This window comes from Astatotilapia calliptera, chromosome 13 (genome assembly GCF_964374335.1).
Source record: "Astatotilapia calliptera chromosome 13, fAstCal68.1, whole genome shotgun sequence".
Lineage (NCBI taxonomy): Eukaryota > Metazoa > Chordata > Actinopteri > Cichliformes > Cichlidae > Astatotilapia > Astatotilapia calliptera.
This window is the reverse complement of record NC_137434.1, coordinates 6,496,574-6,993,405: the sequence shown is the minus strand read 5'-3', so window position 1 is coordinate 6,993,405 and position 496,832 is coordinate 6,496,574. Positions and strand designations below refer to the sequence as shown.

The 496,832-nt window shown below is 40.9% G+C and overlaps 6 protein-coding genes and 4 long non-coding RNA genes across 11 annotated transcripts; 2 read left to right on the top strand and 8 right to left on the bottom strand.

Annotated features, from left to right (window-relative positions):
• Positions 1 to 30,088: 30,088 nt before the first annotated feature.
• On the top strand, positions 30,089 to 56,726 carry hs3st1l1 (heparan sulfate (glucosamine) 3-O-sulfotransferase 1-like1). The gene is made up of 2 exons (XM_026190545.2): positions 30,089 to 30,378; positions 55,238 to 56,726. Exon 2 carries the CDS (start codon positions 55,404 to 55,406, stop codon positions 56,334 to 56,336), a length of 933 nt encoding a protein of 310 aa, XP_026046330.1. The 5' UTR covers positions 30,089 to 30,378; positions 55,238 to 55,403; the 3' UTR covers positions 56,337 to 56,726.
• A 33,506-nt stretch (positions 56,727 to 90,232) lies between these two features.
• vent (ventral expressed homeobox) lies at positions 90,233 to 91,561 on the bottom strand. Its single transcript, XM_026190923.2, has 3 exons — positions 91,239 to 91,561; positions 90,930 to 91,129; positions 90,233 to 90,703 (listed from the first exon to the last, which is right to left on the bottom strand). The coding sequence occupies exons 1-3, from the start codon at positions 91,390 to 91,392 to the stop codon at positions 90,467 to 90,469; spliced, it is 591 nt and encodes a 196-aa protein (XP_026046708.1). The 5' UTR covers positions 91,393 to 91,561; the 3' UTR covers positions 90,233 to 90,466.
• A 1,247-nt stretch (positions 91,562 to 92,808) lies between these two features.
• Positions 92,809 to 94,018, bottom strand: vox (ventral homeobox). Its single transcript, XM_026190721.2, has 3 exons — positions 93,669 to 94,018; positions 93,348 to 93,583; positions 92,809 to 93,233 (listed from the first exon to the last, which is right to left on the bottom strand). The coding sequence occupies exons 1-3, from the start codon at positions 93,934 to 93,936 to the stop codon at positions 92,979 to 92,981; spliced, it is 759 nt and encodes a 252-aa protein (XP_026046506.1). The 5' UTR covers positions 93,937 to 94,018; the 3' UTR covers positions 92,809 to 92,978.
• A 2,949-nt stretch (positions 94,019 to 96,967) lies between these two features.
• kndc1 (kinase non-catalytic C-lobe domain containing 1) lies at positions 96,968 to 146,432 on the bottom strand. The gene is made up of 31 exons (XM_026189787.2): positions 145,998 to 146,432; positions 140,521 to 140,719; positions 133,863 to 133,921; positions 130,514 to 130,660; positions 129,260 to 129,377; positions 129,029 to 129,165; positions 126,888 to 127,517; positions 126,068 to 126,182; positions 125,787 to 125,858; positions 125,561 to 125,622; positions 125,294 to 125,452; positions 122,116 to 122,193; positions 119,235 to 119,322; positions 118,806 to 118,998; positions 117,164 to 117,855; positions 114,740 to 114,878; positions 112,984 to 113,243; positions 111,562 to 111,923; positions 110,622 to 110,715; positions 110,411 to 110,508; positions 110,140 to 110,324; positions 108,318 to 108,428; positions 108,025 to 108,172; positions 107,780 to 107,938; positions 107,435 to 107,641; positions 107,220 to 107,302; positions 103,965 to 104,118; positions 103,124 to 103,246; positions 102,693 to 102,752; positions 102,093 to 102,250; positions 96,968 to 100,197 (listed from the first exon to the last, which is right to left on the bottom strand). Exons 1-31 carry the CDS (start codon positions 146,094 to 146,096, stop codon positions 99,969 to 99,971), a joined length of 5,418 nt encoding a protein of 1,805 aa, XP_026045572.2. The 5' UTR covers positions 146,097 to 146,432; the 3' UTR covers positions 96,968 to 99,968.
• A 6,497-nt stretch (positions 146,433 to 152,929) lies between these two features.
• LOC145419724 (uncharacterized) lies at positions 152,930 to 153,890 on the bottom strand. Its single transcript, XR_013901059.1, has 2 exons — positions 153,766 to 153,890; positions 152,930 to 153,178 (listed from the first exon to the last, which is right to left on the bottom strand). It is a non-coding gene; the product is annotated as an uncharacterized LOC145419724 (long non-coding RNA).
• Positions 153,891 to 167,494: 13,604 nt separating this feature from the next.
• Positions 167,495 to 353,302, bottom strand: adgra1b (adhesion G protein-coupled receptor A1b). Its single transcript, XM_026189076.2, has 19 exons — positions 352,572 to 353,302; positions 330,406 to 330,477; positions 310,212 to 310,283; positions 307,905 to 307,976; positions 307,653 to 307,724; positions 307,153 to 307,316; positions 297,957 to 298,170; positions 284,903 to 285,067; positions 281,591 to 281,810; positions 281,014 to 281,163; positions 279,227 to 279,388; positions 278,659 to 278,892; positions 227,842 to 228,052; positions 227,115 to 227,323; positions 198,294 to 198,421; positions 190,534 to 190,657; positions 181,325 to 181,470; positions 172,343 to 172,438; positions 167,495 to 172,013 (listed from the first exon to the last, which is right to left on the bottom strand). Exons 1-19 carry the CDS (start codon positions 352,787 to 352,789, stop codon positions 170,600 to 170,602), a joined length of 4,143 nt encoding a protein of 1,380 aa, XP_026044861.2. The 5' UTR covers positions 352,790 to 353,302; the 3' UTR covers positions 167,495 to 170,599.
• On the top strand, positions 290,958 to 292,979 carry LOC145419768 (uncharacterized). Its single transcript, XR_013901109.1, has 2 exons — positions 290,958 to 291,131; positions 292,924 to 292,979. It is a non-coding gene; the product is annotated as an uncharacterized LOC145419768 (long non-coding RNA).
• A 3,577-nt stretch (positions 353,303 to 356,879) lies between the features above and the next one.
• Positions 356,880 to 389,496, bottom strand: LOC145419767 (uncharacterized). Its single transcript, XR_013901108.1, has 2 exons — positions 388,975 to 389,496; positions 356,880 to 358,107 (listed from the first exon to the last, which is right to left on the bottom strand). It is a non-coding gene; the product is annotated as an uncharacterized LOC145419767 (long non-coding RNA).
• An 11,607-nt stretch (positions 389,497 to 401,103) lies between these two features.
• Positions 401,104 to 402,327, bottom strand: LOC145419766 (uncharacterized). Its single transcript, XR_013901107.1, has 2 exons — positions 402,187 to 402,327; positions 401,104 to 401,314 (listed from the first exon to the last, which is right to left on the bottom strand). It is a non-coding gene; the product is annotated as an uncharacterized LOC145419766 (long non-coding RNA).
• Positions 402,328 to 410,127: 7,800 nt separating this feature from the next.
• Positions 410,128 to 494,273, bottom strand: LOC113034802 (gamma-aminobutyric acid receptor subunit pi). 2 transcript variants are annotated; one of them, XM_026189856.2, is made up of 11 exons: positions 493,744 to 494,273; positions 493,055 to 493,153; positions 473,817 to 473,906; positions 437,515 to 437,627; positions 431,278 to 431,345; positions 427,248 to 427,465; positions 425,106 to 425,188; positions 417,335 to 417,472; positions 417,050 to 417,202; positions 415,451 to 415,641; positions 410,128 to 415,239 (listed from the first exon to the last, which is right to left on the bottom strand). In XM_026189856.2, exons 3-11 carry the CDS (start codon positions 473,867 to 473,869, stop codon positions 414,874 to 414,876), a joined length of 1,383 nt encoding a protein of 460 aa, XP_026045641.1. In that variant the 5' UTR covers positions 473,870 to 473,906; positions 493,055 to 493,153; positions 493,744 to 494,273; the 3' UTR covers positions 410,128 to 414,873. The 2 variants fall into 2 exon arrangements, with proteins under 2 accessions (XP_026045641.1, XP_026045640.1); XM_026189855.2 differs by lacking the exon at positions 493,055 to 493,153.
• Positions 494,274 to 496,832: the final 2,559 nt, after the last annotated feature.

The window sequence follows — 496,832 nt, the reverse complement described above, 5'->3', positions numbered from 1 at the left end:
TGGAGATAATCGTGTCAGTAATTCAGTGGGAATATAAGTGACACAAATGAATGGTGCCTGTTACTTATGGGGTTAAAACAACCTAAGGTTTATTTTCTACGGAGCGAAAAAAAAAAAATTTCAATTTACATCATCTGAGTTGCTGCAGCCTGATTCCTTTGAGGATGTGTGTGTATCCAGTTAATACTGCTGGAGTGTTTGTGCTAATGAATGACAAATTTATTCTCCTCATATATTAGTCAAATACCACAGGATTATCTGCACGTATACACCGCTGGCGAAACGTATTTGGAGTCGTACAGAGTAATTATGACATCACAGGAATTCACACCACGTGTGTGCACTTGTGGCCACTGAGAGGTGGATCGGTGGGGGTGGGTGACAAGTTTAATCAGGAGGATGGCGTAAGACATAACCTCACATACAAAGTGTTTGCTCTCTCAAACTCATAATCTTCAATAAACAGTGTAAACTCAGAAAGCCAAATATTTATCCCGTATACCCCCGTGCTTCTGGTCCTCCTCCAGTGCATGCTGCTGTGGATAAATAAGCTCTCATATTACCAGGGAGAACTGTCGATAAGGTTTAATAACACGAGTGTCGCTTCATAATCTGGATCTAATAAAAATCTACCACCCTTATAGCACAGGACGGAATAAAAGTATGGAATTGCCTTTTACCTCCCAGTGGTCTTGGGATAACTCTAATTGTACTGCGGTGCAGAGCTGTTATGCTCAGTGGGGATTGGAGTCCAATTTAGCATCTGCTGTTCTGATCATGTTTTGTCTTGTCCCGTGTTTTAGGCAACGAGGCGTCCTGTCCTGGCCGCATTTCATCTTGTAATTGCATTTGGAATCTAAAGCTCCTAACGCTCTACTCTGATCATGTTTTTGTTTTTAATATTCAAATGGCTGAAGCCCACTGTGTTTGCCGCCCTGCTGCTATAGTGCCTAATATAAGTATATATACATATATATTTGCATTTAGAAAACCAAATGATGCCATCTCTATGCCAATTATCAACTGATAAAACAAGACGCCTGACTCGCTTTGAATAAACTCAGACTGCAGCGCTCAGCATGTTTAAACTCAGGGGAGATTCGGGGTTTCAGTATGACTTGGCATATTAGGTAGAGGTGAAAATACATCAATCATGATCTGCTTGTCAGTTACGTAACTGGATGGCTGCTGAGAATACATTAGGCTCAGAGATAACTGGCAGTAAAACAGGACGTTTCAGGTTTTCTCCTACACATACAGCGTGGCATCTCATGTAAACACCCAGAATAAAAGGACAGCATGCACAGTAGCAGTCTTGTGTTGTTAGGAATCAAACCTGAACTATTATAAGCCTATTACTTATTTATTTAATTTTGCCCAGGAAGCTTTGAGTGAAATGGAATTGCTGCATGAGAGCAGACAGCCGCCTGCAAGCGTCTAAAAACTGTAATCAGATCAAATTACTCTGAATTATGGTGCACCACTATCTTTCACCATCAGAATACTGAAAGTACAGCTGTTGCCTAAAAATGTAAGACCGACAGATTTGGTCCACAGCACAATTACTAAAAAGCACAGCTTCCCTATAGTTAAACCAGCTTACTCTCTTGCTTTAAAAAGCGCCATCGTCACAGGGACGATAAAACCTAATCAAATCTCAGCACGACAACCTTAGAGAAAGTGAAAGAAAGAACCTGAATGCAAAACTTTTTAAGACCAGGTGAAAATTGGCAGTTTTTCCTGAAGGACAGCAATACACACAAAGTCAATCCAGCTGGGCAAATACAACCAGATGGAACAGGCTGAGACAAAAGCTAGTAAACACATTAAGGTCGAGCACATGGGAATCCTAACACAAGAAAACCAGTGCTGGAAAGCTAAGTACATGACAAAGATGATCTGGCAGAGGATAAGGGGAATGCACACACACACACAGCTTATATACACAGAGGAGGGGAGACAATTAGACACAGGTGCAGCACATTAGGGCAGGTAATCACACAGGCAGGAAGCACAGGAGGGAGAGGAAGTGAAGGACCTGGAATGAAAGAAAAGGGGGAATGCTAATATAAAAGAGCAAATAAGAGGAATAAGGGAGAAGAATACAAAACATTATGGGTCCTGATGGGGTCACACATTCAGTTTGGTCATTACAGTCGTCAAACCAAACCCGACCCGTGTTAGATAAACGGGTGTAACGGTTTTGATACACACAAAAAAGGGCTGGGTAGAGCTCTGTTTGATCAGGAGAGGAGCTAATGACGCATGAGAGCTCGAATCGTCCAGTACATCCTGGTCTCTGTCTGACCGACTGCAATGTCCACATGAAAAGCCCCCCCCCCATCCAAAAAATCATTTGCAGATCATTGCAGAAACTATGAGGAAAAAAATGCCAATTAGAAAATTAGCCGCCATCCTCGCATAAGAATTAGATTTCTGTGCCACTGCATGACTGAACAAGTGTTCCAGGTGTAGAGATCCGTATTGCAGGAAACTAATTTCTGTGTTTAGAATCCAGTCCTGGAAGTTTGACTGTGATTCCTGAAAAGAACGATGTTTTTGTAAATGTTTCACTATATCCATCAGTATGTCTAAATGTCATGTTGTGTGTGACTTCTGCAATCTTAACAACAAAGGTAGAGAATTCAGCATGGCCCATAAAGCTGCAATAATGGGAAAATACATTTTAGATTCCGAAAACTTGATTTATCCCACCAATGAGCAATGCAGTTTCACAGAACCCAGAATGAATAAATAACACAAGAAACTGAAGTAAATAAAGAAATGATTTATTTGACTGGTGTGTGATTACTTGTAAAATGGTTTACCAGGAATCACATAGCAGCCAAAATCTAACATTCAACATTAAAATTCAACTCGTCATTGACAGCAGTTCAATGTTAAAGTCGCACACGCACACACACACACACACACACACACACACACACACGCACGCACGCACGCACGCACGCACGCACGCACGCACACACACTTAAAGACAAGCCGATGAAAATAAGAAATGAAAATAAGAGATGCTCAGAGAGCACAAGCCAAGCTAACTCTGTGGGCAGTATTTACTTTTAAGTTAATAGTAATGTATTTGATATATATATATTCATTTAGTTTTGTTTGGTCTTTATAAATATACTTGATGTTTGCAGTGCAGTAAAGATAAGATCAGATAAGAGTGTGCATGACAGATGTTTACTCTGACTACACAAACATTATGTAGGAGTAGATCATGGATGATAGTGACTGATTTGTAAATAACTGGACATGCATAACTCGAATTTATTATATATTATTATATTAATACAGTATATTTCTAACTAACCGTCATGCTCACTCCCTTTCTCTGGACAATATTTTCTTAAAATAACTCTGTATAGCATTATTATTACGATTATCACGTAACCTTCATATCAATCTATTGACATTGAAGGAGAGGTCAGAGGTCAAATGTGACATGATATTTAAAATCTTGACACGGTTATAAGTTATAAGGCTTTTTGCCCATTTTTGACCAACAAATCATTAAGTTGACCTTGCAGAGCACGGTGGATGTAAGCCAAATTTTAATGGATCGTTAACGCGACCTCGCTCTACCCCTACAAAGTTTGATGAGAATTCATTCAAAAGTTTTCAAGCAGAATGACACGCCCGCACTCAAAATCTACCCCAAAAAAGGATAACTAACCTCCTAGGTAATAAAAACAAACCATTACTCTCGACATGTTTAAATATGAATTATGGCAGTTTGATTAAATATTATTGGTGCTGTTTTGATAATAGTGTAGTTTTCATAGTAATCTCTTTTCAGTGGTATTGGTGAACCTGCTCTAGTAAAAACACCACAGAGAAAATTGTCACCAGCTCAGTTTCCTCTGTGGAATTTGCTTTATGTATACATATGTATGTTCTTTATAAAAGAAAGTAATATAAAGAAAATATATAAGATATAAAGAAAGTGAATTTTGCAGCCACTGCACAGCACCCCGAGAAACTCTGACAACTTTGGACATTTTATGCAATGGGAGAAAAAGTAATTTCCTGTTTTCTGCTATGCTGTTCTTGCACAAACCGAACAGTGGAAAACAAGCAGACTCGTGCGACTGTTAATGTAGGAAAGATTGTTTATTGGAATTTTGTTGCGTTGCTTTATGCATCATCAATACATTAACATGTGCAAAATAAAATATCCCATTGCACATACAGGATAAAGAGAACCGATGCCACTGAGGCAGAGATCTATACAAAAGATTCAAACCCGTAAAAATGTCCACGTGATGCCATTTTATTAGAGTGTTATAAACCTGATCACCAAGTGAATGTGTTTTATTGACTGAAATAAGAAGAATGGCTATAATTCTATTGCTGCAGACACACAGCCTTCCAGAAGAGATACCGATAAACAACACCAGCCTCTCCAGAACTGTTTCACGCTGTGTTTATCTGATATAAATGTGTGACATGAAGGCTTCTTCAACAGCTATTGCCTATTATGACTTTAATTCAACGGCAGTTTGCAGTTTAGGTGGAATAATTACATCTTTGTCTCTCAATTTGACCGGCATTAAGCTGTCCTCACTATTTGTGAGGCCTCTTCTGGGCCTTTTAGTGACACATAAAATTAAGGTGAGAAAATGGAAAGTAATGGAATTTTCACTAACAAGGATATCTGTTTACTGCAGTACTTTCTGTGGCACGCATTGTGAGATTAAACAGCTTCAAACCTGTTAGAAGTCCCCTGCCTGCTTTGACTTCATCTTGATGAAATTGCTGTCTAGAGTCATTAAAATTTCTCAAGTTAGTCTTTTTCTTCAGAGAATAATAATAACAAAAAAAATGTGAAAAGTGAAAAAAACTAATAGGCCTAAGGAATATTAAGTTCCACTTTTATGTGCTTTATCACAGAGACTCATAGAGCACATTTGGGCTCTGATATGCAATTGTGTTAGCTGTTTAAACATACTAAAGGTTTAAAGTCTGTTTGCAGGACAATGGCCACTAAATCATCAGATGTGCAATTTGAAGAGAACGACAAGCAGAAAAAGTCACAGACTGAGTAGATTTGAGACCCTGGGTCAATGCTACTTTTAGGAAAAACCCTGCTGCCACATGCAATTTGAGCAGATGGTCCACTACCATACACAAGAAGTGCCTTCCCAAAGGAAATGACCCAATATTTGGCAACAATCTCAGAGATGTCACGTTGAACTGGGCTGTATTTCCTCAGGTAATTCTTCACTGGGTATCGTATAGCAGGTTAAGTGGGCAGAATTTCTACTGGTGAGAGCATTAGCAGTCCATAAAAATTACTGTCATGGCAGATTCAGACGGGACTAAAATTGCCGACATGCTCTGGTAATGATTACATCACCCCCACCTCTACTTCCTAAAACTAATGCTGCCAAAATAGAGCTGTATCAAGTGAAGACTTTCACAGGGTGGTTAGTGATAGATGAAGGATTTCAACTATAAAAACTCCAAAACTATTGATTTCCATTAGCTGTAACAGATGGTATTTAATGACGTTATTATTAAACATTAGCTTAACGTTGCACACAGTGAATAAAGATAAGTATGTCTCAGGATCTCATTATATACTGAGTTTACACTCAATATATTATATCTCAGCTACGCATGCAATGAGCTGACAAATAATGCTGTCACTAAGGTATCACCGAACCTGTGATCTGAACCTAATATCACTCAGAACATGCAGTTTTAGGCTGTTTTCTGTGCAGCACTTTTCTGTGGGACATGTGTATACAATAGCCATAGTCAGTTTTTGAAACCATTCATGATCAAAGATTGAATTTGAATCATAAAGATCCATCTCTCCGTTAATCCTTTCATGTTCCTGTAATTTCTGTGGGAAGTTTGGAGGTTTAGATACATTTAAGAAGAAAGTGCGCCCTTACTGCATTCATAGGAAGAGGGTAAGTAGCAGGCAGGTAATCAAATACATCTGATTAAGTGTGAGCATAAGTTTTGGTAGTTCACTGCTTTAGATATGTGCTAACAAAATACCACAATTTTACCACAAGTGGAGATCCCATAAAATTTACTGCAAGGTCAGACTATGCAATAACTGGAGAAACTGCAAAAACAAAACAAACCTGTGGAACAGTGGAAAAGAGCCTCGGGAAGTGGAGGTACACTCTGGAGAGAAATGTGTACATTAGAAGGACAGCTCAGGTTGAGTGGTTTAAAAACGAAGTTAGAGATAATGGATATGTGCAGTGGAGGGAATAGTAGATATAGCCTCCTGTGGAACACAGACCTGCCAGGCAGGAGGAAAAGAGGAAGACCAAGGAGAAGATTCATGGATGTAGTGGAAGAGGACATGCAGGGGGTTGTTGGGAGAGAGGAGGATGCAAGGAATATAGGGTGAGATGGAGGCAGGCAGATGGACACGGAAAGGGACCATCCAAAACAAGAAAAAAGTAAAGTCCAGCTATGGCAATAACATGGTCTACTCTAATATTCAGAATATAGAAACCATTTGTTATAATTTATCATTTAAATTGGAGAATGAAATAAAATTAAAATAAACCAAATAATCCAAAATGATGCTTATAAGGTCTCAAAAGACTCAAAACAACAGATGTAACAAATATCATTCAAATTTGATATGAAAAGCAATTTTACTGCATTGTAATTATAATTTACTGTATTATAAATGTAGCTGTAGCTCAAATATTAGCGATGTAAGATATTATTTTTAAATACTAGGAAAGAGTTCAGCCCTCTGTTAGTCACCACATTGTGGTTTCACTGGTTAGTTGCCAGGAGTCAAAGTGTTTGAATCCTTCAACAGAACGCTGAATGTGAATAAGAGCATGCCTGCTCAGCAAACTCTCCCTAAAGGTAATAAAAAAAGATTTCTCAAGGGTAATGGCTGAAATTAGCTCATCACTGTAGTAAAAGAAGGGGCTCACATTATTAGGCCTATCTCCACTTTCTGCCTAATGTAGTGTGGAAAAGGCTCATGCAAATGCAGAGTAAATCCAGTTACAGGCACAGAGGCTTCCTCCCTTGGATTCCCTACTTATTGCTGGCTGTATAGAAAAAGAACAAGGATTGTTATGTTTATTCTGCTGCTGCATTGTATGTATGTTTCCCCAGCATGAAGTAAATAGATTCTAAAAATTGCTTAATATCTAAAACACTTGGACATGGTTTACTTCTCTGTGTGATTTACCTTTCTTTACAAAGCTTGCCAGGGACAAACACAAGCTTAACCTGTAGGAAATTAGTCTCAGTGAGGATTTATTGATACCGCTTTGATGTAAATACTCTTCTCTGAGGGTGTTGAAAATTGTTTTCAGGATTTACCGAAAGCCTTTTCCACCGAGTATCAACTGAATCTCAGCAAAATTATTGCTGAATCGCTTTACATTTTTCAGATTTTTGCACTTCTAAAAGGAGGAAAGATAAACAGTGTTGGAATTAAAGATGTGTTTTGCTTGCATCCTTCAGCTTGTGATCTTAGGACCACTCCCAAGCGCCACACGCACACACATATACACTCAAACACACTGATCAAAACACCAGCATCCTCAGTCTACCATTCTTGTTTGGCATTCTGCTCTAGTCCTGATGCAGGCAGGGGTTTGGACCTTTACTGACCAGGAATCCTCCATCCATTACAATGCACACATCATTAAATCTTCAGAATTTATTACTTATTCACACCTATAAATACACTTTAGCCTGATGTCATTGTCATTATGTCTCTATGCTCGGTGAGTGCACATGGTAGGAAGAACATCCTATACATTCATAATCATACTGAGGAACTCTTACAGTGTTTTTTTTTTTTCTTTTGCAGAGACACCATAGATTTGAGTGCCCATGGCTACAAGACTGTCATAGTTATAGTCAGACTACCTGTGACAGAAAAGTGCCATCAATACATATTTATCTCCTAAATAATCGATGGAGATATAGTTTTGAAAAAACAAACAAACCCTGTGGTCTGTGGTGTGACTACATGTGACTGACAGTGGTTTGCTGCATCATCAGATTTGGATTTAAGATTAACCTGGATCTTAATTGGTGGAAATCAGTGAGAGGAACACAGAGATAAATACATAAATGAGAGCCCAGTTTACAAACCAACAATAGTTATTGTTGTTTTTTTTTCCTACCTAAAGCTGTAGAAAATACAATTTTGTTAATATGGAACAATAGGTATATGGTTAGAAAGAGGTATCTGGAAATCATTAATTCCTTATATTAAGGAGCCTGAGCTTGAACAAGCAGCACATAAAATTATCTGCATTAAAATTAATGACCAAGGATGTCATCAATTTTTATGTTATTCATCACTCGTATAAAAAGTAATGGAACAAGGAGAGATCCCTGTGGAACACCATTATTGGTGATGTCTGCCTTGCAATCACAATGAGTTCTCTTAAAAAGGGACTCGAGGAAACAATATAAAGCACTGTCATCATCTAAACATAGACTATGTTTTTTATATAATTAATTTTAAGGGTGTCAAATGCTTTTAAGAATTTGTGACTTGCAGCAGATGTTTTACTTTTACTTGTGCTGCCTGGTGAATAAAAACCTACTTGAAGCAGGTTACTTGTTACCTTATACTGTGGAGGAACTTTTAACAATGCACTATGTCAACACACTACAACCTGGGTTTGCCTCTTATCTGTATTTAATTTTATTTAATTTTAATAACTTTACAGTACTCTGTTTTTGGTAACTATTGTCCTTGATGTAAATATGTAAAAATATTTTTTGTGTGTTTCTGCTCTGTGTCCTGTTTGTTTGTATATGTGTTTTTCTTGCTGCTGTTACAACCAAATTACCCCTTGTGGCACAATTAAAAAATTATTCTATTCTATTCTATCTTCTCCAGGTTACACACAACCAAAGTTCTACAGCCAAGTTGAAACACTGCACAAATAAAACTTACTAGGGTTGGTTTTTATTGACCACATCCAGCATCCCCCCCACACCACGAGATAAAACTGCATTTGGAACGAGTATAAACTTTTTTTTATGTGACTCTTTGAACAAAGCAGAATTAATCAAAGCACAATCTTGTGACAATTCTAACTCTCTGATCTGCTGGCTTGTCACACAGTGCTGAAATGAAGCGTTGTTAAAAGATTTTAATCTGACTGACGTTAACTCAGTCATGGGACATTTTTTTTAATATTGAAGGGACACAGAAGAATAAGCTGTTGCAGTCTCATCTATTACATGCCAACCACAATTAAAGCTAAGCAACCACGTTTTTAAACCATTAACCACTGAGGCTTTGCTGAGTATATATGCTCTTTCTAAGAAATGCCTAAAATAGAAAAAAGGGGGAGTAGCAGATATTTAACTTGGACCCATTATGGATTCACTCTGCCCATCTGTGTCTGGGAGACGATCCCAATCCCAGCCTCCTTTTCACCAAATCAGAGGACCATTCATTTTTAATGGAAGATTTTCAAAGAGGAGAATACGGCAGTTCTGTCGTCGCCCCCTTCTCCGTTTTCAAAGGGAGGCCAGGAAGAAATTGAGAATATGAATAAATTAGCTTCAGGATTTGAAGTTTTTTTTAGGGTAGAGCAATAAGAAAACTGTGGAGTTGAATGCATTGACCCCTTTTGTGTTTTAGAGCAAGGCAGGCAGATCCACCGAGCTATAGATGGCCAGCTGGTGGGTCCAGAAGATGATGTGAGGAAATATGCTGGGGATCATCAGAATGAGCTGTATTATGTTGTACAACAACAGTGATTAATTCTCTAGATTGAACAGCTCAGAGACTTTAACAGCATGTGTGCTTCAATGAAGGTGTTTCACAGACTATAATTCACCCTGCAGGCATCTTGCCTATTGTTGATAACGCTGACTCCCACCGAAGAAAGAGAAGCCTTCTCTAAACTTTCTGTTTTGAACTGGAGGATGAAATTGTTTTGGTTTACAGTAATAAACCCATTTCATTTGAATTTAAAATATTATGACAAAGGATCTTTGCGTTATTTTTAGGATATGTTTATTTAGTATGTATGCCATTTGTACATAGCCAATAAGAACTACATTCTCAATCTATATGTATATGCATATGTATACGCATTAGCTATATCTACATGCCTACATGGAAACCTACAAGAGCTGCTTGTCCTTGGAAAGTCATGCCATTAATTTCCTGGTGCACAGTTTTTGTGCTGATGTTAATGACAGGGGAGGTTTAAAAAGCTTAGGAATTACTGAGAGGGTGACTCTTAAGCACTATGCACTTCAGGATTTCAACTCTCGGTGTAACTTTATGTGATGTGCCACTCTGTGGCTTTTTTGGTGCGGTTCCTAAATGCTTCCATAGAATCTGTAGTAGGCAAGTAATTTCACAAACTTGTTGCAATGGTGCCATGCTATTGCAGTACCACATTCAGTGACCTCTTTAGAATTGTGTAAAAGGAGACTGCATGACACAGAATTCAAGGCGTGACCCAATTTTGTTCATAGTGCGTTTTTAAATGTCATGGATCATTAGGTGCAAGGCAAGGTACACATTTTGTTGGCTTACCTATCACAACAGCATTGGCTTGCATGAATTTGGAAGGAGAAGCTACAAGTAGCTTTGGCTAAGGCTAGCCTCACTAGGTATTTCACTATCCATCTTTCTGTTAATATAGGACTGTTGGAATAAGTCAGCAATGTGTGATCTATAACAGAATCTGGTATTTTTATAGATTTTTTTTTAAATAGACAAGCCCCCTCCAGATCTGAGCCAGTAATGTGGAAGGAACTCCTGGAAAAAGCTTCCGCAAAAACAGGAAGAAGAACGCAAATTTATATTATTAAATCTTTATGTTCAAAACTGGATTGAAGAAGGTGTACACCATGTTTTTGTGTCAGCTGGGAGAGGATCAAGCCTCCGTGCAAACTTGGATGAATGACAAAGAAGATTTATGGATGGTTGAATGGTTTCAATAAATGTAAACATGTCATACACCTGTGATGCACAAATCCATTTTATTCCAACCACATGCAAACAGTATATCTCTGTAGCACTTGCTGAAACAGCCTAGAACAAACCTCAGGACACACATGTTTGCAATTCAAACCCAAATCATGTTTGTCACTCAGGAAGAAAGGACAAACCATTCCTGTGTCACTGTAGCTGTCACACCCGTGACACAGACTGCCCAGTGGCTGCAAAAGCACGACTTGTCCTTGGTTATTCTTGCTTCTTGGAAAGACAATACAAGCCTGCAAGCTTTTATGGAATCTATTGTCATTTACAATATCTACATGAATAATTCAACACTTCACTCAGATAACAGAAAAATCATTTCCGTTATCTGAGTGAAGTTATGTAAAAGTCTGAGTGATGTAAAAGTTTACATCTCGAAAAACAAGACGGATAAGATGCGATTATGGTGTTTCTGACTTATAGGCACTGTGACACTCATAATTGGAAAAATGCACTCACCTAAGAAACACATTTTACAGGCTATTTTTATTTTTTTTTCTATAAAACACAAGTGTGTTAAAGCTTATAGTTAGGGCTGGACCAGGTGACCCTGAACCCCACCTTAGTTATGCTACAATAGGTCTAGGTTGCTGGGGGCTTCCCATTATGTAATTTTAAACACCGCTCTGCATTTATTCATTATTTTTTCTTAATCTCTGGCTCTCTTCCACAGTGTGTCTTTTGTCCTTAATCCAGGTCGCATTAAAGCAGGGGTGTTGAACTCCAGGCCTCAAGGGCCGGTGTCCTGCAGGTTTTAGATCTCACACTGGGTCAACACACCTGAATCACATGATTAGCTCATTACCAGGCCTGGAGAACTTCAAGACAGTCGTGTTGGATCAAGGACGCATCTAAAACCTGCAGGACACCGACCCTCGAGGCCTGGAGTTCGACACCTGTGCGTTAAAGGGTTAAAAGGGAGTCTTTCCTTCCCACTGTCACTAAATGCTTGCTTATAGGGGGTTGTCTGATTGTCTCTCTTTTACTGTTTCGTCTTTACCTTACAAAACAAAACATCTTGAGGTGACTGTTGTTGTGATTTGGCACTATAGAAATAAAATAGAATTGAAATGAACTGAAGTGAATGTCACAGTATCTGCTGAGCATGATGGGCATTTGGTATGCGTAATATCTCGAACACTATGGGGAGTAAATGCACAATATATGCCTGGTATTTAAACCATCTATCTCTAACATTCCTTGAGGTCATACAGCATCAAATTTCATTTGCTATGATGTTAGCAAGAGATCCCTGTTTCCTAAATTCATTTTTTTGAAATGCATTCATAGTGAATGCTGATTGTAATGTTCAAAGCAATTAAACTGGTGCTCATTTGCTCAAGTGTATGTGTGTTATATATGCTATCTAAAAAGGAAAGCGACCGAGCGATATAAACGACTTGTTTAAGCCTCAAAGAAATGAAACAGTGGATTCTATTGGATGTTAAGTTCTAGACAAAAGTTGTGTAAACCTTTGAGCTCCATTGTTGCTCATTAACTAAAAAAAAGACTAAAAGTTTCTTCTGAATTACAGAAATGCATCAATAATACAGAAAAATGAAAAAACATATGGAAGTAGCAAAGTGGGAAACCACAGACTGGTGAGCTCTATTGCAATTCTGCCTAGTAGAGGTGTTTATCCCACAATGATTTATGTTAATATTGGGTTAAATGGGCTGTAAACCCAACATTTTTCTCTAAGCTTTGGCTCACCAGAAGATCTATCTGTGAGACTGCTTAAGCCTGCAGATGGCCCAGGCTGATCAGGCATCCAGACAGGTGGGTGAGACCCTTTTTAATTGATAATCCCATTGTTCCTACTTAGTCAAGCATGGATCAGTAATATCAGTGGAGAAAACACCGGCAATGGATGTGCTACAATTCACAAAGTATAAAAGCAACAACACTTTACATCTTTGTGATGTATAGGCTTACGTGGTGGAAATGAACTCAGCTCTGATTATACTTTACTATGGAGTAATATCTCATTAGGCACCTTAATCTTTTGGTAATGGTTCATCTTGTGCTGCTATAAGAAATGAATGGTATTCCATGCAAGAAGTTACCCAAGTACTAGAGGTATTATAAAGCAGTGTGCATCGCTTTCTCTGCAGAGCAACACAAAGCTCTAACTAAGACTTCCTTGTGTAGTAATATCTCATTAGGCAAAATAATTGTTTGATAATGCTTTCTGTTTTGCTGCTATTCCAGACCAGCAGTTGTCAAAGATCCAAAGATGTTCTACAATATGCAGCTTGTATCTTTGCTGAATGGACACTCTATAGATAGATTTCGGGGGGACTTTGAGACTACAATCAAAATGTAATGTTTGATGTAATGTGCCACTGGAACACAGGAACGAGTCCTTAATTTTGGCCTTTATATTACTATGCTGACATTCCATTAAAAATATCAAGTAATTTCTGATTGACCAGTTCAATTAAATATGAATTGGTATTGAAATTTCTGATTATTTTCATTAAAAAAAAAAGTTTTTTCTTTCAAAAACAAAGACATTCCTTAGCAAGTCCAATTTTTAGAGCCGAGGTGTATATGTCAAGATATTAGTCTTTTTTCCTAAGGCATGTACTATTAGTCTGAATCACAAAATACAGGATCCAAAGACTAATATTTACAAACGGCATATCATTTATTCCACTCAGAGAAGTTTTTCTTTCAGTGGGAGCATAAACAGATGATGTTCCTGCTGCTGATGATACGTGCAATGTTTACAATGACCAATATTTGAATAAGCCCAGCATATGTGTATAAATCAGTCAAACCAAATGGTTTGGAAAACACCCGAAGAGCGGCGTATAATTTATTAAACACATGCACTGTCTTTTTTCTTTCATCATAGCAGCCCCAGATGCATGAAATGTGGACCATTTGAGATTGCAGAGCAAAGTGCCTCTCTGAAGGGCTAGGAGACTATTTAGCCCAGTTGAGCTGGCAGCCCACAAATTATTCAGGGATGAATGCCGCGGCGCATTCACACGTTGGTGTCACGTAGAGTTCACAACCTAGCTGCTCTGCACAGGTGGACTCTGAAACGCCCGCAGATAGCCTGAGGGGCTATTGGCACCTGTTAATTTGAATTTGACTGTGTGGGTGTTTGCATGAGCAGCATCAAATTGTTTGCGGTCAAAGTGAACAGGCTTTTGAATCTTTGCTGTTTGAATAAGCCTTTTGTTCACGAGTACACCAGAAAGTATGCAGTGCAGTGTGCAGCGCATTTGCTTGCGTTTCTTTCACACATCGAGCAGTAATGACATTTTGGTGGAAGGACACATACATACATAAGCTTTGAATCAAATAGATGCTGTTCCTCCTACATTTTTTACTTTCTTATTTTCATAAACTCAAGCCCTAAATCGGACACAACAAAGTGCTGTTTGACAAAAACTAGTTAATGTACTGTATTTACATTTTATAAAACTATGAACTGTAAATGACACTGGCTTCATAAACATCAGGGATTGTTCAGCAGTGGCTTTTATGAGTAAAAACTTACAGCTTACAAGTGATTTGTAAGCATTGTAACACCATGTTATACCAGCCTTTTACTTCCCTCCTTAAGGCGGAAAAGAGTGTTGTCATGCTATTCAGTGTCCTTACCTACAATTTATGGGTAAAATTCAATGTTTGCCCTGAAAACATGCACTGTTGAATATTAGAGTAGTATTAATAATACCCTTGTGAATCACTTCCTAGAATACCTACTTGTGTTTGCAGAATTGAAATTCTGCTCATAAACAAACCCCTACAACCGTGATCTGCTGTAGGGAATGAGCTGAACGGATTTTTGATGTTAAGCACCAAAATGGCAGACGCATCTTCTTTTCTTGGTATTGTATATGTCTTTCACCTTTTTCTGCTGTTAGCCATTTTCCTCCAGAGCCTCAAAAACACTGTGTTAGACGATAAGTAATATCACACAATCATATGAATGTACATAAATTATATTTTCATGTGATCTGTTCCTGGTCAGTTTACGTCACATTCGCCCATTTTCTTCTTCTTCGTTACATATTCATAGCGTCCCTTTTCATCGCCCCTGGTGCCTGAAGAAGCGCACTGAGCTTGAAACATGTTTCTAGCCTATCTGCATGATTGCTACATCCTCTTTGATGTCCTTCCTTACGCTTACGGCGAGCTTTTCTGTGGCTGTATTAGAAGCATTCTTTGAAAAGGAAACGGCAACAACAACAACAGTAATAACGTTCATAATATTAATGCTGTTTGACACGCGCACTAGAACGTCTATATTTTTGATATTTAAAAAAATTTATTGCCCAACTTCTTTGCACAGTGAATGACAAGCCACACCACTTTTTAATCAAAGAATCCTAATTGCTAAAAATGAATGAAGGCTTAAGCGAGCATTAATTATTTTCTGTAACTTCATTACAGTGTTTCTTTGTTAAGTTCCCCATTAATTAATGACGTGATAAGCTGGGGGAAGGTATACTGAACATGATTTCTTTTTTTCATTGATTCAAAGTTTCATCTTTGTGGAACTTGGCCTCAGCCAGCTGTGGGAAGAAGCCTGAATGGCAGTGGACTGGAGTGAGGTAAAGAAATTGTTAAAATGCTATATTTCTTCTAATGTGAAAGAGTACATGATTACAAGAGGATGAAGTTGAAGGAAGATGAAAAGCAGTTGACTGAGGCTTTTTGAGTCTAATTTTAGTAATAAACGCATCACTGAAATAGCTAAGTCAATAGCACTTACAGTTATACAACAGGGTGGTAACTGAGATTGTTTTTGATTTTTTTGTAGTTCAGGCAACAATCACTCTCTAATCAAGTGGATTATAAACTGTGGGAGTCGGTTTTGTGGGAAAGGAGACTCAGCGTTTTAGCAGGCACAAAACAACTGGTAGATTCCAGTTGCCCTCTCAATCTGACTGTATATCATGAATATCATGACGCATGCCGTCAATCTTATTCTTAACTGAACATGGTGCATCACATTTAGTTCTTAGAACACAATGACACTTTTCCTCCAGAGCCATTCTAATACCGTCATGATTTCTTTTTTATGAGATCTGGTTGCAAAGCAGGCTGAAGTTTTCCACCACATGCACATTGGTTTGATAGATCAAAGTACAAAGTGAAACATGTTGTGCTTTGACAGGAAAACAAAATCTCTTGAATCTGTGACTTGAGACGTTTTCATTTGCAAAATTGTGTTTTTTATTGTAAATATACAATTTTAATATTGAAATTTGTGTGCTTCTTGTCTCTGAGATATGGTCACCTTATATAGTTGTTTGTGTTTTGCAGTGTCTTACATGTCTCTGAAGATGATTTGGCCATTTGTGCCCCTTTGTAGTTCAGGGTTGCTATGCAACATTGAAATTAAAGACACACTTTGGCAGATCTTCAGTGTTAAATATTGATTAATATTAAAAATGAAAAAAAAAAAGCATATTCAGGATGCCTCTCATTTTATCTGCTCTTTTAATTAAGCTGTAGAGTTCCTGTGTCTCTGAGTTTATTACAGTCGGCTTGGGTCTGAATTTTGTCTTCAGTCTGGGAGCGTACCTGTGACCTCACATCAAAATGTACCAACTATACTTGCACCCCTCAAGCGCACTTCAAAGATGTCTAAGAAGAATGAATACTTCACTGTGATATCTTCAGCTGTCTGTGACCACAAAAGAATATGATTGCTCTCTAACTGTCACTTTACACATACAGGCCTTTTCAGTAATCCACGCTTGGCTGTTTAAAGAAGGGCTGGGTCATCCAGAGCCAAGCAAATGCTTGCACAGCCGACACCCAAAAAAGATTCTCAGTGACACAAAAACACCTGCAAAACACTTTAAACTTCTACTAAAGGCACTTTAAAGTGCAACATCACTGAGCTGTTTAGGGGTCTGTGCAAAGGCTCCCCTCTTCTGTGGAGAATCTCTGTGTATGCCTATGAAGTAACCTACGTAAGTGGCCGAAATCATAGCCAGCATTTATGCTTGTGCTGGTCACATGATTGACTGTGTCAGCCAAAAGAAAAAAATAAACTCCTGGGTCCTGCTCTTTGTTGTGGTGAGTTTGTTTAGGGGATACGTATATTTGTCCCTCTAGTATTTATACTGCTTTGTACATTATAGTTTCAGCAATCTCACTCTAGGAATTTGCTACCATTTGCTAATCCTTATATTAATGCTGTGATTATAAGTCCTTATACTGAGGCGATGATCATTATTCTCTCACTGATAAATTCAAAAACTGTGGTGAAAAAATACCCAGAAGTGCATTACAGTGCTGAACTGAACAATCACAACATATGTGGGCTGCATCAACCCGATATGTAGTTAAATATCTCAGGAGGTGCAGGTCAGGTTATGCGGTAGGTTACGGTGTAGGGTTCACAGGGGTTTGCGGTTATGTCATAGGTTACAGGTTCGTTTCAGGCATTATAAAGTGGCATATTTAACATTCATTTAAAAATCTTCTCTATACACAATCTCAGTGCTGATCAGAACTGCACTCAACCTTGATGAAGATGGAATTTATACTAGTATGTTCAATAAATGCCTTTGAACTTTGATTATAAATAACCCACTGAGACACATAAAAGCCAAAATCTCAATACGCTTTAAAGCTCTGAAGGGTTGTTTTTTTTCAGACTCGGGAAATAGTTGATCAAACTGCTGTAAACAACCTAGATTGGAAGGTTTGTAGAGTATGAAGCGCGTTCTTAAGTTGATAGCACAGGATGGGTTCGATTATAACTGATCAGCTGATTAAAACTGTATTTGTTGTGAGTCCCCCTGCTGAGATGATATTTAACCAAAACTGTGTTTACAAGCTAATTATGAGACATTTGATCTAAAATCCCTGCTAGTTCAATCATGATCATTCACAAACATACAAATGTCAATGTTTCTTCGTTCACATTCACAGATATGTACAGTTTTTTATTTTACCAATCCATCAGGACAACAGATTACTGTGTGCATATCATTCCTGGACAAAATAAGTCAATTAACTGTTCATAGTTAATGCTAGATTAACTCAATATCAATTAAAAATAAATCAATCAATAAATGTAAATTTATTCCTTACAGTTTATGCCCAAGGAGCACTTCCTTAGCATGCAGAAAAACTAAAAAATACTAACAGTATTAAGACATCTCAGCTAAATGTGTAGTAAAACTATCAGAAAAGGTTGTTTCATTGGAGATCAATATGTGGCCCACAATGTAAAAATGAGTTTGACATTCTTGAACATTCCTGAACTTGGTGTTCTTGTGACCTTTCTTGTAATTGCCAAACAATTTTTGGTTTTTAATGAAAGATTTTCACCATCATTAGATCAAATTCTATCGCTGTCCATGGTACCTAAAGTGTGAAACCCAATGTAAAATATGAAACCCCTTGGAATTGTTAGTATATTATTGGTCTGATGGTGAACGTTTTAACATTACCAGCTAAGCACTGCCATGTTAAGAAAGTCAGCACATTGATGGCGGAATTTAGCCAAATATGTTGCAGAGGTAAACAAAAACCAGAGTGAAAACAAATGTTTTATCTATTTATAGATTACCAGCTGAATGTCAAAGTTTTACATGGACACCAAGTAATTCCCACTCTATCTTGGCAACCTGACTAACTGATTTGTTATCTGATTACTACATTATCTTGCTTCGTCGTCATGATTGTCTGATATTAAGCACTGGTGTGGATATTTCTAAAAGAAAAACTCATGCAATGCAGAGAGAACAAACAGCTTAAAGCTTCCAGTGCAAAGTTCAATGATATTAGTCAAGCCTAACAAAAGGTTTGGAGGTTTTCTACAACAAATAGTCAAGAAACCTGTGTCTAAAGTTGATAGACTTTAGAGAGAAAATAAGTCTACAAAGAATAAACAAAAAAATGAACCCTGTGAGCAGGACAGTCAAGAGGCTTTGCCATGTTCCTTCATCCCTTCACTGGCTTTTTGCTCAGTGCTATTTTGATCTTTACTGGTATAACCTAGAGACCCTAAAGGATGCACTTGGCACGCAGACGAGCTCTAACTCCCTGAGGCTCAGCTGCCATCAGTGTATCTAAAATATGCTGTGCTGCATAAAAAAGTTGCGAAAAGAAACAAAACAAAAACTAAATCTTACAACGAATAAAAAGCTATCACACTTGGTACTTTTGCTTTGCCTGAGGACACAAATAACTTCAAAGATCTGTCAGAGAAAAGGCAAAGATGTGATTTTCCCCCCTCTTAAATGTACTACCCTACCTCTTTTTGTGCTTCTTTATTTCCAGGGATGTGGGCAGAGCTGAATGCAGGACAAACCTATCATGTTTGGTGATTTGGTGATTATAGAAGTGATCAAAGTGAGCGTGGACAGCTCGAAGCTCCAGCACGAGAACAATTTGACCACAAAAGACAAGGAGGAAAAAAGTTAACCCGAGGCAAAGCTTTACTATCGATATGACTTAGCTTTGCATTTCTCTGGCAATCCTGCCCTTCCAGCAGCCAGAATAATTAGGATATTGTATGCATATTATAAGACAAATCCATCAAAAGCCTTTGCATACGCGCATTTGCATTATGGTGTTGTGCATTGTGTTGTCAAATTACGGGCCACAGAGTGAGTTATAGACCCAGTGAAATGAGTGATAAATGTACAACTAGTGCATTTGCAGAGGCCAATACTTTCCCATAATCACAACTTTACTGAATCTGTGAGCCATCAACACAGTTGTTTGCTGAGCCTTAAAAGCAAATAAATATGCAAACACATCATATCCAGAAAGAAGCCTTTACATACCATTAAATATTTAGATCCTCTGCATAAAATAGTTATACACTATGTAAACAAAAGACAAATGTGAGCAAGTGCTTACACATGCAATCTGCTGTACTCTCAGTTCCAACTTCCTGCAGTAAATGTATTCACTGGGTCTTTTTTTATGTGTATTTAGGCCTTTTATCCACTCTCCCGCTTCCTTTCTCTTTATCTGTACCATTTGTCATTTGCGGCAGCTGACATCATGTTTACCGTTATTAATGCAGAAAACTTTTATGGGCGTCAAACTTCAAACGGGCTTCTAATCAAACGGAAGCGACAGTACTGTCACCGTTAGCAAAATGTCACAATGTACAGCATTAGCTCTCTTTAATGATGCTCTTTCCTTTTAAATAGCACACCTGATCCCTTATTCTTTTCTTATACTGTAAACATATGACATCTTTCAGCTCCGACTCATTTATTATCAATTTGCTTTTCCTAATGTTGAATTTTCTCTGTAAATTTACACTTTTTCGCCTGATTGCAAAAATAGCTGTTTAAATGTCATCATGTAATGAAATAACGAAACAAATCTAAGCAATAATGCCTGGTTGGCTTTAAGGCGGATGTACCATGCCCTACTGAGTGCTTGGCAACAACTGTGAAAAACCAAAAAAACCCAAAGTATAGACTCTGTAGGGAATGAGTCTTTTGGAAGGCTCCTACATGAATTAATTAGCAATTAGCATGTAAAAAACCTCAGTGAGTTAAAAGCAAAGAAGACGTTACACTAATGAGAAATTACTAATGTAAAGGTGAAAACGCCCCTGCAGCTCGTCTATCAAACTGTTCCACAAATACAACATTTCTGATCATTTAGAATTTTGTTATCATGATAAAAGTGCTTCTGAAATGCAAATGTTTTTTCTGTTTTTTTTCTTGTTTTGTTTCGCGATTTCATTATTATGTTGCCCGCAAGCATTCCCAGCACTATGTGCTTTTCTTAACATGCCTCTCCCCTCCTCCTTTGATTGACCTACTTTTCAGGATGCTAATAAGTCAGGAGGGAAATGTTTGGTGTAGCCCTGTCGAATTTGCTCTCAGTGGGCCTACATCACACTCCTGTCAGCCTGTTTATTGTTGATGAAGTGTCCTTTTTTTCCCCAAGGAGCCAAGGTGTGAAACGGAAATATGCTGAAGGATGTATGTTTTTAAGATGAGAAACAAAATACCTTTTGGCGCCGCTGCTTTTGTCAAGAAGCTGCACAGGTGATAAGTTCAGGAACGTGCAGCTCTGTTTAATTCAAGTTGTAGGCCTAATCAGTTTCAATCAGGGAAGACATTTTATGTTTTTTTGTGTGTTTTTTTAAGGCTTGATTGACAGGGAAGCTGTTCACTTTAGTCACTTCCAAATAACATGTCTAAAAATAGCACACAAACTGGGGCTCATGGAGAAGCTGAATATGCTGCTGTAAATTAGTTAAACTTGTGTGGAGATGTGTGGTCATCTGATCTCACTGCCTGCCACTGTGTGGAAAGCTCATGCTCATCTGAAAGTGAGCTAAAACCTTCCCAGAGGTTGACTCTCTAAACGGCACCAAGCCAAGGATAACAAACTCCAGTAGCTAGGCCACATTTCATATTATAGTGAAATGATACACTTCTACACCGTGAAGGCTGTAATTTCAGATTTCAAATATCTTGATAGCTTGAATTTACAGTCTGATATTTAAATATGCTTAGTCCCAAGACATTTAATATGCCACTATTAGCAAAGATCGAGTTCCTAACGTCTAATGAGTCTATTTGGAAAGTATTTCTGAATTGTTATATTAGTAGTACCATATATGTAATGTGTAACTAATTCTAGGTGAAAACTACATGGCAAGTACAGGCAGTGTATTATCAGCGTGCGATTCACACAGTGGCAGGTGGTACATTGTCAGCTGTGAATGTGTGAACAAAAGCACAATTATAACTTTCCCACATCACCTGCTCCAAATTAGCTTGGCTGATCCTCGGATTTATCCTTGCTGCTGGACACAAAGAGAAAATGACAGCTTGGAAATTGTTTCTGTCACACAAAAAGTGAATCATTTAAAGCCAGACATCTCTTCTTTTTCCAAAACAAAGACTTGTTTATAATGTTGTTTATCCTTAAGTAGCAAAACAAATCTGCACAGTCTGAACACTGAGATGTTCCTCAGTAGTAATATATAAAAATGTTAACTTCGACCTTTCAGATACTTATTTACATAGATAGAACAAAAAAACAAGTATTTGCAATTGTTAGGAGTTATTAGACATTTTAGGAAATATGCTCATTTTAACTGCTAGCTTAGATGCACCACTGCTATATCTGTGGAGCAAATATCAAACTACAGTACGAACTGGTTAGCAACAAGAAAGCTAAGCTATCTCTATTCACAAAACAAAACAGCAGCCAAAAACTCCCTATTTAATAATTTTATACTGTTTAATTCAGACAGAAAACAGTTATAAAACAACAACAATCCTACAAAGTATTACTTATGATGGGGTTTGAGTAAGTTACAGTGTTTTGCTAGGCTAAGGCCTCAGTCACACAGATCTAAAGGTCAGTCAGTAGCCCCTGGTCACTTCTATTCCCTGACTGGAAGTTTCCATTTGTTTCTAGTTGTAAAGATGGGGCTGCTCCCAAAGCCTCCTTGTTATGCTTTGCTTGCTAGCAGATTAGTGTGGACACTAGCTAACTAGCCAAACTAAACTTGAAAAAGTGCTACACAAACCAGAAACATGGTCTATTCACCTCCAGATTAAAAGTGCTTCATCGCTGAAACCAACATGTGAAAAGGTACTACAAACTACTTTGAAGTCAAAATGTGTCAGTTTGCTCACTTTTCACAGTTTAAAAATTGCTTAGCCAGTAGTTAGCGAGTATTTGCTCACAAGTCTGCATCTTCAGTACAAACTACTACCACTTACCACGCCCATCTACTGGCAATCAAGGTAAATCACAAGCAGGTGTTCAGTACCGCACGGTATCCCTCAAGGTGATTGATTTAACCTTGCAACAACAAGAAACTTCCTTCAACCCCTTTCCGATCAGCTGGGAATACACATTATTTTCCATTTCAACAGGCTGTTGCCAATTGGTCTCTAGCCCTATGTGACTGGGCCCTAAAGTAACCACCCTCTGTATTTTTAGTCTGGACATATAAGTGGTATTTTTTATTATACAGATGAGTGTTAAAAACTATACTTTGTGCTACTGACATTTTTGAAAGTAGGTTGTACATGCATCCCTTTGCCTGCTTGCCGAGAGTAAAGCGAGATGACTAAATGCCATGTCTGGATGGTAAATATGAAGCTATAGCAAGCAACTTGTTAACTTGCATTGAAATAGGGAGATGGGATCATGCTGAATGTTGGCTTTACTCCATATAAAGCCAACAGAATCTACAGGTAACTCCAAAGCTTCATAGTTAATACACAAAAAAGTAAAAACAACACTTCATTTGTTTTGCGTTTTTTGTTGTTTGCCAACTGTCTCCAGGATTTATGCTAAGGCTAAGCAAGGCTAAGCAATTTCTTTATCTTCACTGATGTGAAAGTGGCATCTTCTCTTCAAGCTAAGTGTTTATTTTTAAATAGCTTTTAAGAGCTTCTAACCAGTTCAAACCTATCGCCCAGTTATTTTGAAGTCATAGTCACAGCTCTGTAATCAATTTTGATGCATCTTCAGCTCCTCCGGTGAAACACGTGGCTTCAAATATACCTCGTGCATAGGTCAACACTTCAGTCTCCTACGTGATTTGGCTTTGTTCGCTGGATAATCAGGGCTCTGTGCATTTTGAATCATCAGTCGTGGGTGAATGAAAAGCCAGGTGGGAGGTCAAAGCTCTCCATCCCATTCTTTGCCAGGCAAATAAAACATTTCAGCACCAAGCAAGGGATTGATGGTTTGGCCTCCCCTGTCACCATGGTGATTGAGTCACCTCACGCTAGGAGGTGGCTCCAGCTCACAGAGTTGTTCCCTTCATACTCAGTGTGTAGCAGTGAGCAATCACAATGACTGACCTGGAGAGTTGACTTTTTTCTCTCGTAGAAATTCATTGTAAGACCCAAGACTGGAGTTGGACTCATAATGGAGGTGTGAGTTATTTCAAAATATCCAAGCTCTTTGGGTTCAAGATAAGCATTAACCAAGGTTTAGCGCGAGTTCATTTCCATAAAAAAGCAATAAATGCTGACAGATGCAAAGTAATCCCAGGAGTCATAGATTAAAGCTATACTAATCAAAGTTTGGTTTTCTTTCTTGCTACTTCACTTTTAGTATCAGAAAAATAGGAGACAGAATGAAATTCTTTATTTGTGTTGGAGTTCTGCCAAACAAGTTAGCGACATGACCTTAATGCATAATGTGATCCTATGACTGATGCCCCAAAGTTAAGATGCATTCTCACAAGTTATTTTCCCCTCATAAATGAACTATGGAAAATAAACTTACACAAATTTACCAAAATTGGACGGTAGAGGGCTGGAAAAATGTTGCCTGGTCTGATGAGTCTTGATTTCTGCTGTGACATCAGGCCAGAATTAGGTATAAAGAACATAAAACTATGGATGCATCCTTTGTTATAGAAATGGTTCAGGGTGGTGGTGTTATAGTGGTGTGGGGGAACCTTAGTATTGTTGCTGACCATGTCCGTGTATCTATCTTCTGACGATTGCTTCCAGAAAGATAACGTGCCATGTCAAGAAGTAGCTGATTACATGCTTTTTTGTTGTTTTTTTTTAATGAACATAGATGACCTAGGTGTTTCAGTTTCTCACTGAGCCTTCACAGTCTTTTGTGCTTGTCAGCAGTGCCAGTGGACATACATGGTTAAAAGTCAACCGTATGACACTGCAGTACATTCTCCAAATGAGATAACACTAAATAAAATTTTCATAACCAGTGTAGTACCAAAAAAAAGAAGACATTTTCTGAAAACAGCTCTGTTTTTGCCCTTTTGTTGATATCTCAGCATACTGTCAATATGCTGAGACATCTTTGCCAGTGACAGCTATCTTGTGTGCAGTTGGGCCATGGGTTATTCGGAGCAAATAAATATAGTAAAGTGTAATTCCGTGATTTTGACTGTAGAATTAAACTGAGATACATCATTTTAATTACATTTTTATTAGTGTTGTTTTTATTTTTAAAGTTTTTATACATACTGTATAAAAAATGTAGAGGAATAAAAAGGAAAATCTGTGGTCTACTGATCGGGTCCTTGTTGCCACTAAGGTAAAAAAAATAATCTGAAGCCTTTTTGTCCAAATACTGAGGAAGAATGACGCTCCAGCTTTCATAAACATGAAATGCAAAGAAAAATAAGACTGGCTCAGTGTCGACCAAGCGCTTCCATTGACATCCAGAGTTTTAAATCAACACTGGTAACAGTTTGGAAAGGCACATGATGCCGAAAGCACTAAAAACACAGCATTGTTTTTACTCCACTGTTTAATTTACTGAACATGTTCAAAGTGTTGTAAAAAGATACTTTAATTTTCAAAATAGTTTAAAAAAAAATAGGAAATAGGGCAAAACGAGTCATTGGTATCTCTATCGCGTCCGTAAACAAACTAACATCTTGATGTGTGCCCGAGCCAACTATAAATCTCAAGCATCTCTGCAGGTTTGAATCAGCATTAAATTTTAAACACACTGCTCGAGGATTTCACAAGTAAATACTATACATAAAGGAGCAGCGGGGGATTAAAAACCCTGAAGTAGCAGAAGATGGATCCCACCATTATGCTCTTTTTAAAGAAACAATTGCTATTAAAATATGCACCTGCTATTGACAGATACCAGCCTGTTGCGTCTTCAAAGTTGGTCATGAGTTAGTCACATCAACCAGAAAGCGTCGTTGTGTTGGTGGTTGAGGCACAATGAAATGATCTGAACGAGAAACTGTCACTTCTAACAAAAATAACATCTCAATCATGTGTCCAAATCCCCAGCAATGTGAAGGATCCCCCCCTCTCAAACAGAATAAGTTCCCCTGGCTATCAAGACATCAGATCTGGTTTTAGTGGGTCTTGATAGAACAATATCAGTACGAGCTGATGCAACTCACTGGGGAATTATGAAACTACGCTCACGCTTCATCTGCTCAATGAAAATTTCATCAGCGGGAGCCTTTTCCAGGCCATGATGGGACAAGTCTGAACAGCACCAATGCAGCTCTCTGGCTGTGAAATGGAGAAGAAAAAAAAGAGATTACACAACAGACAACAATGACAAACGCTGCGCATTCAAATGACATAAAAACACAGGAGCAGCAGAGGAGCTACATATACAGAGGTGTCACATATAATCCATCCAGCGTGGGAAAGTGGTTAAAATACCAGTGAAACTACTACAACCATTACAAAATCCCCTTTCAATAAATAATAGCTTGCTCTACAAATTTAATGTGCGAGTCTCCTCTAAAGATTTAAAGTTAAATATGACGTTGAAATATTGCCTTTATCTACCAAAATATTATTGAGTCAGCGTGAAAAGTTCATTTTGAACTTGAGACCTCGTGACTTAAGGTGTCTGGCTGGCTGTGGACTGTAGGTAATCACTGCAGCTCTGCTCAGGCACCTGATAAATTATCAAATACATCGGCACTCCAGAAAGTGCAGCCTGCAACTATTCCCATCTTTTACACTCCAGTACTCCTCAAAGTAGGGTCAGAACCCCTTGGGGGGTCCTAGATTTCCCATTTCCCAACATTTTTTTTTATCTAGCACAGCACTATATTTTATTAAGAAGGACAGAATTTTAGTTTCTACTCCTCCAAACTGTTACCCCATCACTTGAAAGTTCTCTCTCTTGTGCTCAATTAGAGCTAAAAGTGACTTTTTTTCCGAGTCAGACTCCCACGTCAGCTTCATTGGTGCTGACTAGGCTGCGACTTGTTCAGCGTCCCCATTTCTCTGTATTAAAATCTACATACAGTCGCCATCCTTTGTCCTACAAACACCATACATTTTTAAGCACTCAAATATGATCTCTGTCTTCCCCTCGCTCCCCCTCTCTCTAAAGGTTGACTGAGCTATTGAAATATAAATGCGCCCTTCACTTGGCTCTCATTTTAGGAATCCAGCTACAACAGCCAGGATTCTGAGACAGCCTCCTGTAGGAAGTGTAGTAAATGGGGATGTTAGACACACACATACACTTCAATTATGGATGGGGATTTTGGATTCTCATGATGCTCCCGGGCATATCTGACCCTTTCTTTGTAAAAAGAGCTTTGTCTTTTGCAGACATTATGTCCCAGCTGTGAAATGGCGAGCCTGTTTTTAGACTTGTTCGTGCAGATGTTAAAAAGAGGGTTTGATTTTGATTTGGCTATGTTCTCATGTAAATGAGGTTAGAAAAGGTTTTAGGTTAAAATCAGATGCTTTAAAACAAGGGATGGGGAGGGCGGGCTAAATGTTTCCTGTAAAGGGAAATATCAGTAATATGAGACATCCGTAACATGTGGAAATATTTCATGAAGAGCAAGAGAATAGCAGTAACCACAACAGCACAGACATTCTAATGCTGTTATGTATGACGTCTTATAGGGAAAAGCCTGAATGAATTACTGGTGGGAAAAAAAAGATGGTATATTTTGAGTCGCCTATGGTGTCTGATAATAACAATAATGTAGAAAAGCAAAGGATGAACACATTTGCTTCCTTTTCACATTTCTTCCGCACACTCAGGTGTCTATAATGAAGCATTCAACATTTACTGAAGTGAGTGGTTTCTGCGTGTATGCCTATCCATAGGGATGGGCATACATGAGTCATTTTCGCACTCCATAGAGTGCGACAATGACTCGAGTCGCGACCCATTTGAGCACTCATGAGTTTTTGGAGTGACGTGTTAGGCGGGGCTTTCTCAAATCAGAAAAAAACAAGCAAACACTAAACTAACACTCAGGTGACCAGTTGTCTTATTATTAGGCACCGATTGTTTATTTTTTCCTCTTATTCATAGGCTGGGATTATACGTTTGCATGTTTTTACTGACGACATGAGGACTGCTGGTCATTGAAAAGAATATGTGCAGTAGCTTGAAAGCCAAGGTGCAGCAAAAGCTTAATCAACCAATCATTTTTCTTAATGTGCAGGTCTGCAGAATTTTCTATGTTCATCTCTGCAGAAGTATACAGCATTGTGCAAAAGTCTTGAGTCTTCATTACTGTAATTAGCTTCCAGTGAGCCAGACTTTCTTGTAATTTTTTATGTTGTCTTGAGCAATAGTTCTCCTCTGTTTCTTAAAGTCTTTAAAAGTTTTTCTTTCTTTTTTTGGACATTGTTTGTTGAACCACTTAACACTGATCTATGAATCATTCATGCATGAAAGAGACACCTAACTCACAAAAGAAATGGTGGTGGACAAAAGAAGAAGTGGCAAACTATCTGGAGCAGATGGATAGTATCTGGAAGTCATGTCTTTAAGAAGTAGGAACAATAGGAAGGAAGAAACAATAGAAAATAGAAACAAAGTCCACTAAAGACCTGACACAGGACCTGAGAGATGCACCCGAGCCTTCAGTTGATCCATCAACTGTTTGCAGAAAGCCTTGTTAGAAATGGATTCAGAGGAAGGGTGGTCGTCAGGAAGACGTTCCTAAAGAAGGGAAACAGGAAGAAAAGGCTGAGCTATGCCAAATTACACAAGAACTGGACTGTCAAAGTGGTGATAGGTCTTATGGAGTGATGAAACCAAATGCGAAATTTGGGTTCAAATTGTTGTCAACATGCATTCAGGAGGTCAGAAGAAATGTACATATCTACAACCATCTGTAAAAACACAGTGGAAACTATGTCATGATTTGCCAGTGGATTTGGGGATCTTGTCAAAATTGATGGAATTATAAATGTAGAAATACACTGTCGGATTCTTATCCACCATTCAGAACCATCTGGAAAGAGTCTGATTGGCAAGAGCTTCATTTTTCAGCATGACAATGATCCCAAGCACAGTGCCAATGCAGTAAATCCATACTTCGATAGAAACACACAATGGAACATGTCCAGTCAGTCACCTCGACATAATTGAAGCAGTCAATGGTCATGTGGTTAGAGAACAGCCAACATCCAAAGCCACAATCCAAAGAAGAGATTTAAATGTACTTCAGGAAGCCTGGAGAGCTATTCCTGAAGACGTTTTTAAAGAAATTGCCTAAGAGAGTTCAGGCTGTGTTGAGGAATGATTGTAACCATGTCAAATATTGACTTTCAAACTTGTTAGAATCTCTTTTTGTAATTTATGTTTGTACATTTTTTACATTTTTCAGTAAATTGCTGCACCTATATTCTATTTTCCTAGCAAAAAAAAAAAAAATTAGTGGTGCTTTTTGCACAGTACTGTACATCCACCATGAGACATCTAAATGTTATACTTAATAATAAATATGAACACTTAGGTTCAAGTAAGGGGCAAGCTTATTTTCTCCTTCTTTTAAACTCTAGATAAGAAGATCTGTTTCTTTAAATTTCCAAAGGCAACAACATTACCCCTCCCCCCTTTTTACAATTTCACTCATATTTAGGGTAGTTTAAATTTGAACAATGAAATCCAGCACTTTGACTGTCTTCCAAGAGACACTGTCTGAAAATGTGCGCCTTCATCTCCATATTTAAATGATCACCCATGAAATCTGGCTTCTCCCTGTGCCAGGATGGCCATTTGGAGCGGCTATAAACACGTCTGATTTCCAGTGTGACTAGACAACTCATCACCCTTCTTTTCTAACAGAACCAAGACTTTAATCAAGAAAAGAAAGAAAAGGCCTCATGTATAGATTGTAAATCAGTCTACTGTTAAGTCTGGTGCCAAGGCTTTCACGAAACGCTCCTTTAGTGCTTTGTCTTGGGCACATTTCTCATAATAATGTGATAGAGCGAATAGTGTGATGGCATTGGTCGAATTTTTCTGTCGGAAGTATAATATGTCTGTTTGAAACTGAAGTTACGCATTTTCCAGCACATCTGCTGTTTTTTCAAGGTACTAATATAGAGTCATATAACTGTTTAATATCACTGCTCTGTCTTCTTTAGGCATGTATAATGGTAAAGCCTATTGTTTATTAGGCAAACCCAATCTTCTATAGTCACAGAAAGGCACAAGTCTGACAAAACAGAAAGAATAAAACGAATAATAGATAATAAATACGATTAGGGTGGGAGGCTATTGTGTTCGGGTCTGAGCTGGAGCTCTCCCTTAAAGCTCAGGATTGCAGAGCATCAGTGAGGAGAGCACCTTTCCCTGATCATCTGACGGCAGACGGCTCCTCCCCGCTCCCTCCTGTCTGCTACGCAAAGCAGTGGCTCGGGCACAACTCTGCCCGCGTTTCTATCCACGGGGTTCGTCTACGTGAGCAGGAGACCGGAGTCGAGTTCTCCACTTTGAATAAACAAGGACTGCGTTCCTGCACTGGTGTCGGCTTTCCAGTGAATCAGTGATGAGAGTGGCCGAGAGCACAGGCGGACGCTTTTCTCCCGTGCGGACCTGCAGAGCGCAAAAGTGCGCGCCCCGGTTCGGCTTCGTCTCCATCCTCCGCTCCTGAGATCAACCCAAATCCAAAGAGGCGCGCTGAGATCCCCCACGAACCCCCCTCGTGCGAGGTAACCGGATTTTCTCTCAAGCTTTCCCCTTACTTTGAGGACACACTGCTTCTCAGCAGCTCACACACATGCGTTACGCTTTCATGCAAAACTTGAATCTCCTAGCGTCTGAGAAAAGGATGCTGTTTTTTAAATTGAATTTTTATTCTTTTCAATTCACGGGTGATTCATTTCTCAGTTGTCAAGCTCGAACAAATCCAGTTATCGCCTCGCAGCGAGCCGATCCTCTGACATTTTGAAATATGATTAGTCACTCATGTGAAATAGGTGCCTCGTCGTTTTTCTGGACCTCACATTTAAATTCTTTTTAATAGAGTATTGATCAAACTAATTAAAAAATAAACGCTGCATCCAATAAATTAACTTTAGGCTCTCACGGGAGCACCGTCTTTTCTAAACCCTGTGGGCTTTGACATTTAAAGTAAGCTTTCCAATAACACCTCTAACACATTAAAAGTTTGGGGCAAAATTTGCGAAGTTAGTGTTTTTTTTTCTTTTTAAGGGATTAAAATGCGAACTTAAACAGAGATGTTTGCAGAACTCCCCCCCCCCCCCAGCTCCAGATTGAAACTGAAAGCTCTTATATTCCATTTTAAAGAGTCGCCGTGTAAACTCAATCAGACAAGAGCAGCTAATGATAATTACCCCTCTCCTGTACTAGGGGAAACGTAGCCTTGATGTGGCATTGTTTCTTTCCTCGGCATCATTTCATCTCCTGTATCTGCTATCACAACCAAAGCAAGTGAAATTCCAGCAGCCACATACTATAACGTCACAGGATGCAAATTGCCATGGGCTGTGCAATTCACCTTTGATTATGAGCATGTGGGTGTTGGCTTATGTGAGCTGGTTCTTCCAGCAGCAGGATTTCCTCCAAGGCATAAACCGTTGTTTGAGTGGAATAAGTTCTGTGATGAAATTCAAATGAAACATAATGGCTTTTTTTCCCCAGCTGAAACCCTGTCCTATCTCTTTTGCTTCAAGTGGGCTTTAATTGCTCTGTATTTAAAATAGGTTCAATCTTTAGGCTGCATAACCATGCTCTGGAAAGTAATGTGGTGGTGTTAATGTTCTGACAATTACTTTTTGGGTGTAGACTGCTCATTATATTGAGATGTGCTGTAGTCTTTTTGTTATTTTTTTCCCACTGAAAATCCCCCTTTTAAAGATTTTATTTGAAATACATAGTGAGCGCGTGCAAAAAAACTTTCTAGATGGACACTTATTAATCAAGAGGCAAATGGTGAAAAGGCTACACAATGAGTTCTCTGCAAGCTGGTTAGAAAATTGGAATTAAAGGCCAAAAGGTCGACATGAAAAAGGGGTCACCCTCATTATTTTCATACCCGACTAATCAACATGAATGTGGTGACTGTGCATCTGTTGCTAAGCCAGAACGGATATTTTGTTTGCTTCATCCTATGCTCGAACCAAACGTGTAAGTATTGCAGAAAGCAGTGAAGCCGGGCGGTCTATGAGATCATCTTGACAGTAAGTGTGTACGAGTTAGGTTGTAAAGACAATGGTGAGATAGGGAGGCGGTTATGATTTCTAAATCCACAGAGAAAACAAAAGGTGTCTCTGTGGTGTAGGAGTGGACAAACACGCAGGGTCAGTTGTTTTTTACACCACACCATGAGGGGTTCGTGTGGTAAGCATAGAAGAAGGAGGAGGAGGTGGGAGAGAAACAGTTTCAATTGCCTGTTATTACATTTTTTTTTCTTTTTTGTGTTTGATGGAGTTTATCCAGTTGGCTCCACTTGAGCAAAGCGGGGGACGAGGGGTGGGGTGGGGTGGAGGAAGAGAAGAACAATAAAACAGAAGTGAATTTTCTCCTCCTCAAGTTTTGCTAATCAAGAGCAATAAAAAATAACACGAGCGTAGAGTTAATATTTGATGAGGTTATGTTTGCTGAATTAAAGGATGAAAACTATTAGCTGAGGCATATGAGACTTTTGTTAAAAATGCAAATGAAATCGAGTGTTTGGCTTTTATGTGTGTGTGTGGTTGTGGGAGGATGTAGGTTTTCCCTCAAGAGATCCAACTTTTATGAAACACATTTTTTTAAAATGCTTTTAAATTGGCACAATTCAGCCTGAAGGCTCTAAACTCTGTATCAAAGTCAAATGTCAATGAAACCATTAAACTATTTATCCATATTGTTTATTTTTATTTGTGAACAATTGTGACCAAAACAATATTTTTAATCGACATTTCTTGTACTGTACAGCCTCTATTTTTAAGTCATGGAATTTATGCTTGTGTAATGGTCAGACTGGCCAGGACAATATCATGAAATGTATGAAATGCATGTCTGTTAAATGGCCTGTATTTGTATTGCGCTTTACTTAGTCTCTAAGGACCGCAAAGCGCTTTACACTACATTCAGTCATTCACACACACTGGCGACGGCAAGCTACATTGTAACCATAGCTCCCCTGGGGCGCACTGACAGAGGCGAGGCTGCCAGACACTGGCGCCACCGGGCCCTCTGGGCCTCTGATCACCACCAGTAGGCAACAGGTGGAGTGTCTTGCCCAAGGACACAACGACCGAGACTGTCGGAGCCGGGGCTCGAACTGGCAACCTTCCGATTACAAGACGAACTGCCAACTCTTGAGCCACGATCGCACCGTTAACCTTGACCGTGACCCAAAGTCTTAACTGTTTCAATTGTCATAAAATGGCTTGAAAAGGGCTTCAAAATGCCGCTCTGTCAGAAATATGCCTGAATTGGTGTGCTAATTATACAGCAATGACTGTTAGTGGAGAGTGTAATTCAGATTATTTTCTGTAACTATGTCGCTTCAACACTAAGTGTAACAGCAACCGTTTTTAGCCACAATAGATACTACCCATCTAAATAACTTCAGATTTAAAGCTGCACTTCCTTCAGTCCCCAGCAGTGTACCCGTTCCGTGTGGAGCAGAATGGATACATAGCTGTCGAGACACACACTGACATATGTGGCTCTGTATCCACTATGAAAGGTGATAGCCCTATCATATTGCACAGGCAGGTAACCAGATTGGAGGTATTGTTGGCCATTGCTTTGTAGCACCTGTGATTTGAGCACTCTCAGCACTGCTGAATACATTTGCATATTAGCTACTTCCTGTGATTTGCATCCTGGAATTACAGGCTGAGTTAAGAGGTTGCAGAACTCCCCACTGCACAGTTATGACAGGTGCTAACTAGTCTCCTTGGTACAATGTGAGAAAAACATCACAGAGTGATAAGGAGTCACCAGAAACTCTGAAGGTGTGAACATAACATGCATGAAAAGACATTTCTAGAGAGAATTGCTGCGATTGTTAGCATGCTGAGCTAGCTATAGCAAGCTAGCCAGCCGAGCTCGGTGGTTGCTACTTTCAAAGTGAAATACAGACTCCAAGGCACAATGAATCTTCTAAAGTTCCCAATGTGGAAAGAGTATGAAACAATCTTTTATCTATGTAGTGCAGCTAAGAGTTCATAAGGCCATCTCCTGTCAGTGGTTGCTCTTAGTCATCAGTTAGCCTGCTTTCTTCCTACCCAGGGGCCTGAAGCTCTCTGTCTCCAATTAGGCCCAAAAAGTTGTGTTGTTGTGAAAAAGAATATAATATAAAATACATAAATTAAACTGAGGTATAACTTTATTTTTTAATAAATATTGAAGGCTGTTTTCCTGACTGATATGGGGCAGTGAAGGAGTGGTTTATTCTTGTTAGCATTGTGAATGGAGTGACTTGCTAGTGATAAGATTTACAAGACCCAGGCATCATTATTTCCCTGCACCCAGTTAAATAGAAGTTGTCAGCTGTCATGTGCTTTGTGATTGACTTTGATCCTGCCTAATGATCACTGTGTTCATCTCGGAGCCGTAGGACATCGCTCGTCATGCTCTCAGCCTGATATAATATGCACATGATTTCAAAACTGAGCCTCTTGACCTAGTGAATTCTCAGTTCTGCTGGCTTTTTGATTTTGGATATTTACACCCCTGTGATTAGGTCACCCAAGTACAATCACTCATCCAGCATTGTGATGGTAATGTCATACAGAGGCTGATTTATGTGTGTGTGTGTCTGTAGAATTGGCTGGATCCCCTGTCTGCCTCCCCCGTGGACTGATTACTGATCAGACTAGCATTTCATATCAGCCTTGTGGGGGGAAATTAGAGGATTAGCAACAACTTCATGCTTATTCCCTACATATCTTCCAGGCCTCCAAATCCTCTGGAAGCCATTGTTATTTTAAGTAGCTTGGCAATTGAGCATGGAAGCAAGTTCTAATTCTCCCAAGTCTTTGGAGATGCTGAGCTGCAGAAAGTTAACATTTTGGAGCTACTTCCCCTGCTATTCATGTTCTTTCATGATGTGAAAATGAGTAACTGAGAGAGGGCCATGAAGCTGGCTGCCAGGACCTCTTCACTCCAATCCTTGGTTCATACATAATAGATAAGTCACTGTAACTTACAGTACAGGGCCATAACTAGGCTAATGCTTAGATTTGCATATTTGTGCCGGATTCCATAATTCATGAGCGTGCAGCAGGCAGAGATCCATGCTGCAAACCTTGGTCCACATGATGAGCACCATATATATCTATCCAACATATCCAACATGCGTACCAACAACATTAAAAGGGTGTACAGAAGCTGTCTTTTCCAGGCACATGAGAGCTTTGTCTTCATCATCAAAAGCTTCAGAGTCTGAACTCTGCCTTTGGGGAAGCCTTATTAAAGGCATGCAGATGAGAGAATCAGACAACAGGCTTTCTCCCGCTTAATTTACTGCAATTCTGAAATAATAGGACAGGGTGAGAGCGGATGAAAGAAGAGACAGCAGAGGGCAGCGACACCTTGTAGTGAACAGATTTCACGAGCCACTTTTTCATCAAGGGGTTCAAGAAAGCCAGACACCCTCATCAATGGCGAGTGTTATGAAGCAGATTTATCATTCCACTTGATGATGGGACAAGTCATTTATTCATTAAGTTTTTGCTCTTTTTCTTGCATACACACACACACACACACACATATATATATATATATATATGTATGTGTGTGTGTGTGTGTGTGTGTGTGTGTGTGTGCGCGCACTCATAGTTTGAATATCTTGTCATATTTGTCAGTCTTGCGTTGCTTTGGAGGGAGCACAACCCTGTGATGTAGAGTGAGTCTTGCTTTGATTCAGATGCCTTTTCCATACGTATCAATTTATTTTGTGTGGACGCGTCGACGTGTGGGTGTGTGCACCTGTGGCTGTGTAGTAGGGAGATTTTCTGTTTGTGACACGGTTCCAGTGTGCGTCTGGTGACCTGAGTGCAGATTATTTCACATTTCAATGAAACGATTTCCTGCATCACAACGTTTTACCATTAATTTAGAGATTTTAAAGTAATCTGGGGAGCTAACGAAGGAATTCACACAAAGACGACCTTATGGTTCACATTTTCAAAGAAGTCTGCTGAGCTGTTAGTCATCTGTCAGTGTGGACAACATCATTACTTCTAAGGAATACATTTTCTGCATTTGTCCACGTTTCCTTTTCTTTTCACATCACTGGTTGTAATTTTAAAGGAACAAATGAATACTCATGAGAACAAAATGTCAAGCATTGGTCGGTCCTACTGACTTGCGCTCTTGTCACCACCAGAAGCAACACTTGACATTTGTTCCAAAGGCGAAGATCTGGGTTAGTCTAAATATGAAATTTGATCTTTAGAGACACCGATTTAGATTTATTGTTGGAAGGTCAAACACCTAACGAAGGCAGCTCAGAGGATGTTTTCAAAGTTAAGCGGAGAGGAGATGAAAATAATGACACACTGTTGAGTATTTAACAGTGGCTCGGCACAGCATGGCCCAGTAGAAAGCTATCTGACCAGTATTAATAATGTCTCACTTGTGCTTATTGGCGAAGAGTTTAGCAGCAATCTCTCGAGGTAATGTGGGGAGCTGTCCATGGTGCTGAATGAGACTGTTCATCTTGTGTTCTGGAAAAGAGAAAGCCCAGATGAGTACCTCTCGTTTTTTTCCACCTCCAGAGGGAACACTGCTCATCTCAAACTTGAAATTGAACCTTGAAAGATTCTGTTTCTCTTTTTCTGACTTAAAGGCAAAGGGGTGACACGAGGTGTAGTTACTGAGCTATATGAAGCTGAATCTCAAAATAGTCACAATTATGACACAATTCAAAAGCGAGGATTCAGTGCTTGTACATTTAAAAACAATTATTTATTGTGATTTGTAGTCTTATATCACCAGGGTGAAACACATTGCAGTGTAATGCAACTTGCATTTGTACTTGTACTGAAAGCCTGCTTTTTAATTTTCAATATCATTTATGTGTGGTTTTGGAGTACCTTTTTTAGCCAAATAAATATTGCTCCCATATCTGGTTCATTCTCTGTCCTTTATTGGATGGTTAATTGAATATAATGGGGCTGGGGACTGTGAACCTTTCAAAACGAGCAACTCACAGTCTATTGTGCAACACAAATCTGAAAGGCTAATAATAAAAGCCATGTCACAAAGGAAAGATAATAAAGTGTTTCGGGTTTTTATTATTATTATTATTTTACAGGCAAAAGGTAAAAGGTAACATGGTCTTTTTATTTTTCCACCCTAGAAAAAATATTTGTGCTTTTTCACTATTATGTTTAATTAACAATTAACAGATTTTTAATACTAATCAATAATGAATCAATTGCTCTAACATTGCTTAAAATATAAAAACTCTTGAGGTGAATATTTTTGTAAATGGGATGTATAAATACTGTAATTATAAATAAATAGGCAATACATTGACCTTTTAAAAGTGGTTATTAGTTGCAGCACAATTATTCTACTACAGTGCAACTTAATCATTGATAACTAGCTCCAGTTTTATAAGAAAACATAGTTAATCAAACACCCTAACACTTAACCAACAGAAAAACAAACAAAAACTTACCAGGCTTATTACGTATTTCAGAATGAAATATATTTAAAATGTGTTAATAAATTGGAAATTCCTAGTTAATTACACCTTAGTAAACACGTAACTTTAAGGTTTAGATTTATGTGTCTGTATGTGAATAATACGTCTACAAAAATATTAAAAAAAATATTTGTTGAACTCTGTATAGTACAATTTATAGTGCTGTAAGTAGCTGATAGCAGTTGACAAGGATTACACTTTGATGACACTGGCACAAAAGTACTGTAGCTGACTTGAAGCAGCTGAATTTTCAGATATATGCACAAAGTTTTTCAGTGTTGGTTCTGTGATGCACTATTTGTGGCTATGGTGAGAATAAGGATGTCACTACATATAAGCTATTTGCTACCAAAACTCGAAAAGCACAGCGTATTAGCGTATTAGCTGCTACAATAGTGTCGCTCCAAATAATTGATAAGAAAGGCAGTATGGAGGTACTTTGTACTGTTAATCTGAAATAAACATTACCATTTTGTTTGAAAAAGCTAGCAATGCTGCTGTGAAATGAATGTTCCACAGGCTGAAATGTTTGCAGTGGAAAATGCTACATAGATGCATAAGCTAATGTAACAGCTGTAGACAACTCAGCACCAAATCTAACATTTCAGTGACAACATAATGCTAACATTTTTAAATGACTTTTTTCAGAGAGATTTTAAGTACTGCAAGTCCAAATACATGCAGTTAGTGGAGATAGGCTCCGGCCCCCCCGTGACCCTGACAGAAGCCGAAGAGAATGGATAGATGAATTAATTAGAAACATATAATGAAGGTTTTTACATTGCTTACGCCAAATGTTCATTCCTGATCACAACTCTAAAATAGGAGAACAACCTGCCAGTACAAATTCCCAAATGTGACTCAACCAATATAAAACACAACAATGCTACATCCATCCAGCCTGGAGGTCACTGCAAACTCTCGGTACCTCAGCAGAGCTGGCAATATCATCAAGGACCACTCTCACCCCAGCAACCAACTGTTTGAACTATTACCGTCAGGCCGACGGTACAGGTCACATAAAACCAGGACAAACAGATTCAGGGATAGCTTCTTTCCCAGAGCTATCACCGTAGTAAATAAGCACAAAAACAATTGAACCTATTCCATACCGTCACTGTCATTATATTAATGCTGCTATCCTGTATATATTGTACATACTATTGTTTGAGTACTTACGATTGTTTTTTTTGTACTTTTTATATTTTACATTTATATTTATTATTGAAACTTGCACCAAGGGAGTGGCACTCCAGTTTCGTTGTACTCTGTACAATGACAATAAAGGCTATTCTATTCTATTCTATTTATTTTTTATCATAGCATTGCTATGCAGCCCTTTTATTGATGGTGCCATACAACCTTAAAAAATGGCAGCTAGTGCATTTTAAATAAAGATGTGACCTGGTTTCACTACAGGAAACTCAAGAGTGGAACAGGTTAAGTATCCAGAACAATGCATATAAAACAGGACTATTGAACAGACTTACATTTCTATCTTTGGGGTCAGTCACTGTAGAAGCTGAAAGAATTTCATTGTTTTCTAAGAGCAGAAATTCCATTAAAAACTGCTAATGTTTGACTATTGATTGTCCTAAATGTACTCATGTATTCTTACTTATGCGCTGTGTATGTTGTGTGTTTGGTAATTGGCTCGGCATTAGTTTCTGAACCCTAAGGCCATAGCCCCTTTTCTGTAACACTGCCACGGTAACATTTCAGTGTCAGAGTGCTCTCCAACCCTGAAATGAAAATCCACAGTGACTAGTGAATGTGCCGTATCATTATCTGGGGATATAAAGATGTAATCTGTATGGATAATTCTAATTTCACTCAACTATTGGAGAGATTCACATGAGCTTCTTCTTAATTTATCCATATTCTTTTTCAGATTTTCCATTTCACTTCACAGCACATTTGTACACTCCTTCTAATCTTGTAATTACAGCATTTGCTTATTTCCCACAAATCTACAGTATGTGTGTAACAGATGTTCATTATGTTTTGATTGTTTGATCAGTCAGCGATAACTTAGGGCGTAAGAGGATAATGGTGATTATTTTTACATTTGCTTTCAGTTTTTTCCCATCTAGATAGACAAGCCAAAATATTATATAAAATGGGATTAAAAATAATTACATGCAGCCTGAAATGCTTGAAAAAGCTTTATTTTTGTTTTTGTTACCAGTGTGTTTATGTAAAGAGGACGATTTGCAATGCATGTCACTGAAATTGTATATTGTAATCAATATTCATGCATCACTGTAAATTAACCCACTAAAAAAGGCTTCGCTTTAGTGTCAGGTAAATATTTAACGGCATGTATGCTAAACATATGTTCATTTTGTATGCATACTTTGGCTCCTGGCATTTTTCTACACAGTCACTCACATTTTAGTAGCTGCCAAACAGATTTGTACAAATTTGTAGAGTGGAGCATTTATTATACAGTGCACATGGAGGGTATTTTTAATTTTTTTTTTTCATTTCAAAGCAGATCTATTCTTTGGTTTAAAGAGTGAGCGTGTGATAAAGACTGTGCCATTTAACAGGATTTAACTCGAGGCTATCTCGACTCGATAAAAACTGGACAGAGTTTGTCTCTCACCTTGAGAACGACTTTTCAGCGCATGGCTTCTTCTTTACATCATATCCTCTTCAGTTAACTGCAGCAGGGTCCACAGTTGTGGAATACTGCGAGGATTAGCGAGGGCATTTGATGTTGGCATTCAGGGTTTCAAAGAACTTACCAATTCTCATTCTGCATGTGTCAGAATGGTGGTTTCAGTCATTGTCTGAAATGGCACTCAATCTGAGGATGAATTCTTTTGGTTCAGCTTTGTGGGAGAGTTGAAAATCTGAAATTAAATTAATTAGCAATAGTCGAATAAATTGACAGACGTCACTGGGATCCATCTTTTGAGTTTTGAACAATCTGCTTGTTTTTTGGTGTTATACTAAATAGTGCAATATAAAACATTTTAGCCACAAAAAACGCATCATACTGTTAAATAAACACTCTTTATTAATGTTATAGTAAGGAAAGACTGAAAGCCTTTGCTTAGATTAGCTCCAATGTTATCATTTGGCTGTTAGCCTTAATGTTAACAGTAGGCTGATGTAGTCATCAGGTAATTGTTAATAGTTAAATGGCTAATGTTAATGTGTGAGCTGGCCAGGCTAACATGTTAAATACTTAAGTGTATTTAAAGTGGGGGCTCTGCTGACCTCTTGAAATTCCTCACAGAGGTTTGCTCCATATTGTGAATATACTATGTTCAGCTCCTAGTGGTCGGTGGGGTTGAAATAATGTGTAAACTGGAGGAGGTGCAGATGATGCTGTAGCAAATGAGCTTCTAACATGATATTAATTTTTAGTCTGGATTAGTATCTGAGTATTTTTTTACAACCCTAGTGCATATATGCTGTAAGGGAACATTTATACCAAGCTAAGAAAACTCCCTCTTGCGCAATATAGACTAATACGATTGTGACAAATCATGTCAATGTGTCATGAAATTACCAACCTCTGTAAGGATGCTACAAAGCTGCATAGCTTGGCTTATTTGGAAGCTAGCTAGCAAGCGTAGAAAGATTATTTGAGTAAGTTCACATCAACAAGAGACGTTAAGCCCAATCTCATTAAATTGACATTAGGATTATGTAAGGTTTATGTGCCCTGTGAGGGCTCCTTGCCCCCAAGAAGGTTTGAGAGCTCCTGCAGAAAACCACTAGCTTGGGTTTGATTTTTATATCTTTGGATGGCTGAAGTCACTGGAGATTAAATTTGTTTTGTGGGTTAGAGAAGTCTGTAGGGGTGTATCTGTGCATTGATAATTTCCAGAGCAACAGATGCAGTTGTATTGCAGTGTAATTTAATGCAAGAAGTACTCCACATAGGAAAACTCATTGCCCAGCAAATTAAACCATTACCTCCCCGGTTGGAGTTAAATATGGAGAAATTACTCATTTAATGTCTGATTACTCCCTAATAGAGCCATCTAAACAATGGTATCCACACATTCCCACAAGTAAATCCTGCTTCTCTGCAGCATACGGGTGGCAATTGCTTGTCAGGGTCAGAGTGAAGTTTTATTAAAAGATGCATGCTAAGAAGTCAAAAGAATTCATCTGTTTGGATTCATTATAAGATGGCTCTCTAGTCTGAAGATTTGTCTTCATTATCCAGCCAAACACCAGGCAGATAACACTCTGCCTCATTTGCTTTCCCAGCCTCAATTTTCCCTGAATGATAATGCAGCATCTCTTTTGTGTGGCTGTGGTAAAGACAAGCAAGCCATTTCCAATATGCACACAGGATTACAAAGGTTAATCATCAATTTAAAGCTAATCTTTGTTAAATACCAATAGAAGCTTGGTCTGTGCTCGAGACAGATATAATCAGGCAAACCCCCAAACAATCCTCCATCTAAATGAAGTGAAAGATGGTTAATCTAGGCTGTACGGCACAAGTTGATGAGCGAATACGGCGGAGGATTGCACCACAACTCTGAACTAATGTTCCACTGTTTGCTAAATTTAGTTGTCAATTCTATGGGGCGAACCACAGAAATGCTCCCAATTCTCGTATTTACTTAGAATAGAGTCCAATAGAAAGAGACCCCCAATAAAACTAATGCCACTTTCCAACTGAGGAATTTCATTTCACCCCCATCCTGCTCAGAGATCGTAATTCTTGTGTATTTATCCTTGCTTCATTGTTGCTGTGGAGTTGAGATAATTATGGAGTTTTAAAATTATGCAATCCCTTTTCCCTATTCTGGGAAAATGATTAATTAAATTTTTCCTTTTTTCCTCAGTTAATACACAGACGACTGGGATCACAGGGTCCTAGTCATTATCTGGTCTGGTCTGCTCTGGTGAAACGTGTCTGCCAAGTTGGCTAATTAAAATTTGAGTTTCCTTCCATTGCAGGCTGTTCACATTAGTCAAAAGTGGCACTTCATGATATTAGAATAAAATGACTAAAGATTTTTAAAAGCTCATCCTCACATGCAGGTGTGCGGAAGTTAAACAGAGGGAAAAGAAAAAGCGGCACATTCACACACAGATTAAAGGCAGCCTTGCAGCTAGCCGGTCCTCATTAAGTTAAAGGCCAAGGGATATGTGGAGACCTTATTGATTACATCATGCTGGTGGTATTACATGTACTATTCATAACGATGTAGTCGATGTATAATCACCGCGTGAAAGAATCACTAGGAACACCCAAAAAATATCTGTTTAATAAAACCTTGTATTTTTAAAATATCTATATGTCCCATATAACATCTAACTGAACCGATCGTTTTATGGGCCTAATCTACGGAATTCAAGGGGACAACATTTAACAGGAATTATGGTAAAGTAAAATAAAACTAAAATATTCATGATAACCCCGGGTGGCATCGACTTTTAAATGCACAGGAAGTAAAGTTCTATATGTTATTTCTTTCAAACTTCTTGACTAGCGAGATAAGCTTAGGACAAAACATTGTGTTTCCCATTAACCTAAGCCATTTCAAGTCTGGGCAGGAATTTACAATAATGGGAAATAGAATCAGCTCACCTTAATGGCAGAGGCATAATTCCATTGACAAGGCAGGCTCCTTTAATAAAGATAAGCCCTGAAGAAAATCAATAACCTGAACTAATTTCGAATGGACTCAGACGAACATAACATTCGCACCCAAGCAAACATTTTTAAAAGGCCTTTTTCATTGCTATTGCTTAGAGAACAAACCGAGGCTGTTTTCCAATCTTCGCTACATGACACAGTAACAAAGCAAGCCAACAAGTAATCTTGCAGATGCCCTTTCTCTGATTCTTTTTATTCCCCCATTAGGCCTCTGATGCTGGGTCCACAAACTTCTCTAATTAAGAATTCGTCTTCAGCACATTCGCCCATAAAACGGGCCTTGCTGCAGAACGTGGGGTGATAAAAGGAGTTATTGGGCCTGCGACCTCCTTTGCCTCTTATCTCCCATAAACACTTCAGTTGGTTTTTACAGGACTGTGGAGGCGGTGGTACGAGCAATAAGCCAAAGGGGAATGGCCAAAAGGCTGGGGTGGTGGGGGGTGGTGATGATGTCTTATTCATGAAGAACGGCTCAACAAGGGGGCGCAGATGAAATTGACAGCGAGAAGTCATCGTCATCATACTACAGGCGGTAATGTGGCTCCGATAAGACCCGTCTTGTAGTTGAAGTTGATTAATCTTTGCGCCGGGCTTCATTTCACCGTGTGCCGTGGTGATTTTTAAAGCGGTAAAATACAGAGTGCTTAAGCTCTTTTGGGAGGGAAATAAAAAATATAATATTGCACACTCATTAGCTTTACCGGGGGTTCTTACAGTAGCTTGTGGGTTTAGCGACACACCAGCAGAAGACAAAGCTCTGCTCTCCTATGAAAGTCACCCTGCTGAAGTGACACGTTTTATTCCCTCTATCTTCTTAACCTGATTCTGTCACCCACCCAGGACTACACATGCACAGATATTTTCATTAAGTTGCAGACAGGTTTCTTACAGCCATTAAAATGAGCCTGAAGTCTTGTACGTCACCTACTCTGGTTTTCTTTCCACACACATTAAATTCAGTTAAAGCAAAGAGTGTTTTTTTTTCAATAGCATATTTTTTTTTGTTTTCTTTTCTTTTTAACCCACACCTCATTTCAGTGTGCGCATGCTCTGGTGATTTGAACCGATGGTGGATCCCTTCCTGCTATGCAGGCTGAACACAAGAAAGTGTACGGTGAGATTGCATTCAAACCGCTGCCAGTGTTGTGTTCTCAAAAAAGAACAAGAGCAAAAAGAGTATAAAGTAACAGAGGCTGCCAATACTTGTGGTTAGCCTTCCTTGAAAATGTCTGTAAATGGTGCCTCACTGGTGGAGGAATCTCAGCTTAAAAGCGCGTGTGGAGCCCAACTGGCGCTGGAGTTATCGTCTGCTCTCATGCACGGGGAAGATTTTGCAGAGGTTACGCTAAAAAAGCAGCTCGGTGCTTCACGGGCAACGGTGTGGAGCGGTGCGAAGGCAAACGCAGTAAACAATGTAATGATAGAACGAACGACAGCCGCGCGGAGCTATGGTGGTTTATGTCCTCCCTCACCTCTGCCCAGTCGGGCCTCTGAAGCACACCCCTGCCAGAGAAGCAGGGGGCAGTGCACGGGGAAATGGAGCTGGAGATTGTTATTATAGATAAACACTTCTCTTACGATCTAGTTTGCCCTGCAACCAGGAAATTACAAGGATGTTGCTCAAAGTTGAGCGCAGAGGCAACTGGTTTTATTTGCCTCTGAGGTGCCAGTATGCACAGTCACAAACTGCGCTCAATAAATGATGCTGAGTCACATGTGGGAAATTGATGGTCTTTTTATAGTACTTTTATAAATTTGTATATATGGATGATGTTTATTGATAGAAAAGTAACTGGGGGTTGTTTGTTTAACTGATGCCTTTCAGTTGCTTAATTAATGAACAACTGCAGTATAATTTGCTATATACCATGTGTTTAAATATGAAGATTTGCATTCTGTTCTATTAAATAAAGCATTCAGGGGTTCGCATAAACATAAGGTATTGACATAATGATGTCTACTGAGATAACACATTTAACCAAATGACTCATTATAAAACCAACGGTTAGTCGAAACCTTGTGCCTTAATCCAAGAGCATACGTTATTTTGCAGTTAATAAACAAAATCTTGCCTGAATCTTAATATAAATATTTAAATGCAATATGAACTAGGCATGCCACATTTTAAATGATACTGAAGATTACAACAGAGTTGCTCTAACCAGTCGTCCTGTTTATTCTGGAAGTTAAGAGATGCCTCTCCACTGCACTTCAAATGAACTCAAAGTGATGAACGATGCACCTTTGAAAAATATTTGTTTTGTATTCTTGGGGGAGGAGGGGAGAGTATTTTTTTATGCCTATCATTAATTAAAAAAGCAAAAACTAGAATATGCCTGTACACAGAAAATAGACTGAAGAAACACTTAGTGTGCAGTATGAACAGAAGGAATGACTACATCAAGTCAACATTAAAATGAGTTGATTTTGCCTCTCTTAAAGGTTTTGTGTCTGATAGAGTCGGTAAAAAGGATGACTTAGCAGGTTTTAAACTTAGCACTGTCTCAGCCCACACCGTCTGATCCATCCGATTGTGTTACGATCCGTGAGCCGCATTTGAGGCGACAACTTGAATTACTTATGCAGATGAGGTAGCTCGATACCGTGAAAGTTCAAGTTCAAGGTCCTTCGCTGCGGCTAAAGCGACATCCCAGAAATGGGCGTCTGTCACCGCCAATCTGATGCTCCTTGTATTTCCCACCTCCGTATCTCTCAGTCACGCTTGACTGATTCGTCATTCACACGTACTGCACAAACAAATCAAGACAATCCTGGCTTTGCGCTAATATGATAGCCGAGCCAGTCGAGCTGACCGCTGCTCCCTGACTTTGCTGAACACCATCACAGTTTGCTAATTGTCAGGTGTCTATTTTTATTGCCTCTTATGGGATACATTGAATTCCTACCTGAGCATGCTTTATTTGTGCTCACTGTGTTTCCAGAGTGCGCTTCTGCTTGTTTATTTACTGCACATACGCCAGTGATATCCCAGTGTAACCACTACTGACACATCTAACTGCATAATGCTTGGATGCAAGTGAATGCAGGACACCTCTGTGCTAAATGGTTTTAAGATGAATGTGTTATTATTAGCTTGCTAACTGCCGCCTGGTGTTGAATCACTCCAGCGCTTGGCAGCCAACAGCAAATCACAGAAGGTCCAAATACTAAACCTCGAGTTCTGCAGTACTGAATACATATTTGTGATGGCGGGAAAACACTGGCAGATCCGTGGCGTGTGCCTTCCAATAGAACGCTGCTGTGCCAGATCGTGAAAGGTTTTCCAACTGCACACACCAGCTGTAGTGTGGGAAAATAAACACAAGATATAAGTTGACCTCTTGGAGGAAAACAGCATGCCCCTAGTGTGTGTGTGTGTGTGTGCGTGTACAGCTTAGTTAATATGTATTACGCGCTTTGCCCTCGAGTACAGTTTACTCTCTGCATAACTCAACACTTGGCAAGGTAGGATTACGTTCAGTGTATTCTGTAATGCTGTGTATGAGCTGTAAGATTGATGCCATTTAATAAACAACGGTACGGAAAAATAATCATAAAATTCTCTAAACGTTGCACATTTTTCTCACTTTACTCATCAGAGCTTTGATATCATCGTCAGTACCCGTCAGGCCTTCCATAGTTTTCTTTCATTAAACTATTCATCACATCGGCCTCATCAAAGATTAAGAGTATCCTCGCTGTTCATTACAAGATGGCCTGCTTTTTATTTGATGAAGTAATTCATCCATAATGTATCTGTATATTGGTGTTTGCAGGATGCCTGCGTGACTGGGGGCGAAAGTGCTGGCGTTCCGCAGACTTAGACCCACGAAGGGAGCACGAAGCCGGTGCGTTTGTTTTGATTAAGTCGGCATTTCGCAGTGTTCCCTCCGCGATGAACCGCAGATCAATTACTTTACACAGAGAAGATCAGACTCATTGTGAGAAGCAGGAAAAGGTGTGATGGGAAAAGAATTACAGCAGCATTAAATTGGGGCACAGCAAAATTAGCTTTATCTTCGTGAGATGAGGAGGCTATTGCGGAGCGGGGAGCTTGATTTTGTGGAAAGCATAGGTGCTTTATCAGAAGTGGCAGGCTGAATGAGGATCATCAGGCCACACTCTGATTGAATTCCTTCTCATAGTCTGTTGTTGTTTCTGACGGGCCGCGGAACACTTTCCTGAGTGAGTCAGTGTCCCTGGGATTGGTTGCCTCCACTCATCCAAGGGTGATGAACAAGTCAGCCTATTTTATCTGTGAAAATGCCTTCTGGGAATCCAGACAATGTCAGTTGGTGCTTGAAATAAATCTCAGCGCATTGACAAATGTCAGGGCTAAACTGGAGGAGGCCTGGGCCGAAGACTGCGGGACTGCGAGAGCAATCCCGTGGCAGTTGAACAATGGCGCATTTAGGCTGGGTAACTGGAGGGGTGTTGCCATGGCGAAATGACAGTGCTCCACGGCATTGTTTGACCCGGGCAATCGGGGAAAAGCAACAGCATTTTATATAAAATGCTACGATGCGTTGTTTGTCGATAAAGATCCTTATTCAAACGTTGCCAATCTAGCAGAAACATACATTTGTTTATGTGGCGCAGGCCTTCGTCGAGTTGGGTGGCTCATGTTCGTGTGCACAGATGGCAGTGGGCAGAAGGATTGGTAATTGGAAGAGCTTACGTTGCACACTGAACAACTCAATGGGTGGGAAAAAAAAGCTGAAACGACTGCTATACAGAGAAAGTTTAACTCAACTTATAGAAAATCACAGATAAAAGACTGTAATTAGGGCCCGAGGCCACATGCGTTTGAGTGTAAAAGCAAATGACAGATTACATCCTCTGTTAATGAATGCCTTTGCTGACATGTGGGTGTGGATTAGGTCATTGTCTTACTCATGCGCTCCAAAAATAGCTCGATACTGCTTCCCATCAGAGCTGCAGTCCTCTCAAAACAGGGAAATATTGTTTCTCCAGCATCAGTGTTTGTAAAATGCTGCTGAGTTGTCTGCATCAATAGTTTGTCATAGTTATGGCATTTTATCACACTTCCAGGGCCTGATTTAAAGATTGAAAGTTAAGCAAGGATTAAATTAACATGGCATTCCAAGGCTGCCATTAATATCCGGTTGTTCAGTCTGACGTCACTAGCCGTGTCTGGGTCTAAACTCCGCTGCAGGTCCATATATCAAACGATCACTATGGCATTACTGAGAGTTGAAAAACTGTCTAAAGTCTTTCATCTTTAATAAAATGATCAGCGTTCTGCTCTACCAGGTGTAACAATTGAGTTTAACATCCAGGCATCCATGAAAACGGAATTTATGACATTTAACGGAGTTAGAAGTTAGCAGGGAGTTAGCTCGCTAGCTTCTATCTAAATACAATATAGCATGTCCTGACTGCGGGGTTTTGGAAACAAATTAAAACGTACAGCTCTGCTATCACTTCCAACATAAATGAAGACAGAAAACTAAACAGCAGTGACGTTTGTAGGGTTACTGAAGTTTGGCTAGCTGGTATATAATGATGTGCTACGTGACCGCTAGCGACACAGCTATGTTAGCATAATATAAACAAGCTAACTTTTTTTCCCACTTGATAAAAGTTACCGTGAGTGTTCTCGGTGGTCAGGAACAAATGTAATCGCATGGCAGGATGCTGTAAACGGACCAAACTTCAGCCAGGAGAACAACTGAGATAATCCATCCACAATACGAGGTTAGTCATTCATATACTGCTGCATGGGCTGGGCTGTAGTTACATCCTAAGGTTTTAAAAACTGAGCTTAAATAAATGATTAGCGGTAATAAAAGCCGAGGGAGGGCAACAGTGATCGCTGACTGTTTTAGGAGCTTTTTGAGATCAAATAGAAGAAAATACATAACATTAAACATGTTAACAACACAAATGCCATATTAAACGCAGACTACTTTAGACCCGGAAGTAGGATTCGTCGCGTCATCACTGAACAACCGGATAGCTTTAAAACGTGCATTTTTTATGAACTGAATACATTACACTTAAGTTTGAAACACTGTTGAATCAGGCAGTTGCCCTGCATCAACACTAAACCAGGCAGAAACCCTGTGAGTTCACTCAGAAAACAAGTCAAGGCTGGCACAGAAATCAGAGAGAAAAAGGGTTTAAAACACACCTACATAGGCTGGCATGGGAAACATAATGAGAGCACCGTGTGCTCTTTGTTCCTGAACGTGAAGAGAGACTGAAGAAAAGGTAAAAAAAAAGAACCAGAGTACTTTTGTAATATGATTTACAGAGCTTAATTTTCCCTCTGAGAATACAGAGCTGATATGTTTTACCAGAAGGAAAAAGAAACAAAAAAGCTTTAATTTGGTTTCATGTGTCCAAAGTACATCCTTTCACAAGCATTGGGGCTTGTAAACATGCATTTCTACCAAACACCAGTCAGGCTTTTTTATGTTTGTCTTTCAAAAAGTGTACTCTTCCAGGGTCTTATTTCATCGAAACCACTTTCATTATGAAAGGGATGCATGCAATGAGCAGACACAATCACGAAGGTTAGCTTAGTGTTTCAAACTCTCCTACTGTTCAGTGTAGGGTTAGTTTTCGAGGGAAGGTTGGTCACAGCCCAAATGGACATTAGATTTTCTCATTATATCAGCAGCTGTGGCTACAGGAGTAAAGGCTTGGAGAGGGTGTTGAAGTCTTTCCTTGACCATGATCAGTGAAAGTTTCTTTCTTCTTTTTTCTTGTGTTGATCCTTTGGAACACAGGAAGTGCTCAGTTCTTATGATATAACTTAGAGATACTTTACCAGCAGGTGGCCCCAAAGGAGAGGATTACTCCGATGCTTTTGCCACTGCCAAATGTCACTTTGATAGGTACATCTAGCCCAAATTAATGCATATATGTTATATGTAAAGCAGTGCTGCAACAAATCCTCCTTTTTGAAAGCTTCTGTTGAAACTGTCATAATCACCACAAACTGTCTTCTCAGAAAGACCTGATGAAAACAGATTCATCATCCTCTTCTTCTTCTATTCGAGTTATTGAATGAGCTGTGGAAAAGAGCACATATGACAACAATCGCCCAATACTAACAGCTCCGTGTGAACACGCCTCCACATTAACCTTGGATAATGCCAACATCACAATAGGCTCAAACTCTCTCTCCTAGTCAGGGGTTAAATGCCTTGCGTAGGGCACATCTGTTGGCTTTCTAATGAGAAGAAAGCATTGCTCTTCCCCGATTATATTTTCTTTACCAGCCTGGAGATTAAAAGTGGCAACACTGTGTTCTCAAGCTACCCCACAGCCTTCTTCTCTTATACTCACCAGTTAACAGCTGTAATATACTGTAAACAGAGGGGGAATACTCACTCATTATTTGTTCACATCATGATGAAGCTAGCTTTGAACAGGGATTGGAATGCTTCACAGGACTCAAGGTGTCCCTTCAAAACCCTTTTGCATGCTGATGCAGCACAGGGTTGGAAGTTAAGGATTTTACATCTGAGAAACTAAACGTGTGAGTTTCTTAAAGCTCTGCTGGCTTTCATGCCATCTGTTTATACTGCATCTATGTAGTTTAGGTTAAGAAAGAAAGAAAAGCTCTGTCTTTGTCCTCGGTACGTAGCTGAAGCCTGAAGTTGTTGCAATAGAAATTAATCAAGTGAGCCAGGAATCCCACTGCGAACCAAAATGCATCCATAATTTAAAATCAGTCCTGCATGTGGGAGTGAAGTTTCAGAGTTCCAGTTTTGATGTGGGTGGGTGGGAAAAAATATATTGTAGTGGTTTCTGAAGGCCTACTGGAGAGGATGGGCGAGGAAAGGAAGTGGGAAAGTGCAAAACAAAAACAGAGTGAAAGTGCATGTGTTTCTGTGTCCAAAGTGACTGGACGGACGGGTCAGAGCCTCTCACACGGGATCGTCTAACAACGCTGGACGACAGCGAAGTGGAGATGCAAGAGTGTGGGATGGAATGAAGTCAAATAAACAAGCGGTAGATAAGAGCAACGGCAGATTCTTATGCTTAGATCAAACAAGTAAAACAATCTGTGTGTGTTTATGTTTACTTGTGGTGCTAAATGATTTAAAATGTGTGACCACACAAGAAAAATGGATAGTAATATTGATTAATTTTGACTTCCTCACTTGAATCCGTTTAATAGCAAAAGCCACCCTTTGTAATCAAGCTTTATTGCAGTAATAATTATTTTGTACTAACGTCTCTAATGAGCAGCCGTTAAAAAAACAAAGCACCCTGTGCAATACCTGCTGCCTGCCACAGTTAATGGCAGGGGGGCCTGTTGAATATGAATGAGGCTTTTTTTTTTCGCTGTAGATGTATAGAGGTGGCTGTTTGGGATAATTAGTGGGAACCTGGCTTCCCGTGGTGCCTGGAACCTGTGGAGCCCTCCTCTTAGCCTGGTGGGATATAATGAATAGTGCAGAACTGTTGGCGAAGCTGTCTGCTCAGGTGGTACGCTGCACTTTTGCTCCGGTGCCAGAATAGTTTTAAAGTCTGGATAATGGTCAGCGAAGGGCGAGTGTGGTGCAGAGTTTTAGATTTTTGTTATCTCAGCAACTGTGCCTCCGACTTTACCGAGTTCAATTTCCATACCCACTTATACATAATCAGGGTCAAAAAGAGGATGGAGAATATCCCAGTGTGCGGGGCAGGGAGACATCTTCAGCACGAGTGGACACTCACAGAGCTAATGCATGTAAAACTAATTCAGTAAAAGTGTGGTCGTTGCTTCCCGTCCAAAGCTGCCCCCCACCCCCACCCCAATCTAATTAAAAAAGTCTCACCATTTTGAAAGAGAGGGAGGGATTGACTCTAATTCATGAGGTATTAATGGTTCATATTAGTAATGCACTGATACTGCGATACCTTAATTCTGGCTATCTGGGAATATTAAGTATTAAATGTTACTTTTTTCTTTTCTGGAAATTTATTATGCCTCATTGCCACTGGGATCGTTCTTATGTATGGTATCATCAGGTTAAGGAGTAGCGCTGCAGTGCTAAAGGATTAAAGATGGTCACGTCATGGCTTATGTCAGAATGGTGCCAGTGTCTATTTAGCACAGCAAATCAAGATATGTCTGGTTCAAGATGAAAAATGCAAACAACAGAACAGGTTTAAAAGCATTTCCACCGCCTTGGCATTCATGGCCTTGCGGCACTGTTATGCCTTTAGAGTGCCTGAAGAAAGGTAGCCAGAGGAAAACATTAAAACCCTACACTGAAAAAAATTGGATTTTTCACCCTCAATAAAAATGAAGCAGTGAGTTTGAGTAAAATGTAACTAAAATGTAAAAGATGAAACATTTATTTTTGTTGTGGCAGATGGTTGCCCATCCCTGATCCTCTCATGGAGGTTTTTTCCTGTTGAAAGGGAGTTTTTCCTTCCCACTGTCATCAAGTACTTGCTCATAGGGGGTCATGTGGTTGCTGGGGTGTATTTTTATTCCAGTTATTGTAGGGTCTTTACCTTACAAAATAAAGCACCTTGGGGTGACTGTGCATTTGAGCATATTCTGTTCAGTTTAACATTTTACATTATAGAACAAAGTTACAAAAAATCTATATGCAATTAAATTATTTAAAGTCAGCAATTTAGGCAGAATTTGTTTTTTGAGTGTTCAAGCAAAAATGTGTCCAGTTCTACAATCTGAATCTAGGTTCTGATGCTGTGACGCAGCAATGAGACACCAAACAGATGCTATATCCTGCACACAAAACTCAGTGTGGCCATAGTTATCCCCTGCCAGCCTGTATAACCTTCCACTGGTTCCTGCAGTCTTCAGCGGATATATTCTTGGTTAAGTGGTCTGCCAGATATTGTGGTTGCCATGTGCCGATTGAAAAGCTGGAAAGATACACATCAAGTGCAGAATAAAGCAATAAGGCCCGGTGGAATGCGAAACAATGGCTCCTTCCAGGTGGTGCTGTACTGTGAGAGGTGTGGGGGGAATTGGATGAGACAGAAAGCTCGTCTGGCTGCCTGGCTGTTAGCATTGGACTTGGCAGCTCTCTGCCAGGGAAACGCTGACAGGCAGGCGAGGCTGTCACAGCACATAAGTGCCTCCTCGCACCATCCCCGCTCCTGTAGGGCAGGTCAGCTCTCCCGCGTTCAGAACACGGGCCCAGTCCCACACTCAGACCACAGATCATAATGTGTAACTGGGGAGGGGGAGGCATGTGTCACAGGCTTTATATGGTTGAAAGACTCTGTAAGGTGAGAGAAAGCCACTGGTGACACCGCAGAAATGTGCTCTGCGCGTTGGTAGTTACACTCTTCACTTAATTAAGAGACGGCTTCTGTGATTAAATTGTGCTGAAGGCTGAGCATTTCTGCAAGCAGAGGATTAATGATAACAGTTGGCCCGCTAAAAACAACTCAAGTGCGCAGATTTAGATCGTCTATGCGCGCCTCACAAATCTATGATCCCCTCACAATGTGTTGACAGTTTCTATGCAAAGATTACACTTTCATACTTTCAATGAGCGTGTCCCACAAACTTATCTTAAATTATTGTAATGGCTGATCATTCTGGAGTCAAGCTGATTGTTGTTTCACACTGCTGGCTTGGTGCATAAATTAGGTAGGGAAGGGACTTTTTTCAGCCTTTCGTTAAACATAAAATAAATTACTGAGTGTGTGATTTTCTCTAAAAAAAAAAAAATATATATATATATGTATATGTATATATATATATATATATATATATATATATATATATATATATATATATATATATATATATATATATATATATATATATATATATACATACATATACATACATATATATATATATATATATATATATATATATATATACATTGGTGGTGGGGGTGGGGGTCTTGGAAGGAAAAGATTGCTGAGAAAAATAACTGCCGAAACAGGCAGCCTCCCTGCTGTTATCAAAGAAATGAAAGATCAAATTTATTTTAAAAAATATCCTTTCCTCCTTGAAAACCCCAATAGATGTAATTACAGTAAATGGCATCTACAGACTGTGAGCCAGGAATTCAGCGTCTTAGTTGGGAGGGAAATTATCCCCAGTGTGCTGAAACGTGCAAAAGGTGACGAAGTTACTTCCACAGAAACACCCAGTTTTTAAATTGCATTTGAAAGAAACCCATTTGTGGTCTACATTATGAGGGACGAGGTAGGGAAAAAATTGTCTACAGTAGGCATTTGAAATAATGTGTGTGTGTGTGTGCGCACACGTGTGTGTGTGCAGCCATGTGTTCCCAGGATGGGAATATGTGTGCTTGTTTGGATTGCCTTACCGTGACCTTTGCTGTTGAATCTGGATGTTTGCATAGCCCATCCCTGTTGTTTTGACTAGCACAGAGTAAGCAGCAGCTCTCTCGGCTGCCTTTCCTCGTGAAAAATATCTGAAGACTTTTGCCATTTCAATTAATTCCATGGCGTTAAATATATACATATATGTATACATTTATTGCTACAGAGATATTTTTTTCCTTTTTTCGTGCTGAAGTTGAGGCGCACCATTTGACTAGTGCTTGTTGAAGGCAAGAAAAACAAAGCGAATATTAAAATATTTAAAAGGCCTTATAGAAAGGATCAAAAGTTAAAAAAGACGAGGCAGCGACATTCAATTTTCCCATGCTTTTGAAGGGCTCCTCGGCAAGATTATAAGTCAAACCTAACACCCTAAATCCTTCTCCTTGTTGTTTGCTGGATTTCACTGCTCTGGTATCGATCTTTCTCGGCTCGTATAGAAAATCAAAGCCACCTAGAGTGGGAACTCATCTGATTTCTGGCAATAAATTTGTCTTTACAGTCTCTTGGTTTCAGCGCTGTGGGTAGGTGCGTATTGATACAGGTGTGGATTTTGACCTGCTGAAGGAAGACAAAGAACTCTGGTCTCATCTTTTGGCCTTCAGACTCAACTGCATATTTCAGACACATTTTCTGATGAGCTGTCTGGCTAAATGTTTTTCGCACCGAGAAATTACAGTATCAATTGAAAGTGACTTTATAGAGTGAGAAGAGAAAGCAGATGGGAAGAGGGAGAATTAAAAGAGACTCAAAGAAAGATGAATTGAGATTATCCTTTTGAGATCATACACTTATAACAGACGTGGATTGTATTTATGGCTGGATTGCTTTTTCATGGGAATGAGAAAGGTGCCATTTCAGTATAATACAGACATTCATTCTTCATTATATGCCTGAAACCTAAAAGCCCTTTCTCCTCTCTCTTTTTTTTCTTTGTTCTTCCCTGCAGATGTGCCGCAGACTGATTCGTCCTCCGTCTCCAGTTCATATTCAATGGCAGACAAAGACTGCATTTCTTAGCACCACTGAGTTCGGAAAGTCAGCTTTGGTCCACAGCTAAGCCACAGCCTTCTTTCTTACTGACTCTTTGCAAGTCTCCACTTCAGTCCATCACCATGGCCTGTTTTCTGGCATCGGCCTTTCTCCTGGTTCTTCAGACATACGCTGCCCCACCTGAGGCAGGATTTGGGATTACACTGGACACCGTGGACCTTGACACCGGCCTACTAGCGAATGTCTCTGCAGATGTAACCACATCTCCACCCCCGGGAACAAGCAAACGAGCCCCACATAGTATCATTATTGGGGTACGCAAAGGTGGCACAAGAGCGCTGTTGGAGATGCTGGACATACACCCTGAAGTGGCTGCCGCCGCCACCGAGGTGCACTTCTTTGACTGGGATGAGAACTATGCCAAGGGCTTTGAGTGGTACCGTGAGTTAATGCCCTACTCTTACCCACACCAGATCACAATAGAGAAAACTCCAGGCTATTTCACTTCAGCCCTTGCACCCGAACGTATCTGTGCCATGAACTCTTCCATTAAGCTGCTGCTGATCTTGCGAGACCCAGCTGAGCGGGTCATCTCCGACTACACCCAGGTGTACTTTAACCGGCTGGAGAACCACAAGCCGGTTCAGGCCATTGAAAACCTGCTAGTGCGCAACGGAGCGCTGAATATGAGGTACAAGGCCATTCAGAGGAGCCTGTACGACGTCCACATGCGCAACTGGCTGCGCCACTTTCCCTTAGAACAGATACACATAGTAGACGGTGACGCTCTGATCCGTGATCCCCTCCCAGAGCTTCAGAGGGTGGAGCGCTTCCTTAACTTGCCACCCAGGATAGTATCCACCAACTTCTACTTCAATCAGACCAAAGGGTTTTACTGCATCCGCAGTGATGGCCGAGAGCGCTGTCTGCACGAGTCTAAGGGACGACCTCATCCTGCTGTTAACAGCACTGTGCTCCAGCAGCTCCGCTCCTACCTTCAAGAACACAACCGCACCTTCTTCAGGCTGGTGAAGCGCACCTTCGACTGGCAATAAAAACCCCAGTTTGCATTCTTAACAGAGCCACTATCTTGTCTGTGACGAGGATAAAACATTTTAAAAAATGCGGGAGGCTATGAAGCACTTTAAGGACGTTTAAAAACTTTTGAATAGCCTCTTAATAACTACTGTTGTAATCTCTGGTTTCAGCAGAGGAGTTCTATATTTACACGATAACGGCAAAAAATGTGAAAAACTGTAACTACAGGCGTAAGATTAAAAAGAAGAACCTTCAAGCTTAATAAGTCATTCTCTCTGTGCTGGAAGTGTTAAGTGGTGAAATTTCAGTGAAAACAAGTTTATGAAACTGATGAAGTTTTTTTCCCCCTCTCCTTTGATATTCTTGTTCTTGATAATAAATTGTTCTGCTTTGAAATGTACAAAAAATGGCATGTTCTCCGTTTCATTCTGACCATCGTATAGTATAGCCCCTCAGCCTTCTAACCTGTGATATTTAGAGAGTATGCTAAGATAGGCAAAGGCATTAGATAAGCCTTTGATTTGCTGTGGTGGAAGGTAGACATTAATGCAAGGAAATGGGTACCCCGGAGCAGCGCTTTAGTAGTACAAGAATCACTAATAGCTCTGGACATTGAATGCAGCCTGTGCCTGCAGCTAAATAAGTCGGATCTTCATAGTCAGCAAGCTAAAATCCACAGAGCTTCTGTTGCGTTTTGCCGCTGTTCAACAATTTGCTCAGGTGTAAAGTGTAGTCATTAAATTATATGCCTAACAGTGCTGTAAATCTTTTACGAAGGATACTGTATCCATTGCGGATCCTTTTCCTATTTTCTCCCTTTCCTGAATCATGCACATCATGCGGTCTTCCAAGAAACAGCTTGTCGTCCTATGCACAACAGACAGACACGGGTCATGTTTCTTTCATTGATTGGGCTTTAAACAGCAGCCAAAGCTACAGCTCCGCTGGGATCTGATATTCATGTGATCTCCTTGCTCTGTCTGCTGGAATAAGCACTACAACTCTCCCGAGGCAAACAAGTCATTGATGCTATGCTGGATCTATATCCAGAACGGAGCAGGGGTGGGGGTGTGAAGCTGTGGGCTATATAGAAATATGCTGAATATTTATATTAGTAGTGTAGTTCGTGGGCCATCTGGGGTTTTAAATTATAATTAGGCAGGAAAATTCTGTGTATAGCCAAGTTTGGTTTGATGACAAAGTGCTAAATAAAAATCAGCCCTAGCTCATCTCGCTCAGGGACTTTTCTCGCTTCTGCTCGCCAGGGGGCACTTGGACCCCAGAATAACTGACGGAGGACCCGGTGGAAGGAAATGTGTCTGGACATGATCTCTTTAGGATCTAGTCTCTCGGCACACACGCAGGTGACAGTCACCCCGTGACCCTGGCCGACGCCTGTCTGCTTGGGTATGTATCACCCAGCCGCTCATCTGAGAGATAACGAACTGTCCTACAGCACAAGCAGCCTGGCACACACAAACACAAGCGCGCACATAAGCAATCATTCCCAAGGTGTTACACTGGCGCAGCGCAGTGTTTCCATTAGACAGGTGGGCAAGAAGGACAAAAGGGCATGCTTTGCTCGCAATGTGAGTGCATACTGAACAAAGTCCTTTTATACCCTTTATTTGTTTGAGGCAAAGTTTACTTAGTGTGCTTGCTGGGAGCTGCATAGTGCATCTGTAGCTGTCAAATTCTCAGACCCCGAAGCAGAGGAGGTTGTTTAAGGAAAAGATTTTCTTTTTTTTCATGTTTTTTCAACAAATGTAAAAATGTGACTCTTACATCGAGTCCTGTAAGAATGAGCTTACAATATTTTTAAGCTGTGAGTGCACATTTTTTGTGTAGGAGAATCCAGTTTTCATCTTGTCTATATCATGGGGCGTGTAGATGTTAGGAAAATTAGAAAATAGTACTGACGTGTCAAATTTATCATTTTTGATCATTCTTACTGTAGAAATGGTAGAAACCACCACTGACCTGCTAGCATTCATTATGTTAACCTTGAACAGAATATATTATCCTTGAGCCCTTTACCACTGGCTTGAGTATGATGATTACCTGGTACTCATCTTTGTGCAGCATATTAACCACATAAAATATGATCACAGGCAAAATTATACCCCAAAAAGGTGTATGGAGCACTCGGCTTCAGCCATGTTGGTTTTTTGAAAGCAAATATGGTAAGTGAGATGAAAATTTTAGATAAGTAAATATACATATGTATATAAATGAACAACATAAACACGAATAAGCTCTACTATATGTGTTATAAGAAACCGGCAACTCATTAAATGCTTACATGCTGAAAGTTAAACTAAAGCTAAGCTAAAAACTCAAACAAGCTGTGGAAACACATTTTACTTAACTAAAATAAAAATAAAAATTTGACTAACGGTTAAAAGAACATATACTCTCAAAGACAAATACTCTCTATATAATAATAACATGAACATAGAAAACTATAATAACTGTTACTGAGGTATTAAATCATGTTAAGAGCATGATACTTGTGTCACAGCCAATCGGATGCTAGTATTTTAGCATGAAAATATTTCCTAATTAGCACTAAACACAAACTACAGCTGAGAATTTGAAAAGCTCAAAGTTTGAAACGAGCGTTGCAGTAGATAAAAGGTTAGCCAATCATGAAAGCTGCAGCAGCTCACTCTGAGGGAAATTAAACATCTGTGCCAAATGTCAGGGTGAGCTATGCTAAGAAATTTACCTTTAACAAGCTGCGATGCAACTCTTGGTTTTTATCAGCTAAACCGAAGTCGGCATTATCTTTGTGGCTCTAACCCACGCTGACAGGGGCGTCAGCGCGGCAACCATCTGGATGCAAAGTCCACCACTTAAATCTGAAGCCCGAAACAATTGAGCTGGAGCTCTGTTATTAAAAACGGCACTGTGCTGTGGAGCAAGTAATCGCCTCGATGAGCCACTTCGAGCATTACCTTTTCTGTTATACAGAAACACACAGGTTTTTTGGCGGACGCCGACATAGTGCAAGTCATTTAAAACTCTGACACTAACAAGTTTCTTTAAGTAATGGCTACTATTGAGTGAGTCACTTATCACTGCATGTCTTTGATATCTGCCAACCTCGGGCGTAATTAAAGGTTTGAGGGGTGGTCTGGGGCAATCTGCTGTAGATGTTTTGGCTGGTCTTGTCATCCTAGAAGCCTCTAATGATCTGTCTGGGATTGTGATTGATGAAGCACTTAGCATCAAATCAAAGCACAAGGAACGCTTGTAGCTTGCTAAGCTGTTTGCAAACTAGCAGCCGCTGTATTTGCTTGATAAAAGTCTATTACAGAGGTGTCCTTGATGTGAATTAATGACCTCCATGTTTACATTAGAAGCAGAACCTAATGCACATTAGGAGTTGATTGACATGGCTCAGCAGATATGCACAAGCTACAAACAGCATGGGTCAGTAAATCTGGCTGCAGCTCAGTAACAAGCAGAGTTGGTTTCTTCTTTTTTTTAACTTTTGAACACTGTGCCATTTGAAGTATCTCTAGAAATAATTAAATGCACACTGAATGGTTTACAGTCTTAATGATATTACAGCGTTCTTATAGGACTTCAAAAATAACCCCGCTGCCAGTTGAATGAGCTCCATTGCTCTTATTTCTCTATTAAATTTACAGCTCTTTCCCACAGCTGTGCGCATAGGTGTGACCATCTGGATGATCCCTCTGAAATCTTATCACAGCGAAGCTATTTCGAAAACATCAAGGTACGGAGCTCTTTCGCAGGATGAAAGAAACCCTCTACTATATTCAACTGTTCATGCAAAGACATAACCCAACATCAAAAAAAGGTGTTTTCACTCCTATATTGCTGGCTCAAATGCAAAAAGCCTGTGGGGAATGACGAACACTGTGCATCCAACATTGCCGTACATAAAATCAACCCACTAAAGCCTTTTTACATCTTCTTAGATCAGGAAAAGAACAATGAACATAAATCTAATGAGATCAGGGAGCCAGCATGTTTCCCAAAATACCGCAAACACAAAAGGCTCAGAAACAGAAGAACTGTGCAGAAAATGCATTTTTTCACACATATTTTAAAGGTTTCTTGTGTTTTTTATCCCCATAAATCCCCCCCCCCCCCCCCCCACACACACACACACACACACCTTGTGATTACTTATTCATTTGTTTGTTGATTTGTTTTTCATTGCCTCGGGTGCAGAGGGCATGTGTTTGATGTGCTCCCATGGCAGTCTTTACTAAAGGGGAAGGAAGGTTTCTGCTGCATACAGGTCAAAGGGAGGAGAAGGAGACATGTCTGCTTATTTGCAGCTGGATTTTAAAAGCCTCTGATTAATCCTTTGAGGCGATAGAATGAAAAGGATACTAAAAAAAAAAAACAACTTAAGTGTGTTCAGGTCTAAGAGTGCACATCGCATTGTAAATACTGCCAGTGCAAGCGCGTGAGGTGGCGAGAGAAGCACACATGCCAAGTCCGCACACACCGATGTTCCTTCCAGTGTTGTGAAAGTTGACCTCTTCCTGGTTTGGAGGAGACAGATGAGTCACTGGTGCAATGTTTCACTGTTACTCTTGACTGGCATCCTTTTGCACCAGATTTTTTCCAGCTTTGCCATTAAAACAGTCTCTGTTCATGTGAATCAGGTCCCATACACCCTCAACATAGTTAAACATACTCAGGTAGCTTACTAGTTAGTTACACCAATAGCTTTAGGTTATGGAGTCAGATATAAACAGATATTTCTGTCGCATTGATGTACGACAGAAAGTGATCGGTACAACTAACCCACTGTGGCATCAAATTAAAATTCTGTTCAATGTGTAGGCTGACATATAACGACAACAGATCTGCATCATTATATTCCTGCGAGAAAAGAGGACTTCTGCCAGCACTGCTAACCTGCCAGAACAGTGTCTCCTTACTCTTTGAGCCCTGGTAGCGTTCCTGCTACATTTATGTAACATTACATTTCTAAGAGTATCCCTACCTTCTTCCATATATTATTGCTGGAGGTACCGTTCGTACTTGTTGCTGCAGCTAATAGCAACACATCTGCAAGCATAAAGAAGAAGCAGTGTGAAGTGTTATGAGTTTGTGTCCTTTTTGCATAGGCATTTGTCTACACAAAGAGGTATGCAACAATGCAAACACGCTGGGTACTTGGAGGACTACAGCTTGATGTGGACGGCTATGCGTAGGTTGAATGTTGATTGTTCGAAAAGTGAGCTGGTGTCGTGACACAAAGTAACACTCATAAAAAGTGATTTCCAATGTTTATGTGTTTTCTTTGGCAATATCTTTGCTAATATCGATAAATAAGCAGTACTCAACAGGATTTTAGATAAAGGGGTTTTATCTCAAATCAAGAGATGCCCTGTTTCTCAAGTATTTTGGTCTTTTTGGCCACTTATCTTGATAAAACTGTAGTTAACACGTTTTACCTGGATAAACAAAGGAGATATAAGTCATGACTTGATATCACTCATTAGAGATATGTTCAAATTCAGGCAATCTTGTAACTACTACTAGAAATCTCTTTTTGGCACAACACCGTAACATAGAAGAGAGCAACAGCAAAGCTTACCATTAACGGGAGAAGCACAAAGAAATATCAGTGATTTAAAAGAAGAAAGTAACAAAAATACTACATGGCAACAACAGTCTTTTCCGATGGCTGGAGCACAAGCGAGAGTTGCCCATAAACCAGCTATTTGTGAGACTGCCCCCTGGTGACCGCTAACAGCTACAACATCTAGACGATGGTCTGCAAAGCCGTCTGTGGGACCTTCACAGAGCCATGAGTTAGAATTTATTATTAGAATATTGTATGAGCTATATTAGTTTTGTCTCTGTATACATAATAAACCAGTTTAATCTAGAAAAAGCCCAAGTATGTTTCACTAATGTTTTATTTTCTCAGTATTTAAATTTGCTAATGCCAGTAATGACAAATGAGATTAAAAAAACAAAAACAGGAAATGGAGCAACAGAGTGATAAACAGGTAGGAATCTTTCCCAACTGCATGTAACATATCAACTGTGACCGAGTCGTGTCACATGTCTAGTTTTTAGCATTTTTAGCATCCAAAGTATTTTATGCTAAATTCATTCAATTTGATACCTAACTGGCCTCTTTAGTCTAGCGATGGGTGTTGCAGTATGCATTATAGCCTATAGCCATGCAGGATGGACACAAAAATAAAGCTGTAATATAAACATAAAGTTATTTTATCATTCAGGAGAAGTAAGTATTATATAGAGAGATAGAGTAGAAAAACTCCATAAAGCTGTAAACAAACTCCCTTAACATTGTATTTTCAGTTTTCTAGCTAACTTAATAAGACAGAGTCTCTTTTAGTGTCACTTCACACTCAGCGCTCCGTTTCTCCATACGTCTGACTGCTGATGCAGCGTATAGACTGTGCGTCTGTTCTTGAGGCTCCAGTCACTTTCCTCCCTCAGCCTCTTTTATCCCTCAATCCTCCCCAGAAGCTCTTGTCTATTCAAATCAAGGGCTGGCGGAACAGTGCCAGAAGGCATTTCACTCTGGAATATGACATCTACTCTCCTTTGGGTGTACAGTAGAACCCCGAGTCCCCGCTCTGATTCCGCCGCAGCCAAACAACAACAACAGTTGGAGTGCAAAGGCACGGCAGCGAGCATCACATTTCACTGCTGGCTCACAGCACCCGGGGCCCGCAGGAGCCAAGTGTCACACAATTGCTATTTCTAGCCATCCTGCTTTAGTGGGCAAGAGGGACCCACTAAAACAGCAAGGTCTCCCGAGTTCCCTTGAAGTCTGTCAGTCTTTTTTTTTTTGACTCCCTTTTTTTGGTCAGCTGGGATTCCAGCTAACGTTAGATGCTCAGCGGCTCTCTCGTTCATTCATCTTCTTCCTCTGTTCTTTTGGTTGCCTGGCTGTGGCACTTCAGGGGGGAAGGTGACATTTTGACTCTGCTAATTTTTCAATGTCGCACCTCATCACTGTCTGAGTCTTATTGTTTCAAGCTCTCCTTGAGCCCCCTTAAAGGGTGTGCGAGAGTATTATTTTTAGAACATTAATTTGTGTTGTACAAATTAAGTATGCTTCGCAAGTGACTCGGGCACCTTCCTATTGCTAATTCATATCAAAGAAGCCCCTGTGTGGTGCTCCATTTGCAGGCGAGTGCAGAGATGTGAAGATAAAGAGTGTTCAAAGGCATAGCACAGACTTGAGAGGAAACCATATAAAGTGAACAGCCTACCCCTTGGGGCGGTTGCTAATCCAGCAGCCTTGTGGCAGCTCAAACAGGTAAATAAGCCAAATGGAAGGAGAGGGAAGCTAAAAGGATATAATCAACCTTATTTTCACTACTTGAGAATGATTCCCAAAATTATTTTTATTTATAAAGCTGGCATCAAACCTAGCAGCACTTGCTAAACATCTGAGGGACACAGAGGTGCAACGCTTTCAGCTAATTTATCATTAGTGTGTTTCCATTATGATACTTTTGTTCTACCGGTTAATCTGGCTGCATTTAAAAAAGAAAAAAACATATAAACAATTCAAAATGACATGTAACTCCAGCATAATTAAAGCAATAAACGGTCATTCAAATGTAGTTTGAAGTTTCTACTTAATGGAACCTCCAGCAGGCACAATACTTAGCCTTCTCTTATCAGACAACACCACAAAGTGGAGCTACAGCAGGGACGAAACTTCCGTCGCTCCTCTGCGGCTGGGGCACATTTATGATATTCAAAATTGCTGTTCATTTTGGCGACTGGTGTGAAATCTTCTCTTCCTGCTGTGCAATATAAAACTGTCTCCTCGAAAGCAGCGAGCGAGTGATCTACAGACGGTTGGATTGGCAAACGTTTGAGCTTTCGCCTCTCGGGTGCCTTTGGCGTCACTCGGTATCAGAGCAGCCACATACTGCGTCCAGTTAGCTGGTGCTGGTCGGATTTCTGGCTTGTTAGAATTTTGAACATTTGTTTTTCTTTGTTTGTTTTTTTATCTGCTGATTCTTTTTGGTGACACCAAACTAACAGAAAAGCTGCTATTGTTTTGTTTCTTATGCATCTTTTAAAAACTGGCTGAAATCAAATTAAATACATCAGAAAACACGCTTTAGTGTAGCATTGTTTGGTATGAGCAAGAAGTTACACTGGCAAATGGTTCATTTTAGATTAAGAGAAAAACTTCAAGTTAAGAAGCTAAACTTTTTAGCCTTGTTTCTAATATGTAGCCGCTTTATTAGAAAAAAAAATACATTTGTGGTCAGTCAAAGATACTTTTTGAGGAAAAATAAATCTTTTATGTAGTCACAACATTACTTGATAACAGATGTTTGTAGCATTGTTTTTTTTTTATGTATCTTTCATATTAATTTAGAAGATAAACATATAGTGGATACATATTAAGATATATTTAAAACCGTATTTCAAACCAGTAGTCTCTGCCATACACAGTCATGTGAAAACGAAAGTTTTCATAAGATTTATTCAGATCACGTGAAAAACTAAATACACCCTTACAATTTCCATACATATTAAGAGGGTAAGTAGCAGCCAATCACTGCTAATCAAATGCACTTGGTTGATTAATCATCAACAAGTGTAAACACTTTTAAAAAAGCGTTTGCAGTTTGCTGGTCTGGAGCATTCCTGTGTTACATAACGTTAGCTTCATAGCATAATTGCCTAAGTCATTTGACTAAGTCAATGACTTAGGCACTTATGCTATGAAGCTAACGATAATCTCCTGGTTTTCCCAGGAGTCATCCCGGCAAATTCACCCCTGAAATCAGACTGCAATGCTCAGAGAACCTGCAGAAAACCTGCATCTCACTCTGCAGGCCTCAGCTAGCACGTTAAAGTTTATGACAGCATGATTAGAAAACAAGTATGGCTTTTTTTTGGACAACAGAAAGCCTCTTAAAAGAAAATGTCAGCAAAGCTCAGGTTTCCACAGTTGAATATGAACACGCTACAAGACTTCTGGAGGAATGTCATGTGGACAGACGACACCAAAGCAAAGATGTCTGGCCCTGGTGCACAGTGCCATTTTCGGTGAAAACCAAACACAGCATATCAGCATAAACACCTCATACTATTTGTCAAGCGCAGACATGGAGGGGAGATGATTTAGGCTGGGTGCAGCCACAGGACCCCGGCACCCTGCATGTGCATATATTTGTATACCAAAATATTCTAGAGATAAATGTTGGGTCATTCGGTCATGGTAACAGCAAAACAATCCAAAGCACGGCAGTAAATCTGCAAAGGAATGGCTGAAAAAGAGAAGAATCAAGAATGCTTAAGAGAGCTGTACAAAAATGAATGCCCACAAACACCAATGCACTGAGGTCACACTGTAAAGCAATGGGCCAAATTCCTCCACAACCACGTGAGACACTGATAAAGTCATTTAGAAAACGATTACATGAAGTTATTGCAAGGATGGCATAGAGTCCCATGGAAACACGTGACTTTATGTTGTTGTTGTCCTTGTGGTATAATAAAGTAGTGATCCGGCCTGGACCCGGTAAGTGAAAACCTTAGTGTGGACGTTCAAACAAATCAGTGATTGGTTGATTACCGTTCCAAATGATGGTCCTCGTACAGGTTCTCACTAGGACTTAATAACAATAGCTTGAAATAATTTACTCCACATACACCCTAGAGGGTGTTTTCATTTCAGTCAGATGCATTATTCAGTTTGACCTCCCCTGACAGAAAGCGAGGGGTTGCCATTATCATGCATATAACCATGTTGTTCATTTATGCTCCTCTGCACATAGCTCATTGATTCAGAAATTGGGAGCATTTTGCACACGCATACACAAAGGGTTTTAATGAGTTTCCAACCACAGCCAATAAGAGAAGTGTATATATGTGTGTGTGAGTGGTAGTTTGGAACGGAGGCGTGTAGCTGGTCAACTTGAACACAGCCTTGTTAAAAAGTCAATTAAAGAGAAACAAAAAGGAAACGAGGAGAAAGAATTGTTTCTCCTCGCAGCTGTTTTTCGATCACAAGGCGTCGAGCAGTCTTAGCGAATGGGAAGCGAGGATTATTTATAGGCAAAGCTCGGCTCTCTGTGAAGGGAAAGAAGTCTGAGTCCAAGATTATGACCTTCTTTTCTGTGGAATTCGACATAAAACCCAATTGTTGCAACGTGCAATTTCACACTTACTCTCCAGTCTTCTCCAGTCATCATAAGAAGAAAAAAAAGTTTGTCTTGAGATTCCTAAACTGTGACAGGTTTTTACAATGAATGGCTGTGGAGATAATCGAAAACAAACACACACTTTAGATGATAAAGCTGTGTATACTACACTTTAAATTCAATCGACCAGAAGCATCCACAGACACTTTCAGGGACAGAGCTGCTAGTAAAAAGGGCAGCTTGAACAGAGCGCTCATAAATCTGTCAAGTGTTCACCTCAGTTGGTAGATGCAAGTGATCTGTGAGGGGAAAAGGACTTTTTATTTTTTATTTTTTTGTCCATTGTGTATTCTTCTAAATTATAATTCTAACTGTAAAGCTATCATTTATAAAGTATTTGGCAATATATTGGATGGGCTGGCCATATTTGTCTCTGTGAACATCCTGTGCAGTAAGTGGTAAATAGTGCAAAATATCCACGTCCCTTGTGACTGCACAAAAGTGAATTCATCCCAACTCTGCTACTATTTCCTGCTGCTGTCTCCACTGCCTCTTCTTTCATCCTCAGTCCTCCCAGAGTTGGGCGCTGACATGTCGATAGAGCAGAAAAAGAGAAGCAGCTAACAGTCAGCTGTAATTGCTGGCCTGTGGATGTCCACAGGGAGACAGCTTCTCTTTAAGGGCACAGAGGGCACCGGCGAGCCCCTTTTATTTATCACACCACTGCTCAGCGCCCAGTCCTCAGTGACCACTGCTAAATTATTCTGCTTTGAAGTTGTGATTAGATGAGTCAGTCTCTGGCTTCAAATCCACTGTTAACCCGATTGTAATTAAATAGGCCATAAACAACTGTCATTAAAAAGCACGCTCTAACCTTAAAAGCCACATATATGTCTGGATTTGAACTTTTATGAAGACAACCAAGGTCATCTCAGGACGCGTTTTACAAGAATGCATCACTTACAATCCGTTCAACAGAAAGTAGCCAAAGGTTACTCGAAATTCACTAAATCTTGCGAGATGATATCGTACTCTAATTAGCACATTCATACAGTTTATTTGTTATTGTAGTAGGAGCAGAAGTAATGAAAGAAATGTTGCCCGTAACAATAAATGTTTGACAGCACTCACTTATGAGCCATTTTAAAGCTATTACTCTGGATTCACGATGCTTCATTTGTCTCATGCACATGTTTTATTAAACATGCAGGTGAATTAATGAGATTCTTATTTTTTGAATTCAGATAAAAATAAGATGGAATAGAATACTAATGCTAATAAAGAATTATAAACTGTGATTTCTTTTTTCTTTTTTGGAAGCTCTTTTATTGCTATGTCAGCTGCCAAACGTTCAACTAAATATGCGGCTCACATCCTGGGAATTAGACGGAGAAAGATGTTTGCAGTGGGAAAGCACAACCAAAAATAAAGGTGATTTTCATTGATCGAAATTATGAATGACTATCCTCTGGAAAACAAGCTGTAAAAACTGTTATGCCTTTTTCCTATCAAAGTTAATCAGGTGACTCGGCTTGTCTGATTGTAGAAACAGAGCACAGCCTGTGCGGACATCTGTCCACATTTAGGTGTTTGCAAGCACTTCACATTAAAAAGGTTTGTTACTTGGTGGTTTATTTTGCCTGTTTGTTCCTACCGTGCATTATGCCCAAACTGCTTTTCACATGTGTGTGTTTTTAATAAATCGATCACGTAAAAGCACTCTAATGGAGAAAACAAAAATTAGTTATTTGCCTATCTGGATGCTCTCTCCAAAGATCACCTTGGCTCACAGTAATTCAGATATGTTGCCTTTTCTAAATAGAGGAGAGGATTTTCACCAGAATTTTTATAATTAGAAAGGCTTTTTGGCATTGGGGAGCTGTGCAATTAATAAATATGAGATAATCGATGAACTATAATTACAATCTCAGATTTTGGCCCACAATTTGAAATAATTAAACAGGATAAGCATTAACCTGAACCTTGGTGGAAAATAACTTGAAAAAGGTTAATGGGAAAAGGTTGAGAATGAGTCTTGAAGAAGAGATATGCAAATTTGAGGTGAAATACTGAAAAAAGATAATAGAGAGCGACTTTAATGAAATTAGTGGATTGTAGAGCTTCTAAATCTAAGCTGCCAACTTTTCCTCTGGAGTTTTTTACTCATTCCATGGACAGGTTTGATTAAATACTTGGACAGCACAGAAACCTATATTTTCAAGTATTATACCATGAATTAACTGAATTATGTTCTAACAGCACTTTTCCTGATTGGTTTTGCTTCAGTTAAAAGTCCTCTAATTATTTTATGTAATCAAAACATGATTTTAGTTATTATATTTAAGGATTTCAGTCAAGCCGATAGGACAACACCTGTGAGTTTCATGGTTAGCATGGTTGAGTAAAAACTAGCCGACAAACTATACACAAAGATCTGATTGGTCCATGTCAAAGAGGTAGAACAGCAAAAACCTACAACAGCTCAGTGCAGTCACTTCTCTTTTAAGATCAACCTCAAAAAATATATAAAAATTGTGAAAAAACACATACACTACTACTTATGACACCAGCAGTAGTAATGATAGTACTAGTATTTAATCTAAATAATAACAGCCAGAGAAAAGAGTGAACAGGAATTAAAGGCAACAACTGTTCTTAGACCGCAAAACTTCCTCAGTTTGTGTTAGTGCAGTGCGATGCTTTTGGTATCGATCTTATACCAAGTAAATACAGGCCCGATATCAATGCTGATACTTCAGTGAAAGCAGTGTGTCATGACATGTGACATGAGTCATGATCAATTTGCAAATTCTGAACACGTTTTAAAGACCACTAAATCAACAATAATCAGTTAGCACAATGAAAAACACATCTTTTAGTTGGGTTTTTTTTTGGGGGGGGGGGGGGGGGGGGTTGTGGGCTGGAATCTAAATGTGCCTGTCTTTAAAGGACTTTACATCAACTTCTGTTTAAATGTTCTAAAGGTGATCACTAAAATAGATGCGACAGTCAACACAAAAAGGTTCATGTTTGAGGTAGATTTTTTTTCATTTCCAGTAAATAAGTAAATAACAATTCAGTAGGCTATGTACTGAACATAGAGGACAGAGACAAACTATTGATCCTTTCACACTAGTATCGATCCACCACCAATACCAGTGTTGGTATCGATACTGTCGACATTTGGATCAATCTGCCCACCTCTAGGCAACGTCCACACTAGCCCGGATAGATTTGAAAACGGCGTTTTCGTCTGAAAACGCTCTGCGTCCACACTAGCGCTTTCAGTCGTTTTCACAGAGTTGTGCGTCCGCATTGAAACGGCCCAAAACGCTTACTTCCAGTCCTGCACATGCGCAAAAGTGAGTGAGAATTAAAGAATTTGAAGAGAAGCTATCTGGAGCATGTACAAACTGATATTAATCTTTTTTAGGTCTGCCAAAATTGAGAGCAATCAAAACAACTGCTGTATAATGCCCTCTGCTATCTTATTTAATTCGTCACATGACTGCATCACATGACTAAAATGCTCATCGTTTTAGAAAGTCTGCGTTTTCGAGTGTCCACACTGAGACGGGACAGCTCCGTTTTGAAATGTATTCGTTTTCAAGAGCGTTTTCAAAGCGCTGCATTTTTCCTTGAGGAAAACGCCGTCTCAGTGTGGACAGGAGGCCAACACGGAGAGAAAACGATGTGTTTTCAAACGAAAACGCATTAGTGTGGTCGTAGCCTAAGTGAAAAAGTATTGGGGCTTGACTATAACATAAGGGTAGAGCACTTACACCTACAATATTATCAGCAGTAAATTTGTGCTTTTTTGTGGACCGATACCAGAACTACTGAAAACTATAAATGCTCAGAAAAGGAGCTTAAAGTATAGTATACAGCCAGTGTAAGCTCCAGTTTTTTCTGAGCAACATACTTTGAATATTCTAATAAAATGTCTTTGTCATTTTTATTATTTTCTGCTTCGCAAGTTGGTAATGATGAATTCAGAAGAGTCAGACTCATGCTTCCACAGGGTAGAATAACAGAATATCAAATATTTGTGATCACAGATATGGTATCCACTTAACAGCAGCAACAGGGCCCTGAATATGTTATGCAGCTAGAAGATCTCATTTATAATGATGTTGCAGGCAGGTGACAGGTCATTACTTCTGCTATTAATCATTTTTGTTTCTGTTTATCTGCATAATTGTTTTGACATTACTTGCTGTAATTGGTTATCTTTATTAACTACACAAGTTGAATTAAAATGCAAGATGAAAGCTAAGATTGTTTTAATGTAATTGAATTTGAGCCTTTACTTCAATTTTTTTTTTACTCAAGTGGAAAGGAGCACTTTTTTTTCTGGTGAAAGGCAGGAGCATTAGATGACACTGCAGAGGGACTTTCTCTATGTGCAGCACTCTTTATTGTGCTGGTCTAGGAAAAGCGAACAGCCACTTTACACCTGTCGTCAACATCTTGATATTTCACACAGACCGGACAGCTATTAGCTGAAAAGTGGATCCTGAAGTTTTGAGTTCCTGTTCTCCAGACCGCAATCTAACACCTCCTCCGTGTAGCAGTGAGGAGCTGATAAATATATTACATCTGTCCGCCTCTAAAACTACCTGCGTGTGTGTGTGGCTGTGCGCTGTGAGAACATGAGCACGAGGCACCTTGACAGGAGGTTTGTGCGTGACAGCATCACCAACACCTGGCTTCCCCCAGCAGGAAGCGGTGTATCTAATAATGAGAGAAAGTGTCAGGGACACATAAGGCGCATCCAGCTGAGAGCAGGGTATGAAGATGACCACAGACTTTGCGTGAGCCGCCGCCCAACCGTGCACGCACATCTCGTCTCTCTTTCCCTACGGTAAACCACAGGAGAGGAAGCGATAATCACATTTTCTGCCAAACTGAATAGGTGATGGCAGCTCACGCACACACACACACACACACACACACACACACACACACACACACACACACACACACACACACACACACTCAAAACAATACAGTGATGCAAATGTGGCTGTTTGTTTCTTTCATCAGCTGTCAGTGCATTTCAGGTTTCACTGGAGAAATAACTCTGTCCTCCATGGAAGGAACCCATGAATCAAACCCTGGTCATTTGATTGACAGCTCATTACCCTCCCTTTAATACAGACAACAACCTTGGAAAATAGAGGTAAAGCCGGCAGAATCACGTTAAATTTGGTATTCCAGCTGGGCTGAGACGCACTCGGGGACGCGAGCACAGAGGTTGACGATATGTGTTCTCTCACTTCTCAGTTCTTCTCAGCTTTTGTATTCTGCGACTTTAATTTTCTCAAGATAAGAGATCAGATTAATGAGTAGCCTCCCATGACACGGTCTATATTTTTGTTAATAAGACTATAAAAAGAATCACTGACAACTTAAAAAAAATTAATTCTTAGCCCCCAAAGCCACACAGTTATTCAAGGGCAAATCTTTGAGGCAGAATATGTCTGAAAGTGATTTATCACTCACTCTGACTTGAGTAATTACTCTGACTATTTGTATGACTTGAGAAAAATATACGTGAGCTAAGCACTCGTTTTCCTTCACAGTGCATTTCAGCACTCTTCCCGGAACCACTGAGGGCTACAGCAAGTCAAGGTCGAGGCATGAAGGGCCATCGTGAACTCTGTTTTGGTTAACCTTCATCAGATACACAGTGTTGTGCTGCCACTGTAAGATACTCAAGGATGCAGCAGGCAGTCTGAGGTTAAAGTATTTTGGGAGCTAACATTTGTTTGAATGAAACTTGAGGGAAGTTTTTTTTTTGTCTGACAAGCTGTGACATTGCTGCATGAGAAAAATGCCACATTTATTCAGGGTTTCAAACTAACGCACGCACACAAATGCTCAGTGAACACACGCAAACGCATGCCCTGCAACCTTCATTCCCTCTGCACAACAGTATCAGAGGAGTCTGAGAACTCCCTGTTCCCTGGAGAAGGCCCAGCAGCTGCCACATCGCCCACCTTATCATCAGAGTTCCCACCACCCGAGGAAAGGAAGGTCTTTCATGTGACTCTTATCAGTCAACCAGAGGGTAGAGAAGGAGGTGGGAGGAAAAGGAAGGGAGAGCTAGGAGGTGAGAGCCCCCACGGCGCAAGGCCACAAACCTGCTTTCCCATGCCCGCGTCTGATCGTCAGTCCTGCCAGGGAGCACCGTACAAAAACCGAGCGAGAAAGAGAGGGAGAGAGATCACACCTCACTTGGAGTGAGACATTCACATATAGAGGAGGCGAGGGAGGGAGGGAGGGAGGGAGGGAGGGAGGGAGAGAGAGGAAGCAGGAGACATGTCTAAAACTAGAAACAACCCGACGACCCTCACATCTCCCCTTTGCAACCCCTGCACAGCACGGGCACTGCATAAAGCTGGATATAGAAAGGCAAAGCCCTGCAGAGCTTCACATTTCCATTTCTATCACAGCTCTAGGTTGGTTCCTAGTTTTATTCCTAGTTTACCTAAAGTCAGCACATTTAGTTGTCGTTGATTTTACAGCACTAGCTGGAATACTGTGGGGACACAAGTTGAGGTCCTTGTGAGTCTAGACCGCTTTTTGGGAATTAGGTCAGGGGCTAAGGTTCGGTTAATGATTAAGCTGTGAGGGCACTGGCACTGAATGCATTAGGTCAATAAGTGGGGACTCAGTGGGGATATATAAACAGGTTTGTGTGAACATACAGTTTTCTTGCAACAGGAGTTACACACACAGTGGACCAGAGGAACGTTCGACAAAAGAAGCAATGTTGATATTTTTAGCATTCAGTGATGCAAAGGTGGAAAAAATTAGAATGCTATGAATCAAAATTATCAGTAATGTGGTACAACTTTGCCTTTCTGTCCCATGATCATCAGTGAAAAGAGAACAAAATGTTTGTCCTTCCTGATTTACACTCATGTGATTTATACCAAACACATGCTGATCAGCACCGACGCAGGGACTGTGTGTGCTTTGTTTGAGGCATTTTAATCTTTTAAATTATCATCTTTGTGATGTTGAAATGACAACTAGCATATGAGAAGATAATTCATCAGCTGTACAGCTACACAATTCATTAGTCATGTTTTGATCTTAGAGTGCATCAACAGAAAATGCCCCATATGGGACGAAAGCTGTCAACATGTAAAATATATGACAAATAAGAGAGTTACTGCTATTTTGGGGGGATAAAGCAAATTTCCTGGAAGCATGGCTGGGCTACACAGCTGCCCACGGTGGGCCACGCACTCATGAAAACAGCAAATGCCCCACCTTCCAGAAATGACTTGTCAGACTTGTATTATTGTTGCAAAGGCAACATTGTTCCTGAATATGGTCACACAGCATAGTTTTACCTGCAGGCCTTCTGTAGCAGGATGTAAATGAGCTTTCACCATTTTGGCTGAAATCCCATTTTAATCCAATTTATGTTGAAGCATGTTTTTCTTTTTTATACACACAAGTCAAATAACAACTAATCTCCGTTTTCAGGCTTTCTTAACAGTGTTATGCTGCATTTCATTTCACACGCCTACACCTGGAGGAAAAGAACCTCGGGACTCAGTTCACTCACTGATTTAGAAGACCTGCAGCGGCCAAGTCAAAAGCCCAGAGAGGGCACGGTTGAAGGACGTGTCAACACTAAATATTTCATTCAGCAGAGGTTGATCTTTCATTGCCATATTAACGTGCCATTAACCCCGTTCAACAGCAGTGCGCAACATTAAAGTGGTGGTGCTGCATGGCAGCGCCGAGTGCCAGTCAGCTCAGACAATAGTGCCGTTTCACTCACTGTCAGCTCCCTGCCAAGCTCTGTAACGTCTGATTTAGTCACTGCGAAGCTTTATTACCCTCTCTGCAACATTACAAGAGAAGCTGCACGTGCTCATCTAAAGAGCAAAACAAAAACGTACAGAGTGGAACAACAGAAGTATCACTCAAATCAGTCTTCTCACTGCGTTGAGGGAGCTACTTCTTCACTTCATGTCTTTGTGCTACAGGTAATACCTCCAGTCATTTATATCTTATATTACACTTTAGGGTCTTGGCTGATGTCTTCAGTTTCAGTACGGGGACTGTTATGGCCTGCAGGCTCACCTTTGAGAAAAACAACTCAAGTGAGGACTCATGCACGCAAATGTGCCAGTGTGACTTTCGCTGATCCAGATTAACACCGACAGTATGTTGACAAAGGCAAAAAGGGGAATATGGCAAAATAGATTCTGATATCCTGTCTCCAAAACAACAAGACCATTACATAAGTGAGACCCTTAGCAGTGCTTAGTGTGTCCGTGCCACTAAATGGGCTTGACTAAATAAACAACTCATCAAAAAAGAATCTCACTTTGACGTGTAAATGGAGAGCTGCGTACGATAACTTAAAAAACATGAGCTTGATCCATTATGGATGCTATTAGACAGAATGCCAGTTAATGGCTGTTGTCAGCGGTTAAACAGATTCTGAATGTGCGTTCATTAAGAAACACGAGGCAAAGAGAAAAATCACTGTATGGTTTAAAGAAAATGCAAAATGATAACAACAGATGATACAACCTGCACTGACAAAGAGACAAAGATCTGTGTCTCAAATTTTAATTAAAAACAAGGTGACAGATGGTTAGAGAACATCAACGGTGCAAAAATAGCCCTGCAATTAATCTGCGAGACTATTCAGATGACTGTAGTTGCTTTTGTCAACAACCCCCAAAACCTCAGTCTTCCAGTATCCTGGTTATATTAAAGCATTCACATTTAAAAGCAATAGTAAGGTATTCATATAACTTACAGGGAATGTTTGCACACCTCTTGTAGCCTGCCTTATCCATCTAACCGGGCCTGTATTGGATCGGTGACCATCCCCTACCAGCCCTTGTGGAAATGAATTTAATTGCGAAATCAATTTAATTTAGTTCAGTTTATATAACACCAAATCACAACAACAGTCGCTTTAAGGCACTTTATATTGTAAGGTAAAAAGCCTACAAAAATGCAGACCACCCCCTATCAGCCAGCACTTGGCAACAGTGGGAAGGAAAAAACTCCCTTTTAACAGCAGAACTGATGGGCGGCTGTCTGCTGTGACTGGTTGAGGGTGATGGGAGGAAGACAGAAGAGAAGACACACTGTGAAACAGAGGAAGAGATGAATAATAACTAATGATTAAATCAAGAGAAGTGTGTAAACTCCTACAGAAATTTTCAAACTTTAAATATATATTTTTTAAAAAAGTAAAAATCTACTCCATTCCTTTTAAGGTACATGAACAGGATGTGGAAATGTATAACGTTTGTCATTTCTATATGACACTAATAGAAAAAACAGTAATATGTTAACTTTGCACTTCTTACCTCTGTGTTTAGAGAAACAAGCAGCCATACAATATGATGGGTACATATTTTATCAGGGTGTGGAGCCCAAAGCTTAATGTAGTTTTTAGGTGATTTTAATTTGAACTTTTGTTTTTGACTCTGAGAAAAGCTGTCAATTTTTGCCAGCTGTCTTAGGGATCTCCTTCCAGCACTGGTTGTCAGTGACTGTGGGTCTTTAATCATCTCTGAATACACAGACAAGGTGCCGCAGCTGAAGCAGAACAACAAAACCATCCTGAAGGGCAGGTGGAGTTCGTGTGATCACTGGTCTGTGGACCTGGGGAGCTGGTTTTGTGAAAGTCTCCTGAATGAGAGCCTGATTTTAGTTAGCAAAAATCATTTTGCTTCCACTGCTCACCAGATTCACCCTTTTTTATCTTTTGAGTTTTTCTTCGCCTCCCTCCTTTAAGGTTCAGTCAGTTTAAAAAAACATATATGAAAATGCTACATGAGTTACAACTCAAGTCAACATATAATAAATTTGTTTGTTAGCCTAAAAGTTAATGTGTCTTTGGCTGAACTGTTAAGCACCCGCCTAACCTGAATAAAGACATCGTTCTATTCTGAGGAATAACAAAGCATCCTCCCGCTCCTCCTTCACAGAATCTTGTTTAGATTGGAGAGACAAGCGTGCTCAGCGGGGCCTGGGCCCTCATCAGCATTGCTGAACAGCAGGTTGGAGTGGGGTGGGGGTGGTGGTGGTTGGGGCGTGTACTAGGCCAGCCTCACTGGGAGCGACCTGGGGACTCGCAGCCTTTTGAAGTGGTAATGTGCCCGGACTCGTGGGAGGGCCGCCAAATTGAAATGTCTTTTGACAATGGCAGACAGCCACTGTTGTCATCTGATTGAGCCACCTTCAGGGAGAGAGAAAGAGAGGAAGACAGGCAGGAAGAGACTGGGAGAGAAAAGTGCAAGTCACAAGGACACAAAGAGGACGTCATTTCAAATTGATAGTTGAATTTAATTTCATAGGAATCACTGTTATTGGTGGCAGTGAGCCCAAAGGTATCACAGTGGTGACATGAAGCACTATCAGTGTCCCTTTTTACTGCTTGTCTAACTTTTTAATTGCATCATGTCCACTGATGTAAAATGTCTAGCTTTTTACACCAATATTTCCAGGAGAAATGGGGGAATGAACGGCTCATGAATGGAGAGAACAAAAGGAAGAAAAAGCCTCCACCAAACAGAGCTCATGTTTAGAGTTCTGCTCTCTCTGTCAGCAACCCTGTCAGAGCCAGTAAACAGCCAGAGAGAGAGAGAGGGAGAGAGGGGGGGTGATGGTGTGGTAGGCAGCGTTATCTCCAGCCAACGGCATTAACTTATGAATTAGGAATCGTAGAGGGGAAAAAAGGCTAGTGGTCAAACAGCATCTGGTTTCCATTACCTACTACAAACAGACACCTGCAGAGGCAATTTACAAAACATAGAAGCAGTAAAATTAAGCAGGAGACACTTATTTAAATGTCAGATTAGGGTCTGCAGTGAAAATGTTCACAGCCAGGGCTCAGAAGTGCATTTTGCCTCCTGCTCATTCTTATCCTTGACCATTCCTTCCCTCCCCTCTTCATCCTTCATCGATTTCCTCCTCCTCCTCCTCCGCAGGCACAAACACACCTATGCAGAACAGAAGAGAAGAGCTGGCGTGGAGAACTTTTGGCCATGGATGCTTGAACTCACAAGCCCCCTATTGGGAACCAGGTGGTTTCGTGGTGGCCTAACTCCCAGGAGGATCTGGTTGCAGTGCTTGTCTCTCCACCCTGTGGCCTTATTCTGTCAGTCCCTGCTCCTGATGCAGATTGGGCCCCATTTGGGGGGGGCACTAAGTCCCCCCCACCCTCCCTGTCCCCATCTGTTTCACTGTGTCTCCAGCATCATGCACCAAAGCACAGCACGGGGAAATGATGGGAGGAGAAGTTAAAATTTGCTAACTGTTGAGAGATGCAAAGGGAAGAGGGAGTATCAGTCTCACGAAAATCACGCATTTTCAGACCGAAGCAGATTTTTGGGCTTCACTACTGAAAGCACTCCGACCTTGAACAAGTGCGCTTCAACACAGACATCACTGTGAATTAATTCAGCATGGTGCTACTTAATTACAACAAAGCTTCTGGGCTTTAACCAAAAACAAGGCAAGCAAGTGTTTGTCCAGGAGAGTGTATGAGGTTATTACACTTGTTTTGAAGTTGACAGGCAACAGGAGAGGTCCAGCAAGTATCTGTGTCCTGGCTGAAAAAAAGTCTCAGATATTTAATTTTTAAATCATTTTTTTTAATGTTTTGCTGCTAGTAAAGCAAATCCTGTTGTGTAAAAGTTAGATAATCACCTTTTGTAATAGGGTTGAATTTTTGCATAAAATAGGGTTGAATTGACTTCAGTTTAACAGTTGCCATGGTGATTTTATTTGTTTCACTTCATTTTTTCTTCAAAAGAATTCCTCTTAGTTAGTTAGTTAGTTTTAGTTTTTTGTTTTGCCGTTATTAATCGAAAAAAATTTTGCCCACTTCCTCATCCATGTACTAGGGGGAAAGGTGACCAAATTGTCGGTAACTGGGACTACAGACATTTCCTTTGCTTTTGATTTAATTAAATTTTGTTTTGTTCGAACAAAATATCCTTTTCCCCTAAAGATTGGATTTTCTTTTAATCAGCATTTGCAGTAAAACTCACACACTCGCAGTTAGAGAGGAAAATGTTTTCTTAATGGTTGTTTTTATGATTATATTTAGCAGAAATGTGTATGTTTAGTAAAAAGGGGATTTTAAGTGGGGTTTGTTATTTGTAGATATTCATTCAGTAACCATAAATGTTTGGTGGTTTGCTGGTGACTCTGTGGTGTAGGCCTGCGAGGAGACACATACCCAGTCAAAGGGCATTGCAAGCCCAAGTGATTGTGAAGGTTGCCTCGTGAAGAGAATCTGGTGTCAAAATCTGCACCCAATCAAAAAGATGCAGATCCACAGTTGGTGTGGTGACCTCTGAACTAAGGGAGCAGCTGAAAGATGGCCTTCATTCTGTTTAAAAACAACTTTTTTTGTTTTAAATTTCATCAGAATCAGAATTAGAATACCGGAGAAGAAAAAAACAAGAGCAATGCTTTCCAATGTAAAAATATCTAAACACCTTTAAATACTTCACAGCCTTTTTAGTTTTATTCCTTTCAATTTTTATATATCTTTTTCTCCTTCCATTGGCATGTTTTTGTCACATTATACAGTATTTTTCATCTGTTTTGTGTTAATATCCTTGACTACAGGGCCAAATTACAGAGAACATTTTCCCCAAGTTAAAAATGATGTATTAAAAATAAAAGAAAGAGAGAGAAAAGAAAAAAGTAGCATAGCCCAAGGCTAACTCTGAACTAATTCTGACAAATGACATAACAACGCACACACACAAAAGAGTAACGAACCTCTCTAAAATTGCAGTTTTAGAACAATATTGTCAAGTGAGTCATGAGATGGTAATGAGTTTTCAGAGAGTGCAGTAACCTGAAAATAAACTGAAATGAGCACTCTGTCAATTTTATTTGTCCAAAGAAAATCCTGAGTTGGACTGACAAGCTATCAGAATTACTGGGCGGCTCAGAGAAGCGTCTCAACTCCGATGCTGATGTGTACCGCACTGATTTTTACACTAATGGACCTTTTCTTATATATATTGCTACACTCTGTTGCATTCTCCCAGTAAAATGTTCCTGTAACTTTTGAATTCTTCCAGCAGGCAAACATCTGCTGGAGTTTCCAGTCAACCATGCTTTTTTTGATTGAAAAAGGAGCCTTAATGTGCCCAGAGTTGATGTGATATCATATCTACTTAAGATAGTTGAAATGTACACTTTTTGTTTTGTTTCAGTGAAGCTATTGTCTCACTTTATTAGATGAATCTCTTACCATGCTGACTTAGTGGTTGTGCAAATTTAAAAGTCAGGGGTTCTCCAAAATCAGCTGGACTCTGGATTCTTCGTCTGACCTGAACTGTGCATCTTTGCTGATTTGATGAAAGCCCAAAAGAGCTTTCTTTACGTGTGTGTGTGTGTGTTTCATTTCTTTCCCGCTCTGGCTTAGAAGGAGTGTTTTCTGCCCAGTGTTGCAGGGTCCTGATACCCCAAGTTTGTGTTCCACAGGGTGGTGGGAATCAAAGAGTGGGTACTGGTCCATGTGTGTGGGCTTCCGGTAAACTTCAGTGTTAAGGTTTCCATTTCCCTCAGTGTGCACAGCTCAGTCCGGAAACAGCAAACTATTATCCTTTGTGTCTTCCCTGGTGAATTTATGTTTCTATCCACTGAGTTGATGTGAGCAGTGAAGGCTTCTCCTTCTTGGGTTTGGATTTTGATGTGAAATCCTTGTAGCCACGTATCTGTACCAGTGGCTAGGTGCTGCCCCTTTAAAAGAGCCAAATCCTTAACTTTCCACTTCTTCCATCTAAAGGTTGGCCACAATAGGTGACACCTGGGAGCCAATGGCTCATCCATGGTTTTTGTCTGTAGAAATCCTCTTTGCATTTAAAATATGTGGTGGTAAGGCAGCCTCAGCTGTAGCTATGCACTCTGGACACTATGGATCCAGTGTAAGTCTCTGGACCATGTTGGTGAAGTCGGTGGGGTTTTTGATATGATGTGGTGCATTCCCCACAAGGGGCAGTAGCATTGTAGGTGGCTGACTTTATACTGCTTACAATGGGTATGAATGGGGGTCCTTCTTTGCAGTTCTTTGGAACACCATACATACAGGGTATAGCATCCCCTGGGCAGATGGTGGTATACAGGGCGGTCAGTGATTTTATCCTTTACAAGCTGTTGTAGGTAACTGATGACTTTGTTTTTGTAGATGCTTGTGGGGTCTCGTTTTAAGGCTTCATAGGTATAGTTGTCCCTGAGGAGTGTAGTCATTTTTGTGTGATAATCTGTTGTGTTTAGAACAACAGTGCACCTCTCCTTGACAGCTAGTAATATGGTGATGTTTTGGTCTTTGCTCAGGGAAGCGACGGCCTTCTTTTCTTGTATTGTGAGGTTAGACGGAGGAATGTTTGCACTGGAGAGGGTAGCTAAAACATTTTTATACTCATTATGTTCATTATGATGGCTGTTCTACTCATCCCTTTATTTTAGCAACGTAAAAGCAGGCTGTTGTCCCTCACCAAATAAAAGAAAAAAACAAAATACAGTCAAAGGCTGCAGGCTTATGTGAGCTTATAATGACGGAGTGAAATCTAACGTATTTTCTTTCTTTCACAATCACTGTTCAAACATAACTTTGAAAACGAAATAGAAGAAAGGAGTTTCTCCTTCCCTATTAAAAAGCTGGAAGTTAGACAAGGCTAAGTCACTCCATAATACTGCCCTTGCCTCAGAAAGTACAGTCTACCTAGGATGTAACAAGGGGAAGTACAGTGGGGCAAAAAAGTATTTAGTCAGCCACCGATTGTGCAAGTTCCCCCACTTAAAATGATGACAGAGGTCAGTAATTTGCACCAGAGGTACACTTCAACTGTGAGAGACAGAATGTGAAAAAAAAATCCATGAATTCACATGGTAGGATTTGTAAAGAATTTATTCGTAAATCAGGGTGGAAAATAAGTATTTGGTCACCTCAAACAAGGAAAATCTCTGGCTCTCACAGACCTGTAACGTCCTCTGTAAGAAGCTTTTCTGTCCCCCACTCGTTACCTGTATGAATGGCACCTGTTTGAACTCATCATCTGTATAAAAGACACCTGTCCACAGCCTCAAACAGTCAGACTCCAAACTCCGCCATGGCCAAGACCAAAGAGCTTTGGAAGGACACCAGGAAAAGTATTGTAGACCTGCACCAGACTGGGAAGAGTGAATCTACAATAGGCAAGCAGCTTGGTGTGAAAAAATCAACTGTGGGAGCAATCATCAGAAAATGGAAGACATACAAGACCACTGATAATCTCCCTCGATCTGGGGCTCCACGCAAGATCTCATCCCGTGGGGTCAAAATGATCATGAGAACGGTGAGCAAAGATCCCAGAACCACACGGGGGGACCTGGTGAATGACCTGCAGAGAGCTGGGACCAAAGTAACAAAGGTCACCATCAGTAACACACTACAACGGCAGGGAATCAAATCCCGCAGTGCCAGACGTGTTCCGCTGCTGAAGCCAGTGCATGTCCAGGCCCGTCTGAAGTTTGCCAGAGAGCACATGGATGATACAGCAGAGGATTGGGAGAATGTCATGTGGTCAGATGAAACCAAAGTAGAACTTTTTGGTATAAACTCAACTCGGCGTGTTTGGAGGAAGAAGAATACTGAGTTGCATCCCAAGAACACCATACCTACTGTGAAGCATGGGGGTGGAAACATCATGCTATGGGGCTGTTTTTCTGCCAAGGGGACAGGACGACTGATCCGTGTTAAGGACAGAATGAATGGGGCCATGTATCGTGAGATTTTGAGCCAAAACCTCCTTCCATCAGTGAGAACTTTGAAGATGAAACGAGGCTGGGTCTTCCAACATGACAATGATCCAAAACACACCGCCCGGGCAACAAAGGAGTGGCTCCGTAAGAAGCATTTGAAAGTCCTGGAGTGGCCTAGCCAGTCTCCAGACCTCAACCCCATAGAAAATCTGTGGCGGGAGTTGAAAGTCCGTGTTGCTCGGCGACAGCCCCAAAACATCACTGCTCTCGAGAAGATCTGCATGGAGGAATGGGCCAAAATACCAGCTACTGTGTGTGCAAACCTGGTAAAGACCTATAGTAAACGTTTGACCTCTGTTATTGCCAACAAAGGTTATGTTACAAAGTATTGAGTTGTATTTCTGTTATTGACCAAATACTTATTTTCCACCCTGATTTACGAATAAATTCTTTACAAATCCTACCATGTGGATTCATGGATTTTTTTTCACATTCTGTCTCTCACAGTTGAAGTGTACCTCTGGTGCAAATTACTGACCTCTGTCATCATTTTAGGTGGGGGAACTTGCACAATCGGTGGCTGACTAAATACTTTTTTTGCCCCACTGTATTTCTTGTTTTTCCACAAAATTAGCATGAAATTAAGTGGGAATTACAATTACATATGCAGTACTGAAAATTACTTACAGAATGTAAAATTACATTGTAATTTCACATAAAATACAATGAAATTCAATATAATGGCAGGGGAATTGGGCCCTTAGTCACAGATCCTGTTATAAAGTAATCACTTGAATCTTGCTTAAAGACAACTTTCCCATCTGACTAGAGACACCTGACTAAGGCATGATGATAGTTTATTTTATGATGCACATGCTTACAGTAGTGTACATCTAGAGGTAATTTGCATTTTTTCCTACAAAGACATAAAAACTGCACAGTAGGTAGTATTTTTGAGACAAGCACTGTGTTTACAGAGTGCACCTAACCTCTGTTTTCTCCTAATGAACATGATGGATTTCCCAAATTGCCAATTTAAGCTTAAAGACAACTACAGGTGTTTGTTGTGTTGTGATTCTGGAAACATCATACTCTCACCCTGTCGAAGTGTCAAAATGTAAAACCTCGTTTCGCCTTCTGAGAGAACCTGCTCCTGCTCCGCGGCAGATCTGTTTAGATGAACAAGCAGCTTTTGTTGCCTTTTTTCTGCAGAGTGAGACATTTCTGCTTAACTCTGCAAATTCGCTCTTCTCAAACAGAACACTCTGCAAGAAAGGGGAAAAAAGAAGACGAAGAAAACAAGAGTGGATTTTAAAAGCCGCATGTTAAAGTACACCCAATTAAAAGCATGCAGGCCCTCGTGAGACATGGTGGGAATGAGTTTGACATGTTGATGTAGAGGGAACTGCTGGAGTATAGAGTACACTTGTTTGCCTTGTTTGAAAAGCCTTTTAAGTAGAGGATCCTGTACCTTAAATCACTGCAAGTAAGGCACATATTGATAAGAGAAACTGATAACTGCATATTTGACAATCAGAGCACTAATACTCCACAGCCCGTCCGACCTTGACTGAATGCTGGTGTGGTTATCTCACCCCCCCAAAAAAAACAGACAAAAATGCTGAGCTACCAGAACCTCTCAGTTCACCTCAGTGCAGTATGACTCCTTGCACTGTATATACTGTAACCCTTACCTATAAGTTATTTGCTTTAAAACAAATAGACACTATTACATTATATACTTACAGTGACCTCAGGCTGCTGCCAGTCAACGTTTGAGACTGCTGCCACCAAGTGGTGGTGTGGAGGATTAATGTGTCTGACCAGTTAGAAACAGTTTCAGAACTTGGATGTGGCTAAAACATCCATCCATCCTTTCATTCTCTTCCACTTATCCTGAAAAATAATGAGAAGCAACTTTATTAAGTGACAAAAAAAGTGAAAAAGGTCACTTAACAAAGTTTTTTCTCATTACTTTTAAGTGTTGCTGGAGTCTCTGTGTAGTTAGATCCTTATCTTCTCCATGCACCTTGGAAGTCGGTGAAGTTGTGCCAGAAATGTGTGTTACTTCCACTTATCCTTATCAGGGTCATGGGTGGGGTTCAGCCTGTCCCAGCCACTATAGGGTTAGCGGTGGGGTACACCCTGGACGGGTCATCAGTCTGTTTTCTTGTGGCAAAAACACATTAGAACATAATAGCTGCACAGTTCAAGTAAAGATGATCAAAATGTTTTTGTTGTTTTTGTTTTTTGTGAACACTAGTTGATAAAACACCAAATATCATTAATCTGTTTTTCTTAACTGCTTATCCTACTAGGGCCTATCTGTGCTGGGGCAGGGTACAGCCTGAAAAGGGTCATCAGCCAATCACAGAGTCAACACAGAGATACAGATAATCATTCAAACTCACACCCAAACTTATGGTGAGTTTAGAATCTAACTGCTATATCTCTAGACTGAAGAGCCAACCCATTGAAAGCTTCGCTTCACTCCAGGAGCTGTGACGCAACGGTGCTAACCAAATGCCCCGCTATGCAAACCCTTTCATCAGAAAAAGCCATTGATTTATTGTTGTACTAATGTATTTCTTAATGATTTATCTATATCCATTTTGATGAATATAGATTCCTCAGCTGCTACCAAGAAAACAAGAAGCAAAGTAATTGGTTAGTCTCAATCAAATGTCCAGACCTTTGATGTGCATGGCACTGTGGACTCATTAACTTCTCATGACATCAAATTTATACAACTTAAATACATAAAATATAAAGAGAGAGAGAGAGAAAGAGAAAAAAGAATCCTCTCCACATCAGAACATAGCTGATGATTTGAAGACGTGATTCAGAGCCATGAAAGAAAAAGAGTGGATTTAATGCTGCAAGATAAATGACTCCTGTCGCTATGCGGCATATCAGCTTCCTCAAACACTGAGTTGGGTCAACACAAATTTATGCTCTATTAAAAACGTCATACACACACAACAAGGCTGAGACTCAACACTGAGATGCTTCTAAGTAACTTTCAGTGCTCATTAGCGGCATTTTTGCCAGACTTTTTTTTTTCAGCTACGTTGGGATGTGAGGTGACCTCAGCTGGTCCAGGGTGCTCATTTAAAGATAGATCTTTCTTTACCAAAACGTGTGATATACGACTGCTGCCCACAAGCGCTGCAAACACAGTGGTTCAGAGAAAAGAGAGCAGTTTCATCTTCAGCCCGGTGCACCGGCCTTGACATGCCATAACACTCCCTCAGCTACACACCACACAACCTGTGCACGTGTGTGTGTGTGCGTCAGTGTCTCACTTCAGCACACCCTGAGAGTCCTTGTCTAGAGACCTTGAGTTCTAAAAAGCACGGGGGCCTCTCTTCTGGGAGAGGGAAAGAGAACGAAAAAAAAAAACCCCTGAACAGATAAGAAACTTTTCCACCATCAGGAACAGGGCGTCCTGAATATTTCCCTTCTCCCAGCTTGTGTCAGATAGGAGATAATAACTGTAACAAGTTCACTCGTAGCTGAAAGATTTGGAGCAAAACAAGACAAAGTATTTTTGCAGAAGAAACCAACCTTTGTATGCCACTGTACTGTAGAATTTGTTTGTTTGTTTGTTTTTCAGTGTCTACAGGCATCTTCCCAGATGTGTCGCCATGGCTTGAAACCAAAGAGGGAGGAGAAGTGCTGAGTGAGCATGCACAACAGCTACTCTGTCTTTGTTAAACATCTTCAAGGTCCCTGTGGAGGGATAAATGGCCAACAGGAGGTGCTTTCCTGGGAGACATGCATGGAGATCTATACGGGGTAAGTCCTCTTCACGCCTTCCACGCATTTTATAAACTTAATCCTTTAATTAAAACTACATCTTGGCAACTATAAAGCGTATGACTGCTGTATGTGCATTTTATTTTGATATTACAGTATTTTTAATACCTGGACGTAATGCAATTTTAGCCAGTCAGACAGGAGAAGAATATAAGAGTCATTTCTTGTGTTGTGCATCCAGTCATGCATCTTTATGCCTTTTGTCATCCCTGCCATCCAGGTTCCAGTGTCCAGAATCGGGGCAGTGGGGCTAGTTGCACTCGCTGTTCCTTTTTCCTATGCACATACTTCTTTGAGATTTAACTTTAAAGAGGCATAAGGCATGGGAAAATGGGGCTGCAGAGGTATTCCACCAGGCAGACAGCCATTTCATCATCTTCTCCGCATGACAGCTGACCTCAAAGTGTGCATTCGCACACTCACTCTCACACACACACATACATTGGAATTCCAGCCTGTCTTGGGCTTCCAAAGAAAATCTGCAAAGCACAGACTGTGATACACTGGATTCAGGTATTTTTATGCCCCTCTGATTATTATTGATTTATTTATTAAAGCGCAAATTTGATCTTAATCATATGTGTTTTATTGCATTTCTGTGACATTATTGTTCATGTGTGTTTGCCCTGAATATTTGCTGAATAAAGAAAGTTGGGCCATTAATCATTGGATTTGAAGTATTTGCATGCACTGTACGTTTTTGTGGTATTGGACACTTAAATCATACAGTACAGAATTTTACATAATAATAACTAGTCATGTTTTTTGTGGCACAAATGACATGAGCTCATAAAATCTCAGTATTGCTGATTTCATGCGATAAAAGAGGACCTTTTTGTGCTTTTTATAAATCTTTCCATCATTTTTGCTTTTTTAAAGTTACATTTTCACTCTTCAAAACATTAAAAGGTAGCAAAAAAAAAGCAAAAAAGCATTTCTCTGGTTGAGGTGGAACTTGTTTTGACTATAAATACAATTAGGTGGTGTTGTGCAGTGGTTCACAGGCCCACTAAAAGGGTCATAAAAATCAAAGGGGCCGTAAAATAATTAACAGTCCGGTCTTTAACAATATACCTGCCAAGTCTGAGATAGATCAAATGAGCAGGGAGAAAAAGAAGACACTCATACGGGGATTTCCTCAGAGACACGAGAAAGTGGATATTTTAATAAAATAACCTGAAAGATTTTGATGGAGGAGGGTTGCTCTTTACTATATCTATAACTATAGTGCTTTTTATTACTTTTTTGTAAGAGGTCACAAGCCAAAAAGGGCTGAAAGTGTCATTTGACCAAGTGGTAACAGCATAGTTTTAGTGCTCCAAGGCATTGATTATTCCAAAATATTTTCTGTCATTGCATGTATTGATGCTGGCAGTGGAGAGAACTGTCTAATGTGTCAATCAAAAATCTCCTATAGGCACTCGCCGCAGTGGAGATTTGTAGAATGTGAAGGCCACAACCAATTCATGCTAATCAAACTGCTGAACGGCCCTTCTTACTCAGTGGATGGAAGCAAGCTCGTCCATCAGAGAGGAATGTTTGCTCATAGCATAGTGGCACTGAATCGATTCGCTGTAGTGCTGCCCTGTAAAGTGCTGGGGCTGATAGAGCCAGACCATGCCATCTAAATGCCACCCACAGCATCACATGGACACTTCACTGTAAATGTAGTGAACTTTAAAAGGCAAAAAATATGATTTCTAGGGGCTGGTGCCATTCATGAGAGTCAAAATCTGGGTCATGACATAATTAAGCATATAAGAGGGTTTTTTTTAAGTATGTGCATCAAACGTTTTTGCTTTTATTTTGGAATGTGTTAAGCTGTGAAGCACTGTAATAATGATAGGCTTCACCTCCTTGGCCTCAAACTTAAAGAAAATTAAATGAAACATTTTGACCTTTTTTTAAAGCTTTACTTAAAAACTAATAATTATGAACCCTTGGTATTTTTCAAAGGGGTTACAAACCAGAAAGGTTGATAACTACTGATCTCCCATTTTTAAATCGTGTGTCAAGCACATTTCATTAGTAAAAAGTTGTTCTTTTAGTGTAAAAGTAGCTGTTTCTTGTGTAGGTTTAGGGAAGCGGGTAAAATTAGCTGGAGTTCTTGGATAAATGCATTAATAGGACTCCTATCAGTCTATCTGCAGCCACTGTTGACACCTCTTCACCTATTTACTCACCTTTTTCAAAAGGTATCAGGGAAACACTCATTGTCATTTAATTCACCACATCTTTGCCCTCTCACAAAGATTGATGTCGATGTCTCAACTAGGAACTATCCCTGCTAATGCTGCAGACCGAGGCGTTCCTCTGTCTGAAGGACTGAACAGAGGCACAGCATAAATAGCGGTCCAGTAAGCCTTTAAATGAATGTGTCCTTCTCATTATTCTAGTTACTGATGCTTGCAGGTCTAATCATCTCTTTTTTCATAATTGTGCCTCCTGGTGTGGAATGACAGCATTTATTTTCTTTGGTGATTGTTTGTGTGCGCTGGCTTTAGGCCCTGCCAAATAACTAAGAAAATCCTGTGTGCTGCTGAATGTAGAGCCAACCAATAATCCACATACATCACGAGTCTGATCACCAGGAGTTTCTTTTAAATATGAGGAGTAGATTCTAGAGTTGAGATGATAGATTATAGATTAGTTTACCAGAAAACATCTCAAAGAGTTCAGATCAGGAGAGATTAACTTCCCATTATTAGCAAAGTATAGAGAAGAAAACGTGGCTCATGATTGGAAGCACACCATCTGTTCAACATGGTGGACACATTGTTATGACATAGGGCTGCCACTGGTGTTTATTCTGAATGGCTATAGTCTCTGCTCAGATACAAGCAAATACTGCTAAACGAATCAGACAGCAGTAAATGGATAAAAACCCAAAGATTACTGCAAAAGCAACTCACGAGTTTCTTAATGCAAATAAATATTTGATATTCTCCAACAATTAAGTCAGCCACCTGATCTCAGTCTAACAGATCATGCTTTTTAGTTACTGAAGACAAAACTGAAGCCACAGAAACAACTGCAGCAAAGGCCTATTGCCGAGCATATGAAGGAAGAAAAAACAGCATTCAGTGAGTTCCATGGACAGACTTCAGGCAGTTACAGACTCCAAAGCATCTTCATCCATGTATGAAACACATCGTCACATATTTAAAATAATGCTAGTTGGTCCCATGAGTTCTGAACCTCTAGAAATGGGGTCCTGTGGACAAAAAAACTACGTCTTTCTTGAACAGTTCTGCCTTAAAGCTCAAAGTCTGCCCTTCAATCACATTTTGGTTGCCTGATTTCAAATCCGCTGTGGTGACGTACAGAGGCCAAACTGCAAAAAACTGCCCCTGTCCAAATACTTATGGACCTAACTGTATTTAGCTGGAGCCAACTAATGACTTTAAGGTGAGCCAATATACACCTTTGGCAGACTCAGTGGCGCCTTCCCTCTGTCTTTCAAGTAAGTGCGAACAGCTGAATGGTCATACAATAGATCTCAATGAAGCTCAATGATCTCGCGGTTAGATCCGCTCTGATATCCCTTTGAACAAGTAAAATCTACAACCAGCGGAGGACAGGCTCAGCGTGGAGCAATGCCAGCGGCAAAAGCAGGGGACAACAACTTCACGTCGTTGCATTTACAAGACGGAGAAGACAGACGGGCCTGTCATTGTCGCTACATGTTCTGTATCAACGAGGATGTTAGAAAACTGCCCAGCTGCTTGTCAAGGCTGGGAAACCAGGAGAGAAGGGGAGTGAGAGAGGGGCACTGATAGAAACACTGCAGTATGATGAGGAGAAGCGCACTGAACTGCACACTTTGTTCCTGTTGAAATAAATGGCAACACACAGGATGGTTGAATTGTGTGACATTCAACCATTTTGTTATTGTGTGCTTTTCATCCAAACTGAAAACAACAGCTTCTACACGACACACTGTCTCACCCCTCCCCCGGATATCTATCAGGGTTTAGCCAAACCTTTAACCTCTCTTCTCATTTACAAACTTTTATTCATGATTTTACATTCTTCTAAAATGTTACATAAATGTGCCCAAAATCTATGTGAATGTTTAAGGTCGTGGTTTGTGTTTTACTTGTTTAAGTGTGCGCATGTAAAATGACGATCTATGAACCTGAAGTCGAAAACAGAAAAAAACCCATCACAAGCAGTTTAAAGACTTTAATTCTGTTTTATTTTTGCCATAAACCATAAAAACTTGCAGCAAGTTTATTTCCATTATTTGAATGATACTTACAACATCAAAACATTCCCAGTGCAGTGCTTCAGACATAATAAAAGCAATTATATTCACAACTTTTAAAATCTCTCTTTTAGAGAGAGCAATGAGGGGAGGAATATCTAGATTCTAGACAGGAATTTGGGGGATAAAAGTTCTGGGGAGCTCAGAAGTAGTTTGGCGGCGGCAGAAGAACGGGGTGGGAGGGGTGATGGTGCAGAGGTGCGGGGAGCGGGTGCAGTTGCGGGTAGAAGCCGCAGCTGGCGGGGAGCTGTCCGGTGAGGAATGGGTGCTGAAACAGCATCGGAGGCAGAAGAGAGGTCTGCACTGTCAGGAACTCCGTCCTTCTGTCCTGGACCTCCCTTTTTAGTTTCATCCTCCTGTTCTGGAACCACGTTTTCACCTGTGAGATGCAAAAAAGGCCATAAGGTACTATCCTTTACGCACAAACACAAAGCAAAGGGACTTTTTATGATGTTTATATAGTCTTTGAAACAGATTTACATTTACTGAATTACATCGGGTAACTAGATGGCAACATAGTAATAAAAGTCTTTGTCAGCTTGTGCTTGTGGAAAGCTTTGCAGTGCCACCGAGGAGGCCTTGAGGAAAGCATGCATGTAACATACTTGGGTTTCAGAAAGATTCAGCTCCTCGGCGATTTTCCTCCTCTGCGTAGCACCCAGGTATTTCTGCTTGCTGAAAGTATGCTCCAGTTTGCTAACTTGTTCGGATGTGAACTTGGTCCTGAGTCTCCTCTGCTGGGTGGCCTCCCCCTCGCTGTCATCTCCCGCTTCACTCTCGGACCCAGAAGAATTGTTGCATCTGTCTGGGGGGAGAAAGATGAGAAGTTGAATTCATTTAGTCAAAAATCAATACGCACACAAAGGCCCTATCAACAGCAGCTCTTAAAACAAAAGGTTTATCTGTGAACTTACTGTTTGGCGATGTTGCAGAGTATCGACTTCTTGATTCCTTTGTAAATTCCACGATTTCACTGAGATCTCGCGAATGAAGCGCGGCATCCTTTGTCCGTGGAGTCATCTCCTCATAATAACTCCTGGCAAGGCACTCAACAGAAAAGTTAGCCATAGTGGATAGAAGCAGCGGTTGAAGCAGTATGTGTTTGTATGGATGACTCTTGGCCGCTATATAGGAGGGGCACACTTCTTTGTTTGCATATGCAAAGCGATCTCACAGGAACAATGGGGACTTGATGGCGGTTGTAATTGAGGTTAATAGAGGCAGGATTCTACTTTTTCTCAGGTCGTGCTGGGATGCCTTGGCGCCACTGAGTCTGACTCTCATTTACCTGGCATTTCAAACTGAATGATGTCTGCATAAAGAGTATCATGTCTGTATCCGCCACTAAATGCGATGAGAATAACTATAAATGTGGGAGGTGTGACTTGTTTAACCGCCTTCGGTCAAGAAGAAAAATACATACAGTTACGCAATGTTTCCATCAACTACCCACCACCACCACCATCAACTTATCAACCATCAAAACACACACACACACACACACACACACACACACACACACACACACACACACACACACACACACACACATATATTGTTATATTTTTTCAGGTGATCAAGGGTGTAGGTGGCTCTTTAGCGCATGTTGTATGCGCATTGAGCAACCTGGTGATGATGCCTTTGTCAGGGTGGGACCGGGTGAGTGTGTGTGTGACTGTAGTCAGAGAACATCGACAGAAAGTGAGAAAGTTTCTTTGATCTTTGCTGACTGAGATGTTTGCCTCGGGCCAGCTTGAAACCTCACACAGCAGGGAACCTGCAGGTTGTTGTTTTGCATTTTTGCCGAGCTTAATTCAAAACATTTGAGCATTTATAGCACGTTTATATCAACCAGTGAATTCCTTCGTTCTTACACAACATGGGTTATGAATTGAAATGTCAAAAAGAGAAAAAAAAAACTGTCGTAAATTTACGAGTTTAAAGAGGAGCCCTCGACCCCCTCATTGAATTATCTCAGACTAGTTTCGAATCGAGCTCACTATCTCCAGATGTCATCACACAATCAGGTTTTAACCTCTAGATTCCTTGGCCACACAAAGCTCCAGACTCTCTGGAGCCAGGTCGGAGCCCCAGTGGTAAGTGTAAACTCTTCAATGAGAGGCCTAATTAGGACTAATTGTTAACCATGATCTCCCCGTTACCTTGCATTTGAAGTGCAGTAGTGGGGACAAACATGTTCAGTCTTTAATTGAAGAAAGTGACGTCATTTAGGGTTTCCAGGACACGTTGTGGAATCCTGATTTAATCTATTGTTATTTGTGTATATGGTCAAATCAGAGGAGATACAGTGATGCGATGTGACCTTTAGCCCCCTTTTGTCATTGAGTCCTTCCAGACCCGCCCTCCTTTATGATGAAAGACAGGATGAGCTATTTATGTGGAATTAATACTGCAATAAAGATGTATCATCAGCTTAATCCTTATAATCTGGACAGAGATAGAAAAAACAAAGAAGTCAACTGCTGAAGCTTAAAGGATAAATTTATTAAAAATAAATAGATGTTTCTTTAATTACATACAAAAACTTTTCATTGTACACAGATATTTAAAATCACACAAATAAAAAAAAAACAACTTTGATTGCGCATCTTCGGCTCATTTGTGTAAAGAGAAGTCTCTAAAGTGACAGTTCCTCAGTAGAAATGTGGGTGGTGTATCATTGTTCGATGAGGGTAGTGAGGAGGCATGTGCTGATGGTGGAGCAACTGCGGGACAGGTAATGAGTAAAAGGGATGGCCCGTAGGAGAGTAATGGGGTAGATGTCCAGCCATGCTGTGGTACTGAACCGGAGACAGAGGCTGAAAAATGACCGGCGGGACTGGGGGAGTGAAATAGTCTTGGAATTCCCGTTTCAGCTTCATCCTTCGGTTCTGAAACCAGGTCCTCACCTGACACAACAAAAAACAAAAACAGTTCAGTCAGCATCCGCAGCACTGAGCAAATTGGAGATGTCTGCGTCTTCATAAATCCAAAATGTCAAAGAGTTTACTGGCGCGTCTCACCTGAGTTTCTGTGAGGTTCAGCTTTTGTGCCGTCTTCTCTCTCTCCCCGGAATCCAAATATTTCTGTTTGATGAATATCCGTTCCAGTTTTTTGATCTGCTCGGACGAAAACTTTGTGCGAACTCGGCGTTGGGGTCCCGCGTCTTTTCTCCCCTCGTTCCCCTCGTCCACGGAGAGTCTATCCGGGGAAACCCGGTCGCTCTCATACCCGCAGAGGTACTCGCTGACGTCACAAACTAAAAGAAGGAAAACCGTTACAAACTCATCTTCTGCGTAAAGCTCGACTATGCTGTTTAAAGCCTGGAGATGTTGGGTACTTACTCGGTGGGGTGCAGCTTGATGAATCCAGTGGCGAGCACAGTGTTGAGTCCTCGGCCCCGCAGCTCTCCGCTGGCCCCGAGTGTTCGAAGCGTTTAACTGCTTTGGACTTTATCTGCAGGTAACCTTTGCCAGTGGGCGGTGGGCTTGGCTGCACCATGCAGGGAATGTGAGGTTTGCAGGTAAGGGTCGTGTCCATGTCAGCACAGTGCCCCTGAATGTTATTGTGATGGTTCTGGGCCAGCCAGTCCACAGAAAAGTATTTCACCATGTTCACAGTGGAGCTGTGACATGTAAATCCGCCAAGTTTGAGAGGGCCTGTGCTGGCCACGGTCGGCTTTTATTGGGGGTCAGCCCCTAATCGTATTTGCATATGTAGGGACCCTTGTTAATGCCTGATCGATTCCGATGATTGTGGGATAATGACTTTACATATCCTGTGAGTGTGTCAAGACCTGGCGCCGTCTAGTCTGTTTTGAGTCCTTGCATTTCTCTGAACTCAAAGTGAAATTAGGAGCCTCACTCAAAATGATATTTCAGCATTTGCTACTTGTATAAATATAGTTGCTTACATGGATGATATTTTGTTAATATTTCAGCTGAAAAAAACAAACATTAAAGGACCCATGTTGTTTCTAACAGGCATTTTGGCGCTAAATCAGGTTGCTGCGCGTGAAGACAGTAGACTAAGCTACAGCTCAGTTTTCCTTTTAGATAATACCATTAGATTCATTAAGTCAGGATTCACAGTGTATGAGCTTTAGCAACTTTCACTTTAGGTGATTAAACATTGTTACATTTTGGAACCCTTTTTTATTACTTTTACAGCACATGGAATCTGAAGTTGCCCAATTCTCTTTAAATTATGACAGTTAACCCAAACCGCTTCCCACACTTTAGTGATAATTATATTACGCACATTATAATTATTCTGCACTAAAGTATATTTCGATACTGATATTTGTGTAAGTGGGTCTTTATTACTTTCAGTTAAGTAGTTTCTGAAGAAAATGAAAACATGAATATAAACGATATAAAGTAATAAAAATGGAAAGACTGTTAAAACAAATTGTGTACATTTTCAGTTATACTTAGTAGCTGTTTCTGACAATTTTATGCGCAAAACATAAACAGTTATGGTGCTTTGTTAAGGAGGAAAGGTGTATTTGCTCAATTTCTCATGACAGTTCCATTTGAAATCACAGGCTGGGCCTCTGAGCTCCCTGCTTATCCAGTTTGCTAACACGATGGAAGCGTAAACAATAATTCCCTAAGAGACGTCTGATAGTAACCAGGCAGAAAGCAACATTTAACAAACAAGATGGTGTGGGCAGCACCTAAATTTGGGGAGCCATTTCTAACGCTCTCGTCACATTTGTGCCTGTAACCCTCAAGCTCCCACTGCAATCAGATGGAGAACACAATGGTCTCCAGTGGTTTCATATTGACATGTGTTTGATACCCCGGCCAGCGCTGGCGCCAGTTACCCAAGAACCAGCGCTTGGCACAGGCACTTCAAACATTACAGATCAAAGGCATTACAGTAGCAACACAATTAAGGCCGATTGTCGCCTCGTTCACATGCAAATATGCCAAAACAAGCTGCGAGGAAGCTGTGGAGAGGGCGAACAGGCCCAGAGAAAAGAATTCAACTGATCCCCACACATAGATATTAAATATAAAAATAAGTACTTCTAAAGGGTGTTTACTATCCAAACGCTTTCCAGTAGGATACGCTTTTACTCGCTGGTGTAGTCTACTATCTAGTAGTTGAAGAATGACAGTCCTGCGTCATGTCAGCTAGGTGCCAAATAACCAGACAGACAGCTTTCCGAGAGAAAGCGCCAAACCTGTGGGACTGGCTCTCTGCTGAGATATCTCCACAGGCAGCAGCTCGGTGACAATGCCGCTAAACTGATCGTTTAGTTATATAACAAAGCAGATAAGAGGCTGGTCCTAGTTGTCTCCTTTATCGGCAATCTGTCGTTGTGAAGGCAGGAGTCCATTCAGTCTTTGCGGTCTCTTTATCTCCTCAGCTTTGAAGATGCGCCCCGATCGCGTCAGATAACAATGAAAAAGGCCCGGGACCTCGCCTGCACGCTGAGCCTGTTTCCTCAGCTCTGCCTCTGTGTGTCCCAGAGCAACAGCCGCACTGACTGTATTCATTTTTTTTTCTTAGTGGGTCACTAGCTTGGATAAAGTCACTCAGCTGGTTTAGTTTATTCTTGAGCAGCTGGAGCATCAATCTTTGTTTAAAAAAACTCACACAGGAAATAAAGGCATTTAGGACCTTCTGGTTTAAATGAAGCCTTTAGTCATCAGACCCTGGATCACTGGTGGAATAACTGTTTAACTACCCATAACACACTCTATTGCCCAATTACCCAGTGGGTAATAGGTGGGCTGCAGTGTGTTACTGAACCATATATCCTATTACTGGGATTTTTTTTTACTGGAAAATCCTAAATAGAGTAAAAAGTGAGAATTTTTTTTCAGTTAAATGTAAAGCAGATGTATGAAGTCTGAGCACCCCTAAATTATGCCTCAGTCTTACACTCCACCACAGTCTCTTGCATGCTTAAAATCCCACTGAGCTTATTTTAGATTTGCTTTGAACGGATGACATGTTTCCGATATCCCCAGACGTCCATACGAGATGTCAGAGACAACAGCTGTAGGACACAGTTCATCACAAAGGATGCTCATAAATATCTGAATATTTGTGCCTAAAAAAAGGATTAAAATGGAATTTCAGTGCCCTCCGGTTTGCAGGATAGCATACTAAAAACTGATTTGCCAGTGAATGACTTTCTGCCAAAATTAATGGAGCACAAAACATGAAACATTTCGTTTTTTAGGAGTTATTTCAGTGCTGTGTACAGTCATTTCATATTTATATGAAACACCTAGTTGGAGGGAAAACTGAGCTTTACTTCTACAGTCGTCTGATTTCTGCACATTCATCTCACATATTAGCTTTTACTAAGATCAAAAAATGGCTGAAATGACGGCTGTTATCAGTATGATTTACAGTATGTGCAGTGCAGATAGGCACGCTTGCTTGGTGAGTAATATAAAAATGTAAAAGCAGATTGTGGTCAGAAGGTTTACTCCAGCTTAAAACTTAGTGTAGCCATCATAATATAACTCCCCACACTATAAATGACATTTTAATCCTGTAAACTGCAGGAAGAGGGAAACCCAAGCAACAGCTCTCTGCCTGATACAACAGCACTCTAACCTGCCATACGGCCAATCTATCACGGATGTTGTCTGACAATAATGAGCTCTGGCAAGAGAAGGTTTATAAAATCTCATTTATTTGGCCATATTAAGCAAATCGTCATAGCACGTCACATTCCATCTCCACGCTGGGTTTCACCGCGTGCGAGAACAGACAGCAGACACAGGCTGAACATCATTCCTCGAGTAACATTTTGCATGCCGACATCTCATTATGTTCCATCATTTGCTCGGTAATGGCAAGTTTTTGTCACGACTGTGAGCGTGTCTTTCTGCATTTCACCACACGCTATTCTTAATGAATGCAATTACTACACATGGTGCTGTTTAAATGGGATTATTATATTTTAATTTATCAATCTAGTCATGTAATTCTTATTTCAAATCCTAATTGGTAAACAAATAGAAGCTATAGGCTTGTGACCAGCGAGAGGAAAAACAACATCAAGTGTTTTAGAAAGGTGTTCACCCACCATGTGTCACAGGAATATCTTCAGTGCTCCTTGGCATTGATTTTTCAGGTGTCTGGAAAGCTACTGGAGGGATGGAAAACCATTCCCCCAAAGACCATCCCCTCTTTTGGTGTTTTGGAGAATGCATCAGACTGCAATGTCCCCTCAATTAGGTTGAGATCTGCTGACTGTGAAGGAGCAGTGGATGGGCCCGCTGCAATACTGGATAAGAGAAATCTCATAATAGCTAGAAAGGATTTTTCATACAAAAAAATAAGGTGATCAATCAGAAACACATTTTTGGATCTGAAGCGAGCCTTCCCTCTGCGGGGACAACTGGAGCCAAACTGTGCCACTTAATCTCGTACCACCTCTGTGTTGAACTTTAAAAAGGAAAAAAGAAAAGAAATAATCGTGCTTTATTTCACTTGAATGACTGACATGGCTGGATTCAAAGTTTGCAACCTATTTACCTCCACTACTTTCCTCTGATGCAATTACTCATGCTCTGCAGGTTTTGCTGTGTGGTGATATAATGAAACGCGGGCCTTTAATCATTTTGGAATATGCACCGTGTACGCACAATATCAGCTGAAATAATGGAGTCCTCAATAATCTCGCATTCACTTTACATTGTGACTGCTATTTGTGCAGAATCACAGTTCTCTCTTTCATTATGTTTTCACAGTCATTTCAGTCACGTTTGTGTAGAAAACCATATGAATTCCCTTCAGAACAGAACTTGGATCTCCCACAAGTTCCAAGGAACCGAGAACATTTTGAGGAACTGCATTTCCAATGACATTAACAGCGTCTAAATTAAATGCCGTGTCAATCGAAACAGGAAAAAGTTCCCGCTCAGTGCTCACTGCTTTCCAGAGATTCTGAAACTTTTTGATGACGTTGGCATCACTGAGTGCTCAACTACAGCAGCATTTTCTTACTGTACCTATTAAAAGATTGAAACTGCGGAGACCGTCTTTGTGGTTTAATCATCGAGCTGAGATCAATAAAAATCATAATGAAGAGAATTTGATTAACACTGTAGCCAGAGCAGTTCTGGTTAAAATAAAAATCCCAAAGAAGTGACACGACGACATCATTTACCTGAAAATAGTGTCTTTTTGTCTTATGGGCTGACAGGCATGTTAATTGCTGCTGAGGAGGAACTGTCTTTGAATCCAGCGTCCAGTTCTTATAACAATCACAACACATCGATGCTTTGTGGTAAATGCTAACGTCAGCAGTCCAACATGCTCACAATGACACTGCTGCTAGTGTTAAAGTTTGCAAGCCACATTTTACGCTCAAAGTTTAATGTGTTGTTAAATTTGAGTTAGATGTAAACACAAAGTTTTCTTAGTCTGCTCTAAACTCAAAGCAGAAATGTCAAGCATGCAACCAGAACTTGCTGCCAGAGGCTCCACTGCAGTCCAAAGTATAGAAATAGCTGTGAATTCATTAATGACTTCTTCTTTCTGCTTTTATTAAAATGCACTAGTATCCCTGGTGTGTTCATGCAGTGCTAGCATAACTCCACTGTAGTAAAAATGTATCAGAAAATGAAAAAGCAGTTTTATATCTAGAAAAATTATTTGAATCATAAAAGAACCACAAGTTACAAAAGTTTTTTCGACTTCATAGATCTGCTCTTATCTGTAAATTGTAATTAAAGGATGATGACAGCTTTACTTAGTGTGGAAAAGCTTTTTTTTTTAATAAAGGTTATGACGTGAAAATTGTACTCATTGAAGATCAAATTATACCGTATGTGCCCCGGGACTTAATAAGTGTGACATCCAGAGCTGAAGTATTAATGAAACAAACCTGACCTCACGACGGCGCTAAATTAAGAGTTAAGAATCGGTGAAGCTGTAACAGTCAGTTAGTTAGTTGTCGGGAGATTTAAGTGAAAACCAAACTACTGGTATGAGGAAACTAGTGAGAGGATTTCTAATGTTTCTGTATAAAACAAAAATATTTGCAGAAATAAAATCTTTACAAATGCTTCCAAAAGGTGCCAAAAAAGGTCATTTTGGAAGTTCCCCTTAAGGCTCCTCACATATCAGCTGATATTTTGCTTAATGGTGCATATTCTAAATATCTTATAATTGATCATATTACTACACTGCTATATAAAGAACCTTTGGCTTTTTGTGTTTTAGGCCCTCGCACAGTAACTCACTTTTTTAATCCGATCTTGGTGTTGGACAAGCATTGTACAGCTGCCATGTTTAGTCCAGATATGCTTACATACAGGTTTTAACAGCTAAATTACAGAAGAAGAATGTCAGTATTAGCTGAGGAAGAAAAGATTACCCACTACTCCTGTTGGTTTATAGGAAAAAAATGCTAACATGAAAATCAAGCATGTGGGAACAACAGCAGAACCTGTTCATACACAGAGCTTTTAGCTAAGTTCACCTCAGATTCTATATTACTGACTAAAGTTAAGGTGTTTTTGACAAACAGTCAATTGATATCAGAAAATATTTTCCAGTCAGGGACCAGGGAGTGTCTGCGCACTGTGGTCTGGACATGGCGCCTCACTTTTTGGCTCGTACATATCCAGGTGTTGACCTCTAACGCCGGGCTGTGAAAGCATGTCTCACTGGAAGGTGGCCTTAACCCTCCTCAGTGTGTCCTGGATCCTCCGTGTCTGGCGCTCGCTCGACTGCTGGAAGTTGGCATCGCTGTTGGCGGCCAAGAGGTGGATGTCCGAGGTGGTGAACCGGGCGATGCGGCGGCGAAGGTAGCCCTGCAGGTCCCGGTCTGGGCTGTAAGGGTACACGGCCTCTTGGAAGGCATGGACCTGACTCACAACCTTTGCTATGCTCCTACAACCAGTGACGGAACGATGAGGATGAGCACAACATGAAATGGGGAGACACAACAAAGTAACAGTGACACCATTATAAGAATACCTAGGTGGTGTTTTTTTCTTGTAAGCAGCATTCTTAGCTTTGCCTGCGACCTGGTTTAGAGAGCAGGGATAGCCCAGGGTCCACAGTAACCAGCTGTCTCTGCTAGACATGCTCGTGACCCCAGCATCTGGCTACACTGCGTCACCTCTCAGCATCTGGCCCGAAACCTTTTCTTCCAATCAAACGCCATCCCACAGGCGCCATCTGGTGCTAGCGCTACCCTAACCGACACCTCGAATTCAACAGCTGTGCCATTACCATCCAGCCGCCACGTGTTGTGACCTCAGCATCTGGTCAGCCATATTGGAACGAAGGAGAAGGACACAGGAAAATGCTTCCTGCTGGCTGACTTTGTTGTAGATGGATTCACAGAATATGAGGCCTGAGCTCATTTTAAGTTAATGGCACCAACTATTCATACTTTAGGTTACTCCAGGGACAGGTAGCAAGCTAACTTTACTGGCTGTATGCATGTTTGAACAGCATCACTCCTTTAACTCTGACATTAGTGCAAATTCCAGCATGCAGTATAATAACACTTTATGATTCCTAGTGATATTTTTGTGGGGATCTTGATAAGGAGAATTATGCACATGTAGGACTTTGGCTGCTTGTCATCACTTTGATTCCACGTTTCAACAAATATTCGACCGGCACAACTTGCCGTTCGTTACTGGCAGTCATTAGTTAGCAGTCCTCATGATGACTGCTCAGAATGTGTTGGCATGTGTGTTTTTCTAATGTGTGTACACATAATTAGCCATGCTTGCTGTTATATTACTCCATATTAGCATCTATGAAATGAGACGGAAGGAACGTTTTATCATCAGTAGTAACAAAAGCATACTTTCACTTAATGTGTTTGCCAAGTGTTACCTCACCACTATTTTAATTTTTACCTTCGCCAAGGTGCTCATGTTATTTGGCAGCTTCTGTGAGCGCGTGTTTCATTCTGTCTCTAAACACAACAGCTCAACAAGTTTTGAATGACTTCTGATAAAACCTTGTAGTGGTGTAAAGTGAGGTCACCAAGATCTTCAAGGTCAGCTTAGTGATTTACCCTAACCCTATTGGTCGAAGATGGACAGAAAGTCATATAACTTAGAACTACTATGACATTTACCACTGTGGTGTGTATTGTCATCATATAGAAAGTATTGCATGAAGACTTAAGATATTGTGTTTGACCTCTGACCTCTCCTTCAAGGTCAGTAGGCTGAGAAAGTCAAAGTGATAGAAATGCTATGCAGAGCTTTTTAAAACTATCTGTTTTACTGCCATTGTTTGTAACACAACATGTAGACAAGTAGGGAATTATGTATGTTGGGATTCTACATATCACATGACTTCAGACCTCAGAGGTTTTCTTCAAGGTTAAATAAGGTCAAACTTTAATAACGTGTCTTTTATCTTTAAATTGCACTTAAAAATTTTCTGCCTTCGTTTGCATTGCAAAATTTAGGAGATTACACTGACATATGGGGATATTAATATCGCAAATATGTCACATCTGACACTTTACATTTGACTTCTTTCTTGACCCCAAAACATGTTCTATCTTTAAAGAAAGTACCTGTCAAGAGAGCCTGAATATGCTGCCTTGTTAGTTAGAAATATACTGTTGCGTAATATTATATAAGAAGCTCAGGCTACCTACAGAAGTAGAGTGCGTGTGGGGGGGAGGGGGGCATTCAGTGGTCATGCCTCACATCCGACACTGTTTTTATTATTTACGATAAAAATCCAAAGGTGAGCAGGCTAGCAAGATAGTACCATAAATACTATACCATACATCAGACACAGCGTACCTCAGTTTGGTCCATTTGTAAGCCCCGGTGGTGAGAGTGAAAGCTCCGATCTCTAGCTGCTGCACGTGCATAGCCAGGATGTGGGCTGAGGGCAGCGTGGGCTTCTTTGTTGTATGTTCACCTCCCATAAGACACAGATCATCACTCTTCAGAAAAACCTGATTAGGAAGCAATACATCCACACAGTGAATAAATACGCTCTTACTGGCAGAGAAAATCAGGTCAAAGATACTTGATGGAGTCCAGTGCAGAGGTGATAGCGAGAGCCTCGGAAGATTAAAAAGAAAAAAAAAGTCAACCCTTTGGACATTTCATAGTCAATAGGCCACGCAATTTATCCTACAAACTATTACAGCTAAAATAGAGAAGTCGGCAAGTGTTTCATTTTGTGTAATGTGTCAGGTTTTTTGGGTTTTTTTGAGCAACTTGGAGCAGGAGAACCAGCTGTAAGCACACGACACCCGGGAAAGTAGCTCGAAGCTGTTTTTCTATTGATTTGTTTGCCCTGCAGCCCAGTTTCACAATATGTGGCCATCCTAGCCTTCAGTTACAAACACCATCCGTGTGTGCTCATGCTCAAACACACACACACGCACACACCTGCACAGCTCGTAGCTCCTCCAGAATCTCACACACCTTGGACGACAGATGTTTCCACGCCTGTTGGCAAAGGCAACAGTAGTTTTATTAATCATTACCAAAACAGCAGCTTCCATATAGCAACACTCAGTGAACGGCACCTCCCTGCAGATGGATATATGGAAATTTCTCCTATTTTCCCCAACTCTGTTTTTTTTGTTGTTTTTTTTAATCACTGCTTTTCAGAGTGGGGGGGTGGGGGGCACATTCTTCCTCGCTGTGTTTGTTCTTCCTACATCTTATTTGAATAGATTAATTTGAATTTTTTTATTTGTGAAACGAATTAAACACCATCCAAACCTTCTCGCAGTAGAGGGAAACATTTAGCTTGAGGGGCAGCAAGTTATTGCACAAACTTGTGTGAGGAGGAAAGCATTGCCACGGAGCCTTACCGGTAATTGCCTGACAATCACGTTCTCCAGACCTCCGAGGACCTGCATGGCCGTGGAAAAGTTCCTCGATTCGTAGCAGTGCTTTCCTATCCACAGATACTTGGTCAGCAGAGCAACTTGTTTCTGCAGGGGAGGAGAGATTGCAAGAGAAACAAAAATAAACAAAACAAAAAAAGGCAGACAAAGCAAAATGCTAAAATCACGCAGCTCTCTCAGGCTGCATTAATACACACGTACACTGGCAATATATGAAAAATGTTACATGTCAAAGTGCTTTGTGGACACTATGTTTTATCTATTACTCATCTGCTTTCTTGAAAAAGATATCAATGTGAAAATTATTTAAAGTGTGTGGAAAGTGTTCATCTGAGAGCTGCACTTGAAGCTCCTTTATGAGGACAGCTTAAATCAGTAGGAGTGAATCCACATTTGTCCAGGAGCTGCTTTTTTGGGAAGCAATGAAAGCTGTTGTCCTTGTCATAGAAATCATAAGCAACACAAATAACTGAAAGAATGAGGTAAAGCTGAGGTGAGGAAGTGCAAAGATAGTTTAAGTGCTCTTTAAATAGTCAGAGTATTTGTCATAACGGTGTGAAAAATGCTCCAAAGTGCACGGATAAGTCCTAAAACAGCTGAACATCTAGTGTGTTCTCAAGATGTATTCTTATTGGTTTGCTCGGCTTTTTGTGAGACTTATTAAACAGTTAAATAAAGAAGCTACTTTCAGCCTGTGACTGACACCAGAGTTCACGTGAGAAATCAAAGCCCGCGCTGTGACAGCGATGACTCCCTTTTATTCTCACCGGGGAATAAACTCCCACCGAGTTATGAGTCCTCTCACCTTGACAGAGTCGCAGATGACTATTTCAGCAGAGATCCAGTTAGTGACACTATCAGCGTACGTGAGCAGCCGCTGAAGGTAGCTCTCTGAAGCTGGCCCCTCACGTGCAAGCCCACTGCTCCCCTCTGCTGGTGGAATATGCTGCGACACATTTCTGTTAGGAGAGCGTGAGATGTCGGAAAATCTTCACTGGATTTTATGGCTCTAAGTAAGCGCCCACCAAAAATCCCATGTATTAAAGAACATCTTTAGATTTTCAAATTTTGTATTTTTCCAGGGAAGCTGTGATGGGTACTTCCACTTGTGGAAAATATTATACTTTGTTTATCTGGCATTCACCTGGACCTTTCATGTTTTTCTAGATGTCACCTGAAGAGTCGTCCCACCCACACACTACAAGACATAACTGCACAATTTACATTTGATACACAGTGAAGCCCACAGTTATTCATAGCTCCTCTTTGTTTGTGTCTTTTGTAAAGCAGTAACAGCGTTTTTCTGCCAAATTTAAACTCACTAAAATCTAAAATCTTGACTTTCTTTAAATTCTGTTCGACTATAAAAGCAGAACTAGCCACATGCATACCATTCAGTCAAAGTTTAACTGTGATGAACGCTCAGGTCAAGCGTTGTGAGAGCCCACAGAAATGATTGCTACAGGTGGGTTTAGAGTTGTGATTTAAACTGTTTCACAGAGTCTAGTTCAGGGATGTCAAACTCATTTTTCATGGTGGGCCACATACTGCCCACTGTGATATTAAGTGGGCCACACCAGTGAAACTCCTCTTTCTGTCAGTGTAAAAACATTTAACTAAACAGGTTTTTTCCGTCGTAAATGTGTAATTGCAGAAAATGTCCCGGGAGCTCATTGCTCAAAGTGTGTTGTATTTATAAAAATGAAGAATTTGTTAATTCGCAGAAAATAATTCTTGCCATGGATGGACTGTAAAAAAAATTCCATAGCAGATATGAAAAACAGGAAATTTTCTGTCATTTAATCTTTTATTTACCCTTCTTCCTAAAGCAAAAGGAAAAGCTGTAGAAGTGTGGGTGGAAGCAGATTGAAAGTGAAACACTACTGTGTGCAGTAAAGTATTGTCCAAGGTGGATCCAAAGACCTTTGACACTGGAGGATATGTTGACCTAAAGGTAGGGCTGCTCAATGAATCGAATTTTAATCACGATTACGATCTGGACTTTCAACGATCATTAAAAATGACTGAGCCGATTAAGATAAGATAAGATAGAACTTTATTTTTGTGTCTTTATGTCATCCATAAGGGATGCATTTGACATATGTTTAACATATTATAGCCCAACAAGTTACTTATAGCACTTTAAATATGAGCAATCGCTTTTTGGCAAATACCGGAAATCAGTTTTTGGCAGACAATCACTTTTTGGCACAACACCGGTCCGTGAAAATATTGTGGGGCATAAACGGTCCGTGGCGCAAAAAAGGTTGGAGACCGCTGATTAAGAGGACCCGAGGGAAGCTCGGAAAGCTAAGCAGAAGTTATTTGGAGAGGAGAGTGACTGCCGTTGGTTGAAAAGAGAGGTAAAAAAAAACTTCAGTGGTGTTGCACACTATTTTATATTATTTTTTAAAGTCATTGTTAACCCTTTAAAGCCGGTCAGAGCAGCACGCTCCGTTTTGCGTAACTATTTTTAAATCCCTGTAGAACCTGAACCGTGTAAGCTAGCGCAATAATTTGTTTTGCATATGAAACCGGAGGAGTTGTACTTACATCTGATGCCATCAGCTTGTCCTCGGTCACGGTTTCCTTCCACATAAAGCTTTGCAAAAATTGCATAAAAAGCGCTTGCAGGAACAAAAACATAATATTCCAGAAACACGCTTTGCCGATCCGACCAGCTGTTCTTAACACTTCCCACAGTGAAACAGATGTCACTATCGCATGTCCGCAATTTCCTGGCCGAAACCGGAAGTGACGTCATTTTCGCGGAAGTTGTAGTTTTTTACTTGTAGGCCTTAAAAGCCTATACTGGTCATGTTTGACTTTTCTGAATAGTTTCTGGGATGCTTAGAACTCGAATTGCACTGCTGGAAATAGTTTGTTTTGATGCACCTGCTGTTTTCTTTGCAAATTTGCAAAATTGGTGTATCTCCAAAATAAAACTATGAAGACACTCAAAATAAATTTCCTGTTGGTGTAAACTATTTTTGCAACTTTATTGTATTTAAAGTTTTGAGGGATAAACCTCTTAAATTTCTCCAAGTAGAAATATATGTAAACAAAACAAAACAAAAATGATTTTCAATTTTTTTGTAGTTTATTGCACTTTTTTGCAATTAATGTAGTTACTATGGACTTAATGCATACATATTATTAAAATATGGGCTATAACAGTTGTATAGCAACTTGAGATGCTCCCACAAATGGCACTACAACATGTAAAAAATAATATAAGCTCTGGCGGACTTGGTTCTATAGTAGGTCGTAAGGGTTAAATAAATATCGTCAAATATTCGAGATCTCAATTTCAGTGAAAATAATCGTGATTATCATTTTTGCCATAATCGAGCAGCCCTACCTAAAGGTGTATTCTGGAAAATGAGCCAGTGAAGATTAGGCAGTTTAGTTTGAGCTCAGTATCACAACTAAATTGTCTTTAACCTGCCAACTCCCTCGTCCAACGTCTGTGTGCTTCCCACACATTCACACTCTGATGAACTCATCAGGAGCAAGCTGCGGTTCAGTTTCTTGCCAAAGATTGTAGTAGCCAGTTAGCGAACTACCAACCTTCCAATAAGTAGAATGTAGAGCAGACCTAGGTGTTGATGGAAACTTTATAAGTAAAATCTTCAGTATGCATATGGTTAAATAGATATATGATAATTTTAGTATTTCATGTACTGTGCAGAGAAGAAGTACAAACAGGTGTTTGTATATGGAACACACACTCTGCATAAAGACTGGAAGAAACAGCAGAGAAAGAAATGAAGTGAATCTGTGAGTGGGGACGCTGAACAGTTTTTCTATACAGGTCACTGAATGTTTGATGGGGTATGAAAATGATGTTAATCATACACTGCGACCTTCACAGGCAACACTTCTCAGCACAATTGAGCAGCTGTGGGTGATTGTGCATAAACATTCAAATGCTCTGCACCTAAAAATCCTTTCATAATAGAGGGCCAGAGACCTCTGATCGTTTGCCAAGGTGCTGTGAAAGCTATTTCAGAGGCTTTCAGAGGCTCTCTAATGCAGGCTTTATAGCTTTTGTACTCACTTGTTCGGGGTTGAGACTTTGTCCCTGACTCCTTGTATTCTGGAGTTGAGTAAATGAACTGGATGGCATCCTTGGAACATTTCCTGCATTACAAGAGTTACAAATACAAGATGCAACATGACAAGCTGGTGAATTCTTAGAGACACGGCTCCCTCTAGTGGCTTGAAATGATAACAACATTAGGTGGTGTACCAGTCACATAAATGGTGTGCTACCTGCTGCAGGAGCGTGAGCTGTTGGGCTATGTGCTGTGCACTGTACTCATTTTGGCTGAAGGGCAGTCGTTCTTCATTGTGCAAGCAAGTGCTGGAGAGCTCATCCATCAGGGAGCGGTGACAAGGCATGGGCAGAGCCACAGCAATGGAGAAGGCCTTCTCTTTAGACATGGATGCAGAGGGCTCCACCACTCGCGAGATCCTCCACTGCAAAGTTCACACAGAGGCTTAGAAATCTGGGAAGCCATGTTTAGGGCAATAAAGACTTCTTGTTAAGGGATCTGATCTTATTGGAAAATAGATCAAGATGAAATTTGGCTCAACAACAAGAATGTAAATATTGACCTTTTTCCCAAGATCCTCAGTAGATGAATGCAAACACCCAGAGTCATCGACTTCGTCAAAGCTGATTAGGCTCCCTGTCAGATGGCTTGCTGCACTCATGCTCAGCGGGCTGTGAAGACCAATAAGCAAGGCTTCCCCTTGGCTGTCTACAGGAATCACCTGTGGAAGCATTAAATGGAGAATATTTGAGAATATTTTTCATTCAAAGGAATGGCGCTGTACACAGTGTGTACATATCTGGCTACCTCAGTATTAAGGAACTTTTCTAACACGTCCACGAGGCTGGAGTTAGGCACAAAGTCCACTGTTCTGCAGTCTGTTATCCAGAAGTGAAGCAAGTGCAAACTCCGATGGAAAACCTTTTCACTGTCTCCTGACAAATCAGGTCCCTCCCTGAAATGGGAAAAGAAATAAAACCCACATGTAACGTGTTTCATACCGTGTGCCACATTTTGATTAGTCATTTATTGGAAGAATTGGAACTGCACACTGCTCAGAGCTGTTCCTCTGTCGTCCTGAGCTGCTGGTTGTACTTTACCTTACAGCACAGATGAATTTATTCATTATGAACTGCAGTAACTGCTCAGGAGTGCAGAAGAAACGATACGTATACAGGAACTGCTGGATGTAGCCCTCCACAGCTGCATTTCTGTGATGAAAACAATCATAGAGACACTAATTAGAAATCAACACAAGGCATTATTAGAAACATGATATATAGAAAAAAAAGAAACACGATATGTAGAACAGATACATAATATACAGAAAGGAATATAAAAACATTCGCAAACCGTCCAGACCCGGCAAATATAACATACAAGAGGTGAAGTTGAAGGAACTCTGAAGCAACTTCCTGCTATATGTGAGTTACCCTACATGTCCTACATCTGGATCTTTTCCCACACAGATGTGTAAATTTCACAAAGCATTTTAGGGAGAGATCCTTCCAAGGTGCCCTAAGCTACTTTAACGACTCCTTTCAACGTGAGGGAGCAGTGACGTCACTAAAATCACAACATTGTCAGTGGTGGTGGGTCTCATGTGAGCGGCCAGATAAATGGGAATTTATAAAGACCCTCTGTGTTTAGCTGAACCTGCACTTTGACTTTAAGGCAAATTAAAAGCTAAAATCTGTGAGCCAATTGTTGAGGACAAAAAAATGCCAAAATTGTCTGTAAGTTGTACTACTGGCAATAAAGCCCCCAAAATCTTGGAGGGATCTAAGGGGAAACAGTTTGATGTGTGGAGGATGATGTTTGAGAGCCTTAAAAGTTTCTTAAGCACAGGAGAAGACAGCAGAAAGATAAAAAGGTGGAAGAAACACTGCAAATGCTATCTGACCGAGCTAAGAAGCTATTGTAGATCTTACAGCTGATGCTGTTTGAGGTTAATTCCACTGACGATATGGTTACATGTCCCACCCAGTGCAATAACGCCGCTCATTTAAATGATCGTCACAACAATCAGACAACTGGTAACTCGAAAAATGCAGGAAGGAGGGAAACCGCTTCAAAGCGCACATGCCCTGACAGAAGAAGCCCCATCGCTCTCGGACCTCAGCTGAGACTGCAGGACGACCAGAAGAGCTTCGGCTGAGGACCTCAGGTTACGCGCAAACGGTGTCAGGAGAGCTGAAACACAGCTTGGTGTGAGCCCAGAAAGGGCCTTAAATTTCACAGAAAAAAATCCCCAAATCAATTAACCAATAACCAATGAAGCGAAGCTAAAATAGAGGAAAGTCTGGCTTCTGAGTTTTTGGACAAGCTGTAGTTTGTGTAGTCTTTATTGGCTCAAACAAAAATATAATAAATTACAATAATATCACCTAGAGGTAATAAAAGGGGATCACCTGAGCCGTCAGCTGAGGGCTGGACGTGAGCTCAGCTGATTACTGTGGAGCGTGACTTCACAGCCAACCAGAATGCAAATCAGAGAAAAACTGCACTTCCAGTTTCAACTAATTGCACCTTTTGATCAAATGTTTCGTACCTAGTTCAAATTTTTAAGCCCTCAAGTTTAGCAGGTATGCTGCCTATCAGCCAATATAGTATATAAGTGTAGTATGCTGACATCCTTACAATTAGTCAGCATTACTGAGAAAAAATACCCTGCAAATAAAAAATTCCAGCTGTAATAAAGGCCTTATTTTAGAAAAAAACACATCAATAAAACATCAAATATATTCTTAAGTTTCCCGTTGTAAGTGAATACACTCTTTTGACTCTGTAAAATCCCTTTGTTGGACACATAAAAAGCAGACGGAAGGTTAAATAACTCAGCCTATGACCTGGATCACAGCACTGTAAAACTTGACTAGAAAAAAAGAAAAGAAAAGAAAATCGACCCTCAATCAAATGTACCTGGCGTAGAGGTATGCCATGAGGCCCAGAGAAGATCCAGCCTGCAGAGTGCTCTTCCCTTTGCTGGTACCAAAACTCAAGACTGAAATGTCCTCTGAGGACTCGAGGTCCAACGACTCGAGTTCACAGACAGCCAAAGCGGGGAGCAACGAAAGCTCCAAACCCCACTGATCCACACTGAGAATCTGTGGAAATGAAAGAAATTCTATCAAGCTTACAAGAACTGGGTTGTTAAGTATGATGCATAAGATTTTTGGGTAAGCTTCTGTACCTCGAGGTATTTCTTCACACTATCCAAGAAGGCTACTTTGGACCTGAGTTCCTCGAGCTGTGACTTGAGTTTAAAGAGCATTGGCTTGCTCTCAGGACCTTTGGAATACAATAAAGGTACAATACACACACACAGTCTTTACATGCTGTATCAGAAACACAGCATTTTGCCATTTTCATACTCCTGCGGCGTGTTAAAACGAGCACCCAACCTTTGTTTTTCCTCTCTTGTTGAATCAACTTCTGGTAGAAATTTCTTGTTTTCTTTAGATTCCTTGTTTCAATTACAAGCTGCTGCTGCAGTTCCTGTTCAAAGGAAATCACACAGAATCATACAAAGGCCCTAAAACTGCACCACATGCCTTCTGCTGAAAGAAGCCGTCGGGCGTTTTAAGTGTGTATGGGCCAGTGTTTTTTTTTTTTTTTGTCCTCTCTTCACCGTGGCAACAGAAAGCAACAGCTCTTTTGAAGTGAACTGAGTAAGAAGTCGCAGCATCGCAGCTCTTAAGGTACGTTTATTAGCTTTCACGCAAACCTTCAGAAGGAGCAGTGGTGCCATCAAAGCGCTCAAACACAAGGATGATTCATTAATATTCTTTTGCAAATGATAATAACTTTCTCTGCTGAGGGGCTAAGTTCAACATATTAATATTCAGATCCAGTTTGGAGAGAATAATATGCCAATTACCCTAAAGTCCCCCACATGTTCTCGTCCTATTTACCCCAAAGCCTGACCGTGCCCCACTTCATTACAGATAGGAAAATAAGTCCCACGCTTAATCAAAAAACTCGACCAGGTGAGGAGCTGAATGAAACAGAGAAGCACTCGATTTCAACCTCAAGCAGCACAACCAAAACGATTTAAACTTTAACTTCGAGGATATTTTGATGGAAATAACTTATCTCGGCTCAGGGCACAGAAGACTGTATTTATTAGTTTTTTTCAAATGCCTTAAAAAAGCGATAAAACATTTGCATTTACATGAATTTATAGAATAATCCATTGAAATTGCATAACATTTAATACATACACATTTAATGTAAGCGGCATGAAAAGGTGATAAATAAATCATGGCATCTCCCGTTCGTTCAAACGCTCAGGGTTAAGGTCAGGGATGATTCAGAGGCGGTGGCCATCGTAGCTTTACCCACCTGTGCTTTTACGTCCAGACATGGCGATCCTGTGTGCTGTCCCAGATTCCCTGCATACTGGATCACATCGGGACTAAAGCACTCTTCGCCGAAGAAGGCCAAGGCCCAGTCCGGGCTCGAAATGAGGCCAAGACCCTCTGCTCTGAAACCGGAGGAGAGAAGCCGCTCAGACGCCACGGAGTCGCTGTCCTCCATGTCCTCGGAGCAGTCTGGGCTCATCTGCTCATCGTGGGCTCCTGTAAGCCTTTCCTCTCTCTCTGATAGAACCTCAGCTTCAGAGGGGCTTTCATCGCTGCCCCCCACTGAATGACCTCTTCCTTCCATGACCCCCAAGTCTGAACTGTCAGCGTTCACGCCTGGAACTGTAAATAAAGACAGAAGAGAGAGAGAGAGAGAGAGAGGGATTGGATCACATGGAGAGTATAAAAAAGGCAAACTGGATTTGTGAAGTAAACAGAGAGACAGAGAGAGAGAGGGAGAGATCCAAGGGTGGCGCTGAGGGTGTTTGTTGCTAACCCTCTCGTGGCTGCACAATGCACTTACTGTTTAACAGATGCCCTTAAACCAATTCACAGTTCAGTCACTATCCTTTTTTTTAAATTTCAAGTATCTGTTCAGAGCCTGTCTGTAATCAAGACAGCCCATGTCTAACATACTTCAGTAATGACAAAAACAGACCCAAGTGTGTGTTTGTGTGAAAGTCACTGACCGGGAATGAGTTTCAGAGAAAAGGGAGAAGAAAAAAAAAGCCTTTGCAAGTTTGCTAGCACGCCTTGGACCCTTCTGAATGAGGCGCAAACTTAAGAACAGCATCCAACAGCCGGCAATGGCCCTCATGACTGCAGTCAGCAGCCAAGGCGATAGAAATATACCAAAACATCACAGAGAGGGTGGAGTTTGATATCTAAAAACAGGACAGAATCTGCACGAATATCAAATCCCTTCATCTACTTAGTTAAGAAGAAAAAAAAAGTACTGCGCTTGTTGTACTGTGTTACAATGCAGCACTTGCACATAGTACTTAGTTACAAGTTTATTTTACTTGTACTTGAGCAAGTGAAAAAGCAACATTTCCTGTAAGCAGCAGTAATGTCTCCTAATCCCTAATCTATTTATGGGAGCAGGTTTGTAACTTAAACAATCCCATCTTCCTCACATGCCATTTTTAAAATCAGATTATATGCTGAATTTAAATGTATCTCAAAGGAAATCATGGCTGGCTCAATCACTCACAGCTGAAGATGAAAACCTCAGTCTGCGGGCTCAAACAGGTGATGCTCAGAGCCTGAGAGGGAGCACTTTTATTTGACTTGTTCATCCAGTTCAGCCTATGCATTTCAGAAACGGATCCAAAATATAACCGACTGTGAGAACTCTCCAATAAAAAAGAGATAGAGGTCAACAACCAAATCTTTCTCCTACCTTCACTGATGCAGTGCTGATTTTGCTCTGAACTCAATCTGACATCCTCGAGTACAGTCCTATTTTCTGCATGACAGGACTGGGCCTTGGTTTCTTCCCAAAAATCCCCAGCAACAGGACTGGACGGGCGGAAGTTTCCATTCAGATCGAGACAGCTGTTCAGGCAAACTTCTCTCTTCCCTCTCCTGACAGCGGCTATCGAGGATGGGGTAACGGTTGCCCTTTTCACAGCCTTTGATGGAGGCTGATCATTAGAGCTGCTGCACGGGGCACAGAAAACACACAGCATGTTCAAAGCAAATAATAATTAGCACTAACTGGGGGAATATTGCCAATGACATGCATTCAAGTAAGCAGGTAATAGGCAATTCAGAGAAAACACACATGGTGATGATAATAACTGAAACAGTCAACAATGCAAAGCACATACAGCACTCAACTTCACAACGGATTTGCTACTTTAATCAATAATGTACTAGAATACTGGCTCCAATGGAAAACTCGCAAAGAATGAAACAAGGCAGCCACTGAACATCCTGGAGCTTATCAGTAACATTATGCACTTGCAAATTACACCAACTGAGCCGCACAATTAATACTGTGCCAAAACAGACCACTGCAGTCCTTGTCAGGGTTAGAATGAAGCGTGTCTTCATCAAGTCCCTCAATCCCTTCAGAGAAACTGAAGCAGTGGAGGAACAGTGGAGAAACCCTTCTCAGCTGAGCCCTGTGAACGAGCCCACAGCCAGAGGAAAAACATGTCTATCTCTCTACAAAGCTGTGTCGTCTCTACCAGAGCAGATTAAAGGGTCTGTCATATTGCCCTGAGCACAAGAGCATGAGCAACGCCTGGATGAAAAGACGTCTGAAAGAAGTGACAGGCTCGCCTCCGTGCTCGTCTCTTTCTTATGTTTAAATACATGCATGCATTCATCCATACACTTAAGTCTACCCAATGCCCAAGGCTAATTGTCAGTATATCAGTAACAATGCAGAAAGAGCTTTAAATGTGTTGACATAGCACTTGTACCGAAAAACTTACCGCATAGCTATTACCATAGGAGCTGCTAATGTGGTTGGAGAGGTTTGCAAAAGAAGGTTTGTTTCTTTTTAATGTTGGCTTTGAATGTGAAAGCGTGCAGAGGAGAAGATGTCATCGTTAATCAGCACTCCATCCCATAACTTATTCCAACATCTTTGTACTCTGCACCGTTGCACATGTAAATAAGCTACCTCCATTCTCCTGCCACATGGCTTTATCTTAAATTAGAAATCTAACTGTCTATTATAAATCAATTAATAGGGTCTGTATTTTGCCAGTTATTTCCATAATGGTCCTAATTTAAAACTTTGGAAAACATGCCTATAAGAGTTTACCAGAGGCCAAGGTGATGTCTTCAAATTAAACTACATCAAAATAAAATCATGATATGCAATATTATCTGTATTATCTGTATCTGTATGAATAATCTGCAAGATAACATTCAGAAACCATGTTTATTCATATTACACTAGTCAAATGATCTCAAGATGACTGTTTTATTTCTAAGCAACATCAATTAATAATACTGTGTTGTTATTAGAGCATTTAAAAGCCTTTATATAAGGAGTTAATATTAGTTTATTTATGCCTCACTTCATTAGCTTAAACAACAGGCACTGTCTTTACAAGAAAAAACAAGCAAACAAAAAAAAAAAACCCCGAACCAAAACCACTGTTTAAAAAGATAAACGATATGAGGAAAAAAATGCTTACAGTGTGGAAGTGCTGCAGTTTACCAAGCAATGCAATACACCCAGTAAGTCATCTTCCCAGTAGAGATCAGTGAATCTCTCCTTCACGATGCTGGCAAACGCCTGGTATTGGAGGTCCCTCAAAGAGAAGATGAACTCCCCTCGGAAAATGAAAAGCAGATTTTCAAATGAATATGTCTGAAAAAGAAAATCAGTGCAATAAAAATGCAAACTGGCATTAATAGAACATTACAATCTTAGACTTCGGGGCATCTATTCCTTATAACACTGAAGTCTACCCTATATGGGCAAAAGTAGTGGGCCACCTCCACATTACAACTACAGGAACTGCAGCCATAGAAATCTATGTCATGAAGTTCCTGGCACACAGCTTTTGTGTTGATGGTAATGCCAGAGGAGGTCTAGAACTCTACAGTTATTGAGTTAGCGTAGCGTTTTTATGCACTATTCCCCTCAGCAATTGGCGACCCCCCCACTCTGTAACTTTATGTGGTGCTTTCTGGTTGACTTGCCATTCCACTTTGCAATAATAATTGTAATAGTGGCATCCTATAACAGCAGAATTCAGTGTACCCCTCAGAATGACTAATTCTTTCATAGATGTACGTATAGGCCGACTGCATGGCTACATGCTTGATTTTTACATAACTGTGGCAAAAAGCCCCTGAATTCAAAGATGTGGCCCAATACTTCTGTCCAAATAGTGTATCTAGTATTCCCAGAATATAGGCAAGTAAAGGAAGCAACAGTGTTACATGTTTGCCAAGTAAATGTAGGAACATTGTACACTGTGTGATCACAAAATGCAAAAGCAAAACAGAACATGCATGCTTCCGGTCGCATTCCTGACTCGATGAAGCACCCTTTGGGACTGGAGTGCTGTGTTGGCATGGAACAAACTTGCATTTGGTCTCTGGGTTATAGTTTGACTTACTCAAAGTGATCAGAAGGGGACTTCCATAGAGTGAAGAAGTAATAGCAATGCTGGGAAAAGTCCCAGTGTGCACAAAGAGAAAACTCTGAAGAAGAGATCTACCAAATTTAAATCAGTTGAGGTTTTTATGTTATTATGAGTGGACTACCAAAGAATGGATTTTACCCTGTCAAATTAAGCTGGGTGTTGTTTGACTGTTAATTAGCTGTTAATAAAGCACTGTATATATTCTTCTATTATTTATTGATATAATTCAACTGCTAATGTTATGATTATGATTGCATTAATCTTACAAAGTTTGCACATACGGTGGAGAAGCCAGACCGTGTACTATTATATTTTTCCATTTATTAGTCTAAAAAGATTGATAAAAGGAAATTAGCTACTTCAATGTTTCTCCCTGCTGTATAATCCTTACTTTTGCAATCTGTTTTGGATTGAATATACTATCCACGGATAAGGATGAGTCTCCAGACCTGGGTTCTGTAGAGAAATTGATCACAGTAGTCCAATTCATTGGAATTGTTTGTCTCCTTGCGTATCAATCCCGCTTATCATTTCCACTTGCACTTGAGCTACAAACAGTCTGCAGTGTGGATCTAGACATTACTTTTATTTTTATTGCTTAGCATTAGCATGCTGTCTATACAGGGGCTTGCAAAGAGCTGAACTGAAGTTGCATTAGCAGCATAATGCACGTATAAATAAAGAGGATGTATGTTATATCACAAGACGGCTGATAGATTTGTTTCACTAACTCATCTACACAAGGCATTTTCTAAAGGGTATAGCAAAGGTGGCAGTTTGTCGTGAAACAACAATGGCAATCTCCACATTTTGACTTTTTTTTTTCTCTTTTTCTCTTTTTGACTTTAATTGCGAAATTTCGACATGGTGTTCTTATATTGTCTGTTCTTCTTCTTTCTTGTATATTGTTTTCTTTACTTTCACACCTTTGTGGTATTGCTTCCAAATTTCAGTGTGCAAGAAAATGTACATTGACAATAAAAAAGTTCTAAGTTCTAAGTTCTATTCTCAAAACGATTAACAATATTTTTTTTCTTAATGTGGCCCTAATACTCAGTCATAACCAGACCCTGAACTTCAACAGGCAACAAACCGAAGAAAGAAACGTAAAAGTAATGTAACGAGTAGTATAACGACTTTCCCTTGGGAGTAATTAAGTAACGTAGTGTGTTACTTTTAAGAAAAGTGTTCTGTGTAATATGTTCAAAACGTTAGGCTACTTTTTTGGAATAATGACCCCAACACTGATCGCAGCAAATAGGAGAAATACCTCTAAGATGCAAAAATACTAATACTACTTAGATATGGTCGTGACTCTCAAAGCGGAGCCAATGAGAACTCAACATGAATCGATAAGGAATCAAACCAAAAAGTAATATCAATTATGGAATCGGAATCCTTTAAATTCTTATGAAATCCAATGCCTACCCACAGATATAAATATAACTATCTGTAGATACATACCCATGGCAATGTCCTCATGCCCATTGTCCAAATATCCATCAAGGGAAAACTCCCCCTTCAACAGATCGATCACCTCCTTTAAGGCAGGGTGGACATCTGGGGAGCTGGATGTTCGAGCAGACTGGTTCTCACCTTGTGTTCTTGGATTTGTTTGGACCTTGTATGCTCCAAGCACACTGTGCTCCATGCAGGAGTCGGAAATGACTGAGCTTCCACTAAAATGTGATGATGGTGGTTCATACTCCTGTGGTCCAGGCCTAACAGGCACATTAAGACAGTCAATAAACGAACCATCAGTGCTCTCTGTGATTAGCCCCTGCAAAGGCTGAGGGACCAAGGAGAGATTAATATCCAACCCGAGGACAGACTCGGGAGCCTTGACCTGCACAGGCACTAGAGAAAGATGCCCTGTTGTGGGGTTCTGCCGAAAGAGGTAATTATTGAAAATACCACAACCATTGAGGTTAGTGGATAATGGCAGAGAAACAGAGACTTCGAGATAAGATATATCAGGGAGAGCAGAAGGGGAGTCGACCAGCATCTTGCTGCTAGAAATTGTAAAAGATGTAGTTTTCTCCTGAGTATGGAGATTGGGTTCAGTTTGTGGAGGAAGTTGGTACTCAGAGGGTGGAGTGAAATCGAGGCTGCTTTTCACAATTTGATCCCTGCCTTTGGTGAATCCATCCATAGTCCTGTAAAATAGACAGTCAATCAAATCATTTCTCATAGGTATTAGGTGCATAACATTTATTGTAAATGTTTTTTTTGTTTACTTTTTGATGGATCATAGCTATATACTTTACCAAACTGTCTCAGCATTCATGGAAAATATTTTCATTCACTGGCTTACCAAGATTTAGAGAAGTGAAATGTTACCATTTGTTGATATATTTTTATATATGTGCCTGTAAGACACTAATACCAACAGAAAATGTATATGTTTGTTTAATACATAGAGCAATGTGTTGACTGACTGCATGCTATTGCTGTCTTGTCACCATCTTATATTGCAACAATATTGCTTTACAGATGGCAACGGCCTGCAAGTGGTCACAGACCAGGTCCCCATCTAAAAAAAACCCCAAAAAAACAAAACAATTGAAAGACGACAAAACTGTAAATTCAACCATTTACATAGCTGCAATATTTTTATATTTCTAATCAACAGAGTGCCTCAGAAATTTTTCTGCTTTTATGTGATCCAAGCTCCCAAAACCAGAGCTGGTGTGTCAAGTGATCAACAAGTGACTTTTATTTTCATTGCCAGATCATCTACAAACATTCTTATGACCATGACAATGACAACAAGTAACTATACGTAATAAGAAGGTCAACGTGAAATTACAGCTTGTGGTTTTGACATTTTGGTTTATACTATCAAAATGATTTGATTGCTTTAAAAAGTGTTTGCTAGTACGGCCCAATTTTAGGCCTTTATCTTTAAAGAGAACCACCCTAGCTGTTTTTCTTCTGATTTTAGCCTTTGTGCTAAGCTAGGCTAACCAGCCTCCCATCTAATGCTCAGAAAAAAAAGCACATTAGTGTATTTACAAAAATGATTCTGAAACCTTTGTTTTACAAATAGATTGATCATTGTTGTATAATATAATGTAAAGCCGTAATATCACTTTTGTATTCCTACCCTTCAGTGTCATTTGAAAAATGCTGGTCCCCCCCCTCTAAACCTCCTTCACTGGTCAGGATGATGGGGGTGAAGTGTGTGGCGGTGGAAGTGAAGGCCTCTGGGAGCTGGAGTTCCTGATTGACTGGATAGCTGTGGGGAACAGGGCCAGGCACAGGAGCCAGTCGGCTCTCAGTGGCCATGGGGACAAAGCCTACACACAGTTACCACAGTGCCATTTACAATATCAGTGATATTGTCTCGTGCAATGTACAAAATACCATCAGCTTTAATTCTGATTCAAATTCATGAGACCAAATACATTTTTATTAGTTTGTTTCAGAGGGGGCTTCCTAATATTTCATACATTTAGGATATGTAAAATATTGTACATGTTAAAGTAAAATGTATTGCACGAGGGTCATCCCTACTTAAGTAAAGCTGCCCTACCACTGTTGTTTTCAGCAGACTCTTCACATGAATTTTGGCATGTTTCAGTGGTCGTCAAATCTTCTGCATCTGAGAATTTTAAGGTTGGCTGAAAAGAAAATACAATATGTTCATGACAACTAGAACTGACTATTCAGTGACACAAAACACAACCGACACTGAGCACAAGAAGCTGACACTGACACTTTACTAATACACAGGTACAACAGCATTAATATATCTGTGGTGAAAAAAGCTCCTCCTTGAATCGCTACCTTATCGTGGTGGAGGGGTTTGTGTGTCCCAGGGATCCCAGGGGCTATGTTGTCTGGGGGCTTTTGCCCCCTGGTAGGGTCTCCCATGGCAAATTGGCCCTGGGTGAGGGACCAGACAAAGAGCGATTCAGAAGACCCTTATGAAAAGGACACCGAGGGAACAGTTTACCCTGCCCGGGATAGGGTTACCGGGGCCCTGGAGCCAGGCCCGGGGAGGGTGCCCGAGGGCGAGCGTCTGGTGGCCGGGCCTTAGTCCATGGGGGGGGGGGGGGGGGGTGTGCTGGAGGGTGCTCCACCTGGAGACTCTGTTGTCCTGCTGGGAGACTTCAATGCTCGTGTGGGTAACGACAGCGAGACCTGGAGGGGTGTGATTGGGAGGAACGGCCTCCCTGATCTGAACCCGAGCGGTGCTTTGTTATTGGACTTCTGTGCTAATCACAGTTTGGCCATAACGAACACCCTGTTCGAACATAAGGCCGTAGGTCGATGATCGATTTTGTAATCGTATCAGCAGACCTGCGACCTTATGTTCTGGACACTCGGGTAAAGAGAGGGGCTGAGCTGTCAACTGATCACCACCTGGTGGTGAGTTGGATCAGGTGGCGGGGGAGGACGCTGGACAAACCTGGTGCACCTAAACGCGTAGTGAGGGTGTGCTGGGAACGTCTAGCAGAGGCCCCAGTCCGCGAGATCTTCAACGCACACCTCCGGCAGAGCTTCAACAGCATTCCGAGGGAGACTGGGGACATTGAGTCCGAATGGATCATGTTCAGCGTCTCCATTGCCGAAGCTGCTGCATTGAGCTGCGGCCGCAAGGTGGTTGGTGCCTGCCGCGGTGGTAATCCCCGAACCAAATGGTGGACACCAGAGGTGAAGGGAGCCACCAGGCTGAAGAAGGAGTCCTATCGGGCTTGGTTAGCCTGTGGGACTCCGGAGGCAGCCGACAGGTATCGACAGGCCAAGCGGAATGCGGCTCGGGCAGTGGCTGAAGCAAAAACTCGGGTGTGGGAGGAGTTCGGAGAGGCCATGGAAAAAGACTTTCGGACTGCCTCGAAGAGATTCTGGCAAACCGTCAGGCGTCTCAGGAAGGGAAAGCGGTGCTCTACCTGCACTGTGTATAGTGCTGGCGGAGCGCTGCTGACGTCGACTGAGAAAATTGTCAGGCGGTGGAAGGAATACTTCGAGGACCTCCTTAATCCCACTGACACGTCTTCCGAGGAGGAAGCAGAGTCTGGGGATGAGGGGAATGACCCGCCAATTTCCGGGGGCGAGGTCACTGAGGCAGTTAAACAACTCCTTGGTGGCAGAGCCCCTGGTGTTGATGAGGTCCGCTCCGAGTTCCTGAAGGCTCTGGATGTTGTAGGGCTGTCCTGGTTGACACGCCTCAGCAATGTTGCGTGGAGATCAGGGGCAGTACCTGTGGACTGGCAGACCGGGGTGGTGGTCCCCATCTCTAAGAAGGGGGACCGGAGGGTGTGTTCCAACTACAGGGGGATCACACTCCTCAGCCTCCCTGGGAAAGTCTATGCCAGGGTGCTGGAAAGGAGAGTTCGTCCGCTAGTCGAACCTCGGATACAGGAGGAACAATGCGGTTTTCGTCCTGGTCGCGGAACACTGGACCAGCTCTTTATCCTCTCCAGGATACTTGAGGGTGCATGGGAGTTTGCCCAACCAGTCTACATGTGTTTTGTGGACTTGGAGAAGGCATTCAACCGTGTTCCTCGGGGTGTCCTGTGGGAGGTGTTGCGGGAGTATGGGGTGTCTGGCCCATTGCTACGGGCCATTCGATCCCTATACAACCGTTGCAAGAGCTTGGTTCGCATTGCCGGCAATAAGTCGGACTCGTTCCCAGTGGGTGATGGGCTCCGCCAGGGCTGCCCTTTGTCTCCGGTTCTGTTCATAATTTTTATGGACAGGATTTCTAGGCGCAGCCAAGTGGCGGAGGGCTTTCGCTTTGGTGGCCTCAGAATCTCATCTCTGATTTTTGCGGATGATGTGGTTCTGTTGGCTTCATCGGGTGAGGGCCTCCAGCTCGCACTGGAACGGTTCGCAGCCGAGTGTGAAGCAGCGGGAATGAGGATCAGCACCTCCAAATCTGAGGCCATGGTTCTCAGCCGGAAAAGGGTGGTGTGCCCACTCCGGGTCGGGGATGAGTTCCTGCCCCAAGTGGAGGAGTTCAAGTATCTCGGGGTCTTGTTCGCGAGTGATGGGAGAAGGGAGCCGGAGATCGACAGACGGATTGGGGCTGCAGCTGCAGTAATGCAGACGCTGCACCGGTCCGTCGTGGTGAAGAGGGAGCTGAGTGTAAAAGCGAAGCTCTCAATTTACCGGTCGATCTACGTCCCTACCCTCACCTATGGCCACGAGCTGTGGGTAGTGACCGAAAGAACCAGATCGCGGATACAAGCGGCAGAAATGAGCTTCCTCCGAAGGGTGGCTGGCCTCTCCCTTAGAGATAGGGTGAGCCCCTCCCGGCCATCCGGGAACGCCTTGGTATTCCCCCGGACAAGCTGGAGGAGGTGGCTGGGGAGAGGGAGGTCTGGGCCTCTTTGCTTAGGCTGCTGCCCCCGCGACCCGGCCCCGGATAAAGCGGATGAGGATGGATGGATGGATGAAAAAAGGTTTACCGGGTGAACTCTGCTGATGAGGTTGTTCCAGACAGTCTCAGCATTTGTCCCCTGGCGTGATAAGTAGTCACAACAGCTCTGGAACAGATCCACATGAGAGTAAGTGTGATAGCAATACAAGGCACTTCATACACAGATATGGATAATGTCAGAACTAATTCTCTCCTGAAATAGCTCAAGGGTTAAAAACAAAACAAAAAAAAAACACGCAGCAACCCTTTAAAAAGGATTGACAGGGTAACAGTAACAGTAAATTATGGCATTTGTCACAGAGTTCTTTGTTGACATAATGACAAGGGAAAAAAGAGATTACTCTAAGCAATGATGCTTCTCTTTGAAGTTGTGATATCTGCACAGTGATAAACAAAATCAAAATGGGCTTTATTTATAGAAAACTTCATAGTTTAGTATTCTAACATAAGTTAGAAATAAATGTATGATAAATTGTAAATACATTTTTGCTTGTATTTGCTTTGTATTTGGTGCTTGACTAATTCTTTTAGCATTTTACATTAACATGTCATTAGTACTAAAAAGAGAGCTGAGTGTAAAAGCAAAGCTCTCAATTTACTGGTCGATCCACATCCCTACCCTCACCTATGATCATGAGCTGTGGGTAGTGACCGAAAGAACGAGATCGCGGATACAAGCAGTGGAAATGAGCTTCCTCTGAAGGGTGGCTGACTTCTCCCATCTGGGAGAGGCTCAGAGTAGAGCTGCCGCTCCTCCACATCGAAAGGAGCCAGTTGAGGTGGCTTGGGCATCTGACAAGGATGCTTCCTGGGCGGCTCCTGGGTGAGGTCTTCACGGGATGTCCCACCGGGTGGAGGACCCGGGGCAAACCCAGGACACGTTGGACAGATTATATCTCCCTGGGAACGCCTTGGTGTTTCCCCGGACAAGCTGTAGGAGGTGGCTGAGGCGAGGGAGGTCTGGGCTTCTCTGCTTAGGCTGCTGCCCTTGCTACCCGGCCACGGATAAGCAGAAGAAGATGAAAGGATGGATGGATAGTACTGAATGCATGGGGGCATACAGTATCAAATGGGTGTTGCAAATCAACTGCATTTATTAAACTGATTATAAATAAGTATGACCACTTCTGTAAAAGCAGAGGTTCTGTCAGTTTGCTGGTCTGAATCATTGTAATGTGTGATAGCAAAATGCCCTGGAGGAAAGCAGGGCTGAACTGCTTGACCCTTTTTTGTTTTTTTATTTTCATTACTGACACTTGATTGTCCAATCAAATATCAGATCTCTTAATGCAACCAGCCTTTCACTATAGATAGAACATGGCAGCACGGCTGAAAGTTTTTGCTGAAATTAGGTCAAGCAACAGGACAATGATGCCAGGAAAATCTAGAACAGAATAGCCGTAAAGGAAAATAACAAGGTGTTGCAATGGTGCAGTCAAAGTTGAGACCTCAACCTGATTGAAATGCTGTGGTGAATGAATGGCTTCAAACCTCAATAAAATCAACCCCTCTATAAAATAAAGCAGAAAGACAAGTGGGCCAAAATTCCTCCACAATGACATGAGAGTGTCATAATGTCATGGAGAATTGGATTAAAGGACTCAGGTGCGAGACTCCTTGCAGAATGACAGTGGATTTATTTACAGTGAAAAGGTGAGTTAACAGTTCGAGTCTATAATCCAAAAAGGGCAGTGCAGTGATACGGCGACCTCTCCTCACGGTGACAGTGCAGTAATAATCCACAACAACTCCTGGTGCCGGCTCCTCCTCCAATCCCTGAACCCCGGTTTAGTTCAACGTTCCAGCGTTGGTTGTGACTCAACCGCCCCGTTAAATAGGTCTGCGCTGGCAAGGTAATTCTGCACAGGTGCGATGATTCTAGCTCAGGACACTCCCCTCCGGTCAACTGCCGTTCCATGCCACGGCTTCCGGAAGTACATGTTCCAGCAGAAAAACACATGCACAGGATGGAGAGGAGAACACGACACAGTACACACAAACACCACAACAAATTGGCAAGACGATCAGTGAGGACCGTCTAGCCATGACACATAAAGTCTTTTATGAAACAAAGACTCCAGGTTCTGATAAAGTTAGTTCTACAAGCTATTAAATCATTTGGTTTGGTAGTTTTTTACATACTGCTTCTGCAATTTATCTGTTGTATTTTACTAACTTTAAGTCCTGGTAAGGATCAGATCTTTTTTTTTATTATGTCCTGATAAATAAAACATTAGAATTTAAAGATGGGATACATTGTTTTTTTTTTTTTTACCATGACTTTATATCTGACCATAAAACTCAAAACCCGACAAACCTGTTTAGCATGTTAACATATGCTAATTAGTACTGAAGCCACAGTTGCATAGTCTGACATTTTTTATTTGCTCATAAGTGGAAATATTCGATGTCCTAAGCTTTACAAAAACCTCCAAGTCTTCTAGAGACCACAGAGGCCAGAAATACGGAAAAAAATAATTTGTGCAACAGCAAAGGTCACGAGGAAACCATGATATCAATGGAATCAAGCTGCTGCTGTGGCTCTTTGCTATCAAAAATCAAAAAGTCTGTAGTATTGTTCTGAAATCTTCAGTAGTGCTCTTAAACTAACAACAGTAAAGACTCCCCGTGGCCTCTAAAATGGCACTGGGAATTCTGTACTGCATTTTAAATGCTTAAAAAAAGTCATTAATTCTATTCTATAAATATAAGCACCTACCTTTGTAAGATAACTCCGGGCTTCTGTGTAACATGCCAGCGTGTTTGTTCTAAATGTAAGTTTTACAACCCAATTTTCATTTGTAACAAAAACAAAAAAAAGCACAAATACTGAAATCAAATTGTCATGTTGTATTTTTACAATAACTTTCTGATGACAAAAATATCACTAGCTGGAGACATTCTTGTCAGAAATTTCAGGAATTCAAAAAGCACTGTGATAGTTCATTTGAAGCTAATGTGGTAAAAGACTGTGATGCCTTTGTATGTGTTCAAAGAAGAAAACAGAGTAACAGCCAGCTAGTGATAAAGGGTTTTCTTGTCTGGCAGTGTCAGGCATAGAGCCCCACAGATAATTTGCTTTGACAACCACATAAAGACTTTCATTAGAGAAAAACTAGCAACTCATAGTGTTAGATTAAGGTGACAATTCATGTTTTTTAAATAATAATATTAATAATAATAATAATAATAATGGGTTATGATACTTTTTTAGCCATGTCGATGGTAGGTCGCTCGATAGGCGTCCTCTTAGCCATCTCCAGGAGCAGTCTCTTTAATTTCCGAGGCATCGCCAGTTTTTGATTAGGTGATAAACTGAACTTGGCTGTGGCCCAGAGAATGGCAGCAACCCCATACACGCAAACCTGAGCAAAGACAGACGAGAACAAAAAGAAGCGGGTGGGGGTTAATTTGAAATAAATTATTTAAAATTTCGCTTTAAAAATTAATGAAAGCAGTTCTGACAGACCGACCTTCTCTGTTACAATTCCATGCTCTTGATATTCAGGAGCAAGATAAAATTCATCTCTAGATCCTGCAAAGGACACTTACAGTTAGTTCCTAAAGTCAACATATACTCATACACGTTGGATAAGAGTGCATTTTCAGTGAGTATTTTGAGAGTATACAACTAGAGATTGCAAATCCCTCCCCAAAAAACATGAAAAACACAACAGCAGATGACTAAGAAGTACCTACCTATGTTTTTAGGTTTCAAAAAAAGCACTTCTCCCTTGCAGCCCACATGCGCCGTGTCCAGGCATAAATAGGCTAACAGAAAAGAGAGAAATCAGCTGCACAGAAGAATTGTGAGCTAGAACCATGCAACGTAATTTGCATAATATTTCTAGTCAGTTTTTTTCTCTCCGCTTTGGAACTTTCTACCAGTCTATTGTAAGCGCTAGCTCTAAAATGAAGAGAAAACTGCTGTTGCAGGGATAGTTTCTTCCTGGTTTTGTGAACACAGTGGGTAAAATCACCTGGAAAGTCAATGTAGCTCTGCAGTGAGGTTAGGCAGGTGTAACACAGAGCCCACAGCTCATTAACTGTCAGCCTCCGTCCACAACGAGCAAGCAACTCTCTTAGAGAGATCCACTGGAAAGAAAACAAGAACAAACCAATCTTAAAAAGGGAATGTGTTACAGATTAAAGAGTTTCAGATGCTCCCTCAGAAGGCCTAATTAACTCTAACTGGAGCAATTCCAATCTATTTTTTAATGCTTCTATTGCTGCTGAGTACCTATGTGATTACTCTGTCACTTGACTCTAATTTTATGGTTTTGCGGGTGTGAAAAATGTGTGGGTGAGCTTTTCATCTGACTATGCTGTTTCAAAGAGGATTAATTATTTGCAAAAATCTGAAATCAGGTAACAGTTTTACAATACTGTATCTCTCTCCACCTTTTTTTATTTTAGAAGGTGCGAAGTACTCTGGACTTTTTTTATTCCCTAATAATCTTAGCAATCTCCTCCTTGGCTAGCTGCATGGTGAAAGCTCAACAATCTTAAATTATCATCATCGTCCACTCAAGCATTTTTCACCAAAGCTTTTCAGCCATCTTAACATGAGCAAAGATCCTGTACTGACATAGGTCATACAATGCAGTTAAAGACTATGAAATGAACCCAGCTCTTCCCTTCTTATTCCTCTAAAACTGCCAACTCAAAGCTTTTTTGAGAGGATACAAAAAAGTTGAGCCCACTTCAGCCTTCACCTGAGACCTCTGTTGTTTTTCTGCAAGCAAATATGTGATGTGAGCATAGAGCCATAAATTTAAAGGCTGTCTGGCAATGGCTAACCTCATCCTGAGATTCTTCATTCAGGAACAGCATGCTTTTGGTCATGTAGTTATTAGGAATGTATAGACTGTGGTTTAGTGAAGTCTGGTCTTCAGAAGAGTCCTGTTCCATGTTCAGGGAAGTACAGGACGAGGAATCCTGTACTTCCTGCACAAAGTCCTGTATGAAGTCCTGGGCGCACTCCTCACACTGACTTTCGTGGCACTCTTGAATATTGGTGTGTTCAGTCTCGGCAGCATCCTCAGTTTCTCTGGACATTTCCCAGCAGTCCTCACTGTTACAGTGTGGGTACGTCTCACAGGACTTTCCCCGGCTGAATCTCTGAAGTCTGTTACTCCACACAGACTTGCAGCTCAAGTGCTCGTCTGCTCCTATCTCAGTGAGGTCTGAAACCGGTATACTGATGTCTCCGTGACTTGGAGGGGAGAAGCAGGGGGGGTTGTTGGAGTCCGGGACAGAACAGGAGCGGTTAAGGGCCCCCCTCACTCTGTTCAGCCTCTGCTGCGCTCTCCTCCTCACTGGGGAGCTGTTGTGAGAACGGCAATCCATCTCATCTGTCAAGATCAAGCTGTCTCTTTCACTGCCCTCCATGTCCTCAGCCCAGAGAGTGGAATCCCAGCCCCCACACAGCTGCAGATCGAGAACATTATGATTGGTTTCAGCTGTTTTGAAGGCAAAAAATAAACTTAATTATCTAGATGGTAAAACAGAAACCATAGTTTAGATAGCTGAGCAAACTGAAATGGAAAGAACATAAATCTCAATTCTGCCCTTTTTCAACTCCATAGTTTTTTTTCTTGATATTGTTATGCTTTACAATTTTATATTGTATTCTGGAGTTTTGTGCCTAAGGTGACCATATGAAGATATTCTCTCTGACATCACACAGATCTATGGATACAAATATGGCCAAAGAGTTTGGAGCATCTGAAGCCCGAGCTTTTAGGGATTACTGATAGAAATTAGGTCCCTATGATTTGAAACTTTTGCCAAGCTTAATATGAGCATCAGTGCAAATATACAGCACTGCCCAAAGATCTTAAGCCACTCTACATTTCTTTATGTTTTTCTTTCAAGCAGTCAGACTTTCTTGTATTTTTAAGTTTTCTTGAGCAATAGTTATTCAGGCTTTCTGAAGGTCTGTCCTGCAGTCTGTCCTTAAAGAAATTTCAGGTAATTGGACAAGAGGAGGAAAAAAAAGAAAAGACAGAGCTAAAAAATGATCTATGGCAGCAGATGAACACTATCTAAAAGTCATGTCCTTCAGAAACTGGAGCAAATCCAGCTAAGATCTGAGAGATACCCTTCAGATGATCAAGAAACTGTCAAGAAATCATTCTAAGCAAGGGAAACGAGGAGAAAATGCTGAGGTGTGCCAAATAATACAAGAACTGCACTGAGAATCTGTGGAAACAGGTTTTATGGAGAGATGAATTATTTTGGTTCAAATCATTGTCAATATGAGGTCAGGAGGTCTGGAGAGAGGTACAACAGTGAATGTCATTTGTAAAACACGGTGGCGGCTTTGTCATGGACCACACCACCATTTTCGAAGTGGTGTGGGATCATCGTGACAGAGAACAGAATAAAAGTCAGCCAACATCCAAAGAAGAGCTCTGACTGTCCTTCATGAAGCCTGGAGAAATATTCCTGAAGATTACTTAAAGAAATTCCAAGAAAGCTGCCTAAGAGAGTTCAAGCTGTGTTGAAGAATAAAGGTGATCATACCAAATATTGACTTTCAAGCTCTTTATGATTGTACAAACTCTGGTAATCTAATAGGGGTATATATAGTAGAAGTTGTTTTTGAAATTCTAACAACAATGTAAATAAAATCTTGTAAAGCAAGTTGTATAGTAATATTCTACTCTTTGCAAACACAGTTAAATACTGTATATGATTCCTTTAAGGAATGTGTTAACATGTTGCTTAAATCTGCCAATAACTTTTCTGACATGATGTTGCATCACTAGCTCATTTAGCACACAGTCAGAAAATGAAATAAAACATATATTTCAATTATGAAACGGCTCTGAATAGGTACCAATAACATTCTGGAAAAGCTGTTTGCTGGCAGTACAGGTTTTTAAAATATTTCTTCCTCCAGCTGCTTGCTACATTTTTAAAAACTTGCTCCATACCTGCTGCCTGGACAGACCATTTGTTTTAACAGAACTGTCATGCTGATCTTTGGTGTTGTCATCTGAGCTCAGTCTTTTAAGAAGACATTTAGGTTTGGAATGCTGCCATCTCGCCTCCCAGGAGCTCTCCTGCCCATCTGTGGATGCCAAAAGAAAGAAAATAACAGCAGGAGAAATCACGGAAGAGACTAAGCGGCGATCTGTTTGAATACACGTGATGAACATGATAACCTTGAAAGTTTGAAACCGATTCAATGGAGAGCACGCGTCGTCCAACTGAGGAGAGTTTGCGGCATACAGCTGCAGAGGAGGTGCGGGACAGCCGTCCTTCAGCCAGAGACAGGATGTCCTGTGGGAGTGTTACACTTGCAGGTTTGCAACACATGAACAGACAACACATACATAGTACCGTGTGTATGTGCTACTTTTTCAAGTAGTTGTGAGTAAATGTATTTCTCCTACATATTTTTTTCATACATCACATACATACACAGTGTTTCACTGCGTGGATATTCACTGGATTATTGGCATCTATGTTAGAGCTGTAGAGCATTTTTGGACTTTTTATCTGTTTATGCAGTTTTGTCTATATTTTCAGTGTTTAATCTCCCTTTTTTCTTTTTGAAATCTGTTGTTTATCTCTAGATTTGGACTTTTGCCTGGGTGTTTTGGCAACCCCTTCCAATTAGCTGTTTCTGGAGTGATGACTGCTCATAATCATTGACTAGTTGCTGGGTTTTTTTGCGATTTTGTTACCATGAGCTCTTCATGAGCCTTATTCTGTATGCTTATACGCAGACTTCTGAGAGGGTTCTCATAAAGTTGTAGTACATATTACAATCATATAACACCTTTTTCCACTTAGAATGAGCAATTTTACTTCTGTTTTTCTTTTTCATTGAGGTTTATCTTGTAAGAGGCTGACAGTGAAATGCAAAACTTGCAGTGACACATTATTTCCACTTGATGCTGCTCAAGAGCACGGACTGACTGGAGTAATATGGACTGTCAGTTTGTCTAATAGTTGAAAAGCAGACATGATTTAATACTACAATAATCACACAAAGTATCCATATATTTGTTCTGACTGTAAAGCAATAGTGATTCCGTGTTCTGCTGGGATGTACTGTTTGGCTTGATATATGTGAGGAAAGCATCGGTACAGGCTACACATTGCTATTGGCCAATCATTATCCATCGTATTAGATCATGACGAGATATTGCTTTTCAGTTCTTTTCCTATTTGTTCAACACGACACATTTCATATTTAACCATATTTTCCTGTCTCACTACATGTCAAAAAGGCAAATCACCCAATTTTCCCATTTGTGTGAAAGTTATAATGATTTTAGTGTGATCCCAGGACAAAACGCCTTCTGAAGCGAGACCTCTAATTATTTCACAGCTGTCTCATGCAGTTTAAACCACGCAGCTTTCTATAAATCATTCTAACAGTAATAAAGAGTCAGCAGGTTTTTTTGTACCTGCAGGAGCGGCCGGTCCTCAGGCTTCTCCTCCTGCATCTGCTCCAGCAGCCTCTGGATTTCTTCTCCCAGATCTGCCTCCAGCTCTGGCTCGATGACAAAGTTCAGTGCGGCAGAAAGCGTAGAGCCCAGAGAATAAACATGGCCCTGTAGCCGGGGGCAGACAGGGAGACAACGCTGTCATTATCACGAAGCAGCTGCAGCTGTGAATTTACAGTACACACAGAGATCTGAATCCATGAATGAGTTTAGAAAAGCTCAAAATAACACTCTATCCCGTAACGACTTTATAGGCCATAATTGCTACGCATCGCTGCCATGTAGGCATATTTATGACGGAGCCTTTGTGTTGCTTTGCTTCGCTGACAGTGGATATTATGGTCAGCCCTGAGACAGCAGTGGATATGTACCAGGTGCTCCGGAGTTCATGACCCACACATAACTATCGCTCCCAACAGTTGAAGTGGGCTCGATCCATACTTATGTGGTAAACAAATGTGCAAGAAGAAGAAGTTCTTTAGAAAAACTGCAAAAAATTAGAACGCACAGTTTACTTTGAAATCCAGTTACATAAGTCTGCTGCAAATGTATTCATGCGGTGGTGAGAAAAGTCGCACCGCTCAGTGGCACAGTGCGACTTTCACATTTGAATTCTGCATTTCTACGGAGGAAGCAGAAAGCTTTAGAATTCAGTCGCATGAAAGGCATTTGTCTGTTTCCTAACAATAAAGTTTTTTCAGTGCTGTATCCATAATACAGCAGACATAGATGTACAGAGAAGTCTAAAAAGATGAATAGAGTGGTTACACAGCTGCACTCAGCCACAGCGAAAAAGGATACATAATGGAGATGAACATTTATTAAGCCCAGTGAGAGAAATGCAGACTTACTTTTAAAAGAATTGCAGCAGGAACAAAGATAAATGTGCAGAGGAGAGTACTCAGACATGTTTACACCTGGAGCTGCAAGCACCTTACAATGAAAAGTATGCAAATTCGTAGATAAAGAGGCTCGTGCTTAAACGCATTAGTCAGAAGAACAACTCGATCCAGTCTGTTTTAAGATTTAGACTGCTGAATGTTAAAGGGAAATTTGGGTTGAATTAAACTGTAAGCTTATTTTCATAGCTGTGGACACAGTTTGTGTTTGTCATGATGATACTGTGTACCAGCCAAGTGAATCACTGAGGTCTGGGATTATAGTCAGTTAAAAGAGGTCAGACCGTGTATCAGGCATGAGCTGTGAGGCTGATTCCTGCACTTCAGACTGACTCAAAGCAAAGAAGCATTTGCTAATCCACCCATCCAAAATGAATATAATGTAATCCGATACAACTCTTCTGTTATGGTGTACATAATATACTGCCATGTTCTTGCTGACACAGATGTAGGTGTTAATGTTTTAGCAGTGAGGTCACACTTAGTGGTGGTGTAGACTGAACTGCTTTATATTCAGGTGTCTCTGACATTTCGCACCGCCCGTGAATGTAAATGGGGAGGAAAACAAATTAGAAACACCTCTCAGAATAATGTAGTCAAGTGTAATTCAGGGCAGGATTCGCAGCAGATCTCTTCAACTGCAGTGAAATTGACCGTGCGTATATGAGTAATCAAAAGTGGCAAAATGGTGTGTAACCTGCTATTTGGTTAAAAATCGCAGATAGCACACACGCATTTAAAATATTTAAAAAGGCTTTTCTCAAAGTGTGCCTGCCTGAAATGTAACTGTGATGAAATATCAACATACACAGTGATTAATAATAAATGATATTCATCTGGACAGTTTGCTCAATGGCACATTGTTAATCTGCACAGCGGCTACAAGGTGCAAAAACAAAAAAACCTCGACTATGGCTGGGAAGTCGGACTTTTTTCATAAAAGTGGTTTTGTTTACACCTGCCTAGATCACTGATAATTTACTCTGAACAATAACAATAATGTGCCAGTGTAGATTCTCAGCTGAAAGTATGTCAGGTATGCAAACCTGTGCATTGCATAATGAATCCACACTTTATATTCTGGTGTTAAATTTACAGCTGCACAAACTGTATGCATGACATTGCCATAGACGTGAACATGTAATCAGTTGTTTTGTTTTAGTTCCTGCCAAACCATTTTTACACTCTTGAAATTTGTGCAAATAATCATTATTTAGGAACATCGCACACGTATTCAAGTTATTATGTATGTACTGTAACACAGTCATAATAAAATAACGCGCTATTTAGGATCACCATACATCATTCCCTATGTGCCTTTATGTTCTTAATGGAAATAATTACATTAAGAAACATAGTTATCACTTTGACATTCAGTTCAATCTACTGACCTAGAAAGAGCAGTCAAAGGTCAAATATAACATGACATCTAAAATTTTTATACAGTGCTTTTTACAGTGTTTCTTAACAGATTTGGTATGGTCTTTCCTCATGTTGTGCATTTTCCATTGTTATACCTCTCTGACCTGTCTTCCCCATGTGATGTTTGTGTAATTCATGTATGGTCGGAAGGGTAAGATGGCGCTGGTACGGCTGGCAGCCTTAACCCAATTTCCCTCGGGATGAATAAAGTATTATCAATCAATCAATTTTGGTCCATTTCACTTCAGTCTGTAAGAATCCTAGTTTAGTTGATTCCTAGTTTCCCCACAAAGTTTTATCAGAATTCATTCACAACCGTTCGAGCGATCGTGTGTACACACAGAATGCCATGCACGTAAATGCTACCAAAAACACAACCTTCTTGCCGTAAGTAACTACACATTAGTCTGTATGACTATTTGCAGAATATTTCTAAATAGCATATAATCAATAAAATGAATGTCACTGACTTGGCCAGAATCTATAGTGATTTCCACATCTCAGTCTCTATGTGATGTATCAAACCATGGATATAAATGGATTCAGTTTAAAGCTTCAGAGATGTAACGCACAGCTTTCACTTTGGAAATAAATGGTTTCATTTATTGAATTGTGTGCTCAAATGAATAACAGCTGTTTTAGAGCCGCCATAAACTGTGCATACTTGGAGGGGGGAATAAAGAGAAAAAAAAGGGCTAATTATTACAGACATACAGATAGAATTTATTGTGAAAATTATAAAAATATAAACTATTTTGGAATTAGGAAGTTCACAAATATAACTGTTTCACAGCTCGAGGTCACAGAGGTGGGCATATAACTGAATGGCTGCTGTCTTGCATGGAGTTTAAGGTGAGAGCAGAGAACAAACAACACTCTCCTCTCTTTCAGCAACATCACCACTGTGTGCTGTATTGAGAAACTCCCAGGGGTGAATGACTGCACTGTCCCTTTGACCACATCGAGTAAGAAGATTCAGCATTTCTCACCTCAAACGTGCTGCCCGTGTTGTCAAACTCAGGCGGCACGAAGGAGCCTTCTGGATCGTCTGCAGGTTGAAAGCATACCAATTAACTGCACCATTAAGCATGCAAACATCATCATTTCATCAAAGTGGGGAACAAACAGGCCATTTGATGTAAACACTCAGACGTACAGTCATGTCAGTTCTGTACTGTAACCTACTTGCTAAGCATATCCCATAATGAGATACAAATCAGAGAAATATGCACCCAGCACGCTAAACCACAACGGTCCAGTGGGCTAGTGCAGACGCTTCCCTTCATTTGCCTAATGCGTGTGTCAGAGATAATCCCAGGCAAACAAGACATGAGCAATCTGCTGATCAGAGCAGGGAAGCAGGCACAGAGGAGCAGCTCTGCATTCTTCACTTTGTCCTCCTGAAATAGGTTGACGCTTAGACTGGACATCCAGATGCACGAAAACATCACTACGAATGTAACATCCACTCCCTCGAGTGAGCTCAGGAAAAGACGGAAAAGGCAGAAGGGGAATAAAGTGGGTCAGGACAATTTGGGGGCTTGTCTGCTAGAGCTAGGCTATCTCTTCCTGGTGTTCAGAGGTCAGTGTGAATTTCTGTGCTTTTCTCCCCTTTCACCTCCTTTTCTATCACCTCTTTCAACTCATCCTTTTTTTTAAAGTTATGTTTAACTTCACCTGATTTTTTGTTCTCAAGCCTTGACTCACCTGTATGCTTTCTTCTTCTCCCCTCATCTTGCCTTTCCTTCTCTCTCCTCTCCCGTGTCTTCCTTACTCTATTTCCAATCTCCTCTCCAGACCTCTTAAACTTTTTGACTCCTCTCCTCTTTTGTTCTTTCACTCACTCATCTTTTCCCGCCATCTTCCTTCCTTTTGCTTTCATCATTCCCCTCCTTGTCTTTCCTTCTCTCTACTCTCTGCTTGTTTTTCTTTCCCCATCTTTTTTCATTTTACTCCTTCCGTTTCTTTTAAATTGCTCTTTCCTCACCTCTCTTTTTGTCACTCCTTTTCTCATACTTTGCTTTTTCATCTCCCCTTGTCTTTCATCTCCTGCACCTACCCATTTTCATCTCCTCTTTCTCTCTTCCTTTGTTCCATATCATCCTCCCTCTTCTCTCCCCTCCTCATGTCTTTTCTTTAATTTCTTCATCCTTTATCCCCTTTTCTAATAATTATTTTGGAATTTCAACAATATGTCACCAACATCAGTCCCTCCCTTACCTTGTTAGCATTCTCTCTTCCTTTGACATTTTGATCCAATCTCTCACGACCGTTCATTTCCACAAACCCTGCCTACCCCACTCTCCTTTTAGTTCCTTCTACTCTTCCTTCTAGTTTTCTTTCTTTCTCTCTCACTGTATTTTGTTTATATATATATATATATATATATATATATAAAAACACCCAGCACGCCCCTGCGGGCGGTTTATCCTTCAAGCTCGGGTCCTCTACCAGAGGCCTGGGAGCTTGAGGGTCCTGCGCAGTATCTTAGCTGTTCCCAGGACTGCGCTCTTCTGGACAGAGATCTCCGATGTTATTCCCGGGATCTGCTGGAGCCACTCGCCTAGCTTGGGAGTCACCGCACCTAGTGCTCCGATTACCACGGGGACCACCGTTACCTTCACCCTCCACATCCTCTCGAGCTCTTCTCTGAGCCCTTGGTATTTCTCCAGCTTCTCGTGTTCCTTCTTCCTGATATTGCTGTCATTCGGAACCGCTACATCAATCACTACGGCCGTCTGCTTCTGTTTGTCTACCACCACTATGTCCGGTTGGTTAGCCACCACCATTTTGTCCGTCTGTATCTGGAAGTCCCACAGGATCTTAGCTCGGTCATTCTCCACCACCCTTGGGGGCATCTCCCATTTTGACCTCGGGACTTCCAGGTTATACTCGGCACAGATGTTCCTGTACACTATGCCGGCCACTTGGTTATGGCGTTCCATGTATGCCTTGCCTGCTAGCATCTTGCACCCTGCTGTTATGTGCTGGATTGTCTCTGGGGCATCTTTACACAGCCTGCACCTGGGGTCTTGCCTGGTGTGATAGACCCCAGCCTCTATGGATCTTGTGCTCAGAGCTTGTTCTTGTGCTGCCATGATTAGTGCCTCTGTGCTGTCTTTCAGTCCAGCTTTGTCCAGCCACTGGTAGGATTTCTGGATATCAGCCACCTCCTCTATCTGCCGGTGGTACATACCGTGCAGGGGCCTGTCCTTCCATGATGGTTCCTCGTCTCCCTCCTCTTTCTTGGGTTTCTGCTGCCTGAGGTATTCACTGAGCACTCGGTCAGTTGGGGCCATCTTCCCAATGTATTCTTGGATGTTCCTTGTCTCATCCTGGACTGTGGTGCTGACACTCACCAGTCCCCGGCCCCCTTCCTTCCGCTTAGCGTACAGCCTCAGGGTGCTGGACTTGGGGTGAAACCCTCCATGCATGGTAAGGAGCTTTCTTGTCTTTATGTCAGTGGCTTCTATCTCCTCCTTTGGCCAGCCTATTACCCCAGCAGGGTACCTGATCACGGGCAGGGCGTACGTGTTGATGGCCCGGATCTTGTTCTTACCATTCAGCTGACTCCTCAGGACTTGCCTGACCCTCTGCAGGTACTTGGTGGTTGCAGCCTTTCTAGCGGCCTCTTCATGGTTCCCATTTGCCTGCGGGATCCCCAGGTATTTGTAACTGTCCTCTATGTCTGCAATGTTGCCTTCTGGTAGTTCAATCCCCTCAGTTCTGACTACCTTCCCTCTCTTTGTTACCATCCGACTACACTTCTCCAGTCCGAACGACATTCCAATGTCATTGCTGTATAGCCTGGTAGTGTGGATCAGTGAATCGATGTCTCGTTCACTCTTGGCATACAGCTTGATGTCATCCATGTACAGGAGGTGGCTGACAACTGCTCCGTTCCGTAGTCGGTATCCGTAGCCAGTCTTGTTAATGATCTCACTGAGGGGGTTCAGGCCTATGCAGAACAGCAGTGGGGACAGAGCATCTCCTTGGTAGATCCCGCACTTGATGGTGACTTGTGCTATGGGCTTGGAGTTGGCCTCTAGTGTTGTACGCCACATCCCCATTGAGTTCCTGATGAAGGCTCTTAGGGTCCCATTGATCTTGTACAATTCTAGGCATTCCAGTATCCAGCTGTGGGGCATTGAGTCATAGGCCTTCTTGTAATCAATCCAGGCAGTGCACAGGTTGGTCAGTCTGGTCTTGCAGTCTCGGCTGACTGTTCTGTCTACCAGTAGCTGGTGTTTTGCGCCTCTGGTATTCTTGCCAATTCCTTTCTGTGTCCCGCTCATGTATTGACCCATGTGCCTGTTCATCTTAGCCGATATGATGCCTGACAGGAGCTTCCATGTAGTACTGAGGCAGGTTATTGGTCGGTAGTTGGAGGGGACCGGTCCCTTCTTGGGGTCCTTGGGGATCAGGACCGTCCGACCTTCGGTTAGCCATTCCGGGTGTCTCTCGTTAACTAGCAGCTGGTTCATTTGTGCTGCCAGACGCTCGTGGAGTGCAGTCAGCTTCTTCAGCCAGTAGGCGTGAACCATGTCGGGCCCTGGTGCTGTCCAACTCTTCATACTGGAGACCCTTTCTTGGATATCTGCCACTGTGATGGTTACTGGACCCTGTTCAGGGAGGTCGCTGTGGTCTGCCCTCAGATCCTCTAGCCACTGAGCATTGCCGTTATGGGTTGCATCCTTCTCCCATATGCTCTTCCAGTATTGCTCCGTCTCCAGCCTTGGTGGTGCTGTTCTCTTATTGTTCCCTTGCCACTGAGAGGACACCTTTGCTGGTTCTGTGGAGAACAGCTGGTTTATTCTCCTGCCTTCTATCGCTCTGGTGTACCTCCTCAAGCGGCTGGCCAAGGCTGTGAGTCTTTGCTTGGCAGTTTCCAAGGCCTCAGGTATGGGCAGCTTGCTGTATTTCTTATGCACCTTCTTTGTCGCACCTTGCTGCAACTCCGTTAGTTGGCTAACCTCCCTCCGTGCTACTTTGATCTTGCCCTCTAGCCTCCTTCTCCATGGAGGGTACTGCCCCTTGTCGCTGTTCAACTTGTAGCCAAGCATCTCACTGATCACTGCTGCCGTATTGTAGATCAGCTTGTTAGTGTCGGTAATCGTGGTTGTAGGTATTGCCCGTAGTGCTGCATTAACATCATCTAGCAGACCTTCTGAGGGTACTTCACGTAATCTTGGTAACCGGCTACGGGGGATCCAGGTTTCAAGCTTGGCCATTTTTCAGGTCAGTTCCTCTCGCACTCAACGATCCTTCTCCTATCGCACTTGGGGCTATGTACCCAATCTCGGGTGGGGGTGATGATATCGCCCCCCTGACCTGGCGTCCTGACTCCTCCTTGCCGTAGCATTTGTGTTGTACCTCGTCAATCTCTAGCTGTGAGAGCAGTCCCTTCTTTCGAATGTTGGAACACTGAGCTACTAGTTGTTTCGCCGTCATTGTGGATGTTGGGTATCGAAGAATCCATAGGTCCCTCATCCTATTCATGTAGCCCCTTCCGCCGGGGTTACTTGCGTAGTAGCATTCCAACAACGCCCTGTTTTCGTCTCTTGCCCACCGATGCCTTCTTGTTCCAGTAGCCCACTTTTCGTCAGGGTTCCCTGGTTCCTCAACACCTGACGCGGACCTTGTTGATCCGGGCGACGTCCGAGCCGGCATATTTATCTGTCTCGCTCATGTCTGCGGTAGGCTTGCTTAGCATAGGGGGTCTAGCCTTAGGACCCTTACTGGATACAGACGCCCCAGGCAGGAATCGAACTTGCGATCCTCTGTTCCAAAGGCGTGTAGTCTAACCACTATGCTATCCAGCTCCATATATATATACATATATATATATATGTATATATATATATATACATATATATATATATGTATATATATATATATATATATATATATCAAAAAAGCTCAATCTTCAATCAAACATTAAAGATAAAAGGGCAGACAAGAACAAAAAAAAAGAAAAAAAGAAAAAAGGACAAGACATGTAAACTCTTTGTAGTCAGGACATATTGTAACACAGTGAAATGGGCAATGAAGGCGAGTAACAAAAAAAAAAAAAAAGACAGCCGTTGTCAGTGACGCAGTTGCCTCCAGGGTGATGGTGGGAGCTTGGTGAGTCATGTATGCCTACAGCATTTTAACACAACAGGTAGCATGAGCCAAGCAATACCAGAGATTCATCACGCTTTCCAAATGTGCTGATCGTATTTCCCACAGCGCACAGCCGGCACCGTTTCATCACAAACTGAACAGCTTGCGATGTGAAACCTTGTGGGAAAAATCGCGGCTTTTCTTGGTCATCGCTGTATAAAAAAACCATTAGAGCACATTTTGTTAGCGTGTCTCTGCTCTGGCGATGCAAACGCTGCCAAAACACCCACCATGACATCCAATTACCTTCCTGATATTACCGCAATAGTAAATCATCTGAAATAAACAGCATTAAAGTGTCGCTGCAACTGTTGTTCCCACTGAGACCCGTCATCAAAGCCCCTCAAGGTCACTCTGTGATACAGCGTTAGAGCCCGTTTGTTTGTGTGTGTGGGCATGGGATTGACCAATACACCATGTGTCTGCTTGAAATTGCACTGCGATCTGACAAACAGTTCAATTAAAAGGAATCAATAGGGAGCCGTGCAGCAAGGAAAGCTGGGAATGCGGTGCACTGATGAACGATATAGATGAACTCTATTCAGTAGAACTAACGCAAGAAGGGTAATGTGAGCACTGCAGTTTCTTTCTCTTCTCGCAGTGTGAATCATAGCCAACGGACTGAACACAATCCAATAAAGCATGGCAACAAACGAGACTGCGAAGAATTTCAGCTGACAGAGTAATCAAGACATCACTTCAAAGCGTCTCTATTACTGACTGAAGAGATGCGTGGAAATTAAAAATGGATGCAACCACTTTAACGGATGCCACGGCGGCTGTGAAGTGTTTGCGAGTGTGAGCGGGCCGAGTGCTGCTAGGCTATCCACGCTGTTACCACAACAACAATCCCCCTGGCAACCCTGTTGATCTAATCAATGCTTATCAATTTCTGACGGAGTATGTGCACGCTGCAGTGCAAGCGCTCATATATGTGATGAGATGCAAAGGAGACAAGAAGAATAGAAGAGGTGAGGCTTAATAGTTGCTCACAGAGTATTTTCATTTAATGTCACTGGGCCTTGCAGCCCTGTGATGGGGTAAAAGATGTTGTCTGTGCAAATCAGGGCAGACCTGCCGACCTCGGCAAAGCGCGACGCATCCAGTGAGACACTAACAGAGTATTTTCAGGCAGAAATTTGCAAATTGAAAGTGATACAGATCAGGGCAACAAATCACTAAAGGGGGGAAAAAGGCGCCTGTTCTCTGTATGTCAGAAAAAAAAGCTCGAGCTGCAATTTAGGCACAATCTGTAGCTCTGATCTGATCTGCTATATTCAAAGTATAAAACTGATTTCTCCCTTTAGCATGTGTGAGCTTCAGCACTCAGCTTTACTAACAAGTGACAAGTAAAATTCTATATATATGAAAAATGCCCTGAAAATAGTCAGAAACAATAACAACTGCCTGTAATTAGCATATACAAAGGTGGTTAATGTCTAAAAAAGGAACACAGGACACAAGCCTGAGCTATAGACTCACCACTGAGCTGCTCCATGAAGCAAACATTCCCATGGGCGTTGAAGGCCAAAGTGTCTGGTGTTATGCACAGTGTGTGGAAGAGGTGGGAGGGTCTGATGCTCTGCAGGGCCAGAACACACTCTGCACACACTGCCCACACCTCCTCCTCAGACAGACAACTGTCCTGCAAAGAAAGGATGTCTGCCAGAGAAACATTTTCCTGTGGACAAAGCACAAATACACACAACTGTGGGTATGTACACTAAATAAGATCCACATTTGAAGCCTGATTTGTTTATATGTAGTTAAGGTTAGGGATAAGGGCTTGCCTTTAGAATTTCTTCAACAATGAACACTTTGAAGGAACACTATTTGCTCCAATGCTCCCATTTAATACAGTGTGTGTGAAGGCAAATATTAATAAAGAGCTCTTTGCCCTTTTTTTATTTAACATTTGGTCGCATTTCCTATTAGCTTGTAGCTTGGGACACAAGAGGGCAAAACGCAACAGCTATCTTCAATAACGGGCACCGAACCCGCATAGACAGAAAAAAACTGAGCTTCCAAGTCAGTCCTGGCGATCCACATTAATGCACATCCATGCAGTTATAATTTAATGATTCAACTAGTTTAAGAAGGGTTTTCACATCTTCCTTTTCCCCTCATGAGCACCTAAATGCACCATCAAACAGCCTCTTGCTCTCAACTGCATTTCAGTCAGCCAACTCATGTGAAACGGCTTTATTAAAATGTAAATAGAGAGCGTGCAAAGTAGACGTTAAAAGCTCTGACCTCATTACTTCCTGCTGAACAGAGGGGACGGCAGAGACTGAAGTTCTACCTAATCCCTTGAGGACCTTGATCCAACAGGTTGATGCTGGAGTGAAAGTGACTCATGTGCATCATAGCACAGCGGCCATGTGGAGGCAACAGCAGCAGAGGAAGCATTACAGTTCAAATGAAAAGTGTTATTGCAAAAGGTAAAAGGTGTTGGACAGCATGGATACAACTTACAGTACAGCAGAGACAGATTTGGTTTTGTTTTATGGTCTCTGCAAAATGCAAATCAACACACTGCTGCAAAAATGTGAACTTTTTGCTCTGAGTGATTCTGGCTTCATAGAGAAGGGTACATTTGTAGATGAAGCTACAAATGATGGATGTTGCAGTCTCTTTTGAAGCTTTCTGTCATCTTAATATCAAATAACTAAAATTATTGGGGGGGGAAAAACGCCAACATGCACACAATCTCTTGCAAACAATTTGGAGACAGTGGGACGGAAAACCTCTCTTTTAACAGGAAGAACCAGGCACGGGGAGGGGAAGCCATCTGCTGCAACTGGTTGGGGGTGAATGGTGGAAGAAGCATGCAAAAGGAGACAGCATAAAAGATGCAATATACCAGATATTTCGATAATGCATGGCATTTATAGGACCAATGTGTATGGTAATTTTTAAACTGGTGTATAAAAAATATGGTTCTGTATTAGTATTTAGTTTCTCAGTGGTTGTGCACAACACTTCCTAAGGATATTATGATATATTAACTGATCCATCAATCGATTAATGTAAGTAACACATAAAGATTATGTTTGCTTTTGCATCTAAATCTTATTTAATTCATGACAGATGATTTTTGGAACATGAAATATGGTGCAAATGATAGTTATTTAAAAAAAAACATTTTGTTTAAAGGTTTGGAAAGAAAGTCTAAGGAGCTTGGAAAGCAAAGCGTCTGGACTTCTTTAAGTTGCTTGAAGACATTTCACCTCTCATCTGAGAAGCTTCTTTTATTTATTTAAATTTTTACTTTTTAATTATTTTACCTGCATTTTTTAATCACTCTTATATTTAAATGTTCATTTGCTATTTTATCTAGGGATTGAGAGTAACGTAGTTTCTATTCTCTGTATGTCCTGTACATGTGGCAGAATTGACAATAAAGGTGACTTTGACTTTGACTTCTTCAGTTCTAGGGTCAAATGGTGGAGAGTCCCAGATTTAAGCCCATGTAGCCAGTGTATCAGAAAAACTCAGGAGAGTCTTCTCCAAGCACGACATCCCAGTATATTTCAGACCCAGCAACACACTCAGACAGAAACGGGTTCATCCCAAAGACAAAACTACTAAACAGAAACTTAACGATGTGGTGTATGCTGTACAGTGCAGCGAGGAATGCCCAGACCTCCACATTGGAGAGACCAAACAGCCACTTCAAAAAAGTATGGCATAACATAGAAGAGCCACCTCCATGGGACAAGACTCGGTGGTCCATCTGCATCTAAAAGACAAATGACCTGGATGACTAATAAGCTTCACAGACGTTTGGAAAGAAAGGAGACTCATAAAGCAGCCATTTATTATTTTATTTTCTTTCACAATGTTTGGCTTTGTATAGCAGAGACATGGCAGGTTTTGAAATTCAACCCCTTGTCATTCTTTTATGGTCTCTATTGTACTTTCTGTACACATTAGTCTTTAATTTATTATACTGTATACCTTGACGAGTGTGTTTTATAGAAATGGAACCCTAGACTTAAAACCAATCAAAATTTAAATAAAATTGGACTATATTAGGAGCCACATTAATTTGATTCACAGGTCCAGCTTGTCGGCTGGTGATTCGTGCTCTTATTTTAAAGATTACTTTGACATCATTAGGACATACAGAGCATATGCAACTCTTCATAATGGATCATGGCTGGCTTCCAAACTTTGATGTTACCTTATACATCTTAAACTCAGATTCAATGTGAACTTTCCCACCTCAACAGGTCCTTCATGTAGGTAAGAGTGATGCATTAACATTAAGGAGCAATAACCAAAACATGATGTTGAATTGAAAAGTAGCTTTTAAGCCAGAATGACACATTTCCTGTTGGTACTGTAGGTACCAGTCTTCTTACCATTCAGCTGACATCTTGTGAGGCATTGTTTTCTGTTAGTTTAAGCATTTAAAGGATTACTTTTAAAAAGTTTGCTGACTTTACCCCAGTAATAAAGATTTTTAAAAAGGGTTTCCTGTTGCAGATGTCTCTGAGAAATTCAGTTTGATTCTTTGAGTGTCCGGTCTCTGTCTCAGGATGTATCTGCAGGAGCCTGGCACAGCTTGTTAGCCACAAAAATGCTTCCAGGCTTGACTTCACCGTCACAAACGTTGACTACATTTGACTTTGACTGTAATAAAAACGGACACTCTGACACTCATTGTAATAATTACAATATAAGTCTCATTTTTATGAGGAACTAAATCTTTGCCACGTAAACATGTTCAGTGTTTATATGCCCCTACGGGTCTTTACTTGGAAACTGACTCATGCCTTGATTAACACTGAAAAAGATAACTCAAACTTACAAATGACTGTAACTAAGACGCTACATAATCTAAAGTTGAAGGCTTTACAAGATATGTTTGCCTTCATTCATTAGCGCTAACAGCTGAAAATATCTGGTATGGTAAATGGCCTGTATTTGTATAGCGCTTTTCTAGTCCCTAAGGACCCCAAAGCGCTTTACACAACCTGTAATCCACCCATTCACACACACATTCACACACTGGTGATGGCAAGCTACAATGTAGCCACAGCCACCCTGGGGCGCACTGACAGAGGCGAGGCTGCCGGACACTGGCGCCACCAGGCCCTCTGACCACCACCAGTAGGCAACGGGTGAAGTGTCTTGCCCAAGGACACAACGACCGAGACTGTCCAAGCCGGGGCTCGAACCGGCAACCTTCCGATTACAAGGCGAACTCCCAACTCTTGAGCCACGATCGCCCCATATAATATAGCATCCTGCACGCTTAATTCCATGGAGTGAATCTACAGACCTGTAGCAACACACTGCATCGTCTGTGTTCCACTGGCCCCATTTACCCCAGCAGACGCAGTGATCTCACAGATTCCATGAAGCATTAAGCATAATGCTGCGGTCTGATTATTACAGGAACTTCTCTACAGTTTGCAAGTGGACACAAAAGCTGGCCTTAACTCAGGCAGAAGAGTGGAAGTGGAGAACGAGTGCGTGTGTGTGCGTGGAGGCGGTGTCATAAAGAAGTGATTGTCACACTATATCTAGCACTTTACCAACCATGGACGATTTTTTTTCTTCTTTCATGACAGTATTTATATCACAGCAGCTTCATTTTTCTCTAACTCCGAAGGTCTTAACGCTTCTGTTCTCTGATAATCTACAGCTCTGCTCTCACTGACAATCACTGCTTTATCTTTGATTGCACAAGAAGGGCCTATCTGTTTTGATTTACGACTGTCTTGTAGGTGCAGCAGAGTTGCAACAGATTGCGAACAAAGCATACTGATGTGATCGAGTGGGGTAGAGCCAAATTACAGGGCAGAAAAGTCCCACTTCAAGCAGCAGCAGCAGCAGCAGCAGCCGCCCCATAAATAGACAGTTTCCCTTGAGAACAGTGCAGGGGAACGTTAGTTTCTCTCACCCCCCTCAAGTTAAATGTGCTGTCCTATATAAGTTTGCCTCTGAGTTTCAAGGTTCTGGTGAGGCTCTTGGTGTGGTGCATGTCTTTGCACTGCAGTAATGGGAGGAAAGGCAAAAGAGAGGGCTTGTTCTCCTGTATTATGGTGTAAAGATGCACACAGAGGGAGAGGAGGACAATTTTCAATTCTGGCACTTGAAGAAGTGCTCATAACAGCAACAAACAAAATCCTCAGAACATGGTATTCCTTCATCATGCATCATTTGAAACTCTGTTTAAAAAACAAATAAAATACAAAAAGATTATTCAATTTAACAAAGAAACACTAAAGACTGCTGATGGTTTAAATTTGGAACCCTATTTTATTTTACACATAAGGTGGGCATCCCCTATCATTCCCAATGGGAGCTCTTTGGAAGCACTCTTTAGGAAGGCTGTCTTGTACCATTATATAAAGTATTGAGAATTTGGTTTAATGTGAATTTCCAAAAGTTGTTTTTTATCTTCCACACCATAGAGCAGAGAGATTACCTTAAACAGATATGTCAGATATGCAACATAACCCAGTGTGTCCGAAAAAGAAAAAAAAAAGTCAACAAGTATATTAAATTCCGTCCACAACACCAAACCCTTCTCCACCCATTCTCTTCCAGATGTATTTTCTGCTACCCTGGCAGGAAATGGGTTACTCTAAATATACTAGACTGTTTTGCAGATAAAACCTGAAACCTTTTAAGTCTAGGTATTAAAATTATTTCTGGAGAACATTTTGACTTTTACTCGCATTTAAACAGTGAGCAAGTCGATTCCGATCCCTTGTTTGTCTTAAATCATCGTAAATGTTAAGGCCCTAAGAACGTTTCTCTGGCTGACTTTAACCACTAAGAGGATTAAGAATTTCAACCAGCAGCTTTCTAGGAAACATAAAAAGAGGCTGTTTCATATCATTTGGATGCTCCAAGCAATCGACACCGGTATCTTTTTAAAACAAACAAACGCCAATGTTTAGTTATAACTTCTTCCTTTTAAAAACCCCGCTCCCTCTCACCTCATCCTCCAGCAGTGGAGGCAGATGCTCAAGATCGTATTCTCTGTCTTCGGCTTTTCTTAAGTACGCGTCCGCCGCATCACTCCCGGAAGTCTCCATTGCACCAACTTTGATTCCCTCAAGTAGTAAAGCGAATTTCGGAGCACACCGCAACGTTTCCAGTCGACACAGATGGCATGTCTGAGCTCTCGGGGTACGCTGGGCACCACTGGTGGGGGTTCAAATGCTCGCTGCAGTCCAGCAGTCAGTCGGTGGTCACTGCAGGACAATCCTGACCAGAAACGACGCCGAATAATCGATGCTTCCTCAGCGACCGTCCACAGCAGAGTGATGCTGCTGGAGGTGTTTAAGGCTATCGGTAACGCCACAAAAATCAGGCTACACACACTGAAGGCGGTCATGAGCTGCGGATCTCTGAATCCTCCCTTTTCCCAGTGCTGGCAGAGCGGAGAGTACTGCTGCCTGCATGCTACAGTTGGCTTCACGCCTCCGTTCACAGTGCAGCTTGAGTGACTCATATTCATCACTTAGTCCTTATTATCTCTTCTAATTCCAATGATCTGGCTTTGTACGAACTAGTGTGTACTAGACTTATTTATTCCACCATACTGGCTACATACTCATTTCTTAATTGAATATGAACTATGCCCTCAATAAATTCTCTAAAGTCCTGTCAGTCTGCAAAGCTGATATTTATTATTATACCATCATAATGTGTTTAGGAACTTAGGAAGGTTTAGATTACTTTTTTTTCTTCCGTGAGAGTGATTGGATCAAAAATGTGTAATATTCTTCACATTCTTCTGGTTTTTGTACCTATAGGAATATCTGAAATGATCTCTTAGTTTTATTCAAAAGTAAGAAGGCGACATTCTCAGCAGCATTTCTTCTTTGTATTAATTGCTACTTTGATTGAGAAATGAACAGGGCTTCTCATCTGTCTTTGCCCAAAAGTCACTTTGAAATTTAATATTCTGAAATTGATCAAAGCTCAATCCACTGATGAGAACCTGTGTTATAGTTAAAATGTTCAAATGAAGCTTTTAGTTGGCTAACTCAATCTATTAGATAGTCAAGAATAAAATGTTCTATTCTTCATACAATACTTGCCAAAACATCCCTCGAAATCTCCTGTTCTCCAAGTGAACACTAAATCAAATAAATGCAGTATTTATTAAAATAACTGACAGAATAGTCCAAAGCAGACACCTTAAATTATAGACAAAAATACAAATTTTGCAATATTTGCATGACTTACATGACATTTATTTTATACCAAAGTAAATGTAATCCTAAGTTTATTATCAAGTAGCAACCACTGGGGCAGAAAAATAAAAAACAACATGGAAGTGCCAGAAACTGCAGTTCCTGGAGTGGCAACTGGAGGCTGGCTCCAAACAGGGCTCTCCATGGACTCTCTTGTTAAAATGCCCAAGTTTAGCAGCATTAAAAATATGTTTACAGGCTGGCACAGAGAAAAGCATGCTCTCTACGGATAGTGTCTAAAGGCAGTTCATGTAGGAGAGAGCAGTATGTAATGATTAATGAGATGAATTTAGAAATTCTGAACACTTTTTAATGAGCACTAAATCACTATGACTTTTTACTTTCCACAATAATTAGTTAACACAACAAAACACACCTTTCAGCTTTTTATGTATTTTAAAACCAGGTTTTGGGAAATGTGTCTGTCTCTAAAGCAGTTTGGGTCAACTTCTATTGTTTAAATGTTCTATAGGCTAAATATGAATATGTGATATGACAGTCAACACAAAAAGCTTCAGACATTTTTTAGTGCATGTTTAAAGAATATTGCTCTTTTCTAGGAAAAAATCCATTACCAGCATTGGTTTTGCTACTATCGATATTTGGATCCACTCACCCACCTCTGCCTGAGTCATATGAGTCTCTGAACTGGACCGCATCATTGGGTTTGTGGTGTTGGTGTCTTCTGGGGAATCGTTTGACAGTTTAACAAATAACACGATTTGCTGTGACATTAACACCATCAAGAAAGTTTTTTTCTTCAGTTTTGCCAAGTGGAAACCTTACATTATTTATTCTGTTATGCAGCACTGTAGCAAATATGTATGTCTGTGCCTTGCCTCCTAACATACTACAGATCCAGTCTGCTAACCAAGGTCTCATCCAGAGAGGGTCACTTCTGCCTCCTGAAAACCAACATGTCTGTGGTATAGTGGTAAATTCTCTGCAGAGTCATCTATTTTAAATTGAAAGTTTGCATTTTGGAAAAAAAATGAAAGAAAAAACGCAGCAATAGCATTTCATTTACAAGCCAATCAGAAATGTATTTTTCTGTTATTTATACAGAATTACTGTTGAAGCATTTTAAAGAACTACAGTATATAATATCTAAATGTAATGTTGCACATATTTTTTTTTGTTAGTCATTTCCCTGTCAAAACAAATTAGCAATGCAACCCTTCTCTCATTGTTATTACAAACACACCCCCTTGCATATTTGTTTTAGCCCAATACTTTCTGAGACACCCTGATCCATCTTAATTGTCCACTCCATTTAAATATCTTCTTGTGCCGTGTCCTAGTCATGATGGAAAGCCTGTTTGGGTTGCCAGCTGAGCTCTGGGTGGTGGTGAATGAGATTGCTATTATGCCGGCGGTGCCCCGTGGCTGCTGAGCGGTGATAGAAGGGCCTCTTTGGCCAGACAGAGGGAAACCACTATTAGAACTGTTGACTGCTCAGTACTGTGGCATGTTGAGATAATAGAGGGAAGTACTTTTACTTTAGCAGCCACGCAATTAATGTGATCATACATATTCTGGCATATCCCCTCAATGACTTATTACTTGAGAACAAAGCAGTCTATTTGATCCTTGTTGGCACTGTGCTGTAGCCAAGTGAGAGATACATTCAGAAGGTATTTCATCTTCAAAAGGATTAGCTCCTAATGTGGAAACACTGCAGAACTCCTTGCTGCTGGGAACAACTGAATCATTTACAGCGAGGCAGCGCTTGGCAGAGATGAGCCCGATGTTATAATCTGAAGTCATCTTAGAGTATTATGGCTGCTCAGTTTTGTCTATTTTCATATTTCAGGCTCAGATGTACTTCTTTTCCTCCTTCCTTATTTGGGTATAGCTGTCAGGATTGGCGAGAAAGAGGAAATACTTTTGGCCTGTTTGCACTTTTAAGTCGGAACCAAACTGATAAAAGATGGGATGGGATGTAATGTTACCTAACGTGTTGGGAATTCTGCAAATACTACAAACCTAGAAAACTAAATTACTTTATATATAAAGTGGGGAAGGTGAGCAGGAGATTCCAAGTAATAATAAATAAGGACAGTGACAGAATGTCAACTTATAGATAAGGGCTAAGAAATAATGACTGTTAGCTAAATGCTAAAGGGTTCAAGCTAACCTTTTCACAAAAAGTAAGAAATTACACCAGGTAGGAAGTCATTCTCCACACTAATCATGACACACGGTTGCTTATATCCAAGCTACAAGCTAGAGCTACTTTTCAGCTCAAACCTGCCCAAATCCTCAAATTCATGCACTCATGGTTTGTGACACCAAAACGAATGATTTATTCTAATATTGTTTAAGTGTTTTAATAGATATGCAAAATTTAGCTAATTTACTGAAGTCAGTAAACATACGAGACATGTAAAATGATAGTTCCCATTTGAAATCCTTATGCGTGAAAACATTTGTTGTAGAAAAGAATAGAAAAAGAAAGCTGTGACCCATATTTGGGATCCTGTTTGTATCCAAGACTGATAGTTGACCTATGAAGTCTGGGAAGCATTGTTTCAGAGGAAATTCATGATGGACATAGAATGTCAAGCATGTGGAAACTTGCCAGCCTCTTCTGGAAATAGTGAATATTTACAGATGTGTCACAGAGATGTCAAAAGTTGCTATAGTCTTCAGTTCTGGTATGAAGCTTTAAAGTGTGGCTGTGTCTCAGCAGGGAAGCTCCTCTGAGAATATCTGACTTGGGAAAATGGCAAGAAAGCTTTTGGAGGTGCTGAGGTATGCAGGAAGTGTAGTAAAGTGTTGTGTTTAAATGAGCAAGAGCAGTATGTTGAACTATATGTAATATTGACTTTCAGCCACATGCAAATGTTGAATCTTTATACTCTTTTATTTACATCATATCATATATCAATGACAGTAAAATTATAGAAGTCAAGAGCTCTGCTGGCTCACCTGAAATCCAAACAGTAGCTTTGACTTGGAACATGAATGGTTAGTTCAACCAGGTTGTGCTTTCGTTCTTGCTTATAAGATCTATCACTTAAATTGTGATGGCCTCTAACTGTAACTTAAAGATCAAAATAGGGTTATTTTCTGATGCAGTAATAATTTTGTTTCATTATTCTTCCTCAAGGGTCATCAGCTGAGGATTGTGACTGTTTTCTTGAGGCATGCAGCTTTAGTCTCAGCATTTTAGCATGGTATAATTATGTAGCCTACCATGCATATTAATGATCTCATTTACCAGAACCTTATCTTAAAATGAGTCAGATGGAAATGTTGAAAAGTAGGCCAAAGACAGTATTTTTTTGAAGTTAAAGTTACATTAATCACCTAATAAAATCTGTTAAATGACAAGCAGATAATCATTGAGAAAGTAAAAACTTTGGGTTTTGTTCTAGAAGGGAAAAAAGCACCAATTGTTAGCTAAGTGGTTGCGATAGCTGTCCCTAACATATATCATGCACAAATCATGGTATTCATGGCAGGACATGGTGATGGATGTGCATCTAAACACTATTAGTTTATAAAAGTGCTACAAAGGTTGAATTTTTCCAGGACACATAGCACTACATATTTAGTGCTGTGTGTCCTTGTATGCGTATGTGTAACTGGGTCTGCATACCAGCATAAAAACATCATCCAAGAACTGAATAACAGTAAAACCAACATAATAACTTTGAGCCTGTAAAGTTCACCTTCATCCATCCTCTTCTTCCAATATAATTCAGGGTCACAGTTAGATTTTGGTCTATTCAAACTAGCAAAGGGCAAAGGTGTGTGGTGCACGCTGAACAGGTTGCCAGTCTATCTGAAGGCTAACACAGACATATAGCCAACCATTCACACCAACGGCCAATTTAGAATCACCTAACATGTCATTGGGCTGTGAGAGGAAGCAGGAGCAACTAAACAGACACGGGAGAATATTCGAATGGATTCAAACTCTTGCTACAAGGCGATACCACACACTGGTGTGGTGGAAAAGTCACTATCACCACGATCAAGTGAATAATCAATTCCCAAGGTTCTGTGGAGAAGCCAACACCACTTGGTTTATCACTTCTAGCTGACGTCCAGTGCTAACTTGAGAGTTTACAGTTATATAAACTCTGGGTTTCATAACCCGATGTACGTCAAAAAAAAACCATGATACCAACACCATGACCCAAGGTATCATGGTAGATGGTGTGTCCAGATGCATAACCAAGATGTATTCTTGTACTTCCTGACCTTGATCTTGAAACGACTGTTGAATGACGAGTGTGCTTATTACACAATGACCCCATCCAGTCAGTTTGTGAGAACCTATGATTAATGGAGTTCTGTGTTTTGTTAAATGCTTATAAACTTTACAGTTGTCTTCATGTTGCTTTAGTAAGGTTGAATGAAATGAAAGATGGACACGCAAGGAGAAGTTGTTTATCCAAACCAACAAACAAAGCAGATGAGGAGAGTGGTAGAGACGAGTGTTGGGTGATTAGTGATAGAAGGATAGCAGCAAGAGTGAAAAGGAAGATGGTAGTGAGACCTGCTGTGATGTGCTGTTTGGAGATGATGGCACTGACAAAAAGACAACAGTTTGATTTGATGTGTGTGAGTGACCAGAATGGAAAAGATCAGAAACAAATTCACAAGAGAGACAACTTTATGTTGAGCAGTTTGGAGACAAAGTTAAAGAAGCAAGGCTGAGATGGTTTGTGTACTGGCAGTTTGTGTGGCAGGCACAAGTTGGAAACAAAATGCAAGACTTGGAAACAAGTTACAAACTAAAAGGTAGTTTTATTGTTGAGCTCTTACAAAATAAACGTAAAGCAGGTCAGGAAAAAAATCATTTACAGCTAGGAATCTTTCAGGAGAAAACATGAGCGGGGAGGTAGAATGTGACAAAGAGCCAAGAGCCAAGAGCCAAGCCTAAAATGACAATATATACAAACATAAGATAACAAGGAACAGGCAAAAGGTGGCAGAACTGCTGAGACTAATGACGAGACAGAGAACTAGAACTAACCAAAGCACTGGTGACAAGAGACTGTCAAAATCATATAGAAAAAATAACTAACACTGACAAAGACATACAAGCTTGACACAGAACATGGACAAACATGGAGACAAGATTGAAAGGACAGAATTGGAAATCCAAAAGGGGGGAAAAACCCAACCCATCATCTAAAGCCGTCAGGGACCCAAAGGCACAGACAACAGGAGCATAGCCATAACAGCATAAACAAAAGGAGTTTTACCAAATCCTGTATAAAAAAGACAGAAGGAACCTAAAGGTCACGAGAGCAAGAGCACAGAACTAAAGGCATGGAACTAAGTTAAAAGCAACTTGTATCAGTTAAGGGAATGAAGACCTACACAGCAAATCCAGCATGTCCAAATTAACACTGTCAGATTTGATTTCAACACTATTAAAGTGTCTATATGGGTCCACACCAGAGAGTGTTAATTTAACTCTTTTTGGAGAGTTGGTACGTTAACTCTGATTTAGTGTTAAACACCAAATCTGTCTGGAGTTGATAATTTAACACTTGGTGTTAAGAGTTTATATATTAACTCTCAAAGAGTATTTTAGTTTAACTACGTAAGAGTTATCTTCTAATTCATTCTAAAAAGCGGGAATTTTACTGTTCTGAACTTCTAGAAATTTATTTTGGAAATAAACATTTACTAAAAAGATGCAATGGTTTTTGAAAAACATTTATTCTGAACTGTGCACCACAATTTCAAAACATTTTCTGAAAGATGTAACAGTATGCATGTTCTCACTTTTATTAGAATTTTGTTTATCAAAAGGTCTGACATGGTAAATGCAAATAACAGCATTCTCATCACTTATTTCTTCAATACAATATGCATGTCCTTCATTCATCCCTTTGTGGAACTTCAACGCACTTCTGCTCTCCCCCATATTCCATCTTCACAAGCATATCCTGTGTGGAGATTGAATAAAAATTAGTTGACACTAATTAACGGCACAAATAATCCAGTAAACAATTGCAGCACAGTAAAAAAAAAAAAAAGGAATCCTCTTTGAGCCATTACTTGTGTAAAGTATTTTCCCAAAAGACAACGACACAGGCAACAGGTAATACTGAACTAAATGTAAAACCTCAACCTTTTTCATTTTTACCTAAACCGTGTGCACAAAACTCTGGAGGGATCTATGCTACCGTAGAATCGAGTCAGGACGTCTGCTACTGCTGTTTGCTCGTTTTTTGTTTTTTTTTATGGGCGATCGTTTTCAGGCTTCAAGTAGCACCATTATACCAACATTTCACATTCTAGACATTGTTTTAGGTGTGTTTGACCAAAAGTTTGACTGAAAATTCACATGCAAGCTTTTTTCAAGGCTGTGGTATTTGCCCGCAAACAATACCTTTCAGCTAGCTAAAACAGAATATTATGCTATCAGCGAGCAACGTGGCTAATGCCTTTCACACAGCTTTGTCTCAACTCCAAAGAGCCACAGAAGTAAAGGCTAATAACAATTGAAACAATCTTTGAAAAAATGACTTACCAAGCATGGCAAACAACTCAAATATGTAGAGCAAAATGTTCTGAAACGGCTTCACTTCAGCTTCGATTGGAGCCGTGCTGGGGGCGGAGTCTGTGAATTTACTCTATTGGTGTCATAGCCCGTCTAGGAGTTCAGAGTTAAGAGGTCAAGAGTTAATGTTTCCATTGTAACACCTCCAGATTTGACAGAGAAACACTCATTTTTAACACTCGATTTTAACTACTATCATTTTACACCTCAGAGTTACATTAAAAGAATGTGACTCTACTTAGAGTAAAATTAACTCTACTTTTGCAAGAAGACTATTAACACCAAAAAATTTAACACTTTTGAATTTGCTGTGTATAAACATTAAGAAATAACAAATTCAAGGGGAAAATTTATTAGCAAAAGGTTAGACATTTTAGGTTGATTTGAATAAAATCCAAAGTTAGGAAAAAAAAGGTACAGAAAGAAACTTAAAACTAACCAGACTCTGAGACCTAATCCTGGAGCTGCGAGACATGAAGGAAAACTGAACTGACACCATGACAAAGGAAAAAGGGAGACTGAGACAATATATACACAGGACGTTGGTTATGGGAAGTGGAGACAGCTGGGCAGGATGAGACACCGGTGAATGAAATCACAGAAGATGAGACACAGGAAGCAAAACTAAAGGCAACACACACAGAACAACAAACACAGGAAGAGTGATAACTGAACGTAAACTGACCCAGGACCATGACGTGCTTATCAAAAAATAAAACTACAAAACCCCTAAGCAGAACAAAAAGTCAAAACCTGGTTCTAGGACAGGTTTGGACACTTGCAGTGGAAGGATACTGGATATACTGGACACAGAATGCTGAAGATGTTGCTCCCAGGCAGGAGGAAAACGAAGGAGGATGACCACAGAGAAGATTGATGGATGTAGTGAAGGAGGACAGGCAGAGCATTGGCGTGGCAGAGGAGGACAAGGAGACGAGGTCAAATGGAGGCAGATGGTCCACTGTGGTGACCCCTAAAGAGAGCAGCTGAAAGAAGAAGATTCAAGATTCTTCATTTGTCACATGCATAGTTATACAGATATAACACGCAGTGAAATGTGACCTGATTCCTCGACTGTGCAAAAAAGAGAGACAGAACTTTATATACAGTGAATGAGTATATACAAAGAGGACATTATGTGCAGCAAGTGGGTGAGTTATATACATTATATAAATAAAGATAAAATAAAATAAAGCAAGCTGGAAATTTACAGCTTGTGTACATTGCGTGGGTAGGGTGTTAAAGTGTCTTGTGCTGTTGTGAAGCCAGAAGGAGCAGGATGATATGAGAATGTGGAAAGTCCTGAGGATCCCTGGAGAGACCCTGAACTTCCTCAGTTGTCGTAGGTGGTACAGGCACTGCCCAGCCTTTTTGGACTGGACCTGAATGTGGGCAGACCAGGTCAGGTCTGAGGAGATGTGAACACCGAGATACTTGAAGGACTGCACCCTCTCCACTTGAGCTCCATTAGTGGAGATATCATCTGAATTTCAGGAGCGGAACCACTCCTCCTTCACGCCCCCTCCGGCCTCAGGCTATAAAAGCCCCCCTTCACCAATACTTGCTCTTCTCATTTTCATGCCCCACACTTCCCCCCCATTTTCCCTCTCTTTTCCTCTCTCCCTTTCCTTCATTCACTTCTCGTTAGTACATGGCGATCTGCCCGGGCCGGGAGCCATCACCAGTCCCCTTCGAGGCCTTCCCCAAACCGCAGCACCAGTTAATACTCCCTCATCGCCCATCGTTACCAAGGATGTGGTCCCAGCTAGTGAAATAATAATGGGCTTGTAGTCTCTGTGCTGACTCCTTTTGAAGTCCACTACCAGCTCAGCTCCTTGGTCTTGCCGACGTTCAGCTGGAGGTGGTTATGCTGGCACCACGATGCCAGATTCTTCACTTCATCCATGTAGGCCGCCTTATTGTTGTTGGAGATGGCGCCCAACACCACTGTGTCATCAGCAAACTTCACAATGGTATTGGAGCCATGGGTGCCCACACAGTCTGAAGTGTAGAGGGAGTAGAGCAGTGGTGAGAGGACACACCCCTTTGGCGCTCCCGTGCTGATAGTGATGCTGTCGGAGACGCACCTACCCATCCTCACCACCTGAGTTCTGCCGATGAGGAAGTCCAACACCCATGCACACATGCACACAGACGGCTGTTGAGTCCTAGATCCCTCAGCATTGTGAACACTCTACCGGGCACTATTGTTCACAGAAATTCACAGAAGTGTGCAAAAACGTTTTTACTTTGATGGATAAAGGATAATAAAAAAATCTCATTAAAATCACAAAATCCATTTCCTCCCAGTATAGATCTAAAACAGAAGGAACAATAGTTGCAGCTTGTTGTAAATAACAGCTTCCTGGTAGTATTTGTTACTTGCAGTGTCTTTAAGTTGAAGCTTTACCACCAAGTCTCTTTAGCACTCCCAAAGGCCCGCCCTGCTTTCACCTTCACCCCCCCACCCCCACCCCGAACAAGCAAACACTGGCATCTGTTTTTCCACTACCTCATTATAAAAAATGAAAAAGGAACATGTTTGGTCCCTTTGGCCAGTATTTTGGGAACTACACAAACACTTTGAACACACACAAAGCCCACAGTAAAACATTTGCTACTAGGCAACTGTGTACTCCTTGTACCTCTTTCAATTTTATTTAGCATGACAAGTGTTGTGTGGGTAGACCTGGAGTAATATCAGGAGGATTCAGAATCACAAGAAAATAAATGGAAACTGTGTTTACTGCACGAGCACGAGAGTTACTCACCTGGACAGGATGCAGACGTGTGGAGGAGAGTCTTTTTGCCTCACCTGGGTAACAGATGGTGGAGCTGAGGGCAGTGCAATTAGCCAGATGGAATAAACATTTTATCTCAAATAAAATAAGATTGCAATTGCTCATTTCAAATTCTAACTGTTAGATATGCGTATGAGTGCTTTGCACAATTCTTAAAAACATGCAAAACTAATTTATTAGTATTTATTTTTCCACACACAATTTTAATGTCGGGGCGCTGACATCTTGAAAGATAAATTTCATTTTACCCATTGACTCGAAACACAAGTTAAGTCAGCAACAACAGCCATAAACCACACTCAGATTTGTCTGTTCAATTCTTCCTCTAAACCAGGAATGTCAAACTCACTTTACAACGACACACACAGCCCACTTTGATCGGATGTGGGCAGGACCAGTGAAACTCACCTACACATTTAATCCCTGAGATATTTTAATATAAGAATAAGAAGTGTAGTTTCAACAGTGAGTCTCAGTTTTTCTACATAATAAAGAAATGCTATTGTAGTAAATCCAATAAATCTGTCAGCATAACTCTTTAGGGATACATTATAAGCAGTAAAATTACAGAAATACATTACTTATTTAATATGATGTAGTCTGAATGGTCAATTGGAAGTTCTGTATCAGCAAGATACAGAAATTCCTTCGTATTTTATCAAAACTATCCATTAGGCTGTCTTTGATGGCCAATTCTGGCCCACAGGCTTCATGTTGGACACCACTGATCTAAACTATCTGTTCCACCATTTGGCTTGGATGCGTAGTCTTTTTGTCTTCTGGTCATAGCTAACTGATAGCTAACCCACCTACATTCAGTGTGAGATCACAATATATAGAGAAACAATCACTGACCAAAACCCACTGATCAAAGACCACTGATCAATGGCCATGAGTACCATTCACAGAGAGTTGGGGAATGGCTGCAATCACAGCATTGTAAGATGGTGAAAGATGTACACTTAGGCCCCCTCCTCGATTCAGAGATGGTCTTTCCCTTTTCACGTAAATGGCCTCCTTGACTCCGCACTCAAACCAGAGTTCCTCCCTGTCCAGGATGTTACATCCTCATCATTGAAAGAGTGTCCACTGGCCTGTAGGTGTAAATAGACTGCAGAGTCCTGGCCTGATGAGGTAGCTCTTCTGTGTTGTGCCTTCGCCAGAGGTTGTTTGGTTTCCCCGATGTATAAATCCTGGCAATCCTCCTGGCACTTAACAGCGTACACTATGTTACTCTGTTTGTGTCGGGGGACCCGATCCTTGGGGTGGACCAGTTTTTGGCGCAGCGTGTTTTGGGGTTTAAATGCCACAGAGACCCGGTGTTTAGAAAAAATGCGTCTCAACTGCTCCAATACTCCTGGCACATATGGGATCACTACAGGTTTTCGCTTGGGCGATCTCTCCTGGATCGGCTGGAGCTTTCTTTAGGTGCCTTTCCAGCTTTGACAAAAGTCCAGCTGGGATAACCACATTTACTCAGGGCCTTCTTGATGTGCCGTTCTTCTGCCTCCCTGGCCGCTGTGTCAGTGGGGATGGTGTTCGCTCTGTGTTGTAGCGTCCTAATGACGCTGTTTATAAGATTGGGGAAACCTGCAGTCAGCTGAGACTGAAGAAGTCACTTGGATGAGTGACGAAACATTTCTCCCACAAAACGCTACGTCCAGATGAACAGAATCAACCTTTTAGAGACACATATTTCACTGTTTCCTCCATTTCAACTTATCATTCCACTCAGTTAATTATGTAACACATCTATCATCTACTTTCCTTTTATTTTTCTGTTTAAAAACACAATTGTGCATTTGATGACGCATTTATGTGTTCTGTTCTCTTGGTGATCTTTTTGGCATATCTGGCTGTTTACTTACTATTACACTTTTAATTAGTATCATCATCATCAAGAAAAATCTTACATAATAAATTCAATTCAATTTTATTTATATAGCTCCAAATTCCAACAGCAGTTAAAAACCCTGCAATAAACAACATAGAGCTCAGATGACAACAATCAGAAGACCCCTTATGAGAAGCACTTGGTGACAGTGGAAAGGAAAAAAGCCCTTTTTATAAGGAAGAAACTTCTGGCAGAACCAGGCTCAGGGAGGGGCAGCCATCTGCCACGACCGGTTGGGGGTGAGCGGAGGGTGACAGGACAACAGACATGCTGTAGAAAAAAAGCCAGAGATCAATAATAACTAAAAATCAAATGCAGATTGCTGTAGAAGCACACAGTGAAAAAAGGTGGGTGAAGAAGAAACACTCAGCCGCCCACAGCAGCTTAGACCTTATTGCAGCATAATGAAGGAAGGGTTCGCGGTTATATACGCTTTTTCAAAAAGGAACGTTTTCATCCTAATCTTTAAAGTAGAGAGCTCTAATAGGTATTTTGCAAAGTTATCTGTATATCAATAGCACTATATGCATGACGATTTGTATTGTGCACAAATGTATCACTGTGTGTGTGTGGTTGAGGAAGCGCTTAGGCATTAAAGACAGGGAGAGGGAAGAAATGCATATTCATCAGGCCTCGCAGACAAAAACAGTGTTGGGGCACAATCTCTGCAACGAGTGCAGGTTAAATAACTGCAGCTAACTCAATATGTTACAGCGGGACAAACATTTATGAACTTCGCCCATAGACTTGCCTCATGGTTACGCATCACAGGAAGAGAGAAGGGAAGCAGTTATTCCTGCATACATTTGCATTTGGTTGGGGGTGCTGGTGCTCAAGCCCACCCTAGCGTTTCGTTTTAACTCCATCTTGAACACTTATTTACTTCAGCTGGCTAATCTTTTACTTAATAAAGATCTGTTAAATAGGCTGTCTTAGGAGGGCGAACTTGAGAGATTTTTTTGGTGCACTTTGCCAAGTTAATACCATGTGACTGGCAGGGAAGTGTTGCATTTGTGCTATGTTATGCTGCAGCTGTGTTGCAGCCATTAACACAAAGCTCATGCACTATCCTGTTTAATAACCTGTTGTACATAAGGGCTATTTTCCAATACGGTTCCACATGTAAACTTACTGATTTTAACCACTAGATGGCATTCCTGTATTGAGAGCAGGAAACAGCCTCAGTCTGAAACCGGAGGCAGGGCTGCATGAAATCAGACCTCTCAGTTCATGCTGTTGACACTTAAAGCCACTACCAACTATGTTATGTCATGCATTAACATAACTGTCTGTTTTCATATCGTAGGTGAACAGGAGTAGCCATTTCTGTCGCTATTCCCAACTCCCAATGTTTCTTTTATCCAGGATTTTGATTTCTGTCACACCGAAAGGGAACCCAGAGGAGCCCTCTGAATGCTTCTCCATTTTAGAAGTCACATTTGCACACTTGGACCATATGCTTAGAGCCTTTCCAAGTCAAGTGCACATTTGCAGGCTGAGATTCCCAGAGCTCATCTGGTGAAAACAAATGAAACTGGTGACAGATTGATTTTCTGGAGCATACAGTCAGTGCACTGAATTCCTACTGAGGGAATGTAGAGTTTAAAATGAGAAATTGTACTCAGGCACAGCCAGGATTTGAATCCCTTGCCACGCAAGGAAAATTAAGACCATAAACCATACCTCATAGATAAATATGCACATGTTGGAGACTGTAGAAAAGTGAAACAGCATGGGGTAGGGTTGTGAAACTGACAAAAGAAATTAACAGATTTTATGTTGGCTAAAATGTTTAAGATGTTGGTTAAGCTAGAGCAGTGTGCAGCACATGGCTGATGCGCAATCCCAGAGCAGCTTGGCTAATTGTGGTTGGCGAATGGTGGTTACGGAAAAGAGAAATTCTTGCTGAGGGAAAGCGGGGGAAACAAAGTCATTAAAGACGAGAAAGAAAAAGTGTTGTAAAAGATAAATACAAACTTTCACGTATGATGAAAAGCTACGATTTGGATAAGAAGTGAGCAAAAACATGAATCACCAACAGAACAATAGATAAGAGATGCAGTTAAAAAACAACGATACTGTCACAACTATTCCATGCTTCTTTTCCACATTGTCACAGCTACAATTGCATATATTTTATATATATATTACATATTTTTAGTCACCCTGAGTTGTGTTTGAAAAAGTTTTTTTTTAAGTCAGACAGGGTTTGCTAAAACCAACAATCAACCACCAACAAATTAATAGCATTGTTTTTAATTTATGAAATGAAAGAGAAAACAAAAACGCTATATTAATTTAAAAACAAATAAAGTAAAAATCAAATAATAAAAATAATTAAATGATAAAATAATAAATAATAACAAAATAATAATCAAATATAATAATAATCACATAAAACAGAAAAAGAACAAAAAATAAAATCCCTTTTTTATTTCTCATCTGATTATTGTAATTACTTATAAATTGTTTAAATTAATATAATTATTTAAGGACCAAAAGCCAATATGAAATCCACAGTACTAACAGTAATAACCTGCTGCCCACCACTATATTAAGATGCCACCAATTTATATTTATTTGTTACTTTGTGGCAAGAAAGTAGCCACATTTAAACATGTAACAACAGAAAATATAACCATATGTATTTTCTTTCATTTAAATCAACTTCTCTTTACATTTTAATTAAAAAAAAAAGAGAAGACGGGTGGGTACATGACATTGTACTGTATATTTTCCATTGCAGTTTCCGTTCTCTTTGCAAAGTTTGTCAAGTTTACAGGATCAAAAATCCCTTTTGACCTATAGCGGCAGTGAACACTGGTTATTGGCAGCTGTGTGGGATTTAACAGACCCAGAACGAACACCTAGCATAGTCTACTTGTTGCAATCCTCTCTCTCCATCCTCACTGGTCCTTGGCCCACCATGCCGTCCCCAGCTGTCCTGTCCTCTCTCTCCACTAAAGAAGGGAGAAGGAATGGGCTGGAGGGGAGGGGAGGGCAGGGTGCTGGCTGGTTCTAGTCCTCCCTCCCTGTCTGCCTGGCTGTTGTACGAGCCTTGATGTTACATACTGCAACAGCAGCCTCTTAGGCCTCATAATCCACCGGATTGTTGCATTAAAACCGTCGCATGATGCTTTGCTCCCTTGCAGTTGTGCTGCGTTGCGTCATCATTAGAGGAAGCTATAAATAACAAGGAGAGACTGCGGGGGTGGGAGGGGAGATACGGGGGAGGGTTGTCAAATACATAGAACAACACAGATTGGCAGCTTTTGGCTCCCTCCAAAGCCAGAGTGCAGCTTTGAGTTAGAGAGCGCAGTAATATTCACACTTACCTGACTTAGGCATTGTGATGGCACACATCACAATTCCAACAAAGGATTTGATGCATAAAGAAATTCAGCAGCGCAGCAGGGGCCAATACTTGTGTCGAGAAAACAAGTTAAAGGGAATATTCAGACATGTCACTCACCGAGATGTCAAAGTCCTTTCTTCTATTCTTTTCTTTCTTTCTTTTTAGCACAAGAAGCTAGCTCATAGTGTCACATCACAGACTGAAATTCAGGTGTGGATGTGTTGACAGTAAGCCACTGTGAAATAGCAGAATGGGGTTGAGCTCAGTAAAATAGGTTGGGGTTTTTGTTCATTACTTTTATGTACTTAGAGGGGGATGTAAGTCTTCAGAGGTCTTTTTGGGGAAGCTGAGCGATAGCTATTGGCTGGAAGGCATCCTCTGTATAGGGAGACATATGCTGAGGCAAAACACAGCTATGACAAGCAAGAAAACCAATAGAGCTGTTTTTGTTTTCCTATGTTTGGAGGCCCTATGCACTGCATTATCACACATCATATCCTGTGCCCGCCAGGCAAACAACTACAGTACAAGTCTGTGTAAGTGTAGCAGGCTGGTTCTTCCAAGGGAATAATGTAAGATGACACAGCAGCAATGCTTAACATGCGTACATGTCACTATATGCACACTTGGAGCACCAACATTAACCTTTATATATTATATAACCTTGGGATTAAGTAATAAATACATTATTACTGAAAGACAAATGAATAACACTGATTATCCTTCATCCTGGCACCTATTAGTGGGTGGGATATATTAGGGAGCAAGTGAACATTTTGTCCCCAAAGTTGATGTGTTACAAGCAGGAAAAATGGGCATGAGGATTTTGAGCGAGTTTGACAAACGCAAAAGCGCACTGATGCATGGGGGTGAGCAAAGGCTGGCCTGTGGTCATGTCCAACAGATGCAGGTTAAATTGACAAAAAAAAAGTTCATGCTGGTTTTGACAGAAAGCTGTCAGAATACACAGTGCATCACAGTTTGTTGTGCATGGGGCTGCAGACCAGTCAGAATGCCCACTCTGACTCCTGTCCACTGCCAAAAGTGCCAACAATGAGCACATGAGCAGAAGAACTGGACCACAGAGCAGAGGAAGAAGGTGGCCAGGCCTGATGAATCATGCTTTCTTTTACATCACGTGGATGGCCATGTGAAAGTGCATTGCTTATCTGGAGAACACCTGGTACCAGCAGGATGCACTATAGGAAGAGGGCAAGCCAGTGGACGCAGTGTGATGCTTTGTGCAATGTTCTGAAACTTTGGGTCCTGCCATCTATGTGGATGCCATTTAATTATCAGTTATTAGTCATCTCTGGGTCCTGTGTTAATCCCCTAAACCCAAATGTTCACGTCAGATGTCTGCCCTTTCCTGAGCCTGATTTTGCTGGAGATTTCTTCCTGTTAAAAGGGAGTTTTTCCTTCCCACTGTCTCCAAATCACTTGTTCATAGGGGATCATATGATTGTTGGGGTTTTCTGTTTTCTTTGTGTTATTATAGGGTCTTCACCTTACATATATAAAGTGCCTTGAGGCAATTAAGTTGTTACCATTTGGCACCATAAAAATAAAATGGAATTGAATGTTACTTTGACACGTACCTCCTACCTTTTACCTACAGTAAAAGGAGACCAACATAATATTAGGCAGGTGGTCATTTGTTGTGCCTAACCGGTGTAGTGTAGTAATTGCTCAGTTCAACAGTGTTGCTTTTTAGCCTGTTTTGTATTGTTTTGGGTTTTTGTTAAAGAGGAATGGTGGAGACAGAAATAAAGCTACATAAACAGTGAATGTGAGTCTGGCCTGCTTTCATGAACAGAAACAAAGTAATTGAAATTTCTGTCTCAAAAAGAATAGAAAAAAAACACGTATGGAAAAGAAAGTTACACGATAGCGAGACTGAGGCTAACTTTACCAGTTTTCTCAAGTAACAATGAAAGAAATGTAATATTGCACTTTGTAAAGGCCTCAGTGCTCCTTTAGTTCTAAAGTTGTCTTTATGTCCAAGTGGCTGCATTCATGCAGAGCTTCGGCTTGTTCTTAAGATATCTGCTAGCCTTTCTCCTGTAAGTCCAGAGTATTCTTATCACATTGAAACTGTGCTCTTGTATGCACAGAGTAAAAATTAAGCAATCATCAACCCAGAGAGACGTAAAGAGATGAAATCAAACAATCTGTGCTTGCAAAGAGCACAGCTGCTGTTATTGAGGACAAACAAATGAGACAGATAGGATCCATCAGGACCATGATGAATCCTTAAACACATACAAAGTGATAATCAGACAGTCTGTGTTAAGCTTCTATGTTTTTTTTGTTTTTCATTTTTGCTGATATGAGCAAGTCATAGGTGACTCATAGCAAGTGTTGGTGATAGCATGATAAGAACTAGTAATTCCTAGAAGTAGCGAAAACACACATTAGTGATGGTACATTTCTTTAGGTGTCCCAGTAAGACAGTATGACATTAACAGCACAATAAAGGGTTAAATGTGATTGGTTGATCATTCATTTCTTATATAGACCTGTGATTTCTGTCCTCTCTTTCTCCAATATGAAAAAGCCCAGTATAAAGATTCTCTACAGAATGCATAAAAAATATTGTAAAACAGACCGTCTACAGTAAGAAAACAGTAAAGAGTAAAAATACATAGGCATAGAATAAGCAGCAATTTAATGGAGGTAAACGTTAACAAAATGATTCACACAGTCACTGGCCACCTTGTTAGGTGTACCTGTTCAACTGCTTGTTAAGGCAAAGAGCTAATACATAGCTCACATAGCAGGAAAACAGGATTGTTTAAGCATGTAGACATGTTCAAGACAAGCTACCAAAGTTCAAACTGAGCATCAGAATGGAGAAGCGAGGTGACTTAAGAGAGTTCGAATGTGGCGTGTTTGTATTTCACAAATTGTAATCTACAGGGATTTTAACACAGCCTTGTCTTTTTTTTTACAGAATGTCTGAAATGAGAAAAAATATCGTGTGAGCAGCAGTTCTTTGGACCACGTTGATGCTAGAAGTCAGAGTAGATTAGCTAAAGGAAACAGTAACTCAAATAAAGACTCATCACAACCAAAGTATGCAGAAGAGCATCTCTGAAGACACCAAACCCAAACCTTCAAGCAGTTGGGCAGAAGACCACATGTGCCACTCCTGTCAACTAAGAACGGGAAAGTCTACAACAGAAGACAGGAAAAATGTTGCCTGAGCCTTAATTTCTGCTGTGACATTTGGATGGCTATGTCAAAACTTGGCATAACAACTCGGATCCATCCTGCCTTGTTTCAGCAGTTAAAACTGTTGTTGGTGTTTTATTGGTGTATGGGGATATTTTCCTGGCATACTTTGGGCCCCTAGTACCAACCGAGCATTGTTTTAACACCACACCTGAGTATTGTTACTGAAACTGTGTGATGCCTCAGAACTGATTAGGACAGTTCTGAAGGCAAAACAAGGTTTACTAGCAAGGTTTACCAAACTCGTTTACCAAACAAAGTGGGCAATGAGTGTATTTAGTAAATTATTAAATTATTGGAACAACATTCTTTTCTGTCATTATCTGAAACGTCACCCTCAGATCTTACAACATTCCCAGAAACATCAGGAGCAGATTCAGCATCTTCTTGCCATATGATGTATTTACCACTAATGCAACCTGGAGGCTTTGCATAAATTACTCTCTGGAATAGGTGAGGTTCACTATAAACATTGATTTCATCAGTAATAGTTCAGACTTTTCATAAAAAGTGCATATTTTAAATAGTGACATCAGTGTGATATCATCAGGACTCGCTGTATTCTGAGGAGCTCCACCTTTATAGGCTACATTACAGTGTTTATAGATGTTTATAGATATTCGTTCAGATAGATGAACGGATTTGCATGTGTAAAACCAGTGGGCGTGACGTTGGCACTGCAGCAAGCCTGAGATGCACTCTCACATACACACACACAAATTTCACGGACACCCATTAGAAATGTAGCTTCCAAGAAACCAAGTGATGATATCTAATAAGAAGTTTTGCCCACCTCTTTCTGTCTTTTCTTCCCCTTTGATCTCTCCACCTCCCTCGCCGTGTCTTTCTTCTCATAAGCCTCAAACTATCCGTCCTGCTTTCCCCTCCATCCACCGCCTCCTCCTCACCACCCCGCCTTCACTCTGCTGCTCCCTCTCGCTCTCCCCACCCCGCGAATCTCTAGCATGTTATTTAAACCAAGGACAACATTAGCATGACGATCACAGCCTTCTATCACAAGTCTTGTCCGACAAGACAAGAGGAGGAGGAGGAGGGGGGGTAGAGCTACTAAACGTGTGGGGAGTAAGGGAGGAAGCCAAAGGCATATAAACGGTATAACATGGTCTGAGAGAAATCAAAGACATTCTTGATTAAGTAAGACAAAGTAATACAAGTCTCTATACACCAGAGGAACATTGTTTACGTGGCATATGTTGTTAGATCTACATGAGAGATAGCGAAAGATAACAGCAATTTTGACACGTGTTAAGAGACAGGCTTACAAAGAGACTCACAAATCATGCCCCTGTTCATATGTACAGTTCTTGCATCATGATAGAAGCCCCTCAGTAAAATCTAATTGTACTGCATGTATGGTTTCCGTACCATACATGAAGCGTATTTCTTTGCAGGGGCACATAAGCATTTCTCTTCACATCTCCTGCTCTTCTTCTTTGGCTAATACTCCTACTTATAGGCCTATCTATTACAACAGGAAATTAAAACACTGTTAATTGTATCATAAACACACATCTGTGTTGCTAAAATCAGATTAATTTTTAATGAAACAGCTGCCTCCCTGGGCCAATTTCTTCCTTTGCCAAACCACCATGGCCTCACCTACCACGGCCTTCAGTCTTCAAGCCTCACGGTGAATCATCCATGTGCTTTATTGACTCTTTGTTGAGCACTTAAAAAAACACACACACACTTATTTATTCAAAGACACGGGCAAGCGTCATATACAAGGATGGCAGCTACTCATTTGGCACTGCAGCACACAAAATAATTTGGTTTCTTTAAAAGATAGAGGCTCGAGACATCCATTACTCACCTTTCATAACACCCTGCAGTACTCATGTTAAGCCTGGGTCCTCACAGCCAACAGAGAAGGAGATCGGGGGTTTGATATTTCACATGGCTTTCAGTCACACGAATAATCTGATGGTTGTGAGGCTGAAGAGAGAGCTGTGTGGCCTTGGGAAAGAAAAAAAATCCAGCTGCATATTAAATGTGCTCAGGCGTTTCACGGCCTGTCAAATCAGGGTGCCGTTTGTGATGCGCAGAAGACACAGTGTCTCATTTCCTGCAAGATATGTGCACGTGCAGATGCCTGTGCATGTATGTGGACAAAAGTCTGGGCATGCACCACACACACTCGCACAGCAGCAGCAGCAGGAACAGCAGTCAAGCCTGTTATCACTTGATTCCTCCCCCATGGTGAGTCCAAAAGACATCTCAATTTTCATCACGCTGGCAGAAGTTATAAAAGAGAATTATGAAGAAGAAGAAGAAGAAGAGGGAAAAAACAGGCTTTTGCGATCACTTGGATTCATATTCACATATGTTAAATGCACTTTCACACACATACACACTGGTGGCAGGCACACAAACACAAAGCCAAAGACGCGCTCGTCCGTTGCATGGTGAAAAAATACATTTATTGGAATCTGTGTCAATGTAGAAAAAATTGAAAACTGGCTTTAGGTTTTGTCACAGTACCACAGGTGAATATTCCAGCAGGCGCCTGGTGAGCCGAAACGAAGCCAGCTAGCTTGTTTGGGGCAGTACATCTGTTACTGATGGCGACAGAGAAGGTGGCCTATGGCGGCCTGTGATACCAAACACACCGTCTCACAGACACTGAAAAGCTCGGGCTGCTCCTAAGACACACCACCAGCAAATGCACATGTTGTACAGCAATTAACCTAGACCGATGTTCTCTCGGTTTAATGTGGGATGATTTCGTTGTGATACTGTTACAAATCCCTTTCCAATAACTATAAAGCCAGGGCCGCTGGCTGCTAGCATCCAAGGTGGCTCAAAGGAGCTTGTATTGTATGATCAATTGTGGGCCAATGTTTTATAACCCATAAGCTGAACCCATAACATCCCATTTTGTCCCAGTCCCTGGCAATAACTCCAATGGCCCTGTGCAAAGCTATGAGGTTCATGCATCATCTTTGATGTCTACCATTGCCTTCCTTTACTGTTCAAAGCCTTGCCATTCAACCAGAAGGACTGTCACATTAATATTTTGCTTTCTTTCTCTGAATTTCTTTCCTTAATTCAGGTCTGTCTGAACAAGCACTTCTATTATAACGACACCGTAAGTGACAAATACTATTCTGGCAGGCCAAACGTTATAATGGGTAGTGCATTTCTATTTCTGATATGACAGGATAAGTCTCACAACACACGGCGAGTCTGCATACTTTATGAAGTCGACAGAAAAAAAAGGCATTTGAAAACAAAAAGGACATTTCTAAACTCAGATACTGAGCATTATAACACTGAGAGGTCAGTTTTTTCCCATACAACTTTCTTTTACATAGACTTATTTTATTCTTAAATATCTTAAATCTCATAAAAAATAATTCATCAGAAACCAATTCTATATACACGGACAAAAAGTGCACGAGATGGATAGAGAGGTGGTGCGCATGCTGAGGTGGTTTCGCGAGAGTGGGCTTTGCTGTGAGATTATGCTTTGGATGTTGTTTTTTTTATGAAGTGTTGGCTGGTCTGATGAAATGTATGATTTGTTTTGTCTGGAGCATTGTATTAAATATTATCATTCATAAAACAAACAAGCGCTTCTAAATCAACACGGAGACTCTTTTGGCTTCTCTTTCGAGAGGCAATTCTTCAAAGAGAGTGTGACCTTCACGGTTTAAAAAAACAAAAAAAGAAATGATCCACATTTCATCTGTTAGCAGTCCTGACAAAAGCTGTCACCAAAGCAGGACATATGATTTTACTGACTGGACTCCTGAATAAATGTAAGAATAAAGGGATAGCTTATGGTTTATCTCATTTTCTGTAATACATATATTGTTACAATGTCCAAAGCAATCTTGAAACCTCTCTAAATGTTTTTTTTCTAGTGTCAACTCTGTTTGATTCAGTGAGGGGGGTATCAGCTTTGGCTATTACTTTTGGCCACACATGTGCTGTTTCTGAAGGGCAACCAATCAGGAGAAAACTGGGTGTTCTGGGCTAAAGCAGTTGCCCAGAAATAACTGCACTAAAGCCTGGTATAAGATAAAGAAGGATTCATTTAAACTATGAATCTTGCAAAGATGACTCTAAGATTGAAGATTTAAAAAAAACTATGAAGCTGTAAATGAGCATAATGGGTCCTTTTTAAAGTGATGCAACATGAAGGTCACAAGAGCCAAATAGTACTGTTGAAGTGAAATAATCCACAAGTGCTTCAAAAAAGGACACATGGCAAGCTGCATTGGGTCGAGTCAAATGATATGTCTGTGGAAAGGCATTCATTTACACCATTAAAACACAGCTACATATAAGCATGCATGCGTTGGAGCTTTTATAAGGCAAATTATAAATTTATAAAACACAACAGGGCCGAATTTGCTCTGGTGTCTGCCATGTATCATTTTTTTGGCTTCGGCCAATGTCGGGTGAGTCTGAAATATTTTATTAGCATTTTAATAGGAGGGAAAATTGCAGGACCCTGGGCTGGTTTCCCAAAGTTATGTTGATGCAGCTTGCTGTTATTGTTGTTGCGGTTTTTTTTTTCTAGATTGATTGTACAGAGAAACATAAGCTGATGTGATACCGTCACATGAAGCGTGTGCAAACTGAGCTGAATGGAATAAAAACCATCACACCGGTTTGGCAATGAACTTTGCTGTGAGGACCTGGCTCTTTATGGCACAATGGATCCAATGACTCACTGACAGTAACTTTCTACACACAATGCTGTTGCTGCTGATGTGCCATTATTCTCTCCAGAACAGAAAAGAAAAAGAAACACAACAGTGAAGACATCATATAGACAGCACGATCAATACTGACCTGGATAAGAGGATGCTTAATTTCACTTCTCTTTTTCTGTTGCTTTGAATTTTCACAACTTAACTGGCATCCACACATCTCTTGTAAGCAACAGTATCTTTATATATATTTATATATATTTCTTTTTTTTAGAAAACTCTAGTAGATATTCACAGTTGCTTGACCGAATGGCAAAAATACCCATGAAGTCTAAAACTGCTGGTTTAGTTGTCTAAAACATGGATGCCAAGAAGTTCTTTTAAGTACTGGAGGTTCACTGTCATCAGAGACTATTTGACGTGTTTCAAAGTGTAAAAAATATCTTGCAGCGTGTTGCCTTTGAGCGTTAACACACACAAATTCATACGTACAACCATTCATTTTCTTGTATATATAGAGAGAGATAGATCTGTAGTAATATGGAACAGTGGCGACACCTTCGATTACATCTGAAGGCGCCATGCGACACACGTTTTCACAAATTCATTGTGATGGAAGAAATTCGGTTTCTGTCAGTGGATGCCCCCTGAAGGAGAGCGTTCAAATGGAATTCTGTACAGTAAAACAGCACACATAAAATCAAGAGGACATTAAAATAAAAAAATATCCCACGCTGATTGTGATGTTTTAAAATGTTATACAATTCTTTGTTTTTTTATTATCCTAGAAGGGGAAGCAGGAATGCTGCCTGCATCCCCTCTTCTCAGTCTTCCCACACTACACAGTAGTTTCATTCTTCCAGGGTCCAGTGCGTATATTTCCTGTGCTGTCTGACGTGTAGAGGAGACCCTCATGCAGGCTCCCCTTTAGAATCCCGTTCTGATTGGGCGGGTTCTGAGGGTAAGATTGTCTGCGCGGGGCGTGCATTTCCAAATGGTGATGTGTTGCCACGGGGTCCTCCTCAGCCACTTTGCCGCAGCCGCACAGGAAGACGCCCGTGTCTCCTGCTTCTGCCGGGCACAGAGAAGGGAAAAGGTCTGCCTTGGCACAGCAGATGTGCCTGTGGCAGGGATTATGGCATGCCAGGGACTCTGCAGCAGCGTGGCATGTGTGATGCACGTCATGGTGGCCTTCGTGGGCCAGGTGTGGACAGATGTGGGCGTGGCGCTCGTGTGTGCTGTGGGGGCTGTCAGTGTGTAAGCTGTGCACGCTGCCTCCATCCACACTAGAGGGGATGTGATAGGCGTACTCCCTCTCACTCCCCGCTCCACAAGCACCGGCCCCATCCCTGCGGCTGAGATGTCGGCCTTTAGTCCTGGCACTGCTCTTTAGGCAGGGGTGCAACTGGATCCCCGGCCGGTAACCCTCCGAGTCAGCGTGCAGCAGCACATGCGTGGCCGCGGGCTCTTCTTCCATAAGCTGCTGGCTGTGCAGTGCGGCACAGCACGGCGTCACTGGCGCTAGACACGTCATGTGATTTTGTGAGGAAGGAAGGGCAGCGTGTTTACAGTGAGCTAAGCTGCCATGGCCACAGCTTAGAGCTTTAGCCTGACAAGGTGAGTCATGGTGGCAGTGGCTGTGGCCGTGGCCGTGCCCGAGGGTATCTCCGTTCACGTTGACTTTGGGCCGCGTTTGAGCGGGCGCGGGGGCACCAGAGGAGGCGTCGGCGCTTCGTCCAGGACAGCAGGAACACCAGCAATGCCAAACATCGTCCCGCTTGGCACAGTGATGGATGAGGACGAAGAGGCCGAGGGTGACGGAGAAGGCACCATAAAGGCAGCTGAAGATCATGTCCAGGAAGTGGCCCTGTGACACAGCTAGTGCCCCAAAAGTCCAGGTTGCCAGGAAGAGGAATAGGGTGAAGGCCGCTGTTCTTAACTGAGCCTTGAAGGAGTGCTCGTTGGCCAGCAGCGCGGGGTTGATGGGAATGCCAGGGCAGCCGGCGGGGCAGTGGCTCCCGCTGGGCGGTGGAGCCAGGGCTCCGGGCTCGGCTCCCTGGTGGCAGTGTGTCGGCACATCGACAGCAGCCAGCCTCTGCTGCTCCTCCGTCAGTTGCTTGAGCTCGTACTTCTTTTCAGGGTGTCGCCGTAGCTGGATGAATGTGCAGAGGAAATAGATGCACGTGACCAGGACGATGAAAGCTACGGGGCCAAAGAATGCTCCCAGACTGGGCTCCCACGCCATCCAGCAGCTGCAACACACACAAACACACCACTGCACTTTAATACCATAAGAAATATGGAACAATTCAAAGTTTACTTTCTGTTTGTAATTAAATGGTTACCTTCATAAAGTCACATCATCTTTATGTGTTTACTGAGAAGAGAGTAACTAAATGAAATACACATCCACCAAAGGGAGCATACGCTTGTGTCTATGTATACACCCGTCTAACAGCGTTTACAGAAGATTAAATCAAATTTAATTTTTGGGAGTAAAACATAAAAAAACTCTTTATTTGCATAACAATGTGAAACATCATCTCAGACTGACTCAGGAAGAAGCAAATCTAGGACTTACTACAGCGCTTGCTCCCTGCTGCCATAGTTGTCTATATTGACAGCTGCCGTGACCCCGCAGATGATGAGGGGCACTCCACCGCTGACTAGATAAAATCTTTGAGGGTAATGGGGGGAGGGGTAAAAAGAGAGAGTGAGACAGGGTCAGTAGGGCAAGAATATCAAAGTTGGAAGTGAAAAGACATTTACAAATCCTGTGTCACACATGTGGATTATAAAAATACACTGTCAAAATAAGACTTCAGGAAGATTAAAAAAGCTGTCAAAGAAGGTGACAGATGAAAGATGCTGACTTGTGCTGTGAATGGACTGGTTACCACAGCAGATGGACACACACATTTGATTTGGCAGCTTTTTTTTTTCTTTTAAACACCACGTGAGAATTTGTCTCTCCTCTTGGGAAAGCTTTTCTGTTTTGGGACAAATGTGTTAACCACTACAGTATGGAGCCACTGGTGAATGCAGCTTTATGAGTGTTTTAAAATAAATGAATGAACAAAGATCAATGATGTGTGATTGGAACTTGTCGGTGTGCCTGTGACCACACTCCATGGGAGGAATCGCCACCTACAATTTGTTTTCTTTGCCACAAATCAAAGTGTAAATTTTCCTATATAAACAAATCTGTTTTCCCGGCGATAAACTTGTCAGTGCTCATTTAGGGCATCTGCTATTCATCAGAGCACCGAATATGGAAAGAGAGTGCGGATTTAATAGGAAAGGGATGGCGAACTTATCAAAACTGGCTTATCAGACATACAGAAAACGGATTGTATCCTCGACTTCAGCTTTCATTATCATAAAGAGGGCAGGTCACTTAATAGACAAAATGAAAAAAAACACTACACAACAATGAAGCACAGAGTTATACAGCTAAGTGGCAGTTATTTTAGCTTTCATAGCAACAACCCCAGAAATACAGCATTCGTGTTATGTTGTAAGCCACCAAGAAATTTAGCAGAACTACCTTTAATTTTAACACGTGTTTTAAGTGAATTAGCTCTGACCTCACTTGCCAACATAGCTGATGTAATGGCGGTTTATCCAATTAAATCAAGACTATATAAGGCTAGCTGGAGAAAAAAAAACCCAAACAAACAATAATATCAATGGGAGAAAGATGTGAAGCGGAACTAATAAAGTATGATCTTAACAACAGTGCATTATGCCCCTAGGTATTACCATGTTTAGTTCTGTTTACTTTGTGTCGGATTAAATGTTCTCAAGGATGATATTCTAATGTTAACCGCAGATTATTCGGTGCTTTTTTCCCCCTCTCCTTGATCTTTCACATGTCAGCTACACTTATGCATGCGCACGGCAGGTATGTGAACCATGAAACTTGCATTGCAACAGTATATTACGATCCGTCAAGACTTCGGCGCAGAAACAAAGCTAATCCCCCAGCAGCTTCCTGTCCTTGGCTTTCCCTCCACTGTCATGCTATACAACAGTATGCTATTTCCTCTTCCTTCCTGTTCAATCTTAGCCTCTGTCATTACTCTAACCTTTCCACCACTCCATCTTCCTCCGTCTTCATCCTCAGTTTCCTCCCTTCCACCCCTTCTTACTGTGGCTCTCTCTCTCTCTCTGTCGCTCTCCCTTCCAATCGTTACTCCGTCACACAGCAGCCGTTCTGAAAATTCAATTACAATCAAGATGTTTGTCTGGGCTGGTCGGTGAGGGGTGGCTGGAGGTGAGGCAAAGACAGGGGGTTTTCGGGGGGAGCATTACTGGCCTGTCACTGTCTGTGTGAGTGGAACGGTTCTCCCGGGGGACCCTGCTCCAGCAGAAAGCCATTTACACACCCGTCAGCTAGATAAGCATAAATGAGAAGAGCTAGTAGATGTTAAAGCACCCAGCACTTTATAACCCTCATTCCCCTTTTATCCCTTCTAGGAAAGCCAGCATGTGTTTCCTTAAGACGTGGTCCCAAGTGAAGCACATGTACAGTACATGCAGAAACTGTATCGAGAGCGTGTGATATATTTCATTCTACTTGCTGCCTCGTTTTTATTCGAAAAGGTCTACCGCATTAAAATTCTTGCTAATGCACCCATTCTAATATGAATATGCACACAAAATCCTGCCCCCCTTGAATGCACTCATCCTCTTTGTTGGCCAATCTACTTTTTTAAAAAAACCTTCAAACTCAAACAAAATGGCTGTGTATGCAGTCTTGTGCTTTTGAGTGAGTTTAGGAACAGCAATCATCTGATATAAATAGACCCTAAAGTGCCTTTTAGTCAGTAGCTACAGCAACTCCTCTTTTTGTTCCTATGCTTATGCTTATCTTCTGTTTTTATGACTGTGCACTGTCCTTTCTCTGGACCCTGTCCAGGATATACATAGCACAGCTGGGGACAACTGATGGTCATATTCAGCTCCAGCAGAGGGCAAGGGCTTTGGAGTAAAGCTGGAGGATGGAACATTAAGGCATAAATTTGGCATTAACCACAGTCCTGCAGGTCTGAATTCTCTTTAATGGGCAAAGTAAGCTGAATGAAGTGACAGTTCAACACTTTGGGAAATATACTCATTAGCTTATACTTGCCAAGAGTTAAATGCACAGATTTATGCAAAGATTGATGCCACAGCCAAAAGAAAGCTGTGCCAGCTACCACAGCTTAGCATAAGGATCGCAAACAGAATAAAAACAACTCACAAAATAACACTCAAGCAATATGTCTGTGAAGGTTCTCAGTCATCCAGGCCATTGTAGTCTAAAGAGCTTGGAAAGAAAAGCATCTGGACTTCTTTAAGTTGCTTGAACACATTTCACCTCTCATCCGAGAAGCTTCTTCAGTTCTAGGGTCAAATGGTGGAGAGCCCCAGATTTAAACCCAGTGGGAGTAACCCCCCAAGAGGGACAAAAGGACCCCTAATGATCCTCTACCTAATCACATGAGCCAAGGTGTGAAAACGAGTGTAGGTCACAATTAGCCAAGGTTTCGGGTGAGCTCATTGTGAAACCTAGCCCCACCCTATCACGTCCAGAATGTTTTTATTTCCAAGCGCCTTAGATAACACTCAAGCAAAAACTCTGAACAGTCTATGTTAATTTCAAGTAGTCTTTTTCAAAGAAAGATGTTCTTCCATATACCATTTTATTTTCTGATACATTTTTTGCTACTTTTATCATGTGACAACAGCTTTGAGACACTGTCACAAATAAGAGGAAGCCTTAAAATCCCCCCTTAATCATAAAACTAACAGAGGACAGAACAAAGTCTGCAAATCACTTTGTTCAAAGCCTAAAAGAAGCACACGCAGAGACTTCTCCAAAAATCACAACACAACTTTATGTAGGTTAAGTGTAGCCGGATTCACTTTGCTCTGAAACTTCACATCTATTAAAAATGTGTGGTAGTCTTCTCATTCAAAATAATTATGCCCCAAATGCTGAATTTGATCAAATTCTGGTCAAAATCTTGTCAAAAACAAAAATAAACTTGACTGGTATACACTTTATACCAATCATACTTTCCTTAATGATTAATTATTTGAATAAACAAACATTTGATTTTATTTCAGTTGCAGTTTATTCAAAATTATTGCTTCATATTTATGAAGGCAAAGAATCACTTTTTGTTGGAGTTAAAGTATCAGAATTTCAGGAGCGGGACCACGCCTCCAAACACGCTCCTTCCGGTTCTCATCTATATATGTCCCCCCAGTTCTACAAGCCGTAGTTCTCGTTTACCTGCCCCACCCTCCCTTCCCTTTTCAATTCTTTAACTTCTTCACTTCTATTTAATACATGGGGATCTGCCAGGCCCGGGAGCTGCCGCCAGGCCCCTTCGAGGCCTTCCCCAAACTGCAGCTTAATTCATATCCAAGCCCTTCTCCTTTATCTACTAAAACGCTACCAAACCTCAAATGAGGACGTGGGCCCAGCGAGTGAAAGTGCTCTTTAAACAGTTCATTAATCACCTGCAGCATCATACAGCAGCAGGATCCATGTGTGTGTCTCCAAAACAACAGTTTTGCACATATACACTTTACAAAACTTTGCAAATATTGTAAGATTTTGTAAATTATATTTCATGTCACTAATCAAAACACATGGATGATATAATTGCAAAGAGCATTGTATTCTTTTCTCTATTTGAGAGAGGTGAGCTGCCAAAGGCTACAGTCGCTTAATTTGTTACCCGGTGGTTTTCCTCGGGTCGAGTATTGAGCACCATCATAATTGCTGGGACATTTTCCTTTCTAAAGTCACAAATAGTTTTCTGTCATGTCTAGTTTTTCACACAGTTTCAGTCTTAGAGTTTCACTGTAGGCTATTTGCAGCAGAGATATTTTTAGGTCTATGGATGCTTCCCAAGTAGAACATGACCTCTCAGCAAAGTACCCACTAAAATATAACTAACGCCTTCTTGGTACCATAAATTACTGTAACTGATAATTATACATGACACACAGACAGTAGATTAAAGTTGTTTTTGTTTATCTATTTATTTGGGTTATTTAGGGACTTGATGGGTGACCTTTTCCCTTTAAAACACACTGCAGCATCTCATGTGCTGGGTATATTTTAATTGTTTGTCCATCTAAATTAATATGAATAAATTTTAACTACTGTAAAAAGATTTAAATGAGTATTACAATACATTACATAATACATTACCTTAGATTTCTCCCTTGTTTCCTGCTATACATGTAGTGTTATTTTACACTTACATGACTGCACTTGTCATGTGAGTTTTCTTTTCGATATCACTGACACCGACGGCTGGTATAAGAAGTTTTTATCAATAATTGTCAGATATTTGATGGAGATTCTATAGTGAATCCTCTGTTAAGTTTTAGAGGAAAGATCAGCACTCATCACTCCGGATCGGTGTTAGTTAATAGCAAAAACAGAAGCGTTTAAGGTGTGCGGTCCAACATGGTGTGGCAGATTTTTGACAGGGGTCGGTGTAATGGTCGGCTGGATATGCCATCAGATGCTGTCAAGAGTGGAAGGACGGGAAAAGAGGTAGATGAGGAGAAATAGGTGGGTTGTTGGGAGGGGAGAGAAATTGATTTGTCTCCAGCTGCTAAGTCTCATTGCATGAGCCTGTCTGACGGGGAGCATTACAGTCAATCACTGTGGATCAACTTGACTGCTGTGCCACACAATCCCCCCGTCTGCCCCCAGACAAATTATCTCATTCACAAGCAGTGCATGATGGGAGAGCCTCGAGAACATTCCATATTAAACCCCTGAATCACGCAGGTGTCTGAGGATTTGCTTTGCAAGGAAAGTGCTGCTTATAGGTTGAGGGGATCCTTATCTTAGTGGCGTCCGTATCCTCAGACTTTCAGCGACTCGTCAGGAATACGTTATTGAGAGATTCAAATTTTAATAATGTCAGACATATGAATCTGCCCCTTTATAAATTTTCCAGATATTAGTTTCGGGTGGTATGGGCAATAAATGCCCATGAGAGTGCTATATTCGTCATAATAATCCTTTTAAACCACCCCACAGACAGCGATTCTAAAAGCACGTAAGGTGTTGCAGCAGGGTTCATATCCAGTGCAGCTCCACATGTTCAAATCATTTTCTAGTTTGGGGTCGTCTGCTGTATCTCCTGCAAAATATTCTGAAAAGTTCAAGAAAATTCATGCAACTGAAATTTCCCAGCGGGCTTTAAGAAAATGACAGATTAAATGACAAACATACATTTGCTACGGTCTGCCCCCTGTTTGCCTCTCTGTTGCTGCTCTGAAACCTTCCTCTAACAGGATTTCTCATTGAAGCTCCAGCAGCTTCTGCAGCACGGTTGCAATGTGCTGAAGAGCTCACACAGCACCTTCTCACCGCAGAGGAGGAGCGCCGCATGGGTCCAAAAAACGATCCTCTTAAATGTGCCAAATGTTAGGCGTAAGCAGTAAAGTAATAAAACGAAGAAGTAGGGGGAAAAAAACAACACAAATAGGAGAAATGTAATCTGATGTGCGCGTGTCTAAGTGAAGAGGAGTTAAAGGGTTAAAAAGCTAAATACATTTAGGTTTTTGATAAAGCTTCTGGCTCAGTGGCCTCCTGGGTGACTGCGGTAATTAGTAAAAGCACTGGAGGTGATGCTATGGTGAAGGGCTTTAGTCAATTACTTCTCCGTCCTTCCTTCTCCTCCTCACATTCACCTGCACTCCCTCCTACTTACTAAACCTTTAAGTGTGGAAGGAAAGCTCACACAAAATAACCGAAAGTACACTGTGTTTTCACTAATCTATAAAAAAATCTATAAAAAGGCAAAACATGATGTCTCAGGTTATTTTGAAATGCCTATTAATGAACAGCTAACAAAGGTTTGTGTTGTGTTGATTTACATAGATTCTGAACTGCAGCTATCAAATTGTCGATGTTGTCAGACCTCAGTTTAGTCAATGCTGCGTTCTCGTGTCTGCCATTTGGAGCGGCTGACATAGTCGTTTTTAATCCAATAAAACTACTTTAACAAAGTATTTTAAGTATGAATGGTTATTTCAAAATTAAGTATTTAAACAACTTGCCAATAATGTTATAACTTATAACAGAAAGCAGCTGTTTCTGTATCACCTTAACCATTGTGTTGTCCTCGGGTCAAAAATGACCCCTAGGTGTGTGGCAAACAAGTGTATGGGAATCCCGAGGACGACACAAGGGAGCTGCAGGTGCTTTAAACAAATCAAGTCAATGCTGACTCTTGTCTTCACATAGGAACTAAACCCTTGCCTCTTAGGTGAAACTCCATTGATTAACCTGTAACACTGCCTGCGTTTTGTTTGTCACAGTTGTTCATACTGTCCGTGATTCCCGATATACATAAATATTATGAAGAAGTATAACAGGCAGTGTTACAGGTCAATTTCTTTTTTAAATGTTTATTTGAATTATGTCACAATCCTTATTTTTGTGTTTTTACAATTAATAAAGTACATTACAAATACACTTAGATATTCACCAGTGTTTCTGGGCTAGAGATTACAAGACTGCGGCGGTGACTGCAATGATTCTAGCAAACAGATCAAAACACTTTCTGGTCAGTCTGCTATAGTTCAGTGAGGCTGTTTCTTAATGTCCTGAAAATATCAGGCAAGTTGATTAGCCAGACAAGCTCAGTGGGGAAATTCAGGAAATGCCCTACTGAGAGCTGCTGATGACTGACGGTATACTACATATTCATATTAACCTTGAATGTCACCCCTAACAACAACCTCTATCCATTTTAAGTGGTCTCTCTTCAGGAAATTGGCTGATTACAAGGAATTTAAAGTTCTCTAATCAGTGGTTTATCAGTTTTCACATAAAGTCACTCCTTACTATTCAACACCCAAGACATGTGTGAGAAATCAATAAGGTGATGCAAAGTGTATCAACAGAAAGTCTTGATAGCCATCTCGCTGTTGATGTTGAATAATGCAAACCAACTGGGGTTTTATTTTCATATAAATTATGCAACACTTGCATGACAGTTTCTCCCCTTTGAAACACCTGAGCCTAAACTAGTGTGAGACACAAAGATGCAAAAGTTTACTCCACAGTAAAGTCCACGTAGCTCACACGTGCCCAAGGGAATGGCTGAGTAATCTGACAAACACATATTTAGCTATTTAAAAGCCACTAAGAATTTTATTCTGTGTCCATGTCAAGCTAGCAATAGTCATTATCCCACCAACTCAAAGGGTATGAAGCAGCGGTCTCCAACCATTTTTGCGCCACTGACACTTTATGTCCGACAATATTTTCACCGACCGGCCTTTAAGGTGTCGTGGATAAAACCAGTACCGGTAACAAAAAAAGGAAGATTTATTCATAACACACGGGGAAAGACCCAGAGAAACTGAGTTAATGATAAAACCGATTAAAAACAATAATGATAAAAAACGATAAAAACCCTGAAAACCATAAATTTCACACCTGAGCCTCAACTCTCACGGCCCGGTACCGAACGATTCACAGACAGGCCCGGAGGTTGGGGACCGCTGGTATAGAGGATGCTATGTTGCTAACTCTGCAAAGTTAGCTTATCAGAAATATGCCACATATTGTTAGCTGTTAGCTTTAGTAGGTGCATGAAGGTACTTATCCATAGTTTCTTACAAATCACTGTACTGCTGACAATGGGAAACTGGCAAAAGGTTTTCTTCCACCTATAAAGCCAGTGGGAAAAAAAACTGTTTGTGAAAAACTACTTCTCACTCCGAAGTGAAAGTCCTGGTCTACCACTGCCTCCATCTGTTAGCAAGTTTATGTTATGGTGTGACTTTGTTGTTCTAACAACTGTGAAAGCTAATGTGCGAAATCCTCAAAGTCACACAATATTGGGAGTAAATATAAATCTATTTATGAAGTGCTTTTCCAGCCTTGCTGATCAGTCAAAGAGCTTTAGATTACAAGCCACATTTAACCACGCATTGATACAGCGTTTTACTCTATATAGTTTAAGCCCTTTATCGGCCTTACATCCATGGCCCTTTAGAATCATCAGTCAAGCCAATAGTTGTGTTTTTAGTCAGTGGGGGGAAACTGGACCACCTGGAGGAAACCTATGAGGGCACAGGGAAAAACTCCATACAAAAAGATGAGTAGAAACCAAATCAACAGTGCTAATCATTGTATAGTGCGCCACACATAAAATAGACAACACAATATAAGACCCAGGGGTCTGGGGCAGGACCCTTATAACTGAGTATATCGATCATCGCTGTATTTGTATTTTTACTCATCTGAAGACTTCTTTCATCAAAATGTGAATGCATAAACCTACTATGACAGTATATCTCAGCCTCGGTCAAGTTGTGTATATACAAAAAAATGAAATAAGAAAGCAAATAACTGCGCAGTGAACCGTCCTTGTCCTCTAAAGGCACACATGAAGCAATCAAAAAAGACCAAAGAAAAGTACCACACACACACATACACAAACACATATGTGTGCACAAATGTTTATGAACTTTCTGTTGAGCGGCATTCAGGGTTGGGAAGGGTTGCGAGGACATCTGTGCTTACCTCAACAGGGGCTGTTTAGGGCGCGGAGGCGGGTCACTGTCTTGACTCTGTGGAGGCTTCTTGGTCACCTGTTTATAAATGTTCCTCGCCGTCACCCCGAGCCACAGCATGGTTGACAAAGACGAGTAGTGCAGCACGACCCCGACCTGAGATTGGGTGACGGAGGGTGCATCAAGTTACTTCTTTGACTTTGCTGAACTTTTGCTTATACATAATACTGTAAAGTGTGTCTCTGTGAAAAATGTCAGACTTCATTATATCCCTGTAACTCAAAGAAGAAAAGTGTTCAGGATGAGCTGCCACTCCTCTTGAGAAAATAACCATCAATGTCACTCCAAGGGTGTCTCCACAGACGTTTTCCTTAAAGACCTGGCTGCTTTGTGTTATCCTCCACTAAAAGACAATAGTAGAATGACGGAAAGACAGGTTCAAAAAGTGCTATTGAATCATCAAGGTTGTCTAGGATAAGAGCAGCATAGTGAGGTTATACTGGTGGATACTGAGCAGCTCCTTATCAGTTGAGTTAGAGGACATGAGGTGTGCACCGTGAATAACAAACCTGAATATAAATGTCAGTCACGTTGACAACTATCAGCGTGTGATTGTTTTTCCAAAAACGCACTGTACACATATCTCCGTTCCTCGTGTTTTAATATTCATGAATTATATTTGAATGGGGAAACTAATCTAACTTTGTTTAAAAGCTTTGCTAGCTCACAGACAGAGAGCATAGACATGACAGTTGCAAAAAAAGACAGAAAGGAGAATGGATACAGAAGATTAAAATGCACTGAGCCTTTTCTTCAACCAGTCAGTGCGTTCATGATGTACTGGCAACCTGAGGTACCCAATCAAATGGCTTCTCTCCAGCACGAAAGGCCTAGGGACTCGAGCTACCAGTCCAGATGCTAATTGGAAGCGTCCTTGAGCTGGTTATAGAGAGCAGAGAGTGGGTGGTAAGTCAATCACAGCTTCAGAGTCCACACTCTTCAGAGCTTCATTAGTGCCAAGAACAGACAGAAGGCAAGTGTGTCTTTAAATATGGTTTTAATGGGGGAGGAGGGGGTTCTCATATTAACGTACGGAGCGTGACCTGTGATTGTTACTGGCTGATTAATGTCCTGAATATTGTTTTGCTATTGCAACTGCACGATCAATCAAATGGCAACAAAACTTTAATGTCCAAATCAGCTGAGACAAGTCAGCAATAATAAAGCGACACAGCTATAGTTGCCCATCTGGCAGTTTTTCAAAAAAATCACACACAAGCCGCAGTGGACCAATAGTGTGTGTGTGTGTGTGTGTGTGTGTGTGTGTGTGTGTGTGTGTGTGTGTGTGTGTGGTTAAAGAAACCCTATGCTAACATTTGTTTTGATAATAAAGCAGAATTTCTGGTGTCTTTCAGAACCGAAGGTGGTCACAATTATAGCTGTAACCATTGGTGACTGGAGCTATTTGTGACCATCTGTATTCGTTATTGAGTCTGTGAAAGGTGCATCATTTAGACTGGTATATACTTGAGGGACCTGACTTCTAAAAAACACAGCAATATTTTGATATTTGATGTTTTACTATTCAGAGCTGGTGTGTGCTTTCACCTGATGTGCCATTGTTAGCACAGAATCTGGGTAAATACAAAATTTCAGTCAATAATCGGATCAGTGAGCAGCAGCACAATGATCACACAGTTAACAAAACAGAAGCTGGAAGCAGCCCAGGAAGCCTGATCAATGTGTCCCCATTAAAACAGTCACTGCTTCCGTCTCCTCAAATCCCTCTTTTATCTCGTATGGAGATGTTGGTGAGACATGAAAAAATTAACACTTCACAAAAAAAAAAAAAGAGTGGCTTGATTTTGATTCGTCGGCTACTTTCCTCCATACATGTGTGGTCAGTGGAAGAAGAGTAGCAACTTGTCAAAGCACTAGCACGTCCTTCTGCAGTACCAGTACACAGTGCAAGAGTGAACCCCAGGATTCTACTAGCTCCTAAACAAAAGCACCATGTGAAATTAATGTTAAATTAATAAGGAATCAGCATCGTTTTTGTATTCTCACTAATCCTATAAGTGTCTTGTTGAAAAACTAAAGTAATAAATAAACATGTTTTTTCATCCCATAAACCACCATTAATGGTTAATAGAAACATTTATCACAAATGATCATAAATCATTTCTGATTTCGACTTATTTTCACACACATTGTATTTCCTGACCGCAAAACGTTTGACCAGAACTGTATGTAAACTACAGAGTATTTTTTTTTTTTATAATTATAATAATTTATTAGACACTCTTTTGTATTAGATGATGGTAAAGGCAAGAAATCTGTTTTTTTTCCTTCCCTTCAAGGTGACTGTTGTAAAATATATGACAGAAAATGAGGAAAAGCAGAATTATAAGGCAACAATAATATTGTAAGTCTAGAAAAACACGTGTGCTCTTTATACTTTCTGACTGGAAATCACAATAATCAGTTTCATAGTATTTTTTTCAGTGAACCTAGTCCTTGAAAACTGATTTGAAATTTGAATAAACATTATCATAGTTCTGGAGGGAAAAGAAATGTGGAAAATAACAAGCGATTAAGAATTTTCAATGAACTCTATACTACATTTTTATTTCAGTTAATATTGCCAGATGATCTGTTTTAAAACATTTGGCACAGACTAAAAGTGCGATATTAAAAACTAACTTTAAAGTCTTTTATCTTTTATCACATCTTTGTCATATTGTTTCCAAATTATTTTTGGTAACCAGTCTACTCTAAGCTACAGTATTTATGTACAGGGAAACTTGGGAACAGTCAAAGTAGACCCAATGGAAAAACAAAGCAAAATCACTGCTATAATGTAATGCCCTCTCTCTCTCTCTCTCTCTCTCTCTCGCTTTCACAGCTTTTGCCATCACAACTAATTTCACAGTGCGGTGCTAATTAGGGAAATCCTCTGTATAGCATCTTTAAGCTGACACTTGGATGTTACCTCAGATCTAGGTCATCCTTAGCCAAGTTCTTTTCTAAATTAATAGGTTATTTAACGCCGGTCACACTCAGTGAACAATCATCTGCGATGTGTAATCCAAATTTTGATGGTCTGAGGTAACATGAGGTAAGTCGACTGGAAACAGTGGTATACTGTATGTTGTTCTCCTGCTTAGCCCGGGCAAGCAGAAAATGTAGTGTGACAGCTAGGGTGTTGCTCAAATCAATGATAAAGCAAGCCTTGTTTGAAGAAAAGATAGAAATTGAGATTAGAGATGACTTTGACTTTGAAGCTGTAAAGACATTGGATGCTGCATAGCGACAGTGCCACAGTGGGTGGAGTAGCGGTGCACGACTGAAGACTGGCATACAGATAGAAGAACAGGCAGACGAGTATGGGATGCAGGTGTGGAAGGAAAAGGAGGGGGGGGGGGTTTGGAGGGGGGATGGGTGAAGACTGGGTGGGGAGTGCGTGCTTGAAGTCTTGCGAGAACTGCCAAATCTAGACTCAGAGCCCCTTGAAGTTGCTTAGTTTGGAGCGAGAGCATGTACTTATTTTTCCTCCTGGGAAGGGAAAGGGGGGTAAGTGTGTGCGTAAGGAGGTTGGCGGGGTGATCGGGGGGTACAGTGAATTTAGCAGGCAATGCGTGTATCCGTGTGTGAATCTGACTGTGTATATGCATCGGGAGATCACACATCTCCTCAAGCATTCCTGTAATTATCCCAAATTGTGTCTGGTGGGGCCTGCCTCGATCCCAGTGGAATTGAAGACAATCTGGGCTCCTTCCCAAATCTGCCAAGAGTGATTTTGCTAGCAGTGATTAGGTAGAGGAGGAGCATCAAAAAGTATTCAAAGGCCCCAGGACAAAGTTGAATAAATGAATGAAAGGTAAGTACGTTAAAAACCAGCGGCAAGGTCAGCTAAATTACACAGCTCCATCAGAAAACTCTGCACTGATATTGTGGGAAAGCAGGAGATTGTGTGTGGCTGCATAAGTAGAATTCAAATAACAACCTTTTTCTAATAAGAAATAGGTTTTTGAAAATAATAACATTATTTCTTGTCCTTTCAAAACATTAAACACTGATGTACAATTCAAGGACAAACCTAAAAAAAAGAGAAAAAAACATTTAGAGGCAACAGATTATTGCAACAAACGCTTAATTTAGTACATTTTAAAATGCTTGGGTATCTAATCGAGTGAAAAAATCAAAACATGGACACACCAGCCAAAGTGCTTGTTTACAATGCCACAACTCAAAAGCATATAGAACAATATGCAGCTCATACTAAGTTTAGATGATATTTTATGCAGATGACACATTCCTCAATATGATTGAACATCATTCATTCTTCTCTCCTCTGAAGCTTGTACTGAATGCTGAAAAGTCAATGTCTCCCAGCCACCTATACACTCAGTGGTACAAAAACTAAATTTCATCCAGCTTTTAAGAAAATGAGGAGTAAATGGCACAGAAACGAAAGATAACAGTTGAATTCTTATAGTGATGTTTCTGTGAGGACCACCATGTTCTTCTGTTAAGAGATGTCTTTGTTCTTACATTGCTGCATGGATAACCTTCAACACTAGGCTATGCTACATGCTAAAAATCTAATTGTGTATTATCTGAAAATATAACTTTGCCTTCATAAGCATTAGAAGAAGATAACCACATTCTCTGTTCATTAAGATCTGCAAAGGGTACATCATTACATCACTTCTCTTCTCAAATTTTAAACCACTATGCATCTGAGCAGTGCAAATAGTTCTGAACTTGATCTAAATTGGACCTTATTCGTAAAATAAACGATAGAAGATTTGAATTTCTTATCCCTGTGGGTGTTTTTTTATGTCAAGTAATCAAAAATGATTTGATGTGCTTCACTAGACAAAAACTAGTTAAGCTACTCTTGTGTCCCTTTCACCATTTCTCTAAGAGTAAAGGGACAAATACCAGCCATTTTGTGTCAGTTACCATCGTATGGGAAGACTTGACGGCTGTGACACAAGTGGTGACTTTTTTTAAGACATGCCTGTCAGCGAGCCTTCTGCTAGACAACTCAAGAAAAGCTGGCTATATTTCAGCAGAGGTAGAGTTGTTACACTATGGAATAGGAGGCCACCTAAAGTGCTTGTGACAGCAGAAGAAGGAGTTGAGTCCCAAATGTGTGATAGCGCACACAAAAAATGGAGCATCGGAGGCCAACTGATCCAAACAAGTAGTGACTGAAGACAGTCTAAACTGTGAGTGAGAAGTAGAAAAGAGGTGTACATCAATCTCTTTGTGGCTACATACAGTAAATGCCCCCCTGCTGAGGTGAACTGACAGTGGGAGATGCTCTGCTCCAGCTGATGTTTCATGCTCACTACTGAGGTCGGTCAAGCTATCAATCAAATGGATAGGAAATCCACAGGGACCATATGGTATTCTAACCATGTAAAAAAGTTAAAGGAGAGACATATTGTTTTTTATTCTCACTTTCATTCTTTCTGACGCTGTCAACTATCGCAAACATCAGAGACACAGTTCAATAACACAGCAATTATGTCAGAAGCCTCTTTGATTTTTCCAGCTTTACAAATTCACATATGTTGACATTTTAATTTAATATTTTTCATGGGCTTCTGTAAAAGTTAGAGAGGGGGATGTTTGATATATTGGAGTGTTTAATATGGAGCTGCGAGGCAGGAAGAAAAAAGAAGATTTGCCAATATAGAGAAGGAGGACATGCAGGGGGTTGGTATAACAGAAGGATGTTAGAACAGGGTGAGATGGAGGCAGATGATCCACTGTGGCGATCCCTAAAGAGACCATCCGAAAAAAACAAAGTGATGTATGGAGGAGGCCAGTGAACAACAGTGAGTGTCTACAGCCATCTCTAAAACATGGTGGAGGCTTTGTCATTGTTTTGGCTGCATTTTAGCCAGTGCTGTCTGGGATCTCATCAAAACTAATGGAATTCTGAACACAGGAAAGTGTGGCGATATGTGGATCCACCACGCAAAACCATCTGGAAAACAGCTAATTAGTAATGGCTTTATTTTTCAGCATGACACAGAAATGATAAAGTAAAAGTAGAATGCCAGGCAGAGCCTTCAGCTGTTTGCGAAACCAGCTCCCAGTCTGGATTCAGGGGACAGACACAATCTCTACTTTTAAGATTAGGTTCAAAACTTTCCTTTTTGATAAACTGTTTAGTTAGATGACCCTGAATCCTCCCTTAATTTTGTTGAATTAAGGCTTGGTTACTGGGGGCTTCCCATTGAGCACTGAGGGTTTCTTTTTCCCTCACTCTTCTTCATTCTTTATGTGTTTAAACACCACTTTGCATTTAATCATTAGTTAGTACTAAGCTCTGGCTTTCTTCCACAGTGTGTCTTTTGTCCCGTCTCCTTCCCCTCACCCCCAACCGATCATGACAGATGGTTTTGTCTTTCTTTCGAGAAGCCTGCAGAACTATTCCTGCAATCTATCCAAAGAAATTACAAGAAAACTTGCCCAAGTGAGATCAAGTTGTGCGAAGAACAAAGGTGGTCATACTAAATGTTGACTTTAAAGCACATTACAATTTCACAAACTCTTTCACAAACTACATGTCTCTTTACCCCTATTTCCCTTTTTTCATAGCAAAATATAAAGAAACGAGGCGTGGCTCAAGAACTTTGCACAGTACTGTATTAGCTTTATAGTTTCATTTTTGATGTGATTTTATTCAGGTATTTTTTCTGTTTTCAAGTTACAAACTCTGTCAAAAACAGCTACACTCTAAGTTCAAGTGGAGTACCAGAGTGTAGAAAGTGTTATTTAGATTTGTATGCAAGTATTTTAATATGAAAATGCAGTCACTGCTATCCAGGGCCTGTTTCTCTATCTATAGCTAGGCTCAGTGATTGCTGTGATGGTCTCCATTGTCATTCAACTGCCTCACCGTCTTTGGTCCAGCTAACCACATATGATTTACCTAAATCTATGCAACCCTCATCAAGGCTGTAGAGGATAAAAAGGGCTACAGTACCTGCAGGCAGGGACACGCAAGACCCGAGCTCATGAGCAGTGACTGAACTCTAAATCTAAAACACTTTCAATGATGTGAGCTTCAGGACTCATCTAAAAAGCACGCCATATACCAAATTAAAGAATGCCTATACTATAAGATTTCCAATGCCTCAGAGGAGTGAAAACACTTTAAGCATGCAGGGGCCCTCAATTTATCCAGGGACCATAATGCATTCAAGATTTTTTACAGTAACCCACAAGCTCGGCAAAAAAACAAAATCTGTGCAGATGTTAGGTTGAGAAAAACACAAATCATGAACCATAAACCATCATACACAAACTTAACACATTACTGCCTTGTCACGGATAGGAGCGCAACATAGCAAACAAGTGTTTCATCAACCAAATACAAATACTATTCAAACACTAGGGGTGCAACGATATTCGTATCGATATTGAACCGTTCGATACAGTGCTTTCGGTTCGGTACGCATATGTATCGAACAATACAACATTTGTAATTTATTTTATCAACTTTCCTTCTGACGATGCTGTCTGTGTTGAGCGCTCAGTGAATCTGCGTTCGACTACTCCGCCTAGGCTGCACTGTGGAGCGCAGATCCACTGAGCGCTCAACACAGACAGCATAGTCAGAAGGAAGAGCGCAGGGCAAGCTAGCGAGAGAGAAGTTAAGCTCTCCTTGCAACATGGACCTCCCCCACCCTCATTCAGATCTGGCGTTTGGAATTATTTTGGTTTTCATGTGACGTATGACCCTGAAGGTAAGCGAGTCATGGACTAAAGTAAAACAGTATGTTGGATGTGCCATGCAATGCTCAATTACATGGGTGGGAACTAGTGTGTTAGCGCAGTTAGCTCGTTAACGTGTTGGCCCGACGTCCCGGGGCTAGCGATTTTTTTTTCAGTCGGGCTACCAAAATCTATCTCTGCCCTGCCCGTCGGGCTATTGTAGGAAGGAAAAATATATGTCAATGCTTTTGCATTCTTTCAGAAATGTAGCTGGGTAATTATGTCATTGGCATCGGTGAGCCACTGTCAATATGTGACATATTGAAATCGTGTTTGAATTTGCGCTTGTTTTTTTGCTTTCAATTTGCAATTGTGCAAACTGTGTATAGAGAGCGACAGCACCGATCTGTGAGTGATGATAATTTGTGCACCAATTCCTCTGACATCGTCTTATTAATTGTTAGCTTACTATGCAAACATGACAAGTGAAATCTCCCGCAGCTTAAACATGTGAGAGGTTGATCGCGCAGAGAATCGCTGAGCTTATGTGAGTGTGTGTAAAAGCAGCAGGAGAAGTTATGACAAATCAGACTATAAGGCAAAAAGAAAGTGCAGCTTTATGGTTTCATGGACAAAAGAATTTCTGTGGCTGCAATATGACGAGCTAAATAACCAGGGCTGCACATAAGTGGTCCGCAGGTGCGCATTCGCTGTCAAAATAAAAAACACGCACAAGGGTTAGGGTTAAATTTAAAAACTGTACTTTTGAGTTAAAATATATATTTATAATTTTAATAAATGACAAATTAAAAAGGCATGAACATTTTTTTTGTATCGAAAAAATATCGAACCGTGACACCAAAGTATCGAACCGAACCGAACCGTGAATTTTGTGTATCGTTGCACCCCTATCAAACACGTAAAAATCCTGGAGCTTATTTCATTAAGTAATTTAAAAATCCTTTGAAACTGCTTTTACTGTTATTTATGAAGACAGACACGCAATCCACAACGATCATGTTGCATCTCAAGTACACAGGCAGGGTGCCTTTAATGAAAAGCGATGTGGTAAATGCAACATTGAAATTTCCATAGAAAAGCATGTTTGTACAAAATTCTATTGACCAGAAAATCTTTTATATGCTAACAATTTCTAAAACATCCACAATGTTTGTGGCACAATGCCCACCACTAACCCCTGGGCAAAAAGAAAGAGACAAAGATAGACAATAGAGAGCCTGCTACTGAGTGCAGTTATGATGGGAAGGCCTGAATCATCCGCACTCACTAGGCCACCACTTTACTAAAAGAGTGACCAGACCATACATGCAGCTGAAGCATGAAAGACACACAAAGCGGGGTTATTGTACATCCACATACTGCACCCAGTGGCCTGGTTGTGGACACCTGAATAGACATTCACAATCAATTTTTTGAAAAGCTTTGAGAGTGGGACGAATGAAAAGGGAATGCACTTACTGCTTGACAGATGATGGGGTATTTGATTCGATTGATGCCGCCAGCAAACACAGCGAAGGTCAGCGCTGTGTGGAAACAGAAGTTGAGCAGCATATGCCATCCCTTCCGACTGATGCGGATTGCACTGCCAAAAAAAAGGTTCAAGGGAAAAAAAATTAGTAGATAAATAGTGATAAATATCATACTGTGAAGAGTTTTGTGGATTACCTTTTGTAAATTTGGTTGAAATTGTGTTACTTTCAGTATTATTTACAAAGGTCAGCATCAGTTTTCTTTATCATTTATCTCCTACCATATATATTAACAGTAAAACCTGGTAGTGCTGTCCATAGAAACCGAGTAGTATAAACAAAGTTTTATATACTTCACTACCAATACACCTGCTGAGTAGCAGATATTTAAATTTTTATGAAAAAAATAAATCTATTAGCAGAAACATTGTGAGCTATTTGTATTCCTGTCTGAAGACAGTTCCACATTCAGATGGAGGAGCATAGAATTTTACCAGATTTCTCTTGAAGAACTTGGGAAGCACTATCCCAGCCAATCATTATCAACCATACACATAAGATCAGTTGTGGCACCACAGCACCATTCATTCTCAATGAGAAAGGGTATTGCAAGGGTACACTAGAAAAAATGCAACTCAGTTAAATGCTATTCACTTATATAGCACCAAATCACAACAATAGTTGCTTCCAGGTAACATTAATCTGGAAACCCATTAACTACTGTGCTGACTTAGCCTGCAACAGTCAATATTTTGGGGCCTTGGTTTATCCAGAAAGTCACTGTTTACAAATGCAAATACATCTCTAAAAATACTGGCAGTGGCACCTCTCAGCCTCCAAGTAGATACACCAATGGTATCCAAAATGAAACTCCTACGTCGCTTCGTTCTCGAGTTATCGCATTTGCAAACTTAGATATCCACATCGCCTACGCGCCTGCCAGGGTGACAACAGTACTTCATCAGTCTTTTAACGCTAATAAAAAGCTCATACTTGTAAGACATTCAGACTGTTTATGTAGACACATGTAGCCAAAGCCTCCTGAAACTGAACATGGACTACAAGCGGAGTAAAAATGGAAACTGGAAAGCTTCAAATTCTAGAAATCTTGCCTACATACTCTGCATATTCATATGCAAGATATCTGTTGATAGAGATCACCATAACACAAAGTCAAAGATAATCATGTAACTATGTTCAAATATATGACATTTGTGTTATCAAAAAAAAGAATTAAATGATGTCCCTATTATATTATTTTATAAGAAGACTCAGTATTGAAGTGCAAAAAAATACATATATCTCTTTGCATTGACTATATCAATACTGTTTGCTAAAAGCAGAATGAACTGCAAAAATCACATTTTTACAAGTATTTGCTACACAGCAAAAAGCAGTTCAGCTACTTTTAAGTTCATTCTGATTGAACTTTTAGAAGAATGCTATTTACAGCAATGCTGTTTGAAGTCTTGTGACAATAAAAAAAGGAAAGTGCATTAAAAAAAACAAACCCAAAAAACAAAAACGGCCCTTTCAAAAAGAAGATCTCTGCATGTACAAAGTGAAAGACAGAATATTGTGTCATCAAAAGATACGAATGATTTAATTCCTTGCTACAAAATGCATAATGCTTATTTTAGAATGATGGACCTCAGGCAAAGGGATATTTGCAGATTCTTTTACAAGAATTCAATGTACATTCTTTCCACACAGCTTTTTTCCACCACCTTCTTGCGTACAATACATGCAGCATATGTACACAAAAGAGAATCAATCAGCTGATTTGATGATGAAATAAAAGGAGATTGCCTCCAGTTGGTTTGGCCAGTTGAAGTTTTTACATTTTTCATCTAAGCCCTGCATCTGTTTGTGAAATATGGTAGCAGCCACGCTCTGTGCAGCAGCACATTTATGGTAACCCAAACCATCGCTTTTCACCCAGCTGAAAATAAGCTGAATAGGTCAGACATTACCAACACATTAGTTGGACTGTGTGAATTACTAGACCATCTATTCTTTTAATTACTTTCCTACATCGGCTCCAGCCTCTTCAACCTTACAGTCACTGTCACCATTTGAAATTATATAACCATGTGCTGGAAATCTCCACTCCCCAAAATGGAGGAGCAGAGCCCCAGCTGCACGTGAGCCAACTGTAGATGAAGCAGTGGCTCAGCAGTGAGCCATGAGGTGTTTCTGGGGCCGGGCTTCACTGCTCTGTGTGAGGGGAGGGAGAATTAAAGCTACCGTTGTCGATGCCTCTCCTGCGATCCAGGTACTGAACTCCTTCCAGCAAAGAGGCCATAAATCAGGCCGGCTTCAGGCCTCCCTTGAAGGAGGTTTTCATAGGCTCTGCTCTGGGCTTTCACTGGGTCAAGTACATTAACCTGGCAACCCTCCATGTCCCAATCTCCCAGTGTGAAGGGGGAATAAAACTGTCCTGACTTTGCATCTGCTCTCTCACCCTGTGTCCGGTCCTCAGCCAAATGTAAGGGACAATAAAGCTATGGACAGTGTAATATGACACATTATGCAATGAGTAGTTTGAGCCAAGTCTTTTTATTGGTGGCAGACACATTCCAAATATGCTGCTGAAGCTCCATAAACTATAGGCTGCAGCACCGTTACACAGTTAGATGGTACCCGCTGCATGGAAATGCATGTTAATTATGATGGAGGAAAATAAGGAAACGTGGCAAAGGCAGTGGGGTATATGGTTGAAATCTATTTCATATATGAAAATAATATAATTTGTGTTCAGTGCAATGAACTGTGGCCCACCATATTATATTATAATAAGACAAACTCACAGAAACAGTAACATATGACATACACTACACTACCACAAGTATTCACTCCCCTAGCCAAGTTACATCCGTGGCCACAGGTGTATAAACTCAAACACTTAGGCATGCAGACAGCTGCTGTGAAAGAATGGATCACTCTCAGGAGGTCAGTGAACTCTAGCATGGTACCTTGATAAGATGCCACCTATGCAAGGAGTACAGCGAGTCGTTCCTCACTACTGAATATTCCACAGTTAACTGGTAATGGTATTATAACAAAGTTATGAAAGTGATTGGCAACAACAGCCATTCAGCCATGAAGTGGTAGACCACCTGCTCAGGTGCATAATGTTCAGATGTTGCCAGCTTTTTGCGGAATCAAATGCTACAGACCTTCAAACTTCATGTGGCCTTCAGATTAGCTCAAGAATAATGCATAGAAAGCTCCATAGAATAGCCTAGCAGCTGCATCCAAGCCTTATATCACCAAGCACAATGGAAAGTATCAAATGCAGTCATGTAAAGAATGCCACCACCATACTCGGAGTGATGAAGCACGTTTCTCCGTCTGGTGATCAGATGGATGATTCTGACTTTGGCAGTTGCCAGGACCGCACTGTGCCAAATGTAAATTTTGTTGAGGAGGGTTATTGTGTGGGGTTGCTTTTCGGGAGTTGTGGTCAGCCTCTTAGTTCTAGTCAAAGGAACTTAATATTTCAGCATACCACGACATTTTGGACAACATACGCAGTCAACTTTGTCGGACCAGTTTGGGGATGGTTCCTTTCTGTTCCAACATGACTTTGCACCAGTGCACAGCGCAAGGTGGATAAAGACATGGATGAGCAAGTTTAGTGTGGCAGAACCTGACTGGCTTGAACAGAGTCTTCATCTCAACCCAACAGAACACCTTTGGGATGAATTAGAGCAGAGAGCCAGTCCTCCTCATCTGTCAGCATCTGACCTCATGAATGTGCTTCTGGAATATCCATCCATCCATTTGCTTCCGCTTCTCCTTTTCAGGGTCACGGGGGGCGCTGGAGCCTTTCCCAGCTGTCATAGGGCGAGAGGCGGGGTACACCCTGGACAGGTCGCCAGTCTGTCGCAGGGCCAACACACAGGGACAGACAACCATTCGCGCTCACATTCACACCTAATGGCAATTTGGATTTTCCAATTAACCTATCCCCACAAGCTGCATGTCTTTGGACGGTGGGAGGAAGCCGGAGTACCCGGAGGGAACCCACACAAACACGGGGAGAACCCCGGCCTGATGTTGGAATTGAACTCAGGACCTTTTTGCTGTGTGGCAACAGTGCTAACCACCGTGCCACCGTGCTGCCTGCTTTTGGAATAATGGTCAAGAATTCCCATAAACACTCCTAAACCTTGTGAAAATCCTTCCCAGAAGAGTTGAAGCTGTTATAGCTTCAAGGGATTGTCTGGCCTATATTAAACCCTATGGATTAAAAATGCAATGTCATTCTGTTCATATGCATGTGTAGGCAGATGAGCGAATACTTTTGGCAATGTGTATGTATGTATTTGTAGAGGATATATAAGCAAGCAGTTGTGTATTTGCACATCCAGCACACTTGGAGGAACAAAAGAATTCATTTGGACTAATTTTCCTGACAAATGTGAGTCCAGAGTGCAATATTTGTGATTCACTTTTGGTGTCCATCAACTTTAGAAAATATGTATATTTTTATCTACTCAGTGCACTACTCAATTCACTAGTGAGCTTCACCACTGGGTTGCAGCTGGTTTAAAGTTTTCTTACTGCTTGCTCCAGCTGGAAACAATGCTAATGAGATCCTTGAGGCCTGAGTTGTAAGTCTGAGGTCTATGGTGAAATCGCAGACTGCACACACAAGCATTCTGAAAAACAAAGAAAAAACAAAGAAAAAAAAAACAGCTTTCACACCGGCATCAGTTGAGATGCACAAGGACCGATCTTGAAGGGAAGATTAGCCAAATTTAAATCAGGCAGGGCTTGTGATTGTGCTGAATGGAGACCCATCATCTATGCTCCTAAATGACGCTTTTGAGATTGCATTGGAATATGAAATCCCTGTTTCAGCTCCACACAGACTCTTTACCAAAGCCTGCTCAAATATGATAAGACTACAAGCAGACGAGCGGACCTGAAAGCAGAAAGCTTTTGGGTCAAAAGAAGTCTCGATACAAATGCATATTATGCAAATTCATATGCAGATATCTGTTTATAGAGATAAACTGGATGGTTACTGTATAAACTGGAAATTACTGAAGTATTCCTCTGACTCTAACAGCATGATATCAGTGTTTTCGAATATTCACTGAGTCATGACTGTAAACACTTTTGACTCAAATTTCATCAATTGGACTCAAAGGATTTGGGGTTCAAAGACGTGATACCCACCACTATGTTCTTCCTTGGCTCATACATCATACATCACATGCACTCTTAATCACATATTCTGTCTTATTATCTTGCCAGCAGAGAAAGAACTAAAGCACACAGTGTATTGCTATATTTATGCATGTGTGTATGTGTTAGGAAGCTAAAGTGAGAATGTGACAGATTCAACGTGCCCACTGCACACGGTGCCTTTGGACAGCCTCTATTCTATTCTGCCCATTTAACACAGTCCCAATGCTTCACAGCTTGGATACTGTCAGTCAGCTGGAGTGATACTACACAAGTAAAGTGTTACTAAACAGAGATGTGTTTTAGTACTAGGGAGAGCCTGGAGGGAGGTGTGGAGGAGGAGGAGGTGTTGGAGTTTGTTAATGTGAGCACTGTTGAAAGAAAAGCCCTCTAACCCTCTCCTGTGTGTGACAGACACCACAAAAGCTCTGGCATCATATCTTAAATATGGGCTTGTTCTCACTCTAGTTTAATCTGGAATTTCTGCATTCTTGCTCCGAAAAGCACTCTCTGATGAATGAATGTCTGTCTACTTGGCTTTGTTCATTTTATTGGGATTATCATAGCTGTGTTATCGATGTAAACACAACATCTCTAAACTATCGTTTAATCCCGATGATGCTCTACCATCCTTATTGGAACAGCAGTTCCAACCAATTTTCTGCTGCATTTCAATGTTGGGGAGGAAGCAAAGTAAGCAGTGATGCACAGGCCTGTGTCTCCCTGGTTATCTCCTCCAGCTCTTCTTGGGGGAATATGAGGGTGATCCCTAGCCAGCTGCAATGCATAATTTCTCCAGCATTTCCTGGGTCTTCCCTGGTGTTTCCTCACAGTTGCATGTGCCCAGTTGGATATGCCTCTTGGGTACCACTTGGGCATCCCAGTGAGGTGCTGAACCACCTCAGCTCTTTTCGATGCAGAGGAACCGCAGCTCCTTTCTGACCTTCTAATGAATGGTCTCTCCTGGTCTTATCACGGTCTCTGCCTTTGCCTGTAACTGTATCCCAGATTGCTGCTACGCTTCCTGCGAGTGGTGAGCCTACAGCAGGTTGGACCCATGTGGCTTATTATGTGCAGAGTCCTTTCCCAGCCCTTGCTTCGGGGTAGTGCCAAAACATTCATTCACCAGGCAATGTTGATATGTGCCAAGATGTTGTCTTCATAGGACTATTTTGAATTACACTTAGTCTGACCCCTCACCCAGGACCAATTTACCTTGTGGGCCAAGGTGCCCCTGACAACATAGTTACTGGGCCTCTCATAAAGTCCTATGCTCATTTTTGATCCCTGATGAAGTGATGGAGAACCTAAAACCAGCCCTGAGATAAATGCCAAAAACAAGACCCCTGGTAGATCCCTGGTAGCTTAAATAATCAAAAATCAAAATACAGGTTTAAAAATCCAATCCTTAACTATACACCACAAAGAGAAATTCAAATGAATTTGAATTGATTCTTTTTGTCTCTAATTCCATTTTGTGGAAAAACTACAAAATGCACACCAGTATCTGGGAATTGTTTTTTTCATTTCACTCGAAACCACAACATCTCAGTCTCCTGCCTCTATGGCGATTTCCAATTTTTCCTTCAAACGTCAATACTGCAGTGCCAGACGACAGCAAGTGATGCTGCTGTTTGGAGCCCCAGATGCTGTCATCACTGTCTGACTGCAGAAGGACCCACCCTGTCTCCATCCCAGGTGTCACAGATGGATGTAAACTGCGAAAGCCTCTGCGCCTTCGTATAGTTTAATAAATTCAGTTCAGTCTCCGTAAGAACAGAGACCCCACCCACAGAAAAAAACACAACGAAAATAAAAATCTTACTGTGAATATACCAGATAACTGTGTTATAAAACAATATTTTTTGAAAATGTGACATTTGAGATATTTCTTAGTTCCTTTATATGAAAATAGATGGAAAGCTATTACAATAATACCACATTAATGCCAAGGATATGATAAAATGAGTGATGCTCTACAAGAACAACAGATGATGAATTGCTGTGCTGAAACAATACGCCAGTCAAGCTCCCTCCTGCTTTAATAACAGCATTCACAGCAGATGAAACTAAGATGAGCAGACAGATGCCACCGTACAAAACCACAAGAGCCACAGGGTCCACTTTTTTATTTTTTTGCCCTCATCTCCATGCCGAATAAAAAGAACAAAGCTGGTAAAAGTACTCCTTAGAAATCCATTAGACGCATATATCTCTGCTGTAGCTGTCTAAAACACAGCTACACATACACACATTTGTGTATATGTTTTTATATCCTCTTAGTCAGACAGGCTGCAATACTTTATGCCAGCCTAAAGCATCTGACTCACACCACAGTCAGCTCAGGATCTGTGACAGAAGAGTCAAAAACAAGCATGAAGGTAAAAGGGCGGGAAATAAGGAGATTACATAAGCGTCTGCCTGAATGTCCAGATGATGAAGAAGTGAAATTAATGGCTGCAATTTTAGAAATCGAGGCAAGACGTGCAGGGAGGGATTAAAGCCCAAATGCATACTTAAACAAAATCAAGGTGGAGATTTTCTTCATACCTGTGGTGCACTATGTACGTGATGATGGAGGCGAAGAGGCAGAGCAACATGACCGCCGTGCAGGCATACACGACCGGGTGCAAAAACTCCCCAGGGTATGGGGGGAAAGACAGCACCTTCTTCAGATCCTGAGGCAGAAAAAAAGGAGAGACAGAGGAAAATAATGGGGATCAGACAAAAAGTCATCATAAACACAGTATCCAAAAAGAAAAAAAGAAACTATGAAGAACAAGAGCCAGGCCTGCACAGTCACAGCATGATGAGCTCTCTATATGCATAAGCATAGTATGCTGCGCTGACGAGATATGCAGCCAAAATATAAATGAATGTCAAGGAAATGTCTTTGAGTTAGAATGCGGTCCAAATCAGCATAAAAGAGTAACAACCCTGTCGAGGGAACATTCTTCCTCCTGCATTTACATTTTGCATTTCAGACATTTAGCTGTCACTTAGCCGGAGCAACTGAATGCAACAATAGCATAAGCTTCCTTGTCTGCCAACATAAAAAGAAAACCCAAACAAAAATGGATAGGAGCCAGGCAAACAGAAAAAAAAGGAAAGAGGGAAAAAAGAAGTCATTTTTTGTGTTTCTAAAAGACGGTAATGCTATCACACATTCATTAAGCCCTTATCAACATCACAGTCGATTTGCTCGGAAATTTATTTACATATGTTTTACAATCTGCAAGACAAACTTCTTCCGTATTTGCGGCACACATGGTGACAAAAAATTCCCAGACTTCAGACGCATTTTTAATGCTTCCATTTTATCGCTGCATGTGAACGGTTCGGATCTGCTGTGCACAGATAAAAGAGACAGCTTTAAAGTCGGCCCACTCGACTCTCGTGCGCTGGACTGCCCTCGCTTTGTGCCACGGGCAGGTGTGGAGCCAGTGGTGGCGTCATGATTTAGGCTCCATCATCTTGACGTTGCTAAATAAAGCACACCTTATCTCCATAACCCGCCGGCTCAATGTGAGGTTGTGTCTGCGAGAGTGATCCACAGACACGCTGTCTGACTGCATCATTGTCTCTATGAGTAGCCAAGTGGGATATTCCCTCTCTCTCTCCCTGGTTGTCTAGACGCAGATGAGCCTGTTGGGGCCTCTGTGGGGTCTCGACCAGCAAGAAGCATTTTTTAAACACAGCTGTAATGCAGTGGCCAGAGTTAAAATGAAAGGTTTGCAGAACAGGACGTTAGAGAGATGTAAAACAGGAGAAGATGCGATAGACGCGGCTCAATCGATCAATCTAATAAAGCTTTTCATGTGTGTTTAAGGAGGCAAAGGGAAAGACTGGAAGTCATCTGTTCAAGCTTCAAATTGCAATGTAACCTTTAAATGTGTTTTCTTTTCAGCTACAAGGTGCCACTGCGCCTATAAAAAACAACAACAAAATGAATTCTCTTCAAGGCAGTCACTGATCTGCAAACAATGCTTCCAGCATTTCAGCTATGTTGGATCTCTCTCGGTCTTCTCCTGACCACCTGCATATTAGTTATATTCCAAAACAGCAATCTTTTAGCTTGAATTATTATATCTTAGGGAAGATGATGAAGTAACACCTGTATCTGGTGGATGGGAAGGCAGTGAGCAGCAATGATGTGCGATTTTATATTACAGTAGAAATTAGCATTGATAGTCTGACCATGGGGAATGTATTGATGGCGCACAACACCACATGCCAAAGTAAATAAGCAGCATACTCTTGGTGGCATCGGTTTGGACATTGCAAGCTTTTCCACTGATGATTTCTATGTGTGCTGTGGTCCAAGCAACCAATGATCATAGTCAGCATGACAGTTTGGTCAGCCTGACACAGAATCTGATGTTTGAGATCCATGGTGAAATCATCAAATGTGGCCCTGGCAATGATCACTATGACTACCAGGGAGACATCCGTGCACCCACAGAAGGACTGCTAGAGGTGATGCATCTCAGCACGATGCAACAACTTTGACACACCAGACTATTTGTTACACGTAACGATCTGAGAAATCTTCCACGTAAACTGTTTGGAAAAACGTCATGCCTTCAAAACATTAGATAACGGGTGATGACAGGGTGAGCCATCTTCCTGTTATTGTTACAGTCATATTAAAGACCCACAAGACATGGAACATAAGAGGAGAAAGCGGCGCAGCGTTGCAGAATTTAACTTATTACACCATCAGTGTAGCAGCCATTCAAATGTTGTAAGATAATTCTCGGTGTCTTTCTAACGAAGACCGTGAACAAAAGTTTAATAAAACTTTCCAATAACTTTCCAAAAATACTTGGCAGGTGGTTGAATAAACCATCTATTGGTACAGCTATAACCTTTTTGGGCAGTAGCTCCACATAGCTTTATTGGCAATGGCTAAAAGAAGCGGTGGGTGATCATTTTAATCTGCTAAATGGACATCAAGGACTATATTTAGTTTGAAAATCACAAAGAACATTATCATGGTGAATTATACCACAATTATGCCAGAAAAGATGTCAGCATGCCCTTGGACTCAGGGAGACACCTGAGTTAAAATAGAAATAGAAATAGAAATCTCTTCAGCTGACAGATGTCTCACTATGTTAACTAGCTAGGAGCTAACTTGCTCCATCTGGTGCTATGCATGTAGTGGGTTTATGGGAGGTTTTCACTAAAAGCAGTTGCCTGCCTCTATAGACTCCACTATAGAGCTGTAGCTTAACTGTAACTTGAAAGTCAGGTGATGACTCTCTGCAGGTTTATGAGCGACAATGACAAAAAACATGACATTTTTAAAGAACTGTTTGTTCCCAACTCTGAAAAGCAGTGGAAGACACAACAGTGTGACAACTGATCTGACTTTGACATATATGGCTTTGGAGCTTGGAGCTTGGACAGTAATGACAAGATGCAGGCATGGAAGGAGAGCTGGAGGAAAGTCTGCCATCAGACCTGAGCAAAGACATACAGAGCAAAGAAAGAACAGAGAGGAAGTGGCCTTTATGGGTGAAAATACAACACGAAGAACGCTTTCCAATTTGTTCACATAATTTGGTAGTTACGGATTTTCATGGAATTATTAAGTTTGAATGACGTCTTTAAGTGATGTCATGGAAGGACAAAACTGGTGTTAATTACAGCTCAATGAATTGATGGTGCTGAAAAGAATCATGGCCCGAAGCATCCGAAATCCTCCTGAAATGGAGCCGCCAATTCAGTAAGCTGATTTATGTACTTAAAAAGCAAACAGCGCTTCATATGAGTTTAGATCATGAAAATGAACCCCATGCAAACATCATTTCAACTTAAAAGAAAATTAAAAAAAAACAAAACATTTCTCTTTGAAATCAGTCTGCATTTGGGAAAAACTGGAAAAAAACCTGCCCACACACACGTGATGCTAATCATCACATGTCACAGTAAGGGCAGCTCCTGTTAAAAGGCTTTAGGTGGAAGTCAAACAATCTCATGGGAGCCATTATCATCATCATCATCATCATCATTTGGCTTATACTATTGGCTCATGTCAGTCTCTTACCTCCTGAGTCTTTAACCATTTCTCAAACCACTAAATAAACAGCTGCTGAGCTGTTTCCCCCCACAAAATTCACAAGATGATATGCATGTTGCCATTACGTATTTGAGTAACACACTGATCATACAGTACCTTATTCTAGTACTCTTTTTATCTCTCGAAAGCCAGGCCTATCATATTTGTTATAGAACAAAATGACTGGATGTGGATCTGAAGTTAGTGATGCTCTCTATGCAGCTACACTTAGCAAAACCTGGAACATATTCACTTCTTTATTGATACATAGCGAGGTGCCAAAACGTATCATAACAGATACGAGGAGGTTGTTGAATGCCGTTTTTATGGGAGAATGAGTTAAACATAAAAACAGGTGATGTGTGTAACAATGATTGTGTCTATTACAATGAAATGTTCTGCTGGAGAACCTTGTGTTCTGGTATTCATTCATTGTGTATGTCTCACAGGACCTAATCTAAAGTCCCCCCCCCCCCCCCCCCCCCCCCCGACACTCTAATGGCAATTCCACTTTTCAGTGAAGAAATATCCCCACTGACCACAAGACATGTCCATGTCCAGGAACAGTAAAAAAACACAGAAAAAGCTCAAAGTGTTAAGCTTCAACATCCCACTTTCTTTGCATAATAACAATCTTGATACAGCAAGGTTCCATCATGGTTGACTTCCCAGTTGATCTGCTGCCAACATCTTGGACCCAGATGGACATATTCAATTCAATTATATTAGTATATCGCCAAATCACAAAGACAGTCACCTCAAAGCACTTTAAAATGTATGAAAAGACCCAAAATAATACAAAGAAAACCCCAATAATCAAAGGTCCCTTTTTAGAGCAAGCACTTGGTGACAGCAGAAAGGAAAGACCCCCTTCAAACAGGATGAAATCCCAGCAGACCCTGTCTGTAGGGAAATAGGATAGGACATAACATATAACCCTTATAGAATACAACCAGTGTACCTCCACGTGTATCTGATATGAAGTGATCAGTGTAAATAAACACAGAGGTCTAATAGCTAAAAAACATCAACTGACTTGCAACTTAACATTACCTTTAGTGTATTTTCAAATTATTTACAGCATGCCATTATAAAGAGTCTCACCATCTTTTCAAGCTTTTGCCATTGTGGCACATTTGTCCATTAACACCACGTCAATAATCAAGCAATTTTAGAACCTGCTTAATTTGCTCATTTCTTCCAGCAGCATACGTGAAGATACTTGAAACACATTTAGAAACAGTATTAGTTATGCAAATTGGATATTGATTATTAGCCTCAAAGCCCTGCTAACAGCAGAATGTACCTTTCCCAGCAGCCAGCTAAACTAAGACAGACTAACATCGCCAAGCTGCGCTGTTGACAGAGGAGCTTAAGATCAGGTGCTTCCAAAGCTGAACAAAGGTCTACACAGCTTAACCAGCAGACATAGCATTTGCACACAGGGCATCTTAAGTCAGATTCCTAATACGTAGAAGGCATTTAGTTTTGGTGATGACTGCCAAGAGAGCAATCATATTGTTAATACATTAACGAGAGCAGAAACAACAATGTAGTTAGATGATATACAGTAAATTAATCTGCAGCAATTCTGATCCTTCATTAATCACAATCAAAAACACCAAAATAAAAATGTTTCTAAGACTGCCAAAGTAAGCAGACTTACTGTGCCATGTGGAAATGGGTGTTTGTATTTTCAGATATTCAATGGATCAAATGCTTAAACGAGATATTCGATATTCGTTCAATAATCTCCAGCCCTACAGGAAAAATCAGACACTAGCAACATCATTTCTCAGAGAATTTTCCAAAATTAATTACAAATCAATTACAACCATCACAAACATCTGTCCTGTGATGCGACAGTGCAAGAGTTAATGTTTGGTTACAGTCGGGAATAGAAAAAGTAAACAAGCAAGCATTATGCAAAAGAGCTGGCGGCTCACAGACAAGCTAAAGAAGGACAACGGTTGCCTAAAGGAGAAGGAGGCAGCTGGCAGAAGGAAATAGCCTGACTGAAAGTGAAGTAACAGCCCTTCTTCAACAACTACAACAGAGGTACCCTTGAGCAAGGTGCCAACAGTAGAGGAACTGCCATTTTTATAGGGCAACATAGACTATACAGCGGCGGGGTATGAATGTGAAGAAGGGCAGAGCTGCAACGGAACATGCATGCTCAGCAGAAACCTCCAGTGGACAAATAAAGGTTAAAAAAGACCTTACAGCCCAGAGACAGAAAATAGAGGGAAAGAAAGGAAGAAGGATGAAGGGAGACGCTCCCTTCAGCAGATGGATCAGCCCAGAGAAAAATGGCGAGGTAGACTACAGGCTGCCCAGAACAAATTGTTCATATGGCTTCTAGGAGCAGTGTTTATGCTCCTGGGGTGGTGTGGGGGCAAACTGCAGAAGCAATTCAGAAGAGATGACTTCAGTGGGGTGAATGCACAATATGCAGTGCTGAGCATTGACTCAAGGGCTATAAAGTTTTTCACCTCTTCTTTTCATATTTTTCTGTCACTTGGTATTTTCTCATTTATTAGTAACACCGTAAAGAGAATTTTCTATCGTCCTTGCCTCCCAAAGTCTACCACTCCTGAGTTTTACATGCTCTATATTTACTTTATGTATAGATCTTCCTGTCCCGTGCAACAGATGCAGGCTGTGAAGTTGCAATTCCCTTGTTGACCTGGCTGTCATGATGACTGATAGGCTATTGGTGTAGCTCGCAGCGTGCTCTAAACAGCGCTTCCCTATTGTACCATTGCATGCAGAAGCCAATAGCGGGATGTCATCTAGGGACAGCAGCAGCGAGCTTCAAATGTGATTCTTCAACTCCAGTTATTATCATTATTGCTATCATATTACATCACAGCACTGTGGCCACTTTATTACTGTGTCTGTACAGCAGGGCAATGTGACCAGCCCCTCCCTCCCCTGACAGTGCAATTCATTACAGCCAGGCAACTATATTACCATACAGGGCAGCTTAGTTTAGCCTATGCTGGATTAGCAGTGGCATGTTACATCTAAACATGCCTCCATTGTCCCCTAGCCTCTGCAGCTAAAGAGGCCCCTGATCCCCTGTTTATGTTGTAGTTACAACTTTAATCCAGGATCCTCCATCCCTGTGCCAAAATCAGATTACCAGACTCAATTAAACTTGATCCGTAATCTTGATCCAGCACAGCGCAATGCAAGGTTATCAGGCCCAGAAAATATAACTAGGACAAGTACACTGCTGATGTGCGAGACCTTATAAGCTCGGTGTCGTGTTTCATCCCGGGGATTGGGAATAATGCTGAACAACACAACGTGCACTATTATTATTTATTATATCCTCTATTTAACAGCTGAAGGCTGCTGAGAAATTTTTAAGGTCTTTTATTTCTTTTGTTTTTTAAATATCGCCCAGCCAAGGGCAGCAAACGTTGTCAAAAAACATAAACACAAACAATACAAATGGACAAATACAGCTGTGGAGCTCCACAGCCGGCTCACACGCAGGAAAATATCAGTTATTTAAGGATCAGAGCAGTTACACAACCAAGAAGGCTGTTTTCTTCATCCTTTAAAACTGACTTTAATTATGCCACAGTAACCAGCTCCTGCAGATTATGCCAAGAGGAAGGGGGTTGCTTTTTTTTTTGGTCAGTTCTGATCTAACTCGCGGGAAAACAGTAGTAAAGTATTTTAAGAGCACAGGCCATGTGGATTTTAAGTTTTCCAGCATGTATGAACAAGGAACCAGCTCGAGGATGGATTTAGAATGTGAAAACCTGTAGACACAAAGAAAAGGCCATTTATAGAGAACAACCAGTAATAGAAAAAAATAAAGTGATAATGATAGCTTCTTTGGGTATATTCATGAAGTCCACATAAGTGTTTGTCATTAAATGCTATAAAATGGGAAAAATAAGTCAACTTTCCTTGCGGCTGGGGTGAAATAGGGTTTAACCCACAGTCTTTTACAGAGTGGTGTGATTTCTAATTGAGCGACACAGTTTAGCGAGCTTTGTATGTTTTGTATGTAAAGAGCAGAACCACATTTTGGGAAGCTATATTTGTCTACACATCTGTTTTTTTGTTTGTTTGTTTTACTGTAAAAAAAATTATGTTTCTTTTTTAACTTCATGCCTTTTGGGGATCACACGAGTAACTAATCATGGTAACAGAAATTTGGACCAGTGGCACACAGAATTTCACATATCACTGTACAGCTTTGCCCATTCCCAGCTGTAATCACACTGGTGAATGCAAGAATGCACAAACAATTTGGGAAAGAGGCAAGAGCTGAGAGAAAAAAACAAAATTAAAATCCTCTAGTGAACAGCCCGCGGGCTCGCGGCTCACAGCTCCCATCCAAGCACTGTATTTTATCATCCTTGAGTGGCCGTGCCAATGTTGGAACAGAACCTCAGCGAGTGTGCAAATCAAACCTCTGGCTTGCCCATACATACTGAATAACAGAGAGAGAGGGAGACACACACACACACAGGACAGCAGGCAGGACAGAATGACCTCCGGACTTGTCAGGAAAACGGTCATGCACCATTAACGCGGGTCATCAGTGTTTCGGCCGGTACCTTGTGGCTGTCACTCAGCACATAGCTTTGAGATACGGTCATGCTCGTAATCGCCACTTCGCCCGGTGAATGTTCAACAGTTTCTAACGAGGCCCACTGCGAGGAACGAGCAATCAAATCACGTGGAATCAAGCACGCATCCATCAAATCAACAAGCATTACGAGCTGATGAGGACGCTTGTTCGGAATAAAAGATGAAGCCCACCGTCGTTTGATGCGCACACATATCAGTGGTGCTGTATTTATCTCCTCGAACATCAAGGGGGCATTGTTTCATTAGCATTAATTTCTCCAGAGCCCGAGATTAGAAGTGTTGTATTTAGCTTTAGGCTATTCAAATTCCTATACAGAACTTATTGTAATTGCTGTTCTGCGCAGATATTCAAAGCATGACTATCGAATAAACGAGCCTTGTGCACTGTTCAACCTTGCAAACAGAGAACAAGCTCATAATTCACCAAATCCCCCCCGCCCCCAAGTGGAACAAAGAAATGTGAATACTCAAAGCCTGCTACAAACAGAATGAATCAATACAGACAAATGTGAAAGCAGGGAGAAGACTGCTTTTTAATATAGGGCAGTTACACTAATCCTTCTCTCTCTGCAGCTTTTATTTATTCAAGCAACAGTTCCTGAGCGTGATGCCTCATTTTGCTCTCATACTGCTAACTTGGCTACTGGTAGCGGCCCAATCTGACCACAAGCTGACTGGTGTTTACCGAGCAGCTCCACTACAACAGTCGGGGATTTGTTCCTAAAGGCTCGTGTGCCAGTTTGTGAGAATGAATCACAGTCTAGAATGCACAGTACACATGACACAAGGTATGGAAATTTGTTGCTCATCAGTCTGCACTCACTCCGCTGCAATGCAACGTTTGGGAGCAGCGGACAGGACAATTTGATATGTGGACAGCAGGAGACGGGGATTAAACCGCCCACCCCTGCGATTAATCAACGACCTTTTTTACCTCCTGCACCGCAGCCACGAGAAAGTAAGTGACGCATTCAAAGTCTGTCAGGCCTTTGCACAAAATATTTCCTTCTCCACAGTTTACACGGTGGTAGATGTGGACGGTTGTGTGATTATTACAAAAAAAACCCAATTCACTCTCACAATTAGCACATACTCCACACAGAAAGTCTATTTGCAATCACAGTAGTGTCACCAGCGTGCACGAGGCACTTTAACTTAAAGTAAGACCACAGAAGCATGCAGAAATGTTTGGAGCCCCCAAAAACATAAAAACTTTTTAGCCAGAGCCAGATGAAAATCATCAATGCAATGAACTATTTTTTTATTCAGTTTTGTTAATTAAGGTTTCATTTGCTCAAACATAATAGACCTCCTTGTTCATGAAATGGATGTAATTAGCTGGAAAACACATAGATTTATGCCAAGAGAGGCGCCATTGATACTTCAGTTTTACGGTTTGCAGACTAACTGTAGTTGCACACATAGCCACCCCAACTGTGGTGAAACTGGAACAAGGAAAAACCTTTTTTTGCGTGTTTGTCAGTAAAGAGGAGCAAAGAGGGATAAGAGGGACCTAAGCTTATCACTATATAAACAGCAAACAGCCAGCAATGTCCAACTATCAGGGACTAAGCGGCCAAGGACCTGCAGGCACAGGTGTCATTTCCAAAATGTGGGTTTTATTATATAATTCATTTCACTTTTATCTACATAGCACCAAATAACAACAAAAGTTAACTCAAAACACTTTATATTGTCAGGTAAAGACCCTAAAATAATACAGAGAAAACAAAAGGACCCCCAATGAGCAAGCACTTTGGCGACAGTGGGAAGGAAAAACCTCAGGCAGACCTGAGCTCAACGAAGGGCATCCATCTGCTGCGACCGAAAAATCAAAACAAAAAAGACCCAGAAAAACACAGAAATAATGTAAGAAATACACACTCAGCAAAATAAGCTATTTCTAAGAAAATGTGGGCCCATAAAAGAGGTCAACTAAAAACAAGAACCGTACTCAAAATTAACACTCAACAAAACGTTAAAACATAACAAACTGACCCAACCCAAATGAGAGACAGCTCAGCCACTGACTGAACTCCAAAAGGGAAACCACAGGGACAATAACTAGGTTTAATACAAAAAAATAACCCAAACATTTCCTCCCATGTGATTACAGCAGATGGTTAAGTCCACTCGGTCGGCCTCTGGACTTAAACAAGCTACACCCTGAGCCTCCGTACATACTGCTATATATATTTCTTATATACTTGCTTGTGCTGTATCTATAATATACTAACAAAACATGTCATATTTTCATAATGTATTGAAACAAATTAACCATATTATGTATATAGAAACCAACTGTTTGCTGTGTAGCTTCAGTAACTGCCAACTAAAAATGTGAAAATAGGAGTAGAAGAATAAATATCACCCGACTGTGTGGTCACAGACACAACCATCACACCAACCCGTTTAGCTATTAGATTCCAGCCACAAACCCTGCTCCTGAAATAAACGTGAGAGAATCTGTTCCTTCTGTGAACCGTAATCAATAAAAATAAATCTGAGAGGAATTGCTTTAAAATGTGGAGCAAAGAGGCTACAACGAGACTGCTTTCTCTCTCTGTCTCTCTCTCTCTCTGAATGTGAATGTATGAGCAAGCCTGAAACTCTGCTCCCCATGTCTCTCATCATTTTTAGATGTGTGTGTGTGTGTAAGAGACGGAGACAGAGAGACAGAGAGGGATGGTTGGTAGGTGTTGTCTTGGAGGGGTGACTCATCTTACAATCGTTACACACTACAGAATGCTCAATGGAAGCCTGCTCACATGTGCGTGCACACAGACACACAAGCTTATAGTCACAGGCGAGGACATGAAAGAGTCACATGAGGGCAAAACTAGACACACAGAAAGAAACACATCGGCCCCTCGTACGCGCACCCCACTCGTGCTCTGATCTCAGCTCTCTGAGATGGCACGCTGTTCAGCACACTGAGTGGGAGCATACATTACACCGGTCCACACCTCGTTCCTTTGCAGGTTGACGCGTTGAACCAAAGCGTGCCATTTTTTTTCTCTCTCTGTCCTGTAACAATAGATGAGAAGGAGGCCAGGACTCCACAGGTTCTGCACTGTTAACGCTTAAAGACGGCGCGACAGAGGGGGGATGCACACCCAGTCTCTGCAAGCAGCACAATACAAACAGCCTCTCTCTCAACAGAATGTATCGCTCTCTGGCTACAGAGGTCTCAGTGCGTAAATAGGCTTAGGTGTGCCTGTGTGGTTCTTATCATGGCAGAGGTGGAGCATTTACAGAGGCCGCCTCGTACGCGGACATCTGTTGCTATCCACCATTTTCATGTGCGCTCTCTCTCACTGTCTCTCTGTCTCCACTACAAACCTCTATCATCCCTTTTTAGTGCTGGCTGACTACATAAAAAGCAACCCTGTAATGTTGGGCTTTTGATGACTCTATTTTCATTGCCATAGAAACCACATTACCACCTCGGGTTCTTCAAATAAAATGCATGTTTGCAGGTAAGGGGTCACGCCACCACCCCCCTTAAACATAAGAGAAAATGAATGGCTTTAGCGTGGTTTTATTTAGTTGCTGCTTTCGGCGTGGTCAGGAAGTGAAACTGACCATTGCTGGTGTGTGTTCTGACTGTGGTGCCATTTAGCCCCCTGGGACAGGAGTACTGAGGGAGAAAACAGATGGGGGATGCTCTTGAGTGAAAGCAGTCAGCTTCGCACACAATAAATGTGCGGAGAATATGTTATGTGATGCATCTAACAGAAAACAGCTTGTAGCAGGGACCACAATGAAGAGCTGCGATAGGAGGGATAAGGAGATGAAGAATGATGGCATTATAGAGACAGAAAGCACGGAGACAGATGGAGAGAGAAGGACACCCAGGTAAATCATTATCCCCTTCAGCCTAGGAAGGGACTGTAAGTCTGGCTGGATTTTTCCCTTAGTTTCTTTCCCATTCCATGCATCCTCCTCGCACAGCAAAGCAATTTTCTTCCATTTCTGATTACAGATAGCTCACGGTGATCTCAACCCGGTTCCATTTTACTATCTGACAGTTGCGCTATCTGTGCCATTTACACTTAAGTTGACACTCCATCTCCTCTGATGGCAATTTACATGTTTGCATCTTGTTTGGGCCATTTGTAAGGCAAAGGCAAAGTGTCAGGACAGTGAATGAAGACAGAATTTCAGCTCCTAGATTAGTTTTCACTTTTGATACCAAAGCATATCGCTCAGCAACTCGAATGGGATTTTGGAAAGGCAGCTGCAGATACACATACTCTCAAACATGCTGTATACTTTTTGCACATATCTTAACCCACTGTGACATGTGCAAACACATGGCAACGGTACACTGGAGATATACCCTATGGGCAATTTTTTCCCCTTTAGAAAATTAGACCATATTCATGCAAACATTCTTGTATTGCTGCATCACAGAAATACTATACCAGAGCCCCACTATTCTGGTAATGCCTCTGAGCAGTTAAGAGCACCGAGGCCTTATCTGAATGAACGTGGAGAGAGATCTGAGTAAGTGAGACAGAAAAACCGCCTGTCGAAATCACCAATCAAATCTACTGAACATGGCTTGAAAAAACTGCCAGTTTTGCCCAGATCAATAAGAAAAGCTGTGACATTGTCACTTCATTTATAGCTCGATCCAGACTACCAACACGATCAGCGTCACCAGCTCATTCCAGGGGTAGTGCACAACTGTCACGCTACTACACATTACTACCTGAGGAAAACAAAATGTACACTTCACTACATTTTTATTCAGATTAGGCCTGTCACCACACAGATCAATAATTCACTATTTTTTCGTACCACAGCAGTTGTTGCATGCCCTGGCTGCTCCAGTCTTCATGCCAAATATTGTTGGGGAGGATGCATTGGACTGTCAGTGTGTGTGAATGTTAAATAGAAAGCACTAAAGCTTAGAAAAACAAGGTGCTTGTATGAATGAGTGAAGGAATGTTGCATAAAGCACTTTGAGAGCTCAGGTAGAACAGGATAGTCCTAGATAAGAACCAGTTCATTTAAAATTTCATTTCCCATTTGAGAAGTCAGGTGTATGTATGTATATATATATATATATATATATATATATATATATATATATATATATATGTAAAAACCCAGGATCAACATGCTGCCATTTTGACCATTTTATTGACAGGAGGCATCTAAACAGAGCATACAGAGCTGTGAGAAAAATGAAGCTCAGAGTGGAAATAAACCATTTTTATCACTCAGCGGCCTGCAGGTGTGTTTATTTAAATAACACTGCTTAAAAATGATGTTTGAAGGAGGAGGTCTGGAGCTCTGTGCGCACTGATAAATATACATGTGACTCTACCGTAACTTGTTGTCCACATCTGCTTTTTTTAAACATATGCTGTTTAAAAAAAAAAAAAAGCTCCACCCTCAGTTCATTAAATCCCTGCAGCCATCTGAGGGCACATATGCTGGCAAATCTGCACCCTGTGATTTGAGAAGTGTCATGCCAGTGCGCAGCACCATTACACACGACAGTGTACTGTTTACCTTTATTAAATCATGTGTAAATAACAGCAGGCTGCTGCAAAGTAATCCTACTCAGTACTGCACACATCTGACTAGTCTGGTATGATTTGGTATTCTGTTGTTTTGGCAGAAGACTTCAGATTAGAGCAGCTGACAGTTCCCCCCCCCCTCCCCCCTCCCCCCCAACGTGGATGGTATAACGTGGACATTTACAACGTTGACATATTTTGCCGTCTCCTATCATTATTGTGCAGGGCCTGCCTCTGCCTGCAGATTTGAGGTGCCAGTGTTCAGGTCGTGCTTCTCTGCACCATCCAGACAACAGTATAATTTCCTGTAGAGGCTTTTTTTTTTCCATTTGTTGCACGCTCGTCGTCATGCGTCACTGAGATTGGCACAGCTGTTTCAGAGCGATGAGATCGTTGATGTGACCAGATAAGGGTGCATTTATTAACCGTCACACCCTCTGGTTTATATTCCACTTTAAACAACCCCTTTTGCGTATTCTGCTGCTGCACCTACATGAACCGCAAATGCAACAGGTGTGCTTTACACCTGTTGCATTTGCAATGGCTAAGTGAATGCATTTAAATTCAGATGAGTATTGATACCAAACATCACTATAGTTTTTCTTTCTATGATGCCATCCTTTTGTGACCAAAGATCTATGAGGCCAAGCATGAGACTGACGTTGTTCACTATTATTTATTTTTCTTACCAAATTCCCATGAATGCTAGACACTAAGCAAACAGGAGTAAACAGAGCATTTATGGGATACTCAGTATTTCTGTTAGGACAAGTGTATGAAAAGACCATTATTTAGATGTCTAGCATTTATACTTGAAAGTATGGGTTTTGGAATCCTTTAGAATCCATCCTTTTGTGTGCATACCAGAAAAACTGGAGCATCAACATGCCTGCTTTTGGAGACTGCAAGTAGTTAAGGTGACCAAGTAGTTGCTGAGAGGTTGAAAGGTTGAACTCTCGATCAGCAACGCAACTGCACAGTTTGCCTCTCTCCGGAAAACTGCCGTCTGCCTCAGACTGACTGCAATCACTCGTCAAAGCTTTGCAAATAATTGCCATCTTGGTTAGACATGCAGACAGATTGGCAACTTGTTGCAATCAACCTGTGTCGTCTGTGACATGGGTCTTTGTAATAGAGGACTTGATTGCCAGCTGACTGCATTCAGGTTATATTCCTTTATAAAAGCAAGGTTTCTGAGCGTCTATGGCTACGTTCACACTGCAGGCGAAAGCGCATCAAATCCGTTTTTCTTTTACCCTATGCGACCCATATCCAATCATGGTATGACAGTGTGAACGGCACAAATCCGATATTTTCAAATCCGATCTGGGTCACTTTCGTATGTGGTGCTGAATCCGATACATATCCGATGTTTTAGAAAGTGACTGCTGTTTGAATGGTCAGGTTGCATTAAATCCGTCTTTTACGTCACTGACACAAGACAGATGCCAATTATCAGCGCCGGAGAAGACGTCGCGAACGCTTCCTGGCTATCCAGTGTAGATGTTAGTGAAACTGTTGGGAAGACAACGTTGGAGAAACGTGAACATTTTATTTGTACTGTATAATCTGCAGATTCTGACGGAAATCTGCAACTATCCTTTGAAGCACCGCTCCTCTAAAACAGCAATAAGGATAATTATTAGGTTATTTACTAGCATAAAGTTGAGCTAATCACCACCTGAGCTTGACTTTGTGGTCTGAATGAACTACGGATGTAGGGGTGCAACGATATTCTTATCGATATTGAACCGTTCGATACAGTGCTTTCGGTTCGGTACGCATATGTATTGAACAATACAAGATTTGTAATTTATTTTATCAACTTTCCTTCTGACGACGCTGTCTGTGTTGAGCGCTCAGTGAATCTGCGTTCGACTACTCCGCCTAGGCTGCACTGTGGAGCGCAGATCCACTGAGCGCTCAACACAGACAGCATCGTCAGAAGGAAGAGCGCAGGGCAAGCTAGCGAGACAGAAGTTAAGCTCTCCTTGCAACATGGCAAATTGAACCTCCCCCACCCTCATTCAGATCTGGCGTTTGGAACTATTTTGGTTTTCATGTGACGTATGACCCTGAAGGTAAGCGCGTCATGGACTAAAGTAAAACAGTATGTTGGATGTGCCACGCAATGCTCAATTACATGGGTGGGAACTAGTGTGTTAGCGCAGTTAGCTCGTTAACGTGTTGGCTGTCTAGCCCCATACTAGGGACGATCAGGGGTAGCTCGTTAACGGAGATTTGCCGTGTTGTGGCGTTAAGGTCATTTCAACGAGATTAACCTGAAAGCACTAGTGGGAACACAACGAAAATGACTGCACATTTACGCCGACATCATCCTAGTGCAAAGACAAGTGGAAGCAGACAAAAACAACAAGCATGCATGCTACAAACTTTACCCGAGTCATTTAGACAGCCGTTAGCACATGATTCTCCTTATGGGGACCTGATATGTTTAATATTGTGGCGAGCTCAGACAAGGAGGAGACGGAGGTGTCGTTTGGTCTTGCTTCCCGTGAGGTAGCCAGGGAGCACAGCCGTTTATTGACATCTGCAGAAGATCACTGCCGCTAGCTAACTGCTGAGCGCGGCAACCGCACAGCAACAACACACAGGGCGCCCTCTGACCCCGGAAGGACACACCGTCGCAGCGAGAGGGCGTCACCCGTCACTATGGCAACATAAACAAAACATAACTGTACAAACAGAACCCCAAACAGCCCTGACCCGCTACATAGCCCCCACCTAAGGGGTCAGTCGTCCCCGACGACCCCATTGCCCCACACAAAGTCCTGCAAATGTCCAGGTGCCTTCTTTCGGCGCACCGGCCGGTCACGACCGGCGGGGGAAAAGTCACTCGGGTTAGAATATGGGGTGCCACCATCATCCCACTTCTGATACCAATGTGGCGAGCTCAGACAAGGAGGAGACAGAGGTGTCGTTTAGTCTTGCTTCCCGTGAGCTAGCCAGGGAGCACAGCCGTTTATTGACATCTGCATAAGAACACTGCCGCTAGCTAACTGCTCAGCGCGGCAACCGCACAGCCACAACAACAACACACAGGGCGCCCTCTGACCCCGGAAGGACACACCGTCGCAGCGAGAGGGCGTCACCCGTCACTATGACAACATAAACAAAACATAACTGTACAAACAGAACCCCGAACAGCCCTGACCCGCTACAATATGCTGCTGAGAATATAGCCCAGAAGAAGCGTATAGTATAGCTTTTATTTTGGAAAGAGCCATTTCTCTGTAATAAACTCTCTTTTCCAAAGATGAGTGACTCCTCAATCAGATACAGGGCTCGCAAAATCGCTAGCCCGACGTCCCGGGGCTAGCGATTTTTCCAGTCGGGCTATCAAAATCTATCTCTTCCCTGCCCGTCGGGCTATTGTAGGAAGGAAAAATATATGTCAATGCTTTTGCATTCTTTCGGAAATGTAGCTGGGTAATTATGTCATTGGCATCGGTGAGCCACTGTCAATATGTGACATATTGAAATCGCGTTTGAATTTGCGCTTGTTTTTTTGCTTTCACTTTGCAATCGCGCAAACTGTGTATAGAGAGCGACAGCACTGATTGGTGAGTGATGATAATTTGTGCACCAATTCCTCTGACATCGTCTTATCAATCGTTAGCTTACTATGCAAACATGACAAGTGAAATCTCCCGCAGCAAGCTTAAACATATGAGAGGTTGATCACGCAGAGAATCGCTGAGCGTTATGTGTGTGTGTGTAAAAGCAGCAGGATATATATTTTAGTTCTGCTGAGCCAAATAAGACAGGTCAGGGTGAAGAAGTGACAGCCAAAGAAAAGCTTACCACAAAACGGAAAAGTTATGACAAATCAGACTATAAGGCAAAAAGAAAGTGCAGCTTTATGGTTTCATGGACAAAAGAATTTCTGTGGCTGCAATATGACGAGCTAAATAACCAGGGGTGCACATAAGTGGTCCGCAGGTGCGCATTCGCTGTCAAAATAAAAAACACGCACAAGGGTTAGGGTTAAATTTAAAAACTGTACTTTTGAGTTAAAATATATTTATAATTTTAATAAATGACAAATTAAAAAGGCATGAACATTTTTTTTGTATCGAAAAAATATCGAACCGTGACACCAAAGTATCGAACCGAACCGAACCGTGAATTTTGTGTATCGTTGCACCCCTATACGGATGTGCTCATTCATGGTATCAAGACAGTCTGTTAAACTACACTTTGGGCAAGCATGGCATTTAGAAGCATGCCATCAGGTGCTGCGGCATAAAACACTGAGGTTTGGTGTCAGGATTTGGCAAAATTTGTAATACTTATAATGGAGGATGAAATCATGTGCGAGAGAGACGCTTGCTCCTGTACAGCTGCTCTGTCCTTACTGCTTTGTGGTGTGTGCTACCAGTTAATTGCATGTTAACTGCTCTTTGTGTGGAATTTTCTGTCACAGGTGAAGCAGATATTTCAAGTCAAAATGAAAAAAAGGAACAATTGAACAGCTGGAAATCTGCATAAATATGTGCCACCCCTGAAATCTGAAGGGCCATTAACAGACTTTATGAAAAGATATACCCCTTTGTCTGCCATGTTATCGCTACCCCTTCAAATGACTTAAGTCTCATTTTCTGCCGTGCTTATCTTCCACATAGAAGCTCACAGGGGGCCACATTGGATCAATATATTCTCCCTAATTACGGCAGAGAAACCAGCAAAAGCAGCAGCAGTTCCAATCTTACAGTACACACACACACACGCAGAAAACATGCTGGGCCAGGTTGCACTGTTCTTGCATGCTGATGAGACTAATGTGCTTTTCCAAAAACAATAAAGAGGTAAGGTCATATGGCATAGGTCACTGGTTGAGGCAGGATATAAAATAACTTGCGAGAGTTTCGTTTCTCGCGTCTGTTATGAAAATGCCTCTCACCTTTAACCCTTTGGCTTTTCGGATATATCGCTGCTAATCAGCCAGGCGGCAGCAGCAGCAATGGCATTCTGGGAGCTGCTGTTGTCTTGGCTGACAACAGAAGTGGACATGCAGATAGTCAGCCAGCCAAACATCTAGCCAGCCACAGGGCAGAATTGCTGTCTACACTGGCCTAATAGAGGAAAAAAAAAAAGCACTTAATGTGTTTGTCTAGACTGTCCAGCACTGTGCAAATGAGTCGCTGTCCAGTTTAGTTAAATGCAGTTCACAAATACAGCGACCCAATTGAAAGCCAGTGACAGAAACTCAAACAGAGGCAGAGAGAGAGAGAGACAGAAAGAGGCTGTTTACACGGCATGCCCTCATTTCTACCAAGCTGTCTCGGGTTCAGAGAGGGTCGCACTGATGACTAGGGAACAGCTGGTAAAAAGGGATGGGGAGGTGGGGACATTTGACCAGGACAGTTTCAGATCAGATGCCATGTTATGATGTGAACAGCTCAGTTTTTTTTAAGCTCAAATACTTTTTGGATGCGACTATGTGCACCAACAGTGTCCTAGTACATGAATCATTTATGTCAGATGGCCCCTATCGCATGCGAGAGGACAAGCAAGACCTGTTTCATTTTAATCATTTGTGAGTAATCGTGGACTTGCACGTCAGATGTACTCAAGTCTGCATAATACTTCTAGAAAAAAATGAACTGATTCCCATTCAAGCGCTCATATCTCACTAATTGTTTGAGAAAATGTGTGCCAAAATCATCAACTTGAAAATAAAACCAAAATGCGTCTGCGTCGTTATCTTTTATAAAGACAGCTTGTCAGCAAGGACAGTTTCATATTTCAAGCGAGCGAGTTTACCCGTGTGTAAAACTCTGAGCACCGTTTTGGCTGCCAGTTAATCAGTAACTGCATATAAACGTCATCAAAACAGTGAGACCACCAAATATCCCATTAGCTTTCTTAGCACACAACGGACGTGCGCACACATTAAGTGCAAGAATCCTTTCTGCTGCCAGAAGCACTATTATAATCTTTCATACACTGTGGTTGAGGAGCATACATAATTTGAATAACAATAGGTTAAAGCAATGCAATTTGTATACAGGCTAAAGGAGGGGCACACTGCATTAAAAACAGAGTGTCCGATACAGAGCGCCACACATTAAAAAGGAAAAAAAGTGCCAAGTATTGGCTTACTGTATAAATGCCAGAGCAAAACTGTTGATGTCTGAGATAAATGGTGGTCTGTGAGCTCTGAACTCATTAGTCAGGAAGAAAACAATCTGCATTACATGTCAGCTTATTGGCAAGCAGCAATCTGCTGTGGGAATGGAGGTGGGCTGCCCCCCCCCCCTTTTTTTCCCCATTTCACACCAAAGCAAGTCAGCAAACACAGAGAGTTTAAATCAGAACAGAAGCAACAGAAAGAAAGTCTGCAGTGATGCACACACAGACACACACACAAACAGCAAACCTCATGTGTTAAAGTAACCGTGCCCGACATCAAATTTAAGTTAATGCTTTCAAATGGAACACGAGTGCATTTATTAAATATTAAGTTAAGCCAAACTCGACTGTAAGTGCAGTAAGTTCACAGAGTGTAGCACAAACCCGAGCCTCAGCGTAGCTGGTTAAGCCAGCCGCCCGTGAGGAAGCTGCATGGTTGCCTCTCCTCAGAATGAGGCGGATTAGAGTTGGTCTGCCAGCTGCCATGTTTGGAACAAGCGTAAGTGAGGTGAAGGGTGAAAGGTAGACGATGCGTAGTGAGCTGCAAATAATTAGCATTTACTCAAAGAATTAGCCTAAGCTGTATAATTACGGCGAAGCACAAACACACATTAAGCAGGTTATGTGCAGCCTACTGCATGCTCGTAGAATCATATTTTATATTCTTTATATACTATGATAAGATGCCACCTGTGCAACAAGTCCAGTCATGAAAAATCCTCGCTACTAAATATTCAGCAGGCAACTGTTAGTGGTATTATAACAAAGTGAAAGCACAGGGAACAACAGCAACTCAGCCATGAAGTGGTTGACCACGTAATACCACAGAGTGGGGTCAGTGGATGGTGAGGCACGCAGCGTGCAGATGTCGCCAACTTTCTGCAGAATCAATTGCCACAGACCTTCAAACTTGATGTGGCCTTCAGATTAGCTCAAGAACAGTGCATGGAGAGTTTCATGGAATGGGTTTCCATGTCCAAGCGGCTGCATCCAATGGATAAGTCTGAGTTTGGCGGTTGCTAGGAAAACGGTACTTGTCTGAGTACACTGTGCCAAATGTAAAGTTTGGTGGAAGGGGGTTATTGCATGGGTTTGTTTTTCAGGCCCCTTAGTTCCAGTGAAAAGAACCCTTAATGCTTGATGAATTAGAGCGGAGACGGTGGCCTTTTCGTCCAACATCACTGTCTGACCTCACAAATACACTTCTGGAAGAATGGTAAAAAAAATCCTATAAACACGCTCCTAAATCTTGTGGAAAGCCTTCCCAGAAGAGTTAAAGCTGTTATAACTGGAAAGGGTGGGCCAACATCATATTAAACCCTACGGATTAAGAATGGCATGTCACTTCAGTTTATATGTCTGTGAAGGCAGACGAGCAAATACTTTGGCAATATAGTGTATGTCGGTCTCCGTATGTGTCTCAAGTGGCCAATTGTGATGAGATCTTATCCTGTTAAATAGCAAATGCATTATTTTCTTTTGCCGACCCCAAATCCCAATGTGCAGGACAACAACAGCACTACAGGCACAGCTCAGCAGGCTTCATGTCCTGTCACCTGGAGTTATCACGAGTCAACACAAACCATGATTAACAGGGCTTAATTTTTAGCTGCGCAATCGGCCATGAGATTCATGTAAAACAAATGACTAATAATAGTTGTCCGTACTGAACCTGTTATAGCGATCAACAAAACGTGTTGTTGTTTTTCCACAGCAAGAAGCACATCAGTTGAGTGGGTGATCCTTTTGTGTGGTCAAGGACTCATTCGCATGCAAACTGCTAGAAGAATTGGCCATATGTTGCCCAAACTTCCTCCGAATGTGGTCTGAGCTCAGCGTGTCCTCTGTGTGTCATTGGCGCATTGGTACTTAGAGGAGTCTGCTTGTGATCAGATCACCAAGGAAACAAGTTAGTTAACAAATTAGTGCCAGTTATGAAAGGGACCTTAAGGACACAAATTAACACATTGTATATCATTTAAGCTTAAATACTTGATAACCACATTTTAGCTGTGTCTGACCAGAAAAGTGTTTTTCTTCTCCTTTAACTCCCAACAAGAATGTCAACATAGCCTAATTGAAAACCACAGTTAAGGCACTTGAGATATTTAGTTCATGGCTATTGTACGTATTAAAAAGTGTATATTGTCAAGTGGCCTGTTTTCTCAAAACAAACCTTTTTTTCAATCCACTGTCATCTAACACACCATCACAAGGCATCGCCACCCTTTCCCTCTGTAGATATCATAGCCTATCATCCCTCTTCCCCTCCCACAACAATGCCTATCAACAGAAAATATCAACATAGTGCTGTGAGACATGGTTGCATATCTAAACAGGTCATCATCGTTACCACTGTAAATCCCTTCATCACCTAAAACACACACAGCAAAGTTCCTTTAGCATGAACACGTCTCGGAGATAGAAAAGTCCAGGGTGTGAGGATAAAGTCGAGGGAAGCAGGAGCTGGGTCTCGCTTGTGGGCGAACAATGAAAGCTGGCTTGTTGTCTCATTATGTCTGCCTTGAGCACAGATGTGGACAAAGGACTAATGAGGACACATAACTTATGTGCTGCTGGAAAAAAACAAAAAAACAAAACAGACTGAGAACAAGAAAACAGTGTTTCTGAACTACAGAGGATCTGAAAGTTGCCGGGAGGTTATTTTCAATTAGCAACACGTATCCAGCACAACTTACACTCTGTGTGCATTAGCCATTATTGCCAAAGACGAAAACATCAAATGTGGATTGAATTTGAATAAACAACTCCCTTTTGATGATGTTTTCTAGAACACAGCCAGTTGGCATCTTTAAGATGAAGCAGAAGGGCAGAAGGATTTCTGAATGTATCGCTCCTATTCCCTCCTTTTAACTTCATCCTTTATTTCCTTTAAGAGACAACGATCGTGATCCAGGTGGCAGTACACATTTCTGAATGAATCTTATGAATCAAAGCTGATGCAATGATCTGATCTAATATTTGAGAAATGCAGCCGGATTATTCCACCTAGGATAAGGATAAGACAATGAATGGATGGATTCTTAGGGACATTGTGCCCTACAGATATTTTCTTCCTCTCTATAGGAGACAGGACCTGGTGGTCAGCACCAGATGTCAGCAGTAATGTCACAGCAGTATCGGGCTTGCAGAAGGCTCAGCCTGTGAGAGTTAATTTATCTAGATGGGATCCTGTCTTGGCTGGTTTGGTTCAAGGTGGAGGCGGAGCAGCCAAGTGAATCATGGTTTGTTTGGTCATTTTGAAAGTATCTATGCAAGTGTCCTAAAACAGGAGGTACTCAGGCTAGAATGACACAATAAATCTCAGTCTATGGTCCATTACAGTTCAGACACAGCATTAAAGGAGTTGGAATGGAGGTGGGTTGCAAAGTAGTCTGCAGATGCAGCAGAAACTGTAAGCAGGCTAATGCTAAAACAGCTTTACCATTTTGAATGTGTATAAGGAGATCAGCTGAGCTACATGGATGAAGTGAAGAATCTGGCATCGTGGTGCCAGGACAACCACCTCCAGCTGAACGTCAGCAAGACCAAGGAGCTGGTGGTGGACTTCAGAAGGGGTCAGCACAGAGACTACAAGCCCATCATCATCAATGGAGCTCCAGTGGAGAGGGTGCAGTCCTTCAAGTATCTTGGTGTCCACATCTCCTCAGACCTGACATGGGCTGCCCACATTCAGGTCCAGACCAAAAAGGCTAGGCAGCGCCTGTATCACCTACGACAACTGAGGAAGTTCAGGGTCTCTCCAAAGATCCTCAGGATTTTCTATACAGGTGCTGTGGAGAGCATCCTCACACAGAACATGACATCGTGGTTCGGGAACAGCTGTGTGAAGGACCAAAAAGCTCTCCAGAGAGTGATCCGTACAGCAGAACGCTGCTGCAGGATTGCTCTCCCCCCGCTTCAGGACACCTACACCAGGAGATGCCGGACTAGAGCAGCGCAGATACTGAAGGACCCGTCCCATCCTGGCAACAAACTGTTCCAACTTCTGCAATCTGGTAGAAGGTTCCGCATCATCCGGGCAAGGACAGAGAGACTCAAGAGGAGCTTCTATCCCCAAGCCATCCGGGCCCTAAACACACACACCCGCCCTCTCACATCATCTATAATTGACTGAGACAGGACTCTTCCAGACACTCTAAACCAAGGCACAATGTACATTTCAATTCCTTTAAATTTAAATATGTTTATATTGTCTATCCTGTAAAATAGTCAGATATCTATTCATATTAATGTACAGAATTCACCTGCTTGCTGCTACTACTGCACATTCACCCAGTGTATATACTATATATATATATATATATACAATCTACACCCCCCCCCCCCCCCCCCCTAATTTTTTTGCACATGTCGAGGAGCGTGTCAGGCTACATTTCACTGTGTGTTATACTTGTATAACTATGCATGTGACAAATAAAGAACCTTGAAACCTTGAAACAGGCTGGTGACATGGGCTGGCACTGAGATCAGCTAACCTGCCAACCACTGACTAAGGATATTTAAAATATTTCAGCGCACTTTGTGCGCACTAATGGGATTCTCGTTTACGTGCCCCACCCTCCCTCCCTTCTTCTTCTCCATTCTTCAACTTCTTCACTTCTATTTAGTACGTGGGCATCTACCAAGCCTGGGAGCCATCGCCAGTCCTCTTCGAGGTCTTCCCCAAACCGCAGCTCAATTCATGTCAAAGCATTCACTTTTACCTACTAAAACGCTGTCAAACTTAAATGAGGATGTGGGCCCAGCTAGTGAATTAAAAATACAAGTTCATTAACGCAACATGCCATCATCAGAGATTAAAGCAGTGTTTCTAGGCTTTTACTGTTTACTCGTAACCCTGTGTGTAAAAGCAGTTCCTTGCAACTCATGACCTTTGTTACTCCACTGTGGGAAACACTGATCTAAAATGCCAAATTCTGTATAACAGAAAATAGTTGAAAATTGCTTTCCCTCAGTCGGCTGCTGTCACAGTGATGTATTAACAGTTTAACGGTGCCTCAGCCTTGGACCCATGGTTTTGAGTTTTTGTGGGATGGTGATTCCTTTTGGATTTGAGAATCACTTGTGTTTGAATTTTGTTCCCTTTTTATGTAACATAGCTTGTATTGTGTAGATTTTGCCTACACAATACAAGATCATTTATATCTTCCAGCAGTCTCTTGTGTATCTTGGTTAAACAGTATTTAGTCAGTTGCCTTTCGTGTTCTGTCCCACTCTTGTCTCGCTTCTATGACTTTGTCCTTTAGCATCTCATCTGTCCAGTTGGTCTGGGTTCTCCCGTTCCCTTCTGTCTTTTTTCCTGTTTTATTTTGTTAGCGGTTGTTCTCTGTGTCTTAGGTTAAGTTTGAACTTTTATCTCATTATGTTAGTTCATGGTATTCCTGGTACCCAGATTCTCTGCTTCTGACCTGCCAATGTATCAAACTTTTTTTTTAGCAATATGAGTAACTGACATTAAAGCTGGATGGCTTTCCATCCAGATCCATGATCTGCCTACAACACGGCCAATCTGTCAAATCTTTCATTGGTCAATTTCTTTTGCTTCTCATTCTTAAAAAGCTGTTAATATCACCCACCGATACTGTTTGGGCTTTAATGCTAAATTCTGCACTTGGTGGATTGTATTGTAACTAAAGGATCTAAACAATCAGCCTACCATGACTCTTTCATCTGTCATCATCTTCTCATTAAAGCCATCATCTGCAAACACTAAACAGTACTACAAACTTACCCTTACACTGTATGACTCTGCCGTGTTTAACCAACAGGTCTCCTGTTTCGCTTGAGGATAAAACAGAGGATCCACCACTCTATAGGAATCCACTTCCCTTAACATATTCGTTATATTGTTTACAGTGCATGGGGATATATCTCTAAACAGCTCTTCCCTTATTGGACCTCGGCCTTGGGCCCTTTGTTATGATTGGATACTTACAAAAGCCAGCCACCCACACCATGTCTCTCTTTCGTTCTAAAGGTCTGCTCCTGCATATTAAACAGTCTGGACCGCTGCAGCAGTAAAATGCATGAACTCCTTCATCGACATTATCTCCTCAGGAAATACATGCATAAATAAATGAATCCTGCTACCTCCGAGACAGCACACCATACTCAGCGTGGTTACAGAAGAGGGGTGTGTCTGGTAGAAGGGGTTAAAAGGTTGCTGGGAATGTGGGGTTGAGGCTTGTCACTGTGATGAAGACTGATGATGAGGCTGCATTGCTGTAAACGAGTGAGTCAGCCCTCCCTTCAGTCAGATAGACACAGGCTTGCAGGAGGCAGATGGGGGAGGGGAAGGGGGGGGGGTGCAAGAGGAGGAGGCGGGACAGAAGGAGGGAGACAGAGAAATGCATGGGAACTGTCCCCGGTGCTGAAATCTGTAACGGCTGCATTGTAACAGCTTCATGTTCAGCCCAGTGCAGGAAAGAGAGAAAGAAAAAAAAAATCCAAAATAGAGGGAGACTGTCTTTTTTATACCTGACCCACATCTGAAACAACTTGTATCACTAGTTGGAATGTAACAGGTCAGCGCCGCCTGCCTTCCAATGTCAAAAAAAGAGAAAAAGTAAGGCATTTGTTACACCTACACCAAATTTTCAAAATCCATTGCAAGGAGGAGTGTAATATTTGCCCAAACAAAAGCTCAGAGGCTCTTGCAGTTGAGGTTTTCCACACTGTCCAAAAGTCATGTCTTTGGCATTCTGATCACAAAGCCAGGGGAGGATATTCTCTACCGTGTAATTCCTTCTGAGCCAAGTCAAAAAGATTCTCATTAGAGTGCTTTTTATATTCCAAACATCAGTGCCCAGGGACAATTGTATTAGGCTGCCATGCTATTTGTAGACTAATCATCTCCACACACAGACACAGTAAGAACTCAATGGAAAAGAAAAAGTCAAGATCAACAGGAATGGGATATTTCAATGTCCAACATCCACCCACCCTGCATGTTCTTTGCTAACCCTGACAGACACTTCAACTGCACACTGCAGACAGTTGATATAAAAGCATTTCGGGGTCAGATGTAAGGGAGGTGATACAGCTATGCAAGACACCAGCATGATGGCTAAGCCATGACTTGACACCCAGGGAATAAAAAAACACATCACGGTCACCTTGTTTAACTTCACCCACAGCAGCTGAAATGTGGAACTCTGCTCAACTTGTTACTCTGATTTTGCTTTAGAACACCAAAAGCAAGAGCTGAGCTTAAGCTGGTCGCTGTGCTTTTACTGCATTAGTCACAAACGGTGGTTTCACCGATGGAGCCCCCCCCCCCTTGTGAATACTGTAAATTAAAAATGGTCAACTTGCAGTCGGGATGTAATTGGCAATTCCCCTCAGATTGACATGCAAAAGATTATGCAACAGGTTTAGTACTTGCAGAAGCCACCCTGGGCTATAAATATCCCTGTTGCAATAGTACAGTATTTTAGATGAGACCATCAGGAGAATGATGTCACAAGTCCGTAAATAAAAGGTCCTTCTTTCTTGGGCACTGCAGAGAGCAGGCGGGTGTGGTGACTGCATTATTAGACGCGCAATCCCCGGCGCGAAAGCTCACATTAGACCACGATGTGGACATTCCCGTCACGGCTTTCTACCATTGCTATGACTACCTGCTACTTATCATACGTGTCTTGAAGTTCAAATCATTCATCTGCAGCCGGGAAATTTGAGCAAAAATAGAAATAATAATAAAAATGCCGATCTAGCGTTTATTCTGACAGTCACAAGGTGCCCACTGACGGTGCGCCTGCCCAAGCCTCGCGTTTGATAGAGAATACATGTGCAATGACAATCTGACATCTGCTCTCCATCTGACAACAGCTCAGTGTTCTCCACAGACACCCCACTCCCCCCCTCGAGCAACACCCCCACCCCTTCTCCACCACCACCACCCCATGCCGTTTTTATGTGCCGCTTTTCCCCTCGTGCCCCACTCTTTTCCCCCCCATTCCTATGCGGCTGTTTTTTCTTCTTCTTCCTTTTTTCTCCTCCATCCTCGATCCAGCTCATTTCCACACTCGGAACAACAACCAAATTGAACAGCGGCTTCATAAAATATGCAGATAAAAGGAAAGACAAAAAAAGAAGCAACTCGGAAAAGCACCGACATCTCAAGCACAACACTTTTCATGCTCTGCCGAGGACTGACCTCCCAGTCTAACGAATGCCACTCTTCGGTAAACATCCGGAGGATTTCTTTTCATCCAAAAAAGCGGACCAGGCGCAGCAGCTCTATGGAGCGACTGGGCGATGCGATGCCATTGCGCTTTTGGTATTATCCTCATGAAATCAATTCGAACAGAGGGACGTCGTCGGAAGAAGGCATCTCGTCGGCGTCTAGACCAACTTGAGCGACACAGATGAACGATCCTACGCTTTGCAGTCCAACATTTCTTTTCTTTTTTTTCTTTCTTTTTTTTCTCTCTGCGATGGTTGCAACCAATTAGCACACCACTTGCGCTCGGAGGCGAATAGCTCCTGACAAGGCGCTCCTTCTCTTGAGCATCGCTTCTATTTCAGCTGCTGTGCTGCTTTTTGGAAAAAAGGTGGCAGACTATACAACACCCGCAACTTTCCAGGATACGGGGTGGGGGGGTGGGGGGGGGGGAGAATTTTTCTTTTCTTTTTTTCTTTTTTCTTTTTCTTTTCTTTTCTTTTTTTCTTTTTCTTTTCTTTTTTTTTTTTTTAGCATAGCGCATACTCCAAAGCCAATAAATCCCCGTAACGCATTTGACAAATCCTTTTCCCTCTGCTGAAGAGGAGCAACAATAAAAGGAAGCGTTTAAAGGTCCCTTCTTAAAACACGTGACTCCAGCCTATTCCACGGTGAAAACAGATGCATTTGATCCATAACAGGCCTTAAGCAGTGGAGGAAGCATTTATGTAGTGGTTGGGGGGAGGGGGGTCATGGTAAAAAAAAAAAAAAGAAAAATGAATGACACCGGTACCACACAGGAGACTACTCACCATTAGCACAGCAAAGTTATTATGGTGGGTGCAATGAATGGTGGTCGTGTTGCCCCCGGAGCCTGTTATGTGGCAGCCCTCTGCCCTCCAGCCACCGTGTCCATCCAGCAGGTCAAAATCCCAATAGGCTGCGGTGGGGTCTACACCCAGCGCGAAGTGCCTCAGAGCAATAGTAACAGAGTGCACGGCGCTCCCGAGGCTGCACCCATCTGCAAGGAAAGCAACACATTCAGTAAAGGAAATCATGTGGAAAGTCTGTAAGTGCTGTGACACAAAAAAAGCATGGGCATGAGAGGACGAACCCCCCCCCGGCCGCTATACACACACACACATGCACACAGGCTAGACAAGTGTCAGACAGCTGACTGCAGGTGATAGACTGGTGTGTGAAGTGTTGCAGTTAACTTTCATTTCAAATCGAACCAAAAAATAATCATATTTTTGCTAAAACATGGTGTGTTTTCGGACATGATGCAGCAGCGGAGTGTGCAGGGTGATCTGAAGCACGCGCTGCTCTCTTTAATCAGAGTAAATGAAACCGCAACAGAGTTCTTTCATTTATTCCGGGAATACGCACAGGAGCGGTGTGTCAACATGTTGCGCAGAGCAAACTGATGGACTACGGCTATGTCCGCGTGTGTGTGCGTGTGTAAAGCATGTCCGTGTCGGCAAATACAGCACGGCGTTGACATCACAGGCATGATGATAAAAATGGATTTCCTCTTACCTAATTTGGTGAAAGCAACTGGTGTTGAAACGCTCCTACGCTTCCCGTCGTCTGCGAGATTTGACGAATTGCCGGTGCAAGGGAAGAGTTTCCCATTGCGAAACACAATAAACTGCAGCTTGCAAGTGGAGTTATCAACAGATTGCAACGGCGAGGAAGAGATAGGCGTACCAGCCAGCGGTAAATGGATTGAGGCGACTGCCACTGAGTTCTGCGGATGGAACAAAAAAGAAAGAGAGAGAGAAGAAAATAAAAATTAAATAATGTGTCGGTGATGCGCTGTGGGAAAAAAACTCTGTTAAAAAAAAGAAAGAAGAAGAAAAAACTGAAAAAAAAATCCTTTCCTCTCCGGGAGTGGAGGCGACCATAGACCAAAAGTGACCAAGGGAATGAGAATCACGTTTGAAGCGCTCTAGTGCGCCTATTTGGTCAAGCTCCCTGCCGCAGAGGTGGAAATGGTTCTTACCATTTCAGCTTGAGGGCACATCAACACTGCAGCTTGATTTAAAGAGACAACCGGTCTGACTTTATCTTCTTTTTAGCAACTGTAAACACCAAAGAACACAAAAAACATCCCTGGCAAGATTTCTTTTTTTTTTTTTTGGGGGGGGGGGGGGGGGGGGGCACAGCTTGGGAATGCCGAAGTGAAGACTCTCGCCATCTTTAAGCAGAAGTAAATCCAAACTGTAATGTAAACCTGCCTGTAAAATAAAAAATCCCCACCAGAGTTGCATTCAAGATCCACACTCCCTCTGATTTGTTATGACCTGAAGCAGATCATTTTATATTCTGACCAAATAACTAAGTAGCCCATACTGTCCAAGAAAGTCTGAGCTACAATCAAGATCCAGCAGCCCCACAAGAGCGGCATGATTACAGCTTCGGGAACTTTGGCAAAGCTCACGATTTAGTAACTTGACATCCTGGTGGACAGAAATGTTGCTCAAGGGTGTGTGGACCAGTGAGTGACTGCATTTAGGACAGGACAGGCAGCACTTAGGCTGCCAAAGAGCAAGTTTAATCAGAAAAAAAGGCTTCCAAAGTGCCACTGTCAGCATGTGTGGCCACACACACTTAACTCTGTGCAACTGATATATCTGCATCAGCTCATGAATTCCACATGCCATGCACAAATACAGCGGAGGGAAGTGTGGCGTGCTTGGAAAGTTAAGCAAACGCGTGTTTAAAAAGAAAAGGCTTTCTGCTGACATTATCTGAGCTGTGATTTTATTCAGAAAAGTGATAATTCTCTAGTCAGGGACCTTCATCAGAGTGTGAAGCAGCGATTAAACAAGCTGACATCTTTGTTGTTGTTGTTGTGAAGAAGTGATTAGAACAGAAAATGTTCTTTCAAATGAAGCCAGCACCTTGGGTTATTAACAGAATTTGCGCGCCATGAACAGATTTCTCGGAAGAAGCAAAATGACTGACCCCGCACATTGATTCATCCCTGATGGAGAATGATGCTAATGACAAGGCTGCTGATGATACCCCTTCATAATAGGCATAATGACGGCATCTTGCTTGCGGCTTGCTTTCCGAATGCAGTCTGTTTTTAATCAGCTTTCAATCGCTTCACCCTCCCTGGCGTGAGAGGATCAGCACTTTGAACCTAAAGGGGAGGGAAGCTTCCTGCCAGAGATGAATGTGGATGCACGGAAAGTGCCCTTACAGTTAATGGGTAGCTGCTTAGTCAGATGTTCAGCCCAATCAATGCCGAGGAGGAAGATAGCCAAATTTCTTAATCGAGTTAATCAAGAGCTTCCTTGTCCAGTATTATGTTGATTACAGTAACCGTGGCGTTTGTCCAGCCTTTTATTCTGCTTTGTCCTGATCGTCCTGGTTCCTTCTGTATCCTAGAAAATAAATATACACGGGTGCCAAAGAGCAGCTGTGTGCTTAAGCACAGTTCTTTTTACGTCCGAGACACCACGGCAGCATCAGCTTTGTTAGCTATTTGTTTCTGCATTGACTCACTCTTGAAAAGGTGTTGATTTTCACCCTGCAGGGTGTGTATGCATGTGTGTGTGGAGGGAGAGCAAGATAGACAGAGGATCTTTGCCTTGAAATTTATGTTGCATCATTTCCTTTCTGTGAGCAGCTCAAGCTTGGCAGTCTGTTTCCAAGACGTCACAGGATACAGACATCAGGGATGGAGTCAGGGAGGATTTCAGCCTAGGTGACGATCTAGGTGGTGTTAAACACAGGCCCTGGCATGCTATTCGAATGCAGTGAGCATAGATTCCGAGTGACCCATCATCCCCAGGGGAAATGTTTTCAAATCGCACAAATTCAAAAAAGAAACCTTATCTCGTATACTTGTCTCTGCATCTCTTCCTACATCTGTTATCCCTTTTTATGTGGTGTATCAAAGTGATTTACAGCCCGGGGTGTGTGTGTGCGCCATAAGCCATGGCGTGCGTAAGGTCCCATTCTCAGCAACAATCTATGTTCCTCCTGAGCAACCTAAACAGCTACATTTCCTCAACCCCAATGCCACCAGGGACCTCACACTTCAGAGTTGATTTAGCTGGTTGTACCTCAGCTGCCTGACCTTCCTCCAAGCCCCTCCCTTTTTTAACAGGGCAGCATGCTGTAGTCTTAGTAACCATAATCACACGCTCCCCTCCATCTCTCATTCTAGCCTTCCCCCTGCTTATTCTTTTATTCTCTTCCTTATAGAGGGCAGTTAGGTGAATGTCAGCAGTCACCTCCTATTTCAAGCTGTTCCTTGCTCGTCCACCTCCCTCCCTCCAGCCTCCTCCTGCCTGCTCCTTGATGCACAGCCCAGCTTGATGGAACCACCAAGCTGCAAAACAGCCTGCTGGGCAAAACACAACAGCGGCGTTTGACCTGGGGTGGCCACCAAATCACAGCATAAACATCGTGCTTAAACACAGATTCCTGACTTTACAGGAGCGATTGCTATTTAGACAAAAGAGGTGGAAAATTAGGAGAGCCACTTTAGTGTGCGATCCAAAATTAGAAAGAGCCACAGCTCTGTGCCTTTGTAGATATATCTGTGGGAGCGATACAGCTATTTATTTGCGCGGGCGGAAACTTGAAAATTAAGTATGAATGGAATGGATTTAGCTCAAAGGGCAGCTTGCTGAGCTCGCCTTCAGCCAAGAAGAACTGCTGACAAGCACGATGGGAGACTTGCATAATTTTTCTGTTTCTTTTTTTTTCTCATAATCATTGGCAGTCCAGTCAGCACAGACGTGGTCAAAGGCGCAGTGTCCATGACAAATAGGTAGACATCAGGAGACTTCAGGGGGATTGTTTCTACCCCTGATGTTTTAGAGTGATTCTGAAAATAAATCACAGTTTGCTCAGAAACATTTTTTTTTCTCTTTAAACAAAAAGCTTGTACACAGGATGCTGCCAGAGCTTATTCAATATTTGAACACACTTGTATCTCCTGACACCGAAAATACAAATAAAAGGAAACACGGCTCTACAGCAAATGACTGCTGCTCGCGAGATTCAAATGCGTTTTGCTCTTGAGCAATTTTACGCCGTGGCGTTGTTAGCGTTACCTATCAAGACAAATTAAACACAATCCCACACGGTTGCCATGCCAACAGGAATCTGTTTCCCCCCCTACATGAGTTGTGTGGCGTCGTCGTGTTGTGTTGGTTAGTTGGTTGGGTGGGGGCATTTGAGCAGATATGAAGCAGGAAATCAGCGTCTTTGGAGAGGCTGAGCTGTGCTTCAGCTGTCAGCCACGCTCTCCTCAGTCAGCTCTGACTCAAACTGTCACATCACAGTGTAGTGGCGTAACAAAAACATTCAAGAGGCCGCAGCAGATGGACAATACTGTCTGACTGAAAGGCCGTTTCGGATTACAGATTAATTAATGAGTATGTGGTGGATAAAACTCATGAATTTGCTGCGAGGTGACTGATAAAGAGCCATAAAAGAACCTTAAAAGGGGAATTCACATTTCCATCATAGTGCTTTAATGCAAATATTTGAATTTCACTGGTCAGTAAGAGTTTGTCGCATTAGTCAGTCACTGCCACGTCAGCGTAGCCTACATGCCCATTATTAGTGAAAGCAAAGATAACTGTGACTCACTACAGTGTGCCTTTTGAAAGAAAACATTTTTATGCACTACCACAATGATAAGAAGCAATTTGCGCACACTAAGAAAAAAGAATTATTCATTGCTCTGACTCATCTCCCATCTACAGTCGGTACCATAAATATTTGGACGGTGGCACTTTGTGTAATTTTGTCTCTGCTCAGCACAAAAGATTTGAAATGAAGCAATCAGGATGGGAATGAAGCTAGACTTTCACCTTTAATTTAATTTTAAGGGTTTTAACAAAAATATGCTCTTACTTTTGAGAGCTGACAGCCAGGTTCTGCTGTTTCCTGAGTGTTACTTGAAAAATTAAAGGCGATAAAAGGTATGGAGTTCATTCCAAGTATTGAATTTGCATTGGTAGTATTTGACAGGAACCCTTGATATGTGATCTGAAGTGTTGTGGATGCACGAGAAACCTAACAGCGAGACGATAGAACCTTTAGGAGTCGCCAAAACTACAATGTTTGCTTTTAAAATTAAACAACAAAGGCCTAAAAAAGAATTTGAGAATGTTCTCAAATGGCCAAGTCCTCAACTGACCTCAATTGAGAATGCATTTTATTCACTGAAGACATAACTGAATGCAAAAACATGCGAACACAAGCAGTGGCTGAAGGTAAAAGCCAGACAGAGCATCTCAAGGGAGGCAACGCAGTATTTTGTGATGCCCATGGGTGACTCCAGGCAGTCACAGACTGCAAAGGATTTTCATTCAAGTATTGTGGATAATAAGTTTAACTCTGTTGCTTTCTCCAATTAGTTTTAAACGTCTAAAATTGGAATGACTATCGCTCCAAATCTTTAAGGAGTCTATAAAACGGCTATTGTAGGGCTTGTAGTTTTTGAAAGGCTCAGACCCAAAGTATATAGTTTTGCCTCTATGGAGCAGGTTGTTAAAATAATAAATTCCTTATTTGCCTTGACAGTAATCTTGAATTTAATATTAAGCTGAAATTTAGAATTTGCTTTAACTCAAGTTTGGTTGGCACCGGCCTGTGTCTTGCTGACAAGTTTGCCATTGTGTTCAATGCTCACCGTCTCACTATCTCACAATACATTTAAATGATATCCTTAAAGAAGCGATAGGCAATGGACTGCATAAATCAGAATTTTGGATTTTGTGAAAAATGCCTAATTAGTGAAACTGAAACCAGCGTTAGCAATGAGAAGGACTTCTCTGAACAGTCCCAAACAATCACCACCTTTTTCCTTGGAGACGCTTGCATGTGTGAAGCTGTCAGACTAACTGAAAGAGCTCGGCTTTGCAAACATCAGCACTGAGCAAATCGCTGCGCTGTGTGAAGTTTACTGTTTTTGAAAGGCAAGAAGTGGTAGAATTGCAGTACCATATCATCATTTTGATACATGCTCTGCAGGCTTGAACTTTTCTAAACATTATCTGAAGGAGGTCAGTACACTTAGTTAGCACCGAGTGATGCTTAATTGAGGCAGTAAGGAGCCTTGACTCTCAGTTTATTACAACGTCCCTGTGTGTCATGGAGATTCAAATGCTAAAAGGTAGCTAACACTAGCTAGCTCACGTTTAAGTATTAGCATGAAGTAGGACATTTTTAAAAAGTGATGAAAACTGCTGAAAGTAACTGATCTGTGCTGTTGTTTATGTTTCCAATGGGTAAAAGGACAATAATAATAATGTCACTGCCACAGCTTTAGTTACTGGTGAAAGCTGTAAGAGCAAAGACCACCGCTACCTCCACCACAGCGCTGCCACACACATACATAAAGTCCTCTTGAAGTTGATCTGGCTCATGCTTTACTGTCACCACTTTCTGTATCTTATGCTCTCGTTTCTTGACTTAGATTCACCTGCTGGTTACAGAGACAAGATTAATGGTCGGTCACTCGGCGTAGCAATAACAGCTGGCGATCACACAAAGTGGGTGTGCTAGCACTGCCTGAGAGGTGAAACCGATTCATAACTTTGGATTATGCCAAAGGGTCCTGTCCTCTCTCTGTTCGGACTGCCCCGGTGGATAAATGTCTGAGTTCCCCTTAATTCAATACATGTACAACCTCTGACTTTATACTCTTTTCCAGATTTACTTTCACTTATTCCAGGTCAGCACTCTAGCAGTGAAAGAGGACATGACAGCTATACAATTAAAGTCATGTTTAGGCTTGAAGTCATTAATAGATTTCTCACTTTTGTTCCACTTGTCGGATAGCTTTATTTCAAGCACGCTGCATCTGAAGCCTGGAAACAACATTGCTGCAGTGATATCAATTGTTGCAGCTTGCTGCTGTAAAGGCAGATTTACCCAGAAAAGGGTGCATTTGACTTGAACAATATGATTAAGCACATCTCCATTTGAGGAGAGACGGGGGCAGAACAATTGCAGTCTCTTTGGGACTTTTTTCGATTGTAATTTAAGATCCGCCACACAGGTGGAATGGATGTGAAGTGGTGTGTGTGCGCTTCACAGATTGAATTATACAATTACTTTCCACCTGCCATCTGATGATTTTTTTTTTTTTTTTTGTACATGTGGCAACACTCTCAGCTTTGGCAAGCCAGGGCCAAGTATTGATCGCATAAATGCACGTCGTCAAACAGTTTGCAGTTCGTGGGACTGAGGTGAACTCTGCAAATCAATTGGAATGAAATAATGAAACGAAAAATGAAAGTGTAACCTTCACAACTGATGTTCATGCTACCATGAATCCAAACACTGTAACGCTAGCACACATCCCTATGTAGACACACGAGTTTAAAATATGTATCATGTTCCCCTGACATGATCTACAGTTTGTATTAGTTGATAGCAATATCCAGTAAGATATGATGGCACACAGAGCCTCCTCCCATTTCTGATCTTGTCACCATGGAAACCTGCTTATTAGTCTGCGTGAATTAACAAGTTTCCTCCACAGAGTGGAGGGCTAGCTAGTGCTTCATGTGCTAAGTGCCTTTACATCAACATGGGTATGCATGAATATGTATGACGGTGGGGAACCGGGGTCATTCATCAGCAAAACTCGAGTACAACATGGTAGAGTGGGATTTCTGACTTCCAGACCTCCGCTCGGGGAACATGATTAACCATCCTCTGACCGGCGGCGGCAGACACGAACCGTATTTCAAAGATTTTCTTTTTTTAAAAAGCAGACACAATTAATTTTTTACATGTAATTTGATCAACCCAAGGAAAGTCTAAATATTCCATTTTCTTGTGAGCGTGATGCAACACGGAGTGGTCTGCGAGCTCATTAATCATAATTTAACACTCGCACTGTAGCACTGGCCTCTTTTAGGACTTCTCTTACACTGATGTTGCGTGCAGGGCCTTATGGTTCCCTGGATCCCACCTACACACACCAGCTGTTGTGAGATTCTAGAGAGGTCAACACCATCTGCACACAGCAAACACAACTCATGCTGTATAGAACAAATAACGCTTTGGAGATCAAGTGGATCCATTCATGTGCAACCAAAAAGCATTTTGGGGCTCCTGTGGTCCCGCGACTGTGGTAGATATTGCAACCATCCGACTGCTTCCAGCTGAATGGCAAAGCATAAAGGCAGTGAACTGTACATTATAAATATACACACGATATAAAATTGCTCGCTCAATGCTCAATACGTAAAGACGAAGGATGCATAATGGCAAATCCTCATGAAAGCATTTATGCCATAATAACATTTATGAGCAATCAGGTGTGCTGCGTGGTTAAAAAAGGTATTAACTGTTGGTTTACTAAGCCATTTTCGTTAATCAACACAGCATTATATAAAAATGCAAAAGGTTTCATTTAGCCATAATGTATTTAAAGCTAATGGAATTGTCCTGAGATGCGATTGTCTTTAATGACCTACTCTCTCATTTTGCATTTAAGCTCCTCTCCTGGAAAATACTCCTGGGCATCAGCACAGCAAATCTAACAGATCTGGGAGGGAAATGAAAGCAGAGGAAGAGGGGAAGGAAAGTGCTGTATATTTTTGCCCTCTTGCACCATATTAATCCCTTCCCACTAATCCTTCAGCTGAACCAAATAAAGCTGTAATGGCTTTGATGGCCATTTTTGGCTCACCAGGGTGATGATGAACTCACTGGTCAAAATCACCAATTCAATCCCTTGGCCAGATTTTTAAAAACATTCATTATTATTATGTCCCTTTTGTCTCCATGTGTCTGATAGACTTTCACAGACTACACGAAGATCTGTGATTGTTCGGCCACGAAGCAAGCGCAGACCTTCACGCCTCAAACATGAAAATACAGATGAGAAGTGTAACAGAAATATCTTTAGAATCAACAGATCAAAAAAAGCCAAAAAAAGAAGAAAAAAGTAGGCATATTCACCAAACCTGCTCGGCTTCTGCCCACTGTGCTTACTCACACTGACTTTATTAAAAATCTAGCCTCCGCATTTTAAAGTCAGTAAAGGGTGAGTCTCTTCAAACAATAGTTTGAAATAAAATGTCAACAACTTAAGGCAGATGCCTTTGAAAAGACAGGGCTTTGAAATGTTTGAAGCTTGCTTCTCTGCAGAGGCTTCTAAGAGTAGGTTAGTGGATTTCACTTGCTACCTAGATAACCACAAGACCAGCCCTCAACAGAAACACTTGGAATCCATCCAACAGCTGCAACCGCTTTGTGTGAACAGATGGGAAATGTGTTTGGGCTGTGGAGACCAGCACAAAGAGACTAAAAATGGCTTGTTTAGAATGTCGACTTGACCTTGTTTGTCTTAAATTAGGTCTGGAATGGGAACTGATATATGTCAGCCAAGATGTGAAACACGCTCGTGAGCTGCACATCTTTTCCAATAAACTGAACGTGGAGCAAAGAGAATGATAGTGTGAGATAATCCAGGCTATTACTAATGCTGAGAGGTGGTATAAAGGGGCTGGATGGAGCCTGGATCGACTGTCATAGGGCGAGAGGCGGGGTACGCCCTGAGTTGCCAACTTTGACACTTCAGAATTGGGGAGACATTCAAAAGGGCTGGTTTTTTTTGGGGGGGGAGGGTTTTGGCGGGGGGGCAGTAGCCAGTAGCATCCATGCGCTTGACTTCGAGGTGTCGCGGTTATTATTGTCCGGCCGGAAACGGCAGCCCAATTAAGGATGGTTTAGCAATTTTTTTGTCCGGGTGGAATTTGGGAGAAATTTGGGAGAATGGTGGCTCCAGGAGATTTTTGGGAGGGGCACTGAAATTCGGGATTCTTCCGGAAAAATGGGGAGGGTTGGCATGTATGGGGCTAACACATAGATGGATAACCATTCAATTTGATTTTCTATTCAGTTTTATTCATATGGTGCCAAATCACAACAGCAGGCCTAACTATATGCTTTATTGAAAAGGCTAATCTTAACCAGCGTCTCTGTCTTCTGAAAAGTTTCTAAAATAGAGCCAATCAGAATGTGGGACTTTTTCTCTATAAGTGAGATTGGAGACAAATTACAAAACAAAACTATGCAGTCCCAAATAAAAGAGAACACCTGGTCAGGCTATGACATTGCCCAGTTTCTGTATTCATGCTTTTTGGTAGGTTTTTGGTTTAGAGACAAACAAATAAACTCAGTTCAACAAACAGACAAAGTCTAAACTTGAATTATTTAGTTTTAATTTAAATATAATAGTTCATTATTGCTTTATATTTTAAATTAACATGATACAAAGCAGTAGTCAATTTTCAGTAGCTTGTCTTTATGCACACTTTGATTTTTGTTCACAGATGTTGTTTGCTATGCTGTACAAGCCTCTCAGTCTCGGTCACGCTGAAGAATCCAAAACACAACACTCTTAGCAAGGGTAGGAGGATTTATTGAAGCGCACTCGTGCCTCAGATGCACATCACTTTAATCGATCTGTTTAAGCATTACCATAGTCAGCTCACTTTGGGTGTTCAGACCCCCTCCCCATGCTGTAATCAATGACAGTCCATCCACTGTTCCATTCCCCCCCCACTCCTACATGATGCAGTGGAACCAAAGCAAATTGACTCATATATGTCTCAAGAAGCGGAGATGAAAGCTTCTGTTTCTCAATCAGGTCCACCATTTCAGCGAAAAGACCGACAGCAAATTCTCCAGCGCCATCTCATAGTAAGATGAGAAAAAGAAAGATGATTGGAGCTTAATTTGAGCAAACGAAATCCCCGGGGATCTGCACTCAATTCATCAGCCATTTAATGTGTTAAACAAGGCTAATAAGCTGGTGTCAGTAAGCTGCCTCTTTAGCACAACTGCAGAAAAATACGCCCTGATCCATGTTGTCATGGAAGTGGTGCTACGCAACTTGGAAACAATCATCCAGGGAATTGTCTCTGCCTACACAGTGCAGTTTAAAAACTTCATGTGATATTTTTTTTGGTGGGGTTGAGGCCTTTATGAAACTGCAAACAGGAAATTATAAGTGGGGGAGAGAAAAAAAGGCCAGTGGTTGAACTTAAAAAAGAAACATCTTAAACTCTACCCACAATACCTGATTTGAGTCCTGGTCTCTGAGCCAGCACAGTTCAAGGTGTCATCATATTTCTCCCACTTCCCCCAATAAGCCATTTTTTTTTTTTACAATTGTTGTTATGTCATATAACATGTAAGCATACTGAATAAACACAGGCAATCTTAACGGCGTATTCTCTACTACTTTAAAGGTTAACAGATCATATAACAAAATACTGCACAGTGTAGAAAACCCACCCAGGAGTCATTTATTTTGCTCTTGTTAGTGGACTGTTGGGAGTCTCAGTATATACTCAACACATAGTCTGATCAGTGCCATAGTCTGGTCTTGTAAGTCGTTAACAAATAAATGAGACACATTTTCTCCATGCGCACCCTTCATTTAAAAATAAATGCAACATTTTCCTTGTCATTGACCCAAGTCCACCATCACTATCTAAAATTAATGGCTGCACATAATAATGTCAATGTTAGAACTTTTACATTGTCACCCATAGCGCATTATTCAAATGGGCAGACTGATGATTTGGATGGAGCAGAGCTTACGTGAGCCAATCTAGCCACTGCCTACATCCATCAATCTACAGAGCCTCCACTTGGCCCAGATTAACATCAGACAAGAGGGCACACTTTGAAGATTCTGTTTAAAAAAGTGATTAGCTGGGAGCCAGCCATGCAGCCCAATGGGGACTTATTAGCCATCCCACTTAGTGTACACATTGACCACCGAGAGACAGGGAATGAGGACGGGAGGGGAAGAGAAGTCATTCATCACAGATATTTGTTTTCACCCTGATTAGGAAACAAGCAATGTAATGGTGTTAACAACCGGCTAACCTTTGTCTCATCGCCTTCTTTAACATATGTTTGAGAATGCAGCTCTTGGTCCAAGCTGCAGAGCCTCTAAAAAAGTCCAAGACAGAGATTTGAAGCAATTGCGTATGATTGATTTTTGTAGCTGTTCCACATTGGACAGCACACTAAATGATTTATAGCTCAGGTCTTCTTCTCAGAGGAAGTGGCAGTTCTTTAAAAGCTCCACACTCTGTCATAGCTAAAGTTAGCTGTGTGTATGCACCCACCCGTGTGTATGCATACAGTGATATCAAATTCTGACATTCACGACAAGTGAAACTTCTATCTTACAAAAGTCAAGAAGGAGATTTTTGAGAGCAATTTATTGGGAGAGGTCCTTGAACCCTGCAGGACCAACAGTAAACAACATAATGTATGCCTAGATGTACAGTGTGGCATTTCTGTGAAGAGGCACGACTCTTGCCTCTACTTTGCAAGTGCCAGGCTGAAGTAGGATCAGCTGTGGTAATGGTGGAGGGAGAGGAGGGGGACGAATAAGCTCATTGGTGCTGTTCCATTTGTCATGAGAGAGACACTATCTAGCTATTTGTCTGTGATCCTTTAACCTCAGGGTCACCGCCGCTGGCCATGTTTAACTCCATCAGACTAAGGAGCTTGCCACATGCCCCCAGCTACCATCGCCATGTCACAGCATCTAAGCTACATGGATCTCAGGGGTTGGAGCTAATTGGTCGCTTTTCAGGAAGCCTGTCTCCATTGGTCTCATCAGGAGAAGTTAGTACTATCATCAAGGTGTCATTACCCAGAGAGAATTGACCATTGTGGCAGTGATGAAGAGGAAGCAAAGATCTACTCCTTTCTTTGCCCTGAAATTCATTTAAAAAGCAATTTGACTTGCTGCTTAATGCTCCTCCCTTCAAGTCGCATTACTTTAAGAACTCATTTTCATGTCCTTGAAGAGTGGAAAAAACAATTCGTACTTTTCAGCAGCAACTGAAAAAATATGCAGGACACTTATATAGATTGTTTCCAAGATCACTATATTTATTTATTTATTTTGTTGCTTTTCAAATAAGTCAAGCATTATTCAAATTGGGTACTTTAGTTTGCAAAGCTTCATACAAAATCCATTAGTAGCTGTTCATCACTTTTATCGTTCACATTTTTCACTTTTTTTTTTTAGAAACAATAGCAAATAATTCAATGTTATTTTTTTCTTGAAAAAAATATTACTAAGATGTTCTCTCAAGGTGGTGATACTCAGTGAAACAGTCATCTAATTCTTTTTTTCTCTTCTCTGCAAAATTAATCTTTAACTTCCAAATTGTTTACAGCTTTTTGAAAATAAAGTATGTACATATATGTACATGTGTGTGTAGATATATATGTATGTATATGTATGTGTGTTTGTTACTTGTAGTTATTACTGCCTGTTACCTGTGGTAATGCAATTTATAATTTATATATTCTGTATTCAGTTATGAAGGCTCTAATTGTTGTTTGCGAGCTGCCGTTTAGATGCTTGTATGTGCCCGGGGCTGTTGATGGGTCTGTATGCAATGATGGGCGTAGCTGCGGGAAGTTTATTGTTTTTTTTGTTGATGAGTGAGTATAAGGGTGGGATTTAATAATAATAATGTTCAATATAGGTATTTGTTGTGCCTGAAAATGAACAAATAAATGAATGAATGAATGAATGAATGAATGAATGAATGAATGAATGAAAATTCTCTCTGTTTGTTTTCTTCAAGTTATTCTTGGATTTTTTAAATTTTACCATGTGTGTCGTTTTTGTTATTCCCTAACACGTAATAATCCAAATCAATGCAATGTAGGTGCACAGCTAGAAAGACTCTTAATCCTTACACACGTGAAGTAGAATCTGAGTCAAGGGACAGTTTAGTTTCATCAGATGCAAATCAGACACGGAGCAAAATGTGCAGATGGTACATTGGTTCTGTCTCATCCACTCAGTATAGGAAGGCTGCTAGTGAAATGATGAAAAAAAACAGCTGACTGAGATGTTGGCGGTGACTGTGACACCTCCCTCCACCAAGCTCCTGAAAAAAGTGAGCTGCAAACCTGCAGCCTCCAGGGGGCTTTGTATAAGAATGGATGCTCGACGGTGGCTAGCACCAGCCAGACGTTAGTTCCACTCCAGGGATGGACCTGCCTTTCCATGTCAGTGTAAATGTAATTTTCACTCAGCTAAAGCACCTCAGGTACCCTCTCGCCTCACATCCAGGATTAAGTAGTGAGAGCGAGAGTCAGGAAGAAAAAAGACAGACAGCAACATGTGATGTGAGAAATGAAAGCAATGTGTGGCAACCTTTGCGATATGCTTTCGTGCATGCGGAGTGTGCAGTCATGCGTGTGTGCATATCGTCAGGTGCTGTGGCACCTGCAGTTTGTCCCATTTTTACTCCATTAAACTGCCATTCATCCGCACAATGCATGAAGCACTGGGCGATCAAATCTAATTCCGCATGGCCAATATTTTGAGGTTAAGATCTCAAAATCCATTTAACCACAGAACCAATAGGAAGTTCAGAGAAGACTTAAATATCTGCATGTATTTTACTGTGTAAAATACTTTTTACTCTGTAAAATACCAAAAATAAAGTACAGTAGCATACTCTTATTTATTTAAATAACTAAAATTTACATTTAAAAATGACATGTATAGACATGCATGCAGTCTTAAGAGATATACTGAAGTTTTAGCTGAGGGCTGTCTGGTTTTGTGTGATATCCAGAGCTCTCTTTTTTTTATCGGAACCCACGTATAGCAGCTCAGCTAACAGTCTGGAGATTGTGCGATAGACAATGGACAACTCTATCAGCTATCAGCTCAAGTTTATAGTTTATACTGGCACATAGTTTATACTGGCACACCAGATGGCGAGTATTTGTGTTTTTATTGTAAAACATAAAAATAATGCACAAAAGGATTTATTATTATTGTATTGTTGACACGATGTAGCAATAACTGCAGCTATTCCACAGCTCCACAGCCAAACAACAAACTAACCTTCCATGTAGTCCTCTGTCCTCAGTCCCAGGGCAGGGGAAAGAAAGAGGAGTATACAGGATTACACACAACTGACTTGTCATGTCATCCCAAACACAATCGACCTTTGTTGGCTCCCCGTGGGAGGCTCCAGCCTAGGTTTCTATCTGCAAGACTTAACCTAACACACACTGCCATCCATCTCTTTCCTCAAGGCCACAATGTATCACATCTGCCTTCTCATTTACAACTAAAGCTCCTTCCAAAGCTGCCAATCCAGGCCAAAGTACACTCCTGGGGCTGCAGGATCCAGATAAATGCCCCAAACAGTTCAGCATAAACAGGTGCTGTCAATCAATGAGATTCTTGTCAGTGCACAACTAGGTAAGATGATTCGCCGTGCATACAAGCCAGAGGCTCCTGAGCAGGTTCAGAAAGTCACCTGACATCAGGCAATATTTTTCCAGTGATATAATGATTTAGTAATCACAGCTTTTAATGCTTTTAAAAAATTTGACGTTTTCCAGCAATAGTCATTCAACACTTCATGGTACTTTAAGCTAATGGGCTAGTCCTAGAAAATGTTTCCTCCCTACCTATCACTTCTGCTAACACCTTTTCAGAACAGCATTAACTTGCTGCAAACAGCACACAGCTTACTAACTTCATATGTCAAAATGGTAGTATTTTCTCATTTAGACATAAATCAATTTTACCTTTTACGTTTTCCTGCCACTTCATGTTGCGTACATATGAAATTCACAGAATGAGCCATGGTACCTTCGCAATATCATCTACTACCTAACTATAAAGATTACAGAAGCTACTTCCTACACCCTAAGAGACATTCAAAACAATCAGTGAGTAATGAAATAAAGGAGCCAGGAGCACCAGGAGCAGCTGAGTCGCAGTGTTGCTGTCTGATGCTCCAGGTTATTACACCAAGAAAAAAGACTTCAACAAATAGCAGGAAGCAACAAAGTCTCGATTAACAATAAACTTTTTGTCAAAGATTGTAATCATTACTGGTGAGTCTTGTCAGTCTGACTTGTCACTGGGTCAGACTGCTGTAAAGTTGTGGCTTATAAACATTTAATCGATAAAAGAGAGAGAATTATAATGCAAATGAGAAAAAAAGATTAAGCATACATGGAAAAAAACGGGACTCTGGGTGCTGAAGGGAGGCAAACTGTGCGTATCTCTCTGTGATGATATGTGATGATATTTCTGATAAATAGACATCAAGAAAACTTCTTATATGACAAAAGAAGCTTCAGTTAGTTCTAAAGAAAGAGAACTGTGTAATGAGCTAGCCTCACTACGGAAGAAATTAGCTGTGTTAACTTAGCATAAGTTTTTTTTGGTTTTGTTTGTTTATTTTGTTATTTTATTTATTTACTTTTGTTTCTTTTCAATTTGTTTTGTTGGTATTGATGTTGCTTTTGTTAAGTTGTTGTATATTATGTGATTGTACTATAAACAAATATGTCAGTTGTTTTCAGAGCAGCTGCTCACGGGGTATTTGCTGTAATTTCCCACCTGTCAAGATTGTGTTTTGGATATTGACTGAAATTTATTGCCTGCAGCTAAAAGGTTTCTTTGTTCTCACCTGAAGTCTGCAGGCATATTTTGTCAGATTAGAAGTAGAACAGAAGTCCAACAGGAATAAGACATGGAGTACTGCAAAATCCTGCAGTTTTGTATGACAGTAAACACCCCTGACATTAAAGCATTTGCTTATTAATAGATTAAAAGAAGAGTCTCATTTTATATTGGGAAACAGGTCTGTACCAGATCTTTGAACAGAGACCGTGAGCATCACTAAAACAACCAGGACTCACAGCTTACAGATTTTAAAAATAAAGGCTGTATAAGGTGTTTTTGTAGGTAATTTAAAATGTAGAATACAATAGAATAGAATTGAAATATCCTTTATTGTCCTTTGTTGGGAAATTCACGTAATCCAGCAGCAAAGTGACAGACAAATGGCAAATTCAGATTCACACAAACGTAAATATAAATATAAATATAAATTTTAAACAAAAGGAAATAAGAAACATCATGTTACAAGGAAACAGCGCCTTACTAGTTTTAGGATCCAGGAATAGTTTTTTAAAACTACTTTAATTCATTTTGAAAGTTCGGATTCATTTGCTTCATTGCACATAGTTCATATCACAATAAGAAAATCTAAATCTAGACACATAAATATGGACCCCTCACAGGGAATTCAGCCCTGCCCCAAATGTGACCCCATTTAATGGGCTAAAACTCATTTAATGGGCTAAAGCTCATTAAATGGGGTCTGCCCATTAATTGACCCATATAAAAATGGGGAAATTCAGTGATGCCACACCACCGCCTAGTGATGATAACCAAACTAACTCCCGCAGTTGGAGTGTGAGAAGAGCTGCCTTGAAAATCCCATTCAAATAAGTACTGAATAAGGAAATCTATGAGAAGGACCGGACTGAATAAAAATGAGGGCATTAGGATAAAAATAGAACAAAGATACTTTTTGGAGGACAGATTTTTCAAAGCAGAGTAAACTGAACCTCTGTAAGGAAGGCCAACAAAGAGAAAAAGACATAAACCTCTTTTTCATATCATATATAAAAGTTTGCTTTCACCAGTTCATTTGCAAAGCAGTGTCAGAGTTATCACTACCACTAAGGACACACCTCCCACTCTGGGGTTTGTATAGGCGTTTGTGAGTTATTATGTTAATCGTGTGTTTACTGTTGTGGTGCGACAGCAGAATTAAATGTTTTCCTCTGCTACATTATTCATGGGCTAAAGGAGAGCCTTGGCTCCATGTTTGGCACTGGCTTGGGTTGTTTTGTTTAGCATCCCTTGTTACACAGGCCCTATCCACCCTACTTCTCACATTATGAATTCTTAATCGATGGCCGCACTCACTCACAGCCCAAATCTTGCTGGCTCTTCTCCCACGCCGCAGGCCCGAGGAGCTGGAAACAAGTTCAGGTGGATCTCGTCTTTGTCCTCACGCTCTGTTTACAAGAACGCAACGCCGATTAACGGAGATAATCAGATAACAGCTTTTAATGAATAAATTATGATTGGCTGGATCAGGAAGCACTAGGTTTTTGCCCAGGAGGCAAAAAAGGATTTAAAATGAATGCTTAAACAATAAGTTGAAAATGTGCTCATGTGATACAACTGAGATACAGTCTGAGTACCTTTGTCTTCCAAATCTGTTGCCCAGCTTTTTTCTTTAAATGTGATTCATATTCATGCTGTGCGCTGACATATATCCAATCACTATGAAGCGGGGATTTGACCATTTCTTTTTTATCAAGGTCACTCAGGTGCAGTAAAACAATGAGAAAGTGAAGTCACTTACTTAATATGAAATCATTCATCAGAGTGGCATGGGACTCACCAATATCAATAAGTTCACAGTAAAAGATAGATGGGACCTAAGTTGAAAATCAATGCTCCAACAAGTTAAAGTCACATCATTTGAAGCCATTTCTCTTAACCTACAACCCATATGGCGTGCGGATAGCAGCACTGCCAAAAATAACATCAAGAGTCCATATTTAGAGTGTTATTGGAGTGCACTTTTACACACATGAGGTGTGGACAGAGGCCACTGGAGTGGTGAAAAAGAGATTGTAGTTGGTGGGATGGCTGGGTGGGTGGCTAGGTAGGCAGTGGTGGGAAAAACTGATTTTTATTGAACCATTAAATCCCCAGTGCCAAATGTAATTTCAGGTTTTTGTTGCTTTGCCACCATTAGCTGCTAACAACCCAGTCGCTCCGGGCGATGTCCTGATAAAAATAGAGTGAAGAGACAAGGGCAAATCTGAACAACAGCATACTCAATCTAGGCAGTTAGGGTGTCGTTAGCGTTAGCCCGTCTGATTCCTTAACGTCAAGGCAAATGGACACGTCACTCAGGAAGCTTCTAAATCTCATCAGAGAGGAGACACAGGTGGGGAGCGAGAGCCAAACAGTGCAGAGATGAAGCAGCATAATAGACAGAGAGGGAGCGATAGGGACACATAGAGTCTTGATGAGAGCGGGCAGGTGCGTGTTTGTTTGGGATTGTGGGTTTGTGCATGTGAGACCATGCATGTGTAAAGTATAAGTGCACATTGCACGACAAGGGACAGGCCACATCACCATAAAATGTAATCTATTAAAGCTTATCCCAGACAAGATCGCTACATCTAAATTCATCTCAGTCTGTCAGGCCCTCTTCTATTCCCAAAGCTGCTGCATCATAATGGGATGTGACAGGAGATGTCCTAAGGAATGAGGAAATAAGAGCTCTCCATGTCACATAGCTGTGTCATTTTCATATAGTCTGTTGCCCCATAAAGACACAAAACAACATGTAGAGAATTAAAATACTGCATTATGGACTTTTTTAATCATTACATAAAGCCTTGCATCTCTATCTCTATCCTAGTCTCAGTGGAGCATGGCATTATTTCTTTCCGGATTTAAGCCTGTGCATCAGAGTTTATAGAATTTATATAGTTATTCCACCTCCCATAATTTCCATAATTTGCTATCTGTGTGTGGATCAAGAGTCTCTTCTCTTAGGCCTCAGACACACAGCAACAGTAGTTGCTTGAGGTTTTTCACTGTTGCTACGTAGGTGAAATTGGACACAAAGAGTGTGCTGCACTGTCCTTGTGAATTCGTTGATTACTAAAGGATTGCTGCAGTTGCCTATAGTTTGCGAGGAAGATGCAGACATCTCTGCAAATGGTCACCAGCTGCTGGCCGAGAGGCAGTGAAGGTGTGAAGAGTGCAACGCAAACAGGAAATAATAAACATCCTAGTAAAGATTGTGCCTTACTGATTGTTAAACATTGAAAAAGCTGCAACTTTTACTGTTTCTCATAGCAACCAACTTCACCTATCAACTGGTAGCAACTTCCAGTAATCACTTGCCAACCTGTCAACAAATACACTTTCTACCCCAACAACCATGGTTTCCAGGGGTCACCCATCAGTCCCTTATCCTGTGTGACTGGGACAGTAAGATAAAAGTCAGTGGCAGTGATGAAACATTGCCAGTTTGTCAGCGACATTTTTGAGGTAGGTTGGCAAACGTGTCGACCATATGAACGTTGGATGCGCATGATAATGAAAAGAGTAAGAGATACTTTACTGAACGTTTTAACTGCTTAAATGTATAAATCACAGAATAACTGACCCTCTAATCTAGCTGGGTAGCCTCTAAAATAATAATTCACTGATGTCCGGTACATATTCACAGTATTAGTTTACTTAGATTATTTGGTAGTGTTGAAATGTTGACAGCTAATGAGATTTGCCAGTGTGCTGTGTTTGAGTAGTGAGCCATGACCGACACACGCTCTGTTTCCAGATAAGGAATGGCCAGAGAAAAAGATAAACAAGCGCCACCCATCGTATTCCACACAACACAAAGTCAAAGCATTGTTTCAACCCTCCAGTTATGCTGAAGTTTAATTAAGCGTGGTTACAGCTGCTGGTCTCGTAAAGGTGAACAGAATATTGACAACCACCCCCCAAACCAAAGAAATGCTGCTGAACAATGTGAGTGAAGACGGAAAGGGTGTGCCTCCACACTAACATACACAACACCCAAAAGACGTACTCCAGTAGGTAAAGCTCACACCATTGGCTGACACTCACCTTCTTCCATCTCCACTGATATCTGCTGCATAGTCAAAGGAAAATTAAAGCTCTAGAGACGACAACAAGATAAGGAGCCAGCTCATGAGGAATTAAGAAATGTTTACTGAAATATATGACAAAAAGATGCCAAAGTGTGAAGATTAGTATAAGTACAGGGTGGGCTATTTATATGGATACACCGTAATAACATGGGAATGGTTGGTGATATTAAAGTCCTGTTTGTGGCACATTAGTATATGTGAGGGGGCAAACTCCTCAAGATGGGTGGTGACCATGGTGGCCATTTAGAAGTCGGCCATCTTGGATACAACTTTTGTTTTTTCAATAGGAAGAGGGCCATGTGACACATCAAACTTATAGGTAATGTCACAAGAAAAACAATGGTGTGCTTTGTTTCAACATAACTTTATTCTTTCATGAGTTATTTACAAGTTTCTGACCACTTATAAAATGTGTTCAATGCGCTGCCCATTGTGTTGGATTGTCAATGCAACCCTCTTCTCCCACTCTTCACACACTGATAGCAACACTGCAGGAGAAATGCCAGCACAGGCATCCAGTCTCCATAGTTTCAGGTGCTGCACATCTCGTATCTTCACACCATAGACAATTGCCTTCAGATGTCCCCAAAGATAAAAGTCTAAGGGGGTCAAATCGGGAGACCTTGGGGGACATTCAACTGGCCCACGACGACCAATCCACTTTCCAGGAAACTGTTCATCTAGGAATGCTCAGACCTGGCACCCATAATGTGGTGGTGCACCATCTTGCTGGAAAAACTCAGGTAACGTGCCAGCTTCAGTGCACAAAGAGGGAAACACATCATCATGTAGCAATTTCAAATATCCAGTGGCCTTGAGGTTTCCATTGATGAAGAATGGACCCACTATCGTTGTGCCCCATATACCACACCAAACCATCACTTTTGTTGTTCCAACAGTCTTGGAGGGATCCATCCAATGTGGGTTAGTGTCAGACCAATAGCGGTGATTTTGTTTGTTAACTTCACCATTCACATAAAAGTTTGCCTCATCACTGAACAAAATCGTCTGTGTGAACTGAGGGTCCTGTTCCAATTTTTGTTTTGCCCATTCTGCAAATTCTGTGCGCCGATCTGGGTCATCCTCGGTGAGATGCTGCAGTAGCTGGAGTTTGTAAGGGTGCCGTTTGTGAGTAGCTAATATCCGCCGAAGGGATGATCGAATAATGCCACTCTCTAGTGACATGCGGCGAGTGCTACGCTGTGAGCTTTCTTGCATCCACATTTTGGCAAATCCAACACTGAACCAGTTTCACGAAACTTAGCAAGCAGTTTGCTAACTGTAGCATGGGAGATGGGTGGTCTCGTAGGGTGTCTTGCATTGAAATCTGCTGCAATGACCCGGTTACTGCGTTCACCAGATATCAACACAATTTTGATCCGCTCCTCACGTGTTAACCTCTTCGACATGTCAATGGCTGTGAACAAAGAGAAACTTGTAAATAACTCATGAAAGAATAAAGTTATGTTGAAACAAAGCACACCATTGTTTTTCTTGTGACATTACCTATAAGTTTAATGTGTCACATGGCCCTCTGCCTATTGAAAAAACAAAAGTTGTATCCAAGATGGCCGACTTCTAAATGGCCACCATGGTCACCACCCATCTTGAGGAGTTTGCCCCCTCACATATACTAATGTGCCACAAACAGGACTTTAATATCACCAACCATTCCCATTTTATTACGGTGTAACCACATAAATAGGCCACCCTGTAGTGTAAAGAAATGCATGGGCATATATGAGCTATAAATAAATGGAGCTATAGCAAATAAATGGAATATTTGGTGTGTGCCTGTAGGACTAAAGTGACCCTGCAAAACACTGACCAGGTGTACTGCATTATAGCCAGTCCAGCTCCACACAAAGTGCCCACGCTGTCACAGTGGTGAGAGCCTGTGGCTATCACAACCCTGTTTCATCAAGTTAAAAAGTCCAAACACTGCCATCCTGAGCTACCATCCTTCGTTTGGTAAACTAGCCTTACAGGACTTTGCTCTGAGAGCAAAGGGACTTTTGAACCAGTGTTTGGTGTTTCCAAAGACAAAAAGCAGGTCAAGGCAGGAACTGTTGCTCTTCCCTCTGGAAGATGGTAAACTGGTGCTATAGAGTTTGCACATGGTTACTAGAAAGACTCATGTAGGCCGTGGTATTTAAAGCATGACTGTCCTGTATTAAGTGCCCCAAAGTGTAAGAAAGAAACAATCAGCATTACTCCATCACAAGCCAGACGGGATCCACAGAGTCAGTGCTGCTGATGCCAAATCTGCAGCGTGAGTGCAGTTCGATATTCATCTGAGCGGGATACATTTTCCAGCCTTCAGCTTTTGGTAAGTGTGCACTCTTTGAACCCGCTTTTCCTGCCTAACAGTGAAAACTAAAATGCTTGCAGATGAGAGCTGGACTCTGGTCCCCTGGTTGAAATTTGAGTGTTTTTGCTTCCTAACATGGACTTTTTTGGGCTGTTTTAAGTCAGCTCTATTAGATGTGATTCCAATAATGCCTACATGGGTTGTTTCATGCTCTGTGGTAGAATCAAAGTTAAGTTAGTTAATTAGGTCACATTTTTATCACACAACTCAGTGGCAGTTCATCAGCAGAACTGCTACTCGCTAAGTTTTTCTTTGTTTTATTTATTTTTTGTTTATTATTCCATGTAAACCATAGAGACTGTAACGGTGAAGGCAATCAGCAGTTTTAGAAATCATCAAACAAGCCTGTCTAATAATCATGATGCAGTCAGTGATGCTAAAATCAGTTATATGTAAGGTGAAAATTGACTTTATTTCTGCATTTTTTTGTCAATGTGTGGCTGATTGGTTAACTACATTAATAAGGAGGTGTAAATGTTTTCCTAAAAGAATATGTGTAAACAAAAAAAATGTATGCAATCTCTAAATAAGTGAAATTTACATGTGGAAAATTACCTCTCTATTTATCCAGATCTCATCAAATGTTCTCCAAAACTCCAAAATACAACTGCAAAGAAATGTCTAAAAGTGCAGTAGGCAGCAGCCACTTGCTTTTTTCCTGTCTGTTTCTCTTATCCTCAATCCCTCACTGCTCACCTTCTACCCTTCCTATCACCGTCTTTCAATGCATCCCACTCAGTCAATCTGCCAGGCAGCTATTGCCTTGAAACAATGCACCAATCATTGCAAAAGGAGCGTGGCTCACACCTCCTCTCCTCCTGTAGTCCAGTGGGATTGGCTGCTGCTTCGTCCTCCAGGGGTTTTCAGACAACAGCCAGATCCTCGGACCACTGTGTGGCTGCCAGGAGCAAAGAGCTTTAATGATCGCACACTGCCACTGAAGCAGAGCCAAGGACACAGAGGCCCAGAAAGAACTGCAAAAACCAGAGCGCTCAGGGGGGATGGAGGAGGCGTCACAATTTCTGTATTATTCAGAAGTGTGTTCAGGGCTATCTATCTACCTGTCGTCCATGGTAATCATCCTATTTAAATTCACTTGGAGAAGATCTTTTTCGAATGGATATGTCCTTCTGAAATGCTCCTCTTGTAGAAAATGTGTTTCTTCTTGAGTCATTGCTGGTCAAAGGTTTTATGCAGGTTATTGTGCAGGATGACTCAGTGGTGGACTATTTTTCTCCCTATATTCTCTTGTGGCACAACACAGCATCTCGGGATATGTGGTGGGAATGGCAACCCGAGTGTGCTCAATGAAAAGAAAAAGAACTTTAAATTCACTCACTCCCCCTCTTTCATTCATGCTTTATTTATGCCTACCTCTGTCTCTATTTCTTACCTCGTCTCTTCCTCTCAGTCCTCCACACTTATAATTACCCTCACCTTTTCTCTGCCTTTCGGTGTCTTGGCTCTATACACCTTAATCTCTCCACCTGATGGACTCTCTTTCCTCTCAGCCATCTGGCCCCTTTTCTCTTTACCTTTCTGTCACCTGCTTTTTGTCTAAGTAAGGGAAAGCTTTTAGTTCCTTATCAAACTCTCATGAATTATGAAGGGCCACTGTCCAGTGGCCTGGACAGAAACACATCTCACTGTCTGCCTGCCTCGCTGTTGAAGCAGCTCAGAAAGGAGAGGTACTGCATTCCAGTCAGAAACACCTTGTTCTGCAGGTCTGTGAGATGAATTATTTAGACTGTTGTGACCCCTAAAACCTGTGCGTGTCAGTGTGTGTGTGTGTGTGTGTGTGTGTGTGTGTGTGTGTGTGTGTGTGTGTGTGTGTGTGTGTGTGTGTGTGATCACCCATACACCTGCCAAACCTCAGTCCAAACAGATCATGCACAACTGTCACACAAGAAACCTTCTCAACACTAAAGTAAAAAGCCGACAGACTGACTCCAGGTCAACCTTTGAACCCAGTGGCGATTCGGCTGGGAACAAAACTGCGTTCCCAGACTGTTGTTCCCAATCTATTTCAGCTAGATTGCCGAAATGACCTCTCTGTCATGTATCAGCCCATCTAAGACTAGATTTTGAACAACTTAGCAGTGGGAAGAATGACTACATTCCCACCCAAATCCATGCTACATACTTAAAAAATGCAGTATGCTCTCCGTAATGATTTGTACTCACTGGCAAATGTAAGCCTTCTTTGTGCGCTAATCATTTTAAACAAACATTGTAACATGAGCTTATATATACAAACAATAACTTGTCAGTGTTGGCTGAAGTTCTGGCCAGATTTTCCCAGGACTTCAGTGTTTAGGAAGTTGCATAAAATATGCAACTTCCAGATGTTCCAGAGATCACCATGACTTATTTTGTCAGTGCCACCATCATACATCAGACCTGCATCCTACATCATACAAGTCTCAGTACCATGCTGTAATCCTTCACTGTTCACTGCTATCATTCTGTCACATATCATTCTTGAGACTTCACCCACTTCACCCTGCCTTCACTCTCTTCTGTTGCTCTGGATGGCTGACCCCAGGGATTTGAACTTATCTGTCTATTTGTACGTTCACCTTCAGACCCGTGTCCCTCTCATTCAGACACATGTATTCTTTCTTGCTTCTACCGACTTCCATCCATCTTCTCTCCAGAGAATACCTCCACCTTTTGAAGCTTTCTTCCACCTGCTCTCTCCTCTCACTACAGATCACAATGCAAACATCACAGACCACAGAGTCCTCATCTGTCACCTTTACCATGAGCACTGCAAACAAGACTGGAAACCCATCTGTTACTCCTACCGCACACCTCACCACTGTCTCGCTGTCTTCATACGTGTCCTTCACCAGTCTCACATAATTCTCTGTCATTCCCGACTTCCTCATGCAGCACTATTGTTTCTCTCTTGGCACCCTATCATATGCTTTCTCTAGATCCACAAGACACATTGAAGCTCTTCCTGACCTTATCTGTACTTCTCCATCAACATTCTCAAAGCAAACATCACATCTGTAGTGCTCTTTCTCCATACTGCTGCTCGCTGATGTCACCTCTCTTCCCAATCCAGCTTCAACAACTCTTTTTAGCTTCCTGGTATGGCTCATCAGTTTTATGTTTGAGGTCTCTCCTCTGCAACTACTAAATACCTGCAACTCCACTGAAAAGCAGAATCTTTAACCATCCTGAAAACAAGAGAGCTTCATGAATAACTTATAACTATTAATTATTCCCCAAACAGAGACAAGACAGCAGTGGATCAGGGTTTTTTGTCAGACAGGTACACCGTCATACACACTGAGACTCAAACTTGATGGGACATCTTTGTTGTACTGTCCATCATGGTGATCTGCCAGTGGACTGCCCATAGATATTTCTCAGGGATCTGAGCTTTTTGCCTACTGCAAACAGTCAACTTGAAGCAACCAGGGGTGAGCTGATGGACCTCTCAGGTCCACACATCAGACACGACTGTCTCACTCCTGCACCTATGTGCATCTCTTGGCGAGGCACACACTGTGCACCTGCTTCTCTATAGATAAAATTCAGTTGCCCGGTTATAGGGGGCGGTCAGAAGAAGAGAGAAGGCTGAGGGATGTCAAGATTATTGCTCATTCGGGTTTTCAGCCTTGAATTCAAATTCAGTATATGCAGTTAATGATTATTTTATCAAATACAGAACCTGAAGGCGTAGCAACACTCAATTGAACATCTTTTATTAAACCATAAGTTACAAGCATTAAATAACTCATCACACAGGAGTTTTCTTACATCATAAATAAAGCAATAAACTGACTTTGGGAACATCACAGCCTGCAGATTTGTGATTATCATTACTAATTAATCATTTTGGGGTATTCTCTGTTGGGAGACTTCATAGAAGTCATTGTTTTCATCTCAAATCTACTGTGGCACCTCTGATTCTGGTCTATTTGAAAGGCCATTTCACTCAAATTATGATGAAAAATCAATGAAAATTCCTTGAAACCCTCTGGTGAAAGGATCTTCATTGAGCTGCAGGTGAGAAGAAGAGCCACTAAAAAGCTCATGCCTGCCATATGTCCAAAAACTACAAATGCTTGCTATCTATCCTTACTTGTCAATAGTAAAAAGTGGTAGAACTTTTGGCTGGTGGCTTCCCTTACCAACCAGGAACATATTTTTAACTCGAAACTCTAAAGTATTTGTCTTGCATTTCACCTACATATATGCCATTGCGCAGAGGCAGAACAATATGGCTGCAGGCAGCATGAACACTAAGGAAGGGAGGCAGCTAACGAGATGAGCCGAGCTTCTGGCAAATACACATAGATGATCCTTCGTCTTAGGATTCGTGTCGGGTGCCGTGCATAGAAAGAGTTGAGAGCTCCAGTATGGATTAGTGGGGCTGGGAGTTGCTTATGCTCTTCAGGAGAGCACAGAGTAGCGCCACACTGGATTACACAGCTGGGGAAAAGGTTGCACACTTCAATGCATGTGAGAGAGGGATGAACAGAAAGAACAAGCTCACAGCAGCAAGGATAATTAGAGAATTCTACACATCCTCTTCCTAACAGTACAGTCAGACAGGTGTGCCTGCGAAGAATGGATGAGGATATTTTTTTTCTAAACTTTTGTTCTGTTTACTTGAGTGAAAGAACCATTCCCTGGTAACTGCTTAGCATGTTTGATATTTCTGTGCTGGTGTCACCCATACGAGTTGCTGTGTATTCATTGTAATTTGGTAATTACGGTGCCTTGATGGCTTTAATTAGCATGAGAAAGAAGTTAGTCACAGTGGGCCATAGCCTGACACTGATTGCGATCTGGCTTGGTAGCAGATATTGTGCACTCGGTTCAATTATTCTCTTTAATGAAGTTTTATAATGCAGTAGTGTCCTACCTTATACTAGGTGTAGTCAAGAGTATATGCATGGAAGAGACAGACCAAGATAACTGCAGACTTTAACCAGGCATCTGGTTCATCAATAATCAATTTAAAAAGTTTATAGAAATCTCAAGAAAAGGCCAAAACACATATTGTTTGTCAAACTAAACTGTAATACAATTTATTCATGTGCCACAGGCCTTAACTACTCACTCGGGTTTTTAGGTATGAACACACACACACACACACACACACACACACACACACACACACACACACACACACACACACACACACACACACACACACACACACACACACATAGTAGTTTATTAGCAAGTTAATCTAACTAGCATACCAAATCTGTTGTTAAAAAACAGGCTAGAGTTTATAAAATGCTACAGTGCATAGCTACAATTTGATCAATCCTTTTGGATGGTAAAAGTAAAAATTCATTGATATATTTAAAAATGGTTTTAAAGATTTTGATTTTGATTTGAAATAATTGGGGGTGGAGCAAAAAAAATGAACTCATGCACAAGAAAGATATCTTCCTTCATATCAAATAAAAAATGTGATCGTTCCAGCCAACATTTTTGTTTTGCTTACATTTTCCAGACAACACAAATAATCGGGTGTAGAATCAGCTGTGACATCTGACATTAGTCCGATTCTAAAGTCACTATAAGGTGCACAAACACACACACACACACATACACACTCACTCACTCAGAAAACAGCCTTGAACAGCTCCTCAGGTATTTCCTTGCCTGCCCTCTGCAACTGCAGTCATATGTGCTGGGCCTGATAAGGTATTAGCATTCCAGTCCTGTGGAACAAGATCAGCCTTCTCTGTTGTAATTAATGCAGTTCCCTCCTGCTCCACATCTACAGCAGGTAGCTAGACTAAACAGAGTTAGCATGCTAGCCATTTCAATGCAGGTATCATTGGAAGCTGGATAGAAATACATAAAAGGTAACACAGTGAAAGAGAAACAGTCTTTTATTTTACTTATTTACTCCCTAGAATAAACAATTACTTAAAATGCTTCTTACCATACATCTACATTAAACTATATCACCTAAGATTCATTGCCCTGTAATATGCAGTTGACAATACAGACCTATAAAACCTTATATATCCCCACATAGCAACACAAATACCTATTTTATAATGTGGAAATACAGATCAGTAATTGTTTCATGAACTATTCTGAAGCCTTTATTTTAGCATTTTTAATGTTGCCAGAAGACGCAGCATAAACATGGTTGCAACTTGCATACCTGTATATTACGTGAGGAGAGCAAGGAACTTTATAATTATGTGACAATGGCAGGTTGAGCTGCCTGAATGCATGCTTTGCACCATTCACTGCATAGTTGTTCAAATGTGGAATTTAGGAACCGTCTAACATGTCTAACATTAGAGGTCAACGCCAACGCTGCTGTTGTAGTGGACCGATACTTTATCTCTATCCTCTAATTTGAGTATGTAACCCAGTGAATTGTGTTAAATAAACAATCTTTTGGGTAATAAAAAAAATTAACTCCAAACATGCTCTATGAAAAATGTCTGAACCTTTTTATGTTGACTATTTTATTTATAGTCTGTAGAACATTTGAACACCAGAAGCTGACCCAAAATGCTTTAGAGACAGGCACATTTACATTCCAGCGCTTCAAATCACACAGTTTCAAAACACATTAAAATGTGCAAGTTGATGATGTTTCATCTCATAAATCATGATACATTGCTCCCCCACATAAGTTGGCTTTATTGGTAAAAATATTGACATCGGTACCAAAATGTCCAGTATCGCACAGCAGTATCTAACTTTACTTTGGTACAGAGAAGAATAATATGATTACAGTCTCTCAACAGCGTGGCCAGTAACCAAAAAGAAGGGAACCCATAGTCTGTTGCAACGACACTCCCAAATGCACCATCGTGTGAGTATGCACTACCCATGGTGGACTATTCACAGTGTTCTGCACTCCCCCCCCCCCCCAATCTACACTCAGACTGAATAACCATGATGCAAAAGCATAAATTTATAGACAGCCCCTTAAACTGGACAATAAAACTACAGCAAATGGTTTGTATTTATGCAGCGGAGGACAGCTAATGTGCATTCCGAGTATGACTCCAAAATGATAACAGGGTGTTTGTGAAGGCGTATGTGGGAGAAGTAGACTGCAGAAGGAGCAGTTGGGCAGGCGCAGCAATGAACTCAAGAGGTGAGTGTGAATGAGGACGGAGGATTCCATCTTTCTGTAGTGATAGCACAGAATAATACATGTATTGTGGATACTGGATGCAGCATCACCCTCTGTATAATGTATGGTGGTACAGGGTTGAAATGTGCCCTACAAAGAAAACTAGGTGGGGGGGGGGGGTTTGTTATGCAGCCACAAACTACTGCATCACAGCTAGCTGCACCTTTTGAAAAGCTTAATTCACCCACTTAAAGATGATGCCGGTCTCATTCGAGCCTGACTTAACATAGCTTATAAATCTTTACGATGCCAAGTGTTTATTATGATACTTTTTTCCCCTGCTATTTCTCAGAGCTTTTCTTTCCTCTCTTCCCTCCCCCCTCATGCTAACCAGTCTAGGCAGATAGCTCCCCTTCCTAAGCCTGGTCCTGTCTGTGGTGGTTTTCCTCACCGGTGCTTCCTCAAAGGGTTCATTTTTGCATTGTTGTATAAGCGTGAGTCTATATTTTACTGCATCTACTGTATATAAGATATACTGTACATACACAATTACTCATGTGCTAACTTGGCACTAAATTTAGTGCCAGGTTGAACTCAATTAAATTGGAGATTGCATTATGTTTCACAGACATGATATTCAGTTGTATTTGGAGCACTTGTCCAGCAAGTCTGCACTTTCTACCTACAACTTGCTTGCTTTCCCCTGAAGCAGAGATGGTTTTTCATGCTTAGCTCATTTACGATCACAATTAGACTCACAGCAGTGCAAGTAAATAAAAGTCAGCAGGCCCCCAAGTAGCTCATTAAATGGACAGAGTACAGTGGAGCTGTCATTGTACCAGAGAGGGGATCGGAACCAATTTGATTCCAGCTTCTGAAATTGTAATCTCGGCATGAGTTTAGACTTTGATTTATTCTCAGCTCTTTTTCAGCACTATCAAGAACTTGCAACTGTTGGTTGACAAGTATAAGCATCTTTCAAAGACTCCATTTCTGAGAACACAAACTCTTGGAAATCTAACAGATCTCAGACAAACATTCAAATGGTGATGTCCAGTCAAAGGAAACTAAAAAAAAAGCTGCCGACATTCTTCTTGTTATTGTATCATTAAAATGGAAAGTGTGATTTTGAGTTACAGTTCTGTCTTTTAGCTTTGATTGTGACCTGATACAAATCCAAATCATATATTTGTTTGGCAAATGTGAGGTTTGTTCTTTTTTTGTTTTTTTATTGTCATACAACATTATCAAAGCAAACTGAAACTGAAAAAGTTGCTTTTACAATGAGTTTTTACAACTTTGTCACTCGATGTGACTATCACTGTCAGTGAACACAAGCTAGGGTAAATGTAACAACTGAAAAACAAAACAAAACTAACAACTCTCACTTTTTTGCCACTAGATTTTTACTTTTCAAGAAGAAGCCACCAACTTACAGAGAGCAGCACATGTGTAGTGTGCTGGTTAGCACTGTTGTGTCAGAACAAGAAGGTCCTGGGTTCAAATCCCCCACAGGGCATTTCTGTGTGGTGCTTGGCGGTTCTCCCCATATATGTGTGGGTTTTCTCTGACTTCCTCCAATGGTTAATTGGTTCTAAATTGACATGTGTGATACCTGTCCAGGGTGCACCCTGCCTGTGGCAGTGGTTCCCAAACTCTTTTTTGCTGGGCCCCCCTTTGTTTTATAAGAAAAATGTTCGCGTCCCCCCGTGTGCACACATCCTCCAACCACACACACCCATATTTTGCTCCATTGCGGTTTATTTCACACCTCAAACATTTAAGCAAATACAAGTAATCTGCAATAAATTACAGGTAGTAAGAAAATATACTACTAACTCTTTTACGCTACGTTTGTCCGTGATTTGAACCAGGGGAACAAATCGTGGCAGGATCAGCCTGATATTATTTGTATCCCGCTGTAACTTTACTGTATAAAGTATAGTATGCACATCTCCAAAATGTCAGGAATAGTTAGTCATTACAAGAAGTGGTTGTGAACTAAAAATCACGAATGAGGGATACTGTTTGTCCGTGATTTGAAGAGCCCAGCGCTGCTCCCGACGAAGGGAAAACCAATTCTGCAGGGGAGACCTACCTCGGCACTTGTGCAGGTGAAGCCAAAGGGAAGATATGCTTCACCATATTTTCTAGTCTTTGGCTTAGAATGAAGTTGGTTTGGAAACATATTCAGCGATGTTTCATCTCCTGCTTTGCATTTCTGTAGGCGCCCGTGCTAGCAGTGTCCAAGCGTTTTGTTTTTTTCCCCCCTTGTCATCTTGTGCCCCCCCCCTGCCATGGCTCTGCGCCCCCCCCCCCCCCCCCCCCCCCCAGGGGGCGTGCCCCACACTTTGGGAAGGTCTGGCCTATGGTATCTCCAGACCACCATGACCCTGAGTTGGATAAGCAGCAAAAAATGGATAGCACAGAAAACTAATGTGACATGATGTGAAGCTGATATATATTCAATTCAATTGTATTCATCCAACACCAAATCACTCTATATTGTTTATATTGCTTTATATTGTAAGGACCCTAATACAGGGAAATCTCTAGCACTTGGTGACAGTGGGAAGGACAAACTCCCTTTTGACAGGAAGAAACCTTCAGCGGAACCAGGCCCAGGGAGGTGCAGGTATCTGCTGCGACCAGTCAGGGACGAGGGGATTGACACAGGATAAAAAACACACTGTGGAAGAAAGCCAGAGATTAATAATAATTAATTATTAAGGAGTGGTGTGTAAGCACACAGTGTGTGAAATAAGGTGCTGCTTTGCTTTCATATAAACACATTATTTTGCTAGGACAACAATCAACACTAGTATAACTGTTTAGTCTGCATCAGACTGCGACTGTTTGCACCACAACTAAACCAACCAGAAATGGCTAAGCGTTCAGTTTGTTTAAGCGGTACCCAAACAGTTTTGGTGATGGGCACCCTTAAGGAACCATGGATAACTTCTAAACATAGCGTTCCACGAGGCTTAGATCCCGTGTACGTGTGTTTGTTTCTGCGTTTGTGTGTGCGCATCATCCAAAATAAGCAGCTTATATTGTTTCAGTAAATCCAAAATTATGGACACTGTGGGAGGACTTGTAACTGCTATGCCAAATTTACAGCTTTGCACAGTGCAGTAACAGATACAATAGGGGGTGAAAACTACTATTTCCACATGAGGAATAACAATAATTAGAGAGAAATATACAGAGAGAGTGATATCCCACTGTTGAGAGAGGAGCACAGTTTTACTGTAATTATAAGCTGTGAAAGTCGGTGCTTTTGCAGCAGACTCCATCTGAGCAAACACTGGCAGTGCAGTAAAACTCCAATCTCGTCGATCTAAGAATTCTAATTGAGGGAACAGCAGAAGCTTCACAGATGGTGCAACATGCAAACACACCACAGAGTAATTAGAAAAAAAGGCCCCCTCCTCAACGAAACCTCTTCTTTTCAAGGGTATCACAGAAAACACGATGTGGATGGAGCTGATATAAGTGAGGGGAAGTTAGAGAAAAAGATCCTAAAAGAGGGATGGCTTCAAAATGACAGTGAAGGGGAGTGAAAATAAGAAATGAGGGTGAGGAGAGATTTGGATTTCATTCATCAAAGGAAAGACGTCGCTGCCTGTGCCCACCAATCTCGCAGGTACAGACTGTGTGAGTACCAACTCAGCAGCATATGGCATGCTGTCCCGAACACACGTAGCATACATGTCTAAAACATCTGTCCACATATTTCAGTACTTCTTAACAAGCACTTTACATCACCATATGGCAAAAAGCTGCGTTCAAGCAGCTGAGTGCAAGAAAGAGTGCAGATGACCAAAAAAGCTTTTTTTTGATGTGTTGCAAGAAATATGTGGATTTCAAACGCTGCAATAGGTCCACAGCTGAATTTTATGAGGAAACATATCTTATAAAAGTCTGCAGCCAATTGTTTACTCTTGATATTATCTGCACAGCTGTCAAACACTAAGAGCCTGACCTTGGACATCCAGCTTTACCAGCAACCTGATGCTCTATCAGCATGCATTTAATTACATCCGCAAAGTGCAGGATGCCACATGAAAGCAGCACGGAACAGGCTGAGAGAAACACAGCGTTGTGGTGATGAGACGAGACACAGAAGAATTGCAAAGGACTCCCTGCTGCTGCACCCTACTTTTCTTAGAGAAGGAGGCGCTTGCTGCGGGGCATGAGGGGAGGACAGGGGGGAGAAAGGAGATGATAGAAATAGGAGTCGATCGAGCTTTGATTTGTGGACCAGAAACAAAAGGTGGAAGATAACGCTAGACAGGCCAGATTAACCAGCACATGGGAGGCAAACTTAGTTGGCTGAGTGTTTTACTGCTTTTAGCCACAAAGAAGGACAAAGGGAGGAGGCGAGAGAGCAGCAGGGAGTGAGAGGAAGAGTTAAAATATGCACATCGGGTTTTGTGAGCTGTTTTGCTATTATGACAGCAATTCATGAAACAATTAATATTAATGGCATCATAGTGTGCATAGAGAGCAGAGCAGTAGTGCTGTAATATTCTGCACGCCACCTGACACAAGAGATGTTTAACATTATTAATAAAATTAAGTATTATTTAACCCCTGCAACGAGTTTCGTGTAAAATCAAAACGTCTTAAATTCAGAAGTGTGCGCCTGCGCGTGCATGTGTGTGTGTGTTCTAGAGATAAAGGGACAAAGTTCAAAAGATCAGACAACTATGCGAATATGAAATGCGAGCGGGTTACTGGTGTCTAGATTGTAAAATGCCAGTGCTAAAGCGTGCTTCTTTATTACTGCCAGGGGTGCCAGTGACAGGGCACTGGGTGATGAATGCCATCTGACTGTAGCAGAGCAGGTAGCCCAACTCGTGAGATCACCATAATAACTTAATGTCATGTCAAACTGAAGACACAGTTAACTGGCTTCAGAGATGAAATGTCAACGGCTGTCGCTAAGTTGAGAAAGCCATCTAAACTGTTCAGGTGATCGGGTGATGTAATACTCGAGTATGCTCAACCGCACGGTGGATTTTTTGCTTTTTGTTTTGTTTTGCCTTAGATTTGTGGTGACAGCTGGCAGCTGCCCAGTACAATAGGCTTCCAGTACTGGCCAGTCTTAGTGCTGGCTGAGTGAGTTATGTATTTGAGGAGGAAATGTATGACTCATTCACTTTCAGAGTTATACTGGGATTAAAAACCATATTGCTATTGTTGGCTGAAAACCTGAATGTCAACAACTATTCAATTTTCAGTTTGCCTGAGATTTTTTTTTTATCTTTACTTTTTTAAAGGAGGAATTTATCTGCTGGAGATGTAATCCTGAAGGTAGTTCATAAAAGTTTGTAAAAAACAATAACAGCAGGAGACTTACCTGTCATGGTAGTCATCATTTTATTTCATGATTAAAAACAGATTGGTGTGTACATTTTTATGACTGTATGCTATGATTTTTCAGAGGTCACTGAACACATCACAGTTCACTTTCCATTATTAGTTTTTTGATTTTGATTTTTGGCGAAAGTTGCTGGAGATCCTTGTCCGTTCTGTGTCTGTGATTAACTTAGTTAATGTTATGTTATACTTGTTGTATGTGCTGATTTGTAATGTTAAATCACAGACTGATTTATGATAAATGACTGACTGGCAATATTCTTTTCACAAGTGAGCTTCAGCTTCCTAGTGGAAATTGTGCTTCTACGACCATCACTTCTCTACTGGAACATCAGACTTTCTTCAGCATCCACTGCCTGTAATCACTTCTTTGCCTCTCTTCTGCACTGTCATCGCCAAATCACAACAAGAGTCACCTCAAGACGCTTTATATTGTGAGGTAGACCCTACAATAATACATACAGAGAAAAGCCCAACAATCATATGACCCCCTATGAGCAAGCACTTTGGCGAGAGTGGGAAGGAAAAACTCCCTTTTAACAGGAAGAAACCTCCGGCAAAACCAGGCTCAGGGAGTGGCGGGGCCATCCTCCGCGACTGGTGGGGCGAGAGAAGCAGACAGGATAAAAGACATGCTGTGGAAGAGAGACAGAGATTAATAACAAGTGTGATTCAATGCAGAGAGGTCTGTTAACACATAGTGAGTGAGAAAGGTGACTGAAGAAGAAACACTCAGTGGATCATGGGAGTCCCCCAGCAGCCTATGCCTATTGCAGCATAACTAAGGGAGGACTCAGGGTCAGCTGGTCCAGCCCTAACTATATCTTTTAGCAAAAAGGAAAGTTTTAAGCCTAATCTTAAAAAGAAGAGATAGTGTCTGTCTCTAAACAAACTAAGCTCCATCCATCCATCCAGATTGTGGGGCACCTGGAGCCTATCTCAGCTCACGCTAGGTGAGAGGTGGTACACCCTGGCAGGTCAGTAGTCTATCACAGGACAAACTACTGTTATAGAGTATTGAAACTCTGCTGATATGCTTCTGCACATCCTGTTGGCAAATCTCACATGAAGCATTCTAACGAAGGTGTGTTAGCCTGCTGACTCTGCCAGCTGCTTTGCAACCCACCACCATGCCAGCTCTGTTCTGTCGGGTGGTCATTCAGCTACGCTCCCTTACTTTTGGCTTTCCATGCATGCATGAAAGATCAAGAATACTTGCTTTCCCCTGATATTTAGGCTTTCCACATATGAAACTGTACAACTGACCTGTGTTACTCACAACAAGAGAAATGAGGAAATGAGTTTAAATTCACAGATTAAGGTTGAACTTGTCTTTTTGAAAAAGCATCTGCTTTAACTAAAGATGCTGAAACTAGCATTTCAGTACCAGTAATGCCAAAATAATAATAATAAAAAATGATGATGCTTAATTTAACAAGTGCAGCAAGTGGAATAGAGGAAAATAGTTCAAGGGCAGCAACAGATTCATCCAATGTGAGAGAAGAAAAAATATTTTAGATTTTACTTGGATAATTGGGGACAAAATATACATACATGTATAATGCAGCTAAATTTTAGAAACTGCCACAAAATATTCATAGCAGCCCAAAGAAAGCACTCCATGCCTTTACACGGATTTCAAGGTGACAAAGTTTGAGTGATGCTATCTGAACAAGCTCCTATGATCCAAGATGAAATGCTGTGTTTGTGAATTGTGACAGCTACAGATGCTGCAGAAAAGTTACAATACAATGTCAACAAAACTAATGTTAGCTTGTTGTAAATCACAGGATGCTCAAATAGGTGTGACACCTCTGTTTTTCCAGTTAGATTTGCTTCGTCTTCAGTGCCCTGGCAGTAACTTTCTAGGATCAGGATACAAGGATACAAGATAATGCATGAACAAAGATCTCATGTTTCTCTGTTTGAGTTTTTTTTTTTTTCCAATATGGACTACTTGATTACATCGCCAATAAATCCTTGTGTCTCTTAATTATTCTGAGCTTTATGTCTCCTGTAGACCACTAACAATGGGACAAGGCTTGATAACCAAATCAAATATGCCAGCAAGTGTAGAGTCTTGTTCCCCACATTCCCACTTCGATACCATGTGTCCTGCACCAAGTGAAGCTTCAGAATTTTATTAAATGGTGGATTCCCACTACTGCATTGCAAAAAAATTAATTTAACTTGAACTATATAAGGAAAACTACCAAGTCATTTCTGCTTGTGTTTAATAACCTAACTAAAGGTTATTTCATGTACTTGATCCAAACAGTGGTAGGTCAGACTCACCATGCTTTAGCACTTAGTTAAGGCTTATGCCTAAGTGAAGTAATCCTTGGCATGGTATACAAGTTACAACAAAAGCTGACATCATCTGCGCTCTTATGACCTCTTATGTTTTCCCGAGACTATTTTTAGATTTTGCAAGGTCCGAATACACAAAATCACCCTAAACATGAATGTAATATATCTTTTAAAGTAAGTATAGTATATGCCATGTTTACAACTGAGTCTTTGTCAGTTCATGTCACGCAGGGAAACATCTCTACTCATGTGAGGAGCCCCAGAGTGATGCAGGTTTACAGTATGGCTACGGGCAGTATACTTTAAACACAGTCCTTCTTGACAGGAAGCAATATTATGATGCAGACAGAATATATAATTTAAAATGACCTATTTTCCATTGGATTTATTTTCCTAAAAATTCCAGTTGTCATTTTCCTACAGAAGCTGTCAGGACAAAGCTGTCTGTATGTGGTACAGCTTTCCTGATGAGAGTGTGTCACACCACAGAGAAAATGAGATCTTGGCTAAATGTATAAAAAAAGGGGGGATAGTCAGAGATGAGCAAATGCCTCCATTCATCTCTACACAATGCTGCAGAGTGAGATGAAAAAACCCCCCACATTGTTATGCAGCAGCAAAACACTGCATTGGACAACACAGCCAACAGACAGGCTGGGTAAGCACAGCACAAAAAACAGGAGTATCCTGGAAGATTCAGCAAAATGTTTAATGGGGTATAAGCACAAACTGGATGGGGCAGTAAGGAACGTGAAGGTGCTATGTGGGCTCTAATTTAAAAAAGCAAAACAAAAAAAGTTAGAAATGACCTTTATGTTGCCAGAGTGCACTTTAAGGGGATGGGATGGGCTGATTGATTCAGTTGGGGACAACTTGTCCAGCACAGAATCTACACAGGAAGTAGAGGATCAGCTCCTCTGCTCTTCTAAAAAGGGAAATAAATCACTGTCTCTCATTCAGTGGAAATGGATATAAGTCCCCCGGGTGTGCTGATCTCCAGTCATTGATGGAACAATTTCTCCTCTCTCTTTCTCCTGTTCTTAGTATCACCCTCTCTTGTTTCCTGCTAAGTCTCTCCTTCTCACTTCTTGCTCTCTATTTCCTGGATGTGTCCACCTGTCAGTGTCTAGTCCTTCATTTGTCACTTTTGGCTGTATTGCACTCAGTCTTGTTCTTTTTTTTTTTTTTTCCAATTTCAGTTCTCTGTTTGCCTCCTGCCCTCCTCCTCCTCCTCTCTCTGCCTTCCTCTCTTATGATGTGTTTAGCATTCAAGGCCTCTCACTGCTGCATCACAGGCCTGTTTGTTTCACCGAGCTGCAAAGAGAGAAAAAGATGTGATTCCTCTGGGAGGGAGTAAAAATTCTATATGCCTTCATGCTGAAGAATAATGCATCTGCATGGACACTCAGCCACACACATACCGTATGAGCTGCAAATAGTTTGCACAAAAACAAAATCCGGAGCATGTATAAATCCATTTGCCTACACACACGCACACACGCAAGGATGCATGTGCACTGTCCGCACAAGCCAGCACACATGCACAACACGCCCACGCCCTATTGTGAAGCTTAACATGAACTAATAAAACCTTAATACTTAATAACTGTTAATGCCTGCTGCCATTTGGCTTTGGTGCTTAACAGAGTTCAGCATCCATACAATTAACCTCCGGTCGTTTGCATGTCAAATATGGCGGGAGGATTTCCTCAATCTGTGGCCCCCGTACAAAGAGACACAGGTCAACGAGCTAATGAAGAGTCCTTGCACTGTTCGTGTTGGAGTTAAGTACTTGAAATCCTGTATTGCTTATTAGGGAAGTGTACACAACACATCCCTAACATATCCCAATTAGAAGCAAATTATTGAGACATTAGGCATTCGCATTTGTAAAGCTCCATGTTTACTGAATCAGGACAAACTGGGTTATATTTGGTGGTCTCAGATGCCAGTGCTGACACACAGAGGATTCGTTTTCTGCGCGGCAGCCCTGCGGCTCTATTCTCCTACAACGGAGTCCCCAGATAGAGTCTTCACCTGGAGGGCGACTGGTGGGCACGCATCCAAACACACCCTCACACCAAAATAAAAAGCACAAACGCACACATGAAGACACACAAAAAAAGAAAAAAAAAACAGACTAACAAACACACCCACCCACGCAAAACAGGGTGGGTATAATTAAAAAACACTGGAGCTCTGCAGAGCAACGAGAGGCTATATGAGGGGAGAGGGAGGTGCAAATACTCCACTGTTCAGCCTAAAGGCCTCCGCTAATTACCTGTCAATGACAAGGAAGAAGGAGATCTAAAGTGGTAAATATTGTCCCAAACTGTCATCCTCAATGAACCATACACTCTGCAATTCAGTTCAAGGATAACGCCCACTGACTTGGGAAATAGGATAAGATGCCATATGTTTGTGTAATTTAGGGATAATTAGTTCAGAGTCTGTTCTAAACAAAGTGGAACTGTGTGATACCAACCAGAGGTCAACTGGCAAGCATGCTGTAATCAGGCAAGATGCTGAAAAGATCTCGAAAACAGTCAGGGGTTTTTTTTTCTTCAAAAGCTTGTTTAATTTCTAATTTAAATACAACTGCTTTTTTCAGATATGAAAATGAAACATCACAGCTACTGTAAATTCTGGAGCTTATGATTAATGTATGTCAGTGAGTTCAAAGCCAGCTGATAAATAACACATAAAACAAGTAATTCCCAAACTTGAGTTGGGAAAGCAGTTCTGCACCACAAAAATTGCACCACAAAATTTATGAAGGCAAGGCAAGGCAAGGCAAGGCAAATTTATTTGTATAGCACAATTCAACAACAAGGTGATTCAAAGTGCTTTACAGAGACATTAGAAACAAAAACAAATAAAAAGCATGATTTAAAATTGATTAAAACAAGCAAACAAACTAACTAACTAAACACACACATTTCACACCTGTTCGCGCGATCTGAACCCTTATCGTAAGGGGAGCTACCAGTCCTTCTGTGGACGAGCTACTTTCTATTTTAAATTCCCTGAATTTAAAATACTCTCTAGACCCAGTCTAGACCCAGTTGGGGAGCTACCCAGAGCTCTAATCCCACACCTGTTCGCGCGATCAGAACCCTTATCATAAGGGGAGCTACCAGTCCTTCTGTGGACGAGCTACTTTCTATTTTAAATTCCTTGAATTTAAAATACTCTCTAGACCCAGTCTAGACCCAGTTGGGGAGCTACCCAGAGCTCTAGACCCACTTAACAAACAAACAAACAAACAAACAAACAAACAAACAAACAAACAAACAAACAAAACAGTATATAAAATCAAAACAGATAAAATCAGAACAGTAGATAAAATCAGTAGTTAATGTAAGTTTTGAAATATAAGCTTAACAAACAAACAAAACAGTATATAAAATCAAAACAGATAAAATCAGAAACTTGAAAACATGAAACTTTTTTTTAAATAAATTGTACTAAATCTGAAAGGGATAACATCTTTTAGATGACACAAGGAGTTATAAATGAAGACTGTAGGGCATTATTCAATTTACCCACGCAGAAGAAGAAGAAGAAGGAGCAGAAAAAGTTTTGAAAAAACAGATTTAAAACCTTGACCTACTGTCTGATTTTCGCTTTTGCTCTCTTCTCACACACCTTGCCAGTTTTGGTCACATGTTCTTTGGGCACAGCTAATTTCCAAAGCTAGTCTCTTTCACGCCCCAACCATTAGCTGATTTGGACATTCAGACTCCTCAAAAACATGAAATATAGAACATAAATGAAGGTAATTTTACTTGGTTGTCATTGAATCTATCTATTCCGTTGTTTGGTACAAACATAATGCGGGCTGCCTGCTGTTTAGCTTTCAGCTTCACTACTGCTATCGTTTCTGTAGTTAACTGATAAAAGCCCATTAAAGCATTATTTAAAGATACTGCAAGGTAAATTGGCATAGAAATCAGAGCCTTAGACTCATTTTTGTAGTTCAAGTAAGTGTGAATATATTATCTAATCTAATCTGCAAGAATTTGTTAGCTAATGTTAGCAAACATTAGCTAACATTAGCTCATATTTGAAGAAAGTATAGAAAAGCCGCTGGCTGTAGATGGATGTGTGCATATATTCATTCACATGTAGACATATTTTGAGCACATGGAATTCAATTCTAATGGGAATCATAAAGAAAACATAAATGTCAAGTATGAAATTGTAATTCTCCCACCTACATTCAGTCATCCACCCATTCACACACACATTCACACACTGGCGATAGCAAGCTACATTGTAGCCACAGCTGCCCTGGGGCGCACTGACAGAGGCGAGGCTGCCGGACACAGGCGCCACCGGGCCCTCTGACCACCACCAGTAGGCAAACACAGGGTTAGTATCTTGCCCAAGGATATTTGGCATGCAGCCAGGATGCAGCCTGGGATCGAACCACCGACCTTCTGATTAGTGGCTGACCTGCTCTGCCACCTGAGCTACAGAATGTACAGAATGATTATTTACACAGAGCTATACAGTAGTGCAGTTAAGACAAGTGAAATATAATTCCTACAGAGGCTATATAAAGTGCTAGTGGTTGTGAGTGGTGGTTCAGTCCATGTTATTATTGTGTGTTTGAGGGTACAGTTGTCCATTGTGGGTGTGTGTGTGTTCAGTCCATGTGTTAACGTGGGTCAGATGTCAGGAGGCAGAGTTCAGGAGTCTGACAGCTGTGGGGAAGAAGCTGTTCCGGTACCTGGTGGTCTTAGTCTGGAGGCTCCTGTAGTGCCTCCCAGAGGGCAGGAGGGTGAAGAGTCCATGTCATGGGTGACTGGGGTCTTTGATGATTTTCCCAGCCCTTTTCAGACACCGCTTCCTGTAGATGTCTTTTATGGCAGGAAGTGGTGCTCCGGCGATGCGCTGGGCAGTTTTCACGACCCTCTGCAACGCCTTCCGGTCCGAGGCAGAGCAGTTCCCGTACCAGACTGTTATACAGTTGGTCAGGATGCTCTCGATGGTGAACGATAGAAGTTCACCAGGATGTCTGAGGACAGGTGGTTCTTCCTCAGAGTCCTCAAGAAGAAGAGGCGCTGGTGAGCCTTCTTGACCAGCTTGGAGCAGTTGGTCGTCCAGGTGAGATCCTCGGAGATGTGGACTCCCAGGAACTTGAAGCTGCTCACACGCTCCACAGCCGTCCCCTTAATGTGGATGGGTGGATGTGGGACAGCATTCCTCCTGTAGTCCACGATGAGCTCCTTGGTCTTCTCGGTGTTAAGCAGCAGGTTGTTTCTGTCGCACCACTCAGCCAGACAATCCACCTCCTCCCTGTAGGCGGCCTCATCGTCATCACTGATGAGGCCAATCACCGTGGTGTCATCTGCAAACTTAATGATGGTGTTGGAACCATCAGCAGGTCTGCAGTCGTGGGTGAAGAGGGAGTAGAGGAAAGGGCTCATCACACAGCCTTGTGGTTCATCGTGATTGTAGATGAGCAGCGGTTATCCAGCCGGACATGTTGGGGGCGGTTGGTCAGGAAGTCCAGTATCCATTTGCAGATGAGGGAACTGATGCCCAGGTCTGTCAGTTTCCTGATGAGTTGTGAGGGGTTGATTGTATTGAATGCTAAACTGAAGTCTATAAACAGCATTCTGGCGTAGGTGTTGTTGTTGTCCAGGTGTGAGAGGACAGAGTGCAGTGCGATGGAGACTGCATCCTCTGTGCTCCTGTTCTGGCGGTATGCGAATTGGTGGGGGTCCAGGGTGGGGGGGAGTCAGGATTTGAAGTGTGCTAGGACCAGCTGCTCTAAGCACTTAGTGATGATGGGGGTGAGTGCTACTGGGCAGTAGTCATTGAGGCAAGATGGGTTGGAGTTTTTGGGTATCGGGACGATGGAGGTGGATTTGAAGCAGGCCGGTACCACAGCGTGGGCCAAGGACAGATTGAATATGTCTGTGAGCACTCCTGCAAGCTCCCCAGAACACGCTCTGAGAACACGCCCGGGGATGCCATCAGGACCTGCAGCCTTGTGGACATTGATCCTGCTCAGCACCGCTCCTACATCGGTAGGGGAGAGAGTCAGAGGTTGGTGGTCTGGCGTCATGTCTGCTTTGGTTGTGGTTGTGGGGTTCCCTCACTCAAAACGAGCATAAAAGTTGTTGAGCTCGTTGAGGAAGGAGGGTTTGGTGGTCCTGTAGTCTGTAATGGTCTGGAGTCCTTGCCACATGCGTCGGGGGTTGGAGTTGGAGAAGTGTTCTTCTACCTTCTTTTTGTAATGGTGTTTGGCTTTTTTGATGCCCTTCTTTAGATTAGCCCTGGTTGTACTGTAGGCGTGTGCATCTCCTGACCTAAAGGCGGTGTTGCGGGCCTTCAGGAGGAGACGAACATCCCGGTTCATCCAAGGCTTCTGGTTGGGGTACATGGTGATCCGTTTCTGGGTGGTGACACTGTCTGTGGTTTCGGAGATGTAATCCAGTACAGATGAGGCGTACTGGTCCACGTCTGTTTGGGTGAACATATTCCAAATGGAACAAATGGATAATGAGGTCAGCAATAAAATGCGGTGCTCAATATTCGGGCTGATTTGAGGGTGCATGCTTATCTTCTTCCAATAAATGAACAGTCAGAAACCTGAAACTGGTTGCTTTCTTTGTCCACCCAGGGATTCGAACATTGTTGGTGTTTTGTTCAATAAGCAACACTCAATATGAGAATCTCAATGTCATACCAGCAAAAAACAGTGAAATTCTGGCAATGATGTTTATTGAGATATCCCAGCCTCCCTGGAATATCTCAATAATGATTACGTTGGACACCCAGATTCCCTTCAGGATAAAATTCAGTAATTCCGTTGATCCTTTGCCTTTTCAACTAGCACCATCACTGGACCAAACAGCTTGCCCACTGCTTTTCTTTTTGACCAAATACCTGCAGTGAGCCTTAGCTCACTTAGACACTTTGATGCTGTGTTGGTTTTGTTTTTAAGTAACCTATAATCTTCTTAAGTTCCTCTACACAGCCAGTGTTGGATCCTCTTCTTTTCTCACATAAATCTCACTAAATTTGACCTGCCACTGAGTGAACATCAGGGTGCTTCATTAAATCACAGCATGCTTTCAGGGAATAACTTCTAAGCTGCTTCAGATGTGCAATATGAAATACATGGAATATCTTATTCTGTCACAAGGTCTTGTTTCCGACAGAAAATGACACGAAACGTGACAAATATGTGGTTTCTTTTAAACATCCAATAACATATCTCTTTTTTTTTCTGTTTGCAAACAGTTGGTGAATAACTATTTTTAAAAAAGCAAAAAAGAAACAGAATAAAATAGCTCTTTAAAAAGTTAAGTGAGGATCACATGTTTCATGTTGGCTGTTTTATTATGCCACTTTTTGGCAAGGTGTTGGCACAGCAGGGCCATATGCTGTGTGTCTAAGTCCAGTTGGGCTCAAAATGGCTCTAAACTGTGCTGAGCTCCTGCCAGAGTGAGACGGAGAGGGGATCATTCAGTCAGGTACATGATGGTGAAGGAAACAGTCTGGAAAAGGAAGAGTTTATGGACAAGTGCAGATTTTTAGGTCTTGGCTTGTTTCTCACTTTTAGAGCCCCTTCCAAAGACAGTTCTCTGTCACTGTTAGAAAGAAAGAAAGTGTACTTTATTGGCCCCCGTGGGGAAAATCCCTCTCTGCATTTAACCCATTCACTCAGTGAAGCAGTGGGCAGCCATTGGGCGCACGGGGAGCAGTGTGTAGGGACGATACCTTGCTCAGGGGTACCTCAGGGTAGCTGTTCAGGGGAATCGAACCCCCGACCTTCCGATCATGGGGCCACCACTCTACCTACTGAGCTATCCCTGCCCTTTTAATTAAATCTGTTACAAATGTACTAATGAACTAAAATATTATGACCACAGATAAAGTTGCTTATATTTTATATTTTTATTTGACAGTAAGTCACCAGGCAGTCTTCATCGCTGTGTTAGAAGCCATGAATGCTTGCGAACTGGACAGATGTAAAGACCTGAGTAACTTGGACAGACTGTTAAGGCCAGAGGAGGCCAATAAAAAGATACTATGCAGGCTGATTTCAAGGTGCTGTTAGTTAGAAAAGAGTATTTCACATGCAAATGATGCCATTCTGGTCCACCCTACAATTAACATTGAAGTGATCCATACTAGGTTGCTGCTTCACACCCCAGAGCCTTTAAAGAGCAAGACGAGGCATAACACAGGTGTGAGAGTGTAAATCGCCCAGAGAGTTCTCGCTTTATTCATTCTGCACATTCAGTGAGTTGGAAATAATATAACATTCTTCATCTCACATCCAAAAACTGACCTTTGGAGAGATTTTTTCTGCCAGAATTACCAAAATATATTAACTATTTAAAGGTAAATCTGACACTGACAATTGTATGCACCTCATAAATATTACATAAAAATGCAAAATAAGAGCAGTACATCTGCAGAAAATCTGCACCTGTGGGTATTAAGACTAATTCTAACACCTTTTTTTTAAATTTGGGGCTGTATAGAATTGGAATTTTACATCAGCATCTAATCTGATCTAACCTCTCTTCACATATTAACGAGCTGCATTGATGACATTAAATGCTGGATGTCTCAAAGCTTTTTGGAACTGAGACATTAGGATGACTTCAAAATGCAGCAGCCAGAATCCTTACAGGTAGGTGGAAACACGTTACCGCTGTTGTTTTGTTTGTGCTGCTCTTGCTGCCTTAAGATGTTATAACCTGCACTAGTTTTTATGTTTTTGTCTTCTCTGTTAAGCTTATTGAGTTTACACATAATGAAATGTACAATACAAATAAAGCTGTTATAGCTATCTCTTTAAAATGTTCTCGTCCTAGGCTAATAATGCATGTTTTTTAGTCACCCAACACTGGACTAAAGAATTGTCTCTTCACACATTGGCACGCTACTTCGTGCTGCTTTAGGCTACGTCTACACTAGCTCCGTGTCCACACTACACTGTTCCGAAAAATAGTAATGTCAAATTATTTTACTGTGTATTTTACAGTTGCGTACTGTTTTTCTAGAATATCATTACATTTACATAAGTAGACTGTGATCTGACACGTCAAATGTAAAATAACATAACATCACTGTAAATGTAATAAAACACAATTTACTTGTTTGTTAAATATATTTTGTTGTACATATGCATATTTAGATTGTAAAAATACGTCCAGAAATGTCTCCCATTATGCTTTGGGACATGTGCTGCTGTTTAGATGTTCTTGTTTTATTGTTTATGGTTACGTTACTTTTAACTGTTATCTTGAATGTTGTGTTTACGCCGTGGTGCAGCGTCACTGACAGTTGTTGTTTCGTAGAGAGAGTGCTGTACCATGAGTGACTTCTGTTGTGCTGTTGTTGAACCTTGAGGCACATAGTAGCACCGGCAAGTGTTTTAATGAAGAGCTCCCCCTACCAGCTTGGAGTTAAATAACAAGCGCAATCTCTCTCTGTGAGCTTACTTGTTAAGATTTCTCTGCATGCCACAGTGTAAAGCATTGCACGGACACGCTGTGCTAATTAAATAGTTTGAAAAAGGAATGTAGAGGTAGGAGTTGCAATAAATATAAATAACATGATGCTAAGTTTTGGCCATTGAATGTGAGCTAACAACAACAAGGTCGCGGGTATGGCTGCGACCGTAGGAAAAAAACCCTAATATGAAGGTATTTTACTGTGCATTTTACAGTAATGTTCTGTTCTTCTAGAATATCATTAAAGTTACGTAAATAGACTTTGACTTCACATTTTGAATGTAAATTAACGTTAAATCACTGTAATGTAATACAACATAATTGTCATGATTATTAAATGTATCTGTCTGTACATATGCATATTTAGATTGTTAAAATACATTCACAAATGTATCATGATTTCACAAATATCTGTCCGTTATTTGAAAGATTGAACTGTTGAATTCAAATGTTCGCCTTGTGATCAGAAGGTTGCCGGTTCGCGCCCCGGCTCGGACACTCTTCGTCGTTGTGTCCGTGGTCAAGACTCTTCACCTACCGCCTACTAGTGATGGCCAGAGGGGCCGATGGTGCGATATGGCAGCCTCGCCTCTGTCAGTCTGTCCCAGGGCATGCAATCAATTGTTATTTAAACCAACTGTTAACTGTATATTTCTGTACATTTACGTATTATGATTGTTGTTTATAGGTAATTTCATTGTTTGATCACGTAAAAATGTTCCTAATTTAATGTCTAAAAGCACTTGGAAAAGGCAGAATCCCGCGTCAAATTAGCGCAACAAACTCTATTTTCATTACTGAAAATGACCGTATTTTTATGGGACAGTTATTTTCTGTTATTTTACGGTCGCATTTTGGCGCCCCAGCTGCCGGAATATTACGGTTTTTTTACAATGTTTTTTTTTTCCCCTATTTATAGATGATTTCATTGTTTAATCACATTAACATGTTCCTGATTTAATGTTTAGCGGCACTTGAAAAAGGCGAGATCCCATGTCAAATTAGCGCAACAAACTCTATTTTCATTACTGGAAATAACCGTATTTTTATGGGACAGTTATTTTCTGTTATTTCACGGTCGTATTTTGGCGCCCCAGCTGCCGGAATATTACCGTTGTTTTTTTTAACAGTGTAGCTCCGTGTCCACACTAGAGTTTTCAGTTGTTTTCACAGAGTTGTTCATCCACATTGAAACAGCTGAAAATGCTTGCGTTCCAGTACTGCGCATGCGTGAAACGCAAGAAGATTCGACCTGCCTCATTTTTGTCTGCCGCTTATTTACTTTCAGGCTCTTTGAAACGTTGCGGCAAAATGTTGAGGAAAAGCGCCGAGTTTTTTAAATGGACTGACAATGAGGTGGAGTTGTTGCTGCGAGTAACACAAAAGCACAAAGTTGCAAAAGCGAGTGAGAATTAAAGAATTTGAAGAAAAGCTATCTGGAGCACAACTGATATTAATCGTTAATAGGGCTGTCAAAAGTGACAGCAAACAAAACAACTGCTGTATAATGGCCCTCCGCTATCTTGGTTTAATTGGTCACATGACAGCATCACATGACTAAAATGTGTTATCGTTTTCGAAAAAGGCTCCGGATTCGCTGTCCACACTGCGACGCAAAAAACTGCATTTTCAAATATATCCGCTTCGGAGAGCATTTTCAAAAAGCTGTGTTTTCCATGAACGAAAACGCCATCTCAGTGTGGACGGGAGGCCAAAACAGAGAGAAAAAGATGTTTGTACCTTTAGTTTCAAACAAAAACATATTAGTGTGGACATGGCCTTAATCTAAGTATTTCATCTATGTGGGGCCCTTCAGTGGGGCTTGTTAAATTAAGATTAAATAACATTCACTCTACCTTTAGTTTCATATGTTTGGCTGCCCTAGCATTTGTGTTTGAAGGATTTTGATTTCTTCATGCCAGCTATGTGGTGATAATGTCAGAATCCCCGAGTAGTAATGCTGTATGGACATGAAATGAGCATTTTCCATGCAAAGTATGGGTAACTGGAGCAATTTGCTAGTGACCAAAGTCATCACAAAGACATTTTGAATACAACAGCCTCCTTGTGACCAATTCCACTTAGAAACAGCCAGCAACCACCACCAAGCATTTGCCAGCTGGTTGGGGAATAAACCACTTTTCCCTAGTGACAGGAGTTTGGCAGAGAGTCATCTCTAGGTCGCATATAGCTATTTTTGTTTGTTTCTCTTTTTTACATTGCAAAACAAAGATACTATTTAGCTAAATGGTAACCCATGGGATTTGTACAGTGGACATTACTGTTAACAACAGGAGAAGAGCACTAAGACTAGTGAGAGGTCCCGGGCTTAACAGTTCAGATGTTGGAAAAAATGCAGTTTAACAGAGTCCAACAATAACACGTATACTTTTACCCTTTCTTGTAGTAAATAACTTACCAAAAAAAGTCTTTTTACTGGGAGCATGTCGAGACTATGAAAATCAATTGTTTTCAGCTATCAGTAGCACTCCATTGTTAGCAAGCAAGATATGATTTTATAGAGTTGTGCAATGACTTCAGTAGAGTTTAACTTGACAGTCATTAAGATTTCCTGCTGTCAAATCAGGTTCACCTTCTTATTTTGACATTCAGCTAACAACAGTTTTCTTATGTGAATCTGTAATTGAAATGTTGATTATCTTAATAATGAACCTTTTCTGTGCTGCTGTTGAAGAAACACTTAGCTGAGATGAGTCACTGATAAGAACCCTTTAAGTTTACACATCACATACGAGCTTCGAGCTAAAGTATTTTTCTCAAGGTCACACAGTGCTGCAACCGTTTAGTGGGAAGATAAAATATTATTTTTTGTTTGGACTCTGCTGTAAGAAAACCTTTTAAAACTGAAAGTACTGGCAGTGAGATCACTTGTCCATAATGAAAATAAATGTTAATTCCTCATTCGTCGACCTCTGCCAGAGCAGTATTGTCCTTTTTGTGAATCTGCTAATTTATGTCAGTTTCCAGAGATAGAAAAAGTTTGAAACATTTGAAATGCTGAGATGAATCATAAGAAAAAGGTCTTCCATCAGTAGCTGAATAAGGATCACTGCAACAGTTGGTATGATCCTCACACATCCCTGAGCTCAGTATTACGTTTGCTACACTTTGTATGTGGACAGGTGATTTAAAAAAAAAAAGAAAAAAGAAACCTATAACACACCTACTTGTGCTGAAAACCTTTGACACCGCTGTACAATGATATACATGCGTGCAAGCTACACAGACCCTGGAGCTACAAACAAAGTGCTGTAATTGCTGACAAAACCTGAAAGACTTGACGAAGAAGAAAGGTGGAAAATGAAACAATCGTGCGGATTTAAAGACAAACACGCACTCATGAGCTCTTTCCTGCTCATAAACACTAACATGCACAGACAGTGTTCACACGCACGTACACTGGTGAATTCATCCGTGGACTGAATAGCTAGAGGGTGCAAACTGTACAAATGTTGCACAAATATGACACTACAGTGCCAGGGGAGTTGAGTGTTTTGCCTGCTGTCTGCAGATGTATAGTGCCCCATGTCTATTTCTCATTTGTGACAACCACAACTGGAGATGTAGTAGAGCTTCAGCTGATTTAAAGTGACAGGTACACAAGGCCACCTTATCCATCACTGGGGAGTGGTCGGCATTCCCTGACTCCCAAATTGCTGCCCTATTTGCAGTCCCTGCTCCCACCACAACCCCACCTATAACGAGATGATCTATAGCGCGCCAACAAACCCCAACAAAGGTGTCAGATTGCCAGGACAAATAGGCAACAACAGACTTAAGGGCAGGAGGTAATCTTTTTCACATGCTTCAAAGGCGTGGTGCAAGGGAATTCATTTTATTGTGCCCATGAGCTAGTATACAAACTGTACTCCTGTTTTCGTATTTTATTTCTGTCCTCTCTCAGAGCATCTTCCCTCCTTCTCTCACTCCTGTATTTGGACTAAGAATCAAAAATTTCAAAAGTGAATGTCTGTTTAGAAATGTTTTTTTGCTGGGAGTGAGAAAGGGAATATTTTTTTCTCCCCCCCTAGCTAACACGTCCAAGCAGCAGAAGATAGTGGCGTTATTTTAGAAAGCTTCACACCGCTTATTAACTTGCGTCTTACCTTGCTTAGCTGACTGACCGGTGAGCCACTGTTGTTGACAGTGTGGCATTTGAAGCTGAGCAACGATTCCCCCACGGCATCACGCTCTCTGCTCATGTCCTTATCAGAGTGGGAGTGGCTGTCAGGACGGGGTGAGGTGGCAGTTGAGGGGGGCTGTCGAAGGGCTGTGCAGCACAAACCGTGGAAGTTTGACGGACGGATCAGAAAGGCCTCCAGAGCTATGTTAGCAGATACCTAAGATGAGCATCCCAGGATTTAGGAGTGGGGAGAGAGAGGTAAGGGTAGGAGAGCGGCGAGGGGAGGAAAGACAATTTTATATTTTTTTAATTTAGCCACTGCTTTTATCCCCAATGACAATGGGGAGGGAAAAATAGAAGAGGAAACCAAGAAAGGAAGCAAATTATCTTTAGCTTGCTTTGTTTTCACTATCTACTTAAGCCAAATTGACTTCTCATTATTCTAAACCACGAGAAAAAAGTGAAAGCTTTGCGTCATTTAGCGCCATAAGCAACCCTTGCCCTGAGTGTGGTCTTGAGTGTGAGTATTTTTTTTTGTAGTCCAGCTATACCTTAGAAATGGCCTGATTGTCTCCAGTCAGCGCCAGGTCAGCAATTCGCTCCACACACTGGACGATTCGAGTGCACGCCCTGGCCTCATTCTGTGCCATCCACAGGATATGCTCCTCCACCAGCATCATGTTGCTGGCAATGTCTGATATATAGTCCCCCAGCTGAGGAAGCACAAGCAGACACACACACACGCACACATGCAAGGAAGAAGCAGACTCATCATGCACATCAATCATAGAACAACAGGCACATTTGTAATCTGCAGCCAGGATTGTGAGGGAGGCAATGGTGGCTTCATTCATTACAGGGAGATTTAATTTAGATTAGGAGCTCCAATGGGGCATAATTGCTTCCTAAGGATGGCAGTTCACTATTTACTTACTGTACTTTTTATTGTTGCTTCATTGGGCTGTTCTTTATTCCGTGAATGAGGGTGGTCTCGTCACCATTGTCTTAGGAATGATAAAACTCTAAGTATCTCCTAATAATATGTCCTCCCGAGTGACCTGTGTTGAATAATTGCACAAGTGAGAGCTAATATTGATTCTTTTCACTGACTAAGCCCAGCACCGTTCCCCCTCACACAACCTGACCTTCAGTGTGATGCCAGTATAACAATCCCATTGCCTCTACTAAAGAAATTCACTCAGGGTAAAAACATGACTCGCCCAAACACGAGATGCATCTTAACAATGATTCCCATTCAGGTCCAGTGCCACAATGGCCAGTGGGATATTGTATGAGGTGAGAAACATGTTACTGTGTCTTATAAGGAAGCTTCTGTGGTTTCTTGTTGGGATCTGGTGAGCAGTGGTTGTGCAGACATTCATCAGTTATGTGGTCCTAATTGCTAGTTGCAAGTCTTAATAGATACATGTTCAATTAGTAAATCATGGTCCCTGTTAGAGTCAAAAAGCTTGATAACGTAGGGTATCTTTAGAGAAGGCCTGCACTGTGATCGACAAGTCACTGACATTTCTTGGTTTTTTGGTTTTTCAGTGATATTGCTTGTCTAGTGCAAGAGCAACTAACTGATGGGTAATGTGATATGGTGTAGTCTTTAGGGTAACCTCTAGATGAGCATTAAACAAAACCTTATTCTTTCTTAGGGTGATGGAAAAATGAATGAATGAACATGTGCGCAGATCAGAATAGGAACTGCAATTAGAACTATTGAAACAACAAACAAAATACCTTCCTCTTTAGACCTAATAGCTGCTGTCTAATTGTCACTGTAGACAAGAAGAGCACGTTGCAGGTATTATATGTTTCGCAGGGTTCCCCTCCTACTGTCCTGAGTTCCCAGAAAAGTTACTTAGCAAATCAAGTTCCTCTTCTGACAGTTAGACGAGCCGATGGCATAAGCTGGCTGAGAGTGAAACGGGTCAGATATTAAAATGGAGACCTAGAAACAACATGTGTTTTCACTTTTAATAAGCACTCTTTGACAAGAGTAGGACTGGCTGATTTAAGCTAAATAACTGTCATTAAGGCCCCAGTGACTGCAGTCTAAAGACCGGCTGGTGGCAGCCCAGCAACCACCATTTGCCAAGGAAAAATGTGTATTTGCAAAACCAGTTGGTGAGTGGTTGCAGGAGGTTGCTTGCAGTCACTCACATTGGTTGCAAAGACGTACAGGTTATGCCACTGAAAACCTTGTAATTGCTTTTACAGTTCATTCACACAGCATCTTAGGGGTTTGATTCTGTTTAATTCAGTTGTAAAATATTGGGATGATTCCACTATAAATGCATTGGATGTAGTATATTTCTGTGCTTCCTCTTACATCTTTATGTTTCTCCACCAGCCTCGTTAGTCTCTCCACCAGGTGGGTGACATAAATGACATCCATGACATCGGTGAAGTGCGCCGCCCTGCTGGTGAAGGCCACCAACTGCTGTCCAAAAGGCTGAGCGTTGGTCGTATTAATAGGTATCTGGAAGAGAAATCAATATATTGTGCAGTATGCAACAATTTTCAGAGAGGACAAACATGACGGCTTGTTATAATGATTCCACAAAAACATTGCACAGTTGATAAGATGAATAAAATGAATGAAAATTTCAAGAATTTGTGTAGTTTTGCAAACTTTGTCACTTTAATGAATCCTTTGAGCAGAAGTAGACTAAAACAGCTTGCATATAAATGTTTCATACACAGATCTGGAAATACCTGCAGGCTACAGGTGAATCAAAGCAACTGGTAGTTTTCAGGGAATATGAACTTGAAATCTTGCTGTTAAGAGTAAGCTGGAAAATTTCTAAATAAGGATTGATGGACAATTAAAAAAAAAGAAACAGAATCCATAAATGAATCCTGTTTCCCAGCAGTTCTCGACACTAGTTCTACACTAATGCTGATACCTGGGTGAGCTCATGCAGCACACGGGTCAGTTCACTGGCATAAGGGCACTGAGTATAGTCCTCCTCAGCCCACCGCCCAGCACGGTCGCAACGTCGCCACGCCTTCTTTTCTGCCCGGCTCGAGGGGTGAGGAGCGCTGCCAGATGGGTGAGGGGCAGAGCCAAAGGTGGCAGGAGCACAGGGTAGGAAGGCCAGGATGCCAGCCAGCGTCTTTGGCCACCTGCCAAAGAAATATCAGAAATATCAGGATCTACACAAGCGGCACCAGATGGCAATTTCATACTCCCTGTACTTAGGAAAGTATTAATTTGCATAAATGATTTACAGCTAGGCTTAATTATTTTGCAGATGACTCCCAGATTCTTGACTGTGAAACACGCGTCTGTCTTATTAATGACTTCTGAATTAATTTTATTTACTAACTTTATTAATGAAGTTTATTGTCTATTCACTTGGTGCAGTGAAATATTTTTTTTTGTTAATCACAAAAGACATTTAAAGGTGTTGATGTCTTCTCCCCTCTGCTTGTGATGGTTTCCTCTGGCTTTAGCCCACATTTGAGTATCCAAAGACATCCACTTTTACCTCCTGTGGCTCCAGATGTGTGAAAAAATAACTTGTGTGATGTCGTCACAGTTATTTTTGATATTTTTAGTTTCTTGCAGGCACAACAGAATAAATACTCTCAAGGTGATCTTTGGAAAAGCTGGCTTTGTGGAGTGGCACAGCTTGACCCATACAAGGGCCTGAAAGTCAGGATACCTCATCCTCTACTCTGTTCTGAACTGTTTGAAACTTCCACAGCATATTGAAAGAGCGTTACAAAATCGCCTGCGTACCCCATTTAAACATGCACCACAGTGGCAGATGGAGAATGTCAGTGAAGGATTTATATTTCAAGCAGAACCTGCTCTTGCCTGTTACTCCTAAAGGGAAATTCAAATTAAGTGTTGTTCTTATGGTAATACAAAGTTCACTGAAGACTCCTCTGGAGCAAGAAATGAGACTTTCTCAATAATGTCATCAAGAACCAAGTCCTGGAGCTGCTCTACTGACCAACCTATGATAGGGGCTAGTGTGATTTTACAGTCAAATGGATCATTTCCATTTTCTGGGTAATGCCTGTTAGTGTTTCAATAAAATAAAGCTCATTAGGGTGTAAAAAGGCAGCCAAACATTCACAGTCTAGGACACTAGCCTGTATTTCGCAGATAACAAAAGAACTCCAGGTTTTGTTACTTGGCATCACCGTATATTAAAGGTATGTGTTTCTGTAGCCTTAGGACAGAGCGGCTTGTGTTCTCACATGTTGATCAATTTGTCAACAATCAAAGAAGGAGCATGTGTCTCATGTTCGTGGTTTTATGCTAGAGGCAGCATCACATTGTACTTCAGAAAATAAGCTGAAAAAATGTGTGAAAACAAACGCTTTTGATTATTAAAATAAAGGAGCAGTGCTCTCAGGAGGCTAGTAATCTGTTCTGAGGGTAGAGACCTGCCATCACACTACTCCCCACCCCATTCTCTTTACCCCCACCTCTAGTCATCCACATTGCTGCTGCTGCAGCAGCTACTTAGTAATAAATGGCATTAATTTCACCCCCAACAAAAAGGGGGCTCATTTTCCAGCCCATTACTCCAATGCTCCAGCAGAAACAAAGCCTCTGTGCTTGCTGCACTAGAAGTGGGCTGTAAAGTACAGCAGCTACAAAAGAGTGTACACGACAACAGCACACCCACAAGGGAAGAGAGGTGGAGGGTGTGCGTGCATGTATGTTAACAAATACAGTTTTAACGTGGTTACATGGAGTCGAGGACAGCGAAAATGGAGTGCACAGTAGATGTGTGGCGTTTTTCTTCTGTCTATGTGAGACTTTAGTTATTCAACTTGTTCTCTGTAGTCATGATATAAATCTGGACTACAATGAGCCATAATGTGTGTAGGAGTTTTTCTATTGCACATAACAATTATTATTAAATAATATGAACTGTCCAGACTCTGCTGTACTAGTGAGCCAAACGTAGAGGAAGGCAAACCAGTTGTAAGATGAAACAAAAAAAGGCACGACACTACCTAAAACCAGACTTAAGTACCTTGACTGGGCACTCTATAGAGGGATAGCAACAGAGTGAGTTAGTTCTGTGATTAGAGTATTCATTTTTATAACATGCTATTTTATAATTGGAAATATTTCTTGTGAAATAAATAATAGTGGGGTTAAACTATTGCTTTAAATATCAGGAGACTTCCTGGTTTCAGCTTTGAAAACCAGTCCAAGCACAAGACCAAAGTACAATGTACAGGCAGATTGAAGGAAATTGTTTATTTACATAATATTTACTAGAACTTTTATTATTTATTTATTGATCAATGGTCTTTGATCAATGATCAGTGGGCTTTGATCAGTGGTTGTTGATCAATGGTCATGACAATTTTCATATTACTGATCAAGAAACTGACCTCACAGCCCATTGTTCATTCAGTGTACTGGTTTCAGTTATTGTGCAATGTACTGTTTATAAGGCTGGGGAAACCTGCAGTCAGCTGACACTCCAGAAGTCACTTGGATGAGTGACGAAACGTTTCTCCCACTGAAAACGCTACGTCCAGATGAACAGAATCAACCTTTGGGACTAACCTAGCTAGGTTAACAGTTAATAGAACTGCAAAAGCTGGTTAAGCTATAGATTATAGGTTTTTACAGTAATCAGTGTGTCAGTTAAGATGGATTTTATTAGCTCTGAAAAAAGCGAGACTGACTGTTTCCAACCATATCATTTTAAATCCCAATGTAAATCCCATGTACTAATGCTGTAGAATGAGTATGTGATGATTGGTGGGAACTCTTGCTCATACCAACTATAACAAAATTCAGCTAATGGGTTATGAAGGGTGTATTTTAACACAAAACACAATTCTTTACCTAACCAGTTTTGTCCCTAGATATAGGCAAAAGCAAGTGATGCAAGTAAAAATGAATGTGGGAAAAGCAGATGTTCTGGACAGCAATCTTCTGGTTGCAGGTAAGTGCCTCCAGATACAGATATTGCTGGGGTTTATTTTTCCTCCTCACATGAGAAACATACATCGAAGGGGTATCTGCATGTGTCAGAATATGTTGGTGATGGGGTATGAGAAGAAGTGGTTCCTGACCAAGCCACAACTGAACAAACACATGAAATATACCAGGTTTCTTATCCAACTCTCAAAAATACATTTACTATTATTTTGAGACCTTTTTTTCCAAATCAGCCTGTATAATAAAACTGAAAAACTAATCTGCCATTGTCTGTGGCTGCAAGGTCACTCACCTGAAGTCCCCCTTGTTGTTGGTGACTCTGTCAGCAGGGCAGTATGATGCTGACGTTTCCAGAACCACGATTTCCATTTGCTGAGAAATGTTGCCACGGGAACTGGTCACCAGGCACTCCCAGATTCCAGCAATGGGCACATCGATGCTGGAGAGAATAACCTCGCTGGAGGAAGAGAGAAGACACGTAAAACTATGAAAATGTGTTTTTAAAATGACATATCCATGAGGGGGTTGTGTCAGTGAACCTCTTCCTATGAGATTTAGGAGAAGTTCGAAGTACCGAATTAGAGCCTAGTCGTACATTTGGGGTTAAATGTAGTTTTAGGATTAGTTTTCTCTTGCGGCTTGATTTTAGGGTGCTTTGAATTATTTTTGGATTAGACTAAGGATTAAAGTCAGTCAAAAGGCATAAAGAGTTAAGGTCATCTTAAGACGTCTGTAGAGTGCAAAGATGTGCGTGCGCTTGCGTGGTTCACCCGATCTAATTCATTCAAGGGACCTTTGTCCATATACAAGTATGTGGTAGCTTAAAACGTTGGCTGTGACTTAAGATGATCATTACTCATGCTTATCTTTCCTACTTTGTCACAGCGATTCCTATCTCAATGGAAAATGCCTGATTAAACAAAGAATGGTGAAACGGTGACAAAGAGCCAATGCAGGGCCATTTGCCAACGCGACTAATCTTGAGGATTTTACTCGCTATAAAAAAACAGAAAAGCCGCTGGAGATGGCTAAGCAATGGGAATAATCACCATGGAAATTCTACCTCCTTAAGAAATGCCAACTGTTTTATTTTCAAATACAATCCAGTTGTAGTCAAATATACACTTTGCTTTGTGTCTGTGTAAAAACCTAATGCCTTTTTTGTGTGTTAATTAAGCTGCATGTGTTCGTAATACACAGTATGCCACTGTATACCCCCACTCGGCTGCATAAAGTTTTTAAATGGGACTTAAGGAACAATGCTGCACAAATGGGAAAGTATTACAACTGACATGGAAAATCTGAAGTGACAGACTGGACAAGAAACGAAAATCTTTCAGAGTAAAGATGATTAGTGGCTGAGTGGCTCTGATGTGCGAAAGCTGTAATCCCAGAAAACATTTATCAGACGGTGTGAGGAAGGCATTTATTTCGAAAAATGAAATGCCTTCGTTTTTTTCTGCTTCTCTCACTCCTTCCTGTCATCCTTTTTGTCTCAATATGCTTATTAGCAAAATCATTTCCGGCTTCCATGCGTGTACTTCAAGAAAGTCAAAACAACCATCCCGACAACCAACACATGTAAACATATTCACACATCCCAGCCTAATACTGCAAAACAAAAACAGGACAATATCTTCTACACAGTATGAAAAACCTACAACTCTGCTTTCCCAACAAACCAAAAAGAAAGAAATATTATCTTAGAACCAGATATTCGTAGTACAGTATGTAAGTGAAATAACTAGTTAAAATACCAATATAGTTTGGTTAAGTTTTTTTTATTCAATTTACTAGAACAAATAGAAAGACTGGCATTGATGTGGACATATAAGTAAAGCTCAGAATAGCTCATAAAGTTAGTTTTACAATTCAGAAGCCCACTCATTACCACATCAAACTGTAGAATTAGTTTTGAAATTTCCCACACATGAAATAAAAGACGTACCATTTTAATTAGTTATCTGCAGAAATAACTAGGAATCAATGCATACTAGCTTTTAGTATTTGTGCTAAGCTAAGCTAAATAAAAGATAGCTTGACTATCCGATAAAAGGATTATCACAAATTGTTAAGGGATGAGTGTGATGGAGGGTTTTACACAACCCACATGCTTTTAGAGTAAACTTAAGGTTGAAAAACAAGCTTATATTTTAGATTAACTAAGACCAAAAATGTGCTGGAAAAGTAAGCAGTAAAAAGTTTAAGAAGTTACTGTCCATATCGATAAAATCCCTCAACTTAAAGCATGTGTATGTATCCTTCTGTGTTAAATCTGTACCACAGGTATGAAGGCCCCGTGTCATAAACCCTTTGGAAACCCTGTGCCGTAACCTGAGGTGTATACCTTCCTAGAAATATAACTACACATCACCACTGATGCAGCCCACACAGATAATAAACACTGGCAATAGTCTGCCTCTTGTGTAGACTACAGTCATTGGCTCTGCATAGACTAATGCCAAAGTATAAATTAAGCAATTAGCTTATTAAGTAGTCAGTAAGCTTAAGAAGTCCAGGTACAGTAATTTCTCTCTTTTTCCAGTTAGCTTAGCCAAGTGAATACTTAACATTTTATTTAACTTTACCTGATTAGTGACAAATCCACAGTTGTGCACATACAGTACCAGTTGGAGTGGTTTTCAAAAAATCTTACAAAAACATATGGCACATGCTGCTTGAACATATCCTTTATTAGACTGGTTACTTGACAGCTGACAAGCTGTCACTGGGTTTCATTTTCACACTAAAAGCAAACATTTGCATAGAGCTGTGAATTTTGTTTGAAACAAAAAACAAACAGGTGTGAATGAACCACAAAACATATTTAAATAATAGTAAACTAGCAAGAGTCTGACTTGTGTTTAACATATGAACTGCTAATGCAAATAAATTGAAATGTGGAGACCATGCATTAAAATGCAAAATCAGTTCATCAGTTAAATGAGCTATTACTGAAATGAAATCTTTCTACTTTGTGATCTGAATCTACTACAGAGGTGATGCGATCATACAGTAACGTTTCCAAATGAAAACATATTGTACTTTCATGTGAACTTATCTCCACTGCTACTTGTTTAGAAAGAGGAGGAAGTTCAGTGAATGCTGTTAACATTTCCAACATATGACTTTGCTCCAATGGCTTTCTGTGAGCAAGATATGGAAATGAATAAAATGAGTCCTGATTTCATCTTCTGTGTTCCACTGAAGCTCCCCTTTCTGATTGCTTTTCTAAGACACCCTAAATCAGATTTGAACGCTTGACTGAGATGATGACATTCTGGGCTACAAAACAAATGTGTAGGCCTGTGCCTGGCTCTTTGTTTTTGTGCAAGTGTAAATATGTATGGTGGCATTTTGTGAGCAAAAGTACATTTTCAGTTGTCTGAAAAGGACCTATTTTTTGCCTTGTACTGTCATTATGACAGATCTTCTTACATATACAGTAAGAATGTTTGCATGCCTTACTGAACCTTACTCCAGGAATAACATACTCCCCAACATGACTGCGATGATTTTACATGCTTATTCTGTCTGACACAGTGCAAAAACCTCACATTTTCAATCACCCTCTCTCTCCCCATGTCTCTTCTCCAGCCCCACTTAAACGTAAATGAAGCCCTGTGGAACAAAAAGGATGTTGTGTTAAACTTTGGATGGGCTCTCCATTAAAACCTTCTTGGCACAGTCAAGCCTGTCTTCACAGTACAACAGTTACACAGCATACAACAATGAGGACATGGTGTCTGGAAACTCAATATAAACAGATAATATAGATAAAATATTAGGAGGTATTTTGAAAGACTAAATCCATAGACCAAGTCAAGCTTCTCAGGCTACTTGCACAGGACCTGTATTAAACGGCGGCTGCAGTAATTCACAGATTACTCATCAAACTCTGTGGTGGTTACATTTTGTTTTTACACAGGATAATGAAACGGGAAACTCTTGCTGTCTGTAAACCCAAAGTTTAGTAAATTGTTTATCGATTTAGCAACGGAGATGCGAAGAGACCCGAGTATTCCAGACCTTCTTCTGTGGCGTATTAGAGTGAAAAAAGTAATATACAATTTGCACAGGATAGCGTCCTCATTTCACCCAAAACTCTCTTCTCCCATCCTCCACTTCATCTTGTCCAATACCTCCTCCAGTTTCCATAGGAACCTTTTAATGACTGGGATCACCTGCTCCTGTTGCTCATGCCGTTGTATTTACTTAAAGAATACGTTTTGTACTCATTTCACGCTTCACTTTCATTTTTTGGTTTTAAGGGAGTAGCTTTGTTTGATTTACAATTCAACCTAATTTCTACTTATCTTAGACCCTCTGTGCAGCTCTATCATCATCCACTATATGAAGGCAGTTGTCTTGTGCTCCCTTTATGTTTACCTTCCTCTGATTGGCTACCCATCCTAAGCAGAAGGTCTGAATAGGCGGAGCTGCTGTGCTTGTGACCAAATACCATTTTTTTCCCTGTCTTTCATCGTCAAACAATTTTGTCAATAGTGTCTAAAAATTAGTCGAACCAGGCAGCGCTAGTGTGATCTATAATGAATTAAGTAATTAGTGAATTACAAATTAATAATAATTTTATAATGTTTAATTTAATTTACAGTGTATCAAATGTATAATCTATAGTAGTGAGTAGAATCCCTGCCCTGGTAAATGGTGTCGTTCTTTGCATTTATACCGCACGGTGGCACGGTGGTTAGCACTGTTGACGCACAGCAAGAAGGTCCTGAGTTCAATTCCACCATCAGGCCGGGGTCTTTCTGTGTGGAGTTTGCATGTTCTCCCCGTGTTTGCGTGGGTTCTCTCCGGGTACTCCGGCTTCCTCCCACCGTCCAAAGACATGCAGCTTGTGGGGATAGGTTAATTGGATAATCCAAATTGCCACTAGGTGTAAATGTGAGTGCGAATGGTTGTCTCTCCCTGTGTGTTGGCCCTGCGACAGACTGGCGACCTGTCCAGGGTGTACCCCGCCTCTCGCCCTATGACAGCTGGGATAGGCTCCAGCGCCCCCCGCGACCCTGAAAAGGATAAGCGGAAGCGAATGGATGGATGAAATATAGTATTTTTGGATATCATTCCTTATATATATTATGTCAACATAGACAATAAAACAAAGTTCTAATAGTATTAATGTCATTTTGACATTCAGATCAATCTATTTACCTTGAAGGAGAGGTCAGAGGTCAAATGTGACATGATATTTTGAATCTTTGTCCAGTACTTTTCATGTGTTAGCAAGTTATAAGGCTTATTTTTAAAATTTGCCCAGTAAATCTTTAAATAGATCAGGGGAGCCTCGTGGATATAACCCAGATTTCACCAGATTGTTAACATGACCTTGCTCTAAACCCTTATAAAGTTTTATCAGAATCAAGCTATTGTGTTTACAGACAAAAAAAAGTTAAAAAAAAAACAAAACCCTGCTAGTGTGGCGTCAATAATAACCCTATCAGGAATGTTTACACAATAGGTGTCACTGCAGCACACAAACCAAAACAGATCAGTGTGATAGCAGTTCCTCTAAATTAGAGCGTCTCTCTCTCTCTCTATCTCTAGACATGAATAGTGCGCAGAGGGGACAGTTACATCACTGTTGAACAAATGCCAAATCTCTGAATGCTGGGAAATACAGAGGGAAATACCCCCACCCCCATACACAAAACCTCCCACCCTTACCTCTCCTTTTCCTCCTCCTTCTCCCTCCCTCCGTCCCCCCCTCTCGACAACTTCGCTGATGATCACTAACATCCCTGGTGAGCTGCTGCACCCAGAAAAAAAAAGAAAAAAACAGAGAGAAAGAAGAGCAGGGAAACCATGGAGCAGCCTGTTTAGTTTTCAGGGAGGGGAAAAAGGTCATTTTCACATAATGAACATATGAAGAAATCACACCACTTAGTGAAAATCAATAGGGCAGAGGCACACAAGCTGCAGAAAGCACTGACCTACATCCTCAGTAATACTGCACTATTGTACAGCAGCTCCCAAAGGACTCATTAAGAACATTTATGCTTGTGCATTGATATTTAACACTTTGTTTACACAATGTTGCTTATGAGACTGCAAAGTTTCAATCTGTCCCACCTCAACTCAGCTATGTAGGAAATATTCCAAAAGAGCATCGTTTGTGAATTTGCGTCAACTGATTTTGTCAATTTTTAAATGCCTAAACGAGTATATGTGTGCAACCATGGTATGCACACACACACACACACACGGTGGCATATTTCACAGATACTACTCCCACTGTAGCAGCTTCCATCAAATTAGCTCCATGTCTTAAACCACTCGATGCACTACACTATATAATGTGGACTATAAATAATTTACACCTCGTGTTATCGTTGTTTCACTTCATCCAATGTAACTAAGAGCTTTTATTTTTCTTTATTGAGTGAAACTGGCAAGCAGTAAAGTGATGAACCCAGAGGTAAAACCCTACAGTATGTGTGGACATAATCACATTTGGTCTCCTTATCAACTGACGCTGCACAAAAGCTCGTAAACAAATGGTGAAATTAGGGTTGCCAACCGTCCCTTAAAATACGGAATCGTCCCGTATTTCGAAACAAAAGCACACGTCCCGTATTGAGCTAATAAGGGACGCACTTTGTCCCGTAATACAGTGAGAATCAAAAGTAGTCTATAAATGTTAATGGAATTAACACTTTGTTTGAAAACATAATTCCCAGCCCCTCTCCTGCTTTGTGACCAATGAGCTGACAGCACACTTATGACAATTCGAGTATGACAATTCAGATTACCGCTCATCTCATTGGTCGAGGAAAGATCGCTTGCGGAGAAAATACCGGAAGACAACAGATGACCACAACAAGAAGCATGGCCAACAGGGGAACAAACGCCGACTCTGCGGTGCAAGTCTCGGATGACAGTACACCTAAAGCTGGGCAGACACTGTGCGATTTTTTTCAGTCACGTTATTCAGCTCCTGCTCAAACTGCACGATTGACTCGCAGGGTTAGAAGTTGGTAGGTCACGATGCAGGTCTCACACTATACGGCCCGATGCTCTGATGCGACCTGAGTGCTCACACTGTGCGTCCATAAAATTAAGGTTATAACAGAAAATCTGTCGCTCTCTCTCTCTCTCTCTGTCTTACACTCACACAGACACACACCACCACCATCAACTTTGCTAAATTGCTAATGAAAAACATGATCAGGCAGCTGTGATTGAGCAGCAATGTAAATCCAACTATTTTCACGGTTGTTGTGGTCGTGATCATTTTGTGATGCCACATCGAAAAGGCTCGGATGAGCTTTCCAAAGTTCTACAAGTTGTGCCTCCATCGCTTGTGTCCAGATCACACGCTGCACAGCCGTGCTGCTCCGTCTTTTTCACCGACGTTTACGTTTGCGCGTGAGCAGTGTGAGCGCCTGTGGTGACACCCTCACGAGCGATTGATGATCGGGAGCTGGTCGTGAGGTGTTAATCACTTCTCGTTACCCCACGTATACTACACGATGCACGATGAAGGCCAAAATCGGTCCGATCACTCAAAAATCGGCTCAAAATGGGCCAAAAATCGCACAGTGTGAGCCCAGCATTAGAGCAGCAATGTTTGTTCCCCTCAGAGAAAGGGAAGAATGGGAAAAGGAAAACACCTGGCTGGAAAAAGTTAATATGGGCATGTGCAGTGAATATCAGCGCTATGTGGCCAGAAGTGTGATAATATAATTTATTTTGTGTAATAAACAACTGCAAGGATAGATGATTACAACAAATAGATGACTAATACATAAAAGTAATACATAGATGAATAATGATGATGAGTTAAGATGCGTAATCATGGGAACAAGCGGGTTTACAAACAGGAGCAGCTGATTAGCATTAGAAAAGCTGAAATAATACCTCAACTGAAGCCAATTGTACTAAATGCACTAAATGTGCACTGTTACAAGAATGTTTTTCTTTCTATTGTTTTCTATTATTTTAAGTTAAGCAGGACAGAGTGCTTTTAAAGAAAGATTTACTTATATTCTCAAAAGTTAAGCATGACAGGCTTCTGTTTAAGAAAGAGACCTGTTTTATTGTGTTAATGTTGTCATTTTGAGCTAAAAATAAATGGCTAAATGATCATTTGTTTCACATGTGTTCATATCACAAAGAATAGAATATGCATCTACTTAAATCAACTTCAAGTCAAATGGTTAAAAAAATAATTTCACACACAAAAAAAGAGCTAGAAAATTCACCACACTGGGAAGGGTGAAGACAACTGGGTCGCCCGGCCCTGGCCACGAGGTGTCCCTTATTTATTTTTCAGGGAGTTGGCAACCCTAGGTGAAATCCAGCGCGGAAAACAAAGGAGAGAAAAAAAAAAGCTACCAAAAAAGAAACAGAGACAGAAATTTAAGGAAAACACTGCCGAATGCAATAAGAGAGGAAAGAGATGCTGGTAATAGCAGAAAGAAATTAAAGTTTATGCGCAACAAAATGGAAAAAGAGCTTTCAGAGAGATCACCATTAGAAACACTTTGCCTTCAGTAATGCATCCACATCAGGTTTTGTGTAAGATTAGCCTGATTAAAAATGGAGAGGATTAAGGAAGATACATCCAAAGTGTCTGCTGTTGCTAGCTACAGGGCTCTGAAATGTTTGATTAATGAAACATGAATCCCAGGCTGATCCCACTGCTGCTGCTAGCATAGCTAACACTGGGAGTTTGGCCTGACACCATTACTCAGCAGGAGTTTGACCCACGTCGCAGAACCACCAGGCCTCATGGGGCCCGTTTCTTTGCTGCTATTCACTGTGAGCAATGTAAATGGCTTCACTTATCGGCCCACCTGCTCTAGCAAATGAGAGGCCATGATGACATGGCACAGCATGAAATGAGAGGGAGCTGATAGATACAAAAAAGAAAAAACAGAAAACAAAAAAACCAAACACTTTTCATAATGTTATGCCCGTTTCAATAAGCAAAACACCCTGTCAGGCTTTGAATGTCTACACTGGCTGCCTGCCTGACACTGCCTAAAGCAGGATAAAGCAGAATTTAGATGAGAAAATAGCCGCAAAACATTTTGGGTTCACCTTCAAAGAGGTCACTTCACTGAGGCTTTGGCATCTCTGCTCACACTGCTGCAACGCTGTGCAACAAATCCAGATGAGGGCTTTAAGCTACGCGCTAAATCCTGTGTATTCAGTCTTTCCCCTCTGATGGGGCATGCAGGGCGAAGCTCACTGACTCAGAAGACATTTATCCAAGGTGAACGACACCAACACGGCCTGCGATGACTAATATCTTGTCCACTGTGCTTAAATAAGCATCGACTGCATCTGGCATGTCAAAGGTCAAAACATCAGTTAAATTTTTTCTTTTTCTTTTTTTTAACAAAAATTTTGCAGGGCTGATGAAGTCAAAGCACTAATTTTCCTCCCTCCCTCCCTCCCTCCCTCCCTCCCACACACACACACACACACACACGCACACTGTTCTCTCAGCACTCCACTTTAAGATACAGCAAAGGGTGAAGGGTGAAGTTCAGCCCATGCACAGCAGATTGTTTTTGTTGGCCCAAGCTCTGTTATTCACTCATCAGCTATGGAACTAATGTCTGCTTTTTGTAGGTTTTCTACATGAGGGAGACACTCTCAGGTGCCAAGAGAAACATGACCTAAATAGGTTCCACTTGGAGTAGAAAATTACATTATTTGTGTATACTGGGATAAGAGTGGTGCGTAATTGCAAATGGGGCCCTAATCAGAATGGGAGTGTTGGGAAATTCATCGGGATACTGTGCTGGAAAAGAAAGACAAAGTTTTGAGGAGAGGGAGATGGGTTCATGTAGTCTACAGTGATATGGCTGATGAAGCAGAAGGCTGGATGAGACACTGACAGACGTCACCAGTCTGTACACAACCATAATAGAGGGTTTGTTACATAAGGTGTTTGGACCCCCGAATATGCATAATGAGGGCTGAGTGAGCCTAAATCTCACTGTCTCCAGTGAGTTTTCTTTCTCATGACATCAAATGGTGAAAGTTGTACTCAGACTCTTTACTTTAAGCTACTGTTTGCAAAGAATGTTTTGGATTATGGCAGAATGATGTATAACAGCAGGAACAGGAATACAAATAATGTGTAGTTATTATATTTAATAACCATAATCGATCTGATCTTAATCTGAGCTCACAAATCAAAAGTTGGAGATCAAAACTGTAGATTAAATTCAATCAAATTGAAAATAAAATGAAAATATCGGGGACGTGGAAAATAAGATATTGAAATATGATAAATTTGTAAAAAATCAGTACATTCTCTTCACTATTATAAAAAAAATAATGATTATACATTATTATTCTTTCTGGACTTAACTGCAGATTAATCAGCTGTAAAGAAATCATTCACATATTTTTAGCTTGAAAAGATATTGCAATATCATTACTCACCTGGCTTGTTTACACATATATAAGAAACAGTGATTTAGATTGTGTCATGTGCCATGTGTACCACTGTGTATAGCACTCCCTCTTTCTTTAACAACAGTATATGAATGTCTGGGACGTGAGGAGAGCAGCTGCTGGACTTCTATATGCTCAACAGTCCCGGATCTTCTTCATCATATTTTTCATATCATAACGCGCCAAATGTTTTCAGCTGGTGAAAACTGCAGACAGGCCCGTTCAGCATTTGGACTCTTCTACTATGGAGCTATACTGAGTTAATAGATTCAGTATGAGGTTTAGCATGGTCTTGCTAAAATATGCAAGGCATCACTTATAAAAAACCTCATCTGGATGGACGCATGTGCTGCTCTAAACCTGTAGAACTGTTCAGCATTGATGGTGCCTTTCCAGATGTGCAAGCCGACAATTTCATAGCTGCTAATTCACCCCTATACCATCAGAGAATGGTATATGGGTGCTCCTTCTCCAGGCTCTTCAAAAACAATTTCAAAATTCTGATTTCTGACCACAGAACAGTTTTCTACTTTGTCTCAGTCCATTTTAAACAAACTTTAGCCCATAGAACACGGTAGTGTTTCTGGATCATGTTCCCATATGGCTTTTTCTTTGCATCACAGAGCTTTAACCTGTATTTGTGGATGGCATGCAAACTGTGATTTCTGTAACTGTTTATGAACCCATGCTGTGATTTCCATAATAGAATAATGCCACTTTTTAATGCTGTGCTGCCTTAAATTGAATTAATGCCATTGAACCGCACTTTTGTGATGTAGTTGTTTTGCAGACTGGTGAACCTCTGCCCATCTTTAATTCTAAGAACATCTGCCTCTCTAAGACCCCCTTTTTATACCCCAACGTATTGTTGATGAGTTTCAAAATGTTCCTCCAGCTGTTACTGTTTAGTGCCATTTACTTTTCCAGCCTGTCGCAATTGGGTTTGTACTTAATACCCAACTGATGCTCCCATCTTTATCAACAAGACAGGACTGAGCTATCGCAGCAGCTGCACTAGTCACCGTACTCAATGTGTAGTTTTTGCTGCGCCGTGTCATGTCTTGCATGTGTAATGCATGTGGGCATCCTTCTTCTTTTAAGTGTATCCCTCACCCTTCACTTCTTGAAGAATTACAACCTACGCTACCTACACAGTTTAGCATTGCAGTACTTCCACTGTCCCCTTTGTTACACTATTAGAAAAAGTTACTGCATATTAGATTATGTGTATGTACATGCAGTTCAGTTGGAAACAAGTGCCTGAGGGTCGATCTTTATTGCAGTTTTCAGTGTTGTAGCAATGCAGAGGCATAGGGACAACTGGATAAAGAGGAGACATTCTGGAGAAAACTCTAAAAAAAGAAAAGTGATGCTGATGCTGAGGTTTATTTTGAGCTGTTATAGCTATCATTTAGAAGCCCACCAAGTCCAGTATGCCTCCAGCATCAGTGTAAATGAATAAAGGGCTGTGATGTTGTCACAATTGGCACAAGTGACAACCGTTGCGGTGACCACAAATGAGGCTTAAGGAACATTTAAGACTGGTGATTAATTTTACTAGTTAATATGCTAGTAGGTAGTTAAATCCATAATGCATTACAATTTTAAGCTGATTATACAGTATTTGGCATGTAAAATCTTAATCTGCAATACAAGCTGCACGAGCTGCCAAATAGTGTTTAGCGGATAAAAAAAAAAAGTACAATATTTCTTGTTAAATTGTAATTAAGAACATATAAAGCAGGATGATGTCAAACTATTCAGGCTCAAGGACCTCGGAAATGTGCCAGTATTTGGTAGCACTTCCCTGTTACGACTGTAAGCACTGAGAAGAGAGTGACAAAGTATTGTATTGATTGAAACCTTGATTGAAATGAACCTAAAACATTCATCATCACTGAGACACAAAGACACCAATACATCACTAAAAGCACCCACACTACCTTTAATCTAATTATGCCACCACAGGGATCACCGAGAACGATTATTCACCACTGAGTTAATTTTACATAATAAAAGCAAATAAACCCCACTGACTATCAGTGGTATTTGCAGCAGGGGAAACGATATACCTTCCCAGTAATGGAGCGGAAAAGTAGCTGGTGCTGCTGCTGCCAAACACACCACACAACAAGAGGCGTTCTGGCCCCGTTAACACAGGGAAACATATTTCTGTCAGCACTCCATCAATATTTATGTTAGAGAGGCCAAGTAAGAAAAAGGCAGCAGTTAAAGCAATCAGCAGCAATGTGTTCTTGTGTCTGAGCCCTGTTGCCACGGCATTATGTCAAAAACATTAACTGTAACACACAAACAGAGGAGTGCGTGAGCACGCCCATGACACAAAGCAGGCCAGCGCTAAGGCAGCAAAGATGGGAATAGGACCGAGGTTTTAGGCAACGTCTTATATCAAAAAATAAACATTTTTAAAAATGCACAAAAGCCAGTGTTGCTGCTTTAATTTATCACTGCAATTATGATTCAGCATCTGTTCCTCTTAGCGTGTAAACAGCTAGTGCTCGGGGAGCGGCTGGACGGCCAACCTCTAGAGACGGGCCGCGGATTGCTCTGAGGTGTTGGCACCGTGCCAAGCCAATTTTGCCCTGTCCTTTCAGATCCTTATCAAGGGCGGTAATAACAAAAGGTAAATCACAGCCTCTATGAGTGAGTGAGAGAGCGCGTGTGTGTTTCCGCACGCATATTTTACATCTGTTCCCGTGGAAGTGGCTGTGCTGCATGAGTAAACGCATGCATATTCTGACGAAACTCCTCATGCATCAGCATATTTGTATGTGGATTTTGACTGCGTGGGCTTAGTCGGGCTCTGACTGTGTGCATGTGGGTCAGTGCAACAGGGCAGTCAACAGCTAATCAGACATTAGATGCACTCCCCTATCCTTTGTGCACACCTTGTGAGCAGGCAGCAGTCGTGAATGAGGGTTTCTTCCACGTAGATGCCTCGGTCTTCCTGCGTGGTCACGATGTGCCCGTTATGACGCCACAGCAGCTCCACTGATGGGTCCAAGTAGGAAGCGGTGCACTGCAGGGGGAGGCGGTCACCATGGAAAACAAGCTGCCTCCGGGAGGGGATGAGCTGAAACAGGGGCATCTCCAAAGGTCCATCTGGAACACGAAGAAGATTTAAAGCAGAATGGTTATGTTGTAAAGCTTCCTTTAGCTTCTTTGAGACAGGAAAAAAGCCAGAATGGAGATTTTCGGGGAATGGAAGTTCTACAGACTCAGCAACACATATGGATTCAAATCAGGCATCAGGTCTTTCCACATATTCCACCACAAGCACAAGCATTCTTCTCGGGAAAACCAAACACGCATGCTCCTTAAAATATTATAAACACACAGAAACCTTTTGTCAAGGTCACACCCCTCCCCCATCCTTCACACACTGTTGCTGTTGCTCAGCGAAACCAACAGGAGCTGATAAAGTGACAGCCTAGAGTGCTCCCCTGGACTCTCCTTGACACCTAAAATTTTCCACATAGGAAGCTGACAATAGCGCCAGCAGCTGGCCAGGTCAACAGGCGCTTTTGCCAAAGATTAAAGGCTACAACTGGGAGGAGATTAGAAGCCATAGGAGTGTTTAGTCTAGTGCCAGAAAATGGACCTGATTTTGGAAAAATGATTGATCTAAGCATACTGTTGAAATATGATATACAACACAGTGTAATGTCTCTAATCATACTGAACCCTTGGAGATCAGTGCTGTCTATTTTGCAGGGCATGGATTGGTGCCTTGACAGCTCAGTGCACTACACTGGGAACTCTCTCAGAGCTTGAAACAATAAAAAATATCTGTGAATAAAAAAAACATCCAGTTAAAAAAATCATGTAAATATAAACATAATGTAATAATTAGAAAATCAAGGTATTTTATTTTTATTCACGTTCCTTGCACATGCTCCAAAGAGCAACATAAGCAGGCACTTTGCCTGCAGTGTGTCTTTTGTAATAAGTTATATATGCTGAAAGCACCAGACACACAATTCAATTTGTGGCTCATAAACCCTTTTTATTGCTCGATGAATTGGTTTGAAAGAGGAAATCAGTGAAAGATCCATGTTGGGTGGTAGCAAAAGGTCTAAGTTCACAAGCTGACATTTCCCTTGAGTAGCCTTGAGTAGCTAGCAATATTACTTATTGTAACATAGAACCCACAGGGCAATCACAGCTATTAACACAAGCAGAGCCTTGACCTCAGCTTTCTACATAAGTAGTTTATAATCATAGGTGTATAATTAAAAGTGACATGCTTTTGAGAGTGACTTTAAAAACTGGTCACTAATATTGCCTCCTCCATGGCAACATCTCAGTGTAATTGCTTGATGACCCTGTTAGATTGTCGAGACTCTATGACAGTAGTGGCAGATGAGGCTTTGCATGAAACACAACAGAAACAGCATGGGGGCCACTGACTGTTGACTAGTCTGGTGCTAACACTGTTGAAACAACACTTTGAGGCAAGGATCAGAGTGTGGCTGTTTGCCTTTGGCCACTGGACACTGTCAGAGCAAAATGTAATTGTTGGCTGTGGGTTTGGGAGTGTGTGTAGGACAACCAAAGGAAGTCAGGGACAGGGACAGAGACATAATTATATGTGCAAGAACTAGGGGCATGTGCACTGGAGCCGAGTCTGTGAAATAAAAAAAACAGTATAATGCTTTTGAATTAGCAGTGCCTTAGCACCAGATTATATGTATGCATCTTCTTTTAAATCCTATGTGAAATATACAGTTGTGGCCAAAAGTTTCCATACACTCATCATGTGCATGAATGCAATGGTAATTTGGAGGTTCTAACAATTTCCTTTAACTGGTATTTTTCCAGCAACCATCATCTTTAATGATTAAAAAATAATAATTGGGTGCTCATGTTTGATTTTATTTTGGAATTTCTCTAACCTACACAGGGACACAACTATACATAGAGACTGAAATATACACATACGGTCATCTTAATCTTTTAATAAGTGGTGATGAAGGTGTCAATTAACTTTTCATTCAAGACTACAACTGGAAGATTCTCTTTGCTAGCATGAAATTTACTTGTTTGACAGGACTCATTGGATTCACCAATGGTCGGGAAAATGGGAAAGTCCAAGAACCTTAGTGAAGGAAAATTGTAGATTTACACAAGGTCTCTTGGAGCCATTTCTAAACAACTGCAGATTGTCAATTGCAGGTAAGTACTAGTTATTCAGATATGCCAAGATCTGGAAAATGACTAACTGAAGAGCCAAAAATAAAAATCGAGTTAGTATGATTCTAATCATCTTGAAAGTTTAAATTTGATCTTCAACCCAGGCCAATCTGTAGTGCTGATAGTGTTTCATTATGCGTTTTCTGTTCAGGTGTATTTTCACTGCACTGGCACTTTATTGGGATCATTTTCATGCTATATAATGAAACCATTGCCAATTAGACAATTTTCAGACTATACTGCATGATGCACCAAAATCTGATGGGACTTTTCCTAACTCCATCGGTTTAGACAACATCAACTGGCTAAAATGCAGCCATCACCCAGCTTCCACCATGTTTTACAGATGGCTGTAGACACTCAATATTGGACCGCTCTTCTTGACCTCCTCTCTAAAAAAGATCATGGCGCAGCTTAGTATGGCAAAGTTGCATCTAAACAATACACAAGAATTCTGGAACAATGTTCTTTGGTGCAGTGACACCAAGATGGAAATCTGTGGACATACTGCACAGCTCCACTTTTGGTAAAAACCAAGTCATTGAGCCAATCATGAACTCCTCTGTGTACCAAAGTATTCTAGAGTCAAATGTGATGCCATCTGTCCCATATGGAAAAGATATATATACATTTTATAAAGTTTGTATCTGTATTGTGTGAAACTTGTATGAAAAGCATACAAGAGTGAAAGCAGATATAAGATCCCCTGAAAAATGATATAAATGAAACTTGTATGTTTTGGATACTTACTAAAACAATATATGAAAGTAATGAGAAAGTGGCCACTTTCATGAGTAAATCATATAAGCCTTATATGATTCACTATATGAAGTAGGCCACATCTTATGCAAGTCTTTTATGTTTTTACTATTTCTTTTCCATACGTCTGACAGCTAAAGCTTAACTGAAGCTGGCTCACTCAACAGGACAAAGATCCTGAGTAGGTCTACAACAGAATGGCTCAAAAACAAAAGGGTCAATGTCTTGCTATGGTAAGGTCCAGACCTCAAATTCAACGCGATTGACATGCTGTAGTGGGATTTTACACTAGATTTTAATGTAGAAGTCACTTAAAATGTGAATGTCCAAGTCAAAGAGAGTGAGCGAGACAACAGAAGATTTAGCCGTTTTGTGTCAGTAGGAGTTGTGTCCTGGTTCAAGTCATTCAGAGCTCTTGCTGCTGCATCATTCAAATGCAAATTCAATTCATCAATTTAAGAAATCATCCATCCATCCATTTTCTTAACTGCTTATCCAATTCATGGTCGCGGAGGGGCCTGGAGCTTATCTCAACTGTCAGTCCATAAGAGGAGCGGTACACCCTGGACAGGCCACCAGTCCATAACAGGGCTATTTGAGCAATCGTTTTAATTTAGCAATTTTTAAAGTATAGACCAACCTCCATATCCCCCATTTGTTATGGATCATTGCCCCCCTAGAGGATTTATTTTCTTTATTGCTACATTTACTGTATTCATGCACAACTGAATTGGATTCAAATCCACATTAAAAATAAAACAAAATAAAACACGCAGATATTCTCAAACACGTACTGTCTGTTTGTATAGTCACTTCATTATCCCTTTCTCAAAGCAACTGGTTTTAAAAGAGGTGCATGACTGAACTTCAAAGACTTGTATGACAGACTATCTTGAGGTATATTTCATGATATTTTTGCATCATTAAATTATTGGAGTCACACCACAGGCTAAGAGAAGTAGTGCTGCACGTGAAACTCAGTTTAATGACATGATACCCGTGCAGTTGCACTACTGTGTCATCATGCAATAAAAACCGCTAAAGAAAGCAGGGTCTTGTTGGGCAGTGTATAACATGCTGTGTTAGTTTTGCACTTTATGTCTGGGCTGTTGTGCTCCTCCTACCAGGGTTAAAGAACCAGGAGTCCATCAAACAGACAGCCCTGACCCCAACACAGGAAGCACCTGATCTCCTAAGGAAGCCGCGTGCACTCTTCCGTTCCCCCTCATTTGCAGGCAGCACCCGACCTGTATCACCGGAGGGATGAGAGCTTGTTGCTGGAATGTATGGTATAAACATCTGCAAACCATCAGGCAGGAGCCGTTGGAGAGAGAAACAAATTTGTCCTCAGTGACAAATTTTCATAAAAACAATGAGGGGATAATCTCATTTTAAGCATACTTTTGATTCCATGTTTGAATTTTATTATATTCCAGGTCATCATCATTCTTGATAGCAAGAATGTGGTATCAGGTGCTGAGAGATAGTCAGGTACTTGGATGTACATTGCTGGAAAACATTCCTTTGCAAACTGTAGCCATATGAAAACAGCAATCATCAAATGACATTTAAAATATGACTCTCAGAGCACTACACAAGTTAATGGATAAGGTACTGTAAGATAGAGTTGTACTGTGGACAAGTGTATGGAGCCAAGCATGCCTGAGAGCAGGACTTTATCATTGTAATTCCATGATGGATGCTTTAGGGCCTAAAAGCAGTGCCTCCTGTCTTGCCACTGGATTCCACTCATGGCTCTTTGTCCACTGACTATGCAGAATTACTCTGTAATTGGTTTGGCTTGTTCTACGTAAATGAAAAACACATACAGTTAGGATTACATAGAATTTCTCCAGAATGTCTGCATTGCAGTGTCTGGATGCAACTGCAAAAATGCAAAGAGAGATATGTATTCTGCACATGGGCTACATTAGTTTTTTTTTCCTTCTGCAAACTATTTGACATCGTGCATACAGTGCATCCCAATGTAATGCCCCTTTGCATTATATATACACATACACACACAGACATACACCAGCACTAAACAATGATTTTTCTCATTCCAGTGCAATATCCCCTGTGCGAGCCAGATGTAAGGAGAAGAGGAGGATGATTCTATCACATATGAGATACAATTCCCCTGTGGACAGCAGCACGGAGCAGGGAGATAGAGGAACGGAGGGAAGACAGAGGGAGGCAGGGGGAGGTTGCCTGTCTGTAACCAGGAAAGAAAAAGAAAGCAAAGACTCGTGGATTTTTCTTCGCTGTTGCTAACAGCTTCCAGTCAGTAAAGAGAGCATTTTTATCTGCTTAAAGAACTCACTTTGATGCCCCCACTGCTGATAGACAACATATCTGTCCTAATCTTTTAGCCTTTAAACTCATATTTGGTCTTTAAAAGTCCACCGTGCATGCCAAAATGACTTTTCCACAAATTTAGCAAGCTCCCCAGACAAAATCTCCAACAGCATGCAGTGCAATCAGTTTTCTCTGTGTAGACATTTTTGCACTTTGCAGTTCCAGTTACACTATAGCCTTCAACCACTGGCTTCTACAGAGTGAATAGCAGGTTTTTCTGAAGGTCCTTTGGCATCAGCGTGTGAGTCAGGGAAAACAATAGAGCATTTATTATTATTTGAGGAAAAGAGAAACGAGCAAATCTTGGAGCTCCTTCCTCCTTTTAGGGATACCGATGCCGGATTTACAGATGAATGAGCGGTGCCTAACACAAAAACACCTTTATGAGACAATCTTTGCCTGCAATTTTCTGTCAAGCAAATTTGCACTAAATCACTGGCTCATGTTAAGCTTGTCAAACAGTTCACAGTAGGTGGAGAGATAACAGCGGAGGGGGAAACCTATCATCCAAATAGCTCTACTTAATCATGTTTTCATGGGTAAAACACTTGAAAATGCAGCTTTCATGACATTAGAGGTTCTTGTTATGAGAAGTCACCAAAAGCAAACCTGAAAATGTAAAGCTGTCAGACAGCCAAATTAAAAATATGATGACGATGTTAGTTTTTTTTCTCATTATCAGAATAAGCTGAAATTCTTATAAGACTGCCCTTATTATCTGAAAATCAACTAATTCTTATATATTGATATTTATTTATTCATTCAGTCATCACAGACTACACAGAATGTGCAATACAATTAATATAGGAACCACTGAACATGTGTATAGATGCCTGGCCTATGTTCTTATCATTAAAGCTACTTTCCAAGTAGAAAATGAAATAACAGCAACAAGAAACAGACAGCAGCAACAATATTATCACAAGGAACCCACCAAAATATATTTTAGCATTCTTTTAAAGACCAAAACCATTTTTATGTTGATGTCAACATCATTCCACAGTTTAACCCCAACAACTGAAATATGTCTTTGTTTAGTCTTTCGCTTTGCTTTTTTCCCTCAAGTCGTATTTACTCTTCTGTAGTGAAAAGAAACTTTATACAAAGTTTGAGAGTAACTTTTTTCTTCAGATTTTGCTTTAAACATCGTTTAAAGTAAACCAAATTATTACATTTCATAATATGGGACTTTCGAAACAGTGGCTCAGTGACCTACATTGCTTTTTCTTTGTAACATATGCATCGTTTATGAAGACCCAATAAGACTAAAAGTGGACCTCAAATCAGAATAGCAGAGTGCAATCTGGATTGTAGAGGGTAAAGAAAATGTTACCTTTATTTGTGTAGCATTATTTAAGCAAACTTGTTTCACTTCAGTGTCTCCACATCTGTTTTGTTGCCCTTTCTGGTCTTTGTTTCACAGTGTGTGCAGGCAGACGTGGAAACGAGCGGGCAGGGGAGACCAGCAACACAGCAGTAGTCTGTCATCATGGCGATGGGCTCAACAGCATAGCATGGCCACTCAGAGTATTTACAATGCTTGAGTGAACGTTTGTAACTGCTTTGATTGCAGTGTACAGAACATTTCTGGTTGTAAATTTGAAGGTAGGAGGAGGTTTCTTTGGTGCTCCAGCGCCACATCCAAGTGCCCTTTGTTATGTGGTACAATGCACTTTTGTTCATTTGCAAATACTAAAAAGATATGATAACTCTCGTCCATAAAAAACTGAGCTATATGCTGTCACTGCTTTGTCTTTATAATTATCAACAATGAAATTGTGTCCCGCTGACAAAAATAATACGTTTCACACATTTTCTCCCTGTAAACATCTGTCAGACAGTCAATTACAAAACTCAGAGACCTGCTGGCTTTCATTCTGGCCTGAGACTGAAAAACTCATTTACGCCTGGGATGACAGGTGGACTCAATTAATTAAGAAATTAACAAAAGTGCTAATTAAATTGAGCATTATTTGGGGACTGTTGGATATCATTTTGCGGGGACAAATTCAGTGCTACAACTAATGTGGGAAACTGCTGACTCACAGTTTTATTTGCGTTAAATAAAATATTGCTGCACTCTCCAGTTACTTGGAAAATGAAGTACACTTAGAATTTATATAATATTTTGCTTCACTTTCTTAAGTTATGAAAAAATATGCAAAATTTTGAGTCACGTAGTACAACAATTTGACAATGTCAAGTGTTTGAATGAAACATCATAATCATACAGCCATAATTTGCAGTGTTATGTCACTTCGGCCATAAAACTTAACTTCACTGCAGATTCTTTGTCTCAGCATCTGTGTTCAATCTGCTAAAATATGCGTAAAGCTAGTAATAAAATAAATGTATGTGTGTTTAAATATAAATACCTTATTATTACTCTAAAGTGGTTCTATATTAATTTCTATTTTCATAACTTTATTCTTGGACTCAATAATAGTAGCTCCTTAAAAGTTCAAACTAATTCTTTTTTACCCTTTACTGCGCCGTAGTGTCCCATTAGCCTGTCCTCTGTCAGAAACAAGGCATTTAGATCTTTATTTCTTTTTTTTTTATATCTTTGTGGGGTTTTTTTTTAGTTCCTCTCACTGTAAAGTTGTAAATGTTTTAAGTCAACTTTTAGCCAAAGCTGTGTACATGAGATGGCCATATTAAAGACAAGCCATCATTTTTATCATAGATATCCAAGAGTAGAAAAAAAACTATACGAATTGGGGCAGAGTGAGGTGCTGCAAACAGAAATGACCACAAACCACATGGCGTTAATGTCTCAGCAGTTTTGAGCGTGTGACAATTCTGAGGTTCCAGCCACACAGGCCTAGAGACTGGTCAATGACCATCTGGGATCTGCCAGTACCAAGGGAAAAATGTCCATTCCCCAACTGGTTGGTGAGTGGTTTCTGGATGTTGACAGAAAAGATTGCTAAAAATAAAGTTCTAGCGAGTTGTTAGTGACCTCCAGTCTCCACTCAATCACAGATTAGCAAAAAATCTGTATTCCCAACCAGTTAAAAAAATACTTCCTTGTGGTTGCTTAGGTTCTGACAATCACAGGCTAACTTGTCTACAAACACTCGCTAGCTATTCTTGTGAAACTGTGAAAAGTGCAACACAAACTGGAAACATTGTGCCTAGTGGGGCAAACTTTCTCCATTTCCAACTTGCACCATACTTTCTCAGGTTTTACTACATCTTAGCCAGTAGTTTGTGAGTGTTTGCAGTCAAGTTGGCATCTTTCATGCAAACTACAGTCAACCACCACAAGCTGCCAGCAAATAAAACATTCACAGCGGGGATTTTGGTTTAGCATTCTCTTTGCAACCAGTTTCACCTAGTGACTTCCAGCAACCTCCAGGGACCACTGCAACCAGTCAGATGGCCAAATTTCCCTTGCAACCAGTTGTTGTCCATCCTTTCATCCATCCATCCATCTCTTCCACTTATCCTTATAAGGGTCATGAGAGGCTGAAGCCTATACCAGCTACCAGTGGCTGTATCATGTCAAATACATCATGAAAGAAACTGCGCAGTCTGTAGTCTGAGGTTTTGGCTCACGGGGATTACTTGTAAATACAATTATCTCATTATGTGAAACTTTGGCCATGTTTAACATGACCTATATAAATAACAGGTTAGTGTTTAGTGTCATTTTATTTTGCAAGCTAAAAGCTTTCAACAGTCAAGTTCTTTTGTTCTAAATAGCCCCAACATTTAAACCAGTTTTAGGAGACAGTAAATGCCAGCCACCACCATTAGCTAAATCCTTACCACATTTGAGCTGTGGTTCGCGTAGGTTGCGAAACTCCAGGCCGTGGAGGTGGGTAGGGAAAATGCAGACCGTGTCATTGCCAATCTTTACGGAGTTGCTTTTAGCCCAGATGAGCAGCCACTTCAGCTGACAGTCACAGAACAAAGTCTCAGCGCTGAAGTGCCTGGTGAGAATACAGCATACTGTTACAACCCATGCGCCTGTATTTGGACTTTATTCATTTAACACGTATTTGATGTCATAACAGGAAAAACTGGTCTAGTTGCTGAGTGCATGTATTATGGTCACTCATTGGCAAGACTTCCAACCTACTGTGTGTGCTGCATAGCTATTATTAATGTCATTTTCTTCCTATGACAAGCCAAAATAACTGCAGTGAAAACAGCCAATAACTGACTTTTACCACTGCATCCATGCTCTAAACTACAACAAACAAGTGAAACGTAGAAAACTGAATGGATCATGGCCATTATACTGTACACTTGTATGTTTCTCTTACAGTACTCTGAGAGCAGCTAGGTGTGTGAAGAGTCCCATGGTCAGAGTGGAGAAGATGTTCCCAGATAAATTCCTGTTTGTGGGAAAAACACACAGAGAGAAACAGATCACTCCTCACATACAAAAAGGCTTTACTACTGGGTTTTTTTTTCATACATTACTGAAGCCATATCAAACATATCCTCTACAGATTTGGTGAATACAAAGCATAAAGAGATGCAAGACATGTTTCCAATTTTAGGGGATTACTCACAATTTCGAGAGGTTACCCAGATCGAGAAACATTTCAGGGGAAAGGCAGCCAATCCTGTTGTTGGACAGATCCCTATATGAACAAAAAGGCAAAGAGAAAAATGCTTCTGTTCATATGGTGAATTTTGCTGATATTATTGTGCAGAACGAGTTGGAACAAGAGCTAACTGGAAAACAATATGTCTGTTTTCATGGCTGCTTGAACAGAGAAGTTAAACAGCTGTAAAGCCTATTCAACTTCCTGGAATATTTGTCCTGACCTTTTACTCGTCGCATAACCATTTTTGGCACACAGAGCACGAAATGCACAAACATGTGCAAACGCATTGGGCTTCCATGTGCGAGTGGCTGAGCGCTGTCGCGTCCGTGGCTCCGTGCCCTCACACTCTGTAATTAAAGAGCTGCTTTGCTGGAGCAGCTGTGGGAAAATAAGCAGAGCACTCGAATAATCACCAGTTGGGGAGCACTTAAATTAGCACTCCGCTGCACTCCGAGCCTTGCGCACACGCGCCCCGAATCAGCGCGGCTAACTCACTGTTTGCATCCCTGCCAGCCCAGATCCCACTAACTATCAGGCTGCAATCATGTCACTCACTCCCTAAGCCTATATGTAGAAAGGATGAGGGTAATCATTGAGAGAATTACCCAAAGAGAAGAAATCAACGAAAACCACAAACAAAGGAAAGCTAACCTTTAAAACTGCATTTGCTTTTTGAATATTTGCCTTCCAATTAAGTCTGTAAAACATTTGAAATGTTGCTGTAACTTTAACAGAAGCATAACTTTAATCGAAAATTGGAAAGAAGAATTCATTTGATGTAAGCATAGTGCCATTTTTAACTTAGTAAGGCAGTAACATTCAAAGTTTTTAAAATTGCTATGTAATTTTTATGCACAGAACATTTACTTGCAGGCAATAAAATACACCCTGGTGACTATATATAGTCTTACTTACAGGCATTGTAAAAAGAAAATACTCCTTCTGACTAAGTACGCTCCATGATTCAGTAGCAGTAACCACTTTTAGCAGCAACAATATGAAGTCATTTCAGTCTCTCACACTGTTGTGGAGGGAATTTTGGCCCACTCTTCATTAACAATGTTGCTTCAGTTTGCAGGCCATGATTTATGCATGCTTTCTTAAGGTCATGACACTGCGCGTCAAGGTTGAGGATGTATGGGTTCTGACCGGGCCATTGCAAAACCTTGAATCTTTGCTTTTTCAGCCATTCTGGTGTAGATTTGCTGGTGTGCAGTGCTTTAGCTGTCATGTAGATGACCTCACATTTGACTCCAGAAAACGTTGGTATTCAGAGGAATTTGTGGTCGACTCAAAGACTGTAAGGTGCCTGCCGAGGTCCTGTGGCTGCAAAACAAGCCCAAATCATCACCCCTCCACTACTGTGCTTGACATTTGGTATGTGGTGCTTGTGTTGATATGTACATTTGGTAAGTGGTACTGTGGTATCGCGGTTTGTGGCCAAAAATCTCCACTTTGGTCTTATCTGGCCAAACGACATTGTTCCAGAAGTCTTGTGGTTTGTTCAGATGCAACTTTGCAAACCTAAGTCGTGTTGTTATGTTCTTTCATGCCAGCCCTTCCAAACAAGTCAGACTTGTTCAGTCCTTTTGAATGAATGAGTTTTAGCATATAGCATGCTAACTGAGGTAGAGTCTCAGATGTACTTGGAAATGGCCTGACGGGCAGTAACAACTGCTTCTTTCAGATCATTACTGATGTCCTTTCTCCTTGGCATTGTGTTAACACACCTTCAGCACACTGCATTTATACAGGTGCTCACACTTGCTGGTATGGAAGCAGTAAGGGTGTTATGTCATGTGTTGTTGATGATCTGAGGTTGCATTTTTCAGACCTGGTAAGGTCCTAAAACCAGACAGTGGCAGTTAGCATGCCAGCAGAGTGCCGGGGCTCACAAGCTCAGTCAATCCCGTAATCCTCATCCTCATCTCAAGGGGTTGCAGTAGTCCAATTGAGAGTGTTCCAATGGCAGATACTGTTAGCAAACTGTAACTACACTATCCTGTGAAGCTGACTGCTTTCGGAGTCAGTTTGCTAACTTGCAGCTATTCTGTTCTTCCCATAACTCTGTGTCCTGAGTTAGCTTTGCTCAGGCACAGAAGGTTTGTGAATGTCTAAAACTGTACTGCAGGCCTTTTGCCTAAGTTAAACACTTCAGTCCACTCTTCAACTCTGTACTTTAAAACACTCTTTCTCGTTGTCTCTAAAGCCAAAGGACTCTCCCCGCGTCCCCTGGAGAAGGCTATTACAAGGCTTCATCATACTTACAGTCTCCTCAGTGCTAGCAGACCACGGAAAGCCCCAGGCTCCACTGTACTTATCAAATTATTCTTCAGGTCCCTGGAGAAAAGAGACACAGAAAAAGAGTCAGATAGGAGTCTATCTCTCTATGGATGTTTAGGGATTATTTCTGAGATTCAATTTGCTAGGTTTAAAGAAATCTGACCATATAGGCCAGCACCATCCTGCAAAACATGTTTCTTTCACAATGTGCACACAGCAGAGTCCAGTTCACCTTATAATAGCGTGCTTGCAGTTTGAACTGAAGCAAAGAATTGTGTTTTTTAAGCTTTCAAGAAGAACTAAACAGCCAAGGAATTTAAAATGGGAAAAAAAACAAAATTAAATATTTGCACTATTTGTAAATTTCTATTAGATTTACTATTTTACATTGACATCTAATTGAGACAGTATTTGTGGGTTAACTAGCACCTGTTAGCTGGATGACACAGACAATTTCCTGCATGCTGGAGACCCAGACCACATCCAGCCAAGAGACAAAAACACACATGTTGCGGTTACAGCCAAGGACTTCTAATCCACCCCCTCTGCCTACCCCAAAACCTCGGACGATGCTAAAATTGGATTCCAGAAAAATCTCCTCTCCGGTTTTCTCCGATGGCCAAAGAAAACTTCCTGAAATTGTGTCCCTGGTTTCCTTTGACTCTGAACTGTATGTCCAGTGTGATGAGAATGAGATGAAGGGTAGTGCCTTTTTCCAAATGTGAGCAACAACAAAGCTCAACTAAAACTTTAGCAAATTATCTGTCAGGTCAACTCAGGGTCAGCCAGAAGAAACAAAATAAAACCAAAAGGACACAATAATCATCCCAAAGTGAAAATAGAATTAACGCTTCAGCTCTTCTATTTGATATATGGGACAGTTTTTGAGCAAAAAGCTCAGAATGGATTTGCAAGATTTATAGGAGCCATTCAATAATGCAGATTTCCCCTTAGAGGTTGAAGGCGTTGATGGCTATATCCCTACTGTTGGTGGACTTCAAAGAAAACCTTTGGTTGTGGCTGTTTTACAGTAACTGGTGTTAATTCAGTTGATTTAAAGCATTAGTTAGTCATACTGATACAAGCCATCATTAGCAGCAGAAAAATGAGTCTCGTTTAGGGTTAATGATCTGTGTCTTGTTGTTTGGTCCATGCTAAAAAACACTCCCACACACAAACCACACACACACACGCCTGGTCTGTACTCTTAAGACTTTGTAACAAGCTCTCCAAGCGGACTTTCATCCAAACTATGTGTTATATGCAAAAATATATGCTCTTCATCATATATGAGTGATCATGTCACATGTCATCATCTGAGCATGCCAGTTTTGTATGCCTCTTACTCACTAATGAGACTTTGTATGGACATCCTCCAGGATTTGTTATTCACACAGGAAGGGGCTACCACGCTCTAGGAAGAATACTGAAGTTCCTTTCCTGACTGACTAACCTCCTAGTCCAACAGGGTCAGCCAACGGCTAGCTCTCATCTCCGCTCTCATCCAAAGTTATCTTTGATTATGTATGATAGTCTACAAAAGAGCTGGTGCAGGCCTGAGGTCAAAAGGTCATCCACTGCGCCTGTAGCACCTCCTTTTATCCCGAACAGTCGTGTAGCTCACTGCTCTACTGCCTCTGAATTTGCTGAACGTTCAAAATGTTCCACCTTATCGACTGAGTGCCCTACCAAAGGGCAGAGATCACTGCTGTGTGTGTGAGTCTACACACAGTAAATGTGTTGCTTTGCAAGTGTTATTGGAAAATGTCAAATCCCACAAAGCACCTCACAAAGCAGGTTTGGAGTGGAGGAAGATTTCATGAGAGAAACCCCTTATAATGGTAAATGGCCTGCATTTGTATAGCGCTTTTCTAGTCCATAGGACCCCAAAGCGCTTTACACGACATTCAGTCATTCACACACACATTCACACACTGGCGATAGCAAGCTACATTGTAGCCACAGCTGCCCTGGGGCGCGCTGACAGAGGCGAGGCTGCCGGACACAGGCGCCACTGGGCCCTCTGACCACCACCAGTAGGCAAACACGGGGTTAGTATCTTGCCCAAGGATATTTGGCATGCAGCCAGGATGCAGCCTGGGATCGAACCACCGACCTTCTGATTAGTGGCTGACCTGCTCTGCCACCTGAGCTACAGCCACCCAATAATCCCAACACTGATTAAATATACATAGTATCATATACCATCTTACCACAATAAATACTCTTATGCCACTGGATCGAATCTCACTGTAAAAACTGCATATTTCAGAGAGATATTTCTAATTCATAGTGTTAAAAACAAAAATGCTCTTTAAATCATGCTTATATCAATTATATACTTCTGAGGGTAATCTTATTGCATTTGGATTCAGCTTGACAGCATTATGACTTTTCAAGTGTCTAATTTTCTAGTCCAGTGGTGCACTTTGGTCTTCTTATGGTATTGTCACTAAAACTAAATACAACATTACCACCTGCATAGTTTCTTAATTAACCTGGCATGGGTCAGTCATCACTTGATGATGTGGACTAGGTAAAAGTTTTGCCTGTTCTCACCAGCTACCTAACTGGCTAATAGGTGCAAAATATTCCTGCTGTTATTTTAATGACCCATCAACTTACTGAATGAAATTACACTTGTTACCTCCACCAAGGAGGTAATGTTTTTAGTAGCATGTTTGTATGTCCGTCTGTGCGAGCATGTCATTATATGTAAACAGGATCCCTCAAAAAGTTTCAAATGAATTCTGATGAAATTTGACAAAAATGACAAAAAGCATTAAAACTTAGAAACTATGATTATTACAAGTGTGGTGTATATGGTCAACACATAGAAAGTACCATATAAAGATTAAAAATATCATGTCACATTTGACCTCTGACCTCTCCTTCAATGTCAGCAGGTTGATCTGATGGTCAACGTGATAATAATCCTACATAAAGCTTTATCAAAACTATGCTTCTTACTGCCATTGTTTGTACTGACAACATTTAGGAAATGATACTGGCATGTGTGCAAGTGGATGATGGATGACGGACATGGATGACTGTCATAAATGGTTACTACCTAGATATTCATTTTAGTCAGGATATAACACATTTTTATGATCGAGAGAAAATTATTTTGCTGACTCCTGTCTTGGACCCGAATTTGAGAACCAGTGTCATAAATTTTAAAAGTAAAAAAGAATTGCATTTAAATTTTAATTCTTTTAATTTAAATTAAAACAATTAGAGGCAGGGCCTTCAGTGTTTATGCCTTTATGATATAGCTTATAGCTAGGGCTGGATCAGGTGACCCTGACCCTTCCCTTAGGCTGCTGGGGGCTTCCCATGAGTAGGGATGGGTACCGGTATCGGTTCTGTCATAAACGGTAGTAACCAGACCGAAAAGCAGCGCACATTTCGGTGCTTTATTTCGGTGCTTTTTTTTTCCTGAGCTGTGATACACTTTAGATTCTAGCCAATCATTTTACATTTCCGAGGATAGTAGGCGGGTCCAGGTACGTACGTTCTTTTAGAGCAGAGCTACAGATTAAAAATGCCCAAGGCGAAGCGGTCAAAAGTCTGGCTGTACTTCACAGCGAAATATGCAAACTCAGCAGCCTGCAACAAGTGCTTTAAGCTGATACTGTGATACTGTCAAAGGAGGTAACACCTGGAATCCAATGAAACACCTGGCGACGCATAGCGTTTTTTTTAAAAGCCGAGAAATGCGCCGTATTTGATAGCTTGCTGCGAGACCTCACACCGTGCACATCTACTGCGGGTGGGTTGCCTGTTATCGGACCCGGAGTTAGCAACATCCCCCAAAAACCCGAAGAGGAGAGTCCTGGCCCCTAGCCCTGCCAGTGTAGCAGAAATGATGAGGATGATGATGCAGCAGCAGCCGTTCTTCTCTGGGTCAGTAGCTTAATGTTGTTCGTGTGTAATTTACGTTGAGTAGGCTAACCACGTTATTACATTAATGCGTGTAAGGTGAACTAGCAAACATCATCATAGCTACATGCGGCTGTCTTCTTGTTTGATGGCAGATACTCCCTTCACCCAGGCCAAAAAGGCTAAAATGACCAAAGAAAAAGTGGAAAACAGTTAAACATGAGAGGTTTTTGGACAAAGTTTGTGTTTTTTCTATTGTTTAAGCACTGCTTCCAGCCAAGAGTGATACCATATATGCCCCATAGCTGCAGAAAAGGCTAACATTGTTATCTTTTTACAAAAAAACAGCTGAACATGAGAGGTTTTTGGACCAATTTTGTGTTCTCCAGTCTTTAAGCACCGGTTTGAGCACCGTTTAAGCACGGGCACTGTTTCAAAAGTACCGGTTTGGCACCGGTATCGGATAAAACCTAAACGATACCCATCCCTACCCATGAGTATTTCTTCTTCACTCACCTCTTTTCACTCTCTTTGTCTTTATCCATGACTCTCCACTTAATTATTAGTTATTATTCATCTCTGGCTCTCTTTCACAATGTTTCTTTTGTCCTGTTTTCTTCCCCTCAGGCCCAACTGGGAGTTTTTCCTTTCCACTGTTGCCAAGTGCTTGTTCACTGGAGTTCATTTGATTTTGGGGGTTTTCCTTCTACTATTGCAGGGTCTTTACCTTATAATCTAAAGCACCTTGAGGCAAATCACTGTTGCTGTGATTTGAGTTGAATAAAGTACAGAAAACAACCAATTGGCTGATTTGTAATTACACATTTCCTACAGTAGGTACTCATGTGTCTGAACTTCCTCTGGATATTAAGAGAATAATTGTCCTGTTATGATGTTGTAGTCCTGGTTTCACAGACCATGCCAGCTGTGGCCCTGTTTGTGTTAGTGGTTTCCTGTATACAGTCACGTTTAAAGCCATAGATGACAATACAGGCAAAACCTTTTAAGGTCACCAGGCCTGAGATAACAAATATCTGCAAATAAATGTTATAAATTATGATTCTGTGTCATTAACTGGCTCAGGACGGGTGGAGTCTGCTACATAATGCAACAGAATGGATGCCAAAAGTCAGAACAATCAGAGGAAGTTATTTGAAATTGAGTTTTGCATCCTTTTCTGTGATTAACAGCCTGACATAATGTCCTCATTCATCATAGTGTAAAGCTTGAAGGATTTGTAGTTGTTGGTTAAGGACCCTGAAAAAATGCAATAATGTCTTCTACCCTGTTTTTAGCATTCCTAATTTTGCCAAGGTAATTTCCCTGCTACAAGCTTTGAGACCCCTGCTGAGTTTACTGTCACTTACATCACTGGTTCCCAGCGGCTTGATTTACATTCGCTCTCAGTCATTATAGTAAAGTCGACACATCGAAGAGCTTAAGTTTCATTCAAGGTTATTTTCCATCCATCTATTCTCTTAGCTGCTTATCCTGTTTAGGGCTTAGGGGTTTAGGAGTTGGAGGGGAAAAAATCAACACACACTGGAGGGGGGAACAACTAAGCTGTAGTGCCTCTTCACCTCACTGTGCAATACCTTTTGTGCAATACTTTTGTAAATAGTCAACGGTGCAATAGACTCAATACTTGAAATGTGCAATTCACTTGTATTTTTATTTTTATTCCTATTTATTCTATTTATCCCCTTCGTATATTTTATTTATATTGTCTCTGTATTTATATATATATATATATATGTGTGTGTGTGTGTGTGTGTGTGTGTGTGTGTGTGTGTGTGTGTGTGTGTGTGTGTGTGTATTATATATATATATATATATAATATTCTGTAACTCTGTAACTTCTGTCGGTGCTGTGCTTTTTTGGAAATCGAATTTCCCAGAGGAACCCACCCGAGGGATTAATAAAGTTCTATCTAATCTAATCTAATCTGAATGAAGGTACCCCAGATTTATCACCAAAATAAAGCATTTGTTTCTCACCAAGGCTCAGTCACGTAGGCCCAGAGAACTGGTTAAAGATCGCCTGGCAACTACTGGCAACTACGGAAAAATGAGTATTCCACAACTGGGTGCAAGTGGTTGCTAGAAATTGGTGGCTGTCACTATGAAATTGCTAAAGCTCCAGTCATGCAGATGCAGTGACCTATCAGTGACTGCCTGGCCACGGTTTTGCAAAGCAAACCACAAATGTAGAGATTTCACATTCAAAATACATAACCAATGCTGAAAAAGTTGGGACACTGTGTAAAATGTAAATTAAAAAGAGAATGCAGTTATTTGACAATATCATAAACACATATTTCATTCAAAGAAGAAAACATCTCAAATCTTTAAACTGAGAAAAAGAGACATTTAAAAAAAGAACTATTAGCTTGTCTTCAGTTTGATGGCAGCAACATGTTTACCACGGTGTAGCATCCCTTCTTCTGTTAACAACACTCCATTAACATCTGAGATTTAATGAGAGCAGCCACTCGACTTTTGGAAGACAAATACTGCCCGACGGTTGCCTAATATAGGATTAAAGCTTCTCAGCAGTCCAGGATGTTCTTTGTCATAGTTCTCATTTCATGATGTGCCAAATGCTTTCAGTTGCTGAAAGCTCTGGACTCAAGGTAGGCCAGTTCTACCCTGAAGTCTTGATGAACCGCTGCACCCTGTCAGAGTATATTATCTGTTTTTCAGTCAACTTGAATAAATAAGGAAATGATTTATCTGTTAAATTAATGTATTACCTCATTTTCTTTAGTACTGGGCTGAACACAAGTAGTTTCTTTTCATTGCATCTTAAAATCAAATAAAACTTATTTGTACCTTTTAGAGCTAATATTTAGTCCAATACAATGTTTACTAGACTTTACATGTAGGGAAAAATATGGACTTGTGTACAGCTCCAGAGCTTTATGGAGGAATTATAAGCTCTGCATGTAATATTCAGGTCAGTCCAACTTAGGATCTCCCTGCAGGATTCAAACATTTTTCTAAAATAATTGTACCTAAGCCTGGTAATAAATTTATATATATATTTTTTAATCTGATTGAAAAGAAACGTTCTTTGTCATTGTCTCATCTGTGCCAAATATTCCATGTCATTTGTGACTTAGATTAGGAGGTGAACTTGTTTCTTTTCTGTCTCTGATAGTGGAAAAACTACTCCAGCACACAGCAAGAACCAACACTCAGACCTTTTTTTCTTTTTTGACAAAGTCAAGCCATATGTTTGTAACCCATCCAAGATCCACTCACAGTGAGGCAACTTTGGCCAGCAACTCACCAGTTAGGAAACCTTCATTAACTTCCATAATTCTGTAAAACTAGCTGTGAGGCAAGTGACCAGCAGCAGAGACCTGTTCAAACGGGCACTATGAACATAAAGAAAATGTGTACAAGCATAATGAGAAACCACACAAAATACAGCTAATACAATTATAATAACTTATATTGTAAACTCAGTAAAATCTACATTATGGCTGTAATGTAGAAAGGAAAATATCTCACACTGGTTTAATCTACATATTAGTGTATACTGACAAAAAAAGCTCCACACTTCCTGCGTAAACAGTTGCAGTTTTTCAGCAAATGCTTTCTAAGGAAGAAAAGAGATTATGCCACCTCAGGCTCTAAGCTCTGAATCTAAAGTAACAGGACACAGTGGCGGCATATAACAGCAAAGTGGAGAAAATGTGAAAAAAGGAGTAGCTTCAGCACATTAAATATACTTATAGAATATATTTAAGGGGAAATCGAATATAAGTGGTGAGTCTGATAGTAGCCCGACTCAAATAAAAGCCCACTTCTCTCTTCAGCTGAGGTAAACAAAAGCTCTGGCCACTATTGAGTATTTATGACGCGTGCGCACACACACACACACACACACACACACACACACACACACACACACACACACACACACACACACACACACACACACAAAGACACACAAACAAATGATAACTACCTTTGGGAGACTTGCCCCACATAGCCGCTGTAGATACAGCTGGAGTAGCTCAAATGAGACGAGTGTTTAAACAATAACCATTTTCTACTCCCCTCCTGCCTGTTTGAGTAGCAGTAGCGACCCTAAGTTTAAACTCCACCATTTGTGGTTAACGTTTGAAAAGCTACTGAAGTGCTTCCCAATTAATTTAAACTGGACTGTATATGTTAGGCAGCTCAGGTTCTCCTGACGCACGTGATCCCGAGGAGAGCAGCCTGTTTGCAATGTGACGCTAATGGGTGGATTCCTCCACGAATCCAAATGATTACCGCACCGCACTGTTACATTAATAAAGAAGCGTGCACAGGCATTCAGTCGCTGTGATAAATCTCCACATGCAGAACACACCACACACATGCTCCAGACATAATACTGCCTTCTCTTTAAAAGCAAGCCCTATTTAATCATGCGTAGTTCCAATAAATAAATCTCAGTGTTGATTGAATTATCAGAGCGCCATCAGTTTCACTGAAAGTCAAATTCTACTTGAAGTACATAAGCAAATAAAACTGCAGCCTCCTATGGCTACTCGGGCACTCGTCCAAATGGAAAGTGATGCCGCATGACGTATTCGATTGTGTGCACAGTTAATGAAATGAGACCACAAGGTGCTTTCATTAACTGAACTTGCATCGTATTTCTCAGTGGCGCGGTATTGTCTCAGCATTTGTGAATCCGAGGCCATCTTGGTTTTAGAGAACAGAAGACTAATATTCAGAATAGTGACGATACAAAGATACTGCACTCCCACACATAATGCTGCAGGCAAGACTGGATGGGGTAGAGTTAAAAATGGTTTAATGGTTTAACTAACAGTGCACCAACTTGGATAACTCTATAACCTTTTCATCGATTTTATTCCAAAAAATGAAATAAATAAATAAACAACTGTTCAAAGGATTTCAAAATGCTGTGCACACTGTATTTTAGTGATTCCCAAACGTTCAAGCAGATTTTTTTTCTTTCACTTATCTTCACTTAGTAATAGAAGTCTCAGCTGTACAGTCCAGTGGTCTTAGGATAATGAGAACACCTGCATTTTGACTGCTTCCTACTAAAACTCATTTTCACCATTCAAATCAGTCTGCCATCAGCTACAATATCTTGCAGAAAAATAAAGGCCTCATTGCTCAACCAAAACAGAAAGAGCATCCCAGTTTTGTTGATCACTCTCCCCATGTAGCTACAGTGGTGGCCAGTGGAACGACCAGAGTAACGCTGCCGTCACACTAGGGGAAAGTATTGACACCATGTATAATTAACTTACAAGTTTGTTGCCTTTGAAATGGTTGCTTTGTGTGTCATGTTAGTGTGAGTGAATAAGTGTGCCAAGCAATAAAACGGCAATAAGACGGGGTCAGTCTGCTATCAGTTTGTGACTGAATGGGGCCACATTAACAATTACATGCAACCTGTTTATGAATAAATGTTGCCATATGAAGCAAATCTAGTGTGTATACATACACAGAAATTACTTACATTCAGAGTCCAGCCAGATCCTCATAGATCTGGAACTGAAATGCCTCCACAAACAGTGATGCAGTAGCTGCATCAACACATCGGACTACAAACACGCACATTACCACTTCCGGAAGACGATCAAAGCAGCCAAACGTGAGTACAGGGACAGGGTGGAGCAACAGTTTGACAACCCTCGGAGTATGTGGCAGGGACTAAACACGATCGCAGACTTTAGAGGGAAAACCAGCACACCGCAGACCACGGCCTCTCTGTGTGAGGATCTAAACGTATTCTACGCTAGATTCGACACAGCGAACACCATGAGACCGGACAGTGTGTGCACCGCGGATGACGTCAGTGCGCACACTGTGTCTGAGGAGGATGTGCGGAGGTGCTTCAGGAAGGTGAAAGCGCGCAAAGCTACAGGTCCGGACGGGATTCCCGGCCGCGTCCTCAAGTCATGCGCGGCTCAGCTGGCTGGAGTGTTCACACACATCTTCAACCTTTCCCTCTCTCTGTCTGTAGTCCCAGCCTGCTTCAAAATGGCCACCATCGTCCCTGTACCCAAATCCTCCACCATCTCCTCATTGAACGACTGGCGACCTGTAGCCCTGACCCCCATCGTAAGCAAATGCTTCGAGAAGCTGGTCAGGGACTTCATCTGCTCTGCACTACCCGACTCACTGGACCCTCTACAGTTCACATACCGCCACAACAGGTCCACTGATGATGCCATAGCCCTGACACTACACACTGTCCTGTCACACCTGGAGAAGAGAGACACGTATGTGAGAATGCTGTTTGTAGATTACAGCTCAGCATTCAATACCATCGTTCCCTCGAAGCTGGACAGGAAACTGCAGGATCTAGGACTGAGCAGCTCCCTCTGCAGCTGGATCCTTAGCTTCCTGTCTGACAGACGCCAAGTGGTCAGACTGGGCAGCATCACCTCATCCCCCATCACACTGAACACTGGTGCTCCACAGGGGTGTGTACTGAGCCCTCTCCTGTACTCACTCTACACCTACGACTGCACAGCCACTAACAGCTCCAACATCATTGTGAAGTTTGCGGACGACACTACAGTGGTGGGTCTTATCACCAATGGTGATGAGACGGCTTACAGGGAGGAGGTCAGCGCCCTGACCCACTGGTGTCAAGACAACCATCTCACCCTCAACGTCGCAAAGACAAAGGAGTTGATAGTGGACTTCCGGAGGTGCAGAGAAGTACACACCCCCATCACCATCAACGGCGCTGCTGTGGAGAGAGTGAGCAGCTTCCGGTTCCTTGGAGTACATCTGGCTGAGGATCTTACGTGGTCAGTACACACAAACAAAACAGTGAAGAAGGCGCAGCAGCGCCTCTTCTTTCTCAGGAGACTGAAAAGATTCGGCATGAGCCCCCGCATCCTCAGGACCTTCTATCACTGTGCCATTGAGAGCATCCTCACTGGATGCATCACCACCTGGCATGGCAACAGCACCGCCTACAACTGCAAAGCTCTCCAGCGAGTAGTGCGGTGCTCTGAACGGATAATTGGAGGTGAGCTTCCCTCCCTCCAAGACATCTACAGGAAGCGGTGCCTGAGGAAAGCGGGGAGGATCATCAAGGACTCCAGTCACCCCAGCCATAAACTGTTCAGACTACTTCCATCAGGAAGGAGGTTCTGCAGCATCCGGTCCCGTACCAGCAGACTGAGAGACAGCTTTTTCCACCAGGCCATCAGACTGCTGAACACGTCATAGACACCTCAGCTTCACTACTGGAACTTCAACATTATGCACTCCATACTGCACATTAATGCCACTGTTTTGCACATGTCTCAACTCTGTATATTTTTATATATTTTATTTATTGTTTACTCTATTTAATTTGTAAAATATGTACACACACACACACACACACACACACACACACACACACACACACACACGTAGAAAAATATTTAGTATACACATCCAGAAATGCATATACTATTATATATTGTACATATATTTATTAGTTTCAGATGTAGCCATTCTTGTATTTTGCTTGTTTACATTATTGTATTTTGCACAACTCTGTTGCTTGTGAAGCTCGCACACAAGAATTTCACTCACATGTGCTGTACCAATGTACCTGCACATGTGATGTGACAATAAAAGTGATTTGATTTGATTTGCAGGATGGCAGTTTAACTGCAAAGTCACATAGGTGTCCAGAAACCTCGGTTTAATATAGCAATAAAACATTACAACCATTCGAGTTCTGTCTTGCACAGTGATGTGTCGCAGGCGAATTGCGCTCGTCAGTGCAGACTGTCTGATCTGTCTGATAGTGACTGCGTTCAGTTTGTGGTACTGCAAATATTTGGAGACCGGTTGCATCCCACCAGGTGATTTGTGTAACTGTCTTGCAATTGAAAGTGGTCATGCAGAAGTTAAGTGTGTTACACGTTCATCATCTCGGCGATCAGTTGTTTGCTGCAGCTGCTAGCAGAAAGTCACCCAATCTGAAAAAATTCAGTGCATTCTCTCTGCAACCAGTGTTTTTTATTCAAGTCTCAAGGAGGTTGCTGTCCTATTTTTATCCTAGTGTGACTGAACCATAACTGTAGAAAACTCCCCACTGTCAGAGTAGGTAAACAAAGTGATGATAGAGGCTGACAGGTAACAAAAGAGGAGTTTCCTTAACTAAGAAAGAACTCTGAGAACTGAGAGGGTATAAAAGACTAGATATTCAGTTGGTATTATTTCTCTTAGATCAGTAATAAACTAAAACTGGCTGCTTGTTAAGGTGATTCCAACTGGTTTTGTATTGGTGGAGCAGTATTTAGTACTCTTGCCTTACTGCAAGAAGGTTCTGGGGCGTTTCTGTGTTTTCATCTCCTCCCTGTGCCTGGATGGGTTTTTCCAGGCATTCTGGCTTCCTTTAAAAGTCCAAAGATGTTTGGTCAATTAGTGACTCTAAATTGTAGATGTGAATGATTGTCTGTCTCTCTGTGGTAAACCTGTGGAGATGGACCTGCCTCCTGTCCTATGGCAGCTGGGTTATGCTTAAGCATCCCTATGACCTTGAATTTAATATGCAGTTAAGAAAATGGATCTATGGACTTGAACACATCTTAGCAACTGTTGGATGAATTGCCACATAAAAACCAAATTCATGGTTTCCAGAGGATTGTCGCCACTTACCCTTTTTTTTTTTAGCAAATTAAAAAATATCAGATAAAAAAAATTATACTGTTTCTTCTACCTTTTCTATCTACATCCCGCCTTCAGAGTCACCCTCTCCTCCCTTATATGGCTGTGTAAAAATATCCACCTCAGATCAAATCACACACTCAAGCGTGTGTTTAAAAAAATAACAAATTTCTGATATAATTTCGATGACAATTTTGTGGATTACGCTTATTTTTTTGTGATGTTGTAATCTGAGAGGAGAAGATAGCAACATCTAGCCTCAAATGAGTCCAGTCTGAGTGTTACGACAAATTGTGTGGTGGTATTGTATCAATGCAGGGACACCAAGTATCAACATTTTATAGAAACACTTTAGAAATACTATGAACAAGAGGACTCCTCTCATGCAACATCATCCTGACATAAAGTTACCCGAGCAAACTTTTGTTTAATTGGCTGTTAGACAGATTGTGTAAGGTCGCCAACATGTTGCCATCAGTCTTTGTCAGTGAGTCCAGTTCGAGAGGACTCAACTCAAAGAACATGAAGATTGCTGAACGCAAATGTAATAGTTATACAGAAATATAACTATTTCTGTATAACTATTACATTAATAGTTATATTTCTGTGAATTTCGGTGTATGCAGACAACAACAGAGGTGTGATTTTCAACTATTTATGTAACCGACCCCATTCAGTTGCAAAATAACAAAAAATTGCAATAATTGTGGGTACTGAACTGTGTCAATATGTACCCTGCCTTTCCCCTTATCTCAACCAGACTAGGCTCCAGCCTTCCCTAAACCTAAACCTGGATGAAAGGCTGTCCCCATGAAAACTCTAACTGGCTCTGTCATTAACTTGACTAAATGCTAAACTACAGTATATTGGCACCAGACCTGATTGTAATGTGGATGGTGTTTATTAAAACCATTTATTCACATGTTAAATATTCATGGGTGAGTTTGCAGGTGCTTTGAGGGAAGGCCTGGTCACATCCACTGAATTATAACAAACACTCACTGAGACAGATAACCACCTATTGAATTGTAAATAAATGCGTGTTGAAAGCTTACTGAGAAGGGGAAAAAGGCAGACAGTCAGACAGTTCAGTCCAATTAAACAGAGTGAATGTGTATGCATTGTGACAGGCTTCTAGCTACCGTTGCCAGAGCTTAAAACGGTGGACTTCCCTGTGTGTGTTTGCATTATAAAATATTACATACAGTAGGCACCACAGCACCTGTGGGCACAAATTAATTATTCAACCTTCTTATTCGAATTATTCAAACAGTAACCGTAGACCCATGTAAATCTAAAAATAATCTGTATGAACTGCGAATATATTTGTTTTTGGGGGGAAAAGTTTAATATTTCTCAAGCACTGATGGAGTGCAGGCTCCTTCCTAGCTGTTAGGTGAGGCTGTGTGCAGGCAGGAATAGGACCCAAGGTGCAGACTCCGGAGACAGACGTGAACTCAAAAAAGGCTTTAATTTAATACTCAAAATATAACAAAACTAAAAAAAACTCAAAACAAACTTAAACTAGAGAAATGACAGAACACACAGCTAAGAAAATGGTAGATCGCGACACGGACACAGAGAAACACAGGGCTTAAATACACAGAGGGAGTAATCAGGGAATGAATAACAGGAGGGAAATACAGCTGGGGCAAATCAGAACTGACGAGACAAAAGGAAGCGTAAACTGAACACACTAAGACAGAGACCTTCAAAGTAAAACAGGAAACACATAACATAGACTCACATGCAGGCACTACAGAGGGAACAGAGACGTGGGACCAGGGCAGACACAAACACTGACTGAACACGGGGATATAGGAACTAAGGATACATAGAGACGTGAACTAGACAAGGGGATGCAGGTGATAGGGGAGACAGAGCAACTAAAGAAGACAGAGACATAAGCCATAAGACGGAACTCAAAGAAACCAAAAACTAGAAATTATAAATAATAACATAAACTCAAAAACCCTGGGTCGACGACCCAGGCATCCTAACACTAGCGGGTCGATTGGCGGTGCAAATGAAATATTTGTCAGGTTTCACTTCTGACCTAGAAGAAAAGTAGCAGTAAAAGCAGTCACATTTGCAAAAAAATAACCTTTAGTCAAGCAACACTTAAAATTAAAAGAGTTGCACAAAAGCAGCAGATTGGGGGAAATGCTTCTAAGGATTCCAGAAATGTGAAGAAAATTTCTTTGTTAACAGCTCAGCGTCGGTATCCAATTTTGGAACTACCCCTCTCATCAGTGTGAGAGATTTCTATTAGAACAAAACAAAAGGTCAAAGAGAGTGTGAAGTTCTTTTAAGAGACGCTTTTGATGCCCTCTTGCTTGCTGGTTTAGCACAACAAAGCAAACAACAACTCCCAACACTCCCACGTTACACCTGAATATTATAACCAGTCTGTGCTGAAAGTCTACGCTCCTCATCTGCTGCTTGTTTTAATCGTGGGAGACGGTTATTTGTGATTACCAAAACAGAGCGGGAGACGGATTGTTCTTCTGTCTCCCCCTCTGTTTCTCCAAACTTGGTCAGTGAGTCAGTCACACCCATGCTCCTCACATGTTTTACCTCAGCTGCGACCCAGCAATGATCTCCTTTAAAGTAACAATAAAAGCATTCATATTTCAAGCGTGCACTTTGATCCATTTAAGGCTTGATCATACTCCACGTCTTAGGTAAACAAAGGGGGTTGAGGGGGTTATAGCAATGCTTTTGTGTGATACGGGGAAATCTGGAAAATGTAAAGCAAGCTAACACTGCACTAGCAAGCCCAAGTTCACCTGCAGTGTTGTCTTACATGAAAACTAGAGCGCATACCGAAGGAGGATAAATACAATTATGAGTTAAGTTGGTAATAATTACACATAAATGGTTAACAAATTGAAATAGATTGAACAAGTAGCTGTGGCACTACCTAAAAATGTGTTCTGAGTCTTTAATCAGATGGCTTCACTCCATCTATTAATTGTTCTTAATGAGGAAACAAAATGAACTTATTCAATTGTCAATCAGTAATGGAAAGGTTCATTTGAATATTTGATTTTCTTTCTTTTTCTTTTACACTAACACATGTAATCTTAGGCTTTTTTCCCCTTTAAACTGCATGTGGACTGTAAGAATTCTAATAATGCTCTCATTTTTTCAGCTGTCCCTTCTTTTAACCTTTAACCCTTGCAGGAAAACGTCAGGGTCAGTCTGGTTTATGATCGCATAATCATCGAGCATTTCCCGACCTGCACTCCTCACTCGGAGCCCTGGACTTTACCCGGCCGCACATTCTTATGCACAACCGGCCGGGGCGATGTGTCCTTCAGCGACCTTGCCACTCCATCATCAATCACCTCCCAAGGAGAGGCGTTCACAGGGAAGACTGAATAAACGTCACTTTGTCAGTATGAACAACAGGACTCGCGAAACTTTTTAAACGACGCTGCCTCACACCTCTGACATCCACTTTTCAGGATGAGCAATTGCAGATGCTACTCTGAATTCTGATACTGTCTCCGGCCTGAGCCGTGGTCCGCTCAGTCTGACGGCCTGCCTCTAAACACCTCAGGGCTAGACAAATAATGTTTGGTCAAATAGACGAAAAAAAAAAAAAAAAGATCCTCTGCTTTCAGTAAAGAAAACATTTGGACAGCCTGCGAAGGATAAATCTGCTGTCATAGCCACTGTCATGATCTCAAAAATACCCACTCCTCTCTCTGACACCTATAATCAACAACATGCTTGAAGCCAACAGAAGTGTGCTCGAAGAATCTCGACCTTATCATTAAGGAATCATTTATTTTCTGTAGTTGCTGTTGGATTGTTACGTTGGACTCTAGATGTTACATAAAGAATGCAAATAGAATATTATAATGTCCGCAATAGTTCCAAATTAAGTGCAATCTTTCTATAAAAACATTTGCTCATGAGTGTAATCGGTATGAGAAGGATATGCCAGCCTCGTCGCGTTCAGACAGACCCTTCGCACAGCGAGGCCTTCTGCGGTGGAAACACATGATTAAGTGGCAAAAGCTAGATTTAGTGTCCTGACCAGAGAACAGAGATGGGCTTTGTTTCTGCTTTGCTCCTGTGGGACCCAGTTTGGCTGACGGCAGTGGGCTGGTGTCCATATGGGGTGGGGGGGGGCATCACCCACAATACAGGAGCCCTCCATTAAAAGGACTCTATCTGGCCTACAGGGGCAAGCAAATCACATCAAAAGAGACTTCTATGGGGGATTAATAAAGTCGCTTAGTGTGCTGTATAAATTCCATCATTCATCAACGATGATAACAATAATGATGATATATATGAGTCCAGCCCCTAGCTAGGATTAGTAAGTTACAAGCAAAACAGTATACTCTCATCACGGAATTGGACTGGGAAGCCTAATAATGCTCCCCCATGACCTCGGATGAAAAAGTTAATGCTCATTTGGTTCAGAGTGAAATTACTATTAAAATGTTTCCTCAGACCTTGTCTCCAGAGCACCTAACCTTTCCCAAGCGCCCCTGTAAAACCACTGTAGTGATTTTCATGAAAAGTGCTACATTTGATTAACATTCAACTGATGCCTAAACCTAAAAATATGAGTGCATCGAGTTTTCACGCTCGTCTTTTCTGCTCTGCTTGTCCAAAAGAGCAAGTGCACTAAACTAAGATTCTGAAAATAATACAATATATGTTTGCATGTTCTCTAGCTACTCCTAGATGAGTGGACCAATCTTGATGTAATTTTGCATAAACACTGCCTAGGGCAGGGGTGTCCAACTCCAGGCCTCAAGGGCCGGTGTCCTGCAGGTTTTAGACGTGTCCGTGATCCAACAGAGGTGATTTAAATGGCTAAATTACCTCCTCAACATGTCTTGAAGTTCTCCAGAGTCTTGTAATTATTTGATTCAGGTGTGTTGATCCAGGGATCTCTAAAATATGCAGGACACCGGCCCTTGAGGCCTGGAGTTGGACACCCCTGTTCTGGGGTAATGTGAATGCTAAAATACATATGACTTATACAAATATCTCATACAAAATCCCCAAATCATATATAGTTATACATTTGATAGTTCAATTGAGTGTGTTTTTGTGTTTGTTATGCATTTTAACCGTCAGTGCAAATATTTAAACTTTTTGGTGCAGCTGAATGGCCGCTGATTATCGATCAAAGAAATAAGCCACTATAAAAGCATTTAAAATTTAGAAAATACTGCAGCAGAGCAGGCAGCAACATTGTGGGGATAAGAACACAATGTTTGGATAAGCATCATATTATAAGAGACTTTATAAACAACCTGTCATGTATTAAATCTTCTATATGAATTCATCATTAATTTTGCAGTATACATATTATTTAATATATTCTTCATTTTACTAATTTATATTGTTTAGATTTGACAACTAATAAATAATCTAATAAGTCAGTATTCTGGTAAATTTACCAGTATATAGATCTTCCATCAATGAATTATTAAACTGTGTGCTTATTGTGCCAATAATATATCTGGTACCATATATTTGTACGCAGAGTATATCACAAACACACGCATACTAAAATGAAAATCTGCGAAATGTTTCATGTAATCACGATTTTAAAAACTACTGGACGCTGCCAGGCTACCCTCAGCCTCCTAGTAGATACACCTATGTTATCACTTTGAAAATCATACATGACATCTTTCTCGATTTATGGTGTTCACAAGATCTTCAGAAAACTTGGACTCTCACCTTGACCTTAACCTTGAAGTCAACCTCACTGAGATTCAAACTCATCTCAGACTTTTAGTAGATGCACCCATGGAACGAATTTCAAAATCCCACGTCTCCTCGTTCTTGAGTTCTCACATTCACAAACTTGGGTGTCACGCCACCCACCCGCCTGGTGGTGTGACGATATTACCCCCTCAGCCTTTTATGGCAGAGAGGTTAAAAAGGGATGAAAAAGTGACAGTTATTCTTGACAGTTATTGTTTATTGAGCCAACACCAAAGCAAAGACCGGCGTGCAGTGCAGGGGGTTATTTTGAAGCACTTTTTTTTATTTCAGTGGTCCACAGGACATAACAACTGCATATAGAGAAAAAAACGTCAAATCTACTAAAAACTTCTACCAACTTCCACCTTCTATGTTTGCTGGATTTCAGTTTGTCATTCACAGAGTATTTTGTCTGTTTTATTATGTCTGTGCCTAAACTGAATTAGAAAGGAAACAGATTGCCTCAGAATAAAAATGAATGAAACTAAAATTATCTGCATATCTAGAGCCATCGTTAAATAAGAAAAGATGTGCAAATCAGTTTCTGTTTCATTTAAAAAAAACAAAAAACTTGCAGTGGGATCCAAGTTTCCATTCCTGCCCCAAACGGTCTGTTTGTTGAAGAACATTGAGAGCGCAGCTGCAGCAAGAGTGGTGCAAACATATACACATGCCTTATTAAGCTTGTCAATCAGCTGCCAATTCTCCACAACCCTCAGATCCATTCAGTCAGCCAGCCGTACAGGAAGGCAGTCAGTCGGCTGTGCCAGACGAGGGAACAGCTGGCCGCCACTTTCAACTCACTGAGGCTACCTGGTTTGGCATCAGCTTCCAGCAACAGGCGTATCTCTGCCAAATGCTGCATGTGGCAGGAAGAATGGAAAGACTGAACCAAGGGAGTGAGGTGAAAGAAGGGATAGGCCACGCAAACTGCTGCTCCAAAAGGTCAGGTGCGACAGACCTTTGGCTGAATGTCCTTAAAAGCCTCGCAATCATCATCTCCATCACTCCAATGGAACTGGAGAGAGAGTCGGACAATTTAATGGCACTAATAAGGCCCGGAGAGACAGGTGACACCATCCTGTAGGTCACCAGGCGACACAGCCACCCAAAAAGAAGTGAAAGAGAGGCAAAATTATACCGCTGCCATTATTCCAATCTAAATTTAACTGTCAGTCAGCAGTCGGCGGAGACGGGGGCCAAAACTGACTGTAATAATATTCACAGCAGTCACTGATGTAGTTTGCGTGCGCGTGTGTGTGTGTTTTGGCGTGAGTGGTGAGCTTAATATGTGTGCTTTCACATGCACATACCTCTGGGAATGACTGACTGAACAGAGCAAGTTATCAAGCCATCCGCTCTGTGTGATTTCAGCCCCTTTCTGATTTCCTCATCAGCCAGTGTCTGTGTCACCATCAGGTAGAAAAGCAGCTATCACCGGGCTGCACGGAGGTGAAAGCAATCAATAGCTGACTTCAGGGGGGGACACAGGAGGAGCTATCATGGAGCTCATCATCAGGCTGTATGAATACAGCCCTCTGGGAGATTGCATATGGTGCGAGAGTCATCGGCACGAGCCCGCCACAGTCAGTCACACTGTCAGAGCACCCTGATCTCACACTGCATTAGTCCCTAATATGATGCTATATATTATCGCTTTTAGGACATTTACTGTGGCAATTGTGGTTAAGCGCAAGGGCTGGAAGGTAAAAGAAAAAAAAAACACACTGGCAAGCCTCCTGCAGGGTAAAACCTGACAAGGATCTCCTAATTCCCACCATGTCCCCTGTTTGCCTTTTCCCAGCTACAGTGCAATACTGCTGCTGCGATGACAGCTATTAGGACTCTGGGGAGGACAAAACATTAAAGAGTGCTTGATTTAAGTACTCACAGCTTTTCCAGGGCAGCCAAGCCATAGAAGGAGCCGTTCCTCAGCAGAGAGATCTTGTTGTTACTCAGGTTTCTGTTTAGGGGCAAAAGATATGAGAGAGAGAGAGAAAGAAGTCGAGGTGAGCATGCAGAGCAAGTAAGAGGAGGCGCATTTGTAAATATCACAAAAACAGAGCTGGGGGAGATTACTTATTCAAATGGCTGATAAATTGTTTATCCTCTGCCTGTCAATATGTTGGCAAGAGATAAGGATTTATGCCTGATGAGATTGCGGCTGTAAATTACTCATCCAAGCCACGTTTTGGACTTGTTTATGGCCATTTGTGGTTAAGATGTGTAATGATCCAAGCCATCCACCACCCCCCACATGCCCCCTCCTGCACTCCTTCATGTCAAAATATCGGCCTAATAGAAAAGCTTAAGGAAACGCCAGGTCAGCACAATTCAGTCATCCATTGCTCACACCACAACAGCAAACAAATCAATGAAATGCACTGCAGGGATCTTTAAGTGATGAATTAATATTCAGAAGAGACGCAGTGCCTCCGTTTTGATTATTTCTATGACAGCCATCACTGCTTTTTCTCTTTTTTCCCCCTTTTTTGGGGATGAATTATGTCTGGGCTGGATGTAAAATGAGAAACTATGTTTCTCTGAGTGATGCATGTGTTTGGGGGAAATAGAAAAATAGCGCCTGGACAGGACTTCTCGGAGAGTACTTGAAAGCACAAACACACGCACACAACCTTATCGTGTCGCAAAAACGTAGGAAAATCCAATTTAACGCACGCTACACTTGCGGTATTTCTGTTAAACCTCTGTTATCTATCCGCAGAAATGAGCACAGCTAAAACAAATAAACACACATGGGGCATATCAAGGTAATCAGGTGGGTTTTTTTACTGTAGAAAAAACAAAACAAAACCCAGAGTGACTTATTAGACCACGTAAAACTCGGGCGCCTGCTGCGGGTGCGAGAGGCATTTCAGATAAGGGCCCGAGTCTCCTCGAAGCCCGCTGCAGTAATTACTTTTGCTATGTTTGTCGAGAATAACATGACCACACAAAGTCACCTCTGAACCAGTTACTGCTGGAAATACAACGATACAGCAGACAAGAACAGGTAGTTCAGGGCTCCACTCTGAAATAAATCTCTCTCTCAAGCCGGACTTCCATGAGCAAATTGGCAAATAAAGACTTTTTGAGTTTTTTTCATTATACAGATTTCCTCAGATTTCCTTAAAACAGCGAGACGGTGGTAATACATGATGTATGTTACAATGCACCAATTATCCCTTTATTCTTCTATTTAGACAATTCAGGGTTGGAGACTGTCCCATGAGGTCATGAGGTGACAGGCAGGGAGAACGTGTAAACTCCACACAAAAGGGCCCAGGCTGGCCAGTGGGTTCAAACACTTCCCTGGCAGTGTGAGACAGTGCTAACTACTGCACCGCCACGCCACACCTAGGGTTTGTGTCTCAGTTCAGAAGCCTGGTGCCAATCAATCATATCCAACCACACAGACACAGTTAAAGGAGATTAAAGCTTTTATAAATTAGAAACTACTCACTACACTACTCACTGTCTATGTGAAGAGGATTGCTTGTAGCTAAAAACCAACAGAGAATTGTGATTTTATTTTGTAGTTTCAGATCACAGAGGTTGTTGACTTTCTCCTTTACTTTATATCTTTTAACCTCAGCACAAAAAACAGCAGTGATGCAAAAATGAAAGCACAAACAGAGCTCAAAGGAGAGACACTGTTTATTATGTAACAGTTACATAGCCTGTATTAAAAAGACGAAGGTAGCCACCGTGTGATCATCCATCAGTTTTGCTTTTGAGTTAGTATTTTGTGTCGTTTTGTGAGTTTGTTTAGTGGCTAAAGAGGCTTTTTGTTTTCAACAGATTGGTGGGTTCCTTGTTATTAGCTAATGCTAGCAAACTTGCTAACCAAGCTTCCATGAACAATATGAATGCATTAATTGCGTTACACATTATATGAATGCAAACACCTGCTAATTAGTGTCAAGCAACAAAAAACTAAAAACTAAAAAAATTAAAGTAAAAATTTCTATAAATTTATTGAAATTAATACACATAATTTTCTCATTCACATTTAATTAGAGTAATTAAAGGTAATAGTATTTATAGGTACTGTTGGGGTAAAAAAAAGAAAGAAGGTATTTTCTCTGCAGACACATGGATGCAGATGCAACTTTACACATACACTGAACAAAAATATAAACGCAACACCTTTGTTACTGCTCCCATTCCCCATGGGATGGACATAGAGACCTAAAATTCATTCCAGATACACAATATAACCATCCCTCCCAAACAGTGGTCACAAATCAGTCCAAATGTGTGGTAGTGGGCACATCTGCTATATTGAGATAATCCATCCCACCTCACAGGTGTGCCACATCAGGATGCTGATCTGACATCATGAGTAGTGCACAGGTGTACCTCAGACTGCCCACAACAAAAGGCCACCCTTGAATGTGCAGTTTTTTGCGCTATTGGGGGTCTGGGGACCCAGAACCGGTCAGTATCTGGTGTGACCACCATTTGCCTCATGCAGTGCAACACATCGTCGCATGGAGTCTATCAGATTGTCAATTGTGGCCTGTGGAATGTTGGTCCACTCCACTTCAATGGCTGTGCGAGGTTGTTGGATATTCGTGGGAACTGGTACACGCTGTCGTATACGCCGGTCAAGCACATCCCGAACATGCTCAATGGGTGACATGTCCGGTGAGTATGCTGGCCATGCAAGAACTGGGACATTCTCAGCTGCCATCTGCCCTGAACAATGTGAACCATGATTCATCCGTGAAGCGCACACCTCTCCAACGTGCCAGACGCCATCGAATGTGAGCATTTGCCCACACAAGTCTGTTACGGCGACGAGCTGGAGTCAGGTCAAGACCCCGATGAGGACGACGGGCATGCAGTTGAGCGTCCCTGAGACGGTTTCTGACAGTTTGTGCAGAAATTGTTTGGTTGTGCAAACCAATTGTTCCAGCAGCTGTCTGGGTGGCTGGTCTCAGACGATCTTGGAGGTGAACCTGCTGGATGTGGAGGTCCTGGGCTGGTGTGGTTACACGAGGTCTGCGGTTGTGAGGCCGGTTGGATGTGCTGCCATATTCTCTGAAACGCCTGTGGAGACGGCTTATGGTTGAGAAATGAACATTCAATGCACGGGCGACAGATCTGGTTGACATTCCTGCTGTCAGCATGCCAATTGCACGCTCCCTCATTGCTTGTGGCATCTGTGGCATTTTGCTGTGAGACAAAACTGCACATTCCAGGGTGGCCTTTTATTGTGGGCAGTCTGAGGTACACCTGTGCACTACTCATGATGTCAGATCAGCATCCTGATGTGGCACACCTGTGAGGTGGGATGGATTATCTCAATATAGCAGATGTGCCCACTACCACACATTTGGACTGATTTGTGACCACTGTTTGGGAGGGATGGTTATATTGTGTATCTGGAATGAATTTTAGGTCTCTATGTCCATCCCATGGGGAATGGGAGCAAAAACAAAAGTGTTGCGTTTATATTTTTGTTCAGTGTAGCTGTAGGCTATGGTGCAAGAGTCGGGGGGTGATGATATACGCAGCGCTTATTCTGCAGCCCAGACTCACATAATTTTAAATACAACTCCAATGGAGATTCAAGGTTTTATATCTGCTAAAATATTGATTTCTCCAGCGAGCTCTTAAATCGTCTGCTGCAGGGCTGCTCTCTCTCGCTCTGTGATGCTGTGGATACGTACATACCCATGTGATCTGCTGCCTTGAGCTCTCCTTTGCATGTTGTGTATCTTCTTGTCAGCCAATGGCCACTTCACTCACTTACGCACACACATTCAGACAGATAGACAGTGGCAGATTTGCACAAGGTCAGATCCTTTTATCACCTTCCACCACTACCTTCCCATCTTCTTTTAACACAATGGGCTGTGGGAATGATCACCCAGGTTTAAGGAGAGAAGGCCAATTAGAATGTGGTGTTGATTTCTTCTGTGACGACAGTGCTCTCGTTATGGCTACATGCTCATTTTTAACCCCAGGATTAAGCAGCGGGATCCCACAATGCATTGTGCTGAACGGGCAACTCGCCGGCCAAACTGCTCAGGGTGCAGAGTGTGCACAATGAAAATGTACTTGTGAAGGCACAAACAGACATGCAAACTAGGCATGAACTCACAACAGGAAATAAATATTTGGTCTTTTTGGTCATGAGAATAAACAATTCTATAAAGATTTCTCTCGGTTTTTGGCTGAAAGGTTAAAAAATGATATTTGCACTTGCCATTTTTTGCACTTGCACTGGAGAATTGTCTCATTTAATTGAATAAGTTTGCTTCTGGGTGATATTTGGGGAAAGCACCTCTTTCTGCTCACAGTTGTCTTGGCAGGAAAAGCTAAATTGATGACAGGAAGTCCCCTCTCAGCAAAAGGCCAGGATGGACGCAAACTCGCGTCAGCAAATTTGTGTCAACATCTAAGCTTGTATTTATATTTTGGCCTACCCCAATAGCAAACTTCCAAGGAGATCGTATCTCTATTACTTCCAAAATGACTCTTTTTTTTTTTGACAGAGAACTAGTGGGAAGATCCGGCGGGACAAAATCCGCAGAGCCAATACAAGAGACAAAGAATGCACAAAAAAGATAGAAATAATCGGGTGAGATAATAGACTTTTCACTAAGCCCCTCCATCCAGTTATTGCTGCTATGGCTGTCAAGCGTTCCATTGTTGCACAAAGCACTTTACACACTGATACCACAGGCACATTTATCATTTGAAATTTGCAGTAATTCTTTAAACAGTGATATGACAGCTGATTTCACATGGAAGTAAACAGTAGGCTTCTCATTTCCAGCCAACAAGTGAAAATCTATTTTATCTGCTGTACGAACGACTGTGGTTTGACAGTCCACTGAATTTAGTGTTAGAAGACTGAGGCCAAAGCTGCTCGTCACCCGCATGAAGTCATACTGTCACCAGCTGATGATCAGCGTCAGTATGGAATAAGGAGGAGCATGGGCATGTTTTGCATAGTAGAGATGGTTAACCGTAGTTATATATGACATTTGTGCCAGTACCACTTTTTTCCATCTGCTATGTGCCACTGCTTGTGGTACAGAACAGAGCAGCATTAACATGACAGAAAAGACACTGATTGTGTCAGACATGGCAGAGGAGGAGGAGCTGGAATGGAGGTGGGTTGCTAACCTTGCTCAGTAATGTAAATAACATGCCCTATATGAGATTTGCCAATCAGCTGTCAAATATCTGTCTGCACTGAAATCTCACCTGAACTAATTCCTCAATTATCAGTAAAAACGTAATTTAAATGTTACATGCCAAAAACGTCCTGTTTAACTGACTTTTATTTTGTGCTATTTTATTTTTACAAAACTGTTTTGGTTTTTTTTTACATCAAGTGTAGTTATTACTTGAGCCCTGTGTCTACTGTTTTGAGACATGGTGAAATTCAAAGGCTTGCAATTTATGTGGGCTTGGCGAAATCAGTCAATTAGAAAGTGTAGGGCCAAATTAACTCATGGGTTGAAGGGGAAAAAAGTTCTGTGGGTGATCAGCTCAACTAACAATGGGCTAATTTACTAAAAACCTAAATTCACAAATCAAAACAAGCAGACTGGATAATGGACAAGCAGTCTAGTAATCAAAATAAAACAGTCTCCAGTAACAGCAATGGCAATTTAGATCACTGAGAGCCAACTTAATGGTAATTTCGTGTCTTTTTTTAGTGCAAACTTCTCTGTTAGAAATTGCTGAGGGCTGCTTATGTTCTGCATAAATCAGAGGAGCACAGGATTTGTGTAGAAAAAGGGCTGTTACAAACTATCCCATAGTGTAAACCTGAAATCTGCAACAGCTGATCTGTAGGATGTGCAGAATAACACAAAACATAATCTACCATCAAATACTTACCCATCTGTGCGTCGATGAACTTGCTGTTATTGTGTTATGTGCAATAATGCAAGCAATTCTCTCATTTTAGGAAGACGTTTTTATAAAACCCATTAGACATCAGAGATCAGTCTAGAAGTGTATGAGTCCCATTCATTTTTGCATTTTGACAGTCATTTCAATATGGCAATATGTGCATGAAAAAAAATCACGAAAGGTGAAGATTTTATGACGTGCCATTTTCAAATGAAGGAATTTTCTCGATTAATTTTTCAACCATAACTGAATGTTACAAATAACAATTACAGTTCACAATTACAACTACATACAGAAACTGTTAAAAAACGGATAATATGCTCACAGAAAATTACGTTAGTTTTTTTTTACAGTGTAACTTTGAGCTATCCACTATATACAAATTCGTTCTCACTCATTTTGAGTATATCAGCATTCCTAGGGGCGACTATCACAGCCACACCCGGTGCAAAATAACACATGACCTAAAGTTAAATGCATTAAATTTAGTGCAATTTGCAATGAATTGCTTTATCAGACCTTTCTGATTTTCCACTCTAAAACTGAAACTCCTACAAAGACCTGCACAACAAGCCCAGTCACGAAAATACCTGCACCCTGTGCACTTTAATACCAAAAGAGAGTATTTCATTGGTGCAGTAAATTTGTAAATTTGATCCTTTAAGCTGAGTCAGATTAGACAAGATTTATAGACCACCAAATGTGAGTAAGCAAGAGTTTGTATGGATTTCTATTGTTGTTGATCCAAACATCAGTATCCTGCTGCGTTGGTGTCAGTTTGAATTCGTCTTGACAAAAGCTCTCTGCATGCAGGAAATTGCAGCAGATACAAGCCAGCATGGAAGCAGCCGGACATGGTGAGAAACTCCTTGGAAAACCGAGCAGGTCAATATCACAATATTTCACACAGAGAATTACTGAAAGATAACCAAAGAGCTCAAACAGTTTGAAGGGCCAGGTGGAGTTGATTCTGGTATTCCCTGAGCTTTTTCTAAATGCTAGCACTATAAATTGTGCCAAAACTGCTGCGCTTCTTTTCTAAAGCCACATATGAACAATGTGGCAGGGTAAAGGTGGTCGAGCTGAGACACTCACTGCTGTCGCTGTGTTTTCTCCAGTGTCTCCCATTCTGTTCCTACTTCTCCCTCTGCGGACGGACGTCCCACTCAGGGACAGGCAGCCACTGTTTGTGCAAACTCAAGCGTGTCCTGTGCTGTGTTATGCTGCATGTATGTGTGTGCGGATTTGTGTGGATGTGCCTGCTTGCCGACCCCTGCATGCCTATCTCAGGCCTCTGCGCAACGTCCAGGAAATCACAGGAAAAACAGAATTGAACATTATGTAAACAGGCCATGACAAACTTGTGGAGGAGCCATCCAACTCTGTATTTACATTATCAATTATGTTCTCTGTGGATAAGCTGCTTTCAGCGAGGAGAAGTGATTCAGTATTGTCTCTGTAGGCTGCAGCAAATGGTCTATGTCATTGCTTACTGTGTTCCAGCGCCAACCACAGCCAGATGTGTATAGTTTATCTAGTAAATGCTGCATTTTCACAAAATTCCCACATGGCATAGGGCATTCATTTGTGTGAATGTTGAGTTTGCGAGCGTAAAATTGGAAGATTGAAGCACTGCAGAAGGTTAAACAGTTGATTAGTTAATTGATAATAAATTTGTGTGACAGTATTTTGATAACTGATACACACTGGAGTCATTTTTCAAATAAAAATGCCAAGGTTTTGATGAGAAATATGAGAACTGAGTACTGTACGAAAGTCTTGAGCCACCCCCATTTTTTTTTTAAGTGGTCCTGAGTAATAGTTCTCAAGACTTTCTGAAGGTCTTTTTTAAGTTTTTGGACATAACCTGGGAATAATTCAAGAATAAAAAGACATCTGATTCAACAGATAAGTAAGTGTTGTGTCTACACGTATCAGACAGGTTTTTAAATGTTTCTTTGGGCACTTATTAGCAGCCTGTTGCAAAAACATATCATTTGTTCCCATTAACACAGTTTAACAGGCATAAAATTGCTTTTGTTGTGTGTTGCTTTGTCTTTTCCCAACAAGGTGATTCCCAAAGAGCCATTAGCTGAAAACATATCTCAGCATGGTGTGCAATGAGCTCTTAAAAAATTTGAGGAACATGAACAAGTTGAGGATAAAAAGTGACATACCTGAAAAACTATGTACAGCTTAAGAATGGTATCTAAAAGTCATGTCATTGAGAAGTAAAAAAAAATCCAGCAAAGACCTGACACGGGACCTGAGAGACGTGTCTGGACCTTTAGTTGATCCATCTACTGTTTCTAAGCCTTATTAGAAATAGTCCCAGTGGAAGGATGGCTGCTAAAGAGCCATTATTAAGAACTGGAAACAGGGGTAAAAGGCAAAACTGATGACTGTCACCAGTATGTATGGAGGACGTCAGCAGAGACGTACGACAGTGCTTGTTTACAGTCATCTGTAAAACAAATTGAAGGCTCTGTCATTGTTTAGAACTGCATTTCATTCCAATGGTGTTTGGGATATTGTCAAAATGTTAAAAGTGATGCGACTATAAACACAGAAAATTATAGTCTAATCTACCATGTAATAAATAATAATAATAAATGAAAACATTCTGGATTTTTTTTTTATTATGGCTTAATTTTAAACGTGACAATGATTGTAAACACACTGTCTCTGTAAACGCAAACCTGACAGAAAAACACACAGTAGAACACTAATCAATCACATAACTGAGGCAGTTTAGGATCATTCTGATAGAGAACAGAAAAAAGGCAGCTAATATCTAAAAAAGAGCTTTGAATGTCCTTAAAGGAGCCCGGAGAGCTACTTCAAGAAATGACAAGAAAGCTGCCTAATGTCTGGACATGTTTCAATAAATAGCTGCACCTATTTTCCATTTCCTAGCCAAATATAAAGAAAATTCTTCCTTTAAACAGGACCTCTTGCTCTTAATCTCCCTCCACACCACAGCTGGGATATTTCTGTGAGGCCGAACAAAGTCAGTGCTCTAGAAACCAGTCTGGCTGGAGCAAAGACATTCAGCTATATCATTATGGAGGAATAGAAACGAAAATAGCTCCCACGGAAGTAATCCAACACACCGATCATGAGGAGCAAAGGGAGTAAAGATCACAATCTAAACTATGGCAAACATTTAGATCTACTGGCCTCGAGGATTCAAGCCACTTCTCTTCAAACAGCCAAACCCAGTGTTTTTTTAGAAGATCAAGTTACTAGACAGGGCTAACCAAAATAACATATTTCACATCTACTAACATTGACCTTGGATGGAAAATTGCTTTAAGAGCTACCAACAGATGTTCACATGGCCTCTAAATGATGGTGAAGGTCATCTGACTGAGACACAATCTACCGTTCTACTGTTGCAGATCAGTTAGTCAGATTTGTTTGCTTGTGTTTACAGAAGGTTATAAAGTAAGGTGTTATTCTGTGTTATTCTTGTGATTTGACTTAAATATGAAGCAATAAAATGAAGGTTATCTTGTCTTTATCTTTAACAAAAGAGAAAGTTCTGTTTAGTTGAGTTCTTCAGTTGGGGAATTCCAAAAAAGTAAGTTCTTATCATAATCTTTATTATTATCTATTGCATGCAACTATATAGTTTTTCAGATGCCTTAGATGCTCTTCATTCTGATCAGAGTGAATCAGAGAGAAGAGTGCAGTCTTCGCTTGCTTTCCTTTTTTGTGCAAAGTGCCATATTCGCTGGGTTTGCCCTATTTGCTATTGAACAGCACAGCAATATTTCATCTTCTTGTTAGGGCAAAATATTGCATATCTTAAATTTGGAATTAACCTTTAGGAATGTCTTGTTGATTTTAATTATGTGACTTCATAATTTGATAAGTTGTCAGAACCAGCACAACAATAACCTCCGATTACATCACCTCTAGTGTACCACCTTATAAACAGCTCTACACTCTGCACTGATGACTGCAGACGGATTCAGATTGACTGTTTGCAACATATCAGCAAACAGTCTGTGTTCATAAAGTAGATAGTCTGTCAGTCAGGTAATTGCAAACCTTTGAGTCTCAGAGTGACTTCAGTCAGTCTCGCTCAACCTCAGGACAACCAACTGATCACCACAAAAATTCAATTAAAATTTTTTCGTATTCATAAGAAGCGTGACATTCTACTTTAACTTTAGTCTGATTGAGCCATAAAGGCGATTGGAGATCAGAGATTTGAGTTTACACTATTGTAAGCTAAGAATTCAAAAGTTCATTTACCGAATTATATGTTAACCAGCAATAATATTTAGATATGAAAAAGGCCACATCACGAGAAATTACTTAATGGAAAAGTTCAATAGAAAAAATAAGCATTTTTTTAAAAGTTAGTTTTTTGTGATTACAGGCATTGCTAAATGCTGAAGCTACGTGACTGGAAGCCTAAGCAGTCTCTAACTATTAGGCTCACCACAGACATAGACATATAGCATCAGTGACTTGTGTTGAGTGAGTGGAGAAAAATGTGAAGAAGCTGAGTGACAAACACATATGCAAGCACAGGGCTCCTACATATGCACACAAATGGATACACTGACTCCCTGATTCGTGCACACACAGAGGCAGGCATACGCTCATAATCTAGCACACAGGGCTGATAAAAGCCTGCCAAGGCTCCTGTGAGACAAATAGAACAGCTAATACGATTCCCACTGGGATCACACATTGCAACAGAAGCAGCACACATCAGGGCTTTAATCACCTTGTTGTACAGTTAGTCAGAAAACGGGGTAAAGACAACATGCTTCTAAGCTGGCCTCCACTGCTCTCTCAAATTTATGGCCCTTTAAGTAACTTTAGTATTTACTCAGCGGCGTATGAAGGAGGCAGGGAGAGCAGCACAAAGAAGTATCCTTGGCAGACACTGTATTTGTCTTTACTTAATATTTTTTGGTAGTAGGTCTGGGTTTTGACACATTCTTGGTTTTTCCATGCTACAGTAGGATTTACAGCGACTGCTCCAGTGGTCATGAACTCTCGATCATTGAATCATTATTGTCTAACGCAGAACTGATCAGACCTGAACCACGTCAACTGCAGTCAGAGAGATTTTCAGGCAGCCAGTGTGAAGGCCAGCTTCTAAGTGATATATCTGTAGCCTCTGAAGAAACCTTGACAATATCATTGGCATTTGCTGGTAACTAGATTGAGTAATGGCTATTTATTAAGAACACTGGCAGTTTCCTTAAAGAGCAGCCACCTCTGTGGCTGTAAAATGAAGCCAACATGGAAGTGGTAAAAACCGCACTTAAGTGGTCACTTGAGACTGGCTCCAAAAGCATGTCACTTCTTATCGACTCTATTGATAAAAATGCCCACCGTAAGAACTTTAACGAACAGGAACAAAAAAGTTTTGGCCTCCATAGTTTCCCCCTTTAACACAACTGTACAGATAGTGACTTATTTATTTATTTATTTATTCATTCATTTACACCCATTTAGATTTTGTTGAGGACCAACGTTAGGTTTTCTTCAGATATGCTGACCACAGATGGTGTACGATGGCTACCGTGACATCACTCACTGGTTTCTGAATTCTCGTTTTCAAGCCTTTATGACATTTGACAAGGTGGGGTGGGGGTGGCCTGAGAAACTGCTTGATAACTGGCCAATGACTTTTGATTGACTGTGGCTAATCTCTCGTTTTAAAATATGGCATGACCAAGATTTGCAAAATAGATTTCCCAGCACCAGCTGAACACATGAACAGGAGTACCACAAACTTTGCAGATCACCTTAGAGACCAACATCCTGGTCTTTATGAAGAATTTTCAACAACACCTAAGTATTAAACAGCAAGAATGTTACTGTTTCACTTCTAGCAGTTACCCCTCATTAGCCAACTGTTGAGCTGTCATTAAAACAGCGGTTAACAAGCTCCTTCTAATAATACAATCATAACAGTTATGTGGGAACTAGGTAGCAAATGGAATTTAACAGGCACAGTCATTAGAGTGTAAAAAGAGTTTTGCTTCCCTTAAAGACCCAAATTGAAGACATCTACCAGCACCTAGGCAGAAATGGTGGCAGCCTGCTTAACCAGCAGCAGGAGTCCTGACAGGGACTAGAAAGAGAGAGCAGATTTCTCCTGTTTTGGCTTCCTGTTAAGTCCAGAATTGAATTCAAAATCCTGCTCCTCACATACAAGGTCTTAAATAATCAGGCCCCATCTTATCTTAATGACCTTGTAGTACCATATCACCCTATTAGAGCACTTCGCTCTCGCTCTGCAGGCCTACTTGTTGCTCCTAGAGTATTTAAAAGTAGAATGGGAGGGAGAGCCTTCAGTTTTCAGGCCCCTCTTCTGTGGAACCAGCTTCCAGTTTGGATTCTGTCATGGTCTGGTTGGGCACCTGCAGGTCTCAGACAGCGGCTCCTCCTCCTTTAGGCGGAGTCCGGTTGCCCCTCCCTGGCTGACCACCTGTGAGCAATCATGCCAGCGGTATATCAGACCTGCGCTCTCAACCACTCATCGCCAGAGTATCTGCTATTCCCATCGATAGCACCCGGAGTGGAGATCTTGTTCCCCTCGCTCCCGTCCTCCTGGACCTGGGCCGCCAGCTGCTTACACAACGTGGCCTGCTGGCCCACCGCTCACCTGCCTGCCTCCCCACGCCTCGACCGCTTCCGGGTTTTCCGCTCCACCTGTCCCCTCCATCTGAAACCAATGCCCCCGGCCCCTACCTAGTCCTGTTTCTACCTCCCCGCTGTCCCCGCTGTTCAGCCGTCTCCTAGAGGTGTCTAGGTCGCCCTCATTATCACCGACGAATCCTACGCGCCACTAGTGTGGTGGCGTCGCTTTGTGTTTCACCTTTGTTTACCTGTGGGCGGAAATAAATCATTTGTTTTCTGTCACCTCGCTTCCGGGTTGGTTTCTGCGCCTGTGTCCATCCCTGTTCCCTCGTGCCGTTGAGCCGTGACAGATTCGGGAGACGGACACTATCTCTACTTTTAAGATTAGGCTTAAAACTTTCCTTTTTGCTAAAGCATATAGTTAGGGCTGGACCAGGTGACCCTGAATCCTCCCTTAGTTATGCTGCAATAGACATAGGCTGCCGGGGGATTCCCATGATGCATTGAGTTTTTCCTTTCCAGTCACCTTTCTCACTCACTATGTATCAATAGACCTCTCTGCATTGAATCATATCTGTTATTAACCTCTGTCTCTCTTCCACAGCATGTCTTTATCCTGTCTTCTTTCTCTCACGCCAACCGGTCGCAGCAGATGGCCCCGCCCCTCCCTGAGCCTGGTTCTGCTGGAGGTTTCTTCCTGTTAAAAGGGAGTTTTTCCTTCCCACTGTCGCCAACGTGCTTGCTCATAGGGGGTCATATGATTGTTGGGTTTTTCTCTGTATCTATGAAGCACCTTGAGGCGACTTTTGTTGTGATTTGGTGCTATATAAATAAAATTGAATTGAATTGAATTGAATTGAATTGAATTGAATTGAACCATCAATGAAATATGGTGCCAGGTTCCCAGAAGCACTTGAAATGAACAGGGCTGTTACTGAATACATTTACATGAGCTAAAAGAATAAAGAAGAATAAAAAGCATAAAGGCAGTGTGGTAGCACAGTGGTTTACACTGTTGTCTCACAGCAAGAAGGTCCTGAGTTCAATTCCACCATCAGACCGGTGTCTTTCTGTGTGGAATTTGCATTTTCTCCCAGTTTTTGTGTGGGTTCCTTTTGGGTACTCCAGCTTCCTCCCACCATCCAAAGACATGCAGCTTGTGGGGATAGGTTAATTGATTAATCTAAATTGCCCATAGGTGTGAATGTGAGCGCAAATGGTTGTCTGTCTCTGTGTGCTAGCCCTGCGACAGACTGGTGACCTGTCCAGGGTGTACCCCGCCTCTCACCCTGTGACAGCTGGGATAGGCTCCAGCGCCCCCCGCGACCCTGAAAAGGAGAAGCGGAAGTGGATGGATTGAAGAAATAAAGAGTATTTTCCTGAGTATTGATATCGAGTTTGAAATTCTAGAATGGTGACGACCTTACCCCCTAATTAGCAGGTAAAATTAGCTTTGAATTGAGCTTTACAGTTTATGAATGTAGCTTGTAAACCACACTCTAATCCAAATATGAGCATTAATCAACTTTTTCTTAATTATTAAAATAGCAGCTAACAAGTTGTGATGTGGGAGCAAGGAAGCAAATGTTAGTTCTGCCTAAAAACCAACAAATTCCTACAATAAGCTCCAACAAACAAACATGGCAGTCCTGACGTCCCTGCAGCTACATCTTCTATATTCTGTTAATGTTTCCAATACGCAGCAGCTCAATGCCCATGTTGTTGTTCTTGAGCACACGGATAACATGAGGAAAGAGGTCCTTGGCAACAGCGAAGATAGAAGTGCTGGGGATCTAAAATATTGCACCCTCTGAAGCTTTGATGACTGATACTGGTAAGTGCACTAAAGCTGAACCTTTTGCTTTTTAAAAATCTTCCATATCAGTGGAGATAAGAATGAGAAAAGCCAGTAGAAAGAGACAGAAAGACCAAGAGATTGGCATGACTCCTCACAGCATGAGATAGTAGATACACCATGTTTTATCAGGGTCATTTTGGTCACATCTCTTTAGATTAACATCCAGCTCTCTGTGGATCTGAATGTCATATCATTTAAGGCGTTTAACACTCGGAATGTCTTGATCCGATGTGTTGTGCACTCACAAGGTTGTTCAATGAGTTAATGCACAGGCGTATATGGACAGGCTATGTGTGCAATGAAATATTCATGCAGAAGTACTCAGAACTCAGAGGAGGGTAGAGCACAAACAGCACCTCGGCAGACGAGAAAAGCCCCCAAGGAATAACAGCAAGGAAGAAAAGAGCTGGAGTGAATATAATGGGGGGTAAAGAATATACAGAATTATATTTATAGCAATACTAAAAAATAAAATGCTCTGACATCCAGTATTTGTTCACAGTGACAACGCAGATCAATATAAACTTCTCAATCCTTTGATCATGCTAATCACAACCTGTCCATCTACAGCGAAGAAGCGCATTAATCTAAAATCCAATTGCTATTTTACAGCCACGCTTCCTCCAATGTTTCCCTGCCAGCACTTTGACTGACATGTTCTTGTAGTGGTTTGGAGGGAGCTACTGCCCTATCCTGATCACTTCCCTCTTGACACCACAAACATCCCTCCTGTCTTTCAACTGAAAGGATGATGATGGTGGCGAAGGTCCACAGAGGAGGATACTACAGATTTGGCTTTAGCCCAAACCAGATGCCCTCATTTTTCTCTCTGGCAAACTGGAGAACAACCAGGCTTTCAAGGAGCTCAGTGTGTGAGAACATGCACCAATTAAGAATATCAATTTCAGCTGACACTTCTGTAAATCACAAACATTTTATTATAGTTGTGTTTTTTTAATTAAGATATTAAAAACAACATGAAGACAAATAATGCACTACTGCAATTATATTTGTTTATTATCGCTGAACTCTTAACTCTGGAAACTGATTGCAACAAGGACAATACTGGGCTCAACGTGAAAGAAGAAAAAATAAACCATTTACTGTGTGATATGAGATGGATATTTAAAAGGGGATTTTTTTTTTTGGCTGAAATGCCAGCATTTAATGTAACAAGTTGCCTTTTTCCCTGTTTGCAGATGTGGGTGAAAGACAATGACGCACTAAGGATGAAAGCCTGTTTATTTCCCCTTAAATGGTGCCACACTGAAAAGGGAAACGCATTTGTGGATTGAGCAACAGCGTTGAGTATGTGAGCTGTGTTCGTGAAAACCTTGTCAAATGTTCCCCGTCTTCTCTGGTGCCTTTTGTTGGATTGGATGACTGAAATCTGAAGGATCGAGACATATTGGCAATTTAACTATTTATTCATTTAACAAACAGATGCCTCTATAGCTCTGGAAGAACCATACAAAGCTTGGAGGATAGAGTTTGGTCCCAGACTGTGGAGATATTGGGTTTGCCAAAACTGCAGAATCGAATTTTGATGTCGTTTAACATTGACGTTGCTTCCAATGATAACAAGCCTTGTTTTTCCAGTGACATCACCATCACAATGCTGCCACCAAAAGCTATGCAGTAATCAACATGTTGATCCAACTGCAGTAGGCAGAATCTGGACTGATCACTGAACATATTTCTCCAAATGTTCAGGTTCCAATGCGCATGGTGCTGACACCAGCGCAAATGGGCCCGACGGTCAAGGGCAGCTGCAGCAGGCCTCTTGACAACCCTTTAAGACCACAGATTGGCTGCGTGCACTCTGTTCTGTATTGTCTGGGTACAGAGCTGTCGGCCATATTGTCCTGCAAACCTTGTCTGCAAATCTGTAGAAGACTGCCTACAGTTCCTAAGTTCTGACAGGGTGAGGAAACAGTCTTCTTGTAGCGTCATCTTCTTGGGACGCCAGCTTCGCAGCCTGTATCTGGCATGTTATAGGCCCCAATTATATGGAATTTGGCCTTCAGTTTGGATATGATATAAGGGCTCACTAAAAATAATGCTGTAACTTGCTTTTGTGGAACATCAGCCGAAAGTTGACCTATCCAGATCAGTCCAACATGGTGTGTTTGGAGTAGACACCAACTGATGCTATAGCAGGGTCCATGCTCACCAGTGCTGCTATTAAGGCACCAAACCTGACTGCAGTTGAGGTATCAGAAGCTCAAAACAAGAGTTAATAGAAGAATAAGCTGTTTGGCACTGACATTGCTTTTTCATTGGTTTTTCATAGATGTAACCCACAAACTCAATTCTGCTGCTCAACCCACAAACACATTTTTCTTACAGATGTGGCACCATTTAAAGGACAATAAAGAGACTTTTATTTGATTGGCAAACTGACTGAAAATATGACATTCAGAATTTTGCACATATTAATTTAATTTATAAAAGTGTCTTAGAATTTTCTTGAACATTGTTTAAGTTCTGAATTTATTTACTTGAAGTTCATAATAATAAATCCTTTACAGGATTCAGAGTACATAACACCACTGTGGTTAATGAGTTATTTTCATAAGGGGGAAAAAAATCAAAGAAACAAAACAACATAAAACAAAAAAACTTTATGCTTCGCAAATCAGTCACTGCATAACAGAAGAAAGTTTTTTGGTTTATTTCTATAACATCGGATCAGACTGGGGCTCTGGGTGCATCTTCATCACTTTCTAACATGTAGAAGACAGAAACATTGTTTTGAGGAACATTTGAATGCATTTCATTTCAAAGCCACTCATCTCATAGACTAACACTTTAGGTATTAACATTATATTACAGGTTGAAAACCAACCTGTTGGGTGAACTACATGCTAATTCTAATAAAGCAACAGAGTGTGGATTTCTGATTTTTCATGAGTAGGTGGGCAATATTCTGTCTCTACTACTACTATGTGCTGCAAGCAGTACTGACAGCTTTGTCAACTGTGAAATGTGCTTGAGTATACAAACTGACTCATTGTTAACATGCACTTTGCTTAATTCGCCGTGGAGAAAACATCATGCTCAGACTGTGGAACAAGTATTTTATTCCCCTGAATGAAGAAATACAGTCTGTACAGTAACATGACCGTAAATAATACTGCTCCTTCTTTTATTTATCCTTTGCACACAAGAGTCATACATTTTAGTTGGCTGTTTTGCCATCCTTACCTATGGAACTTTTTTATGCTGTGTTATGGAATATATATTTAAATGATAGTTAAAGCTAATGAATCAGACGGCACAGTTTTTCTCTATATTCAGTCTAATGATGTTGGCCAGTGTCAAATACTGGATCAGGGCAACCCTTGACACCTTAAACCATTCTTTACAACTTTGTTAATGCATTTTTGCCTTTGGAGAGAAGGGGAATGTTTTAAACTATTTATTTTGAGCCAGTGACTCCTTCCAGGAGTAGACCCCAACCAGTTTATTAGTGATCTGATATTATTGGGTATTGGCTAACTATTTGTTTATCTAATGTAAACACAACAACCTGCTGTAATCTGTTTATTTTTCGTATGTTGGAATATTTCATTTTTATCTTCCTCCAAACACCCCCATCTGATCACAGCAGATGGCTCCCCCTGCCTGAGGTGGTTCTGCTGCATGGTTCTCCAAGTTTAAAAGGGAGTTTTTCCTTCCCACTGTCACTGTGATTGGAGTAGCTTGATTGTAAGGGTTTTCTCTGTATTATTGTAGAGTATCTACCTTACAATATAAAGCACCTTGAGGTTGTGATTTGATGCTATTTAAATGAAACAGAATTGAATTGAATTGACCAATTATTGGTACTGGTATCAGTCTTAAAAGTCCTTTATTGGTTGGGCTCTAGATCCATGCATACCACTCTAACATGTGTAGAAACTGCAGCCTGACTTGCCTGTTTTGTGCTATGTTAACACAGGACCACAGGAGAAAGTGTGGTTGTAGAACAGTCAGCTGAAAAATATGTGAAACTCAGTTTAAGCTTCCACACGTTGAGCTACTCTCAGCAGGTAATATATGAGTATTCAGACAATATGCAAATAGTACACGACCCGGGTCAGGCTGCAACAAAGCAACTCAGCAAGAGAGAGAAAAGCAGCAGTACAAACATTGTAATGTTTATTAAAAGTTGTCAATTATGCAAGTGCACTGTATGTGCAGTATGTCTTTGGATGTAGATTCCAGCAGAGCAGAGACTCACAAGCTCACTTACAGTAAGCTGTGAGTGTGGAGTGTGCAAGCACCTCCACATCCCAACTGTTTGCAGTGGTCGCATCTGCTCAGTATCACTCTCATCATCAGTCTCAGCCCTCAGGTGATTTTCTACCAAACACTTGACATCCTCACTTTCCCAGCATCCTCTCTGTCACTCCTTTAAGTACTTTAACTGCTTTTTTTACTCTGAATCTCCCATCTCCCCCTACCACAACCATCCATGCATCTCTTCCACAATCTATTCCTCCTCTTTCTGAGATGAGCGAGGCGTGGTCCTGCTGGACCACTGCCTAAGACAAGTGTCAGCAACGATCTCAGCCGCTACTCTCTGCAGTGAAATGGCGCACCGCTGAAACGATTACACCAGATAGGTCCCAAGGTCAACAGAGCTGTCAGGACAAGCTCTAAACTCTTCAACCCCTCCCCGTGGACGATAAGGAAAACAGGCGGAGGTGTTAATCGAGGGCGCTGTGCGGCTCACAGACTTACTGACACGCTCTCTCATACAGTTCATTTTCATCTCTCTCGTTTATGCAAATGTTCTTTCATTTGCTCGTTAAGTTGTTTTTCTTTGGCAGTCGCAGGGCGCCGCATTATTGCAGGGCTTGTTCCTCATAAACATTTTATAGATACAATACTGAAACGCAAAAAGAAAACCAACAAAGCACAATCTGTGCCTCTAATCAGAAGTGGTGCTTGGATCTGGGCTGGTACACTTGAACGTGACAGGTTGTCATTGAGGAAATGGCTCAACAAGGGGTTCATTGTCTATGTAGGTGGTGAGATCAGGAGAAAATAAAGAGAGCATGCCGAAGGACATTTGGGAAATTTGCTGACAGTTTATGGGGTGGGGGGGTGGGGGGGGGGGGGGGGTTGGTATGTACATGCTTCCCCTGATATATATGTTTATTTGTACAGCACATCTAAACAAAAGAGCACGCAGGGGAGGTCACTTTAGCCTGACAAAGGTCACATTTCCTAACGCAGGAAAACTGCTTCCTGGCCGGTAAGAGCTCTGCTGTAAGATGGAGTTCACCAAGGAATAGTGCTCACACACTACCTCGAATTTCTCAGGGAAACTCGGAAAGAAGGAGACGCTTCGACCTGCGTCGCTGTACTTTGATGCTTACTTACTGTGTACTGTGAAGGTTAACCTTACTTTATCTTTCTGTGTAGACCGCTTAGAAAAAAATCAAACCTCGTTAGTACCTGTGAAACCTTAAAAACGCCTCCACTTTTACTAACGCTGAGGATAAAACAAAGCTTTTTAACCATTCCCCACTTAAAAGAAACAAAAGCAGCTCTGCCTGCGCGGAAACAAACACCACTCCAGATAAACTGCTGTAAGCAAAGTGCTGCCATTAATCAACTATGCTTGTGGTTCAGAATGAGTAGTCGCCTGTAACTTGTCAAGGGCCTTTACATTAAGTATTTGCTTTTACACTCCAAAGGCAGACCTCGAGTTTCCGTGAATAAAGCAGTCTATTAATCTTGCCGTCAATCTGTGCACCTGCAGAGAGAGAAGGGGAGAGGGAGCAGGTGGGGGGGGGGGGGGGGAAGTTATCAACCCCTCAAGTGTTTGAAGTGCTATTTCATCCACAAGAGAGACACAGATGAATACTAAGAGAGGTTTCTCCAAGATGGTGTGGAAGAGCAAAATCTATGAATGTTTGAATGACTTTCAATACAGTAAAGGTAACGGCACCTCTAAACAGCACCGAGGGTAGGGAGAATGATTTATGCAGATGTGAGCAATGGATGAGGTCTGACTGTCACTAACAGGGGGAAGGTAGATCTCAAAGTGGGTCTAGAAACACACTAAGGAATAGATTTAGATTTTTCAAACTATCATTTGAATCAGTGATCTAGTAATAAGAGCAGGATTTTACAAGGACTAGCTTCTGCTCTCTCCCTTTTGAAATTACAGACAGCATGTAGACAAACAGTGATCACTCTTCATTACAGCATACTAAACACCCCCGTCAGTACAGGAACAGGAAGAGAAGTAAATGCCTCCTGCTCTGCCAATGCATAAGACTGTAATATAAAACTGTCATTCATCAGAGCATAGTTCAGGATGGATTAATTCCCAGTAACCCACCAGAAAACATTCTGAGAATGCTGACAGACTGAGTTGCACCAATGAATTACAGAACTTATTGAACCTAGACCATCTCATCTGGACCATTTTTTGTGATGTGGTTTGTGATTGTCATTCCTTCTATTGATATGTGTGTATGTGCAACCCATTTCTTGCATTTCTTTGTACATATTATCTCTCCTTTCTTCACCTGCTGATCTTTTGGGAAATGTGAGACTAACACATTAAAAACTGTTAAAAGGGTTAGAATTGCAAATTAAAATTTTTAATTTAAAAAAAAAAATGCTGCTAAATTTTATAATTAATCCATCCAAATAATAGACTGATCATCAGAGTTAACAGTGATCTCATTTCACTTATCGATCAGTCTTTGACCAGTTTTTCCAGTTATAAAATCTCTTTATTATTTAATTAATTATATTAATTATTAATTAGGCCTCATTTCTTTAACCATAAGCAATAAGAGTAAATCAATAAAATAAAATCAGGAAATAATAATATCCTGATTTTATTTTTTTAAACGGAGCAGTGTAAAAAGTTTCTGTATATTTAACAGAAACTTTTTGGCAGCTGGATGCCCGTATAAACCGTATAAACCTATAACAGTATCTTACTTTTGGCGCTCCCCATAATACTGTTCTAATCACAGAAATCAGTTACAGTGTGGAAAACAGAATATGATAACAAAGAGATTCTTTAAATTGCAAGTTACTACAAGGTTAATTCAAGGTTTGGCAGATAAAGAAGAATAGTAGGTACACTACATTATACATTATTATTTACTTATTATACGTCATGACTGTGGGGATTACCTCAGCGACTTTGCTAGCACTCTGATTTTGAACTGGAACCAATCTGTTGTGTAAATTTTTTAAAAATCATTTTGTTAGAAGAGTGCATCGTGGATAAGTTTAGTGACCTTTCAGTGGCATCCTTAATGCAGTGGGGCTGGGTGGGCGGGGGCAGTAATGGTAATAATGTAATAAGGTTGCAGAAAGGCTGGCTGCCAACCACATATTTCACAACATATTTATGGTAACAGTGCAAGGTAACATTATTCTTTGATGTGTACTATTCTTCTGCAACTCGATAAATGACTTACTGGTAAATTATGCCAAAGTTGTTTAACTGTGTGGAATCAATTTATAACACTTAACGCTATTGTTCATGCAGGCAGACGCCCTAACGGGGGCCGGGGACTCCGTAGATGAATTGGAAAATAGAGGAAATAAAATTATCTTTGCACTTTTCCCACACTGTTTTCTTCCTGATAATCCGTTATATGTTGAGTCTCACAAACACACACTACCTCGTGTGTGGGCTTTATATTAGTGACGTGAAAGTCTTGACTGCTCCTACTTACAGCGAAACGGTCCTGTTGGGTAAGAAGCTGGGCTGTAAGGTGTCCATCAGATCCACGTCGTCGCACACAACTTTGATTCGGACCTGCTGCCTGCTCAACTCCTTGGACCTCTCAGCGGAGCAGTGACAGCTGTCAATGATCAGATCCGGGCAGTTTCTATTGCTCAGGCTCGACTTGCACAGCAGGACTATTACGCACAATAAAGTCAGCGCCCTCATTGTGGACTGAGATAACTTAAAATATAAGAAGAAGAAAGGGAAAAAAGGAAAGAAACCCGCTATTTTCAAGTGATGTCGTCCCAGCTTCTGTGACAAACAGGGACCATTTCACATTCACTCCCGTTACAATAAAGTTTCCTCCGTTCCTGAGCCGAAGTCCAGATCCCAAACCCCGCTCGTCACCTGCTGCGCTGTAATGAGCTGAATACTTTCGCTGTTTTATTGCTTTTAAACCAGGAATAAAGTTAAACATCGCGGGTTTTAAATGCTGACATTTCTGAACAACAGTCTTACGAGCCGGCTTCTGTCATGTGCTCTGGAGAAAACTTCCAAAAGTGCGTTTTCAAAGTCAAACTTTTTGGCGACACTACCTTTCGCGCTGGCAGCAGAAATCAAGAAATATTCCCTTCACGATCCATTTAAAGTGCTTCTGTTTAAACCGTTGCATGCAGTGTTGTCATTCTTTGTCATCACGCAGTTTATGCGCCCTTGGACTTGTTGCGCATGTAGTGTCCCGAAAGTCCCTCCCCGTCCAGTCCTTACAGGCGTCGGTGTGGGCTCATAAACATCTCATTGCTACAAGAGGCCGTTAGATAACGTCCTGAAGACTTTCGGCTTCTCTTTCTTTCGGATTGCGCTTACTGAAAGCAACAGGGGGAAGAAGCCCGTCCTCTCATCTAAATAATAATCAATGAGTGGGATCACAGATGGGCTAAATTAAACAATTTTCTCGTCTTTGCCACCTCAGAGAGTCCCCGGAGGTCCTCTAGACCCATGATTTCTCAAACACAAACATTTACACTGCCTGATGAAAAGTGCTGCTGTTTGTTTTAGTCTCTTCAGTCACTCAGGGACGAAGGAACCGGTTTGTATCCAATTCCCGTGACCTGTACACAAACTGAAAATGAGCCACAGCGCTGGTGAACAGGCGAAACACACATTTTCGGGGGGGAAATGGCTTGAATTGTGATCTTGGGAAACATGGTGTTCTACTATTTTACATGCCCCCTAAACGAAAGTAGAATCTTGTTTTTTTAACTCATTAGTTTCCATATTGCTCGGCTTTGATTTGCTGCAGTGAGAGGCTGCTGCAGATGTTGGCATTTTACGAGCAGAGGACAGACTTGTAAACCTGGCGTTCATTTCACTGATGGCAATAAATTAAGAATATGAGCTGGAAGGTTGACACAGTAACGGATTGTTGGCCTCATGAAGATGATTAATGAGTAAATACAGAAAAGACTACTTTAAATGTCTTTATGTTTTAGGATTTAGAGGTACTTAAAAGAGAGTGTGAACTGGGGCATTTCTTTGAAATTAGATTAACTTTGATGAGCTGAATTTTAGTTTGTTTGTTTTTTTATTCCATCCAAGATGTCATCTGATTCCTCTTGAGACAGAAAGCAAACAATGTGGACCAATACCTGTCCTATAATGTGCACTTATTCTTATCAAGCAATAGTGACTTTGAACAGCCCACACGATGTATCCAGTGACATCAATCTCGTCTCTTTCTGGGGCATAATCTGTACAGAGGGCTTGGCCCCAGGGGGACAGAAGCTGAGACAGCTGGCTAGTTAGGTTCCCCGGGGCCAGGGTGAGGTGCTTCCCCTGTGTGTTTGTGTGTCCATGTGCATTGCACCCTGGGCCAAAATCCTCCCTCATTATCCACATTGTCTCCGGCACAGGCCCGAGAGCACAAAGGAGGGTTTGAAGCCGCTCCCACTGACCCTGCAAGCAGCCCGTGTTTCCTATTCTTCCGTTTTGACAGGCAAACATGGACTCCCTTTCTCTCCATAAGAGCATGCTATACTGAGAAAGACACAACCTTCCCTTCTCTGTTTATCCACATATGGAGACCCTTGTGCTCCCATGACACCGCCTCAGACTGTCAGTCACATTTGTTTACACAGATGTATATTTACCTCGTACCTCTAAGTGCAGAGGAGAATCTTACCCACCAGCTGACCTCTGGGGAAGCCAAAGAAAAGTCACTTGATGTAGCTGACATCAACATTTGAAGTGATCCATCTTTAATAGACCCTAAGGAAACCTTTCCTTGGATGCAAGCCATGACTGTTCACTGAGCTACTTGTATGTTCTTAATGGAAAACAGATCCATGTACTCGAGTGTGTTCTATAAAGGTTTTCCTGTCTGGCAGCGGCTATATTTTCACACCAACAGCCTCTTCTGAATGGCACAAACAACTTTAATTGAAACTATGAAATCCCGCTGAACATTATTGTAAAATAGTGCTGCAGTATTAACTCAAAATAAAACCTCATTAGTGCACAATGAAGTGATGGAGTCAATCCTGGTCAAGCAACGCAAACATGTCTGTCTGCAGAGCATGTTCTTGTGTTTTCCCTCGTGCACATTAGTGTTCACAGCTCTCCATTATTACTCTGTGACAGAGATGAATAGACCCTGGCTGCAAGCAATCACAGTCCTCACTAAATATTTACCTGCTGAACTTGAAGAGGCCAGGGTACAGCAGGATAAGAGTTACTCATTATTAGTCCATGACGTTTCGGATGAAGGCTCGAGGTGTTCAAACTTGTTCCGTTAATATGGAATATTGCACATAAAAAAATTGTTGTTTTAGCTTTAAGCAAATGTGACAGGTGGTTTCTAGTTTCATAATCGTTAATACTGGTGTTATCTGAAGGGTGTGAAAGAGTAATAAAAATGTACCATAATGCCCCATCTGTGTTTTGGCCGGAAGTAAGACAGCGACGGTTGAAATGATCCCTGAATTAAACATACAGGTGAATTTAAAGCGAATGCTCTTTGGGCATGTGAAAAGCAGTCATGTAATATTTATATGACTTAGAAAATAAAATTGTGGGGCCTGCATTAAGGGCAATACCCAGAAAAGTCGTGGAATCATAAGTCTGCACTTGAGTCAAGTCCAACAAACTGTCAAACAAAAGTTATATAAACTATAAGATTCTCATTTACTGAATTGTTTTGTTTAATTTCTCAGTCTCACAGACAAAGAAATTTAAAACTACAATAATTGGTATTTGTGAATGCGCAGCGGGACGGACCATTGCATCTGACTGAAAAGAGTGGAACAAAGATTTATTCATCAGTTGTACAGCCACACTTGCCTCAATGAAAAACAAAGCCTCAAACTTTCCTGGAAAGAGTTTGGCTCAAAGTCTTAGCCAGGTGACGGACTGGAGACCTGTCCAGGGTGTACCCTGCCTCAAGAGCGGTGACAGGTTCCAGCCCCACTAACAGCCCTAAATTGGATAAGAAAATGAACGTGTACAGATGGACTGATGTCACCAGGACTTAAAAATGAGGCTTAAAAAGCTCTTTTTTGGGGCAGGATTCTTTTTTGCTTTTGTTTATAGGTCAGTCCAGAGTGCCGAGATGATCAACGTTAGTTCAGCCAAAAAAAGGAAAAAGATCAACACAACTCAGCTGTAAACATGGATGAGTGGAACAACACAATTGGGTCTTTGAAGGCATTAGGTGGACAACTGCAATTTGTGCCTTTATGTAGTTCTCTAATCCTAATATCCTATTCCTTAAGAATACTTCCATAAAAATAACAAGACAGAACCTGCGTCCCCACTAATCCTCTGTATTTATTACAAATATGTGTCTTTATGTGTAATGTATTTAATATGGATGTCTTTTGCATGCGTAATCCATTCATTTAAAAGCAAAGTTAGTGCATATTGCTGTCCATTATTACTGATTAGAAACTTGTTCTAAAGAACTGTGGCAGGTTCATTTCCAAATCCCAAGAGGTCATGAGTCTGTGACTCAAATATGAGCTGTCCACACATCTATTCAGCATAAACAAGCAATCTTTTTTTCCCTACCATATTCCCATGTGCTTGTGGGAGTCTGAGAAAATGCGAGTGGGCACTAGGCACCTGTGACATGTATTGTTGTGACACAACTAACACCAACATGAGCCCATGGCTTTTAACCAGCTTAAAGCCCAGAGGATTTTAGTCAACAAAAGTCAAGTCGAATCAAGTCATACATGGATTTTTTTAGTGCTTCATCATATGAGTGAGAACAAAGGAGAAGAAAATGCAGCACTTAGAGACAAGAGTGGCACACATCTACGCTGATACGTGGATGCAATTTTATTTTATTTTATTTATATAGTGCACAAAACACAACAACAGTCACCTCAAGGTGCTTTGTATTATAAGGTAAGACCCTACAATAATACAAAGAAAACCCCAACAAACAGACAACCCCCACAAGGAAGAAATTGGCAACAGTGGCAAGAAAAAACTCCCTTTTAACAGGAAGAAACCTCCAGCAGAACCAACCCAGGGGCAGACATCTGCTGTGATGGATCAGAGATGAGGGCAGGGAAACAGGACATAAGGACACAGAGTTGAATTGTAATTCAAAGCAGAGAGCATGAAGTACAAAACAGTAGAAAATCTAATAACATGTTATACACCAAACAATCTGGTTTCCCCTCTTGGTTAAACAAGGTCTTGGGATGAATTTACCAGCAATAAACTGAGACTCACTATAATAAGGTGCCAAGAGGATTTGGGAAACCAGTGCTACTTTTAAACTTGAGAATGGACGACGCTGCGGTGCGAGCTGGCATGTCGGCGCTTCTGCAGCGACTGGGTGGACCCACTGACCACCAACCACCGCGGCACGGCGCAAGGACTTGAGTAAAAGTTTGGAGCGTGTATAATGACCTAAACAGAGATGTCTAGAATGAATCTTTGGAGGCCCTTTTATGAGAGTGCAGATTTGTTATTGCCTCCGCAGCTTTCTCTCACTCTCCGTCACCCGAGAATACAAGCAGAGCACCACAAACCAGATGCCAGCAATGAGCTTGAGCTCCAGTCGTTTTCACCTCATTTACAAACAGGGCACATGACAGCTTTCGCAATGATATTGTTTTCAAGGGAGGCTGCGGACAATAAGTCGAGTATATTCATTTGTAATCACTCTTTCCCCCGAAGTCTCATAAAAATCTCTGCACATAAACTCCTCTCTTGTTTTCACATCTCAATACGGTCATCATGAAATTTCATCAGCCTGCTCATTTGTCATCATTAGCACTGATGGAGGTCGCTCTGCTCCCGTCTGTCGATCCACAACAATAAGTCAGAGACAAATAAAAGCTGCACAGGCCTGACGTACCGCCGCTTTTATTTTGTTGCTTTGACAAGCAGCATTGGCGGAGAGACACGGTCCGACTCTGTCTGCGGTGCAGCGCTGAACTCGGCCTTATAAGTATTCTAGCCTCTCTCCATAATCCCAGCTGCGTGAGCGGGGGACCCAATGAGAGGATGAGGTATCCTGGGAACATTTCCTGACAGAAAAAGAGAAAAAGGGGAAGGAAAGGGCAGAGAAATAAAAGAAACACAAGTAACTTTTAACTGCATTTACAGTCTTAAAGCAAGTCATGTAAATAACAAAATATTGAAAACAATCTACCAGCAGGGTGCATAAAATTCACTTGCTCCTTTGAGCTCCTCTCTGTCCCTCCTTAAAAAAAAGACAAGTGATATTTCAAAACATCACGCTGATCCTTTGGTATAAAGATACTCCTTCCTGTGGCTTTTCCAATTGTTTTAAAACATTTGAGAAAAACAGATTTATTTCTATTGACATTTTTCACAGCAGTGCGAAATGAAAACATTTCCCTTCTGCCCTTTACATGTAATCTGACCTATTGGGCAGTACTGTCTATTTCGCAGAGCTGGGAAAGGCCAGGATATGTACATGTGCACACACATATAGAAAGAAAAAAAATATAGGTATGAATAGTGTGATCCAATTATGGGCTTGAGAATTAGATAGCAATACTGGGCCCTCTTGGGGAAATTGGGTGAGGAGGAGGACGTGATCTTCACCAAAATGGATTTGTTGTTAGCATAAGTTGCATAACCTGACTGGGTTTAACACACTCGTTCTCAGGTTGTCCTCTATTTATAGTACAAACAATGAATAGGAAAGAGAAAAGCAGTAACACATTGTGAATCAGAGAGAATCTATTTCAGATTTCAATTTCAAACAAGGATGCTTTGTGCGATGGCGTGAATCTAAAAACAGCCCTGAGGGGAGTCTTGCATTTGAACCCTGACCTCAGTGGCTGTAAACTTTGAATAGCAAGGGGCAACAAGCAGTGCTCCCATATCCTGCCCTATCATGCCCCTTTCTGTAACATAATTGCTACTTGTTCTCGGTAGTGAGATAGGTCATCGCAGAGTCAGAGCCGAAGCTCTCCCACGGCAGATATTTCACGCCTGTCGGTGGATGTCTCTTTATCTCGTTTCCTCCTCTTCTATTAAAAAGACACGCTTTGGCTCTGCTGCGGAGACGTCTTCTTCATCGGTGCTGAGAGGGGCTTACAGCTGGGCACTTTGGCACAAGTGTATCGAGGCCCGGCTTCCATCTCCGTTGCAGGACGGCACGCACTCAGTAAGTGCTTCTATATTTTAACCAGCCCTAATTCATTGCAAATCCACTCATCCTTGACACGGCCTTCATACGAAAAACATCTCTTTTCTGTTTCCCACCCGCATCAAAGCGGATGGATAGAAGGAAATCAAGACAGCATATGCTGCTAACCAAAAAAAAAAAAACCCTCCAGTTAAGCCCTCCCTCAACAAGGGGATGGTTTGCCAAGAGGGAGAATAGATGGGCTTTTTAGTGACACATTCTTACTGGCATTTCATGGTCAGGATCTGCCGGCGGCCTCAGCCCATCCTCCCCCTCTCCTCCTCACCTGCGTCCAACTTCTTCAGTGCTTTCACACTTTTTTGTGAACCGCTCAGTTTGCCATCCAAACCGGAACCCTGAGCTCAAAATGCTCTCTAATTGGTCAAAACCTCTTATTTGGCTCTTGTGGCTTAGCCTCCCCACAGAATGTTCCACCAGCTCTCTGCCACAGCAAAGACTTGGGAGGAAACGGCGGCCCTGTGGGCACGAAGAGGAGGGGCACGGCTGGCATCACCGGGAGAAAAAGAAAAACATACATGGAGCATTCCCAGAAGAACTTAAACAGCAGATAGCCTTGAACAGCTGAGCTCATTAAATCTGAGGGCTCCCACGAGAAAAGGCGAGATATTCTTTGCAGAGAGCGAGCGTACGGGCTCGGTTGAAAAGCAGGAAGCTTTCATACCTCCAGTTTTTTCTCCTTTTTTTTGGTGCCTTTGTTTTTTCTCTCGGTGGGTTTGTACACAAACCCCCAACACAAATATCCAAACTGACAGCAACCAAAGTGGATGAGCGGACTCCAGGCTAAATCAGATCACTGCACTCAGCATATGTTGTGTATTTAGAAAGTAACTACAGGTAAAAAACAGACTTGTGCGCAGGTGTGAATTATTCATTTTGACTAGATGAGATGCCAGATGGGTGGGATTTATCAACCTGGGAAAATACAGACAGTGCTAAAGATGTTGCCACCTGCAAAAACTGTACTGTAACTCCACATTTTTAATCTACAGTTGATATCGTCCCATGTCTCAGCTACAGTACGTACCCTTACAGTGATACATTTATGGCCTGGATAACACAAAGCCAAGATCCTCAAATATTTTTATTGTTCATGTCAATTAATTCCCTTCACTCAGCAAATTGTAGACATGCTTTTGGTTAAATAAATCTTTCAGCATATCCAGACTGCATGGATAAGTTTACTGTTAAAATAACTACATCAGTGTAACACAGGAATACGCAGAAAATTTATTACCTTAATTGCACAACTGTCACGAGCCAATACCCTGCCCTTGTTAAAATATTGACCTTAATGGTGGAGGTCTGACGCAAACATATTTCTTCCTGACTGACTCATATAAACCTTAAGAAAAGAAAAAAAAACTCTGCACAGGAAAATTAGTCCTCCTCAGAGAACATGACAACATTTGGCAATAATGAAGGAGTGAATGCAGGAGCTGCTTCAGCAGATGGGTACTGAGGTCTCTGGCAAAACAAACTCTTCAGTTTTTACAGAGCGACAGGTCACGCACCTGGCGGCGTCATTCTTGCTGTACAACACTGGAGATCTGTAGTGAAACTGTAATTTAGTAACTGTTCATAAAGGTTGTAATGGTTTGATTTCATGCCATTTTTAGACTTGTAATTTACCTACAAAATGACACAAAACCTGTTTCATTTGTAAACCTGCTAGTTAGCAAAATTAATGCTTATATTGTGATCAGTAAACTATATGAATTTAAACATTCTTAAAGGTAATTTCCCATTCAGAATGTGGTTAGTGCTTTAAGTTAGATTTACCAGGAGTTTATCTAGGTTTTTATTTCCCACAATGAATACATTTACCAAGCATCGGAAGTTGTTTGATCCATCCATCCAGCCATCCTGGACAGGTTGCCAATCAGGTGGAAGGCTAAAGGGTTGTTTGGGTTAATGGTAAATGGTAAATGGCCTGTATTTATATAGCGCTTTACTAGTCCCTAAGGACCCCAAAGCGCTTTACATATCCAGTCATCCACCCATTCACACACCCATTCACACACTGTAATTTAAGAAACATGCAAGATCAGCAAAATCCAAATTCGTGACTCAGTCACATGCTAGGCCCGGGAGCCGCCACCAGTCGCCTTCGAGGCATTCAATTCAATTCACGTTCAAGCCATTTACTTTATCTACTAAAACGCTGTCAAACCTAAAATGAGGACATAGGCCCAGCTAGTGAATAGGTTTTTGAGGTCATAGAACAAGGGAGCCAACATTATTTTGCAACCTCAGGAGTTGCCCCCTGCTGGCCAGTAGTAAGAATACCAGTAGAAGGTGCTGTGCTATGTCCATCTTTTGCGTGCAGTTTATGGTGTGCAATAACTGTGGTTTGTCAAGATTTGTAACCTTGTTTTATAATGCTCAACACTCCCTTGTTGATATTTTTGAGACACAGTAACTTATTATGACCAATCACACTTCAGTGTTTTGACTTTGTGTATATGCTCCTATGAAGAGAAGATTAACCCAGGTTCGAACCAACACACCCAAAGGGTTTCTCATGTTCACACATTCTGTACTCTCCAGGGAGGTCTTGGAACATGATGTATGCAAGTTGAAGCTCAGCTCTGGAGCCCACAAACCCCCAAGGCCGGCTAACCTCTGCTCCACTGCTCTTCACTCTGCTCTGTCCCAATGTGTGTTTCTTTCACTCTCCGGCTCTCCCTTGATTTCCTGGGCTTATTGAGTCATGATTGCACACCGGCACTCAGTGACGGAGGATGTCACTTGGCTGTCAGGCGTTCAGGAGGCTCCAGCTGAATCAACAGTCTTTGCAGTTAAACACACACATATGCGCAGCATCTCGGCCCTTTTTGTATCTATACATAGAAAGGCAATAAAAATATAGCTACAAAAATAGACAAGGAGATATTTACTACCTCTTACAGACATCATGCAATCATAACCTGAGGCAAATAGTATGTCACCGAATAACATCAGATCCTGGCTGAGGGTTCCTTTCTTTCTGGATGCCTTTATTTTCAGCAGATGGGGCCATATATCTGTGACGCATTGCAGGAGTTAAAAATATTAGCTCTATTTCCCGTTCTTTTTTTTCTCCTGCTCATTCCATTCCCTTCCCTCGCACTCCCTCCAGTTCATGACACTGGAAGCTCGCCAAGCAAAATGTTGACGCCAATTCCCCGGTGTCACTCACAAAGCTGGTTCTGCGGAGTCTGAACCCTGGCCGCAAACAGCACTGAGCAACGACTGGCCTCCACGAGCGAACAGGTAGCACACCTTAGAGAATTTGCTAATGCACTTTGACCAAATTTCTCACTTGAGAAATAGCCAGAATTTGGTTTTAGGGGAGAGGAAAGCTTTTTCAGATTATACTTTTGAAAGAACCTCTGCACTGGCTGCCCCTGAGTCTCCAAGGAGACGGGGGCAGACAACAGGATTTATCCTCAAAGGGGCTTGACATGTCTAATGTGCCTGCTGGTCAGTCACTAAAGGGTCAAGCTATTCTCAGAAACTCCAGTGGGAAAAAAAATAATTCAACAAGACGCTCAATAAGGGAAAAGTCCTTCTCCTTTCATTCAACAAAATTCACATCAGAAAATTCTCAAGACATTCAAAAATAAACAGACCACTCAATTTTTACAGGCACATTCACAGGATCTAAATACGGACCGAAATAAACTCGTTTCTCTCCATCTGGCTCTCTTTGAGACTAAAGTCTTTATATTCATTTGTGGGTAACTGGTCACCACTGTACCCCAAATGCCAGCAAGCCCTGGCCCAGACTGCCTGCAGCCTGCATCCTGTCATTGTGTTGAGAACGCAGAGCTAAGCAGACCAGAGAGTGGGCTAGTGACATCCCAATCAAGTCTCTTACCGCTTTCAGTCCACAAAGAAAAACAGAACTCACAATTAGAGGAAAACTATAAAGAAAAACAAAGTTTAGTCCAGACGTATGAGTCATAGCAGATAAACAACAGCCAGTTGCTTCTGTCATGGGTTGGTAAGCACTGAAAAAAAGTACTTTGACTATGTACAACTAATTGCATCTGCTGAACGTCATTACCAGACTAAACCACATTTGTCCTTGAATGGCCCAAAACACTCAGCTTCTCTCTTTACAAACACTGTGAATGTGAACACCAGGTTTAGCTTGCTGACACTGACTAATTAGGGTCATGATAAAGCTGACTTCTTAGGTTTTTTCTGACAACCTGTACTCCTAGTTACGTCTTAAAGATGTTAAATTATGCTATTTCTCTTGATAATTGTAGAGCAATGAAGCTGTCTTTTCATGTTCGTGTTTCTAAAATGAATTGTTCATAGAATTACTTTTTTGTGGAGGCGTGGAAAATATATGAAAAAAAAAAGGATTACACAAAAAAAAGTAACACATCTGGATAAATAATCAAATCGGTACCTCAGCAGAGCTGGCAATATCATCAAGGACTACTCTCACCCCAGCTACCAACTGTTTGAACTATTACCGTCAGGCCGACGGTACAGGTCACATAAAACCAGGACAAACAGATTCAGGGATAGCTTCTTTCCCAGAGCTATCACCGTAGTAAATAAGCACAAAAACAATTGAACCTATTCCATACCGTCACTGTCATTATATTATGCTGCTATTCATACTGTCATTATATTAATGCTGCTATCCTGTATATATTGTACATACTATTGTTTGAGTACTTACGATTGTTTTTTTTGTACTTTTTATATTTTACATTTATATTTATTATTGAAACTTGCACCAAGGGAGTGGCACTCCAATTTCGTTGTACTCTGTACAATGACAATAAAGGCTATTCTATTCTATTCTATTCTATTCTATTCTATTCTATTCTATTCTATTCTATTCTATTCTAATCACTAGTTTTAAAAAGGTTTGAAGCCAAAGGTTTTACGTGTTATCTAATCTCTTCCAGATTAGGTGATTTAATAGTTATTATATTGACCAATAGGCGCTGGAACATTTTACAATGTTGCAGACATGTCAGTATGAGCATATATGTATAGTAACCAATAAAAAAAAGACACATCAGTTCAGGCATGCTACAGATTTGTTTGATATCATTTTGACACACTGTCTGTAACACCGACAGTGAACTAATAGACCTCAGGATACTTAAACATGTTCAGTTCAGTTCAGTTCAGTTCAATTCAAAGGTGCTTTATTAGCATGACAGTTTTTTAAACAATAGTCAAAGTCAAGTCAAAGTCAACTTTATTGTCAATTCTGCCACATGTACAGGACATACAGAGAATAGAAACTACGTTACTCTCAATCCCTAGATAAAATAGCAAATGAACATTTAAATATAAGAGTGATTAAAAATGCAAGTAAAATAATTAAAAAGTAAAATTTAAATAAATACAATACAACTTTACATATAACAAGAAAGCTATACAATATACAATATAATGGGTAAATGACATTGGGTGTAAACCAGGCAGAGTAGTGCAAATAGGCAAATAGTGCAAATGGAGATTTAGTAATGTACGGTAAGAGATAGTGTAACAACAAAGTCTTATGAGGTAATGGCAGTCCAATGCTCCACAAAGTGACTGGTAACTGGTGCAGGCCAGTGAGTGAGTCAGAGTGTGTGTGTGTGTGTGTGTGACAGAGTTCAGTGAGACCGTGGAGGAGAGAGGGGAGAGGGGGCAGAATCGGGAGGGAGTTAAGCTTCCTGACAGCCTGATGGATGAAGCTGTCCTTCAGTCTGCTGGTCCTGGCCTGGAGACTCCGCAGCCTCCTCCCCGACGGCAGCAGCTTGAAGAAGCTTTGCATTGGGTGCGTGGGATCAGCCGCTATGCAAAGGGCTTTTTTAGTGAGACGGGTGCTGTAAATGTCCTGGAGGGAGGGAATTAGTCAATATTGAAAAGCTTAAAAAGATCATAGAAAGTGAAAGACATTTGACAACTTTAACCAGTGGAGGGTGAAATAACCTCTGGCAATGTAAAGTGGGCGGGTCCCAATTTAAACTTGAGGTGAGAGTACAAATGACAGGGTGATAAATACATTAGAGAGGGTTACCTAGGCAACTGGAGCCTGGAATGCCCACTAGAGACTAAGTGTCAACAGTTAACCACTCAGGAATCGATTTGCTCATCCATCCCTTATTTATTGATTTATTTTTATTTGCTCTCATTTATTATCTTATTATTATCCTCAAAGTGTAAACTGGTCAGTGCATTTATTTGCTATATTTTAATTTATTTTTTATTTGGCTTGATGTTGCCATACACACAAAGATTTGTTTCCCAGAGTCTCTTGGTTACAGTGATGAATACAGTTTATTGATTTTACACTGGTGTCAGACAGGAAGCCAGTATTCACATATACCCTAAAAAAAGGTACTGAAAAACTGAAATAAAATACTGTTTGAACTGTAACAGTAATACACCCATTTCTCTCTATCAATGTTTATTTTTGGACAGATTTTACAATCATTTTATTTGTTTATTATGGCATGTTGCATAGTTTAAGTTAAACAAGCCATTAAATGTACTTCAGAGCTCTCCTTCTCTTCTTCACATTGTAGAACCTATCAAATCAAATCAATCAAATCACTTTTATTGTCACATCACATGTGCAGGCACACTGGCACAGCACATGCGAGTGAAATTCTTGTGTGCGAGCCCCACAAGCAACAGAGATGTGCAAACACAACAACACAAACGAGCAAAATACAAGAATGGCCAACCTGAAACTAATAAATATATGTACAATATATAATAGTGTATGCATTTCTGGATGTGTATACTAAATATTTTCCTACGTGTGTGTGTGTGTGTGTGTGTGTGTGTGTGTGTATACACATTTTTACAAATTAAATAGTAAAAAAAATAATAATAATAATAATAATAATAAAATATATAAAATATACAGAGTTGAATATGTGCAAAACAAGTGGCATTTATATACAGTATGTAGTGCATAATGTTGAAGTTCCAGTAGTGAAGCTGAGGTGTCTATGACGTGTTCAGCAGTCTGATGGCCTGGTGGAAAAAGCTGTCTCTCAGTCTGCTGGTACGGGACCGGATGCTGCAGAACCTCCTTCCTGATGGAAGCAGTCTGAACAGTTTATGGCTGGGGTGACTGGAGTCCTTGATGATCCTCCCCGCTTTCCTCAGGCACCGCTTCCTGTAGATGTCTTGGAGGGAGGGAAGCTCACCTCCAATTATCCGTTCAGAGCACCGCACTACTCGCTGGAGAGCTTTGCAGTTGTAGGCGGTGCTGTTGCCATACCAGGTGGTGATGCATCCAGTGAGGATGCTCTCAATGGCACAGTGATAGAAGGTCCTGAGGATGCGGGGGCTCATGCCGAATCTTTTCAGTCTCCTGAGAAAGAAGAGGCGCTGCTGCGCCTTCTTCACTGTTTTGTTTGTGTGTACTGACCACGTAAGATCCTCAGCCAGATGTACTCCAAGGAACCGGAAGCTGCTCACTCTCTCCACAGCAGCGCCGTTGATGGTGATGGGGGTGTGTACTTCTCTGCACCTCCGGAAGTCCACTATCAACTCCTTTGTCTTTGCGACGTTGAGGGTGAGATGGTTGTCTTGACACCAGTGGGTCAGGGCGCTGACCTCCTCCCTGTAAGCCGTCTCATCACCGTTGGTGATAAGACCCACCACTGTAGTGTCGTCCGCAAACTTCACAATGATGTTGGAGCTGTTAGTGGCTGTGCAGTCGTAGGTGTAGAGTGAGTACAGGAGAGGGCTCAGTACACACCCCTGTGGAGCACCAGTGTTCAGTGTGATGGGGGATGAGGTGATGCTGCCCAGTCTGACCACCTGGCGTCTGTCAGACAGGAAGCTAAGGATCCAGCTGCAGAGGGAGCTGCTCAGTCCTAGATCCTGCAGTTTCCTGTCCAGCTTCGAGGGAACGATGGTATTGAATGCTGAGCTGTAATCTACAAACAGCATTCTCACATACGTGTCTCTCTTCTCCAGGTGTGACAGGGCAGTGTGTAGTGTCAGGGCTATGGCATCATCAGTGGACCTGTTGTGGCGGTATGCAAACTGTAGAGGGTCCAGTGAGTCGGGTAGTGCAGAGCAGATGAAGTCCCTGACCAGCTTCTCGAAGCATTTGCTTACGATGGGGGTCAGGGCTACAGGTCGCCAGTCGTTTAATGAGGAGATGGTGGAGGATTTGGGTACAGGGACGATGGTGGCCATTTTGAAGCAGGCTGGGACTACAGACAGAGAGAGGGAAAGGTTGAAGATGTGTGTGAACACTCCAGCCAGCTGAGCCGCGCATGACTTGAGGACGCGGCCGGGAATCCCGTCCGGACCAGTAGCTTTGCGCGCGTTCACCTTCCTGAAGCACTTCCGCACATCCTCCTCAGACACAGTGTGCGCACTGACGTCATCCGCGGTGCACACACTGTCCGGTCTCATGGTGTTCGCTGCGTCGAATCTAGCGTAGAATACGTTTAGATCCTCACACAGAGAGGCCGTGGTCTGGTCTACTGGCCAGTAAAGAGGTGAGAATCGGCTTTATTTAGTATCCTTTGATTTAAGTGCTATCTATACATCCATACCACATGATTGATGTATTGAGGCCTTGGATTACCTCTTTTCAAAACACAGTTCTATCTGAGGTCCTTCACACAGGCTTATGGAATTGGCTAAGCTAAACTGGTTATTCAGAAACATAGCGTGCTGACGGGTCACCATCATTTTCCAGTTTGTGTACGGGTTGTTGTTGTTTTTTATGGCTTCAGTGAACAAAAATATTTTAATGGAAGAGGTATTTAGGTTGGTTTTTTTTTTAAACAATCTAAGCTGTAGCTAGAGTCTTTGTTTTATATACCTTGTTTTGAATTTGAGTTATTTACCAAGGCTTATGACTACAAACATATCAGTTATCGAGATTTACACAGATCTGCTCAGAAAACCTACAGGCGTACTTTACTCTGGCGGACTCTGATCATCCGTTAGATTTTGACAGGAAGATTAGTGCGAAGAAAAAACATTTTCACTAAAGAGGAAACAAGATGTGTTTATTAAATGATGATGTCACTGTAAGACAGATTGAGGTCAGATTTCCTGCAAAAACAAACCAGCTACAAAATCAAATCACCCTGTAGTATTTACAACATAAAAACTGCAATGGGAATAATGGTAAAGCGCCCTTCAACTCAATTATGTATTTAAAGAAGAAGCTGTTATGGTGCACTCATATTTACCTCCTCTTCAATTAGCGCCAGCTCAAGCTACTTTGCTACGTATCCCCTGAGGGCAACCTTGTCATTGTTGCAGTCGGCGTAATTACGCTTGCAGCTGTAACAGCTTCAAAGATCCCCACAGAGTTGAAGAAATTATCTCAAGCCATACTAACATTTACCTTATTGACTTATTTGTTTCCTATCCTGTGGATGGGAGTGTTGTGACTCACACAGAAAAACAAGTGTGCTGTGTCTCTCAGAGAGGCTGATGATTAGTTACAAAAATGAAATATTGCTGCGGTCATCACCCATCCAAGAAGTTTGAATAAATGAGATCTCAAGCAATTTTATAATCTGTCCTGAGACGGGCGGATGTAAATCTCACACAGCCTTCCTCAGATGTTTTCACCCCCACCGCTTTCTTGATGATGTGTCTGTTTAGCTTAAATTACAAGCAAGCTTAAATGAAGACTGATAAACATACAGAAACTGTTGTAGTGCACTACAATCTCTGTGTGTGTGTGTGTGTGTGTGTGTGTGTGTGTGTGTGTGTGTGTGTGTGTGTGTGTGTGTGTGTGTGTGCGTGCTACACTGCTCCCTTCACTGGAAAATGGGTCAGCCTTTTTAAATTGTATTTTTTATATACACTTCACACCTGCCGTGCAGCTCTGCAGCTTATGAGATTGCAAATTCTGCTTGACCTTTACTGCACATCCTTCATTGAAAAGTTATTACTAAGCTTCAGTCATGCATGTGCTTTTAGACACCTGTCAGTTTCAGCCAAGGTCGTAGTTGACAGTTTTCCAGCTCAGTGGTCACTGGTGTATTTTATCATGCCATCAGGCTCTGTTGCCTCCTGGGGCAGCGAGGAGATGTACTTCACTCCTGAATGAGTCACTCTGTGGTGTCTTAATGCAGTGATTCCAATCAGCAATCAATACACAAAAGATAGTTTTTAGCTTCTGGGTTTGAAAAAGTAAAGCCTGTGGGTGCCTTAAGCTTGCTATGTTTTATATGGCCAGTGGTGAAACAAATCCTCTGGTTGCAAAAAGTAGTTATATAGTCCATCCATCCATCCATCCATCCATCCATTCGCGTCCGCTTATCCTTTTCAGGGTCGCGGGGAGCGCTGGAGCCTATCCCAGCTGTCATAGGGCGAAAGGCGGGGTACACCCTGGACAGGTCGCCAGTCTGTCGCAGGGCCAACACATAGGGACAGACAACCATTCGCGCTCACATTCACTCGCACATTCACACCTAGTGGCAATTTGGATTATCCAATTAACCTATCCCCACAAGCTGCATGTCTTTGGACGGTGGGAGGAAGCCGGAGTACCCAGAGAGAACCCACGTGTTATAGTTATATAGTATAGATGTCAATAAGACCTCAGTAAACACTCTGATAGGTTTATAGGCTCAAGTATTAATTTTAAGTCTTAAAGAATATAAAGTCAGTGTTCACTCAGTAATTAATGGTCCCCTATTATAGCAAGAATGAAGAATAGGTCATCCATACCATGAGACTGACAAGTCACTACAACAAGAGTGTGAAGTGTCCCTTGGTTTCAGAGTTAAGATCCTCCTGGTGTTTTAAAACACCAAGATAGGAACGGTTACAATGGGCTTCTCAGTCTGTTTTTCAAACCAGGGGCTGCTTCTACATTTGGCACGGGTCAAAGTAGCCTATACTGTGAGCAAGCACTTGGCAAAAGTGGGAAGGAAAAACTCTCTTTTAACAGGAAGAAACCTCTGGCAGATCCAGGCTATGGGAGGGGCAGTCATCAGCCGCTAAAGACTGGGGGGAGAGGGGAAAGAGAAGAGAGCGACACGCCAAAAGGCAAACTATGGAAGAGAGACACAAAGTTTAATAATTACTAATAATTGAATACAGTACTGGCGTTTAAATAGTTAGTGGAAAGAAATGAGTGAAGAAGAAACACTAAGAGATGGTTCGGGTTTGCCTGAAAAAGTCAAAGTAAACTTTTTTGTCATCTCTGAGATATCCAGTGCAGCATACAGAGAGGAAGATGTCGAGCTCCGGTTACATCAGTGCAAAAAAAGCTAATAAATAAATATAAAAGGAGTAAGAAAATAAATATACGCTTAAGTCTTAGGCAATCAAGAGAACACTAACTATAAGCTTTATTAAAAAAGAACGTTTTATTATTATTATTAATATTAATATTAATATCAAAACTGCTTTTTTTAGAAAAATAAACTTAAAGTAAATTTTTGAAAAATAAAAATATAATCTGTAAAATGTGTAATGAACACTGGACACTTTATTAGATACACCTTTATTAGCTACCATCTATATTATGTTGGACGCACTTTTGCCTTCAGAACTGCTTTAATTCTTGTGGCACAGATTCAAAAAGGTCTGCCTAAATGCACTGAGTTGCTGCCATGTGATTGGCTGATTAGATATTTGCATTAAGAAGCAGCTGTAAAGGTGTACCTAATAAAGTGGTTGGTAAATGTATATATGCAAATTCTAAAGATACCTTTCAGCTTGTTTTGTAAAATTGTTACCCTACACTTAAAGCTTTCAGACTGAATGCCATTTTAAACACAAATACTTTTTTTGAGTGTGTCGGCGATGTCAGGAATGTGTTCTTATCCAAGTCTGACTTGCCACAGCTCCAAGTGGCAGATAAGAGCTCACCAAACAACAAGGAGCAGCTAGCAGGCCAATCTGTGCAGGGATAAGACAACCCCTGAGGACTGTAGTCCTCAACTTTAGTGACAAGTTAATCTAGAGTGGACTGCTCTTCAACTGGACTTATTCGTAGAGTGTATGTGTATGCGTGTGTGTGTGTGTGTGTGTAAATGTGTCTGCATCAGGTGTTTGTGCAGCAATCTGCATTTCACTGCAAGCTTTGACAGTAAAATCATAGCTCTCTCAACACTTTACTGTTCCCACTTATAAATATTGCACTGAACCTGTTTTTACTATCCCCAAACACCTTCAATCTCAACTAATGAAGTGAGCAGACAGGCCGGTAGTATTATCTGAGAGGTGATATTACAGGATTTATACTGATCAGCAATTTCACATTAGGTATTTGACTGAAAAGAGTAGCAGGGGAGACAACTATCTCATCTAAATATGTTATTGTTTATTCTGACAGATGGAAAACTCGATGCTTACTAACTCTGATATCTACCTTTCCCTTTGCCTAGAGCAATGCGAGTAATACATTAAGTGAATTGGTCTTTTTCTGCATGTGTGCATGCAGAAAAGTTTCTATTCCTGTGTGCCTGTGCGAGCATTAAGTCACGCACGTATAATGTTGCATCCTTCGTGCGTATGTGTGCCTACGCTGTGTGAAGTTGTGTCTATGTTTATGTCTGCTTGTGCTTAATTAGGGGAAGCAGTGAGCATTTCACTTCTGGAGGGGATTTTATGGCTATGTAAATATCACACATCATGATTCAGCGAGGTGAAGCAAGCGTAGCCCAGCGGCTGCCAAATCTCACTTAGATTGCTGTCTAGATGGCAACAGTGGAGGGTGACACAGCCAACGCAGAAGTGATGACTGATTTGTTTCTCTGGGTCAGAACACACGGTGGTGGATTTGTCTTAAGGTGCTTAAAATGAAAGCGTATGATGCTGTCGTTTAATCCCGACTGCCGATTTCATTTAAAGCAACACCAAAGATAGTGTCACTATTGCCAGTTTAATGGCATGTCAAATAACTGTTCGCTAGCACCAAGGGAACTGAAACTCAGCTCATGCATTACTGTAAAAAGTAATGACAACTTTGTGCTTAAATTACTGCAAAGATACATTACTGCTGGTACAGAAAGCTTGGTGGATGCTAGAACAGTTGGTTTAGTTTACATTGTGCAGCTCAGCTCCAGTCCTACAATAGGAACAAGGTGATTCATTTCACTGGAAGCTGAGAGAGAGTTACCCTAGTGGCTACACATGATGGATTTATCAGTGGGCATTTGCTGAATATGTGAAATTTTACATGATGTTACTTGTCTTTGTGTTTTATAGAGTGACAGCTATGACAGAGGAAGGTTTCCACTGGTAATGGGTTTGATAAATCACAAAAATTGGTATTTGTTGCATTACAGAAAAGGTAAAAGATTATTTCATCATTTATTTAGCAACTATAAAAGTGGCTGTTGTTTGCGGCAGTCGACAGTCTGTAGGCATACCCCTATAAATCAAACTTTAGGACCTTTCAAGTGTGTTGTCGACGTTCAAATGCTCTGATCTGCAGGATCTAAGCGCTTGCTTTGGCATATCTCACCTCAGAAAGCAATGGAACACAACATTAAAATTCTGCACTGATTATTACAGTATGTATGCCAAACTAGAAGGCGCCATTTGCCAAATTAAAAAAAAAACATCCCAGAGTATAACTTAAATGTATAAAAAATTAAGGAACTGCTATATAGTGTTTTATTTCAGAGTGAGCACAGGAAAGACAAAATGATGAGACTTTTCTTATCCCTTCATGAGAATTGGCAATATTTAAACAAACACTGCCTGCATCGCTGTTCCTGTGTCCCCTCTGTTTTCAGTTGTTTTGAATTAAAAGCGATGCATGTGCTTTGGACTCTGACTCAAATTCAAGACTTCATCTTTTTAATGCAATGGAACAAAATGGTGTCAAAAGGTTTTTATACTTGGAAACTCAGTCAGAACTCTTTTATTTTGGTTTCATCTGTTCAGGCAAAAAACACAGTGAAGCTGCTTTCGAGTACTTTGAAACTACAAACCTTGACAAAAACATGTCATTTCCAAGCCTCGCAAACCAAAACCTGCAGCTGTCAGGATCTTCAAATCAAATAGGTGAGAGACACTGCACACCAACATGTTTTCACATATTACAGACTGCAAAATGTTCCTGTCCTACGTTGCATGCTGAAATATGTACATCTATTCTTTAGTGATTGTTGTCTGCTGAAGTTTTCTTTTTCATAGGGTTAGTGTAAGTATGCTTCTGTTTTTATATAGTAGACAGTAGCCTGTAAAGAAGAAGTCATTTTGCACTGTTTCTTATCTTCGACTTCCCATATTTACGTTTTTACAAAACTAAGTATTACCAATTAATGCTTCTCTATTAAATCCCAGTAAAGTTGTGAGAACAGGTTGAAAACAGAAAGAAAATGTTTAACATAAAGAGAAATCTGCCTCAGGCTACATTTAGATTTATGATCAAATGGGTGAATAAAAGCTTGCGATCTAAAAAACAAATTATACAGTTCTGTGACAAATGGGAGCTGTGAGACAATGTATGTTTTTAAAATTGATAAAGTACAACTGATATACTTTGGTTTATACTTTGATATACTGATTTCATACCTGCATGTCATCAAGTGCTGACTGAATATACTATAGCTACACTGTTAAAAAAAACATCTTAAAAAACGGTAATATTCCGGCAGCTGGGGCACCAAAATACTACCGTAAAATAACAGAAAATAACTTCCTCTTAAAAATACGGTTATTTCCAGTAATGACATTACAGTTTGTTGCACTAATTTTACATGGGATCTTGCCTTTTCAAGTGATTTTAAACATTAAATTAGGAACATGTTAATGTGATTAAACAATGAAATTATCTATAAATAGGGGAAAAAAACAAATCCTAAAAAAACAGTAATATTCTGGCAGCTGGGGCGCCAAAATACTACCGTAAAATAACAGAAAATAACTTTCTAATGAAAATACGGTTATTTTCAGTAATGAAAATAGAGTTTGTTGCGCTAATTTTACATGGGATTCTGCCTTTACCAAGTGCTTTTAGACATTAAATTAGGAACATTTTAACGTGATCAAACAATGAAATTACCTATAAACAAGGTCAATGAATGTAACAATATGAATCATAATACGTAAATGTACAGAAATATACAGTTAACAGTTGATTTAAATAATAATGGATTGCATGCCCTGGGACAGACTGACAGAGGTGAGGCTGCCGTATCGCACCATCGGCCCCTCTGGCCATCACCAGTTGGCGAAGAGTCTTGACCATGGACACAATAACGAGAGTGTTCGAGCCGGGGCTCGAACCAGCAACCTTCTGATCACGAGGCAAACTGCCAACTCTTGAGTCACGATCGCCGTAAATAGCAATGATAATAATACTTATGTGATGTAACACAAGCTTATAGGAATCATGTTATATACTTTTCCATAGCATTACATTTGAATTCAACAGTTCAATCTTTCAAATAACGAACAGATATTTGTGAAATCATGATACATTTGTGAATGTATTTTAACAATCTAAATATGCATATGTACAGACAGATACATTTAATAATCATGAAAATTGTGTTTTTTTACATTACAGTGATTTAACGTTAATTTACATTTGAAATGTGAAATCACAGTCTATTTATGTAACTTTAATGATATTCTAGAAGAACAGAACAAAACTGTAAAATGCACAGTAGAATACTTTTATATTAGGATTAGCGCTACAGTGCTGCCATCAGTGTTGGTCAAGTTACTTGAAAAAAGTAATCAGTAACTAATTACTGATTACTTCCCCAAAAAGTAATCCCTTTACTTTACTGATTACTTATTTTCAAAAGTAATTAATTACTTATTTACTTAGTTACTTTTTAAAAATACGATTTACAACCTGAAGAGGTGATAAAGCGATAGATCTTTCAGCCCAATTCTACTTTTTCTACATAATCCATCATACAAAATGTAATCAAATGGAAAAATCTATTTTTTTAACTTGTTTTATTAGTTTTAATCTTTTAACTTTATGCATCAAGCAAAAATTAAATTATATGCAACATTCTCTGACTTGAATAAATTAGTTTAACATTTAAACCTATTTTCTGCACATTCCAGCACATAAAATATTTTATTTTTTTTGTGTGTTTAGACTCACTCTTTCAAATAGATGCAAGTAAAACACAGCAGAAAATAAATAAAGTCAAAGACTAGCGGTCCTTTTGCTCTATTTTCACCTGTAAAGCAGGAGTAGGGTAGGTGGAGGTTTACCCTGGTGCAGGTGAGCCGCAGCGGTCAGTTGAAGTTTCTCTGTGAATTTCCCATTACGTCGTAGTGCACTCGGTGCTTGCTTGAAAGTTTAGAGGTTTTTTTCGCTGTAAAAAGAAGTTTTCTTCCTACGCACAACGGACGCTAATGTTTTTGTCACTTTTTATGGAATCAAACTTAAAGTAAGGTCAGTACTTCCACGCTTTAAACGCTGCACGCTCATACTGTCTCCCGCACTCGATATATTATCCATTGTTGATCTGCGCACAGCTGTTGTCACGAACGTCGCACTTGCTTACGTCACTGTCATGAGACATTCTCGCAAAAAAATCACGGTTTTAGTAACGCAGTAACGCAGCGTTCCTACAGGGAAAGTAACGGTAATCTAATTACCATTTTTGCAATAGTAATCCCTTACTTTACTCGTTACTTGAAAAAAGTAATCGGATTACAGTAACGCGTTACTGCCCATCTCTGGCTGCCATTCCCGCGACCTTGTGGTTGTTAGTTCACATTCATTGGCCGATGCTTAGTTATAATGTTGCCCAACATCCAGTGGCATGTCACATTGTTTTCATGGCCACACCTTCACCCCAGGTGCAGAGGCTTATTTCTGTTCAGGAATGTTGTGAATACTTTGAGATTTATATTAATTGCAATTCCTACCTCTACATTTATTTTTTAAAATATATAATTAGCACAGCGTGGCCGTGCAATGTTTTATATGTTTTTTTAATTTTTTATTCCTATTATTTATATTTTCACTTGTTACCTCTGAATTATTGAATCAGACCTAGATGACATGAAATTTTCAGCAAAATTATAATTCAAATACTCCTTTAATTATTGATTATTCTCATTAATTTTCGATCATTTTATATATTTTTCCATAGTATTATTTGAATTTAACAGATCATTCTCTCACATAACAGACAAATATTTGTGAAATTATGATACATTTCTGAATGTATTTTTAAAATCTAAATATGCATATGTACAAAAAAAATATATTTAAAAAACAAGTAAATTGTGTTTTACTAAATTTACAGTGATGTTATGTTATTTTACCTTTGACACAAAATCACAGTCTACTTATGTAAATTTAATGATATTCTAGAAAGACAGTACAAAACTGTAAAATATACAGTAAGATACTTTGACATTACTATTTTTTGGAACAGTGTAGCTGTTTTCTCTTAGGACTTGTCCAGCAGAATTAATGAATACCTGTTTTCACGGTTCTGCTTTGATGGCTGCTTTAGCAAAGTCGCTAAGTGCAGAACTACCTAAGAGTTCTTGGCCATAAAGATATTCAAGATCGCCAATGAGTTCCAGAAGCCCAACAGAGAGGTGGGTCATTCTTGTCCACCACGCTTCATCATAAACATTAAATGTTATTTTTCTTTATTTCATGCCCAGTGTCTCATATTTTCTTTCCAGCTGACCATGCTGAAAAACATCAGCGGGCGTGACCCTCTGAGTATTGGTCGGTTCTTTGAGGACTTTCAACAAAAAGGCACACTTGTCTAGTATTGCTAGACATGAAAGGCTACACGCGGATTTAGACATATTAGAAAAGAAGCTACCCCGCAATCCACTCTCCCTTCATGAGATTAAACCCATAACATAGCAGGTATCATCAGTCTACCACAAAGCACTGTCTGCTAATGTAGGGTGCAAATGTGCATGCTTGAACATATTTGAACAACACAGTCTAGTTTTTCCTTTGTCCGTGCGACTGTTTTCTGCGCTCAACTCTCTGAAGAATGCTGGCATCAAATATTAAACCCAGCAATATCATGCTGGTAAACCAGGAAGTCCAACCATTCACAGTTAAACTAAATTCTCAATAAGCCATAAAAGCTGCTGATGTGGAACAAAGCTACATCATACAGCCTGTTGGATACCGGTTTGTTTCCAGATTTGTGTTCTAACTTCGGCTACGTTTGGTTCCTTGTGGATAATTTGATCTGATGTCAATAACTCTTATCAATATGCAAACATTTGCAGGAAGTCATTCTAATCACTACTTCTTGTTTTCCACTCTCAGATCTCCTGAGGTTTTCATGTGGACTCCAGGTCTGCAATGCTGTCCTGAAATGCACAAATCAAAGGATATTTTCCTTTTCTCTCTGTGTTTTTGATTTTTTTTAAAGTCTTCTCAAATACATTCTCTACTTTTTAGATGTCTGAAGCGTACCGACTGGGACTGGATTCCCACTTCAGAGAGGCAAAGCGACTGAGTTCAAAAGTCTGTATGACCTGGTGGTGGTAGGTAGTCCTTGTACTGTGGATGTAAAATTGAATTTAACTCATCTGTAAATCAGGAAGTGGGTGTTTTAAATATACATGAAATATGTCTCCAAATGCAGCTGTACCCAGATGTGGAAACATATGAGGACAAGATAAAGTTTGTCAGCCTGCTGGAGATGCTGCTGCATCTGAATCCTCAAAGGAGAACTACACCAAGTGATGCGCTGGCACACCCGTGTTTGAGCACCTGTAAATTGTGTGATGCCACCAGTTTTGAGTGAATGATTTTCTGTGTGTATTGCCTTTTGGTTTACACTTCTGCAGTGAGATTAAAGTTTCGTCATCCAGTGACATAATCTCAGGTACCCTTAGTGTCCCCACCACTGGTGAAATCGGCAGGAGAAGGCAAGACCAAAACAACTAAAGAATCAGCCTCAGATTGTGCCACAGTTTTGGCTCACGCTGCTACAGATGATGCCGCAGTTGGATCTGAAATGACTTGCAGAAACAACGCCGTCTCAGCTGCTCAAGAAGCCTCAGAGAGCGCTGCCAGATTAACGGATGACTCTGCCTCTTCAGAGGAAGATTTGGGTGAGGCTCTAAGAGCAGCATGAAACGAGCCTGCACATTTGAACCACGCCCATGATGTGTGGCACTGCTTCAGCTGTCAGGAACGGTCTTCATGTTCTCAGCTTCAAAGGTTAACAATGAGTCACATGAAGTTGACAAAGGTGCAGTTGCCAACGGTTCCGCAGATTGAGCCTCACCTGAAGCAAATGATGCTTCACCCACACTGGGCGAAGTTATCTGTGACCCTACTATGGACAGAAATGCTCGGACTGAAAGCAGTTAAAAAAATGTTTGGACAGGATGTTTAGATCTCCATACTGCTGTGGCAATAAGTCAACATAATCATTCAATGTTTTTCTCATATTCCCACAAATTAATACAAATATTAACTTACAGGCCTTGAGTTCTCTGACCTGGTAACTGAAAAAGTAGTCACATAGCAACAGCCTCAGCAGATGCAGTGACAGCAGTTGTAGCAGGAGGAGCACTTGTGTCAGCTTCACTATAACACCAATGCTGTAGTTTTAGTAGCTTTAAGTTTTGAAACTGAAAAAAAATCATCAACAATCATTTGCCTTTAATATATTTCCTCAAAAAGTTTAATTACTTTACAAAATTATTTAAATTTAAATCAACTGCTGCAAGCTAATCTTTATCAGAAATGTAACTTATGTAAAAAAAATATTATTATTTATCTGCAGTTAAAAAATATAACAAATACAAATATCTCAACCCCCATGTATACATCTCTTTGGAACTAAAAAGAGACCATTTTTGTGCCTGATATCACAAAAAAAAACCTATAAAACAAATGGAATTGTGTGTTGTGGTAAGGTCATTAATCCACTTCAGCACCTAGAAATAAATATATTATGCATGCCTGTTTGTGATTAGTTACGGGTTGTTCAAAGTAAGTTGTTTAGGCTTGAATTTGTTGTGTAGCCTATAAAGGTAGCCAAGTGTATAGGCTATAATTATACAGGAATTCCTCTTCCAAACAGTAAGTCATGGTATAAATGCACTCTGTTTTTTCAGACAAAATTACAGTGGGAGTTGAGATAATGCCCCCTTGTTGGTGGCCTGTCCAGCACATATGCTCTGACATCTCTGACTCTCTGACTGTGCTTGATATAAAAGATGTATAGCATGGCGCACCCAATTTCAGTAACATAAATAATGTGAAAACTTTTTCCACCACTCTCCTTTGGTAACACACAAACACCAACCATTTGCAGGTCTACTGACTGCAAATAAAGTCTAATTCCTCTGTACTTAAAAAAAGACTTCACACACTGAATTTCACGTACTTGTTCAGGATCTAATAGGGGAATGCATTCAGAGTCTTCCAGAATGTTAAATCTTCTTTGGTTACGTCTTTAAACACAGTGGCGTGGTTGTTAGCATTGTTGTTTCACAGATTCAAATCTAAGATTTGGTCAAGACATGCAGATAGTGGGGTTAGCTTATTTGGTAATTCTAAATTGCCCATAGGTGTGAATGTGAGTGTAAATGGTTGTCTGTGTGAGTTAACCCTGCAACAAACTAGCATTTCTTGCCCTGTAGCAGCAGAGATAAGGTCAGGCCTGACTAGTCCTGAAGAGGGTTTATGGAGTGGTCACATTCTTAACAAAAAGTCAAAATACCAAGAATAAACACTAAAAGACATTACTGGGTAAGTAAAGCAGTGTAGGGGGCAGCAAGCAATCAAAGCTAAAGTGGTCCGCTTGCTCTTATATGCTATTTGTGCGCTTTTCCGGACCAAAATAAACTGACCGCAAATGGATTCAGACCCATCACAAGTGTCACTGAGAGCCAAACATTTGCGTTTACAGCTGCATTACATGGCGCCATTATTATGGGTAGAACACTATCCCAAATCTCAGAGGGGCACTAACATTTGATTGCAGCGCACCATTAATGAGCACAAGGTCGCGCAGAGTCCAGGGTGAAATAGGGTCCTGTCGTAATTTTCACTTTATAAGAAGTCCTCTGACACCTGCTAATTGACCTACATGAGAGTCAAAAAAAAAAAAAAAGGAAACCTTGTTTTTCTGGGTGGCTAGGTGGTTAATCAGCCTTGGCTGCAGATGTGTTATTTCTGATAGCATTGAAACTTTAGGATCTTTTCTTTTTTTTTTTCAAACCTCAAGGCGGTCCCTCGACCAGCTGGCCCCTACCCACTGGCAAACACAATGCCTCCCCCTCCTTTTCCTTTTTCTCTCTCAGCTGCAAGCCGTGTGCTGCTACTGACCCTAATCCCAAACCGCTGCTGTCACTTCTGCTTAGCCAGCGCTCCTGATTACACTACAGGGGTATGCCATAAAAACCCACTTTCCCCAGTTTCTTCAACCCAACACAAGGACCAGCTACTTCAGATGAAACGCGATATCAGAGATTTCAATAACATAGCTTTTTCTCTCTCTCTCTCTTTTGCTGCTGCTGTTGCCACTCCTTGTCCTTGCTCCCTTTCGTCCTGCTTTCGCTGGCAATTGTAACAGCTTCTCTGCAGGAACAAAGGCAGCATATGAATTTCAGGTGGTGTAGAATTGCTTTCTCTGTGTTTTTTTTCTTTTAACCCTTTGACATTTCACACCTTTCTATGCCTGCCTCTTATAAGAAGCCATTTTGAAACGTTATATTTGTAGTTTTTATATAAATTAAAAACTACACAGGCGTGAAGGATACTGTTGCTCGCCCTCGCTACCCTTAAATATTTGAAGAGTATGAGCATAACATCTGGAGAATTCAAAATTCTGTGAAAAACCTTCTATTGAGCTGAGTTACCTTGATCTTCACCTTGGCATATTTCGGTATTACACTTTCCATTTATGGGAGAAAAAGCAGAAAAATGCTATCTTTGAAAGGGTACTCGGTTTAAAAAAGAAACCCCAAACTCGGTTGATCAAAAACCGCCCAACCATTCTGAGTATCTTTTGAAATGTGTGCCTTATTCCTTAAAAATATCTTCTTAGTTAAACATAATCAAGCGCTTGATGATTCAATGGGATCAAACAGACGAGGTTCTGTGCAGTAAACACTTGACTGCTAGATTGAAAGCTAGTCCTCTGGTGGAGCTTGGTTCAGTGGTTTGACTTTTTTTCCCTCCTTAGTTTGTGTCTCGTGATTCATGGGAACACCACTTAAAGTCAGAAAACAATGAATGCTTATTTTATGGGAAGTACACTTTCAAGAGATACAGTAGCTTTTTGGACCTCAGGAAGTACAAAGGCTCGTGACAGGGGCGATTTGCTCTGTACAACTGTTGATCCTTTGACAGGGAGCACTTTTTTGGTACCCTTGTACATAACAGAGGCTAGTTTTGAACATCTGCTGACAGTTCTTTAATCTGAAACTCCGGGACAAATGGTGCACATGTGTACCTTCCCAGCCCTCAAAAACATACAGATAGTGACTTCAAGGTCTGATCATTATTCCTAGGTCAGGGGTCGGCAACCTGCGGCTCCGGAGCCGCATGCGGCTCTTTAGTCCTTTTAGTGCGGCTCCGCGTGGTTTGGGAAAAAAAAATTGTTTTAAGTAATTAGCTGAAGTGTATTTTATTTATGTTAGTTTTTTTTAACTTGTAGTTCTAAATTGGAAGATTATTCTGATATTGAAATATAAATACAAAATTATATTCTATTATTTTTTGATCACTCAAAATAAGCGTCACACTTGCGGAAGCCGGTATACCCGCCGAAACGCCGTGCATTTATCGAGACTTTCAACCCCAGGTAGGCAAAGTCAGCAACTATTCTCCACCGTGAACTATGTTAAAAACAAACACTGCTCACACCTCACAGATGACAGCTTACAGTCCTGCGTAAAGATGAAAGTGACTTAGACGCTGTGCGCAGAGGTTCAGGAGCAGAGGTCCCATTGTAAACATATAATAATAATAATAATGGATACTTTATTGATCCCCATGGGGAAATTACTTGTTTTTCTCTGCATTTGACCCATTCACTCAGTGAAGCAGTGGGCAGCCCACTAAGCAGGCGCCCGGGGAGCAGTGTGTAGGGACGGTACCTTGCTCAGGGGTACCTCAGGGTAGCCGTTAAGTGGATTCGAACCGCCGACCTTCCGATCATGGGGCGACCACTTTACCTACTGAGCTATCCCTGCCCCCCCTAATATCACGGCAGACCCGACAATGTTTCCATGAACATGCTTTTCAGCATCTCTTTATTGACCACTTTTCACACACGGTTGCTGTACGCATACAGCCGGTGTTAAAGCTCACAGCCCAACACATACCAACACAACGGCATAGATAGCACAGACGTTAAGGCGGCGAGGCATGATTGCAGGTGGCGCTCAGGTGCGTCCGCCTCATGCCTTCCCCTCCAAACAGTCTCCGCCTGCAAGCACATCAGGCGGCACAATGCTATAATTCTTTGATTAACACGCAACTTTTCTTTGGAGAGAACTCTGACAGTTCTCTCCTCAGTTTCAGTGCCCTGGTCTGCCATAGCTCCCTCCGCCCAGTCCCTGCATCCCATCGTCACAGTGATCTGTCATAGTTTAGTTATTGTTTTAGTCTCTCCTGCCTCAGACGTCTAGTTTATGTTCCGCACTAAATTTAGTTTGAGTTTTTAGTTTCCTTACCACTACAGACGTTGTGAATAAAGATTTTTTGTTACACCGCACTTCAAGCCTCCGGTTTTGAATCTGCGCTTGAGTCCATCCCATTTTCACAGGCCACTGTGCCATGACAGCAAAGTTTAAACTGCATCCACGACAGAAACGGCCACATTATGGCAATAACAGAACTTCAGCTATTTGAAAGCATCTGCACAGACAGCATGGTAAGAACCCAAACTGATGTTAAAGCTGATTGCATGACGACCCCAGTCAAGCAGCCAGAGCCTGATCTTCAACAGGTTACAAATACAGTGAGGATAAGCAGTCTGGCTTGCTGCCCCCGTTTCTATCTGTTCATTATCTCTTTGGAGTTTGGGCTCATTTTAAAGTTTTCTTTGTGTTGTCGGCTATGTGTTCATATGTAAATACAAAAGAAAGATCCTGTGTGAGTCCTGATTAGGTTCAGGATTTATGTTGCTCTTGCCTAAGGTTTAACTGGTAATTAGGTGACAATGCATTTCAGGTTATTTTACAGTATAAGAAGAAACTAATGCAAAGAGTAGTGCAACAAATTACTCTCTCAGGTGAGTAATTAATTATTAATTAATTACATTATTTTAATAAAATTAAAGAGTAATGTGTAATACATTACTTTGTGTAATGACCCCAACACTGGTCATAACCATCACCATAACCATCTGTTCCTAATGTCACTATATACGATAAAAAGATCATATAAAATGATTTGAGTGGTCACATTCACCTAACACGCGAGAGAGCTTCCATATAACACCAGGAGGAGACACTAATCCCTGCGAAGGTTGCATCAGCAACCTGTGCAGAATTGTGTATGCAGATCTATGCACTGTGGTGACCCGTTGCAAATAAAAGTGCTTCTTGAACAGAAACTTTATTTTGGTAGAAAATCCAGCAAGGACATCCCAGCATAGTTGAACAATATACATCCAGCAGGCAGTCAAGCTGCATCTCAGACATACAGATTTCAGTTTGGAAGTTATGCTGCTGCTACAGGACTGAATAAAGCCCCTGTGTAAATCCTGCTTAAGTTGCTGATGTGTTGTCTACTTTTTCACTGGTCTCTTTATTCCTCTGTTTCCGAGCTAACATTTGCTGCTTTGATAAACTGCAGAATAGTCTTTTGACTTCCGACCTTTGACGGTTTTCAGTTAGGTTGAGTGAGTCACTGCAGTTTAGTTATCTACTTTACATTCATGATAATTTAATAGTGGATTTATGCAAATTTCATACATGCACTTGCATATATAACAAAGCCATTTTCACTTGGTTTGCCACTGTTAAAGGCTTGTCTTAAGGACAATATTGAATTATTAAACTTAAGGAAATTAAAGTTAAATCATCTCCCAAACCTGGGAGGAATAACACAAACTTGTTCATTTTCAGGAGAAACAAATGAGCTCAGAAAACTTGCATGTGGAAACAGTTCAGCAGTGGCCAAGAGCTTATAGCTGTGACTTGGTCACTCTGAATGGAGAACACAACCTGTTCTGGAGCGCTGCCAGCTGGAAACTTGTCTAACCTATATCTGAATCCCTCTTTGCTCCATTGTGTCATTCTCATACTGCACATTAATGAGTCATTCTGTGTTACATAAAACAAACAGTAACACCAGTTGCTCTATTTTTGTTTCTCCTACCACGCACTTACCAAAAAGCACACAACTTTGATTCAAAATAGCAACACTCATGTATTTTATACTGAACTAGCTCTAAAATTACTGTTGTACTGAAATTTTATTTTCCTTTTTTAACAGTGGTGATGGGGGGTGAGTTCATTGGCTGTTAAAGTTATCTGACATTTAATGAGCAAAAAGAGAGGACTGGCTTTTAATCCATTAAACTGTTGCATCAATACGCACATCCTAAACAATTTTGAATATCAGCATTTATTTTCTTTGGCTGGTTAGCACTACCCGAATCCTTTGGCCCACATTCAGTGTTATTAATGCTGGACACACAGCATCAAATCACAGTGAAGGCAGCCAAAGCAGGTTACAGGTTTTTCACAAGTCCTGCTGTGAGAATCCTGAGCTTGTGCGTCATCATAGCAGTAGTTCTGGATGGTAAGTCTGATATCTCGCCAGCAGTTAGATCTGGAAGGATTTCTGCATTCCTGTTATAGAGTACTTTTTGCTAAAACCGACATTCACTGATTCACACACACAAATTCATACAGCACTAAATTAAATAACATTTTGTCTTTAATTTTGTATTATGAAGCCTATCATTACGTGTAATAGCTATTGAAAAAATCAGCATTTTCAGCTTCCTAAAAATGTTTTTTATCTCAGTGCTCTCACTAGCCTACCACCAGGCACTTGAAATCAGATTTTGTTGCACCAAATCAGATTTCTAAAGAAAATTGCACAAGCAAATCTGGAAGCAGTTTACCGTTTACAGCAAATTAGCAGTTAGCTCACTACGCTAATGGTGTAAACTATTTTCAGAAGTCAATACCGCAGCAGTTTTCTGGCAAGCACCGCTTCCGTTACTAGCCTTTTTATTATCTGATATGGCCGAAGTTAGGGGTGGTCATCTAGCTCAGTGTTTCCCAACCTTTTGGAGCCACAGCACATTTTTCACATTAGAAAAATCACACAGAACACCACCAAACAAAAATGCCACAAAAAGCATATTGATCATTTTTCCCTGCGCACCAGTTATAGTGGAATTGGCTTGGTTTGTCCCCAGTACACCTTTATTGCTTTCTTCTGACCACTACTCATACTAGGGCCTTCATCTGGGTCGGAATTTTCTCCAGGACCCAGGTCAGATTGACTGCTTTTTCTTTTCAAATACTTATCTATTGCTATTATGCGCTGTGTTGTCTCACTCGCAGCATGACTATTGTGTAATTTCTTCTTTGTTTTCTTCTGTTTTACTGGTAGTTGGCAACCCATTTAATTAGTGCAGGTAGTTGTACTGCCCTCTAGTGGAAGAGAATGTAGTTGTTCTGCCCGTTACTCATGCCAATCGCTTAGAGTACTAATCAGGTGGAACCAGATAATCTTCCACGGCACACCTGATCATTTTTCCCGGCACACCTATGTGCCACGGCACAGTCCTTCAGAAACACTGATCTAACCGCTAGCCGTTAGACACAGGTGCTAAAAACTTTTCAGAGGTACCGGTGGCAGAGGTGGGACCAAGTCATTGTTTTGCAAGTCTCAAGTAAGTCTCAAGTCTTTATCCTCAAGTCTCAAGTCAAGTCTCAAGTAATGTCAGGCAAGTCAGAGTCGAGTCTCAAGTCACTGGTGTAAAAGTCCGAGTCAAGTCACAAGTCTGAAACTTTGAATTTCAAGTCCTTTCGAGTCATTCAAAAAAACGAAAAAAAAGCATGTTGCAGTTATATGCTAAATGTAAATATTAGACCATGTAATTTTTAAATCTGTTTTTCTCAACACATGACAAAATAGTGAACTTAGAAAATATACACAAATTGTGAAATTGCACCTCTTTAAAATGCAGCTCAATTAAACCTAGCTCCAAGAATAATTTTCACCGACAGTTCTGAGATAAGCTGCATGTTATTCTTGGATGCGGTTGTAGGACCCGCTTTAAAATCGCATGACAAAAATATCATACACATTAAAAAAAAACTGCATCACCAACGTAGCCTGGACAACATTTGCTAGTTAGATGAAGTCAGCTATCTCATCGTAGCATATTTATATGCATATTTATAATTATACGGTTCTTGGAGTGAGTGCATACACTCATGAAGTTTAGTAACTTCAGGTCACTGCAACAAGCCCAGGTACAGTTTACCGACAGATGGGTGCAGGACCTTGAAACGCACAGTGTAGAACGAAAGACCATCGTACGTATCATAAGTTTACCAGTCTCACAAATCGTCGTCATAAATTTACATTCCTTAACCGTTTATTAATAGGACCTTTGAGCTCAACGGTAATTAATTAGTAGTGGAAATAATTTCTGGTACCCATCACAGAAATGTAGCAGTGACAATAATACTGTATGCTGTAATCGTACTGGGCAATTAGTGATACAAAAACCCTGTTTTATCCTGTGAATAAAAGTATATGTTTTTGTCAATGTACCATAATAACAGAAGCGAAACGCAATATTGTGTCAGGACAATTCACTATTTATGCACAATAAACAAAGGAGCATAGCGCGACAATTTCTGTTCAGCGCCAGACTTGCTTGTAACCTACATCACCAATTATGTTAAGAAAAATGACGCATTAACTACAACAGCAGACTGACCTGTGTGGAAATGCTTGGAGCAGACTAACCTGTGAGCTGGAGGGTTCTGGGACGTTATATTTGATCTTTGAATGGCTGCAATCCAGTCGCGTCTTTGTTACTTCGGAAACATGGCTCGAACAATTTCTCTTCAACGACATAATCCGATAACAACCGATCTCTTTACCCGTCGGCTTCCCGTGGCTGTCATGCGACCGGCTATTGCAGTTAATAATACAACAGCTTCTTGACATTTTTGTGTTTCTTTTTATCGCTGTATAACTGATTTCAATTGAAAGTCTGTGTGCGCTAGTACCGCTTGCCACGAGTTCCCAGAATCCTTTGCGGTTCTACCCGTGAATGACGTCACATTTTCAATCTCTATATAATATGCATGTTAAATTTTATATTTGGGGTAAAATATCAAGTCTTTTCAAGTAAACCGGTTCAAGTCCAATTCAAGTCCCAAGTCATTGGTGTAAAAGTCCAAGTCAAGTCACAAGTCTTAGAACATTTTTTCAAGTCAAGTCTAAAGTCATAAAATTAATGACTCGAGTCTGACTCGAGTCCAAGTCATGTGACTCGAGTCCACACCTCTGACCGGTGGATATCTTTTTTTTAGCTGGCATGGCAAATACACAGACACCTTTGAAAATGCAATCACTGAAAGGAAAAACAACAAGGAGGGAAAGGAGAGAGCAACAGAAAACGGGACAAAGCAAGCAAGAGTTAGACAGTGACAAGCATTTGTACGATAGAGACACGATCAAGATTTAAAGGGCTTCAATACAGAGTTACCTGGCATTATATCTACAGATCAGTAAGTAGCAAAACCTGCCTGACATTTGTACAGTTTAGTATTTTCTTGTAAACTTAATATACTACCAAAATGTGTCATTGGCGCTAGACAGACATTCTTAAGATCTTGTCTTGCTTTGTACAGTAGTAATGTTGTAATGCTGTTAGCATTAGCCATGTTGCTAACCATCCAAACAGCTATCTGGACCGGCCCAAAAATTATTTGTGATCTAAAGACAAACAAAAATTTACATTGACCTTCTTCAGGACTGTTTCTGTTTATGGAAAAAACTCTAAATAAACAAATAAATATATATTTCTGCATTAGGTATGCCAACGTGACTATAACATTGGTATGCAAAACAAGTTAAGATCCATGGTCATATTGGTAAATATAAATTGGTAATATAAACGTGAACAGTGCCTTCTGTCACTGCTTAGATAATAAAAAGAGTGTAGGCAGAAGGAAACAGTTGGTCTGCCTGTGTTCAAAGATTAAAATATTCAAACACAGTTAGCTGATTAATACACTGTACATGTGCTGCTACGGTGCGTTGCTTGGAAGGTGAAGCACAGGTTGATATGGACTATAGCTTAACCAGAAGTCAGACATTTTTGTTACAAACTGGTATCAAGGAGTTAAAAAAGAAGAAACATTTACTCATCAGGACTGTTGAAGAATGAGGGGCATGATTTGATTAGATGAGTTTAATTGTTGGAGTGTGTGGCCTGTTGCCTCAATTCTGACCATGATTTTAAAACTCTCCAAGTCAAACACATTTATAAAAGTGCAAATCCAAAACAAGTCCGTAACTCAGTCTGCATGTGTTTATGTGCAAACAATAAGGACACACTGGAAGCCAAAGAGAAAGTTTAAACCAAACTTCCCCCTCTCTGAACACTCCCCTTGCTGCGTTTCATGGTAACAACAGAGGTTCAGAATGTCTAAATGCACTAGACCTATTTTGTAAATGGGAACTGACTAACTGGCATTACTCATGCATAACATTGTTTTTGCAGGACTTGTGGCTTTTTAAAAAAAAAATAGGTCTCAGCCATAACTCATCTCTGCAGTTTTACCCACTAGAGGTCAGAGATATTTAAACTCATGTGTGACTCACCTGGCTAAGTTGGAGAGTGATCTTCTCCGTGCAATCCTTTATTCCCATCTGATGTTTGATATCACATAGCTCAAACCCAAGTCACTGATCAGGGAAATGCTGAAAACTTGTTAAAAAAGAGGGTGAAAAAAAGGATCCAGGAGCTTCCCAGCTAAACATTTTCAGGTGTCGATGTCATGACTGCATAACCGCCTCTGCAAGACATGATGGAAGATGGAGAAAAGAAAAAAGGGGAGTTTTTCTGAAGAAAGTAGCTGAAATATACATCACAGAATGCTGTTCTTATGAGATCCCGCTGCAGTCTCAGGGGGTGCAGGGGTGGGAGAATGGAAAACACACTCTTTAGTCACAGAGAGATGAAACTCAAACACTGAGCGGCGAGAGATGGCAAGGAATACAGCGGCGCAAAGTGCCTGAATGTAGCGGTGCGTTAGGTGGTAGCGTGAATTTCAATCACGGCGCAGAGTGAAATTAATCAGGGACGTGGAGGGCTCTTGACGATTCCCGCAAAAGTGAAAAAGATCACAGGAACGTCACAGTGCTGCATATTACAGGATCAGGGCTAGACAATCAGATAATCTGCTGCCTGGGATGAGGGAGGTATTATTATGAATGACAATGTCTGTGTGTGAGTGAGCGCGTGCATGTGCATGTCCGGGAATGTTTTTTGTTAATTTGAAGGTATGGATCATAAGGTTCTCAAAGGTGTTCACGTTAGTACCTGATTGATTCCCACATACACATTTCTCTGACACATTCTCCATGAATATTTATACACACATAGATGCATGGTCATGTTACTTGTGCAGCACCGTTCCCTGTGAGTTTTCTGCTCCCCTGTTTGTTTGCCCACCTTTATGCATCTGCAAATGTGTGTGCCTGAGTGAGGGTGTATCTGTGTGTGTTGAAACACCAGAGCTGCTCTGTATTCCCGACTCCCTACTGTGATGCAGAGGCTCCAGACTGAGCTATGACTCATCATGGGCTCTCAGTGAGATCTCTGAGGTCAGACACAAAAGAATACAGGCAGAGAGAGCGGCTCAGAGACATACAGAGAGGCATGGGCTTAACAAACGCTTGGACACTGGCTTGAAATCCACTGCCAGGTATTAACCGTTCCACTAAAATACACCGCATTATACACAGAGTATTTTATGACCACTGACAGGTGAAGTGAATAACACTGATTATGTCTTCATCACATTGACGGTGGGATATGTGAGAAAGCAAGTGAGTATTTTGTCTTATAATTTGATTTGATAAAGCAGGAAAAACAGGCAAGTGTAAGGATTTGAGCAGATCTAACAAGGGCCAAATTATGATGGCTAGAGAACTGGGTCAGAGCGTCTCCAAAACTGCAGTTCTTGTGGGGTATTTCTAGTCTGCAGTGGTCAGTATCTATCAAAAGGAACAGTGGTGAACCAGTGAAAGGATCATGGGTGGCCAAGGCTCACTGATCTGCATGGGGAGTAGATCAGTGTGATCTGGTCCAAGAAACAAGCTACTATAGCTTAAACTACTAAAAAATTTATTGCGGGTTCTGATAAAAAAATAAGGTGTCAAAATTATGGAGTCCCACAAAGGACATGGGAGAGAAAAAAAATAAAGATGAAATGTTTTGGCCGCATCCTATGGAGGCCGCCAGCTCAAAGCCAACCGGGAGGTCGAGGCACGATGTCCCGGGAGTGCAGTGTCCCCTTAGGCTGTAGTGGGCCTTGACCTCACGTTAGCTTCGAGATGGTGGGTAACAGACGTCTCTGAAAACATCGGAGCACTTTTGCAAATATGTGATGTCTTGATAAACCGAGCAGATATTTGAAGTTTACACAGCTACATTCATGCCTGAAAAATATCTTAAAAGTTAATTTTGTGACTCAGAACGAATAATATTAGAACTAAGTAGCTGCCACCATTGTTGGAAACGAATTGGCTGGGCTGCGCTTTGAATTCTGGGATAGGTTGGGTCACGAAGGATACACCGACTTGGCCTTCAAATGCGACCTGTGAAGGATGCAGTCAATTTTGCAAGATATCGCAAAAGTTTTGCAAGATCCCAAGTTACTTTTGCAAGATCTTGCAAAACTTCATCTTAATTTTTTTTTCTCCCACGTCCCTTGCGGGGCTCCGTACAGAATACACGATGCATCACAGTTTGTTGCATATGGGGCTGAATAGCTGCAACCCTAGATGTGACTTCGTTGTGTTTGTGTTATAGTAAAGTTGGTTCTGGTTCAACACTGCAAGTGTTTAATCACACTGTAGTGATGTCATGGCTTTGTGACACGGAAACACCGTCACACCACACACCAAACCTTAACCCTAAATCCTCCCTATAGCCCTGTAACCCAAACTGCAATCACATCCTAACCCCCAACACTAACCCCAACCATTACCACTCCCTTTTTTGGATTTTTTCCTGAGTGGACAACAGCAGGTGTTTTTCCAAGTCACACATCAATGGCATCATAACAATGTGATTAATCAGGTGCAATGTTAATCCTGGACAAACATTATTATGTTGATCCAGGAACAACACAGATGCAAGGATATCACATAGACTAGCCGCAGACCAGTCAGGGTGCCCAATCTGAGCAGTGGAAGAAGGTGGCATGGTCAGATGAATCATGTAAAAGGTGGACACAAACAATATTAAGGAGATGTTCATAATGTTATGCACGATCAGTTTAACTATGCTTTTAAAAGAATGTGCATTTTAACAACAGAACATGCAGAACGACAGAAAAGAGAAATGCATCAAGCTTGAAATTAACCAGCTGTGGATTCAAAGTTACCTGATAATACAAGCGTTCCATAAGTTGCTATGCATCTGTTTGATAGTGTGGCCCCTCTTTTTTGGACTGCACTGATATTGTGTTCAGTGTGCACTGCCTCCTGAAAGGCGTGGATGGAAGTCTGCAGAGAGCCAGGCAGAGCGACAGACAGCACAGTGGCGTTATCACACAAAACGCTTGTTACATAAACAAGCTCAGAGCCTGCTTCCAATTGGAGCCCAATTACATGGTGTTTGCAGGCCATAGGGAGAAGCACAGATCTCAGGGCAGATAAGGGCTCACTCCTGCACACCCTGCACGGGGGCTCTCAATACAGGCTAAACACTGCCATTCTGCAGTGATCTCACAGATGGGCAAAGTGAGAGGCTGACAGAGGTAGATGCATGTGTGTCTTTGTGTGAGAAGGTGAGAGAGATGGTGAATACGAGGGCGTTCATTCTTGTGTTACAGCTGCACATGACAAGGAGCGGAAAAGCACTTTTTGGGAAGATTTCGTGCTAATAGCGCCATCTGATAAGACTGCTGATGGTGATTGTGTAGAACTGAATGGGTGAAGGTGGCATGACGACCACAGCAGTGTCTGTGATAACCCTTCCTTTGTTTGCATGCATGCAGCGAACTCGGATGACTGCCATATTCGGAGTTCTTGTAACAGTATCACAAAGGGTCTCATCAGCAATTTGTAGAAAAAGTGGGGACACTTTATTTTCACCATTGCATTAGAGCACTTGATGTCTATCAGGAGTCCAGTCTATCACGAGACTCCTGATAGAAGCAGCAGGATGAATGCAGGACTATACTCTCTGCTCAGATTCAGTCAAATGCTGCAAAACTGATTGCACAGAGCTTTACAATGCTATTGGATAATAACCCCAAGTGTAATACAAAAGCAACCCAAGAGTTTCTTAAGGGAAAGAAATGGGATATTCTTCAATGGCCAAGCCAGTCACCTCATCTCCATCCACTAAGCCAATAAGCATGCTTTTTAGTTACTGAAGACAAAACTGAAGGTAGCAAGACCCCCAAACAAGCAGCACCTGAAGGTTACTGCTGCATTAAAGGCCTAAAAGTAAAAGTCTGCACATCAATCACATCTTGCTTATTTGACTGTGAATCATCTGTGGTGGACTCTTATTCAAACAATGAGGTCAACTGTATCTTAAAAATAGAAGCCGTGTAATAAACATTGTGTAGACATAGAGATATTTATGAAAACATGATGTTTTTAAGTTTTTCTTTTCTCTTGTTATTTGAGTTATATTTGCATGTTCGTAATAAAAACTATTCTGTTGGTAAGAGAGCTCCCTATATTCACTGTACTGTTCCATAATAGTCCTATTTACCTCCTGTGAGGAGATTTGGGAAAATAAAAAACAGTTTGACATTGTTTTAAAATTGTATGATAGAATGATGAATTCAGCGCTGTGTCGATAATGTACAAAATACTTCCTAACTGTATACATGTGGGCAGAGGTCGGGTCCTTGCACCCCTGCTGTTGTGGGAACTGCTTAGTTTGCTTATGCTTTGAGCTGGCTGTGATCCGGTAAAGTAAAACAAATAAATAACCCAGCCTGAGGAGGTGAGACCCCTGCTGATCTGCTCTCTGCCTCCATTCCTGCCTCCTGTAGCCTGCAAATGTTGCATTTGAGACATTTTGATCAGAATTCAATAATGGATATTTTTCCACCAAAAAACGTCGACAAATATTTTGCGATTGAGTGAGTTTTGCTTGGAGCATCAAGCTTAACATTGCATTATTTTTCTTCATTTTTGTGTAAGTATAAGATGGAATTCTTCGGTTTCTTACACCCATATCCAGAAAATTTTATCCAGTGAACAATAGGTCAGCTTAACTGACCTATTGTGTAATGGTGTTACATCATCAAGGCACAATGTAAAAATGGTCAAAAATGATCAGTTGTATTGGTAATTATATTTATACTTGTGAAAGTTTAAATCAGTGCTCAAACTTATTTTTTATGAAGCTTGAACTATAATTACAGTACTGTGGTTTCGTAGGTGTAATAGCAGAACATCTAAAAGCACAAGGTTAAATTAGGCTTATAATATGAGCAATTATATGACACATTATAATAACCATTTTTTTCTTCATGTTCCTCTTATTTTATCAGACATAACAGTTAGAGACATCACATGTGACAGTCTAATAGTCTACTGATCTATCTGACTGTTTAACTGTATATGAAAGCTGCCTGACGCTGTTTCATTAGAACAAGCAACATGTTTTTTTATTATTTTTTATAAACTGGAAAAAGCATTGTTGTTGTATTTTAAAGGTAGATGTTCCTTTTATTGATATTCTTTCAAAAAATAATACACACAAGCACTGAGGTCCTGCGAACAGATATCTTCACTCTAACAAAGTAGCATAGCATTTTCCGCTGTAGTGGGTGTGAAGCAGATGTGTATGCCATTTATGTTAGTTCCCCATCTCAGTTACTATTGTTGATATATAAACATTAACAGGACGTTTAGCCTCGCTAAAGAAATTTAACAACAGTGGCAGTGGGAAGGAAAACCACCTTTTTAAAAGGATGAAGCCTCCAGCAGAACCAGGCTCTGGGAGGGGCCGTTGTAGTGCTACATGTACTAAAGGTACTCAGGCTTAGTCTTGTATTTACAGAAGTTAATTTCTCTAATACTTATATTTATTATAAGCAGATACTCACACATGCCTACTTAAAAAAAAAACAGCAACTAATCTATCATTATTATTTTTGCTGTGGATTATAATCCCTGAAACACTTAGATCCAAAGTGTAATTAAATAAATGTGGCCTTATTTGAAGGATTACTATCAGATTGATGTAAGAGAGTGAGAGAAATGCAGTGAACAGGCTGTTGGGTGAGCTATGTTTACTGACAGTATATGAACAGAGAGAGAGAGGCGTACTGTGGTTTAAATGCATTAGCTTATATCAATAGGAACCACCTGTGGTTTCAAGGAGAAGACTCCCATATACATTTGTTCTCTCTAGGTTTTGTGCTTTGAACAGAAAGTGTATTTATTAAATTTACTTCATCCTCATTGTTACCTTAATTCTGTGCGGAAATATTGAAACACTGTAGTTTAACTGTTAATAATTGTAGGGTTGGAACTCACCGTCCGTTATTTTATTAGTGATGTTTGCTGCATACATCTGAAACAAAAACACATAAAAAGCACAGTTGAACATAATGAACATAAGACAAGAATTCTACAAATTACTGCAATTTTTGTCAGTTTTCTAGTCTTAGGCTTCATTTTCATTAAAATCCTCCAATTCAAACTGCCAAAGCCTTCAAATAGAGCCAAAACAAAGGTTTTATCTCGGCATTTATTCTTCATTACAAACAGACTTTCAGGTGTGAGGTGGATGCTCTCTACGTGTCTGAGTAATTCACTGTTCTCCGACTGTGTTTTTGCTCTCCCTCAGTGCAGGAGTGATCATATCTTCAGCAGTGACGTAAGCTGGGATGTGATTTTCCTGCAGAAGCCTAAGGAAATGTATTCATTTTCAGTGTATGCTCTGCATAGTCTGTGACCATCAAGGCTCTGAATGCTGTGATGCATTCAGTAAATGATGTGGAAATAAGTTTCCCAGACGTCATAAAGTGAAGTTGAATCCCTGCTGAGAGTTTTTTTGATGTTTACATTTTAAAAAGATTTCTGTGCGTGTATTTTTGTTTGTGGATGACAATATACCAGGTTTATGTTGGATGGTACAGCTTTGACAACACTTTGAGACATATTTTTTCCACCAGGCACCCACACAGGAAATCAGCAACTTGAACTTCATGTTGGAAAGACTGCCTCAGTCATAGTTGACTCTGCATTCTCTACTTTACCTCCTAATGTTTCCTAATTTCTGCCAGAGCCTCAGAATGACTTCCAGCAGGACACTGGTGTCAGTGTCTCTAACCAAAGAATAAGAAACAGACTTCTTGAGGGCAGCCTGAGGGCCTGACATCCTCAAGTCAGGCCCTCCTGTGCTCACTGCCCAGCACTGTGGAGCCCAGTTGATTGTGGGGACGCACATTCATATCCATGGAGGGACACACTCTTCTACAGGCTAGACTACAAGATAATTAAACAATCATCAGACACTAAAGAACAGACAATTACACCTGTACTAGGATTTCTTTTCACCACAGTCTAAAATTATGTTACTGTTTAGCTCCATTTTTGTCTTAAACTACCAAAGCAAAACACCAGGCTAAATAACCTCTTTGCTGTTTGCTTTTAAAAGCTGCTACTTGGTAAACCTGGAAATAAAGCAAAGGAAATGCTGACTGCAAAAGCTCTACAGATAATAATTTCATGATGCACGTGTAATAAACCAGGTAAGTGTAACCAATATAAAATGAGGGTACTTCTGTAAAAAAAAGATAAAGCTTAGGAAAGAGCGACAGCCTGTCCAACCAGTCAGAATACACAGCCTCCTGTTTGTTTTGACCAATGGGAATACAGACTGCTGCTGTGTGTCCCGCCCACCTACTATGTTAATTACAAAATGATGTCAAATATGATGTATACAAAAAGCTAAGTTGTGGATAATATCTAGAACAGTGTAATTAATACTGGTATCATTCCTCTGACCCTGTGTGATGACATGTTATATTTTTCTTTGTATCCTGGATTGTTTCTGTGGGCGATTTCTTCACTCATTTAGATGACAAGCCTTCCCGTCTGGACTTGGAGAGTGAGAGAGAGATTTTTGTGATTTTTTTTTTCTTTTTCATAATTGTGTCTGAGAACCATAAAACTGTGGTGGTCAAATCTATGGTTCTGTTCACTAAAGCCAGCTTATTCTTTAAATTCCCATTCCTGTCTCTGTCGTGTTTTCATAAGTGCCAAATCTGAATCATGAAGTCTGGAAAAAAATGGATGTCATACAACAGGAATCAGTCAGAATTCCCCGTTCTGTAGTTGCTAGTTTAACAGGATTAGAAACTGATGAGGAAGTCTCCGCCTTTCTCCAGAAATATGGCTCCATCAACGCTGTTTCCACGATCCTGATTCAGATTACCATAAGCACATGATTATTGAATTTTCTGAAGACAACCAGCGGCACCTCTAGACTCCATGATTTTGACAGTGACAAATAATGCAAGTAAGCCTCTTACTTCTCCCGTTTTCATTGAGAACCCGATTGAGCTCAGCTCCTCACAGACTCTTCCAGTCTCATCTGGATCCAGTACTAAACCCGTAATTGATGTCAATCCACCAGCAGTCGTAGTGTTGAGCAATGAGAGCTCACCCCAGTTTGCTTCACATCATAGACTCGGAGGTTTTTCAGGCAAGAGTCCACGTCCCAGCCATGAGGCAGATTACAATACATGGCGTGCCAGTGTGAAATCCTTATTAAAGACCCTTCCGTGTCTGACTTGTACTGCACACATGACATACTGGACCGTCTCCTTCCTCCTGCTTCTGAGATGATTAACCTCTCAATTCCCAAGGGTATTTCTGAGGTTCCTGCTCGAAAATGATATGCCCAACATGAATTGAGTATTTCTCTGCAATAACAAACTATGTGAAAACAATCTTGATCTCAAAATGAAACTAATTTCATCAGAGGTGTAAATATTACAGCAGATGTTACTCACACAAACACACAAAAACCTGATTTCTTTTCCCCTTGTCTAAATATATTTTTGTTTTTATAGCATGAAAATATGCTAGAGAAACTCTGGAATATCATGAATAAACATATGGACATTACCTGTACAAAGATTGATGCTAATGAAGTGAAATACAGCAAGGTTACAGAGGTTTTAGTAAAGATGTATTTATGCGTTTTTCAATTTGGCACCATCTGTGAAAGTTGAAATATCTCAATTACTGAATAACAGAAAGTATCTAACTTTAGGGTGCCTAAAAAAATATATTTTTTATTATTCAAATAACACTATAATAAAGGATTGTGTTTGACTCCCAACGGAGACCACTTATTAAAATTCCAACCCTACACTACATATTCACACTTTTACCATTTATTTCTGGTCATCATGCCACTTTACTCACAGTTCTAACATGCAAGAAAGAAAGCAAATATGGAAATACCCAAACCTTCAGTTTTTTATTTATATATTTACAATTATAGCATTTATTGCTACTCATCATGCCACTGTTAAAAGCAGATATTCTGGGGGGATAAGAGGCACAGAGGGACATTGCAAGCCTTACAACAGACTGGCATTTTCATCTGCTGGATGACTATATCCTGGCACCTCCTGCAGTACCTCCTGTAAAGTGTAGCATTGCTGCCATAATAACGTGGAATGCAGGTGAGTGTGGGCGTACTGAGGCAACACCAACACCAACACCCCACATTTCTTCAGCAAGCTGCTCCTGGAGCCTTTTTTGTGTTCCTGACTCCTGCTCCTGACTCCTTAAGCAAAATAAAACTCTCCATAACGGCAATGTCCAAGAAGTCATCACCACTTCATTATTTTGTGGCGAGCACTGTAATATCCAATCAGAGCGTCAGACACCACCCATGTTCTTATTGTAGTCCACTACATCAAGAACAGGTACCGCCTTTTTCGTCCACTAGTGATGGGAAGTTCAGGTCTTTTCAGAGAGCCAGCTCTTGTGGTACAGCTCCCAAAGAAAAGCTGGCTCTTTTGGCTCCCAAAATTTCTTATCATCTGTAGCATCATATTTTAACCTTACTTGGCAAATATGAATGCTTTGTTTGTTGATAAACCCTCTTGCATTTAGTGTTTCATGAGAAGCCTTATCATTGCCTAATTTTGTGTATTTATTCTGTTACAAAAGCAAGCATTCTTATTTTTGTTTAATATTTTAACTTAAATGTATTTGTGATAACTGATCATATGCCTCAGGGGTACCAATTCCAAACCAACAAGCAAAGACCAAAGTGTATCTGTGAACTTACTGGCATGAAGAAAGTACATACAACCTCTTACCATCCCAGAGGAAATCCCCTTGAGAGATTCAATCGTGCTCTTCTCCAGATGCTTGGGGAACACTCAATTGGTCAGATAAACTCCACTGGAAAGTCTTGGTCAAGTTTTGGTACATGCTTATAAGTGTACAAAGGGTCTTCTCTTCTGAAGATTAGGAAGAGTCCCAGGTTGCCACCAGTAATGCATAAAACAATGCAACTTCCAACAAAGCCAGATCTGTGGGCAAGTGGTTGACTCAACATTGCAAACTGGAGACAGAGTCCTCCTAAAAAATGTGAAGCTGCATTGACGCTGCGTGGGAAGAGGATGTTTACATAGTCCTTAAGCAAGCTGGAGACAGTCAAACCTGACAGTACAGATGGACCTGTGTGGATTTCTATCAGCAGCTGCAGAACCTGACATAGTCAAAACTCACCCAAACAAGAAAGAGTGTCAACAGTTTCCCTTCCACCTGATCCTCCTACAACTGAGTCCCTTATAGTAGTGGAAGGTGAGGAAGTGATTCAGGGTGTATGTTATGATGACAACTCACTTGAATGTGACAGCTCACCTGAACTTGACATGTCATCTGAAGCAGGCATCTTGCCTGGACTGGACTTGCCAAAGAATTCAGAGTTCAGATTTGTGGTGGTTTGAGGAAATTCCTCTAGATGATGAGATGAGCTCTGATGCAGCATGTGATGAAGGATTGAGTGATGTAAAGAGAACTGTGGCTGAACAGCCTGAACTCGTGAAGATCCAGGTTAGTGAATTTCAAATTACTGAACTATCCCTTCATCGCTTCATCGCTCTCAAAGCAAAGCTAGCTGAGATATTGCGTTATGTAAAATTTGCCAATCCTCTGATAACGATGATAAATTCTCTTTTTCAAGGCCTTAGTGTGGCATTGATTAGCTCTTTTAAATGAGTTTGAGAAACCAAATAGAAATTATGTTGGAGATGTTAAAGTCATGTGACTCAGTGCCACACTGCAGATGCCTAGGGACGGGCAGGAGGGGAGGATATAACCCAGATAAAATGAGGGTACCTCTGTAAGAAATGATAGAGGTCAGGAAAGAGAGTGTGTGTGTCCCGCCCACCTGCTTGTGTCTGCTGCGTTGTTGTGTGTGTAGTTACCTGCTGACATGAGGAGGAGAGTTATAAGAGACTGAAGTTTTGAGATGAAAACGCACTGGATATAAGCTTGCAACAAACCCTACTGTGGATAAGTTCAGCTACTTTCAGCAGTTTTCTGAGCTAAAAGTAGTTGCAGTGAGTAAACAGATGCATGTTTGGAACAGTCTTTATTTTGCAATTTACAAAAAGTGAATTGTTTGAGATTTTTATTTGAATGGAAATTGAATTTGAGTAATCTGTTTTTTTCTAGAAAGGTTCAGATGTCAGTTTACCTGGTTACACCCAATATTAAGAACTGAGAACTAACACTTGGCCAAGTCTTTATCCTGGTAGTTTTATGTATTTTTTTAGTTTTTAGTGATTTTTCTTTTTTATAATTGTAAGTACCGTTAAACTGTGGCGGCCAAACTTATGGTTCGGTTCACTAAAGCTGGCTTATTCTTTAAATTCACATTTCTGTCTCTGTCTCATTTAAACACACCACTGTGCTCCTATAATCAAACCAATTGGTCCATTAGTATAATTCATTTAGGAAGTCTTGTTACTGTGTTACATAAGGAAATCCCCCCAAAACGTTTATTTAGTTCAAGCTGGACACGATGTTTTTCACTGGGAGAAACATTTCATCACTCATCCAAATGACAGAAGAATGAATTTGTGCAAACAACAAGGCATGTTCAAATGCCTTCCATTAAAAACATGCTCTATAGTACACATTAAGAGCAAAAACTGCAGTGTTAGTGAGTTGTTGTACTGCTTGCCTTTCATCAGTTAGTCTGTCCTCCTACCCTGGCAAAAACATGGTGGTAGCTACTTTTAAATTCTGCACTTTTAACAAACCCCACAAACCAAGTTGTTTTAAGCAACTAGGGTTCCTGGCAGGGCTTCCTCACAGTCTGACTGTGTATTCTGTATTTTTCCCTTTAAGTCTGTATAGCTTTTCATTGTTACGTATGAAATGTAACTCTTTTAGGATGATTTCAGGTTGATGGTATTCAGTAGTCTCAGAAAGTCATTTTACCTGAAGAGTAAGTTCCAGTTTGAGCTTGAATTGTTATATTGTAATATGTTTTAAAATCATATAAGTGTTAGTAATTGCTGCATGAATACGATCACTTTGATCATTTCATATGCTTATGTGAGGGAGTTTGCAGTACAAGAGAGACACTGTATTTCAATTTAGTTGTTAAATCACAATGAATGATTTCTCTTATTTCTATGTCTTTAATTGATTTGACTGGATTTTTTTTTTTTTGAGGAGACATTTTAACATTTTTGCAGCATAGCACCCATATTGCTAATAACATTCACAACAGCTGTACAAATTGTGCACCCGGGTTCAGCAGTAAGACTCCCTGAGTCACCTGAATATGAGAAAGTGGTCATTAATTTTGTTAATTACACCAATACATTTCGCACTATGACAAGTCCAATGTGTTGCACAGGGAGTCTTGGTGTTGGCTGCAGATAAGACAAGAAATACAAAGTGATAGGGGCTGAGCTGTCACAGTCTGGCGAGAGCAGACTGTATGTATTGTGAAGAGTGGACCCAAAATGCAGACACCAAGGAACTTGGATCAAAACTTGAGTAACAAAAAACGAGCCGTTTAATGAGGCTGGCAGAAAAGGTACAAATAACGGGCAAGGCAAACAGAAATAAAACTAACATTAACCTAAACTGGGAGAACTAAACAAACAACATGGAAAAACCTGGACATGAAACCTAGAAACATGGCATGGAGAACATGGCGTGAACAACAGACGACCTGACAAACACACACTGAAAACAGAGGACTTAAATACACAGGAGGTGAATAGGGGAAGTGGAGACACATGAGGAAACAGCTGGCACACATGAACATGATGACGTCACAGTGGGAAAGTAATTGAGCAGGACGAGGCAAGGGAAGCAAAACTAGAAACATTAACATAGAACAGACTGTGAAAGTAAAACAGGAAACACACTGACGGAACTCAAGACATGTGGACTTAACAGACTGGGGGAGACAGAACATAGGGATCTGAAACATGGAACAGAAAGGCACAGTAGATCAACATGAACATAACAACGCCACAGGGGAAGAGTAAAACTGAACACAGAAACACCAGACCTCTTCACAATAAAACAGGAAACATAATGAGACGTAGACATGACAACCCAAACTTCACAATGTAAGACACAGACATGAAACACATGAAAAGCAGGGGAGATTTACCATAGTTGGAAACACGAGGGGGGAAATAATAAGAACTAGAAACACTTAAGCATGATAACAAATGAACTTAGGAACCTGAAGGGCTACATAAACTAAAACATCAAAATGAACTAAAACTCAAAACACTGGGTCATAAGACCCAGGACCGTGACATGAGCTCTGTTTCATTTGCTCTACCAGAGAGTGTCTCCCATTCAGACGGATTCCACTCAGCATTGCCCATGCTAGTTACACCCCTTTATCTAATGTGGGTGCAAAGACTGACATCTCTGTCTGCTGTAATCAGTTTACACGTGTCCGGTTTGCAGCTCTTTGTTGCTCTGACTGGTTGTAGGCCAACTCAGTCCAGTTGCATTGACGGATTTTGGTCTGAGTTTGTTGATTAAAAACGCAAGTACGAGGTTCCAGACTAATTTGAAATGCTCATGTGTCCGGCATAAAGACAGGCTGCTCTTGGCTTTGTATTTAAGTGGCAACGCTGCTTCATTTTCATCTTTCATCTAGTGGAAAAAAATTATAATAACAGCAAAATAGCATTACTGAGTCGGTTGAGGAACCGCAAAGGTGCAGTTCAGCTGTGCTTTTTCCTCACTTTGACCTGCCAGAGTAGGGAAATCACAGTGTAAATAATACAGTGAATGGCATCTGTATTCTGTTTAGCTCCTGCAGATACTGTACAACTTTTCTCACTGTGATTGTTCATGTCACATGTTCACATCATCCATGATGTCTATGCTTTCCTTCGTGCATATAAGAAGGCATGGTTCCATTCTGTTTGCCCTTTTGAGGATCAGAGCATCATTTCAGTTCCTCCATACATCCATCCATCTTCTTCATCTTCTCATTCTATGACCGCTCTGTTTTTGGATATGGACTGTTTGCATTGACAGGTGCACTTGCAACACTCTGGCCTGCATGTGCATGTGAAGAACATTCACCCACTGTCTGTTTCAAATTACACATTGTAAGTTTTCCCCTGTATTACAAAAAGACCACACCAACCTCCTTTTGGGGGGGGGGGGGGGGGGGGTGTTTTTATATTAGATTTGAGGTGAGAAAAAGAATCCATTGAGTTAACAAATCTTTTAGAGTGTTTAGTTTAAAAGTATTCATTTGTTTGTTTCCAGAGGGAGCCACTCTGCGTGTTCTTTTGTTTGCACGAATGAAAGGTGGCTAAATGAATGCTTTGTCTCTCAAGGTAGAGCTGTGTGAATGTACTGCCACCTACCATGAGCTTGCATAATACCAGAAGTCTGGACGTAAACACACTTTAGTCGCCACTCACAGAGCTGACAGCATGATTACATAAGTGACTTTAAATGACAAAGTCATGACAGACTCAATACAGACTGTAATAATATGCTAGAATGAAACGGCCAGGGTTTAATGCAAAGAACAGAGACATGAATAATCTGATTAGTAATATTTGCTATAATAGTATGAAAATCACAAGAAAAATTGAAAAACTGTCTCCACGTGGTTGTCATCTGGTTTGTTTTCCTGGTATCTGTGATTCATGTGAGAAACCTTCACCATGTTTAAAGTGTACTGTTTGGGACACAGTGCACAAAAGATGAAAAGTCTCCCAGTCCTATGGATGACAACTGATTTTTCAAGTTTCCTATTTGCTATGGTAACAAGCCTGTACACGGATGTCCATCAACTCAGGCTTTAATAATTACATACCTTCCATATATACCTTTTATAAGTCCTCCAAGTAGCCTGTGGAGATCCTCAGACTCCCCCATTCAGAGAGCTTAGTCCATGAACAACAGGGGAGTGTGTTACACATAGTGAGCTAACGCTTAAAAGGTTTGATTGAAATTCAATTTGCAGGGTAATGGCCCCAATGGTCCAAATTTGCAAATTGCAAGGTAATCTGATTGACACGGAATGGACCACAAGAAGTGAGGAAAGTTATTTTTAGTTCAAGTGCTGCGGCACAGAGCAGTTAGCAGGTACTTGTGCCTGAGCTGTTCTATTTTGGAATTCATTTCTGTTTTACTGTCTCGTTTAATCACTGTGTGAATAATTATATTTATATTCTAACGTGCTGGTTTTCCCCCCTCTTGCTGTCAAAATCCTTATATTCTTGTATAATTTCCTTATCGTTATAATTCAGCTTAATTGTCAGGCACTTGGTTGTATATAGTCAGTAATATTTAAATTGCAGTTTTCACTAATTGATTGCTCAGCAAGAATTATTGATTCTGGTTTTGCATTTTTTAATCGTTTCAGGTAAACTGCGTCTAATGAGGTATTTACTGAGAAGCTGATTTATGATTTATTTATTTTTTATATAATGCTTTACCTGATTTTTGGTACTGACTGAGTTGCAGATGCAGCTGAAGTTGATTTCTACAATAGATTGCAATGCATTACAGTAAAAGCACACAAGAAAACATGTATATACTTTACTCTAAAAAACTAAGCAGGCTATATCCTCACTGCTTCTATATGAATTAAGAAGGATATGTAGCAGTAATCAAATTAATGCACTTGAATTAAGTGATCATCGGCATGTGTGACTGCCCCTGTAAAAGCAGCGTTTTGCTGAAGCATTCAGGTGTATGTTAACACAATGCTACACTCTTGGCACGCTCAGGAATTCTTAAGAAATGTTTATAGATATATTTTTAAAAAGATAAAGCATCAACATCTCAGCTACATCTCAGACTATACAGGCCTTAAGTAAGTAAATGTTATGCTTGGAAGGATTACTAGGAGAAAACCTCTTCTTTCTGAAAAGCAGGGGTCCCCATGAGGTGATTTGGGTGCCTTGCAGTCACTGAGTTGACCATGAACCAAAAACCAATTTGAGGCCAACTGTTCAAAAGATTCAGCTTGGCCCGCATTGGGTGATGCAACAAGGACAGTGATCCCAATCATAACATCAAATCTTCAACAGAATGGTTGAAAAAGAGAACAATCAAGGTCCTGCAATGATCCAGTCAAAGCCCAGATGTCAACTAATTTTTCAAAACCTCCATGAACTAAATCAATGTTGTAAATAATGATGTAGGAGACGGTTAAAGTCATAAAGAACTTCAAGTTATTACTGCTAAAGGTTGTTCTACAAGCTGATGAATCATAAGCTGTGTGTTTTTTATGAGACTGCAGAGAGTCCTGTGAAAACTTTATTTTACACACGGTTGTATCATCAAATACTTCAATGAGTGTGGAGTGGTGATCATTTAAAAATTCCACTGGTGTGTGGTAGCCTATATTCTTGTACAGTACAGTGAGAATGATGGGGCCACCTTAGAAAGTGAACCTTAGACAGCATATTATAGACATAATGATAATAATAACCCATACGTCTTAATAATTAGCTCATCCAGACCTCGTCACTGTGCAGTAATAAGCAGGTTCAGACTGGATTTTTACTGAATGCCAGTGGTGAGTTACAATTGTGGTCAGTGGAACTTTGCATAATTTTGTTCCAGTTATGGGCATTTAAAAAGATAATAATATGGGTGACGAAGGGTTACTGTTCCCCTTGAACATGTCTTAGTGAAGTGTTGGCCAGTCTTCAAGTCGCTGTAATTCTCTTGAAGGGATGAAAGACCATTTTTCTAAAATATATTCAGTCATTTGTTGTTTTGATAATGTTGATGGAGAGAGAAGGGTTTAACATGTTGATCTATAGCCAGCACACACAACAGGATACAAATGTTTCATCACAGGATAAAAGTGATCACTCAAAACAAGTGTGTGATGATTTGCAGTGACCTTTCCCTCTAAGGGAAACAGTCGTAAACAATCTCAGCAAAAACCATAATGGGTTCAGATTCCTTCACTATAGACGTCAAAGGTTCAAACTTGTCTTTTGTGTTTTAAGTAGACTGAATGATCCTCCAAAGACCTTAATGCATTATCTAACTCTAAATAAACTGTATATGTTATCATAGAAAGCCCAGGTACAAATCAGTATGCGATACTATTAAAATTAGTCATGCAGTATACAGTGACTAATGCATGAGTGTCAGGGAATTTAATTAAATCATTTGAAAAAAGAAAAATAGATAACAGAACCGTGCAAAGGACTGTGCACAGTTTAGCATATGAATTAGCAGCAAAGTGCCTTCGTGATTTTCAGGATATCTCATGAAAAATGCAGATTTATGCACATTTTATGCATGAAAACGAAGCAAACAGCATCAAATTGCATGCATATCAATAAAATGAAAAATTTTGAGCTGCAGGTTAGCAAAAAAAAAAAAAATCAAAAAGACAACATGAGCGTAATTGCGACTGCATAGCAATCAGCAATCACACCAATGAGGATGCTTATTATGGTGATCAGTTCATTAACTGGATGCAAGCTTATTCATTTCATAAACATAGTAAGAAATTCTTATAAAGGGTAAATACTGCAGCAGCAGGAGCAGCATTTTGACAGTTCTTTTCTTTCTATGAAGGATTCATTTCAGTTTTATACATCAAAAAATATAAACGAGCAACTTCAAACCAATCAATCTTGTCAATTCATTAAGATTCTTATTAACGCTGCAGTCATATTTTCAGCTTCATAATTTGCTTAAACCATTCCGTCACACAAGCTGAACCCCATTTTAATGAGCATCATGTCTTCTCTTGTCACTGTAACCTGCGGCTCCCTGAAGACACAAACACTAAACCTGCACAACAGCAAAACAACAAAGTTCCACACATGTAATTGGCTTAAAATATTAGAGGGGAGCGGGTCAGTACATTTTTATAATAGCGATTTCTCAGTGCACCAACATGCGAGTCAATCTTTTTATGGTTTGCTGCACAGTGCAGCTCTTCTCGCACTGCAGTGGATGTGTGTGATGGTTAATCGTGGTTCTATACCGCCATCTCGTGGCGACATTGAGCACCACGCCCTGGTGGCAGGAGAAAGGAACACGCCATGGTTTGAGGAGGTTAAAGAGTGTGACTGTTTACAGAATTAGTTAATGACGGACATGTCACACCTTTCTCGTTCAAGGATCTTTAAAGGGTTTTGGATGCAGAGACACAAAGTGGCCAGTGTGGCTGGACTTAAAGACAAAGCAGGAATTCTTGTTGCATCAAAAATGTTCACATCAATTCGCTGCATTCTTCTAAAATGCATGCTCAATTGTCTGTCAGTAAACCCAAACGACATTTATCTGCTCAGCTAGATTGCAATTACTCGCAGCCTCTATCTCCTGCTACACTCCATCTGATTGGACCACTATTGATATTCCACAGACTGTGAGGAAAAACAATTGCACACATTATTTTATATTCCCGTGGGAGTTTTCTGTCGAGACAAATGCTGTATTGCTCTCACTCAGGCTGCTACATCCTCGAATCTACCACCCTGAGATGTGTTTTGATGTTGTGATAACCTTCCACTTCTCAGCCTCATTCAGTCCAGATTCAGGCTCCAAGTCCTGTGGGGAGGGTAACAGGCTTCACACTATGACTCATCTTATCAGTTTTTACACTGATATAAGCGATAGTTCCGAGAGGCATACAGCCACCCTAAAAAAATGATGCACTGACTGTAAGGAAAGATGTTATTTTTACAGAGATTGTTGTCCAGTTGAGAAACTGGTTTAACACAAGTAACAACATAATTGTAACTGTAATGTAATTACTTCATCCACAGTATTAAAATACAATCTACTGTAGAAAAGTGAAAAATATAATGTGATGACAAAAATACTTTACTATGGAACTGTTACACCCAACGCTGTTTTGAAATTGGATGTAACAGTGGGTGGATCACTTCACTTTAACATAACTTTGATAACTTGTTGATCACAAAATAAGCCCCCGCTTTGCATCCTTATTCAGCTCTGATATGGATCTTAACTTATAAAATGAACTTAATTTTACCTTTTGTATGATGCATTAAAACAAATACCTGGAACTGAACTCTCATCAGAAAACCTTTAATTTAAACATTATTTTTGATCGACCACTATGCGCTTCTTTTTGCCTATAAAAGGAGCAATATAGAAAAACCCTTTGATGAGTAAGGGTTGTAAAATCCTTGTTTCTAGTATTTCTTTGTGTGCTCTGTTTGTTTGTTTTTTATGTTGCTGTCATCAACCTAATTGGTTGGTTAGGCTGCTCAACCCTGGTTCTGCTGGAGGATTCTTCCTGTTTAAAGGGAGTTTGTCCTTCCCACTGTCTCCAAGTGCTTGCTCAAAGGTGGTTGTTTGATTGTTGGGGTTTCTCTGTAGACCATGAGGTGACTGCTGTTGTGATTAGTCACTACATAAATGCAATTAAACTGATAGACTTGTACTATTTTAGCTAGCTCACGCTCAAACAACATCTCAGTCTCCTGAGAATCAAACAGTGGATCATAAGAGCCAGTTACTGTTTCCACATCTTCACTATAACATGCTGTTTACCAGCTCTTGTGAATGCATTATGGTGCTGCATGTAGTTATATGACCGCATGCTTCGTGTTGTTAGTTGGTGCTAGTTGACTGAATGCTGCTTGGAGCACACTTGTTCTGACATCTTTCAGTATTCTCAGTACATGCTAAAAGGTTGTGATAATGTTTTGCTGGATATGTCAAAGCCAAGACGTGACTTTTTTTCTTGTAAATGTTCTAGAGAACTTCCTGCTGAAGATATGTAGTCTGTGTCACTGTGGAAACCCACGATATATAAATGGTGGAGGAGAACCTGAAGCTGCAGAAAATGCCTAACAGAGTCAAGCTGGCAACCATGAGTCTTGAGTGCTGAAGTGCAACTGCAAAGCCATGTCAGCTTTGATTGGATCAGATTTTCATCTTCAGGGCCACAGATAGGTCAAATCCAATCAGTTTTATCTCTGCAAGCATGCTATTCATGATGAATGCTACACGGGGACATGCAAGCTGCCTCAAGTCTGCATTGTTCATGGTTATTTAAGAAGACTGCATTATTTACATGGTGTAAACAATATCAAGGATATTATCAGCTTCATTTAGCAACCATGTGAGCACCACAGGGCTACGACACAAAATTTTGCTTAGAGGGTATCATCAAGGCATTCAAGCTCCCTCTCATCACTGAGCAGGTCATTCCCGATCAGAGAACATAAAACATCTGCCACGGAGAGGCCCAAATCTGCACCTTTGATACGCGTCACATCATGATCTCTTTTAAAGGGATTTCTAGATTCTGGGAGATTGATCCAGTAGAGGATCAGGATTTACAGTGTGAGGATTATGAACACTTATATTGGAAACATTAGAGCATTTTACACCAGCCAGCACAGAGATAAAAAATTGAGGTCAGACATTCAATCCTATCATTCATGCCCTGAGGAAAATAAAGTTAAATATTTAAAATATCCACCAATTTTCATTTTAATATTACTGTAACAGTATATGAAAGACTTTTGCCCGGTTTGACCCTGTTTAGATCTCATTTATGTTTATTTTTTGTGAGTAACTGTGTACATCTACATCAACTGTAGTTCTAACTTCTAATAGATTTGTTGTGGTACAAGCAGTGCAGCGTAATGCATGTATGAAAAAGTCTTTAGATTTACAAAGAACACAAACATATACACTCAGTCCTCCAAAGCTGGACTCTGCTGCAGAAATACTTTTTTTCTTCACCCTTTTAATAAAAAATAATTTATTTAATAGTATAAGGAGCTTGGAAAGAAAAGCATCTGGACTTTTTTTTAAAAAGTTGGTTGAAGACTTATTTAATAGTTTGCCCAAATTCTCTACTCTAGATGATGAAAATGTTTTAAAAATTCAGTTAATTTCCAATTGGAAGCACCAAACAGCAAAGTGGCTTGGTATGTCTTTAAAGAAAAGCAACCTACTGAATTCGCCCCTTTAAAGAAATGTGTGTTTGTGTGTGTGAGAGAGAGAGAGAGACGACCTCACTCGGTATTCTGCTGAGTCAGAGCTAAGGGAGCTGGAGGGCATTCCAAACATCTGCAACACAAACACATTTGCATGTCTGAAGGCTAGCTGGTCTCTGATTCTGCATTTGTAATTTTGATTCTGGAAAATGATGCGACTTTCAGACTGCTGTGTTGGTTGATGATGCCATAGTCATACACAACACTATAGTTACTATAGTTACTATACTATAGCTGTATAAAGAGTGTCAACAATGAACACGTTAAACCTCTTTTTTTTATTGCTATCATTCATATTCATACACAGACTAAACATGCATAGTGTTACTATTTATTTACAATAAGGAAACTGAAGTCTATATTAACATGGTACTATAGTGTATAAATAGATTGTACATGAAGATGTCCCAAGAACTGTGAGGCTGTTATAATAGCCAGTGTCTCCTGGAAGATTGACAGGTCCCACAAAAGGACAGAAAGGGGTGGGGGGGGGGGGGGGGGGCAGTCCAACTGTTGCTCCAAACATGTCCAAACGATCTTGTTTGCACCTTCACCGTCAACAATGCTGTCCATTTAGAGCAAACAGGCATTTACATTGTAGTTGCAACTGTGGAGCCATACCTTAGGACAACCTTACGACTCTGTGCGTCCACACTGACAAGATGCTTCAGTGGTTGCTTTTGTGGTTCTTTGGCTCCATATTGGCATTCATTTCTTGTACTTTTCACTGAGAAGATTACTATCAGAACTATGACTGTGGTGCCATATTATATAAAACCCGGCAGTCTATGTTTTATCACGTTAACCTTTCCCCCAGATCAGTGCGTCCAGAGAACACAGTCACAGATCATTCATTTCTTTCAAAGTTTTGAAAAAAAGTGAAAAAGAAAACAGAAGTTTGAGCAGATTCTTACTTTAAACTCAGATGAGAGCCCAAATCAAATGAAAATATACATCTTGTTCTTGAAACAGTCTTTTCTTACTCTTTAGTGATGATTCCTCTCTATCATGTTGAACCAAAACAAATCAAGCAACGGAAAAACCCCAACAAAAAACAAAAGATACGATTGACAATCATGCAGGAAGAGCATAAACAAAAAAATATCCTACTTTTGTATTATAATCAGACAAAGATCAATCAAAATGTTTGGTAGTTGATGGTATATTCAAAAATGGTTAAAAGGAGAAGTAGAAGCTAAGATGAAGCACATTCAAATATGAACAATTTAGCTCGTCACTGCACACTGAGAAGTAGTTCTTAGAAATGGAACCTCTGAGACTTGTATCATGGTGAAACTTGTACCAGTTTTCATATTAAATGAGTGAGATTATGTCATAGCAATACTGAGTACTGAGCAATAAATAAACATGCACCTTTGATATTCAACTGAATCCTGTTTTCTATCTGAAATATGAACTTCATGCTATTTCAGAGTTCTTCAATGAATAACAAACATGACATAACTTGAAAAATCTCTTGGGAACTAAAGGGAAACGAAGAGGAATGGTTGAATTAAATTGAAGTCTTTGGTTCTTTGGTTCACAACGCTGACAGAGAATGTGCTGTATCATCTCAACTGAAACAGTTGAGAGTTAACAGTTTACAAAACTGAAGAGTTCCACAGTTGAGTACAGTCGTTTACATGCACTCATAATGTTCATGAGGGTCATTTTGTGTTTTTAAGGTTTTCTTTAAACTTGTCTTTTCCAAGGTGGGATGATTGTACAACATCTTTAATGATTGTAAAGAAAAAAAAAAACAAGAATTGGGTGTTTGAATTTCTTTAGATATTTGCAAATCTGCACAGCCTCAAACCTATACATAAAGGCTCAAATATAAAGCATGCATTCAAATATTCAAAGTGCCGCTCAAGGTTCTCCGATGTCTTTTAACTTGACATGGCCAAGGCCTATTAACTTCTCGTTCGTGATCATCATTGACAAAAAGTTTTTTTTTTTGACAGCCCTCATTCAATTGACCAGTACTCATGAAAATGGGGAAGTCCAAGAAACTCAGAGAAGATCTGAGAAAGAGAATTGTAGATTCACACAAGTTGGTCAAGAAGGTCTCTTGGCACCATTTCTATAAACTGCAGATTCCAAGATTGTCAGGTCAATCAACTTTATATCAGTGGAGGTTCAAATGTTTCACTAATTTGCCAAGGTCAGAAAGAAGGCCCAAAGTTTCACCTTTAAATGAGAGTAAATTAGTTAGGATGTTTAGGAACAACTAATAAACCACTAAGAAAGAAGCTTGCAATGAACTGGAAACGCTGGGACACCAGCGTTACTATCGACAGTAAAGTGAGTTTGATATCACCACGGACTAAGAGGGTGCTATCTGAAAAAAAAAAAAACGCCTCTGCCTCAAAAGCTCACATCCAATTTTCCAGCTGCCCACATACAAATGCTTTCTAGAGAAAGGTTTTATGGTCTAGTGAGACAAAAAATGAGCTATTTAGCCACAATAAAAAAATGTGAGACTTTTAAAGCTAAGAACACTATACTACTAGCCAAGCACGGTGGTGCTAGCATCATGCTCTTGGGCTGTTGTGCTGCCAAGGGTCTTAATACATTCCATAAAGTGGATAGAACAAAAAAGAAAGGAGGAGATGATTATAACTTGGATACAACTGGATGTACAACAGAAATACAATGATCCCAAACACACATCAAAACAGGTTTTGGATGGGACAAAGCAGGCTAACACTGAACATCTGGAATGAGCTTCCCAAAAACTCTGATCTCAGCCCCACTGAAAATTTGTGGTTTACGCTACTGCACAAAAGTCTTGCTTTTTAAAGTTATTAAAGATGTATCATATACACAATCATTCCACCCTGGAAAAAGAGCAGTTCAAACAAATGATTAAAACCCCAAACTTACCTTGACATCCATGCCAACGTTGAGTGTATATAAACTTCTGACCCAACAGTACCGCAAACATTTCTATGTATTTTCCATTTAGATAACTTTCAGATGACAACATCCTATTTAAATATTTTATCCATTTCATATTTAAATCCATCTTAAAAATTTTAACACTTTAACTGTCCGATCCATTGAAAAACCACAGTGAAAACACTACCAGCCAACCCATAGAGAGAGAAATACTGCATATATTTATCACTGTAACATAGTACCTGTCTGTATTGGTATATGTCTGCTGTCCTTTATATTTACACCTGTGTTTTCCATTATGCCTGCCAGTTAGTATGGAAACCCAAAAGCTCCAATATAAATAAATAATAATACAAATAAACTGAAGTATACAGATGATCTAATGAGATTATTTCAGACACTATTAAAATTAAGCTACTATAATTTATAAGAAATGTTTTGTTCTACAACGTGATTTACAGGATGCCATTTTCAATGACGCTTTATTTCATGTTAAGTTTTTCATTAGATATTAATACTTTTTCTTACTAAAACTGCTGTGGAAGAAGACAACATATTATTCATGTGAAAAATTAAATAATAATTTTCAGTATGAACTTTTTTCAGCCTCTTACAGAGAAATTTTGACCCACTCTTCTGTACAATATTGATTTAGTTCCGTTACAGCTCTCTTAAGGTGCCACTACTGCATTTCAGTCAAGTTTGAATGTTGTGCAGTCAAAACACCTTGGTTCTTTTCTTTTCCAGCCATTCTGCTGGAGACTTGCTGGTGATCTTGTGATCATTGTCCTGTTCAATGACCCAATTCCAGCCAAGCTTTAGCTTCCAGGTGGCCTTGAATTTATCTCTAGAACACTTTTGTGTAAAGACTCCTGTGAACGTTTCTTTTTTTTCTTTTTTTCACATGACTATAGAAATTATGTTCCTACAACAGTCTTGCTAGCTGGCAGTTATATGTTTAAAAGCCTATTTTATTTTTGAACTCACAAGATTAGTCAGCGCTCTAAAATCTAGCAATTTGATGAAAAAGAAAATAACAATCTGGACTGAGAAGACTGAGAAGCTAATCTAGCTGGTTGGCTGGCTAGCATACTCTAGGCTGGGATTTAACAAAAGTAAAGAGTATTTCTACATCTAAAGGCCGAGCACATATATATATAAAATCTCACTCTATTTATTAACATGAATTTTCATTTGTAATTTGATATTTATTTATTTAACATGGATCCCTTTGGACTTCCATATCTTGGAGTGTGCAGGTGTGCTTCCCTTTATGAAATAGCAGAACAGATTCATACCGTGACAAGTGCCATTAAACTGTTCACGATAGCCAGATTTCCAGAATACAACTGAAGGTATCCAAGGCCACTACATTTATAGAAATGAAAAAAGGGTCATATGCAGGCTGGGAGAAACAGTACTGCAGTGAATTAAAAATAACTCACACAAGGACACAGAAGAATGAGAGCTTTCAACAATGAGTAGAAAGCTCGTCCTTTGGAGGTTTATATTTCTCAACACATGCTCCATTGTAGTGATTTTTCCACCTCCCTTGCCTGTCGTTTTCAGCCCTCTTCTGCCATCTGTTACTTTTGCTATTTCACTCTAAATGTTGTGCCTGCAGGCAGAAACAGGAGTTGTAAAATATCAATGATCAATCCATCATAAAAGAGACTCAAAGTGGAATGTGAATTTGTTCACACTCAATAGCACAGGCGAATTCTGTCATAAAGCCTTCAATTACAGCTCCATCCTAAAATAAATATTAAAGCGTGACAGAATTTATAAAATATCACCATGTCATAGTCAGGTAGGCCAATTTTTATCAAAACCAATTCCATCAAATTTTAAGCAATGTCATAGTTTGAGTACTTATTAATATTTAAAATGGAGCTGCAATTATGAGCATTCCCTTTTTCCACCAGAACAATCCCATATGACAATGCGACCTCGCTCATGAGTCCAAATGTAGAAGTTTTACACATTCAACCCAAAACACACCTGAATTACACTTACTGTACGTATGTACAGTAAGGTACACTTATTGTCTACTAACACTCTCCATCTTAAACTCTCCTGGACATATGCAGCACTTAAACAAATGCTAAAAGTACAGATAATATGTCCAGTAGAGTAGGTTAACAATGACAAAAGACAGTGGAAAGGTGACTCTGGAGTAGTTGTCTATATGGTGGGGGTTCTCCACATGACAACAGTGTATGGCGCGCAGAATCTTGCGGAGGGTGGCCAGAACAGTGAGGCACCAGTTGGTGTGCTCTGGAGGTGCCGCCTCAGGCTTGGGCTCACTGCCCGAGGGGCTAGAGGGCCTGACAGCGAGTTCTGTTGAGGCGGGAACTGAAGGAGAAGTTGCAGCGGGCTCCTTGCGCCTCTTGGCCCTGTTGGAGTGAGTGGAGATGGTGGTGACGATGCCGTTCATTTCATCATCAAAGTCGTACATTCGGTGGCCGTACTGCAAGATAGAGAAGAAAGATTAGGTTTGAATTAAAACAAAAACACAATGCGTTTACATCCGAGAAATCCAACTTACCCCAAAATGCTCATGGTGACATGATGATGACGATGACAATGACAGCGACCACCATGATGAACACAATGACTGTGACAACAGTAATGACCACAACAATCAACAGTTAATGTAAGTACATCCAGGAGTATCTCACCATGAGCATGTGTGCATCAGCGTGAGTGAGGGTGCAGAAGTGGGCCACAGCGTACTCAATAAGTGCTCCGAAGATAAAGCTGAAGCAGATCCCCAAATACACATCGATGGCCTTGATGAAGCAGTTGGCATTGGGTAGTGATGTCCGGGCTCCCATCATCAGAGTTGTCATGGTCAGTACTGTGGTCACTCCTGGCACAGAACACAGACAGTGGTCAAGTAGGATTCTTTGATGAACCACTAAAGACCTAAAAAGAAAACCACGGTTTTTTTTTTGGTTTTTTTTAACTTAGCCTCAGGCCAAGGTCAGCTTTGAACGGGAGTTATTGGTTGTAAATGCAGAAATGCCAATAAAAAGCTAAATGTTGATAACCCAATGCATTTCAACAAAAAAATAAAAATACAAAAATAATCCAGCTTTTGCTCTTCATAGCACCAGTTTTACCAATGGAAACTCAGGTGATGGTTTTCGTGTTTCCTGGCAATATGCTGACATACTTTGTAAAGAAAATGAAACGAGGCGGGATATTTGAATGGACAACACAATCCATAAGTATTATCCAAGTCGAACCCTGCACTGAGTTGCACCTTGTAATCTCACTGCTGACCTTAGTGTGCAATGAATGTAACAGCAAATGATTGTCACGACTGGGCGGCCAATACAGGGAAGAGGACTCAGACACCACATGGAGGCTCGGAGGTACAAACTCAGGGGGCTAAGAAACTGAATGAACTCACTCTATGGCAGGCAAAAACTTCAGTGTTACTAGATACAATACTAGAATATTTGGACACTATGAACAAAAGCAGAACTACGAAGCACTAACTAGGCTAGAACTATCTCAGCAATAGTCACAAGACATGAAAACATAAAACAAGAGTCACACTACGAGTGCGGCAGCAGAGTCCAAAAGGAAAAAGTCTCTTTAGCCAGATGGGGGAGCAGCCAGGGAACCCGACACCAGGTTCCAGAGCAGGCACCCTAAGGTGGAGGATTACGGAGCTACGCTCACAGAGTCATTTTACAGGTGGAGGCAAGGCTTGGGGGGGGGGAGTAAGGTCCGGGTGAGACTAAACCAGTCCAGGTTCACTTACTGTGAAAATTTACATGCTTAGATGTTTCCACTAGATACAACTTCAAGAAATGATCATCTAAAATCACAAACTGAAAATCAACACTACCTACCAGTAAGTCCCTGATCTCAGCTTCACTGAGTAAAAGCTGAAAATTCCAAAAGTCAAAACTATCACAAAGGAGAAATCCCTTTGTGAATCCTCTGGTGAGGTCCATCAGTTGGCAACCATTACAAAACAATACTCAACACAGTGTTAAAAATAAGCATTTTAATTTGTCCGGTTACATCTGAGCCCATCAGAAATTGCAGATGGTGCATTTAACTTCTTAACTAAAGATGAAAGTCTACACTTTGATTGCATCTCAGTCACTTTAGGTTTACTATGATGACTGACAGAGAGCAGGACACAGCAGCAATAATAACGCTTAAGTTGCAGAGCAAAAATATATGACATTTGCTCAAAAAGAAATGTTCTAAATCTGATTCTGATGATTGAATGAACAGAAAAATGGATTATCCCATACCTATGCAAATACGTGCTGGAACAGAAGACAAGGAAATCCAAAATGAAACCCATGAGAGGACCACCAGCAGGCTAGAGGGGACATAGGTCTCCAGGATGAAGTACAGAATGCTCCTCTTCAGCTCAAAGTGGAAGACAAGCCTGGGATAATTGCCTGTAAGAAGAAAGACAATAAATACACTAAAATTTAGTACATTTACATGTATTGATGTAATGCACAATAGTCTTTAGTAACAAAACACTGCTTTTTAAAGAATTAAACAATGGTTTTGGTTATCATTGTTACCAGTTTCATAGATGGCCTCTGAGACAGATGTGTAGTGGTCTTCTACTGTATACTGAGCCAGCTGGAGACTGTCTAAACCACTGACAGACTCATTTCCTCTGGTCCAGTAGAACATAACATCATTTATGTTGTAACCCCCTAAAGAGAAGAAAAGATGACAATGAAGAAAGCTGCTCTAATTACTATACAGGATAAAATAATTAATTTGATCAGTGAAATTTATCTGTAACTTTAATGATTGTGTGCATGGAAGCAGTGGGAGAGTCTGCAAGCAAAAAGCATATAACAAGAACAGCTACACAATTTATTATGATATTATCATAATAAATTAGGCAGAATTGAAATTTAATTTTTTAAATATCAGTGTTGTAAAAAACACACACAAACAATTTTTTTCTCTGGAACAGTTAGCGGTTTAATGATTTGTGCAATAACTGGTTGATGAGCTCTGATGCCACTTATGCTGAAATGAGTGTGAGTGTGTGTGTGTGTGTGTGTGTGTGTGTGTGTGTGTGTGTGTGTGTGTGTGTGTGTGTGTGTGTGTGTGTGTGTGTGTGTGTGTGTGTGGAGGGGAGGGTCCTGCTGAAGAGCTTAACTCTTGCCTCTTACCATAACAGACTAATCATGCATATTGCACTGGGCCCTAGAGAGCCTAGATAACCCAAATAAAGCTTGGAAAGAGAAGACATGCAAAATTAATATGATCAAAGATGCCACGGTTAAGTGTGGTTGCGCCTTTGACAGAGCAATGTAACAATGTGTAATCGTATCAGTTAGTAATAACTAGTGTTTCTCGTGTAAAAAAGAAAAAAATAAGGATAAAGTGTGATTAATAAGGCTTAACTTCTTAGGTGTATTTTTCTCATTTATCTGCAGAGGGAGCAAGAGAATAACAAAAGCGTGAAGACACGCTGTTGGCAGAAGCTGGTGTGCACCTCAGTAATCTGCCTTGCATGAAACGCTCATTAATTCTCTCTGTTTAAACCCATATGGAGTCATGTATTATTGACCAGAGCCACAATACTAGAAGCATAGCTTTCCTAATGAAGGGCAGTGGTGACTTTGAACCTGAAAGGTCCAATAAATTCACCTTTTTATATTTCATTGTAATTCTCTTGGTAGAGGAATTCATTATTCTTCTGACCTAAAGCCCTATCGTTACTGTACAAATTAAGAGACACAGATGGTCAGTGGCAAGCTGTGCAATAGCATGGAAAGAGTTACATTCAGTGCCCTGTAGCAAGCAGCCAAGAGTGTTGTATTTTTTTGAAAGCGTCCCCACAAAAATTTGACTTACAGCCATGATTACAAAAGGCCGTCACTTTCTTTTGACTCTTTTTGCTGTCAGAATGCGGAAAATATTTACCGCAATCTTAATTTAAATGCCCCTCACCCTCCCACGACGACGCTCTCTTTAAAGCCTCCTCCTGTGCAGAGGATCCACTTTTGGCACAGCATTAAAAGAAATAAATCCTTGAATATACATCTTCATAAAGAGACACAGAGACCAAGCAAGCGGGAAATAGAGATTGAAGGAGAGGAGGACAGGAGGGGAGAGAGAGAGCGAGAGAGATGGAGAGAAAGCAGCAGAGATAGAGAAGCACGATGAGAGCGAAATGGCAAAGGGGGAGGGGGGGGGGGGGGCATACAGACACAGAGAGAGACAGAAGGAAACAGATGCAGATATTTAGCCTGGAATTATTAAAGCGGTGAAGGAAGGATCCATCATCCTCTCAGTTACCTAACGTTAACCTCCAGATGCCTTTATGCCTGCTGTCAAGTGGCACTGGAGCTCCAGCTAAATGTTTTATTTGGCACTGAGGTCCTGGTGGGCTTCTGGCAGGGATCTGACTTAGCTTAGCCCAGCTGCCGTCATTTAATAGCATGGAGCAAAAGCAAGCTGGGAAGCAAAGACAGTAGATGAGCAGGTGGAAATAGTGGAGAGGTGTGAGGAAGGCTTTTTCTTCCAACCATTTACTGCACAAGGCAATGAAAATGTGTCATAATTAGGAAAAATGGTCTCCCATTTTCAGCAACGTGTCACGAAAAATGTACACTTTTTAAAAAGCGAGGAATTTTTGCAGTGTTGTGGCAGAGGTTTTCATTCCACAGTTATTAGGGTACATTTAAAGGATTTGTAGGATTAGATGGTTTTGGTTCGAGGGACCCTAACTGACCCTGCAGTATAATGACTGTGGCTTTAAGATTATTCAAAGTCTAACTGAATAGTTTGACATTTTAGGAATAAACTTGAAACTGTGCATTAAAAGCCCCTTTGAATTTATATGAATTTTGCTGTGGCACGCCAGCTATTGTTAGATTCATTCTGTTTGCTTTAATAATTCTCCTGAATGGACATGCGATCGTGGTGAAAAAGAAAGTATACCCCCTGTCAGCTTTTTATGTATCAGGCCATAATAAATACAAATCTGGTCCTTAGCAACCTCAGACGAAGTACAAAGCCCGACATATTACACCGAGTCATGATTTAACAAAAGCTAAGTTCAAGTGCAGAAGCAGGGCATGAAAAATTAAGTACAGCTGTACTGTTTCCACAAGAATTAAGAGGGAAAGTAGCAGCCAGGTGTTCATGATCAAACTGATCTTCAGCAAGTAACACCACATCTATAATAGTAAAAGTTTTGTCAGTTCACTGGTCTGAAGCAGTCAGTTGTGGGTTATGCAATGCCAAGGAGGAACGATATCTGCAGTGATCTTAAAAAGCAATTCATGCTGCCCATCAGTCTGGGAATGGCCACAAGGCCATTTCCAAAAAAATTAAAGTCCATCATTCTACACTGGGAAAATGTATCCACATGTGGAAAACATTCAGGACAGCTTTCAATCTTCCCAGGAGCAGACATATCAGCAAATATAGCCCAGACTAACAAGCCTCAATGGGCATGTTAAATGTTAAAGTTCATGACAGCATAATTAGAAAAAGACCGAACAAGTCTGGCTTGTTAGGAAGGGTTGGCAGCAGAAAGCGTCTTCTCGATAAAAAGAACTTGACAGCGCATGCTTTGCAACATCACATCAACATCACAACCATATCCTTTAGTTTTCTACAAATGTGTCGGTGTGCATTACGATCAAGCGCCTTCACTTTGGTATTGTCTTTCCAAATGCAATATATCAGCACAAACACCTGATACCAGCTGTGGAGCACGGTGGAGGAGAGCTGATGATTTAGGTACCTCTGTCACATCAACCCTCTGTGTGTCCTCCTTCACTGCATCCATGAATCTCTCTGTGGTCTTCCTATTTTAGTCCTGCCTGACAGCTCCATCTTCAACATCCTTTCTCAAATATATCCACTATTCCTCCTTTGCACATTTACAAACTATCTCAGTCTTGCCTCTCTAATTTTGTTCCCAAACCACTCAGCCTGGACTGTCCCTCATATATATTATTTCTTATCTCGTCTATTCTGGTCACTCCCAGTGATATAATTTAACATCTTCAGCACCATCACCTGTTTTTATTTTTATGTTTTATATTTTAAATGTTGTCTGGGAAAAAAATCCCCAGTAACTGGTGATTCTGAATTGATGATATGTGTGAATGATTGTCTGTGCGTTTTAGCTCTGTGATAGACTGTGATAAAGGGCAGGTGTACCCTGCCACTAAGCTGCGGGCGCGCGCAATCGCGCACTGCAGGCACGGTGTCTGCGCACAAAAAATCTAACCTAACCTGAATTGCAATTAAAATAAATACGTTAACAATTCATTCTGCATTGTGAGTCAGTAAGTGACCGGTGACTGGGTGCTCCAGCCAATGATGCGATTCACATTCGTATATACGCCGCTAATCAACATCGTTGACAGGCTATGGCAGCGTCCTTACCGGTGTTTTAGTTAGCAAAGCGGCGTGGCTGATGTGGAGTGAAGCCATGTTAGTGACAACGTGTACAACCATTGGAGATGTGAGCAGGACAGACGGAACAATTGAGGGAAAAAGTTTGGACTTTATACCAGTTTTTAAATCGTGTTCATAGGCCAAGTATAACCAGAGTTATGATAAAAAATATATGCAACGTTTGGTTTTCTTCCTGAATACTGTCGTTGTTTATATTTACTGCGGGAAGAAACGGTAAAAACTGCGTTTTATAAGGAAAACGCTCGAAAGCCTGTGAGCAATGACAACACAAAAACCTCCACCCTTTCCTATTGGTCGAAAAATGTACCATGTCGACCAATCAAAAAATGATATGCCAACATGGCATTTATTGTTTAGGAAGGGGGGGAAGTTTTAGGAGTGACTGCAGTGTTTTGAGATGCAAGAGATGTTTAGCTCAAATCTTGTGTAGTTAGTGTGTAGTGTAGTCAATAGTTTGGTTGTGTGTGTCAGAACAATGAGGCGACTGCTGAATGTTACAGGAGTGATACATCTCCTGTTGTCAGGCCTGCAGGCTGTTGTTCTCCTTTATCTCATAGTGGACAGAAATTATGTTTTGGAGTGGCACAAATAATTTGTGTGGCATCAGATTTGATGCAGAACAGCTGATTGTTCTGTAAATAGTTTGAAATGTTTATTAAAAAACCGCCTTGGCAGCATTTTTAGGTAAACAGCTGCAAAAAACTTTTTTTGAAGAAGTAACTAATTAATTGCCCAACATTGGTCATCATATACTGTATTTTGCAGACAGAGAGTTACAGACTCTCTCCCAGACCACAGACTCATACTCATAATACAAGTCAGAGCTTTATTTAAAAAAAAGAAAAGAAAGAAAGTTGTGTTTTCAAAATTGGAGTTCAAGTTGTTTTTACTTCCAATAGTGTTAACATACCACACAGGTCATGAAGAAGATTTATTTATTAATTTTCATTGTAAGTGGGCTAAAGCACTTAATTAAAAGTAGTCTAACATAAATGTAAATGCTTTAATTTGATTATTTTAATAAACCATGTGACTTGGATGGAGTCGATGCTAGCGTGACCACAGTGCACACGTCTGCTGTTGCTCACAGTGGTCCAAGGGACTGCTCAGGGAGTTTGTGTGTTTGCTCAGACACATGAAAAATTAGAGGGAACACTGATTAAGAGCTAACCATAGTTGGGACTGTATCCAGCCCCGCCCTGAGATTCTGAATTGGAAATGCTGTAAAGAAATGGGATGTTTTTACTTTTTCATTATTAAGGGTAGACAACTGCAGAAAATGATTTTTCCATTTAACATTTAGTTCATAGCACAATACAGTGTGCAAAAAATGAATTAAATGAGAAACCCTGATAGTATGTGGATCTGTCTACCAAACTGTTGTCATGCCATGTTTTTGTAATTTTTGCTTTCTTTTAGCTCTTTTTTTTTTGCCAAAGTACGTTAGGGTCTGTGTGCAAAGATGGCATAGATTTTCTATACAAATCATATCAAGCTGAGCGTTGACAGTGCTGAAAAGGAGGGCACGAATTACAATATCAACAGAGTAATTCATGGTGGAAAAAGAAAACTTTTAGAAAGAAGGATTTTGTAACCTAGCAACAATGAGAGCTTAAGAGAAGTGCTATAAAAATGAGGTGACAGGCATTTCCAGTGCAAAAAGTGCTTTATGTGGACATGGACCCCTATTAAAACAGTGCTCCTCTATGAAATACTGTCTTAGCTGTCCAGGCTTTTCTTACATTACTGATGTCACCATGGAAAATATTTTTCCATTGCTATCTTTTCAAACAAAGAATGCACAGCTGCCCCAGTCTGCCATTTTTGCTCATTACAATGCTTCTGCTAACTTTAGTATGTTTCAACCACAAGTAAAGTATTTGTAATGTTGTTAGCTGTAATAGACTTCATGCACTTACAGCAATGTTACCACTGGCTTGGATTATACTGTATGCCTCTCCTCTCTGGGTTGAACCAGAAAGGTTTTACTTGTCTAAGTCACTATACCAATAAGGAAAGGCATCTGGTGTACAAATCTGCCAATGAGTAGCCAAAAGTAGGTCTTAAACAACAGCTGGGTGAGGGTTATTTTTATTTTCATGTCACCTATTATTACTATTTTTCTTACCATTCTCTTATGGTACATTTGACCAAACCCTAGCCCACAAAGTGCAACTGATGTTGTTGAAATATGGCTGTATATCAACCCAAGCCACAAGCCTTTTCCTAATATAACCAAGCACTTAGGTGCCTAAAGCAAAACATGATTAGACTCCGACGATGCCATCATGCCAGAATGGGATCCCAGCAGTGACAAAATTTAAGGTTGTATCCCTCAGGGTCTAGACATTGGTGATGGTCAAGATTAAGATGAAGGCTTAGATGGACCTGAGGTGCATGAACGAGTCTGAAAGGGAGAATGATGGTAAAGCAGTGAAATTTAAACCACATGGAGTAGAGGCTGACTGGCTCAAAGAAACTGGACTAGTGTAATGATGTCAGTTTTGAGTTTGAGTGTTTTGAGTGGTAGTGATGTAAAGAACAGATTAGCAGCCGAATATCCAAGAAAGCAGCAAAATGAGTGATTACAGATCTTCCGTGTTGAATTTGCACAAAAACTTAGTAATTTATTTTGGTGTATCTTTACGAAAGAGCACCATGAAAAAAGCAGCGGCATTTACGGGAGCACTGTATCTGACATCGTAACAATAAGACTAGTTTGGACAGTTCTAATCCTCTAACCCAGTGGTTCTTAACCTGGGTTCGATCGAACCCTAGGGGTTCGGTGAGTCAGTCTCAGGGGTTCGGCAGAGCCTCCGCCTTGACATGCGCGGCTCATTTTGTGCACCAGTAAAAAACATATCTATGTCTTGAATTTGGAAAAAAAAATCCATCCATCCATCCATTCGCTACCGCTTATCCTTTTCAGGGTCGCGGGGGGTGCTGGAGCCAATCCCAGCTGTCATAGGGCGAGAGGCGGGGTACACCATGGACAGGTCGCCAGTCTGTCGCAGGGCTAACACACAAGGACAGACAACCATTCATACTCACATTCACACCTAGTGGCAATTTGGATTATCCAATTAACCTATCCCCACAAACTGCATGTCTTTGGACGGTGGGAGGAAGCCGGAGTACCCAGAGGGAACCCACGCAGACACGGGGAGAACATGCAAACTCCACACAGAAAGACCCCGGCCTGATGGTGGATAAAGCATAAAGAAAAAAAAATCACATTTTATTTTTCACTAAAGAGGGATTCAGTGACTGCACATATGAAACTGGTGGGGTTCGGTACCTCCAACAAGGTTAAGAACCACTGCTCTAACCCTTTGGGGGTTTCTTCTTGTTAATAGGGAGTTTCTTCTCCCTACTTTCAACAAGTGCTTGCTCATAAGGGATAATCTCATTGTTATGGTTTTCGCTCTAATATTGCAGAGTTTTTACCGTACAAATAAAAAGCACCTTCAGGCAATCATTGTTGCAGACCATAGCATCCTCCCTACCTCAACCACTGGCTGTTTTTCCTCTCGTTGCATTTTTTTAAAATTTTCATTTTCTTGACTTTCATTGTGCAGTGTTTTTATAGGTGGTTCAGTTGTAACCCGAGGCACTAGCTGTATTTTTCTTTTTTTTCCACAGCAGCAGTTATGTCCTTTATGAAACATTTCATCAAGACTGAAGTAAATCCAGTTTATGTATGATGTGTGACATTCGTGCAATTTTACAAACACACACACACACACACACAACCAATGCAGAACATGAAAGTGATCCATTTCATCCTTTGTTTTGATCGGATTTACTTGAAATTATGCCCACCCACCAACAACTCTGCCACAGCTTCAGGTAGCAAAGATCAGATTTTCTTTAAATATAAAGTGGCCTTACAGCTCTCCAGTTGTAGCGTGCAGGTCTGCTTGTCCATGGGATACTTGGTCAGGTCCATGTTGCAAGCCACAGTGGTGGTAATCCTAGACAACAGAAATGTTATTTAAGTCCATGAAAAAGGTTACCAACGGCAAATGATATTTGTTATTCCTGGAGACTTTGAAAGCATGAAAGTGGCATACAGTATCCTTTTCAAATTAGCTTTTCCTTTAATTGCTTAACCTTTGGCTACAATCATCTCAGTGCTTTCTCATGTATTCCCTCCAGGCACAGCACTGAAACATTTACCACAGCTGTCCCTTTCCTCCAGCACCTCATATTTCTCACTTCACTCTGTCATTTTTCACAGCTCCAATTCCCCAAGGTGGTCATTTCTCTCCTGACTATCTTTTCTGGCTTGTTTTACTCTCACTAGTCGTGTTCTCTGACTGTGAAGCACCATCCTCCTCCACATTTTTCTGCCACACTGAAGCGTAGACGGTAAGCACTTCTTTGTATTGAAAGCAAAGGTCCATGAAGACTGGAGAAACTCTTATTTATTCCCAACAATAAGTCAAGAAATTGAATTTCGCTGTACTTAAGGATGACACGTGTTTTGTTTTTTTTAAAAAGAAACACAACTCATGTTCACATTTAAAATACTGTACTATATACGGATGGACTGTGAAGAGAGACTACCTAACTCAGGTTACTATAACATAACACCCACATACCCCACCAGTGGTCGATTTAGTTGACTGCACATGATTTGGAAAGGCACACACCTGTCCATATAAGGTCCTATGGTTGACAGTGCATTTCAGAGCACAATCCAGCCTGGAGTCTGCAAAAGGTACCTGAAGGACTCTCAGACCATGAGAAACAAAATGCTCTGGTCTGCTGAAACCAATACTGAACTCTTTGGCCTGAATGCCAAACATCATTTCTGGAGGAAACCAGGCAGCGATCATCACCTAGCCAATACCATCCCTACACTTAAGCACGATGGTGGAAGCATCATGCTGCAGAAATGTTTTTCAGCATCAGGAACTGAGAGACTAGTCAGGGTTGAGGGAAAGATGAATGCAGCAATGTACGGAGGTATCCTCGATGGCAACTTGCTTTAGAGCACTCCGGACCTCGGACTGGGATGAGGGTTTATCTTCCAACAGGACAATGACCGTAAGCACACAGCCAAGATAACAAAGGAATGGCTTCTGGACCACTCTGTGAATCTTGTCGAATGCCCCAGCCAGAGCCTAGAATTGAACGCCTGTTGAACAACCTCCCCAACTCCCCATCCACTGTTTGCAAGGTTCTGCAAAGAAGAATGAATCTGCCTAAAAGTAAGTGTTCAAAGCTTGTAGTGTCATACTGAAAAAAGACTTGAGGCTATTGTTGTCAGAGGTCAACAGAGTACTGAGCAAAGGCTGTGAATATTTATGTACATGTTTTATTTATTTATTTTAATAAATTTGCATGAGTTTGAAGGAATTTATTTCCACTTTGACATTATGGGGCATTGTGTGTAGAATTGTGAGGTGAAAAATACATTCAATCCATTTTGGAATAAGGCTGTAAAATGACCAAATCTGGAAGGAGTTAAGCACTGAATACTTTCCGCACAAACTGTATATCGAAGAATAATTAAAAAAAAACAAAAGAATTGAGTCAATGAAGTCAAATCCAGATCATGGACAGCTCCTCAATCTGTTGATGAGTTGAGGTTACAGCATGTGACAGTAACACAGTAGGCTGTTTAAATCCCTCTCACCACAGTTTTAAAAAAGCTGCCTGCTTGACTCAGTATCTATGAGTGCAAAGGTAATACAAATTTGAGAAGCCTGCCAAGATCCCATCAGATCTTAAGCCTTGCACACAGTACAATATCTGTTTCCCAGATCCTAACAGGACTTATGTTGCATTGATAGCCCACAGCTCTTTGTATTGCCAAATCACATGGTCCTATACTCATACAATCCAATACACAAGTAATAGAATTGACAAAACTCCCTGCTTCGCAATCACATTATCTCATATTCAACCCACGCTTCTTCCCTCAGCCAATGTTCCATTCCCCGGACTACTTTTCATTGTCTGTCAAAGCAGAAAACAATAAACAGAACAAGCCCATCAACGCACAATCTTTATTTGTTACCCCACCTTAGTGCGTAAAGGACAGTCCCGTTGGGGAAGATGCGGATCAGCCTGTTCTCCACGGTGATGTCATGGAGGAAGGATTTCTTGGAGTCAACAATAAACGTGTCTGGGACCCAGAGGAGCTCAACTAGCCGCCCGTCAAGGCTCAGGCTCTTGTTGCCTTCAAACACCAAGCGCTCATCAGTCCATCGCTGGCGGAGGAATATGGTAGCCGTGTAGTCCTGCAGTAATGAGGCCCGAACAGGTCATTAGCAGAGCTGATACACTGTTTTTACAAAGCATGTCAGTAATGTGCTGACAGACAAGTCATGTTTTTGCAAACCGAGCTCAGTGTTGTTGTATTTTTACAATTTTTGCAATTTTTACATAGCCCAAAGCCCTTATGTGCCTCAAACAGCAGTAATTCAAAACATTGCTTCAAATCAGCAAGTTCTGTTCAAGTTTGTTCTGTTCTTTTAGCACACTGAACTTATTTTTTTCTTCATGACATTATTTTTCAAAGTATTACTGTTGCATCATGTGAGACAATGTAACCATTTTCATGTGTTGCATGCTAGCTGTAAGCAGAATTTTCTCACAAAGCAAGCATTGCAGGAATGAACCATTCCCAAAGGAAAGTCATTGTTGCACTCACTATTTAATTAAGGCTGGTCGACCACTCTTAGTCAAGAAAGTCCAATCTCATATGAGCAAAACGAGTATGCACTTCCAGTATACTGAAACTTTTGTAGCTTAGTTTTTTGATAAAGATTTTTCTTTTAAACATGGATTAACTCTTGAAAATATGTTTTAAATTCTGTCTTCCCTACTTTTAATTTTAAGTTGCTTCATTGAAGGTCCAGCATGGAGATGATTATCTATGTCTGTTGACCTTACATGTCCTCAGATATGTAAGTTCCAAAATGCAATCCAAAAATATAAAGTGCATAAAATTCTTTAAGTTTTTCTTCCAAGGAGCTAGACTTTCTGGTAATTTTTTAAAGTGGTCTTAAGCAATAGTTTACTAGGCTTCCTAAAGGTATTTCAAAGTTGTTTTCTGGGTTTTGGCTTCTTTTTTCATTTACTGAAAGCCGTGTCCTTAAGAAGCAGTAAAAAAAAAGGTCCAGCAATGACCTGACACAGGGCCTCAGAGTTATTCCACCACACTATTTGCTGAAGCGAAATAAATTATCTTAACAGAATAGTGGCATCAAGAAGCAATTCTTAGGGAGGATAACATGAGAGACAAAGCTGAGGTATGCCAATTATACAAGAACTGAGCTGAAAATAAGTGACAACAGGTCTAATAGAGTGATGAATACAAATTCAAAGTTTCATCAATATGTATGGAGGAGTTTAGAAGAGGGATACAAGAGTGGGTCTCTACTTAACCCTATCTTTTCAAATTATTGGAATTGTAAATGCAGAAAAATACCATCAGATTTTGATCCACCATGTAATACCATCTGGAAAGCATCTGATTGGCAACAGCTTAATTTTTCAGCGGTGCGATGATCCCAAACTCAAGGCCAATGCAGCACAGTATATTTGTATAGAAAATACACAGTGGAAAGCTATCAGTCATGGACTGGCCTCCAGAGATGCTGGACCTCAACATTATTGAAGCGGTGTGGGATCATCTTAACAACGAACAGAATAAAAGGCAGCTGACATCCAAAGAAAAGCTTTGAATGTAGTTCAGGAAGCTTGGATAACTATTGGAGAAGACTACTTGTAGAAATTTTGAGAAAGCTTGAAAGTTCAGACAGCTTTGAAGAATAAAGGTGGTCATACCAAAAAAACGTGTACACATCAGGTTAAAAGAAGTGAGGAAAAAGGCAATAAACTTTTCATAACTGCTAACAGGTATGATGCTTTTTCAAACATTTCACAATACAGACAGACTGATCAATAAACTCGGAAAAATGATGTGTTCTGACCTGCATTGCACAGTTTCTTGTTGCATTTAATCAGTTTTAACCTTTGTGGTTTATTAGTTAGGGACCCATGAAATGTATCGATACTACCAGTCAAAAGTTTGGTAATGGTTTTTCTTTATTTTCATGACTATTTACATTGTAGATTCTCACTGAAGGCAACTATAAAACTATAAATGAACACATATGGAATTATGTAGCAAACAAAAAAGTGTGAAACTGAAAACATATTTTAGATTTTAGATTCTTCAAAATAGCCACCCTTCGCTTTCATTACTGTTTTGCACATTCTTGGTATTCTTGTGATAAGCTTCATGAGGTCGTCACCTGAAATGGTCTTGAAGGAGTTCCCAGAGATGCTGAGCACTTGTTGACCCTTTTGCCTTCACCCTGCAATCCATCTCATCCCAAACCATCTCGACTGAGTTTAGGTCAGGTGACTGTGGAGGCCAGGCCATCTGGTGCAGCACACCATCACTCTCCTTCGTGGTCAAAGAGCCCTTACACAGCCTGGAGATGTGTTTGGGGTCATTGCCCTGTTGTAAAATTAATGATGGTCCAACTAAACGCAAACAGGATGGGATGGCATGTCGCTGCAGGATGCTGTGGTAGACATGCTGGTTCATTGTGCCTTCAGTTTTGAATAAATCCCCAACAGTGTCAACACCCCACACCATCACACCTCCTCCTGCATGCTTCACGGTGGTAATCATGCTTGTAGAGTCTGTCCCGTATTCAGTAAGTGAAAATAAAATAAACAATAAAAGGTGAATCAAATGGACCATTACGGCAAGGCTGGGATGGTCAGTTTGGTAAAGTAAATCCGTTGGGCATCTTTCTTTGCCTTTAGACAACAATTCTGATGGCAAAAGAGCCAAACGGGACAGGCCAAAAAAAAAAAAAAAAAAAAAAAAAAAAATCATGCTTGTAGAGACCATCCAATCATCTTTTCTGTGGGTGGAACCAAAGATCTAAAACCTGGACTCATCAGACCAAAGCACAGATTTTCACTTGTCTGATCCATTCCTAGTACTGCTTGGCCCAAACAAATCTCTTCTGCTTGTTGCTTTTCCTTAGTCGTAGTGTCTTAGCAGTTATTTGACCATAAAGGCCTGATTCTCCTCTGAACAGTTGATGTGTCTGCTACTGGAGCTCTGCATGGCTCTAATCTGAGATGCAATTTCTGAGGCTGGTGACTTGGATGAATTTATCCTCAGAAGCAGAGGTGACTTGGGGGTGGCTGTAGCTCAGGTGGTAGAGGAGGTCATCTACTGATTGGAAGGTTGGTGGTTCGATTCCTGGCTTCCCCTAGTCTGCATGCCAAATATCCTTGGGCAAGATATTAACCCCAAATTGCTCTCTGATGCATCCATCGGAGTGTGAATGTCAGTTAGAAAGCACCTAGGAAAAATGTGCTTGTGTGAATGCACAAGTTGTGTAAAGCATTTTGAGTGCTCAGAAGAGTAGAAAAGCGCTATATAAGAACCAGTCCATTTTCCAGCACTCTTGGTCTTCCTTTCCTGGGGCAGTCTTCGTGTCAGCCAGTTTTGTTGTAGTGCTTGATGTTTTGACTTTGACTGAATATGTCACTTGGGGACACGTTCAAAGTTTTAGCAAATTTCTGGACTGACTGACCTTTAGTTCTTAAAGCAATGATGGACTGTGGTTTCTCTTTACTTAGCTGATTGGTTCTTGCCATAAGAAGAATTCAGTTGTCAAATAGGGCTGTTAGTTGTGCCAACCTGACTTGCCCATTAAGAAGGCAAGAAACTCCACAAATGAACCCTGACAAGACACACCTGTGAAGTGAAAACCATTTCAGGTGACTACATCATGAAGCTTACTGAGAGAAGGCCAAGGGTTTGCAGCGCTGCCAGCAAAGCAAAGGGTGGCTACTTTGAGGAATCTAAAATATAAGACATATTTAGACTTTTCTTTCAATTTTTTCTTTGCTACATAATTCCATATATGTTGCTCTATATATTTAATGTCTTCAGTATTTATCTACATTGTAGAAAGTAGTGAAACTAAAGGAAAGACCATTAATTAAGAAACTTTGATTGGTAGTGCATGTTTTCATTGTTTAATTTCAGAACTCAGTAGTGTGATACTCTTACCATGTTGATCTCTGAAATGGTGTCAATGCTGGCAATGTCCAAACTCATACCCACTGTTACCGGACCATCTAGAAAAAAAGAAGAAACCATTCAAAAACATACTGCTCTATGTTCACACACTGCTTACTCCCTTCACTTTTAGTCTACATTAATCTTTGTTAATAGTCTATCTGGCAGACTGACAGACAAACTAAAGTCTATGTTTTGCTTGAAAATAACTTTTTCTGTGGCACATGGAGAAAGGCTGAGCTGTATCATGACACATTATTATATATTCAGGTTGACCTCAGCTGGTTATGAGTGCTGTGAGTGTCACTGCCCACTCAGCTGTGTCTACACAGACACAAGTAATTTAGAAAGAAAACCAGAGGACCGAGTTTAGCACCTCTCCCACTGACCGCTGCCAAAACAGACTGAAGATCTCATTATGAGTGCAGCCTTGGGATGACACAGCTGCCACTGGGAGTGTGGCTGTAGCCACAGTTGGGCTTTAGTTCTCACAATTTTGGCTGTGAAACATTCACATTTAAGGCCACGCTTCTTATCTTATTTTCATGTGACAATTTAAAAAGTTCTTATGTTTTATGTTAAAGGGTTACAGCAGCAACATGGCATAAGAGATGCAAATCTAAAGGCAATGCTGGAGCCTCACTGCAGCAGAATGTTAAGTAGAGTTTTTGGTGCCAGTTGTAATTTTCACGCACATGGCACACAGAATCCAGGTGGAGGAGGGTCCCACGGCACCTGTTTTATATGACCAAGGCAGTTTAGCAACACTTTATCATACAAAGGTACAGTAGTGTGGCAAAAGCTTGCAAGGTTATCAAGTTTCAAGGTACTGATCATGGCATTAACAAAATAGATTTCTCAGGTCTTCAGAAAAAGAATTGTGGATACTGTTGCAAACAAAAAAAAACTGTAAATATTAGAAAACCATCTCTAACCATCTCCGAAAAGACCAGTGATACCTGTATGCAGTTTATGTCATCATGCAGACATCCAGCCAGCTTTTGGGCAGACCATTCTACAACTGTTTGCTGTAATGGATTTCACTGTATTAAATCATCAAACCCTTACAGCATCTCATCTCTAAAACACGGGGATGGGAGGATAATTTTTTCAGGGCTGTTTGGCTGCCTCAAGGGCAAGAAGGCTACCATCACTGATGAAGCAAAGCATTTTGAATCAGATCAAATTATGTCAGGAAACAAATGATCTCAGTTTTAAGAGAGTGTGGGTAATGCGACAAGAAAATAGTGCACAGAACACAAGATGTTCTACCAAAATACAGCTAAAGAAGACCAAAGATTCGAAGCTCCAGAATCACTTAAATCCAACAGGAGTTGGACAAGAGGCCTGACGCAAACCATTCATGTGAGGAAACCCAAACTTGAATGTATTGCTTTAAAATTATTCTAAGGTGATGTGTTAGAGGCCTGATCAATATTAACCAGAAATGTTTATTTGTGAGATAAAATCAAAGGCTCACATTTTATCAGGTCGAATTTGATTTGATGATGTTTTTTTACTTTTAGCCTAAGACATTTGACAAAGACAACCAAAATAAATACAAAACGCAGATTTCAAAAGATGATTTCATTTAGTAAGGGAATAATGCTATTCATGCCTATCTGGCCCTATGTGAGAAACTAAATGCCCCCTAAACCTGGTAACTGCTTGTGCCACTATTGGCAGCAAGACTGCAACCAAGCATTTGCTATCAACTGGCAATGAGTCTTTCATGTCACTGTAGAGGAATTTTGGCCCACTCTTCTTCACAGACTTATTTAATTTTAACCACATTTGAGAGGTTTTGAGCATGGATTTAAGGCTAGACTCTGACTAGGACACTCTAAAAACTTTGTTTTGGAAGTTTTTGAGCCATTCACGATAGACTTGCTAGTGTGTTTCAAATCATTATCCTGCCCAAATGGGCTTGACCTTCAGGCCATGACTGATGGCTGGACATTTACTGTCGGGATTTTATGGTAGAGAGCAGAATTGATGTTTCTATCATTTACAGTTACTTTTACGACAGCTGTAACAGGATTCAAGCTTTCTAACAAGTTCATCTTTTGTCTCATCAGTCAAGAGAATATTTTGCCAAAAGTCTTGAGAGTGGTCGAGATGTTTTTGCCACATTTGCTAAAAACATCTTGACCAACCAATCCGTTGGGATATTTTTGGTCAGCAGTGGTTTTGCCTTCGAACTCTCCCATGGATGTCATTTTTGCAGAGTCACTTTCTTTTTTCTGAATGATGAACACTTACCATAACTGAAACAAGTAAGGCCTGCAGTTCTGTAAATGCTACCCAGGGTTCTTTTATGAGATCTGAATGATTCCTGGAGTCATTTTTTTGGAGGCCCACACTCCAGCGAAGATTCTCACCTGTTCCAAGTCTTCTCCTTTTGTGGAGAATGGCTTTCAACGTAATTCCCAAAGCCAGTCCCAAAGCTTTAGAAATGGCTTTGTAATCCTTTCCAGACTGATAGATGTGAGGGACTGTTTCTCATCAGTCCTTGAGTTTCTTAAGACCGTGCCATGCTGTGTTTCTGTCATGTTTTGTTCAGATCCTTTAGCCTGCTTCACTTTGTCAGACAGGTGCTATTTAAGTGTTTTCTTGATTCAACAGGTAATCACACCTGGGTTTGGCTAGTGAAAGTGTCCTCGGGGGGGGGGAATAATCACTTTTTAACTTACGGCCAGTTATTTTTTCTTATAACCTTTCTTTAATTTAAAACTATTAGAATATCAACAAAACAAACACGGGAAAGGGAAAACATTCAAAATTTCAAATACAATGATCTGCAAAGCAAAAACAAAGTGTATTCGAAGTGGCAGTGGCTGTGTGTATATGTTTAAATATACAGGGAGTGCAGAATTATTAGGCAAATGAGTATTTTGTCCACATCATCCTCTTCATGCATGTTGTCTTACTCCAAGCTGTATAGGCTCGAAAGCCTACTACCAATTAAGCATATTAGGTGATGTGCATCTCTGTAATGAGAAGGGGTGTGGTCTAATGACATCAACACCCTATATCAGGTGTGCATAATTATTAGGCAACGTCCTTTCCTTTGGCAAAATGGGTCAAAAGAAGGACTTGACAGGCTCAGAAAAGTCAAAAATAGTGAGATATCTTGCAGAGGGATGCAGCAGTCTCAAAATTGCAAAGCTTCTGAAGCGTGATCATCGAACAATCAAGCGTTTCATTCAAAATAGTCAACAGGGTCGCAAGAAGCGTGTAGAAAAACCAAGGTGCAAAATAACTGCCCATGAACTGAGAAAAGTCAAGCGTGCAGCTGCCAAGATGCCACTTGCCACCAGTTTGGCCATATTTCAGAGCTGCAACATCACTGGAGTGCCCAAAAGCACAAGGTGTGCAATACTCAGAGACATGGCCAAAGTAAGAAGGGCTGAAAGACGACCACCACTGAACAAGACACACAAGCTGAAACGTCAAGACTGGGCCAAGAAATATCTCAAGACTGATTTTTCTAAGGTTTTATGGACTGATGAAATGAGAGTGAGTCTTGATGGGCCAGATGGATGGGCCCGTGGCTGGATTGGTAAAGGGCAGAGAGCTCCAGTCCGACTCAGACGCCAGCAAGGTGGAGGTGGAGTACTGGTTTGGGCTGGTATCATCAAAGATGAGCTTGTGGGGCCTTTTCGGGTTGAGGATGGAGTCAAGCTCAACTCCCAGTCCTACTGCCAGTTTCTGGAAGACACCTTCTTCAAGCAGTGGTACAGGAAGAAGTCTGCATCCTTCAAGAAAAACATGATTTTCATGCAGGACAATGCTCCATCACACGCGTCCAAGTACTCCACAGCGTGGCTGGCAAGAAAGGGTATAAAAGAAGAAAAACTAATGACATGGCCTCCTTGTTCACCTGATCTGAACCCCATTGAAAACCTGTGGTCCATCATCAAATGTGAGATTTACAAGGAGGGAAAACAGTACACCTCTCTGAACAGTGTCTGGGAGGCTGTGGTTGCTGCTGCACGCAATGTTGATGGTGAAGAGATCAAAACACTGACAGAATCCATGGATGGCAGGCTTTTGAGTGTCCTTGCAAAGAAAGGTGGCTATATTGGTCACTGATTTGTTTTTGTTTTGTTTTTGAATGTCAGAAATGTATATTTGTGAATGTGGAGATGTTATATTGGTTTCACTGGTAAAAATAAATAATTGAAATGGGTATATATTTGTTTTTTGTTAAGTTGCCTAATAATTATGCACAGTAATAGTCACCTGCACACACAGATATCCCCCTAAAATAGCTAAAACTAAAAACAAACTAAAACTACTTCCAAAAATATTCAGCTTTGATATTAATGAGTTTTTTGGGTTCATTGAGAACATGGTTGTTGTTCAATAATAAAATTATTCCTCAAAAATACAACTTGCCTAATAATTCTGCACTCCCTGTATACATATGCGCATATGTTTTGGATAGCTTTTTTTCCCTTGAAACCATTTAACTGATTAGGGTTATAGATAAATATATAAAATCATGAACTTTTTTCTGCAATTGTAAGTTATTGTGTGTGTATTGGTGCTGACTAAGAATTGTATTAAAATGGTCTGTATTCCTTAATTTTTATGCTGTACTAGCAGCACATCTGTCTTGGAAGCACCCTAACTTCAAGCAGTAGCTATCATACGACAACAGCAGCTGAACTTGAAACGATAACTAAATAATCGACCACAGCTTCATCCGTCATAGCCAGGCAAGGCGGGAGCAGCTGCGCTCAGAACCGGCAGCTTGCTACTGCTTGAGAGCTGCCTTCAAAAATAAGTAACGTGTCACACCATCTCTGCTTTATAGTGAACTGTTGTGGAATGCAAAAGTGGGGCTAAAAAATTTCTCTCTCTGACCTTTTTCTAGATTGTGTCTGAGTGTGATGACATAAAAGGGTATTTTGAGGACACAGGCATATATATAGTGTTGCATAATAAAACATTGTGTTATATAATGTAAGGTTATTGGAGGACAGCATATTTAAAAATGCTAAAGACCCCCACTTCTATCCACCAGCTGCAGTCTGTCGAGTGTGAACCTCCTTGAGGGAATTAATTCTTCCTGATTCACCATCAAAGACAGGGTAACTTTGCTGCTCTCCCGTGTTTCATCTTTCTATTCTCCTTCCCTTTTACTTATCAGTCATTTTTTTTCCTCAGAGACACACAAATGAGTCTGGTGTCATACTGCAGATACTGTATGTGCCAATGAGATGCATGTAAATCTACTGTATAAAAGTGTTTCTTGTGGAGTTTAGTATTAAAGGAACAGAGTGTGAGAGTGTGGCTCTCCTTTAAATCCAGGCAAGAAAGTGATTATCCAAAATGCTCAGTTATTCCTTTAAGGGTGTTTATGTGCTAGAAATGATGATTATTAGTTTTTGAGTAAGGAGGCAATCCACTTCAAACGCCAAAAATGAGCGCTCAGACGGCATTGTGCAGACCTGCTGGCTGTGCTTGAGGTTATCTGGCCCAGATGAGAAGTGAATCATTGCAAAGTTTAACCAAATTTAACTGTTTTTGTGGCAAAGAAAATGCAAATGTAAAAGAATGAATAAAATTAATGGAGGTTCCAGCAGTGCCTGAAATGCAAAGGCATATGCGCGTGTGGGTGTGTGAATATGTCTCTTTGCTAGCGCTTTTACCATTACCGTGTGCCAAGCTTGTGCTTCCAGGCGGGAGGACTGGTGATTACGCTGAATAGCATTCGCCTTGGTAAAGTCCAAGGTGTTATTACAGATCAAACAGCGAGTAAACAAACCATAATCACATTGTGATGGATTCCCGGAGCTCAGAACAATAACTGTAGCGAGGGATTTGCGGGGAATGACATAACATTGTTCTTCTTCTGAAAGCACACATTGTGGCAGACTTTGTTCCTCTATTGCAAACAAATTGGTCACCTGGTGGAAACTGGAATCTAAATAAGACCATGTATTGTATGTGTTAAAGTAAGTCTTGTGTATGCGCGTTCAGGGCTTCATAACATGGTTAAACCTCCATGCCTGTACGCAGAAAGTAATGGAGTACACCAATTTCAAAGCTAAATTAAACTGGCGTAAATTTTAATGTATGTATGTCAGCATATATTATCTGAGATGGGACACGCAAGCACAAAATTGCATTATGAACCCATCTCGTTCTCTGTCAAACGCAGATTTCCCCTGGGTGTTCTGTCATTTCCATGGCTGCCTGTGTCTGCAGTTCCCTTACTGTCAAAGAAAGGCCTGAGGTACTTGTTGTATCCTTTCATCAGCCTCTGGATGGTAGGAGGCAGAATCTCTCCTTCCTTCACTTCTGCGTTGAGCAACGAGCTCTCTAACAACCTGAGAACAAAGACAGACAGAGGGGGGGAGGGGGAAAAAAAAGCAGAAATAAGAGTTATTTTTCGTTTCTCTTCCCGTTGTGCATTTACCAGATGGATTCTTCTTTGGCGTTCACAGAGTCTGCAGGGTATCGATTGAGTTCCACAGCAAGTCTTACCAGCCATGCAGGGAGGGAGTAAAAGAAAGAAGATTTAAATGGAGAGTTGGAAGTTTAAAAAAAATGCAAGAAATGAATAAACAAACAAAAAATTCTTTAAATTGAATGGGTCAAGAAAATGTTAAACCAGCCATATCTGCTTTTCCATCCACCTACGAATTTGAAATTACTATTTGCTTTCATAGGTTGTTGTTTTTTTCCCTTTCTTTTTTTATGCTATCCTTAAACGCACAGTGAAGTGTGGGAAGATGATTATATTGCTGGCAATTGTGGCAGCAGGGATGGGGGATGCGGGGGGCACTCATTGCGCTTTCCCTAGTGGTATGTGTGTTTGTGTATAAATCAGGCTCTAAATACAGAACGCCTGCTCTGTAGAGAGAAAGCCCCAGGGCACGTGCAATGATGTAAGAGGGACTGAAGCAAGACAGATCAGACCATGTGCAGAGGCAGAAAACATTCATCTCCATGCCCTGGCAGCATTTCAGAGTTCCCTCTGTCACTTGTGCGCTGCGGTAGTCAAACGTGTGACAAGAAGCGATACAATAGTGAAGCAAAATGAGCTCCATTTCTTACACTATCAGCACATTCATGAGGCACTGTATTAAAAATACAGTGTAAATAAATCCTTATACCTTGGTATTCTTACTCTAAACAATTTAGTGAACTAGGATCAAAATGATCCGTGTTTGCAGTGAAACTGGTCCCATACTATTCAGACCCCTAAAAAGAAGTGTGCTTTTCCAGCAATATCTAACCCTTTTGGGCACAGTTTATGTGGTGTCTTTGTTTAAATCTTTGTTTAATCTTCTTTTGGTTGCTCACTTTAGAGGTGGCCACAGCGGATCATCTGCCCTGTCCCTTGCATCTCTTCTGTCAGTGCTCCGCATATCTTCTTTTACTGCATCCATGAACCTTTCAAAAGTAGCCCAGCTCCCGCTGATCCAGTGTGGACATTTCATTCTTAGACATATTTGACAAACATTTCACACCAGATGCCCATCTTGACACTACACTCCCAGCACCAGGTGTACTGTACACCACCTTGTAGCCCTCCTCTGATAAGGTTTGTGAATTGGTTTGAATATAAATCATCAAAACATCTCAAGATGTGTGTAACTTGTTTGCAGTGCAGCGCTACATGAAACCTACTATAGCTTAGTTTACTTGTAAGTAAGGCGTAAGGAGACTTAATCATTGTATTTCATGCGATAAGAGAATGAGATCTCTGTGAGACAGCACCATGAGTTAAAAGCCTTTATTATCATTTTAACTTGTTATCAAAGGGCAATTTAACACGGCTCATGCTAGCACACCAAATCTGCATTCAACACAAAAGTCCAGCCGCAGTTGATGTCAGTGTCATTTTTGCATGTATTCAGTCAGGCTAAATTGAAAATGGTATTTTGGCCAGATGAAAGCCTGTGGGGAATATGCAGACCTTAAGCAATTCATCCAATACTTCCATACACTCTGAACCATAATGATGAAAAGTCATGGAGGCAGTGGAGAGATTAATCCTCTTGTGGGCTTATTATCTGTATCCAATTTCTGGAAAACCATTAAATATTTGTTAAAACTTTTACATAAAACCACAACTGAAGGGCTGTTCAGTAGTGCCTCGTCTCTAAAGTTATTAGCCCCTGCTGCTAAAATGATGTGTTTACATACATTAACCAGGTGCAAGTAATAATGTGATTAACTGTTATCTCTTTTCTGCCTCAAATCCACCTCTTTAACAATTGTTCAAATAATAAAACAGCCATTTAAAACATTTACCGTGTTTGTTGTTTTCCACAACAAATATGGTCAATGTTTCATCTAAAAGTTGCATTAAGCAGGGTTTGTATCCACGAAAAAAACTTGAAGGTTTTAATTTATGAGAAATGCAAGAGGTTGAGTTTGTATAAACAGCATAATCCAGTATCTTTAACAGGGTACAATTAATTACAGGGAGGAAATTATAACAAGTCGGCTACCTTTGGTAGCTGATGTTAAGTGAAGGACAGAATCTGAGGTAATATGGTATATTTTATGTGAATGAATGAGAAATGCAATAAGTGGTAGCTTTAGGTTAATTGTGTTTTCCCTGTTGTATATACTGTGAACCACTAAAATGGTAAAAAAAAAAAAAAAAAATCAGTCTATGTACAAGTAATTCCAGTGAGGCAAAAGCTCAGACTCAGACTGCTCGAAACCACTCAATTTCTATCTGTTATTTCTCCTCTTGGCTGTCTTTGACATTATTGAGGGCTGATAGCCCTAATGTGGTTATCTCAGACACACAGCTCTGGCTGTGAGAGCGGAAGATCTTCTGTTTGCAAGGGGCAACCAATCAGGAGAATATTAACTTAAGGAAGGGTGAAAGAGGCTAAAATAGCTTGTTTCAGACAGAAGCTGAATTAAAGTGCTTCCTCAAGACCTAGTATAAGATAAATAAGGGTTACTTTGAACTGCAAATCATCCAAATCTTGACTTTGAGTTATTCAATGCAAGAATTATTAAAATATTAAAATATTAAGAAATATTTTTAGCAGGACCGTATCTATGTACAAATACAATAGCATGTGGTGGCAACCATGTGGCCACCACATGGTAGCCAAGCAGAATCAAGCCTGCTTCCATAGACAAAAGCCGGCTATGGCGACAAGATGGCAGTAATTTAAAGGAAGGCTCAAACAGGCAATGCAAGAAGATTATGGGACAGAATGCTAATTGATGTGTACAAGGAGAGATTGCTTCACTTGGGTTTAAATTGACATTTATTTTTAGATTTCACTGGAACGATCAGTGCTTGCCTTGCTTGACCTCAAAGAATTCCACTACACAAATTGCAAATAAATATAAAAATAAAAGTCAGGGTGTAATCATATGTACGGAAGAGGATTAGGGCCACTGGGGGAAAAAAACGTGGGCACGTCTTTTTTTTCTTCTTCTTCTTTTCCAGAATTCTGAGAAAAATGTCAGAATTCTGAGAAAATATAATTCTGATGAAATTAATCTCAGAAATCTAAGAAAAAATTATTCTGATGAAAAAAAATCAGAATTCTGAAATTAAAGTCAGAATTCTGACTTTTTTCTCAAAATTCTGAGATTAAAGTCAGAATTCTGAGAAAAAATAATTCTGTTGAAAAAGTCAGAATTCTGACTTTTTTCTCAGAATTCTGGAAAAGAAGAAAAAAAAAAGACGTTCCCACGTTTTTTTTTCAGTGGCCCTAATCCTCCTTCGTACATATGTCTAATCCATTCATTGTTTGTAGGAATAATTTAATCTGGACCAATGTCGTAGACCAACAGCACAGCTCATCACTGTCTCACAAAGATAGAGTAACTTACTATTTTGTGACAGTGTGTCCTGTCTCTGTGTCCAGATCCTTATCTAAAGAAACTGTTTGTCATCACCCTTTTCCCCTTTGAGAGAATAGTTTGTTTTTGTTTTTGTTTTTTTACTAGAGTCCACCTTATGGCTTAAGAGCAAGATGGTTTGCTACAACTGTTGTATAGCCAAGAAAAAGTCTTCCCCAGAAAACTTAGAACTTGCTTCACCTGACTGTGTCAAATCAGCTTAGACAGCGAGGTAACTCGCTCCCAGCACACTGTTGCTATGCTGCATAATGTCTCACTCTTGTGACGTGTACCCTGTTGTTTCAGCTTAAAACATCCTTGCATGAGAAAGCCACGTCACTGACAGTAGAGACAGCACTCTGCCTTTGGCATGCAGCATTATCAGTCTGTATCACCCAGTGTGTCCCTCGTTATCTTTACAAATGGCTTTTCATCTACTCAAGTGTGTCTGTGTGTGTTTGTTAAAGAAAATCTTTTAAAATTGTATTGTTTAAAAAATGCACCAAACACAAAAAATATAAGACTTCTAGTCCTTTATATTATATATTATACTGAGTCCCATAGCACTGCACTTACTGATAGTGACAGAGCTATCCAGCTTTGATGTTCGTCAGGGTTTTACAGTCTAAGAATGAAACGCAGCTTCTTTGACCAGAACGTGTGCTAAGAGCTCTCAGCTCCTTTCACTCCATCCATCTCTATAAATCCCCAGACTCTAACTTTTGGCTGTCTAAAACCTTCATCTGCAAGCGAGGATGAGACCTGAGGTCTCCAGCCTGCCAAACAGTCGCTATCCACTGAGCCCTGACAGTGGAAAAAAAACAAAGGTAGATCTTTAGAATGCTTCAGGAATGACCAAGGCCAGTAATGGTTACAAATGATCTTTGTGTTTTTATGTACAAGGCAGCATTATCATATAAACAGGAGCCTGTGTGTTGCAGTACCAACCACACACACAGATGCATGTGTGCACACACCAACAAACAAGCAAACATCGCTCATCATTATGTACTGTAGGGTTTCTCTCTCCCAAGATGAAAGCACAGTGTGTGGAATGCACATTTTCCCAGAACGCATGCTGACAGACCAAACACACCTGCCGACCGGGCTGTCTATCAAGAATAACAAGATGACATGTTGAATACCCAGAACTAAGAAGAGGAGGGTCTGCCATACTAAGTAGTAATTTTAAGCTTTGCTTTAATATATATGTATATACAGCGATATAAATTTAAAACAACATATTTTGCATATAAGTGTTGTGCATCCATTAGCCCATCTTTGGTGATCTGGCAAAGTAAAAAAAAAAAGTAGAGCTGCTACGTTAGCCCAGAAGCACCAACACTTAATATGTCACGGTGAACGTACCAGCAGAGCTTCTTCCATCAAGCTAAACACTTTCAGGTTTTATTTGAGGTGGCTGCACGTGTGGATCTGTTTTTCTGTCTATAGCCATTTTCTATGGTGGCCCTTTTGGCCATTTTGGAAAAAAAAACACACACACAAGTTGTTGTTTTTTTGGGCGGTTACATTTGTTTTGTTGGTTGAGTTTTAGGAGCCACATGTGTATCGCAGCTCTTCCCACTTTTCAGGACATTAACTGGTAGAGGTGCATGTAAGAGGGTAAATATCTAAGGCAGTGTGAGCTTAAACTTGCTACTGCTCCACTTCAAAGGCCAGGTGATGTCCAGTTGAGCTGAGCTGCATCACTGTAAAAATAGCAATATTCAGTTGCTATCAGTAAAAGTGTAGCTAGCAAGTGGCCTGTATCCTGCCTTCACTTAGGCACCTCCATTGCTTGGGCATCCAATGTAACCTTTTTCTGGCTATGTCCTACATTAGAAGAAAGAAAAAGTGGCTTACAATGTCCTGGCGTAATCATCTCTGTATTGTCCAGGGTATGCGGGGGTAAGCACCACACACCTCATGGTTTCTAATATGCACAGATTCAAAGTAATTTTCTTGTGCTATCTGGCCCTATCAATATCATGATAAACTGAATCCCGACTAGTCGAAATGTGCAATTTCAAAGTTGATACAAACTCCTTCATAAAAAGGTATTAAATTACTCAGCATAGTGAATAAATGTTAGAGCAAGAAAAGAATGGAGAATTTCAAAGAACACTGTTCGACGGAGAAGTGCTTTATGGAAAAGTAATGGACACTGACAGTGGTATCTAAAAGCAGGTTACCGCTTCAGCTGCTCACTCAGGGATGTCAACATGAGTATCAATACTGCATGTGAGCAGCTGATTTCTGAGGGCTTTATCTGTCATGACACACCTAGCGACGACATTATCAGCACCGACACATGACACTATGAATCTAAACAACACCTTCTAATGTGCTAATTGGCCAGTCACAAATGATCATGTCTTGCCTCTGTGAAGTTGGTGGAAAGGAAAGCGAGAGGAGGAAGCAATGTTCAGTCCGTCCTTGTTTGTCATGATCAAAATCTGCTGCTGTTCTCAGTAATGGGAGCAGCTTTGGTTTGCTTATTCTCTCAGTCGTATTTCTTTATTCCCCTCCTCATCTCTCTGCCTATCTCCCTCTCACAGCATTAAGAAATCTGACTGAGTCACACCATGAAGAACACAATTAACCTACATATTGCAACCACAATATGACCTTCTAATGTTTCAAAAAAAAAAAAAAAAAATCAAGTTCCAAACAGAAAATTGCTTTCAAAATGTGTCGCCTCCTTAAACTAACTGCTGGTCAGATATCAAGTGAAAGTAACGACAAAGTGAGCATGACATTTTCATGGCATTTCTGTGGGAAAAAGCAAAAACTGGAAACTGTGCTTATATAGTATTAAAAGGGTTTTTATGATTATTCAGTGATATTATTGTGACATTATTATTCAGTGAAAAACCATTTGAGAAATTACTACAATACTGCCAATAGGAGTGGCAAAATCTACAGTTTGGTACATCCTGACAAAGAAAAAAGAAAGCACTGGTGAACTGAGCAATGCACAAAGACCTGGACGTCCACGGAAGACAACAGTGTTGGATTAATCACAGAATCGTTTTCATGGTGAAGAGAAACCCCTTCACAACATGTAACCAAGTAAACAACCCTCTCCAGTAGGATGGGCGTATCGATATCCAAGTCTACAAGAAGACATAATGACAGTAAATATAGAGTGTTGACTGCAAGGTCCAAGCCACCCATAAGCCTCAAGAACAGAAAGGCTAGATTGGACTTCACTAAAAAACATCAAAAACAAGCCTGCAAAGCTCTTGAACAACATTCTTTGGACAGACGAAACCAAGCTCAACCTCTAGCCGAATGATGCGACACAGGACAGAAGGAGCCGAATGAATTCTGAGGTGTTCAAAGACATACTGGTGGTGTTTCAAAATACAGATGCACAATGGCCCAAAACATACAGCCAAAGCAACCCAGGAGTTTACTAAAGCAAAGAAGTAGAATATCTTTGAACGGCCAAGCCAGACACCTGATCTTAACCCAATTGAGCATTTCAGCTGCCGAAGACTAAACTTTGGACAGAAGCAGCAAAGGCCTGGCAGAGCATTAAAAAGGAGGAAACCCAGCATCTGGTGATATCCATGAGTTCAAAACAGGCTGTCATTAGCAGCAAAAGGGTTTTCAACCAAGTATTAGAAATGAACCTTTTAATTTCCGTTATTTAATTTATCCACTTACTTTTGAGCCCCTTAAATGAAGACATTGTGTTTAAAAATGCTTTAGTTCCTTAGTTTTATGCAATTATTTTGTTCAACCCCCTGAATTAAGTTGAAAGTCTGCACTTCATCTGCATGTGAGTTGTGTCATTTAAAATTAATTGTGGTAATGTAGAGAACAAAATTAGAAAAAAGCTGTCGCTGTCCCAATGTTTATGGACCTAACTGTATCTTTATGACTTAAGCAAGTCAGTGCATCACCAGAGGCCAGCGAGTTTCTTCTGGGCAGAGACCTCCGATTGTTGTGCTTTATGTCTGCTGGAGTCACAATTCCAGTTTCAGGGTTATGGCTCCTAATGCTCCTACTACCACTGAGTCCACTTTGGACTTTACCTTCCACATCTGCTCCAGTCCCTAATACTTCTCTATTATCTCATGCACCTTCTTCCTGATGTTACTATCCACTGAGATTGTATAGATTGCATAGATTACATCTATCACAACTACTGTCTTCTGCTCTTTGCAACCACTATGTCTGGTTGGTTGGCCAGCAGCTCCTTATCTGTCTGGAACTCAGACCTAACCTTTAGCCCTGTTGTTCTCAACCACCTTTGGGGGCGTCTTCTATCAGAACTTGGGGACATGTTGTTCATATGGGGCACAAATTAGTGTTCATGCTCCCAGCTTGCATGTTACATCCAGCTACAATGTGTCTCCGGTCCTGTTAGCTGTGGTAGATTTCTGCCTTTATGGATCCGGTGCTTATAGGGCCTGTTTTTGCACTGTTATGTTCAGAGCCTCTTTACTGTCCTTTAAAATGGTCTTTCCTACCAGTAGGATTGCTTGGTGTCAGCCAATTCCTCTATTTGTCAATGATACATCCCATGCCGGCTTGGTTGTCCATAATAGTGTCTCCTGCTCCTCATCACTCATCTATCTTCATCGCCTGAGGCATTCTTGGAGCAGCTTATCTCAGAGGGCCTCTTCCTGATGTATTCACGGATGCTTCATGTTTCATCGTGGATTGTGGCACTGACAATCCTCACCCTCCCTGTATCTGTAGCTCATAGACCCTCAGTTCTTAGTTTTGAAAGTTCCTTGAAGGACATTCAATGCTCTTCTTTGAATGTTGGCTTACTTTTGATCTGCTCTCTGTCAAGATGATCCCACACTACCTCAACAATGTTGAGGCCCGGGCTCTGGGGAGGCCAATCCATGACTGATAGTGTGTGTGTGTGTGTGTGTGTGTGTGTGTGTGTGTGTGTGTGTGTGTGTGTGTGTGTGTGTGTGTGTGTGTGTGTGTGTGTGTGTGTGTGTGTGTGTGTTTTTCTGTCCAGGTACGCTTTTACTGCGCTGTCAGTGTGTTTCAGAATATCGTCACCTGCCTCCAACCACATATTGTCCAGATAGTATTGTATCGTGGTTAAAAATGTGACACTACTTCTATGCGTTCATAATTCCATCAATTTTTACAAGATAACCAACACCAGTGGCTAAAATGTTACCCTAAATCATGACAGAGCCACTACTGTATCTTACAGATTGCTGCAGCTTGGCATTGGCAATTCATTTCAGGGAACGCCCACCCCGCCTACCTATCCACTTGCAGTCGTTACAGTAAACGTTGGACTTGCTTAGTGTTAATACTATACCACCCAAAATGTCCTCAAGATAGCTGGTTAATTCATTTTTAGTAGGTTCCTGATTTGTTCCTGTTGCCACCACCATGACATATTTTCTTATTAATGTGTGCCAGTGGTATGGATTCAGTAATGCATGGATAGCAGGGTGGTTTGGAATGAGGGCCTCTTCCACCCTGTGGGTGATTTCATCTTTTCAGATCCTGTTTCATGAGTGAGCCTCCCCACAGTTCTCCCCACCTATCCTCTTTCTCTTCTTCCCCATCTCTGCGGCACACAAGGCATCAGTCCAGGCAGTACTTGCACATTTCACAACAGATTAATTCAGTTGAACATAACCCCTGCAGAGAGCTGAGTAACATACACTGTGGACCCCCCTCTCATTCTTTTTTTTCCCATCCTCCCACCCACTCCGCAGTATGCTCAACTCAAAAACACGCGTCTCACTCTTATTTCATTGATTCATGCCCTTCCTTGTTCCCCAGACTCCCTCAGTTGGCATCGTTTCTGCTGCCGAAATCCCTAAGGCCATCGGTGTGCCACATCGCTCAGGCCTCACAAAGAAGAACAACATGTGTGTTCTGTACTTGCAGAGGGAGCAATTGGATTCTTCATTCCTCATTTATCTACAAATCGGCTGCGCTAAGTGGGATTTGACGAGGCGAGGATGCAGCTCCATTGAAATGATTTCTTTAATACATTTTCATGGGACGACTTTATCCATTTGTCATTCAGTACCACAGACTCAATGTCATGTTACTACGTAGTTTCTTTTCTCGTACTATTAATCAAGCCAATACTACAAAGCATTTCATCACACTTGGTGATTAAAAGCTTGAAAAAACATGGCAGAATGTCGCCACTGATGGATTGCTTCAAATCTTTCGGCACATAGAAAAAGCAGGTCCTCAACTGACCTTCAGGGTCAGAGAATTAAACATATTCATATTCAAATGACAGCTAATGGCATTTGCGCCTTAATTCATAGCACCAGACTAAATCGGAAAACCATAAAAACTGGTTCAAATTCTCTACATAAAGAGCTGACAGTAGGCTCTGAGTGAAAAGAGGCATCCATTGTCTTCTGACATGCTGCTGGGGGAAACAGGTAAAACATGTGGCATTATCCGAATCCTCAAGGTGTGCTCGCAATGTTAGACTCACGCTGGATGCTACGCCTGTCGAGCTGCATTAAGTGTCTTTTCTTCTTTTGCAGAGAATATTCATTTTTTTGCACTGTGAAATGGGATTTGAGGAAAGTAGCTGCTGCTTTCATATACAGAGATTATTCCCTCGCTCATCAGGGACTTTCTGGGCCTCCTCAGACCCTTCAGCCACTACAGACTTGGAGATGCAGAGGCAGGCAATGAGGCACGAAGAAGAAAAAAAAGCCCTCCTGAGTTCATGTCGCAGCCTTGTGTGGATAAAAGCAGCTGTTTCTGTCTTTCATGCTATCCTAGGCAGCTCCCTAAGCCTCTCCACATGGGAGCATAGAAGAACTCCCTGGTGCCGAATGCAGAACACTTACTGTCTTCATAAGCCTACTGAAGTCATATGAATCTCAGAAAAAAATGTGACATCAGAAACACGTGACTTTATTTAAGTGCATGACTTATGTATGTATACTCTTTTTACTGCCTTAAATAGTTTTGTAGCCTCAAACCTTAAAAACAGGAAACCTATGAAACAATCTAGTTTACAAGTTTCGTATTAACTACTGGAAGAAAAAACAACATTTCTATGATACATTTGGTCAGTTTTTTGGCTTTATATTCTTCACAGCTCTGCTATCTGCTCATCATCATGTCATCATGTGACCTTATCCCACAGCCTGTCCTGGAAGACGCCCTAGTATATCCTTGTGTTTTCTTCTTCCCAGTGTGATTATGGTCCCGTTAGTCTTGTCCTAGCTCTGCCCATCTTGTACACCATAATCAGTCCACTGAGCTGCTCAGCTTACCCACTCATCTGCGAGGGGTATATGTGCCCAGATCCTCCATCTACTCTCTGCCAGATTTTAGCTTAAACCACAGTGGTAACAAACTCAAGGCATATATTGCTTCTATTGATTTTCCAGTCCTAGTGTTAGTTATTTCTAACCTCTCTCTCATGCTCCAGGATCCTCACCTGCCTCTGTGGTGTTTCCATGCCCACCTGCAAACCACTTTAAGCTTCCACAGCCTGAAGTGGTTTTTTTTTTTTTTACCTCACTCCTCACCCACACCAACTCCAGCCTCTATAACCCTCCTTATTTCTGTTACTACTGGATTCTCCAACTTTGCCTTCAGCCTCTCCCCTAATCATGAATTGCAATGACTAAAGACCAGGGTGTGCCAGAACGATACAAAACTGTCTTCCAGCATTAATTAAATCTGATTGCTATTAAAAAAAAATCAAGCAAGTTAATTTTTCTTGGTATTGCTTCCAGGTGCTGTCATCCCACATTCCCAATTTTACCCTTGAAGTATCCTTTTATTTTTCTTTTGATTCTGCATGCGGAATCAATATAGTTGTGGTACTTCAGCAACTAGCTAGCTGGATTTTCTGGTCGAAAAAAAATGTTACTGTGCAATAACTCACGTAGATGGAAAAAGAGAAGGGAGAGAAATAGTTTTCCAAAACTATTCCAAAACAGTCTAGTTAGAATGATTACTTTGCATCTTTGTTGTTAAGTTTACAGTAATGCATGGTGCTGCACTGGTGCAGAGCATGGTTTCCAGGCTCACTGTTAAGTTAGATTATGAATCACAGACATCTAGAGCTCTAAGTAATTTTTTTGCAGCCCTTTGCTGCACTGCTACGTTCCACCACCTACAAAATCCCATTTTAACCCCTCTTAACAATCCTTTCTTTGTGTCTAGCATTTGGATCCAACGTGTAGCACATTTTTAATTCCAAAAGATAATTCCTTTGCTCATTCAATTATATTAATCAGGTTTTTGAAAACCTGGGGTGCTGTATAAGTTGTCAAAAAAAGACAACAAAAAACAATGTAATGACTTGTAAATCACTTTATCACTCTGTTTCATTGAACAATTTAAGAACTACATCAAAATATAAAATAAAAAAAAGAAATTCAATTTATTTGTTTATTTTATATTTTAACGTGTTAATTTGAATAATTTGGTGACTGCATTATCTTTGGTACATAATATAATTTAAATAAGATCATCAAAAAATGACTAATTCCATCTGTTGTCATTTATGCTTTGCAGCATCTGCCTGTTCTGGGACGTCAACACACATATGTGAAAGCATAAGGCACAGAGCAGAGAGACCTCAGGCAGAACAAAGCCGGCATTAGTGAAAACAGATTTAGCAGTAATTACCTCAAAAATAAAAGGAAAAAGAGGAGTCTGGGTGCAGGTGGGTTGGAAAGCAGCTTGCAGATGTGCAGCTGTGGGCTGGGTAAATTGCAGCACCCTATATAAGATTTGTCAAATGATGCTGATATAGTCTGGCACAGTGATCAGCTGAGCTGTTATGAAAACTTAAATTAAGAGGATGTAGAAAAACTGTTCTGTGTTCTAACCAGTCAATATTTCAAATTTTACCTGAAGAAATTTGCTTCACACTGCAGCCTGAAAATCTGACAGCTATCTCTTATAGACTGTGGATTCTCGAACACCACAAAAAAAATTGCAACTGGAGAAAAAGCTAAATATTTAGCTAATTATTTTATTATTTATTATTTTTATTATTTATTAATTATTATATTAGCTAAATATTTTTGAATATTTCTGCTTTCAATGTAACAAACTCATTCCTGTACTAAACATGCAAGCGTATAATCCAATTTGTCATTAATCACTAATTGGCACATCATAAAACCAAGAGATGATAAGGTAGACCCTGAACTATTAAACAGCTAAAATTCTGAAGCAAAGATGCTTTCAAAACTGCAGCTAAAGGTCTCCTCAATTCCTATATTCATGAGAGTGCTGTTAAAAGAAATACTGATGCAACACAGTGGCAAACATAGTCCTGTCCTAACATTTTTTAACATGTTCAAAGTCAGGATTTAAAATATATATATATATATATATAAAGAAGCTCTTATTTTCAACAATAGACGTGTCATGTCAGACTTTTCCATATCACCTTTGAATGCCCTCTGACATATTTAAATTCAGAATTTAATTGCTTACAGCACCACCACTGTCAAAAATGATCCAGTATTTAATCAGTGGATTTTTTTTCCTACTTCTAACGTACAAGCTGTGGCCTAGAAGGAATGTATCACCCATATTTTATTACCGATAGCAAAGTTTTTCCCTAAAGGGGTAATTACCTGCATGGCTATTTAAATAGTAAACTAAAAAATTTGAATGAAGTGGACTTCAGTCTTCATTTGAATTTTTTGAGTAATTAAACAGCCTGATGTGACTCAAATCTACCAAGCTTTAGGGAACGCTGATGCTTTGCTGTTAGTCTCATGTTCATAAGTCCAACCTGAACATTTTCTGCATAGCGAAATAACCAGTTTTGGTCAAGTTACTTGAAAATAGTAATTAGTTACTAATTACTGATTACTTCTCCAAGAACGTAATCCAATTACTTTGCTGATTACTTACTTTCAGTATTAATTAGTTACTTTATTACCTAGTTACTTTTTAAAAACATGATACACCATAGCTGAATACATTATAAAGCAATAGACCTTTCAGCCCAATTCTATTTTTCTGCATAATCCATCATATGAAATTGAATCAAATGAAAAAGTATCTTCTTAAAAATTGTTTTATATGTTATGCATGTAAGTTATATGCAACATTCAAGTCCTGTCGCTCTTAAGTCTATTTTCACCTGTTTAGCAGGAGTGGGCCCGTCGGAGGTTTGACTGGTGGAATTGGATGTGGTAGCCACAGCAGTCATGTCAGTGGGGGCGATCCAAGATAGTGGTATTTATACTGATTGATGCAAATACTAACACTGTCTTCTAAGATGAAGCTATAGAATGTCACTATCTTTAAGAAGTCCTTAGGCCCCGGCATTCAATAGATCACTCTACCGCCTACCCAAATGTTATTGCAGACTGAGCACATACATTCCAATTTCTGTTTAATCAGTTTTCTGTTATGAATTCTGGGATAGGTTGGGCCAGGAAGGATACACCCGGCCCATCCTTCAAATCTGGGGAAAAGAAGGAAGCATTTGGAGGAGTCTTCTACTATGTCCCAATTCATAGGCCGCATCCTTTGGCCTACGTAGGCCTTAGCTGTCTAGGTGGACTGGGTCCTTCAAAGACTGAGAAGGCTGGAAGTGCGAGGCTGTGAAACTGGACAGTCTAACCTTCAGATTTGCGTCTCCAGCTGTCTCGATGGAGTTTAATAAACTCAGCCGTCTGCTCCTCACTTGCTAATGTATAACACAACATTGGAGTAAATTATCTACCATCACACACGTTTATTCAGCTGTGTGAAAAGTATAACTTTAATCTCAGGCAAACCAGGAACTCAGGAACAAATAAAACACTGAAAAAAGACAAACAATAACTTTTTTAAGTTATCTAAGTGACTTACATAATTTCCCCTAGGGATCAATAAAGTATTCTGATTCTGATTATATATCATGTTTAACCTGAGTAAAACTATGTGCCGGGAGTTTGCTGTTCTCGCCGGTTCTAGTGAGCCTCAACCTCCCGTTAGCTATCAGGCTGGTGGGTAAAAGATCTCTCCGAAAACGTGGGCGATCGTGGCTCAAGAGTTGGGAGTTTGCCCTGTGATTGGAAGGTTTCCGGTTAGAGCCCCGGCTTGGACAGTCTCGGTCATTGTGTCCTTGGGCAAGACACTTCACCTGCTGCCTACTGGTGGTGGTCAGAGGGCCCGGTGGCGCCAGTGTCCGGCAGCCTCGCCTCTGTCAGTGCGCCCCAGGGCGGCTGTGACTACAATGTAGCTTGCCATCACCAGTGTGTGAATGTGTGTGTGAATGGGTGGATGGGTGGATGACTGGATGTGTAAAGCGCTTTGGAGTCCTTAGGGACTAGTAAAGCACTATACAAATACAGGCCATTTATCTCTCCGAAAACACCAGAGCACTTTTGCAAATATGTGATGTCTTCATAAACCAAGCAGATATTTGAAGTTTACAGAGCTATATTCTCACCTAAAAATATCTTAAAAGTTTATTTCGTTATCCAGAAAGAGTAATAAGAGTGATATTGAAACTAAGTAGCTGCCGTGATTGTGGGAAACTGGAATTGACGTCGAATTTTGGGACAGGTTGGGCCACGAAGGATACACCTGACCCATTTGAATTCTTCAAATTCTGGGAAATGAAGGATGCATTTGGAGCAGTCTTCAAATTGGGACAACCTTCATCGTGTCACTGTCAGGTAATCGGACTATAAATGCGGCCTCTGAAAGATGCGCCCCCTGAATTTGGACACAGCTACGATACCGAAAACTGCTTCCTTTTTTTTCTTTGGCGTCTAACGGCAGCTGGCGTCCTTGTAGATGCATTGCTGCCATCTTCTGTTTCACTCCGTTATTACACTCTCAAATCCTATTCGAAATCCTACTTATTGCTGCATCTTTCAGGATCTTACAAAGCTTCAAACAACGCGTCGACTATTAAATTAGCCATCGATAATTTCGATAGTTGACGAAATTGGGACTAGTTGACTAATCGTGGCAGCCCTACTGCAGACCAGCTTGAAGAACATAAAAGACAAAAGGAAATGGTGGAGTCTCAGGTATTTAACATCCACTCACCAACTAGAGTGACTCTCCACCATTTGGTTTTAGAATTGAAGAAGCTTCTCAGATGAGTGATAAAATTTCTTCAAGAAACTTAAAGAAGTCCTGATGCTTTCTTTCCAAGCTCCTTAGACTACCATGACTTGGATGATTAAGAACCTACACAGACAACTTCAGAGGTCCTGTGTTCATGTTCTGATTGGTCAGAACCATACTAGCAACATAGTGACTCACCAGAAGTGCTTTGTCTGCTCAATGAAACTGTGGGATTGACACCATTTTCTTTCCCTCTTGGATTGTCACTGTGTTAGAATACAAGAATATAAATTTCTGGATTTCTAACCAAGAGACAGCACAACAGACTGAAACCAAGCTGAGCTTCCTGTTTTTCACAACTTGGTTAATGAACTAGTTGTTCTAAAGCACTTTTCAAAGAACTTTATACTAAAAGCCTTTTTCACCCATTCACACAAGCACATTTGTGTATATCTAAGTGCTTTCTATCTTACACTGTATCAAGAGCAACTCAGGGTTCACCATCTTGCTCAATACAGACCAAGAACCTTCCAGTTAGTTGACAACCTGCTCTACCTTCTGAATGACAGGTGCCTTGCTTGACGTATGCAAGGAAAAAGAGCAAGGGAAATACTTTCCAGTTCTGCACAACAGCTTAGCAAATATTTATGTATGTGAACATAGTTTTGATAGGTTTACTATGAAAGAAAGTAAACCTGGAACATCTTTACCTGTGCTTTTATTATCCCTTCATAGTAGGCAGGAAGAAGCCATTGTGCAGCATATGCACACAGAGGATTAGTGTTTACTTGGTATGCTTATGACTTGAGGATGAGTCAAATGATTGCAGGTTCGAAATTAAATATGATGCATCAAGTCTTTCTGATTTCTGTATTTACCGATTTGGAAGAGCATTCTGTGAACATACTGTTTGAAATGTCAACTAGATGGGAGAAGGCACTTTAAAGTCTGTTTTGAACTTACATTAGAAAACCAAATATGCAGTCTTGTCTTTTTGATTTCATCTATTAACAATCTGTTGAAGGGAAGAGTTTCATATGCTTCTACATATTTTTTAGTTTCCCTACTGAGAAAAAGATTAATAGGTTTCTCTAAGAAATCAGCAGGTAACAACATCAAGAAACATAAAGTACGTGCAAATAGAGTACTTTTTGCATCACAATGTACTGTTATAAGTTTTAAAAGCCAGCTGAACTAACTTTGAATTGAACTAAACGCAATTTCATAAAGGTGTTTTTAAAACTACTAGCCATGAAGACAAATGACATTCTTCCAAAAGGCTGAACTGCGAGCAGAATGTGAAATGTAATGATGTGAAATCTTTGCTGCTGCTAAGAGGCTAAATTAAATTGGATCAAATGGACTGAAATGTGTTGCTGACAGAAATTTTAGGCACCATCCTGCCAAGACTGCATTCAGCGAGTTGGATTTTCATTATGGGAACTAATCACAGATACATTTTCTCCCTCCATGGGTAGTCTTTAATTATTCTCTGAAAATTTTCTTGGACATTTCAGAGTTACGCCATTACTGAGTTTAAAAAAGAAAAAAGAAAAAAGGTGGGAAATTACACCATCCTGAAAAATCCTATCACCAGTATAATTAGTTGTGTTTTCTTTTTAACACCAGATGAAAGAGAGTAATAAGCATGCTAATGAATTCCTACCAAAAGTGTCAGCTTATATAAGTCAGGGGGAGTCATGCAAATTTATAAGATATTATTAGTGGTTTTGCAGTAAAACAGTAACATCACTGTACAGTTAACAATGCACAAACTAGGGATAGAGAAGTCTAGTTCATATTTTTATCCAGTCTCATAGAAGGGCAAATAATTAATCTAATGTAAGAATGTATGTTCAGATCAATCAATCAATCATTCTCTGATAGGAGTTTCTGTTTGTGTGTAGGGCATCAAAACTATGAAAGAATAAACCACAAGTAAAAGTATATTTAGTATATTAAGTTTTTGATTGTATTTCAGAGCAAAACGTTACTCATATCAAGACAAAAAGAAAAATAATTGAAGCTCTATCACACATAGCTATTTAAATCTCCCCCATCACAATGGCTAACTCTCAAATTAAAAGCTGCTTAAAAGTCAAGCTGCGAACAGGGGTTGTGTAAGTATGGCAGGGGATGCTGGACAGGCTTTTTGCACCCAAGCATATGGTGAGGGCTCACCGGAAGTGTGGCAGAGGCCAAACTAGTTCATGCATTTATTACTTCCAGATTGGACTACTGCAATTCATTATTATCAGGATGTCCAAAAAACTTGCTGAAAAGCCTTCAGTTAATCCAAAATGCTGCAGCAAGAGTCCTGACAGGGACTAGAAAGAGAGAGCATATTTCTCCTGTTTTGGCTTCCCTTCATTGGCGTCCTGTTAAGTCCAGAATTGAATTCAAAATCCTGCTCCTCACATACAAGGTCTTAAATAATCAGGCCCCATCTTATCTTAATGACCTTGTAGTACCATATCACCCTATTAGAGCACTTCGCTCTCGCTCTGCAGAACTACTTGTTGTTCCTAGGGTATTTAAAAGTAGAAAGAGAGGGAGAGCCTTCAGTTTTCAGGCCCCTCTTCTGTGGAACCAGCTTCCAGTTTGGATTCGGGAGACAGACGCTATCTCTACTTTCAAGATTAGGCTTAAAACTTTCCTTTTTGCTAAAGCATATAGTTAGGGCTGGACCAGGTGACCCTGAATTCTCCCTTAGTTATGCTGCAATAGATGTAGGCTGCCGGGGATTCTCCTTTCCAGTCACCTTTCTCACTCACTATGTTTTAATAGACCTCTCTCCATTGAATCACACTTGTTATTAATCTCTGTCTCTCTTCCACAGCATGTCTTTATCCTGTCTTCCTTCTCTCACCCCAACCGGTCGCAGCAGGTGGCCCCGCCCCTCCCTGAGCCTGGTTCTTCTGGAGGTTTCTTCCTGTTAAAAGGGAGTTTTTCCTTCCCACTGTTACCAAAGTGCTTGCTCATAGGGGGTCATGTGATTGTTGGGTTTTTCTCTGTATCTACTGTACAATATAAAGCACCTTGAGGTGACTTTTGTCGTGATTTGGCGCTATATAAATAAAATTGAATTGAATTGAACGTCTGTGAGAACATGCAGAACTTCGAAAGAATACAATAGAGGCTGGTGACATCAAATTCGAATGGACAATGTTCCACATCTCCATCCTTGAGGCAGCTGAACCAAGCTGTGGCTCCAAGGTGGTTGGTGCCTGTCATGGTGATGATTCCCAAAACACTGAGTGGACATCCGAGGTAAAGGGATCCATCGTGCTGAACAGTTATACTGGGCTTGGTTAGCCTGTAGGACTCCAGAGATGACCAGATACTGCCAGGCCAGGAGTGTTGCTCTGGTAGTTGCTGCAGCAAAAAAGTAGGGTGTAGGAGGAGTTTGGGGAGGCCATGGAGCAAAACTTTCAGTCAACCTCAGCGTCAGCAATGCTGCAGATTCTGTACTAACTTGCTGTGGTGAAAAGCAAAGCTGCCAGTTTACGGATCAGTCTGTACCCACCTCAGCTATGGTCATAAACTCTGGGTAATGATTGAATAATGAAAGTGCAGTTAAAATCGGCAGAAATGAGTTTACTCTTCCACATTGAAAGGGGCCAGTTGAGATGGCTTGGACATACGATTCCTCCAAGGTGCCTCCTGGGAAAGTTGCTCCATGCATGTCCTATTGGGGAGGAGAGATTGCGTCTGTTGCCTGGCCTGAGAACCAACTTATTTCCAACTTACTATAACCATAAAATGAATTAGTATGGGATTTGCTGAGGATTCATGCAGGATGGGGCAGAGAGCCATAGCACCACTGTTGAGCCAGACTTCAAACATACATTGTATGCTAAATGTTAACAGTATTAACACTAACAATATAATTATTAGGGGAAGAAGGGAGGCAAAGGCATCCTAGAAATCAATATCACAGTGACCCTGTCAAGATCTCTACGCTGGTAAAAAACAAACAAACAAATAAACAAATAAACAAAAAGAAGCTCAACAAATTTTGATAAAAAACTGAACAATACCATTTATGTTAGTTTCTAGAGAGCAGCAACAATATTAAGGATTCTAAATGCACTCAAAGACCCTGCAGATCATTCATTAAAACACCCAGAAAAAAATGAATATTCAACCCTGTGCTGGCTATTCCACCGCACGCTGGAGCAGTTTCTTTTCCATCAAGGGCAGCTCACCTTCTGCAGTTCAGAAAATATAGCCGCTGTATTTCTCTCACTAAATTATTTTAAGATTTATTTATAATTGATTTTTGTTGTGAGCATAAACCAATTGCAATTTGTTTCAAAGCTAAATAATAATAATTACAGTGAATAACAAAGAGTGGCATTCATTTGCGGTCACATTTCTAAAGACTTTTTGAAGGCAAAAGGATTGTTTTCGCTTTAATATCGTCCTCTGCCAACACCCAAGGGAAATATCTGGCTCTTAAGCAGCTAAATGCTCTATTATGTACAGTAGTTCGATGCTAACTTTGTGTGTTCGGTGATTAGTGCTAGGCAGTTATTACACAGTTCGTTTTAGATATTTCGGCTAATGAAAATTGTTTGTGAAATTAGGATATAAGAATATGCTGAAAAACTAGAAAGTCCCCACTAATACTGCAAAAATTCAGTGGAAGCTGCAGACTGACTTTATAATTCATTTTTAAACATCACATTCAAATCTTTTTCTTTTTTTTTTTTATTGTTCATTTTGGACTGCTTTCTCAGGAGCATAAAACCAAAAAAGTAAAGTCCCTATCTATAGCTGACAGTTCCTGGGTGTTTTCTCACAGTCGTTAAAGACATATTGCCCTGTGTCATTATTTACTTAACAAAATCTAAGGCAGAATGCAAAAGCAGCACGTGAATCCCAACCGGTATCATGTAGACCCACTTTAATCAACAATAACTTTGAAGTAGATCAGAGTAATTATTTTCTGTATGATTATCAGTCTCTCACAGGAATTTTGGCCCACTCATTCATTCACTGATATTGGCTGGCATTTGTTATGCACAGCTCTTCTAGGGCCCCCAACATTTCAAGTGCACTGAAGTTTGAACTTCGTATGGGTCATTTTTCATTTTAAGTGGTTCTGTTGTAGATTTGCTGCTGTGCTTAGGATCACTGTCCTGCTGCATCACCCAGCTTTGTCCCAAGCTGTTGGAGAGATGGCCTCACATTAAAATACTTTGGGATACAAAGGAGTTGATCGTCGACTCAGCAAAGTGACCAGGCCCTGTTGCTGCAAAACAAGCCGAAATCATCACCCTTCCACCACCGTGTTTGACAATTGGTATTAGGTGTTTGTAATGCTATGCTCTATATGGTTAGATGTGGTGCTATGCATTATGGCCAAACATCTCCACTGCAGTCTCATCTGTCCAAAGGAAATTGTTCCAGATGTCTTAGAGTTTGTGCAGATGCAACTGGCCAAACCTAAGTGGTGCTGCCATGTTCTTTTTAGAGAGAAGAGGCCATTCCAAACAAGCCATACTTGTTCAGTTTTTCTCACTGGTGTTCACATTTGCTGATGATCAGTTAATCAACTATATCTGACCATCAGGCGATCTCTTGCCTTCCTAATTCACATGGAGGCAGCAACACTGTGGTAAATACTGAGTGTACTCTGTGTCTGCATTTTAGCTTTCACAAAATATGCAACACTAGTTTAAAGGGTGGTTTTTAAAGTATTTATTACATTAATATTTACTCAATATTTATTTGATTTTTTTTAGTGTTGCTGGTGAATAATTGATTATTTTGTTATATTTTATGAGTAATGTGTTCTTCTGCCAGCTTGTAAAAACCCAGAAAAATCTTTTGAAGCTCCTCGTCTTGAACCTTCTGAGCCCTCAAATGATTCAATTACATTGCTACTTCTCAATGTTATCCTAGGATCATCAGAAAATAAGACCTATAAACCTATTTTGTATGAGACACCCACCAAAGCATTCAATTTTCAAAAGGCTTTTAAAAAGGAGGAGAAATTTTGTTGGTGAGGGAGATCCAAAGAAAACCTCTGTGATCTTCAGTTTCAAGCTGTTGTGCGATGGGATAAGCTATCAGCTAGAGTACTATCCCTCTCAAGGCTTCTTTGTTAAATCGTCTTTTACCAACTGCTAAGATTTTAAGTGCTCAAAGGAAGGCAAAAATGAGATCTGTGATGATTAAAACGAATGACTGCAAATCTGACTGCAGAACATTGTCATGGTAATAAGCATGTTATCTGTAGCGCCAGCTTTGTAGTAGTCTGTAATGTGAGATGGACCCTAGAGGACCTTTAGAGGCGCTTAGGCAAAGATACTTCTTTAAATTCCCTGCTTAGAAATTGAATCACTTATCTGAATTCACAAGAAATAGACAAAAAATGGTTGCTGGAATGGTAGCTTAAAGGTTTTAAGCCATAAGTTGGTGGGTTGATATAACGTGCACTAAAATATGGGATGCTGAATTTTACATTTTATGCGATAGACTCTTGGAAAATGCAGTAACTTTTCAACTTTTAGAAACTTTAGATAATATGTTATTTTCCCTACAGACACATGCAATATTTTATCCCGTTAGAAGCAGTCATCACAAGATGGCCAAAAGATAAGATAAGATAAGATAAGATAAGATAAGATAAGATAACTCTTTATTGTCATTGCACAGTCATACATAGTACAGTAGTACAATGAAATTGGAAAAACTGTCCTACGTCGGCACTACATATAACACAACACGACACGATATGACACATCACAACGTAACAAACAACACAACACAGTATATTAACTTAGTATAAAAAAGAAGAATAAGTGTATGTGTATTGCACACTGTTATTATTGCACATTAATTATTATTGCACCTTGTTATAAATATAAATATTATTGTTATCGTTTTAAACATTGTTACCTCCCCCTAAAAAGTCCAGGGAGGTATCCAGTCAGGTCAGCTATTTACATTGATCAGGGCTATTGCCCTGTTGTAAAAGCTGTCCTTGAGTCTATTTGTTCGGGACCTCAGCAGCCTGAACCTCCTGCCAGACGGCAGCAGCTTAAACACCCGGTGTCCTGGGTGTGTGCAGTCCCGTAGGATGCTGCGTGCCCTCTTGAGACAGCGAGTGCTGTACAGGTCCTTCAGGGAGGGAAGAGGATGTCCAATGATTTTTTGGGCCATGTTGATGACCCTCTGGAGTGCCTTTCTGTGTGCTGTGGTGCAGCTGGAGAACCACACACCGATGAAATATGTCAGCACACTTTCAATGGAGCAGCGGTAGAAGACGGTCAGCAGCTCCTTCTTCAGGTCCATTTTTCTGAGGATTCTCAGAAAGTGGAGACGCTGTTGGGCCTTCTTTAAGACCGCAGAGGTGTTAGAGCTCCATTGGAGGTCTGTGTCTATGTGCACACCCAGAAACTTGAAACTGGAGACCCTTTCCACGCACTCCCCGTTGATGCTGACAGGCTGCAGCTCGGACTTCCTCCTTCTGAAGTCAACTACCAGTTCTTTTGTTTTGGTGGTATTGAGGTCCAGGTTGTTGTCTGCACACCAATCTGACAGCCTCTGAACTTCAGCTCTGTATGCAGTCTCATCTCCCCCTGAGATGAGCCCCACCACAGTGGTATCATCTGCAAACTTGATGACTGTGTTGTCTGGGTGGGAACTAACACAGTCATGTGTGTACAGAGTGTACAGTAGGGGACTCAGTACACAGCCTTGTGGAGAGCCGGTGTTGAGGCTGAGGGCTGAGGAAAGATGAGGCCCCACTCTAACTCTCTGTACACGGTCTGAGAGGAAGTCTCTGATCCAGCGGCAGGTGGTGGAAGGAAGTCCAATTTCCAGCAGTTTATCTATTAGTCTGTCCGGGAGTATCGTATTGAAAGCAGAGCTAAAGTCAACAAAGAGCAGCCTGGCGTAACGGCCCTGCACTTCCAGGTGAGAGATGGTGGTGTGGAGCGTTGTAGCAATGGCATCTTCAGTTGATCTGTTAGCTCTGTATGCAAACTGGAGCGGGTCGAGTGTGGGTGGCAGGCAGGACATGATGTGACGTCGGACCAGTTTCTCAAAGCACTTCATTATAACAGGTGTTAGAGCAACTGGTCGGTAGTCGTTGAGGCTGCTAATGTTAGTACGCTTTGGCAGTGGGACAATTGTGGCTGACTTTAGGCACGGCGGGATGCAGGACTGGGACAGTGAAGTGTTGAAGATCTTAGTGAAGACCCCAGCCAGCTGGTCTGCACACTCTTTTAGGACCTTTGCGGTTACCCCATCTGGTCCGGTGGCCTTCCTGGGGTTCACTGCCCTCAGTGTGCGCCTCACCTCATATTCCTGCACTATGAGGCTTGGGCTGCTGCTGTCCGATGTTTTTGCTGCTGCTGCCTCTGGTCCCTTCACCTCAAAGCGTGCGAAGAAGTGGTTCAGCTCCTCTGCAAGCTCCGCGTTACCCTCAGTCAACGTGGTATTGCCAGGTTTGTAGTTGGTTAAGTGCTGAACTCCCTGCCATACCTGTCGTGAGTTGTTGGTGGTGAAGTGGTCTTCGATCCTTCTCTTGTACGCTGCCTTGGCCTCTCTGATGCCTCTTTTCAACTGAGATCTGGCTGCACTGTACTGCATACCATCACCGGATCTAAAAGCGGCGTCACGTTGCTTCAGCAGGACCTGGACCTCTTTAGTCATCCAGGGTTTCTGGTTGGAATACACCCGGAGACGTTTGTCCACAGTGACACTGTTGACACAGAAGTTAATATATGAGAGCACTGATGTTGTGTGCTCTTCAAGGTCCTGATGTTCGAACACGCTCCAGTCCGTGTTTTCAAAACAGTCCTGCAGCTGATGTGATGCACCTTCTGGCCAGGTTTTCACAGTTTTTGTGACTGGGGGGGCTCTTCTCCTAATGGGAGTGTATGCAGGGATCAACAGCATGGACATGTGGTCTGACAAACCTAGATGTGGTAGAGGGGTTGCTCTGTAGCCTTTTTGGATGTTGCTGTAGGCTTTATCCAATGTGTTTTTCCCCCTCGTTGCACATTTAATATGCTGTTCAAATCTGGGGAATACTGACCTTAAATCAGCATGGTTGAAGTCCCCAGCTATAATGTGCACTGCGTTTGGATGGGAGTTCTGCTGGTTGCTTATTGTCTTGTGCAGCTCCTCCATGGCAGAGTTAGCATTAGCATCGGGTGGTACATACACGGCCGTTACCATGACAACAGTAAACTCGCGAGGTATGTAGACGGGTCTGCACTTCACAGTCAAGTATTCCAAATCCGGGGAACAGTGGCTGTCTACAGTCTTTGTGTTTTTGCACCAGCTGTCATTGGTGTAGATGCATAAACCCCCTCCTTTGATCTTACCGGAGTGGCCGTTCCTGTCGTGACGGTGAACCGTGCGGCCTGCTAGCTCAATAGCCGAGTCCGGAATTGATGGCTGCAGCCAAGTCTCTGTGAGTAATATTATGCTGCTGTCCCGTACACTTATTGACTGCAATTTGTAATCTCAGTTCGTCGATTTTGTTGGTTATGGACCTGACGTTGGAGAGGAAAATACTCGGAAGCGGTGGCTTAAATGGCTGTTTCTTTAGCCGAGCTAGTGGACCCGCCCTGCAGCCACGCTTTTGCCTCCTTTGTTTACGTTTCCTCTTTGTCTTGCCGCTGGGAAGAACCAACCACGGAGACCCTGGAGCTCTTATTATGTCCTCCGGAATGCTGTGAAAGTGGTGGTAGTCCGATGTAATGCTCCTTGCACAGCGTAATCCCAAACTCAAAAGGTCCTGACGACTGTAGGTGGACTCTACTCGATGTATAATGATAAAAAGCACACACATCCACACAGATACACGTAGAGAAAGTAAAAAACAAAACACCGAACGTGAGGAGCAGTGAGCCGCTGCGTCTGTGCGCGCCCCCATCTTAGAAAGGGAATGGTTATAGTCACCAACAATACTCAGGCATCTGCAGTGTTTCAAATATGTTCAGTTGGTACAAAGGAACCCAAAATATGCCAAAACAAATGAACCATCAAAAGCCTGAGCCACTGTGTTACGTTTCGGTGTTGTCAGTGTTTTGTTTTTGCGTGACTGTCATGTGTTTCCTGTTTTACTTTGAAGGTCTGTTGTTATCTTAGAGTGTTCAGTTTACGTTTCCTTGTCTCGTCAGGTCTAATTTGCCCCAGCTGTGTTTCCCTCCTGTGGTCCATTCCCTGATTGCTCCTTCTATGTATTTAAGCCCTGTGTGTCAGTTGGTCATGGTCGCGATCTCCCCCGTGTTGTAAATAGTTTGGTGTTTTGTTGTAAATAAATAGTCTGTTGTAAATAGCTGTGAATGGGTTTGTTAATATTTTCGTTTGAGATACCTTCGTTTTGGGATTTTGGTGGAGAGCTTTAGTTTTTTTCTCGTGTGTTTTTTTTTTCTTATTTTTATTTTCATACGTTGCACGCCGGTTGCCTAGGCCGGGGTGTAACACACTGATACAGGGCAGTTTGGATCCATGCTTTTGTGTTCTTTATGCTAAAACATCACTGCTCTCGAGAAGATCTGCATGGAGGAATGGGCCAAAATACCAGCTACTGTGTGTGCAAACCTGGTAAAGACCTATAGTAAACGTTTGACCTCTGTTATTGCCAACAAAGGTTATGTTACAAAGTATTGAGTTGTATTTTTGTTATTGACCATATACTTATTTTCCACCCTGACTTACGAAATAAATTCTTTACAAATCCTACCATGTGGATTCATGGATTTTTTTTTTTTTTTTTTTTCACATTCTGTCTCTCACAGTTGAAGTGTACCTCTGGTGCAAATTACTGACCTCTGTCATCATTTTAAGTGGGGAAACTTGCACAATCGGTGGCTGACTAAATACTTTTTTGCCCCACTGTATATCTATTTTGACATTTTAATGTTTTAAATTGTTGTGGTTGTGCGTTGCCACAGATTATGTCCACTAAACATTGTATAGGGGTCACTTGTGCAAGGAGATTTTTGCTTCTGGCAGGTATAAGTGATCTAACTAAATGAATGGAGTTTAATGATTTACAGTTAAAAGCCTCTCTGGCAATTTGGATTTTCTATATGCACGAGAGAACCACAGCAATTTTATTAAACTTCATCATACTGCGTCGTCTAAATGAATCTGGTGCTTTAACAGGAGGATATATTAACTAAAATAAAATACACAGCGTAGCATTAATATTCTGAGCAGAGTTGAAATCGCTCATCAAAACATTTTTGTTTCTTGGAGAAAGCACCAGTGGTAGAAACAACCAAAAGCACAAAGCAGCTTTTCATATCCTTAGTCATAGTAGAGGTGGTTTCATTAATTTTTGTACATCACTCCCCGATGTCTGCTACAGTGCAGGCAAGTACATATGTGCTGCTGAGGGGTTTAAACAGTATTCTTGAGCCTGAAGTGATAAAAAAAATAATATATATATTTTTTAAAAATTAGCAAAATGTAAGAAAGGAAGTAGAAAACAGTACTGATGGTGTCTGCCGTTTCGCATATTAGCTCTGGAATAATGTTGGAACAATAAAGATCAGGTGTTGTTTTTAAAGCTGCCCTTTGTCACACGTAGCACAGGAAACTGTCCTGTTCTCATCCCTGGAAATACTCTGGTTTAGGCGAGAGGTATATAGCATGAAGAAGGATACGTGAATCATCCACAAAGTTCCCTGCTCAGGTCTCACATGAGCCCAAACGGACATCAGCCCTTTGTACTAGGTAGGTTAAAGTCAGTTTAGTGTCAGGTGTGACTGAAACACCTGACATAGTTACATTCTCATATGCAGCCACTCTGCTGATATCTGAGTTAAGGGTTGTAGTGAGTATATGAAAACAGCTTATGACAAAGCACTCTGAAAATGGAAATGGCACAGAGAGAATATCTTGTTTAAGATAGAGGACCTATAGTTAAACTTAGAGACTGGTTTAAAGTTCAGCTTTTCTGCAGAAAATGATAAATGACGGATTTCAAAGAACATCTTCTGCATGGCAAGACAATTACTAACAGCTGTTGTTATTAAAAAAAGAAAAGGAAAAGTGGATTTTGTGATATTTGTGGAACTCAATAGCCTCATTAGTTAACTCAGAGGAAGCTGAGTTTTTTTTAATATTCCCTGTATATTCTCTGTTAGCGCCTTCTTTGTTAATCTGTTTCTCCCCCTCTTTGTCTCCCTCTCAAACACACACACACATACACACACACACACACACATACATGCACACACACAAAAATAATAGTTGCCATGACTGTCCCTCCTCTCCACTTCCCCGCTGACCTGCACTAACGCTGTGCTTAACGATCCAGTCCTGAATATGCTTCAGTTTGTCTCAGGGTTTCAACTCCTCTCTCTCACTGTCACGCACACACACACACACACACACACACACACACACACACACACACACACACACACACACTTACTTCTGAAAAGCTCTCTGGAGGGCACGATGGGGTTCATTTTATGAATTTTGTTGCTTAAATAGGGCCACTTTTGGAAACGGCAACATGCTGTCCTCTCACATGCTTTATAGATTTGTTAATTACTTAACACAGTGATTTTCTTGTAGGCAGCTGTCGAGGAAGTGCATGCGCTCCTTGCTTGGGCATGGTTATCTGTCACACACTGTGTACTACGCTCGAGTACAACTGAACCACCACGCCTGGGCTGGCCTGTCCAAGTAGACAAGCTTTTCCTAACTGTGCCCACATACGGTACGCTGAGATCGCACTAGTAAGAGCGAATGGCCCTTGGGGGTCAAATGTGCTCAGGCGTGGTGCAGATTACCTAGTGTGAGTACACCCTTATTTACATAGCTGAGTTGAAATAGAGCAAAGAATTCACATCAGTTAGCATATTTCAAAGCCATGCAATCTCACCATTTAACAAATGAGCCTATTATTTGAAAACCTGCCACCTTTTATTTGTGGACAAGAAATGTTTGCACTAATTGCTTTTACCAATTCTTTGATTACAAAACAAGGAAACAGCTCAGGTTTAAGCATTCTGCTTGTAGTTTTAAGACACTTGGTATAAAAGCTAAGGTCTGCCCATATGTGTTTGTTGTCTTTCAGTCAAGCTCTAATCGGCCGTGGCATCAGCTCTGAAACATCAGTGGTGTTATATTTTGGTAACTCTTGACATCAATGAAGTGACATCAGTGAGCAGCCTCGAGCATCAACTTGTCAGAGGCAGCACAGCTACAGATCACTCTTCCCACTTGTTGAGGTCCAGTCCCTGGATCTGAGATAATCTCAAGTCCTACCTTTGCAATTCTCTTTTCTTCTAATCCACAACCTCAAAAGCTCCTCTTACAGTAGACATGATATAGTCCTTTCAATGGATGATACTTTGTTTCTCCAGTGAATGAAAAACAAAATATATGATACAATGTTCCTTTAAGCCAATTACTTCTTCACCACTGTATCTTTTTGTGGCGTCTTCCTTGAGACAGTCCAGTGCTGTAATTATCCAAGCATAGGGATACACTAATCTCTCGAGTCATAATCAATAAAGCTGACATAGAATGGATTTCTATACAGGAGTAAGTCATGTCTCTCCAGTTAAATCAAGAAAAGCATAGTGTAAGCCTTTAATCTGCTTGTAATAGGTTTCAGTAAAATTCTAGCCATCCTTTCTGTAACCATTGCACAGAAACCATTGGTGCCTATATGCAGTATTATGGTGCTACTTTAAATTATTAAGCCTCTATTGAAACAGATTAAATGAGAAATCAAGCCTGGCCGCTTTGATGCTGGAGCTCGTGTTTGCACATGTGGGTTGCTGAATGACTTGCAGAGGAATACATTTACGTCTGGTTACAAAATCAAAAATATAACCTTTAATCTAAAGCTGCTTCATCGAATAAAGGACTGGCTTTACCGTGGATTGCAGTCCTTATTAGACTAAACCCTTCCACATGAATAGCAACTGCTCAGTCATAGCTGACCTGACTATTCTATGCACGTCACGCTTCGCCCATTGTTATTTACAGTGGTTAACAATTTTATGTATTTTACTTATAAACAAAACAAGAAGTCAGAAATCTGTCTTAAAATCTGTTTAAAACTAAGAATTATCGTTTTTTCATTCATTATATAACGAAATGAACACTTGTTTTATACCATTGTGCTCATACCATTTTAAGCTCTCAGGTTTGCCTGAGAAGACAAAAATGAATCAACCTCAACCACTAAAACTATCACTGTAATTTGACATCTTAATCAAAACATCATGATTAGCTTTACAGTTTTTCCTAGGGTGTTTTTTAAAACAGGTAATTTAAAAATTTGTTGATAACAACAAAATCTAGATTTCTGCATTTAAAAACTCGTTTCAGTTAAAGAGCTTGGCATTCTGTTGGGTAAACCACTTCAGAAGCTTAACTTAAAAAGATAATGTTTTGTTTCTTGTGCTTAACTTAACTTAAGCCCTCTAATAACTGCAATTTAAAAGAAAACAATTGTTCTCAACTGGGGTGGCTATGTTATACGTAGCATGCTGATCATCTTCTACATATGTATATGCTGTCTGCAGCATTGCAACAGTTAACTAACAGTCAGTAAATTTGCCAAACAAAGCTACAGATGACTGTATTTATTTCTACTCAGCTGTGATCAGCTGTGATCTTCAGTCTCTCCTCTTCAATTCCTCCTTTTGTTCTTTTTACTTCAGGAGAAAAATGATGCTCCAGTGCTGCCGGGATTTTCACCAAGTGCCACACGGACATGAAAGGAGGCATGACTGACAGTAAAGCATTAATAAGCATGTCTCTTATGGCTCAGCTACATTGGTGGTGTACCACATCCTCAACAACAAGCAAAACACCAAATGTTCCAGACTCTAAACAGATCATTCCAACTGACGGTGTGACCTACATGACTCAAACTGCTTCAGCTTGTTACCTGTAATAAAGGTTTGCCGTCAGTTGTGGGTCTTAAGAGGTTTTGCTTTGTCTATTAAAGCGTGAGAGCTGAGCACTAAAAGGATTTGCTGATGGGACGCTGAGCTTCCATGTTGTCCATACTAGGAAAACATCAATCTAAAATTTGGACTGGATCTTGTTTAGATCCTGAAAGTTGGATCAGGTTTTTGCGACAACGAGACAATCAGTTGATCGGCATACCATCCCACCCATAAGCACCCATTGCTAGCAGATAAGCTGACATGCGAACATCTTTGATTGTTTTAATAATAAATAATAATCAAGTAAATTTATATTATCTGATGTATTTATTTTGTACTTTTCTTAACAAAATTAATTTTATTCATCGTTAAATTACTCACACAACTTTGCCTCTGAAGCACAAGATGAATGCAGTTAAAAACAAAAAAAGAGGTTGGATTTGTCACTCGAGTAATGCAAAGGTCTGCCAAATGATCAAAAAGAAGAGATGGAACTGCAACAACCTAACAGACCCACAGCACTTTCCCTCTAAAAGCAAGAGCCACACTAACACACAAGAATCGTTCGTCATTTTGGTGCTCTGAGCCGACTGGCCTACATATATGCCTTGCTAACACAATGCTGCAAAACACAAATCAAACGCCTGAAATTTCAGCCCATCGTTTCATTTTGGGATGCACATTGTTCCACTGAAACACCTCTGCAAAAACAAACACAAGCCAAAGCAGGACAAAGCTGCTTGCTAAGCTCGTTCTCATTGTTTCGGATGGGTGTCAGTGATGGCTGACTCTTTTTATAGTGTGTTTCAACATCAAAGCTCTGCACTAGAGGTCAGGCTACAGCAGCTGCCTTCTTCTGGTATACTCAGTGTTAGCCAAGTTGAGACTGTACTTTGGTTCACATGTTTACATGTTCACAGTGGCCATGATACCACATTAATTTTACATGGTCACTGTCTTTGTTTAGCTATGTTAACGTAAAAAATAACTAAAACCTGATCTGAAAGTGAGTAAAAACACTTTGTTACTGTACTAAAGTAGAATTTTCAGGTATCTGGACTTTACTTGAGTATTTATTTTTCTGACAACTTTTTACTTTTACTCCATATATTACTCCATAAATATCTGCACTTTCTACCCCTCACATTTTTAATACAGGCTTATTACTTCTGACTCATCTGTATCATTTATAGTACTCAGCGGTTAAAGTAAGCAGGAACGAGTGCAGGTGTCTGTAAGTTGTTGCTTCAGTACTTGGCGATCGTGGCTCAAGAGTCGGCAGTTCATCTTGTAATCGTAAGGTTGCCGACAGTCTTGGTCGTTGTGTCCTTGGGCAAGACACTTAACCCGTTGCCTACTGGTGGTGGTCAGAGGGTCCGGTGGCACCAGTGTCCAGCAGCCTCGCCTCTGTCAGTGTGCCCCAAGGTGGCTGTGGCTACAATGTAGCTTGCCATCACCAGTGTGTGAATGTGTGGATGACTGAATATGTAAAGCGCTTTGGGGTCCTTAGGGACTAAGTAAAGCGCTATACAAATACAGGCCATTTAGCATTTTGTTAGCACTACAGAAGAGGTGTGAGCATAAAGGAAGTTTTTTTAACCATCAGGTAATTTCAAATGTAGCGTTTCTATCAGCAAACACAAACACACAGACTGTTTGAGTGCAGTTTGTCGCACAGTGTGTTGTTAGTCTAAGATCCAGCTGCTGTATTTCCAGTGTGTTATTTAATATTATTTAATAATTATTTAATAATTGTGTTATTTAAATGTTGCAAGAAAATATACAGTAGTTGGATGGAATAAAGAGATTAGATTGCTGTACTGTGACGAATATATAATAAAGCACTGCGTCGGACTGGTGCATAGTGGCTTTAGTACTTACGGATAGATTAATTCACTGAATTCAACTTTTATACCAGCTGTAGGTCTAGTATGAGACAATATACAGTATACTACTAGTGTAGGAAATGGAAGCCAGCCAAGACAGCTTGTGAAATTGTTGACATGTTGTTCATTAAGTTTTGTAAATCCACAAAGAGCAGCAGGTCAGCTGATCACAGCCTGTACACTATAAAGTCTACTGGAGCTCACGCTAGGAATTTTGGAGTTGGGATTCTTTTCCCCACACTGAGCCACTGCAACTGTACTTAGGGTTGCTCCATCTCACCTTACCCCTAGCATCCTCTTTACATCAGTGAATCATCTCTGAGGCCTTCCTCTTCAGCATCCTGTGTCCAATATATGCACTATCCCTCCTCTGCACATGTCCAAACCATCTCAGGGTTCCAACTTTGTCTCCAAGCTGCTCAACCTGAGCTGCCCCTCTGATATACTCATTTCTAATCCTGTCCATTTTAGTCACTCCTGGTAAAACATCTTGTCACTTTCTTCCTCCCTTCACCTCTGCCACCTTCAGTTCTGCCTCCTGTGTTTTTGTCAGTGCCACTATCTACAAACCATCATAGCAGGACTTACTACCATCCTTCATCTAAATCCATTTCACTCTTGCCACTATCCTTCTGTCACAAATCACCCCTGACACTTGTTTCCACCCGCTCCACCCTGCACACTTTTCTTCACCTCTCATGTCCAACAACATTGCTCTGGATGGTTAACCCCAGTTATTTAAACTCATTAACCTTCAATATTTCTGCTTCTACGTTTCCTTTTGCACCTGCCTCGCATGCATTCTGATTTTCATTATTCTTTCCACTGCATACCTCCACCTCTCCAGGCTTTCTCCCACCTGCTCCCTACTTGCATTACAGATCACATCATCTGCTTACACCTTAGTCCTTAGAGACTCCTGCCAGACCTCATCTGCCAGCCTGTCCATCACCACTGCAAACAAGAAGATGCTCAAAGCTGATCCCTGATGTAATCCCAGCCCCACCTTAAACCCATCTGTCACTGGTACTGCACACCTCACCACTGTCATCATACATGTCCTACGCCAACCTCATATACTTCTCAGCCACTCCTGACTCATATATACATGATCACATATCCTCTTTTGGCACCCTATCATATACATTGAAGCTCCTCCTGACCTCCCCTGTACTTCTCCATCAACATTTTCAAAAAAAAGATCACATCTGTAGCGCTCTTTCTCTGGCATGAAGCCATACTGCCGCTCAGTCATCGTCACCTCTGTTCCTTTCACCTACATGTCCATTGAAATCACCTCCAATTGCCACTCTTTCCCCCCTGGGGACACTCTCTACACTTCACCTAATTTCCTCCAAAATTCCTCTTTCTCTTCTAACTGACATCCAACCTGTTGGGCATACATACTGCCAGCATTTAACATCACCCCTTCGATTTCCAGCTTCAAACTCGTGATCCTGTCTGACACTCTCCACCTCCACAACACTGTTTATATACTCTTTCTGCAAGATCCCTCCTACTCCATTTCTCTTTTTATCTACACCATGGTAGAACAGCTTCGATCCACCTCGAGTGCTCCTGGCCTTGCTTCCTTTTCCACATCCCCTGCACACATTATTTCTACTTTCCTTTTTGCCATAATACCAGCCTCCTCTCTCCGTTTACCAGTTATATTACTACTATACTACATTAAAAATCACTACTCTCATTTCCACATCTGCTTTTCCTTTTCTCCCGCTGCCTCCTAACACGTCTTCACTCTTTCCTATTCTTTTTGTCTTAAGCCAACAGTAGCACAGTTTCCAGTTTCCAGTGGTGTCTCACCATCCCATTCACAACCCCCAGAGAGGAGAGTAGAGGGGGTCCACAGTCCAGCTGTTGAAATGCAGGATGAGCGAAGTAGATTCAAGAAACTCTTTCTTTGACATCGACTGTATCAATATCGAAGTGTATAGATGAATATAGGTTCCTCCTTTTCATGTAAACCGAACGGGCTTATTCTTATTCTGAGAGTCTCTCAAGACTTTTACTTGCAGATTCCAGCAGGCTACCATTAACTATAGAGATCATTCGGTCAAATTGTGAATCAATCAGCCTCATTGCTGTGAATGTGTAAATGTTGCAATGCCAACTGTGCATAACGCTGCATGATTAATGCGCAGATACTGCCAGAAAAAGTAATGATTATAAGAACCATTGATAAGCTCATTTCTGCGCATATCAGCCGGCACCCACCAAGGCTTAAAATGAAGCCACTGTGGAAATGCCATCTTAAAAGGCCAAACTTAAACTAAGAAACTAGTGATGTGTGATACCACTGATTTCTTTTCTCATCCAATACCAAGTACATTTCAGCTTTGAATCAGCAATACTGATCCGATACCGATACTTTGTAGAAAAACTTAATGTGTTTGGAAAATCATACTAAAAAGTAGTGTGCATCACCATAGTGTATGCTAATCTCACCCTAGCAGTACCTGTCCCTCTCCTCCTCAAGTCATCACCAAATTCTGTGTTATAATTGACTTTTGTTTGTTTTTCACAAGATTTGTGGCCTTGCAAACCATGTCTTGGCTGTTTGTGGAGCTGAAATAGCTCCACACATGACTCCACGAGTGAGCGAGCCATTTATACAGCCGTATTTTGTACCACTATGACAGGCAGAAGAATCCGATCTGCACACCACTAAACCGACATATTTACAACCTGGAAGAGTTATTTTAGTATCAGTTGGTAATTTCCCTCTTCATAAAAACAGGGTGGAGACTGACATGTAGCCAGCAGCTGTCTGCTAGGCCTCACTTCTGTTGAGTTATTGAACTGGACCTCTCAACCTGCGTTCTGATGATGTTGGATCATTTTGGTGAGTGAAATTCTACTATTGTTCTAGTGTGTTACTTGAAATGAATTAGCAGGTATCTGTATGTGCATGTGCAGAGCTCATAGTACCTTATTAAAAAGAAGTTTGTTTGCTAGCATTAGCTTACACTAGCATTAGCTTATAACTTAGCACTTTGACTACTCTTACAAATACACAAATAAATAAACATAGTATGCTAACAATCCAAATCCAGTCAGTGATTTCAGCATAGTCAAGTCAATAAAATCAAAATCAAAAAAAAAAAAAAATCTTTTATATACAGTCTATGACATAGGCTTGTCATTGGCTCTTTATGGTTAGATAGGTTATGTAGAAAGCTGGACTTCACTTCCAGGTATACTGGGATTTCTAAAGTGAAAAGTGCCTTCGTGTTCTTATAGTATAAAGCTGATTTATTTTCTTTTGTGTGCACCATTTATGACTTTTGAGCAGACTTATATTTTTAATATAAATGTATATTTTAGAAGTGCTTAATAAATGAGGCCCTTAGGTGGCAGGAACCTGCCACAACACAAAAATCCCATAGCTTTTTGTGAAAAGAAGTGCTGCACTATACAGAGCATATCTTATAGCTGTTTTCAGTATGAGCCAGAGGGTTTGTCTTATCTAGAATGTGCATAGTGCACTCTATAATTTGAGAATAAACTGCAAGAAGAGCAGAGGCTTTGGTTCCCAACAGCATACAAATGTGCACCAAAGCATCCCATCATTCTCACAATACGACCTCTGCAGGGATTTTAACACCAATTGCATCCATGTGGTGCTGGATGCTGCCTCATCGATTCTGCTCAGCAGTGTCATCAGTGTAGGCATGGAGTTTCAATGCTTTTTGCCTGATGCATGAAGAGTTGTTATTGAGTATTGATGGTTTACACAAAAATGATGCGACTAAGTATCTCCTCCTGAGCTCATTGACTACAAAGCTTTGGTGTTGTTAGAAATTAGAATCTGACATGGCTGATGACTTTGCGGCTCTAGATCCCAGTGGTTGTCCTTTCTTACCTGCTAATGAGGAGTACAGTGAACACGGTTCCTCCAGATACAGAGAGAGCCATGGCTGCTGGAGGAGTGAAGATGCCAAGTGGAGTTTATCTGGAAAAGGGGCACACAATGGAGAATAACATGCCGTTTAATGGGATGCAAGTAATGATAGCAGTCAGGAAATATAGATTGTGCTGTGCTTTGAAGACCAAACAGTTTTATGCATTTCAACGAGGATGCAGGGCAGGACTTGTGCAGGATCAGTGACCTCTGGAGCTTTGCTTTCCAGCTGGCAGGCAGCACAGAGGGGCACATGTGTGGCCCCTTTTTCCTGTTCCAAGTGTTTAAAGTCTGAGGTTCCAAAAATACATATTTTCTCTTTACTCACATGATTTTTATCACCCAGGTAACGGTGGTTTCTCTGTGCCACTTGGTTATCTTTAATAGATTCCCTCAAACACTGAAATGTAAGACACTCTTTCCTGATGTATTTCTAAATCACACAGTAGTGAATAACTGTGCTGGTCTGCCTTAGGGATATTCTCTTGGCAGCATAATGGCCTCCTGTTAATGATTTCACCTCACCTCCAAGTCTGGCACTGAGCTTGGGTGAAAAGTAATAAAGCAATTTCCAATGTCCTCTCATTTCTTATATCCTCCTGCACTCCCTCTCTCTCTCTTTTAAGATAAAAGCGCACAGAAACCTTTCAGAGACCAGAAAAAACCGAGACCCAACGTGCCATAGATGGCAAGTTGGTCTAAGGAAATATTTAATGTAAAGTTGAAAGCAAACTTCTGTGGCTATGGTGTTAAAAGTGTCTTTACTTTGGTCCAAGCTTGAACTACAGTAAATCCTGTTGATGGTAACATTACATTTTTAGGTAAGGGATTGCATAGCAGAGGGTACACAGTTCTAAAGCAGGTAAGAAATGCCTCAATCCCAACAGGCTTTACAGTGAAACATGTATAATGCATACACAGTAAGGGAATACTACATGAATATATGAAACTGGGAATCCAGAGATACATTATTGAGGACTAGGTTTCTCCTATTCTCTGCGCACATAGTGACACTGAGGACATGTGTACTTATTCAGCCATTTTGGTCATAAATGCAGAAAGAATGGTGAAGACACAGTATGGCCGACTTCCTGTCTCTGCTCTCGATGACACGACTGAAGCTGACAGAAATGCAGTGAAGTTTAAAATTCTCTCTCACTTCTTTCCATTATGACTCATACATAAGTCTGGTCTGTTGATGTAAAAATGCATGTGCTCTGAAGTGGGCATACATGTATTTTTAGAACTTAAATCTTCTTTCTTGTCTTTGCACGCAGTTAAACTATCTTGCAATATTAAACTGAGATTTGATTGTCATTGTGATGATTAAAACAAGTTCGATTTTTGCTTTAAAATGACTAAAAGCGCGTTGTCCAACGTTTTTATCTGTTCACATTTATTTATTCAGGAGGAAGCTGTAAAACTTTGTGAAAGTTCAATACGAGTCAACGAGTCAGTGAAGCTCACTTCTGTCTGATACCCGTGAACTTTTCTGTTGGTAAGAGCTGCTGTTTTTGTTGCTGTTAGCAACTGTTAGCTGCTGTTCGTGAAACCTTCTTGGAAGTGGATCGAGTATTGTTGAACTCTTATCGAATAAAGTCTCATATGATGTGAAAATATATTCAAGCTGCTTCTCAGCCATTAGCTGGCATAATAATAGCTTATAACCAGCTGTTGTTGTTTAACCAGCTTATTGTCAGCTGTGTGAAAACATATCTAATTTGCTGACAATGAGTAATAGCATAGAATAGAATAGAATTCAACTTTATTGTCATTGCACATGTCACAGGTACAGGGCAACGAAATGCAGTTTGCATCCATCCAGAAGTGCTTTAGTGATATAGATATATTACAATATATATTAGCAATAATATAGATATGTAAGTATATTACAGAAATGGGTCGATTACGGTATGTAATATGTACACGGTATGAAGTATGTTATGAATATGCTATAACTATAAGTATGTACAGGCTGTGAGCACAAGCTATGTACAGGCTATGAACAGGATATAAATATGAAAAAAATAGAATAATATTGTGTGTAATTATGTTTATGCACATTTTCATGTGTAACATGAGGTGTACTTCATATGCAGACTATCTCTAGCCACACACACACAGAATGGCAGTCCATCTGTATTCAAGATGACGGGACAAACCGGTGCTGCTCCTGTGTATTTTTAATGGATTAACTCGAAGTTCATGAGAATGCATCAATTTGTTGAAAAACATAATTGCATACCAATCAAAGTATATTTATGATTAAAACATTTTTTCTATTAAAGAACAAAAAAATGACAGAAAAATTCTGTTAACTTTCCCCCTATTTCCAGTCCAGAACTGTAAAGGTGCTTTTTACACCTATCCCCTACTATTCCCGTTCAGCATTCAATGTTTTTTGGTTTCTGATTCTGACAGACTGCCATTTATCCAAGTTCTATCGCAGATGAACAATAAATACACAGAAATATACACAATAGGGTCATAAAGTAAAAGATTAAATAGTAGAATCACTTGTTTTTGTTTTGTCACCAGGTGTAGAGTAGCTGGATTCGTCTGTTACTGTCTGCAGATATATTTTTGATGTCTTGGTTGTATTTATTTACAGAGCACCAGTGCAGTACAATATTACAGAAAAAACCTAATGATCCCCTATGAGCAAGCATTATGAAGGGAGGGTAGGAAAGAAGAACTTCTTTTCAAGGTAAGAGATCTCTGGTAAAACAGGGCTCAGGGAGGGATAGCCATCTGCCTCGAGCTGGTTTTCATATTTTATAGTTATATGTTATGCATGTGTCATGGCTTAAGGGCTAAATTATCACATTCTGTTCTGGTCTATTTCTCTCTCTCTCCCATATATTAGTAGGTTAAACATTATCTTAATTTACCAATTATTTTAATGTAATGATTTTTTTTCTATATGTGGTAGTTATGAAACACCATTCAATAATAATAAAGTCAAATCATTTCAGTTTTTATTTATGCTAAAAGAAAAATAATACGTAGATATATGAGTGTCTCGGTTTTGGACCAGTGTACTGTTACACAGCAATAAACAATATATACATTACTGCAAATCAAACTAAGTTACTGCCCATTAGAGTTTGTGGACTTAGTGGGAGAGTAATTTCAACATAATAGAAGACTGAAATACAAAATTATACCCACTCACCTGACAGCAGTTCAGCCTGTACCTTAGAGTACTTTACTGTACCCTGGAAAGCTATTCAGCCAACCAGGAATACCTATTTGAAACCTGTTTGGATTCTATTATTAGTTTGTTTTTTATTGTTTTCTCTCAGCTTTTCAGCTCCACCTTTTAGCCACTTCTTCCTCACTAAACTTTTTCCAAAAGGTGCGGGCGGTTGAGTTAAGAGGTCTGATTTGGGTAATCCAGTGTCAGTAATTAAAATGGGCCGCTGTAAGTGCTTGTACAGAAGCCCTTCAAGACGGCTCATTGCCCCAAAGTGCGTCGTTACATCTTGAAAATGCCAGATTACCAGTCCAGCCCTGACTACAAAGAAATACAAAAGAGCTTTAGCCAAAGGGAAGAAATTTGGATTTATAAATTATAGGTCAGTAAATGAAATCATTTTCTTGTCTGATTTTGACTGAATTTGTCCAGGTTTGTGGACGAGTCCTCTTGCTGGTGGCGTTTTAATTCAATTCATTCACATTTCATTTCTTTAAATAACCAAACAACAACAACAGGTGATGACCTTGTAAGGTAAAGGGCCTACAGTAGAAATGACCTTTATAAACAGGGGTGCACATAAGGTGCGCATTTGCTGTCAAAATAAAAGACACGCACCAGATAAGAAGTTGCAACACACTTTTGCGTACATAAGCTTTTCTGGAGGAGGACAGACATTTGTTTAGAACTCTTAAAGGTGTCGAAGAAGCAAGCTCCTTTAAGCAATTACTTGGTGTTCCTCCACCTTCAAAGAAATGTCAGAAGGAGTCCGAACCGCAAAAGAAGTGCGTATTCTCGGAAAAGAGGTTGCAGGAGGTGAGCTGGCTTCAAACAAATGATGAATGCACAGAGTTGTGGTGCAGAATATGCCGTGAAAATCCCACTCTATATGTACGCAAACGTTGCAACTTCTTATCTGGTACGCGTCTTTTATTTTGACAGCGAATGACCACTTATGTGCACCCCTGTTTATAAAGACCCTTTACTGGTAAAAAAAAAACAAAAAAAAAACCCCTCACATCCTGTGTGGAAGTTGAAGGTGGATTTACCTCTATTGGTGAAACACCTATAGAAAAGAATTCAATATGTTCATGGACGCCTGTCTTGTCCCTGATGAAGGCTTCGGATGAACACGTTGGACTTATAGGTTAAATATAGTTATGTCATGAGAATAAAGGCATTTTAAATATATATGAAAAGAGAGTGCCTTGGAGGTTTTGAATATTTCAGCTTACAATAAAAGGATAATCACATTATTATATAAAAGATTTAAAAATGTTACAAAATAGCTTTTTAGCTGTAGAAATGACTGTGGTTTAATGTAATGACATCATTTCTAATCATCTAACAATATGAGGATCATTCCCTATTACCAGAACAGATTTAAGAATTACAATAAATGAATGTCAGATTTTCGACAGCAGTCATGTCAAATGTTTATACTTGTGTATCATGAAATGTTTCTGAGATTTACTTTGTCTGTGGCTCTACACACACACTTACTCAGTGAGGAGAAGTATTGGGTCAGACAGAAAATGATAAGACTGCAGAATGATTTGTTTTGGTTTTCTCAGCAGGTGTATTTGGACTCATCTGTCACTGTCTGGGGATAACTTTTTTATCTTTGGGCAAATGTAAACAAATGACACAACACTGTCAGACAGGCTGTTTGTAGTCTTATTTCACAGCAACAACACAGTACAAAACCTCGTACCAAAACACATACAGATGTGGAACTGTGAACATACAGGGCTGCCACTTTAAGTACTAAAGATCTCCCTACCTGTTATTTTAAGAGACAAGACAATGAGTTCTTGATGTCTTAAGTTAGGTAGACCTGGCCCCACATCTCAAATCAGTTATGGCAATTCTTCAGCCTGTTTGTCCGTCAGACTGGTCTGACATCGGCCTTAACTCAGTCACTACAAAAAGGATACCCTAACGTGGGATGATGGGTAACAGCTTCCCAAAGTGATGCCTGTCTTTCATCTCTGACTCCGACTGTTTGCAATTTGATTTTGAGCCGACTTGAAAAGGGCAGCAGCAAATAAAGAAGATAAGTCAGGCAGAACTGAGTCACTTTATCTAATTCAAGGGTTTTCTCTCCTTTGTTGCTCTTCAAGGTACTTATTCCAGGCATAGTGAATGAGTCAATAGCATGTCAACCTTTGTGGCCTCCAAGCGGTTAGTCTATACCGAATTCTCCTCTTCCTCCAGTTATTCACATTTATATCCTTCAAAGCTGTGATTTAGTGAATCATGGCAGTGTTGCTTCTTCTAATTTTACATTTTGCTTCACCTCGTTGTTGCACTAAATTGCAATAAATATCAAAGTTGCAAGAGTATAAAAGAGTCACTAACTGGTATAAATAATGTTGCACTAACTAGTCGTCACTTTCTTGTTCACTGTGGATGGAGCAAATGCTACACGTGCATCAAAACAAGAAAGCTGGCTCACAAAACTTAACTATAAGTGTGTGAAGCACGTGATGGTGTTGGTTGAGAATTAAAAATCTACGCCAACAAGGTAGTCTATCCTATCAGATATCTTTAAACGGCAAACTGATTACTCACTCTTATTCACTGTGGACCGTTCTGCAAGCACTCTCTATGTGAATAGCCAATTTTGGTACAGTGCCATTATTAGGATGTGAGCAGGCTTTGTGTTTATTGTGTTTATTGTATGTGTATCACACTTCAAGACACCCACAGAAAGTTCTTCAAAAAAGAGGAAGGCAGCGCAGCAGACGGCAGTTTCTAGGTTGGGACTATAATGACTGAAAGCTCAATAAGTTGATTTAGGATGTATTGAAGTGTACTTGATGATCTAAAAGCTTTCGGAAATGTAGTGAGCATGACAACTATACAAAAAGCTAAGCACAGCAGCAAGCGTATTAAAATCACTTCTGTGCTTTAGTAGGAGACAGTGAGAAGAACTGATACGACTGATTTTTACTGTCACATGTCAAACTTTTCATAGCGCACTGCTCTATATAGGAAATCCCACTTTTTAATTCTTGCAGTGCTCTTCACATTATTGAGGAAACTTACCAACAATTCATTTAATAAAATACATTTTACTGGTTGTTCACTGCATCAGTGGACTGGGTTAGGGTTAAGGTCAGGGTCATGAATGTACAACTTTAACTGTGTGGTGACAGGCATTTCTACTCATTACTGCATCTACAACATTAATTAGCACGGTATTTCTTTAGTGCTCTGGTGGGACAAGCTGTTGACAGGGAAGCTGTAATGTCTTGTTTAACTTTGGTCAAGAACAGCAGGATTGTGACCTCTTTATGAGCTTTGAAAACCGTTTCTGGGGCAAAGACACTAAGCATTTGAAGTAACTATTATAAAACTTGACTGGTTACTGGTTATCAAGGGGGTTGCTAAGTCCAAAGACAATAAACAATGTAGCCATGTACCTTTTTACTATGACGATTCAGACTCTTTTCCTATAAAAAGACCAATATACACAGTAAAAATAAAGTCGTGGGCTATGTTAAGTTACATGGATATATATTTCCTTATTCTCCATTTTATTTTACACAGTGCAGTAACCAGTATAAAAATTCTGAAAAAATAACTTGATTTCATTCCCCTAAAAAATGATGGAGAGTATGTGTACCGTAGAGGGTTATAAAATTAAAAAGTCATGCTGTGTTTATGCTCCTTTTTTGTCACTGGCTGTTTTATGTGTTGACATGTATCCAAATAACTCAATTCATTACACCTGTCAATGCTAATTACACATAGAAATCAATAAAAGTCAATGTTTTATATACATTTTGCACAGTGTCCCAACATTTTTGAAACCAGGGTTGTAGGAAATTTGTAATAATTTCCAATATACAATCACACTTGCTCCTCTAGCTATTTATTAAGACACATTAAAAATAAAATACATGCTTATGCATTTTCCAAGAATCCCATTTGTAGCTTAAGCACATGTGTTTTATAAATCTCAGACCTGCTTAAGCACCTGGGTACAGCACCTGCTTTGCAATTTCATATGACAGAGCAAGTTGGGGTTCATGCAGGAATAGCAATGTACCAGAAGAAAACAAACCAAGTTTTTAGAAGACAAGTTCACAGAAGCTGCAGAGAAGGTTATAGCCAGGCAAATTTTTCATTTCAGTATGAGTTGCTGCTGAAAAAAGCAGGACAAAATGCCCAAACTGCAAAGTTCATCACAGGTTCAGACAGATATACATCTCAACCTGCAATAACCATACATATATTTGCTAAGAAATACAAAAAGGTCAAAAATCTTCATGAATTTGGCAGCTTAAGAGCACCTTAAGTTGCCAATAGGCAGTACCCTAGAGATCAAGGACTTCTGCTTTATCTCTACAACAACAGCTTTCAAGATGATACATAAGATTAGGTGCAAAAAAGAGAACATTTAAAGTCAAATGTATGTAAAACTGCTCCAACATGAATCCAATGTGCTGGGCACGTCAAGCTCTTACGTTACGACTCTAGAAACAAAAGTCTAATAAAGAGTGTGCTGTCCTCACACAGACTCCAGCTCCATGTTTTTCAGAGCCTCACTTTTTAAAATCAGATTCCACAAGTACATTAAAACAAAAATAGCTCTAAAAGAATCGCTAATGTCTGAGTGATGGAGCAGAGTGATAAAACATTTCACTGTGTGGTGGAACAGTTTCATCTCTCATCAAAGTGTCTTAGTGATGTTGTCACTGTAGGTTATTTAAGGTGCCTACCACAATTTAACTAACATCTTTCATTACATAAAAAGGGACTTCTGACCTCCTTAAAGATATTCCCTCAGTCTCATTTTCTCCTCTGTCTATTTCAAATGCAGAAAGGCAATGTCGCAGAGAAACATTAGGGACTTTGGACTTTATCCAGGTGGAAGCTTCTCCTCCCCCCTTTCATCTGCAGGTTTAGAAGTTTTGACTTCTACTTCTCATCATACAGTAGAGGTCTCTTGTGTCCTTAAATCTGCATTATTATTAGGCTGAGCTAGCAACATTGCTGCTTAAACACACACTATGGAGAGAAATGTGCAGGCTTGGAAATACAGCAGTGATGACAGAGGTGTGGATGATGAGGAAGAGTGGGAAGAGACGATGAAGTCATTAAAAATGGAAGTTGATGTTGAACAAAAACGTGATAAATAATGTGTGGTTTAAACTAGAGATGGCACGATACCACTTTTTTATGTCCGATACCGATACCGATATCATAAATTTGGATATCTGCCGATACCGATATGAATCCGATATAGTGTTTTTTAATCAACAAAACTGTTTTTTTAAATATCTTGCTGCATTTTGTATAAGTTCATACTCAAGTTTAAAACAACAACTACACTAAAGCTATTCTGTTATACCTGTATAAAAAAAAAATATTTCATAGTTCAGCAATACTGATCAATCTAATAAACTTAGACCTACACCATCCTCCCTATTCTGGTATTTTAAAGAGTACTTAGCGTAAATATTAAGCAACCTAACTAATAGGGTTCCAACTCCCAGCAACAACAAAAATAAATAAATAAAAAATAGGGAACCACCCCTCACGCGCCACCTCATGATGCTTAATCGACGTAATCAACCTTAATTTGATGCAGTGTGAAAAAAAAATGAACAGAAATCAATTATTTTTCAAGAAATATTAAATAGATTCAACATCTTTCTTCAACAAAATTGCAGACTGCACAGATGGTACCTTCCCAAAGTAAAAAGTACTATAGCTTACTAGGGTAAATATATTAGACTTAATAGTCACTATATACAGTAATTGACTTCTATTCATTTTACATCAAATTAAAACTTTGTGTGTCAGATAATTATTTATTAAAAGCTCGACATTTTAAATGAGAATAAGAAAGAAAAGTATGTCTTTGTGCCCCCTTTTCCCTGTTAATGCCCTATCGGCCCCCCTGGCTAAACTTTGCTAGATCCGCCCCTGCACAGTTACCAGCCGTCAGCTACGTAGAAAAAAGATCCTGGAGTAGAAAGTAATATTAAATACATTCTAACAATAGCTGATCAAGCTTAAACGTTCTGCTGTTGTTCAGCCGCTGGTTTCCTCTTTCTGGCGCAAAGTGGACCAAAAACAAACGAGAGACAGACTCGCGACAGAAAAGCCGATCAGCTGATTTAAGCAGTTTCACGATTGAAGTAGCAGCCGGAGAGCGAGAGGCAGTCGCTTGTTAAGCTTAACGTGGGAATGCTTTACAAACATTCAGAGATGGACTTACACACTTGCTTTACTTCTCTCGGGGATAACTTTGTCGGAGATGAAATGCCAGGTTGCTAGCGAAGCTCCACATGCTATCCAGACCACCAACAGGTCCCGCATGCCACAGCTGCTCTATCACGTGATGCATACGTTCTGAGGTGAGTTACGGCGTGTTGCAAGTTTTGTGAGGTGCTTTCGTGATATTTAATGGATCGGATTACATTTTTTATTTTTCTCCGATATCCGATCCAGTCATTTAGGTCAGTATCGGACCGATACCGATACGTAATATCGGATCGGTCCATCTCTAGTTTAAACTTGTATGATCATCATTAAAAAAAATGAAAAAGAATATTTGAATAAGTACGAAACCAAAATGTAGTACACCAATCGTATACATGGGCATAAGCAATTAGGTATTCATAAACAGTTAGGCTAAGTTTGGTTTCCAGCCAGTGACTGAGTAACACCATCTTTAGTCCATAAACAGAACAAGTGGAGAGATATCCAACCGTTAATGATAGAGGTCTTCACCAAAAACATGCTATACACTCAAAAAATACAAAGTGCTGTTCAATATACGTTTGTGATGGACCGAGTTGAAAAACAGGAGGAGCCCAGGAATTATTAGAAAAATATAATTTCCATTTATTTAACCCCCAAAAATTATATTTACAAGACTAATAAATGTTGAGCTCATAAAAGAGGTCAAAGAAACAAAACTGAACTCAGGCAAAGACTGCAACCTTAACAAACCAAATGACTGCCCCAAACGTACATAATTGACCTAAACATGAAATGACATACAAGGGTATATATAATGGCTGATCAGACCATTGTGACACATGAGGGGTAACAAACAAAACACAATCATAAACCACAAACGATGCAGTACAATCTAGTTTGTTAATAAACTAAACACTAAAGAAGAAAACCAAAAACCCCATTAAACCCTAAACTCAAATATTTAATTAAATACAAATACTTTGTTTTTAAAGTAAAGAAAACACACATTCCCCCCCTTCAGCAGGAAGTGGTGGTGTGGTCCAATTATCTTCCCTTGTATTTAATGGTTTCAAACCCTGGCTTCCATCTTTTGTCCAGCAACTCCCAGTGATGATGGCAGGTAAGAAAATAAAAAGACAAAGGTTAGTCAGAAAGCAAAGAAATGAAGTAGTATGAATACATAAGTAAACTAAATGTGCGCGCTTACAAATAGAACAAATGTATCCAAACCAATCAATAAAGTTATTGGAAACTAAAATGTATTACTATATTCAAAATGAAGAATGAAAATACAAAAGTTACCGACTTTAGAGTGTGGCCACGGGTTTGGCCATCACACACCCCCCCACTTCTGGATCTTCCATCAGGCAGCGAGAGAGGTAATCAGCAATGGTGTTGTCTTTACCAGGGATATAGTGAATCTTAAACCGGTATGGCTGCATAGCCAGATACCACCTGGTGATTCTCCCATTAGTGTCTTTCATTCTCTCCAGCCACTGCAGGGCTTTGTGGTCAGTTTGAAGGATGAATTCTCTTCCCAGCAAATAATACTTGAAAGAGTCAAGTGCCCATTTAATGGCCAAGGTTTCCTTCTCAACCGTTGCGTAGCGGCTCTCCCTTGGTAGCAGCTTACGGCTGATGTAGGCGACAGGATGTCGATCCTCTGGTGGTCCCTGCAGAAGCACTGCTCCCAAACCCCTTTCAGAAGCATCAGTCTGCAATGTAAAGTCTTTTGTGAAATCTGGTGAGTGCAGAACGGGGTCCTTACTCAGGGACTGGCGAAGGTCTTTGAAAGCTGCAACAGCTTCAGCTGTCCACCGAATCTTATTGGGACATCTTGAGCCAATCCTGTCCGTCAGTGGGGCTGCTCTAGCTGAGAAGTTGGGAATGAATCTGTTGTAGAACGCAGCCATGCCGAGGAAGGATCGCAGCTGTTTCCTGGTTTGTGGAAGAGGACATGATGCAATTGCATTAATTTTGTCAACCTGTGGTTTAATTGTCCCACCTCCAACAGTAAACCCGAGGTACTGGACTTCAGTCCTAGCAAGAGCACACTTTGCTGGATTGATGGTAAGGCCTGCGGAACACAGCCGATCCAGCACGATCCTTAGGTGATCCACATGCTCTTCCCAAGTTCCACTGAAAACAACAACATCATCAAGGTACGCACAAGTGAATGCTGAGAGCCCACAGAGTACCTTATCCATTAGCCTTTGAAATGTTGCTGGGGCCCCATGCAGACCAAATGGTAAGACTGTGAACTCGAACAATCCCCACGGAGTACGGAATGCTGTCAACTCTTGAGACCGTTTAGTGAGAGGTACTTGCCAGTATCCCTTGGAGAGATCAATGGTCGTTAGATATTTTGCCTTCCCCAAACGCTCAATGAGATCGTCAATGCGTGGCATCGGGTAAGAGTCAAATTTTGATATGGAATTGAGATACCTGAAGTCGATGCAAAAACGTATCGAGCTATCCTTTTTCGGAGCCAACACAACAGGGTTGCACCACTCACTTGTTGAAGGTTGGATGATTCCCAGAGACAGCATGAGGTCCACCTCCTCCTTTAACTCCACCAGGAAGCGTTCCGGTATCCTGTAACTCATACGCTTCACAGCTGCATCAGGTTTTAAAACAATGTCATGCTCCACCAGACTCGTGCGACCTGGGTACTTTTGAAATATGTCTGAATTAATCAGAGGTGTTACCTGAGACTGTTGCTCACTGGTGAGATGGCTCAGGTCCAGGACAGAGACTGTTACTGAAGGCAAGTAGTCATTAACTTCTTCCTCCTCATCCACGCTGTGAATAAGCAAACCCTCTGTTTTATTCTCAGTGCGTGGAATCCATTCCTTAAGAAGGTTAACATGGAGCACTCTATTCCCTCGCTGAAGACCTGGTGTAGAAACTTTGTAGGTAGTAGGTCCAAGTTTCTTCTGTACTTCAAAGGGTCCCTGCCACTTTGCCAGCAACTTGCTGTCAGAAGTTGGCAACATTACCAAAACCTTCTGGCCAGGGACAAAACTCCTGTGGCGAGCTTTTTTATCAAACAAAGTCTTTTGTTGCCTCTGAGCAGCTTCCATATGACTCTGAGCCAGTTCACTCATCTGCTGAAGCTTTTCTCTCATATGAATGACATATGAAATAACATTGACCGATTCCTCTTTACCTTGCTCTCCCTCCCATGAGTCCTTTAGCAGGGTCAATGGGCCTCTCACCTCATGGCCATAAAGAAGCTCAAACGGGGAGAAGCCAGTGGAGGCTTGAGGAACTTCCCTGTAGGCAAAAAGGAGGTATGGCAGCCACTGGTCCCAATCAGACCCTGTATCATTGACAAACTTTCGGAGCATTTGTTTGAGAGTTTGGTTGAAGCGCTCCGTCAGTCCATCTGTCTGTGGGTGATAAGGGGTTGTCCGCATACTCCTGATACCTAACAGCTTATAGACCTCTTTCAACAGTGTGGACATAAAATTAGTGCCCTGGTCAGTTAAAATCTCCTGTGGGAATCCAACCCTTGAGAACAGTTGAATCAATGAGGAAGCTACAGTTTTTGCTTTAACAGTTTTTAATGGAAAGACTTCAGGATACCTCGTAGCATAGTCTGTAATGACTAGCATAAAGCGATTTCCAGATTTACTTTTTTCTACAGGACCAACTACGTCCATGCCAAGACGCTGAAATGGTATACCAATGATTGGGAGAGGTTGGAGTGGTGCTTTGGTGGGGACTCTAATTGAAGTCTTCTGACATTGAGGACAACTCCTGCAAAACATAGCAACATCTGAGTGTAAACCAGGCCAGAAAAAGTATCGCTTGATGCGAGCGGTGGTCTTATGCTTCCCCAGGTGGCCAGCCCAGGGAATGGAGTGCCCCAAAGTAAGCACTGTTTCACGGGCTACTTTAGGGACCACTAACTGTTTAACCTGGCCGTGCTGGTGGTATAAAATGCCATCTTGCAGAATGTACAGCTCTTTATTTGTGTCAGATTCAACAGAGTCCTTTTCCTTAGCCCTCAGCAACATGGCAGACAAAGTTGGATCAGCCTGCTGCATTTGTCTGATGTTCGTAGGTACTGAAAAACCTAAAGGCATATCTGGAGCAGCCTGAACTGATGTCTTTCCAACAGTGTGTTGAAATTTTTCACGTCTTCTTTGACTGCGTGGCTTCCGAGACTTCCCGGGATCTGTCTCTAGTTCAGCCTCAAAGAAGGGTAAAGCACTGAGGGTTGCATGATGCTCATCCTGATTTTTAGTTTGAGCCCTTGTTATAGCAACATTGCACTCTTGCACTTCTCTCAACAAATCATAGATGACTGGCAGATCCTCCCCAAGAACTACAGGATAGGGCAGATTATCAGCTACACCAACCTTTAACAGATAGGGTGTCCCCTGTACTTCAATAAACAGATCAGCAGTAGGGTATGGTCTTTCATCACCATGTATACAGCAAACTGATATGGTTTCAGAGGGGCATGTGTAGTCTTTTGACACATATTTCCTGTGTACCAGAGTCTGTGTGCTGCCAGTGTCTATTAAAGCATTAATTTCTTGTCCATTAATCTTAACTGTGGTGATTTTATTTGACTGCTTTCTCTCAGATTTAATATCCACATTCCGGTGAGGCACAAAACACATCTGAGATAATTTGCTTTGATTATTAGGACACATGGGCTTAGTGTGACCTTCCTGTCCACAAAGGTAGCACACTGGTGGCCTTTTACCTGGCTTCGAGGTATTCAAAGGCTGCGTTTCCCTTGTAAAGGGCTTACCCACACCCGTCGCTGACCTCTGAGGATGCTGAGGGGGTTGCGACCGACGTGAATCTCTGGCAGCCTTCCATGCACTGTTGCTCCATGGCTGACTCTTACTTCGGGCAGCTACAAACACATCAGCCAGGGTGGCGGCCTCTGCAGCAGACTTTGGATTATGCTCCTTAATCCAGACCTGAAGCTCAGGACACAGCATTCTTAAAAACTGCTCCAAGATGATAATTTCACCAACTTCTTTTACAGTTCTGTTTTTCGGCTGAATCCATTTTTCATAAAGTTCTTTCAGTCTCGCATACAGTTCCTTGGGACTCTCATCAAAAACTTCAAGACAGCGAAATCTTTGCCTGTATGTTTCTGGGTTTATATCGTATTTTTGCAAAATGGCAGCTTTTACCTTCTCATATTGCAGTGAATCGTCCACATCCATATTAACATAGGCACTTCGAGCCTTACCAGTGAGAAGAGGAATGAGGTGAAAAATCCAGTCTGACTCTGGCCAACGACAAGCAGCTGCAATTCTCTCAAAAGTGGTCAGAAAATGTTCAACATCATCTTCAACAGCTAGTTTCTCCAGTTTAGGATGATGAATATGCACAGACTGACCTGTTAATATGGAGGCTGAGCCAGAACCCTCATGCTGAGATGTTGCTTGTGTCTGATAATCAGCTGGAGTTTCAACAGACTCTGGATCAGTTGATGTGGGCTCTGGAAGTGGGGTGGTTCTGGCCTGCACTTCCATTTGCAAAAGCCGAAACTGGTGTTGCAAACTCTTAAAACGCTGTTCTTGCAGTATAGCATCCTCTCTCTGCTTTTTATCTCGAACTTCCTGTTGTCCCATGAAAGCCTGAAGAATCCCAGCAATATCAAGGAGAGTTGGCTCCCTGGTATCCTCTCCTTCAGTGTCTCCAGCCACAACTGAAATTCCTTCTTCCATCTCCTTCTCCCTCTCTGGCTGCTGCAAGGCCTCTCTGGCCTCCATTTTATTTCCTCTCTTTGGGCGCACAGCATTCTGCATGGCTCAAAAAGTTTGTCAGGGGAGGAAAAAGGGCAGAAAAATGCAAAAAAAAATCCTGTCTCCTCGACTGAAGGATCCCACTTCTGACACCACATGTGATGGACCGAGTTGAAAAACAGGAGGAGCCCAGGAATTATTAGAAAAATATAATTTCCATTTATTTAACCCCCAAAAATTATATTTACAAGACTAATAAATGTTGAGCTCATAAAAGAGGTCAAAGAAACAAAACTGAACTCAGGCAAAGACTGCAACCTTAACAAACCAAATGACTGCCCCAAACGTACATAATTGACCTAAACATGAAATGACATACAAGGGTATATATAATGGCTGATCAGACCATTGTGACACATGAGGGGTAACAAACAAAACACAATCATAAACCACAAACGATGCAGTACAATCTAGTTTGTTAATAAACTAAACACTAAAGAAGAAAACCAAAAACCCCATTAAACCCTAAACTCAAATATTTAATTAAATACAAATACTTTGTTTTTAAAGTAAAGAAAACACACATTCCCCCCCTTCAGCAGGAAGTGGTGGTGTGGTCCAATTATCTTCCCTTGTATTTAATGGTTTCAAACCCTGGCTTCCATCTTTTGTCCAGCAACTCCCAGTGATGATGGCAGGTAAGAAAATAAAAAGACAAAGGTTAGTCAGAAAGCAAAGAAATGAAGTAGTATGAATACATAAGTAAACTAAATGTGCGCGCTTACAAATAGAACAAATGTATCCAAACCAATCAATAAAGTTATTGGAAACTAAAATGTATTACTATATTCAAAATGAAGAATGAAAATACAAAAGTTACCGACTTTAGAGTGTGGCCACGGGTTTGGCCATCACAACGTTCAACAACTACTTTATTATGTACACCCATCCAACTGATGCAAATAGCTGATCAACTAATCACATGGAATCAACTCAGTGCATTTAACAAGTAGACATGCTGATCCAGGTTGTACAGAGAACGGTCTGAAAAAGAGAAAATATCTCGTGTGTGGCAGTTTTATGAGCAAAAAAGCCTTGCTGATGTCAGAGGTCACAGAACAATGGTCAGATTGCTTTAAGTTCATAGGAAGGCAAAAGTAACTTAATAACAACAATCAGAAAAGCTTCTCTGAATGCAGAACATACTGTATCAAACTTTGAAGCAGCAGAAGACCACACCAGGTGCAACTCCTGTCAGCTAAGGACAGCTAAAATGCTGCTAATGCCTGCTCTGATATGCCACTGGTGGTGTTATGGTGTGGGGGATATTTTCTTAGCACACTTTAAAGCCCTTACGTCCAGCTGAGCATTGTTGATATGACACAGCCTACCTGAGTATCACATATATCAAAGCTCAAATCATCTCAAACTGGTTTCTCGAACATGACAGTGAGTTCGCTGCCCTAAAATCACCTCCAAATTTGCTAGATGCAATGCAATAGAGCACCTTTGGGACATGGTGGGATGGGGGAGTCATGTCATGGATGTGCAGCCAACAAATCTCCAGCAACTAGTGACTGAAGGTTAACGAGGGTCCGAGCCAGCACTAGCAAGGGGTACCTAATAAAATGTGAGGTGAGTGTGTATTGCTAAAAGTGTTTTTGGAAAGAGAACCAGCAATGAAGCTATATGAAAAAAACCTATATGAACTGATTTGGAAATACTGAAATCTAACTATAAAAACTCATAAAACTTCCTTCCCAGAACTAAACTTTTGAGATAAAATTAAATACAAAATGTTTTCTTCTGATGAAAAGAAGAAGAGCTTTCAAACGCCTCTGCCTGCATTCACAAAATTAAAACAAACAAAATTAAATAAGATGTTTTTCAAAAGAACACCATCCACTTTCAGCACAATATACTAGTACACAAAGACCATACATATATGTACATACTTTCATTAGTACACTGCATATGAATTTCACCGCCTGATTAATCATAGTGGTGAGGTGAGCACTTACTGCAGAGTATCTGTGATTTCTGCACTGAGCAGATAAGCAGCAGAGAGAGGATGGATGACACTGGTGCCTCTAATGCACATAGTAAATCCATCAATAGAAAAAGTGACAATTTAACACATAGAAAACACCAGAACGTGTGATTTTAGTCTGCAAATCCTGAAAAACATGTCAGTGCTAGCTATTAGCTACCTAGCGAGTAATCACGTACTGCTTCCACTGGCTAAAAACTGGTTGGTGGCCCCTCCCTTTCCACTACATAACCAATATAGCAAACACTGAGGGCGTGTTTCACACTTCATTTCTTTGCCATTGTGAGTACACCATCCTGGTACTCCTAAGGCACTTCATGTAGTCGTACTTGATAGAGCGGCTGCACTTATGCACTCATAATAGGAGCTGAAAGTATGTGAGTACACAATTTAAAACAGAGCCACTGTCCACACTGTATCAAGTACATCTGTAGGTAATATAATCCCTAATGCTGATGGTAGAATGTATGAGCTGTTTTTTAAAAAACAAAAATCTTTTCTTCAAAGTTAAAATCAGACTTAAGACTCAGTTGTGTTTAGTAAATTGTATATTCTACATCCTCTATCAACTCGTGTCTTTTGTGCTTCTTTTACAGCAGGCTCCTGAGATAAGTGTTTAAAAGTTCATTTGAAGGATGAGCTGTTTTAAAGAATATATTTCAGAATGCAGGTACCTGCAGACAACCTTCGGCTGACGTTGAGCACAGAGAGCAATGGATTAAATCTAAGATATGCCAACAAGTAATAATGAGCTGGACTCTGTCACAGTCCACTGAAACGTGCTGCGTGCTGGAGAGCTTCTGCTCTACCCAGACCCCACCTCTGGTGTTTACTCCTGTTTCTATCAAGTGTAGACAAAGAAAACCCTGAAGGAAAGAAACCAACTGATCTGACGACTCATCGAGACAATGTGACAGCACAAGAATACCAGAGTGACGCACGCCATGAAAGTCTATTGTAGTACTAATGACATTACTTATGACACACGATGACACAAAGCAAACTCCCATAAGACGAGAACCAGAGAGTGGCACAGCTGCGGTGCAAACGAACCTGGAAAATCTAAAGTGTTGCTTTGAATTCAGTGCCAAAAAAAGGAGGAAAAAAGAAAAAATGGGATCATCGGGTCTGCACCTGGTATGAGAGATGTACTCCAAATGATTGAGATGAATCACAGCACGCCAGTTGCAGTAATGCTCTCATTTAGCTTGCTAGAGCACAGAAAGAAGTCAATAATCAGGTAAAAGAAAAAACTGGAGGCCGGGGGAAATCAATACAGAGAAAGAGAACTGAAAACAAAAACCCTGCTGTCACATGCTCAATAAGGCACATCAGCTCCAGCACTTCAAACTGCTGTTTTGAGACTGCAGTTTAAAAAAAAATCATCCAAGTTGTCCATCTGAGAGGGAATGAAAATACCACTTCACTGCTCTGGAGTTTTGTTGATAACAGAGAGCCTTTCCATTATCTCTACACAAGTCTGTTTATGTAAATCTCATTCCTCTCTCATTCCCTTCCCTGCCTTGCTGTGATGGCCGGCCTTCAACGTGAGTGCTGAATCTAAAAGGCAGCTGGCAGTTTATAGACAAAGAAAATAAAATAAATAAATAAAAATACCAATTAAGTGTGCCGTACAATCTGTGCTTGTTCCTCTGATTACAGGCATTATCACTGTGGTAAATATAGTTTGAGAAATTAAGAGGCGGACTCGAGGAAACTCACCATAAGGCTTCATGGAGCATTAGCATGATTTTAATTACAGTTTTTATCGCAGTGGAATCATATCATTGCTGGAAGCTTTTTTCTTTTTCTTTTTTTTTTTTGACTTGACAGCTTAAGTGTTTCTGTCTAACAGAAGGCTGTTGGCTAAGGACTGGCCAAATTAGACACCCCTTTCGATAAGATGTGTCTAATGTGCGTCCGGGATATGGATGTACACTGTGGCTGATAAATTCTTACCATTTCTATTTACCAGCATCTCTCTCTTTATTTAAGGACACAGTTACATTACCTGAGGTGTCTGTTATTCATTCATGTTTCTGGCCCTTCACCTTCTTGTCACTGTGATAACTTCAACTCATTTGGCTGTTGAGCTTGATTACAGTTTGTTCTATTAATAAAAAACAGAACACAATTAAAGGGGGGAGGGGGGTAAATAAACAAACAAAAAAAATCAATGAACGATTAAGAGGTTCGTGTGGTTAAACAAAAACTTGTTAACCTCTCAACCCTCATCCACATCAAGGAAGAGAATCCTTTGCGCACTGGTGCACCAGGAGCGCATACAGACGGAATTAATTTAAAGCGCCAGAATTTAGGAAGGAGACGCACACACGCCCAGAGGCGCACGAATATAGACGCGCGCACACACACAAATACACAGGCAGCCCATATTTTTGGCTGTTAACTAACATTGTTGGAGATAAGCGTGGAATCGATGAAATTTCTTTATAGTTTAAGATATCATCTGAGCGTAAAGAGGTCGCTCGGCACATCAAAGTTTAAATCGTCAGCATACTTTGGTGCTCAGCCTGCCTTTTATTCGGCGCGCTCCATTCAGAGGTGCGCTGGTGAGGGGAAAAAACGCACGGAACGAAACAAGAGACGTCACCCGAAATGCAGGCGAGACAAAGCTTTTTTTTTTTAAACCACAACATTTTAAGGAAAAGAAACACAAAAATTGTTCAGCTCGAACTTTACCTGCACCTGCCGATGGCCGCGAGCATTTCACGCATGTCCGCGCATCCTGGGAATAAGGGTCCGCAATGGTCGAGTTTCCCCTCAGACTGGCGTTGCTGTAACAGCGACTTCCATCCAGATTTCTTTCTTTTCTTTTCTTTTTTTTTTAAAGACAACACCTGCTGATCCGCGCGTACATATGCCCGCACAAACAACTGGTAGTGCTCTGTCAGCGGATTCCCAACTATGGGCTGGACGCGCTGCTGCGCAATGACGCACGCCAAGAACTCGCAGCTGATTTGGAGTCTCCAAAGATGCCCAAGATGAATCCCAGAAGACCTGTCGTGATGCTGTCGGCTGTGCGTTGCCCTTCATGTAGTGTATGAAGGGGAGGCGATATTGTATGGCTCAACTAAAACACTGAATGCTTTGTGGGGGTTTTTGTTTGTTTGTTTTGCTTTTTTGCTATGACGTGACACAAGATTAACTCCAGGCATTTATAGATCGTTGAAAAAAGATCATAGCCCAAAAATGGAACTGGCACACTGTATGCACAATTTCAGATATAGTTCTATTTCTGTTGTGGCACTTTGAGGAAATCGTGCGACAATAACAGTGTCAGTGTGTGTTAAGCGCTTCAGCAGCATGTGCAGCCGTTACTATTTCTAATCAGCTTCTGGCAAAGGAAATGAGCTCTTGTCGGAATTTAGGATGGAAGGCTGGCAGGCTGCAAGTGAAGATGGAGGAGGTTGTCCCAAGGTGTTGGCCTCTGATGGATGGAGCTGGAAAACCACCCCGCAGGCTGCAACTCTTTGCTTAGCGTGGGTGTCCCAGGAGCACTTCCATCCACAACACCCCAAGGGGAGTGAGGGGTGGTCAGTCAGGCAGCAAATGATCCGATTTTAGCCCACATGTGCGCCATTACTGTTGAACTTCGGCCAGTGTTTGGTAGAGCAGCGTGCCATAGCAGTAGGAAAAAGACCACCATCAAAGCGTTAGAGGGTTAAGCCCCTCTGTTGGCAAACAGCCATTCAGCTGAAGCAAAAGCAGGACGGTGAATCCCTTCCATCTGTGGCTGTATCGTTGGCTTCCACCTCCAGGGAGACTGATCTCTAACTAGACAACATGATACATTCATGTATTTATTCAATTGTTTTGGTAGTGGTATAGGGGGTACTTTTGACTCAACAGTGGATTCATTTTGAATAATTACATTTTTATGTTTAAACACTACAAAAAAATGTTGTTTTTTATAGCGTGTATTCTTCTAATGGATGTCACTAACACCACTCACCTCACTGTTAAACACAAACAGTCCAAGGTCTTAATACAGTAACACCGAGACAACTGAATCAGTACCATGGACAGCACCTACACATGAAACAATGCAGACTTGTTCTGCTCTATATTTACTCGATATTGGCATGCACTGAAAAAAAAAACCCTATATTTTTAACCACTTAGATAGAACAGGAAGTCTATTCAGGAAGTTAATGGGAAAGTGTCACTGTGAACCAGAAGTCAGGAACATGGAGCACTGATAGTGAAACAAAGGGACACACCTGGTTAACCTCCATTATCGTACGTTCAAATATGAAATTCATGTTGTATTCAACACAACTTCAAACAAACAAATGAGGCCGTAAAAATATCAGCAAAGCATTTGCAAAGTCATAGAGCAAGGATCGTGAAAGCTGTTTTCTCATAGATGTGTATACAAGCATAGGTTTTTTGGTTTGCTAGTTTGTTTTGCATGTAGAGTCACCACTGCTGGCAAGTAAAAATAATTTGTGTAATACACTTGTCTATTGGCTTTATAAGCTTGCAGTTAGCAAAGCAGAGGAGCCAAACATGCAAATGACCCACGCCTTTTTTCACATCTTGGCTCATGTGATGACTTACATGATTAATATTAGATCAGTGACCCTCAGGACAACCTCCAAAAAGGGGATAACCCTTTGGAGGCTGATGTGTTAAATACCTGGGACTGTCCACCTGTTGTTTTTAGATATGAAGAAACTTTGAGAAGTGAAACATCTTCACTAACCTAAAGAAGTTCAGTTGCCTTCTTTATTTCAAGCTCTGAAGTCTACAGTGAGCTGGATGACGGAGAACCGACACAGACAATCCAAAAGAAGACTTTTTTTTTTATTAAACCACTTAACCATCATTTTGAGGTATTTCAAAGAGGCGCAGTTCAAAAAGAAATCACAAGGAAAATTTTAAATCTTAAATCTTAAAAAAGTTAAATCCACAAGAAGGGAAAATGTAAAAAGAAATGAACAATTTAACAAGCCTTTTTCACTTTTTATTTATTTTCATGTTGCTGGGCAAAGCTTAACAAAATATAAAGGTTAAATTGGTGCAACTTGGTGCCTTATGCTATTTAATTCTGAAGTCTTTTTCAGATTTCACCCAGTACTTTATCATGTGTCACCCATCCTGCCATCCTCTATCAATTTCTCTAGTCTTTGACTGTAAATCTCCAGGTAGTGATCATCAACCCCTCCATTCATCCCACCAGTCTGCAAAACAATTACATGACTAATTAACGAGACAAATCTCACACTTTTCTTTGCTTTCTCTGCTCTGGTTTTCACACTGTTCAGGAATCATTACCACCCACCAGGTCTCACTGTCCTTGCAGTGTGTTACATCCCTAATATCTTCTGAACATCCTTGGAGTTCCACCTGGGACCCTCCCCCTGTTGCATTCTTTATTCATGTGAAGAGCAGGTGACACGTGAGAACTTAAAGGCCATGCATCTCACAACCTCTTCCTCCAATGACAGGCTCGCTTGTGATGAGTCCCATCATATATCTCCCTGTCACATTTGAATCCTGCCCAGGTATTTAACCATGTCCACCTGAGCCCTCTTTCATCTGCTGCTGCTGCTGCTGCTTTCAACAAAGCAATTTTACCCAGGGTTATATGGCCATGTGCCTGCTTTATGCATGATTTATGTGTGCCGAGTTCCATCAGTTGACCTGGGTCACTGGGAAAGACCAGATTAGTTATGCGCCCTCAAATGATGTATTTGGCCAGTGGTCTTGACCTCTGAAAGGTTTAGCTCTGTAATTATTCATAATGAGTGCATTACAAGCTATGG

Excerpts from the sequence above, each read along its gene's own strand:
- adgra1b (XM_026189076.2), bottom strand. The coding sequence starts at position 352,789 with ATGAGGGCGCTGACTTTATTGTGCGTAATAGTCCTGCTGTGCAAGTCG. Across the intron at positions 298,171-307,152 it reads CGAACCACAGCTCAAATGTG|ATGGACCTTTGGAGATGCCC; the intron begins GTAAGGATTTAG and ends TTCGTGTTCCAG. Across the intron at positions 281,811-284,902 it reads AACAACAAGGGGGACTTCAG|GTGGCCAAAGACGCTGGCTG; the intron begins GTGAGTGACCTT and ends TTTCTTTGGCAG.
- hs3st1l1 (XM_026190545.2), top strand. The coding sequence starts at position 55,404 with ATGGCCTGTTTTCTGGCATCGGCCTTTCTCCTGGTTCTTCAGACATAC.
- vox (XM_026190721.2), bottom strand. The coding sequence starts at position 93,936 with ATGGTGAAATACTTTTCTGTGGACTGGCTGGCCCAGAACCATCACAAT. Across the intron at positions 93,584-93,668 it reads ATCAAGCTGCACCCCACCGA|TTTGTGACGTCAGCGAGTAC; the intron begins GTAAGTACCCAA and ends TCCTTCTTTTAG. Across the intron at positions 93,234-93,347 it reads TGAACCTCACAGAAACTCAG|GTGAGGACCTGGTTTCAGAA; the intron begins GTGAGACGCGCC and ends TTGTTGTGTCAG.
- LOC113034802 (XM_026189856.2), bottom strand. The coding sequence starts at position 473,869 with ATGGCTCTCTCTGTATCTGGAGGAACCGTGTTCACTGTACTCCTCATT. Across the intron at positions 427,466-431,277 it reads CCATTTCAGAGATCAACATG|GACTACACGGCTACCATATT; the intron begins GTAAGAGTATCA and ends TCATTACTGCAG. Across the intron at positions 415,240-415,450 it reads CTGATGCACACATGCTCATG|TACGGCCACCGAATGTACGA; the intron begins GTGAGATACTCC and ends TCTATCTTGCAG.
- vent (XM_026190923.2), bottom strand. The coding sequence starts at position 91,392 with ATGGCTAACTTTTCTGTTGAGTGCCTTGCCAGGAGTTATTATGAGGAG. Across the intron at positions 91,130-91,238 it reads CTCTGCAACATCGCCAAACA|ACAGATGCAACAATTCTTCT; the intron begins GTAAGTTCACAG and ends TTCTCCCCCCAG. Across the intron at positions 90,704-90,929 it reads TGAATCTTTCTGAAACCCAA|GTGAAAACGTGGTTCCAGAA; the intron begins GTATGTTACATG and ends TGCATCTCACAG.
- kndc1 (XM_026189787.2), bottom strand. The coding sequence starts at position 146,096 with ATGGAGACTTCCGGGAGTGATGCGGCGGACGCGTACTTAAGAAAAGCC. Across the intron at positions 107,642-107,779 it reads CTGAGGATCTTGGGAAAAAG|TGGAGGATCTCGCGAGTGGT; the intron begins GTCAATATTTAC and ends TGAACTTTGCAG. Across the intron at positions 102,753-103,123 it reads TGATTGTCAGGCAATTACCG|GCGTGGAAACATCTGTCGTC; the intron begins GTAAGGCTCCGT and ends CTTTGCCAACAG.